General features: G+C 41.0%; 3 protein-coding genes and 1 long non-coding RNA gene across 8 annotated transcripts; 3 read left to right on the plus strand and 1 right to left on the minus strand.

Moving 5' to 3' along the window:
* The first annotated feature begins 7,635 nt into the window (after positions 1-7,635).
* JAZF1 (JAZF zinc finger 1) lies at positions 7,636-292,494 on the plus strand. Of its 3 annotated transcripts, XM_074945736.1 has the most exons (6): positions 7,749-7,860; positions 123,845-123,985; positions 152,520-152,592; positions 247,975-248,171; positions 274,128-274,297; positions 290,020-292,494. In XM_074945736.1, the coding sequence occupies exons 2-6, from the start codon at positions 123,976-123,978 to the stop codon at positions 290,194-290,196; spliced, it is 627 nt and encodes a 208-aa protein (XP_074801837.1). In that variant the 5' UTR covers positions 7,749-7,860; positions 123,845-123,975; the 3' UTR covers positions 290,197-292,494. The 3 variants fall into 3 exon arrangements, with proteins under 3 accessions (XP_074801835.1, XP_074801837.1, XP_074801836.1); XM_074945734.1 differs by lacking the exon at positions 123,845-123,985 and having other exon boundaries at positions 7,636-7,860; positions 290,020-292,493; XM_074945735.1 differs by lacking the exons at positions 7,749-7,860; positions 123,845-123,985 and adding an exon at positions 131,278-131,311.
* Positions 292,495-293,990: 1,496 nt separating this feature from the next.
* On the plus strand, positions 293,991-298,784 carry LOC141983048 (uncharacterized). Its single transcript, XR_012638279.1, has 3 exons — positions 293,991-294,184; positions 295,632-295,757; positions 298,086-298,784. It is a non-coding gene; the product is annotated as an uncharacterized LOC141983048 (long non-coding RNA).
* A 6,551-nt stretch (positions 298,785-305,335) lies between these two features.
* On the minus strand, positions 305,336-400,757 carry TAX1BP1 (Tax1 binding protein 1). Of its 3 annotated transcripts, XM_074945726.1 has the most exons (18): positions 400,631-400,757; positions 397,794-397,977; positions 375,588-375,690; positions 363,893-364,080; positions 362,141-362,299; positions 344,506-344,654; positions 344,290-344,380; positions 342,386-342,571; positions 335,735-335,962; positions 334,286-334,432; positions 332,983-333,076; positions 331,831-331,949; positions 330,701-330,826; positions 330,012-330,083; positions 322,755-322,929; positions 322,192-322,340; positions 307,094-307,179; positions 305,339-306,493 (listed from the first exon to the last, which is right to left on the minus strand). In XM_074945726.1, exons 2-18 carry the CDS (start codon positions 397,968-397,970, stop codon positions 306,292-306,294), a joined length of 2,451 nt encoding a protein of 816 aa, XP_074801827.1. In that variant the 5' UTR covers positions 397,971-397,977; positions 400,631-400,757; the 3' UTR covers positions 305,339-306,291. The 3 variants fall into 3 exon arrangements, with proteins under 3 accessions (XP_074801828.1, XP_074801829.1, XP_074801827.1); XM_074945727.1 differs by lacking the exon at positions 342,386-342,571 and having other exon boundaries at positions 305,336-306,493; XM_074945728.1 differs by lacking the exons at positions 331,831-331,949; positions 332,983-333,076 and having other exon boundaries at positions 305,336-306,493.
* A 19,207-nt stretch (positions 400,758-419,964) lies between these two features.
* Positions 419,965-550,500, plus strand: HIBADH (3-hydroxyisobutyrate dehydrogenase). The gene is made up of 8 exons (XM_074943322.1): positions 419,965-420,125; positions 435,871-436,031; positions 444,840-444,949; positions 453,054-453,175; positions 532,447-532,580; positions 533,179-533,255; positions 542,378-542,534; positions 550,080-550,500. The coding sequence occupies exons 1-8, from the start codon at positions 420,044-420,046 to the stop codon at positions 550,236-550,238; spliced, it is 1,002 nt and encodes a 333-aa protein (XP_074799423.1). The 5' UTR covers positions 419,965-420,043; the 3' UTR covers positions 550,239-550,500.
* Positions 550,501-576,716: the final 26,216 nt, after the last annotated feature.

The following is a 576,716-nucleotide window of genomic DNA, read 5'->3' on the forward strand; positions in this document are numbered from 1 at the left end:
ACCCTCCGGCACCGGAAAAAGTTGAGCCATGAGCCGTGTTAGACCAGGGGTAGTGGAAGAGTCTTGCAGTGGTAATGAAGTCCCATTGTGCTGGTACCAAAACCAGATGGGATGACCTGTTCTTCTTTTTGATTTCAGAAAAGTAAATATAATATCCAAGTTTGATGCCTACCGTATGCCCAGGGTAGATTAGTTCACTCGAAAGGCTGGGAGCTGCCAAGTATATCTGCACTCTAGCCCTCAGGAAGGGGTACCGGCATATTCTCAGAGTCTCAGGAAACGACAGCTTTCGCTACTCCATTTGTTCTGTACCAATTGCGAGCTATGCCATTTTGCCTCCATGGGGCAGCAGCCACTTTCCAATGGCAGATGGATCATGTGCTATAACTACATGGTCAATACGCTGCAGCATAAACAGATGACATTGTGATTTACAGCTGTAAATGGAACAACCACATATGACATGTTACCTCCATCTTACAGACTCTGAGGAGTACAGGATTCACTGTGAACCCAAGTAAGATGGCAAACTGGAAGTTACTTATCTTAGTTATACCATAGGAAGGGGTAAGTTACGACTATGAATTGGCAAACTACAGGCCTTAGCAACTTGGCCCATCCTGACAAAAATAAAACAGGTGTGACACTTTTGGGGGCCTAGTAAGCTGCTATGGGCATTTTGTACCAGACTTTGCCATGACTGCAGCACCCCTCATGGACCTAGTGAAGGACACCAGTCCTAGGAAAATCATTTTGTCTGGAGTCTACGACAGGGCATTTTGGAATCTAAAAGACTCTGTCAGGAACCGCTAAGTTTTCAACCAGATTTTTCCAAAATGTTCACACTACAAACAGATGCCTCCGCTGAAGGACATAGAACAGTCCTTTCCCAGAAGGCTAAGGGAGAGGAACACCCAATTCTCTATATAAGTAGAAAAGTGTTCCCCCAGGAAGAAGCCTATTCAGACACAGAAAAATAACCATTAGCTGTGAAATGGGCTGTGAATGTCTTAAGGTGCTATTTGTTGGCAAACCCATTCTCATTAGTAACTGAACACACACCTCTTCGCTGGTTGAACATCATGAAGGATGCCAACCAAAGAATTTTATGCAGTGGTACCTCTCCTTACAGCCATATAGTTTTCAGGTACTCCACCGAGCTGGGACGGCCCACCAAAATGCTGATTCTCCTCCCCTCTCCCCTCCAACCTCCCCAAAGAAGGAGAGCAGAGGAAACAACCCTGGATCCTATTTTGAAGCGGAGGGTATGTGATGGGGCATAAAAACCCCACACGGGAGAAGAAAGGGTTAAAAAGCAGCTCTGGGCCCAGGTGGCCTCACCCAGCCGCTCCTGTAAAGCCTACACAAGCTGGAGGTGGAGCTTAAATAGGGAAGTAGAGCAGCTCAGAGGCAGGCAGTGGAAGGAAGCAGACCTAAGCTCTTGGGAAGTAGTGCCCCAGGGGCTCTTGCTGCTTGAGGTTTGGAGATATTGACCTGACCAAGCCTGCAAAGGAGTGACTGGTGAAAGAAGCTTTAATTTTGTATTCAGTGCTTTACTTTACGCTGGGGGAACACCGGTAGGCAGTGATCCAGGAAGATTGCTGCATAGCACCCCAAGGGGCAGATCTTAGCTGTCCACCACTGGACCCTGGATGGGCACCCAATGAAGAGGTTGGGCCCCTTAAGAATGGACAATGACAGAAGTCTATACTTTAACAGGGAACTTAGTTGGGGAAGATCCCGAAGGCGTTAAGGGTGCAGACCCAAATATCCCGACCCAAGGGGGAGCCCGGAAGCCCTTGATGACTCCGAAGACTTGCACATTGTTTAACTCTTTATGTCTCCCCTGAGAGGCAGACATGAATGTGTGATCCGGCTGGAGGGCTGAGTTGCAAAAAGGACAGATCCCTACATGCTGGGGCTATACTATAGGTGCCGAGTTTCTAATCTATCGGGGGGTGTTCCCTCTTGGCTCTGCCCAGGCCCCACGCCTACTCCACTCCTTCCCCCAATGCCCCACACCCGCCCTGCTTCTTCCCATCCACGCTCTGCCCCGCCTCTTCCTGCCCAGCTCCACCCCCTCCCCTGAGTGTGCTGCGCCCTCGCTCCTCCCATCTGCCCCCAAGTGCCTCCTGATGCCACGAAACAGCTGTTCTGTGGCAGGCAGTAGGTGCTGAGAGGGAGGGGGAGGCACTGATCAGTGTGGCCTGCCCGAGGGCAGGAGGCACTGGGGGGAGCTGATGGGGGCTGCCGTTGGGTGCTCCACACCCACTGTTTTTTTCCAGTGGGTGCTCCAGCTCCGAAGCACCCACGGAATCAGCACCTACGGGCTATACTGAGAAAGGGGAACGTCTGATAGGAAGAGAACCTGCCACACTCTGGCCTGACCATTAGGAAGCATTGCTTCACAGTAATCAATTGTGTAAAGCATCTTCTCTCTATTCCACCTCTCTGTAAACCATTTGGAACCTCTTTATAGCTAATGGCTATTAGCCAGAATGGACAGGGATGGTGTCCTAACTTCTGTTTGCCAGAAGTTGGGAATGGGCGACAGGGGATGGATCACTTGATGATGACCTGTTCTGTTCATTTCCTCTGGGGCACCTGGCATTGGCCACTGTCTGAAGACAGGATACTGGGCTAGATGGACCTTTGGTCTGACCCAGTATGGCCGTTTTTACATTTTATGTTTATACAAGGACACTATATAAAATTAATTACATTAAGTTTCATTAGTAATTTGTCATTTTCAACACTTTTCTACAAAATGTTTAACTTATTGCAGTCCACTTTTAAGACCAACACTAATGCACAGTGGCACTTGATTATTGTGTGTATTAAGGGTTTGCCTCAGGCCCCGTCAGGATCGGAAGCCCATTGTGCTGGGGGCTGCAAACACATAGGAAGATATAGTACCAGCCCCAAAGAGCTTAAAATCAAGAAACTCAAAGCAACTGGTATAGTCAGTACCTGAATATTACTCTCCAGGACAGGACCAAACTTTGTTGACAACGTGTGACTCAGTACTATCGTGGGAGGGCTGTCAGAGTGTTATTCCAGAAAAAGAATGAGACATATTAGTTGGTGGTGTGAGAGGTTGCACCACTTCTGCATATTCCACCTTTTCTGTGGATAGAGAATGTAAATTCCCTTTCCTGACCCTCCAGAACTCCTCAAAAGTATTAATCACACCTATTTTTTTAAAATAAAGCCCTCATGATGTAAATGATTGAGCTATAACACTCAGTGGGCATAGAAAGTATGGCCACGTATGTCAATCATAAACACAGTCCAAAACAGTAATACAGATAATGTTACCAACAAATAATAAGACATTCTTTTTAAAATCAGAGGACAGTGGAGCGAAAAATTTGGTGGCTTGGGAGGGTGAAAAGTATTTTGTAAGTGTAGAGCCCTAATAAGGGAGGCACTTTTATCTAGTGGTTATAGCAGAAAATAGGTATAGGCAGAGCTGGTTTGTATTTCCAACTCCACATCACTTTCAGGTCTGATTTTTTTTTACATTCGTCCCCCCCAGATTTCAGTGGGAGTTATGAGTCCTTACTACCTTCTGTTTTAGTTTTCCAAGCTGGGAAACGGAGATAGGCAAGTATTATTATCTGTGTAGAATGCTTTGAAAAGCCTGAATGAGAAGTGTAGTAAATTCAAAATATTATTCATAATAAAGATATAGCACTTCAAAATGTGCTGGTGAGTTGGGGAAAATAATTGTATAAGAAGCACCAAGATAGTGCAACCACAGTCTTCCAGACAGTTGGGGGTGGGGAAGAGGGGCATAGATATAGTGTGGGGAAATTGACTCTGAAAGTTCTTTCTACAAGAGCTGTAGCTTGATGCGTTTCTCTTACGTACTAGAAAGAAAAGGAACTGGATGCCAAAACTGGAGAAGCAAAGAAAAAACAAGCTCAGGGACATTCGTGGCAGACAAACATGAACAGGGAAACACAAGGAGTAGTTTTGGCTTATAGGGCCTGATCCTGCACCACTGAAGTCTACGGGAGCAGGCCCTTAGTTAATTTGGGAACAAAAAATGGATTCTCTGAAAAGAAGAGAAGTAGTAAGAAGATGGGTCTGAAAAAGTGTTTACATCATAGGAGTATGTTACTAATCATGGGCCTGACCTGATGAACTGCCTCAACTTGCAGTGAAATCATTAGAAGTTAAGCCTGCTTAACACCTGCTAAATCAGGCCCTAAAATACTAGGGAGGAGTGACTTAGGCTTTGTCTACACTACCCACCTTTTAGCGACACAGTTGTGCCGCTAAAAGGTGCGCAGTGTAGCTGCTGTTTGTCGGCAGGAGAGAGCTCTCCTGCCGACAAAAACTTCCACCCCCAACGAGCGACAGCACCTTTGGCAGCAGGAGTGCTCTTCCGCTGACAATGCACTGTTCACACTGGCACTTTTCATCGGTAAAACTTTTGTCATTCAGGGTGTATGTGTTTTTTTTTAACACCCCTGAATGACAAAAGTTTTGCCGACAAAGTTCCAGTGTAGACAAAGCCTTAGTCAAAGGCATTACCTGGATCATTATCTGTGGGATACTGAGTGGCTCCTAAGAAGTGTGCTCAGCACTTCCTATTCCTGTTGACTTCTGTGGGAATTTAGAAGCATCTACATCTTTATTTTTATTTATTTTTTTTAGTGATAGTAGACTAGTTGTAGAAAGCAGCTATAGGAAAGTGTTGACAGAGTAGGGATATTTACAATTTTTTTTCCACTGTGGGCTTGATCCTGCATCCACTGAACATATGAGACAGCTCTCATTGATTGTAATGATGCAGGATAGCCCCTTATGTAATTCATGCACACAATACTCATTCTACTGAGTATTAGTCTCCTGCTTCTCTGTACAATTTTGTTGTTTATATTACTGTAGCACTCACAATGTGCTAGACACTGTCCATACAAAGATCCAGTCCCCAGCCTGTAAAGGTTAATGTTTAAGGCTGAAAACTGAGCTGTGGGCCCCTGCACCCACACAGAGCTCTACTGATTTTAATAGAGCTCTGCATAGGGCTAGGATCTGCTTCTATAGATCAGAGACCTATGACGAAGAAAAATGCTTAAGGTATTTTTCTCCTGCACCTGTCTGTTGTTCTAAGTCCCAAGCCTACAAAAATTTTCCATGAGTAATCCTATAAAATTTAGTAACAAATTAAGCATCTGCATCAATGTGTGCAGAACTGGGGTCTTAATTAGGATCAGCTGTCTCACAAACTGCCCTTTGGCTTAGCCAATTATTAGTTTCCTTATTTTCTTGTAAGGATCATGGAAGAAGTGGGCCTTGAGGACAGATTTAAAGGAAGAGAGTAGTGACCTGTGACATGAATATGCTTGATCAAACAGATCAAATGATAAGTGTTAGATATCAGGAACCTGTGTATTACTCAAGAAAATTCTAACTTTCATATGGAATGCCTTAGTGTTGAAGTGAAAGCAGGCTTTCCTAAAATCTTTATCTTTGGAAAATAAATTGTGTGTATTTTTTTAATGTACAATTAAGTAAAGTAAATATATACACTAGGAACACTTTTTTTGATAGGAAGTTATGCAACTTGTAGGGAAAATCAGTGTTAATTTATATGAAAATTAGGAAACTGATCTGTGAACAAAGAAGCAGGTTATTTTGACACCAAGAGGTTTTAGGTTCTCAAGTGCACAGGCAGTCAGAGCTGGCTCCAAGATTTCTGCTTGTCTAAGCAAACTGGCATACCCGCCATGCCTGCAGTCACTAACCATTTTGCTGCCTTGAAAGCTTTTTGACTCTTTAGGCAATCACCCCTTCAGCAATGATGGGAGCAGCTAAGGGCAATATAGTTAATCAGAATCTGATTCTGCAGACCCTTATGCACATATTTAACTTTAGGCATAGAGTTAAGCACATGCATAGGTATCTGCATGATTAGGATCTTAAGCCAGTATTTTAATTTTTTTGCAGCACTGGTTTTGCTTGAATTATTAGCATAATATGTGATAAAGCAAAGATGGGATAATTATAAAAAATAACTTTGAAGAAACCACCTGACAGGAAAGCTCTCTCTCTTTTTTTTCCTTTTAATTTTAAATAAAGCTGTCTATGAATTTTAGCCTCAGGAGAACTTCATTCAAATCAATTAATCAGTCAGCCTCTCCAGTGACTAGCTTTCTGGAGACAAAAAAGTCAAAATAGGTTTTGAGAGTGAGTTTTGCATTTTTATATTAATTTCCTTCTTCAGTTCTATCTGTTTTACACCAAGGCACAATCCCGATTTCTTGCTCTCCTACTCAACTCCTATCAACACAAGAGTTCAAAGTGCAAAGATTAGCAGAATCATGTCCCTATGCTGCAAAGATCTATCTTACAGAGACAGAGCCAAATTCTGTGCCAATTAGACCTTCATACTCCAATCCTCTAAACAGTTATGCATGTGCCTAATGTTATTAATTTGAATAGCCTTATTGATTTCAATCGGTTACTTACAGTAGTACAGTCAAGCACCTGTGTCTGTAGGATCAGGGCCTAAAGGCTTGATTCTGCAAGTAGCTGAGAACTCTCAACTCCAATGAGATGGGGTTGAGGGTGCTCTGTACCTTTTAGGTGCTGACATTCAGTAAAGTCAATGGGAATTGTATGAGGTTTAGGTGAATGCACTGCTTAGACCAGTGGCTCTCAACCTTTCCAGACTACTGTACCCCTTTCAGGAGTCTGATTTGTCTTGTGTATCCCCAAGTTTCACCTCACTTAAAAACTACTTGCTTACAAAATCAGACAAAAATACAAAAGTGTCACAACACACTATTACTGAAAAATTGCTTACTTTTTCACTTTTACCATATAATTATAAAATAAATCAATTGGAATATAAATATTGTACTTACATTTCAGTGTTTAGTATATAGAGCACTACAAACAAGTCATTGTATGAAATTTTAGTTTATACTGACTTTGCTAGTGCTTTTTATGTACCCTATTGTAAAACTAGGCAAATATCTAGATGAGTTGATGTACCCCCTGGAAGACCTCTGTGTACCCCTGGTTGAGAACCATTGGTTTATACCACTTGGTGAATTGGAACAGTGGGTCCCCCTCTGTGAACCAGATAATGCTACTGTTAGTAAAAATAAGCAGTCATAGCCTGTTCCACAAGTAGTCCCACTGATTTAAGTGAGGCTAATTATGGTGTAAGATACTAGTTGGAGTCAACTAAGAGTATCGCAAATTGGTTTTATGGGGCAAACAAAAATGAGCTCTTTTTAATTCCCCACCCCCAATGTGTTACTGGAAAAAGTTAAATAAAGTTACAAACAAATGTAACATTTCCCCACTCCAAACTTCACATTGGAAGTCACACCTCTCTGTTGTATAACACAGCCTCTGAGCACTGAAGTATCTATGTGAACTGCTGCTAAGTCTCCCCCTGATAAGGTGATGAGTGTGGCCTGGGTCCCTTGATCCTGCTGCTGCTGCTGGAGGCGGTGGCTGCTGGGGTAGCACAGCTGTTACAGCGCAGCACTGGTCCCTCCTCCCAGCTGCGGCTGCCTCATCTCCCCCCCACCCAGCCCGTCCCTCCCCTCCGCCGCTCCCGACGCTGCTGCTGCTGCCGCCGCGGCCACCTCCTCCTCCCCACCCCCTCTCTCTCTCTCCATCTCTCTGTCCCGTTCCCCCTTTCCCCCGCCTCTCTCCGCCCTGCCGCCGGCGGCCCTGGCAGAGCAGGCACTGCAGGGGGATCTCAATGTAACACCATGACAGGCATCGCCGCCGCCTCCTTCTTCTCCAATACCTGCAGGTTCGGGGGCTGCGGGCTCCACTTCCCAAGCCTGGCTGAGCTCATCGAGCACATTGAGGACAACCACATCGGTGAGTGGCCGGGAGCGGGACCCCCCGCAGCGCTGGGGCGCGGGGTGCATGTGCAAGGGGCGTGGGGCTGCATGCCGGGCACGGGCAGGGCGGGGGGAGAAGGTGCCGGGGTGGCTGCACACTGGGCATGGGCGTGTTCGGGGGGGAGGGGGGAGGCGTGAGGTGCAGGAGGCGGCATGGCAAGGCGTGGGGAGGGGAGGCTGGGGCGGCTGCACACGGGGGCATGGGGCGGGAGGGGACGGGGGGGCCCACGCTGGGCGCCGCTGCAGCGGGGAGTTAGTTTGCCTTGGCAGGAGGCAGTGCGGCGAGCCGGAGGCGGCGCGGGGAGGGGGGAAGAGGAGGACGGGCACGACACGCCGCCTGCTGCTTCCGCCCCGGCTCTGGCTGTCAGCGCTCCGGGGAGGGAGGGAGCGAGCGAGCCGCGGCAGCCATTCCGCTTCCTCCTCCTCCTCCTCGCTGCTGCTGCGTCCTGTCAGCGCTGTTGCTAGGTGTGGTGGGGAGGATCGGGCGCTGCCTGCCCGCTGCAGCCTGGCTGCCCCGAAGGCGCCTCTCCGGGGAGGAAGGGTGTCGGGGAGGCCGCCGGCTGGGTGGGCGTGGAGCAGGGCCCCGCCGGCGGGGGCGGAGGTTAAGCGGCGGCGGCGGCGGCTGAGGCAAGGGCGAGGTCTGCGTGCGGCTGGTGCCGCGCCTGGGGTCAGGAGACGCAGCCGGGGGAAGGAGGAAACCCCTCGGTGCAGCGCGGGGTGGGGATTCCTCGGCGCTCTGCTGCTGCCATTTGCGGGTGAGCCGCGGCCAGGCCTCTGAGCCGGGTCCCGCCGGTGGGGCGTGGGGCTGGGCGCTGCGCCTGTCTGGTCATCACCTGTAGGACAGCTCGCTCCCCCTCCCCCCTCGGGACAGCGTGTTGATCAGACAGGCGCTTTCAACAGGTCCCCTGCCTGGGATGCCACGGTCCCGAGTAATTCTCCGGGAAGATCCGCCCTGCGCTCGCTCCGACGGGAGTGGGGGCAGGGATTATGCCCAGCGCACTGTGCAGCAGGAGGTGGGGTGATGACTCGTCAGTCTGTTGCCTCCGGGAGGGTGCCCCTGGGTTTGTATCCGCACAGCACTTTGCAGTTACGTGCAGGTATGAATGTGTGAGGAATGACCCCGGATTTGCTATGCAAATTCAAAAGTTAACACTATGAAAAAGTTAAAAAAAAAAATCTTTCGGTTAATATGTGAGCCAAAGATAAAACATGAGGCCTATCTTCTGTACATGGAGTTTTCTTAGAATAAACTTTGTTAAAAAAAAAAAAAGTTTAGCAGATCCGCTACATTTTTTTTTAATTGCTGTCTAGAATGTAATACACTTGATGCATCACAAGGGGAAAAAAAAGGTGGGTGGGATTCTATGTTTTATTGGTTTCAGAGTAGCAGCCGTGTTAGTCTGTATTCGCAAAAAGAAAAGGAGTACTTGTGGCCCCTTAGAGACTAACAAATGTATTTGAGCATAAGCTTTCGTGAGCTACAGCTCACTTCATCGGATGCATCCGATGAAGTGAGCTGTAGCTCACGAAAGCTTATGCTCAAATAAATTGGTTAGTCTCTAAGGGGCCACAAGTACTCCTTTTCTTTTTATGTTTTATTGGGCCAACTTCTGTTGGTGAGAAATACAAGCTTTCATGCTTACACAGAACTTGAAAGTTTGTGTCTCTCACCAGCAAAAGTTGGTTGAATAAACGATACTACCTCACCCACCTTGTCTTGCTAATATCTTGGGACTGACACAGCTACAAATTACACTGTGTTATCAGACCTTATTTTTGTTGTCCCATTTAACAGGGGTGTTACAGTGACTTTTAGGCTACCCCTTCTGTGTAACTGCTTTGCTGTGTTTTATTAACAGAATGTAAATTAAGCTGTCAGAAATATAATTTTCTTCAAAGTAGAAACTTGACAGGTTAGTGAATCCTGATTCGTTTTAATCTGAAAGAGGACTAAATTATAAAGAAGGTGTAAATAATTAGATTTGCTATGATTCAGTAAAAAATAAGTAAGTAGCGTGCTACTATACAATGATGAAACACACATGCTGTTCCATTTTATGACTTCTTTAATAAGCAGGCCCAAACATTTGAAAAAAATAATTGAAATTTTGATGAAGTAATAAACTTTAAAATTAGACTTAAAATTGAGTGTCAAATACTGTATTAATACAGTGTTATAGGTGAGATTTACATTGCAAAACAGGAAATTCCAAGGTATGTTTTCCATAACCACACACTTTTACATATATGTGATAAAATCATATACAGCAGCCATTCTCTAACTTTCAGATTTAGCACGCCATATCTCGAACTGAAAAATACATAGTATACTCTTGTTATAATCTTAATCAGTGTTGTTATAATGGATTCTCATTTTGATACTATACTATAAACCAGTGATTCTCAACCTTTCCCCATATCACGAGCCATGTTACAACAGGAAAACGTTTTGGGACTTCTCTCCCAACTAGACATAAATAAAGGGAAGGTGGTCATGACAGTCCATTCCCGTTTGAATCTGTTTGCACTCCCAGGTTGGGAAGTCATACTATAAACGAAGCCACATACCACCTGATTGCGGCCTGTGGACCGTAATTAGAGAATCACTGATACACAGTTGTACAGAATATTTCATATGCATGAGGGGGAAGTTACATTAGGCTGAGTTACCTTAGGAAACTATACACTTAATTTCCTAATATTTGTGCATTTAAAATTAATATTACATTAATATATATATTTGTATGTAATGCTTTTATTTTCTCTAAAAGAAAATTGCAATGGATCAAAGATTAAGTACCCACACATACGTTCATATGAGCATGTGATATGACATTGCTTTGAGTACATTTATTTGAAGGTTCTTCCATATGGGATCACACAGACAAATAACCCAAATGTGTGGAAAACCGCTTATAGTGCTTGTGATTTTCAAACATCTATAACATTTATTCTGTATCAGTTTTATACAAATATGTCAAAAGTTTTTTTTTTTTCCTGATGGAAGCTGGTAGTCACTGCACGGGCTCAGAAGTCTGTCATGCTGAGTTTGGTGCAGATTGGATCTTAAGTGGATTTCCAATTTGATGTTTTAAAAATACGTCCTATTGAAGTTGTCAGTAAAATCAATTGGAAAAATTCTTACCTGGTAAAGAATTCTGAGTTAAATTCAACCTCAGTGTAAGTCACTGCAACTTCATTGAAGCCAGGGATTAGTTTGACTTTGTTATACCCTCAAGATATATGGATGCAACCCCCACTAAAGTCATTGGGAGTTACATGTGTTAAATTGAACACAGGTCACAGTTCTTTCAGACTAAGACCCTAAAAGCTCTTCCACATGAGTAAGACCCCAGTACTCTCATGGAGCAGCTTGAAAAAAATCCTGACAAAACTTCCTGAACTTTCCAAAACTCTGCAATTTTGTCATGAGAAATTTCACCTGAAAGGGAAATTTTTTGAAAGGTTATAAGCATCTGAAAATGGGGGCTTATGAGAATGTCTTCACGATGTGTGTGTTGTGAGCATAATACTATAATATTCTCTGTATATGTCAAAAGCATTCTCAGCACAATCAGGAAGGGATTAATTTTGGACATATAGAGTACATGGTAATATTTCTTTTAAGAATAAATGATGATTTTGAAGACTTCTTTTGTACTTTGTATAAGAATAAATACAATAGGATTAGATTTGATTGTATTATTAATTTTAAAAAATTAAATAAAATGTCCTGGGTAATAGGTATGCAAACAGTTAAGGTTTATTGTTAATTTAGACTTGGTCCTGCAATCTGTTTTGTGTGAATGGATCCTTACAACATGGAATCCCATTGGTCTGCCCATATGAGTCAGATTGGAACACTGGGGTCTTAAACATAATACACAATTCTGGTAGTGTATATTTTCATAGAGTTACAATGAATCTTGTGTAGTAGCAAAATAATTTATTTTAATTTGATCATTTTGCACTGTATGTGGAAGGGGGGAGCTACAAAATGTATTTTAATTCCTCAATACTAGTAAGATCAGTTTTTGCCACCATTATTCATAGAATAAGATACAACTTACTGTGATTAAGGATAGCAAAAACTGGCCTTTATATTTTGGCACCAAAATTCCCTTTTAATATTTATCATTTTCAAGTGCCAGTGGATGACATTTTTGAGAAATTCTGTAGTTGCTTTACTTACTTAGAAATACAAAATTCATGAATGCAAGTGTGACAGAATTTGATGTCTGTCAATAGATTTTTTTTTTTTTTTGGTAAAGCCTTAATGTTAACTTTATGTATTAATTGGTACCTACAGCAAGCAACTGCCATAAAAGATAGATGAAATAACTGGTGCAGATGAGCTGGGAGGATTGCCATCTCTTTCTGTGCTTGGCAGGTAAAGAATAATTAAACTCTTGTTTGGTGCCACAGACCCATCCCAATGCTACAGTCTGGTTTTATGACTGTATAGTGCAGCCTTCTGGGTTGGTTAGACTTACTCAAGAATAATTATCTCAGGCCTATCAAAGGGACCCCATTTGCAGTGGAACCAAATTCTGAAGGAACAACCCCTCCATTCCATAACAGTGTTAACTTATTCTGTCGCCATAACAGATAACCCTCATTCCCATCCTCTGCCTCCACACAAACACACGTACCTACAGTTCCTAGATGAAAATACTCATTAATGTAAAATTCATCAATGATTATTTTCTATGGTAATTATTTTCTAGGATTTTTTTATACCCTTGAGATGACCTGGCTCTACCCAGTCAGCTTTGGCTTCCATGATGTTGTCCAGACTCAGAGCCTCCTTCACCATATGTGTTCGAGGAAGCAGGGATGATGGAAGGTGCGGGGAAGGGAGGGTTGTAGCCTGCTTTGTGGGATCATCTCCCTGCCTCCTGGGGTTTGGCTGCTATGCAGGCAGTCCAGCTCACTAATCCACACATTTGACTTTCCTACTCCCTGGCTAGAAGCTGAACTTCAGCTGTGGCTCCCTGATCCATGGAATGGCACAGAGGGCATGGACTCTAATCCAATTAACTCCAGTTTTGGAGTGTGCAGGGAGTCAAGGGCAGCTACAGGTAGGTCCCAGCAGGGCAGGAAGACTGAAAATAAAATGTTTGGTGCTTGGCTTCAGCAGAATGGCAGATTCCACAGGAGACATGGTCGATACTGTGGTCCTATCCGATTGTATTAGCTTTGTGGAAGGTAGGAATATGTGGTAAGGGAACAGATACAATACTATATACAGTCTTTCATTTTGCAGAGCAGTCCTTAAATTCATTATGATTTTCTGATTCAGATTTAAATTTCATCTTCTGGTTTTCTCACAGTTGCTGAAGCCTACTGCGTAGGTCACATTACTGGCACTCTGTGATTTGATTCTTCATATTCTACTTCTTACTAGCACTTTTCAGTAGTTGAACTCCAGCCAGAAGAGCATGGCACACTAGCTCCCTGAAGGTTTAACAGTGCAAGTATCATGCTCTTTTGGTCTTGGGGTGCTCAAACAGAAATTCAGTTAGAATTCTTACTCATATTATTTATTGCATCAGTTTTCTTACCTTCATGGCTTCCGTTGGCCCGAGTTTACTATTTCTCCAGTGTGCAGATCAGGTTGGTGCTGATATCACACTGTGTGCTAAATTGATTACCTCTGTGGGAGGGTGGTGGGGGAGAGTAGTGAAGAATCAAGGCTGAGTACATTCTTCTCCTTTGTGAGGGTTGTATGATATAGTACTTAACTGAGATTCTGAAGCATCAAAAGGGAATCTTTCAGCCTTTCCTTGTACTAAGGCCACACAAAATAGACAACTTACAGTAACTGAATACAGGTTTCAGAGTAACAGCCGTGTTAGTCTGTATTCGCAAAAAGAAAAGGAGTACTTGTGGCACCTTAGAGACTAACCAATTTATTTGAGCATAAGCTTTCATGACCTACAGCATCCAATGCATCCGATGAAGTGAGCTGTAGCTCATGAAAGCTTATGCTCAAATAAATTGGTTAGTCTCTAAGGTGCCACAAGTACTCCTTTTCTTTCTAGTAACTGAATAATTCAGTATAACTTGCTCTAGAAAATACAACACGGTGTTGCTGCACGTCCTCCTGGTTAGCACCATATTCATATGGTGTCTTTCACTGTCAAGACTTAAAGCTGGAACTTTTTTTTTAATGGAAATTTTTACTCTGTTCCCAAACATTGGGATTGATAATGGAAAAGGGTAAGCTGTCACACTAAGTAGTGGAATTATTAGGAAAAAAAGAAACCCGCAAAAGAGAAATTGAGTGACATAATGAAGGCAGAAAAATTTGGGCACAATATTTTCAAAGTGATAGAGGAAAGCACAAATCAATCTGGATATTCTAATATGTAGCTCACCAAAGGAAAAGAAAGTATGTTAGTTCTGAAGTTCAACTGTGCTAATCATTTTTGTATCCTAATGCCTTCATTAATTTCAAGCCCTAATGAAACATTAAGGCAAAGGGGTCTATAATCAAGGACCAGAAAGCTGAGGTAAAAAAAAGGGGGGGGGGTGTCTGTGAAAAGAGAATTCCCATGACCTGCGTGCATAAAGCTTACTCAAAACTAGGACTTACAATGGTCAACTTGGGCTGTATGCTCACTTTGGTAGTAACAGGTGCTAGAAACAATAAATGTAGAGAAAGAGAAAAACTTAAGATATTGCATGGAAGAAGCTGTGGAGTACTCAGTAAAATGCAGATCTGAAGTGGGGACCACAGTGTATGAAAGAAGCAAGAATCTTTTCTGAGCCCCTGCAGTTTGGCACAAAGGCCACCTACCCTTGCCATTTGCTAATGGCCCCAGCGTGCTTAGATTTCCACAGACACATATATTGGTAATACCTGAATTCTGCTGATAGTACAGTATTGCTGTTCAGAACAGCATTAACTTAATATCAGATATGTGTAATGTAACACTTTTACCCCCCCCCCAGGGTAATGTACAGATTAGCATCTGGTGTTGTCATGACCAGTTTTTCATTTTTGGAGATTCCTCACACTTCTTGTGCATCAGCTGTGTGAAATCATTTTTGTATTGAAAGTTAGTATGGCAGCATCATATGTAGGATGTTTTGTGTAGTGTATAGAAATTAAAAGCAGGTTTTGTAGTTAGTTGCTACTTTTTCTGCCATGTAGCTTGCATGAACATATGGGCCTTTGTGTGCAATAAAACAACAATCAAACATACATACCTGTTATAAAAATATTAATAATTGTAGTTAGTCTCTTGATATAAAAGAACTAGGAAAACAACATCTCATACTTTTAATCGACAAAATAATTCTTAATAATGATGCTGGACAAAGACTAAAGATACATTTGTATTAAGTTTGCACCCTGTCCAGTATTTCCATAGCTGTAATCTTTGTCATTCTTATATCAATAATCAAAATCTTTGCATCTGGTGGTGTGGGAGATACAATTATCTCTAAAGGACCTAATCTTTAGCCTTTGAAGAGTGTGGGGAGGGGAGGCCCAGGCAAAGCTTTGTCTATGTTTTAAATAGTGATACTGACTTGTGATTCTGATCAGCAGGGGTGTAGCTGCTTCTGCAGATTTAGGGGATTTGCTCCTCAATCATAGTTGCTTTGTCAGAAAGTCTTTTGTTATCTAAGAGAGATCTTAAAAGAAAAACAACAATCCAACCTACTGAAAGTTATGTCAAAAGTACTGTCAGTGAATTAGTATGTTTAAAATAAACTAAATCACCTCTTTTCCTCAGCTTGGATGATCGCTCATTAGGTGAAGATTACTCTTTTTTGTTCTGTTACTGGGCATATACCTTATATCATAGTGGCTTATATTTCAGGAGAGCATTAAAAATTGTGTTGTGTTCAGGGTGTTGTGCCCTGAAAATGTATTTTTAAAATCTTATTTACATGCACTCAATAGTCTTAATCATCCAGGCCTACAGAGCCTTTGAAAGTCAATTCTGTGAATGATCGAGTGAAACTCACTGGGATGTAGGCTATCATGTGCTATCTTTCTAGTTTGAAAGAATGAAGCAAAACGAGAGAGTAAGCTCTTTGGGGGCAAGGGAACATCTTTTTAATATGGGTCAAATTTTCAAAAGCACCTATGTGATTTAAAAGTCTAACTCACATTGAAAGTCATTTCTGTGAATGATCGAGTGAAACTCACTGGGATGTAGGCTCCTAAGTCACTTACACTGTTGAAACTTTTACCCTCTGTGTGTGAAGAATGTCTAGCCCAAAGGGGCCCCCATAATGACTGGAGCACCTATCTGCAACTGCAACACAATTAATAAGGAATAGTAAATAGGGCTTATTCTCCTAATGTTTACAGTAGCATAACTCCATATACTTCAGTTGTGTTACTCCTGATTTATGCTGGTCTAACTATAGTCAGTGGACCTATGAATTTTACATTGGTGTGAGAGGAGAACTGGACCCCAAACATTTCTTCTGATTTGGTCAGTAAAATAAGGGAAGGCATATAGGAGGAACAAAGCAGATCCTGATGTTTGTTTTCAGCCTTAATTGCATGGTGCTTGTGATGGTATCTAGAGAATGGGAACATTCTTTATGTAGTGAGGAGGTAATTGTCCCTTATTATTCACTGAATTATCCTTCGGTCACTAAAGTGCTATTGGCTTATGACTGCAGTGACCTTTTTCAAAGTTAATAGACATAGAATGAAACCCCCTTGACATCTGTTTTAACCACCTTGATTTTTTTCCAACATATTGCATATTTATATTGGCAGTGATGAAAGAAGCCAATGGGAAAGACATTTTGATTATATGCAGTTCACAATCCAATAAAAATGGCACAGACAAATCCACTAATATTCATATTTTAGTTAGTTATTGTTTGTTATCAAATACAGATAAAGATATTTACCAGATTTCATTGCATGCTTTCAAGGGTTATTGTTTTAAAAATGCTATCACATCCAAACAAACTATGGCTTTCCAGGTCCACCTCTGATTCCCTTGAGTTTTATGTAGGATTTGACCTTACATTATCGTAAAATATAAATATTGTTACTGTCAGAAATTCATTCTACATCCATTCACGTGGAGGCTAATGGAGCTGTTTTATTTAAAGATGCAATGACATGATTTTTGTTGCTGTAACAAGTGTTCTCATATTGTGGATACCATTGATGGGATTTTTTCATGGCTTAATATTTGATCTATGTGTTTTACAGCAAAAGCAGATGAAAATAAACATTTGTAACATGTCGCAATGTCTGATTTTTTTTTTCTTTCGAGGATTTATGGATTTAAAGCCTGACCAGCCCCTTATAGAGTCAATAGGAATCTTTCAATTGATTCCAGTGGGATTTGGAATAGGCCCCAATTGAGCTAGGAAGGAATACTGTACTACAGTCTCTATTGACTGTTCATCGTTTACATACTGCATCCAAGTAAATCTGGAGGTTAGACAAGGGAATGTTTGATGTCATCTTCAGTTTAACTCAAAGGCTTCATGCCACATTGCACTAGCACAGAACATAGATAGATAATAGATAATCTGAAAAAATTTGCAATAGTGTGTTTCTCTTCCCTGGAAAAAACATAGAAAGGATCATGCCTACTAAACACAGAATGTGAGGATACTGTTAAAGGTAGGCTGTAACTCTTATGACAAATAATATAAAGATGGTCAGGCAGCTGCCCATAAGATTTCTTTTTCATCTTTCACTTCGTCTTTTCTTCATGGAATATAAAAAGAGGATCACCAGTTAAAAACAGTTCTGTTTTCTGAGAGTGAGAAGCTGATATGGATCTGATTGTGAAAGTCTTATCAGAGGTACCTAAGGATGTTATCTTAATCCACCTTTACCTCAACTCTGTAATCAATCTTATTTGTCATCCCTCTATACATGTATACACTAAAAAGCCAAGCAAGTGCTCAGAACCATTTTGTGTTACACTGTAGTGCATTTTTTTTTACAAAACAAATATGTGCATTGGATAGCTACCCACTTTGTTTATTTTACAGCTGTCCTGAAAAGGTTTGTGTTTCCCTGTTAAGATACTCTTGTGAAATATGGTGCTTAGCTTCTACAAACATTAGAATCTTAATTTTTTTTGTTTGGTTTTCTTCGTATGTATTAAAAATATAGTAAATAGATCATATGAGAGAGAAGAATCTGAGTAAGCAGCCTTTATATGAATTCTGCAGTACTTTATTTATTTATTTTTTATTTACTAATAGATCGGATGGAAATAAAGGGTACATCTGGTAAACCAGCCATATAAAATGAATCCTTGATCCTAAAAGGAGGTCTCTGAGCAGTTAAATGATGCATATTAGTTGTTTAGTTTTAATTATTCTATGTACAAAATATGATTATCTTGAATCTTCTGAAAAAGCTTGTTTTCTCAAAAAGCTAAAATTCATTGTACAGTAGAATGGAAAAATAATAGTTCTGATCCTTACACATGGTTTAATTAGTTCTTTGATATTAACTCTTTTAATAGTATGTACTCAGCATTCCCAGAATACCACTATTATCATGGTCCTTTTATTTGCTGCACAATGGAAGTAGAAATCTTGACCTAAGGCCATGCAGATGGTGCCCTAATGCTTGGTAGCTGATCATTCAGAGGCGCGTATACGCACTAAAATGCACCACTATGAGCATATTAATGTGGTGCTTGACTTGAACCAATGTGATTTAGTTTTGATTTTTGATGTAGTATTATATTGTTACCTGGGCTGACCAAAATTTAGAAGTTGATTATGCCTTTTAATATTCTCTCTGTGTCTTGGTATGATATTTGAGGAGGAACTAGAATTGCTGTGTTCCTGAGTAGAGTCTAGAAGGAATGAGAGAGAGAGTGTTCAGAGGCTTACTACAGAGGACTCATCACCTTGTTCTCTGGGCATAGATAGAAACAACATCACTTTCATAATTCAGAAATCAGAAAAAACAACCTTGAAAACAGAGTATTGTACTGCATACATATTTGATATCAGTGTGAGCACCTGAAGATTAACCTTGCTCCATTCTGTGATAGATAATGTACTTGGTGGCACCTGTAAACAAAAGGACTTTGTTTCCTGTGACTGGTAGTTTTATTACAGCCATTTCTTTCTGATATAATCCTTGCCTGGACTGTAGATTTGGATGATGCACCTTACATGAGTCTGCCTTTGAAAGACCATTTAGAAGCTTCACCTGGTGTAGAATTCAGATGTTCACCTAGTTGCTGGTGCTAGCTGCAGAGTGTGTATTACTAAAGGCTGCATTTGCTTTCATATGCGTGTCAAAGTATTGACATTAATCCTTAAAGATCTCTATGTCTTAAGTCTGGACTACTGGAGAAATTGCCTCTCCCACTATATGCTTACATGGAACAGAGGATGATATGGTAGTTATAAAAAACAGTTGTCAAGATCCAGAAGAGTGTGGGAGAAGCAAGATGATCTGGTGGCAAGCTGCTGTGATAAAGCCTGACACTTCTTTCCACTACCAGAAATGGAGGAGGGTAAAAGCAGGTGGAACTGTGGCAGGTGCGACAGAAGGGGCGAGAGAGGGTCTGTAGGATTCTTCTTTCTACTCTCACACCCATGGATATTTATCTGTCCAAAAGCAGGCCCCTGGGTTAGGAAGGTGGAGATAAGAGGCCAGTTGTTCAGTGGGAAAATGCTCCAATAAACTTTTTGCCTTCTACCCACTTTGGAGGGAACAGTTATAGCATGTCAGAAGAGCCTATGACTGCACAGGCTTCCAGGGAGGAGGGTAGATTCTAGGATCTGCACAGCTTCCCTCCAGGAGGAGGGCCTAGGGCTTGAGTCTAGTGTCGTCAAGAAGTTTCCTGCTTCGGGGAGGAGAGTGCATTATGTGGTTTCCTGTGTGTTCCCTTCTCCTTGTGAGCCTTTCCTTGTATCTGCCCACACTAGAGAATGCTGGCATTTCCAGGATCAGTTCAAGCACGTGGAACACTTTTTTGAAACATATGACGTCCATACACAATAGTGCTTCTGACAACGTTAGGACTGCTTCTGACTGTTGCAATTTCCCTAACTAGTTAATTCTGAATTAGTTCAATGCTAAAGTAGGTGGGAAGCATGGGCATTGTAGCTGTATCAGTTAGTCTTAGCGTTTTGTCCACCTTCAGCAACCGCGCTAGACAAGATTGCTCCTTTTTGGGGCAACCATCCAGATAGTCATTTTACCTGTATGTAATACCCTGCCTTCACTTCAGACAACTATAATGTACACCACCTCATCAGCATTCACTTCCGTGAGATTGCTCTGTTCTTGTGCATACTGCTCTCCACTTTTGGATCTGAACATTTGCTTGTCACAGAAAAGCCTCCCCGTTGTTTTGCTGCCAGCTATCTCAAGGTAGACAAGCAGGGCTTTCTTTGCTTTCTGGTCTGAGGCTATGAGTAAAGTCTCCTTTGAACTCCACAGCCTGGACACCTTGTTTCTGGTCAAGGTGTTATCATGTCTGACTGAGTCTGGTGTCTGTCACAGAGCCAGGACAAAACTTAAGTACGTGGAAGTGCAGCTTAATGAGGTATGAGACAATAATTGGATGTCCAGATTGGGAAGGCAGACCTGTCATTTCTATAATGAGTTTGAGCATGTGTTCAGCCCCAAAACATCGATCAAGTCTGAGATTATGGTGTGCAACACTGACACACTTTGTAAAGCGTCCAAGGGGAAGAAGTTGGAGAAGCATAATAAGGATAGGAATAAGTAGTGCACAGCCTTTTGGACCTGCTACTGAAGGCTGCTTTTGTGGTGCAGAGTCAAAGACTTGACAGATCTGGCATGATCTTTCCTAGGATGATTTTATTGTGTATTTGGGCAGGGCACATGGTCTGACAGTTGTGTTAGTACTTCAGAGTGCAGGCTGATGTAAGGGTCAAAGTAGCTACCAGTAATGGTGGAAGTCCATCCCCATCCTCCACGCAGCAAACAACCAGGGTATGGAATTCCACCTGACAGAAGCGTCACTCCTCAGTGAACAGGCCTGGTTCCTCATCCACCACTGTCACTGATGTGGCAAGTGTATCCTTGTCTCCTCCAGGTTATTTCCTGAAGTCGTACCCTCATGGTCATTGTGCATCCATAGAATCTCTTTGTGAGTGCTTAGATACCATTTGTGATGTGTGGCATGCAGAGATCCACACCTTTGCCATCAACTTGGCTTTAGGCTGCTGCCATGTTTCCTTATTGTGTTTGTGGAAGTGAGGGTAGATGTTGAGGAGCCCTTGAGCTCCCTATTTGACAACTGAATGCCATTGTTGCAGGCCACATTTTTGATGCCTGCATGACTGAGAGAATTCTTGCCAGTTCAAAAGCCAAATCTGTTTGTTTCTGTAAGCTGCTTACCAGGCTGGCCCCTGGCGTCTGCTCTTTCATAGACTAGTCTATCCATTGCTGCTTTCTGTATTCCATTTCTTAAGGAGCTGGAATACATGTGTAACATTTTATTTCAGTTCTACAACAATACACACTCCATGTTAACAATAACAATCTAATATCTGTATTTATATTTCCTTGTGAAATCATTAATGGGGGGAAAATAGTTAATGAGCTTGCCTAAGAATAAAGTGTTCCTAAACCAAACTGCTTGTTCATTATTTCTTCTTCTTCCTTTTTTTTTTTTTTTTTTTTAATTCTCTGCTATAATCAATGACACCAGTTTATGTGGTGGACTGACTTGCAAATTTCAGTTTAGAAAGCAAAGTGATTATCTTAATATGAAAAATGTATTTGGAACAGTTAGCTTCTCTGGGGTTTTTGTGGGGGCATTCTTATATCATAATATTGACTAGTTGGATTTTTAATTGATTTTTTGCCTCTAAGTTGACATTACATGATGAATTTGAGCCTTGGATGAATTTTCATACCATTCTGAGTTATAAATCACATGGTTTTTTCTTTTTTTTTTTAAAACACAACTAAATCAGCCATTGCTTTGTCTGAGCTGTGCACATTTTAAACGTTGCATTTAAAAATAGTGAAACAGATATAGTAAAAGTGAGCATTAGCTGATAGATTAATTAATGATCTGCATAAATGCTGGAAGACTCACTAGCTGTATTTTCTCTGTAAATGTGAACCTGCAAGTGCATTATTAAAAATTCCAACTGTTTTAGAAGGAAAACTCCTGATTCTAAGGCATTTCTATTTGCTAGACTCCCAGTGATTCGTGGAAAGTGCTGCTTGCATTGTTAATGGATACTCTTCATCCAACCCAACTCTTTCTCAGGGAGCTGCATGTTACAGCATTGTCTCCTTTCTACACGGAAACACTGGGAGAGGTGGCACTCTGCCCTAGCACAGTGATACTCAGACTGAGGCTCTTTCCCTAGCACAGTGATACTCAGACTGAGGCTCGCGAGCTGCAAATGGCTCTTGAATGGTCTCCTGCAGCTCTTTATGATTTAAATACTGTGTGATTTAATTATTAATCAATCAGGGTACTCTTACTGTTGTTAACCAATTGTAGTGGATAAAATAATAATACTTGGTCAGTCAATTTGCACGCATGGCAGGACTATGTATTATCTAGACCAGGGGTGGGCAAACTTTTTGGCCCGAGTGCCACATTGGCATTGCGAAACTGTGTGGAGGGCCGGGTAGGGAAGGCTGTGCCTCCCCAAACAGCCTGGCCCCTGCCCCCTCCCACTTCTCACCCCCCTCAGAACCTCCAGCCCATCCAACCCCCCCTGCTCCTTGTTGCCTGACTGCCCCCTCCTGGGACCCCACCCCCATCCAACCCCCCCGGCTCCCTGTCCCCTGACTGCTCTGACCCCTATCCACACCCCCGCCCCCAGAAAGGCCCCCGGGACTCCCATGCCTATCCAATCCCTCCCGTCCCCTGACACCCCTCCCCCCCACCCCGAACCTCCGCCCCCATCCAACCTCCCCTGCTCCCTGTCCCTGGACTGCCCAGACACCAACCCCTATCCAACGCCCCCTGTCCCACTGCCCTGACCCCATCTACACCCCCACCCCCTGACAGCCACCCCGGGACTCCCACACCTATCCAACCGCCCCCGCTCCCTGTCCCCTGACTGCCCCCGGTATCCCCTGCCCCTTATCCAACCCCCCCCACTCCCCACCCCCTTACCATGCTGCATCTTGTGTTGCAGTGTAAATATGCTTATGGAAAATAATTCATATGTCTATTTGTGTGTGTGTATTACAAATGTGGGGTGTTTATTAAAATCAGTTAATGTCTCCTTCAGAAGCCTGTATAAATATTAAGGATGGGAAGTGAGAACTGAATGCAGGTGGTAGAAAGGGCCCAGGTTTAATCTGGTGTAACATATTGACACAGATAGGCGGGTTTTTGCTGTACACAGAGACACATACTTGCAGCACTGAAACATTAGGAAGACTGAGTTTAATTGTTTAAAATGGCTCATCTCATCTGTAATTGGCAAAGGATGACTACATAATATACACACATGGGATTAAAACAAAACAATCTTTCTTCCCTTGAGGCATTGTGCTGAGGACTTGTAAAAGCTCATCTTTGTCCCATATCTTTCATTTTGCTATCACCGCCCTTAGGATCCCAACTTCAGTCCCAAAGTTAGAAATCATAGTCCTCCTTCACCTCTAAGAAACTTTTTCCTCCCACCATTTCTTTGTAAATCTGCTTATTACTCCATGGCCACAAACAGGCATAGAACTCAGATCCCCCTTCTCAAAAAGAAAGGCCTTATCTATCACTTGAATGAAAGGAAAATCTCTGTTAGCATTTTATGTCCTATGAGACACAACTGAGCTATTCTGGTACCCTCCAGTAGAGGGCACTGATACACATAGGCATACAGCAGACTGGCAGTCGTCTTTCTCTGTACAAAAAGTAAAAATTCTTTGTGTTCGTGGAGGTGGGGGTTGAAGGGAAGATTTTCTTTAAAACCTTCATTGGCTTCTTATAAATCTCTGAACCCAATTCAAACTTGCCTACCTGTTTTTTGTTTTATTTTTCAAAAATCTCCATAACTCACTCCACCTTATGTCTCTGACCTCAGTACTGTCACCTCCTATGTCTGCTGACTTTGTTCCTACTTTCTGCTCCTCTCTCACCCCCTCTTGTCACTTTCTGGATGGGAGATGACTTGTTCTTCCCTGTCTGACTTGGAGCTCTCTTTGTTTTCCAGTCCCCACATCTCCCACCTGAAACCACTGAGCCACTTTCTCCCATTAATTATGCAATTCCCATTACAATATCCTGATAACTTATTCTGTGCAGTTCCCATTACAATGTCCTTATAATTTACGCTTTTGCTAATGAGACTAGATCCTCTCGTTAGTCCTTCAGTTCTTTACTGTAACTGCAGAAATGAAAAAATATATTTGTTGGGTTTTTTATTTTGCCTGGTCATTATTTCTGAACAGCTGATCATACTTGTGTTGACAGTTTTCACCTGAAGTGAACCCATTGTTGTATGTGTCCCCCTTCCTACAACAGTACAGCAAGCACAGTTAGTGCTGTGGTGCCATCGTCCAGGGAGCAAGGAGACAATACCCTAACTTGTACTGCTCTGCACCCATTCTTTTTCTTCCTCCATCTCTGAAGCATGGAGCCTTGGCCTTAGTTCTGTTTCTGTCTTGCTCCCACTCTTCTTTTCCTTCTAATTCTCACTCTCTTCTTTCCAGGGGAAACAATGAAGCTATGAATGGAGGGGAAGGAAAAAGATGAAGAAATCTAAAGTTGGGAAATCTAAAGCTCTTAGCTGGGGTATTTGACCCTCAGTAGCCAGCAAGAAACCCTCCAAACCCAGTTTGGAAACCCTCTACTTTGGCTTTCCTGGGGTATCTGTGGAGCCCTCTGTGGGCAGCCCAATGTTGCTTCCTGACAGTGGGGTTCAGGTATCCATCCCCTACTCATGGGCATCTGCACTGACTGCCTGATCCCTCCTCTGCACTGTTGGGTCATGGGCCTCGTCTCTCTACGTGTGGGCACCCCGACCCCTATCCAGCCTCCTCTGAAATGACTTGCTGTCCACCTCCTTTAGCTCCCTCTTATTCATGGCCAGTTCAGAGCCTCCATAAAAGCTGTTTTAGCCACTATGCTGCTCAAGCCCTGTTAGTCTCCTTTGCTTCTGGGTCCCCCTCCTCTGCATGCCTCCTCCACTTCAGGCCTCCTTGGTCCTCTTTCCAAATTTCTCTTTGTTTTTCCAGAGTTGGATTAAGAAGGGAGTGATCCAGATGTGGATGTGGTTCCTGTTGAATCCTGAGTCCCCTGTGCAGTCTGCATCTGAGACAGACCCTTCAGTATCTCGCAGTCTGGAAACTCTATTTCTGCACGCCCTAGCTGATCTCTGCCTAAAGAGGCAATGTTCAAAAGCTCTCCTTCCATCATGAGAATCCAGATTGATTACATTCTCTGCTCAGCTGCCCTAGATGTGACAATACAGGAGTGGGAGCAGGAAACCACCAACTTTGCATGTTTATTCCTGCATTTGGAAGACTTTTTTGGGGTGGTGCATGCCAGAAACATGGTCTCTTCCGGTTCTTCTGGAGTATAGTAGACTTAGCATGGTTTAAGTACAACCCTAAAGTCGGCACATTCAGGGTCCATTCCTCTGCCACTTCCAGAGTCCGTGGCTCCACTGAGAGTTGAGATGTTGGTTCCACCACCATCTCCAAAAGCCGTCTTTGTTCCTGGCTGTTCCAGAGATTTGCTGTTTTCACAGTGATCCTATAGGTAGGCTGGATCTCTGATTCTGCAGATCCTAATGATCCTTTCCTGCCAGCCCTCTGGGAGACCGCCTTAACGACTCTTTCCTAGTTGCCATCATCTTTGCTGGGTGGGTTGGCAAAGTGAGCTCCCTAATCATCTTTTCTCTTACTGTCCACAAACAGTTTTTCTTGAGATGCTGTATCTTTGCCTGCCATTGGAATTCATCCCCAAGTTGAACACTGAATTCCATTACAAGACCATTATATTTCCCCACTCTTGATTCTCCCAAGTCAAGAAATCACTCTATTGGATGATAAAGTTGTTTAGAATTACATAGGCAGAACTATGAGAGTCCAGGAAAGCAAAGCAGTTATTTGTCTGGTCAATAAAATATCAGCCACATGTAGAGAAATTAGGCCCATTACCCTACGGTACTCTTGCCAGAATACTCTTGTATGCACATAGATTAAGAACAACCATGTAGACCTTGTTCCACACTGGTAGAGAGCCACTGTCCTAGAGAGCTTTGCACTTTGAACTGTGAGAGATCCATCTCTGAAGTGTACCTGGTTGTTCCTTTACTTTTTCATACAGCACTGTCAGTTGAACTGCTCTGCATCACAAGACTCCTCCTTTGGGCACAGGGTCCTTCAGAGGGCATGGTAAAATAAGCCAGCCCCCTTGGGCATGCTTCCTTCATGGGCTAACCACTTGACTGCTGTAGGATAGGAGAAGAGAGATGTATGATAAGGCAAAATTACTCACCAGTAACTCTGTTTTCTCTTCTCTCATCCTATATCCCACCCTCCTATTTCCTCCCCTCTGATGCTTAATATTTCTTGTTTCCCTACATAGCTCTGCAAGCTTTGTAAGAGGAGGAAAGGCATGATGGCCTGGGGCTTAGGTAGACAACAGTGGGGTGGAAGGGTGTCTTACAATGCTTTTGACTCCTTGTTTCTTGGTAGCTGGTACTATAGTAATAGATGTCTTGACTATTCTGGATGATGTGAAACAGAGTGGCCAGTGAGGAGTTTTCCCTTCCTTTTTTTCTTATTAGAATATTGAATGATAGTTATCTGTTGCTTGCTTTAAAATATTTTTTTCATTATGAGGTAGAAGTTTTTTTAAGTGGCTTTCATGATCATGCTCTGAGGATGAGGGGAAAGCAGTGGACGTGTTATTCCTTGACTTCAGCAAAGCTTTTGATATGGTCTCCCACAGTATTCTTGCCAGCAAGTTAAAGAAGTATGGGCTGGATGAATGGACTATAAGGTGGATAGAAAGCTGGCCAGATCGTCGGGCTCAACAGGTAGTGATCAATGGCTCCATGTCAGTCCTGGGGCCAGTTTTGTTCAATATCTTCATTAATGATCTGGAGGATGGCATGGATTGCACCTTCAGCAAGTTTGCAGATGACACTAAACTGGGAGGAGTGGTAGATATGCTGGAGAGTAGGGATAGTATAGAGAGGGACCTAGACAAATTAGAGGATTGGGCCAAAAGAAATCTGGTGAGGTTCAACAAGGATAAGTGCAGAGTCCTGCACTTAGGACGGAAGAATCCCATGCACGGCTACAGACTAGGGACCGAGTGGCTAGGCAGCAGTTCTGGAGAAAAGGACCTAAGGGTTACAGTGGATGAGAAGCTGGATATGAGACAACAGTGTGCCCTTGTTGCCAAGAAGGCTAACAGCATTTTGGGCTGTATAAGTAGGAGCTTTGCCAGCAGATCGAGGGACGTGATCTTTCCCATCTATTCGGCATTGGTGAGGCCTCATCTGAAGTAGTGTGTCCAGTTTTGGACCCCACACTACAAGAAGGATGTGGAAAAATTGGAAAGAGTCCAGCGGAGGGCAACAAAAATGATTAGGGGGCTGGAGCACGTCACTTATGAGTTGAGGCTGAGGGGACTGGGATTATTTAGTCTGCAGAAGAGAAGAATGAGGGAGGATTTGATAGCTGCTTTCAGTTACCTGAAAGGGGGTTCCAAAGAGGATGGATCTAGACTGTTCTCAGTGGTACCAGATGACAGAACAAGGAGTAATGGTCTCAAGTTGCAGCAGGGAGGTTTAGGTTGCATATTAGGAAAAACTTTTTCACTAGGAGGGTGGTGAAGTACTGGAATGTGTTACCTAGGGAGGTGGTGGAATCTCCTTCCTTAGAAGTTTTTAAGGTCAGGCTTGACAAAGCCCTGGCTGGGATGATTTACTTGGGGATTGGCTCTACTTTGAGCAGGGGGTTGGACTAGATGATCTCCTGAGGTTCCTTCCAACCCTGATATTCTATGATCAAGTGATATGACACAATATGGGTATATGACTTTACTCAGAGGTTGTTTCTACTCACTGAACAATTACAAAAACCAAAATCCTGCCATCCTTAGTTAAATGAAGCTTCTAAAGAAGTAAAGGATGGCAGGATTTGGCCTACGCTGCCACCTGTAATCACAGAATATCGTATAGCATCATAGTGTGCAATAGGATATGTCATCTGTTAAGTATTGATTGATTGGCTCTCCAATTAACTGAGTAATTGATTACTCTGACATCATGTGTCTCAAATAAGCCAGTATGCTTGTTGTGGCCAAGATTTTAAAAAGTGACTAGTGATTTTGGGTGCCTCCATTTTTGGATGTCCAACATGAGACGCTTCAAAGGAATGTGATTTTCAGACCCACTCTCTGAAATTCAGGATCTGATGAAGGCTTTAGCCCACGAAAGCTTATGCTCAAATAAATTTGTTAGTCTCTAAGGTGCCACAAGTACTCCCCGTTCTCTAGGCTCTTTACAGTGACTCACAGTGGGCACCCAAAGTCACTAGTTACTTTTTAAAATCTTGGCCTGTATGTTTGGCCTACACAGAGCTGGCCAATTGTTGTGTATAAAACCTTTATATTGGCAGGAATAACAAACTTGTAGAGTTCTGAGTGTCACTTTTCCAACTTAACCACTTGGGCTAAGATACAATATGTGCAGCAGTTGCTTCATCCTTCTTTCCAAACGTTATTTATGCCAGTAGCTCAGGGGATTGCCCAAAGATGTACACTACATAGAATAGGATTGGAAACACGGTGGACCACCTGCCTCTGCAGGAGGCAAGGCTTGTCTGTGTTCTGTATTAGGTGGTAGTTGAGTGATGTAGTTAGGACAGAGTAGTGTGGCCGCAATTCCCTTTTAGGGTTAGTGTCGTGCAGAGGGTATGTTGCTGCAATATGAAAGGCATCCAATAATGATGAAATGACCACCTTCTCAGAAGGGCCCAAATTATGTAGTCAGTGGCTTAGGGACATATGGATGTTCTGGCAAATATCTTGATTTGAATAGGACAGGGAAAAGTCTACATATGTACACCTGGCATCCCTCCCTCGGTTACATAAATACAGTAATAATGAGAAAGGAAGCCAAGCATTTACCAGGTGTAGTTGAGTGCTAGAGAAACCACAGTGATTGGTGCCATGTAAAAACCTAAATAGTTAGTGTAGTGGCTTGTGGTATCCTTCTGCTGTTTGTTCAGGGCTTGAAATTGAGGACTAGTTGTGGGCACTTCCTGAGAATGGGTAAGTGCCCACATTTCCCTGCCATTGTGCAGGCCTCGAGCGCTGGTGCACCTCAGTCCCGCCTCTTCTCTGCCTGTGGCACATCATCATTTAGTCTCCTGTGGGCTGTAATACCTTTTCATTTTGGTTGTTGGGTTCTGTGTGTGGGTGGTGGTGTTGGCCTGTGATATCAGGAGGTCAGACTAGAAGATCTATTCTAGTGGTCCCTTCTGGCCTTAAACTCTCTGACTGTGTCTTTTCTTCTTTGGGGGCTGACACTGAGAGTCTGTGTGCAGTTGGTTGAAATTATCAATTTTAGTGTTGAGGCAGCAGCTCCAGCAGAAGCACCCTTCTGATGAATTATTTTAACTTTGGATAAATTAATCTTCTTTTGCTGATATGTACTTTATTCCCTTGTTGCTCTGTTAATTTCATTTGACTATATTGAATAGATGGGATAGGTAAAAGCAATAATTCTAGTTTGGTAAACTTTGGTTATATGCGGTGTCTGCTGTAGCTAGCCAATAAACGTCAGCATTCTGGAGTCTCAGATTTGACTTCTGTTCCTTTTCTGTAAATCTCAAGTGTCTAGGAGCAGAACATAAACATGTGGAAAGAGAATGTGTCCATCATAAGGACCAGTGTGAGTGAAATGGCTTTCCAAGCACTTTTTTCCCCTGTTTGGAATAAGACCTAGGAATGTGTTCGTTTCTTATCTTGCTTATCACATGAAGTCCAACTACTCTTGGGGGGGCTGTTAGACCCCCTTGTGGGAGATAATGTCCAACATTAGCATGTTTGGTTTGGCTCTTTTGTGTTTGCAGTTTCCTATTATGCCATTCACACTCCTCAACCCTTATGACCCTTAATACTTGGAATAGCTTTTGTGCACCTGTACTTCAGTCTCTGAAGTGGACTACCTTTTGAACCTGACATTGCCTTCACTTCAGCAGGAATCTGGATGGGAAGATGTAGAATAAAGTAGTAGGATTGTTTTCTTTTAAAGCAAAATCACCCTCTTTTGGGCAGCACCCCCCCTCATTTTGGCATTTTGCACCTAATACAAATGTAGTGTGCAGCTGGTGCAAATATGTATTCCGGGTGGCTGCAGCTGGAGAACCATCATTTCGGTGTTGAAATGAAAACATCACTATTTCTGCCATGGATGGGATGAAAAGATTTAATCCAATATTGTAGGTGGGAGAAGGAAGGAAATAGTTATTAAGTAATTTCTCAGTACAAAGTAAATACTTTAACATTGAAGCAGAAGAATTGTTGGTTTAGCCATGGAATATAGTTAAAATGATGGGTGAGTGTTGATGCTTGGCAATATCTTGCATCAATAGCTGTTACAAGGATTGCTAGCTCAGTTTACCACTGAGGAAGATTATTAAGTGCAGAGAAAGTCAACGAAGTGCAGAAAATCTGCACAGGCCCTTTTGTACCTCGTTGACACTGTGATTCCCCTTTGTGGGAGTGAGAGGACGTGGGCAGAGTGAACACTCTATTCCCTGCATGGGCCAGAGGGGTTTTGTACCCATCTAAAATAGATCTTTATAAACTGGCTGTTGGAGGTCTATTGGTTTGTGTCTTATATGGATCCATTGGCCCCACATTCCCGCACAGGAGTAGAGGGGGACAACCACCATATAGCTGGAACATTGTACATAAAGCTGCTGTGCTGTAGACTCATGGCTGTTCCCTTCCTCTCCCCGCACATGTACTCCAGTTTTTTTTCTTAGTTCCCTGCCCAAAGCCTGGTTTACTTGAGCTTTTTGAGGAGGGACAAGTATGGGCATCAACGTAGACTTTCTCCTATGACACCAAATAAAAGTAAATGCTGCTTAGCAGTAACATTTCACTTCTGGTTTTCTGGTAGTGATCTTTGCAGTAGCATCATTCCTCTTCCCACAGCATTGTCAGTTTTCTTTCTGTACTGTATAAATCTTGCCACTGAGGCTTTGGCAACTGTTTCTGCCCAATTGGGTAGGAAGGAGAACATTTTAAACTGTCAAAATACGTGGGCAGGTGAGGTGAACCATAAATATTTACACCAGCTGCCAAGTGTTTAGCTTCCAAACTTTGTGTTGTGTCTACAAGCTTTAATTTCAGAGCAGTGGCTGCAAGACTGCTTTTGAGACGAAGGATTATTAAGAGCTTAAGGACTTCTTATTTTATTTATTTTTTACATACATATATATCTGCCTGCCTGCTGAGCTTTCTATTTTTGTATATCTTCTTGGTTTTCATGTATGCACCTCTTTCTTTTTTCATTTTCCGTTTAGTCACAGATTTGTCTGGTTAGTGCTGTAAATTCAGCAAATGTTGGTCAGTTTTATATTGTCTTTTTTGAAACTGTCTCTCTCTTATTTTAATATAGTTACCTCTTTTGACCTTAGCAATTAGCTGATACTTAGGGTCCTGCAGGTTGTTTCTGTTAGAAAGAGAAATTGATGGTGGAGTCAAGTATTTCTTTGATGCAATCCTGTGTATTTGTTTTTAAAAGATTGTACATAAAATCCTGTTTCCCTGAACACAGTAGGAGAGACTTACTTTGCTCACAGTTCCAAGCCTCTTTCCATATAGTACTCTACTCAAAATTTCCCTCTCTTAGCTCTTTCACAGGATCCCACAACAAGTGTTCCCTTGGCTGTCAATGGTGCATCCTTGCTGCCTTCTGTGTAACTTCTTTGGTGTTTCTGCTGCTCCTCTCTCCTACATCAAATAGATTTCTCCTCCTCCCCCCCCCCCACGCCTCTGTTTGTTATTAAGAACCCTTGGGAAACTCTTTGGACCTCATGGCCCAGCTGTTGCCCAGACTTGCATATAGTCTAAACCTTTCAGAGTAACAGCCGTGTTAGTCTGTATTCGCAAAAAGAAAAGGAGTACTTGTGGCACCTTAGAGACTAACCAATTTATTTGAGCATAAGCTTTCGTGAGCTACAGCTCACTTCATCGGATGCATAAAGTGGAAAATACAGTGAGGATGTTTTTATACACACAGACCATGGAAAAAAATGCCTTAATGCCCCTACTCTACTTGCGCTATATTGATGACATCTTGTTGTACCAATAAATTAAAAACCAGCAGGATCTTATTAAAGGGAAAAAGGCAAAATACCACATTTATTGTGAATACAGAAAGAATCATAGTAAGCAGTTAGTTACAGCTGTAACATTCCATTCAATCTCATCTTTATTCACTCATTCATTCATACTCACACACACAGGTTCTGCAAGGTTGTTATCATAGTAAGCAGTTAGTTATAGCTATAACATTCCATTCAATCTCATATTTATTCACACATTCACACACACACACACACACACACACAGAGGTTCTGCAAGGTTGTCATCATAGTTACCAGCCTTAGAGTTGCTCATGCCAAGCCACTGGCCAGGTGGCCTGGACATGAGGAGGGAGCAGGGCCTTGTCAGATGCTCATCTGATGCTCCTGGAAGTTGGTTTGCAGAATCAGACCCCAAAGTTCTCACTTTTTAAGAGTCTATTTTTATAGGAATTTCTTCCTATGCCAGTCTATGGGAATTGCTTCATCATGCTGTTGCTGAATCAATCAGCAGATAGCACATTCCTGACGGCTCCAAGAAGTTATCTTGTTCTTTGGTTCTCCCATTCTTGAGGCTGTTGGGTGGATTCCAGTCTGCCCTCCGGGGGTCCTCTGGTTATTTCCACTTGACGCCTTCTTCAGCCGATGGACACTGGATTCTTAGGCTGGCACCTCCCTGATCATTCAGTTGTTATCCACACCAAGCATCCGTCCACATACATCCTCTATCTCTATTTTAATCACAATTGTTAATACAACAAAAGGGCGGGGAGTCTCTGGGTGCTGTTTCTGTTGTTAGAGTATTGCTTTGAGTCTCTGTGAATTGCTTTGAGAACAGATTCTGTCTTAGAATGTACTAACACAATTAGCAGCTTGCAAGTTTCACACATAGAGGGAGAGAAACAGTACCAAAACCCAAGAGACCTCTTAATTAGTAATACCCTGGAATTTAAACTATGGGGAATCAAACTCATTTGTGATTTTAATACAGAACTTCTTTAATATGATCCAACAATCTTCATCATCTGGACCCATGGAAAAGAAGCCCTTGAGGAATTCCACCATGATTTCAACAATTTCCATCCCACCATCAACCTCAGCCTGGACCAGTGCACACAAGAGATCCACTTCCTGGACACTACAGTACTAATAAGCGATGGTCACATAAACACCACCCTATACCGGAAACCTACTGACCACTATTCCTACCTACATGCCTCCAGCTTTCACCCTGACCACACCACACGATCCATTGTCTACAGCCAAGCTCTACGATACAACCGCATTTGCTCCAACCCCTCAGACAGAGACAAACACCTACAAGATCTCTATCAAGCATTCTTACAACTACAATACCCACCTGCTGAAGTGAAGAAACAGACTGACAGAGCCAGAAGATTACCCAGAAGTCACCTACTACTGGACAGGCCTAAAAAGAAAATAACAGAACGCCACTAGCCGTCACCTTCAGCCCCCAACTAAAACCCCTCCAACGCATTATCAGGGATCTACAACCTATCCTGAAGGATGACCCAACACTCTCACAAATCTTGGGACACAGGCCAGTCCTTGCCTACAGACAGCCCCCCAACCTGAAGCAAATACTCACCAGCAACCACATACCACACAACAGAACCACTAACCCAGGAACCTATCCTTGCAACAAAGCCCGTTGCCAACTGTGCCCACATATCTATTCAGGGGACACCATCACAGGGCCTAATCACATCAGCCACACTATCAGAGGCTCGTTCACCTGCACATCTACCAATGTGATATATGCCATCATGTGCCAGCACTACCCCTCTGCCATGTACATTGGTCAAACTGGACAGTTTCTACGTAAAAGAATAAATGGACACAAATCAGATGTCAAGAATTATAACATTCATAAACCCATCGGAGAACACTTCAGTCTCTCTGGTTACGCGATTACAGACATGAAAGTTGTGATATTACAACAGAAAAACTTTCAGAAACAGACTCCAATGAGAGACTGCTAAATTGGATATAATTAACTTAGGCTTGAATAGAGACTGGGAGTGGTTGAGTCATTATAAAAAGTAACCTATTTCCCCTTGTTTATTCCCCCCCCCCCCCACTGTTCCTCAGACGTTCTTGTTAAATCCTGGATTTGTGCTGGAAATGGCCCACCTTGATTGTCATGCACATTGTGAGGAGAGTGATCACTTTAGATGGGCTTTTACCAGCAGGAGAGTGGGGTGGGGGGAGAGAGAACTTTTTGTAGTGATAAACACCCATTTTTTCATGGTCTGTGTGTATAAAAACATCCTCACTATATTTTCCACTTTATGCATCCGATGAAGTGAGCTGTAGCTCACGAAAGCATATGCTCAAATAAATTGGTTAGTCTCTAAGGTGCCATAAGTACTCCTTTTCTTTTAGTCTAAACCTTGGTGATGATTTTTCCCAACTATCACACCCAACAGCTTCAAAGAGGTGCTGCAATTGCCTAACGCCAGGCATAACAATAAACTGTTCTGGTTACAACTCTAGAGCTAATGGTGGTTCTTTATTAGCCTTATTATTCTTATTATTCTGACGAGTGATGAAGTGCTGTGAGATATGTCTGATGCTTTAAAATGATCAAATGTTGGCAAGAATCAGAATCCTGAGGAGGTGACAAGTACAAGAGGGTGCAGAACAATACAGATTTACAGCTCTAGTGTTGTGAAGACTAGCAGACGGTAGTGCATGGTCACTGAAGTTGGAAGGCTTGAAGGTAGTGATGCAGTGGTGGGAGTGACTTGCAACCTGCCTACAGAAGAGGAACAGGAATTCTTCTTGTTGGCCCTTGGCTGAGACTGACTCTGTATTGGAGAACAAAAATATTTGGTTCTCAGATCAGCCGGGCAGAGTGCAGATACACTTTTGGGGAGGGTGATGGGTGGTGGAAGGGAATTCATGTAGAAAATGAAGCAGCAGTGGGGGTGGGATGAGGGACAGTGGTAAAAAGAGGGTTCCTTTCTGCAGTTAACAAAACCTCTATCAGGCAGATTGCTTAATGCAAAGACAGTGATGCACTAATACAGGAAATAGGAGATGATTCAGTTGACGACCTCCATCTAGCTAGTACAGGGGTGGGTAAACTTTTTGGCCCAAGGGCCACATCTGGGTATGGAAATTGTATCATGTCCATGAATGCTGATGAAATTGGGGGTTGGGTTGTGGGAGGGGGTGAGGGCTCTGGCTGGGGGTGTGGGCTCTGGGCTGGGCCAGAAATGGGGAGTTCAGGGTGCGGGAGGGAGCTCCGGGCTGGGCGTGCGAGCTCTGGTGTGGGGCTGGGGATGATGGGTTGGGGGTGCAGGAGGGTGCTCTAGGCTGGGATCGAGGGGTTCATAGGGCGAGAGGGGGATCAGGGCAGGGGGTTGGGGCACGGGAGGGGGCTAGGGGTGCAGGCTTTGGCTGGTGCTTCCCTCAAGCAGCTCCCGGAAGCAGCGGCATGTCCCCCACTCTGGCTCCTACGTGGAGGTATGGCCAGGCTCCTCTGCACGCTGCCTGGTCTGCAGGCGCCACCCTGAAGCTCCCATTGGCTGCAGTTCCTGGCCAATGGGGGTGGCACTTGGGGCGGGGGCAGTGTGCAGAACTCCTTGGCTGCCCCTGTGCGGTGGAGCCGGAGGGGGGACATGCCCCTGCATCCGGGAGCCGTGCGGAGCTGCGGCATGCGTAGAGCGGAGCAAGCCCCTGACCCCGCTTCCCAGCTGGAGCGGGGCAAGCCCTGGACCCCACTCCTTGGTGTGAGCTCGAGGGCCGGATTAAAACATCTGAAGGGCCAGATGTGACCCCTGGGCCATAGTTTGCCCACCCCGAAGCTAGTGGGTGCTGTAGACACAAGCTACATTTTCTGCTTTTAGTTGACAAGTCTTTTTTTTTTTTTCTTTTCTCACGCACGTGCGCACACACACACATACATATTAGCAGAAGAGCGAAGTTGTTTATACAGTATTGGGTTTTTTTACATTCTGTTAATAAACCACAGCTGGCTTTTGTTCTATTTAGTGTGTTTTTAAAGGCTTAATTGCAAATCATACTCTTCTCTAATGGTTAAATATTTTAAAAGGACTGTTACTTTTTAAAGTTCTTTTTTTGCACTCTATCACATCTTCCCCTTGTTTTTTAAAGTAACACCTAAATGTGTTTCCCAGATATTCAAGTGCATGGGGTTTGGGTAGGTGGGCTTTAAAATCATGTTTATCATTTTAATTTAGTAACTCATTAAAATTTGTAGTAAAATGGCCTGTTGTATTTATATACATACGGAGTTGCAAGATATCTGGGAGATTATCTTTCATCTAAATAAAATTTTGGTTTTAAATCGCTAGGTATGTGCTGGAGAGCAGGGAGTCTCCTAAGGAGTATCAATTGCCATGTCCATATTCCCGTTTACCTTTCCTGCATCTTTCATAGAATAGGGGTGAGGTTGTGGGTCATATGGCTTTTTGCAGCTGCTAGGGTAGTTGTCGAGCATACCACTTAAAATAATCACAGGCATAAGAACTTCCGGAGACAGGCTTTTCATGTTTGTTTGCTTGATATCAAAGTAATTAAAGTTGTTTCCTCAAGCCTTCAGTCATTTCTTTTAGAATCCGATTCAAAATATCCACTGAAACCTTCTCGTGAAAGAATTGTGGCAAAATCACAGGCTGTATACGTGTGAACTTACTGTATGTTTCTATAAATCAAAACCATACTTGTGGTCTGGCCTGTGGCCTGCTTGTACCGCTCAACACCGCCATGCGTGCAACTTGTGATAATTTTCTAGTCTCTTTCTCCATGGGGAGCCAGGAACCATGAGTGTCAGTTTCCCCTTGGTCTTCCACCCTGCAGTACAGAGCAATATTCTTAGAGCATCAGGCCATTCGTGAACAGCTCATCATTTTAAATACACTTTTTGTAGTTGTTTGTCTATTCACACCCTCTCCCACCCCCAAGCATTTATCGCTTAAGTTATATTAAACATCCAAAGACTGGAAGAAATGTTTCCCCAGGATTTGTAGGACAGGGTATTGTCATATCTGGGAAGATGCAGTGAGAGATGTTTTAAATGTAATGCAGGTATTTCAAAGCTTGTTAGAGTAATTAACAGGTGTGAACAATTTGTTTCTGTGTTAGCCATGGCTACTGGCATGTGAAGTCTGATCTCCTCCATCATTCTCAGTAATGGTTAGGACCTACCACTACTTGTCTTTTCTTACTTTTTTAGATTCTTTTTTGGATTTGCTTTCACTTTTTGGCCTTTGGTGTTTCCCCTTCCCTCCTGTCTTCTGTTGCTTTCTCCTGTTTCCTTTTCCTTTCTAGTGCCCAGCTTGCTGCTTTTGCTGCATTCCTTACTGCCACATGTGGAAGCAGAGCAGCAAAGTTTAACTGATAAGCCCTGATCTCTAAAATGTGAACAGCGCTTCAGAAACCGTGTTAATTTAACTTTGCCTCCTTGCTAACTCATGCTGTAGGGGAATAAAGGGGAAAAATGCTAATATGTTATGAGTATGTGCTGGCCACTTTGATCGCTAGAGAAAACACAAAGTGGGGGAAAGGGTTAAATCAAATGCTTTACATTAATAAATTAGATGCTGGCAATACATTAACTATATAAGTGTTACAGCTGTTTTACACACAGTTGTGTACTTTAGAACCTGTTCGATGATAAACCAAGGTTTCCATGGGAGGTGTGGGTACTCAGTATCTCTGACCGGTCAGGCTATTGGGTCATCCCCCTCTTTTAGGAAAGAAAAATAAAACGTTTGATTTTAATTTAGATCTGGGGTGGGCAAACTATGGCGCGGGGGCCGCATCCTGCCCTTCAAATGTTTTAATCCAGCCCTCAAGCTCCCACTGGGGAGCAGGGTCCGGGGCTCACCCTGCTCCAGCCGGGTAGCAGGGTCGGGGTCTTGCCCCGCTCTGTATGTGCTGTGGCGCTGCGAGGCTCCCGGAAGCAGCTACGTGTCCCCCCTCCGGCTCCTACACATAGGAGCAGGCAGGGGGCTCCGCATGCTGCCCCTGCCCCAAGTGCCTCCCCCACAGCTCCCATTGGCCTGGAACCGTGGCCAATGGGAGCTGCAGGGGTGGTGCCTGCGGAAGGGACGGCACGCAGAACTGCCTGGCTGACACCCTGCATAAGAGCTGGAGAAGGGACATGCTGCTGCTTCCGGGAGCTGCTTAAGGTAAGCGCTGCCAGGAGCCTGCTCCCCAATCCCCTGCCCCAGCCCTGGTCCCCCTCCTGCCCTCCAAACCCCTTGGTCACAGCCCGGTGCACCCCCAACCCCTCATCCCGAGCCGCACCCCTAGCCAGAGCCCTCACCCCCTGCCACACACCCTGCTTCAGCCCGGAGCCCCCTGCTGCACCCTGAACTCCTCATTTTTCGCCCTACCCCAGAGCCCGAACTCCCAGCTGGAGCCCTTACCCCATCCCGCACCCCAACTCCCAATGTCTTGAGCATTCATGGCCTACCATACAACTTTCATACCCAGATGTGGCCCATACCCAGAAGTTTGCTTGCCCCTGATCTAGATAGACACTAGCAATGTAAGGGCATGGGTTTTAGTATCTCACTAGAATAATTGCATTTAATATTTTAGGGCTTGATCATGCAACCCTTGCTTAGGGGTGAGTAGTTCCATTGACTTTGATGGGACTACTTGTGTTGAGTTAAGGTCTATGTTTTGGGCCAAGGTGTTCGAAGCACCGCACTCTGGAAAATGAGACCCACACACAGCTAAGCAGCGAGTTATTGAGTTTATTGAAGGTTAGTGACACACCCACAACGGGGACTCCAAGAGTTGCTGTCATGGAGGCGGGGAACCCAACACACCAGAGCTTTGCATTGGACAGAGTCCGACGAAGGGGTAAACAGCGAGCCATAATAAGCACTACACAAAAACAGCTCATAAATATATAATTAGGTACCTTTTTTAAAGGGGCTTTTTGCTACCTGGCAAAGGGTCATGCAGGGCAGACAGAACCGGCCTAAAGCTGGTTATAGCTGGTTTTTCATGTTCTACAGTGACCGGGCGGCCTCGAGAAAGCGGAAGTTCCCTAGCTAGGCCATAACAAAGTCTTCCGCAGTCCCTTAGTCTACTCAAGTGAGTTTTGGATCAGACCCCTACAGAGTTGGCTCAGGGGTGAGGGAGTCATTATTAGGTCATGTAATCCACCTCTCCTCCATGTGTGGGCTGATTACTATTCTTGAGTGTTTTACATAGCGTAATTTTGAATGTCTCAGCTGAAGGAACTTCCTTTGGAATGCTATTCTAGACTCTCATTCGCTTTGCTGTTAAATCATTTTTCTTGAATATCTTGCTTAAATTTTGTTTACACAGTTTCATCTCATTATTTCTGCAGTAGTTATTGCTCATTTTACCACTCTAAACAAGTCTACTGTTTCCTCCAGCAAATGTAGATAATTCTCTTTTTAGCAAATTTATATATGCTTAGTTTCCAATAGTAAAACTTCTAATGGTTCAAAAGCCTCCCTGTTATCTCTGCCAATGATTGTAATGGGTATGAACTCATGCCCTGCTGCATGATTGGAACTCATGACCAAGTTGTGAGAATGCAACCAAGTGAGTCTTAGTGTTATTAATATCAACTGTTAAATCACTTGTAAATTGTCTTTCAGCACAGAACTGTCAGACAACTTACCTTGATTGCATTCTAGAAGTAAATCAAATAACCAGCCTTCGTAAATTTGCAAAATGAGAATTTATTACATTCAGTTTAATCAGTTTAGATTAGAGCTGCTGCTTACTGCCTAACGCCTCAACGAAGGTGCATTTGTGTCACGGTGATGTCCCTGAGTCTTACTTCAAACAAGGAATACCCACAAGGCAGTGCCCTATATTTGAGGTGCCCTATATTTGCCTTACTCTGAAGGTTGCAACATTGTGGTATTTTATAGGAGCTACCCCACCACGAGTATCCCCACCATGTTGCTACCAGGCCTTCCAGTCAGATGCAGTTTACAGTCATACCCAGGGCCATTTTGATGGTGTACCACTTTTTATAAACTCTTCTGGCTCTGATTTGACATCATCAGAGTCCATAACTTAACGCTTTGGTGCCCTAGTGTCTTGTTTTAAATATTCATAGTAATTCTAGTAATACAACATAATGGAGATAATTCGTAATAATCTGACAACAACTGAGTTAATGTAAAAGTCAACAAAATAGTGGAAGGAGGGCTCTTTTTGAAGTCTCATGCATTACGTTCTAATATGGGGTTACAATACACAATCAGTTATCTATTTAGCACTGATGTAGCTACCCAAAGCAAATCTTTAGGGTAAATGTTCTGTGCTGGTATTAAAAAAAAAAAAAAATTTGCACCAGTGTTTCAGAGCAGGGCAGGCAACATGCTTACACCAATGCAAAAAACCTCAGGCAGACAAAGCCTAAATCGTCTGCAAACCAAAATGTGTTCAGTTGTGTTTCTGTTTTGAAAAGTCTTTTGTATCAGTGAATTCTCTTCAACATGTTTATTTTGAGTACGTGTTTTGTGCTGAAGGTAAAGTATAGCCATCCAGTTTCCTGTTAGCTGTAGTAACTAACAGTAAATCAGTTTAATGCGATCTTCACTAAAATGCATTGTTTTACAGTATTCACTTATTACAGAATACGGCAACAACAGGAAACGTTTCTACAGTCTGCTCTCTATATATGCTTCCTATTTCTTTCACGTAGAACTAATCTGGTGTATATAACTATATACCTGACATGTTGACGTGTTCCACAGTTTATTCATGGAGTAAAGTGCAAACTTTGGATTGCTGAAATGAGCAAAGCATGTGCAGCTCCTCCTTTCCCTTTCCATCGTCTCTCCTTTCTCCTTTTCTTAAGATTATAACTGCAGCTAACAAAGGCAAGGAAATTTACAAGTTTCTAATGACTCCTTAACTCACCCGATTCTGCCAGGTATTACAACCCCCACAGTGCTATATGTGGCTCCTGCATTCCTTGGGGTCTATGACAGTAGAGTGGTGTGAAATAAAAGTGGATTGTCATTCTTAACTATGTAATTTCTTGCTTTGTTGGCAAATCTAATTCATTTACCCATAACTTTTTATTTTTAACTGTCTTATTTTATAACATTGAATATCAGTCCTAATTTTTTTGTTTTGTTTTTGGCCCTAAGCAGAGCAGGGAATGGGGAGAGGATATGATGGAGGAGGTGACTCTCCATCCAATTTCCATTTCCTTCTGTCTGTAGAAGGTCTGTAATAATGTTGCTGTGTTCATGCAAATGATGTTAATCAGGAGATTTTTCGAATCAGCTTTGTCAACATTCACATTCCATATTAAATTTGCATCTGAAAAGAGCTACTATAATCAACATTTAAGGGATAACATAGTCACATTTACATCTGATTGAGTAGCAATGTTAAGTAATTTTAGCAGAGCAGTTGCTATGAAACCAGTTCGTTTTCCATAATTTGTTTTAAAAATTTGTATCATCTTTCTTCTTATTTAATTTGCAATTCAACTGCCTGTAGTAGAATTCTAACAGTAGAATGTGGCAGGTAAATTATCTCTTTGCCAGATTTATTTGTGTTCTGAATTTTTTGGCCTAATTGTCAATACAGATTTTAAGATGAAGATTTGAAGAAAAAATGTTTGAAAACAATTTATTATTTGAAATTGTATTATCAGTAATGCTGATCCATTGGTCATGGATAGTGAGCTTAAGTTTATTTCTGTGGTGATTTTGGATGCATCTGCTGCTTGACTTTAAAAATCATGGATACTTTTTATGATAAATTATCTTTTTGGCAGCATAATTACACATTTCCTGTCTGGTGACAAATGATTAGAATACTAGTCTCCATTCAGAGAACGTCAGGCAGCTGCTCAAGTATTCAGCTGGATTTTATGTATTGCTGACTTTCCATGGTTTGCATACTCCAACTCCCATTTTTGTGCTTATATAGTGTAATTATTTTGATAATTGCATTATTTCATACAATTAGGAAAAACTAATCATATGTCCAAAAAATGAAATCTTTTGATTTTAAAATATCTTCTGGCAAGGAATTCAGAATTTTAATAGAATTACACAGCTTGGCACTTTACAGTGTTCATCTGGCAAAAATGCTAATTAAAGAGGAGAATAGTTCCTATTCATATCAGTTTCAAAGCATTTCAAGTGCATTATCTGTGTGGTGCATATAAATGTGGTGATGTCCTCAAACTTGTTACACTGTAATTGAAGGAATGTGGATAGAAACATTACAAATAAGAAAGACACTCTCTTCCCTTTGCTATCCTATTGAACCAAATAGAATGGAATTTTGTTTTATATATACTGTCTTTCTCACTACATATTCCCCAAAGCCTTTTACAAAGCAATCAGATACTGGCAGTGCAGTGACTCTGTAGGCAAACATAGCAGCCATTATTCATGCATCAATAGCTCACAAACAGCAGTGGACATTAGAACTTGTATTATCACGGAGAGTATTGGCCAGATTTTCTTTGTTATCCCTTTTAATCTTTTCAAAAAGTAATACAGATGATCTTTTATCTTCCTAGTCAAGTTAAGTTGGGAAATGAACCCTTCTAGTACTGCATTTCAGTACTAAATCTGAGCTAAGGCGTGGTGTGAAATATGAACCTACGGTCTTCTGGCCAGAGTTAAAAGTGCTATTGGCTATATGGCCATAGCCGTATTGACAATAATTATTGTAACTTTTAACTAAACAGTAAATGCATTTCAAATCTGTATTACAGGAAAGTCCTTGGATTCCATATATTTTTATGGTCTTTTTGTGGTATTTGCTGCATTCTTCAGATTCTGTGTGCTGTGTTCTTATTAAAAATAGATAGTATATAGTCTGGTGAGGCATGGCCTAGCATCTCAACTAAGCAGATGTGTTTTTTCCATTAGCTCCCAGCACCTGTTGCTTTTTTTGCTGGATAATATCAGTTAAAATATCTTTTACTCGCTACTCCTTTTTCTTATAAAAATCCCCTGGACAGTGCAGTACAGATGAGAGAGAATGCTATGGCAACTAACTCTAACATGTATACTCCTAATACTCCTGTGTTAGTGTCTTGACCATGCCATCTGCTTTGGGCTAGTGAGAGGCTGCAATATTTAGACTTCCAGAAGAAATTGTTTCAAAGTATTTGGCTCAAGCTCACTGAGGAGCAATGAAGATTAACTGAATAAAGATTAACAACAATGAAGATTAACAACATTTAGTGCAAAACAAAAACACAGGAAATCAGAATGGACAACGTTAGTTAACTGGTTGCAAGAAGTGGAGAAAGAGGAAAGGTATAATAAATATATAATATATATAATAAATATATAATAAATAATATATATAAATATATAATAAATATATTAAAAAAGATATAATAAATAGCAAAACTGTGCTTACTCATAAAATTGAAATGTTCAAGAACAAAAATCATGCTTATGATTTGGGAATCCTGGCATTTCCTAATGAGGGAAGGCCTGGATATCTCTCCTTTCTTGATAACCACCCCCCCCTCCCCCCACCACACACACACAGAGACTGGATATTGAGAAAGACCTGCCTGAAGGAATAAGTAACTGAATTCTATTGTGTAACTCATTAAGACTGTGTCATTACTTAACTAAAAAACACTTTTTTTTTTTTTAAACTCCAACCAGTTATTTTGATGTAAAATCCTAGTGGAGAGAAGGCACTGTAGTTTTTACCTCGGTGTAGCTAGTCAAGGTCAACACTTGGAGTTTACCTCAAGGTAGTTAAAAGAAAAGGAGTACTTGTGGCACCTTAGAGACTAACAAATTTATTTGAGCATAAGCTTTCGTGAGCTACAGCTCACTTCATCGGATCTCCTCACTGTATTTTCCACTTAATGCATCCGATGAAGTGAGCAGTAGCTCACGAAAGCTTATGCTCAAATAAATTTGTTAGTCTGTAAGGTGCCACAAGTACTCCTTTTCTTTTTGCGAATACAGACTAACACGGCTGCTACTCTGAAACCTGTCAAGGTAGTTAGTCAAGGTTAAAAACTACCTGTACCTTGTCTCTACTAGGCTTTTATATAAAGTTAGCTATATCAGTGAAAAAACACACCTCTTCTAGCAGTGAAGTTATAGCTTTAGTCCATGAACAGTATTAATGGCATACATTTCAAATAACGAATGATGAAGGAAAAGAAACTCTGTGTGTTACTTAACACAGAGCCACTATTCACTTCTTAGTCCATGTTTATCAATGTTTACAGTTCTTTTAGGATATTCTAGTGAAATTTCCCCCAAAATAGAACATGAATAATACAACAGTTTGTGGACAGTATGACACCAGAGGCTAGAATATTGACTGACTTTAAGCTTACAACGATTTGAAAATGAGACTTATCAGAAATATTCTCATCATCTTGGACTAGTATTAATTCTCTATTTTTGAGCTTGTTCTCTGGGTCTCCAGATCTGCTCAAGAATCACTGAACAAAACCAGAACTGCCATCCAGGAATCTATACTTTTTTGCTCTTCATCCTCAGCTTGTCTGGGTGCAAAATTGCAACCTCTGTGCGTCACTTTAGGAAGGATTCTTAAGCCTTGTAAAATCTCTTTCCAATTCTAGGTAGCTAAGCTTACATCTGAAAATTAAAAAAATTTTTTTCCTTGTTTGGAAGATAGTTTTCTCTTAATACTCTCATCACTTTGGCTCTTTCTGTCATTATCAGTTATTATTTGCTGTCTGATTTCTTCCACTTTTTCCACAGTGGTCTCTTCTATTAACTGTCCACTAGAATTGGTTCTTTTTCTTGGTCAAATGCCAGAACTTAATCAAAAACCACTAAGTTTTCATCCTCAACTGCAGGGAACCTCAGCACCCCACCTAGTTCTAATCCATCTGAACCCTTCACTGTACTTAATGAATGCTTTTAACCACACATTTTCTAGAAGATTTTTCCCCCCTTTCTTTTCAGCCTTCTTTGCCTCTATCTTTTGTTTCAGCGCATAGAATCTTTCCTTAGCACTCCCATATCTAGCTAATCCGTTACTGTTGTTAAAGTTGTTTCCCAGGCTGACAAAGAGAGTTCCCTGTACATTATCAGTATTAGTGTTCAGAGCCTATTACTGGATTTTCCCTTGTGCTTTTTGTACTGTTTTGTTTTTGCAGGATCTATTGGTGGTACTAAATTTCTTCTCTCTTTTGCACACCCCTTTTCCATGAGAGGCATTAGTGATAAAGGTCTCCTGGCCACAGGAATGCAGGAGGTGGCACTGCTTAAGTTAGCTCTGCTCCCTACTTTTATTTGTAGGTGTTTTTCATGTTGAATGGGGAACAGCACAGCAATCAGTGACCTCCACAGAGATGGGCTAATAACAGGGAGTGCAAACTGGCACTAGAAAATTGACCAATTGTTTCCTACAATATTCAGCAGGAGACTGAGCTTGACAACCTGCTATGTTGACCAAAACTCCAATTAAAAAAAAAAAATAAAAGAGATGAAAAAAACTCAACTAGTAAATCAAGATGCTGTTTTGTTCTTCTAGTTATGAAGGCATCCTTTCAGCTTAAAGGGATTGTCATTGGGAGTATATACCCCATGCTGTCCTGGCAACTAAGGGGTTAATACAGGTGCTGCTGGCCAGTGCTGATTGGCAGCCTCACAGCAGCTGGGGGGATAAAAGAGCTGGGATGCAGAGGGGTGGGCAGCTGCCAGAGGAGTGAGCAGGCTGGAGAAGGGAACTCCTGCCAGCAAGCTGCTGAACAGCCACTTGAGGACAGCACCCTAAGAAGAGGCGACTGGACCAACAGGCTGAAGAGCCTACAGAAACCAGGGGAGATAAAAAGGAGCTCAGGGAATGGCTGGAATTGTCCAGTCCTTGTTCTGCCTGGTTAGGTTAAGAGCCCTGAGCTGGAACCCAGTGGAGTGGGCAGACTGGGTTCTCCTACCAACTCCCTGAGAGCCTTAAGAACAGAGGGTTTATTTTTCAGACTCCTGGGCACCAAGGACTGACTGGCAGCCACTCCAGACTGATTGAACTCAGATGCAGTGCTCTGCCTGACCAGAAGGCGCACCAACTCACAAAATGCACTGATGTCTTATTGAGTCTGCACCTAGACAGATTAAACAATAGCGAACACCACAGGGGCAATTATGTAAATAGCTCCTATCCCTATTCAGTGATTAAGCTACATTGCTGAACACTTCCAACATTGTACCTCAGCATATCTCTTTCCCTCTGCCCTCCCCTCCCCCAAAACAAACAACCAAATTTTTCTAAATTTGCAATTTTTCTGAACTTTATTGGACAGAATGTTTTGCTAATTTATGTTTTGATACAGTGGAATTTCTGATCATCTGCAATAGTTTCTGCTTGCTGTTACTGTGATGAAACAGTTGTGTTGAAGCAAGCCAATATCATTACATAATTTTGGAGCTCTAATTGCTCAAGTTGTGTAAGAATGCATGCATTACATTGAAGAGAATAGAATTTGAACTGATATCCAGCCATGAAAGCTAGTGCAGTAGCTGCATGCAGTTCTGTTATCCTGCTCTGCCAAGATATTTTGGCAGTCCTTGAACAGTACTGATGTTACTGTTGTTTGTTGTCGTCGTGTCTGGAAGCCATAACACCATACATTCAAAAAGAAGAGTCTGATTTCGTTCAGCAGTGTAGAAAAATTGACTTTTTCATGTCAGCCTTGTATGCTAATGAAAATAAAAAAGCTCTATATTATAGTTCTTTATGACTCATTGAAGAAATAAAAGATGAGCTTTTAAAAAGTTCCATTCAAATAGAGAAGTTAATATTTGATTCATTCCATTCAATGAACCCTAAAATGGTGTGGTGGGGGAAAGGTTCAGAGTGTGTGTGTTTTTACAATAATATTCTGTACAAGTACTCTGTACTTACACTTCTATTTTAGGAGCTCTCACAACATGCTGTGAGATTAGGAAATATATATTATATTCATTTTATAGGTGTGTAAACTGAAGCACAGAGAGGTATGGGCAACATTTTGTAACTCCTTCTCATTCCTTGTACACCAAGGGCTCTCAAACCTTATTGCAGCTGTGCAGGTAAGTTGTAGGGGGAGTATTCCCCTTTCTCCCTACCCTGCTGCTCCATTGGGGCCTCCTGGATTGCAGCCCTGAGTATGGAGGGAAAGCAGGGGCTACACACCTGACAAGAACATCAAAAACTAGTGGGATGAAACTATAGATCCTCTCTTCCCACATTCCCCACCCCCTGCCAAAGCACCAGCTATACCTTGAAAAATGGTGGGCAGATGCAAATCGGAGCTCTAAGAGGATTTACAGCTGAGGCTATAGGTCTTACCTGGCATTCCTCCTGGCATGGTGCAACTGCTTTACACCATCTACTCTGGCATGAACCTAAAGGCTCAATCCACCCCTAAATGACAGATCCCTTATTTTTGGAAGTCTTTCAGTGATAATACATCATAAAACCAGATGACTTTAAAGAAATGTTTGCCCTGCTGCAACCCTGGATTTTCCTCTTGTGCATCACATACATCTTGAACTGTGTTGTCTGTGTCGGAGTTAGATTAAATTAAAGTGCATGAAGCAGTAATTTAGTCTTGTTTGTGTTGCCCTGAACACATGGACGATGCCAAACAATTCTTTTTGCAGACAGGATCCTCATCTTGTAGTTGCTCTAGACTTCTGTGCTATGCTATGAAGTCTGCTCTCAGGCCTGTCTTCCACTACATGTAATGTTAGCTCCATAGAATGAACCTGCTACTGCTCTTCCTGCTCTCTACCAGTGTGTTCTGTGTCCCTTACTTATCAGAGGCTTAGACCCACAGTCCTCAATTTAAATATTTATATCTCATGTTTTTCTGCTCTGTTGCAGTATATCACCTTTTTATTCCGATCTGCTTTAATAATAATCTTTGTGGTCTGGCATTAAAGTCTGAGTCTCAGTATTGTTTAAGGGAATAGGAAGTACACTGGCAAGAGGTCCATGGCTTGCTACACCCTGTCTTGGACCAAATAAGCACTTCTAGAGGGAGAGACCAGTAACCATTTTACAGTCCTGTGTCTTCTGAATCATCCATGCTAGTAATGAAAGCTGTAAATAGCTGGGAACTTCAGCTTTTCAATGTATATGACATTTTTTCCCAACTTTTATTTCATTAAAGAACAGATCTTACAAATCATATCATTCTTGTTGTCTTGCCTTTCCATCCCACTCCACCTGTCTTCCCTCCTCCTCTTTAGGGTTAAAGAAGAACAGGATAAGCTTTGTTCCTCCTCACCTAGACAATAATCAGGAGAATTTTTCAAATAGTCTTTGTATAGTGTAATCAGCTATTCCTTCCATTAGTGTATTTAGCTATCCCTTCTATGACTGTTTTATCCAGGTCGGGACTTAGATCGAACCTATATGGTGATGCTGGGCAGTGCGTGCTGTGTTCAGTTAGTCCGGGAACAATAAGAGAACTACAGGGTTTGTCTGTTTGGCAAACAGCCTCATCATCAGAGAATCACCATGATACTCATTACAGCAGAGTCATGTTTCCTCTCTGCTGCAAGGGGCATTAGACCAATATTTAATTGTTGCCCATAATGCTTTGTTTCTCTGATCTTCCTTTATGCTACCATAGTTTATAACATAGAATCATAAAATATTAGGGTTGAAAGAGACCTCAGGAGGTCATCTAGTCCAACCCCCCGCTCAAAGCAGGACCAACACCAACTAAACCATCCCAGCCAGGGCTTTGTCAAGCTGGGCCTTAAAAACCTCTACGGATGGAGAGTCCACCACCTCCCTAGGTAACCCATTCCAGTGCTTCACCACCCTCCTAGTGAAAAAGTTTTTCCTAATATGCAACCTAAACCTCCCTGCTGCAACTTGAGACCATTACTCCTTGTTCTGTCATCTGGTACCACTGAGAACAGTCTAGATCCATCCTCTTTGGAACCCACTTTCAGGTAGTTGAAAGCAGCTATCAAATCCCGCCTCATTCTTCTCTTCTGCAGACTAAATAATTCCAGTCCCTTTAGCCTCTCCTCATAAATCATGTGCTCCAGCTCCCTAATCATTTTTGTTGCCCTCTGCTGGACTCTTTCCAATTTTTCCACATCCTTCTTGCAGTGTGAGGCCCAAAGCTGGACACAATTCTCCAGGTGCACCTTGGGGGAGGAGGGGAAGTGAAAGCATTTCTTATCATTAGATTTTTGATAGATCTATTCTGCTCCCTCCCCCACACATGCCAAATAAACTGGTTTTACAAACTGGGATTGTGTCATTTCTCTATCTCAGTATGTTCATTGTATTTTGGCTTTGTCTGATTTATTACAGTGCATGTTAAAAGTATAAATATTAAAACAGTTTATCACTAAAACAAATGTTATAAAATCAACATCTGGTTTAAATATTTTATGGGTTAAACTTTCATTTTTATTGAATGCCGTTTATTCACTACACTCAGGTTTTATGTCAAAAACTTCCCTTTTCTGTAAACTCTCAGTTCTTTTTCAATCTCCTGTTGAGTGGTATGTCATTTATAATTTTTATTAGAGTATTTTGACTTCTGTCATAGAGTTGGCATGTATTTTTGGAGCTCAGACACTTTTCCACAGCTAGCATATGGAGGTGGTGCCACATTTAATCATGAGATTCAGTTCTGTTGCTGCTTCTTATTCACTACAACTGCAAAGTGATTACAAATAATGTACTTCTCAGCTCTTTGGACACTGGAGGGGAGGTGAGTTAGAAGTCCAGGGCCAGGTGCTGGCAATGAGGAGTGGCTATTATACAATACTTGCAAAAGTGGAAAAAATATTTGAATTGCACTTTAGTTATACTTCCTAATTGGTGATCCTCCATATAGTTTCCACCCAGTATCATTCACTAAACAAATATTGTGAAGTGCTTGGATGCTTAAAAAAGAAAATGTAATTTTACGTAGAAGAATAAAAAAAAAATCTGAAGGGTCTTTCACAATCTACCATAAAAAAAAGGAAATTAACTATTCTTTGACGTTTCATGTATATTACATGTTATGATGACCTATTATACAAGTTCAAATCTAGGGGAAAAAACAAGTATTTCATAAGATATGCAGAAATGACATATCAAAATTGTAACCAAAGAAGTGTAACCCTTAATATAACCTGAGGGCAAACCTCTGTCTTCTGAATTGCTTGGAACAACTGAGATAATAGACTAAAAGAATGTTTTGCCTTGAAGAGTTATTTCTTCCTTTTTTCCAAACCAGATTTAATATTTATGGTGTCTCTGTCCCTAGCAGGCTTAATTGAGTCAATTAAGATTCTAGTTCAGGATTCCTCAGGTGTAGGTTAAAAGTTTTATCTTTTTAATTCATTTCTTTCTTTTACCAGCTGCCCTCTCTTTTCTCCACCTTTCAGTCATATAAGTAGAAACGAATAAGTATTTAGGTGGAATTAGAAAAGCTCTTTCAATGAGGGCTGAAGGATTCAGTGTATGTGTAAGCATCAATAACACAAACTTCATTCTTCCTCCTGCCTTTTCTGGTCTTTACAGTGTTTGTGTGCTTTACATTGTTTTCGAAGGTCTCCAAATTTCTAAGCGGCAAACAACCTTCTTTCTCATCAGGTCCCTATTGAAATGATACCAGGTATATTTGCCTTATTTTGAGATTGAGAAATCTTCTCTAGATTTGTAAGTTCTGTTCCTTACATGCACCAGTGCACATGAGCCAGGTTGGGCAGATAGGTTATTCCCACATTAATGCAGGCCCGCCGACCAGGGAGGCAAAGGGGGCAATTGTCCAGGGGCCCGGGTGATTTAAAAGTGCCTGGGGCCCCCAGCTGGCGGCAACACTGGCAGCGCAGTGGGGCTAAAGCAGGCTTCCTGCCCGCCCTTGATTCGCGCTGCTCCCAGAAGCAGCCGGGACATCACTGCAGCCTCCGGGGAGGGGTTCTCCACATGCTGCCCCCGCCCTGAGCGCCAACTCTGCAGCTCGGGAACTGTGGCCAATGGGAGCTGCAGGGGCAGTGCCTGCGGGCAGCGGCACGTGGAGACCCCCCCCTGGGCCTCCCGCCTAGGAGCCACTGCCAGAGGGGTGTGCCGGTCACTTTTGGGAGCCGTCTGAGGTAAGCGCTGACACCCTCTTGCGCCCCTGCGCCAGCCTAGAGCCTGCACCCCCTCCCTCACCCCAAACCCCCTGCCCCAGCCTGGTAAAAATGAGTGAGAGTGGGGGAGGAAGGGGGTGATGGAGTGAGCAGGGTGCAGCGCCTCAGAGAAGGGGCAGGACAGGGGCATGGTCTCAGGAAAGGGGCAGGGCTGGGCAAGGGACTTTGGGTTTGTGCGATTAGACAGTTGGCAACCCTACCGGGCAGGCGTCTAGAAACTCTGGCCATACCGGAAGAGCACGCCCATTAGCGCAGCTGGCAGCTTGCTGGGCACCAGCAGCGCCACCGGCAGCTCGCTGGGCACTGCCAAAATGTCAGACCGTATCTGCACGTGCGCAGCTTGTGCATGCGTGGGGGCCCATTGACTGTTCTGCCCTGGGGCCCGGAATTGTTGTCGGCAGGTGTGCATTAATACAATATCAGTAGTCTTGTATCAGATTAACTAATATTTTGTAATTCACCTATTTCTTCAGATAGACTTCTGTTTTCTGTTGGTAACTTATCTTTCACTTTTTGCTTCATGTTAGAGCTAATTAAAACATCAGAATACTGCATGTATTGCCTTTCCTTGTGATGATAATACTCACATACTGTTCCAGCCTTTGTCATAGGCTGCAGTAGCATTATGTTCAGGAGTAGAGCTGGCAGATTCAGATTCAGTTACTGTTAGAATTTTTGGTTTGCTGGTTCTGGTCCCGTACATTGTATGGGATGCGGCCAATTAACACCCCCCCCCCATAAGTCTAGGGTAAGAAGTGGTGACTGGTGGTACCAGGAATGTTCTTATCACTGGAGGCGGGGGGGAAACACTTTCTCTGCTCTGAGGTCATACACTTCACTTTAATTGACATACAGAGCAACGTTATTCCTGGTACTGTATTATGCATGTGACTTCATTTTTTTCCAAAACTCAATCTATAAATACGAAAGCATTTCAGGAGATATTAGTGGTGAAACATTTTACACACACTCACAGTCTCTCTCTCTCTCTCTCTCTCAGAATTTATCAAACTTGGAGCAAATGGAGATCAAATGTGGTTTTCTGAGAAATACTTTTAAATACAGGCTTAAAACAGACTAATCTGGGTTCTCTAAAAGCCATTGATGAGATTGCCCAAATATGGTTGGCTACAGGGTAATTTAAAAGAAATACTTGTGGGATTCTGCACCACTATTTCCACCCCAGCTATAATGTCTGAAAAGTAACATGTCTTAACACGCTGTCTGACTTGCTGGATGCATTTCTGCATTCAGTTAAGCCTTTGGGATCTCAGTCAGGGCTGAAAATACGCATTATCCTTTGCAAAGCTATGACTAATGATTTGAATGAGGTTGAGTCCCTCAACTTTGCTTGCAAAAGTAAAATCAGACTGGATGATGCAGAAGATCCTTTGTGAATTCTGCTCTCTTCGGGCAGGTATTTAGTACAGTCTGGCCAAAGGAGTTTTACAAAGGCACTGTAGCTGTGATGTTTGATCAAATGTAGGAGGTATCCCATGCTAAAGGTGGCTTTGTCTGAAAGTGTTAACTTTGTATGAGAATGCTTTGCTTTGATAGCTACATAGTATTATTACTATAATAACTGTCAAAATGAATGAGAAAAGTACATTTGATGATGAATCACCCTTGCTTTTTAATGTATTTGTTTGTTTACTCACCAATTCACATAACTCAACCATTGTCAATGGATTTCCCAGTTAATGGTGCACATACTTGATATTCTAATTTTATGAGGAATGTGGCTGAATAACAATTGTTGTGGGAGCCATAAGTTTAAATTTTCCTAATATTGATACATTTTTACATCAAGGGGCTGCACTCCATGTCGATTTTGAACTTTTTGTTTTTGAAAGGAAAAAAAATTGTGAGGCGGGGGACACATGAAGTGATCACATATGGAAATAAATGCACTAAGTACAGTTCAGATGAGCAGATTTGAGATATATCTGTGCACACGTAGGAGGGTATATGCAGCTCTTCACCTCAAACTATTACCTTCCTATGCATATGAGAACAATTCAGTGTACAGAATTAAGGAGCAAAGTAATATATATTAAAGGAAAATCTCTTGTCAGTAACATGGGACAGACCCAGAACTGTGATGGGAGTTTTTAGTGTGAGTTTATATATTGTTGGGTCTGACAGAGAGTTAACGTTAGTTTGCTGATCATAAGCCAGATTCTGTGGTCCACCATATTCAATTTAAAGTGGCCAGAGAGTTGGTGCTTCATGTTCCAATGAGGTGTAAGAAAAGGAGTATGCAAGCAAGGCTCAGCCATGCTCAATTCTCTGCTGGCTAGGGTTCCTACATCAGTGGGGATAGCTCAGTGGTTTGAGCATTGGCCTGCTAAACCCAGGGTTGTTAGTTCAATCCTTGAGGGGGCCATTTAGGGATCTGGGGCAAAAATTGGGGATTGGTCCTGCTTTGAGCAGGGGGTTGGACTAGATGACCTCCTGAGGTCCCTTCCAACCCTGATATTCTATGATTAAGTTAGTCTTCTCGGTGACTTTCTTCTTCCAGGCATAAATTAAAGCTGCCCATCTTTAACTTATACCAGGGCCAAGTGGCTGAGAACAGGGGAGCTGCAGTCAGCTCCCTGTCCAGCCCTCTTCTTGTGCGCAATGGAGAATCAGACCCTGTCTTTCTTTTCTCTAAAGAGAAATATGAGAGATTCATAGATTATAAGGCCACAAGGGACCATTGTGATCATCTTGTCTGATCTCCTGAATAACACAGGCCATAGGAATTCCTTGAATTAATTCCTGTTTGAACTACAGCCTGTATAAAAACATCCAATCTTGGTTTGAAAATTGCCAGTAGTGGAGAATTCATGACAGTCTTTGGTAAATTGTCCCAATGGTTAACTGACCTCATGGTTAAAAATTAGTGCCTTATTTCCACTCTGAATTTGTCTACCCTAAACTTCAGCCATCGGATTGTGTTATACTTTGTTTGCTAGATTGAAGAGCCCTCTTATCAAATTTCTGTTCCCCTCACAGGTACTATAGACTGATCAAATCATACTTTAACCTTCTCTCTCTGATAAGATAAGCTCCTTGAGTCTAAGGCCTATTTTCCAATCCTTTAATCATTCATGTGGCTCTTCTCTGAATGCTCTCCATTTTAGCAACGTTGTTCTTGAATTGTGAACTCCAGAATTGGACATGGTAATGACCACACTAGTACCATATAGACAGGTAATATGATCTTGCTACTTCTACTCAATATTCTCCTATTTACACACTCAAAGATCATATTAACCCTTTTGGCCACAGTGTTGCACTGGGAGCTCCAGTGTTGCACGGTCCAGCTGATTATCCACCATGACCCTCAAGTCTTTTTCAGGGTCACTGCTTTCTGGGATAGAGTCCCCTATCCTGTAAGCATGGCCTGTATTTTGGTTCCTAGATTTATCGCTTTACATTTGGCTGTATTGAAACTCACACTGTTTGTTTGTACCCAGTTCACTAAGCAATCCAGAGAGTTCTACATCAGTGACTTGTCCTCTTCCAAGGCCATTGATAAAAATATTAAATAGCTTAGGGCCAAGAACTGACTCTGTAGCACCCACTAGAAGCACATGCACTAGATGAGGATTCCCAGTTTTCAATTAATTTTTGAGATCTATCAGTTAGCCAGTTTTTAATCTATTTAATTTGAATCATGTTGATTTCTATTGTTCTAGCTTCTTAATCAAAGTGTCATACAGGACTAGATGCCTTACAGAAATCTAAGTATGCTACATCAATACCTTTATCAACCAATTTATTATCTCATTTTTTAAAAAAGGTAAATTTGACAGGATCTATTTTCCTTAAAACCATATTGATTGGCATTAATTACATTGGATCTTCCTTTAACTCTTTATTTATCAAGTCCTGTATCAGGCTTTTCATTATTTTGCTCTGGAACAATGTCAGGCAGTTGGCCTATAACTACTCAGTCATTCCATTTACCTTCTTAAATAATGACACAATATTAGCTTTCTTCCAGTCCTCTGGAACTTTGCTAGGGTTGCAAGACTTATTGAAAATCAACATTGAGGGTCTAGAGAGCTCCTTGGCCAGCTCTTCTAAAACACTTAGCCCATTAAACTTTACCTTTTGAAAACCTTAGAATTTAGGAATTGGTTATTGAAAATACTCATAAGACGCTGATGTTGCACCTTGACTATATCATCTCTTGTTGGCCCGCCCAATGCACGTAGTGGCCATCAATTGTAAAAGCCCCACATTTAGAGAGGAATTTAACAATGAAAAAAATTTCAGAAGATGGGTAAAATTAACTATTTTGATGGCATCATTACCCATTGAGGCCATTAATGAATTTACTTAGTGAAGTATTTCCACTTTAAAACCAAGGTAAGGATTGGATTGAAAAAGAACTCTTCTTGGAATGAGTTTTCATTGCAATTGCCCTTTTCCTTCCTCTTACTTATCTCCAGGCTTGTTGGTTAGATGAGGAAGTGAGAGAAGTGAGCTTAGTGGGTTTATCACTGACATTCTGAGCCTGGCAATCAACTTGTGTGATCAGTCTACTTCTGCCAATTTGAGACAGCATGGTGTAGTGGATAGAACACAGACGTGGGAGTCAGCAGCTCCCAACTTCTAATCAGACTCCCTCTGTCCTTGGGCAAGTCACTTAATGCATTCATTTCTTTGTCTACAAAATGTGCACAATACTACTTTCCTACCCCATATTGATTGAGAGAGTTAATTAAGTTTGAATTAATAAATGTTTGAAAATAATAAGTGTTATACAATAGGGAACCATCATTATGTTAGCGTTTGAGAAAGCATAATTCCATAATTGTCTTAATTCTAAATGCAGGGATAAAAGGGGTTGGGTGTAGCAAAATCTTACTGTGAATGTGAAAAGTAAGCCAGCTGTGAGGGCATTTTTTGACACTGTGCTGAATAGTACTCTGTAGATGTAGATCCTCAGCAGCAGGTTTAGATGTACTTTAACGATTTGAAAATACTTGGTGATGGCTTATCATTCAGTTACATTAGATTGTTAATTGCAGTCTTCAGTTTATTTCCACTAATAGGCGTCATTAAAAATAACCACAGGATGTGTTGTACCCTGAAAACTTATGAAATCCCTTCACTAGTGCTAATCTTGTACAAATGTCTGTTTAAAATGTCAGCTTCCATTGAATCTCTCATTTTTCATAGTATTGCTAAATTTTGTGCTGGCACCAAGGAAGAAGGGAGTATGAGCTTGGTTTAAAAATCAAAATTTCATGTATTTTGATTCTGAAAATAATTCTGCTTGTAAAGAGCTTGCTGTGCTAAGAACCTTGTTTTTTACCTTCTTAACTGTTGCTTTTGCATATTTGTGGCTACCATTTAAAATTATTTAAATAAATGTATTACTAGTGTACGTTCAATGTTTATATAGAAATCTAACCTGTAAAGGCACAACCACATTGTTGGGTCCCAAAAAATGGTAAGCGAAGGGAATCTAGTCTAACCTTGTTGCATGTGTACTTTGACACTATGTGGGTGAGGTAATATCTTTTATTGGCCTAACCTTTGCTGGTGAGAGAGAGAAGCTTTCGAGCCACACAGAGCTTTTCTTCAGGTGTGGAAAGGTAGTCCAAGCAACACGGCTAAATGCAAGGTGGAACAGATTGTTTAGCATAAGTACTGAGCATATATTCTAAGGGACCATTACTGTACAGTGGACTGTTAACATATCTGTAGTCATAGGAAAAAAGAGGGGTTATTGGGTTATACAGATTTTTCCACTGAGACATTACAGAATTTCCAGTGAGGTTAATAGGAGTTACCCCAGATGCATTAAAGAGTAGACCTCTTTGAGCTTTTAGCCAGATTATCTGCAGCTCCACAGTAGGAAAACATCTTCATTAAATCAGTAGAGGGAGTACTTGATGTAAGTTAACAGCAGGGCTTGTAATTGGGGACATATACGCTGATTTCAGTGCACATCTGTGGTGTGAGGCATCTTCTGACCATCTCTTGTCCATGTAGAGTAGTTGCATCTGACACAATTTTCCACATGGAAACAGAGCAAATTTAATGTTGTTTAGGGAGCCAAGTGCAAGTTGTTGAGTTCAATCTGAGGATGGATTTCAAAAGACTAGATCACATTTGGGACATAAAACCTGACCTTTGCCAAAGTAATGATTCAGTAAGTGGGGTTCAGCCAGATGTAAGTCCAAAACCAGCAGTATAACAATAAGTATACCCATGGTTTTGATTCAAACTCCTAAATAAATGAAGGGGGTTAAAACACATTTACTTCTGCTGTGTTTTGTTGAGGGGGGCATGCTCCTGTATGTGTGTGGAGTTTATTTGATGTGTTTTTTGAGTCTCTCTCCGTAGAAAATGGAATTGTAGTGGAACATTGATGCTTTTATAGTTAATGTGTCAGCACTTCTGTTATGAACCCTGTGTTTGAGGGATTTGAAATTGTCAGAAAAAACTTCCTGTGAGCAGAAACTAAGCTAGACATACTATTTAGCCCAGGAGCAAAAAAACAAATTATGGGTTTGTAAAAAATGTTTGTTTTTAACTAGTTTTCAAAATGTTACAGTTGTAAGTAGAGGAAGTTTGGAAAGGTGATGTTTGGACTAGGAGCTTGGTTAGGTGTAGGCTAGGTTTAGAGATCCAAGCCTGCATAACAGCTAAAATTTGAATTCTCTGGTGACAAAATCGTGTGAGCTGTTCTTGGCAGACTTCAGCTGATCTCTGGAGACTTTTGAACACTTGAATTGTGACACTCTTGCAATTGATATAGTTCTTTAGTGATGTCCACCATTTTGGGCCAAAATCTTGTCCAAGTACGTGATTTTCAGCTGCAACCGGACTGGAAAATAGGCTCCTTTCATTTTTGGACCAAAACAGGTTAGGTATGTTCAGATCCAGGATTTCTAATTCTCCTCCCTGAACTGTGACATGGTTGAATTCAAAATTAGGATTTTGGTCCATCACTGTCTCTAGTTTTCAGCAGAGAATAGTGATGATCATTTGTTTTTACCAGTTTAAAGTGCTGTGCCGTTCTGTTCTGTTAAAATGGCATTGTGGGCCCCCATATTTTCTCCCAGTTATGCCCATAATAAATTTTGCTTAACTTAAAAATGTTTTAAATTAATCTCTAGCCCTATAATTTCTACCTAGGACCTCATATCCAGCTGGGTTCTTTCTGGCCCATGCGCTATTGCCAGCAATGGAAGCATCTGCAGTTGGAAATTACAAGTATTTAAATTGCCTGAGTGATGAAAAAATCCAGCTCACATTCTCCCATAGCTATGTTAGCTCAGTATGAGAGTAAACAGGAATAGAAATGAGTAAAACTTACTTTCATCATGAATTAAGTTTATCTGCAATTTTAAAAAAATGGAACAGATGTGTTGAGTAAGATGATATAATTTTACAGTTTTTATTTTTCTGACCATAACTATGCTTGAAGATGTTTTTCCTCTCCGTTTTTGTTTAATCTGTAAACTATTTTATTTTCTTTTTAAAAAATTGGCAAGAGACTTTTCCAGGAGAAAATGAATTCATTTTGTAATACGCAGATATATTCTTAATGTTTAAAAACCGAGTAAGAGAACTAAAAATGGAATACTGTGCAGTAACATTTCAACAAAGATGTCCTGTAGATTTTTAACATACAGACTTAATAATATCTATCTAGCTGCTGGATTCATGCAATAGATGTTAGGGCATTGTGGGATACCAGGTCAGTGATGCACAAAGTAAGAAGGATTTTTTTATTTAAAATGAAACAGAATTGTAGGTTTGTTTTCTCTGATCCTACAATGTTTACTCTCATTCCGTGCACGTGATGTCAACTTCCTTCTTCAGTGCAGCGGAAAACCCTTAGTGGTAGAGCTTTGCAGTGCAGCTATATAGTTTCCTTGCGTAATTTCTTTAATTAGTGTAGGCCCGAATGATTTTTCTAAGCACTTCATGTCAGCTGAGATTACATTTTGAGGTTAGGGTTCTGAAGCTTGGGGTTCCAGTCAATAAAATTTGGTAGGCTTATGCCATAACCATAAAAGATTGTTACTCAAATCACAGGAGCTGCAAACTGATGTACTTAAAGTTCAGAAATAGAAATTCCTACCTGTTGGCTTTTGATTTCTAGTCACTATCCTGTGTAGGGGGATAGTGTAGAGCTGCTCTGATGCAGGGAGCACTGGGAGAGATTCCTCTGTGTTCCCACCTGTGCATGGGGAATGCATGTAATCACTCCTCTCTGGTCTGTGTGGAATAAAGGCAGAGCTGTAGCCCCATCCTAGCCACCTGTGGTGACTTACTTAATAGTGACCAGCAATTGTGCCCGTCTCCCTGTGATGGGGGGAAGAAAACTTGTTGCATCACTCTATAAAGTGGCCCATGCAAAGGCCTGTTCGGCCTATTGTGTTACAATATATTAAATAACAAATTATTTGGGCATCAGCTTTCATGGGCTAAAACCCACTTCATCAGATGCATGCAGTGGAAAATACAATAGGAAGATATATATATATACACAGAGAACATGAAAAAATGGGTGTTGCCATACCAACTGTAACAAGACCAATTAATTAAGGTGGGCTATTATCAGCAGGAGGAAAAAAAGCCTTTTGTAGTGATAATCGGAATGGCCCATTTCAAACAGTTGACAAGAAGATGTGAGTAACAGTGGGGGGGTGGAGGAAATTAGCATGGGGAAATAGTTTTTACTTTGTGTAATGACCCATCCACTCCCAGTCTTTATTCAAGCCTAATTTAACGGTGTCCAGTTTGCAAATTAATTCCAATTCTGCAGTTTCTTGTTGGAGTCTGTTTTTGAAGTTTTTTTGTTGGAGAATTGAGACTTCTAGGTCTGAAATTGAGGGACCAAAGAGGTTAAAGTGTTCTCTGACTGGTTTTTGAATGTTATAATTCTTGATGTCTGATTTGTGTCCATTTATTCTTTTGCGTAGAGATTGTCCGGTTTGGCCAATGTACATGGCAGAGGGGCATTGTTGGCACATGATGGCATATATCACATTGGTAGATGTGCAGGTGAATGAGCCTCTTATGGTGTGGCTGAATTGATTAGGTCCTATGATGATGTCCCTTGAATAGATATGTGGACAGAGTTGGCAATGGGTTTTGTTACAAGGATAGGTTCCTGGGTTAGTGTTTTTGTTGTGTAGGGTGTGGTTGCTGGTGAGCATTTGCTTCAGGTTGGGGGGCTGTCTGTAAGCGAGAACTGGCCTGTCTCCCAAGGTCTGTGAGAGTGAGGGATCGTCCTTCAGGATAGATTGTAGATCCCTGATGATGCGTTGGAGAGGTTTAAGTTGGGGGCTGAAGGTGATGGCTAGTGGTGTTCTTTTACTTTCTTTGTTGGGCCTGTCCTGGAGTAGGTGACTTCTGCGTATTCATCTGACAGAGGAGGTGCTGTTGTCATCATGAATAGATTGGAATATGAACGAGAGGCTGCTAGGCAGCTCTCTAACACCACATTCTACAGGCCATTACCCTCTAATCCCACTGAGGGTTACCAAAAGAAACTACACCATTTGCTCAAGAAACTCCCTGAAAAAGCACAGGAACAAATCTGCACAGACATACCCCTAGAACCACGACCAGGGGTATTCTATCTGCTACCCAAGATCCATAAACCTGGAAATTCTGGACGCCCCATCATCTCAGGCATTGGCACCCTGACAGCAGGATTGTCTGGCTATGTAGACTCTCTCCTCAGGCCGTACACTACCAGCACCACTAGCTATCTTTGAGACACCACTGACTTTCTGAGGAAACTACAATCCATTGGTGATCTTCCAGAAAACACCATCCTGGCCACTATGGATGTAGAAGCCCTCTACACCAACATTCCACACAAAGATGGACTACAAGCCATCAGGAACAGTATCCCCGATAATATCATGGCAAACCTGGTGGCTGAACTTTGTGACTTTGTCCTCACCCACAGCTGTTTCACATTTGGGGACAATGTATACCTTCAAGTCAGCGGCGCTGCTATGGGTACCCACATGGCCCCTAGTATGCCAACATTTTTATGGCTGACTTAGAACAACGCTTCCTCAGCTCTCGTCCCCTAATGCCCCTACTCTACTTACACTACATTGATGACATCTTCATCATCTGGACTCATGGAAAAGAAGCCCTTGAAGAATTCCACCATGATTTCAACAATTTCCATCCCACCATCAACCTCAGCCTGGACCAGTCCACACAAGAGATCCACTTCCTGGACGCTACAGTGCTAATAAGCGATAGCCACATAAACACCACCCTATACCAGAAACCTACTGACCGCTATACTTACCTACATGTCTCCAGCTTTCATCCAGAACACACCACATGATCCATTGTCTACAGCCAAGCTCTAAGATACAACCACATTTGCTCCAATCCCTCAGACAGAGACAAACACCTACAAGATCTCTATCAAGCGTTCTTCAAACTACAATACCCACCCGCTGAAGTGAAGAAACAGATTGACAGAGCCAGAAGAATACCCAGAAGTCACCTACTCCAGGACAGGCCCAACAAAGAAAGGAACTGTCACACAGCTGTAGGAACTGTCACAGCTGTTCATCAGATCCTTCCTTTTTCTGTGGATCCTGTCCTCAGTGTTCACGCTGGGCCAGATCCATAGTCCACTGGAGTCAAGGAAAAGTCTCTCCATTGATTTGAATGAGCTTTTGATCAGGACCTATAAAACCGCTGCCTCCTGTCAAGCTGCTGTTGGTAGTGACAGTATAATGTTTCTGATCTGTTTATGTCTGAATTAGATAAGAAGATATGATTCTTTGCTCCCAAAAATCTTACTATGTGGAGAGGGTACTGTCAACACATAATAAATGATAATTGTGCTAAGGTTGTATAATAAGTAGAACTGTACTTGTTCATAGAAATGCACTACATTAAAAGTTCTCTTCTCTGGAAAGCAGAAAGTGCAGAAAAGAGAGAGAACTACCGTTCAGCTCCTGCAGAGTATTGTTAGAGCAAAGGATGTTTGTCTGACTGTGTACACGTGCTTATGTGCCACATATTTCATTGTGATTGCTCTGGTGCAAGGTATCTTCTGTCTTTTATGTATGTATGTATGTATATTTTCTTTTCTAGAAAAACAGGTCAGTTGTTTGACACTGATTTAGACATACTTCAATAGATGAATTTTCCTACAGACTTGTAAAAATGATGCATGATAGTTCTTAGTTTAAAAACTTTCCTGCTAGAGAACTAGTAGCCGAAAATAATTTGATACTCAAGAACTATGCCAACTCTCTCCTGATCTCCCATAAGCCAACTCCTACATTGCTATAAGAAGCTTGGATTGTAGAGACTTTGTTTTGCCAAATATGTCTTGAAAATGTCACTTCCAGCATTTCTTATAGAGGCACGTAACTATTTGAAAATCTCTAATTTGTGTGTGTTGGTTTTTTAAAGGAGCTTTTGAGCAATAATGCAAAATTACTAGAATCCTGGTAGTGAGCCTGATCCTTGGTGGTTTAAGTTGGCAAAGCACCATTGGCCATCACTGCACTTCTGAAAATAAAGCCTTAGTTGTCTCAGGTTGAGCACCCAAAATTAGTGGCCACTTGTCAAAATTTGTGCACTAAACACACTGTGACTCATCCTTTTCCTCATTCTGTGAAAAAGGGAGGGTAGTATTACCAACTGGCAAAGGTGTATTGGGGTTTAATTCGGTATTGATTGTAAAGGAGCTTTGATATTCTCCAACAGTAGGAAAAAGAGAAGTCCCAAACTTAATAATGTGTGTTAATTTTTGTACTAAAAGTACTTTTTTTAAAAAAAAAGTTAATGCTGTAATGTTTTCACATTACTGTTATGGAACGTTAATAGTGAGAAGGTGTGTATTTTATTATTGCTGCTATTTTACTTCACATTTGGAAAACAAGCATCACAACACAACCTGCTTTTAGATTAAACTTTCCTAAATTTCTCTGACATTCTATAAGAGTTTTCCAATATTTATAGCTTCTTTGGCGCTGTAGATAGGGGTTAGGATAGAAGGAATTACCTTCTTTGTAACTTCTAAATACTGATCAAAATGTCAGACCTGCTTTTGAACAGGCTGAAATGCAGTGGAGATTAGCCAAAAATGTTATCCATATGTATTTGCTTTATTTGTTTGAGAGAGCTAAGTAGAAAACATTTTAAAAAGAACTACTGTGAAATTAGTATATATTTAGTATACATTTAAAAGGAACGTTGGTTTTAAAAACTTCTCTCAGCAGAAGTGTTTTGGTGCTACCTTATTCTGCATTTCTTCCCTTTTCATTAAGTATGTGTGCAGGATGTGGTGCAGATTGTATTTTAGTTTGTTGGCAATATTTTCTACAACCTGCGTTTACTAGTTAATTTAAATTTGCTATTTCCAATATTGGCATTGGGCAACTTTATGCATTTTGAAGGTTAAAAAATGTGGTATTTCTACATTTAATCACCAGAGGGCAGTACAAGTCAGTATATTGTCTTGGTTTGTCAGGTTACTGGACAGGATTTGTTAAGACATGGTATTATTTAGTAACTCTTCACTTTGCTGTCGCATTGAAAATGGTGTTTGTTGCTGAATTCTCAAAAATAAATAATCCCCTACCAAAACTCCAAAAACACAGACTATGAAACTATTTGGCTTTCACATTTCTGTGCTCCTTACAAATAGGATATATATTTTATTAATAATTTTTATTAAATTTGACTAAGCAGTGTGAAATTTAGTTTTTCTACAAATATACAAAATGTTTCAAAATCAGAAGGGATTGATTTGTGTTCTCAATCAATTTTCTGAATTCTAAATATAATTTGCTATATAATTGATTTTTATTACAAAATGTCTCTGATTTGATAGAATTCTAATTTTGGTGAATTACTCAAGTATAATAAAGATAAATTTGGATATTATATGTCATGATTCACCTGATTAATTGAAAGATAGCTATTTAACATAAATCAATAAATAAATTAGGCTGACAACATCATCAAGAAATTCTGAGAGATACAAACATTATAATTAAGAGCCTGCTCCTGTTGTTGTTAAGTCAATTAACTTGTGGGAGCAAGTTAGTACCCCAGCTTGGTATCCAACAAATTTTGTCAGGACATTTGACTGCTATATGTCAAAATAGTGTATATCTTCTGTGTAGTAATCTATTTGAAACTTAGGCCCCACTTCAGGAAAGCATCCTTCTCATGACAGCAATGAAGCATATGCTTAATATTAAACTTATGTTTAAATTCATGCTTCATTGTCATCCTAATCAGGCCTACAGTCAGCTGAAAAATACACATTAAAGCAGAGAACTACTGAGCTCCTTGCATATGGGTTTGAACAGATTTCAGTAGTATTTTATCTTGCTTGGAACAGTTACTGCTGCAGAATAGAACTTCAGTTTAGTTTGCCATAGGCTTTTTATTTATGTAAACTGGAATTAACACTGACCTGTTGAAATATAAATTGTAGGAGCAAATCTGATGCTGGATTCTAGCAGATCTTCTAATAAACTTGTTTCTTGTCCCCATTCATTTAAAAAAAAAGTTGATTTATGGCCAAATCCTTTTAATCTTGGTCAAAACTCCCAGCAAAGTCTATAGGAAGTTTTGGCTAAGGCCTCTATATTCAGCTTCATTCTGAGGCTCGAAGGGGAGCTAAGAGAGGGAATCAGTCCCCATAGGGAGTGGAAGACCCAGTTTTGCATGTTCATCCCATTGCCCAAGCTTGCAAAAATCTTTCTGAATGTACTCCACATTGTGAAAGCACCAGGCGATTTTGTGAGGTTCAATGTGATGTTGGAGGGGGTGGAATTCTGGATCAGATACACTGCACAGGATGCTCTCCCCAGGGAATAAATAGGTGCAATAACTGTTGTGCCTGAGGGAAACGTGTATATCTCTCAGCATTTAACTGTCCTGTTGCTTTTCCCCTCAGTGGAGCTACCAGAGTAATTATTCTCAGTCTTGTTTCTCTTCCAAGCTCTATTTAATGTGGCCGCACCACTACAAAGAAGCTCCCTTCCATGAAGGAATTAATGCTTCACATAGTATTATGAACTTCTGCAGAGATCTATCCACAGCTCTTATACCTACCAGCAGGGGATGGGGGTTCCCATGGAGGTGTGCTGCTTGGATCTAGAGAGTCACACAAAAGCAACACAGAGGTTCAAGGATCTCTATGGGTTTGGGAATAGAAAGGTGCTGCTGTTTTAGAGGGCCCCATCTTCAATACCTGCCAGACCCCTCCCTACCTCTTATGCCCTCCATTCAACCCACCAGAAGAATAAGGAAAGAACTCTATAGGGGGAGCTACACCGTGTTTCCTAACACCACCACCCTCCCCCCAGGCCCTCCCCCGCAATAGCATCTGAGGTGAAGAGACGGAGAAAGTACATTATGAACTTCAGGATGTGTCCCCTGGTGTAAGTGCTGCACATAAAGTCATGTGTATGCCTGGACAAACACGTGTGTGTGCACACAGAAAAATCAATGTTTTATACTAGTGTAACTCCAAGGAAAATTTGATCCTATGTTTTTATATTGGATGTATCAACATTTTTGGCTCTATTTGGGATGCAGATTTAAAATGTAATTTTATTGTTTAAATTCAGTATAAATAGTGTAAACAAAGAGTCAGCTGGAATCTAGAGGAAAATAATGACCAAAACCATTATTTAATATGCTCAGTATCTTTCTCAGATTAAGCCAAATGAATTTTTGTACTCTGATTAACAAGTGCATAACTTATGCTGGATTTTAGTTTTGTTTTGCCATTTGTATAAAAGCAGAATAAGAACAGTTAAAGACTCAAACTCAAACTTTTCTAAAAGAGTTATAGTACAAGCAATTGCATACTTGTAAATGACTGTGTTCAGCCTTTGTTTATATATTTTCTCAATTTTAAACAGTAATGCTTTTCTGTAAGTCTATATTCTTTAATATTTGCAGTTCTTTTAAGAAATAAATTAGTAAAGGGCAAGAGTATATCTCTTACTGCATTTAAGATACAGTACATGCATTTTTTTGATGTCACATACGTTTTCCCTATTTGTATTAGATACCCAATGAAATACGCTTTTTACAGCATGAATAAAGTCTTTTAAACCACTTTTGTTACTTGATTTTTCACATAGAAGTTCTAAGATTAAGGTGCTGCTGTATTACCAGAGTGAGTGTGTGCGTTTTTCTCTTTTATAATGATTACAGTAACCATTCTCTCACGCTGTGAAACGTGGATACTAGTCTGTGGAACTCAGTCCTCAGATCACAGGTACATGTGGGGAAGGGAAAAAAAAACAAAACAAAAAAACCCTAAAGGGGTTATCAGTAATGGTCAAAACCTGGAACAGCTGAAAACATGGAAACAATTTCCTCCCTAATTTGGGCAGATTGGAATGCACCCCCAAAATCCAAACGGAAATAGTAAAATTTAAAAACTTTTTATTAGTACCCAGCCCAGCTGCACCTGGCTGGCCTAATTGCCTTCAACCTAGTCATTACTCAAAGGCATGAAGTTTAGCCACCAACAGCACTTATTAATGTATAATAGGAATTTACTTGTAAAACAGAATTATTGGAATGGTGTGATATCATAAAGACTGAGGTGCTGACATTTTAGATTTTTATATAGGGATGTTGAGTTATAATTTAGGAGTTGGATATTGTTTGGGTGATTAATCACTGTTCGGGTATAATCTAAATATAGGTCGGATGCAAATAGAATTAATGTTTATAATCTCCTATTGAAGCATGTTCGTGCAAATAAAGTCAGGTTTGGTTTCTAAACAATCTACTTCTCTAGTAGCTTACAAAAAATTGGCAAAACCTAGAAATGCAGAGGCAGCAGATTAATGAAATGTTTCAGTAAGACTGGACTCACTGATTTCTGTAAAGATGTCAAAGCCCAAGACCATAAAAGTGCTTGCAAATTCTCTCCTTAGTATCAATGGTGTGATAAACTGAATACATTAATTTTGTTGGACCTCAAACTTAGAATCTGTCAATATGATTCTGGTGATTAATGGTTACAGACTTTTACCTACCTCATAAATATAATGTGTCTTGATTACAGAGGCACTGTTCGTGCTGCTATAGTTACTTATGTCAGCACTTCCATTATAAACCCCATTTTTTAGTGGTTTATAACTCTGTCATTAAAAATTCACTCTGGGATGAAATTTAGACTGTAGGCTCCCAGACTGGAAGTAAATATTTTTAAATTTGAACATTAAGAGTGCCAAATAATTCAGATTTGCCATTTTTTTTCATCTTTTCTTGCTATTCCTATAACTAAATTATGGCTTTGTTCTTTTTGAAATAAAATGTTGCTACCTCTGAGAGGCCAGCTGCTTTTGTAATATGTATTTTTAAAAACTGCAGTGTCATAAATATTTTATAACTGCTCAATACAACTGTGCAATAACTATTTCAAAATATACTTTCAGTGTAATGCCATGATGTTTTTATCCACAATGTAAGCCCACACTAAACACCAGCTGACAGATAAAGTATAATGGCTCCAGTGGAGTGTGAAGGTCAGAAGAAAGCATTTTAAAATGTATTTTGTTAAATACAGGGATCTGGACTGGATCCTCAACTGGTGTAAATCATCATGGCAAAGTTGACTTCAGTGGAGCTATACTGATTTACTCAAGCCAAAGAACTGGACCCCCAAGAACATTTTGCCACACCCTTTTTTCCTAAATAAAGTGATTTAAACCATTTCTTTAGTGTTAAAAGATTATATAAACATATGAAATCCTAGAAGGCTCTATTAGTTATACTCTGTTGGATAAAGTTCTGTATTAGTTGAAAGCTGCTTGTCCAGCTAAAACTACCTGGATTGTCTGTATCAGACCACTCTGTCTTTATTTCATCTGTTTGCTGCAGTGCCCGCCTCCCCCATGATTATGCAAGACTGTTTACTATTTGTGTCACAGCTTTACTAAATGTTTAAATGTTTATATTTAAGGCATTATGTTTCATAGTATTGGTCCCTTATTGTAATATTACAATAACAATACCATAACAATACAGTACAAAATGGTGCAATAACAGTAATGTCTTTCTAAACAGTAGATGTATTTAGAAAGCAGATAACTTTGGTGGCCCATTATTATGCAATTAGTTAATGTATTATGTTAATCAAGTTTTTACTTAAACATATCAGTTGAGTTTTCTTCACCATTCATGGTGCTAAGATCCTGATTAAATAGGGACCTTTGATTTTTATTAAAGCTGATTGAAATCTGAGAGGAGGGGGATTTTCACTACAATTTATGCAGTTTTAGGCCCATACATAATCAAAACTTTGTAACATTCCAACCAGCTCTGTTTTTATGAAGGGTCAGATTTTGAAAGGGATGTGGGCACCTAAAGATGTACTTAAGCACCTAGTAAGATTATCAAAAGTGCCTAGGCAACTAACTCTCATTTAAAATCAACGAGAGTTAGGCACCTATGCAGTTTTGAAAATCTCACTAGGTTCCTATATTCATCTTTAGGCACCTAAGTGCCTTGAAAACCTGGCCCCAAGTCTTTATGAGCCTCCAGCAGTAGATTAACCTTCTTTTCCCCACCCCTCCACCCCGCCCCAGTCTCATAGCTTCTGATAAGGAAGTCAGAATAATTGTTATTTATCAAGTGCTTGTATTTAAAGGCTTTCCTTTCTAAAATATATTTTATAGTTTAACATTCAAGAGAAAGTCCTTTGATAAAGGGAACATATATTTTTCAGTCATTTTTATTCTTTTAAATAACAGGAGTTAGAAATTGGTATGCAGCATATAAAATAATTTCTGGAGTTTCAGTGCTTTTCAGAATTCTAAAAATTCCCTACCTGAGAATGAGAGGTTTCAAAGTAGCAGCCGTGTTAGTCTGTATCCGCTAAAAGAAGGACTTTGTTTGAGCATAAGCTTTCGTGAGCTACAGTTTCATCTACTCGACGAGGTGAGCTGTAACTCACGAAAGCTTATGCTCAAATAAATTTGTTAGTCTCTAAGGTGCCACAAGTCCTCCTTTTCTACTTGAGAATATCATTTGAAGAACCTTTAATAACTTTATTATTGTTAGTTATTATTTATTTATTTATTCATATTTTATTTTACTATTTGCAGTGTTTCTTGAGGTTTCATGTTGTAAGCATGGAAACCTGAATAACTATTTTAAAAAGCTTGCACTAAAGCAGGGCATCTGGTGCTCACAGTTTACTTGGTTGGGTGGATAGCTTTGAAAGCCTTAATTTAAAAGTCATCTTACAGCCCTCTTTAATTGGCCCCAAAGTCAGTAGTTGAGCATTTGGCCTGATAAGAAGGCTTTTGGCTCTACATGTGCCATAAAATCAGCAAAGAGAGGCATCTGTTTAATGCAACAATGATGCTGGGATTTTTGTTACTGGGGTTTGCTGTAAACAGGATTTACCCCTTAAGGCAGCAGTAACACACCATAAAAAGGCCATTCTTGTACACCACAGCAGCAAAGCTTTAACATTCAGGTTTTCAGATTTTTAATAGGCAGCTGACTGTATTGTTGCATACCAACAACAAGACTTGCATAGGGTGGCTTGTATAAATACTGTACATCTAAGATCAGAATACATCTCCTTCACATTTTATTGCCTCTGGTTTATATAGGCCTGGGAAAGAGCATCCAACAAACTTCAAGTTTCAGCTCTTGTTTCTGGAAGGTTTTTTTAGTTTGGAGACTGTTGGTAGGTGGACTAAAGACACAGCCCAGTTTTTTTATGGCGTTATCCTGACAAACATTGTTTCAAAATTCCCAAACAAAAACTGTTAAAACTGGAGTGTAGGTCGAGTTACATCAGTTACTTCAAAGTAAAAATACCTAAACATTCTGTATAGTTTACATAACAACGAAAAACCAAGCACGAAGAGTGAGGACATTCAGTTGAAATGTAAAAGAAAAACAGACGTCTGAAAGCACAGAAATTCACACCTAAGGTCACCCAAACACCCTTAACTATGCTTCTGTAGAGATGCCAGCCTTTTATTTTCCTTTCTCTGTCGCTTCTCTTCACCCTCTCTCCCCCGACAGTTGTTTTTGGATCCGTTAATTTTTCAAAGGGCTTGAAATTCAGTTTATGGCTATGAAGAGCTTAACTTTGGAAAAGACCCTGTATTTTGACCGTCCTCCCACCTTCCTTTACAATCTTTTTTCTATTCCTTTCCCTCAAGAGATTTCAAAAGTCTGAAGTCTGTGAGTTGTAGGCAGTCTACTTGCACAGATACCAACTATGATCCTTTTCTCGTCGCACTAAACTGTACTTTTTAGTGTAAGTGCTATTATGTCATAATTGAGAATTAGAAGGTTCACATACTTAAGGACATTAGCTGTGTTTAACAATGCTTATCTAATGGAATTTTAATGACAGGTGAGTAAAGATTGTCTTCATTATGCTATATGCTATCCAAATTAGTAAAATAAGTCTTTCTGTGAACTCACTATGGTTGGTAAAGGAAGCTGGAGTCTACATACTTAGCTCTGAATTCCTTGGCTTTCTAATATGATATTCTTGTACATAGTATGTCGTCTTTGGATTTTGGTGTAATTCTGAAATCACTGATATGTACAATCAAACTTAACTGCATTTTCATGCAGATGGTTTTATTTTTATTTTTTGGAATTTCCCTAGATTTAAAAAATCTATAAGAATTACTCAATGACAGGGGTACTAGCAGAGGTTGGGCCATAACTTCCCCATGTTCCATGCTCCCTTCCCCTTGGACTTCTCCTAGCTCATGCTCCCCCATTTGTACTTCCCTGTGAAACCTGTTAGCTACATAGGCAATAACCCCAGGCCTTATGCATTCCTCCTATACTCCATTCCACACTCGTCCACTTCAGATACTCACTGGTGATCCCACTTCTTATCTATTGCATATGCATCTGATGAAGTGGGTTGTAGCCCACGAAAGCTTATGCCCAAATAAATGTGTTGGTCTCTAAGGTGCCACAAGGACTCCTTGTTGTATATGCACTTAGTGATTCAGATGGCCTGGAGAGCTTCTAAATTCTGCAGGCTGCTCCTGGGCCCAGGGCTCCTGTTGCTGTGCAGAGCTGCTAAGCTCTACAGAGCCTGCCCCTGAACTGGGATGGCAGGACAGAAGCCCTGTAGAGTTTGCAGGGGTTCCAGAGTGGCTGGGACCACAAAAGAGCAGTACAGATCCATCCTTGGAATTATATAGCATGTTCTCAGCTGTGCAGCAGTCTTTAGGAAGCCCACGTGCTCTTTCAGAATTTCTAAACTCCATGCCTTCCCCGTTGTCTAGTAGTTCTACCTGTGATGCTTCTAGGATTCATGAGATGAAGAGCCAATGAACCAGGTCTCCATGCTTTCCTGGACCTTCTAAGGTCCACAGGAGGAGTGCTGTGGCGCTGGAATAATCACAAACTCATAATGCCTGCATGTTCCATGTGGCCTTGCTTAGGTCAGCCTTCCTTCAGTCCCCCCTCCCCTTACGGTTAGGGCATGATAGGCAGGATTTACTTAGTTTCCTCCCCTCTTGTTCCTTGTGGATTCCTCCTGCTCCTATTAATGTGAGCATTTCAAAAGCCGCATGATTCTGAGCTCCATGGATCCTGGGAGCGCCTAGCCTTCTCTAGGGTGACTAGACAGCAAATGTGAAAAATTGGGACAGGGGGTGCAGGGTAATAGGATCCTATATAAGAAAAAGACCCCGAAACTGGGACAAGTGGTCACCCTAGCCTTCTCAGTAGTGCAGATCTTTTAAGGTTTATATGCCTGTGTGGGGAAGCTTACAAGAGGAAGTGGCTACCCTGCAGAGTCCCTAAGCTCCATCAGAGTGAGGCCTCTTCTTTGGCAGAGATCAGAGGCTCTGCAAGGCAGGCGCCTTCCTTAGCTGTGGTCTTCAGGAGCAGGTCTTTTGTTCAAGGTTTCAAGACCTAAGGTCTTCAGGAGTAGGTTTCTTGTTCAGTAGAACTTAGAAGCTCTGTAGGGCAGTGGTCTCCTGAAACTAGACTTCTCTTCCCAGATTCTCCATGATCTTCATTTGGCTGGGTTTTTGCAGGCCTCCTAGATGCTATTAAGGTCCCTAACTAGCCACACTATTCCCTCCTGTGGATCTCCTAAGGAAAGAGATACCTGCAGTGGTGGAGAGTAAATCAGTAGGAAGGAAGCCCCATGTCTTCTGTGGCGCGTTGAGCAAGCCCTTGCCCATCAGATGTCACAGCTCAAGCCTCATTCAGGTACACAGGCTGCCCCATCCAGGGTTTGTTCCCTCAAGTGCTCTGTTCCCTCACGTGCTTTGTTCTTCCCTTCTTTGGACGCTTAAACACTGATGCATCCCCAGCTGTGAAGCAAAAGGAAAACTTGTGGTAAATAGTCCCTCATAACGCAGACATGTATTGGAAGTCTGACATAGTGTTGTGGTATGTTGGAGAATCACTCAGACCTGTTACTTCTAGGAGGAAACAGACTGTTCAGAGATCAGATGCCAAAGCATCCCTGGAAGCTTGAAACAGAGTGCTCCAGTTCAGTGTGCTGAGGTAAATCTGGCCTCTCCAAAAGAAACAGAGGCAGGTCTGGCATCTGGACAGAGGACAGGAGTTCCAACTTCAAGCACTAATGCAGCCTCTGCTGCCTGTTATCCCAGTTAACTTCATCTCCCAGAAATGCTCTAATCTGCTTCCTGATCTATGCAGGTGGAGACCTCACATTTCTGATAGGTACGTCTACCCTTACAAGGCCCTGGCTTTCCAAGGCTTTCTGTGTACTTACAAACCCCCAAGGCACCAATGCACCATACCGCTGGATACTTTTTTTTCTTACGTTTTGTTGCCATGGCCCAGTTTTATTGCTGTACCTAGCGACAAAATGGCTTGTCAGAATGACTTCAGTTGACATTTTATTTTAAAATTCTTGGTGATGTTTGGCACACAGTACCAAATATGACACGTAGAAGAGCATATTTAAAACGTTACACAGTGTTGAATTAGGAATTCAGGAATAACATGTCAGCATCAAATGACTTTCCTGAGAATCCTGTGAGGCTCCTGCATTTCTTATGAAAGTGATCAGCGTGCTGATGAGCTTTAAAAGGTGTCTACGGTGCCCCAGTTAACCTCCACACACACCCCATACATAGCAAGGTATGTAAGGCACTTGAACACTGACAAAGTACCATGACAAACTTCCTTAGATTTTGAAGCCTTTCTTTGCAATTGAAAGGACTGGAGACTAATTTGTTAAAAAATTTAAACTACAGGCTCCACAACTAAAGCAATGCCTTTTAAAGCTTGACAGAGCATGACAGACGTATTTGACGTTCTTAATTAATCAGTATATACCTTTCCCATATACATGTTCCCTAAGTCAAATTTAGGCTTTGCTTCTTATGCCCTAGTTCTCACCAAGGCTTTTCAAATAACCTAGGACATGGCATTTCTGAGATAAGGCATGGCAAAAAGAAGTTAAAATCATTTTCAGAGCATGGCTGATACCTCTTTTTTGTCTCAAAATCTACTTGTCTTGATTGTTTGGAATGTGGGCAAAAAAAAACCAATAACATCCATTGCCTGAAAAGTGTACATGAAAAAATTGAAGTGGAAAGATTTGTTTTGATTTGTTTTAGGATTTTAAGGAAAGCTGGAAGCTGTTTTATACCCAAAAGCAATTTCTAACCTTTGCAATAGGAAAGGCACTGTCTCTATTTTAACACACAAACAAAACCTAAACATTAGGGCTAGTTAAATTTTTTTTCAATTTTATTTTTTTTAAACACGGAGGGCACAAATTTGTCACAAAAAAAATCCCATTTTTGACCACATCTACTACACATTTCCCTAAGTCAAAATTTAAGCTTTGATTACATAAGAAAAAAAATCTGTATAAAAATAACTCCCATTGCATTTGGCTATAAATGTTTTCTTTTGAACCGACATAGTTTAATATTTTCAAGGATGCCAGTAGAAGTTGTAGAGGAGATTTATTACTGTGATTGCTTGGACCTCAATTCCCAACAGTTTCCCAAAGAACAGTGTTGTTGATGGTTAAATTAACTTGTTACATTCACCCACTCAAAAGGAAATTAAATGTAGTCTCTCTACTTTTCTTTTTTTACAAACATTCTTCATATTGCCATTGTATCCTGTTTTCTTGTAATTTCAGTAAGTCTCTTAGTTGTTCAGAAACTACAGCTAGCAACATATTGTGTATTTAATAGCCTAATCTAGCCCAACCAAAGATTGGAGTAACTGTATGTTTTTCTCCATAAAAGGAAGAAAGGGGGAGAGTGAATTATTGTTTTGTTGGTAAACCAAGGGATAGAGTTTATTTGGAACATTTCTAGATGGCACCTTTTTAAGCTCTGCTAGACATTGTTCAGTAAATCAAAAGCTCTGTCTGTCATCATTTTCCAAAGATCCTGTCACAGTACTGTGTTGGCACTAAACTAAAAAGCAAACAAATTAAAACTATCTCAAAGGGCATTTGGTATTTCTATCCTACTCTGTGTAATCATGTGCTTTTGCTCTTTGAGTGCAATGTTGGATTTTCTACTGCTATGGTGAAGAGGGGCATGGCAAGGTGTGATCAGAAGGTGGCAGGATTCTTCATGGTCTGCCCTGGGAGAAGGCTGTTCTTCTAGCTACCTTGGTTCTGTACCTAAATTCTGATAAAAGTAATATGCTGGACATTCAAAACTGCAATGATGGGTCCCAGATGGAGAGAGGGTCTCTGTGATTGAGTGGGTTTATCCCATTCTCACTTTTAAATCAGTACTAGAATTCTCAAGTGGACTTGTCAATCAACAGTGGAGGCTGTGGAGCCGCAGTGCAACATGATTTCTGTGGCCTGTGATATTGAAGACAAGGGCTGTCTCATTGTATATGAACTCTCATATCTAGGGCCTGGCAGAGTTAAAATAATCCAACTTGGGGGGTGAAAATGCAATAATCTTTACAAATACCTGTTTTAAGAAAAAATGAATACTTTCATCAAAAAGGGATTTCAAACATTCTAAGATTATACTGCAAGAATTTGTCAATATATTGATTCAGGTACTGTGGACTATAAGCACGTTCCTTGAAATACTAGAAAAAAGCATTGCTGTTCATGGCACCAGCTACTTAACTAGGATAATAATTTACAATGCCAAAAGGCTAGTGTATGTTCTCAGAATTTCCATTTGGCATTATTATACTCTTTTAATAGTACTTTATAGTCCCCAGCCTTACCTCAATTAGCACTACTGACAGATGCTAGTTCAGCATTTTACCTCCAGCTAGCAGGGCTTTCTTTAGAATAAATGTCAGTGATTTTTATGTTACTAATTTCAGGTGATATACCTACATGCAAAATTACAATTTATCTTTCATGTTACTCTTGCAGTGAGAGATGGCAGCAAAAGGAAATACAAGAGAAGGGGCCTTGAAGATTGTTCAGGGTTGGAAGGTTCCTTATGGAACTCTTATTGCTAAGTGGAGGTGTGTTTACTATCCCCCCCCCCCCAAAAAAACCAAACCTCCAAAGCTTCCTATCCTTTTGTCTTTTGAAGGGAGCTCTACATTTCTTTAAATGCTAATAGTGTTACCTCTACATACCAAACATTGCTTGCTAAGTGTGGAGTAACATTAATCTATTTTAATAGTCTGCTAAAATGATTTCTGAAAATCTTGGATATAAATATTGCTAAACTAAAGCATTCCATGTAGGTCAAATCAGGAAACATAATGTTCCTTGCAGCTATTCTGCTAGTGAGCATAGTTTTAAGGACATTTGCAACAAAGGGGAGAGGTAGAAAGCAGAAGGAAAAGATTCTGAGGTGTATGCTGCTGACCAAGCACAGCAGCCGTAAAATAATGATTGATATCAGTAGGCTCCACTCAAAACAAGGCTGCACTGTGGTTTGTTGCATATTACCTATCTGTCTGCTCACTATACAGATTAGCAGGGAGGATCCCACGAGAAAGCAAAGATGCATTTTAAGAAGATAAAAAATTGGGGCATTAAATATTCCATAAGTTATCTGTGCTTCATTTTTACAGTTTCTGTATATTTATCTGCACAGATCACAGATTTGAAGTCCGATCTTGAACAAGTCTCTTTCTACCTCTAGTTGTTTATCTTATAATGCAGTTTCTATCTGCTACTAAATTATACTTTTATGTATTTGACGGGGGAGAAAAGCCACACATATAGAAAAGATAATAGCTTTATACAATGCACAGTGATGCCTGGAATCAGTGTATATCTAAAAGTAAGCTAATCATAGCTAATTATAGACAATAGATGTTGCTTAATTGAATTATTTAAAAGAATAAATTGGTTAGAGCTTTATTTCACATAGGCATAGATATATGTTTAATACAGAACATTTCTGTAAAAGATAAAACCGAAATACTAAAGAAAAATAATAAAATTCTACAAAAAGAATGGGTGGATAATTCTTTTGCTTTTCATCTTTTAGGAATATATATTCAAAATTGCTTCTAAATATCATTATTGTAAAGAGTTAATTGACATTTTCAGTGTAACTGCCTGGTGTTGCAAGTTTCCATGTAGCTTTTTCTTTATTGTTATTCTGTGGTTTTATATCGATAAAACAATAAAATGATTAATAATAACTTTTAGTGCCCTGGCTGGTGTTTCTGCCACCATATTAATACCCATTTACAAGAGGTCTCCTATCAATTTACACTTGTGTTAATGTCTACCTAGGAGCTGTTGAGTTGTAGCTGGGGGAAAAAAAATGTGGCCCTGATTCTGGGATTTGGACAGATTCCTAACCCCACATTGAGCCCCACTGACAATAGCAATGGCTTCCTCCAGCAAAACATGATCGTAACCTAGGGTAAAAACAATACAAGCAAACAACCCTTAACATACATTTTTTTTTAAAAAAAATATACAATATTTATTTACCCAACTCATCATTATGGATATATGAGTTTTAAAATCTTGGCCTGCATGCATTTCGGTCAGGAGTTCAAGTTTGTTTAAGCTAATGCTACATGGGGATTAAAGAAAATAGGTTAAAATAATACGAAAAAGTCTGACATAAGCTGAAAATGCCCCTGTATTTTAGGGTTAAAGCTGAAATGTGCCTCAATTCACTTTTTTAGGTGTGATTTAATGTTACTACCCATTTCAGTAGTCACCTAGCATAGAATCAAATTCAATGCATCATGTGCAGTAAAAGGTCAATATTTCTTTCTTTAAAAATATTCACAGTGGTTTTAAGACATATATGTAAGGATTTTTTTTCTTTTGCCTGCACTGAACTTTTGGCCTGGTCCCCTAGAGTTTGGGTGGTATATGTTTTAAAATTGATATATTAATGTTGAATTTTTATTGTCACAGTTTCTGTTCGTGCTCCTTTCAAACCCTTCATTTGTTTGTTTCTGAACTTTGGATATCTCGTAAAAATGTCACCATTGTGGTTGAACATTAAGCACCTTCCCATTTTGCTCTGGGCCGTTGAAATAAATTTGGACCAGGTGCTCCTCTCATAATAGAATCCCTTGATGTGCTCTGATAGTGAGCTGGAGAGCGGAAGCTGTCAGCCTTCAGCTGGCTCGAAGAATGCAATTAGAGCAGTTTTAATACTGCTAAGGGACCCCCGTTCAATCAAAGCTGTTTGAGTTAAGCCAAGTCTAGAATCCTAAACATGTACTTTTAAGCATATCAGCTTCGTCTTTTTAGCTGGAATGTGGATCTGTCATTCCCACTGTTGGTTTTATACTGGCAAACTCCCCCCATCCCCACCCCGACCCCTGCCCGCCTGCTAAATACTGATTGCACTTTGTCTTTTGACTCTCCTATTATTATAGCATTATTAATATTTATGGTCCAATTTACAGTCAAATTAGGTATTAAAATAAATCTTAAAATTCTAGTGATGGCCACGCCTGGCTTTTAAATGAACCTGCTGTAGGGTAATTCATAAGCAATTCATCACCAGATGCTCAGGCTTTGTACTGTAGAAAGCACAGGGAGCATCCTAGTTAGTCTGACAACTTATTTTGTGAAATCTAACATTATTCTTTGGCTTCTGTAAATTATAGTCTCTCTTTCTGTATGTGAAAAGGATGAAACAGTACTGTGTGAATGATCTTTTTGTTACATTATTTATTAAAACTGGGTAAAAATACAATATGAAGTGTTAAAACGACTAGCTTCTTAAAATGTGCATACACATTTTATAGGCCCCAATCCTGCAAACACATTGAGCATATGCTTAACTAAAAGCACCAAGTTAGGTGCAGTTAAATCAGTGGCACTACTTATGTAAGTAAAGTTATGCACGCTTTAGTGTTTCCAGGACTGGAGCCATGGTTAGAATTTATTTAATTTAGAATACAGTGAAATTGCAGTAAATATCTGGAATTATAATGGGTTATTTATATTAAAATGTTGTTTGAAGGTTTCAGAAATTTGCATGTGATCCATCAATGAGCAAAAGGAAGGATATATAAATATTTTAATAGCAAGGATCATTCACCCTCCTCCCCTTTTTTTAACTAATAATATTTTTAAATTAGGTAATGATTAAAACTCTTTTCTGTTTCTCCCTCCACTTCCTAGCGCGTGGATTGACCTTACTGGAAGTGGTGCTTCTCCATCAGTGACTGTCTTCAGTGGGATACATTTCCTTTTTGTTTTCTTCCTGTTTTTATTTACTTTTACTGTTTGTTTTTTCTCATTATCCCTTGTAATAGCTGTCTCCCTCATTCGCTCCACATTTACCTTCCTACTTTCGTCTTATCCCCATCTGTCATGGTGACAGGGTGAACTGTGCTTTAAACCTCTTGTAGTCCTCCTTGATTGCACCCTTCAGGTGACATGTAAGGCTTCCTTCACCTCCCTCAAGGGTGGAACAGGGCTGTCCAACCACTTCAGGAGTGGATCTCTCGGTGGCAGCTCCTCTGTTTCCCTAACTGTTTGGCACCTGTTAGCCTTTTTCTTTCAGAACCTGGTGACAGCACCTGATTAAAGTGACTCAAAAACAGCTTCTTCAAAACAAAGGTTTATTTATTCACCCAAAGTATATAGCAAGCAGAGAAAAGGACTAAAACAATACATGCTTATACATGTTTCCTTTTATCTAAACATCAGGCCACGTCTACACTGTGGGGACTATAATGGCATGGTGCCATAGCTATGATGGCATAATTTCAGGGGAGATGCAGCTGTAGGGACACCACCTCCCCGAAAGACAGTAGTGTGCTTGATGGAAACATTCTTCCATCAATCTAGATGGGTCTACATCAGGAGTTAGGTTGGCATAGCTATGCCAACCTCATACCCTTGAGCTCCATAGCTATATCAACCTGAGTTTTAGGTGTGGACCAGGCCTAACTCTTTCCTTGCAAGCTTTGGTAAATTCTGCTCAGCGCAGTTACCTCTGTCTCTGGCTGGGAGAGAGAGACAGACTGACAGGCAGACAGTGAGAGAAGGCTGCAGCGATAGAGTCTCCCGCCAGCAGCTGCTGACAACCCGCTCACCCTCCCCCACTTTTCTATGCAGGCATCTTTAATGGGTTAGCATCTCTTTGATCCCAGGCTGGGGCCTGGGAAGAATAAACTTTGCTACCTGGCTAGAGCCAGGCAGGGGGCATTTCCTAATAATAATTCCACCATTGATCCTTTAAAGACCCTTGCTATCTCTCTGAAGGCACCTTATCTCTGTCATTATTTTGTTTCCTGTTTGTTCCCCCCGCCCCCTTTGATTTAACTCTGTGCAGACAAGCAGGCCAATATCAGGCAAACGAAGGCACATAATATTCATAAAAAATAATACAAGTAACTATTTTTACTCCACCTCTTGTTCCTTTGGCCAATTTTCTTTTAGCTCCTATTCCTTTGTGTGTATATAATAAGATCTTCTACACTTTCCACAGTATGCATCCGATGAAGTGAGCTGTAGCTCACGAAAGCTTATGCTCAAATAAATTGGTTAGTCTCTAAGGTGCCACAAGTACTCCTTTTCTTTTTGCAAATACAGACTAACATGGCTGTTACTCTGAAACCTATTCCTTAATACTTTACCTGAAGTGCTTCTGGTTTTAGATATTAGCTGATCTCTAGTGCTAGAGTGTCTGATTTCTTATTGTAGTTGCACAGTAAAATAGGTTTCTTTACTGTACTAATAGCCAGTGCCATTGGCACAGGTTATTTCTAAGGTTTAGATATTTTATGTGGTAGATTTGAAGGCAAAGAACTTGGCCGTGAGAGAAGGCACTGAAACTACTCCAGTCACTCCCCCATTTCTTGCAGAAATTAGTAATTTAAAATATTAAGGCTAGTCATCGATTATGGATAAGACACCAAGAGGTTGATTCTCCACTACCTTGTGTAGTCATTTACACCTGTCCAAAGTGTGTGAGAAGTTGATGTCAAAATCTACTTTATCATAATGGTAGCATTGTACACCTGTTTTCAACTGGTATAAATGACTACATATGGTGCAGGGCAGTGGAGAATCAGTATAATTTGGTGCATTATTTTATTTAGAGCGTAAGCTCTTTGAGACAGGAACTTTCATCCTCTGTGATCTGCATCTGTGGTTGATCTACAAATTGAGGTACATTTTATTAAATATGCTGGAATATCTGCCTACAGGAATACGTAAAATAACAAACTACTTTGCAAATGGGCATGCAACATTCTACCTCTGTCACTCCTGGAGAGTTCACATTGTTACAGGGTAGCTAAGTTGATTACTTTGATTCTATGTCTACATTGCATCTGGAAGGTGTAATTTCTAGCTCGGTTAGATGTACGCATGCTACCTCCGCTTACACTAAAAAGAGCAGTGGGGCCGTGGTGGCATGGGAGAATACTATTGCTACGGTCCTGTCCAAGATCTTAGGTATGCACTAGGGTGGCTAGCCTGAGCTACCACCTGTGCACTACAGCAACACTGCTGTTTTTAAGGTATGTCTTCACTTTGAGCTGGGACTATGATTTCCAGCACGAGGAGACATGCCTGTGCTAGCTGTCATCAAGCTAGCATGCTAAAAATAGAGTTTTAAACAAGGTTCAAGGTTTGGAATACAGAACACCCTGCTTACTGCCATGGGAAACACACCATTAAAAATCTTTTTAACCCCTTAATAAAGATAATGAAAAAATTCAAGCATTTGCAATGTAAAGTATATTAAGTAAGGCTTTCATTTTAAACATGACCGTGTTCCCTTTCCCTGTAGCTGGAGCAAGTTTTTAAAAGGAAATGCCACTTCTCTGACAGTCGCCTAGTTTATATTAAAGGTGGTAATAACTATCCATTTGGGGAAAAGAAAATAAGTTAGTTGAAATGGGCTGGAGTTGTCGCTACTGCTGTTAAAGTTCAGTCCCATTTCCTAGAAGAGAGAAACACAAAAAGAGAAAGAAGAGAACAGCAAAGATGAATATGCAGCTTCTGTCTCCAGTGGTGACTCTCACTTGCAACCTGGAAAAACACAAGGATACCACACTGTCTTATTAGCTTCTCCGAGACCTGGCAAACTTATACCAGCATCAGGATGTTTTGGGCATTGCTTTTTAGCTGCCTTTCTGGTCACAGGCTTACAGCAGTATTGCAAAATATGCAGTTTTGGCCAGCTAAGCTGGATTCTTGTGAAAAAGGAAAGAGATAGGAAAAAGAAGCAATAAGGTAGTGAAGGAAAATGACACATTTTGGGGAGAGTGGAGACAAAGTCTCATGTCCCAGATGGTGTTCAGGATCTAGCTGGAGCTGGTGGAAGTGGTGGTGTCATCTGAGGACTCTGTCCCTGGCCTGGTCTAGTCAAGACATCAATCAGGATCAGGACGATGAAGACCCAGTAATGTTAGGATAGATTGTAGGGTTCCAGGAGATGATGGGGGTGGCAGACATGATGGTGAAATTACTCTTTCTCTCTCTTTTTCTTTTTTTTTCCTTCTCTCCAGTCAGTAGTTTTCTCCCTTCACTTCGCCTCTGCCAATTTTTCCTCTCAAAGTATCTCTTTCTTTTAAGGACCCCAAAAGAAAGTGAGGGTGAAATAGCACATCCCCTCATTATTTTGTCCACCATCAGGCATAATTTCTGACACACCAATTTCTAGCCCCACACTCTTCTGCTTAGCAGACATGATCTTAACAGTCCTTGAATTATATCAGTAAGCCTTTTTGTTTGAACTAATTTACTCCATCTCCCTTTTGTACCTTTTCCCATCAACATTGGTTGTTACAGATTATTGTGACATCTTGTGAATTTTCACTCACTTTTCACAACTGAGATCACAATTAGGGTAAATTTGTGGGTCCAATTATCACAACACCAACACCATCCCCATTTCAAAGTGTAGACATCCCGCTGGCTCCAGTTGAGCTAGCGTGTATATGTCTACCTGAGCTGGGAATTACCCCTCCCAGCTGCAGTGTAGGTGTACCGTGAGGGCACGTACTGCTTTTTTTGAGAGACAGAGAGAACCCATCTTCTGCAAGAAACTGTAATGAAAATATAGACCCATATTCTTGATCACTGTAACATGCACCATGTCTAAAATAAATGAGTAAAAGGAGATGTAAATTGTTCTAGATTTTGTATTTACTGTGAGAAAATATTTACCATAGAACATTCTGTGGGGAGAGAAGAGGTGCATCTATTGTACAGTGCCGTAAAATTGAAGTTTTGGATCCTTGCAATGCAGTTAAGCATCATGCAGTGTGTTGTAGGATTAAATTTTGCACCCAATCTTTTAGGTCTTTCTTGGGTAACACTGCAGTTGAAATTAATAGGCCAGATTTTGATTTCACTCCTAGTTTCTCAGGATCTGGACCCTGCCTGACATGATGCCTAATGAGTGTTTGTGGCAGCTGCAGAATTACAGAGCTATTTGTTGATGCCAGCGCCTTAACCCCAGGCACTATGCCTGGATCTAAACAGTGCCATCAACCTCTCTCTTTTTTAGTATGCATTAAAAGTTTATTACATTTTCCTAAAGCAATTACTTTTTAAAAGCATGGGACTTAAAGAAACTTTTTGTAAGAAAAAAATATTATTTACACAAGTATAAAATTAAAACATGAGCTGAATTCTATAGAAAATAATATTTCGTTATATTTAGTTTCTGTGAAATAGAGACCGAGGATAACTTACTGCATCAGTCTCCCCTCATCCACAACTATAAATGAATGTTAAATATGTAAGGACTATGTTAAATATGTTAATACTATATCCCATCTTTAATTATAATTGTTTATTGATAAATTGAGGTGATTTGGCTGCAAATCAAAAGCAGAGTTTGTCGTGAATTTCTTCATTCTCTTCAGTTACAGATGTGCCCTTGCAAACTGCCTTCTCTTTAAAACTGAATGTATTTTTGTAATCATCTGCAACAACACTTTAATTGGGTACAAGTAGTGTCATTATGGATGAGAGGCCAATTTGTGTAAGTTGACTGTGAGGTGTGGGAGTTTAAACAGGAAAAGAGAGATTGCAAGGAAAATCTTTGGAAGCAACAGAGAAGTAAAAATAACTTTGCATGGTCAAATTACCAGCCCTCCAGAGCACGGAATGAGATAGAGCTGTGTGGTCTTAGGAGGCCTCCACAGTTGCAAAACCCAACAAGATCCTGAGGATATAACTCTTCCTCAGGGAAAGCTGTATAACTGCTACCTGGCTGACAAATCCTAGCATCCTTCTAGGGCAGAGTGTAAGACGCTTTGCTTAGCAGCAGGTAGGATGATGATGGCAGGGGCAGAATGGGATTTCCAATTAGGCACATGGTTAGGGGCGCCTTATCTCTCTAAAACTGTGTGCAACACAAAGGTCAGCTGTAGGCGGCAGGTAGGGGGGCACTGAAGTTGTGCCTAGCGCTGCGTAAGGTGTAAATCTGGCCCTGGGCAGGGGAGGTGTCCTAGTAGGGTAAGGATGAGAAAGTGGAATGCACAGCATGGAGCAAGTGTTTGACTGTCATTAGTCAGGAGACAATGAGCATTGAAGTGAATATTCTTTCCTCCCATATAATTGGGAAAGTTTATGTGGGGCATGCATCCCCACATGAAGTGGATCCTTGTGTCCAACTGTCTGTCTGTCTCTTTCCTTCTCCTTTAGCACTTGATAGGAATAACTACAGCCTAAGCAGGGGGACCTTAATTTATGGAGGACATCTGAGTGAAGTCTTAATTTATGGCTCTGTCCCTTTTTCTGGCAGCAGGCCTGACTATCCACTTGGCTTGTTGAGGAGGCTACTTAAACAGCATTAAGGAACTTTTGTGTAGCTGGACCTAAGCATCTGGCCTGAATAAAGTACTAATACTTGTCTTTCAGCACTAGACCTTGATGTAGAAATTTGGGAGTCTTCTCCTTAATACTGCCATGAGTTGTATTGCTGAAGCCATCTGTCCCAAAACTGGGAACTTTCTTCATCGCTCTTGACATAATAATAATAATTGGCATTGAAAGTTCAGTATTCTGATAACTGTATAAAAACTGGAGGCTATTGAAACACTGGAAATTTTAAATTAAATATTGTAATACATTGCAATCTGTATTTTCCCAGGATTCAATTATTTTACATAGTACTTTTCTTTATCTACAAATATTTGTAGTATCCTCTATCCTTGTATCTCCCAAACTCTGGGACTGCACTGATGTAACTTACAAAGTAAGTGTTGCTTGGGGCAGTTATTGACCCTAATAAGATAGATGTATGCTGGAAAGGGTTAAATTTCATCCAGAAGATACGGCTACAACTACACTGCATACATATCAGGAGGTTTAACATTGCTATTTTGTAGAACAAGGTATAGTGCTGATCCCAGCCTGTCACACAGAGACGGGAACCAGTTGCAGAGGCTGAGAGGGAGAACACAATCAGGGTAGATCACAGCAGTATTGTTAATGAACTTACACTAGAAGTCATTTGTGGTTGTTAGGCTTTAAGATAAATGTTTGTTTAGCTTTCAGAGGGGTAGCCGTGTTAGTCTGTATCAGTAAAAACAATGAGGAGTCCTTGTGGCAGTTTAGAGACTAACAGATTTATTTGGGCACAAGCTGGGAATGGGCCACATCCACCCTAATTGAATTGGCCTAGTTAGCACTGACCCCCTCCCCTTCCATGTGGTTAGGCAACTCCCATCTTTTCATGTGCTGTATATTTATACCTGCTTACTATATTTTCCACTCCATGCATCTGATGACGTGGGTTATATCCCACAAAAGCTGATACCCAAATACATTTGTTAATCTCTAAGGTGTCAGAAGGACTCCTCGTTGTTTATTTAGCTGTTTCAGCCATCATTGAAATATTATATTTGGGGACCAACATGAGATAACCTTCAAATTTCAAGTCCATGGCATTAATTTGCCATTTTGAGACTGCTAAATTATACTCTCAGTGATGACCCACAATCTGCATTAACAGTCCTGTCACTGTATTGAGTAAGCCTGTATATAGGATCCTGTGGCACAGTGTAGCTAACTGGGTTGTATTAGGGATCAGCTTTTACTGGGAAAGTGCCTATTTTTCTATCCCACTTCCTTAAATAATAGTTAACCTGGTTTCAGCCACCTTAGTCTCTGTCTAGTTTTCAGTAGCAAACATAGCTCACAACATAGCACAGCAAAAATGTGGGGAATAATGTAATGAAAGATCAAAAATAAGAAAGCAAGAAACTTATTGTTACAAGAATCTTAAAATGATATAGGTTTAATGGGTGAAATATTGTTTCCATTGAAGTAAAAGGTAAAACTCCCCTGATTTCAGTGTAGCCAGGATTATTATTATTATGGTTTTCTGATATAAGTAGTTAGCAATAATAAAAGTGAGAGGACACAACTTGTATGGGACAGAGGTAAACTAAATTTGAATGGAGACTATAGCAACTTTTACAAGTTATTCTGTCAAAGCTTTTTTTCCTGTAGCAGCTGCTGTCATCTGAGACCCACAGTTCCATGAAAGTAATTGTTTGATCACTTCCCGAAAGTGTGATTTGTACAATAGGAGACTGCACCCACTCTGACCAGTGTTAATCCCAAAAATGAACAGAAAATAAAAAGGGGGAGGAACGGAAGCTAAAAATTGACATTAAAGCCAGCAGCTGCAACTACTGCCAAAAACTGGACAGCAGAATACTAAAACACAAACATTTCACTTGACTTCTTGACTCTCTTTCACATTTACAAGGAGCCAGAGGTGCCCACGATTCTTTGCCGCTCCTTCCAGTCCTAAGCAGAGGTTCGTAGGTCTTGGAGTTCCAGTCCTTTTTGTCTTCAAACTTCTCTTGACAGAGTATTTCCATTGTACCCTCAGTCTTTCATGTTTTTTCTTGCTGTCTTCTTCCTCCCATGTTTTTTTCGCTAGTTGTTCTTCTCTCATTCTTATCACGTATCCAGCCCACCTCAAACATATGCTTTTCACCCTAACACTGAGAATCCCAAGTTAATCTTCCCCTTATTTCTTCCATGCATACTCTGCCTACCCTCTGTTATCCTGCCATTCTCCTCAGTATTTTATTTTCTACCACCTGTATCTGCTTTTCTTCCATCTCCATAAGACCCACTGTTTCTAAACCATAGGCCACATTTTTCTTTTTGCTTAATTGCTGGTCCAACAGTATTTCTGACATCTTTTTCACTGCAGCCCATGCACATCGGGTTCATCTTTTCAGTTCCCAAGATCTCTCTCCAGTGGCACTAAGGGCATGTCTACACTGCTCCACAGTTTGGGTTCTCGGGCTGTGAATAGCAGCAAACATCAAAGTGCGGCACTTTAATTCTTCCGTATGGATGCTGTCAGCATGAACTAAAAGGTTCCTAGTTCATCTTAATAGTAGTTTAGTTTTAGTTTGTGCTTACAGCATCCACATGGGGGAGTTTTAGTGTAGCACTTCAGTGCACATAGCTATTCACACCCCGTAGTCCGAACTGCGGGGTAGTGGAGGAAAGCCCTAAGAATACTTCCCAAGTGCACAAATTCTTTCTTTTGCTTCAGCTTTTCTCTCCTGAAAATCAGTCAACAGCTCTTCTTCTGCCTTCTCTACTCGCATAACTTCAGTTTTCTTTGTGTTTACCTTCAAACCATGGTCTTCAAACAGATGCCCATTCTGGTACCATAGTTACCAATTCCTTTTTGCTGCCGCCCAAAAGGGTCAGCTCATCACAGTGGAATACACATAGGGACCAGCATTTGAAGGTGGAGTATGCATGTGCTCCATGCGCCTGAGAGTAGAGAATTCTAGCAAGTAGCGTCCATTGTCTGTGCCTGCGCCTTTGCTCTCCTCATGCACTATGCAGAGGGTAGGAGGGTCAGTGTGGAACAATGCCTCTCCAGTTCCTTCTTTCTTCCACATGACCTGAGTAGGAATCTCCAGTATCTGGAACTTATGTTCTTTGACGTTTTTCCCTGTTAATATTTCAAAGTTTTTTACATAGTTAGTTTCTATTCTTAGTAGTTAGAATCCTTACCCTGGGGAATCCTCCAGTCCCCTAGAGCAGGACTTAAATTATGCCCAGATCACTGGAGATGCCTCTACTGCCTCTGAAAAACTCATCCGACCACTAAGTGCAGTATCTGCCACTCCTTCCTCAGTTGAACGTGGCAGGCACAAGAACTCTGGCTTTGGAAGCACCTAATGGAATGTGTCATGAGGTCTCAGTCAGATGCACGGCAGTGAGACCCCCACTCCCCTGTACTTTGGGATGAGACATCGAGGAGGTCTGATTCAGTAGTGGGAATGACTAGAGTGAAGGACTCTTTGTCTGGGCCTTCTCATAAGCATAAAAGCAGATCCCCTCCTAGTTCTACTAAGAGATAAGATTCCCCTCCCCAACCCTGTCTAGGTTAGGCAAGTCGTGGTGCCCAGGACACAAGAACTGAAGTCCTCCTAAGGTGTATAGCAATAATGACCTCTCAGTACTGCTTCTCATATCATCGTCAATACCAACTCAGACAAAGCATCAGGAGCTGAAGGACCATGGGTCGCTGGTACCAACGATGATCATGTGGGTGGAGACTCCTTCACCAGTGGAGTACTGTTGTAGCCATATAAGGAACCATCAATTACTGACTCCGGCAGCACCAGTCAAGAAGACGCAACCTCCAAGGCTCCCGTATCCTATGCTACTCCAGGGCTATTTTCATCCTCCTGGACCTGCGATCTCCCTTGTTGTCGGGATCGACTCTCAGTAGGGATATTCTAACACCAGGAAGAAGCACATCTCCCATTCCATCCACTAGCCATGGCTTCCTGGCATAGGTACCAACAGCACTGCCGACTGGAACCAGACCTGACCTTCTCATCATTGGGAGAGTCAGACGTACCAGTGGAACCATCTTTTCCTCTACTGAGAGAGTTCAGCCCAGACATGGGATTGAGAGTCCTCTTGTACCAATCTTGTCTGTCCATGTGAGGACCCCTCTCTTTGGGACCAATGGTACACAATGCCTTGGAGATCACCACAGCCTATTTTGAACCCCTCATACTGTTTTTATTGGGGATCATGGGACCTGTATGCACAGCATCTGTAGTCCATGCAATCTAGTAGGGAATCTTACCATCCCTTCTTGCCAACAGGCCAACAAAAGCCTCATGAACCTATGGAGAAGGAGGTAGATGAACCAGATCCACTGGTACAGACAGGTATTCCATCTTTCTTGCCCGATGAAGTGGTTGCTCTAGTCTTGCCATGTCCTCCAGATGACCACAAACAGTTCCAAGATCTGCTTTGGAGAGTAGCAAAAGAGCTCCAGATCCCCTTAGAGAAAGTCCCTGACTCAAAACACAAGTTTCTAGACATCCTAATGGCCTCTGGGATACAGCAAAATAGCACTGCCCATGAATGAGGGCATACTAGAACTGGCAAGAACGGTACGGCACGGCACATGCCCTCTACCTGTGCCAACCCTAAGAAGGCAGAAAATTGGCATTTTGTCCAGGCTAAGGGAGAGGAGTTTTTGTTCTCCCACCCTGCTGAACTCCCTCATTGTCCTAGCCGCCACTGAAAAGTCCAGATGACAGTACACAAGGGCCATCCCTGTGGAGAAGAAGGCCAAGCATTTAGACCTTATGGGGAGAAAAGTGTTTACTTCCACCAGTCTCCAATTAAGAATTTCCAACTCTCAGGCCTTCTTGGCAAAATTTTATTTTTTAAAATTATTCTAAGTTCCTGGACTTTAAAGACAAGTTACTTCAGGAGGCTAGGGGTCAATTTTAAGTCCTAATCGACAAGGGCAGATCAGTAGCAAGAACCTAGTTAGAGGTTGTGGTAGACTGGATGATACTGCAACTGCTATAGCGATGTGCTGTGAATCCTGGCTACAGTCTTCAGTTTTCCCCAGGGAGAACAACATGCAGGACTTGCCCTTTGAAATCAGTCTTTTCATCCAGAAGACAGGTAAGTCTTTGCATTCACTAAAAGACTCCAGGCCGCCTTCTACTCCCTGGATATATACCCACCAGTCCCAAAGAGGAAGTACCATAAGAAGTCTGTAGCAAAGCGCAGCTGGCCCTCCTGGCTCCTGCCTCCACTAGGCTCAGATAAAGTCACTCAGAGACCCTCGGGTTCAGAAACCACTGGTGCTTTTATTTACAAGTTTATTCTCCCATCACCTCACCATACAGTGTGCATAGCTCTGGGTTCCTTGTGTCTGATCCCAGGAGGGAAGGGCTTCCTCCCTGCCTGCACTCCCTCGCTCTCCTCGGTCCCACACACCCCGGCTTCCTTCTTCCCAGCCTCTTGTATAGCCCTGGGCTAATTGGGCTGGCAGCTGGCTCTCATTCCCCAATTAGGGCAGGTTCTTTTTAGCCAGCTCCACTCTATTCACTTAAATGGGGCTGGCGTGGCAGGGGGCTGATTATGCAGTCTTTCTGCTCAGTACCCCACAGTCTTACAAGCCAAAGTCTTTACCACAGTCCTCCTACCACCAATACTCTTACAAGCCATTCCAAAAATGGTAGACAGTACAGAAACCAAGATAGGCATTCTCAGCCACCTCTACTGCAGCTATGTAGCCTTGCCTCCTGACCAGAAGATACCCTTGATGGGATGCCTGGGAGCTCTGAACCAATGTTGATGCCATCTTCACCCAGTTCCGAGATCCCGTTTGGTAGATACGTAGCACAATTTTCCCACAATTGGAGTGGGGAGGCAATAACAATGGACAAGTGTGTGCTGGATACCATTGGTTCCAGCTATATCATCCGTTTTTTCTTCCCACCCACTCCAAAACTTCCTTTTCCATCCCTCTGCAGAGACCACTCTCACAAGGAGATCCTCCTTCAGGATGTAGAATCCCTCCTCCAACAGGGAACAATAGAGCGGGTACCTCTTCAACATCAAGGAAGAGTTTTACTCCAAATATTCTAGTCCCCAAAAAGACAAGAGAGTGGAGACCCATCCTTGACCTGCGGCAACTCAATGTCGTATGGTTACATGGGCGTTGAAAATGCCATCTCTAGAAAAAGACATGTGGTTCACAGCTCTTGATATGAAAGACATGTACTTTCACAGTGATATTCACCCTTTCCACAGAAGATTTTGTGGTGGATCTTGACCGTTGTCAACACAGGATACTCCTGTTTGGTCTAATATCTGCACTCAGGGTCTTCACAAAAGTGTTTTTCCATAGTAGGAGCATAACTTGGATGGGGGGCAGTTCCATCATCTTCCTGTATCTAGACAACTGGCTTCTTACAGGCAGGACGCATCCAAAAGTCATAGCATTGACCTCATCACTGCTTTGTCTCCTAGATTCCTTGGAAATATCTGTGAACATGGAGAAATCTAGTCCAGCTCTGACCCCGACTATAGATGTCATAGGAGTGACCTTAAACCCTTGCTCTGACTGAGTCTGTCTCCCATCAGGTTGTCTTCGGCTTGGATCGGTCCTTAGGATCAGGTTATGCACAACCTTCAGACATCAATCTGGGTTTGTCTTACTCTCTTGGCTCACATGGCAACATGTACTTAAGTAAGGCCTTTTGCCAGACTGCGTCCGCCACCTAAAAGGTTTGGCTTTGAACAGTGTATATATACTGAGCAAACACAACATGAGCACTGTAGTGACAATCCCCATCCAGATAAAGACCTCTCTAACTTTGGGGAAAGATCCTGCACAAGTGTGCATGGGTGTTCATTTCCTATCCCCATACCTGACAGGACAGTAATCACAGACACCACTTTTTGTTAGGTTGGGGGACTCAGATGGATGGTCACACAGGAAGGGACACAAAATTCCTGAAACTCGGAGCAGTCCAAGAAGCATGTTGTGCATTCTTCCCATTAATCCACTTTCACAATGTCAGACAATGTGACAGCCACATTCTAGAAAATCAAAAAAGGAGGAGCCAGATCAGTTCCCCTTTCGTAGAAGCAGTCAATTTATGGAACTGGTGTATGAAGAACACATCACAATATCCTCAGTGTATCTCCTACGAACCCTTAACTAGCTGACAGACAGCCTCAGCAGACACTTTGCCACCGACCATGAGTGGGAGTTACACAGCTCAGTGGTGAACAACATCTTTGCTCAGTGGGGAACCCTGCCTGCAGCCTGTTTACTTTCAAAACAAGAAGTGCAGCACATGATGATCCAGGGGTGCTCTGGGAAAATTAAAATACCTCACTAAGAGTGTTTCAGGCTTGCCGCATGGGGTAGCTTCTCAGACTCCAAGAAATGACATGGGACGTGGCAACCAGATCAGGCAGAAATGACGGACCAAAGCAAATCAACTGGCCACCAAGGCAGACATTGTGGATTTGATATCTGAGTTTAAGGCCATGAGAAATTATATGACATTCAAGATTCTAGCAGTAAGAAGGAAGTTACTGACTCAGACGATCAAGTCACTGCTGGAAACCGGCCTACGAGCAATAAATGAGGGAAAGAGGCAGATATGCAGAGCCATGTGGTACTGCGGGAACATAAAAAGAGAGAGATGCAGCTTATCTTTAGATGATACAGTAAACAGAGTGCAGGGAAAATATGTTAGAATTTAAGGGGTGCTTCAGTGCTGAAGGAGGAAACCCACTTTCGTATGTAGTTGCACAACTGTTAAATCCGAGTGCTCTGCTGGAAGGGAAAGTGAACAGAATGCATAAGGCACTATTCACTCTGCCTGGTCTTCATTACAGACCCAGAGATTTAATTGTAAAATTTTCATCATTATCAGCAGAAAAAATTAATTATGAAAAAAGCCAGAGAGTATCCAGAGCTTACACTCAAAGGCCACAAGCTGCAGGTCTTTTCCAAGACCCTAGCTATTTGGTTACCATTTATTCAATAATCAAAGTAAGTTTGCCGGCTAAAAAAAAAAGGCACATTTGTCCATTTTTTTTTAACTATTAATTTTTGATAGTTGTGCCTGATCTGGTAAATGAGTAAGTCAATAGTTTCACTCTATTTAATAAAATCCCCAGCAACAACCCTGCTGGTGTAAAGAGGCTCATTCTGTTATATAGAGGTGATGCTGTTTGCTCTCTGTTAGAGAGATTTGATGATTATATTACAGCATAATATTTCTCTAAAACAGAAAAAAAACCTCAATGTTGTAATGAATATTATTTTGTTTCTGATCTTTACATGGCAATGATTTGTCAAGCTGTTAAAACTTCCTAAGTAAATAAAGAGTTATAAAAATGAACAGCTACTTCATTCACTGTGCATCATACAACCTCCACGTATTCTGATTCAGGGAAGCCTCTCTATTCAGGATGACAACTGAGCATGTACTTACATCCCCCTGAATTCAAAAGGGACTTAAGCATGAAAAAATACAATGTGATCAAGTAATTAACAGTATTGTAATGCATACACGAGGGAAGAATTAAAATTGCACAGCCATCCTTAATTTAGTAATTCCTGATATTACTATGTTTCACTGTGCAACCTTACTTTTTTTTTTTTTTAAACTAGCATTTTCTATTAAATTTACCAATTGGGAGTCATTGACAGCAAAGTAGTTTTGTCTTACCCTATTTGTAATCAATGAATTTGGGTGAATAGAACCTTTGTCATAGCTATCCAATATCATCTGTTCTCTGTCTACATAAGAAGCAAGGGATAGGGAGGATCTTGGTTTTGTTTTGTTGGTTTTAAAAACAGAGAGATTATTTTAATCAGATGAAAATTATCCATGAGGTTATGGGACTTTTGTCAGGAAGGAAAGGTCCTGTTGATGGTTATAATTTTTATTTAGATATGGGCATATTGTGTGATCACAGGGGATAGTCTGGGGGCCGGGGTGGGGTTAGGTATTTCACCAATGCCTAACACTTAATGGCGTTTATACAAATATCTGAAGCCACAGTCCTTTTTCATGTACCACTGAAAGTACTGTCCACAAAGTGGTGCTCCGGAAGATTATCTTCACTATCAGTTACTGTTGTCTGATGCCAAAACATCACTTCCAGTGGTACTGCTAGAGTGATGCCATAAATAATGGTACTGTGTTGTTATTTGGACAGGAGGTTGGTGGTGAAGGACATCCATTTTTTGTGGGCACAGTTCTGCAACTGAAAAGAATTGCACCGGAGCTCATTCATGCTTATTCTTGGCAATTTATTGGAGAGTAATTCATTGCAGGTGCAAAGCTTCAGCCACCAACTTGGAGTAAAAATATGGTGCTATTCTCTCCTGTTAACATTCACATAATTGAGACACATGGGAATATGCAGAAAGCACTAGTCACATTTTCCCAAGTAATGGGATTCATAAACAAACATGTCTATGCAGATAAGAGCTTAACAGAAATCTGTTTCTTGGAGGACAGCTTAGTATGTAATTCCATGTTGCATGGATTTATCTCAGTAGCATATAAAATGCTACAAAAATACCTCCTTAGAGGTATATATCATTTGGGATTTAGGATTATAGAATTGGGCAAGGGAGAATGGTTAGGAGTCTTAAAAAAAACCCAGAATATATAGAGAAAAGATTATTTACATGCAGACTTGTGTTGTGTACACAGAGCCTGATTTTCAGGGGTGATGGGTACCTGCAGCTCCTATTAACTTAACGCAGCAGTTGTGGGTGCTCAGCCCTTCTCGGACTTTATTTAATGAAAATATGACCCAACTTGTAAGAACAAGTTTGAAGTGTTGCACACTACTAACTCTCTGGTAGTATTCTGACATGAAATATGGAGTTCAGTACAAACTTTTTGGAATGAAATGCATGGAACAAGAAGCACATTGCTTTAAAAATAATTTTTCATTTAATCCTAAACTCTGTATATAGGCTATTAAAAAGGACCATTGCCAGAAAAGTAAAATCTTAAGTCAAGAGTCACTAGAGAACTTGGGTGAACCTCTCAGGGGAAAAGTTTAATAATGGAACAGATCACAATGCAATGTTTCTTTGCAAAACTCTGACTTCATGGAAAAATGGTCAACTCTCACCTGACTAAACTCTAAGTCAGTGGGCATTATGAAAACTGATTCTTTCATTAACCAAAATATTGAACCACTGTTCATCTCTCCAGCATTTATATACCAAAACCTATTGTTGTAACCATGCTTCTGCTGGTAACTAGAAAAGAATCTTGATATGTGGGAGGGGAAGGACAAGGAGATTGTGGTGTTGCTTGTGGGAATCTATGCATGCCTAGGAAGAAAAGGAAAGGTGTTTTTTTTTTCTTTTTCCAAAATGAGGGAAGAGGGCCTCAAAAGAGTAGAGTGAGACAGAAGAAGGGGCAGAGACAGTGACGACGAGAATTATTGTAATAATTATGCTAATTTTCTGCTAAAGTGAGCAAATAAGATGCATGTTAGTTCTCATGCTTCTTGTCTGATGTACTCAAATCTGTGTAAACATGTAGTATTTTAACAGCTCTTATATATCTTTATAGGTAGGTATGTGTGTATGACATTTTTCCATGATAGAAAAACAAAACAAAATCTCCATCTTCTCTGAGAGGATTACTATAGAAATTCAGTCTTTTTTTGGACTGAAAACTTGCCACTCTTTGCCAGTTCATTGCTTGGGTTGGTGGTAAAGCTAAAGAAAGAGTAGGAACATCAGTATTTTTAATGTTTTCAACCTCGTGCAAATAAAATGTCAAGCTCATCCTTGCTATTACTGATATTTTTCAAGTAGGCATCCCTCACTGAGTACCCTTAACAATGTCTTTGTGTTGTAATCATTCATGTAATGTAATAGCCATAGAAATAAGATACCCATTTGCAAAAAATGAATCAAGGAAAAATTAAATTTAACAAATGCAAGTGCTATTGAAAGCAAGTTCAGCTCTCTCTTAGGAGGTTATCCAGATAACAGTAAATTCTGTCTTTGGCTTCTAACTGAAGAAGATAGTAACCTTTACAGAAATTAGTATTGCTCAAAAAAAAAGCTAAATATTTTAAAAAGTATTTGCATGTCCAAAATTCCAGATGTACTTTCCTTGATTTTTTTTATTTTATTTCATTTCACTTTGGTTTTCCTACTGGCTGGTAAAAGCAGCAGACACTACAATTTTTTCATATATGGCCTTTCAGTTAGACAAAAATACATAGCTAAAATACATAAATATTTGACATTTTTCTTGGCATTATTTGGGGCTAGTTCTACGTTTTTTGATTTTCTGTACTTGGTCTGTCTCTCATCTCCTGCACCAACCAAGTAAAGAGAAAGCTTGTCCTTTTAATGTTTTTTTTTCAATAATAATACATTTCTTCGGCCTGGAGAACAGTTTTTTCTCATCCAGTCAACAGCAAGCCAAAACTTTGCAACATTTGCTTACCTCTTCTGAGTGAGCCTTCCTAAATTACTCCTAAATTATTTTCTCTGTCTTATTAGCTATGATGAATGGACCAGGAGGCTACATCTGATGATACCATTAAAATGATATGAAAAAGAGATGAGAACAATTATAAAGGATGTAATTATAAAGATTATAAAATTATTTGCAAATTGTATCCTGGCTTGTATTTTTATACAGATTTTGAGGTTGGGTTTTTTTTGTGATATTTTAAAATTTAAATTATTTGAGAACTGAGCATCTTGCTTCAGCACATATATAAAACTTTGTTTAGAAATGCTAAATTTGCAAAATTTTGGGTTTGTGCAGTATTTGCATATATGGGAGACGTTCATACAATACCCAAAATACAATACAAAATGAAGTTTAAGAAAAATAGTACTCCTGGTAATTGTTTCTCTGTCACTTGACTAATGTGTATTTACAGCATTATATTTAAGTGAATTTTGAGGTTAAATTACTAGTAGCAGATGTTTGTATAGCACCTGCTCCTGCTGCATTTAAATCAGACTTTCCCTCTGAGTGCCGCCACTGCACCTGGAGCTAGCAAAACACCTCTCCCGTTCTGTAATCTTGGATTTTTCCTGAGAAGACAGTGCCAAATAGTTCAAATTCTTACTTAGTTTAACTTTTGTCTGTCAACTCAGTACAGCAGTGTTTCAGTGCAACAGGCAGGAAAGGAAATTCCCCTTCCTTCCTGCCCTCCTCTGGAGACTCTGAAGATGCAGAGAGACTACGGCCTGTAGCAGTTACTTCCAGGCCGCTGTCATATAGCAATAGACCCTATCTGCCCCTGAACCAGCAGCTGAGTTGCAGAACAGGGGGTCATCACTCCCACATGCATCTTATGAATCAGAGGAGAACTGATTAAACAGGAGTTCCCATTTCCAACCTTAATTGTTAATATATAGCATAAAGCAAAGGCACCATCATAAACTCCGTTTAATTCTCTTATACGGAGTAGCAGTACTAATACCTGGAGAAGGGCAGGTGAGGGGCTCCCTACTGTGATCTCAGCACTATGAACACAGATCACAGTAGTACCTTGTTTATAGAGGGAACATATCTGACATTCCCTCGTACTGGGAGTTTTCCCTCTGCAGTTGTTGTATGCAATTCAAAGCTGAATCTTTCAGTAGATCCCACCTATCATAAAGGCTGTCCTGCTAGAACCCCCCTACTTAATGTTGTGAAGGAGAATTGGGGTTTGAGGTGAGGGATGTGTTCCTTTTATAGTTAGCAAGGTAGTGAAGTGCATGTTATATTTTAGTATTTACCAAATATTGCACTCTGATAGTTGCAATTAATACAGGAACTCCTCACTTAAAGTCGTCCCGGTTAATGTTGTTTCGTCGTTCCGTTGTTACGTTTCTGATCAATCAGAGAACAGGCTCGTTTAAAGTTGTGCAGTGCTCCTCTGTAACGTTGTTTGGCAGTCGCCTACTTTGTTCACTGCTTGCAGAAAGAGCAGCCCGTTGGAGCGAGCTGGTGGGGGCTTGGAACCAGGTAGACTGGCAGCTCCCCGCTCCCCTAAGTTCCTGTGCGGCAGCCGCCCAGCAGGCTACCAATTGCTAGCAGTTCAGCTGTCCCTCCCCTCACTGCCATGTGCTGCTCCTGCCCTCTGCCTTGGAGCTGCTCCCGGGAGCCTCCTGCTTGCTGTGCGGGGGGGAGAAGAGGGGCTAATGTCAGGGTGTTCCTCTCTCCCCTGCTCCTGCACCCTGCTTACCTCATCTCCATAAAGCAGGGAGGGACATGACAGGGCTCAGGACAGAGGGAGCTTGCTGGTAGCAGCTGCTGTCTCAACTTCCTGATCTACTTAAAAAGGCAGTATACTTAGAGTGCGGTCAGAATACTTAAAGGGGCAATGCGCATCTCTCTCTCTCTCCCACACACACGGTGTGTGTGTCTGTCTCTGCCATGCTGTCTCCCCTCCCTCCATTTGTGCTGCCTTGTAGAGTGTGAGGCTACATTAACAACAATGCGTTAAGCCTTGAGGGGTCAGCAAAATGCTAGTTCATCATTTAGCACTAAGGCATTCCCCTGGAAATATCCCACCCTCTGACTCCACCACCTCAACCAAGCTTCACAGTCATCATTGCTGTGTACAGTATTAAATTGTTTAAAACTTATACTGTACATATATATATAATATAGTCTTTTGTCTGGTGAAAAAAAATTTCCCTGGAACCTAACCCCCCCCCATTTATATTAATTCTTATGGGGAAATTGGATTTGCTTAATATTGTTTCACTTAAAGCTGCATTTTTCAGGAACATAACTACAATGTTAAGCGAGAAGTTTGGGCATAGTTTGAAAAAAATCAGGCCTGTCTAGAATGGGGCACATTTATTTTGTATTTTACTTTAAAAACTGATATATGTCAGGTTTAATAGGTTTTCTATTTAAACACCAATTTCCAAAATTTAGTTGATTTCGGATTTCCTTTGACGTTATCAGGAACACAAATCGGTATTGGAAACACTAACGCTTTATAACATTATTTTAGAAAATGATCATGTCACAATTAATACATATTGATGTTTTTCCTAGAATAGTACATTTCTCGGAAACACTTTTGTGTTCTAAAAGTGGTCTTTTCGCACCATCTGCTGCATTATCAAGTTAACTTTTTGAAAGCTTACTTTTAAATAGGTTGTGCCTCCTAATCAAATATCTGTCTGACTTTTTAACAGCATATGTAAAACTCTTAATTTTTTATTAAAAAGATCTCATAACCCTGGTGCTTTGCTTTGTTATGAACTCACTAACAAAAAACACTTTATGAAGATGGTTTACAAGTATAAAATGTTAAATTTCCTTCAGAATTGAACTGAAATTCCCTGTGCATAATTATAATCAACTTCTAGAGGCTAATTTTGCATTACATAATTTAGAGTGGTAATATTTTTAAATTTCAGTAATGATGGTTTCTTTCCTTCCACATAACATTGTATAGGGTGATTTTCAAAGGTATGGATGCCAGATAGGTGCCTACCTCCCACTGAGGTTTTTATCAGAGGTAAGTACCTAACTGCCAATTTTGCCTTGGAAGAACTCCATTACAATAAACATTTTTCTTATTTGTATATTCCCTATGAAAAAGAATGTAAAGTAAAATATAAGGGCAGGAGTGTAATCTGTTTATATTAAACATACTCTATCAGGGGACTTGGTTTCACTAGGTCTCCTCCATCTCTTAGCTATAGTTGAACCTTAATAATTCACATTTTTGCTTGGGAGGTTCACTGCTGACTAGTTTTGCAAATACGCTAATCCCTTTAACCTGCAAACACTTAACTGGGGTTGCTCTCAGTTGCAATAGGAGCAGTATTCAAGGTAGCTTTACGCCACCTTTGCTGGGCCCTCACCTTCCTTCTTGTGTCCTTTTCCGTAAAGAAACAAAGAATCTGTCTCTTAACATGAACTGGTTTTAATTCCTGTTCTAACTGAAGCTTCATTTCCTTGATACTTATTTGCTGAAAAATTTAATGGGGTATGTTTCAGCCACTGTTCAGGCTAACCTCCAATATTTTGTCTCTTATTGTGCTTTGTATTTCCAGATGTTCAGAACTGTGCCTTTCTATAATGCTATACTACTTCTACTGCAGTATTGCCTAAGCCCAAACATTCAAAAATCACAAGATTGGAGTAGAAATAATGAGATTTTTATAAAATACTGGGTGTTATATTTGTCTTCTGGCTTTTGAGAGTACAGTTGCACTCAGGTCATATTTTCAAACTTTAATCTGTAACTGCGAGGGTTAGAAATTTACTCCTCCCCTCCCCCCATGCCTCATGTGAAAGCTGAGATTTTCATATAATATCTAGTCTCGCAGGGATAGGGGCTGTAAACAAAATGCCAAATATCTAGCTAAGATTACCCTCAAACAAAGTTTTTACGATCACTGGAGATGTTAATGAATTACAAGATCTATTTTTTTAACATTTTTGTGTTTATTTGCATACACTTTTAGGAGATTAAATTACATTCTTGTTGATATTACAGCTCTAGGAATCACAGGTTCTCTTGCTAGGTATCAGTCCTGTAAATACATGTGGAGATGTTTCACTTTTCTACGGTGAGTAGTCCCAAGTTAAGTGAATGTATAACTGATGGTATCTAAGAGAATGGAGTAAATTTGGATGCTATCATTATAATAGTTTGATCTTAATGGCCTCTAAGTATTGATGTCAACGAAGAAACTGAAAGCAGAGGATCTAAAACCTTACCTAGAGGTTTATCAGAATTAAGTTAATGTTAATATGATGAAGATTACAGAAAGTTTTTCTTTAGTTGATCTAAAGGCCATAAAATGTTACCATTGTAAATTGTATTTGACAGCTAGCAGTCCTCCAGTGCTGATCTAACTTGTAATATTGAGACTAAATCCCTCATTATATTGATATGGATGACAGATTAGTTTCTAATTAAGGTATTTTCATCTGATATGGTAGAGATATGTTATACTGTTCCCTTGCCCCCTTTTTAATTGTGTAGCACAATAAAGCAAATCATACTTATCAATAGCAGACAAACATTTCTTCATTATTGGTAAGAGAGGAATGACCTACACAGTATAAGAATATAAACCAGGACAAAAGCTTTAAAATAAGTGAATGATTTGAATATAGAGCAACATACCATGGAAATATTGGCAAATTAGCGATTGATGTAAATTACCAAATCCAAGTATGTGCTCCTAATCCATAAACTCTACTGGTGCACTGAACAAGATTAAAAGAGTCTAATAATGAAATTACCTCTTTAGCAGGCTATATATCAGTATTAAATGACCCTCCCCGCTTCCATTTCTCCTGAAGTTAAAATTAAAAAAGGTTTAACATTTTCATTTATGAACAGCTAAATTATGGTGGATTATTGTAAAGGTTTGATTTCAGGCCAAAATTCATTTTTACTTGGTGTCTAGTCTCTAAGAACAAGGGATGTCTGATGGGGTACCTACTATGTCTTGAGTGCCTGCCAAATCTTGTATGTCAGCATTCTCTCTGATCTTTTAATGGGGGTTAAAAGGAGAAAATCAAGGTTTTATTAGAAGTGGAAAGTAGTTTTCAATAGAGATTTAGGTTTTTTTAAGTTATTGTAATGATGGTAGTGCATCAAATACCATTCTATTTTGCAATAGCGTTTTAGACTGATGGGAGTATTGTAGAGAACAGTAAGAGGGAACTCATTTAGGAGAATACTTAGGGATGAAACATTTACAGAAAAACTTTTGAGTGGTAATTCAAGTGTCAGAATAAGCACTAGACATCTTATGATCTTGAGAGCTGTTGTGGTATGTAATGGAAAGTTGCATTTAGGCAACTTTAAAAACAAAAAAACCTCATTGGCTGGTGGGGGGTGTAGTTGTCTGATATATGAGCATGGGATGAACTCACTGACCCTGGCTATGGAATGTGCCACGGAACAGGGAACCAAACTAAAATGCAGATTTCCAGGGCTTTCCCCATTCTTTTCCTTATGGAGGTCTCTGACACAAATTATTAGAGAACGATAACGTTTGTATAGTTATTTGAATCTTCCTATAGTATTTAACAGAAAATTATGACCCTGCTATGGAAGTCTATAGAATGTTTTTAAAATAAAAAACCACAAACTATAAAGTGTGTCATTCTCTGTTAACTTCTATTTCTGTAGAACTGTATTGTTTTCATTCCTGTTAAATTCTATAGACCTTGTCTGTAAGCGTTCATTCAGGGCTGCCTTTCCATTGTACGGTCCCATCTGTCTTACCTCACCCTGCTTCACAACAGCTTTAGGGCTTGTCCACACTACTGCGCGGGGTCGATGTAAGATGCGCAACTTCAGCTATGTGAATAGCGTAGCTGAAGTCGACGTACTTAGATCTACTTACCGTGGTGTCTTCACTGCGGTAAGTCGACAGCTGATGCTCTCCCGTCAACTCTGCTTGCACTCCTCGCTCTGGTGGAGTACCAGGGTCGACGGGAGACCACTAAATCGACCCCCGCTGGATCGATCGCTGCCTGCTGATCCAGAGGGTAGTGTAGACAAGCCCTCAGTTGCAACACTAACCATGCAGGGAGGAAAGAAGGCAGACTACAAGTCTGCAACTCTTCCAAGGTCAGCTATTGAAATGCAATGCGTGGTGCACACTCTCTGACCAAATGGCTTGAATTGCAAGAGATCCCAAGTTGCTTCTCAACATGCTTTTCCTACGGAACAAAAGCCAAACTTTGAAAAAGTTGTGACATGCTCCAATAAGTACAATGGGATTTTATTACACGTACAGTAGTTTATTAATATGAACATAGTGGCTCCCATTATGTCAGAAGAGCTGTTCTACATATGAACTAAGGCCAGTATTTTCAGTCTTAGGTACCTAACTTCAGGTTCCAAAAATCCATATTTAACCACCTAAATATGCCGCTTATGTGCCTAATTTTAGATTCCCAAATTTGACAATTTTGGCATAAATCCACAATTTAAAAGTAGTTAAAATATTTGCTGGGAAAAATTAGCTGTTTTTTTTTTAAGTCAATTATTTGGTTTTATTGCTAGTCTCCTTTTGGATTATTGAATTGCTAATTGTTGAGTTTAAAATATGAAGCTGATTTTGAGATACAGTTGAACATTGAGTTTTTCATCTTTTTATATTAAAAATACTTTATTCTCCCCTGTGGTCCCCAAATGTATTAAAAAAACAATTAAAAACATCATTTGAACAAACCAGGTATGCCAGGTTTCAATTTGGAGCAAATTTTTTCTGGCTGTTTTCTACTGAAAATATAGTAGCTGAAAAATGTAAAAAACTAGCAGAAAAGCTGATACAATCTTAGAAAGGATACTGTCAAGATTTAAACAAAAAACCACCCTATTCACTATTTAAATTAATTATTTGAGAATTTAGATTAAAATCTGTTTAACAAAACTTTTTCTTCCATCACTGGTTTGTTACTATAACATCAGCTATGAATACTGAATCATGTGTCATAGGCTATATAGCTGCTTTCTTTGAGAAGAGTCTTGAAGCATTTGTGTTTGTAAAGTCTAAAGAAAGACTTAGAATTTTATAAAAGGAAATCTATGTGGGGAAAAAGAAGGTCAAATTTTGGGCCTATGAAAAAGGCTACAATTTTGTCACAGAAGTCACGGAATCCGTGACTTCCAAAGACCTCCGTGACTTCCCACCACCGTGAAGGTCCCACCACCTTCCACAGCATCAGGGAGCTATGAGATACCCCCGCCGTCTGAGGCAGCGGGCCCAGCTGCCTGGTCACGCTTCCACCTAGGGCCGGACATGCCATCCACTCCTGGGAGCAGCACGGAGCCTGCCTTAGCTCCACTGCGCTATCGACCAGGAGCCGGCTGAAGTAAGCTCCACACAGCCAGAGCCTGCACCCCAAACTACCCCAGATCGGAACCCCTTCATGCACCCTAACTCCCTGCCCCAGCCCTGAGCCCCTTCCTACACTCCAAACCCCTCATCCCCAGCCCCATCCCGGTATCCGCACCCCTGCCCCAGCCCTGAGCCTGCTCCTGTGCTCCAAACCCCTTGGCCCCAGCCTGGAGCCTCCTCCTGCACCCCAAACCCTCATTCCCAGACCCACCCCAGAGCCTGCACCCCCAGCTGGAGCCTTCACCCCCTCCCATACCCCAGCCCCAGCCTGGAGCCCCCTCCCGCATCCTGAACTCCTCATTTCTGGGCCAACCCCAGAGCCCTCACTCCCTCCTGCACCCCAACCGCCTGCCCCAGCCCAGTGAAAGTGAGTGAGGGTGGGGGAGAGTGAGCGATGGAGGGTCAGGGGCTGGAGTGAGTGGGGGTCAGGGCCTCAGAGAAGGGGTGGGGCAGGGGCAAGGCCGCGGGGCGGGGTGGGGCAAGTGTGTTCGGTTTTGTGCAATTAGAAAGTTGGCAACCCTATAGTAGAGTTAAGTAGTTTACTTAGAATAGCAATGTATGTTTCAGTTGAATAATTTTTTGTTCTTGTGACAATTGGACTGCAGCATATTCTGATTTTTGCAGTCCAGTTTAATATTATTAGAAGCACAGAGAATCAGATTTGCTTATCACTTCTTAATCTGTTATCTCAAATGAGATCACAATTTTATTTCATATTGCATCTGAAAAATTGGCAGTTTATACTGTTGTAATCCAAAGTAATACAATTTATAACTGTCCCTGAGAGCAGAACTGATGCCCTAGTTTTTGCTCATTCTGTATTGAGTTCAGTTTTTTGTGTAGTCTTGTAATTTCTAACTGGTGTTTTGCATATGAAGTATATTTGAGATTTTATATGGTGAAGTTTGTGGCCATATGTATGGTATTGCAAATAAGTCTGAGCCATATTATTTTGAATGGGGAGTTCTGCTTTATACTTTGCATGTGGTACTACCTTTGGTAATGCAGAGACATTGAGAATACATGTTAATGGTCATCAGATATAGTGGATTAATACTAAAGAACAATTCTGATTACTGTCTGTCACAAGTGTGAACTGTTTTTTCCATAAAATAACATGTATAGTCTGATTGTTCTGTCTGCTTTGTCCTGCATTAGGAGCCTGAGCCAAAGCCCAGTAAAGTGAATGGACAAACTTCCACTGAGTTCTGTGGACTTTGAAACAGGCCCTAGGGCAGGGGTGGCCAACCTGTGGCTCCGGAGCCGCATGCGGCTCTTCAGAAATTAATATGCAGCTCCTTGTATAGGCACCGACTCCAGGGCTGGACCTACAGGCGCCAACGTTCCAATGTGCCGGGGATGCTCACTGCTCAATCTCTGGCTGTGCCACAGGTCCTGCCCCCACTCCACCCCTTCCTGCACCCTCCGCTGAGCCTGCAATGCCCTTGCTTCCTCCCCCACCCCCCGAGCCTCCTGCATGCCACAAAACAGCTGATTGAGAGGTGTGGGGAGGGCTGCCGATGGGTGGGAGGTGGGAGCTGATGGGGGCTGCTGACATATTACTGTGGCTCTTTGGCAATGTACCTTGGTAAATTCTGGCTCCTTCTCAGGCTCAGGTTGGCCACCCCTGCCCTAGGGCTTTATGTACCCAGGCCCTGACCCAGCAACCCCACAAAAGTGCTAGTCCCTGATCCTGCAAGTAGAGCTCTACAATGGGACTGGGATCCCACAGGCCCGCAGGACCCGCTGCCATAACAGCGGGAGCGGGTAAAATGTACTTTGTTGTAGGTGGGATTGGGTGGACACAAAAACCAGACTGCGGTAATTTATAGGAAAACACTAAATCTCTCATCAGTTTGCCATAAATAGAGTTTCATCAGTGTAAAGCAAGTTTTTCTTCTTTTATTTAAATAAAGGTTTTAATATTTAAGTGTAAGCAGGGGATAAAAAGAGATTTGATGCCTATTTTAACAAGTGTTCAAGTATTTTTACATGGTTTAAGCAAGATTTGTTTAATTCTCTTTGTGGTAAAAATTGTCTGAATTCCATTTATTTATATATAAAATAAAAAGTTGGCTTTTATTTTTATATATAATTTTTGTGGGCCCTGGGGAAAATCTCTCTCTCTCTTGCAAGTTTTGCAGGATCTAAGATTTTTGCAGATGGGAGTGGGATTAAAATGCAGGAAAGAAAGCAGGAGCAAATGGGAGAGGGTATTGCGTGGTGGAGCGGTTGTGTGGGATTAAAAAAATAGTCCCCCTCAGGGCTCTACCTGCAAGTAGTCCTGTTTGGTCACAAAAGTAACGCCTTAAAGGGCAAACATTCAGAAGGAGCCTTAATTCAAGCACCTAAACTTACATCGTTTTTAATTGTGCCCTTAGATGATTTTGAGCGTAAAATTGTGAACATTAATTTAGAGAACTTTTCATGTAACGTCCGCTATAATCCTATGACTTTATTTTGAAAATAAATTGCCACAAAATCCGTAGCATAAAGCAATGTGAAATACTACTGTTTTTGTCTTTCCTGGGCTCTTTTTTCTTTGAAGAGTTTGGGCGGGAAACAAAAAAATTAAAACAGCAAATTCTTGCTCTCTTTGGCCCCAACCCTGAAAACTGCCCCCGCACCATGGTCACCAACTTTGTAATATTTAAAAACTGGACACTCCAGCAGGAGTGCCGGAACTTCCCCAACCCCACCTCTTCACCCCCCCCAGGCTCCACCCCCCTCCGTTCGCTCCTCTCTCACCTGCCTCCCGTCAGCTGCTGCTCTTTCCCCCCCCTCCCAGCTTGGGAGGGACTCCCCTGCAGAGCTGTGGCTGGGACCTGCAGCCACCCGACGAAGGTAGGAGGCAGCCTCAGCTGAATAGGGGCTGGAGCACATAATGACTCTGTGGCTCCCCGCCCCCACACCTGCAGTAACTGGGCTTAGGTTATCCAATCAATAGATTTGACCGGACACTGTGAGGTCCCCTTTTGGACCAGACACCTGTCCACCCTACGCCGCACCTCTATGCTTCCCACTGCCCCCTCAGCCTTCATGAAGCAGAGTGCAAAGTTAGGGCTGACGAAAGCAAGAATTTGCTGTTTTATGTTTTGTTTCCCACCGAAACTCTTCAAAGAAAAAATAATATAGGAAAGACAAAACCAGCAGGGCCTTAGTTACTATGCCAATTTTCTTCGTGTTTAGCCAGAATTTACATAAGAGAACGTTGTCTTCTGTTCTGTTGTCAATAGAGTGATGTCTCCCGTGGGTGTTAACTTGTTTGGTGGGAGTTACTTAGGTGAATGGACATTGAAACAGAAATGTGTCAGAAACTGCACAGTGTACTTGTGATGTCAACTGAGTTCAACCAACCAAAAAAAGGTGTCAGAGATGTAATGCTGACTGTATGTATCATACGTTTTCCTTGATGCAGTTCCTATAGCACAAAGTTAGGAGGAGGAGACAACACCTAATTTTTAATACGAGCAGTTTACAACCACTCACAGTTAAACCGTTTATAGGATTCTTAGTAACAAAAGGTGGTCTAATTACAGAGAAAGAAAAAACAATATCGTAAGGATATTTACAATGTGTGACCTATTTGAATTATGATCCTGTTAACTATACAGAAATGACAAAAAGCAGAAACATCCCAGTGAATTAAACATTTAGCCTTTCATTAATGAGCTTTAATATAGAAGGTATGCAGAAGGTTAATTTTTTTCCTTTTAACATCAAAAGAAGCATGCACTCTGGGTGAACCTGTAGTTTCTAAGATTCAGTGCACTAGCTCTTGAACAGGAAAAAAATGACAGTATTTTTTCTTAACAACTAGCCCACACCAGTGTGTTTAGTTTCTGACAGTAAATCACATGCCAGTGTTTCTAATGCCTGTCTAAATCAATTGAAGGTGTGATTTCTTCCCCTGTGATTTTTGTTTTACTTCCCTTTTGAATTTGATTTTAATTGTTCTTATTTACAGGCTTTAAATGTTGATGGATCATGTCATTTATAACCCTTCTCATTGCACAGTGACCTTCATAGGGAAATTTCATACAAGCTTTCATTGGGCTTTGGATGTGTTTTTGTTTTTTGCGTGCAAGAGAACTGGCAATAAAAATTAGTATGCAGAAGTACCGATTTCTGAGTAGTGTGATGCAATAAAACAGCTGGTTGCATCGTAGATAAAACATTATTCTGAAATGATTCTGCAAACCTAGACCAAGATAATTCTTCTCAGATAGATTGCTGAAAATGTAGTGTTCTGAATAAATAAAAACCTGTATGCTATACAATTATTAAAACGTTCATGTGATTTCTTCTGGACGAACATAAGTAACTGTTTTTTTTTTACATTAGCCTTACATCTATACAATGTACCAAATCTAAGTATTGTACATCTACCCACTTATTACTATTTTTGTTTTATTACAGTGTTCGGTGATTAATTACTCTGAGTGCTAACAGACTGGAAACAGTAGAGGATACCGTCTCAAATTTATCCTAGACAAGCTGTGGTTTGAGAAACTGCAAAAATTGCTCACTGCTTTTGATAGTTGAATACAGACCTGTGAGGAGGAGCATGCGTTGTCTGCAAAATATCCTATTACGTTGTTAAGAACTGGAGTCACTGCTGAGCTGATTATCCAATGTAAAGCAATGCATAAATCCTGTTCACCAAACGTGTATACCCACATGAGTGAGGCAAGCAGGATTGGGATGTCTGTGTTGCTTTTGTGGAATAGCCTTTTAATTATTTGAGATCATCTAAGACTACTTTGCTGGTTTCACATTTCCCTCCTTCCCCCGCCCCCCTCAAAATATCCTTAAAATCAAACGTATTCTGGTATAATTCCTGAGATGAAAGCCCTGGGGGGGTTTGCCTTCCTCTGCAGCATGGGACATGGGTCACTTCCAGGTTTAAACTAGAATAAATGGTGGATTCTCTGTAACTTGAAGTCTATAAATCATGATTTGAGGACTTCAGTAACTCGGCCCGGGGTAGGGGTGTATTACAGGAGTGGGTGGGCGAGGTTCTGTAGCCTGCAATGTGAAAGAGGTCAGAGTCGACGATGGGGATGGTCCCTTATAGCCTTAAAGTCTATGAGTCTGTTCTTTTTCAGGATTAAGTAACATAGTTTTCACAAAAATTGCACAGTTGTTATTTGCTCCCATATGTGCTGTTGCTTTTTTCCCAATACCCAGCCCTGGGTGCGAGCTGGTACCCTGTCCTTTGCTAAAGGGTAGAGAAGCATGGAAGTTCATCTTGTGTTGCTCTCACCAACTCCGCAGCATGAGCCATGCACCAAAATTAGTGCCTGACTCGTGTTGATTTTTTTCTTGCCCCAAATGACAAATAAGGACAATTGGCATGAAATCCAGACTGAAGCTTTAGGACCCTTGAGGAAGCAATGCAGCTGTGTGTGGCAGGGTAATTTGGTTTCTCTTGCTTAAAGGCTGACAATAACATCTAACATCCTTCCCAGGGAATATGGAGTACCTACTAGCTGCCTGGGTTTAGCAGAAATCTGTCATCATTCTGAATTCAGTATTAGATTCCAAGTGAGAGTTACTCTCTCACACACACACACAGTTTACTGCATTTTTTTTTTTTTTTTTGTCCTGAAAGACCCAGGACTACTGGCTCATTTTAAATATGGCCTATGTACTCTCAAAGGTGGATTTCTTAGCTCAGGTGTAAAGAAAGCAAATTTTGAGCAGCCTGACATGTTTTGGACCCTTTGGACCCTGGTGTAGACATAGGAGCTTGATGTTTACACACCGGTTTCTGTTTGGGAAGGGATTGATCCACAGGTTGGAGGTCAGAAAAGGGGAAAGTCTTTTGGATTCAGCAGAGTTCAGGCTGTTGTAAACAGAAGGCTTTTCGCTCCTAATCTGTATAGTCTTTACTGCTCTCTACTTGGAAGTAGTCTAATCCAATTTACGTTTCCATTTTGGCTAGTTCTTAAAAGGACATTAAGGAATTGTGTCCTTTTTTTCACAGTTGAGTATAAGAAATGTTAGATGGGGTGCAGACTTCACACTTATCTGTTTAGAAGGTATATTGACTGTCTCATGATAAATCAGAAATACTGTCATTCTTATTTCCTGCCCAGTAGTTGCCTATGTTTCTAGGTTTCCAGGAAAACCACTCTGCCAGCAGAAGGAGGCCAGGGTGGAAGGTAGAAGCAGACTCCTCTAGGCAGGATAATTTAGACCAGGGGTTCTCTGTCCATTCTTTATTGGTACAGGCTGCTGTCTGAAGTGTTAAGCAGGATAATATGTGATGGTAGTTAGGAAGAGCACATTTGGAGCGGTATTTGTATGCTCCTTGGTGTTATATAACTCGTTATTTTTAAGGTAATCAATAGCTAGACGTGTAGTAGAGTGTCCACATAGTGCCCTATAGCAGGGGTTCTCAAACTGGGGGTCATGAGGTTATTACATGGGGGGTCGCGAGCTGTCAGCCTCCACCCCAAACCCCGCTTTGCATCCAGCATTTATAATGGTGTTATATGTAAAAAAGTGTTTTTAATTTATAAGGGGGGTCGCACTCAGAGGCTTGCTGTTTGAAAGGGGTCACCAGTACAAAAGTTTGAGAATCACTGCCCTCTAGGTAATGAAGAGTATCCACAGTGCTCTGACAGAAGCACTTTTGTGAAGCAGGGAAATACTGTTACTCCCATTTTTACAGACTGGGAAGTGAGGCACAGATTGACTACAGAGCGGCCCAAGGTCACACAGGAAGTCTGTGAGGGAGAAGGGAATTGAACCTGGTCTCCTAAGTCCCATGCTAGCACCCTAACCGCTGGACAGTCTTTCCTCTTCATTTGAATTGTATTATTGCATTCTCATTCATGCTGACACCTTTATTTAGTATTGCACTGGACAAGGTGTTGACCAAGGCTGCACCATATTATTTACCTAAGGTCATTTTGCAGTTTCACCTCGGCCGAGAGATTTTACTATCTGTACTTGGTCTTTCTTGAGTGTGGAAATAACAAAAGGAAAAGACTTAATTGAGCGATGTGAAAATGGCAGACACACGCTGCCCTAGCAGATTCTCTAGACTAGAAAGTTGCATTTTTCTGGCAATAACAAGAACAGTTTTGTCAGCTTCCAAGGGAACTATTTTCCAGTGGATCATGGAATATATTTAGCAGGCTTATTTAACTAAAAAACTGAGACATAAGCAGAAGGCTAGAGACTCAGTCTATTGGGGAAATGTTGTCTTTGCTAGAAGAAAGACCTGAAGCATCTCTGCTTGACTTCTCTTCCTCGATATCCCCAAGTACAGTTATGCAGCACTATGTGGTATATGGGGTCCTTCCGCTTTTTATGTTCTGTTAAAAAGTTGGAGAACCATAATTTCCTATCTGATAGTTTGTGTTCTCTCAGCCTTCCTTATACCCATTTCAGATCCTACCCAAGTTACTACTTGCTGATTGTTACAATATTCATGAGTTTTTTAAAAAATGTACTAGTAATTGGACAAATTCTGCTCTTTTCGGAGCCAAACCTGTGAAGTACAGAATGGCTGGAATTCTTTTGATATATTAGGAGTTGGGGACACCCAGCGCCTTGCAGGGTTAGGTATTCCTATGGTACACAGCTGACATTAACACCATGGATTTGCATAGCAGTGAGTGAGGGGACCATTTGTCTCAGTACATTTTAGTTCTTGTCAAACAGATTTGGGAGTGATTGCTAGCCAGTAGAGCTTGCTGGAAAAATTCCAACCAAATATTGTTTTGTCAGAATTTGCCAATTTCAGGTAAATCAAAATGTTTAGCAGAGAGGGATCCACTTCGTTAAAGTTCTAGTGGAACCCTGCCTGGTTTCCTGCCAGCTTGCCCGCCTTCTCAGTAACCTGGGCTTCCAAGCTCTGGGGTAGCCAGTGGGCAGAATGCCCCTGGGCCAAGCGCCCAATTGCTTCCAGAGCCCACACCTCCGGGGCCCTATTCCCTTTCACACAGTATTTCAAAACTTCTGTTTTTTATGTCTAATCAGAACTAAACCAAATTTCAAAATATCCTCCGCAAAACGGAATTAACTTTCTCCACCCGACTCTAGCAATAAGCCAAGTGTCCTCGGACAGAAAAATATATAGTCCTTAGAACGCTTATTGTTCTTACTTCCGCCTTTTCATAGGTAGGAAATAGTCACTTGGTAGAGGCAGACTTGAACAGCATAAATTAATGATTAAGAAATTATTCAACATTCTAGGCACGTGCAAGCATAAGCAGCGTTCTCCCACTGACTTTTTCTTCAGAAGCTCCGATATAAAATCACAACAGACTCCTTGGTCTTCCAGATCATTCAAACAAATGGTGGAGCGATGATAAATGAGACCTTATGAAGTTGGGTTGTTCCTGTTCTGAATGAATTCCGCCTCTAGCATCAACCTAAGTGGCATGGGACAGCTTTCTAGTGGACCTTCCTGTAATCTGCCTCCCAATCCCATGAAGCCTTGCCATATTTTCTCATTTAGGACCTTTAACCTTGCCATGGTAAAGCCTTTTACAAAGCATTATATTTTAATACCTATGTGATCTGTAGATGCGTGGTTCTCAAGAATTCAAAATCCACAGAACCACTTTGCTATTGAATGGAGTTTCAGATAGCTCCTAAATAGCAAAGTGTATTAAGAATACCAAAAAAAAAAAGCTAAAATTTTATTAGCTTTTATGTTTTGTATTTATTTAAATGATTTTCTAAATAACCTTTTTATAAATAATAATAGTGCTAGTTAAGGGGACAACATTGTTCGGCGTTAAAGCAGGGGAGGAAGTGTACGCAGACCAAGGTCCTGTCCCCAACCCTGATGCTGACTCATGGGCAAACTTAAGTGCTTTCTGCCTTACTTTCACCAGTTATAAAGTGGGGATGATAATCCCTGTCCCCACCTTTGTAAACTGCTTTGAGTTATCTCAATGCAGTGCACTGTAGAAATTCAAAGCAATATTTATTAACCAAAGTTACCCTGTATTTGCACAACAGTTTTAAAGATGATTTGCAATAATTTTATCTTAAATTGGAATTATGTGCCTTTTTTTTAAAATGGAATATAAGTAAGGTCTATGAGGCTATCAGGTATGGTCCCTGGTTTTTACCTTTGTGGGTTTATGTCAGCGCCAGTACTTTAATTCAGGGGTTGAGTTATTGAATCATTAACAAAGATAATTTCTCCAAAATGTTGATTAGGTATTAGACAGGTACTAGTAGAAACCAAAGTATTTTAAACAGACTGATTCAAATTCCTTCTCTCAGTGGCTCATTTCACTAGTTCATCTGTCACCATAGTCTCCCAGGTTAGACAAGGCCTGAATTTTTAATGTAAAAAGCCAAGGCCCTCCACCCTTCTTCTTTCCCACTACCTGCTTCCTTTATCTATTTAAAAGAGGCTAAAGAGGCCAGAATCCCAATATTTCTCACTTGCAAGTTACTTCTCAAGCTAAAAGCTCAAAGCAGAAAGTTTTTCTCTTGCTTTGCTGCTAGCACAAATATAGATTTAACCCTTCTTTCTGTCTCTCTGTGTGTGTCTGTTTCTCTGTGTGTCTGTTTCAAATTTCTATTTGTTTCTGTGGCAACCATCACATTATCTCTAGGACACCGTGCAATATCTTCCTTTAACCTAAGGCGACAGCTGCATGCAGGGCTATTGAGAATCATACAGAGCTTGATAACCATGTGTTGTGTGTCAGTAGCTTTTGCCCTCCAGTACAGGGAAATCTCAGCCCTGTCAGCAAGAGGCTAAACTACCACAAATAAGCTATTAAAAATAAATATAGCAATTATGTGATTAGCTTTTTCTTCCCTCACTCTTTAGTTACAGGAGATAAACGGGGGGATTGGGGACAGCAGAAAGAATACTACCTATGGTTTAATCAAACAAAAATAATATATGGGACAACTTGTACAGTTCGTAATCTTAATATGACTTGAAGGTTGTATTCTGTTACTGTAAGGGTATAACTGCTGTGGCATGAGACCACATTGTTAAGGAAGGGAAAAAATACCACACTGTATGCTTTCCTAACAATGGGGGCTTTCCTTCATGCTGCAAAAGCATTCCCTGGATTTCAGTCAGACTGCTGCAGATATGCTTAAGGACTATGATTAGGCTGGCAGAGCGATGCATCACCAGTTTCAGGAATTCTAAAATGCTGCGTCTGTTGCGGAACAATAACGTTGCAGTAAATCCCAGAGGCCCTGCTCAGGATCAGTGTAGCATTGTTTCTAGGTGCTGTAGAAACATATGGAAAGAACCTGTCCCTTTTGGAAGAGTTAATAATTTACAAGACTGTGGCACACTAAGGGTAGTGGGAGAGGGATGCCATCAAATATCTACACATATATACAATGTGTGTGGGTGTGTATAAAATATACACACACATTTGTAGTTAAAACAAATTCCAGCTAACCCCATATGTCCCAGTAGAGGTCATTAACTTACTAATTGAGCACTGAGGAGTCAGCAATGGGTTTATGGGTTTAGTTCAGGGAGGATATTGACTGGGTAAGGGGTAGTCTGGAAGAAGGTGGGGAGATGTTTTTGTGAGAGGTTAACAAATAGGTGAATGAGGCTGGCATCTGCAGCTGAGCAGAGAGGGAATGTATTTAAGATATTACTTACAGTGATTTACAATGCTATAAAAAGGTCTACTAGTGCAAAAAGTCCTTGAAAATATTAGCTTTTTTAGAAAAATAATCTGACATTCCTATTCAAAATGGTTTGAAAATGGATTATGGCATCTTTCATTAGGCTTTCAATTTTGGTATGTTTCACTAAGATGGCTGTAAGTTGTGTTTGTGTGGTTTTTTTAAATTACATTTTGCAGTTTGTTCATGCTAATGATCGCTTCCTTTCCTGTGAACTTTCATACAGCTGGTTTGAATAAAATGAGTTCAGCTTTCTTTTAATAGCCTTCCAAAGTATTTAACCACCATTTTTGAGTCTTCTAGACCTGCAGTTCCCTTGCAGTGTCATTAATATGACTGGAGTTGGGACTTAAAGTATTTAGTGCTCTCTAAATTGTTTTAATATGGGCTGACCTCCTTGAGGACTGAAAGAGGGACTTGAATAGCACTGCAAGACTACTAGGGCATGATTCAAAACCCAGTAAAGTCAATGGATAGACTCCCGTTGACTGAAATGGGCTTTAGACCAGGCCCCTAGTGAGGGAAATCATTTTGGCTGACATTTTTGCTGGGTTTATTCCATGGTTTGAGTTATGGAGGGGCACTCAGCTTTGCCTTATGCATCACTGTAGCCAATCAACTATAGGATTAGCCTACATAAAAATCACAGGTAGTGTTGCATCCTAAAATAAATAACGTTATTTCTAGGAATATACATTATAATGATTCCTTTTTATCTAGGTTCTGTAGTCCAACAAATAAATATATTTTCCTTATATTCTACCAGACAATTTATCAGAATAGAATATATTTCAGTTCCAATGTCCTAGTAGCCATAGGGCTTGTCCTCAAGAGGTTACAACCCCATCCCAAAAATATGTGGGGGGAAATTTTAATAGCGCTGGGGAAGTGAATGAACAAATGGATTTGGGGACTGATGGGTAAGGAAGAAGTTATTTTGTGCCATTTCCTTATGAGGCACGAAAAGCAGATATCTAGTTCCATTTTTCTTTCTCTATATTACCTTATGTCTTTTTAATAAGAGTCTACACAGATCCAATTTAGAGTCTCCAGCTCTGATATAGAACAATGTATTTGAAAGAACTGCTAGTAAGGAAGTTGTAACCATTTGTCTGAGAATGTGTGACTTATTTGGAAATGGACCATAATTTTCCTGTGGGGGACTAACTGATCTATTTATGTTAATCACATTCTTTTATCAGAGGAGAAACCATAGTTCCTTTGGATAAGTACTGTGAACCATCATTGTAAGAATGTTTGCTATATGGCTCCTAACTTCATTAAATTCTAAATACCTGGCTTGTAACATGCATTTCCTTATAGTACACACATGACTCCTAGGAATAGCCTCATACAAATAGTGCACTGTATGTACATAGTGTTTTTTTTAAAATGATGTCTGTGGAGTGTTTTCTTTCTGTTGAAAGAAAAAGAGAGAGATGATGCTGGTGAATCTACTGTTAGGGAATATATAGTGTGTGCTTTTGCGCTCATTAGTAGCGTGCCAAAATATCGTATTTAAGGAGCAGAATTTACTCTATCACATATAAAAAAGAAACCTCTTAGTACTTTATTTGCCCTTGATGAGTTGGATTGTAGTGAACTTATTTTTAGTATGAATGTATAATATAATTCTAATAGTTTTAGATTTGCACAGTCTGTAGTCTCATAAATTCTTCAAATGATAGTCCATATACATATTCCATGTTAAGTGAATGTGTGCCCAGTGCACACGCGTCAGAGAATCTTCTAGACCGTGGACCAGTGCATGTGCCCTCCTTCCCTCCTCATGCATTCCATGAGGGTATAAAGGGCATAGCTGCCCCACCACATTCAGCTCCTTCTCCATCTCCTGTGGTACGTGTCTGAACTACTCTTACAAAGAATCAGACCCGCAACTAGTTAGGCAGACTGTCGTTGAATTAGTTAGTTAGGCTTCCATATGCCTTCAGTCCACCATTGCCATTACGGCAAGTCCCCAGGCTTCAGATACTGCCTGTTCTGTGAGGCAGCCATGGCTCTCAACAACGGACACACAAAGTGTCTGTTCTGCGTTGGCGAGGGACATTCCCCAAGCTCTGCGACATTCACAGGTCTATTTCCAAGCAGACCCAGTGTTCAGGAGAGGCATGTCTAAAGGCCATAAGGCCAGTGTCTAACCCTGGACTCTAGGTTTCTGGATGACCAGATGCTACCAAAATCTGTCCTGTGATCTTGAGCTTGTTAGGAAGCAAAGGAACAGGGTGTGGCTGGACAGCTCAGCCCTTTATACCCCTGCAGAACACATGAGGGAGGGCTCACGCTCCGCTCTGCTAGATACTGGTCACTGGGTGCCCGTTCACCTAATGTGGAATATGTATAGGGACTATACATCTTGAAGAACATCAGTTTTTGTATAAGTAATCAATCTCTCTTTTTAATGCACAATAGTTCTGTGTTAAGACTATATGAAAGTTTAACTTTCAGATTAGACCTACGACGTCCACGGGGTTTTAGAACAGCATGTTGTCAAGGTTCCTCCCCCACTCTGAACTCTAGGGTACGGATGTGGGGACCTGCATGAAAACCTCCTAAGCTTACTTTTACCAGCTTAGGTTAAAACTTCCCCAAGGTACAAATTAATTTTATCCTTTGTCCTTGGAATATCCACTGCCACCACCAAACTCTAACTGGGTTTACTGGGAAATGTAGTTTGGACACGTCTTTCCCCCCAAAATCCTCCCAACCCTTGCACCCCACTTCCTGGGAAAGGTTTGGTAAAAATCCTCACCAATTTGCATAGGTGACCACAGACCCAAACCCTTGGATCTGAGAACAATGAAAAAGCATTCAGTTTTCTTACAAGAAGACTTTTAATAGAAATAGAAGTAAAGAAATCGCCTCTGTAAAATCAGGATGGTAGATACCTTACAGGGTAATTAGATTCAAAACACAGAGAATCCCTCTAGGCAAAACCTTAAGTTACAAAAAAGACACACAGACAGAAATAGTCATTCTATTCCACACAGTTCCTTTCTCAGCCATTTAAAGAAATCATAATCTAACTCATACCTAGCTAGATTACTTACTAAAAGTTCTAAGACTCCATTCCTGTTCTATCCCCGGCAAGAGCAGCATAAGACAGACACAGACCCTTTGTTTCTCTCCCTCCTCCCAGCTTTTGAAAGTATCTTGTCTCCTCATTGGTCATTTTGGTCAGGTGCCAGCGAGGTTACCTTTAGCTTCTTAACCCTGTACAGGTGAGAGGATTTTTCCTCTGGCCAGGAGGGATTTTAAAGGGGTTTACCCTTCCCTTTATATTTATGACACATGTGAAATGCCAGGGGAAATGAAATACAAGAAATGCATATTTTAGAAAAAAATTGTTTCACATCTGCCTAGATACAGTGTTAAGTGTACAATGTTGGGCCACATCTGTGTTATCTAATGTCTAAAGTTTCTGATTGTCAGCATTTATTTGCTAAAAACCTTTGGGGGAAAAGGAATGGTACCTTTTTGTCATATTGTTGCATTTCTTGATCAGTACTCCCACCCAACCCTGCCTCCTGGACTGTGGTTAAGAATAGTGGTGAACCATGTGAAGAGCACAAAAAAATCGTCATATATTATTCCTCATTCACTAGAATTTATTTTTTTTGTTCAACAGAAAAAAGTGTCTAGCTCACCTTGTTGCAGAGAGATCTTAAAAATGTGCATTGATGCATCAGCTGTCTTAATGATGGGGTAACCAGACTCTATCAATGGTACCATCAGAAAGTTTGAAGCTAATTTTACCCTCTGTTGGTGGGATATCAAAGCTTACTTCAGAAGTAGGGCAATGTGAAACCCTTTTTACATAATTGGGTTCAGTTCGTTTGGGGTTGCAGCAGTTTCAGATTTGTATGAATAATCATTTTAAAAAAATCCAAGGAAAGTCCGTGAAATTCTCCATCACACTTTCCCTCTGACCAGCACATTTGCCCTTCTCCTAGAAAGCTCAATACCCTTCCTTTACCTGTTGCTGCCATCTTGATGGTGGGGAAGAAGAGCCTGGTAACCTCCGAGCTTTCAGCTCCTTCTTCCTGAAATCCATAGAAGCTTTCAGAGGATCCTGCTGGTTCCCTCATCTGCTGTCTTTAGAGGAGTCTATCAAAGAGGCTTGCTTGCCCACCATTCTTCCTGGCATCTTCAGTTGGGAGGAGGGTTGCTGTGGAGCACGACAGTATAGCTTAATAAAGAAAATGAGCCTGCATTGAAACTACACTTTGCGTCTGTTGCACCCTTTGCGTAAGTAAAAGCAGCGCCTACGTCAGTTGTCTGTGGAGCAGGAAATTGATGACAGGGTGTCGAATGGAAGTGAGGATCAACAGCAGTGTCTTTTCATGGAGACACTAGTCATGAAAGTACTAGAACCCTTAAAAAAAAGAACACATGTAACTCCAGTGACAGCACAGCATAATTACATCCATTCATTCTTGCAGTGTGTATTCCCTAGATTTGTACGTCTTCTTTGCTGAACCATGAATAGAACAGTGCAAACAGGCCCCTTGTGTTACAGCTGCTGTATCACACACAAAATAGTTGTCAGCCATTTTTAACAGCAGCATTTTCATCTGTGCCAAGATTCCAGAGACTGCAATTTTATATTAAGAGCTTCAGGATTGAAGAAGTCAAACACCCAGTAGTTCACTAACATGTGGGGGAGCATGTAGGGTTGTGCTGCAGAGGAAGCAGCAATGTCAGGCTGCAGTGAGCCACCAAAGGCCATTGTTGAGAGACGGTCTCACCCTTTGCAGAATTGTCCCTGATGGAATTTCACTCGTGGGGCCTGGTGGAAGTTCCAAGGTCTGGCAGGATAGGTAGGAGTATTACCAGTGACTGGACAGAGCTTTAGCATTTATTCTCTTTATGCAAAAAACAAGGACTGCGGTATAACCACTTTCTGCTGAGCTTTATTCTAACACACCCATCATTGTGGTACGTCCGAGTACAAACAAATATACAAAAGGAAAGCTTCAGTCTCTAACAGCATATGTTCTCTCCCCTTTCTTATCATGACTGTATGCAGAGTAGAAAATTTTCTTTCTTCATTTTAATGTGACCGCATCTGTCAGATGGAGAGTTCATGAAAGATGTACCTTTGTTGAGACCATTTGGCTTTATTTATCAAATCTACAGGCTAACCCTGTAAATAAATGGGGTCATGTCACTGCCAACAGTATAACTGTGGAGAGGATTTTTGTGCAACAGGGAAGTAATGTCCGCCCATCTTCTCAGGCTAGAAAGCCTATCAGCTAGTGCATCCCTCTCTATGCCAAGGCTGCTCTGACCAGCTCATAAGGGTTACAGATGGACAACCATGATAAAATTAACTTCAATATAAGGGCAATCTCGGTTCTCACCTCTGCCAGCTGTAACGTTGCTGTAAACTATTTCCTAGCCATTACTATGTACTGGACTGCGGTTGCCCAGTGACGATCACAGTGCTGCCCATTGCCTTGTCATTCCTGTTTGCAACAGCTGTCTTTGCGTGCTATACTTTATCAGCCCTAATAATGTGGTTAATGACTAAAGTCCCAGCCTACACTGTAGGGATACTTAGAGTGTCCAAGTTGCCGTGGGAGCCCCTAGAAGGAATTTTGGCTGGGCAGATGGTTTGTCCTTAACTGGGTGCTGTCCTTCTGGAGAGTGCCTGTGCTCTCCAATGAAAATGTGACTGGCAGAGGCACAAGGATTAGCACGACTCCTTGTGTCCTATCTCTCTGCACTTTGCACAGATCCAGCCACAGTCTGTCCTAGACTCTATAATACACAGGATTGTGCACATGCACATGGATATCTTATTGCAGCCTGGTTGGCTGTGTGTTAGGGTCAGTAATGACAGGATGAACTTCATTCATCCTTTCTGGCTGCTTGACTGTGGAAGTGTAACACTTGAATCATTCTGTTAATGCCTGTTGTATTTAGAAAAATAGTTTCCATTCTCTCCCCTGTCTGCTCGTATGTAGCTGCCACAGCCTTCCACATTTCACCTATTCTTTATGCGGGAGATGGCTGCTTCGAGTGCTGAACTCCTGCTGCACACTGCAGTGCTGCCTAACTTCTAGTCATTCCCATTTGTGGCTGAGATTCTCTGTTCGCCTCGGACTGTCCCATCTCTCTGCCATTACCGCTAGGATTATTTCACAGGTGGATAGCATCTCAAATAGAACAAATAGCATTCAAATCCTAACATAAACCAGTTTGCCCATCCCTCACTTTCCCTTCTTCTGTCCGTTTTGCTTTCTCATGGGTTGTGTCTGTCTGTCTAAATTATCTGATCTTAGGGTAGAGAGTGTGGGCCCAATTCTTTAGCTTTTCCTCATGTCAGATAGTCTTACTGAAGCCATGAGACTAGCTCATATGCGGAAAGGCTGTAGAATCAAGCCACTTGTTCTTTCTAAGTGTATGCCAGGTACAAGAGCATATGAAGGACAAAACAAGTCTGTTTTAATGATTGTTTAAATTCCCAGGAACAGCTATGTTCCGTAAACATTCATCCAGTTCCTGGATCTTTATTTTCTGTTTTATTTTGTTTTACATAATATTGAACATCCTGCATCCCCCCTCAAGCTTGGCAGAAAACAGCAATAACAGAAGAAAAACAATATGACAAAGAGACAATTTTCAAAGCAATGTATAGGGATTTAGCTGTGCCATTGTGGTTTATATAAACATGCCATAAAGTGAATTTACATGTTAAATATCCTCACTCTGCTGTGAAAACTTATGGTGGGAAAAGCAAGAAAGTCTGCACAGATACATTTTCTGTAATTCGTTCTGTAGTTCAGAGGTACTGAAGAACACTAAAGTCAGCGTGTGGTAGTAGTTGTATCATATAGATTGCAATCTCCAGAAATCACAGGGATTAAATGATAGAGACTTGACTTCATTTCTGATTTACTTACTTTTCTGAGTTGAATTCATACGCTCAGAATTATGTATGTATTTGTGTGTGATTTATTGTAATGTTTTTAGGTTCTTGTAACCTTGCTTCCTAATCTTCTTCTCTTGAGCTATGTTACTGTACCTTTTGCCCCAGAACAGCATTTGGTCTGGTTTGTTTCTCAGCTTTCATAAAGGCTAGTTGCTTAACTTAACAGAAGAGGTCTATGTCCTGGCAATAGCTGAAAGTTCAAATGTCCTTCCTGCTGGCCCCGTGGTGAAAGTATATCCTCATCTGGCAGGCCAAGCACAAACTTTAACTTTGTTTATGGAGACAGCTTTTTGTTGATCTTTTCATTCAGAGGAAAACTGAAAATGACTTGGCAGCAGCTAGAAGTAGGTGAAAGAAAAGGAAAATGAACTTTGGGGTAGGTAGCAGAAATAAGGCTTTATAAAAAGAAAAGGAGTACTTGTGGCACCTTAGAGACTAACCAGTTTATTTGAGCATAAGCTTTCGTGAGCTACAGCTCACGGATGAAGTGAGCTGTAGCTCACGAAAGCTTATGCTCAAATAAATTGGTTAGTCTCTAAGGTGCCACAAGTACTCCTTTTCTTTTTGCGAATACAGACTAACACGGCTGTTACTCTGAAAGCTTTATAAAGTTTTTACATATTTTTGTAGTATTTGGTAGAGCCCTGAGCCATGCCAATTCCTCAGGGTGCCTGGAGCTCCGTTCTTAGTGAAAATACAGGAGTCACTTTGAATGTACCTTCTCCTGAAACTGGGAGTTAGTTCAGAAACACTTGAAGTGGTAAGGCCGTAAAATATGGGTTTTTCTTAAACATTTTAGTAATTTTAAAAAATGCCATCGCTTGTGCAGTAGATTGGAAAGTTCTTCATAACCTGATCCTACAAGGTCTTGAGCACCACCTGTGAGATGCAGAGCAGCCTCATCATCCACTCACTTTGGTGGGAATTGAGGCATCTAGTCTCTTTGAGGAGGTGGTCAAAACCTTGCAGGATGGGAGTTTTGCTATTGGTTTCAGTGGGATCATGCCCACAGTTTGTAGCTCAGCATTTTTAACATTCTTGAGGTATTTGCAGAATTTTACATTTTATTTGTTCCCATAAAATTTGTGCACAGTTACAATATACAAATAAACACGAAAAATACCAAAAAACCCACCTCTCTTCACTTAATTTGATGAAAAATGGGGATTTTTTTTGCAATTTTTACCCCATTTTTTTCCACCCAGCTCTAGCTGCATGAGACAAGAGGTCTATAGTAATAGAACACTTTGCTATGGAATGGATTCCCATGTCAAGGCCCTGTATAACTTAATTTCCATCTGAATCTCCTTAAATGTCATGGAACTAAAAGGTGTATGGAAAATGTCACTTTCCTATTACATGTTTAATGATACTGCCCATGTTATCACTTCCCTTATATGTTATTTGTTTAGATTGTAAATCCTTTGGGGGTGGGGACCTTGTCTTCATAACTGTCTGTGAAATTTCTAGCAAGAGTTAGCTAGAAGAAAAGAGTGAGGAGCTGGAGATTATGTTGTTGCTGTTGTTGGAGACTGGGGTAGTTGTGTGGTTCATGGTGACAGAGGATAAGAGAGGTGAAAAAGGATTAGAGGGGAAAATGAGATGCTCTGTTTGTAGAGACTAGGACAGAGATTGGGCTGAGAGACCATTGAAGATGACTGGCTGGGCAGTGGGATTGGGAATGAGTTCAGGATTGAGAGGTATGTTTGGGAGTCATGTGCAGTGTCTATAAAAGTCAGCAACGTAAAAGAAAAAACAGAGATCTTGGAGCTTAATAAGCTGTGGTCTATACTACAAATTTATGTCAATATAATGATGTCGCTCAGGGCTATGGAAAACCCACACTCTGAGTGATGTAGTTATACTGACCTAACTCCCAGTATAGACAGCGCTATGTCAATGGGAGGGCTTCTATTGTTGACATAGCTACCGCGTCTCAGGGATGGGGAGCACCTAAGCCAATGGAAGAACCTCTCCCGTCGGCATAGGTAGCATCTTCACTAAGCGCTACGAGTAGTGCATCTGCAGCGCTGTAAGTGTAGACAAGTCCTAAGAATACAGCAGAGAGGAAATGCAGGAGCGAATTATAATGATGTCAAAGACACAGAAAGAAGAATAAGAGCAGAGAAGTATGGCTTAAACTAACTAAAACAAAACTGATAGACCTTAGATTGTTCAGCATTTTGAAAGTTATTATCCATGGAGGTATAAACTGGGAACAAAACTGCAACACAGTGTGGAAGCTTGTCTTGTTAACACAATAGAAACGTCTTCAAAAACAAAAGTGGACCTCATCCAGCAGACCCTTTCCTTCCTCTGCTCCCCCACTCTAAACTCTTTTCTTCAAATTTGTCTTTCATATGCCTCCAAGCCCTCCTTCAGTTCTCCCCAAAGCATTCTTCTCCTTCTCTCACCTCCTCTTCTCCTTTACCTGGCCTACATTTCAAACCTCTTTTTCAGTGACTGTGGTGAGGATGGTTTCCACAGAGTGGAGATAGCAGAAAGTAGGCTGAAAGAGATCAAGGAGCAAATTGAAAGTCTAGTCAGTGGAAGTACACTGTGCTCAAGGATTCTGGCAACTGGCTGTCTGGGTGATAGTTTGAAATGTAGGTGGGATTGATGAAAGCTTTAAAAAAAAAAAAAAAGTACACAAGAGCATGATTGTAGGTAGAGGAAAGGAGCCAGATGACAGAGAGCAGTTAATAAAGATAAAGGAGATGGGGAATTGAGAGAAGGAGGAGCAAATTTTGGAGATGTCTAACTGAGGATAATCAATTTGTCCAACATTTTGAAAGTTAAGTCTATCAAAATTTTTATTTGGCATAGTTCCAGAAATTCTATTTCCATTGAGCATGCCATAGTCCAAGTTTGCAGGGGCTAAACAAGATTTTTCCCTGCAATTGTTCCTCCAGGCTGCTGGAGATTTCTTATGGCTCCAGGCTCTGGAATAGAGAACTGAAAGACTGTCTCTTCTGGGCTCACCGTGCTCCCTGTACTAGCACCCAGTTAGTATTGAGGAGGAAGAGGAAGCTGCCTGACTTGAATGCAAAGAGGTGAGGAGCTGAGAAGGGGTTGGGCAAGCTGCAGGAGGACAGATATAGGCTAGGGGAATTGATAGGAATGTGGAGGACAGGGACCTAAAGGGAGAGTCTGGGGAAGTTCATGCCTGGGAATAAGGGCCGAAAAGAGGGAGGCTGGAGGAACAGAAGCACTCTGTCATAGTCCCTGGAATTGACCTAGGATTTCTGAGTCCCATTATTCCTCTGTTGTCTGGCAAATAACTGTGAAACCCATGTGCCTCATCCTCTTCTATTGACTGGTCCACACAGGGTATAACTAGGGTTGCCAACTTTCTAAACATAGAAAATTGAACACCCTTGCCCCACCCCCTTCCCTGAGACCCCACCCCTGTTCACTTTATTCCACTCCCTCTGTTGCGGGAAGGGTGAGGGCTCCGGCTGGGGGTGCAGGCTCTGGGATGGGGCCAGGGATGAGGGGTTCAGGGTGCAGGCTGCCCTGGAGCTGTGGTGGCGAGAGAAGACTCCCCCACCCCAGCCCTCTCTTGCCGCAGCAGCCTGGGGTTGGGGGAGAGTGCCTCTCCCTGGCCGGGGCAGCTCTGGGGCTGTGGCTGGGGGAGAGACACCTCTCCCCACCTGTGCGGCCCTTGATAGCCTGCTCCGTGGCTGTGCAGCTTAGAGGGAATTTAGGTGCAGGGGGGTGAGTGAGGGATCTGGCTGGGGGTGTGGGCTCTGGGGTGGGGCCAGGGATGAGGAGTTTGGGATGCAGGAGGGGGTTCTGGGCTGGGGCAGGGGGTTGGGGCACAGGGGGGGTGCAGATCCAGGAGGGAGTTTGGGTGCGGGAGGGGACTCAGGGTTGGGGCAGGGGATTGGGGCGCGGGAGGCGGTTTGGGGTGCAGGCTCCAGGCGGATGAGTTGGGGCATGACAGGGGGTATGGGCTCTGGGGGGGAGTTTGGGTGTGGGCTCAGTAGGGTTGCCAACCCTCCAGGATTGGCCTGGAGTTTCCAGGAATTTAATCTTTAATTAAAGATTATGTCATGTGATGAAATCTCCAGGAATATATGCAACCAAAATTCGTAACCCTAGTGCTCAGGGCTGGGGCAGGGGCAGGGGGTTGGAGTGTGGGAGAGGGTGTGGGGTGCAGGCTCTGGGAGGGAGTTTGGGTGCAGGAGGAGGCTGGGGCAGGGGGTTAGAATGAGGGAGGGGGTGCGGGCTCCGGGCGGCACTTACCTCGGACGGCTCCCTGGAAGCAGCAACTTGTCCCTCGGCTCTTAGGCAAAGGGGCCAGCGGGCTCTGCGTGCTGCCTGCACCCACAGGCACCACCCCCGCAGTGCCCATTGGCCATGGTTCCCGGCCAATAGGAGCTGCAGAGCTTGTGCTTGGGGCAGGGGCAGCATGTGGAGCCTCTGTGGCTGCCCCTCCGCCTAGGAGCCTAAGGACACATCGCCGCTTCTGGGGAGCGGCGTGTAGCCAGGTAGGGAGCCTGCCAACCCTGCTCCAACTGGACTTTTAACAACCCAGTCAGCAGTGCTGACTAGAGCCGCCACCCTTTTTGACTGGGTGTTCCGATCGAAAACCAGACACCTGGCAACCCTATGACACCTATTGCTGCTACCAGTTATTATATTAGCTCAAGTGGTAAAGGACTGTGTGGTGGCTCTAAAGGTTGCAGCCTTGCTGATGACCCATGTGTCATAAATATAAAGGGAAGGGTAACCACCTTTCTGTATACAGTGCTAAAAAATCCCTCCTGGCCAGAGGCAAAACCCTTTCACCTGTAAAGGGTTAAGAAACTAAGATAACCTCGCTGGCACCTGACCCAAAATGACCAATGAGGGGACAAGATACTTTCAAATCTGGGAGGGGGGAGAACAAAGGGTTTGTCTGTCTGTGTGATGCTTTTGCTGGGGACAGATCAAGAATCCAGCCTTACAACTCCTGTTAAATTAGTAAGTAATCTAGCTAGAAATGCGTTAGATTTCCTTTTGTTTAATGGCTGGTAAAATAAGCTGTGCTGGATGGAATGTATATTCCTGTTTTTATGTCTTTTTGTAACTTAAGGTTTTGCCTGGAGGGATTCTCTATGTTTTGAATCTGATTACCCTGTAAGGCATTTACCATCCTGATTTTACAGAGGTGATTCTTTTACCTTTTCTTTAATTAAAAATCTTCTTTTAAGAACCTGATTGATTTTTCATTGTTCTTAAGATCCAAGGGTTTGGGTCTGTGTTGACCTGTACAAATTGGTGAGGATTCTTATCAAGCCTTTCCCAGGAAAGGGGGTATAGGGCTTGGGGGGATATTTTGGAGGGAGACGTCTCCAAGTGGGCACTTTCCCTGTTCTTTGTTTAAAACACTTGGTGGTGGCAGCATACGGTTCAAGGACAAGGCAGAGTTTGTACCTTGGGGAAGTTTTTAACCTAAGCTGGTAAGAATAAGCTTAGGGGGTCTTTCATGCAGGTCACCACATCTGTACCCTAGAGTTCAGAGTGGGGAAGGAACCTTGACACCATGTAAGGACACCATGGTACCAAATGATAGAAATTCTACTTTTTTCAGTTTGTTTAAAAATTACATACAGAAAAACTATGGTAAAAGAATACTAAGCTTGCAAAGTCAAGTGTTCACATTTTTCCACAGGATCCCTGCCTCATTCAGTGCAGTAGATGACTTTGCAACATCAGTGTTTTTTTAATATAGTTTTTTATCTGTAATTGTTATTTTTATGATTATGATTACCTGATTTTTCCCCCCTCTGTCTGGTTTAATTTCAACAGTGGCAATTTGGTCTTCTAGAGAGGTCTAACACATGACAACAGAATACTACTAATAATAAATTACCCTGATTTTTAATCACTTTTTTCCATGATTAGTTTGCTGATTTGAATATATATATTTAATTGCATATTGGTAGTGGTTTGAAATAAAACTAACTTGAATAGAGAGTTTTGCCTGATGAAGGACTCCAGGATGATCCTTTGAATTTTTCCCTATGTCCTTTGTCCATCCAATATGAAATGTATAGTTCATTATTATATTCATAGTTTCCCAGGCCAGAAGGGACCATTGTGATCATCTAGTCTGACTTCCTGTATAACACAGGCCATAGAACTTGCCCAAAATAATTTGTAGAGCATTGCTTTTAGAAAAGCATTGTTAAAGTGGTGTTTCAGATTCCAGTATTGTCATCTTATGAATATGTACGGTGCCTGTTTGAGTATATTATTATGGGCTATCCAAAAACGAGAATGTCTTCTTTAACATAAAAGAAAGGACAATATGTGTTAGTCAGTTGAATGTTATATTTATTCCATCATACTGAAAAATACTCAGACTTAGTGATCTCTTCTTATCTCAATGGTCAGTGGATTTCTGTAGCATACCTTATTGCTCATCAAAATTAGAATAGATCCTAAACTTTTTAACAAAAAGCAAAGTGGTTAAAAATGATCAGGAATGCATTTTGCAAAACCAGTTAATTTTAGTACATTTGACATCCTCGTTTTACATTTTAAAGAATCAAAAGAATGATTGTAAGTTGAAAGTATTTTTTTCAGACAGCCAGTGCAAGAATACAGGAACGTTTATAACATACAATGTAAATCTCCCCTTTTCCCCAGTACAAAATACATGAAAACTGAAGCTTGAAAACAATAACACCCATTACTTATGGAGACATATCCATAACAACTACTACTTACCTTCGTGCTTTTTTCTCAGGGATGATGAGCCTATATATACACTGTTTTTTTCTCATCAAGGCACACCATATCTCCTGTGTTTTCATAAAGCACTGTAACTGGATATAGTCCGACAGAAGCTTTCCAAGTCTTCATCTTGGCAACGAATCTGGCTGCAATGTGATTCTAGTTGCATGAAGCAGTTGAAACTGTTTATTTCTCACTGCTGGCATCCATTGATCTGTTTGTATTTCTTCAGTGCCTTCTCTAGGCTTATAAAATTATCTGCAGTGTTTCAGCCAGATTTTGTGCCAGGAGCATGACAGTGTATATAATCCAAGGCCTCCTTTTTGATTTTTTTTATAAATATATTATTTTCTGTCTTTCACACTGGATCCTTCTCTTTTGTTAGCTCAGGGCACCCATGGCTGACTTAGTGTTTGGATATGGTGGTGAATAGCATTCTATAAATACTTGAGAGTCTCTCCTGCAGCCTATTTACAATGTTGCACCTCAAAGTTTGACAGTCTTTACTCTGCTGGCAGTAATGTAGACAAATAGCATTAGCCTTTTTTTCTTTTTCACATTCCACTTGTCTAAGGTAAGATCTTTCTAAGTATTGTTAATCTTAAATTTCTGTTTGTGAGTGCTCAGTTTCACCAGCAGATGTACAGTAGTTCACTGAGTTTGCTTTGGGATTGCTCACATTTCTAATCCAGAGAAGGCATGGACAGATAGACATAGACGTTATCTAATTGCAGTGATACACTGTATGTTGAATCTTAGAGTGTACCTACTCTAAAAGAGCCAAATCCCATCTGACTATATCAAACATTTATTTGTTTGATCTTTATACCCTGTCACATGCTGACTGTCTCTTTAAGGGGAGATGGGTCCAGTCTCACCTGTGACACACTTAGCTCACCTCTCCAGGTGAAGAAAATAAGTAAGGTCATGTTACAGGCAGGTCATGTGGCTAAACTGTGCCTTCTGGGGTGGAGATAACACAGAAGTCTGGGGAGAGCTAAATGGAGAGAAGGGAGATTCCAGGTAGGAAGCCCTGGGAATTGGTGCTCTGTAGAGAACAGATTGAAACTCAAAGGAACCCAGAAGGAAATGAGGTAAGAGACTGTACAGAGCCTGGGAACACCTGAGAGCCAGATTTAGAAGGCAGGCTGAAGAGTGTCAGAAGTTTGAAGAGAAGACAAACCCTCAGGAAGGAGAGGCTGTCCCCAGCACTGGGGCAGGGCAGAGAGTGAGAAGGTGAGACAAAACAGACCCTCAGGAAGGAATGTCTGTTGAGACTGGGGGGCTTGGACTTGGATACTCTGGAAAGGGTGGACTTTGTCTTTTATGACTTGGCCAGAGAGTCAAGTCACTGAAGTAACAAAACCAGGTTGGAAGGTCGGGAGTGAGGCAAAACTGAGGCAGCAGCTGGCTTGAAGCCAGACGTAGGTAGGTGACACTGCTACATACCAAATTCTTTCAATCTACTGCATTAAGATACGGGGTTTAGACAAGATGACCCTTGCAGTCTCTTCTAAACCTATGATTCTAAGATCTCCCACAACTCCACTAGGAGTTCTATGATTGGAACTATGGCAGGATATAAATAGACATCAGACTCTAGCTACTGGGCTTAAAGTCCGTGCTTAGGTAGTCAATTAAAATATGTCTGATATTGGGTCTCTGACGGTCACCAGTACCGGTGCTTCAGAGGAAAGGGTAAGAACCCATTAGTGGATAAATAAGGAATAGTCCGCCCATGGAAAAAGTTTGTAGGAGTAATCTAAAGCAGGGCCAGACATGAAGTGCTTCCTGCAAACAGCCAAACTGATTGCTGCACAATAGCTGCATAAATCTCCTTGGGATTGCAGCTCACTTCCAAATACAAATGCACAACATTTGTTCAAATAGGCTTCTGTCTGCAATAGTGTCTTTTCTCATGGCTGTTTTCTCTACTGGGAGAGTTACTGAACTAGTGGCCTTGTCATTAGAACTTCAGTTCTGCGCTTCACATTTTCCAAGTGAATTCTCACGTTTTGCAAATTGCTGGAAAAAATACTTCCAAAACTTTTGCACTCATTAGAAAACCTGTGGCACACCCAAAAGACAAGGAAAATGTATCTGTAATGCATCCAGGTGGTAGTGGTCATGCTATATCATCTGAGGGGTGGGAGGGGGAAAGACAGCAAAAAGACACCTTCAACTCAAAATGCATTGGTAGAAATGACTGGATTCATGTAATCTCCTTCCGCTATCAGAGCTCACACCCTGAGAGTGGTGGCAGTTCTGTGAATAGGGAAATTCAGGTGGACCACGTAATCACTTCTCCGTAGTATCACAAGGCTGTACAAAACAGATACACAGTGTACATATACACACACAGTAAGAGACAATCAATGCCCTGAAGAACTTAAAAAGTTGAATAGATGAGGCTGGCAAAGGGTGAGAGGATAGAAAGAATTATTCTTCCCACTTAACTGATGGGAACTAAGGCACAGAGAAATTACTCGACCAAAATCACATAGGAAGGCTGTGGCAGAGCTGTAAATTGAACCCAGAGCTCCTAGGCCCAGTCCAGTGTGTTAACTACAAGGACATCCTTCTCCAGACATCTGTACTTTGCTCTTGAAAATTTGACCCAAAATCGCCTTTGGAATCTTTTTTTAATGGATTTATCTGTATTCTTGTAGTTATTTTAAATAGGAATGAGAAAAGGAGTTTGAGTGGATCAGTAACCAAACTCTCTTACCCAGTGTTATGCTGCCAAAGTTTTAGTCTTAGCCAGTGATACTTTGCGATGTTAGCTGGGTTAAAAAAAAAAATACCCAATCAATGTCATCCTCTTCCCACTGCCTTAATGATCCAGTCCTTCTGTCCCACTCCTGGGCCTGAATCTCTTATGAAGCATCTTACAGATACCCCTCTTATTGCTCCCCTATTTGGCAGTTGCTGCTTGCAGGAGCAGTGGTGGCAGGCAGGTTATTCTAGGGCCTCTGGCTATGGGGTGATTGTCCAAGTCGGAAGTGGATCCTTTCTGGTCATGGACTAAGTGGTCAATTCGGGAAAGGAAAGAAACTACAAACTGACTTAAAAACAGAAAACTAAAGCTAAAAATCAAACCAACTGAAATTCCCATTTATAGGACTCAGTGGCCAGATCTGTTAACAAAGAACTCATAGGAGCTTCTTCCAGGTCATCAGTGCTTTCATAACAGGAATGACCAAAATCCATTACCATGTCTGATATCTATTCAAGGGTCTCTATGAAATGAGCTGATAATCTGGCTTTGTTCTAGCTGGACAGTTGTCCAGACTGCAAGTTGAAATCCTTGTTGGTAGTCTCAGTAAAGAGGCCTAGAATTGACTGGACATAGAGAATAAGCTGTTCTCTTTCCAGCAGACATCCGTAGTCCCACCGTGTGGCATTGATGGGAAAGCTTGGAGTGGCACTGCCAGTATTGTTTGTTCTGTGACTAAATCATAAGGCTTCAGATTCTGCACCTGTCAGTCTGGTACATTTCACCAGCATTGAGTTCACTTAAAAGATTTTTTTTTTTTAAATTATGTAATGGAAAAGGAGATACATGTGTACGCAGAAGAAGGTGTGAAGCAAGAGCAATACCCTACTTGGAGTAGTGAGCCCAGTTTCTGCGCTGATGCAGAGGAAAACCTGTGGTAAGTGGTGGTTGAAGATTTTATGATTCAGCCAAATTGTGGGCCTTGATTTTAACTGCCTGGCATTAATGTGTGTTACCCCTACAGAAAAGTACTATTGCATTTTACATTAGCGCTTGGCATCAACAGGTTCCAACTAAAGAGTAATCTTTGGATATGTTTCTTTAAAAAAAATTAACCTATTAAAATAGTTTTACAAATTATTCTGTTTATTCTTCTGGCTTCTGGACTGGGGCTGGCAAAAGAATCTTGGAACTACATGCAGCTTTTACTGTCTCACAGGGCTTCAGAACTTCTTGTTTTCAGTTCATACCCAAACACTCTGCTACTCTCCCACTCAGAAAGTTTCTTTAAGCTGTTCTTATAGGTCTCTCAGTTCACACTGGCCTCATCACAGTTTTTTACCCCATAGAAGATACTCTTCATCATCATATCAAAATTATGAGAAAGTTGAATGACTATAGTGAAAGGCTACAGAGTCACTGTAACACAGAGGTTAGCAGGCATCCGTGTGCTCCCCTCTGCAGATCAGTAACACTCTCTCTTCAGAGCAAGAGGTAATCATACCTGTAGCCTTAGTTTTAGGGAAGAATATAAAAGGAATGAAAACTGTGCTCTGAGGTAGGGAAGGAGTACGTTGCTTCACTTGAGTAGAGGTGCCCAGCGGCATTATGCCTGTAGAGGCAGCCAAAATGCTTAAGGAACAGGATGAACCATGCTCACTGGTGACTTTAATGTCTCATCTCTCCCAAAATTCATATTAGTTTCCTTAAAATAACATGCAAGTTAATCTGTGTGTCAGGACTGTGTGCAAAGAGAGTTCCAAATGAAGCCATTTGGGCATGGTTGCGGTTGAATTGTGCTGAAGTTGATACACAGCTCTCTTGACCCGAGAAAAAATTTCATTTTAAAGGAATGTTGCCAACTTGAATTTTTAAAAATTCATTTAACTTTAAATGTGTTTTGGCAGTGTATTCTTTAAATAGTAGCTTCTGATTTTTCTTTTTTAATTCTTCAGTAAAGCAACAGATTTAGGATTTAGGATTTAAGATTCCAGAAAGATTATTATAAAGAATAGTGACTTTTAAATTATTTTTAAAAATTATATCTAGACTTTATGCTTATAATACAGGACTATACCTCTTTTGATATTGATGATAGTAATGTCCAAATCAATAAATAATACCACTGTCATTAGATAGTATCCTTGGGGTTACAAAAGCCCTTCCTCCCCCCCCCCCCCCAAAAGTATGTTTCTACTTTATAGAATAGCACTATCTATAAAAAAAAAAATACCCTAAATAACAACTTTATTGTCTGAATGAATAAGAGTAACTATTATTCAAGAAGTATTCATAAAATATCTACAATATGTACAGTACTCTGAAGATAGCCTACTCTGTTTTCATAATTGCAAATAATTCTTTGAGTTCTTCAGGGTTCTGATGGTTAGTAACTAAAAGCTGAGGTGAAATAATGGGTAATTTAGTGTTTCTGGATCATCCATAATTAAATTGCTACACACCCTGCAAATACAGTGAATTTAACAGTGTTTCTGAAGTTGATCAGTAGTATTTTTTTTAAAGGTTGTACTGAGCTGGGAATGAAGCTTTGTCTGTCAGAAAGCAGAGATCAAAATTAAACAAGTATAGCCACATGATGCACAAAAGCCTTTCCAATGGGTGTCTCAAAACTCATGGCTTTGTTTACTCCAGAAGAAAACACTGTACTGTGTAAGACCTGTATTTCCTCAGATGTATGATGTAATATCTTTATCTTAATCCTAGTAACATAGGATTTTTTAATCTAATTTCCCACATTCAGATCCAGCTTAATACTATCTTGTTGAGCTGATGCTATGTCTGGATGCATGACATATAGATCCTGTCGAAAAACAAAAGTCTGTAGCCTTTTAAATAGAAGAGAATGCAGCTGTGAAGAACCGTATATTTACACAAAATGTTCTTGTCCTGTCAGTGAAACGGTGGATTTCTGTACTGAGGTTTTACATTCTTTCTGAGAAGTTCTAATACAGTCTTTCTGGAGTCTTTTTACCTGGACAGATTAAGTGACAAAAACCTCAGTGGGATTTGCTCAGTTTGTGTGCCAGTGAAAAATAAACCAAAATGCCTTCGTATGGCTGAGCCATGGATCAAAAAAAAAAAAAAAAGAAAAAAAAAGCCATTTCAGTTAATGGTGTGTCTAATGCAATGTTTATGTACCAAATCGGTAATGCTTTTATGTTTCTTCTAATAAATTATAAAAATTAAATGAATACAGGACTTTCAGCTCACGTGATATTACCTTTGATAATTAAGGAAGCGGATATAATTGGTTTTACAGTGTTTCCGTGGAGAAGTTATCCTTCATATTGGTCTAATTGTATGTATTGGTAGTGATGTGTATTTTACACATTTTATAAATTATACGTGGTTGTAATTTAATTTTGTGTAAATTACAATAAGTATTGACTTGATGAGCTGTTCTGTGTTCCGGTTGTATTTCTGTGAGCAAGGTGATCATTGCCATAATGCATATAATGACTTTATAGCACCATCATTTTATTCTCTCTCCTTGGCATTACACTGAGAAATTCTTTACAGTTTATCCTGAACATAGTATTTAATGGTCGGTCTGGGGGCATTGTGCTCAATGACAGGATTACATATTTCTTCTATAGAGAATATGCTAACCCTCAAAAACCTATATGGTAGCGCTAAAGGACCTTGATGTTAAGTGTAATAGTCTACATATGCTTTAAAACACTTTTGTTGTTGTTAAAAAGCTTATCCCTAAATATTTCTATTTCCAAGTTATCCTTCAAGCCTTTTTAAAAAATAATAAAACTTTAAAAGTTTGGCTTGGTTTAGTTGAGAATGTTTTGGTTTGGCTTTGGTTAGGTTGTTAGGACTAAAGTAAGTGGCAAAATATTGTTAATAGCCTTCTGTACTGAAGGAGTGGCTTGAAAAACAAATACCTAGAGGAAATGTGGGAGTTAAAATATGAAAATTCAAGCAGGTTACAGTACTATTAGGTTCGAACTTAAAATCATAAAAGCATGGAAATTCAGAATTATGTTAGCATTTCATTCTTAGTTCAATACACAACAGAGAAAAGGCTGGCTCTAAATTCAACTGCTGTGTGCATTGCTGAATCCCTATTTAAAATTGGGTATAAAAATCCTTCACAAATTGGGTATAAAAATCCTTCACACCACACATGGAGGCTGGGCTGAGGGCCTCTGAGTGACAATGTCATACAGCCAGTCACTGGCTAAGTTAGCAGTGTATCCCAGGTCTTCTGACTCTGTCCTGTGCTCTGACTGCTGGACCATCCAGAGAAAGCACTCTCATTTAAAAAGGAGAATAATTCAGTTCTTTGTACTTTTGGGTGTTTTCATGTGCTTGTGAGCGTGAAAGTCTAATAGCCTGTCAAATTTCACATGAAAAATGATTTATTTGTCAGTGGCTTTATGGAAGGATAAACCATGTCTATAAGAAACATCTAATTATTTTTTCTTCACTTAGAAAATTGAAAACCTGAGTGAGATGAAATAATGTGTCAAATTTGAACCTCATAGATCCCTGAAAAAGTTGACCTGTCATGGAAATGCTGACACAACTTCTGTTCTGGTAGCCCAGTGTTATTGTTCTAAAAGTCCAAGCATATTTGTTCCTCCCACAATTGTGCTGAAACTAACTTTCTCCCTTTAAGAAGTTCAACAGTTTTTTAAGGCTAGGATTTTCCAAAGAACCTAAGGAAGTTAGGTGCTCACATCTTATTTAATTTTGGAGGGATTTGGACACACAGCTCCTTTGGGCTTCTTTGAAAATTTCAGCCTAAACCATTTTCTTCAAGTAAAATTATAGGATGCTTCTCCCCCTTCTCTCCTCCACCCCCAGGTTTAGAATGTTTTAAGTGTTATAATAAAGCTGACCACAAGGTGTCGGTATGGTATCAGCACTGGCTGAAAGAAAATTCCCAGAATGAACCTGAACCCAGTGACTTTCCTGAGCATAAGGGACTAGTCATTGTCAATGGGGGTTTTTATGTTTATGTTTGATCTTGAGGATCTTCTAAAATAAGATTACAAAACTCCTAGTTAAAACATATGTAAGAGGGACTACTGACAATTTAATCCCCTCCACACATTTAAAGAGCAAATGTGTTTACCTGCATTACCAAAAGCACTTTAGAGTGCCAAAACTGAGCACATTTTAGAAAGCTAATTTAATTTTCATCATTTATGCTATTCTACTTTCTGCATTTTCCTCAGTTGGTGTAGTGAAGTAGGCTAGTCACTTCATTTTTGTTTCTAGTCACTAGCACTGGTTCCTGTGCACTAGGCAAATGGGCATTGCTTGCTGTGCAGTCTGCAGTGGCTATTTTTTAAATCCAAAACAAAAGCTTTCATTTTTTTAAAACTAAATCATTCACAAAAACCTACACATGCAACATTTTGAAGCTCAAATGGCATGCTATTACCTCTCTAAACTTTCAGTAAGGACCTTATTCATAAGCAGTTTTGTTTTTTTTAATTCCTCTTCTAATTAATAACCTTCAGAGGGATTCAGTCAGATCAGTCTAGGTACTGAAGCTTTCAAGAATAGAATTGCAGCCAGGGTATGCTAGACATGACAGATAAGAGTTTGTAACATTTTCCTAATGAGGCCTGAACTCTGCCCTCCCCCCAACTCTTCATGTAGAAACCTTATGCAATTTGATTTTTTTATGATAATTTTGAGTAGATTTAATGCTGATTGACAGCTCTAGAAACCAAAGTTACCTATTCAGAAAGCAACCCGCTGCAGTGCAGGCACAGTGGTAATGAACACTTCTCTTCTCCACTGGTGAGTCTCGTTGCTGATGTGGTGGGATGAGCTTTCAGAGCATAGAACACCATTCAATCCAGGCTTCTCTGCTGAGAATGCAAATTACTGGGTGCCAGTTTTGATCAAGGTCTGGGGTGGACTCTCCCTGTAAACTCCTGTCCACTAGGAGCTGAACTGAGACCACCGAATCATTTTACGTGAGATACCAAAGAGCTTCCAGCTGGTAATGATTTTCAGCTGCCAGTGAGACGAGCTGGACTTGAACTGGTAACCTAAAAGTGAAATGCTCTATTTCCCATTACAAACCCACAGAGAGGGAGGGGGAGAGAGAGAGAGAGAGAGAGTCTACTTTTTCAAGAACCAGTATTGAAAATGCTTAAAATCATTTTTCAGAGACCTGGCTGCCTTTTGTTAAGTGCTCTACAAACACAGAGACAGTTCTTGTCCCTTGATTTCCTTGGAGGTATAACAATTTACACCACTTGAAGTTCTGCTCTATAGCAAAAGTTAGTTGCTGCCCCAATGAACGAATATACAAACTTTTTAACAGGTACTGCAGCATATGTATTTTTTTAATACAGCCTAACTTAAATCAGTTCTTAATTTCTTTGTTTTCTGACAACTAGGGATTTCTGCTAATATGTAACAGTACAGAATAAATAAACCACAAGAGTTTATATTGGCATCTTTTGCTGCTTAAGAAAAATTAAGACTTGGAATTAAGTCACTGGTATTTATTTATTTATTTATTTTATTATAGCAGTAGACTCAGATCTCCGAAGTTAATGGGCAATTGTGATGACAGATTTGGAGTTGTGTTTAGCCTCACGTCTGACACCGTGGTGGTTGTGGTAAAATATGTAGTCGGGCCTAAAAAAGGGTCAGGTCCACTAAAAGATTATTGAAGTACATTCCTCTCTGGCTATGAATGTGAGTAATATGTGTGCAGTGACTGGAAACTTGCATATAGCATGTCTAAGTGACTTTGCTGACCAAACAGGCATTGGCATCCACAGATCCAGCTTGGCTGACACAAAGTTTTTTGTTCCCTACCTTCTCATATTACAATCACCATCTTTCGGGATCGGACTTCTCCAGAGTACATCTCTACAGTTCCTACATTGGCTGGAGGGGTTGGTATGGCGTGATGCAAGGCTCTCCTCCCAGGAGCGTGCTGAGTTCACAGCACTTCTACCCCCTGCTAATGAGAAATCAGGACTAGGAATCCAATCTGAGCTTCCCACAAGACCACGCAGAGCACTTACAGTAGGCTAGCCCCCATGTCAACTTTCGCAAGTCAAGAGTAAAATATGCACTAAGTTTTCTTCCAATGCATTGAAGACTTTTTTTTGTTAGCATAGGTGTTTGTGTACAGTAAATAATTTCTGTCATTAAGCTTTCTGTTTTTGATTCAGGGAAGGATGGAGAGATTTAACATGTGAAATATTAGCTGCCTTTAGCAGTTCATTTTACAGTGCTGCAAGCCAAAATTAGAAGTGGCCTGTTTTCAATGACAGATCAAAATTTAGTGCTATGTTGATAGTCCAAAATGAAGATCTCATGACATTGCAAATGAAATATGTACCACTGAAGTTCAGTTTGTGGTTTAGTTGGCCATGGAGTTGGGATATAATTACGTTATTTTAACTCCCGGAGATCATTAATATTTTGGAATTAAATCCTCAAACATCAGAACTGTCAAGAGGTATATTTTGAACTTTTATTTAAAATTATATTACGTTTTATTTATTCCAGACTTTTGAGACATTATTAAAACTAAGCTAGGACAAGTGTTTGAATAGTTGAGCAATAATAATTAAAAAACGCAAAGCCTATAAATTTTGTATTTTTTTTTTTTAAATAGGAGGACCAACTGTGGTGAAATAATTGCCTGTTTTATAAAAATTGGCAAGGACCTTCGTTTTTTATTTGTATTTTGTTTAAAATGTCCCAGGAATTTCAGTGTTTGTTACAAAAATTTAAAAATATGTGCAAATTGTTGCAAAATCTGGGCAAATATTCAGGTTAATACTGGGGGATGGGAGGATGAAAAAAAGAAGCAAATAGAGAAACGTAAGAGTATTGCAAGTAAAAGCAGTTTATGCCGTGGTGTTTCATGAACGTATGTGACTCACTCTATATGATTTTATAAAAATAAGCTAATGAGTGTGAATATAATGTAACTGGAATTTGCTTCATGCAAAAGGTCTCTTGTAAGGTATCATTGCAAAGCTTATAATCTACTGAGTGTGGTCATCCTATTTGTATAAATGTATCACTCTTGTATCTGAAACTAGAAATATAAAATATAACTCTGAGAGCCTATTGTAATTATGCAAACGGTGGGCCATAAATGGTGGTTTGCAATTTTGATGGCTCCCATTAACCAGGACCATTGTCTGTAGATGGCTCCGTTTCACTTGTAAGTCTTCCTTTATAGGTGTGTGCTGGCAAGTGGTAATGAAGTCTTACAGTGACATGTGATCATGTCACCTGAACGGGAATCCATCTTTAACCTGGTGCTTTCCATTGAGAAGGAGGGGGTGGGAACCCAGAGAGGGACAACGGATTCCTGCTTTATGCAAAATATATATAAGTGGGGGGAACAGAACAAAGGGAGGAGGTCATCAGGAGAAATCCCCTAGCTACCACCTGAGCTGGAACAAGAGCTGTACCAGGGGAAAGGATTGTGCCCAGACTAGGAAGGTGTCCAGTCTGTGAAAGAGATGTTTCAATAAGTTTCTAAGGGTGAGATTTTATCTGTATTCAGTTTTATTATTGTACTAGACTTAGACTTGCGTGTTTTATTTTATTTTGCTTGGTAATTCACTTTGTTCTGTCTGTTATTACTTGGAACCACTTAAATCCTACTTACTGTATTTAATAAAATCACTTTTTACTTATTAATTAACCCAGAGTATGTATTAATACCTGGGCGGGGGGGAGGGGCAAACAGCTGTGCATATCTCTCTGTCAGTGTTATAGAGGGCGAACAATTTATGAGTTTACCCTATATAAGTTTTATACAGGGTAAAACAGATTTATTTAGGGTTTGGACCCACTGGGAGTTGGCATCTGAGTGTCAAGGATAGGAACCCTTCCTAAGTTGCTTTCACTTAAGCTTGCAGTTTGGGGCACGTGGTTCAGACCTTGGGTCTGTGTTGGAGCAGACTGGCTTGTCTGGCTCAGCAAGAAAGGGTGCTGGAGTCCTAAGCTGGCAGGGAAAGCAGGGGCAGAAGTAGTCTTGGCACATCAGGTGGCAGCTGCCAGGGGGTTTCTGTGATCCAGCCTGTCACACTGTACATTAACAGAACATACACATGCATCACACACGTGCATATGTGATGTATCTTCCATTATGTTGGCTTACCTTAACAGTCTCACATATACACTTAAACTAATTTATTATTAACATAAACACTAATGTAATGTATTGCATTTGTTTAACAAAATTGGTATTTTCATGTACTTGAGTGATCCAAAATTCAGGTGAAAAATCAGTAAAAATCGAATAAAAGCTTTTATAAAACCTGGAAAACTTTTGGTAAAAATTGTTAAAAACCAGAAATGAAGGGCTTTAAAAATTGTTTATCCTAGATTGAGAGTCCTGATACTCATTTTAATAACAATAGTTTGACTTATTCTGTGCTCTGCACTCTTTTATGCTTGATTTGAACAACTAAGAAAAACACAAATGATACGTGGCAAGAAATTTGTAAATCAAGGATAGAGATGGTCAAAGTTATATGAAAACCATTTTTGGCCCCTGTTTTCGCTCTGGCTCTGCTTGGGTAGACCCCCATTGAATTATGTGGGGTTCTGCAAGGGTGCAGGGGTCTACCCACACAAATTCGTTGGCAGGACTGGGCTTTGTTTGGGCAGGGCCAACTGTCCAGTGGTAGCAGAGCAGCCTGCCAAAAAGACCAGTGCCCAAAACTGACGCTTTGTGTCTGTAAGTTGGAAAGATACTTGGGCAGGGATCTCAAACTCAAATGACCACGAGGGCCACATGAGGTATAGTACATTGGCCTGAGGGCCGCACCACTGACCAACCCCCCCCCCCACCACTGCCCTGGCCCTGCCCCCACTCCACCCCTTTTGTGAGGCCCCACCCCTGCCCCACCTATTCCCACCCCTTCCCTGCCCTCATTCCAATCCCTTCCCTGTTTTCTTTGCTTATCTTTTGGGAAGGTAATGAGAGTAACTCTCCTTTATTTTTATTTTTTTAAAATACTTCTCAGTGACATCCTGTAAGGATAAAATTTCTTGGGGTTAAGTTAATATGTGAAGTTTGGTGATTTTAATAAAAGTAGTTTCCTGCCATACCTATACAAGAATACAGTTGTGGAGTTTGATGCGAGTCCCCAATATAATCTGATATTTAGATGATCGCTCATTAGATTTAAACCTTTTGAACTCTATATAACTGAATAGGTTTAACCTGTATTTGGCTTTTTTTTTTTTTTTTAATAAAGTCCCAGCAGTTTCATTTTTCTCTTCTTCTGTAAGGACCTTTCCAACACTCTGCAGGTCTCTTGTCTGTTGACTTGATTAATGAATATTTTACCCACTCATAGTAACCATTAATTATTGCCTTGTGATACAGTAATAATTATTGGTTTCAAATAAAAACTAATTAACATAAGTGGAAAATCATCATAGCATATGAAGTGCGCTTGCAGCTAGCTACATCTAAAAGATCATGAGCCATCAGTATGTGACATATGTATATTTGCAGCTAGTTACCAACAATTACCTTTTATTTGTGTGTAAAGTAGTAAGTATCCACCTTGCAGTATCCTATTATAATAATCTCAGACATGAGATGGTGGGAATATTACTAGGGAGTTGTAGTCATAACATATAGTCTTATCTTAACGAATCACAATCACCCCCTGCTATTTTATTAAAGCTTATTTTCCTATGTATTTTACTTATCATAGTTTTTTTTTCTTTCTATAAATGAGAGGTGACTCAAGCCCAATGAGTGTAAACTGGTGCAAATCAAGAGTAGTAAAGTGGAGTTATTGTACACCTGTGTAGAACCAATGTCCACTATATATAAAGTTTGTGGACCTTATTAGACATAGGGATTTTCTTCATGATTTGTGTTCTTTTCCATTTATCTAAGGTGTATGTGCATGCATGTAATTTGTGTATGTATTTATACAGAAAAGTGTATGTGTGTGTATTTATATATATACGCACTTGCATACATATCACCTTTCACCATTGTATCTAGATGCTAAGATCTAATAAAAAGAGGGGTGGACTAACCCAAATTAAAGTGACCAACTGCTATTAAATTCTGATAACTCAAATCCTACTATTCAAATTTCTTGCAAATATAGAAACAAATCAGTAACATGATTCCCTGTCCATTAACTCATGGTTAATGACTGTCACATACGGAAAGGGATCTGGGGGGTCACAGTGGACCAACAGCTAAATATGAGTCAACAGTGTAACGCTGTTGCAAAAAAAGCGAACATCATTCTGGGATGTATTAGCAGTAGTGTTGTAAGCAAGACATGAGAAGTAATTCTTCCACTCTACTCCGCTCTGATTAGGCCTCAGCTGGAGTATTGTGTCCAGTTCTGGGCACCACATTTCAGGAAGAATGTGGACAAATTGGAGAAAGTCCTGAGAAGAGCAACAAAAATTATTAAAGGTCTAGAAAACATGACCTATGAGGGAAGATTGAAAAAATTGGGTTTGTTTAGTCTGGAAAAGAGAAGACTGAGAGGGGACATGCTAGCAGTTTTCGGTATGTAAAAGGTTGCTCCAAGGAGGAGGAAGAAAAATTGTTTTTTCTTAACCTCTGAGGATAGGACAAGAAGCAATGGGCTTAAATTGCAGCAAAGGAGGTTTAGGTTGGACATTAGGAAAAAATTCCTAATTGTCAGGGTTAAGCACTGGAATAAATTTGCCTAGGGAGGTTGTGGAATCTCCATCATTGGAGATTTAAGAGCAGGTTAGACAAATACCTGGCAGGGATGGTCTAGATCAGGGATTGGCAACCTTTAGCATGTGACCCATCAGGAAAATCCGCTGGCAGGCCGGGATGGTTTGTTTACCTGCAGCATCCGCAGGTTCGGCCGATCACAGCTCCCACTGACCGCGGTTCGCTGTTCCAAGCCAATGGGGGCTGCGGGAAGCGGCACGGACTGAGGGATATGCTGACTGCTGCTTCCCGCAGCCCCCATTGGCCTGGAACGGTGAACTGCAGCCAATGGGAGCTGCCATCAGCCAAACCTGCAGACGCTGCAGGTAAACACACCGTCCCGGCCCACCAGCAGATTTCCCTGATGGCCACGTGCCAAAGGTTGCCGATCCCTGGTCTAAATAACTAGTCCTGCCACGAGTGCAGGGGACTGGACTAGATGACCTCTCAAAGTCCCTTCCAGTTCTATGATTCTGTGGTTATCCAAGCATATTTGTTACAGCCTAAGTGCAAATAATGACATTCTACTGTACTTCAAGATATGAATTAACCCCCAAAGGTTTTTGTGTTATGGGAGGGAAAGTCCTTTTAATTTGTAAATAGGAAATAAAGAACTCTTTTCATGGCAGCAGAACCCACAGTTATAGGACCAGAAAATGACAGGAGAGTGCATTTTTAAAGCAAACAAATTAAGATGTGACTGAGCTGATAAATGTTTGGGTTGAATCCCACTGTCTTGCCCTTGTTTGTATGTAGTGTTCTTCATATATAATAGACAGTGCTGGAAAGTTATGCACACTCTCATTTTTCACTTTAATTGCCTGTTTGAAGATAATATGACAGCTCCAAAGGTTACTTTTAGTTACATTGTTCATTCCCAAGGAGCAGTATGACCAATTATTAGCTTGCAATAATTAAGCTAAAAGCATGATCTTGAAAGATTTAAAATGACCATAAAATCCATAATTTTACCTGATGATTTTTTTTCATAGTATGTCCAAGTGTTGTCAGCACTTTAGAATCACTGCGATGTTTCCAATGTCTGATTTTACTATGTATTTTCACAAATAAATCAAATAGATATTAACTGATAAAAGATTCCGTTTTGTTTTATTTCTTTTATTCTGTTTTTATGTACAAAAATCAGAAAATGCCAAGTGAGCTGGTCAGTTCTGTTGCTGAGCCACCAGTAAGCATGGAACCATTAATAAGGATTTTGTATTATATTAGCATCTAGAGTAGGGGTGGCCAACCCGTGGCTCTGGAGCCACATGCGGCTCTTCAGAAGTTAATATGTGGCTCCTTGTACAGGCACCAACTCCAGAGCTGGAGCTACAGGCGCCAACTTTCCAATGTGATGGGGTTGCTCACTGCTCAGCCCCTGGCTCTGCCATAGACCTTGCCCCACTCCACTCCTTCCCACCCCTCCCCTGAGCCTGCCGTGCTCTTGCTTCTCCCCCTCCCAGAGCCTCCTGCAAGCCATGAAACAGTTGATCGGGAGGTATGGGGAGGGCTGCCAATGGGTGGGAGGCACGGGGGGTGGGGAGCTGATGGGGGGCTGGTGACATATTACTGTGGCTCTTTGGCAATGTACACTGGTAAATTCTGGCTCCTTCTCAGGCTCAGGTTGGCCATCCCTGATCTAGAGGCTTCAGTCAGAGCTCTATTGTGCTGGGGTCTGCAGAAACATAGTAAGAACATGTCTGAACGGGGACACTCTAGTAAGTTAAGATGAATTAACTGAAGCTCTGAAGGTAACATAGATTTAGTTAAAGGCTTAAGCACATTAAACCCCTACCTCGATGTTTTCATTCAAAAGTAAAGTGGCCTCGGTTTGAGATTGTGGGCTGGTCTACACTTAAAATGTAGGGGCACCGAAAAATCCGCATCCCTGCCCACTGTAGCTATGCCGATTTAACCCCTAGTGTAGGTGCAGTTAGGTCTTCAGAAGCTACCATCTCTTGGAGAGGTGGTGTTCCTATAGCAACAGAAAAAACACTTCTGTTGCTGAAGGCTGTTTCTACGCTATGGAGTTACGCTGGCATAGCTACAGTTCCCATACTGAAGATATGGGTTAAGCTGAAGCCAACTAAAGCCACTTATTTCAAAATGAGAGCGTCCGTATGGGAGCTAAATGGGCTTTAACTAATATATTTTAACTTCACACATTTAGTTAATTCATCTTATATTTCCATGTAGAGAGGCCTTAGCCAGTCCCTGCCGAAGAGCTTACAGTGGAAATAAAAAAAGACAGGCAAAGGGAGGGAGACTGTATTGTTCATTAATTATGCTGTTGATATAAGAATGGATCAAGGTTTGCCTCTACTTATGTTCACTGAATTGACATATACCTTTGCAGCATCCATCAAAAAATGATATATTTTTCTATGACACAACAAGAAAGGGTTCTTGTTTCTCAGATGATGTCACTGTATAAAAAATGTTGACTTTTATTTTGAGCTAAAAATATATATATATTTTTGGCATACATTAGTTGAAGTAAGCTAGTGTTTAGGGAAGCGTAGCTATAATTAATGAGCGGAGCTGATTTATATCAGCCAGTTTTTAAGGTGAAGTGAAATACCAAGTTAAATACAACACAGACACTCGAAGCTGATGCTGGATAGTGTGTAGGTGGTAATATGTGCATGAATGTTCTTCAAATGAAGTTAATGGGGAATTTGGAGACCTTTGAGAACCTATAATAGTATGTTGTGCATTGGTTTTGATTTTATGTTAAGGAGTTGATTTTCATAAGTCCCTAAGTGACCTAGGAGCACAGGTCCCACTGAAAGTCAATGTTCCCGTTATTTAGGTATTTTTGAAAATATCACCCAGGATTTTTATTTTTTTTAAATATTTGGGGAAATGTCCACATTCTCTACGATTTATTAGAAACAGAGAAATAGTTATTCTAAAAATCCTGAAAATATTTTGTGATTCTGTTGTTGTGAATTTAGTGCTCATGTATGGGATGGAATGATTGGCTCTGGAGATAAGACTCAGCTTTAAAACTTAATATTAGGAGCCAAAATTAGTGGCCTGATTTTTTTTTTTTCAGAGACACGCAGTAGATGCAACTCCACTGAAGTCCATAAGAGTTACAGATGATATGCACCTTTGAAAATTGGGCAACTTACTTTGCATCTGAATATGGATTTATGTGCCACACTACAGGCACCCAACTTTCATGATCTTTGCTTAAAGTCCTCTGCTAATGCAAAACTGGTGCAATATAGGCCCTGGCAGTGCAAGCTTTCTCACCACTGGTCTGACAGCACACTCACCCCTGCTCTGGAAAGACTACCTCTACGAAGTGAAAGAATAGTTCAGTCTTCACCCCATTCAGCCATTGGTCTTTCTTCTGAGACTATCGCAAATAGTACTAGTAATAGTTTTGTAATAAGGACACCTGATCACCAGGAACTGGATTAAGACTATCAACTCATTTTAAAGGCCTCTTAAAAAGTTTTCAGGTATCAACCTAGGCTGGATTTGAACCTGGGATCTAGAGGTGAAAGACTGGCTCAGTGGATTGCTATTATTCAGTTCGCTGCCAACAATTGTGCCTGATTCTTTACTGTTGTGTTTAGAAAGGAATGCAAAGTGGGTGTAAAATGCCACCGTTGTAATTTAGGTAGTGTTTTTCACCCCTCTTACATCAGTGTCAATAACTACATAAGGTAAAAAAGACTGTGGAGAATAAAGCCCGTTGTCACTGTGGCTTATTTTTTTAGATTTTTTTAATAAGCTTTATTAAATTTTCTTATAAAAACCATCTGATCTTTATCGAGTGTATACCTGATTTAAGCATAGTAAATTGACATAAAATTAGTAACTATAATAGTGTGTGTTTTATGCTAAAATGTTTGTGTGAAAAAAAGGTTATAATTGGCATTAGTGAAAATTATATTTAGTCAGTGTGGCAGGGTGAGCTTTTGGGTTTTCGTTTGTTTCACTTATTGAAACAAAGTTGCTTCCTGAGTTTTAAAAGAAGACTGTAGAGTGTGTTTGTGTGCAAGATGTTAAGAGTTGGAAGGATGTTACATTCTAACATCAGAACTTGGTGCTGCAGTCAGTGATTCATTTTTGATAACATGCTCCACTGAAAAAGGTTGGCTTCCTACAACAGCCAAATAAAGATGGTGGAGTATTGGTATTTATAGTTTTGGAAGACCAGATTAGTTAAGTGCTAACACTTCTTGTCTCCTTGCCAGTTTAAAACATGCCATATTGGCATGAAAAATGTAAGTGTTTACATCCTATTATTTACCGAAGTTGATCATATCATGACTGTTTTAGTCAATGTTCAAGTTTTAACAGTGGCATAACCAAACAAAGCAGAGTAGCATCTGGGTAGCTGTATGTTTTGTTTTATTTTAATTAGCGTTATGTTCTATCTCTTATAGCAAAGCTGTGTACAGGCAGAGTAACAATGCAATATGAAGGGAAGGGAAGAAGTTCCCTTGTTAGAACGCTTCATTAGAAAACCTAGTACTGTAGGGGGGATGTGTGTGAGAGAGAACTGTAGGGTAAAGAGCTGTGCTACAAAAACTGCTTATTGCTGCTCTCCAGATGCTATAAAATGTATTCAGTGTTGCATATTGCATTGCGTGAGAGAGAAGAAATAATGAAGGTGGCTTGTATATTTTGCAGTTGGGAAGTGAAGCTTTGTTCTACTGGATCTAAAGAGCTTCACTATATAATTAAGTAAAGCAGTAAAATAGTGAGTCATTAGTACCACACTAATAACTCACGAAGCAAGTGGTTAAAGTGATAACTTGTGCAGGACCAACAACCAATCAATTCCTGCAGCTTTTTGTGTCCACTGATTTGTGAATGCTTGCAGTGAGATATATTGAAGATTCACCATCTGCAAATACATTTAACTCTATAGGTGTCCCATCGAAAACTGTTTAGGCAACTTTGTACTAAGATTACTAGCCTACAAGTACTTAAGGAAACATTGGCTGAGCATTTTTATATATTTATTTTGTAAGAGACTTATATTTCTTCTTGAGATACCCAGATCTGTTTTATCATTTGAGTGCATGTAATATTTTCCTTGTCACACCACCAGTACAACCTATACAGTGTCGCAAACACAGATATCGGAACTATTAATTTAACTTTGGGCAATATATATGTTGGTTATTCAAATGGATGATATTTAGAAAACAATGTGAAATGTCTGTGTGAATGCCTTTGGGAAGAGAGAGGGAAAGAGAGCAGGGGACTTGGAGTCAGGGTTTATGGCTTTGGTGTCAGGCACTGCCACTAACTTGCTCTTTAATCTTGAGTAAGACAATTAATCTCTTTGTACTTCAGTTTACCCAACAGTAAAATGGGTATAATAATTCACAGCTGATGTAGGTAAAAAATAGTTTTAACTAATAATTACTAATAAATAATAGCATACATTCATTATATACCCCAAAGTCACTAGTGCCATCCAGAAAAATAAAATAGACACTACCTGTAGTTAAAGCAGGGCACAATAAGAAAGAGCACACTAAAAGGTCATAGGGAATAGGAGAAGTAACTACAAGGGTTAGTGGAGTAAAAATTCATGGGATACCTTAGGTTTGTCATGTGCAAATGTTGATTTGTGTTTATACACATCTATATAATGTTTTTTTTATTTTATCTCATTCAATAACTGCATTGACAATTTTAGGGGGGAATGAGAAATTGGTGGGATGGAAGTAGGAGCAGAGAAAGGGAGATAAAGAAATGAAAATGAGATGTGTGAAGGGAGCAAGCATGAGGGGAAGGGATGTTGAGGGGAAAGGGTACTGGCATGGCCATGGAGATGAGGAAATAGCTAATAGGGTTCAAGACTATGGGCTTGTCTTCACTACCAGGGTAAGTCCACCTAAGTTATGCTACTCCAGCTACATGAATAATGTAGCTGGAGTTGATGTAGCTTAGGTCGACTTACCCCCGTGTCTTCAGGCATGAGGCCCCCCATACACACACCCTGCAGGGCCCCAGAATAGCTAGGGATGGCTCTGGGGGCGGGGTATGTTTTTTCTCAGGTCAGGGACCTGGTGAGGTAGATAAGGAGGTTAGGTCAAGATGTTGCACTTAGTGGATATCAAGTGTGGCAGGTATCCTTTGTGGCTACTTGTTACAGAGGGATACAGTTCCCTGATAAACAGGAGTTGGAAGTGGATTTAGGGGAGGCATCCCCTAAGGAAGCTGGAAGAAGGGAGTTGGGGTTCCTCCCTTCCTGTTTTCCCATCCCTCTGAACTTACATACAAGGGGAGAATGGTGGGGTCTCAGCAATGGGCTGGCTGTCATAGGCTCCAACTTTCCCCTGGGTGCTCAACCCCCCCCCCCCACATCCAGCCCCACTCCACCCCTTCCATGATGCCCCACCCCTGTCCTGCCTCTTCCCACCCCTGCCCCTCCCCCATTACAACCCCTTCCCCAAAGTCCCCATCCTAACTCCGCCCCCTCCCTGCCACTATTCCAACTCCTTCCCCGAGTGCACCACGTTCCCGCTCCTCCCCCTCCCTCCCAGAGCATACTAATGCCGCCAAACAGCTGTTTAGCGGCAGCCGGGCGGGAAATGCTGGGAGGTAGGTGGAGGAGCGGGGATGCAGCACGCTCAGGGGAGGAAAAGGAGGAGGAGGGGTGGGGGGTGAGGGGAGCTTGGCTGCCAGTGGGTGCAGAGAACCCACTAATTTTTCCCCGTGGGTGCTCCAGCCCCAGAGCACCCATGGAGTCAGTGCCTATGCTGGCTGTGCCCAGGTTGGGAAAGGAGAGGGCGGATGGCAGCCCTCACCCAAATAAATGGAAGCAATTAAGAAAAAAATTATGACCTGCACCATATGATTTATTGCCGAGTATTCCCCAAATATGTTAAGTGAATAAAGTTGCAGTTTAATTAAACTACTCCCATTGTGTCTTGTCTTGTCTTCCTGTGTGGCTGGAACAAAAGCAGGAGTAGTGAGAGAATAGTTAGTTGTAGTCTTGCAGAATCAAGTATGTGAAGTTGGAATGAAAGCTGTTCGGAGGAGTGAAACCGAGAAGAAATTATCCAAAAGGTCAGAAGACAGCAGCAACTGCTTCTGTTGGTCCCACAGCTTCACCCTCCTATGCAGGTTTCAGAGTAACAGCCGTGTTAGTCTGTATTTGCAAAAAGAAAAGGAGTACTTGTGGCCCCTTAGAGACTAACCAATTTATTTGAGCATAAGCTTTCGTGAGCTACAGCTCACTTCATCGGATGCATACTGCGGAAAGTACAGAAGACGTTTTTATACACACAAACCATGGAAAAAATGGGTGATTATCACTACAAAAGGTTTTCTCTCCCCCCACCCCACTCTCCTGCTGGTAATAGCTTATGTAAAGTGATCACTCTCCTTACAATGTGTATGATAATCAAGGTGGGCCATTTCCAGCACAAATCCAGGTTTTCTCCCCCCCAACTCCCCCCCCCCCCCGAAAAAACCACTCTCCTGTTGGTAATAGCTTATCTAAAGCGATCACTCTCCTTACAATGTGTATGATGATCAAGGTGGGCCATTTCCAGCACAAATCCAGGGTTTAACAAGAACGTCTGAGGAAGGGGTGGGGGGTAGGAAAAAACAAGGGGAAATAGGTGAGCTTTAAAGCTCCACCCCAAAAGCCAATGAAAAATTGTGCTTTGAGAGTCTGATAAGAGGTGCTAAGTGCAAGTAAGTTACATTATTATAGGGAAAAATAAATATTTAGAAAAGCAAATGTGGTTTTCATTAGTCTAGTGGAAAACATTTTTGGAACTTTAAATTTGAAAGTGAATTTCAGCTTGAGCATATGTACTACCCTTTTATGTTTTCTTTCTGCATACATTCAAGGTCTCAAGCTTTAGAAGTGCAAATGCAAAAGCAGTTTTTAAAGTAATTACAAATTGCACAATATATATTTGCTTTTTTGGTGAGTTATGTATGTCATCCAACCAGAGAACAGAAGGAATACCTCATGACTTGTATAGCTGTCCAACACCGCACTCTGTGTGAAGTGTAATTACCAAATGATTAGCAAACCAAAAATCCTTCACTGAAGACATTTTGTAATCAGTTTGAATACTAGAACATGAGACCTTTGCTACCTGTTCCTGGACAATTTGTGAATATGATCTCTGTGTAGCTCGAAAGCTTGTCTGTTTCACTACCAGAAGTTGGTCCAGTAGAAGATGCTACAAACAGTGATCTGAGGATTCAGTTTTGATCTGTCCTGCACGCAGATGCTAGGTAAACAGTTTCCCACACTCTGTTCTGACATATCAAGATGAACGTCATGTGGTCTTCCTTATCTTCCGTCAGTGCTAGGGGGAGCTGCTCCCATAAAGCAAATAGGTGGTGGACACTCCACTATAAAGTTTTTCCCTTAGCCCCTCTCCCACGTATACATGTGACTCAAACCAGCCCCAAAGTTGCCTCATTCAGACACAGAAACTGTTCATTGTTGATGAAGGTTAATCCAAGTTAAGAACTGGATTAGGGAAGCTTCAGTCATTTAGCCACAGATGCCTAAACTTGGGTTGAAGCAGTTTTAGGATGACCCCAATGGGGGATAATGCTCTGCAGACATTCTGCATGAAGGCAGTCCCATGGTAGACCTTGAACCACAAAGATGTAAATCTAACAGAGTTCATCATGACGCAGATTGCGTGCTTGGCTTGCTAAATGAATGGAGGTCTCACAGTAATGCAAAGGAACATAAAAGAGATCTTTTTGTGTTTGAGCCTGCCATTCCTGGTTGAGTGGAGCATAAAGATAACATATAAGATAACTGATTTGTCACTATCTTCAGTTAGAGCAGTCCAGCGCACTGTGTGTTGGTGATTGCTATAATCTCTGTAGTCTGCAACTGCTTTTCAGACATAAGAAAAGGTCTGTTTCCTGTTAAAAGTAATTGGCTATGGGTTGTTGATCTGCTTGACACTATGTATGTATATGTGACTGTTCTCTGAACCTGCTCAATCAAATATGTTGTCATTGTAAGTTTCCATCTATGTATGGGCGTGTTGGTGAAGTATGTTGTCAAACATAGAGTCTGAGTTGTCATGGAACAAATCTGGGGGGCCGAGGGAAGTCTTTTTGAATTATTCTTAAGCTTTATGGCATCCCAGGAGTGACTGCACTCATTAAACAAAATGTTAATTGACTAGAACTGAGGGCTGAATAATCTTGTACTCCTCAGTCAAGAACTGCTATTCCTTTTGATGGAAGTTTTACCTGTGTAGGGCTAAAGAGCTGGGGCCTAAGATTATTACTGGAATGTTTTTAAATAGAATACAGATGCTGCTGACTAGCTCAAAAGCACATGTGACAATATTAGGGAAATGAACTTTTGAAAAATAACATGGCTTAAAGTTGTGTGGAGAAAATAGGTTCAGTCTAGAATATTGCATAAGTGTGTTGATAATATTCTTTGCAGTGAGAAATGAAAGATGGATACCAGCAGTACTATAGAGAGCTATTTAGTAAAATGGTCTGCATTCTTCATAGTTAGGAAACATAAGTTGCCCATAGAATTGCTGTTAAAGACATGCACGCAGTTTGTGATAACAACTGCATGGTCATGTTCATCTGCATGATACACATTTTGTTTTGTTTTTAATTTCTCAAGGGGCTGTATTGGAACATGAGGCCATGCTGCATTTTTAAAATCAAGATTATCCTTTTTTTTTTTAGTAACTACTTTTTTGTTTTTAAAAAATGTGTATGTTCTTTCTTCTTCATTTCAGCAACATGGACTAAGACTGCTTCTTTGCTTAGATAACAGCAAAGTTGAATTGAACAAGACTAGTGCATAAAACCAGGTACAGTTCATTCTTGAACTGTAAAGTCAGTGTTAGTGGGAATTGACGAATGCTTGCTTCTGTGCTTCCGAAGGGCAATCTTCTGCTGGGCATATATTTTTGCTACATGTGTACTTTCATGTGCATTTCTGATTGAAAGAGTTAGGGTAGGAGAAGAAGCAGAATTTGTGTGTGCTGAGGTAAATAGATGATGAACCTCAACAGATAGCTGTTTGTGAAAACTGGTCCTTTTGTAAAGTGTCACAATTTGTTGATCAACTTTAGAAATGTCTTAAAAGAAATCTTTAATTTTTTACTCTATTTCGTTTTTAACAGTGTAAACCTTGGAAACGATGCCAACATGGTTGCTGTAAGCAATGAAAACTAATATTTATGAGAGGGATTATGAAGTTTGTATGACAGATGGAAATTCTATCACTGTTGATGTTTGGAATTCCCTTGAAAAGTAATGCAATATCTTGTTGTTTATGAATGAATGACCAAATGATTGTGCTGTACTGAGCTTATTCTAAGAAGGGGTTTAGCGACTTTACATTTTTCTTCTTCAGATATGTTGCTTATAGACTCCTATATTTCAGTACAAATATTGCAAATTCATACTTGTATTTTTATTACAGATACAGACCCACGTGTGTTAGAGAAACAAGAACTACAACAGCCAACATATGTTGCTCTAAGTTACATTAACAGGTAAGCATTTTTTTCAGTTGTAAATATGACCCCCTGTGGTTTGCCCTGACTCTCAGCAATATATGTGCATACTATATATTCCCGAACAGTGCACATACTACACACTTCTTACTTTATTTAAAATTTTATACTGCATGTTTGAGAACGTCTGAAAATATTTACATAATTTACTGGATATCTGATCATCTTGATAGCCTGGGCTGAGAATTAAACCTTTTTATGTTAAGACCTGTATTGTACAAAACAAGTGTTTTAAAATATTCTGTGTTAAAATATCTATAACAGAATATATTTGGTTTAATCAAAATGACTAGTTGGAGATGGTTGCAAACTGGTATGCTTTTTTAAAAAAAATCTATAATGTCACTTCATTTGCAGTTGGCAAGAGAAGCCTGTTTAAAGCTAGCATGTATTTGGCATGTTGGCTAGCATAGGTCTTTGTAAAGACACACCATTTCTATGAGAAAATGTCGCGAATATGTAGAAACTAAAAGCGGTGGAGGGAAAAAGGTCCTACCAATTAAGGGACTAATACTGCAGTCTGAGCCAGACATGCAAACTGCTGAGCCCATAAGGAGCCTTATTGACTTCAGAAATTTTCTGTTCAGGGGTCAGGGACTGCCTGCATGTGTATAATCAGGGCCGACATGAATACATGTCTGGACGTTATCAGTTTTTATAATTCCAGGACTGAAGTCTAATTTATATGGATGAATTATTAAACAATTCTCTGTGAGGTGTTGTTATTTAGGAGTATGTCTACACTGCTGTAATTCCCAGTTAGAATAGACACATATGCGCTAGCTCTGCTCCAGCTAGTGCACTAAAAATAGCAGTGTGGCTGTGGTGGCATGGGCAGTGGCTTGGGCTAGCCGCCCACGAATGTATCTAGGATCTTTGACAGGGTTGTACTCAAGTATTTTGTATTCCATTCCCGTTTCTCCCACTGATTTGTGTCTAGACCGTATGCAAATCATTAAATCATGGTACTCTCTCTGACTTGATTTTCCCATCAATAAAATGGATATGTTGTAATAGTTCCTAATTCACAAAGGTGTTGTGAGATCTACTTAAAAGAATTGAAAGCACTTTGATGTTCTCAAACAGAAGATACTACACCTCTACCCCGATATAATGCGACCCGATATAACACGAATGCGGATATAACACGGTAAAGCAGCACTCTGGGGGGCGGGGCTGCGCGCTCCGGCAGATCAGTGTGTCTGGCTCCGACACGCTGCTCTGAGCGGCATGTTAAGGGTGCCGGGGCATGGCCAAGGGGTTGGATAAGGGGCAGAGGGTCTCAGGCGGAGGGAGTGGGTCAGGGGACAGGGAGCAGGGGGGTTGGATGGTTTGGAGGTTCTAGGGGTGGGGCGGTCAGGGGATGGGAAATGGGGCGTTGGGTAGGGTGTGGGAGTCCCGGGGGCCTGTCAGAAGGTAGGGGTGTGGATAGGGGTTGGGGCAGGCAGGGGACAGGGAGCAGTGGGGTTGGGTAGGGGGTGGGTCCCGGGGGTGATTAGGGACAGGGGATTCTCTGGAGCAGGTGGTCAGGGGACAAGGAGCAGGGGGGCTTAGATAGGGGGTGAGGTCTTGGGAGGGATGGTTAGGGGCAGGCAGTCTCTGGAGGGGGTAATCAGGGGACAAGGAGCGGGGGGGGGTTGGATGGATCGGGGGTTCTGAGGGGTCAGTCAGGGGGCGGGAAGTGACTATTAATAACGGAAATGTTTGAGGCCAAAGCAAGTTCGATATAATGCAGTTTCACCTATAACGCGATAAGATTTTTTGGCCCCCGAGGACCACTTTATATCGGGGTAGAGGTGTTTGTATAACGTGCAAAGTTTTGTTGTGGTTTACTATTAGTTTGTGCTTGCTCTACAGTCTCTTTTTAGGAGACAGTATGTGGGGAAAGCCTGAAATGAGACACTTTATTTTCATTCTCTTTAAAAGGCTCCAGGCTTTTTAATCATGTGATCATCATTCATTTCATTTTGTCAGTAATTTGGAATTATTAAAAATAAATATTTTGCAAGATGCTGGGCATTGGGGTATGGATTTACTTTTGTAATCTTGTTGCCTCCTGGAAAGAGTCACTCACTAAAGTGCACTTGTGACATTTCAAAGCAGTAAAGGGAGCTTCCTGGCTAAAACTCTATTTAGTGCTTTGAAAATTTACCTTAACCAGTGTCTCTTTCTTTTTAAAGTCTGGCCTGAGTCACCAGGTGTATTTAATTTAAGACCTGAACTTGCTGAGAAGTTAAACAACTTTTTAAAAATTATTTATCTAGCTAATAAAGCTCTTGCTTTTAAATTGTTGAATGAGAGCGCAGTTGTGATCCTCAGTATGTGCTAGTGCAGGAGAGTTAGGTGGCTAGTTGTATCTCACATCACAGCCTCATCTCACCTCCCTCTCTTCGCCCTATTCAGGTGGACATGGCATGAGTGGGGAGCAGATGGAGCCTTGACTTTCTCTCCCCCTCCTTGATGTGCCAGACAGCTCAGCTGAGCCAGAGCAGAGGCAAGTAGCCTGTGCAAGGCAGAGGACTGGTGCACATTACTTCTCCCCTGAGAGAAGGATGAACCAGGAACCATATTGTGAGAGAGAGATGTGGTCTGCTCTTGAGGCAGTACAACTAAGCAATGCCCCTTATTTAGGGATTTTACTAAAGCTACCATTTAGTCCTAACTAAACATACATGAAGTATCACACACAACATGGCATCATTCTTCATTTAAAACAGGTTTCCCCGTTTTGGGTAAATCAGCATGCTGCTGTTTTGGGGATGTTTGGGTTTCTTTTATAGAAAATTCAGTGGGTTTTGGGATGTTTTTTCTTTTCCACTCACTTGGGAGATATGTATTTGAGACATGTACTATATGGGATTATACATATTGTGACAGGGTCGGGCCAGATGGCTACAGGAAAGTGATAGAAGGCAGATATGTTAGCCCCAGGTTAAGTCGGTCCCTTTTCCCTGGGTAAGGTAACACGGAAGGTTCCAAAACAATCAGGAACTTTCTGGAAACAATTAAGCCAGGCTGATTAGAACACCTCCAGCCCATCAAGAAGCTGCTAGAATCAATTAAGGCAGGCTAATCAGGGCACCTGGGTTTAAAAAGGAGCTCACTTCAGTTTGTGGTGCGCGTGTGAGGAGCTGAAAGTGAGAACGCGTACTGTTGGAGGACTGAGGATAAAGAAGGTGTTGGGAGGAGGCCATGGGGAAGTAGCCCAGGGAGTTGTAGCTGTCGTGCAGCTGTTCCAGGAGGCACTCTAGACAGCTGCAGTCCACAGGGCCCTAGGCTGGAACCTGGAGTAGAGGGCGGGCCCGGGTTCCCCTGAAACCTCCCAACTCCTGGTCAGACACAGGAGGAGTTGACCTGGACTGTGCGTTCATGAAAACGGCCAAACTGAGGGCTGCCGTGAATGTCTGAGGCGAGCAAATCCGCCAGTAAGCACAAGACCCACCAAGGTAGAGCAGGGACTTTGTCACATTATCAATAGGTAGGATGCCAGTTTCTATCTCCATCTATGATCTGTGGAGGCTGAGATATGAATCTGAGTCTGTCACTGCTCTCAACCTCATAAGCCTGGGCAGACTGAACCTAGGTCTTAGTGAAAAGTACTGACAATAGGCTGCAATACCAACCCACTGAGTTTAAACTTGCCTAAGGTATACGTGAAATAAATGTGTTGGTCCCATCTTAGCTTTTGTTGATGGATTCTCCCCCCCCACCCCCCCAACACACACACACACACCTAAAATCCACCATACAACTTGGGATAGTTTCTGCTCCAGAGGAGGGATGACAGTGAAATAATGGGGGAAGTACATGAAAGTAAGCACTGGAGTGCATTTTAGTGAGTGACTATTTTACCTGACAAAAGAAGATACATATGGTTAATAATTGCTGGCATTGGCATGATTTCCTCTATGACAAAAAAACCGAGGAGTACTTGTGGCACTTTAGAGACTAACAAATTTATTTGGGCATAAGCTTTTGTGGGCTAAAATCCATTTCATCGGGTTTAGCCCACGAAAGCTTATGCCCAAATAAATTTGTTAGTCTCTAAGGTGGCACAAATATTCCTCGTTCTTTTTGCTGATACAGACTAACACGGCTACCACTCTGAAATCTACAACAAAAATTACTGTTCTTCCTGGAGAAAGTATCACTCTTTAAAGAAGATTTAAAGGGATGCCACTAAGTTCAAAAATGTTTATCTGATATATTTTTGTGTACTATTAACGTAAAGTTAGAGAGCATATTTTTATTCCCCCATCCCGCAGTGTGTTTGTTTTTGTACATAAGTCTTTGGGTGAGAGGCATTTAAAAATTAAGAAAAAGTTACTGTAAAATCACAGAAATTGCCAATGGTATTTTCAGGATCATGTCTAATATTGGAAACTACTTTAAACTCTAATTTTCTAAATGGATTGTCTCCCTTTTAAATTGTGTGATTGAAGCTGTTTAGTTAGTGGTTATGTTGCCCAAATGTTTCACTTGCAACATAATTTTGTAGAACAAACATTAATTGCTTCAGTAATTAACTTTCGCACATATAAACCTTATTTGATTTTTCATTTCAAGCCAACCTGCTGTCATTTAATTTTTTTGATTTTTTTTTTTAAGCAATGGTTTCATTGAACCACCTGCTCAATGCAGCTCAAGGGAACAGCTGTACCCATACACTAAAAAGACATGCATTCTATTTCCCATCTACGTATGCCAGAGCTGGGTTCTAATTTGTTATTTGAGGCTATGAACTCAGATTTTGTAGCCTATTACATGTCATAAGCATGTTGCATACTGTTCCATATCAAACACCAGGTACTCAATATACTTTTTTTTTTTTTTTTGAAACCGTGCTTTTATGGTTGCAAAGTAGAACAGAACTTAGATTAGTTCCTACCATGAGCTCCAGACCTTAAAACAATCTTCCTCTGCAGGTTTGGATGCTCAGTGTGTTCTGTGTGGGCCATGCATTCTCATGGAGCTGGAGAAAGTAAGAATTCTTAATGCTGTGAGATTGCCAAAATTGTATTATAAAATCAGTACATTTTGAGTGCATGCCGGCAAGAAGAAAGGATGATGAGAAGTCATTCATGTGCAGGCTACATTGTCTGCTGATAGGTCACATTATGTGATGAGCAACACAAATATAACCACAGCCTACATTTGGGATATTTGTATGATGTCTTGCGTGGGTGCTGTAATAACATTAAAATGGCAGCAGAAGTGGAGCGTGGAGGAAAGGGGTTACTAAAACGTGTTTCTTTTATGTTAGATCACTCTTCCCCCTCCTCCTCCATCTCCAATCCCTAAAATTATTTTTTCCGGAGTATAGGTGGTAGAATGTTGTATGATCCTGTAAAGCTGTCCTGCAGTGGCTCAAGAGCAGAAGTACCAAACTATTTACAGGGTTAGAGCCGGAATTCACTTGCATGACTCATTTTCATGGGAGGAGGGGAAGGGGAAAGAGCAATTAATTTGTTCCTCAATAATTTGTTTGGTGTTGATGGGTCTTCCCTGTTGTGCATGAGATAATAGCTTCTGTTGGAGACCAGCATTCCACACTAGGTAATGTCTCTCTCCTGTCTGGTGAGATACAGAGGCTTACAATACAAATGCTCAAATATTATCTTAGGATACAGGTATTGTAAGTGATACTAATGCATGCAGCAACTTACAAATATGCCATAAACTCTAAACACATTCTTATAATTGTAATATCCATTTTAACAATGCTAACACACAGGTGAGCCAGACTGGTTCCAGCTATGTATGTGGCAGTTGAGGCATGGGGACCTTGGCATGAGCTGGCACTTGGTCTGCCAGCATCACAGCTCCCTTAAATTCTAATGCACCTTCCAAATTATGGTCATCTCAGTCATTGAGGCTCAGGCCTCATCTCTGCAGGAGATCTGCTGCAATTACAGCTGTCAGCCACGTATGTACTAGTGCACAAGAGTAGACTAGCTAAACTACTTCTGTTTGCACTGGTGCAGTTTTCCTTTGCTTGAAACCAGGATTGGCTTCTCCAGTGCAAATCTCAGTTTGCAGAGGTTTACACTGTCTAGAGGTTTGCACCAGTAATTGACTGAAATCGCAGCAAATTCCTAGTATAAACGAGGCTTAAGTGAATGTCCTTCTTTACATAATCCACCAATATTGATGATTGCTTCCTGATTGCATTGCCCTTTACTCTCAGAAGTTAAGATAGGAGTTAATAAGCTATAGTACTCCCAGAGCTGATGCACTTCATCTGCATCCATTCCATAATAACAGAGATAGCAGATTGCAAGGTAGACAGAAATGTGTATCTGTAATTCTGGTGCCATCCAGAAAGAGACTTCAGTGCAATAATCCTTCGGGGTAGTTTTTCAGAATGCTGAGCTGCAACATCTGCTACTCCATAGAGATCTTTCTTTTGTGCACGTTAACAAGAGGGGCTCAAGGCACCTATTTGTCTTATTTCATTTAGATGTGAAGATCAGTGGCAGTAATCTACATGATTTGTCACTTTTCTCTTGTGCGCTGCATCTTGGAGTTAATTAACATGGTTATGAATCTTGCTCAGTCTATTATTTGAACATTCTCACCTACATGATACTCATTTATGTTTCTGAGACTGTTGGCCTGGGACTTGAGTAGAGACAGTTCTTAACTCTGTCATATTATAGTACCGCATAATGTACTGTGCTTGAAGAACACTATCAAGGTTTTTAGGCCTAACATATTACCTATTTTTCTAATGGGAAAGATCCTTCAGTGCCCGTTTATGCCAAGAAAGATGTTTGATATCAGGCACTACTGAGTACAAATTGTTGACCCAAAAACCAAAATCCTGTGTCTCAAGTTCAAATCCATCTTTTCAAATCCACTTTATTTTTAAATTATCATTACTGATCATTATAAAAAGGCAATCACTAGGGAAATATTTTCATTGTTCTAAGAAGTAATATTAATAATTGTGTGGGTATTTTTAAAAAAATGAACAGTTGATGCCAAGACCTAATTATAAAGGAATATTTCCCCTACTGAAATGTATACAATAAGTAGGAGGCTAGAAGTTTACTAAAGGCTTGAAAATAGATCAGAAATACATGCCACAATGACTGATGTTTTATAAGTGACCACTCAGAAATAGATAAATAGATAAACTTATTGGCTATAAACTGTTAATATATCTTAATAAATGAAATATGATTTTCTCTTTTCCTACATAATTTATTAGTCATAGCTATTAAAAACAGGATAGATTAATCTGTTGTAAAAAAGAAGAGTGAAAACTGACTTTAAGACTGCATTCAAGAACTATATCCAAAATAATGCCTATAAAACTGCAAGGTGAAAAAAATTAAGATTAATTTTATAATACACTGATTTTTGTAACACAGAAATACTGTAAGAATGTTTTAATTCTTGTGTGTAAACATTTTTTAAAATAGTCTAAACTATTTTAATTGTTTGTCTAATATGGTCCAAAGATACAGTCTACTGCTGAGAAAACAGAATTTGCAGCGTCTTTGGCACTGACTTATACACTCTTTTTTCTCAGCAGCAGGCTGCATCTTTGGACCATATTAGACACAGACATTAAAACAATATATTGAAGATATATTAGCCACTGCTGCACACTCTAGTATGTTTTTGCTTTCTCTGTATGTCTCCTGTTCATATTATGTCCTTTTATTACCTTTCATATATGTTCACTGTTTTGCCTCTAAAATAGATTGGCCACAGCTCAAGATAAGGTCAGCAAATATTCAAGGCATATATATCAGACCCCAATGAAGGATGCAAGCTACAATGTCATCTGTTACCTCAGGCTGCTAGCAGATTCACAAATACATTTGATACATTTGAGGATCAGCCTGCGCTATGTTAGTTCCTTGACTATTGTGGCAAGGTTAAAGACTTTGCATACCATATTTTGTTGGTCTGCTGTATCAGGACGCCTTGTTTTCTGTAGGGAAATAGTCTTTTTATGGTGCTCATAAATTATTCATAAATTAGGCCTCTGTTCAGCAACGGGTGCTGTACCATCTCAATATAATTAAAATAGCTTGTCTCATTGATATAAATGCATTTTCATAACAAAAACAGTTATTTCTAATGTTGAAAAATAACATTACAGTGATAAGTGTCCCGAAGAGGAGGAGGAGGAGTGGCGGTGGTGGTGGTGGTGGTGGTGATGATGATGATGTGTGAAATATATTTATCTCAAGTCATAGGTTTCCTTTCAAAGCTTGGAGGGCCGGGGAGAGAAATCCAGTGTTATGGAATCAATTATATAGAATTCTTTCAATCTTTTAAACTTCTGAACAGTCGAATCCTTTCTCCCCTTCCTGCCAGCAGGTTAATTTCGTAACCCTGATAGATTGTCATTCTGCTAAAAGAAAAGGAGTACTTGTGGCACCTTAGAGACTAACCAATTTATTTGAGCATAAGCTTTCGTGAGCTACAGCTCACTTCATCGGATGCATACTGTGGAAAGTGTAGAAGATCTTTTTATACACACAAAGCATGAAAAAATGGGTGTTTACCACTACAAACGGTTTTCTCTCCCCCCACCCCACTCTCCTGCTGGTAATAGGTTATCTAAAGTGATCACTCTCCTTACAATGTGTATGATAATCAAGGTGGGCCATTTCCAGCACAAATCCAGGGTTTAACAAGAACCTCTGGGGGGGGGGGTAGGAAAAAACAAGGGGAAATAGGTTACCTTGCATAATGACTTAGCCACTCCCAGTCTCTATTCAAGCCTAAGTTAATTGTATCCAATTTGCAAATGAATTCCAATTCAACAGTCTCTCGCTGGAGTCTGGTTTTGAAGTTTTTTTGTTGTAATATCGCAACTTTCATGTCTGTAATCGCGTGACCAGAGAGATTGAAGTGTTCTCTGACTGGTTTATGAATGTTATAATTCTTGACATCTGATTTGTGTCCATTTATTCTTTTACATAGAGACTGTCCAGTTTGACCAATGTACATGGCAGAGGGGCATTGCTGGCACATGATGGCATATATCACATTGGTGGATGTGCAGGTGAACGAGCCTCTGATAGTGTGGCTGATGTTATTAGGCCCTGTGATGGTGTCCCCTGAAAAGATATGTGGGTACAGTTGGCAACGGGCTTTGTTGCAAGGATAGGTTCCTGCGTTAGTGGTTCTGTTGTGTGGTATGTGGTTGCTGGTGAGTATTTGCTTCAGGTTGGGGGGCTGTCTGTAGGCAAGGACTGGCCTGTGTCCCAAGATTTGTGAGAGTGTTGGGTCATCCTTCAGGATAGGTTGTAGATCCTTAATAATGCGTTGGAGGGGTTTTAGTTGGGGGCTGAAGGTGACGGCTAGTGGCGTTCTGTTATTTTCTTTGTTGGGCCTGTCCTGTAGTAGGTGACTTCTGGGAACTCTTCTGGCTCTATCAATCTGTTTCTTCACTTCCGCAGGTGGGTATTGTAGTTGTAAGAATGCTTGATAGAGATCTTGTAGGTGTTTGTCTCTGTCTGAGGGGTTGGAGCAAATGCGGTTGTATCGCAGAGCTTGGCTGTAGACAATGGATCGTGTGGTGTGGTCAGGGTGAAAGCTGGAGGCATGTAGGTAGGAATTGTCAGTAGGTTTCCGGTATAGGGTGGTGTTTATGCGACCATTGCTTATTAGCATTGTAGTGTCCAGGAAGTAGATCTCTTGTGTGGACTGGACCAGGCTGAGGCTGATGGTGGGATGGAAATTGTTGAAATCATGGTGGAATTCTTCAAGGGCTTCTTTTCCATGGGTCCAGATGATGAAGATGTCATCAATATAGCGCAAGTAGAGTAGGGGCGTTAGGGGACGAGAGCTGAGGAAGTGTTGTTCTAAGTCAGCCATAAAAATGTTGGCATACTGTGGGGCCATGTGGGTATCCATAGCAGTGCCGCTGATTTGAAGGTATACATTGTCCCCAAATGTAAAATAGTTATGGGTAAGGACAAAGTCACAAAGTTCAGCCACCAGGTTAGCCGTGAAATTATCGGGGATAGCGTTCTTGACGGCTTGTAGTCCATCTTTGTGTGGAATGTTGGTGTAGAAGGCTTCTACATCCATAGTGGCCAGGATGGTGTTATCAGGAAGATCACCGATGGATTGTAGTTTCCTCAGGAAGTCAGTGGTGTCTCGAAGGTAGCTGGGAGTGCTGGTAGCGTAGGGCCTGAGGATGGAGTCTACATAGCCAGACAATCCTGCTGTCAGGGTGCCAATGCCTGAGATGATGGGGCGCCCAGGATTTCCAGGTTTATGGATCTTGGGTAGTAGATAGAATATCCCAGGTCGGGGTTCCAGGGGTGTGTCTGTGCAGGAGAGTGGGGTGGGGGGAGAGAAAACCTTTTGTAGTGGTAAACACTCATTTTTTCATGCTTTGTATGTATAAAAAGATCTATACTTTCCACAGTATGCATCCGATGAAGTGAGCTGTAGCTCACGAAAGCTTATGCTCAAATAAATTGGTTAGTACTTGGTGCCACAAGTACTCCTTTTCTTTTTGTGAATACAGACTAACACGGCTGTTACTCTGAAACCTGTCATTCTGCTGAATCATAGGCAAAAAGAAAGAGAGAATACACGTCATTGTAATCTGTTTATTTTGTTTCCCTCTCTCTCTAAAACCGTACTTGGGTTTTTCCAGGTCTTGGTTCAAAAATGACTTTTCACAAGTTGTGAAAATAACATCTGCTAAGGGCTAGATCTTGAAGTCATTATTTAGTTTTCATTCAGTTTTTACTTGGTCCGTATTCAGGCAAAGGTTTGCCTAAAAGGCGAAGCAAAAGCTGAGTGAAGATCTCAGAATTTGACTAAAGATGTGGTATATAGTAAAGTGCATGAATTTTTGCAGTAGTACTTCTTTTGTTCAGCAGTTCCCAAGATCAAAAAGCAACTGCCAGTCTTGTTTCTCCTGAAAATTGATAATGTAGCAATAACCCTTTTTTTTAAAAAAAAAGAAAAGGGGGTAAATTTATCTGATTTTACACGTTATTAGGAGATTAGATATTTTAATAGGTTTCTTTTTATTCAAATGAAAATTGAAAGTATTGGCCTTTCTTGCATGGTATATAGATATTGCTGAAATAAAAGTTATGTTTATACTTATAAGCAGCAAAGAGCCCTGTGGCACCTTATAGACTAACAGACGTATTGGAGCATAAGCTTTCGTGGGTGAATACCCACTTTGTCGGATGCATGTAGTGGAAATTTCCAGCGGCAGGTATAAATATGCAAGCAAGAATCAGGCTAGGGATAACGAGGTTAGTTCAATCAGGGCGGATGAGGCCCTCTTCTAGCAGTTGCTAGATCTAGCAGATCCAGACTAACACGGCTATCCTTCTGATGTTTATACTTGACATTTGTGATTTGTGATTGTGTTGATACTTGACATTTGTGTTTAACATTTTGAAATAGAATTCTAAATCAAATGCAGCCTGGCACTGAATATTGGTTATATCAAACTTAAATACAGGCTCCTGTGTTAAGAGTGATGTCTGTTGTTTCCATTCCTATAGCATTAGTTCATGCAGTTTGGATTGACATCTGACTAGCACTGATTATTTACATCCTTTAATATTTAAAGGCCAGATTAGGGCCTTTTGAAAGTTGCACTAAGACAAATATTGTACCTTGTTTTTCCCCTTCCAAAAAACATTTTCCTTATTGGTCCTTTTTGGTCATTCTTGGCAATAAAACCGAGAGTTGAACGTGTATAGTGTCTGAACAATCTATTTACCCCTAGAAATGATCTCTCCATGTAAGCAATGGGGCACGTAAGTAATGAGGAAGTTTACAATGCCACTTTGCATGATGAATCAGCAGTTGTTCTGTTTGGATGAATAAAGGGCTTCAGCATCCAGGTTGGTCACTCCAATACCTTTCGCCAACAGTATTCATGTAACTTTTTTTTTTTAATAAACAATGAATATTGAAATAAAAGGACATTGCTGTGAAGGCCCATGTTTTGCAAAAATGATATAGAAGCACTTTACTAATAGTTTCTTGGTCAAGGCACTGGACTGGGACTCATAAGATCTAGGTTCATTTCCTGGTCCTACCTATATAGTATAGTGTGATCTTTGGCAATAGCTGGGTACATTGAAAACAATGGAAAGACTCCTGGTGACTTCAGTGGATGCTGGATCGGGCCCATCATTTCTCTGGGCGTCAGTTCCTTATCTCTCAAATGGGGATAATAATACTTCCTTATTTCATAGGTGAATTGTGAGGATTAACTTATTAATGTTTGAGCTGCTTGGCTACTGTGATGATAAGGGCTGTATAAATAGTTGGAGAGATTGTCAAAACAAAATGTAAGTTGGGTTTTAAACATCCATTCCTTTGCATGAGGCACCGTAATTCAATGGAATCAAAAAATTTTTTCCTAAAGAGCATAAATGATGACACTAGCACAAAATCACTCTCCACTGGACACCTATTATCAATCTGAAGCTGATCGATTACAGACTTCGTAGTACCCTTTGGGTTTTTATATGTAAAAAACTATGGGTTGCTCTTGTTTTGGTGCCTCAAAATGTGGAGTAATCCTTAGCTAACTTCATGCCATTGCTTCTATCAGTAAGAAGATATTGCTGAGATTTTAATCTTTATTGTTCCATGTACGTTGAGGAAATGAAGCAAGGAACAAAGTTAGAATTCAAATAGAGTTCCTGGTACAGTACTTGGAAAATCATGATAAAATTCTCTCTTTATCGTTGAGGCTGGTGTGGCCAGATTCATCCCCTGAGGTAATCGGGGGAACAAGTCAATAGAAATACCTTGTTTTCATCCAGGACTGAATCTGACTGAGAATTAATAAGGTTAAAAATTGAGGATGGACTATTCAAATGTAAATCTTCTCAGATTCAACCAGACTTCTACCTGAAATCTGTATCTTTGTTGGCACGTCCGTATTTGGCCCAGGGTCCCTGAAACTTATTGACACTTCAGAGAGCCAGAATAGATGGTCAAACATTTCTTCTCGTGTCTTAATCCTGTCCTGTTTCTGAGCCCTGAATGAAGAAGATCGATGAAATATACTTTGAAGATACAACTACTGATGTATTTGAGCTTTTACCAGCCATGCTACAAATGAATTCTTATAAAAACTGATTCAACCTGAAACTTTGCTTATCAATTATAAATTTGACTTTTAATAAGAAAAAGCAAAATTACCTTTCTTTTATGTGCCATGTTTTAAAGTTCATTTAAAAAATCTTTTCCCTGCCTACTTGCCTCAAAATAATGCACTTCCTCTTAATAATGCTGGTGCCCTGCTTCATAAGAGAGAAAATTGGTGGAAGAGATTTTTCTCTTCCTGAATCCTGTTCAAGTCCTGAATTTGTCCATGAGAATATCTCTACAGAAGAATCTGATGCTTTTTTGAGTTGCTGTCCCATTTGTTCAGGTTTTTAAAATGTTTGATACTTTATAGTGGTTACTACTGCAGCTCTCCTGCCTATTTCTTAAATAAAACTTTCCCTTCTGTAACATAATACTGTCTTATTTGTATTAAATACCATGCCTCTGTAAAAGTATGATCATTCTCTCAGAACATTACTCTCACTTGCACTGGAGGGGAAGGTGCATGCAGATGCTTCCAGTAGCTGCTGGATTGAATATTTGTGACAGAATACAGAAACAGATGGATCAAAGTAACATGTCACTTGACAGATAATATTTTTCTGTCTCATCTTATTTTTATGTTTGTGGTGACTAAGTCGATCATGTGTTTTTATTCATGTAGTCATATCTTTACACTCTGCCATCTGACTTGTTCTGGAGATGGAACAAGACAAACTTCAGATGGTAATTTAAACAAGATGTGCCGAATGAATTTTATTTAGCGCAAGGGGAATGCCTTTGGGTTTGGAAAGATTTATGCAGTTGGCTTTGTTTTTCTCTCTCTCGTTCTCGCTCTGTCTTTATCCGTCTTTAAACTAAACAAAATATAAAATGCCCAAGATTTATAAAATGCATGGCTCTTTTATGTCAGAAATGAAGATTAAAAAAGGATAAATCAGCACTTTAAGGAAAATCTCCAGCATTATTCTCAAATAAAAAAAAATTAGGATGACTTAAGATGCAAAGTGAATTCTAGAATGTATTTTTGAAGACTATGAGAGAAAGTTGACTAGCTTTCCCCATGTGGTGTTCAAGCAGATAGAAAGTGAGAAGGCAAAAATAATCCACATCTCTCATTCATTCTCAGACTTCTCAAAATTACATTTAAGGTCTTGAATGAAAGATGTTTAACCATGCTAGAATTACCTACAAGGAGCATATGTATGTGGTTTAGTTAGCACATATTTAGGTCATAAAAATAAATAGGTTCAAGACTCTCTTTCGGTAATACTTGAATTTATCAGTATTTTCATTTTGCCTTCATTCGAGGATGGAAGATCCTATGCTTAAGGCATTAGATTGGGACTTGGGAGATCTACTGTCAATTCGTATCTCTTCCACAGACTTCATATGTAATCTTGGGTATGTCACTTAATCTCTGTTCCTTAGAAATGGAGATATTTCCTTTCTCTTATCCATTGTCTGTTTTACATGTTTAGGCTCTGATCCTAAAGACAATACATATGTGCTTAAATTTGAGCATATGAGTGGTGTTACTGACTTCAAAGGGATGATGCATCTGCTTAATGTTAATTAAGTGTGTACGTATTTTCATCATCAGGGTGTTAGATTTTAAGCTATGTGGGGCAAGGACTGTCTCTGACAGCATCTGGACTCTTGATTGGGTTCTAGGCATACTGTAATATACCTATATAATGACCTTTTATTATGTAGCATGTTCATGAAGTTATTTAAAGAAATCATGAAGGAGCATCACCTGTTCCAAATTGCCTGCAGAAATCAGAATTTGTTAGAGAGACCGGAGAGAAGATTTATACAGTGGTTTGATTTCAAAAGGAAAAGTAATATACATTTTTATATTTGTATTATGTAGTACATTAAAGTGCTGAAAAGAAAAAGCTGCAGCCATTTCTGCCTCCTGTTTCATCCACTGAAATAACTACAGCGCATGGTTAGTCACTTCTCATGCTGATAATTTTTTTTAATTGGTTACAGACATCATGGAAAATTCCAAACTATAAAGATAATTTTCTGGGAAAGTTCCTTCTTCTTTTTTTTTTTTTAAAGATCATCTTGACCATCTTAGCTGAATTTTAATGACTTTGAGATTTGTGAGTTTACCATCTCTGGAATCTTGAGGCAATCCAGGTCAACCACATGTAATATTCATTGACTGTGGCCTGATTTTTTGCTTAGTAATCCAAAGTATACTTATATAAAGAGATAAGCACTGTTTTTGCATAGAACTATCTCAGTATATTTTGTTGAAATAAAAAGAGATAATAAAATAATTTCTTCTTACACTGAACTGATGCTTACTATTTTAGCAGGGCTTATCTCTACAGACACGTGTAGGATCAGTCCACAGCAGGGACCAAAGATGAGTCTTTCTTGGGGTATAGAGGCATTCTCAGTCAAAAATGCTTGTTGTTTTTAATGCAATTTGTTCCCCATTTATATTTTTTTAATTATAGCATTAGATACAAAAGCCACAGCAAGAAGGAAGTTCCTGATGGTTTTCTGTTAATGTACTTTGCCATTTGTGTACTTAATTAAAAATCTAGCAAACCGTACAGTTCTTGAGTTTGGTCTCTGTGTCTGTGAACATTTTCATAGATTCATAGATATTAAGGTCAGAAGAGACCATTATGATCATCTAATCTGACCTGCACAATGCAGGCCACAGAATCTCACCCACCCACTCCTGCGATAAATCTCTCACCTATGTCTGAGCTGTTGAAGTCCTCAAACCATGATTCGAGGACTTCAAGGAACAGAGAATCCTCCAGCAAGTGATCCGTGCCCCATACTACAGAGGAAGGCGAAAAACCTCCAGGGCCTCTTCCAATCTGCCCTGGAGGAAAATTCCTTCCTGACTCCAAATATGGTGATTAGCTGAACCCTGAGCATATGGGCAGGAGTCACCAGCCAGATACCTAGGAAAAAATTCTCTGTAGTAACTCAGATCCCACCCCATCTAACATCCCATCACAGGCCATTGGGCCTATTTACTATGAATAGTTATATTTTCTTGTTCTTTACTTCATTTAGAAAGCTACTTTGGTAAAGATCTCTTCTTTTCACATTTGCACATGGTGACAACTCTCAGTAAAGGTTCTAGGGGAAAATTGGGCATGCAGAAAAAATATATTTCTCTATATTCTCACCCTCAAAAAACAAAGAAAAGACCCTGGTAGTGAATGTTCTTTAGACTGATGATAAAGCACAGAGAAAGATATTTTGATCTATTACGATGCTATACATTGTGGGCCAGATCACTATCCCGCTCTGCTCCCTATACACTGCTCACCAGCAACCACATACCACACAACAAAAACACTAACCCAGGAACCTATCCTTGCAACAAAGCCCATTGCCAACTCTGCCCACATATTTATTTAAGGGGACACCATCATAGGACCTAATCACATCAGCCACACTATCAGAGGCTCGTTCACCTGCATATCTACCAATGTGATATATGCCATCATGTGCCAGCAATACCCCTCTGCCATGTACATTTGCTAGACCGGTCAGTATCTATGTAAAAGAATAAATGGACACAAATCAGACGTCAAGAATTATAACATTCAAAAACCAGTCCCTGGTCACTCGATTACAGACCTAAAAGTCACAATACTACAACAAAAAACCTTCAAACATAGACTCCAACAAGAAACTGCTGAATTGGAATTAATTTGCAAACTAGACACCATTAAATTAGGCTTGAATAAAGCCTGGGAGTGGATGGGTCATTACACAAAGTAAAACTATTTCCCCATGCTTATATTTCCCCCTACTGTTACTCACACCTTCTTGTCAACTGTTTGAAATGGGCCATCCTGATTATCACTACAAAAGGGTTTTTTTTCCTCCTGCTAATAGCTCACCTTAACTGATCACTCTCGTTATAGTGGGTATGGCAACACCCATTTTTTCATGTTGTGTGTGTGTGTGTGTCTTCCTACTGCACCCGATGAAGTGGGTTTTAGCCCACGAAAGCTTATGCTCAAATAAATTTGTTAGTCTCTAAGGTGCCACAAGTACTCGTCGTTCTTTTTGCTGACACAGACTAACACGGCTACTCTGAAACTGCTCAAGTAGTCCTTTGGGGACTGTAACTAGATGAAACAGCTTAGATCAGTTCCTAACTATCTCTAACCTACCTCGTGGCCTGTGCTGGGGTGGAACCTGACAATCAATAAGGGAGCCATAATGGGCTTTTTTGATAGCCCACACTGTCTGTAGTATTGAGCAGATGTAGCCTGCAACATAGATTCTCTACTATATGTAGAAGTAATTAAGCAAAAGGGGGTATGTTAATTTCAGCTCTGTTCTAAAACCTGTAGAGATGTGTGGGGAATCAGGGTTTGATCATTTTTTGTTTTGCTTTATTAAATTTAGCAATGTGAGAAAAGAAAGTATCTAAACTCCTTAGAGGCTTTTACAAACAATAGAAAGCCAAAACCAACCAATCAAAAGTAGTTCAGTATAATTCCCATTTTTCTTACACAAAGAACCATCAAATATTTTCAGTCTAGATTATTTATTTTACATTTATAAAATAAGAAATAGAACAAATGTAAAATTACCATGAGAGAAAGAGAGAGAGCACGGTGTGAGTCTGTCATTGTAAGATTCTCTATTTTGTGTTGAATCCCAGAGTAGACTCCCCACAGCAGACAAATAGAGACTCTTCCCATTTAAGGGTCAGTGGACAGAAAATAGTATATATTTGTATTATAGTAGCACCTACAGGCCCTAACTGAGACAGTCCCCTTTGTGCTATGCAGTGTGCAAACACAAGCTAAGAGACAGCTCCCACCCCTGAATAATCTAAATAGGCAAGACAGTCAAAAGGTGGGAGAGGAAACAGAAGCATAAAGAGATGTTCTTCGAGTACTGGTCCCTATGTGTATTCTACACATGGGTAAACACACACGCCCTGCGCCTGAGACTTCAACATTTTGCAAGTAGTGTCCATTGGTCTGGCTGTGTGCCCTGGGTCTCGTGCTCAGGACTGTGACACGGGCTCTGGGCAAGAACTGCTGACTCAGCCCTCTGTCATGCCAGCTCCCATTAAGGGAAGTAAATTGGAGCTGGCTATCCAAAACATGCGCCTAATTGGGGAATGGGAGACAGCTGCCTGCCCAGTTAGCCTGGGGCTATATAAAAGGCAGGGAGGAAGGAAGCCAGGAAAAAGAAAGGGAGCGAGGGAGCGGAAGCAGAGTGATAGCTCTTCCTTCCTGGGTGCAGACACTACAACCCAAGCTGTGTATGGTGAAAAGGTGCTGGGAGCACAACCTGTAAATAAATGGCACCAGTGGTTACTGAACCCCAGGGTCTTGGAGTGACTTTGTCAGCACAGCAGGGGCAGGAGTCAAGAGGGCAGGAACAAGCTCTTCAAGGAAGAAGGTTTTCAGGGCAGGAACAAGCTCTTATTCTGTGTTCTGTGTAGCACCTAATACAGTGGGTCTCAATCCATTTCTACATGTTACTGTAATACAAATAATATATTTTAACTATTTTTGTATGTCTTCTAGTTTGTACACATTTTAAAAAATCATGGCATCTGAATTTTATATATCTGGACAAAAACATTACAGATTTTGCCTTTCATCTCTCCCTCAATTTCTTTTTGAGAAATGTGTGTTTAAGCTTCACCTACTGTGGTTTTTGGCCAGTCTTTGTCATCAACAAACTGCTGAGTTTCAAACCTCTGCCCATTAGGAGGAGAACCTGAAATTCTATAATGAAGGGAAATTTTCATAATCTTAAAGTTGTTGTTTAAAACTTTTTTTCCCCACTACTAAGATCAAGTGACTTTATGAATTAACTCTATTAGACAGCAAATCTGTATCTTCGATACACCAGAACAAATTAGGCTTTAACAAATAATAAAGTAACTGAATAGTTAGAAGAATGGCTGTCTGTCTGCTGAGTCCATTTTCAGAGCCATTATAAATGACGTGCCCAAACAAAGTACTGCTGAAATGAAGTAAAAACCCAGGATGCTAAAAGTTCTAGTAGTTCTGTAACTGCTTTCCACACCTCGTTATTCCCCAGTAAATATATTACAATATGAATGTCCTGACTTGACTGCATGAGTATAATAATTTGTTGGAGGGGTGTGCGAATATACCAAGAGCTACTATTTTCACATTCTGATCTCTGTGTGCATGCATGTGTGTGTTTGCACATGCATTTTGTGCAAGGCTGAAAGTTCAGTTTTCTTCCCAGTGCTCAGTTCACTGTACAAAGGACCCAAGGAACTTTGTGGCTCTCCTTGTTGTCTTTATGGAAATCACATGATGATTCATAAATAATGGTGACTAGAATAAAAAATAGGTAAGGCTTTCATTTGTGGTGGGTACTGTACCACATTCTATATGTTAGAAATTCATAGAATATCAGGGTTGGAAGGGACCTCAGGAGGTCATCTAGTCCAACCTGCTGCTCAAAGCAGGACCAATCCCCAATTTTTGCCCCATATCCCTAAATGGCCCCCTCAAGGATTGAACTCGCAACCCTGGGTTTAGCAGGCCAAAGCTCAAACCACTGAGCTATCCGTCCTCCTCACCCCCCAATTCATGAGTCATGCCTAGTGATTAGAGAACAAGTATGGGAATCAAGCGTTTTAGTTCGGTTTTCATGCTGTGCCAGTGTCTGTGTGTCTGTATTTGTGGAAATTGCTTACTGTCTTTGCCTGAATGTTCCATTTTGAAAAGTAGCTATAATAACTTGACGGGGTGCTGTGGGTCCTACTTATTGATTGGGAAGTTCTTTGAGATAATCTGCAAAAGACACTCATTTTAAATGTGTTTATTTTCAGGTATTGCAGGCACAGATTAGAGGTCCCATAATATCATAAAAAAGAAGGACATCACTTTTCAGAAACAGAAAAGCAAAGAATTTTTCTGGAGACTATTATCCCTCTTTCTGACGAATTCAGGACTGGAATAGCAGAGGAGTGGCATGTTAGAGAGGAAATGCATTGGCAAAACTGAAGTGGGAAACTTGTACAAAGCAGCATTTAAATATTAAGGGCCAGATTTTCAAATGTATTTATGTATAATTACTCTTACACTAGAAGTAAAATTGTATATGTTACCATGGGTGCATGTGCACGATTGTACATTCCTGACCTTGAAAGTCTGGCCCTAAGTATATAACTGTCATTCAGTGTTTTATGTACATTTGTTTTATTTATGTTGTAGTTCTGTATTCGTTCTCATTAATGCTTTTTCTTGGGTCCCAAAGTTAGATTCCAGTGGTCTGAAAGAGTTAAACAAATGGCATAGTTAACTGAGTGACAATTCCTTGCAATAGCTTTATTCAAGTAGGTTTCACTATAGTACAATTCACAAGGCTGACTTAACACTTTGCACCCTGGCTTCCATGCTAGCAATTTATTTGAAGGCACTAGGTCTCTTTATCTAATTTCCCAGGAATTGAGACAGTGTCTTCCTCAGACACATCTTTCCAAAAGTGACAGATAAAAGTACAGGTAGAGACAGTTATGAGCCTGTGGTTGGAAAGGCTCCCTGTACTTCCACCTGGATAGGACTTTATAGTCAATTGATAGCCCACCATTGTGCAGCACCACCACCTATTTGGAAACTCAAGGGTTTAAGATAACATGTCCTCCAATTTGAAAGATGCTGCTTGGTTTTCAACTCTTCTTTGCTTTCCTTCTTTTTACAGTGTTTTTCTGGTCTTTTCTGATGTTTCTGTTGGTGTCCTAATCTATATTCCTAATGGAATTACTATATTGGATCAGAACCCTGGCCTGTCTCTCTCTAACTGTGGGCAGGACCAGATGTTCTGGTGAAGGTGCAAGAAATGCTGCAATAGATAGTTTTGGAAGAACCTGCCTATAGGTAAAGTTTTTTCCTACGCTTTATCAGTTAGGGGTTGGTTTTATGCCAAGTAGCATGAGGGTTTATAATACTACCAAAACTCTTAAGGTTGTAGATTTCTATTTTTAATCATTGCTTTTGTAGCTCCTTGATGTTCTTGTTAGCCGTGTAAATATCCAGTCCATGTTGGAATCCTCCTCTGTTCTTGCCTTAAACAATACCTTGTAGCAGTGAGGTCCACTGCTGCTGTACTCTGTAAAGTATTTTCAACACACACTAATTAACAGGAGGAGTCCAATCTTAATTATCTGCATCTGCTCCCTGTGTGACATACAATAATTATTTTAAAAGATCTACATTTTTTATCTGTGACCTCCTATCCCAGTCACTCTTATTTCAGTTACTTACAGTGGCCATTGCTAAAAGGTCAATATTTATCAACAGTTTAAACAGGGTCCTTGGGGCCATACTGTTTGAGAGGGGTTGCTGGGAAGCTTCAATCCTACATAGGTGATTGATTGATTGATTGTCAGGGCTGATGTTGGCTTTATTAGCCACTAGCCTTGCCTGTAACAGCATGATTTGAATATTTACATTACTGCACCACTGAAAGGATGCTCTTAATGGAGCCTTTGGGACACATGGTAAACATCTACTAACCAATAGGAGATTATTATCCTCTAGCTATGTTCAGTTCCTAGAGATAAATTGTTCTCAAAATGCCATGAATTTGGATTGAACTGCTTATAGCAACCTTTGCAGTAGAAGAAAAACTGGAAATGTTATGATTTTAGATAGAGGAGTGAATATTCTTTTGGTGAAGGATATTCTAACTTACCTCATATCACATGCTAAGAATATTGTCTTTATGCTCTTGCAGGGGAGATTTTAAAGGCATGAAGGGAACTCCCTTTCACTTTCAGTGGGAGTTGTGCGGCTGACTGCTCTTAGGTTTTATGGCTACATTACCAGGCCTGCTTTAGTTCTGCAGTTTTATATAATTAATTGTACACTTGTAATAAGGTGGGAAGCCAGAGAAAATACAAAATTTTGAACACTGAAGCTGAGTTATGCATCCATATTATATTGTGTTCATATAATACCTTGTTTTCCTTGTCACGGGTTTTATGAATGTTTATTTTAACACACTGGAATTTTCAAAGCATATGTCCACACAACAATTGGGAAGTGTCTGTCTCCACTGGGAATTACATGTGTGTGCTAGCTCTGCTTGAATTAGCACCTAGAAACACCAATGTGGCCGCACCAGCGCAGGCAGCAGGTCGGGCTGACCTCCTCGGTAAGTACCCCGGGGGTCAGGCAGGACTGTACTCGGGTGGTTAGTCCTAGTTGCTGCCCACACTGCAATGGCCACGTTGCTATTTTTAGGCACTAGCTTGAGCAGTGCTGTGGTGTTATATCTACCCATACTGGGAATTATACCTCCCGGCTGCTGTGTAGAAACATATCCTCAGTGTTGCGTGCAGTGTTACCTTACTGATTACCAATAAGGTAAACTAGAGCTGTGCAGCTAAAGACCTATGCATCTAATTGAAAGTTTGCACCATAGTTTTAAGAGTCCATAAAATGTTGTTGTGATTTCCTCCCTGAATGCAGTAGTTTCATTTTGTCTGTCTGGTTTGGCTGAAACGTTTTAGTTGAATTTTCCAGCAGTTAAACTTAGAATCACAATAGATAGCAGCAGGAGCTTCCTAAAAGTGGGGGGACCCACCGGCACCCAAACCATGGCCCACCCTTGCGCTGCCCCTTTCCCCAAAACCCCTTCCCTTGAGGCCCCGCTCCTTTGTTGCCTCTTCCTCCCCACCAAGACGCTGCCTCCCGCTCACTCCTCTCAGCCCCTCCCCCTGTCGCTCTCCCTTATGGCCTGTAAAAAGTGATATGGCCATGGCCCACCCATTCTGGTGCCCCTGACCAGCAGTACTGAAAACAAAACTTCTGTGTCAATTCATCCCGCTGCAATAAATAATGAATGATTTTTCTGTAGACTTAAGAGGCTGATCAGCAAATATTCAAGTAAAAAGAAAGATGCCTATTGACTTCAGTGGGAGTTGGATCAGGTTTAAAAGCCTGTAAATCTGCAGGTCTCTAGTGATGGTGTCTGAATGACTTTCCTTAGCAAATTATTCCATTGTCTATTTAACATGAAAAAGTTTCCTAATTTCTAACTCAATTTCTCCCCCTTCTGAGCCCCTTCAGGTGATTGCTTCTTGTTAATACTGCAGCTAAATCATCTCAAAATTGACATCTCTGCTGCAGAGAATTATTCCAGCCAAGTCATTACCTATATATTTTGATCTCCAGTAATAAATAAGGCAAGTTGAGTGAATTCCTGGCCCTATTAAAATTGATGACAAAACTCCCATTGACTTCTCCAGAGCCAGAATTTCACCCAATGAGCTTTATTCACAAACTTAGTCCTTCATCTGGAAAGTACTCATGCATGAGTTATCCACGTACCTAAATGTCTGCAGGATTGGACCATATCCAACTAGGTGGTGATTGCCACAAATTGAATGGTCCTGTCTGAGGGCTTAATTTTGAACTCTCCACAGTATAAATCAAGAATAACTCCAGTGAACTTAATGGTTTTACTGGTGTGTAAGTGATACTAGAATCAGGCCTTTGGCCTCTCTGGTGACTGTCATGATTGCGATGTGGTGCTTTTTAAAAAAAGATATTGTGCAAGGATCAAACAATTTTAATTAATCCCAAAGCTGAATTTAGTAAGTATTTGTATTTCCAATTTCAAATTGTAATGTTTAATAGACGTTTATAGAAGTAGACTGACAATCTGTGAGCAAACAAAACTAATCAAACCACCGTCTTACGGAACATTGGCACAACCCCAGGAAATGTTTTCTCAAAAAGGGGTGGTTTTAGCATGATTGGAAAGACTTCCGGGAGATGTGGCCAGTAGTACAAGCTTAACAATATTAAATGAAAAGCTATACATTAATTTTTTTGTAAAAAACAGCCATGTAAATGGAATGCATTTTGGTATTGTTTTCATATGAACTGGGAAGCGTGTTCATTACTTTCTCATAACTTATTTCCCTGCAGTTATTTCATTGATCTGGCGAATATGCATGTTTAATATGCAAGTGGATAATGTGTTTCTTAAATAAAAATACTGTTTGACTTTGCCAGGCTTGAGGTATTTACAGGCTAGCTGACTTATTCTACAGCTCAGATGTCAATTAAAAGAATGTGTTTTCCTGCTTGCTATGCTGAAATGGTCTATAATCACTTACACAAATTAAGATTAATAGCTTCTGTGCTTTGCTATTTTAACATCAAAAGGTTTATTGTCCACAGTTCTTGAAAAGTCTTTCTCAGATAAAAATTATAGACCATAATAATCTCCCAGTCTGCAGTATTTTTGCTTTTTAAAAGGAATGTGGTTTCTCTGCTGTTTGGTCCAATGTATGTTCTCTTTAGAAACTGGCTAATTTTTGCTGGCATACAAACTTGGTTTGAGAGGTCATTGTAATCAGCAGGGCTGGGGACAGAATTCAGAAGAGAGTTATTTGTAGTGTGCTGGGACACTTTCATAGTGAAACCTGAAACTGGGTGAAACAAACGTGAAACTTGGAGCAGGTTCATGAAATGTTTGCTGAGGTTTGCAAGCCTGGGCTGAATTTCAGGCAGAACTGTGTTGACTGATTGGGGAGAAAACCATGAGAAATTTAGTGGTTTTCATATGGCTTCGTCTTCACATAATGCAAAAATTGTGATTTTAGCAGAGTTCCAAGTTTGTTCAAACTAAAGTGAAACTGAAGTAGTTTGAGTACATGTAAACTGATACGAACGATGTGAGGTGTGGTAGGGAGTTTGATCCGAACTGTAGGCAAAAAGAGGAGGATGAATAATAGTTTCCTTTCTCCCAGTAGAACAGAGAGGGAAGCACTGGCATAGACAGAAGCTCCTATCATATTGGGGGTGAGGAATTGAGACATTCTGTCTCATCCATTAGTGGGCGGGGGCTATGAAAGGTTGGGAATTGGTGGGAAGATGGGCTCTCCTTTCCAGATACAGAGGAAAGAGAGGCCCATTAGTGTAAGAAGAGAAAAGGAAAGCTCCCTGTCAGATCCAAGTTGGGTGTCTCACAGCTATAGGAAGAGGGTGAGCAAGATGAAGTTGAGGGAGTTGTTCTTTTCAGTTGTTGAGAGGTGTAAGTGCAGAAGGATGTGGGGTATGGGGGAATTAGCGTGAGGGGAACTCTCCCTTTCAGCATGTAAAGGTGAAAGGGGTGAAGAAGGAAAAAGCCCTCTTGGGGTGAAACTCCCCCTAGCAGCTGAGTTATGGATGCCTGAAATTCATTCACAAAGAAAGAACAGTGCAAAAGAGGTGACCCGTAAGCAAGGGCCAGGACCAGTACTTCAGGGGTAGTTGGGGTCCAGGATCCCTTCCCAGCAGCTGGAGTGGGAAGGCACTGGACTTCTCATGAAGGCGCTGTTTCTGGATCTTGGTGTGTGGGAACTGATGAAAGCCTCCTTTTTTGTATTGGCCTCTAGCTAGTAGATTTAGTCCTGGTTGTTAGGTGTCTGGTAAAAACTTCAGTTCCTTATTATAACTGATGCTGGGACTCAGAAAATATATTTGCTGATGTCTCTGATGTCCTTTGTGAGGCCCTTTAAACGATAGTCACTTGTTCTTAGGAAGTGTAATGCATTTTATATTTTAATACACTTTTATTTAAAAACAATCCATTTATTTGCATCACAACTGTCACATATACAATTATACGTATCTGTGGTGTAGTGACTGGACCTAGGAATGATTTTGCAATTGTATCACTGCCAACCTCCAATAGCTGCTTTTCTGTCACCAAAGGCCAAATCACTTGATTATTATTTGAAACTGCTAAAATATGTAATAGTACTCAAAAAAAGTTTGACAAAAATGAATTTTCCATAATAAATAATACACTTTTTTCAGGTCATATTGTGTAACAAAAACATATACCACTGCAGGGTGGGCAGCCTAGTCTCCTTTGTACACAAGTAGAGCTACCATTAGCACTAATGGGAATTATGGACACATCAGTGGAAGACTAGAGTGCCTAGTCTAATGCAAGAATCAATCAATAGGCAATGTATTAAACATTTTCTGTAACCCATGTCAGTTTGAGACCATAATTAAAGTTCTCTCAAGAATTGTTTATCATCCAGATGGACCAAGTAATGTTTCAAATCCTGCAAATAATGTTTCTTGGCATCTGTATTTACAAAAGATGGTGTGTGTCACAGATAACTTCAAGTCTGTTTAGCCAAGGGATTGTGTATCCTGAGGCAACCATGGGAAACAATAGTGTTTAAAAGCAGGAATGTTAGCAATCTTGCACCATTGGCCTCCAGTGTAGTCTATATCGTGATTTCACTTGTGACCAAGAGATGGTGCTGACTTTCAACAGCTGGTTCACAATAGATGCACCAGAAATATGACTCCAGTAATGAGTGATGGACACTGAAGCCTTGAATCAACATAACATTGACACTTACTCTTGGGGATCAAGGCTCCAAGCTGTGAACATAAAAGGGGCCAATTGAGAGAGTTTTGACAAATGAATTGCTGTTCCTAGAAAGTATACCAAGCAGAATTTTTATGATCAGGTCAGTGAAATGGCTCTGGGGAAACTGTACATAGGAGAAGAACAAAACCAGATGTTCTGTGAGGAACAAACCCACCATGATGGCTCCGATCTACAAACACTAGCGGCTATTAACCTTGTTGTAGTTCTAACAACCTAGTCTTTTTCTTTCCTAAAATACTATTTTTTTAAAGTTGTAAGTAAAGGGTGATGTTGCAAATGATCAATTAAACTGTGTTTTGGAATGCAAGTCGGAAATAAGCAAATGCAAGTGAGAGACATGGATGGCATCCTAGATGAATTGTTATGCCTCCATGGAATGGTTGAACTGAATTTTTAAAAAATGGTATGTAACTTAATTTTTCAACTGCATTTTCTTTATTAGTATTAAAATGGTAGTTTGTTTATCTGTAGTATTTGTTATGATGGCAGCAGTTATAATGTATTCACCATATACTTTTATTTTAATTTTCTAGACACTCGCCCTTCCTAGGGGCTTTTATTTTGTTTTGTTTACTGTCCAAACTGGCCATTTACCTGGCTTAATGGAGATACACCCAGGGGACACTTTGCCAGGGTGGTTGCTGAGCTGAGCCGATTGCCATCCTACCTCTCCTGGCCTGGTTATGAGATTTGGTCCAGCTTCGGTCCAGCTTCTTATACTGCTGGTTATCAGCTCCAGTGTCTCAGAGCCCGTCATCACAGTCGGGGCTGGCAGAGGTGACTACTTAGCTGTGTGATTAGGTGGTGTCTGGTAGGTAAAGGAAGGTGATGGAGAGTGATGTAGTCTCTGGCGGGTGAAGGGATTAGGGCCCTCTTTGAGAGAGAGAAGGGAGTGGAAGGAGACAGGAGCAGGAGCTGAAGGCAGTGTGTAGAGGAGAAGAAAGACAAGTTCATTCACCCCACTCATGCATTAGGATTTTGAGGCTGAGAATAGTCAGTCTTAGGGCTCTGCTGGTTAAAATTATAGATGAAGAGAGATGGTTTGTAACTGTAGCACTCTTTCTGTTGTGCAGTTCAGTTGCTGCAATGAGAAATGCAATGAAATGCCTGTTAACTTACCTGACAATGACAAAGAAAATAACAATTATTTTCATTGTTAAAAGAAAACAATAATTTAGGCACAAACCCTTCAGTATAGATGAAGAGAATTATTGATGATGATGTTTTCTTACAAGAGTGTCAAAGGGGATGGTGTCAAGTGTTCAAGATAAGGAAATGCTACAGTTGGTAATATAAAATTATGTTAAGGATTTCTGTTTTAGTTCATACCAGTTTTTCCATCTTTCCTTAACCAGCACAGCTTACAACTTGTACCAGATTAATTGCTGAATTACTTCTCTGTATTGTTTTATTATTGGGAGGCAGGATGGCTCAGTTGCTAGAGTGCTAGACTGAGAGTCAGGATACCTGACTTCTGTCCCCAGCTCTTCCACTAACCTGCTTTGTGATTTTGGGTGAGTCGCTTCCTTGTTTTTTCCCTCCGTTTCCTCATCTGTTAATTGGGGATAGTAATACGTAATAAGGGCTTTGAAATGGATGGATGAAAAATGCTATATAACAGCTAAGGATTATTACTGTTGTCAACTGTGTATCAATAGTTAGTAATACATTTATTAGCTGCAGTCACAAGAATTCTAAACTGGTCTCAGCATCTTTAATATCTCCAAATAGGGACATGTCTGTAACATCCTAATATAGGAATTTGCGGGATATATCCTGGAATATCGCTTGCATAATTTTTTTTTATATGCCAAAAGCCTTTCAATTTGGGACAGTCTCAGATGATTTTCTCCCCTTCCCCCAGCATTTTTTTCTGTGAATTTTATTTTATAGACCAAACAAGATGGGAAACCTGGGGTGGATTAAATCCAAACCTTCCCCAAAACGTGAACAAAGGCTTTGTTCTGGTTTAAAATATATTGGCTAACCTTTTCCCCTTTAACTTTTCATTTTCATACATATCTAGATAGTTCTTTGTGATGTGGCCTGGACTAGAAGCAAAAATACCTGCTTCTGAAGTTTCTTGCTTCCTGTCCGGAAACTAGGTACAGTACAGTACTGGCAACTTTATAAGAGAGCTTGTTCCCAGGAGACTTCTAGCCATTTTTTGCAAATTCAGCAGTTTCCAATAATTTGGATACAGTTAAATCACCAAATTTCTAGGTGTATTTTTCACCAGAAGCAAACTTTCATGCTGTTTGAGGTTCACCCATCTCTGCTTAAAAATTTACTTTGTGATTAAAAACACGGCAGTGTGAATAGAATTGATTGTACTTGGTATTTATGTAATAAAGAATGTGGATTTGTTGGCTCCCTAAACTTGCCATTTGTCAGAAAATAGGCAGTTATGAATTCCAACATATGGTATGCATAAAATATTATAAAATTAGGCTATATAAACTTCAGAAAATATATTCTAAATAAATATCAGAATTAGTTTGTGGTCTTTTGAAGTTTTTCATGTAATATGTGTTATATTTAATAAAAAGCCCACACCTCAAAATATTTGTTGTCCAGGCTTGATATTTAGCTATAGTTTCTGTGGAATTAGTGGGTTTGAAATCTCTTTGGCTGAGAATATTTCAGTCCAGATGTCCACAGCATTATATAATTGCCTTTTGATATGTGACTTGCCAGCTAGGAAAACTTTGGTTTGGGTGAAATTTGCATAGCCATCAGATATTTGTTACATGCTTGGAGAGGGGGAAGGGTGAATGAGTTCTGGATTATACTAATACTTTGCTAATGCCCCATGCTACTGCCAAAGTAGCAACAAAGAGGAGCTATGCTTTTTCATTTGTTCTACGCAGTTAAATTGTGAGCCTGTGCATTATAAAGATTAGATTCCTTTTTCAGTGGTGTCTTTTATACTGAAGAAACTGGCAGAACTTTAATCTCAAAATTATTCCACCTTTTTAAAATCTCTGCGCTTTTTGTTGAATAAAATAGTTGAGATATATATAAAAATAGAGAGAGAGCTCCATATAATAAATACCTGTGTCAAGCATTTCTAGGCCTCAGAATAATGAACACACTAAAATATTTTTCAGAGTAGCAGCCGTGTTAGTCTGTATTCACAAAAAGAAAAGGAGTACTTGTGGCACCTTAGAGACTAACCAATTTATTTAAGCATAAGCTTTCGTGAGCTACAGCTCACTTCATCGGATGCATTCAGTGAAAAATACAGTGAGGAGATTTATATACACACAGAACATGAAAAAATGGGTGTTAATCATGTACACTGTAAGGAGAGTGATCACTTAAGATGAGCTATTACCAGCAGGAGAGTGGGGGGGGGCAGGGAAGAAAACCTTTTGTAGTGATAATCAAGGTGGGCCATTTCCAGCAGTTAACAAGAACGTCTGAGGAACAGTGAGGGGCGGGGGGAATAAACGAGGGGAAATAGTTTTACTATGTGTAATGACTCAACCACTCCCAGTCTCTATTCAAGCCTAAATTAATTGTATCCAATTTGCAAATTAATTCCAATTCAACAATCTCTCATTGGAGTCTGTTTTTGAAGTCTTTTTGTTGAAGAATAGCCACTTCTAGGTCAGAAATCGAGTGACCAGAGAGATTGAAGTGTTCTCCAACTGGTTTATGAATGTTATAATTCTTGACATCTGATTTGTGTCCATTTATTCTTTTACATAGAGACTGTCCAGTTTGACCAATGTACATGGCAGAGGGGCATTGCTGGTACATGATGGCATATATCACATTGGTAGATGTGCAGGTGAACGAGCCTCTGATATTGTGGCTGATGTGATTAGGCCCTGTGGTGGTGTCCCCTGAATAGATATGTGGACACAGTTGGCAATGGGCTTTGTTGCAAGGATAGGTTCCTGGATTAGTGGTTCTGTTGTGTGGCGTGTGGTTGCTGGTGAGTATTTGCTTCAGATTGGGGGGCTGTCTGTCGGCAAGGACTGGCCTGTCTCCCAAGATTTGTGAGAGCGATGGGTCGTCCTTCAGGATAGGTTGTAGATCCTTGATGATGCGTTGGAGAGGTTTTAGTTGGGGGCTGAAGGTGATGGCTAGTGGCGTTCTGTTATTTTCTTTGTTGGGCCTGTCCTGTAGTAGGTGACTTCTGGGTACTCTTCTGGCTCTGTCAATCTGTTTCTTCACTTCAGCAGGTGGGTAGGGGACTACACTTCTTTACATTTACCTGTTTTTGCTACACCATTTTAAAAGACTAGATATTAATCGATCCTAAAACAGTGGCATATCCCTTCTTGTAGATGTCTCAATAATAGCAATTATTAATAATGTGTCTGTATTTTCATTTTAAGCCATTTCTTTTCCCCATGTCATTTATTATTTTGATGTAAAAATTCATTCCTAGCTGAAACTTGGCATAAAAGTCCTGAATTCCTTGCTTTACCAGATGTAAAAATAAAAAAATCAGCATTTTTAAAGAGTCCAATAAAGAATAATTAGATTTCTGTGTTGTTTCAATGCATTTTTTGTACCTTGTAAATTCCAAAATGGCTTGATTTAAAAAATTAAATTAATTTAAAACTCCCACCCCAAGTACTATAAAAACATTTTGGGCTACATCCGAAAAAGTGCTAAGCACCCCACAACTCCTACAGGCTTTCAAAGAAGAACTGAGCACCTTTATAGGATGGCCTTGAGAGATGGCAGTCTTACACACGGGAGAACCTTGATCACCCATCCATTTCACTGCAAAGGTGTTGATGGATTTGGTCTCAAGCTGTGGAGAGAGCTAATCACACCTCTCTTGAAACACTTTCGGGGAGCTAATTCACTGAGGGGCTTTTCCAGATCAGTAGCTGCACTGAATTAAACTGTGTTCCCCTCCTTTCCTGGGAGTGAATAACACACCATAGCACTGTATGATTAGTTTCAGTACAAGTCAGTGGGAGTTTTTCCTGCAGAATAAAGACTGCATTACGTGAGTTATGGAAGACAACCTATTCTAGGACAGGTGAATGAGAGCTGGGCAGTCCTCCTTATGGATTATCTTGAAGAAAGCCGAAGGGAAAACTCAGTGCATTGACACTGAGGCCTCATCTACATTAGCATTTTTCAGGAAATCTGTGGCTATACATGTAGTAAGTGTAAATAAAGAACCAAGATGTTTTGTTTTGTTTTGTTTTATCTCTGAGCCATCTAAACCTGCTCTGTACAGAGATAAGGAACATGGGGGTTAAAATTCCTGTGCACAGAAATGTTCCCCCTGTTGCTAACACCAACAGAACTGATTTGGTGGTTGTGCAATGGTGGGAGATTTTTCCAAAAATGCTAGATTAGACATGGTCTTGGTGTGAAAGCCTTAGCTGACCCAAATACAGATTTTCTTTCAGAGGAGATTGATGTAAAATCAGAGCAGTTTAAACCACCAATTTAAATCAGCAAGCCATAAAACGTGATTTAGGTTAATTAAAATAATCTTTTGCATTTGTACTTTAGCTATTTTCCTATGGAAAAGTTGTTTGTTTTGAGTGATGGTCTCTATGTATATTCCACTGTGGGCGCTCAGGAGCTCCCTGTGCCTGAGACCAGAAGATTTTTGCTAGCAGTGTCCATTGGTCTGCACTTGCATCCTTCTCCTCCTTATACTCTGAACCAAGGGCATAAGGGGCGGTGCAGACCGACGTCCTCTCCAGTGTCTTTCTGCTGCTCATGGTCTGAAATGGAAACCTTCAGTGAACACAGCGTTTGCTAACTTCTTAAATATTTTACCAGTAAATAGTCTTTTTGGCTACGTTTTAGACAGTGTTCTATAGTTTCTTAGTATTTAACTGGTTGGAATAAGTTCAGGGCTTGCTCCCTTCCCACCCCGGTATCGGGTGGTTAGTATGCCCAAGATTTTGGGATTCAAAAATTGTCTCCTGTCCCAGGGCATAGCTGGTCAGTGACAACTGCCTAAAGTGTCTCTACTGCCTCAGGGAAACGTATGTCCCGTAGAAGTGCAGCATTTGCTGATCTTTCCCAGCAGAACTCACCAAGCCCAAAGCTTCAAAGATTTGTCATGAATCGTATGGTGAGGCCCCAGTCTGACCTGAGCTGGGCAGAGCCCCTGTGCAACAGGCAGAGGTAACAAAAAGCACTCATCCAATTCCAAGGCCAATAGGAGTAGAACTAAAGAGTCCTCTGTGCAGGGATATCAGTAAGGTAGAAAACACACTAAGAGATGAAGGAAATCCTCCTCCAGGTCCACTTCCAAGAAGGGGGCTCTTCCCTGACATCATCAAAATCAGGTGAGAATCTGTGCCTCAGTATGGGAGGCACAGGAGTTCACAGAGGGCATGGTACCGATCTCCTGGTTCCAAAGAACAAGAATGTCCTGAGACCAGCACTGTTCACAGGAGCAGGAATGTCTACAGTCATCCTTCAACCACTCCATCTCCACCCATCCTGGAGACTGTTTTCTGAAAGTATGGTCAGAACCTTCCCTTTTGTGATCAGTCATGAGACCTCAGTCCAGTCCCCTCAGCATTAACAAAGTGTCTATTCAGACTCTTGGCTTCATGCTCTTTGACCAACTGTATATGAAGGTTGCCTTTCTGGAAACCATCATCTTAGCTAGAAGAGTGGATGAGCTGGGGACCCTTATGACGGATCCATCGAACGTGATCTTGTATAAGGATACAGTTACTTTAAGACTTCACACTAAATTTACTCCCAAGCTAATCTCAGATTTCTATCTGAATCAAACTTTTTACTTACCTATCTGCTTCCCAAAACTTCACATCACTAGTTGAGGACAGGAGATTTCATTCTCTGCATGTCTCTTGGGCTTTGGCATTCTACCTACAAAGAATAAAATATTTTAAGAAATTGCCTAGACACTATATCCTTTGGGGAATGGATGAGAGGGGAAAGAAATCTCTTCCTAAAGATTTTCAAAATGGATTTCAGGCTATGTTAAGAGTTAATAGACACCTCCCCCATAAAGCATGAGAGCCCACTTGAGTAGGGCCAAGGCCTCTTTGGTAGCCTCACTTTGTGATGTTTCTCTCATTGAAATCTGTAAGGCAGCAACATAGGGCTCTGTCCATACTTTCATGAGACATTATGCCCCGGTGCAACCTTCTGCAGCTGATGCATCTTTCGGTACAGCAGTTCTCCAGTCAATGGTACCACAAAGGTCCTCACACCCTCCTCCTCACTTAATGCTGCTTGTCAGTCACCCACAATGGAATATGCATTGGGACCATCTCGCGAAGAAGAAAGAGAAGTTACTTACTCTGTACAGTAACTAGAGTTCTTCAAAATGTGTGGTCTCGATCTGCATTCCACTACCCACCCTCTTTTCCGTCTGCTTTCGATCTTTTTGCACATCATTTGTGGTAGAGAAGGAACTGGAGAGGCAGTCGGTCTGCACTGCCCCTTATGCCTGTGGTTTGGAGTGGAAGGAGGGGAAAGGTGCGAATGTGAACCAACAAACACTGCTAGCAAAACTCTTCCAGTCTCAGGCTCATGGAGCTCATGCATACCCACAGTTGGGAGTACAGACCCATCTCAAAGAACTCCACTTACTGTATGAGGAAAGTAACTTCTTTCTCATTAGTTGGTAACCATAAAAACATGTTGATTTGCAAGTAAATATAGACTTTACACTACATTTAATGCTGCTTTTTTTCCTAACCAGATGGATACACTATATTTATACACCGTTATTTAGGTAATTATATAGCTTAATTTACAGTTATCCAGATTAATAATTTTTACATTTATTATGTTAGAAAGTGGTGAATATTGTATTTCTTATTTATTAGATTTAGTTTTTTACTTGTGATTATTTTGTGTCAAGTTCTAAACTAAAAATGCGCAGAAATAGCATTTTAAATTGTATTAAATAAAACTATTGTGAAAGACATGCATACACAAGGAAAAAAGTTTATCAAAATGTTACTCAAAACATATTTTGTATTTAAAATAAGTTTATTAACCACTGGAAGAATATGTAATTAGTGAATTGAACTGATGCTTTCTGGTCATTATGATCTCACCCTCACACCTAGGTTTTATTTATAGACCTGAAAAGGAAAACAAGCTTTCCTGCTTTTTCAACTCCATATTGGTTTCTTAACTTTTTGAATGAACTAGTCATTGAACTGAACTAGCTGAATAAACTGAAATGAAGAAAATATTCATTCTGCACCTGCAGAGAAGGCTACTGCTGTCAAAAGCTGGTCCCAGGTACTGTCAGTGACTTCCACCAGTTAAGTGGTTTGCCTTTCTTTAAAAATTGGCAACAAATGTACAGCTTTTTCTTTCCTTTCCTTTCTTTTCTTTTCTTTTAAATTATTTTACAGATTATGATAAATTTAGGCCTTAACATAGCTTGTCAGTTTCAAACTTAATTTTAAATAGATTTCCTTTAAAAAAACAACAACAACAACCTGTATTTAATTTAAATAATAAAAAACAGATTTTTTTTTTTAAAAACATTGATTTTTATCCACCCTGTTTTCTCTCAAATGAAGTGCATTGCTTCCAGCTGAGAAGATCAGGACAAATGACTGAGATGATGAACAGACCAGGCTCTGACCACATTGACTGACCACTATTTCTTGCCAGCATTTAAATTTGGAACATTTTGGCTTTGTTCCAAAATTGGGTCCGTTTTAATTCTTTTGAATTATTGTAAGGTGCCTTGATACTTGTAAAAAAAAAACAGAGAGCTCTCAGTTGCACTTGCTAGTATACAGCCCTACATTCGGGGTCAGTACTGAGCTGCATCACTTAAAAGGCATCGCCTCCCAGAGCACCCCTGTATGCAAAGTCCTCTGGTGCTGGAGCCCATTGCTGCACACTATTATAGGATGCAAAATACTGCCCCTTGTATGCTGGTTCCACTTTGTGAACCAATGTGGAGGGAAACACAGGGCCACTGAGCATAGGCTATGCACACACAATCATGCCAGTAACTTCATTGGAAGCAGAGTTAGACCGACACTGAGCACTTTTTGAAAGTTCTGCCTAAATATGTAAATATTAATGAACAGAAATAGGTGTTTAAAATATGTTACAGAGAAGAAAGAGAACTTTGCAAAGCCATGCCTCATGAAAATGACAAAAGAACAGGCATGTTATGTAACTTGAAACTCAGGAATCTTTCCCATTTCTGTCTCTGGTGGTTAGAATTTTTCACTCTTGCTATATTACAAGCCCATAGGGACTTTTAAAACTACTTATACAGACTTTACTGTTTTGGATATACAAGAGTTAGTTGCATTAAGTTGTAGTTTGGGGGGAAAAAGAAACAATTTTATAGCATTTTTAAAATAACTGTTTATTAAAGGATAGTGTAAAAGATCACAGTTTCTGTATTTTTACTGTTTAGCTTTGAAAAGATAATAAAGTTACCATGCAGGAAGTGTAGCACATGGACACATTTGTTACCAGCCTAATATAACTTTAAATACTCTGAAAAATACCGTGTATTAGAATGAATGAAAATGTCACATAATTAAACAGCAAAGGAAAAACAGGGAAAATATTGTACTGTAATGTATGGCAAGATAACATCAAAAAAATCTAAAATATACTTAAATTCTATAAGGGTCTAATTTATTTCTTTAGTGAAATAATATTTTTATAATGCCTTCTAAGGATCTCAAAACACTTTATAAATGTATAATGAAGAATTCTCTTGTGAGGTAGGGCAAGTAGTACTGTAGTATCCCTACATTACATGTAGGAAAATGGAGGCACATGGTAGTTAAATTACTTGCCCAAAGTTAGAGGAAGTCTTTAGTAGTTCTTCTAACTCCTAGGGTTGTCCTTTAGCCACAAGTCTATGCTTAGGTCAAGATACTCAGAAATGGAAGCCTAAAGTTAAAGTCCTACGTTCATATTTAAGCACCTGAATAAATGGCCTAAAGTTCAAAAGTGTTTATCACCCTGTATTTCTCACTGGCTCTAGTAGCACCTTTGCAGCGGGTGGTAGGGGCATGTCTACATTATGCGCTGGATCGATGGGCAGAGATCAATCAGCGGGGATCGATTTATCTCATCTAATCTGGATGCGATAAATCAACCACCGAGCGTAGGCGGAGTCAACAGGGGAGTGTCAGCCACCGACTTACCACAGTGAAGACACCATGGTAAGTAGATCTAAGTACATCGACTTCACCTACATTATTCACGTAGCTGAAGTTGCGTAACTTAGATCGATTCCCCTCCCCCTTCTTCCCCCTCCTCCCCCCCCATGTAGACCAGGCCTAGGTGCTGTAATGCCAGTTGATTATGCCTGGTATCTGTCACAACAACTTTCTCTCCACCCTGCTGCTTGGGACCATCATCCTCTCTTGAAGGGTCATGGGACACCTCTAAGGATGTACCCATTCATGGATTGCCCCCATCCCTCCTAAGTGGGCAATGGGAGGTGCTGGGTGTCCCCATGTCTCTGTTTCACCTAACTCTTCTTACTCTCCTTAACTCTACTTCCTGAGGACCAGTGGGAGTTAGCTCTCTTTTCTGCCCACTCACAAGTTCCAGTACCAGAGGGCCTCACAATTGAGCAGCCACTGTTTTCCTCAGTGTGTCCTTTAGGTCTCAGTGCCTCCCCTACTTCCTTCCCATTACTGTCATGATTCCTTGAACACGGTGGAGTCCACTTCATGGGAGGAGATGCTGAGGTCTTGCAATCCCTCATTTCCACCTCTCCTTACTCCAAATCAACAGGGGATAGGCCATCCTTATTTACCATCCCAGAGCCCTCATGAGCTCTGAGGAAGAGGCTGAATGCCTGGGAAGGATGCGCTCCCCTGAGGCAAGACAAAACCAGGTTATTTTTTTACAGTTTTGAGAAATTTAGGCACGGCTTCTACAAGGAAGTCAAAGTTCTGGATGTGACCCAAGGAGACTCCACCAATCAACCCCCAGGAAAAGGTTGTTCAAGTCTTAGAAGAAACCCTCACTCCATCTGCTTTCCATTTTACAAGGAAAACCATTAAACTATATGGGAGCCTTGCAAGAAACCTGGTGATTACTTTGCCCTCTCCAAGACAATATCATGCTTTTATCAGCTATGCAAGCTCTGCTTTGAGACCTGGGGATCTCTGCACATAGAAGCAAGTTACGTCTATGATTACAAAAAAAAAAATTGGCTTATCCTGTGAAGTAGCAATTTTTCTCAGATGCTCTCTGTGGCAGAAAATTGGGCCCGTTTTGTGGAAGGGAGAGACACTGGTCACCAAGATTATCTCTGCTGATTCTGCCATGGTCTTCTCTAGAAAGACAAAATCCCAGCAGAACTTTGTGAAAAGCTTCTTGATGAAGCCATGGATCAGGATCTGCAAGGTGGTGGTGATGGAGCTTGAAGAAAGGACTTCCCTGTTAGAAGCCCAAAAAACCATCATCCTTTCTCTTTCCCCAAAGAAGACGGCTCTGATCCCAATAAGCCTCTTTACAAGTCCCATTAGTCATAGTTCCAAAGATCCTATTGAATGAAGTCTTCATAAAACAGAAAGTGATCCAGTGGAGCAAGAGGAAATGAAGATGTGGACCAGGATTTCACATATTGTGTTATAAAATACAATGTTAAATTTACTTAAAATGTAGGTGATAAGTGGTAGTATCAATTCTCTTCATCCAAAGTGCTCCCCTCTCTTCATCCAGACCCTTATAGTCTCTATTTCATTAACAATAAAGATCATTCATTTTCTGTGATGGGGTGAATAAACTCCATTCAGCCACTAAGGGAGTAAGGGACAGAGTAGCTACTCCCCCAGCTGCAGCCAGCTGGTTGACGAACAACACTTGGGATATGAGGTTGTCCTGCAAAACGAAGGCTGTCAGAGAAGCTGACAGCTCCATCACCACAGACTGGCAGAAAGTCATCCAAGAAACACACTCCAAAGCCCCTGAGGACTGGGCTGAGATTGCTGGAGGGGGTGAAGGCCTTTAGTCTGTACCCTTTGTCCTATACTCTATGAGCTAGCCCAGAACTGGATTCCCTAGATCCTGCTACCAGGAGATGTGTGATATAGGCATAGGAGGACAGCTGACGTAAACTAGAAGTCTAGGAAAGCAAGGTCTTAAGGGCCAGTGTATTTCCAAGGGACGTGAGGCCAGGCACAAGGGGACTGAAACCCCATATCTTTATAATATTTCTAGCTTGTGATGGGGCCTCTGCCCCTCACTGGCCGATAAGGGGTTAATAGAACCCTAGGGAGGTTGCGCAGGAGGCAGCCAATTAGAGAGAGGCAGCGTGGAGCAGCCAGTCGGGGCCAGGGTGGCCTGTATAAGAAGGGCTGGGGAGCAGAGCAGCTTCAGTCACTCCCTGGAGCTTGAGGAGGGGGGAGGACTGGCTGCCTTGCAGGCTGAAGGCAGCAAGTATAACATCGACAGACCCCGGTCGTTGGCAGGTGGGATTGAACCTGGGACCTCTGGAGCTTAGTGCATGAGCCTCTACCGCATGAGCTAAAAGCCAACTGGACCTGTTAGCTAAGGCTGTTGAGCAGACTCATTAATCTTTTTTTCTCTCTCTCTAAGTGGTCTCAGTACCACCAGATGGGACAAAACACCACACCCAGGAGGTGTGTGGGTTACATACTTCTCCTAGCTGAGGAACCGCATCCCGAGCTTCAGAGACTTCCCAGTTGATATCCCGGATGAGCCCTCACTTGTAAAGCCGACGGACCCCGGCGGGCGGGATCGAACCGGGGACCTCTGGAGCTAAGTGCATTAGCCTCTACCGCATGAGCTAAAAGCCAATGTTAGTGGAGGGGAGCAAGTAGGCCTAAGTCAGGTTGTGGTTTAGTGGACTAAGCATTAGGTTTGAAACAGCACAGGTTCAGCCTTCTAAGGCAGAGACCCTGTGTGCTGTACTGGAGGCAGGGTTGCCAATTTTGGTTGGAGATATTCCTGGAGGTTTCATCACATGAAGTCTTTAATTGAAATTTAATCTTTAATTCCTGGAGACTCCAGGACAGTCCTGTCGGGTTGGCAACCCTAGTGGAGGCATGGACAAACTGGAGAGCCTTGAGGAATGGTCTATATAAATACTAAAATTTCTGTAGCAGTTTTTGAGGAAAAAAAAAGGGTTATCCCACTGTCTTTAGTCAAACTTTGCCTTATCCCTCACCCATTGTAAACTGCACTGTGTGCCAAATTGCTGCTAACCTGCCCTCCACAGGGGCTGCACTCAGTGATGCTTTCTGTATAGAGTTTGTGAAATAGTTTGGAAGCTTTTGAGGTGAGTAGTGCTGTAGAAATTTAAAATATTATTTTGTTATAGTAGATGTAGTCTACACAGTTGTCCAACAGAAGCAATTGAGTCAAAAAGTCAAAACAGGAATTATTAATAATTCAGTATATTGAATGTTTCTGAATCATGTTAGACAACTGTTCTGTTCATGTCTCTTTTATATTGTGATTATGAATTCAGCAGGGAGAAAGAGCATTACAAAGATAAAGACAAACTGTGAAATTATCAAGGGTTTTCAGTACCCTAATTCACTTGGGTACATCAGGATATTTCACTCTCAAAAGAATTCAGACATACCGCAAATAATAATTTGTAACTGTTCCAAAGTCTTGAACATCCGCAGTTAGCTATGGTAATTAGTCTGTGTGACAGTGCATTGAATCATTTCCCATGTAAATAATAATCAAGATGCCCCAAGTCACATCTCCAGGTTTCGGCCCACATACCAAATCACATGCTTTGGTTCACATGCTTCAGTTTGATTATCTGGCAGGCTTCCCTGATGGAATTTTCCCTATTAAATCTTTGAAAGAATGAAATGCTTTATGGTTTCACATTAAAATTACCAGAACTTTTGCTGAGCTCACTTGAAAGATAAATGGATAATTAACCACACACACACACAGACACACACACAAAAGACAAATTTTGATTGTATTTGGTGTTAGACAAATACAGAAAACCTCATGAACCTTTATAGTAGTGAATGTGGCATTTGTTTATAGTGGATAATTTGACTGACATTGGGTAATCTTTTACTTTCATTTACCCTGGCGTAAATCCCATTGACTTAATTGAAATCAGTGCAATTCAGTTATTATAACTGGACTTACTCGTATGATGGGGAGAGAAAAATCTGCTCTTCTCTACTTAGCTTAATAGGCAGTAGGTTTAAAACCAACAAAAGGAAGCACTTCTTCACACAACGCCCAGTTCACCCGTGAAACTCATTGCCTGGGGATGTTATGAAGGCCAAAAGTGTAACTGGGTTCAAAAAAGAATTAGATAAGTTCATGGAGGATAGGTCCATCAATGGCCATTAGCCAGAATGATGTGTTCTGGATGTCCCTAAGCCTCCAAACGCCAGAAGCTAGGATTGGACAATAGGGGATGGATCATTCAGTAATTGCCCTGTTCTCTTCATTTCTTCTGGAGCATCTGGCACTGGCTACTGTTAGAAGACAGAATACTGGGCTAGATGGACCATGGGTCTGACCCAGTATGGCCATTCTTATATTCTTAACTCCTCTTTGTCTTGCCTAGCTATTGCAGATCAATGTGTTCTGTTATAAAGCAGGCATGTGCTACAACAGGGCTGGCCAACCTGAGCCTGAGGAGGAGCCAGAATTTACTAATGTACAGTGTCAAAGAGCCACAGTAATACGTCAGCAGCCCCCCATGAGCTTCCCCCCAGCTCCCAGTGCCCCACCGGCAGCCCTGCCAATCAGTATCTTCCCGCACCTCCCGATCAGCTGTTTCGTGGCATTCAGGAGGATCAGAGGAGGAGTGGGAGGAGCGAAGGCATAGCAGGCTCAGGGGAGGGGGCAGAAAGGGGTGGAGTGGGGGCAGGCCTGTGGCAGAGCCAGGGGTTGAACGGTGAGCACCCCCCGGCACATTGGAAAATTGGCGCCTGGAGGTCCCGCCCCGCAGCCAGTGTCTGTACAAGGAAACAAATATTAACTTCTGAAGAGCCGCATGTGGCTCCAGAGCCACAGGTTGGCCACCCCTGTGCTATAATATCTAGATTCAATCAGCTAAATAAAGCACAGCATGTCATTCTGAACTTCAAAATCCCCTCCCTTTATTGGTTTGTCAAAAACTTAATGTTACTTAAACATTGATTTTTTTTTTTGTATGCTGAGTCTCTTAAAATGGTAATGGAGATGAAGATGTTATTTTTGCTTTTAATATATCCTTTTTGTTATTACCAGAGCTGTGTGGGTAACAAAATTCTATTTTCATGAACATTTACAGTTATTGTCATTTCACATTGGTTCGTTTCAAACATCTTCAGGAATATTTTTCAATTCACCCCACCCCAAAATGTTTAGTGAAAACATTTGTTGAAAATGTTATCAAAATGTGTATTGAAATTTTTTAGTGAAAACCCAATTGTCAGTGAATGAAAAATTTGTATAATAACCCTGCTGATAATGATTTACAATACATAATGTTCTCAATATACAGAAATTAAAAATAAAATAAAATAAATGACACTTTGTGAAAAATGAAAATCTTTGAATCCCTACAACTCTGCAAACTACAATGAATGGTTATAGTAAGAGTAAGCTCTGATTTAAGGAATAAAAACTACAACCTGATTCAGAATAGTTGGACAGGGATAGCTCAGAGGTTTCAGCATTGGCCTGCTAAACCCTGGGTTGTGAGTTCAATCCTTGAGGGGGCCATTTAGGGATCTGGGGCAAAAATTAGGGATTGGTCCGGCTTTGAATAGAGGGTTGGACTAGATGACCTCCTGAGGTCCCTTCCAACCCTGATGTTATATGACAGTAGAACATACTTTTGATGGTGCAACTACAGTTAACTAGACCAAATTTGAATCCAGAGTAATTGCATTGTTCATAATTGGATTCATGTAGATGTAACTGAGGACTGAATCTAATCTATTGTCTCAAGTCTCTTAAGTATCAGAGTAGTATCTTTAGGGTCAGAAGTCTTTTTGAAGTCTGGGAGTTTAGCCTCTAACTTCAGTGTGACCGTGAAAGGTGCTTGGTTCTAATCATTTTAGTATTCTGTTGTAATTAACTTTAGAGCAGTAGTGTTCTCTAACTGGTTAACATTTGTGGCTTAAATATTTTTGAGATGTGTATGTAAAAAGTTAAGGAGACAAAAAAGTGACAATAGAACACCCAAACAACTATATTAGCTATCTGTTCAGCTTCAAAGAGCAAACTGAGAAATCCTGTTTTTTCTGGAGAAAGCAAAATGATGGGAACCTCCTAGCTCCTATTCAACTGCAGATTTTTTTAAAAAATGAGATGGATATGCTTGCTTACATCTAAAACTAGAGGAAGGGGGATAATAGTTCAACAAAGGAGACAATTAGAATCAAAGAACAGCTAGGAACATTTGCTTTATACAGAAAGAATTAATACTCATAAAGGATGATAATTAAAGGGTAAGTGCAGCTTGAAGAAGATTAGGCCCTGTAGAATTTATGAAACATTTGATTTCAATATTTGCAGTGCTAATTTGACGTACTCTTGGCACAAAGATCAGGTCATTACACTGAGCTCATTTATGAAAGGAGAAATAATACAATGCTGAAATGTCTGCTCTTGAGATTTTGTTGAGTCTGAAATTATTTCATTTCCTTTATAGCTGGGCTTACAGCCTCCCCAGCTCATTGCACAGCACCAGCACATTTGAACCAAATATTCTTTTCTGCTAAGGGACCATTTTACAGGATATATTATTGGAAGTATGCTATGCACCTCCGTATTCAGTAGAACCTCAGAGTTACGGACACCTCGGGACTGGAGGTTGTCCGTAACTCTGAATAAAACGCAGTTTGGGCTCCAGATCCAGCAGCTGACGCTTCAGGCCAGTCTTCAGCAGCGGCTGAGCTCCCTACTCAGCACCAGCATGAGTTTGCAAGCTTGTGTGTGTGTGTGTGTGTGAGTCAGTGCGTTCCCCTCCCGGCTGGGAAAGTGGGAGTAAAAACAGTGCGTTCCCTTCATGGGGGGAGAGGGGGATAGAAAGCGGCGCAGACCCCAGCGCTGCTCCTGCTCTGCTGGGTCTGGCTGCCTTGGGCTGGCAGCCCCAGTGTCTTGCTGCATGTGGCTGGGGTGGGTACGGGGACAGGCACCCCAGCTGTGCCTTCCTTTAAGATGCAATACAGGCACAGTACCGTACAGAACTTGCTTTCAAAAAAACATATTTATTTTTGGATCGGTTACTTCCGGTTTCACATGGTGTCCGGTTGACCGATCAGTCCGTAACTCTGGTGTTCGTATCTTTGAGATTCTACCGTAGACCTTTGAATTTGTTCCATCTTCTTGATTTATAAATTGACTCAGTCTTCAGTTGCTTTTTTCAAGCGTGGCAAGATGGAATTGTTTCCCAACATTTGGAATCATTTAGCTAAGCAAGTCAATTAAAAAGTCGTGCATATACTATATAAAACGGATCTGTACTGTCCTTGTGTTCCATTGGGGTATTGATTGAGTTTGCAGTCCACTCTGGTCTTTGGTTGTATACTGTATGGCTGCAGTGTTGTGAGAATAAACATAATGTTAAAAAGAAATAATGAGCAGGACAGGGAGCACAGGAGAATCAATTCTTGCTTTAGTTAGGGCTGTTGTGTGGACAGTGACATCAAGTTACTCCTTAGTAGCAGGAATAAGGCCAAAGAGGGGAGTATGTTGCTGTATGCTATATGCCTCATTTGCATGCCTGTCTCAGTCACACCGATTCTGTACCCATGTCTACCTCTCCTTTACCCAGTGCCCTTAAGAGTAAGGGATCAGGTGCACAAGGGACTGAGACTTCCATTTAGTGTGGATGACTGTGCCTTTTGCCTGGTGGACTTCCTAGCCTGCCTGAAAGCTTTTTCAGTAATAAATAAATTTTTAAAAGTTCATGATGAAGAATGTGATCAAGCTCTCTCGATCATTCACTGTGTAGTCACTCTGAAACATGCATCATCTTTCACTTTCTTCAGGAAGCTTCTGAATCCTGTGTATTTCTATCTACAAAATAGCAATAGCACAGGCAGAAGTACTGGAGGATTCTCCACACCACTCTGACAAGGCATCTTGACCATAATGAAGAGTCTCAGTGAGTGAGACTAGTTCCTTCTCCCTGCACTCATTCTCACTAGCATCCTTTTTGTCAGCCTCAGCAGGTCATGGAGGGCAAATGACACACTCATCTTTGGAAGGTTATTAAGGTTTAGTCTTTAGTGGGGTGATGATAGGAAGTTTGTGCTGCTGCAGTCCAGATTGCTTTTGTTATCTGGAGAAACTAGAGAACTTCAGTCTCCAGGACTGTCCAGCTGCCACTTCTCACAAATTTTAAAAAATGAATTAATTAAGTCTTTGAAGCAAATACTCGGCTTTGTTGCTTCCCTGTTGCAGCTAACTACAAAATATAACCAAAAATCATTCCAAAACGAAAGACAGAGGACAGAAATTTGCCTCCTGCAGGCCAGGCGTATGCTGATGTCCAATCCTGATATGAAGCAAACAGCTAACCCGCACAGTTGGGATGACCTGTAGGTCCATTAGCATAGGCTGTCAATAAAGTTCATTGCAATTAAGTGTGTTGTGTTGATCTCCCACTGACAGGAGCTGTAGTATGTAATTGTGCAATGGTGGGAGTTTTGCTGTGGCTAGCTTTATCATTTTGTCAGTTCACTAATAAAAGGTTGCAACAGGTACAGAGAATCTCATATTTACATATGGCAGCTAAGAAAGCATTATGGGAAGGCTGCCTCAAAGACAGGCTAGTGTGTTGTTGCAGTTGACACCCATGCTGTGATTCCATAATTGACAAGAAATGCTGTTATTAAGCTGGTCTGCTGAGATAATTAGCATTCTGGGTTGCATTTTTAATCAGACTTGAGTCAGATAATTTATCATAGCAGTAGCAAGCTGTCAGGGTCATACAATAAATACTCATTAAGGATGAATAAAGATTAAGTGCAGTCTGAAAGAAAATTAGGCCAAGTAGTTCTTATGAAACATTTCACTTCAATATTTACCATACTAATTTGGTATAATATTGGCAAAAAGATCAGCTCCCTACATTGAGCTCATTTATGAAAGAGGAGATAATGCTGTGCTGAAATGTTTGTGCTTTGTATGTGTAAATCTGAAATTGTATTCCTAATTTGCCAAAAATATTAATTTTGAAACACTGATTTAGCATGACTGTTCCAGCAGCATCTGTGTCACCACCATAATAAGTTGACACTTTGAAGAGAAAAATGTTCCATCTTCAAGGCAGACCTAATTTGTTAGCATTAGTAAGATACTGCACTTTAAATTTAATGTAACTCTCTTGTCTTTGATTGGTTCATACATGGGCAGTTTATGGCATTTTCAGTTAATTAAAAACACCCGCTATTAAAATAGGCAACATTTTTAAATTAAAAAAAAAGACATTTACAGGCCACTGCCAGTCAATAATCAGGACATTTATGTACTTGCCTATAATTTATAGATATAAAATCAAATGAGGACACTTGTGTTTTTGAATATAGTACATTTTGTTGACCAAACCAGTTTAAAGGTCGAGTACAAAATCCACAGTAAATGTGCAGTTTGCTTAACTGCCTGATGTTAGTGGAAAATTAATTTCAAGAGCTGCTGAAATATGATACAAAATAACCAATATTTAGTACTACAGAACAAAAAGAGTGAAAGAAAGGTTTAAAGAAATAATCATCATTTTTATTTACTACTGTAAGTATTTCACAGCATATTGAGGTTAAATTCTAAGGGGAAATAAGTGGTTCATTATTATCACAATGTTCATATTTCAGTACTACATATTTCATCCAAAAAATCATGACATTGGCTTAAAAGTCATGAGATTTTTTTTTTTAAAGTTGTGTTATTTTTATGTGGTTTGTGGTTTTTGAACATATAGGGTGTACTCAGGTCATATTTTCAAGCTCTAATCTTCAACTCTGAGGGCTAGAAAATTACCTGTTTTATTTTCTTTTTAAATTAAAGCTGAGGTTCTCATGAAAGCACGTAACTCCAGGCACTGGGGCTTTAAAGAGAAGCCCAAAGAAACTCTTGATAAAATTGCAAGAGTTGGTACCACTGATACTTAATATTAAAATGTTATTGAATCTTAAGGACTGATTTTTATTAAATAACTGCAGTGAGCATAACATACTTTGGAACTGCATAATTTAGTTACAAAATATAAATAACTAATTTTGATTGTTTTAACTTGTTTTACGTGAAAAATCAACTTTGATATAGATGTTCTTTTAAAAAAATATATGAATGTATTTAGCTGTGCAATTAGAGCTAATCTCAGCAAACAGAGAGAAAGGGACATTATTAAAAAAGATATTGGTTCCTAGCCATTTTGACAGAAATTTTTGCCAATGAGTTATTTGAAATGTTATAGGAAATGTTTAGATGTACACCAAAAAAGTAATTAATTTATTTACTGAAAAGACTTGAACAAATACTTTTTATATAAAAAAAATATTTTAAAGCTAATTCTTGTCTTTCAGCAGGTACTGAAATATTACTTCTATATTATAATTATTATTTTCACACTAAGAGTACAGAAAGCTGAATCTTTGATCAGTTGTATGTTTAAAAGTACTTTAGTATTGTGAATATGAGTGCAAAGAACATGTCTTTGAAATTAATTTAGAATAACGTTATGTGACACACTGTTTGGGTTTGCCTGAAACATTCAGGTGTTGATCCTGATGGGAAAGGGTTAAGTGGGTTTTGCTGGCTGACGAAGCATGTGGCTCATTACCCTCACCTGACTATCAGAGAACACAGAGACAGAAGACCTCTTCAGATACAGAATCTAATGAATAGGCTTAGCACTTTTAAGGTAGGAACCCTTGGAGCTGAATTTTTTTTACCTTATTGAGCTAAATTTTGTTACCTTATTGTTAGTTTGTGTTAATATCAAACCTCAGCAAGGCATGAACTTAGATTCTACAGAATGGGTGAGCTTTGTTTGCAAGCAGATTGGGAACAGCACCTGTTCAGAGGGTATTATTTAGGAATTTGGTTTCAGACGTTTCGATTATATTTCAGTGACAACAGTGTGGCTGCAGTTGGGCCTGGAATAAAATAGAAGGGAGAGAACATGCCATCCCCAGGGAGCTCAGCAGATATGAGCCTCCACAGAACCATCAGATTGTTTTGTCTCTCCTGAATAGATGTATCTGTGGAGCAAGGATGAGAAGGATGGCAAATAGAGACAGGATGCAGCAGGCTGGCTGGGGCACCCAGGCAGTGGAGGGGAGGAAAAAGACGGGTTATCATTATTTAAACAGACAAAAAAGTGAGTGTATAAACTCTTTGGGGCAGGAGTTATTTCATATTACATGTGTGAACTGGGCTGATACCCTCATTATTTTTATTAATATTATATGTGATTTGGTTTCCCTGTTCAATTTTGTGTTCCTGCCTGTTTGATTGCAAAGGGTTAAATCAGACCAGAGCTGGGAGTTGGCCTAGGCAGGAAAAGAAAGAAGGACTAAGATAAGACAGCCTCAGGTACATACCTTCCAAACAGCTGAAGCCTGGTCTTTGTAGCTAAAAAGAGGCGTACTTTTTGCGTGCGGTAACTTTCGCACATGAGCTATCCCAAGGTAAAAGCACAGTGAAGACCAGGAACTTTAGTTTTACCACTAGGCAGACAGCCCTTGTGGTAAAACTAACATGCCTAGTCTTCACTGTGGTTTTTACCTTGGGATGGCTCATGTGCATTGGTTATCCTGAGATAAATAATGCACCTCTTTTAGCCATAAAGACAAGGCCTAAGAGAACAATGGGCTCTTACTGGGATATGCGACTTCCAGGGGCTAGCAAAATTAACAGGACTTGTTTTGCCAAGGCTTAAACTCTAAAGATCAAAATACCCCAATCATTAAAGGTGCCCCTGGCAGAAAGGGAGCAGGGAAATGATCAGCATTCCAAGAGTTTGACATACAATGAGGTCTTGTCTACACTGGCAGTGGCATGAAGGGTACAGGCACTACATGAGAAGCGACACACAACAGGGAAAGCTGCCTGCATCCACAGTGTGGTCTGTAGCAATGAAAGGCTCTGGAAGGGGCTGCCACCAGAGCTTTCCCCACTACCTCTCCCCATCACAACCTTTGCCACTGCCAGAGTCTTTCCCTGCAATGATGATAAGCTCTAGTAGTGGGGAAGCAGGACACTGCTACTAAAAATAGCCATGTAGACAGGAGAGGCACTGCTTGAGCTAACAGGCTGGGTAAGATCCATGCAGTTAAGCCTTTTCTCTTTTTTTGGTGTAATTTTTAACCCATGTCTCTGAATGCTGTATTCCTATTGTTTGAGAAGGCTGTATAGTCCCTATATATTAACCAGAAGTTACAGCTCCCAGAGAGAAGTAAACAGCAAGGTCCAAATTCCAGCTGGACTGGCTGAATTAGTCATGGTTGATGCCCAGAGGGCTGTAACTCAGGTCTGGGTTTAAGAGCGGGCAAATTGTGGATTCCATCCTGGGAGAGAGAAAGGCCCAAGGCTAGGGTTGTCAACCTTCTAATTGGACAAAACCGAACACCCCGCCCCTGTCCCCCCGCTCGCTCCATCCCCCCTACCTCCATTGCTGGCTCTCCCCCACCCTCACTCACTTCACCAGGCTGGGAAGGGGGGGTGAGGGCTTCAACTGGAGGTGCCGGCTCTGGGATGGGGCTGAGGATGAGGGTTTTGGGGTGCAGGAGAGGGTTCCAGGCTGGGGCAGGGGTATGGGTTCTGGGATGGGGGTGCAGGCTCTGAGTGGGGCCAGAAATGAGGGGTTCAGGGTGCGGGAGAGGGCTCTGGGCTGTGGCAGGGGGTTGGGCTGTGGGGGGGCCCCCTCCAGCTGGGGGGGGTTCGGGGGGGGGGCTTTTCGACGAGCCTGACCCCTATGGGAGTGCACTTAGTGAGACTGAAGAGGGACAGTGATGGTAATGGTGACAATGTGATCATAAAGTGCCAAATGCTCGATTTCAGCGGTTATCAAACTGTGGGTTGCGATCCCGTTTTAAAAGGGTTGCCAGGGCTGGTGTTAGACTTGCTGGGGCCTGGGGCTGAAGCCAAAGCTGAGCCCCACCACCTGGGGCTGAAGCCCGATGGCTTCAGCCCTGGATGGTGGGGCTCAGGCTTTTCCCGTCCACCCACCCACGCAAGGAGATGGGACTTGGGCTTTCCCCCCCATCTGGGACGGAGACGGCTTGGGCAGGCTCAGGCTTCAGTCCCTCCCTCCTGGGATTGTGTAGTAATTTTTGTTGTCAGAAGGGGGTTGCCATGCAATGAAGTTTGAGAACCCCTGCTCTAGTTATATACATGATAATATTCTCACAGGAAGATGAGATAGATATATGTAGTATAGTGGTAATGTAGACAAATGTGTAAGTAATTACTCTCAATGTATAGCTTGTTTTCTGAGTTAGAGCTATTTTGGCAACATGAGTTTTCATAGCTGGCAAGTTGCGTGATAAAAATAACCTCTCCAATGGTGTGTTTGAAGGCAGTGTCCTTTTGTTCACTATGATTTATTTAAAATGCGGGTTTCACACTAGAACACCATTAAAATCTTTCTTAATAATATCGATGTATATTGCTGTCTTCAGGGGGTTTTTTAACGCAATGTTCCATTGCATTTTTGCTAATTAAATATATGTGTGTAGACAAATGTTGCTTCTCTCAGCCCATCTTCCGCAGTGAAATCACACTGACAAATTTATGACATCAGTCAATCTGATGCCACAACATATTATGTCCATGTAAAACAGGCGTAAATATCCGAGCATAAAGGAAAATATCTTAAGCATGTTTAATTTTTGTTATGCATATACATAAAGTGTAGTGAGTAGGGATGAACTTAAGCACATTGTCACAAGGTCCACTCACTTCTAGTGGTGCCTCCTCCTGGTTGCTCTGGGGACGAGCTCTTTCCAGGGGCCACACTTTTCTCTGGTGGCCTCTTAATCTGCCCCTCTCGCTCCAGGACCTGCAGCTTCCACTTCATGACTTGGCCCTCTGGCCAGGTCACTGTGGTCTTCCCCTTCTGAAGTATCAAAATTTTCCAAGGCAGACTGTCCCAGGCAGTCTGCTTTCTGCTGTTTGATTTGCATCACTTCCAGTGCCTGGTAAGGGATCCCAGGGCTGCCCTATGCTAGGGGTTTCAGCTCAGGCGCCCCTTTACCAGCAGCCAAGGTCTGCCTTATCCCATGCCTTGCTGTTGTTCCTCTGAACCTTTCCTACCTCTCTGGCTCTCCCCCTTTTCTGGGTTTGCCAGCCCAAACTCCCTCCTCCGAGGGAGTAACTATAGACTACTTGCCCCTAGTCCAGTGGTTCTCAACCTGTTTATCATTGTGGGCCGCAGGTTGAGAACCACAGCGCCCCCATCTACCCCTGTGTCCAGAGCCCCCCCGCCCAGAGACCTCTCCATGGAGCGGGGCCAAGAGCGGAGGCGCGGGGCCAGGCAGCCAGGACCAGATAATTTTTAGCACACAGCTGGGCCCTGGGTTGGGAACTATTGCTCTAGCCCCAAACACACCTTCCTACTTGCAGGGAGTGACTGCAGACTGTTTTCCCTGCAGCCCCCTTGCTACTCTCAGTTCCTTGACTTTCTACAGGCCCCTCCTGTTCCTGCCCAGCTGAGCCTCATTTCATCAATCCATGCTCCTTGGCTCCTCCTCCAGGTGCAACTTGGGGGAGTTAATTGGCTTACCTACCAGCTTACCCCCTTCAAGTCTTGTGTGTGGTGGACACCCTTTGACACACATGCTTAAATGTTTGCCTGAACTGAAGCCAAAAAAGCTAAATGCCTGACTAACCTACAGCGTAGTGAATAACTTAAATATGAGGGTATCAGGCATGTCAGTGATTTCAAATATCTGAGCTCAATGATAGCTGAAAGTGATATGAAAATATATTTTGGGGGATAAAAACATGGAAATATATGATGAACATGAATATTTGAAAATGTAGAGGTATAGGGTAAAATTTCCAAAAGCACCTAAGTCCTATTTTGAGAAGTGAATTAGGCACCTGAGAGCCTAATTTTCATTGAAAGTCAGTGGAACTTGCATTGCTAAGTGCCTAGGTCGCTTTTGAAAATGGAACTTGGGTTCCAGCACCACTTAGGAGCTTTAGAAATTTTTACCCACTGTCACTCGACTAGCCATTTTGCTCTGTCCCTGTGAATCATAGTTAATCAGAAAAGACTTGGAAAAGCATTTTAAGTTTTTACCACCACTTGTTATTGAATTGTCTTGGCCGTAAAGTAAAGTGAAAAAACAGAAATGTACATATGCACATCAGGTGAGAAATCCATGTCCTTTGATTTATACAGTATTATTCATAAGAGTTGTGTCCATTAGTTTGAATAAATATCCACTAGACTTTGGTTAGCCAACACAAAAACCATGAAAAATGTTGATTTAAAAATACTGTACTATAGTTTGATATAATATCAATTAAAACTATAAAAATATGAATATGGGACCTCTGACGCCATTGGATCACTTTCTGCAGTGTTTACAATTGACCTTAGGTGGTGCTGTTGCATTTTCTCTCTTTTTCTGCTACTGCCTTTAGAGCTTCTGTCACTTTTATTCTGCTTTGCTTTTCAAGACCATAGTTGGAAACTAAGAATAATTGACTATATCAAAATCTGTAAGGACTACCCAGCTGGAAAACTAAAATGTAACAGCTTCTACATGGATTTGTATGATATTCCATTTCCTAATTTGAAATGCTTTAGAACCTTATAAACTCCAAGTAATACTGCACTGTGTTTACTGCATAAGGAATGTCTTGTTCTAAGTGTTTTATTGTGTCTGTTGGTGTATGTATTTGTCTGTAAAAATAAACTAAAGACACAAGATGGGGAGTAAAAACCCCTAAGAAATTAAGATCTGCTTCTGGGCTTGAGGATGTTAGTTCACTACTCTTTCAACTTTCATAAGGCTAATTAAAATGAAAGTGGCTGAATTTTAGAAAAACAAATGCATAACTCACACTGACAACTTGCAGAGTGCCTCCTGTGTTAAAGAGCCTGTGCACAACTTTAACATCCAGTTTCCTGTCCTTATCTTCTCTGTGCCAACTCACAGTGTGGGACATGAGGAAACAGAATATAGTTTGCTTTTTCTCTCCATACAACTTAAAAAAATTCCCATGAAGTTTTTTTCCACTATAACTGCCTACCCGTTATGTTCTGCAATCTGCCAAGCTTGCCAAGGCTCAGCAGGTAGCCAATATGGTATGCATGTCTGTGTGTGAAAGCTCCCCTGATGTAGACAAGATGTTGGTTGTAAAATGAAGCCAACGTCATGTCCACAAGTGTGCAAGAAAATATTCTCAGTCTCGACAGCCAAAGAAGTATGCTGGTCAGACATGAGTTTATCGGCTGAATATACTGACTGTAATAATTCCAAGAATAAAACTTTTAATCCAGAGAACATATTATGATTACAATACCCACAGTGCTTTCAAAATAGCAAGTTGTTGTCTTAACAAGTATGTCTGGTTTTAATTAATTTGGGGGCTTCTTGGTTTGATTTTTCCTGCCCTCTATATTTATAATGCTTCTGTTGGCATTTATAGATTTAATTCTTCTATTAGCATCTATTTTTAACCTGTACAGCATGAAATACTAATAGTATGGAAGTAAACCTCAAATTTATAGGCTGATCCTGTATTAGCCCCTGTGTGCGGCAGAAATGGGAGCGCAGGGGCATCACACCACACAACAATTGTGAGAAGAGAATCTATAGGTTCAGACTTCTCAGCCTGCATTTAGCTGAAAGTTGCACATGACATGAACACTCTTGCACATTTTTGCACCTCTGTTCTACAAGTTTGTAAAGGGGCACATGATTGAGAGAAGAGGGAGTTGTGGCAGAAAATTGTAGTATCTAGAAGTTGTCCTTCTTACATTTGTTCCCCAGCCCCACACTCTAGCATGCAGCTGCTATTTGAGACAAAATCAATATTGGAGTAACAGAAGAGATGCCAGTCCATGGTATATACCTCCCTTCTCAGGATGCCTGATCCTATCAGCATGACAAGTGCACACAACAAAATTAATTGGCTTTGGTCAGGAGAAAGAATACTGAGCAGCTGAGAGAGAAAGTATTGAAAATGTTGTGATTTCCAGTCCATAGAAGTTCAAGTTAGAATTGAGTAAAACTTGGTGGTTTAAGTTTGAGAAGTATGAACTTTTTTATAGTTTAATTTTACATGTTGAGTTTTAGTTCGTTTCCGATGTGAACAAACCAAAAGCTCAGTGTGAAAACCCACTGAAACCGCCAAGTTTTTGTCTCATTTTAGACTGAATCTATGTGAAATGGTCAAGTTTTGCTTGGTTTTCACTTAAAACCATGTCAGTCCAGGTTCATGTAAAATTCAACATTGGTTCAAGAACAAATGGGCATAGGGTTGCCAGGCGTCCAGTTTTCGACTAGAAAGCCCAGTCGAAAGGGAACCCTGGTGGCTCTGGTCCGCTAAAAGTCTGGTGGACGGCGCAGTGGGGCTAAGGCAGGCTCCCTGCCTGCCATGGATCCTCACAGCTCCCAGAAGCGTCCGGCGTGTCTGGCTTCTAGGTGTAGGGGCGGCCACGAGGCCTCTGTGCGCTGCCCTCGTTCAGAGTACTGGCTCCGGAGCTCCCTTTGGCTGGGAACCATGGCCAATGAGAGCTGCAGGGGCGGCACTTGCAGGTATGGGCAGCGCACGGAGCCTCTTGGCTGCCCGTGAGCCTAGGAGCCAGAGGGACATCCCAGACTCTTCCGGGAGCCACCTGAGGTTCGCATCGCCTGGAGCTCCTGCACTCAACCGCTTGCCCCAGGTCAGAACACCCTCCTGCACCCCAAACCCCTGCCCCAGCCCTGAGCCCCCTTCCATACTCCAAACAGCTCAGCTTCAGCCTGGAGCACCCTCTTGCACCCAAACTCTCTACCAGAGCCCACACTCCCTCCCGCACTCCGAACCCCTCAGCCTCAGCCCAAAGCTGCCTTACTGCAGCTCAAAACCCTCATCCCCGGCCCCACCCCAGAGCCTGCACCCCCAGCCTAGAGCCCATACCCCCTGCCACACCCCAACCCCCTGCCCCACCCTGCACCCCAAACCAGGTGACTTTTGTATATTTGTAGTTCAGATAGTTACCCAGACCTGCAAACCGTTTGAGCTTCAGCCATTATTAATCACAAGAGGACACTCTTAGGCTGAAAACTAGAATAATCACTTGACCAGTGGTTCCCGTACTTGTTCTGCTGCTTGTGCAGGGAAAGCCCCTGGCGGGTCAGCCCGGTTTGTTTACCTGCCGCGTCTGCAGGTTCGGCTGATCGCGGCTCCCACTGGCCACGGTTGGCTGCTCCAGGCCAATGGGAGCTGCTGGAAGCGGCGCGGGCCGAGGGACGTACTGGCCGCCGCTTCCAGCAGCTCCCATTGGCCTGGAGCAGCGAACCGCAGCCACTGGGAGTCACGATCGGCTGAACCTGCGGACGCGGCAGGTAAACAAACCGGCTCGGCCCGCCAGGGGCCTTCCCTGCACAAGCGGCAGAACAAGTTTGGGAACTGCTGCACTAGACGAATGTGAAATTTAGTAGAAATCTGATTTTTGAAGCACTTTCATGCGTCAAAATAAAGTCGGCCTGGTTAGCCCATGTCTGACTAAAACCTCAGTTTTTCTGTGTGTCTTTCCATCATCCATGTTATGAATTCTCCATTTTATTTTCTTAGGGAATGTGAAACACCATGCTGTTAATTTTGTAACTGATTATAACAGTCACTATGGACCCAATCCTGCTTCAGCTGATTTCAGTGGGAACAGGGTCAGTCTCTCAGGCCTGGTCTCCATGCAGTTTTTGTACCAATTTAACTGTTTTGGCTAGGGATATGATTTTTTTAAATCAAAATAGTTAAATTGGTACAGACCCTAGTGTGGATTCAGTTGTACTAGTTATAGTAAATTAAGAGAAATAAGCTACACTGGTATAAGCACAAAAACCAAAACAATCTCTCAGGCCTTCCTAAGGAAGAAAAAAGGGCACAAGTCCTTTTTCAGTCTTTTCCCCTTTGTGGGTTGTCATTCAAACTAAAATAAGAGGAATTTGGGTGTTTTTGTTGTTTGTTTAAACAGTTACTTTGCTTGAACAGTAGTTGTATACAGTATTTCGATTTGGGAATTATTTCACACACTGAGTATTTCACACTATGCATTATCCCCAGGGTAATGTTTCACAAAGTCAGTATTTTTTTTATAATAGACTGTATGTGGTGTAATTTTACTGTTATACTATATTTAAAAATTTGCTGACAAAAATCTTAAGTTTCTGAAAAGATCTGCAGTATAGGCCACAACATCCTAAGATCAGGATGCCTGTATTTCTTTCTTCACATCTAAACTGCAGAAGCAGCCAGGTATTCGGATCCTATAGTTCTGTGGGTATTAAGAAAAAAGTGATCTGAAATTAGGTTTATATCATAACTTACCTTTTTGTGCCTGTGCCACATCTTCAAGCCTCCAATGTCACATTTGTTAAAAGACAGACTTATTATTTTCTATGGTGTGGTCATGAGGACTTCAATAGCTCAGACATAGGTGAGAGGTTTTTTGCAGGAGTGGGTGGGTGAGATTCTGTGGCCTGCGTTGTGCAGGAGGTCGGATTAGATGATCATAATGGTCCCTTCTGACCTTAGTATCTATTAATCCTGATTTTGCATGATGCTGAACACCCTTCATTCTCTTTTGACATCAGTGGAAACTGGGAATGTTTAGCATTTCACAAAATAAAGGTTTAAAAGACATGCTTGATTTTTACCAGGAAAAATACCTACTGCATATTCTTATATTTATTTGCACATATCAAGTAAATGCTTGTGCAAATTTAGGATTTGTGAGTGCATTTGCCTTGCATATGCACACATATTTTGCAGATACAATGCAGGCCCAAAGCTTAAAAATATGATCCTCATGCTTTATATTGTACCTGTTAAATGCACAAACATCTTGTTCTAACTAAAATACTATTAACTCTCACGTAGTGGTTTTTATCCAGAGATCTCCAAGGCTCGTTTTTTATATATATACTGGAATTTCATGGACTATACATTTTGCTTCAAAAACAGATTCAACAAATGTTTTAAAAACAAAATTTTGCCACCACCTTCTAAAAAGAAGACAAACTGAAATGGTGAAGTTCAAAAAACAACTGTGTAGATATTTTTGAATATATTTCTTAGTTCATGTAATTCGATGTAGTTTACACATGTACAGCAGACAGTTGATTACCAACATTCAATGCTAATGAGGTAAAGATGTATTTTCTTTCTTTTGAGAGCTTTTCCGGGGTGGTGTGTCACTGTATATGTGTGTACTGAGTACACAAGGTAAATGAACCATGTTCACACAGTTTATGTGGTCTTTGGATATGGCAGTGAAAGGGTGAACTATTTTTAGATGTTTTTGTCAATGCAAATGCTTCAATATATATGCAGGTTGGCTTGCTAGTACTCTGAGTCTGCAACTCCCATTGCGTGCAACTCCCATTCTCATGCTGGAAAGGACTTTTTCATTTTTCTTCATAAATGTCAATTTTGAGTCTATTACAGGTGAACATGGCTAATAATTTATGTGTTACACTGACAGACTACAAATAATAATGTCTCTTGGAAGAACAAGTCGGAAAACCATCCAGGATATTAATTACAATTGTCAAGCAATGACTGGTCATAAGTTTAATATCAAAGACCAAACAGTTCTTAAAAAAGCATCTCAAAACATGTTAATAAATTTGACCTTCAAATCACAGTGCATATTAAAGTGGAATATTTTAGATCTTTGACTTTAAACATATCATTAAAATAACTTAATCTGTAAGAAAAATCCATATACATTTTATTTTAAGAAACTGATTTTTGTTATCCTGTCATTGCAGGAATTTATATACATAAATCTCAGTAATAATCTAGTTATAATTAATATTTTTACAGTGCCCAAAATTGTCCAAGGTGCTAAAACAGGACAAATAAAAAGAGACAGACTGCAGGATGAAATCCTGGCCCCATTGAAGTCAATAGGAGTTTTGCTTTTGGTTTCAGTGGAACCAAGATTTCACTCAAGATTTTCTAAGTGACTAGTGATTTGGGGTGTTTGAAATTTTGGGTGTCCTACTCTAGAATCCTTTAAAGAAGGCTCATTTTCAGAGGGTGGATGTTTAACGTTGTCTGAAAATTTAGTACTATTTAGCTGTTAAGTTGGACGCCCAAAATGACTAGTCACTTTTGAAAGTCAGTGGGACTCTCCAGTGCATTAAGTTGATAAGGTGCCCAAGTCCCAACCTTGTATCAGAACTCTGAATTAGTGCAAACACTTCAGCAGATCCTGGTAGAGGATTTGAGCCTACATTTCCCTTTGATGTAATGAGGAAGTAACAAATAATAAGGGTGATAGGGGTGAGAAAGGATGAATTACATTAGTAAAATTATGAAGTGCGGGCTTTTGTTATGTGTGTATCTTGATGATGGATTCTTTGTAATAGTTTTTTTCACATGATTTTATTTTGATGGTTAACACATTTCCTGTAGACAAGATAACTAAACTTGTTGGAGGAATGGATCACAACTGTTGATTTTTATAGATTATTGGGGTAGCTCTTTTGACAATGTAACCCTTTGTAAACTGGCTACTTTGCCAAAAAAAAAGTCAGGACGTTCGGGACAGGGAATAGGTATCTGCAAATATTTGGAGGGAATCTGCACCAAAGTGAGATAGTTGGAGAACTTTGAGGAGGGGTTCTGGAAGGGAAGGCCTTCAGTGTGGAATGAGCGTGGGAATCAGCAACTGGTAAAGAGACCATACAGCCTAGTTTCACCAAGGGAGTCCTAATTTTTTACATCCATGTCCTGAGAACTGTCCAGAACATTTGAAATATCCTGTTTTTTTCATTTAATTGGTGAAAGAATTTGGGTTGTGAGGGTTTTATATATATATATATATATATATATTAAACTACAAAATGCTAATGGAAAACACAGTGTTATACCCTTATTTTGTACATATTCATTTAACTCTCATCAAGCTGCAAACCCTCATCAAGCTGTGTTTCATGCCAGTCATTGTTCAAGGCCAAAGTTGGTCATGACTCATCAGATGATAACATGGCAATATGAATCTAAGTCGATTATCCAGTCGAGTCAATGCACGAAAGCCTATGCTCTGCCCTTTGAAGGTTGAGGGGGCAGATTTAAGAGGAGGGATGTGAACCTACCGGTCCCTTTGATCTTTCCTTGTCTTTCCTTTCAGTATTGCCTGTCCAAAAATTTCAAAAATCATTGGTCAATATCCCAAAATACATGAGATTGGCCAAAAAATTATAAGATTTTTTTTAAAAGAAGACTAAATAATGTATTTTTGATTTATCTTCTGATTTTTGAGATCCCCTTTTTTGCATTGCCAAGCTATGTGCAACAATTAGTGTTGTCAACTCTTGCAAATTTAGCAACAATTAACTTTTTTGCCTTTGCTGTAGGAGCTCTCTCTAGAGGACCCAACCAAGACTCATGCCCTATTGTGCCCGGCACTGTACAAACACTTAGGAAGAGACAGTCCCTGCGATGAAGACCTCACAATTTACTGCAAACCACAGCAGTAAGTTTGTGATGTGGGAACTGGAAATAGGAGTCTCCAAACTCAACTCATATAAGGCCACCAACATCCGGTATATGGGATCAACTTTTAATCCCTGTGGAGGTGGGCTGGATTCAAACTTGTAACCCACAGGTGAAATGTTCTGTAGCTCATTGGTGATGCCTTGAAGCATTCAATTAATTCTCCATCAACTGCAATGTTGTACCTTTGAGAGCGAAGTTTGCTTCCTGGAAATTAAAGCTTATTAAATCAAGCTCTGACCTTTTTGGAGCTTACAAAGATAGAGTCTTCCACTTTTTGGACACACAGGCAGAATTTCTTACAGAATGCTCTAAATCTCAGACATACTACAATAAAGTTCTCCACTCTGTTCTTAAAGTGACAGCTCTCATTACACAAAATACAAAGACTAAAAATACAATACAAAAAATATTAATACAACATCCAAATTCATTTCTAAATACAATTTCTTGAAATAGTAAGTGATTCCAACAATTACAATTATTCTAGGGTCCTTAAACTAATTGTTATACAAATTTTTCACCTCCATGTGGGTCACAGAATCATAGAATATCAGGGTTGGAAGGGACCTCAGGAGGTCATCTAGTCCAACCCCCTGCTCAAAGCAGGACCGATCCCCGACTAAATCATCCCAGCCAGGGCTTTGTCAAGCCTGACCTTAAAAACTTCTAGAGAGGGAGATTCCACCACCTCCCTTAGGTAATGCATTCCAGTGTTTCACCACCCTCCTAGTGAAAAAGTTTTTCCTAATATCCAACCTAAATCTCCCCCACTGCAACTGGAGACCATTACTCCTTGTTCTGTCATCTGCTACACTGAGAACAGTCTAGAGCCATCCTCTTTGGAACCCCCTTTCAGGTAGTTGAAAGCAGCTATCAAATCCCCCCTCATTCTTCTCTTCTGAAGACTAAACAATCCCAGTTCCCTCAGCCTCTCCTCATAAGTCATGTGTTCCAGTCCCCTAATCATTTTTGTTGCCCTCCACTGGACTCTTTCCAATTTTTCCACATCCTTCTTGTAGTGTGGGGCCCAAAACTGGACACAGTACTCCAGATGAGGCCTCACCAATGTCGAATAGAGGGGAATGATCACGTCCCTCGATCTGCTGGCAATGCCCCTACTTATACATCCCAAAAGGCCATTGGCCTTCTTGGCAACAAGGGCACACTGTTGACTCATATCCAACTTCTCGTCCACTGTAACCCCCAGGTCCTTTTCTGCAGAACTGCTGCCGAGCGATTCGGTCCCTAGTCTGTAGCGGTGCATTGGATTCTTCCGTCCTAAGTGCAGGACTCTGCACTTGTCCTTGTTGAACCTCATCAGATTTCTTTTGGCCCAATCCTCCAATTTGTCTAGGTCCCTCTGTATCCTATCCCTACCCTCCAGCGTATCTACCACTCCTCCCAGTTTAGTGTCATCTGCAAACTTGCTGAGGGTGCAATCCACACCATCCTCCAGATCATTTATGAAGATATTGAACAAAACCGGCCCCAGGACCGACCCTTGGGGCACTCCACTTGATACCGGCTACCAACTAGACATGGAGCCATTGATCACTACCCATTGAGCCCGACAATCTAGCCAGCTTTCTATCCACCTTATAGTCCATTCATCCAGCCCATACTTCTTTAACTTGCTGGCAAGAATACTGTGGGAGACCGTGTCAAAAGCTTTGCTAAAGTCAAGGAACAACACATCCACTGCTTTCCCTTCATCCACAGAGCCAGTTATCTCGTCATAGAAGGCAATTATATTAGTCAGGCATGACTTGCCCTTGGTTAATCCATGCTGACTGTTCCTGATCACTTTCCTCTCCTCTAAGTGCTTCAGAATTGATTCCTTGAGGACCTGCTCCATGATTTTTCCGGGGACTGAGGTGAGGCTGACTGGCCTGTAGTTCCCAGGATCCTCCTCCTTCCCTTTTTTAAAGATGGGCACTACATTAGCCTTTTTCCAGTCATCTGGGACCTCCCCCGATCGCCATGAGTTTTCAAAGATAATGGCCAATGGCTCTGCAATCACATCTGCCAACTCCTTTAGCACTCTCGGATGCAACGCATCAGGCCCCATGGACTTGTGCTCATCCAGCTTTTCTAAATAGTGCCGAACCACTTCTTTCTCCACAGAGGGCTGGTCACCTCCTCCCCATGCTGTGCTGCCCAGTGCAGTAGTCTGGGAGCTGACCTTGTTCATGAAGACAGAGGCAAAAAAAGCATTGAGTACATTAGCTTTTTCCACATCCTCTGTCACGAGGTTGCCTCCCTCATTCAGTAAGGGGCCCACACTTTCCTTGACTTTCTTCTTGTTGCTAATATACCTGAAGAAACCCTTCTTGTTACTCTTAACATCTCTTGCTAGCTGCAACTCCAGTTGTAATTTGGCCTTCCTGATTTCACTCCTGCATGCCCGAGCAATATTTTTATACTCATCCCTGGTCATTTGTCCAATCTTTCACTTCTTGTAAGCTTCTTTTTTGTATTTAAGAGCAGCAAGAATTTCACTGTTAAGCCAAGCTGGTCGCCTGCCATATTTACTATTCTTTCTACACATCGGGATGGTTTGTCCCTGTAACCTCAATAAGGATTCTTTAAAATACAGCCAGGGTCATCCTTCAGAACCATAGCACAGATCTCTTCAACTTCAGACAATACACACTTTGTCTTTGGGTTACACAATTATCTGTGAGGCAGCAATCAGATGTTGGACTTCAAGATCCCTGCTTTTTGGTCATGACTCAGGGTGATGTGTGTGGTCTGGTTATAGACAGCATAGCCAAAGTCCCGGTTTGGGTCATCTAAAGGGATTGAACCTGGGCTCTCTGCATGTTAAAAACATTAGTCTCTATACTTTAGCTAAGAAGCAAGTCTGTTAGATTGGAGGCATTAGCAGTATCATAAATCTTTGTGTGTTCTAGCCATTTGAGGGCTACAAGAGCTGCACTGTTAGCATGGGTTACACAAGCACATAATTTGGCACATCCCTTCTAAAAAGCAGTCTGGCTAAATGGATGAGATTTTGTCAGATTAGGTTATTTTAGAGATCTGAGTTCTGTTTCTAGCTTTGCCTGAGGTGGCCTCATCAAACTTTCAGTGATCTTATCTACAAATGATAGTTATCAATATGGAGTCTTGGTTTAAAAATATAGATTCTGAAGGGCATAGAAGCATTAACTACAATTAGTGGAAGAGTTGGGACTAGAACTTTATGGTTTTTCTCTGTTCCCCCGCCCCCCCGCACAAAGTCAGTAACTTTTCACAAGTGGTTCTGAAGCCAGGGATAATGTGTTGTTAGCAAGAGCTGGCAGTACTGCAGTTTATTGTCTCCAGAACCATGATTAGGAGGGACAGAGGGCTACAGGGAGAATAGGCAGAGCCCAGCCTTTCTTTGATCCCCTCAAGGGTGAGCTATTCTGACCCACACGGAGCATAGCAAAGAAAGGAGTCAGAATGCGGAGCGCGTATGTTTCTCTGATCATGCGTAAGGGTGCTTTCACCTTTTGTAGGAATGGTTTGTGAACATAAAAAAACCTGTTTCAGTTTTTGCCTTTGAAAATATGATCACTTAAGCAATTGGGGGAGAACTGGCATGCTTTTGGATGGATGTGGGGACAGCTGGGGTATTTTGGGCCCGGGAGGGACTGAAAAAAAAGTTACAGTTTAGTTCCAGAGGCAATTTATGGAGGATGAAAATACTCAAGTTCTAAAGATTTAAAGGCAGAGCTAGAATTGTACTTATTTGTTTGCTTTACAAAAATATGTTGTTGGTTGGGTTCTTTTAGGTTGTAAATAGCGAAGGGGTTGTCAGATGTGAAACTCTCTATTTGAGAGCCAAATGAAACTCTCTCTCTCTCTCTCTGTTGGATTAAGCCAAAAGTTACTGAGGGCAACCTTTTTAGAATCCGATTTTATTTCTCATTAGAGTGTAACTCTCAGAGAATTGCCAGCAATAATTTTTGAGTTGGTTTAATAAAAGGCATCTCCTACAACTTGTTGAGTCTAATAAAATTAATTAACATGTCATGATTCAAGGTTTCTATAAGTTAAGAAAAATACAACTAAATCTAAATAAAATATTATTAATTGCGTTTATTTTTATACAAGGCTTAAGCCACATTAGCAATTATATTTTTCCCTTTATTGTTCAACAATTTAAAATGTACCAGAAAATACTGGCAGAAGATTGTTGCCTAAGTGAAAACAGCTAGACTGAAACTGATAAACAACATGAAGAAAAGTTGATTAACTGTTAAAAGTAATCCCAGCAACTTTAAGGATAGAAGTTAAATGACTTTTGTCAGACTCTGTTATGACCTTCCAATATATGTATAAATGTTTAAAAAGCACAAATAAACTGTTAGAATAACTTGAAGAATTATAAGTTGAATCCACAAAAGCCAGGGAATTTCTTGTCACAGCTTTTCACTTGAGGTCCTACCCTGTACCCATTGATTGGAAGTTGGGTGGTGTAAGTTTTTTGCCAAAGACTTCAGAGGGAGCAGGCTTAGATCTCTTGCTCTCCCATGACAAGGAAGGTTCTGAGAATATGGGCTTCAGCCTGAGCCTGAACACCTTTTGCCCTACAGTCAGAGCTCTGTGAGCCTAAGTCAGCTGATCCAGGCCAGCTGCGGCCATGCCGCAGGTCTTTTATCAAAGAGTAGACATAAGTGACACTTCTGTTGGTACTTATTGTAGTAGATGCAACTGAGTTTAAAGGGCATGCTACACTAGACCTTGGTTAGTGCAAACCATTTAATTTAGTCTGCCTTTCCCTCTGCTACAGTGAATCCATGGCAATCCACTATAAGATCATCAGCTCCACTAAGTTGGAGATAAATCAAGTGATTACAATACAGTGCTAGGATAGATAGATTAGGAGGCGGTCGGACACTGCAATAAATATTTCTTTAAATAGAATTGAGACTTACTGATGAAAGTGAAGAGAAGGAAGCTTGAAAACTTCCCTGGAATCACTTTTAACTTCTAGCCATTTTTATTAGTACAATTCCAAATTGTTATTCTTTCTCCAGCATCCTGCACTACTATATGTGAGAAAATGTGTGTGGAGGAAAATTCGTCATTAGAAGAAGTCTTCAGGAAATGACAAGGGTTACCACTTTACTTGGTAAATTGTTTTAATGACAAATTTTCCTCCACACAAATTTTCCTTCCTTTTCATTAAAAAATTCCATCTTATTCCCAATTAGAATGTTTGTAACTTCCAGCTGTTGAATGTTGTTGTACCTTTGTCTGCTAGATTAAAGAGATCTATGTAGCTATTTACTGTCTGTGATTAAGTGTCATCTTAACTTTATCTTCAATAAGCTAAATAGGTTGGGCTCTTAAGTCTCTCACTGTACAGTGTGTTTTCCAAACTTTTCTCCGTTGCTTTGCACTGTGGTATTCATGTGCTGTGGAGAAAACTTTTTTCTTCTTTTAATGGGGAAAAGTTATTAGAATTATTTTCCAATTTCTAATTTGCTGTTGTAGCAAAAAAGTCTACTGCTGCATCACTTCTGGAAAAGAAAATGGGTAGAACATTTAAATATGGTTTAGCACCAAATGTTGGCATGGAGACAACATTCCTAATAATAAACTAATTAATAAGGATGATACTTAGCTCTTATGTAGATATTTTTTCATTTTTGGAGTCTTTATAAATTAATTATATCCATTAATTTATTATTCTAGTGACTCGGAGTCTTTCTTTTCTCATCTTTTTTTAATTTTAATAGATTTTTAATGTGATTATGACCATATTGTTTTTCATAGTCTGATGTCACAGTTGATTTAACTGCTAGCTGCGTTTCTTCCATTAGCTATTGTCTGCTCATCATTGCCAATAGTTACACTGTTTAGTCTCCCCTCCTCCACTACTACATCAGTTTTGCTGTTCCTGCAGGGTTGGTTTTCAATTTTATGCATTTTTGTGTTCATGTTGTTGCCACTAAATCATGTCACTGTGGTGTTAATTTCCACTGCTGTACTGAAAATATGAAAATTTTATTTTACTCTTAATCCTCATCACCTGTCCTCTCCCCAGGTTTTGAATATGGTGATCAGTGTGGATTGTTTGAATTACACTGTGGCCCATAAGGATTGAGCTACAGTACCTAAGGGAGGGTGGGAGAACTGGAGGGTAAGGGAGCAATTTTAAATGTTGGCAGGACTGTAACCCCTTAAACTGTGCCATCTCTTATTCAGCTCCTATGTTGCAGGCAATCTGATATACTGATGTGTGCGGGGCAATAAAATGCTTCATACAGTCTTACAGTAGAAGACTAACTGAAGGTAGAGCTGTATTCCAATAGGAGAGCCTGATTTTAATCCTTGGATGAATATACAAGTTTACAGAGGAGAAACCAGCTAACATTTGAGTTGGACAATTTCTTACTTATCTTGATGACTAAGGATTGTTCATACGAAGTCAATTGTCAGGAATAGGGATGTCAATTTTTTTTATACTAAGTTTTTCACTGAAATACAGTAGTTGAACTTTAACCAAGTATCCTTTTGTGTCAACCTAGGATTATTATATGTGGTACGCCCTTGGATCCTACCCTTGACTTACCTAGCACTTTTTTTTATTTCACCATTTGTCACCCAAGGGTGTCGTTTGTTGTCTCAAATTGCTGCTGACAAGAATGTTAACAACTATGGTATCAAGTCCTTTTATGGTATCACTCCCATTTTGTTCTACTTGCCCTGGCTTAGAGCCAAATCCTGGGTTGACCCTAATGTTTTACTGCTTGTGTGCATAACTCTCAGGACCCTAGTTATAGTTTAGTCTGATCTAAAGGGGTGCTGATCAACTCATGCAAATGGTCTCAATTTCCTCTGACTTCAGTGGGAATTGAGGGGAGATAGCACCTCACAGGAGCTGTCAGCACCTTCCAGGATCAGGCTTTGTTGTTGCTGGAAGTAGATCACGAGGCTGGGAGGTTTACTGGTTAATGAGCAAAGATTTAAACTCTACATTTATTGGAGGATTCTCTTTTCTGATTGTAAATGTATTTAAATCCGTGTCCTCAGTAATGGTGGGGTTGGGAAGAATGATCACTTTCGATAGAAAATCTCCATTTCTTGGCTCTTTGCTATTTACTTTATGAATGTAAAATGCTTTGCAGTGGCTTGGCATAAAAATAGCACATCTATTTAACTGATACTTGGTTTAATTTTAACAACATGTTGGGCCACTGGGTAAACACTACTGTAGTTTGGAGGGGTATGTGGGGTGTTACATCTACACCTTATAGACTCCGTCTGAAAATCTCTTATACATTATCAGTGCAAAGCCAAGGGTATGATGGTTTGGCAATAAAGCATACTGAGAGTAGAAACATTCACTAAATCTGGTGGATTATGATGGATTTTTAGAGCTTTCAGAGATGGCAGAAAGACCTGCTCCTAGATTTTTTTTCTTTCTTTTAAAGCTTCATACAATGTGAATGTTTCTTTAAACAAGAAAAACAGACACTCCCAATATAGTATTTCAATGTTCGCAGCTCTTTATTATTATTGTGTTGTAATAGATATGAGTTATTGTGGTGGTAGAGCAGTGTTTTAAATATCATCATCAATTATATATGACCCTTCACTTACAAATTACACGGGAGAGTACTAAAAAGGCAATTATTAAATTCTTTCTTTTGTAGAAAGGGGTAGATGGCAAGAGTAAGCCTTTTTAAGAAACCTGGAAAACCTTAAAACCTTCTTAAACAAATGTTGTAGGAAAGGAGAGCTCATATATAGTTTCATGGAGTTTTGCATGTATAATAAAGAGGCAGCAGCTTCTCTGTAGTTCAGGTAACAACCAGCTTCCATGGAGGGAGGGAAACACCATATTGTGGAAAATTGGTTTGGCCTAAAAATTGACATTTTCACTGAGGGCAAAGGAGAATGTTTCTGCATAGTGTGAAGAAAAGTTATCAAATAGTTTTTGAATTTACAGATTTAAAAAAATATATGATTTTGAAATTGTCACTTTTGTCTTAATATTTCATTGTCCCCCTGAAGGATGGCTTGGAGGTAGCCCTTCATGTTTTCCATATAGCCATGTCGCTTAGAAAACTTGTGCATTGGTTAAATTTGTATAAAATTGGATTTTAATTACAGAAAATGATTAAACATTTTTGTTGTGGATAGACTTAGGCCCAGTCTTGCCTGCATGGAAGTTTTTTGCCATTGACTATGTAGGAGGAGAGTCTGTGTATAAGTAACTGGCAAATACTGGTTGCATCTTAAAAAGGATGTTGTGGAAAACATAGCTAAGAGGTCTTCCTTGAGTTCATATAGTAGAAACCATAGCTTTGAAGCTGAAGGACCAACGACTCAGTCTCAGCTCTACTGGGATGTGGTTTTGGGTTTTTTTATTATGGAGAGATGGTAGACTAGCTAAGACTGCAGCCACAATCCTGTTTTAAGGCTGATTTGATCCCCCTTATGATTCTAGTCCTACCTACAGTAGATAAATTTCTTCTGATGTAGATACATGGATGCAAACCCTCAGTGTTGGTGCACTGCACTGATGTAAGCTTTCATTAAGCATGGCTTTTACTAAGAGCTTGTCTACATTTGAACTGTGCAGCGGAAGCCCCTCAGTGAAACACTACATACACTGACAGGAAGGGTTCTCCTGGTGGTGTAGGTAATCCACTTCCCCAAGAGGAGATAGCTAATTCAATGGAAGAATTCTCCTGTTGACCTAGTGCTACACTGAGGCTTACATGTGTTTAACTAAGCTGCTCAGCTGCAAGGATTTTTCATGCCCCTGAGCGACGTAGTTAGGCCAACTTAATTTTCTAGTATAGACCTAAGTGTGACTTTCTAAAGTAAGAAAAAATCCTTGTTCTTTTGGATTTTGAGGATGAAGTCTCATTGACATAGGGTGACCAGGTGTCCGGTTTTCGACTGGAACACCCGATCGAAAAGGGCACCTGGCGGCTCCGGTCAGCACCCCAAGCACCGGCTCTGCACTCCCATTGGCCGCACTCCCATTGGTTCCCGGCCAATGGGAGTTGGGGGGCGCGGTGCCTGCAGGTGAGAGTGGTGTGTGGAGCCTCCTGGCACCCCCACCTATGACCCGCACCTGCTGGCTGCTTCCAAGATGCGCGCAACACCTGCCTTAGCCCCCCACGCTGAGCCGCTGACCGGGAGCTGCCTGAGGTAAGCCCAACCCCGAGCCCCAAACCCCTGCCCCAGCCCTGAGATCTCCTCAAACCCGGAGCACCCTCCTGCACCCCAAATCCCTTATCCCTGGCCCCAACCCAGAGCCCTCACACCCCCCTGCACCCCAACTCCCTACCCCAGCCCAGATCTCCCTCCCACACCCTGAACCCCTCATCCCTGGCTCCATCCCAGAGCTCTCACCTCCTCCTGCACCCAACCCCCTGCTTCAACCTGCAGCCCCCTCCCACACTCCAAATCCTTACGCCCCACCCACCAGCCTGGAGCCCCCTCCTGTACCCCAAACCCCACATTCCCAGACCACAGAGCCCGCACCTCCAGCCGGAGCCCTCACCCCCTCCCACACCCCAACTTCCTGTCCCAGCCTGGAGCCCCCTCCTGCACCCTGAACCCCTCATTTCTGGCCCCACCCTGGAGCCCTCACCCCCACTTCGAGCTCACCCCAATCTTCTGCCCCAGTCCCATGAGGGAGAGTGAGCCACCGAGGGAGGGGGAATGTAGTGAGTGTGGGGCAGGGCCTTGGGGAAGGGGCAGGGCTAGGGTGTTCTGTTTTGTATGACTAGAGAGTTAGCAACCCTACAATGAATGCTAAAACATTTTTGTAAAATTTTGATTAAATTGAGTAAGCACATTTTGAGATTGAAAGGAGTTTTTTGTTGTTTTTTTTTTTAATGGCTCCTTAATGAACGTTTTACAAAGTGTCTAATGTTTCTTTATATCTTTCAATCTGCCCAATGAAAGCGCATTACACTAAAAAATTTGAAAGCTAGTTAGATGTTGGCACTGGCTCATACAATGGGTGTTTTCAATGGTAGTAATTAGTAAAATGTTTAAGAAACTGCAATTATTTGAAAACTTGACATGATTTTTAAAACAAACAAATGAACAAACAAATATGAGTCTCACAATATTTGGGGTGCTTTTTTCCCCTAAGGCTCCTGCTCCAGACATATGTTACATGAGAATCTCAGCTTTCTATTTAAAATAAAAACGTTTTTCTTGCCCGCATGGTTGCAGAGAAAAGCTTGAAAATGTGAATCCTAAAGGCTCAAAACCAGAAGACAAATAAAAAGAAAACAAATTTTATTATTTTAAATCTCATGATTACCAAGTGTTGGTAATACTGAGAGAAGAAGGGGGAAAAAACACAGAAATTATATTGTCAGCCTCTTAACTGTCCAGGGCTATTTTACTTTGCCAAAATGAAAGGAGATTTCTCCTCCTGCCTTCCTACTTCGCCTAAGGGGAATATGCACTGGGCAAGTTTTTAGATGGGATGACTGAGGAATACATTTGCTACAGATTACATGTGAAGCTTTTGGCAGAACTGGGAACAGAATCGTGGTTTCCAAGGTTGTAGGCCTGTGTCTTTTACACTAGAGCACATTACCTCATACAAGCTTAAATCTTAGTATTTGGTTAGGACAATTGTAAGATGTGGATAATAACTGTTTACAAAATGACAGATGACAAAGTACTAGGTTAAATGCAAAGCATTATTATTAGCCTCATTTTTCAGTTAGGCAAGCTAAAGCACCAGGAGTTTTGGGGTATTCACTGGAAGGTACTGTAGTATTGGAGATTGGGCACTGACTAAAGAATCAAGCTACTTAAAGTCTGTCTTGGGGCGGACACAGAATTTTCTATGTCTTTTAGAACTTATGCCAACATTTAGAGTGAAGGCAAGCATTGTTGTTCATACATGCTAACTTATTTCAGTATTGCCAAAATCCAGCATTCAAAAATCATGCATCAGGCTTTTAAAAAATCATAAGAGTTTTTTAAAAAATAAGTTTTTGAGTTTCTTTTTATTTACTTTCTAGATTTTGAACCTTTAGGATACACTCGGGGCATATTTTCAAGCTTTCTCAGCAACTACAATGGCTAGAGATTCTTTTAATAAAGGAAAGCCGCAATTCTCACAAAATACCCTGCCTCCAGGGGCCGAGGCTTTAAGAAAAGTACCTAATATTGCAACACTCATGATAAAATGCCAAGAGTTGAAAATGCTGTTCTACAGATACTGAATATATGTCTCGTGTCTGGTGTACCTTGTAAAAAGGAGATTCTTCAGGAGCCATATTTAGTTTGGCCTATACTTCTCTAATTTCATAATTTAGTGACTTTAGTAGCCATTAACATTTTAAAAACAATGTTTTATTTGCTATGTGAATGAGAAATTAAATATGTAAAAATAAATCTGAGAAATTCCAAAGATGAAAAATTTGATTCAATAAAAATAGTTAAGGTCGCTAAACTACGACAAAGTAGTAATTTATCACTAAGGACAAAAATCTTAAAAACTACCCACATAAAAACAAGGAAAGATGATTTACATTTTAAATGGCTTAGAGGGGCAGTAGTAATGTGGAGATTGGGCATGTCAGAAAGGAGGATGTTGCAGTTGTTAATATGAGAAATAAGGACTTAGGTAGGAAGGGGAGAGGGGTTTTTTTTGTTTGTGTGTTTGCTTGTTTGATTGGATACAAAGAAAAGATCAGATCTTAAAAGTGTTGTGGAATAAAAAGCAACAAGATTTGGACCAAGAGTGGATGTGTGAGGTGATAGGAGGAGACATAGGTGACCCCCAAGTTAAGAGTCTGGGCAAGAGAGGTGATGCTGGCTTTGTTGACAGTGACAGAGAATGGAGTGTATGGAGATGGTGCTGATAGAAAAATAAGGAATTCAGTTTTGGCTAAATTGTCAGCTAGCCATTCAGGAGGAGCTACTGGAGAAATGGAGTTCGAATGCCTGGAGTCACAGAACATGTGGTGAAAGAGATTTGTAAGTTATCACTGAGGATATAGAAGAAACTACGTGAGTGGCTGAGATCGCTGGAAGAGAGTTTGTAGAGAAAGAGGAGAGGCCGAGGATAGAGCCCTATGATACTTCAGAGGAAGAGTGATCGGAGATATTAGGTGGACCCATCAAAGGAGACCCCAAAGAGGAGCCGGAGGGAAAAAGTACACTGATATTTTTCTTGTCTTGATTTTCAGTAAGAATAGCACTGATTCTGTGCTGTCAAAATCTGTGGAAAGGTCAAGAATGGAGATAGAGTATAGGCCTTGATACTGAAATAAAGATATAAACAATGCATGAAAACATACCCCAGCAACCCATTGGTAACAGTTCAGGTTGTTGTGTTGTGATTAAATCTACATTGCTTTATATGTGATAAGAATGTGCTTATTGTACAGGCTGAGCAAGATTTATGATGTCCTTAGCTATTAATTTCCTTATTTCTTAAGTGCTTGGGTTTCCAAAATGATGTGGTAGGTAAGTACCTTATCAATTATTATCGCAACTGTTTTTTTTAATTAAAGTTTTTGGATTTAGAATCATTTAGGAAAAAATAAGTCTGAGCAGTTACATCAGAGAATCAGGAGTCAAGAGATTTGGGTTGTGTTCTCCAGTTCTTCCACTGACTCGTCATGTGACATTTATAAAGTTATGTAGGGCCAAATTATCTCATGTGTCTCCTCATTTTTCAGTGCCCAACTGAAGAGCGCTTACAATCTGATTTTTCTGGTCTCATTGGCAGATCCCATTGACTTCCATTGGAGTAGTGGATGGTCAGCTCCTCTGAAAAATCAGGGCCTAGATGTCTGTAACTGGGCAGCCAGAATTAGAGGACTCTTTTGAAAACATGGCCTTTTTTTCTATTTAAAGGTTCCCATTGCTGTAGTATCTGGATGCAGTATATTACAGGGTTTAGAGTGAGGCATAAAAAAACCAGTTCCAAAGACTAGGGAGCTAGTTTTCCCCAGCTCTCTTCTCTTTGCTGTAAAATGGTTCATATTATTCTTGTGAGCTTCAACCTGTCTTATATGAAAAATCTTTCCAGTTGTCACTAAGATGGCTTTTAACAATACCAGAATCCTTGGCATTCTGGTCTAGGTCTTGCTGAAACAGAGGTTCATCTTGGTGAGAGCTATGGTGCTGGTAATGACCTGTAGAGGTCTCTGTTATACCATATTTTACATGGTAAAATAAAGTAGGTGGCGGAAGGGGGAAGGGAATTCACGAATAATGCTTCCAACCGTCTGCTCTTAGTCTGGTAAACAGACTAGGAATTGTGGGCAAAGTCCTTTTCCTCAGGCTTTGCACCAAGCATGAGATCAGATGACTCAGTCCGGACTCATTATTTTAATAGCCTACAGCTAGTTCACATAGCAGCAGGAGTCCACAAAAAAGGCATTTAATTGTTGAAACTCAAACTGGTACATTGTAACTGCAGATTATAGTATGCAGATTTAAGTAATTCAAGTAATTTATAAAGCTTTTGCACAAGCAAACAGAAAGTTAAAATAGTGATATTGTAATAAAAAGTAAATAAAAATACTTCTATACATTAAGACCCAATTACAGAGCATGATTTCATTTAACAAACTTAAAACAGGCAGGTGATATTTGCCAACATTACTACAGCTGTGTTTTACATTAGGAAATTAACTAAAATAGTCATTTATACTTTTTTCCACTTACAAGTATTAGACCTTTCTCTATTACACCATATATTTTCCTTTCAATCATTATGTGTTACGGTATATTTGTAATCTGATTTAGCAGGCTCCATCTTACTTTGTTTTTTTCTTACCTAATGAAAAACTTGCTTTGTGCAATAATGCTAGTGAAGCAGATCAAACAGTGCTGAAGGAACTTCCTGCTGTCTGCCTGAGAGGCAGTGCATTCTTACTTATTCAGATGTCAGTCTTTTCCTCATCATCATAGCAGGGTTTCACTTTGTTTTGCCAGATCAGTCTATTACTGTATTCCAGTGATTCCGGAGGAAGGAGGGTGCCTGGGAGGAAATTGGGTGGGTGGGTGTGTGTAATGTGCCCTCAGACTTAGTTTTATATATCCTAGCTGAATGATGCTTCCCAAGAGATATATTGGGCATTTATTTTTGTCTAAACTACTAATATAATTATTGGATAATAAACTTTTAACTGTATTAATCATTTCTTCCTTGAAAGGAACTTTGAATAGTGCAAAAGGTACATCCTTAAAATACTATTTAATTACAGAGGTGTGATCTCTCTATTTTTTCCTCTGTAAAATACAATAGTTGAAAAAAAGGAAACATATAATAGGTAATTCCAGTCAAGTATTTAACCTCTTTTTTCCCTCTCCTTACTCCCTTCACTTCTCCCTACACCCTGAATTTGCCTGGTTTGTACTGGAATTGTATCACATCAGCCATTGTACTGACGTGACTGATCACTGAAGACTTTCTTGCACTAGAATCCCATAGATTTTGGAGATTGATTGATTGATTCCAGTGAGGCGGGGGTATTAGAGAGTGGCTGCTGTCCGAACAAGCAAATCACTTTGTCTGAAAACTAGAGTTATTAAGACTGGACATTTCATATTGCTAAATGTTAAGGTTGCTGCAACTTTTACATTCCTCTAAATTCAGATGTATAAAACAGTTTTCAAAAATGTATTTCCATCTTAACCTTGATATATAAACTCTTAGCTTGAGAGACCATCTTTTGAACAGAATATTATTAATATTGAGGTAAATAGCAGGGATTTTTAAATAGAGAGGAGCAAAAATTCTTTGAATAAATTTCAGGGGTGTTTTGTCAGACAATCTTTTTTAAAAGAATACATTTTAAAAATCAAATTTTCAATGCACTTTGCATGGCACTGGTGTTTCTTTGTGTTTTAAAAAAATCAAGTCCTTAAAATATTTGACAGTGCATGTACTACAGCTGTTTTTTTTCACTTTTGTTTAATTCTGGATCATTTACTGTATGCACTAATACCTGTAGAGTTCCATGTGGTGAACTGGCACAATACTTGGCAATCTGATGAAGCACTGATCAAAAGTCTACTGATGAACGTGGCTGTACCACAGGGCTGCCATAGTGGATCGTATCAAAGATTTGCTCATTTATGCCTCTGCACTGCAGAGTGATATTACACATCCTCTGAAACCATTAATCAATGCTTTGTATCAATGACTTTGTTTAATTCCTTGCCCGGTGGACCTGCTGAGGTGTGTCGAGACAAGGAATTTTCAAAACAACTCCTTATGAATTAGCACACAAATACCTTGACCCAAACTGAAAATTCCAGTAACATTTCACCTTATTGCTCCCCACTTCTTCATTACCATCAAAAGAAAAAAAATAGATCTTTGAAGCATCAATTAATTCAAATCAAGTCCAGCAATTAAAGTGGGTATCACACATGCGTGGGTGTGTTTATACGTAGGACCCTACAAAAATAGTAAAGTTGAAAAAAAATATAATTGCCAGAACGAGCACTTTGAAAAAGAAAGAGGGTGAAATCTTCAAGAAAAAAAAATGTAGTAGTTTTAGAATTAAGCAAATTTAGAGCCAGACCTCTTAGACCTTCAGCAAATGGGTCTTTTGGGATAAAATTCACCCCTCTGCAGAGAGTCAAAACAAGGCCCAGGCACCACTTCCGTCCTACTTAACTATTTTTGAGGGATCAAGTGAGATTGAAGTCATGCGTAGATCTTATTCTTGTTCTTTGTACATGGATGAATGTCATCCTGCGAGAACAGGTTGATGATTTGTACAAATAACCATTCTGAATTATGATTTAGTAAAGGTGAGGTCCGGGATGTTCATATGGGAGACAGTATCACTTTCAAGTATACATTGACCTTTTAGTTTATTTCACCATCATGAGTTTTAATACATAGCTGGGGGTATCACCTAAAGCACAGCATAGCCCAAACACTAAATAAACTGACAAACTCTTTAAAATGAATAGCTGATTTATTAACCAAAATTTAATGTTAATGTTAAAATATTACTGCCCTTTTATGTGAGCTGATCTTCATTATTCATTCGTTATTTCTGCAGTAAAATAAATGATTTTTATGTGTGTGAAGTGAATTATAAAAAATATTGGTGTGACTCAGATGCTTTAAACTTAAACTAATATTTCACATGCAAAACCTTTTAAACTTTTTATGCCATATAATAATGCAATATTATTGTGTAATAACAAGGATGTGAAATGAAATATAAATGTCCATTAAAGTTATGTCCTATGATTAATTAAGCAATAACCCACGAAGTATCTGTTGTTAGCAGCGGGCAATATTAGTTAATGGCCCAAAGCAAAGGCTGCTGAATGCCCTACCATGCCAGTTGCTAACTGCAGGGAGGATGAATTCTGAGATGATGATTGCAATATTAAGCAGGTATTCGGTGGCTTATTACAGCAGTTTTAGTGCAGCATTTTGAAAAATTAGTTTTGTTCTGGAAAAGTCTGTAACTGTTTCGCAGCAACCAGAATATAGGTCATTCCCTTTTTGCTTTATAATTTATGCAACAAACCATACAAAATTGGTTGTTGCAAGTAATTAATTGCTAGCTTGATTATTAACTGCTAAAGGAGAAGCAGCAGGTAGTTCGTGCTTTAATAGGATTTGCTTTAAGGGGATTATCTCAGCTCTGCAAACTCTTTTCAATAGTTTGTAATTCAAATTGTTGAATATAATGACAAATATCTTCTTATTAATGGAGTCTACTTGTTTGAACTGTACATAATACTAGTTACTGTTTCAGTCATATTGCCAATGTATAAATTCTTTAAGAAGGGCCCAGATTGACCCCTCTGCTTATGCACACATGGCTGTCCGACCCTTTATCACCTCAAGAGTGGATTATTGTGGTGCCATCTGCATAAGGGCTACACTTTATCCTGAAATTGCAGCGAAGACGGAATGAGGCATCCCACTTTGCTTATTAAATAGTGTTTCATGTAGAAAACACGTTACATCTGTGTTCTGTGATCTGTGTTGCTTACCAGATTATTTCTGGGTGAAATTTATAGTGTTGGTTTTAATCCTAAAAGGCCTATGCGGTTTAGATTCAGGTTACCTTAGTGACTGCCTCTCTTCTTATGGGATACTGAGGCAGTCTCAGTCATCAGAGATGCTTAAGAGAGCAGGCTTCTGGTTTAAAAAGGTGACTGGTGGTGGCTTTTCTTAATGAGGAGTATTAGCTTTGGAAATTGCACTCCACTTATAGAAGAACTGCTATCAATAAATGGTGCCCAGTAGTTGGCTACAAATGGATGTTTCATCTTTGGAAGAGGGTGGTGGTGATAGCTTATTTCAGTGGAAGGATGAGAGGGAATACAGAATAAAATAATAAAAAATAAATAATAAAAGTTGCATAATAAAAAGTTGCATGAAACCCATGAGGCATTTCTTTGTCTTCACCCACTAAAAGCAGTTGTTGAACTACTATCTACCATTCCACTGGCATGAGGTCCCCACCTGAAAATAGATACTCTAAGCACTAGCTCCTGTTTAGAAGTTTGTAACCCCCACCCACATTCTCAGAACAGAAAGTTGTTATTTTTTGTTTGGTTAGAAATGACACATACTCTTGTAATGATTTTGGAAATATTATTTTAAGCCATTTTATGAGCTCTAATTCTCTTTATTTTAAATGATGATATTTCACTACTCTAGGCCGTTTTAATTGTTACGAAAATGCTCCTGAATAGGACTCATTAAGATTTTTCCATTTATATTTATGTTTTTCATCTGCGCTAAATACTTGCATGCCTTTAAAAATTCACTTACAGTAAACCTGGGTTTTGTTTTTGCTACATGGACTACACAAATCAATGAAATAAAATACTGAGTGGTTTAAAAATCTAAAAATGACAGAGTCAGGAAGATATTACACTTTTTTAAAAGGGCAGTTAAATCTAAATAATTATGGATAAGAAGTTTTGAATAACAATAAAAGATAATTTTATCTTGTTCACCAAAGAAGAATGTAAATAAGTGAAATATTTTCAGTATAAAACAACAAATAGGAGAAAAAAAGTCATCATAAATTAGAAACATTAAATGGAGAAAATGATAAGGCAGAGAAGGGATTATATTCAGTATGTGTGAGATATATAAACCCAAATATGTCTTTATGCACATTGAATTTTTGGCTTGTAATTGAACAATTATGAATCTCTCAGTAATATTGAAGAAGAAATTTTATTGAGTAAATTTCATGTTTACCTGTTATAATTAATCTTCCAATCCATGACTTTACTTTTGTATTCACACTTTCCCTTTGAGAACCAGGAGCAGAGACATACTTTGTAATTAGGTGTGGCAGAATTTGATGTTTGTTTTGTTATGATTTTGACAGATAATATTGATGTTTATTTTTAAGCCTTTTTTCCCCTATTTTTATTTATTTTTAATTTTAACGGTTGCTGGTAATTATGTGGGGGAGTCAGACAATAATTATTTAATGACCATAGACATTGAGATTCAAAAAGCTAAAGCTTTGTAACCATTAAAATACAAATTGTCAGCATCACACGTCAAAATATACAAAGTAAATATCCTTCGATCAAACTCTGAGTGTTCAAGCAGAATTTCTTTTCTTTGCTTTTCTGTAAATTTGTAATTAATAGAAGTATTGTTTATTGATTTGTGTGTGTATGGCGAAATCAACATTTCTGCCAGTTACTGATAGAAAAATCTAATCCTTCCAAGCCTATTTGCAATGCATGGAATCATGGTAAGGAGACAGTCACGCACATCCCATGTTTTTTGATGCTGGGGCTTGCATTGACCAGCAGTGCTCTAAGGGAAAGATCCCCCCTAATGTATGTATTTTTAAATAAGCATGTTAAAATATTATACATTCAATGGCCATAGGTGTGAATATTTTAATATGTAAATGTCCAACTAGACATACCTGCAGTTATTAGAATGACTGGGCATTTAGATATATACAGGTGCATGAATTTGAATGTTATTTGCACCTGAGGTTATTTTACTTGATAGTTTTTCATTCAGTTTAAGTAACTGCAGGTGTGTATGTTTGGACTGGCACATTCATATGAATCCACTTTCGTTTATTTAAATATGCAGCCATACCAAACCTCTGTATTAATTTCCTGTTTGGAAGTTGGAAGAAGGTTGTATGTAAACACTTACTTTGTGGTCATTCTGCTGTGTGTTGTGGGATTGCCCGAAGACTAAAACTATCTGCAGCAAACTCACTGAACCTTATTCATGCTGAATCCATTTCCCAGGACTCCAGTACTGTGCCCTTTGACCTCAGTGAGAGTGAGACTGGCTGCTGTGTTCAAGACTATCCTTTGCATGGTTCAGAGTTAGTGATCGAATATGAGGCTATTTTTCACATACATGCCTATAACTTTCTAAAGCGACAGTACTTATTTGTAGGGTTGCCAACTTTCTGATTCCAGAAAACCAAACACCCTTGCCCTGCCCTCTGATCTGCCCATAGGCCCCACCTCCCATTCCATCCCCCTTCCCTCCCCCTCCCTCCATCTTTTGCTCTCCCCCACCCTCGCTCACTTTCTCATTTTCACTGGGCTGGGATGGGGGTTGGGGTGCAGGAGGGGTTGAGGGCTCTGGCCGGGGGTGCAGGCTCTGGGGTGGGCTGGGGATGAGGGGTTCGGAGTGTGGCAAGGGGCTCTGGGCTGGGGTTGGGGGGCGGGAGTGGGTGAGGGCTCCAGCTAGGGATGCAAGCTATGGGGTGGAGCTAGGAATGAGGGGTTTGGGGTGCAGGAGGATGCTCCAGGATGGGGCCGAGGGGTTCAGAGAGTGGGAGGGGGCTCAGGGCTGGGGCAAGGATTGGGGCGCGGGGGGGGGTTCAGGGGGTTCAGGCTCCAGGCAGCGCTTACCTCAGACGGCTCCTGGAAGCAGCGGCATGTCCCCCCTCCAGCTCCTAGGTGGTGGCACTGCCAGGCAGCTCCGCACATTGCCCCATCCGCAGGCACCTCCCTGCCATGGCAGGTGGGGAGTTTGCCTTTGCCCCGCTGCACCGTTGACCGGACTTTTAACAGCCTGGTCAGTGGTGCTGACTGGAGCCGCCAGGGTCCCTTTTCAACTGGGTGTTCCAGTCAAAACCAGATGCTTGGCAACCCTACTTATTTGTGCACCCCAAGTAAGTGCTGATATGTCCATTTGAAATGCACATTGTCAAAATAGTGGATATGCAGCACTCCATATGGTCTAGATTAGTCTAGGCTTTATTTGATTCCATTATAATCACTGATCAAAAAGGATGAATAATAAAATCATAGAATCATAGACTTTAAGGTCAGAAGGGACCATTATGATCATCTAGTGTGACCTCCTGCGCAACGCAGGCCACAGAATCCCACCCACCCATTTCTGTAACAAACTCCTAACCTATGTCTGAGCTGTTGAAGTCCTCAAATCGTGGTTTAAAGACTTCAAGGTGCAGAGAATCCTCCAGCAAGCGACCGGTGCCACATGCTGCAGAGGAAGGTGAAAAACCCCCAGGGCCTCTGCCAATCTGCCCTGGAGGAAAATTCCTTCCCGACCCCAAATATGGTGATCAGCTAAACCCTGAGCATGTGGGCAAGACTCACCAGCCAGACACCCAGGAAAGAATTCTCTGTAGTAACTCAGATCCCACCCCATCTAACATTATTTACCGCTAATAATCAAAGATCAATTCATTGCCAAAATTAGACTATCGCATCATACCATCCCTTCCATAACTTATCAAGCTTAGTCATGAAGTCAGATATGTCTTTTGCCCCCACTGTTCCCCTTGGAAGGCTGTTCCAGAACTTCACTCCTCTGATGGTTAGAAACCTTCATCTAATTTCAAGTCTAAACTTCCGGATGGCCAGTTTATATCCATTTGTTCTTGTGTCCACATTGGTACTGAGCTTAAATAACTCCTTTCCCTCCCTCCTTATTCCTCTAATATATGTATAGAAAGCAATCATATCTCTCCTCAGCCTTCTTTTGGTTAGGCTATACAAGCCAAGCTCTTTGAGTCTCCTTTCATAAGACAGGTTTTCCATTCCTCGGATCATCCTAGTAGCCCTTCTCTGTACCTGTTCCAGTTTGAATTCATCCTTCTTAAACATGGGAGACCAGAATGCCACACAATATTCCAGATGAGGTCTCACCAGTGCCTTGTATAATGGTACTAACACCTCCTTATCTCTACTGGAAGTACCTCACCTGATGCATCCCAAGACCGCATTAGCTTTTTTCACGGCCATATCAGATTGGTGGCTCATAGTCATCCTGTGGTCAACCAGTCCTCCAAGGTCTTTCTCCTCCTCTGTTCCACCCACCTAAAAATGTTGCTGTAAAGACTCCTTCAAGAAGTTCTATAGGTAAAACCTTTATCAGGTGGTAGTCTTTTATTTAATGACATCTTTAAATCAACAAAAGTAAGGTTGATCTTGCTGCTCTTTCTTTAATCCTCATTGATTTGTCACTATTACAAATGCAACCAAATATTCATTATTTAGAATGTAGATGATGATTTCAGTAAATCAATCTGAGTATGGTTAAACAATGAAACTCCTTTATATGGACCGGTTTCAGATTGATTTGTCACCTTTAGCCTATCATCCATAAAGCTCCTATGGTATGACTTCCATGCATGTACTACTCTGGGTGTATCCAAATAGATTTTTTATATATATATATATATATATATATAGCAAAGAAAAACAGTACTTTTTAAATAACTTTGTATTGAAAATATCCACTTTCATATTATGCAACAAAAATGCAGAATGTTTCAAACACTATAGAAGCATTGACCCCAGCAGGGATAGCAATTCTCCCTACCCCTAATTTCAGGATTAAGAAAGTTCATATATGTAATGTGCAAAGAATGTTATTAACAAACAAAAGTACAGTATGCATTTTTCATTTATTCTCAGGCTCTGATAAAAGTGAATATAGGAAATTCACGGTTATGCTAATGCAAAATGAAAGTCTTATTGTTGTCTTAATACTGCATTTGTAACATATCTCTTTGTAAGCAAACCACTTCTATAGTGAATTAACAAAAAAGACTCCTAATAGCTGCCATTATATTCTGATTGATTTCCAAAAAAACCACAGTATTTTAGTATTTTGAAATTGCATCCCTTCCTGATTTAGAGGAAAATAAAGTTGTGTCTAAGGTTTTGTGAAAAGTTTGCATAGAATCACAAACCCATCCAAAATAAGTTCCATTATTTTCTCACAGAGGATACCTAGGTTCATCCATAGGTTTTTAACTGTTAGACTATCAGTGTGAGTCTTGCATGCAGTGTGGCTGCAAAATTGAGTCTTGGTGGTTTTTTGATGTAGTGAGAGAGTAAAGCCTAAATAGAGAATATTTGTGGAATGTGGTCTGGATTTGGGAATGCACATTTCTCTCTCACTCATGCAGAATTTGCATGAGTAGGATATATATGAATGCCATGTAAATATCCCATAGCTAAATGGTGTGTGAGATGCCAAATAAAACCCTTGTGGTTAGGGACACAAGTGTCTAAATCTGGGCATGGTTTCACAACTGCTGTGTTTTGGATTTACTATGTTTCATTAGAATTTTAATGAAAACCTGTAAAAATGGTTCAAAGCTTTTGTGAAGGAAGTACAGGCTTTTACAAAGGTGCAAAATCACCCACACTCTACAAATGATAATCATGAGAGGGCTAGAAGATAGCCAAGAGTTTGATGAGTTAATGGTCAATGACAGGAAACTTCAAATTCAGTGTTAGTTGCTGATATTTCTTTTTCCCCACACAGTACAAAGTACAGTGTTTTATGTTAAAGCTTTACTAAGCAAATTGTTTTTGCATTAGTCTAATTTTTCTGTTTATTTAAAAAAGGCTTTTAGCGTTCCCAGAGCACAAGAAAGTGCACTACTTAGTTCCCACAGATTATATTTATTCAGATTTCTGATTAACCCAAGAGTTCTTCAATTTAAAGATTGATTTAGTCACTGCTGAAAAGAGGAAAAACAAACGATGGTGTTTTATAGCAGATTTGTGTACGTTTCTGACTGCATATTATTACCTTTAGGTCAGGGTGGCCAGACTTATTTGATGGGTGGTCCACACAGTAACTGCAAATGGAAGTCACCCATTAATTCTCATGCCATTTCCCATACTTATCAGAGCATAGTACTAAGTATGTCAGCTTTGCCCTCACTCTTTTGTCCATCTTTGTCTAAGGTTTATTTGCCATGACAGCAGCAAGAGAAAACAGAAGTGGGTATCGTAAAAGTTGGCTTTCATACTGGCACATGTCATCACTTTAGAAGAGTTGTGTTCTAATGGGACAAAATTATAGGGTTTGGAGTACCATGCAGGACCTGTCACATCATTTTAAAACAGTAAGAAAGCTTCAGTCTTAGGCTGGTGAGGGCAGTCTAGGTTTATTACCTAAGTCATTATTTAGCCTTATGAACCCTCCTTCACTGCTTCATTGTAGGGTCTCACGAACTCCTTCTGTTCTCTGTGGTCAGATTTAGAGTGAATTTTGTGCTACCACATTCTTCCCTTGTTGTTCATTTGATGTAGTTTGTCAGTGATCCGTAGCGGAGATGCAGGACAATAAGATATTAGTCAGTGTCAGAGATGTCAGATGACTGCAGGGATGCTGGAACTAGGGGTGCTAAGAGTACGGCTTGAAGTGGTTTCCATCCTATACAGGGTTTACAGTTTTGGTCAGTGGCTTTCAGAAACCGCACTATAAAAATTGTTCCAATGCCACTGGATGATTATGGTGTTGTTCAAGGCCAGCTGTGCATTAAACTCTGCAACTGGATAGCATTCTCTGCTAAGTTGGTCTGGAAGCACACTGGATCCTTGAGTCTCTGGGGCGTACCAGTACAGTCAGTCTACCTCTAAGACTGAGGAGTAAAAAAGCCTGACTGACTTGTAGCAGGAGGTGATAGATGGACTAGGGTAGTTGTGAGATTACAGTGTCTCCTACATCTATGCCAGAGAGTAGATTTAGAGCATGAAAGAGGGAGAATGCTTGCCGTATATGGCTACAACAAGATGGTTGTCATAGACTTTTTGCCCTTTTACATAGGAGGGTCTGTGGATGTGGAGACACATATACCCCAAGCTGGACTGGCCTCTCATGTTACAAAATGAACTGAAGTGAGCAAAGATGGAGAACTAGGAAGAAGTGCAGAGCCATATCCGATATGTAGGTCTTGGTGTCTCAAAGTCTGGATCTGCTGTTACTGAACCCGGACTTCCATTACTGACAGGACTGGCTATGTCTAGAAGATTTATCCTCTGGGACAATCATATTTAGGTTATCTAAAAGAGTTAATATGAGTTGCCTGTCTAGTCTGTACCCACAGAACACAAATGGCTAATAATAGAGACACAAATGCTGAGAGAGAGAGGCTGGATGACATTATATACAGCATCTCAAATAAACTAGTCCCAAAGTCTAAAGAGGGTGGGGTTGGCTACCAGGTACTACCTCTCCACTTCTTTGGAACTCCGTTTTTATAACCATCTTAACAGGGCTCTGGCTATGTATAATCATTCAGCTCCAGAGCACGTTTAGCTCTCTAAAGAGCTACCTCTAGGGAGAGTGTTATGTAGGTGTAACATCACAGTGTGAGTCACCCTGGGGCATGAAATTGGAGTAGGAGCTGGTAAGTCACAGCTTGTTTAGGTAACTTGGAGTTTTATCCCTCTTTACTATCAGTGGTTCTTGATTTTTAATTTTTTAATAGCTTAAAACTTTGTAAGAGAATGCGATTAAGGGAGATTTTTATTTTTAATTTAAACACAACTCTGGATCACATTTTTGTGCCACTTTATAAGCAGCTGGTGGCAACACCTGCTATGCTGTTGTGTTATAGGTGCAGCTGGAAGTGCAGCCTGTTATTAAGGTTGCCTGACACTTTCATTGTAAGACCCTGTTTTCAGTTGCTTATAACTTTTCCAAACTTCAACCACTAGGGCTGAAATTTTCCATGCTGTGTCTGCCTCAGGCTAAATTTCTTGGGAAGGTTTCAGTAAAAATAGTTCATCTGTTTGCAAGAATGAGATTAGGGCAAAATCCATTGTTTTAACCATATTAAAAAAATTCTTACAACCATTTGGTTCAGCTCTGGTTCATGCTTTGGAGCAGGGACTTGAAATTTGGCAGGCAGTCCCCTTTGTGTCAGCAATTTCTCTTTTGCTGTTCCTATACCAAAAATCCACACAAATTTGACCAAGTTATAAGCATTTGATAAATCTCAATTTGCACATGCTCAGTAGAGACATGTTAGAGTTTGCCAGTTTAATTCTCCACTGAGCATGCTGCAGCCGAGAGCTGCAGGGCTAAGTAGACTTTTTCTGCTGTTGCTGCTCATGGGCACTCTGGTACTGGGCAGAGGAACTGAGAGCAGGGAGACTATCTCTTCTGTGCTGTCGATGCTCCTGCCGGTGTCCAGACAGCATGGAGGAGGAAGCCACCTTACTCACATGCAGAAGGGAAGAGCCAAAATGAGGGTGGTGGAGGGACTAGACTGGGACAAGAAGTCTAAGGTTGGAAAAGGGGGACTGAGACATGGAGCGAGGAGGAGGGCAGGGCAGACTGGGACAAGAAGTCTGGGGAGAGACACTGAATGGGAGTAGAGAACAAGCAGATGGGACTGAGATCAAAGGAGATCCGGGGTGGGGGACTAGGAGTGGGGAAACAGATGGGGAGAAGAGTGGGACTCAGATGGGGAGGCCATTTGTAGGACTACCTGGAAAAGGAGATCAGAACTGGGATTAGGAGCCTGAGTGGTGGAGGTTGGGACTGGCTAGGTGAAGAGACTGGGACTGGCATGAGAAACTGATCTCGGGCTGAGAGAGACTGGGATGAGTAGCCAGGTTGGGAATCAGACAAGACAGGAAAAGGGCAGAGCGGTCAGTCTTGGCGTGGGGAACAGGGGTAAAAGGATCTGTCACCACCAGAGCACACTCCATAATCTGGAATGGAACCTAAAATTCCTGATTCTCACTGTTCCTCTGTTGTCAACAAATATCGGTGAAACCCACTGGCAAAACTTGTCTCATAGTGCTGGTCCACAGGGCCAGCCTACTATTGCTCTCAGTTCCTCTGTTAGTTCAAGTGGCAGAGATCTGTGTAGTGGATCTAAAGGTTCTAACCTGGTATATTCCATGCGATTAGGGTCCCATGTAAAATTCACGACCGTGTAAATGGCGAAGTATTGCATTTCTCGGAGTTTGCATGGAATGAATTTTACAAATAACCTCAGTCAGTTTCAAGGACAGAATGAATTTTACAAGTAATGTTAGTCAAAATTGACTAAGGGTCTGTCTGCACTATGAAATTAGGTCAGTTTTATAGAAGTCGATTTTTAGAAATCGATTTTATACAGTTGATTGTGTATATCCCCACTAAGCGCATTAAGTCGGCGGAGTGTGTCCTCAATACCATGGCTAGCATTGACTTATGGAGCGGTGCACTGTTGGTAGCTATCTGCTGCCCATTGGAATTCTGGGTTAAGCTCCCCATGCCTGATGGGGCAAAAACATCGTCGAGGGTGGTTTTGGGTACATGTTGTCAGTCGCCCCTCCCTCTGTGAAAGCAACGCAATCATTTCACGCCTGTTTTTCTGGGTTACCCATGCAGACGCCATACCATGGCAAGCATGGAGCCTGCTCAGCTCACTGCTGCTGTTGTTAGCATTGTAAACACCTCACGCATTATCCTGGCGTATGTGCAGAACCAGGCTAAGAGATGCCAGCACGAGGAAGATTGTGATGAGGACATGGACACAGACATTCCTGAAAGCATGGGCTGTGGCATTTGGGACATCATGATGGCAGTGGGGCTGGTTGATATAGTGGAATGCTGGTTCTGGGCCCGGCAAACAAGCACAGAGTGGTGGGGCTGCATAGTGTTGCAGATATGGGATGATTCATAGTGGCTGCGATACTTTCACATGCATAAGGCCACTTTCCGTGAACTTTGTGAGTTGCTTTCCCCCACCCTGAAGCGCAGGAATACCAAGATGAGAGCAGCCCTGACAGTTGAGAAGTGAGTGGTGATAGCCCTGTGGAAGCTTGCAACGACCGACCGCTGCCGGTCAGTCGGCAATCAGTTTGGAGTGGGCAAGTCTACTGTGGGGACTGCTGTGATCCAAGTAGCCAATGCAATCACTGACATTGTGCTATCAAGGGTAGTGACTCTGGGAAATGTGCAGGTCATACTGGATGGTTTTGCTGCAATGAGGCTCCCTAACTGTGGTGGGGCGATAGGCGGAACATATATCCCTATCTTGGCACCAGACCACCTTGCCAACCAGTACGTAAACCGCAAGGGGTACTTCTCAATGGTGCTGCAAGTACTGGTGGTTCACAAGGGACATTTCACTGACATCAACGTGGGATGACTGGGAAAGGTGCATGACGCTCCCATCTTTAGGAACTCCGGGCTGTTCGAGCAGTTGCAAGAAGGGACTTATTTTCCAGACCAGAAAATTACCGTTGGGGATGTTGAAATGCCAATAGTTATCCTTGGGGACCCAGCCCACCCCTTGCTCCCATGGCTCATGAAGCCGTACACAGGCAGCCTGGACAGTATTCAGGAGCAGTTTAACTATAGGCTGAGCAAGTACAGAATGGTGGTAGAATGTGCCTTTGGATGTTTAAAAGTTCACTGGCGCTGTTTGCTGACTAGGTTAGACCTCAGTGCAACCAACATTCCCATTGTTATTGCTGCTTGCTGTGTGCTCCATAATATCTGTGAGAGTAAGGGGTAGATGTTTCTGGCAGGATGGGAGGTTGAGGCAAATTGCCTGACGGCCAATTTTGAGCAGCCAGACACCAGGGCGATTAGAAGAGCACAGCTATGCGCGCTGTGCATCAGAGAGGCTTTGAAAACCAGTTTCATGACTGGCCAGGGTATGGTGTGACATCTGTGTGTGTTTCTCCTTGCTGAAAACCCACGCCCTTTGTTGATTTTAATTCCCTGTAAGCCAACTACCCTCCCCACTTCGATCACAGCTGGCAAAGGAAATAAAGTAACTATTGTTTTGAAACCATGCATTGTTTATTTATTAATTAAAAACAATAGTGAGATAACTGACAAGGTAGCCCGGGTGGGGTGAGGTGCAGGAGGAGGGAAGGACAAGGCCCCATTGCTTATTGTAGCCACAGTACAAATCAAAACTGTTTGAATGACAACCTTCTGTTGCTTGGGCCATCCTCTGGAGTGGAGGGGCTGGATGCCCGGAGCCTCCGTCACCGTGTTCTTGGGTGTCTGGGTGAGGAGGATATGGAACTTGGGGAGGAGGGCTGGCAGTTATACAATGGATGCAGTGGGGGTCTGTGCTCTTGTTGGCTTTCCTGCAGCTCCAACAGACGCTTCATCATATCCGTTTGCTCCCGCATTAGCCTCAGCATCGCCTCATGCCTCTGCTCTTCACACTCACTTAATGCTTTCCTGGCCTCTGCCACTGAATGCATCCACACATTAAGCTGTGCCCTATCAATGCGAGAGGACTGCATGAGCTCGGAGAACATGTCGTCACGAGTGCGTTTTTTTCGCCTTCTAATCTGCGATAACCTCAGGGATGGAGATGATAGGGGGAGCAAAGAAATATTTGCACCTGGGGGGAGATAAAAAGAGAGAGTAAAATTTAAGATGATACATTTCTGAGAACAAAAGGGAGACTCTTTCACAGTGAATCAAGCAATTCACAGCAGTCAGCTCATGTGCTTTAGGTACAAGGTCGAATTTTGCCTTTTATATTGAGCACCTGCTGGTATGGTGACACATCACAAACAGCTGGGCAACAGAATTCGTTTTCCAGGCAGCCATGGTAAGCCTTTTGGTACACAGGGTTGGCTTCTTACACCTTCATAACATGTGGGAATGGTTTCAAACTGCAGCACCATCCTTTCCCATAGCAAGCAATGCCAGTTGGGTTTCACATTTAAAAGGACGGGCTGCGGTTTTCGGATGGATGTGCAGCACACACCTCCCCCCACCGCATGGTTATTCTCTGGGATGATCCTTTCACCCCTCCCCCCACCGCGTGGCTATTCTCCGGGATGATCCCTTTTAGCCAAGCACAAACAACCCAGCATGAATGGGGTCCTTTTACTCTTCCCTTACAAAAATTCCCCTATTTCAACCAGGTGACCATGAATGATATCGCTCTCCTGAGGCTAACACAGAAAGATAAAGACTGAATGTTGCGAGAATGCAACCAAAACCCAGGACCATTTGCTGCCATGCTTTGTGCTGCAATGATTCCAGACTACTTGCTACTGGCTTGGTGTGGTAAAGTGTCCTATCATGGAGGACGAAATAAGGCAGCCCTCCCCAGAAACCTTCTGCAAAGGCTTTCAGAGTACCTCCAGGACAGCTTCATGGAGATGTCCCTGGAGGATTCCTGCTCCATCCCCAGACACGTTAACAGATTTTTCCAGTAGTTGTACTGGCCGCGAATGCATCCCAATTCTTCAGGGCAAATGAAACATTAAACACTATTGCTTTTAAATCCTGTACTGTAGTTACAAATGTGCACTCACCAGAGCTGCCTTCTCTGGCTTCAGGGTCAGGGATCCCGCCTTGGGAGGGTATTGGGTCCAGGGTGATGAAAAGTTCCTGGCTGTCTGGGAGAATGGATTCACTGCTTGCCTGCTGCGCATTCCCCTCCTCTTCCTCATCCACAAAATCCCTCCTCCCTGTTGCGTCAGACTCCCCCCTTGCAGGTGTCCACGGACAGTGGTAGAGTAGTGGTAGGGTCCCCCCCTAGAATGCCATGCAGCTGATCATAGAAGCGGCATGTATGGGGCTCCGACCCGGAGTGACCTTTTGCCTCCTTTGTCTTTTGGCAGGCTTGCCTGAGCTCCTTGGCTTTCATGCGGCACTGCTGTGTGTCCCTGTTGTAGTTTCTGTCCACCATACCCTGTGCAATTTTGGCATATTATATATAGCATTTCTTCTTTTTGATCAAAGTTCGGCCTGCACAGATTCTTCTCCCCATACAGCAATCAGATCCAATGTCTCCCTTTTGGTCCATGCTGGAGCTCGTTTGCAATTCTGGGGGGACTGCATGGTCACCTGTGCTGCTGAGCTCGCCATGCTGACCAAACAGGAAATGAAATTCAAAATTTCCTGGGGCTTTTCCTGTGTACCTGGCTAGTGCATTGGCGTTCAAAGTGATGTCCAGAGCAGTAACACTGGAGCACTGTGGGATAGCTCCCGGAGGCCAATACCATCGAATTGCATCTGCACTACCCCAAATTCGACCCAGCAAGGTAGATTTTAGCGCTACTCCCCTCCCTGTGGAGGAGTACAGAAGTCGATTTTAAGAGCCCTTTAGGTCGATGGAACGGGGTTGATTGTGTAGACGCATTCATTTTAAAATCGACCTAACGTGGCTAAATTCCACCTAACCCCGTAGTGTAGACCAGGGCTAAGGTTATTTGTAAAATTCACTCCGTCCTTGAAACTGACTAGCTAATGTAATGTTTTGTATTGAAGACTTTGTTGTAATCATTTTCCTTTTTAAAGGAAAATATTTAAAAGATTCGCAAAAAGAAAAGGAGTACTTGTGGCACCTTAGAGACTAACCAATTTATTTGAGCATAAGCTTTCGTGAACTACAGCTCACTTCATCGCATGCATACTCACAGTGTATATTGCTTAGCATGTTTGTAAATCTGGTTGGGCACCCAGAAAATAAGGAACAATAAGTGGCCACCTGTGAAAATTTTTACTTAAGTGATTAGCCCAACATGACATAGGGACTTTGGCCAAAACAGGGGCAGAATCCAGTTCTCCAGGGTGTCAATGAACACCCATAACCATAAGACTATCTTTTCTCTTCCTGCCTCATTCATTATACACCTTCCAATTTATGTAAGCAATGAGATAGGGATCCTCCAAACAAGAGCCTCATTCAGTATTCAACCCTGATTCATTCCCAGAGAACCATTCTTACTGTCTGAACTGAATGAGGCAGGGGTCCTGGGGGGAAAAGTAGTACGAGATCATGTAATTAAAGATACAAGAGCATTGGCCTGCTAAACCCAGGGTTGTGAGTTCAATCCTTGAGGGGGCCATTTGGGATCTGGGCAAAAATTGGGGATTGGTCCTGCTTTGAGCAGGGGGTTGGACTAGATGACCTCCTGAGGTCCCTTCCAACCCTGGTATTCTATGATTCTATAAATAAGGCTTTGGTTGTTAATTCCATTCTAAACCCTAATTTTTAATAATCTTGTTGCATATTTTAAAGAATGCTGTAATAACTCATCACAATTATAACATTTGGAATCCAGTACCACAGTTCAAATAAAATATCAAAGAAAGGACTAATCTGTTACAACAAATGAAAAGTTTTCTATTGAAAAACATTACCATTTCCATTAAATATTGAAATACAATGTTATGATAAAGTATTATGTGTTTTATTATACCAAGGAAATAAAGGATTTCAAATTTAAGGCTGTTATTCTAGACTGACTTTGTCCTTAGTTTACCCCAATGTTTCATGGTATGAACAATACATAATCTTTCAGAATCTGCAACACCTTGGCATAATAAGAGTGAGTAATGGGACAACTCCAGCCAGAAGTTTCAGCGTTAACTTTCATTTTCCATGTTTTTATGGAGTTAAACCAGACTGGTTATCTTTAACATTATTTTAACATTGTTGTTTTTGGCTGAGTTTATTATATTGTCATGTTCATACTGCTGCACTGAACATATCATACATTAGGTTATAATCCAAGCTTTTCAAGGATTTATAGTGTTGCTATAAAATTTGCTCAAGGAATAAAGCTTTTAACCCAAGAGCAAATACTCTAATATATTTTACTACAAATTCTAAATGTAAGTGAATTGGACACTTCCTAGTTAGAGAAAAGCAAATGTGTATGTTCATTTTATTAAGATCCTTTAAACCTATATTTTCCTTTACTAAAATTCAGATTTTTATTTGTGTGCTGTCAATATATGAACCTTTGGGGAAAGAGGTTAGGGGATGGGGGAAAGAAGAGGGAAGGGTGAAAAATAAAAAACCCAAAAAACAACATCTTAAACTGTTACCACAGATATCCAATTTTTAAATGTTAACATTGTAAAAGCTCCATACCACTGCTTGACATGATACATTGTTTCTGTTCCGGAGGTGGATAAGCTGTCATGTCAACATTTATTAATGTCTTCATACTACAAATTGACATTAGGTATCATGGGAAAACTCCACTTATTAATGTCTCCATACTATGGATAGACAGGATACATCTTTATGACTCTAAAGGTACTTACAATTTCATGCCACAGTGTTTGAGGATGTGTCAAAATACACGAGCCTTTCAGAAAGAGAGCTGGGGTGGTTTTTTTTGTTTGTTTTTTTTTTTTGGGGGGGGGGGGGGGGTCCGCAGAGCCAAGTTGAAGTCTTCTATACTTGGCTCTGGTTAGTAAACGTTTATCTTTTCTCCTCTTTCCCTCTACCTCCAAAATGCCGGCTTGAGCTATAGCAGCCATGAGCTATAGCAGCTTCAAACTGTCTTCCAGCAGCCTTTGCACAGTTTCAGCTGAAGCAGCCTGTAAGCTGCAAACTGCTACAACCGTTAGAATTCCCCAAAGCATTAAAGAATATGAAGTTCATGTTCATATAAAATGTGTGTTGGAGGAATAGGGAAGGAACGAGACAAGTCTTATGGCACTGTACTGCAAATGCCATCACATGCACTGCTTACTACCATGGGAGGTCCAAGCCAATGGCTAATGATAGTAATCACTATTCCTGTTTGTGTTTGCAGAATTGGGCCCTTTGCATGTATCCCTATTTTTTCTGCAGTATCCTGTGCCATTGTGCTGTCATGTAATTTGTTTCTTAATACATTCATATTTATAAAGTGCTTTGAGATTTTGTATTGTATTCAAACTCTCATTCATCTATAAAGAGAACAATTGACAGGAGTTAGTTATGAATAAGAGTTATGTCAGTTCACATACTCAGAATTGATACACACTCAGGCCTGACATAGTCCTGTTTAACTGGTCCAAAAAGAGAAGCATGCATATTTTAAGGTGGATACATAGCCAAAGTTATGAGTATTTCAATCCAGGAGACAATATGTACTTATTGTTCGTTTGTCTCTTGCAGTGGAGCATCCAGAAAGCAAGATAAGATGGGCAGATAATTGACCGTCATAATTGCTTTATCTCTGAACTTGATGAGTTCTGAAATAGCTTTCTGCCACCGTATTCTTGAGTCTCCCTCACTCTTGTTGTTGTAGGCTGATGAAAAGAGTATGACTTTTGAAAGAAAGCCCATTTTACTTGTAGTTAGTCCAATAAAAGAGAGTGCCAATAACTTCTTGTCATTTCCCTGACCCCAATCCCTCCCTGGAGTTTGAAATGTGTTTTTCTAGGTGATAAAGACAGTTCTAATGCAAGCACAACACAAAACTGCCTTGTACCATATTACTAGTATTTATTATTTGAGCTCTCTCTGATGGTATCTCTGCTGTTCAAGGCACAAATAAACACAGTCCCTGCCCTAAGGAACTTAAAATCTAAAACCAGTACATCTTATAATACGGCTAAAACCTGGTTTCACTCCTTCAAAACTATGATAAAGCCAAAGTACCAGCTGCTAAGCCATCTTGGGTGGTATTATACTCCCATTTTTTAAAATAAATTTATAGCATATTATATTGTAATGCAATGCTTCTAAAAGTATGGAGTGCATCCCCGAGAAGACAGTATGTACAAGGGGATGCACAGACTTTTCAGTCCACACTGCAGTAGTTATACTGACGTAACTCTCCACGTGGACTCATAGATTCCTAGAGTTTAAGGCCAGAGGGGAACAGCAGATCATCTAATCTGACCGCCTGTATATTACAAGTCCTTAAATATCATCCAGTTAGCCCTAAGTGGAGCCTAATAACTTGTGTTTGACTATTATCTCACTTCCAGAGTGAATTAATTAAAAAAAAAAAAGAGAGAGAGCATCCACATGGAAGGTTACACCAGTAAAAAACAAAACAAAACACTGCAATATAAATTCATACCTTTCGTTATGCTGGTGTAACTTCCTGATAACTTCTTGTGTAGACAAGCCTTAAGCTGTGCAGGCCTTTAATAGCACACAGCAGGGATGACACAGGGTATTGTGATTGGTTTTATTTTCTAGAAGTGGGATTCAGCTTTCAAGAGCTGGGAAAAGCCTATTTAAGAAATTGCAGTTTTAACAGTATAAATACACTGCATTACATAAGTGCCATTGAATAAATGTATACCCATGAACATTTCAAGTTTGAAAGCAGAAATTTAAACACACTATAATTATAATCCTGCTTTGTTTGAAGTTCCCCTTCTAAACTTTTACTTTAAAACAAAATTTTGCTCCATTCTTTTCCCCCTCAAATTGCTTTCTCTTCTGATCTTCGGACACAGTTAAGAAAATATCCTCTGCAATGCAGTGCCTTTAGTCTGAGTACGAAAACCCTGGATATGCATGCAATTTTAAAGGATACATAATCAGCTGTGACAAATACTAATGTAATTATTGTGAGATTAAAATGACCCAATTCCCTTGATTTGAGTGCATTAAACTCTGTAAGGTTTTCTTCCATGTCAGATGTGATCATCTCCATTTTTAGATCATTTTCATCAGCCTTCATGCCCATGTTCCATGTTATCATCTTTACTGAAAACTGAGGCAAAATATTTATTTGGTTTTGGGGCCACACCTAGATTATGTAATGTGGATGGGAAGGAGATTAAAGACACAGGACCAACATTATCCATCCTTATTGTCTTTTTATTTATATAACTAAGAAAACCTCTTATTTATTGTAACTTCCTTGGCAAGAGCTGATTCAGCTTGCCTTTTAGCAATTCTCACTTTATTCCTACATTTTCTAACCTCCAAGATGTACTTTTCTTGCTGATCAATCCCTTTTTCCATTCCCTCTAGGCGCTCTGTTTACTCCTAATAATCTTTTTGAAGTAGTTTATTCATCCAGCTGGGTCTGGACCCTTTCCCTACAAGTTTTCTTCCCCTGGCTTGGGATGTAACTGTCAGACAGCTTTTGTATAGTTGATTTAAAGAAATTCCAAACCTCCTCCACGTTTAAGTCCTTGAGGTGTTCAATCCTGTTGACGCCTTTAACTAATTCCCTTAATTTCCTAAAGTCTGCCCTTTTGAAATCAAATAGCCCAGTTGACAACCCAGTTTTGATTATTCTTCCATTTCATTTAAACTGAATCAATTTGTGATTATTTAAGCCAAGATTATTTCCTACAACCAGCTCTTCTATGATGTCCTCACTGCTTACCAAAATCAAGTCTAAATTACATCTCCTTTTGTGGGTTCAGTGTTGATTTGATGAAGAAAACGGTCATCTATCCCATCCAAGAATAACTGGGCACTGCCAGTATGGTCGCATTTATTCTCCAGTCTATATTCAGGAAGTTAGTCTTCCATTATGACATAATATCCGATATAGTATTTATCTCTCTAATAATTTTAAAGAGATCTCTATCCATATCTGAGTCTGACCCTGGGATTCAATTCCTAAACCTAACAAAACCTCTTTTATAATCCTTTCCCAAAATGATTTTGACTCTTTCTGTTTTGTCCATTCTGTCACATTTATTTCTTTACAGCTTACCGCCTCATTAATGTATAATGCTACCCCACCACCTTTACCTTTATTCCTATCTCTTCTAAACAGCATACACCCTTTAGTACTGGGTATGCCAGTCATGAGTGCTTCTCCACCATGTTTCTGTAATATAATATCCAGTCTGACCTCCTGTGCCAGTAGTTCCAGTTCCCGTATTTTTTATTGCCTAGACTCCTTGCATTCGTGTACACGCATTTCAGTTGTTTCCCTTGGACCTAAACCCAGTTTTGCAACCACATTAGGTATAGCCCTTTCACTAAGTGTAACAGCTGCCTGATTATTACTCTAATCAATATTTGTACTTTATGTCACTGTGCTGTCTATACTTTTATCTTCTGGGGTTACATTATCTTTACCATATCTTCATTTAGCAGATTTTCCCCCTCCTGTGTATTAAAGCCAAGCATGGGGATCTCATGAGTCTCTCCCAACTTTTTCCCCTCACCAACTAGTTTAAAGACCAACTTATCAATGATCAACATGCCAAAGCCATTTCACACCTATAGTGTCTGTCTACTTTGCAGTGGAATACATCTCTCATATCTGAGTTTGAAACGCCATTACTAAGGGCTAATTTACTGTTTCAAAATTGTAATTTTTGTCTCATCTTTGTTGGTTTTGTTCTAGATTTATGACTGATGCAGCTCGCCGTGAGCAGGAATCCTTGAAGAAAAAGATTCAGCCTAAACTCTCTTTGACTTTGTCAAGCTCAGTGTCCCGTGGGAATGTATCTACTCCACCCCGCCACAGCAGTGGAAGCCTTACTCCTCCAGTCACGCCCCCAATCACTCCCTCCTCCTCATTTCGTAGTAGTACACCAACAGGTAAGGAGCTACAGCTTCACTTAGTCCTTTGCCTTTGCTGAGAGAGAGTCGCAATAGACTGTAGATGTATCCATTGCTGCAGTATTACCAACTCCCAATCAGAAGTCAGGCACACAAAAATCATGAGATGGGCTTAAAAATTGTGAGTCTTAAAAACAAAATAAAACCACACACACACACAGCTTTTGGGTTCTTTTTATTTGCCTCCTGTTTCTGAACTTTGGGAGTGTGCTTTGGTCACATGTTCAAGCTTTCTTGTCCGCAAGTACGAAGGCTAGCTTTTTTTTTTTTTTTTTTTTTTAAGGAAGCTGAGATTCTCATATATGCAAAGGAAGTGTGCTTTATGGAAAACACCAAATGTGGTGAGACTCATGATACAACTGCAAGTGCTGGCAAACCATGTAGGACTTAAAAAGAAAAAAGAAAAGGAGTACTTGTGGCACCTTAGAGACTAACCAGTTTATTTGAGCATGAGCTTTCGTGAGCTACAGCTCACTTCATCGGATGCATAGCATATCGTGGAAACTGCAGAACTTGACTTGACTCTTGAGATCTAAAAGAAAGTGTAGTGTAATTTCATCTGTTGACTGTATTCATAAAGTGAACCTAATTCACGCAAGGTTATGCCAGCTTCTTCCAGAGTAACATAGAGCCCCTTGTGGCAGAAAGCCCTTGCAGAAGGGGATGTGGCAACATAAAGCACTTGCAATCCCCATCCAACCGCAGGGCTTGCAGCTAACCAGCAGAGCCTCTGAATGTGGACAGTCCTAACTGGAGAACAAACAGAATACTTAAAGATGGGCTTTATGGGATTATGTGGGCTAGTTCATAAGGGAGAATCAAACTGGAGGTCAAATCCAAGATGCCACTGCTAAGAAGGAGCAGAGTGACTGCTTGAGTCTAGGATTATACCCCAGTATGAAATATTTGTTCTGGATGGTTGAGGCATACAACTCAAAACTGACTATTGAGTACAGTCAATCTTACCTGCCTATGTTGATACTTTATTTATAATGCACCCATCACCAAGGTATCTGGATGCTAACAAAATAAAAAGCAAAACTACGTTTTTGGGACACTTCCCCACTTCTGTCTCTTTATAGTACTAGGGGTTGTGTGGAGTTTTGTTTTTTAATTTGGGTAAAATGTATCCTGAGATATGTGCATCCAGTGGGTCACAGATGCAAGGATTTCTTGCATCTGGAGCAGTAAGTCTGTCCCACTTACTTTTGAACTTGGAGGGAATAAAATTAAGCAGTAAAACAAAGAAAAAAAAACAAGCATGATACTGGAGATGAATTTTCTTATAGATTTTTCTGCCTCCTTTTTGCTGAGCTTCACTTCAAAAGCAAAACCCAAATAGCCATCCCAGCAATAAAATTCATTGTAGTGAATTCTTTCCAGTGCCAATTTTATTCTGCATTGATTTAAAGTTATAAACGGCTAGACATACTTGGGCAGATCCTCACCATCAACGAGACTGGGGCTAGACTGATTTACACCAGCTAGGAATCTGGCCCACTGTTTCTGGATATGCTTCAGAATAAGTGTACTTCAGTATCTTATTCTGTGCACCTTGCCCTACAGTCTGAATATAGGAAGATATAATGGAAACTGTTGGAATCTGTCACCAACAGTGTAACAGAAAAGGAATATATTTTATCCCATTTTACAAAGTATAGACCCAACACAGTCATTTTACTGAAAAAACATCATGAACACCCTCAGCTTGATATATTGCTATGTAATGTGTTTTCCATAAGTTATTTAATGTTTTGGTATTAATGATTACGTGGAAAAATGTGCATGACCTCTATGTCTGGAGAGCTGTGAAATGAATGGACTAGTAAATGTCCCCATATATGCAAAATATAACATGTACAGTGTAGCTAAAATGTTCTTTGTTACATGAGAATATTCACATTTCAGAACGGAGTTTATTAATAATTATTTTGTAAATAATGTTTGGAAGAAATTGAATCATTTTCTTTGCTGCAGAGGTTGAGGAATCATTCTGACCTACTGCTTTTTTTTAGTGGTCCCCACTGAAAAGACGAAGTTATGATGTAGTCAGGATGTGTAATTTTGTGTGTCTGTCAAGAACACTGGTTAGCTATCTGCTGTTTCAACCATATTCCATAATATGTTAAAAATTAATAAGGAAGCTGGTTTCTGTCTACCAAAGTACTTTGCTGTTTTGATTGTATATATTTTTCAAACATTTAGATTATTTAGAATGTTGTTTTACCTGTATTAGAAGGATCAGCTTGTTTCGGCTAACCAGCTTGGTTTCTGGGAGTCCTGTTTGCCGGGTTATAAATAATACCAGGTTCCACATTCTGAATTTTCTGTTCCAAGTTCCACATTCAGACAACATTCCAAGGTCAGAATTTGTAATAGCTTAGTAGCAAAATTCATATATAAAACAGATATTCTTTCTTAAAGAATTTGACATTCTTAACTCTCAACTAAGTTACATTTCAGCAGCCTCCCCTCAGAATTTCCAGTACTATCATCTTTCAAACTTTTCTGGACCTGAAATAATTCTTTGAGATGTTTCGATTGCTATGAAACTATTGCTCTAAGCCACAGGTTTTTGTTATAAAATTAAATATATTTTGGGGGAACTGGGGAAAATGCAAATGCAGCCCAACCTAAAAGTTACTCAGGAGAGAGAGTTAATGCCAGTCTTCAGGGAGGTTCAGTGGCCTCCTCCTGCTTCCTTCTGGATTAGGGAGATAATGGATGGCTGCTGATCCAATCTTCTCCCTTCAGTGTGCCTCCCTTTACCTCCATTTTCAGGGTCTTCTGACTGGGCAAGGAACCCACTAGGCCTTGCTCCTCCACTGGGGAGGGCAGCAGGAAGGAAAGAGTTCATTTTCCTACTGCAGCCAGCTCTGCAGGAAGACATAGCCAAGCAGAACCCATAATGCCTAGAAGGCAACCTACCCGTGTTCCTTAGCAATTATGTTGTAGTGACCATTGCAAGTGTAATCTTTGATGCTTCCGTAGCTCCATTGCTATTGCTTAAGGTGTGGGTTTTAACATCCCATAGCATCACTGTGTAGCAGATTTGGGGAGAAATGAAGAACAATTTCCATTATTTATTGATTTAGATTTACAGAACAACCCGGTGCCCACGATGCACTTCGGGGCCCTCATATAATGTAACCTTTACAGTAAATACCTTAATACAAATGTGTTCCAGCAGCAAAAATAACATAACTAAAACCCTTTCTGCTTCACACACAAAAATGTAATTCCTCTTACTCATAACCTGCCCAGATGTGTGGAACTGAACATGAGTGTTGCAGCATGCCCAGTAGATTAAGTAATCTGGGGTCTGGCAGACTGTGGTGGGTAGCAAAGTCCAGGATCAAAGACCCACTCACATAGATATCCATCTTTAACGCAAGCTGTTAATATTTTTGTATAGTTTTTGATATATGTCTGTGTTGGTGAAGGATGAAGTTTCCACCCTTAATTTCTTTGCCTTCGGGTTAAATCAGATCATTGATGTCCCTTTGAAAATTATAGTAAGGCTTCATAATAATCTTTTTCAAATTTTCAGTGATAGTAATATACTGATAACTCATTTTTAAAATGAAAGAACGTGGTCCCCCCTCTCACCCCTTTTTTAAAAAAAAAAATAGAAATGAAAGAACGTGGTCCCCCCTCTCACCCCTTTTTTAAAAAAAAAATAGCAAAAATAGTTAATTTCTTCTATGGAAAATAAGTCTCAGGAGTTCTTCTATGGAAAATAAGTCTCAGGAATTATTTGTTATTGTTGTTGGTTTTTTTTTTTAAATAAAATAAAGCTACTTTGGGATTGTAGGGATGCCAAAAAACTATCTGAAGCCACTGCCTTTTATGTATTGGGTGGTTTGTTTGTGTGTTTGTTTTTGTCACCCTCTCCTCCTAAAGATTTCCACAATGAATTTAAAAGAAATTATTCCAGGCCTTAGCCTGGAATAATAAATTTCAACCTGGAGTGAATTTTTGACCTAGTTATAAAACCTGAAGCGGGGTTTAAGGTTACCAACTGGCTTTTAAATGGCTCAGGTTGTTGTTTGCAGTGTTGTTTTAGCTGTGTTGGTCCCAAGATATTAGAGAGATAAGATGGGGGAGGTAATATCTTTTATTGGACCAATTTATATTGGTTAAAGAGACAAGCTTTCGAGCCCTGAAGACGAACGCTGTGTAGCTTGCAAACTTGTCTCTTTCACCAATACTGCTTGGTCCAATAAAAGATATTATCTCACGCAACATCTCTCTCTAAATGACTCACTTGTAATTCTCTTTTTATTTTTTTAGTTTGCGGGTTGGGGGGGTAGGGAGGGAAGGTCAGGAATGTTTGAAATATTTGAAAAATTTGAAAAATGAGCATTTCACTCAACTTCCTATGCAAAACTGGCTCTGGTTTCTTTTCGCATTTTTAATGTGTAATCCATTAAAATTAAAACAATTTTATAATTTTAAGAGGTTTCTAATCATACTCGCTGCCTGATACAGTTCGGCAGCTGATGGTCCTGCTGGGGTAGCCAGCTCTGGCATTGCACTCTGACAGCAAGCATTGGTGATCTGTCTGGCACACCAACAGGTATTGGTCAGTCTCTCTACTTGCAAGGGAGATGTGAGGGTCAAGTTTAAATGGGTGGCTCACGCTGATCCTATATCAAAGACTGTATCTTATTTGGACCCACAGCTAGCTAACTGGTGCATTATTGGGCTATCTGCTGGCTTATTCAGTGAGTTAAAAAGCAAATTTTGGGTTGTCAAATTTGCAACTTCGTTTTTTATTTTTAGATTTCTATGTATACTCACAAACAAATAATCCATACAATCCAAAATTTTGTGGTGTGTGCAGTACTTAATACGGAGTACTAAATATACCTGAATACATATACATGTCAAGTATGCCTATATTCAACTGTTGTAATTATTTTATGGTAGATTAGGCCTCAAAGAAGTTAAACACATTTTAAAATCGTTACAAAAATGTAAAATAAGTGGATACTCTAATTAGTGATAATATAAGCAGTTTACCATGTCATACGTCCATTTAATAGTTAATATAAACAGGAGAAAAATTACACCATGGATTTTTCTTTAAGATTTTAGGAATCCAAGATCTAGGCAGTGGGTAATATGATATGATAATATGCCAAATATGCCAAAGATTTTTGCAATAGCAATATTTTAAGAATAAAAAAGCTGCAGTTGAGGTTTTCAAAGTACTGCTTTAAAATTCTCAACCTATGTATATGCTTTGATATAGAAATCATTGCACATTTCTTAGATACCCAAAAGATACAAAGAGTCCTTGGTTCTTTATTTGAAACTACGGTATGAGAGCTAACTTAAGCAATATAAAACAGCTGCAACAGGTTTCCCCCTCTCCCTCTACCCTCCCCCCTCCCAAAACCCTTTCCAGACAGCACAGTCTCGGGATACCATTTGAAAAATGATTTAGTAGCTCTAGTAGCAAATTAAAGCATCTGGGCACTTCAGTGATATAGAAAGCATATTTTTCAGGTTGAAACCAAGACGGCTTTGTTGCATTTTCAGGAATCTGAAAGCTGCAGAATTTCAGGTAATGCAGAGCAGCAAATTGTGCAGCAATTTTTCCTAAATAAATCTCTCACCGATGATGGGCCATAATTTACACAGTATCTAATCTTTTGATTTAATACCATGTGCAACACAAAAAAAGTGAAGCTCATCTATCAGTTAATGAAAAACACATTCATGGCTAGGGGGAAGATCCTCAGCTGGTGTAAGAGTTCTACTGAAGTCAAAAGTACTTCTGATACCCAATGGTAATTGCATGCTTAATGTAGTCTGATGGTTTAACTAGCTCTTTTCAAGTTCAAGAGAAATAGCATACCCACTGTTCAGAATTAATTCTAATAGTCTTGACATTCTTTTTTATACAGCCAAATTTGCCCCAGTGCTTGAAATGCAATCACAGGCAAAACCTTGACTCTGAAAAGTTACACCTTCCTTTTTGGGTCAGCAGGTGTTCCTGCTACAGCCCAAATAATTTAGAGCCCCATTGTCCCCTACGTGGAATAACCCACAAAAGGGAAAGGAAACTCCATGTGTTTCAACTTCTGGAGTTTCCTACTCCTTCCTTGGAAGAAGGCACTGACCGTAGAGACACATGGACAGCCCTTGCCTCTGCTCCTTCTGCTGGTCCATGAAGAGTCTAGCTTCTGCAGATTCTTTGCTCCTGCATGCATAGCTGCTGTCTGGTCTCTCCCAGGGGTATTCCACAGTATAGGGTGAAGTAGTACATGCTCATACAGCAACAGGCTGTATCAATTTGCACCTGTATGGTTGGTGAAAGAATCCTGAGGAACCCAAACTGCTCCGTTAATCTCCCATACTTCTGATACTGCTCTTAAAAAAAGAATACAAAATGTTAAACAAAAGCCAGTGCTCAGCTTGTTGCTAATACCAGTCAACACACACAACAGGAATTTTCCTTTGGAAACAGGCGCTAAAAAAAAAGTCACACAAATACTGGAGACAGCAAGTGTTATGTACTCAATTAAGGCAGTTTAGATTCTAATGGCATTTTATTTAGTTGTTTTGTAAGTATTTTTTTAAAGTACATGGTCTCTTTTTAAAAAAATGTAAAGCTCTTTCATCTTCATAGGTATTTTAATGTATTTTCCATATGTTATACTTTTAACAATGAAGTAATCATATAGCACAGCCAACTGTTAGGCTGAATACCATAACAGCATATTAGAAAGAATTTAGCTAAAAATGAGAATGACTTGAATAAGCTGTGTGTGTGTAAGGCAGATGGTAGAAGTGTAAAATTATGATGAGGTTCTTTTAAGACAAATTGAGGATTCAGTGAAGGAGGAATAAGAGCTCAGAGATCTTTTGATGGGTACACTGTTTTGATATAACTAGTTAACCAGGAATTCAGCCTACTGTATCTCAGCTATCAGGCATCTCTACAGTACAGTTCTTTCTAACACCAGGCTAGGTCATTGTATTGGATTAGTGCTGAATCAGAGGAATGACTGTCAGCTATTGAATACCCTGAAGTAGGCCCATGAAGTCATCTGCTTAAAGTTAAACATGTGCTTATGTGCGCCACTGAGTCAGTGCCTTGCAGGATCAAGCCTCAATAGCCTTAATGGGTAAGTCTGCACTGCAGCTGGGAGTGAGCCTCCCAGCTCTGGTAGGCAGACTCATGCTACCCGGGTTGAGCTAACATGCTAAAAAGAGCAGTGTGGATGTTGTGGCTCGGCCAGCAGCCCACTCAACCCCCTGGTAGCTAACCCACGTCTCCGCTGGAAGCACAACTTCCACCCTGCTCTTATTAGTGCACTAGCTCAAGCCCCGCTAGTGTGAGTCTGTCTACCTGGGCTGCAAAGCTTGCTGCCAGCTGCAGTGTAAACAAATCCAGTATGCCCAGAAGCCGAACTTCAGCTACTTGTTTTTAAAAACATCTTCACCTGTATGAATTTATTAGGTGTGTTGTTTAGGTATAATTAATTATAATACCTTATGTTAAATTTGTAGATGTTCTCCTGCAGGATAATTTGTAAAAGTAATGAAAACGTATTAATATGAGACCTAACTTCAGAGCTCTGCTATTAAATCTTTGCTGAGAAGTAGGCAGAGAATGCCACATTTTTTGTATATGAACTATGGGGTGTGCAGACTAACGGTGTGAATTAACAAAGTTCGAGTGTAATTTGAAAAACATATTTTTAAACGTCCAAGGAATCATCTCATTAGTCTTTCAGACTGACAGAATCTCTAACTTCCCTAATTGCCTATTGAGAGCACATTAACCCAGCTGCAAAACCTATAATGTGTGACACAATTTTTGTGAAAACTAGATGTAGACTCGCCCATGTATAAATAGCACAGTGGTGTGTTAGTTCACAATATAAAGAGAAAAAATCCTGTTTTCCAGTATTGTCTGCACTTGTTTCACACCTAAGGCTCCTGGTTATTTGCATTAGATGTTTAATGTATAGGAAATAAGAATATAAAGATCTGGAATGAAATCCTGGCCCCAATGAAGTCAGTGCCAAAACTCCCATTGACTTCAGTGGGGACAGGATTTCACCTTCTGCCATGTGGATGACAGTAGAGAACTTGGCCTACTGCTATTGAAGCTAAAGGGGCTCCATGAGGGTGCAGATCCAAATGTGGGCTTGGAGCCTAGATTAGTACCATGTATTAATTATTAATATTGTATATAGTTCCTATGGCTTACTAATAGTAATAATTATTAGTACCATGTATTAATTATTAATACTGTGTATAGTTCCTACGCCTTTGCACAGCACCTAGCACTCTGAGGCCAGCTATGATACAGTCAGTGCTTCTAAGCATTTGCGTTGCTAGCATGTGAACATTCAGATGTCTTAAATGCCAGGAGCATTTGTGTTTAATTGTGCAGTGCATCTTCTGGGAACAAAACCAAAGAAAACACTCCCATTACATCGCCAAAACGAAACAAAACCCTTACACTGTGAGATCTGCAGAGTAAGGACTGTCTCGTACTATAGGTATGTATATCCCCGTAATCATGGTTGAGGCCTCTAAGCCTCTGCTGTAGTATAAGTAAAATCTAATAATAATATTAGACTCAGAAACTAGAGTGTTAGAAAATGTCTATAAAGCCCTGCAGGAATGTTCCTCTTATTGCGATTTCAAAGAGCAGTAGATCAAAACATACTCTAGAACCCGCAGGGCATGGTAGCAGGGTCCACTCAACCCAATAGGGATGCTGCAGATTTACACCCCTGCTTGCTGAATACTAACTCTCTGTTTAGATAAGTCCTTAGTCTACTACTCCTACCTTTGCACAGAAAGCTGGTTCAGCCATTTCTAGGACTTGGGCCAGATTGCATCAAAGCAGCTGCATTCCGTTCTCATCCTGTATACCAAGAGAAATGAGGTTTTTCAGACACTTCACTGTTGATGGAAGTGTCTTCTATGGTTTCTACCTCCTTGACCTATTCCTGAAATTGTGCTAAACCAGATGGTGATCAGTAAATATGCCACCCACCCAACTCAATGGGGGCAGTGGTGATGGGGGACAGTCCCAGCAGTGAGGGAGGGACATAGTTGCTGAGGGCACCCATTGGCCTATCGGAGATAGGGGTGCTGATTGGTCCACATCCCCCAGCTCCAGGATTTATTCTAGAGCACAGGCCATGTGGAGCCTCTTTCGGCTCTGTTTCACAAGCTACAGGGTTACTCACTATTCTAGCAGCAGCAGTTCTCAGGATGCAGAGGAGGACAAGTAAGGATTCTGGGGCCCCTCTCCTTGGGGCGAAGGGTCTGTCCCACCACGGGTCTCTGCCCTGCCGTGGGGGTCACATGCCTGCCCCCCCCAGCATGGGGGCTCTGCCCACTATTGGAGCAGGAGCTCCCTTAGGGAGGGATTCCATGCTGGACCTCCCCTCACCCTCCTTGCTCGAGAGGAGCAGGGCGCATGGGGATGCTGATGGGGCCACCGGGTCTTGAGGCTTGCCGCTTAAAATCTGTTCATGTGTCTGTCCTCATTTTGTCATTGTATGCAAATCAGTTACAACTCTCCAGCATGCTTGTGCCCCTCGGAGCAGCACTGCTGAATACCTCCATGTTGTTGGGGTTGAACATTACTATACTGGATGTGCTAAGAGCAGTATCAGTATTTCTTGCAGGATCATAGAGGAAATCATCTAGCAACAGGGTGGAGAAAAGGCTTTGCTTAAGAAATGGCAACAAGCCCAATATGTGGAAAGGATTTTTCTGTTAACCATGTGTTCTCCTTTTCTTCAACAAGCAGGAGAGTACCTTGATTTTGTTCCTTAATGCCAATCAGGTCCCTTCATTGAAACACAGTAAATGGCCATTGAGGATTCCTGCAGCCTATATGGTGCACAGCCTATATGGGAGACAGAAATAGATCCTGTATGAGGATTTGCAGCGAGCAAAAGGCCAGACTCTCTTTTGTATGAGTTTTCAAACAGTTCTGTAACTTTTGGGTGTGAAGTCAGAAGGGTTGGGATATTTTTGGTCTTCTCTGCTTCACCCTTTCTCCTAGACAGGTCAGCCAGAGTCCCTGACTTTCAGGGTGCATGCGTTCTTCTTCGATTAGGTTAAAATTGTGTCTTTTTATTATTTAAGAAATACATTGGCTGTAGTTTAGTTTTGTAAAAACTAAAGTTTTAGTTGATCTGTCCATTCCCTTGCTCCTCTTCTAGGCTTCTCCTCTGTAATTCTGCCACCTTGTCCCCTACACAATGACCTATGTTCCGGCTGAGCTATCCAGTCAATCTCAGATTCTGGCTCCTTGCTGCATACTCATTTCCTCCTCCTACCCAACTGCTTCTCAGCTCAAGCCAGTTTCTGAGCACCCCACTCTCCAGGCTGTGCTCAGGCTTGTTAGGAGAGTATGATCTCTTGATGATCTGTCCTGCAGAATGACAACTTTGCAGAAGTGGTGGGAATCTGAGGGCATCTCTGATCTGAACCATCTTCTTATCAGAAACCCTAAAATCACCAGGTTGCTGGCCATCCTAGGGATGGTCCAAACTCTGAGTTGGATATTTTGGGAAGAGCTGCTGAAGACAGCAATTTGTCCTTCTTTTCCACACCTCTATCAAGATGTTATATCTCAGGATTGGGTTCATTCAGCAGCATTATAGTTGTCCCAAAAGCTTGTAGTGTCCCGTATTCTCTGACAATACAGCTGAAGTGCTTGAAGTTGGAAGAGAGTGTTCCCCACTTACTCCGTGAGAGGACTCCTATTGATACCATTTGTATGAAAGTGGATGCTCCCCTCTGTAGTTTTTGAAATCTCATCAATGGATCTTACTGTTTTACTCTGTGTTGGGTTCACAGGTACATAGTCAGTCCCAGTGCATTGGCCTGCCTCTCAGACTCTCCACACATGTTCCCCAGTCACTCAGGCCACCATTCAACAAAGTGTTCAAGGATTTGACTAACTTAAAACACATGACAATGGGACTACTGACCTGCTTAAACTTAGGCACATTATTGAATGGGCGCTTGTGAAATAGACTGAAAACCAAACAGAATTATAGGACATTTATAAATGTGTGTGTAGGAAAGGAAGGATTCCATGAGAGAGAGAGAGGCAGGATGGGTGAAGAGGGAAAATTCAGTGAGGGGGAAAATGTACTGGTAATTATTTTGTCATAATCTTTTTCTTCACATCCTTCTTCTGTTTTTTGTTTTTCCCTTTTCTCATCCTTGCTTTTCTATGCTCATATTTGTATATAAACCCTAATTCTCTTAAATTTCTAATCTCCTCTTTAAATGGCTGACAGAATTGTGGGTGGAGCCTGACTATATATATATATACACCTCTGGTGAATCAGTCTCTTGGTTTCCTGCTTCCTGGTAGATGGACTCTGTACCTGCTGTATGGAATCCTATATTGTAGGAGGGGGAAATGAGGAAGCACTACCCCAAACAATTATCAGTATGTCATTTCCTTGTTCTTATCTGTTCCACCTCAGGGTGGCTTTATATTAGTCGCATTTTATTTCCTGTTGTTGTATTTCTCTTTGCTCACCGTATCCTTGCTTTGGTACAGAAGCGAAACCCACCAGTGGTGACAAAGTTGCCAGCCTACGGGGCTTTCCAACAACTGTCTTTCCCAAAGTCAAACTGTTTCAGTAGCTAGTACCATTTGCATGGTAATTAAGTATATGGAGTTTGCACAGGAACCATACAAGGAGTAATTTCATCAGAGTTACCCTCTTCTTTAGACCATAGAAGCTCATAAAGTCATCACTAGTTGTGATTTTCAAGCTACAAACAGAAATAGAAATATTGCCTGTCGTCTAATTTAAAACACCTTTCATGTTACAGACCTACCTATATGGGCCACTGTATAAACCCCTCCTTATGCAATCTAATGTATATTTTCCATGGTCTCTGAATCGTGTGTATGTGTGGCTTCCTTTTTTTAAAGCTTTCTGCCTTTTATTCATTAGTTGGATGGGTAATGTCTCTAATTTTTGTTCCATTTTAATCATATTCTTTAATTAGTACTTGGGGTATTGTTTAAGTTAGATGTAGATTATAAGAATTTTGGCAATATCTTAATACACATATCAATGCAAGAGTTGATCTGTACGTTTTGTTTTTTTAAGTTATTCTAAAGCAGACTGCAGTGTTCTAGCCTGACAGTACGTCATTACAGGATCAAAGAAAGAAGGTTTAAATCAAGTAAAAGCAAAGGGTGTGTGTGTCTTGATACTGGATAGAACACCAGGGAACCCACTAAAATAGTGACATGCTTAGTGCATGTTTGTGAAAGTTCATGTAGCAAGAAACATTTCTTCAAATACATAAAATGTCAGTTTGTAGCAAAAGGCAGGAAAAACCTGATGGGGAGGGTATTCTAATGTAGGAATGGTTTGACAATCAGAAAAGAAACTATAATGCGATGTTTACATCCTGAGCCATTAGTGTTCATTGGTTATATGAGTTCTCTTGATGAGACTAAAAAGAGCCACAGTCCAGTTGATGGGAAGGATTCTCCTTTTATTTCAATACTTAGCTACTGCAATGATGATCACATTAAAGATTCCTAAAATGATTGGTTAGTGATTGAAGTGATTAGTGAATCTCAAAAAGCTGGTAAACTCAATTAAGCACCCAGGACTTAAAATGCTTAACCGAATCATATCCACACTTCTGACGTGCACAAAGTTTGGATTGGATTTATATATTTCTTAGAGACCTGAACCAAATCAGAGACCCACTGAATAATGAGTTGCATGCCACATAATAAAAATCAGTCTTAATCCCCAAAGAGCTTAGTATTTAAGGTCCCCTGATATGGAAAAGCAGCCCTATTCAGATCAGCACTTAAGCACGCTGAAGACAGTAAGACTTAAGCACCATCTTTAAGTGTTTTCCTGAAGCAGAACTGATATCGACAAAGGGTAGGCGAAAAGAAATATTATTATCCCTATTTTACAGATGGCAACCTGAAGCACAGAGACACTGAGACCTTGTCTTCACTAGGAAAAAAGGTGTGTTCTTGACGTGGTGATCACTAACTTGTGGTAATCAACATGAAGAAAAGTCCTAGTGAAGACAAGGCAGTTCGTAGTTTTAACAGGAATCAGCAGGTCCAGGTAGCCCCTCCATGGTTTATATCCTGACCTGCTGACTGGTGTTAACACAAACTGCCTTGTCTTCACTAGGATTTTTCCTCATGTTGGTTACCATGTGGTTAACTAACATGAGTGAAACACATACCTTTTTCCTAATGAAGAAAAGGTCCAAGCGACGTACCCACAGTCACACAAGCTCTCTCTCAAGAGATTTATGGCATTTCCTGGGTATAACAGGAGAGAAAGCACCACAAGAAAAATCTCTCAGCATTTTTGTTTCTGGTGCTAGAGGGAAAAAGGAGGTGAGGAAAAATGCAAAATAACTTATAACTCAAACCCAGCTTTATTTCCAAGATGGGGTGAATGGTTGTCTGTTCCGGCTTACCCAGACCCCACACTTTGGTGTTTCTGCACACCTTGAATGATAATATGTTACCTTCAACTAATCTCCTGTGGAAGTACTGCTGTCAGTGCAGGTTTCTTGATGGTATCAGTATAAGCATTTTTAAATATAAAAAATATAATTTATTTGAAAAAACTCACTAATCTTTTTTTAAATCTTATTCTAGCATAGACCCAACAAAGCAAAGAAATGTAGATCTATTCTCATAATCACACCATAGGATTAAGTTAAAACCTTAACATTATGTTGAAAGTTTGTTGGCACATATGAGCCTCCTGATTAGCAAAAGCAAGGATGATAAAAGCATTGAACCTGACTCATTAATCAGTAGATAGATTAGCAAAAATAATTGGTACGAAGTAGTTTGGTTGAAGAAAAATGACCTTCCAGATTATCCTGAGGAGTTTATTAAAACTGGAAAGGGGGGCAGATTCTTTAAAAGCAAACAAGGGGTCATGTAAAGTACGTTTTGCACCAAGGTCTTGAAAAATCCAGGAGTACTCACACCAAGAAATTAGGCAGTGTTTCTACCACCACTCTCCCTCAGGTTTTCTGCTGTGCACATGCTTTAAATTCTATTGGAGGCTACAGAGGACATCTGCCAGCGTGAAGTTGCTGAATCAGTTTACTCTTGGGCCACGCTGGCTATGTCCCCTTCCCAGCTGGGCTGTGCACTAGCTCCTTCCCCAGTGGACTTTCTGCCACTGAGCCTTTAGGATTAAAACCAGTTTAATCCTGACCCTGAAAGTTTGAGGCCCCAATTTTAAGCATGTAGAACGGCTAACATGCTCAAAGTTATTCACATACTTAAATTCTTTGCTGGATTGGGGCCTAACTGAGCTAGAAGACTTTATGCAGCGTGGTAGGTATTATTTAGATCCCTTAATAATGCAACGCACATAGCAGTTGGTATAGGTAAATACTGTTCACTGTGCATTAGAAGTTTTATTTTATAGCCTGTACTGTAAGTGGCTAAATGGCTTTTCTACAGCTGTAAAGCCTGTTTAACCTGATGCTATAAAACATGTCTTGAATGTATTTTCATAGCTTCATAAACTGTAGTTCATTTAGGTAGGTACTTTTTATTGTAATTCTTTATCTTAAACGTGAATCTGTCTCCTGATATTGTTCCTTTAAAAAAAAATAAAAAAAAAAACCTGCCTCTTTGTTATGTGCATCAGGAGAGTCCTTACATACAGTAATGGTGCCCTGAAATTGTGTTTTTAACAAAAGAATGCAGGCCCAACAAGCAGAGTTCTGAAACAGCATTAATTATAAATTTTCTTCATTGTGGTTGTTTGAATGTGGGGCTGGAACAGATGTTCGCTTTTTTTCCTCCGCTCCTATTTTTAATTCTTTCTTGAGCGTTCTGAGAAATATCTTTAAACATTTGCCAGAGTTCAATTAACATCCCGTGACTGAGGGTGGAAAAAGCCTACTTTGTTTTTTTCTCGGCCACATACCTGCTCTTGCTGTACATGAAAAAGAAAGGGTTCAAGCTGGCACGGGTTTTATGACTGCAGGATAAGCTTTTAGTGGGAGGGGTCTGTTCAGTTTTATTTATTTATTTACTTTGTATATTCATTATTTTAAAAATTGCACTGTAAAGCATTGCAGTTTAATTAACAGAAAGACACTGCTCCTTTTGAAGGGGCAGTGGCAAGTGCTTAATACAGTCCCTTTTTTTTGTTTACATGAAGTTGTAGAAATCCTGTTTTAAGAATATGTTTAAAGCAGAGATCGTGTTACGCAGTTTATCATGTTTTTCCTGTACTGTGTATAAACAGAAGGTTGTACATTATTGAAAGGCCTTTTTTGTGGAAAACAGGATTGGAAAAAAAAAGTTTATATAAGAATGCAAAGTAACTTCCCGAGACTATTGGCGCAGGGTGACCATAAAACCTCAACAGCACATTGTGAAGTAACATTATATCAATTTGCTTTAGCACCTCTACAACATTTGACTGCATTTTCAGAACACGAGTCATGCTCTACAAAACACATGCCATGGTATCAGTTGACTGTTTTTTTCCAGAATCAGTTCTTTACGTGCATGTTTTTGTGATTAGTTGCTATTTTACAATTAGTTGCAACTGAGGAGAGATTGCCTATTTAACAATATATTGTGTACACACCTCGGATTCAGTAATAACAAAAAATACTAGCTGTAACACAATTGGAATTTCTCTTGTCTGTATAGCTATGCACGTTTGTACTTGAATATAATTTCTGGATTTGTATTCTGTGCATCTGAGTTTTAAACTAGATTGTTTAGGTTTATTAATAAGGTTTTTGCAATTGGGATGTAACTATTCTGGTGGTGATGCCCAAGATGGGATAAAATCCAGATCTCTTCTGTATCGATATTGGCCCTGCAGAGCTATAAAAGGTATAAAAAATATATATTTTTAACTATTGTCACACAAGTAAGCTGATATGACTTAGTCATGAGCCGATCTAATGTGTAAAAAGGTCTAATTTTTACAGTCATTTATCTGACGCTAACTGCATTTCAAATTTTAAAAATATGTATTATGTTCCATTTTTACAGTTGCCGTCTTTTCTTTGTTGTAAACATCGCCGCCATGTCTCAAAGATTTTAAGATGAGTCTATTTGTAGATTTGCTTAGTTAGTAAATGCCCTGTGCCCAACAATGATATAGTCAGCCCCATGTTAGGACTAGACACAAGGCCCCGATCCAGCAATACCCTTAAGCATATATTTAACTTTAATATGGACTGGGGCTTTGTGTAGTAATATGTAACTTAGGTGGGCTGATCTCATGCTTAGGCACTTTGCTGGTTCATGGCATAAGTTACTAACGTAACAGGTACCTTGAGGTGTATAAATAATACTTGAAGTAGATAAGTAGAAAAGAATGAGCCCCACACACACACTGCTGACCATGGCCCTGCAGTGTTGATGCAGCATCTCAGGTGCTATTCTTCAAAGTAGGTATAAACTGGTGTCCCTTCTCCCAGCCCTATGGCTATCCAGGTGAAAGTCAGAGACCCCTTAACATCCTTCAGAAAAGGGAAGGGCATTCAATGTGTCCTTGCCAATAAAAGCAACAATGTCCTTGACCGAATGGCCCAAGTGATTACTCAGTTAAAAATAGCTGTGAAGTTTGCCATTAGAATCACTTCATCTAACTTATTTTTTTCAAGTGCTTTTAAATGCCGGGACTATGAAAAATGATATTAAAAAAATACACATTCTGTGTGTTTGAGTCCCTGTATCTATGGTTACATAAGCTGTGTTTTAAAAACACTCTCAATATGCATTCACTGGCGAGGCCTTGAATTCAGGGAGAGCCAGCTGAAGGATAAAAGCATTAAGTAGTTCATTAGATAGTTCTGTATAAGGAGAGGAGAGAAAGAAAAGATAGTTTCCCCCTGACAAACTTTTCAGGCCAAATCCTACTCTGGCCAGTGCTGCAAGGGAAAGCAGGATGCTGCCAGCCAAGTCCACTACTACAAGGTTTCTGTTGTACTCCTGACTTCAGAATATGCATTAGTAGGCTAGGGGATGGAGCCAGCAGACCACGCAACAATTAAGACAGGCTGCTCAGAGGGCTGGTATTAGGATCCAGAGCATCTCCTCTAGCTCAGTGATTTAAATCCAGATCCAAGTCAGTAATTAATAATTGTAAGTTGTTGCCATTTTGACAGCTGTTTGGTGACCTACATATAATGATCTGATTGCCTCAACCCTGGTACCAGCAGACAGGTGCCCATCTGACAAACAACAAGAGTACCTGACAAAGCAGTCTCAGCAGAGATGCCAAGGATTCAGTGGACATGAAGAATAAACTAATACCCTCAATCGCACCTTTCAGGGGATTGGATATGTCTACATGAGCACTGTGTAATGTGTAATTTCCAGCTTGGATAGACATAATAGAAACAGAAGTGTAGCCACCTGTGGGAGGGGCTAGATTTGCACTAAGATTTCAGATGTGATTGTACAGAGGGTGGCTAAGCCATCCCATTGCTTGTGCCGCGTGGCTACACTTCTATTTTTAGTGCACTAGCTCAATCAAGGCTAGCACAGTTATGTCTACCAAAGCTGGACATTTAAGCTCCAGCTCCAGTGTTGGCTCACCCTGCGACACATTTATGGCAAAGCAAGAGAATACTTGCCCTGCATGTGCTGTGTCTGTTCTCTGGAGAAAAGCGTCAGTCTTCACAGATATCAGTCTAATACCTCAGATGCGTATTTAATCCACACCCAAAAATCCCACCCGAACTCTAAAGGAGATGGGAAAAAAGTGTGTGTGTGAGAGAGAGAGAGAGCGCACTTGCCAGTGTTCTGTGAAACAATTCTATGTTGGTGGTGGTGGTGATGGTGGTTTTTTTGTGGAGGAGGCGGGGGCGGGGAGTTGAGGGATTTTTCCCCCCCAGGTACATAGTGTGCCTACAGCATGTCACTAGGGTCACACAGAGGAAAAATATTTAAAACAGACAAAAACACATTTAAATTGGCAGTCACCAGTACTGAAAAATACACACACACACCCTAGCCCCCATTCCAGTACACAGCTCTCTCAACCCAGGAGGAAACCCAGAGTCTAAAATTCACCCTTGGTGCAGAGGGCCAGCGGATGGCCCTCTCACTACACAGCTGAAAATGCAGCTCCACTCTGAAAATATGACTTTTTTTTTTAAAGGCATCTTCTCAGTTAACGCTATTGCTCCCTTTGTCAGATCAGTGTAATCGCTGCTGACCTCCGTGACTACAATAAGATTACAAGGCCTTTTCTCCTGTTATCACTGCAGGAGCCAAAAGGAAATCTGCTGCCATCTGTTCTACCTGCTGACAAATGTAGGATGAAAGGAGCATATTGCTCTGGCATCCCAATTGTTGCGCTGGTTATCCACAGAATATCCGTCAGATTTAAAGTCGCGGGCCCTTTTTTTGGGTCCAGTTGAGCTCTGCTCAGTCAGGACCTGAAGGAGTTGGTGGGGGCAAAGGCATCTTAAAGCCATGTGAATGCGCTCCCAATCCCGGGGGCAGTTGCGGGGGCTGAGTCACAATAAGGATTGCCAGAGTACAAGGCACTCTAGTCACATCCTTCTCCTGCTCTGGTATATCTCTCATACTGGGATGTGCCAAGAAGGGGTGAGGCAGAGCTGGCTTAGCCAGCTCTCCGCTACCAGAGGCTTGCACAGCAGCTAGGACCCTGGTATTGGGAGCGTATTTCACCCCCCAGTGGCCCTAGCACTGATTTCCTATGCTAAGTGCAGGTGAAATGTATTTCACTGTGAATGACTTCTTAGGCATTTCAGTGGTGTGTGTGGAGAGAGAGAGATTTCAACAAATCAATGAATGTATTAGCATTAGATCCAAATTCACAGCATACTAAAAATAGTTCACGGGCTTTTATTACGAGGAAGCTGTCACAGTATGTAGGAAAACAGGTTTCTTAAAATAAGAAGTACTCTCATAAAACTTTTTTTTATGAAACACAAACTGCAAGTCCCACACAGGACAAAGTGTGAAACTGAGGTTTTATGGGAGAACATTGGAACTTGCATGAACTTTCAGTGACACTAAAAGCGTTATGCCCAACCGCAGTAAGATAGTTACTCTTAAACTACATTGTTATATACTGTGTACAGAGACAACAGTTATATATTTGGAGGGGAGGGGAGCGGAGGGGAAGTACAACATTAATACTCTTGATTATACTGTAGAAATGAATTGTTTCTTATAATGATTATTCCAGCCTTTTTGTGTTTGTAGTTCATTTTTCTTGGCACAATACTGAAGTCTTTAGTTATGAATGAATGGGAGGCCAAACTGTACTACCTGGACAATCACAAATGATGTGCACCAGCTGGAAACTTCCTACTTAGGATATCTATGCTGCAATTAAAGGCATTACTGAAGATTAGCTTTAATCTAACTAGCCTGGCTAAACATAGCAGTGAAGATGCAGCAGCATGGGTTTCAGGCTGTACAAGTCTGTGCAAGGACCCTGAATAGATACTCCCATTGCTAGCCTGCACTGAAGTCCACACCAACACATCTTCACTGCTATTGTGTGTGTGTGTGTGTGTGAGAGAGAGAGAGAGAGTTAGCTAGATTAAAGCTAATGTAGGTATGCCTACCCAAGCTGCAATCACACTTTCAGTTGCAGTGTAGACATGCTGTTTTACTCAAACAGTTGAGAAAAAGAAATAATAAATCTCACACATGGAGGGGCAAGTTTTGGTCTAAGTTACAGCCGTGTAAATACACAGTAAATTCCACAAAAGTAAATTGTTTTTTCCAGATTTACAGCAGTGCATCTGAGAAACTGGCCTGCAATATTGACTCCATGATGTTTTAGTCCCTGTGACGTGATCAAAATCTCCCTCCTAAGCAATGCAAGTTATGGATTCAATTGATTGGAAAAAGGAGAAATGGTAGACTTTTCATAAAGAAGTCAGACAGTGGCTTGGGGCCCAGTCCTGCTTCCACTGAAGTTAATAGCAACACGCCTGTTGACCTTAACACCAGCAGAATCAGGACCTTATGGTGTTCTGCCCCTTTTTAGCATGCTGCAAAGACATTTTAGGTTTTAGCACACAGGCAATAATCATAGATCTTCTCTTCTCACATATGTGTTTTATTTCAACAAATCAAAATATTTAGGGTACAGGCTGTTTTTAACTTTCTTTTTTTTTTTTTTTAATTGTAAATGCCAAAAATGAAGTAATTTGTCAGCATATTTCACAGTATTTTGTGACCCAGTATAATTTTTTTCCTTCCTAGTAACTGGCATTTTAATGTCAGTTTGAGCTTTCCCAGGGCATAAAGTGTCTTTTATGATTGGTTTCAATGAAAGGGGGACTTGTGTTGTCAATGAAAAATGGCTTGGTGAGTGGATCGCATGTATCATATGGCATGATGAGGATGGTTTGTCTAGCTTAAATTCATTCATACTCCTGGTTGGGACAAGACAATCTGGGGCCCTAAACACAGCATAGCATGAGGCCTTCATGCTACCTTCCCTCCACTGTGATCCCACCCTCTGCCTGGAGTGGGACAGGGGTTTCCTCAGAGAGGCAGTGGCATGGAGCCATTTTCTTACCCCCAGAGAGTCACAGCATAGCAGAGAGAGTTCAGTAGAAGGAATAACTAGTTTAAAATAAACCAAAAAGTTCTATTCTATTACTAAAAGAAAAGGAGGACTTGTGGCACCTTAGAGACGGATGTATCCGATGAAGCGAGCTGTAGCTCACGAAAGCTTATGCTCAAATAAATTTGTTAGTCTCTAAGGTGCCACAAGTCCTCTTCTTTTTGCGGATTCAGATTAACACGGCTGCTACTCTGAAACCTATTCTATTACTGGCTCACTTATTGTGGGGAGCATGGAGGAGGTTAATCTATGGAGAGATCTGAATGAAGAGAGGGGAAGTGGCTTTGTGGGCCAGAATTGTGAAAGCATTGCATGCAAAAGTTGAGGCATAAGAGAGGGCATGGAGCCAGCTGGAGGAGGAACAGATGAATAGGACTTTAAATATTACCAATGGTTATGGTGTTATGGGTGGGTCCAGGAGAGAGGGAAACAATCATAAACAAGGTTGGAGATGTAGGATAAGGTGGAGCTACCTAGGGTCTTGAAACTGATAGCCAGGGGATTAAAGCAGTGAAAAGCAGGGAGCCAGTGGAGGAGTTCAGAGAAGAGAATGGTATGTTAGTGTGACAGGCAAGGAAGATAAATTGCTTGCTAGTTACATAACTAGCTTTAAGTTTCAATAATATTATTGTCTTTTTGTATAACACCTTGTTCAAACGATGTACTTGTCTGTCAACATTTCCCCTCCCTCCTCCAAGTATTTAGGGCACCTAATTTTGGGAAATGCACACATGTTTTTTTCTATCTAGATTTTTGAAGTCTATTCCTAATATTTTGGTTTGGGGTGCTGATTTCTGGAATGAGTGATCAGCCTTCCCATCTAAGCAGTAGGAGAAATGGTACGCCCACTAACACGTGTGTTCCACTAACAATTTTGCTAGAGCCCTTTTAAGGGCAGCATGTCCTAATGGAACATTCAGTTTTCTGTGTGCAAGGCAACATTCTAGCCCAGAAGGGCTAACTAAGTCTCTGAGCCCTTTTATATGTCTGAATCAGACAAGTGTAACAACCTGTGGTCTGACTGAGGGCAAATATTTATGTGCTGATTCTCCCCACCCACCCCCCATTATATATGTATATATTATTGTAAAATACCAGCAGAGATCAAAATCTATATCCCGATCAAAGTACACTGTTGTGTACATCCCCTTCAGCCCACTGCTGGATGCTGCCAAACTGCCCAAAGGATCAAGCAGGAGCCATTGGATCAAATTGTATTTGGTGCACCTGAGGCGGTAATGGAGTGCAATGGAATCCTGGCCGGCGTGGGAAAGACTGCACAAAGCTGGGATTCTTAAGACGCAAACTGCTTCATCTAAGGCCTGTTTATTGTGGCAAGGCCAACCTATATGTTTAAAAAACCCTGATTCATTTTCACACAATTGGCAAAGCTGACAAGGCACCGCTTGGGCTGCTGCTCTTAGGTGCTGACAAGTGAGGAAATTAAATTCAGAGGGGGGAACGGTTAAAATACTGGCTACATGGATGTTATTTTTCTAAGGCAACTGAAACAACATTAATTATTTAAAGGATACATTTTTATTGCTAGAAATATTTTCATACATTTCATTTAGACCAGAATCTGCTTAAATAGATTGTTTTTAATGAATAATTCCATTCCATAGGATTAGCATCACAATGAACCCTGAGGCTCCAACTCAGAGTAAAATAATAGTTCGGTAAAATATTTCATATGGATCGCAACACACTTGAATTATTATATTTACCTGCCAGTTCATATGTGGAATAGTACTTCTAACTTTCAAACTCCCTAGAGTTAAGACTTGGTTTAAAACAGAATTTCCTTCTTTAACGGGTACCAGTCTAGTGGATGGGGAGAACCAGTAAACATGATATATCTTGACTTTAGTATGGCCTTTGGTACAGTCCTACATAACATCCTCACAAGGAAATTGGGGAACTAGATGAAATTACTGTAAGCTGGGTGCACAACTAGTTGAAGAACCATTCTCGGGGTGGTTATAAATGGTTCACTGTCGGACTGGGAGGACATGTCAAGTGGGGTCCAGCAGTGTCTGTCCTGTGGCTGGTACTATTCAATATATGCATTAACAACTGGGATGATGGAATAAAGAAAACACTTGTAAAATTTGAGATGACGCTAACCTGGGAGGGGCTGTAAGCTCTTTGGAGGACAGAATTAGAATTCAAAATGACTTGATAAATTGGAGAATTGGTCTGAGATCAGTAAGATGAGATTCAGTAAAGAAGAAATGCAGAGTACTGCACGTAGGAAGGAAAAAATCAAATGAATAGGTACAAAATGGGGAATAACTGGGCTAGGCAGTGGTGCTGAAGAAAAGGATCTGGGGATTATAGTGGATCACAAATTGAATACGAGCCAACAATTTGATGCTGTTGCAAAAAAGGCATGTCCCATTCTGGGATGTATTAAGAGGGCTATCGTATGTAAGACCTGGGAGGTAATTGTTCCACTCTACTTAGCACTGGATTATTGTGTTCCGTTTTAGCCTTGTTTGTGGCAAGGGAGATTTAAGTTGGTATTAAGAAAAACTTCCAACTGTAAGGATAGTTAAGTACTGGCACAGGTTACCCAGGGAGGTTGTGGAATCCCCTTCCCTGGAGGTTTTTAAAACCAGGATAGACAAACAGTTGTCAAGGATGGTCTGGGTATACTTACTCCTGCCTCAGTGTGGGGGAATGGACTAGGTGACCTCGAAGTCCGTACTTGCCCTACATTTCTGTGATTTCTATGGGAGGTGGGAGACCTGTTTTCAAATCTCTGCTCTGCCTGATTTCGAGAGGGGACTTGAACCCAGGTCTCAGGCAGGTGCTCCAATCACTGGGTTATTGGCTGTAGTGGGGAAGAGGCATCTCTCGGTTTGTTTGTGAGAAAGGGCTGACTTGAGTTAGGTGCCTCACTCCTGGAGAGGGCTCTCAGCTACGACTCTTGGCGGAGGGAGACACCTCCCTGTGGCCCATCAGTCTGGCACCTAAGGCCCAGATCAGTGGGATTAGGTGCCTAAGTACCTTTAAGGAGCTGGTCTCTACACCCCGCCCTTCCCTTTCCTTTGTATTTCACTGCTGGTTGGCTTAGAGGGCTCCTCGCTCAGCTTGCTCGGTCCTGAGAATTCCTTTCTTAGGCACCTCACTCTCCCAATTTAATATATGAGGAGCCTGGGTGCCTAATTCAGGGCTGTGAATTCCACTAGTAGCAGGCACCTAGGAACTGGGAGTTGCAGTGCCAGAGGTGAATCTAGCCCGGGGTACCTTCCACATAGAATCAACAGCAATAGTGATATTCCAAGTGGACTTCAGGGAGTCTCTAGAACTTTTTCCTTTTGGGGTTTGAAGCTCTGTTTACAGTAGATTTTTTCTTTTTCCCCCTTAAGATTTTATTCATTTACTTTGATTGAGGAAGTTGGCAGGAGTTTAGTGGTTGAAGGGGTGTCGGTGTCAAAGAGTTCTTACATATTGTATAATCCTAAAAGCACATACATTTACGTATTTTAGGTTTATCTGATACATTTGTTTGAAAAACCAAGATGAGCTAAAAAGCTTGAAAGGAGTATCTTGAGGAATTTTTTCCATCAAGATGTAATCAAAGGCAGGAAATCATAGAAGTGGTTTTGCTAAATATTTGTATTAGTTAATTAAACTATAAGAACCCTTAACTTCATTTTAGGTTATCTGTTCCTATGGTTCAAAAATATTTTAAGAGGTCAATAATGCTCACTTCGACTTTCAATCAATCTGTGTGGGATAAATCTCAGTCAATAAGGGTGAGTTTTCTGGATGTTATGCACAGCATGGGGAGGGTGTCTGTCTGTCTGTCTGTCTGTCTCTCTCTCTCTCATATAGTGTGTGTGTGTGTGTGTGTGTGTGTATGCGCTAATAGTGGGAAACAACAATCCATCTCCCCTCATCTACACAGTAAGAGTGAAAACCATAGGGGAAAAAAGTAGTACAGCCTGACATATGTGACCTAATGTAAAATATCCGATTATTCCTCCACATCATAAGTACTTTACAGCTACCAGCTGACATACATATTTACTCATGAGTAAAGAGTAACTGATTATGAGAGGGCCGGGAAAGTGAGAGATAATTTAATAGAATACAGGGCATATTTAATTTCATATGTAATAAAAAGTGAAGACTCCGTTACATGCTGAAATGTGGGTTTTCTTTGTGAAGTTTATTTCCTTGCAGCTTCTTGAGAATCGGATTGATCCGGAGTCCATCTGCATTGTTGCCACAGAATAAAAAGCTGCTTACAGACACGTATGCAAAGTGCATAATGAGGGAAGCAACTCAAACAGTTGTGTAAAACTCATAAGGCTCAGTCTGGAACTGCTGAAATGATTCCAACAGTTGGAGCTAAATCATCCTCTCTTGCCAGGGCAGGGACAAAAGCACGAGCAAAGGGGAGTTGCCATTTCCCACAGCACCTCGTGCAAGCTACACACTCCCTACAAGACTCTCCAGAAAAAGTTCCCTCCTCCTCTCTCTCTCTGGATATATTTGCTGCTTTTATCAGCTGGGACTCTCCTTTTTTTATTGTACTTATCATTATTGTTGAAATTCTGCCTTTCCACTTTCCCTTGTTTTGCATTTAACTACTTCTTCAGACTTTTTTATTGAGTTATTACAATTAAAAAAAATTAAAAACCTCAGTACCAGGTGCTCAAATGACTGCTGTAGCATATCTGGAACAGAATGTGGTCAAGGCAGCCATTTATCCCTAAACCTGAGGGAATGAATTTCACAACTATAATTGCTACACTATAATTCTTATTAATGTTGTGCTATAATTCCATTTAATTCCAAAGGGCTAGTAAATGCATTAGGACTTGTCAACGTATTATTTTACACTGTTTATGATCTGTCAAATTATGCTCTTCAGTATTGTATCGTGTAAAGGAAAAGCCCTAAAAAAAAAAAAAACAGCTTTAGGTTAGAGAAAATTATCTATATTTTCTAGGTGGGGTTTGTAACAGAGAGGGGCTCTTTTATTAGAAAAGTAGTGAAATTGAGTTCGTAATCAATCCCTGTTGAACCTTTAATGCCACTGTGGTTGATTGTTTATGAAAATATATTAATATCAGCTATCTTATAGCTACTTAAGAAAGGTACTGTGGCTATTTTTATGAAGTAGTAGCTATAGCCAGGACATTTTATGTGATTAAAAGTACCTGTCTTCCTGCATTGTAAATAAGAAGGGTGTAGGTAAGTTATAAGGGACTGGGGATAATGAAATAAAAATGAATTGTGTTGCAATGATTTCACTTTATTCTTGTGAAATACTCTGGTTTCTTAGGTAGCGAATATGATGAGGAAGAAGTAGACTATGAAGAATCAGACAGTGACGAGTCCTGGACCACAGAAAGCGCCATCAGCTCGGAAGCTATCCTCAGTTCAATGTGTATGAATGGAGGGGATGAGAAGCCTTTTGCCTGTCCTGTTCCTGGATGTAAAAAAAGATATAAGGTGAGTTATAGCAGAGACTTGGTTTATTTCTGTTTCATTGCAGTAGGGGAGAGAGTCTGTGAAAGCAGGTCACATCTTTCTGTTTTATTAGACCTTTCGCTTTTATTTTTACGAGACTTCAACAGATTCTCATATAGCTGCACAGTGTTCTTTTCGGACTGATTTTCCTCTCAAACATTTTCAAGTCATATACAGCATATATTGCATCTGTATCTACTGATCAAGAGAGATTGTTAAAAGGAATGATTAAAGCAACTGGGTCACACATTATAATTAGCAAGCCTTATTCCAAGAAATTATCTCCTGAAATGGGACGATGATGCCAACATTCATCTGTTACATGGAATCACGCACATGACATATAGAACTTGTCCATACCAACGCTGGAATGGGTCCTCGTTATATAATATATATAGATTTTGTGCTATCCTGTACTGAAAGTATGCCAGTGATACCTCTGCTAATACAGATGATGTGCAAAAAGTACCATTTAATTTTAAAAAGCCAAAGGCCACCTCAGGGAATACTGAGCAGTAACCTCATAGAAAACGTTTGAAAACATTTGTATAGGGTAAATTCTGACCCTGATCCTGAAAACGGATCTGTATGAGCAGAATTTTGTACTGGTGCAGAATCCCTCTGACTTCTCATGGGCATGACAATCTGTATGGATTTGATTGCAGGATGAGGGGCTTCTGTTTGAATACCATATATTCTGGGAAAACTTGTCTTTCTTTTTTTGTTCATTTGTTTTATCGTATGAGGGACCTTTGCATAAAAGTCTGTTAACAAGCTTCTACTTATGTTCTCCTTGCGACATCACCATTGTCTAGCATGTATATCTCTCTGATATTACAGGCAAAGCAATATTATTTCACATGACTTAGAGCAGGAGCAAATGGATTCTTACAGAACAGATTCATTTATTATGCAAAGATCCCTAAGCAACAAAAATGTGGGAATGTGTGGCTGGATTCTCTCTCTATATTAAATGTTTTTCAAAGTTCTCCATGAAGCATTAGAGAATGTTTTAAAATCCAGCAGGCTCAAAGGACCCCAACCTACAGTGTATACACCAGCAAAACTGTCACCGACGATAAGGCTTTTTTAACAACTGCATAGTAAAGTCCTAAAATGGAATACAAAACTGAAAAATGAAAGCGAGAAATGCAGGAAGACTAGTAACATTTGAAGGTATATAAATCCTGACAATAGCAAATACAAAGTGCAGTACTTGAAAATGTGTGCCTTTCATTGATTCTGCAGCTATTCTGAATCACTTCCAGCCCCTTTAACTCAGTAATGCTTGTCACAAAATGTATGTACATATACGTGGAGATCAGTCACAAGTGGAAATACTGTGCAAAAGAGTGTGTACACTTTCTATAGCAATGTGTTAGTCCTGTATGTGGAGATTAGTTTGAATTGTGAATTACATAATAATTGTTCTACTCTTCAGGAAAATCTCAGCATAACCTCTTGGGATGGTTGGGGGGGAAGATATTTTGGGGATATTTGGAAGTGTCAATGAGCAGATGTGGTCACATTATGCAAGATTATCACATTTTCTTTATGGCAGAAGGTGTGTAAAGGGAAGGGTGTAGAATAAAAGGTAAATGCTTAGCTCAGGAAGCAAGCAAGCCATGGCAATTGTTAGGAGTTACTTTCCCAAGAGGGCATCTGTGCATTGCAGAAAACATTTATTTAGTGGAAAAAGCTAGAAGGAGAACCCTGTAATTTGCTATATCCTGTCTGTTCTCTGTTTGACTGCCAGCTCCTCTGTCTTTTTACTGCCAAATAAGCAAGCTGTTCCTGCCTGCTTCTGCTATCTCGCTGCCTTCATCTCAAATGCATAAGGACTGTCTACAGGATGTCTTATGCACCATTAATGGTAGAACAGTCAGACAGGGAACAAATTAATGACCCATAGAGAGACTGACAAACCGAGAAAGCAGCAAATAAAAAGTACCATAGTTTTGGGAAAATACTTATCCCTGTTAATTCCAGATAGGTAAGGACATTTCCTTTAGCTCTCTCACTTCCAGTTAGTTGCTTCTGTTTCCTCATTTCTCCTCTTTGTATAATTTATTTTCTGTGTTTTATCTTTGTTTCCTCTTCCCTTTGTTTTGTGTCAACTGTAGGTCATGTTTCCTCTTGATCTTCCCTCTGTTTAACCCCCACTCAGAAGAAATATTTGATGAGTTTAGGTAGGAGTCCTGATATCAAAGAATCATGCACTGGAACTTCCTGCTGGGTGCTGGGTAATAACACTGATGGCTGTAAAACAGGACCATGGCTATAAACAGGAATATTGATGCACACATACAGTAATTATCAGATCCACCTGACATCTGAAAAGGTCTAAGTTACTTTTGGGTGGGGGAGGGGAGACAAATGAACACAGCTCCCTTTTGTCCAGCATTTAGATGATGTGTTTTTATAGGATGATGATGATTTATTATTATTTGTATTGTGAGAGTGCCTGGAGGCCCCAGTCAGGGTCAGGGCTCCATTCTGCCTGGCATGGTACAACAGTAAAAGACTGGTTCTGCACCAAAGAGTAATTAAGGTAATTAAGCAGTGTAATTAAGACAGGATTCAGCAATGAGCGTAAAAATATTCTGACGGAATGGGGGAGGTAGGATGATGGAAACTGTAATAAGAATATGTTTTTACATGGGCCAGATAAATATCAAAAGTCCCTATTGGCCATCTGCTTAGCTGTTATCTGGTGACAGTTTCCCATAGGCATCACAGTAGAAGTGAGTCATAAACATTTAATTGCTGTTTTTCAGTCTTATTTTTTTTTAAAGATATCAAATTGTCTACCAATAAATAACAATAATATTGTTACTCTAGCCTCTATTTACTATAATCTGCCTTAGATTTTTCTTCTATTACAATGGTCAAATTTTTCTAAAATATGACTCTAAGCTTCCTTAAAGGTTCCAAGTCTATATTTGGAGGGATTTTCAAAAGCACCTAAGTAACTCATTAGTGAGAGGTAGGTGAGATAATATCTTTTATTGGAGAAAATTCTGTTGGTAAAAGAGAGAAATGTTTGAGTAGCTCATTGACTTCTAGATGCTCTAGAGCATTCCTATGTAATTGTATTTATGTATTATTTATATTATACATATTTTAAACTTTTAATTTGATCTTTATCAATGGTCTAAGTGGGTTCTCTTGAATCAAAGATATGTGTGATATGTTTGAGCTTTGTTTCTCCAAAGCTAAACAGCTAAACATTAGACTCCTAAATCCACATTTAGGTGTATATTGAAGACAGCGGGATTTGTGTTTCTAAAGCACTTCTGAAAATCCCACCCTTGTGGAGCCAAAGAATGGATTTAAGAGCATAACATTAAACTCTTACTTTGATAATGTTGGCCAATATCAATAATGTGTTGTCTAGCAAAGCTGTGGACAAGAAAATCTGAAACATATCTGAAGTATCTTTAATGCCAAGGAACCTATTTAGACAACTGCTAAAGATCAAATTAAAAGTTTCAAATATATGTAATAGAAATAATACATGAATACATTTTATATATCTATCTATGTATAGATAGATATATATATAAAATCATGTATTGTATACAAAATACATTATATATACATTATATATATTATTTTTATATCTGTGTATAGAGTATCTATCACACATTCTCTAGTCTATGGTAAACACACCGTAAAAATAGGAGAGTATTTTAAGTGCCCACAAAACTTACAGATAAGGTTGTTCAAGTACATTTCCTATCAACACAGTCACTAAAAATCCAGGAAGTCAGCAGTTAGGGCATCATATGCATCCAGACCAAACTCAATTCACGTATCTCACCATTCCAATATTACAGCTGATACACTCAGAATTCTCATTAACACAACAAATTCCCTTTCACTTCCAACATCTAGCTACCCACAATGCACACAACCAGTTCCTCTGCACAAGGCACAGTTCAACTCCAAGCTCATAGCTTTTCATGTACAAATAACACGTTATTGAGTTTGTCCAGTGTTCATATGTTTAGAGAGAGTATATCATCCCAGAAAGGGAACTGGATGTAGAGTTTACAGATCTGTGAATGCATCTGCTTTACTGTGATGGCTGAATGGAAAGTTCGGGAGTTGAGGTTGGTCTAAATGTGAAAATTGCCTTAACTGATGATTTCTAAGGTTTTTAGTGACTGTATTGCTAGGAAATGCACTTGAGCAACTTCAGCTACATTTTTTTAAGGCAGCAGTTACCTGGTTTTTTAGAATGTGTAGAAGTTCAGGGTATGATTGGGCAGAGGCATGGGGAAGCAGCGGGCAGCCAAGATCAGTAGGCGAGAGAATATGTAGTGATGGCTATAAGCATGGGGAAAACAAGACTTGCAGGGACTGCCGGTTGTGAATGGGGGCTTGGAAAGACTGGGGGCAGCAGTGGCTGGTGGGCTGTGTGAGGTATTGAGTGGAGATGGTGTAGTGTGCAGCACAAGTTTGCAGATAGGGATATAGTTAGAGGGTTGTTGGGTAGGGGGAAACTGGAGAACATCAAATGTTCGCAGTCAAGAGTGCAGGGGAGGCTGTGGTAGCAGGAGAGGGGAGGATATCGGCTGTGTTGAATGAGTGGCATTGGAGTTCACAGAGACAGCACAGGGTTGGGGAACTGAGAGCCTGTGGAGAGGTGGGGTTAGCAGGGAGTTTTGGGCAGGACAGACCACTCCATAATAGGCAGGATGTCTCTTATGCTGGCAGGATCTGTAATTAATTTGTTTCAGATCTTTCCCAGCTAAGAAATCCTTCCCCTGAGTGGGCAGAGTTTCTCTGTGCTTCACCCACTGGGCTTTCCCTGCTCATGTTGTGGAGATCCCCCTATTGCAAAGAAACCCATCTCTCTAAGGAGCATTATTTCCTTGGGCCTTGCCTGTAAAAGGGGATGGGAAGGGCTCAGTGAGCCTGATGGGCCTGGGCTCCCTGAGGCTGGGAAGCCCAGTGGTCTTTCTCTTGAAAATGCTGGCAACAGCCCAAATGGATTGGAAGGGATGGTGACCCCCTTCCACCATCCTCAAAGAATGCAAAGATACCAGCCTCCCCAGAAGAGGATGGGGGAATGGCTGATGGGCCTCTTCTCTCCTTCCCCCGTCCCCCTCCCTAAAGCCTCCTAAGGGTGAGCCTTGGGGGAGCCAAGACAGAGACATAAGTGGGAGTTGATGTAAGGGCAAAGGGGCATGAGAGACGCTGGGCAGGTGTGAGACAATAAGCAGTGAGTGGGGTAAGGGGTGGCATGAAGAAGGAACAAGTCCGGTGCAGTAGATGGAAGAGTGAGAGGAGGAAGCAGGCCTGTGGCTCATGGAGTTTGTGAGAGGAAGTGAGCTGGAGTGGATGAGGATTATGCAACAGAAGCAAGCTGAGTACCTGGGAGAAAGAGCCTTGTCCACAAGACAGTTTTCTTGCCCTCCTCCACTAAAGATGGCACCTAAAAGCAGCTACGTTTGTCTGGTCAGGAGCAAGCACCTCGTGCATTAATAACCTCATTGTGTGTAAGGTAAACACCACAGACTGTGCAAAAATTAAAGTGAGTGTCCAAGCACTAAACAGAATAAAAGGAAACCCCAAAACAGCTACATTAATGTCCCTGTCTCATGTCCTTGGACATTTGTACTATTCCTGTATATGATCCCAAACTTTAATGCTTTAGCTAGTGGTGGCATCCTAGGACATACGGTCCTACCAGACCAAAGACACTGTAGCCACACAAACCCACCAATACCATTACTAGAACTATTTGGTATCTCCTTGTGTTCTGGTCCTAGTTTCATTGTTCTTTCGTCTAGTTTCATTTCATAGTCTTTCTATGCTGCAGCCTTCTTCCTCAACCGTGTGAGTGTGTCTCATCATTAATCTAAGAATCTAGAGCAATAAAAGTGACAGGTTAAATTTGTTGAGGTATAGAGAACAACACTGCCAGACCCAAGACACACAACAAGGTGTTTACATTAAACCAGTGGAAAAACTTAGGAAGAGTTGACGTGAAGTTCCAACAAGAGTTTTCTTTCAGTGCTTTTATGGAGATGTAGATCAAATTTCATGTTGCGTTGGTTTCTCATAGCCTGAACATTTTGCTATTTTTCAAACCCTTCTCTAACCCAATTCATCTTAAAACACAAGCCAAGATGGAATTTCCTAGCACTTTCTGCCTGGAAAAAGGCTGTACTGTCTTTTTCATCCATCGAGGTGTGTGCCTGTGATTTCTGCACATGAGGTGTTCCAGAATAACCCATTAAAGAATCCAATAACAAAGTTTCAAGTAAACCCAAAGTGAAACTTTTGCCATAAATGATCATGTTATTGCCATGCAAACTGAGGGTATTTATGTTCTGTAGCTTTTATTGCACAGATGCCACCATTAACTGTTCATTTTTACTTCTAGTATAATTTTCAAATGACTATCTCTTGATTTGAAGTTATAAAAAAAGGGAAAACTTCTTGCACATTATTCTGGGCAGACTTTTCTAAAGTTTCTGAGGATAAACTTAGGTTGTGTTGGGTCATTCCTCCTTACCCCCTCCCCCTATCTCCCTCCCCCCACACACTTTGAGCACTGTAGCTGAAGATTAGCATTTCAGCCCCGAGACTTTGTTTTAAAGCTCCATCACATTTTCAAGCACAAATAGTTCATAGGCTTCATTTTATACTGAGTTGGAGACAGTTGCTTTCACAAAACAAAAAAAATACTGAAGAGGCACAGTTCTGTGTGAAATGGATCAGGAGAAACTTTCCATGTAGCGTAAGGTGAGATGGGGCATTGTAACGCAGTCTCCTCTACAGCCCACTTACCTTTTTTTTTTTTTTTTTTTTTTTTTTTGCGCCTTAATGCAGGCTCCACTGATCATTGATTCTCTAGTAAATGTTGAAAGTTTTGTAATATTTCTACTGATATGAATTGCTTGAAATTGTGTCAGGGAAGATCAGCACAGGATTGGGGACAAAGATTTGTCACTCAGGAACATAGACTACAACATATCCCAGTCCAGAATAGATACATCATTGATTGTTTGGAATCAGACTTTAGAAGGACACGTGCTGAAGGAGGTATTACCTTACCTGCATTTCCTGGTTTTCTGAGGGTTTTTTTTTTTTTTTTTTATTTCCTTCTTCAGAGGTTTCAGTTTTTGGCTACCAACATTCATGTTCTGTAAGAGTACAAAGGAACCATAACTCTTTAGTGAATTGTCCAGGGGCAGCTGCAGTGTGAAGGTCATAATCAGAGGGTTTGATTTTCTGAACTTCCACGCAGCATGAGCTCTGCGTAGGCATAGTTCAGATCCCCATCTTAACAAAACCCTTTTTGTCCCTTATAACTATTAGAAGGCAGTGTTCAGCATAGTAAAAATTCCTGAATCTAAGCCTGGCTGACTATGCCCTTACGTTCCGGGTAGTAATTAGTGCATATTACTATAGAGTTCTCAACCTCTTAGTCTAGTAAACATAGTAAGTGGAGCCAATCAAACCTACAAGCTTCAGAAAGGAGTTGAGTTCCAGGGCTGCGGCCTTGTCATAGTAATTGCTCTTTGAATGTCCATAAACCTTTCCTCTGGAAGAACAAGAAAAACACCGTCCACTGGACAGTTCACAGCTGCTATAATGAAAGTCAATCTCAGACTCTCCTAGTTTATCCAAAGGCCCAAACCCTTGAAGAGGAAGCAGATAATATATTTGGGGCTTGTCTACGTGGCTCAGTAAAGTACATTAGAGGAGTGTGATTTATAGAGTGCTCTGACTGCCCCATGAAGACTCTGCGGGTGTAATGTAAAAGGCACCTACTTCTACATTAACACGAACTAGCTATCTTTCAGTTCGTGGCAGCAGGGTCCACATGGGGCATTTAGTGCACTCTACAAGTCACACACTTCTAATGAACTTTCCTATGCCGTGTAAACAAGCCTTGAAGGAAAGAGTACGCCTCAGTGAGATGAGTCCTTAACTAGTCATCCAACCCACTGAAGGCAGAAATATAAAATGTCACAGCTTAGATCAGTGCTTCACAAACTTGTTCTGCTGCTTGTGCAGGGAAAGCCCCTGGCGGGCCGGGCTGGTTTGTTTACCTGCCGCGTCCGCAGGTTCGGCCAATCGCAGCTCCCAGTGGCCACGGTTGGCTGCTCCAGGCCAATGGGAGCTGCTGGAAATGGCGGCCAGTATGTCCCTCGGCCCGCGCCGCTTCCAGCAGCTCCCATTGGCCTGGAGCAGCCAACCGGGGCCACTGGGAGCGGCGATTGGCCGAACCTGCGGACGCGGCAGGTAAACAAACCGGCCTGGCCCGCCAGGGGCTTTCCCTGCACAAGCGGCGGAACAAGTTTGGGAACCACTGGCTTAGATAGACCACCACGGCTGGTCTCAGAATCTGCAAGAAGAATGTAAGATGTTACCACATAACGAAAGCAACAGAGGCTTTCAACCAGTCTTAGTACAAGGCTCTTCAGCTGCCAGCTTCTTGATCCTGCAAGTGAAACTAAAAGATACTTAAGGAGGATTTTCTCAGGCAAAGTTGACATCATCTTCCCTTAAAGGCAAACTATGCAGGAACTGTGATGGTAGAAATTCTAAACATAGTAGTTTTTCTCTAAGACAGCTAGAGAACTGTGGTTTCAGTGGTAAATATCCTCAAACATGGTTATTTATTTTCAAGTGTGTTTGGGGGATATAGAAATGGGTAGGTTTGTGAAATCATGTGAAAGTCCAACCTAAAGGTGACTGTTTCCTGTGTACTTAATTCTCTAGGTACTATACATGTAAGGCAGTGGTTCTGTTTACAGTTGTGGGCGGCATATGCAGCTTTCCGAATCCACACACACACACACACACCCCTCTGTATGGTCCTGAGAACATCACATGGGCTGCAGTTGTGCGGATTGGGCCATGGGTTGAGAACCACTGATGTAAGGCTATCAAGATTTGTGGCTGCCTCATGAAAAAAATTAATAATCTTAAATAGGGCAAATGGTGATAGCTGCTTTGATCACTTTGAAGGAGTGTAGCTGAATACTACTGTGCTTGCTCTTTGTATCTCTGCTCTTTTTTGCTTGAATACGTTCCTTAAAACTTGTCTATAGATAGGTAGAGCATGGATGGCTAGTGCAACGTAGACTTACCCCCAGCTCATTGCGCGCTAACTGTCCATCTGGAACCTACTGCCACACACTAAAAGTTTCCCTGTGTTTTGACCCACCCTGCTTTGAAATGGGAGATGAAAGTGCACCACAGAATTTTTCATGCGTGGCAGCAGGGCCCACACAGACAGGTGGTAGGCTACAAGCTAGCATGAGGTAGATTTGCACCACAGCTTGCCATGAACTGTTGGTTAGACAAATGCTAAGTTAACTTCCTGGTGTTTTTCCAATAGCTTTGAATGAACCACTGGAAAATCCCTGTTCAAAGTGTCAGGAAGTAAAGAACATCTATTTTCCTTCTAATGAGGGTCCCTATACGTATTCCAAACGCACGTGCGCCATGCGCTGGAAGTTTTCAGAAGCAGTCTGTTGACCTGTATGCATGTTGTATGTTGCCTCGTGCTCCAGGCAATGTTGTAAGAGGCCATGTGGGGCGACACTTCCCCAGTTCCCTCATAGCACTGTGTGGTTGGAGTCAGAATCTTCTCTTCCACGTGCTCGTACTCTCTACGAGAATGACTGTCCATTGTATTTAGTTAGCTAGTTTGTTTTTTCTTCTTAGTTGTGTACATAGACTATAGTTAGTGTAGTTACTTGCCCCGCTCGGGGGCCACCCCGACTTTGTCAGGGGACTATGCCCTGCATTCTAGTATTTAAGAACTGTGCCTCATTCCCTCAATTCTTTCTCCATGAGAGATGAGTGCTGCCGTTGCTTATACTACCTACGAGAAGCGCATCTTGCCGCACATTGCGACATCTGTAAGTCCTTTTCCCTGCAGACTCATGAGCACTTTTCCCCCTAAGCTGTGCGCATGTGCACGCACACACAGATCCTGAACCCCGCGCACACAAAAATTTGCACAGAAGCACAATTTGCACAGAAGAATTTTTTTGCACACACAGCCTTTCAAAAATTTGCACAGAAGAAATTTTTTGTGCACATGGCCTGTCAAAAATTAGAGGGAACATTGTCCATGAGGCTCATCTCCTGCGACTCAGGAAGTTCCTCATGGAGGAAGCTCTCCAGCCTCTTGTGGAGGCCGATCCTCGACTGGCAGAACCAGCGGTGCACTGGTGGTGAGCATCGTACCTACCCCCCCCCCGCCCAGATCCAACAGCACACGACAAGGACAAGTAGGAGAGTTGCAAGTGCTCTCATGCCCATCGCAGCAAGTCCCCATTACCAATTGTGCCAGGTCGGGCGAGCTGTTGTGTATGGACTGCTCCTGCCACCTCCTAAGCTTCCCCATGCACTAGCCATACCACAAGACAGCCCTCCATGCTGTGCATCTCCATCGCAACATGAGTCCCCATGCTCTGCACCACATACACACCCTTGCTTCAGCAGTCAGCGGGACATGCCATGGACACCCAGATGAGCCGAACACTTGCTCCCCACGGTGCACTTTGACCTGCCATATCCCCCTCTTGCCGCTGCTTTCGGCTTCGCAGCCCCCCACACCAACAGATGCACTGCTCTTCCTGGGCTGGAGACCACACGCCATGATTGCAGGACCGCCTTCATTGACAGCTGCCACCATCCGAGATCTCTTTGGACGCCAAAGGCTTTTCAGCGAAGGAATCATCATTCTCCCCAGTCCCCAGGCATAGCTTGGACTCCTGGGCATGGCCATCACACCAGGCAGGGTATGCTCCAACCCCGCTGCATTGGTATGTGTACTCTTGGGGCCTGCAGTATCCCCAGGACTAGACCCCATGGGCTCACTGGCCAACATGGGATGCTTACCACCACCCATATTAGTCTTCTCATGCCTTGTACCCTTCCATCTGGGCCCCTTCACCAGAACCGTCCAGCTCGGACCTGGAGACAGAGACCACAAGGGAGCCAGTCCCGACAACAGCCTCCTGTCTGGACGAAGCACTGATTCCCCTGATCCTCTCGCCTCCTGATCAGGGCCGGCTCTAGGCACCAGCTAAGCAAGCTGGTGCCTGGGGCGGTGCTGCTGAAGGGGCGGCACTCCTGCCGTTCTTGGGGCAGCGCTCCAACAGCAGCCCCGGCAGCAATTCGGCGGCGACTCTTCTGGTTTGGGTCTTGCCAGCGGCGGCAGCTCCCTCTGATCTTCCTGTTCTCTCGGTGGCGGCATTTTTTGTTTTGCTGCTTGGGGCGGCAAAAAACATAGAGCCAGCCCTGCTCCTGATGACCACCACTAATACCAGGAGCTGCTGCAGAGGATGACACTGAATTTGGGCATCCCATTGGAAGAAGTCCAGGACCAACAGCATCAGCTCCTAGACATCCTCCAGCCTAGGGGGCCGTCCTGCATTGCATTTCCCATAAACAAAGCCATCCTTCAAACTGCACGGGCGGTCTGGCACACACCAGTGTCCTGCGCCCCCACAGCCATCCAAAGGGGCTGATTTTCTTCCCCTGACTCCTCCCCATTTCGCTGGTGGTACACACAGCAGTGGAACAGGCTAGGCAGCACTCACACACCTCCACTCCTCCAGATAGGGCGGCAAAGCACCTAGAGCTCCTAGGATGCATGGTTTACTCCTCTGCAGCCCTGCAATTCTGCATATCAAACTACCAGGCTCTGCTAGCAAACTATGATTTTAAAACTATGCCAAGCTAGTAGAGTTCTTGGAGCATCTCCTGCAGGACAAGCAACAGCGTTTCCAAGCCCTGGTGGAGGAAGGTCACTTGACAGCCAAGGTTAGCCTCCAAGCAGTGATGGATGTGGCAGACGCATCCTCCCGCTCTCTGGCCACAGGCATAGTCATGCAAAAGGAGGCCTGACTGCAGTTCTCCAGCTTCCCGAGGGAGATCCAGGCCACCATCTAGTACCTCACCTTTGACAAGGACAAGTTGTTCTCGGCAAAGACAGATGAGTCCCTACACTCCTTGGAGTCAAAAATGACTCGCATCTTCAGGAATTTACAGAAGCAACAGAAGTCACCCTTCTGACCATGCCCCTATGCACCGTACCAGCCCATGTACACCCTGTATCAGGACCCCACCCAACAGCACCCCAGATCACAGCATCCACAACCGTCAGCCTCTGTCACCTACTCTGCCGTACCATGACATCAATCAAAGGCCCAGTTTTGGCAAGCCCCCATCATCACTGTCTCCAGCCCCCCTTACTGCTTTTGGGGCCCATCTTGCCCTATTTGCTCACCACTGGGGCAAGATCACCACAGATCATTAGTATTGGAGATGGTGAGACATGGCTATTCTATCGAGTTCCTTACCTTCCCTCTTCTCCCCCCCCCCCCCCGCCCCCTGGAAGTCTCTCTCATCGCAACCTCATGCACTGTGAGGCAGATACTCTCCTAATGAAAGGTGGAATTGAACCCATGCCTTCCTTCCTTCATCGGTAAGGGTTTCTACTCCCTGTATTTTTCTCATCCCAAAGAAGGGAGGAGGTCTCCATCCTGTCCTCGATCTCTGCTTTCTTAACAACTTCATCAGAAAGCCCATGTTCCATATAATGACGCTCACATCCATCATCACCTCCTTTCCCCAGGGGGTATGGTTTGCAGCCCTTGACATGAAGGACACGTGCTTCCATATCGATATCCATCCAGTCCACCACAAGGTCCTTTGCTTCCGTGTGGGTGACAAGCACTACCACTTCAGAGTTCTCCCCTTTGGTATTGCCATGGCTCCATGAGTCTTCACAGCGATGGTCACAGCCCAACTACAATGCCTGGGGTATTCTGTGTGTGTTTCCTTACTTGGACAACTGGCTCTTGGTGGCAACAACCCTCACCAAAACGACATCACCCATCCTCACCTCTCTAGATGTCTGTGTCAATGAGAAGTCCATGCTGTTCCGGACACAGACAATCCATTTAATCAGGGTACGCTTGGATTCAGTGACAGCTTGAGCCTTCCCCCTGGTGGACCATTTTGCCACCCTGACAGCCCATGTAATGATCATACCTCACACACCACAGTGCGCCGCTCTCTCTGCCACCTCAGCCACACGGCCTGAACCCATGTGATGCCACATACCTACATTCACTGTTTACAACTCTGGCCCCCTTCAGTCTGCAGGCCCCACATCAACCATCTGGACACTGTCCCACAGCCAGTCTGCACTTCTCTCACCTGGTGGACCGATGCTGCAAGGCACCCCATTCACCACCTCTGGGCCCATGACCACCCTTACCACAGATGCCTCCCTGGCTGGTTGGGGAGTCCACCTTGATGGCTGTGCCGCACAAGGGGCTTGAACTCATTGCGAGGCACACATGCACATCAATATCCTTGAGCTGCAGGCAGTCCGCTTAACCTGACACACATTCCTGCCTCTTATCCACAGCCAACACATTCAGATCCTCTCTGACAGCACCACCACAGGGGCATACATAAACAGACAGGGAGGCACCAGATCCTGGTCACTTTGCATGGAAGCCATCCGCCTCCTGAACTGGTGTCTCCACCACCTCATAACACTTCACTTGGCATTACGTCCCGGGGGTGCAGAACTCCCAGGCAGACATGCTCAACCAGACCTGATACCTCATCATGAGTGGAAGCTCCGCACCCGCACTCTGCTCCAACTGCCATGCTTGGGGCACCCCGCACTAGGACCTTTTTACCACTGTGCCAGAAGCAGAGATTCCCCAGAGTCATGCTCTTCGCATTCCATAGCAAGATGGTCTTCACTACGCCTTCTTCCCCCATCCCCCAATTCTGCACAAGATCTGCTGTGACTGGGCCGCAGTCCTCCTGGTAGCCTCATTCTGGCTCCAGTAGTTCTGGTTTCCAGTTCCGGTTACTCAGACTCTCCTCCTGCCCCCAATCTGTCTCCCCGATCTGCCGGACTGCCTCACCCAGGACCTGGGCAGAGTCCATCATCCCAGCCAAGACCCGCTTCGAATGATGGCCTGGTTTTTGAATGGGGATCGCACGTAGACAATGCCTGCTCCCCCCATACTTATGCACAGCATATGAGCTTCCACTCTAGTGTGCTACACAGCAAAATGGAAGCGTTTCACCTCCTGGGCACACCACCATTTCCCTCAAGTACATCTCGCTCCCGTTGGTGGATGGCCACTTGGTGTTTACTTACCGTACCACCATCCAATTTCTGAAAGAGCCGACAACCAGCTTTCCCCTGGTTCTGAAACTTGCCCCTCCTTGGACCTTTACTCTTGTGCTCTCTGCCCTCATCAGACCTCCCTTTGAGTCCCTGGTCACATGCTCTCTCACGCTTATCCATGAAGGTCTTCTTCCTTGTAGCCATCACCTCCACTCGGTGGGTCAGCAAACTGGTGGCCATGATGGCTGACACTCCTCCTCCCCCTCCCCCCCAATATACGTGTTCCATAAGGACATGGTCTCGTTAAGTCTTCACCGTAAGTTTCTCTCAAAAGTGGTCTCAGAGTTCTACCTCAACCAATCCATCCATCTCTTGGACTTACACCCTAAATCGCATGCCCCTCCCACAGACAAGACCGTGCACTCCTTGGGTGTCTGCTGCGCATTCACATTCTACCTAGACAGGGCCCACACCTCTCCATGTCTTTTCATTGCCACTACGGAGAGGTCTAGGGGCCAAGCCCCCTCCTCATAGTGCATATCCAAGTAGATCTCTACTTGCATCATGGAGTCCAATACCACATGCACAGTCCAATGCCACACCAACTGGCAGAATTACAGCCCACTCCACAAGGGCCCAAGCTACCACCTCCAGCTTCCTGGCAGATGTCCCATGGTACGACATCTGCCAAGTGGCGACCTGGCACTCTGTACACACCTTCACCACCCACTACAGCAGTGGTTCTCAAACTTTTGTACTGGTGACCCCTTTCATACAACACACCTCTGAGTGCAACCTCCTTTATAAATTAAAAACACTTCTTTATATTTACCACTATTATAAATGCTGGAGGCGAAGTGGGGTTTGGGGATGGAAGCTGACAGCTTGTGACCCCCCCACAGAATAATCTTGCAAGCCTCCAAGGGGTCATGACCCCCAGTTTGAGAACCCCTCCACTATGGCATTGACAAAGGGGCAGCCAAAGACGTGACCGTGGACCATGCCATCCTGCCAATGGCTATACCTCCCAGAGCTGTGGACAGACAGCCCAATTCAGCAGTAAGAGGATGACTAAGGCCTGTTATAACCTTGCCTGGAGTACGGGGCAACATATGACATGCGTGCAGGTCAGTGGACACGGCCACTGAAAACTTCCAGTGCATGGCATGCATGTGCACTCATGTTTGGAATACAGATAGGGACCACACATCCCAAAGAACCTCCGATTACAGGTAAGTAACCTCCTCTTTCTAGCACATATTAATTTTAAAAAGGTTAACCATTTAGTGATAGGTTACTAAGGTAAGTTTGACCCATTAAAATTGTATGCCCTAGTTTGCAGACTATGCCTTCTTAGGGCCCGAGCTCTTAGTCATGTCTTGAATGCATTAGAAGGGAGGGCGTATTTGTACTGTAGCCAACACCTAGAGACAGTTACTAATAATTATGCAATTTTGTCACAACAAGGTTAATAGTCAATTTCGGTTTTTATATCAGGAAGCCAAGCCATTATGTTAGCCCATGTATGACAACCAATATTTCACTCTTTCACCCACAGAATGTGAACGGTATAAAGTACCATGCCAAGAATGGCCACAGAACACAGATCCGTGTACGCAAACCATTCAAATGTCGTTGTGGAAAGAGTTACAAGACAGCTCAGGGCTTGCGGCACCACACAATCAATTTCCATCCCCCAGTGTCTGCTGAGATTATCAGGAAGATGCAGCAATAACATGCTGGTCACAAATGTGCCAAGAAATCCTCACCAGCAGTTGCTGATTTTGAAAACAGCCACCTTTTTCAGGGGAAGCATTCAGCAACCCTTTAAAAAAATGAAATGCATGCTTTAAATTTTTCTGTAATTTTGGAATGATGTATCTTTGTAGAGTTAATGATTTTGTACATTTGCACTTGTAATCATCATACCCATTTTCATTACTTTGATATAAGGTGCTAAAAAAGCTTAGAACACTTTCAGAACACTTTCCCCAAATCAAAACTTAGGGGGTGTTGCATATTTAGTTGTACTGCAGTGTTAATTAGGGGCGTGGAGAGGAAAGCTTGGCACTGACATCGTTTCAAGATTGTAATGTGGTTGAAGATTTTCAACACATCCGTTCATGTGTGTGTAAAACCAAAACAATACCACCATTGTCAAACTGGTTAACATGCCTTACATAATGGAGTTATCGATGGTGTAGCAAGTCTTTAGGTATTGGAAATATAAATAAGAAAGAATGTTTAACATAATATGCTAAAAATATTTTCATACTTAAATAACATACATAAAAAGGTGTGCTTGCTGTATTTTATATTATCTTGCAAATTCTTTTTTCCCTTTTGAAATGCTGAAAATCTTGCCATTTGAACTAGTAAACAATCACCTTTAGTGTTAGGATTATTACTTTGTTTTTATACAAGATGATGTATTAAGTTCATGCCCATCAAACTTTTGAGGACCAAGATCCCAGGCCAACTAAATATTTTCTCCTGAAATCTACTGTTAGAAAGACACTTCGAAATACTTAAGTGCAAATTTGTGTGTGAGAGAGAAACAATTCTATCTTCATCTCAGATGAAGTTTTAAAGCACTTTGTAGTTCTCTGTTGCCAACAGATTTAATGTTTTATGCGTTGCCAATTCTTGCAACTACAGTACTAACTTATGCCTGTGGTTGCAAATAAAAATTAAAAATTCTAAGCTTCGTTTAAGGAGGGATGTTATTTGTGTTACAGAAATTTCTAGTGACCCTCCTTCACGTTCATTATATTTTGAAATTTTCTTTGTATATTTTTTGCCTCTTATTGTAGATCACTCCATTCCAGTTGGAAATGTCTGTTTAGCTTTACAAATCACTTTGCTGAAATATGACATGAGCCTTACTGAAGATGAAGTGCTTCTTGCAGCCAGTGTCAAAGATTGACTTGAAACAAGAGCCATTGTAAAATGACTTGTCTGGACCATACCTGAACATATATTGCTTACAATACCATAATGCCTTGAGCATTCTTCTCTCACAAGTGCTATTCTTTGAAGCTTAGATTAAAAAAACCTATAAAAATTCAGACCTATTTCCCATGAAAACAAATTAAGCGTTTTGAAATGTAGTAAGTAACTTTCCTCTCTTCCTGTATTTTGCATGAAAGTTCAGACAAATGGGAAACAGACCTCTCCGTTTTTCTAAAACATTAAAAATGAACTTTGAAAGGATGACAATTTTCTGTTAACCAGCTACTGAATCCTCATAATGAGGTTTTAAAGAAGCATTTGCAAAACCCCCATTTAAACAAATCATTGCCTCAAATCCTGAAGAGGAGATAGTGTTGTCCGTTCAGTTTAAATGATCCAGACATGAGAATCAACTTGTTGGTGTATTAAAGATCTCATTTGGCTACTTTCTACCTTCTGAACTGTTTTGGCAGCAGATCAGGACAGCAAGTATCATTTGGCTCTGCTCTAGTGCAAGAAACTATAGGCTGGTTAAGTTAGTTTAACAGCTAAACAGTCATAAAAAGTCATTGCATGTAAATTCCTTTCAACTATGAAAATGAAATTCCAGTTTCTATTTACCTATTCATTGTGACAGTATTATTAAACAGGTAAAGATGGGACTATTTTGTTATACTGTGTATAGTGAATGTATTGTACTGTGTCTGTGAAAAGTGTGCTTTAAATTATATTTTCATATGTTTTGTTGGGGACAAAGTACATTAAGTTTGAAAGTGACAGAGGTTTGTTTTAGAACTGAAGGCAACTTAATGAATCGAAATTCCTGTCAAGAAAGCTGCTTATAAATGTAAATCAAATCACATTTAAAATAAACTGCCTCTGACCCAAAACAAATATGAATGCTTCATTATTACTTCATTATCTTTGAGTGATCAGTTTGATATGCAGACTGATAGTATTTTTATCCATTATTCATTTCCTTTTTTGGCAGTTTCTCAGTGTAATAATTAAAACCAAATGCACCAGAACATTCGGGCAACCTGTTTAGTTGTCAAATTCTGTGGAATGCTACAAACTATCCTTAATAAAAGCTAAATCAAGATTTTCAAGATGTGCCAGTTTTTAGTTGTAGCCAACAGCTTTCTTCCTGTTGTTTCCCCACACAAAACACTCTCTTCAACATTTTTAAAGAAAAAGTGAATTCTTCTGTGGCTGTTCAATAATGACATCTTTATTCAGAGATTCAAGACTGGCCAGGTAAAGTGTGCATATTCATATCCCCTGTTGGTGCAAAGCAGCCCAGCTTAGGTGGTCTTTGGGGACGGAGGCATGATTTTGAGATCAATGGATAATTGTCTGAGGATTTGAAAGGTTAAATAGGAACATGCTGTGGCTGTTTCATCCTGTCTGTGGCCCTGTTTCAGATTGTTCCTTAGGGGACATTTGTGTGAAGAAGGAACTAAGGAACAAGCTGAAGCAGAGATAGAGGAGGGTGCGTAGTGGAGCACCCATAAGGGGGACACATCTCAAAAAACTGCAGTTACTGCACAGCGCAAATAAGTTCCTCTTCTTCTTTGAGCAGCATCCGTATGGGTGCTCCACTCCAGGCGACTTCCACTTAGTAGCCCTAGATAGAGTAGGGAGCTTTGGAATAGAGTCCAGAACTGAAGATAATACTGCAGAACCAAGTGCCACATCAGATCTGACAGCAACGATCAGGGTGTAATGTTTTGAAAACGTACATAATGAAGCCCATAAAAGGTCCTACATATTTCAAATATTGGTACATTCTTCAGTAATGCTGTAGATGTTGCCTGTGATCTGGGTGAATGTGCTATCACCTGTTGGTGGGTGGAGATGATCACCTGCAGTATTGTAACAAGTGATAATACATGGCTATTGAGCAGAGGTTGAAGACCCCGTGGATCTATCTGCAAAAGAAATGAAGAGCCTAGGCGATTTCCTAAATTCCTTGGTCCTAGTTAAATAGAAGACCAATGCCCTTCTTACATCCAAGGTATGTAAACAGGATTCCTATGGAGAAAACTCTAGCTTCGGGAAAAAAACTGGTAGATGAATGGAGTGATTAAGGTAGAACTCTGATAGAACCATAGGTAAGAGTTTTGGGTGTGGATGTAAAGAGACCTTGTCCTTAAAGAACATCATAAAGGAGGAATCTGCCATTAAGGCTCCAATCTCCCCAACCCTATGGATCGATGTGATGGTTACTAAAAGGGCCATCTTCATAGATAAATGCAACAAAGAACAGGCTGCCATTGGTTCAGAGGTCTCATAAGGTAACTGAGTACCAGTTTGAGGTCCTGGGTCAAGATAGGATTTCTAATCTATGAGTAGAAATGCCCTGAACCCTTAATAAACATGGACGACACCAGATGAGCAAATATAGAGAATACTACTGGAGGATGAAAGGCTGATTTGTGGCCAAATGGACCTTAATGGTACTGATAACCCCACTTTCTTTAGCTCCAACAGATAATCCAGGATGACTGAAAGGATGGCATCAACGACAATACCAATGGAAGAATCTTTCATTTCTGCAAGTAAGTAGTGCTGGTTGATCTTTCTACTATTCAGTAACACCTGTTGTACTTCTGTAGAGCAGGAAGATTCTAAACCAATGAACCATTGAGGAGCCATGTTCTGAGGCAGAGAACCGCTAGGCTGGGATGAAGCACATGACCCGCATTTTCTGACAAGAAATGATGAGTGTTCGGGAACTTGAACAACAGTTGAACACCCAGGTGAAGCAGGTAAGGGTATCAGTCTTGTCTCAGCCAGGTCAGCACTACACGAATAACTCTAGCTCTATCCTGTCTTGTTCATCACTCTTAGTATCAGCGATGTTGATGGAAACACATAGAACAGATCCTTCTTCCAAAATAGAAGAAAGACATCTCCCAAGGAATGGTGACCCAGAAAAGAGGACACTTCCTGTTCTTAGGGGTGACTAAGAGATCCACCTCTGGCAGTCCTCATTTTAGGAATATGCTACGGATAGGGCCCTTCGAATTTGGTTTTTATTTTAATTTTTCCCAGGAATTTATCCATTTATTTTGGAGGACTGAAGGATGGGGGTAAAATATTCAGTAGATTAATGTTTTGATTAATGGAATTCAATGTGGTTTGCTGCAGAACTAAAAAACAATGCCACCTCTGAGTTTAAGAAAACAATATATCTCTAATTCCCAAATAAAACTTGTCATTTGAATAAACAATTTATTGTTGTAGCCTATAAATAATTGGGCCACACCATTTTCTGCACATACACTCAACTTCATCCTTTTCTCCTGTTTTTGTATACTTGGGTATCTAACTCCCATTTGTAATCCTGTGAAAAGTATCTGCTGAGGATATTGGCTGTGGTGTTCTGAATAGCTAGGAAGTAGAGTGCTTAAATCTGGATCTGATGAGCTATGCACAAGTTCGTATTTTCATGGCTTCAGCACACACAAAGGGGATCTTATGCCTCCCTGCTTAATACAGAACAGACAAAATAAGTCTTCCAGCATGACCCTTAGGAAAGATAGAAAATGAAAGCAAGTGTTCCTGACACACCAGAGCCCCAATGGATTGATGTTAGGCTGACCAGATAGCAAGTGTGAAAAATTAGGACAGGGAGTGGGGGGTAATAGGAGCCTATATAAGAAAAAGCCCCAAATATCGGGACTGTCCCTATAAAATCGGGACATCTGGTCATCCTAATTGATGTGGAAATAGTGCATGTGGACAATTCAGGAAATCTGAGTTGTGAGGGTATTGAGATGGGCTCGCCACCTCAACTGTGATGCATCTGTTGTTAAAGTCACTGAATGGGCTGGGTGACAGAAAGGAACACCTGTACAGACATGGAGTTGATTCTTCCACCATCTAAGGAGTTCCTCATTTGTAGACTCACCATCACCTGTCTGTCCAAAGTGTGTCTGACTGGAGAATAGGTCATTCTGAGCCAACCCTTGAAGCAGTGGAGACATGGCCTTGTGGATTTGGGCACAAAGATGCAAGCTGCCATGTTTCCCATGAGCTGAAGACCATTCCTTATTGTGGTTTGAGGTCTCCCCTGAATTGCCCATACCAGACTCAGTAAGGTTACAAATCGATCTAAGGGAGGGTAGGCTCAGGCTCTCAATGAGTGCAAATATGCTCCTGTAAACTGTATCTTCTATTCAGGGGTTAATGCAGACTTTTATTTACATTCAGTTGCAGATCCAACTCCTGGAACAGACCAAGGACCATCTGGGTGGAAGATAGCACTGTTTTGTAGGAATGGCCCTTGAGTAGCCAGTTGTTGAGATATGGGAAGACTAGGATTGCTTCTAGTTGGAGGTAAAAAGCCAGGACTCTTGAGAACATCCTTGGGACCACGAAAAGGCTGAAGGGTAGCACTCCGTATTGGAAATGATCCTGCCCTATAGCGAAGCATAGCTATTTCCTGTGTGATGGGTATATTGTTATACGGAATTATGCATCTTGCCGACTGAAAACTAAACCACCTCCTCTAGAAAAGGAATTATAGCTGCCAGAGCCACCTTCCTGAAACTTTTGAGACTTTACAAACTTGTTTAGAAGCCTTAGATCTAAGATCAGTCCCCTCCCTGTGTCCTTCTTTGGCACAAGGAAATACTTTTAGTAAAATCCCTTGCCCTTGTGAGGAGAAAAACCTGCTCTATTGCTCCTAATCAAAGAAGAGAGTTCACTTCTTGTCTCAATAAAAGCTTGTAAGAGAGGCCCTGAAGAGGGACAGGGAGAGGAGGTGGAAGGGAGGGAGTGATGTAAAATGGATGGTATAGCCTGATGTTATGACCCACTTGTCTGTAGTGATCCACCTCCAAGCATGTTGGAAATAGGCATGGCAGTCTCCAAAGGAGGAGGTGGGCTAATGGGCACAGCGATAAATCCAAAGGTTTGAGTGATCTGAACCCTCGAGCAACCCATCAAATCTGTTGCTTCAAAGATGGTTAGGTAATCATGCAGGCCTCTGAAATTTTGTCTTTTTCTAAGGGATCGGTAGAACTATGGAACCCAGAAAACTGAGCAGGACATGAGCTCTGGGCACTCTGTGACCTACTAAACCTTTTGCTACTTGTAGGTGTATATATGCCAAGGGATCATAAAGTAGCTCTGGAATCATTTAGCATGTGCAAGGATTCAACCATGGTCTCTGAGGACAGTTTACAACTGTCAAAAGCTAGGTCCTCCATAGTGTTCTTCTATGCTTCTTTTAGCATTCTGTGAGATGGAGCCGTGATATCTGTGGTGGCGGTTATGCACAGGGCATGTCCCTGACAGCAGTGTCCATAACATCTAAGGATGCTTCAAGAGCAGTTCTGGCCACCAATTGGCCAGATGGCGTGAGATTGTGGGCTAGAATTGCTCTGTGTGTTCATGTGGGAGATGTTCAATAAAAGCCATGAATCTGTTATTTATAAACTTTTATATTTGGCCATGATCGCCTGATAATTTGTGATCTGAATTGCAGGGTTGCTCACAAATAGGCCTTTTACCTTTTCTGATCTTTGTCATGGGGGTGGACTTAGAGAAGTGCTATCCTACCCCCCTCATTTACCACATCTACCATCAGGGAGTTAGGTGGAGTGTGGGAGAACAAAAAGTAAGGGGATCATAATACTTATCTGCCCATTTACATGTGAGCAGACTAGTTGCAGGTGTCTGCCACACCATCTTAGCTGGATCTAGGAGTGTCCCATTGATGGGTAACACCACCCTGGAGGTTGTTGCCGACTGCAAGACATACACCAGTTTGTGCTGTGAATCCTTGTCAAAAAGAATTAAGACTATCAGGGTATGTCTACACTACGGAATAAGGTCGAATTTATAGAAGTCGGTTTTTTAGAAATCTGTTTTATATATTCGAGTGTGTGTGTCCCCACAGAAGTGCATTAAGTGCATTAACTCAGCAGAGTGCTTCCACAGTACCGAGGCTAGAGTCGACTTCCAGAGCGTTGCACTGTGGGTAGCTATCCCACAGTTCCCGCAGTCTCCGCTGCCCATTGGAATTCTGGGTTGAGATCCCAATGCCTGATGGGGCTGAAACATTGTTGTGGGTGGTTCTGGGTACATATCGTCAGTCCCCCCTTCCCTCCCTCCGTGAAAGCAAGGGCAGACAATCGTTTTGCGCCTTTTTTCCTGAGTTACCTGTGCGGACGCCATACCACCGCAAGCATGGAGCCCGCTCAGGTAACCGTCACCGTATGTCTCCTGGGTGCTGGCAGACGCGGCACGGCATTGCTACACAGTAGCAGCAACCCATTGCCTTGTGGCAGCAGACGGTACAATACGACTGGTAGCCGTCCTCGTCATGTCCGAGGTACTCCTGGTCGCCTGTGTGAGGTCGATCAGGAGCGCCTGGGCAGACATGGGCGCAGGGACTAAATTTTTAGTGACTTGACCAGGTCATTCTCTTAAGTCCGGCAGTCAGTCCTATTGAACCGTCTTATGGTGAGCAGGCAGGCAATATGGATTGCTAGCAGTCCTATTGCACCGTCTTCTGCCGAGCAGCCATGAGATGTGGATGGCATGCAGTCCTCCTGCACCGTCTGCTGCCAGCCAAAGATGTAAAAGATAGATGGAGTGGATCAAAACAAGAAATAGACCAGATTTGTTTTGTACTCATTTGCCTTCTCCCCTGTCTAGGGGACTCATTCCTCTAGGTCACACTGCAGTCACTCACAGAGAAGGCGCAGCGAGGTAGATCTAGCCATGTATCCATCAGAGGCCAGGCTAACCTCCTTGTTCCAATAAGAACAATAACTTAGGTGCACCATTTCTTATTGGAACCCTCCGTGAAGTCCTGCCTGAACTACTCCTTGATGTAAAGCCACCCCCTTTGTGGATTTTAGCCCCCTGAAGCCAACCCTGTAAGCCGTGTCGTCAGTCGCCCCTCCCTCCGTCAGAGCAACGGCAGACAATCATTCCGCGCCTTTTTTCTGTGCGGACGCCATACCAAGGCAAGCATGGAGTCCGCTCAGCTCACTTTGGCAATTAGGAGCACATTAAACACCACACGCATTATCCAGCAGTATATGCAGCACCAGAACCTGGCAAAGCGCTACCGGGCGAGGAGGCGACGTCAGTACGGTCACGTGAGCGATCAGGACATGGACACAGATTTCTCTGAAAGCATGGGCCCTGCCAATGCATGCATCATGGTGCTAATGGGGCAGGTTCATGCTGTGGAACGCCGATTCTGGGCTCGGGAAACAAGTACAGACTGGTGGGACCGCATAGTGTTGCAGGTCTGGGACGATTCCCAGTGGCTGCGAAACTTTCGCATGCGTAAGGGCACTTTCATGGAACTTTGTGACTTGCTTTCCCCTGCCCTGAAGCGCATGAATACCAAGATGAGAGCAGCCCTCACAGTTGAGAAACGAGTGGCGATAGCCCTGTGGAAGCTTGCAACGCCAGACAGCTACCGGTCAGTTGGGAATCAATTTGGAGTGGGCAAATCTACTGTGGGGGCTGCTGTGATGCAAGTAGCCCACGCAATCAAAGATCTGCTGATATCAAGGGTAGTGACCCTGAGAAATGTGCAGGTCATAGTGGATGGCTTTGCTGCAATGGGATTCCCTAACTGTGGTGGGGCCATAGACGGAACCCATATCCCTATCTTGGCACCGGAGCACCAAGCCGGCGAGTACATAAACCGCAAGGGGTACTTTTCAATAGTGCTGCAAGCTCTGGTGGATCACAAGGGACGTTTCACCAACATCAACGTGGGATGGCCGGGAAAGGTACATGACGCTCGCATCTTCAGGAACTCTGGTCTGTTTCAAAAGCTTCAAGAAGGGACTTTATTCCCAGACCAGAAAATAACTGTTGGTGATGTTGAAATGCCTATATGTATCCTTGGGGACCCAGCCTACCCCTTAATGCCATGGCTCATGAAGCTGTACACAGGCAGCCTGGACAGCAGTCAGGAGCTGTTCAACTACAGGCTGAGCAAGTGCAGAATGGTGGTAGAATGTGCATTTGGAGGTTTAAAGGCGCGCTGGCGCAGTTTACTGACTCGCTTAGACCTCAGCGAAACCAATATTGCCACTGTTATTACTGCTTGCTGTGTGCTCCACAATATCTGTGAGAGTAAGGGGGAGACGTTTATGGCGGGGTGGGAGGTTGAGGCAAATCGCCTGGCTGCTGGTTACGCGCAGCCAGACACCAGGGCGGTTAGAAGAGCACAGGAGGGCGCGGTACGCATCAGAGAGGCTTTGAAAACCAGTTTCATGACTGGCCAGGCTACGGTGTGAAAGTTCTGTTTGTTTCTCCTTGATGAAACCCCCCGCCCCTTGGTTCACTCTACTTCCTGTTAGGATATAGATATTCAGGCCTGTCTGTAAAGGCCTGTACTTTAAGAATTTAGGGGTATTCTTATCACTTGGCTAGTTCTAGAAGTATAAAAGAAAGAATCAAAATCACTGTCTGCTGGTGTAAGGGCCTTCTCTTACTGTGACAGTCTGAGGCCCTGTGCTTAGGCTAAGGCCTTTGGCTAAGCAGCAGAGGCAGCCATAAGCTAGGAAGCGAACGGTCACATCCTCACATTCCAAACTAGTCACATTGAAATAAGGTGCTATTGGGCTGTTAGGAATACAATCCTGTCCTGATAATGCCTATCACCTCCAGAGAAAGGGAAGTGCCTAGAAAATGTAAAAGGAAACAGCATCCTGTCTGGCAAGAACTCACTTATCAATACTGGGATGTGAAATCCTCACTTCTGTATTGTTTTGTCATTATAGTTCCCACTTTGCTATTGTTTGTCTGTATAATCTCTGTCTGGTTCTGTGATTGTTCCTGTCTGCTGTATAATTAATTTTGCTGGGTGTAAACTAATTAAGGTGGTGGGATATAATTGGTTACATAATCATGTTACAATATGTTAGGATTGGTTAGTTAAATTTCAGGAAAATGATTGGTTAAGGTATAGCTAAGCAGAACTGAAGTTTTACTATATAATCTGTAGTCAATGAGGAAGTGAGTGGGCCTGGGTGGGTGTGTGTGAGGGAGAGATGGGAACAGGGTATGGGGGTGGAGAAATTGGAACCATGTTTTGCTAAAGGGGGAAATGGGAACAGGGAATGAGGGTAAGGAAATTGGAACCATGTTTTGCTAAAGGGGGAAATGGGAATGGGAGTAAGGAAACTGGAATCCTGTTTGGCTAAAGGGAGAAATGGGAACAGGGACACAGGTGTAAGGCTCTGTGGTGTCAGAGCTGGGAAGGAGGATACTAAGGAAGGAAACTGGAATCATGCTTGCTGGAAGTTCACCCCAATAAACATCGAATTGTTTGCACCTTTGGACTTCGGGTATTGTTGCTCTCTGTTCATGCGAGAAGAACCAGGGAAGTAAGTGGGTGAAGGAATAAGCCCCCTAACACTTCCCTGTAAGCTAACCTCCCTTCGTTCACCACTTGCAGAGGCAATAAAGTCATTGTTGCTTCACATTCATGCATTCTTTATTCATTCATCACACAAATAGGGGGATGACTACCAAGGTAGCCCAGGAGGGAAGGAAAATGCCACACAGCACTTTAAAAGTTTAGAACTTTAAAATTTATTGAATGACAGCCTTCTTTTTTCTGGGCAATCCTCTGTGGTGGACTGGCTGGTTGGCCGGAGGCCCCCCCCCCCACCGCGTTCTTGGGCGTCTGGGTGTGGAGGCTATGGAACTTGGGGAGGAGGGCGGTTGGTTACACAGGGGCTGTAGTGGCAGTCTGTGCTCCAGCTGCCTTTGCTGCAGCTCAACCATACACTGGAGCATACTGGTTTGGTCCTCCAGCAGCCTCAGCATTGAATCCTGCCTCCTCTCATCACGCTGCCGCCACATTCGAGCTTCAGCCCGCCACTTACTCTCTTCAGCCCGCCACCTCTCCTCCTGGTCATTTTGTGCTTTCCTGCAGTCTGACATTATTTGCCTCCCCGCATTCGTCTGTGCTCTGTCAGTGTGGGAGGACAGCATGAGCTCGGAGAACATTTCATCTCGAGTGTGTTTTTTTTTCTTTCTAATCTTCACTAGCCTCTGGGAAGGAGAAGATCCTGTGATCATTGAAACACATGCAGCTGGTGGAGAAAAAAAAAAGGGACAGCGGTATTTAAAAAGACACATTTTATAAAACACGGGCTACACTCTTTCAGGGTAAACCTTGCTGTTAACATTATATACATAGCACATGTGCTTTCGTTACAAGGTCGCATTTTGCCTCCCCCCACCGCGTGGCTACCCCCTCAACCCTTCCCCCTCCCTGTGGCTAACAGCGGGGAACATTTCTGTTCAGCCGCAGGCAAACAGCCCAGCAGGAATGGGCTCCTCTGAAGAAAAGCACCCTATTTCAACCAGGTGACCATGGATTATATCTCACTCTCCTGAGGATAACACAGAGAGATAAAGAACAGATGTTGCTTGAACGCCAGCAAACATACACTGCAATGCTTTGTTGTACAATGATTCCCGAGTACGTGTTACTGGCCTGGAGTGGTAAAGTGTCCTACCATGAAGGACGCAATAAGTCTGCCCTCCCCAGAAACCTTTTGCAAAGGCTTTGGGAGTATATCCAGGAGAGCCGCGAATGCCAGGGCAAAGTAATCCTTTCACATGCTTGCTTTTAAACCATGTATAGTATTTTAAAAGGTACACTCACCGGAGGTCCCTTCTCCGCCTGCTGGGTCCAGGAGGCAGCCTTGGGTGGGTTCAGGGGGTACTGGCTCCAGGTCCAGGGTGAGAAACAGTTCCTGGCTGTCGGGAAAACCGGTTTCTCCACTTGCTTGCTGTGAGCTATCTTCTTCGTCCCCAAAACCTGCTTCCGTATTGCCTCCATCTCCATTGAAGGAGTCAAACAACACGGCTGGGGTAGTGGTGGCTGAACCCCCTAAAATGGCATGCAGCTCATCATAGAAGCGGCATGTTTGGGGCTCTGACCCGGAGCAGCCGTTCGCCTCTCTGGTTTTCTGGTAGGCTTGCCTCAGCTCCTTCAGTTTCACGCGGCACTGCTTCGGGTCCCTGTTATGGCCTCTGTCCTTCATGCCCTGGGAGATTTTGACAAAGGTTTTGGCATTTCGAAAACTGGAACGGAGTTCTGATAGCACGGATTCCTCTCCCCATACAGCGATCAGATCCCGTACCTCCCGTTCGGTCCATGCTGGAGCTCTTTTGTGATTCTGAGACTCCATCATGGTCACCTCTGCTGATGAGCTCTGCATGGTCACCTGCAGCTTGCCACGCTGGCCAAACAGGAAATGAGATTCAAAAGTTCGCGGTTCTTTTCCTGTCTACCTGGCCAGTGCATCTGAGTTGAGAGTGCTGTCCAGAGCGGTCAAAATGGAGCACTCTGGGATAGCTCCCGGAGGCCAATACCGTCGAATTGTGTCCACAGTACCCCAAATTCGACCCGGCAAGGCCGATTTAAGCGCTAATCCACTTGTCAGGGGTGGAGTAAGGAAATCGATTTTAAGAGCCCTTTAAGTCGAAATAAAGGGCTTCATCGTGTGGACGGGTGCAGGTTTACATCGATTTAATGCTGCTAAATTCGACCTAAAGTCCTAGTGTAGACCAGGGCTCAGTTATCTTCTTTATGAGGTCTTGAAATCACCAGCAACTATGCCCCCACCACCATCCATGGCTGATGACCACCTCATCTGGAGAGGAGTATGAAATAGATGTTTGAGGGGTGGTCTCCTTGTTCCTGAAATATCTCCTTCTAGGGTGGGGTGAGGTAGGGGCAGAGAGGGCTGTACAACTCTGTCTCCTTATCAGATGGTCCCAGTCTGACCTTTGGGCGGGGGGAGGAGGGGGCGCGCATATACCAAAGTGGGGGTAGCATGCAAAGTTTGTTCAATCACCCTTGATAATGAACCCAATCTTCCCTAGGACTTTCAGATAATGTGTTCCTAAAGGGAGATGCTGAAGAACCCTGTATAGAAATAGAAACAGAGGAGACCAACTGGAAGTCTCCTTCATCTCATCCAAAGGAGGATCACCTGCAGAAAACAGTGGAGAGTTCTGTGGTACCAGAGTACAGTAGGCTGGAGATCAGGGTCTCAGTATCAAGAGACACTCAGTACCCAGGAGGAAAGGGAACTCCGGTTCGTATGTTATCAAGAAGTCCTTAAGTGTATCTGAACTCTTATGATACCAAATAGGGGATTGGTACTGACATGGTAGCAGAGACCACGGTTGCTGAAGCTGATGGTAGGCATACTGAAGTAGATCCCAATGGCATCTGGTGCTGTTCTTTGCTCAATGCTGAGGGTGCCGCATGCATGGGTACTTGCCGATGGCTGGCCTGAATGCATAGGTACCAACAGCTGGGCTAAACTTAACTGTGCCAGTCCCAAGTGTCTGTTTGCCCTCCTTGCCAGTAGAAGGTGCTGAGGCCTTATTGGAGCTGTCCCTCTCCTTCATGCTGACTTTATGGCCCCATGGTTACTAGAAAAGGAATCCTTTGACTCAGTCTTACTGAGGCTGTAATCTCACCAGTGACCTGGACTTCTTTGGAGCTGGCTCCTTAAGGTGAGAATTCACACTCCTCTTTTTGGAAGCCTTCCTTGAAGCCTCTAAAGTCTTCCCTTTCTTAGGGGAAGCCAATACTGAAGTAGAAGGGGTAGGTATCTCTCTGGTGCCAGATGCACTGGGAGGAGGGGCATTGTCTCCTGACCTGACTCAGAACGCTCCTTTGGGCCAACTTCGATCATTAGCAGTCTGAGTTTAATCTCCCTGTTTTTCCTTGCACAGGACATGAGGGCCAGGAATAAGTTGCATTTCTGGGAGACATGGGCCTCCCCCAAGCAACAGACACTTTGAGGGGCCACTGCTCACAGGTATAGTCTCTCAGCAGGAGAGGAAATGTTTGAAACCTGGTGAGCCAGGCATGCCCTGCCAAGAAAAAAAAATGTCTCCCCAAGGGGAAAGAGGAGTAACTCTTATCTAACTAGAAGTATGCTAACAACTAACTATAAAAACAATCTTAACCACTATAGAAATATTAGAAAAGCCAAAACACACTCAAGGTGGACACACTAGGGCTCCATCTCAGGCCGAGGCAGTTGAGAAGAAACTGAGAACTGTTCATCCTTACACTCTTATATTGCATCGGTATCTGGCATGAGGAGGCATTGGGTGCATGCACAGGCCAAACAGACACTTCTAATTGAAAATCTCCTATCAAGAGCTGAAGAGGCGCATGTGCACCTGAAGCACATCATCCCTTGGGATACTACTCAGAGAAAACACCTTAATTTTGGCAAGACAAAGTTCTACCAGTCCTGAATCTGCTTCAAGACAAACTTGGGTTCTGAGGTTGTTTTCAGACTCTGATAGCCCACACAGCCATAACAAGACTTGCTGTGCCTTTACTAATAACTTTATCTTTAAAATGTGTTCTGTTTATATATATTTTATATACTAGTAAATAAGAGTCACATTAAGTAGTGTAACAAAATACTGAGCACTGATTTTAGTACAAATTTTCTAAGAAGCCTCGACAGTACTAGTTTTCCTCAATTCTAATTTCCTCAACAGAATTACAAGACTTAAAAGAAAACATGGAGAACTGACGATGTAGTGGCTGCATACTCAGATGTAATTTGTCCATGACCACCAGCTTTAGTTGGGAAAATCCAATCTCTTATTAAACACTGGCCATATAAATGAAAAAGGGAACTACTGACAACACAATTGTTCAGGTCTTCTCTTCTGGAAAAAGCAGCAAATAAGCATTCATGAGAGTAAGTTATCTCTTACTCCAGCTAAGCAACACTTTTTAAAAAGTAAATTACATAATTTACTTCTTTAATTGGTTAAAGAAAGGGGGGGAGGGAGAGAACACCACAGACTCCATGAACAATTTTGTCTTTAATGCAACAAGACTACTGTACAACAGGTGAAAAGCAAATTATTTTATCCAAAGGAACAAATTACTTTCTTGGTTTATATAGTACATATTTTAAAGTAATTCTTTAAATATAAAATGTTTTTAGATATACATACGGATAGTTACATATTGGAAAGAATGTGCAAAATTAAGAGGTCAAAGATTTTAAAAACCCTAGTCCAAAAAGAACACAACTCACTATTTGATTCAGTATGAAAACATATTTTCTACTAAATGCAACTGAATGGTAGTGATTTTTAAACAATTATTTTTTAAGCATAACAGTTCCTTTCAATTCATAAAAATATTTCCTTAAAGCATAAATGTACTTTATTTAAAGTTATCCTCTAAGACAAACATTTTATAAGTAAAAGTAAAGTATTTGCCATAAATTAATTTTTTGTTGCAAGCATGTAGTCTCTCAATACATGCAACTACATTACATTTCTGAAGTAGATTAGAAAACTATATTTTCATAGGATAAGTTATGTAATGTTCTGAATCAACATTTATCCAAAGAAATACTTCACAAGATTACTATGAGAAACATCCTTTTATTACACACTAAGTTTTCATATTTAATCATGCTCCAATTATCATGGTCAAGAGAAACCTCCGGTCATTCTGTATAACTGAACAGCACCAAGAAATTGGACTTTGTTTCTGAGGCCAATCACGTTCAAGTTCTCCCTGTGTCCTTACCGTTTTTACTAAACAGGGGAAAAACACAGACACATATACAAGGTGGGTTTTTTTCTTATAGAATATTAGATTAAGAGAGGCTAACCTGACAAATGCTGACAGGCCAAAGATTTACCTTAACTCCAATTACACTGTAGAGTATTGTATACTGAAAGTAGCATTTAGATATCTGCATTAAGTTATATGAAAGCTGCATTCTCTTTTCTATAGGTAGACTGCCTGTTGGAGATGTTTTATAAGCTTGACTGCAAAAAAACCCAAACAAAAATTACTTATACTTATCTAGTCAAAATTTAAAACACTCTGATCAAAGTGTGTCTGCACATGCTTTTCAAAGCCTTGCTGATCATAGTCAGGAGGGAACTGCTCACTGCACATGGGGCACACCTTCCAGTGACTTTCGACATGTTCTTCAAACTTGCTCTGGTCATAGTTAGGCGGAAACATCACTTCACAAAGGGGACACTTCTTGTGCACATCAAAACTTGGGAGAAAGAAAAAAGAAAATGAAACACTGACACAATGTATCATTGAGTAAAGCTGAGAAATAAAGGTCTGATCCTGTTGTCGCTGAAGTTAATGGGAGTTTTGCTACTGATTTAAATGGGAGCTGGTTTAGCCCTCTAAGTATCCAAGTAACTGTTTTAATTAGAACAGACATTAGCTGAAATGTTCAATACAGTTAAAATAGTTTTATATCAAAATTCCAAAATAACATGGCATCAAAAAGGTTACATAATTCCAGCTACTACTGAATGCAAAATCTACTGAATGTCTTAATGGCCAAGCAGGTTCTTAGGAAACCATTCTCTCTGCTCATAAATGCTTACTCTGCTCTTAGCAAACATAACACTTTATAAAAGTTCTTAACTTAGGCTCACAATTAGGTCGGCAAGAACAAAAATGTTCATTCATGAGCCAAAACTATCATCATGTTTGTGAAATGAGGCATAATGCCAACAGTCCTCCAAATTGCACATCTAAGAGTAAATTCCCTGGTAACAATGAACACTACTCGGAAGTTCTGAACAGTAACATTTTTTCTTTGAGTTGATGACCGTCCTGAAAGATATGACAAATTTACCTGGAGTCAAAACAAAAACCTGTTCCACGCTCATGTAAGAGAAGACTTGGAGGATCAGGAGCAGAAGGTACAGTCTCATCATCATCCTATGAAAAAATGTGCAGGGTTATTAAAAATATCTGCAAGAAAACGTGTTCTCTCCAACATCTTTAGAGAAAACTTGGGGACTAGATTTTCATCTTTTACTTTGGACCTCCTGAAACACTATTTTTACTGAAACATATAAAAACCAAGAAACTTGTTAATGAATATTAAAAGCTAAACAAACTGCCTTTTGATGATACACTATAAATCTGTGCCAGTCACACTAGAACACTTCTACTAATACATTTATTAAGGAAATACATTGGTCACCTGACTCCAAATGCCTGGGACCATATCAGAACAAAAATCCTACGTTAAACCAAAGGCAGGGCACCAGACTACAAGGCGCAATAACATTTTATGAAGGACTAAAATTCAGAAATAAAATTCTAGATAATAGGATGTCAAGTTAGACTCTTAATCTGTCAATCTGAATTTCAGTGGGGAAAAAAAAAACCCATCCATTTAGATTCACATTCTTGCTTCCCAACAGTCCGTTCTGAGTGATCTGTATATGCTCCTATTGCCAGCCAAGCATGTCACACATTTCACACTGCAGTCAGGCACATCAGCTAAATTGCCCTGTTTGGCTGCTTCCTCTCATCAGCTGTCAGTGGTGTCCTCATTTCATGAACACGAACAGCACATAAACAGCTGCAGCAGGCACTGATGGGGATCACTATGCTGATAGACAATCAGGTTTGCCTCAGAGCTTCTATTAAGAGTTAGCCCCAATCAGGTCTGCCACTGGAGAATACACCCAAAAAATCTGTCTGTGATGTGAAACTCAAACTGAATAAGCTGCAGGATAACCTATCCCGGTACTGCAATTTAGTTCTGACAGTTTCTTTCTGACAGGTGAAGAAACTAGGGAAGTGCTGTGTTTTGTTTTTTAATCAATCATAATGTCACAAATTTAGGATTTGCTTCCACCACTGCTCTTGTATAACACAGGTGAAGGAAACAAGATACAAAGAAAAACCTTAAGGGAGAAGAAAAGAAAAATTAGAGTTGTGCATGTTTTTGAAACTGTATGAAGAACAAGCCTACTACTAATAAACTTGTCTTCTGAATATCCTCTCAGTTCCATTCTGCAAATGGATACAGAAACCAAGAAGCTTTTCTAAGTAAATTCTGCTTATTTATAAAAGCCTCAGCAAAACCTGTAAAACATTCTGGAATCCAATCTCCTAGATCATTTTTCTCCTAGTACTCAACACAAGCATGAAGTGTGAACAAAGACACTAGGAGCCTGATTTTCAAAAATTCATGTACAAAAGCTGTGTGCAATTGCATGTCTACTTTGCACAGACAACTCATACCTACATTCAAATTGCACTGAGTTCTTTATTCTTATTTTTTTAATTACTACGCAGTGTTCTCAAGAAAAGTTAATGGAAATTAGACAGATTTGGAGATTCCTTCAATAGTTTTCTCCTCCTCGCTCTCTGAACAGCTGCTTAATTTCAACCATTTAACATTTTCATTAAGCAGCTAGTGGGGCTTACTGCAGCAGATGCTAGAGACAGACATGTTTTCCTATATAACATTCTTGCCTAGCACCTGCAGCAGAGGGGCATATGGATTGTAAAAGCACTATTTGTTCCTTTTGTCACCAATGAACAGAGTTTAATTATTAATAGAGAAAAACTACTGGTTAATATCTAAAAAGTGTTTCAACATTACATAGTAAAAGGTTGTTACTGCTGAAAAAAAAACACAGGGTATGTCTTCACTACCCGCCGGATCAGCGGGCAGCAATCGATCCAGTGGGGATCGATTTATAGCGTCTAGTCTAGACCAGACATGATAAATCAACCCCCGAGCGCTCTCCCGTCAACTCCTGTACTCCAGCACCGTGAGAGGCACAGGCAGAGTCGATGAGGGAATGGCAGCAGTCGACTCACCACGGTGAAGACACCACAGTAAGTCGATCTAAGTACATCGACTTCAACTACGTTATTCACATAGCTGAAGTTGCGTAACTTAGATCTATTTCCCCCCACCCCAGTGTAGACCAGAGCACAGACACACACACAGACACAAACAAACGTGAGGAAATCATGTTCTGAGCAAATCAGAACTGTTCCACATTACAGTTTAAATATTTACCATGAGAAAATAAAAACAATTTCTCTACACATGCATATTTATACTGCAAATACATAACTAGTTTAATTTAAATCCCTTAAAACTGACTTCCTTTATAATCCTTTCATTTTTATAGCTAGAAGGCCATTTCTTGGACACTTGGCATTATTTCACTGGCTCTGTTAAAGTATTCTAGATAGTGAAGCAGATGGCACTTCCCCCTAGCAATAGGGCTCTTCAATAGAGCTGGTCAAAAAAATTTTTTTCCAACAGTTTTCCATCAGTAAATGCAGTTTCGACAAAACTGAAGTTTTTCGCCAAAATATATACATTGACAAAACTTTGGTATTTTTTAAAATTGGAAAATAACATTTTGAAAAATGTCAAAATACCCCCTTTTGGAATTAAAGGCTTTGATTGTTGGTTTCAAAATGACTTCGTTTTCAAATTCACTTTACATACGCATGTGCGCGCGCACACTAAATAAAGAAATAAATAAATAAAAGGCTGAAAGCAAACAAAATGTTTCAAGTGACTCAAAACAGTTTGTTTTCAGAATTTAATTTTGTGAAAAATTCTAAATTTTTGCTATTTATCCTGATTTGGAATTAAATGTTTTTCAAAATATCGAATTTTTTCACAGGACAGAAAATCTGTTTTGTGATCAGTTCTGCTCCTGTACTCCCTCTCTTCCATGCTTACATATATTCTTTATTTAGTGCAGAGCACCAAACCAGAAAACATGCTCAGAAGCTATGAATCATAATCACACTGTTAATCTATTTGACTTCTTAGGGTCAGCAATCAGGATTTACCAGTAATAAATATTAATTCAAAATGTCCTTAGCAGAGAGTACTAAAGATGGAGTTAATTACTACCAGCTGTATGTTAACAATTATAGATGAGAAGAGACCCCCCACCTTCATCATTCCAGTTACACAAATTATAGTTAATGCTATCTACTTTAGAAAGGTTTCAGAGTAGCAGCCGTGTTAGTCTGTATTCGCAAAAAGAACAGGAGTACTTGTGGCACCTTAGAGACTAACAAATTTATTTGAGCATAAGCTTTCGTGAGCTACATGCAGCCGATGAAGTGAGCTGTAGCTCACGAAAGCTTATGCGCAAATAAATTGGTTAGTCTCTAAGGTGCCACAAGTACTCCTTTTCTTTTTACTTTAGAAAGAGCACTTGTGCAGTCCTGAAAGGAATCGTTAATGTGCTTACTATTAAAGCATAACTGTCTGTAAAGAAACATTAGATAATTACTGAGAGGATTTATTATTACACACAAAGCTTGGTGTATCATAAATTCTACTATGGTTTTTTAATATCACAAAAGAAAAACCAATTATACTTGTAAATATATTTCCAGTAAACATTAAAATATATAAAATATACATACTGAATATGTATGCTCTGCACCATGTATTAATTACTCGTAAAGCTAGCCAATGCCTCCTGTTCAATTGTGGAAGCTGTATCAGTGAACAGTGGATTGTGCCTTAGGTTCAGCTTCACTGCATGTGCATTTCTGCCCTATTAACACATCCCACAGAAAACTAGATTTTATCAGAATTAAATTATAATCTTTATATTGAGGGTTCACCTGGTTTAAAGAATTCCTTGAACACATCAACATTTACTCTCCACAGTATATAAAATTTTGCCATGAGAGATGCTTCAGCATTTGTTTTACATTTCTCTATCTAGTAATTATGAATTTTGCTCTTGAGTTCTCAACCTTATAGGTCATTGATCATTACTCAAGTTAACAGTTCTCTATATTTTCTTGTGCTGTTTATTTTTGCTGTCTGTATTAATAATTAGGGCTGTCGATTAATCACAATGTTAAACAGAATACCAACTGAAATTTATTAAATATTTTGGATGTTTTTCTACATTTTCAAATATATTGATTTATATTACAACACAGAATACCAAGTGTACAGTGCTCACTTTAAATTATTTTTTATTAAAAATATTTGCACTGTAAAAATGATAAATGAAAAGAAACTGTATGCTATGTAACAACATTAAGGCACTCAATAAAAGCTGGCATGCTTGACAGTCCGTCTCAGGCTGAAGGCAACTGTGAAGGATCTGAGGGCAATTCACCCGCACAGCCCTATATATCCTCAGTGTGTAGGGTGCACGTATGGGCTGAATGATCACTGCTAACAAATCTCCAATTAAAGGCGCTGGGGCACATGCGCATGTGAAGCGGAGCACCCAAAGGGATACCACCTGAAGAAGAATTAAGATTCTCTATTTGAGGATTTTACCTCATACGCTGAGGCCATTTCCACAATCATTTTCATTTCAAAATACTACAGAATCAAATTGTCCTGAATGTTGACCTGTAGAGAATCAACTATTAACCAAGACATACTAAAAAGAAGATGAACATGTTCTCTAGTATTATCTTCTTTCTTGGAGTAATTTGGAACAATGGAAAAATGTAACAAGTGTCCCATCTAATCTAATATCCTGATCCCAATAACTGCCTAAATCAGGCGTAGGCCAAAAGCCCATAATGCACCTGATTGAACTGTGGAATACACACAGGAATGGAAAGTTCACAATAATTTAGTTCCCAATTTCTCCCAGCCAATGTAATTGAAGATGCCTCTTTTAGCCATATAAATTATAATAATTTATACTGAGTTGTAAGGCATGCATAGCACTTTACAATTGGTCACTATCCCATGGATAAACAATTCTTGCCCTAAGGCATTCAGAGACTAAAAGCACAAATGAGTGGAATACAGTTCAATTTACAATACAGAAAGTGTCAGATAGTAATCACTGGAGGACATACCCTCACTGTCACTGGAATGTACATGCCACCCTTTTTAAAAAAAAATTTAATGAACTATTTATCCCCCACATAACTTGTCACAAGTTCCACTGTGCACAAACTATTTCTTTAATTTGTTTTACATGTTCTTTTATGTGCATTGTCCTTTTTTTATTATTACTGTGGAAGATGATACAAGTAAATGAGTGGGTTTGTGGGTTTTGTATGACCTGCTAAGGAGTAGGTGGGAATGAGGAAAGCTAAATCCAAAAGGTCAAAAAAAGTATGAGTCACTCCCATAGTCCAAAACAGGATTGGGGCCTCATTGTGTTTGCACACACTCATAAAGGCCTGGTGGTCCCAGAGAGCTTTACAGATCGTTAACGTGACAGTAAATTAAACAATACTGATCCTGTGCTGACTGCTGAGGGGGGTCACATCTATTCACCCTTACAATTGGTGACTATACTAGTCATTTGTGCTTTGCACAAAAGGACTGAAATAAATGTGTGTGTTTTCCCTCAGCCCCTCCTACCCTCAGCAGATGTCCTGCCTCACTCTGTGCAGTCAAGTCTGCATCTTTGTGATCAGCCAGTCTGGGCTCCAAGGCAGCTCTTCCTCATCAGTGGCTAAACAGAGCTTCTCCTTGCAGATCCCTGATCTGGGGAAGTGGCAGCAAAGAGAAGATTGGCAGGTAGAGGAGGGTATTTTGACTAGTTGAGGTGGAAAGGCCGTTTTGGACACATTCCAGAAAAAAGTCCTGACAATTTCTGGTGGCCACAAATTCTCACCTTGCTACCCACATACCTACTGTGACTAACAACATTCTTCAGGAAGTTACTCTGAGCACACTGCAAGCTGGGATCAGTTCTACATTTCCTAAATAAGAATAACCAACTATATCATTAATAAAAATCTCTTGTATCTTGCACTCTTCTTATATCTACATGCCTCTAGGAATAATTTCCTCTCTCAGGATGTCTAACAATTATATTCTTATAAATTTGTTAGTATCTAAGGTGCCACAAGTACTCCTGCTCTTTTTGTGGACACAGACTAACAGGGCTGCTACTCTGAAACCTGTAATTATATTCTTGTCACTCTTACTTAGTAACTTAGCACCAACTGTCGGTCCTAGAACAATTTGTTATAAAGGTCTACATCAAGAGCAGACTCTCTTGTATGTGCCAGACTAAGATGTGCCAAGACAACATCATTTGATATCAACCAACAGTTTCTCTGAAATTGGTCCTGATGTGCTGTTCAACCTAATCTACACATGAATTAACAAAACTATGTTTTGTAGGAGTTAAGGTTGAAGCAGGACATGTTCCATTCACCCAAAACCTTAAAAGAATGGAAATAAGAAATTAAGGGGAAACGCTCCGCATTTATTTCCACTCCCATATTGCCTACAATGCTTTTGATAACACACTTCAACACTTCATAAAGCTCTCTCCTTCCGTCTCCAGCAGATACCAAAAAGCCAAGTATATCCCATCTTCATGAAACTTGCACTTAAAGTGCAGAACCTTAACAGTGGCCTCATATGCTTTTATATCAATTATACTAACAGATCAGCACATCTGACTGTCATATATTCCATGTATTTGAAAGGTTATTCCATTGTAACATTGCAGAGGTCACTGCTTAAGTTTTGTGGTAGACTGAAAGACAGATGGAACTGCTAGTCCCTCTGTAGACCAGCCATTGGTGGAAAACTTGTCATACACTTTTTCCCACTCTTAGTGAGTTGCAACTATTTACTACTTAACACTAGAACATCTGTAATAAGGAATCCTCGATTCTATCCCTGGTTTTGGGGGAGAAGTGTGATTTATGATGGTTAGAGCTAGGACATTCCAAACTTGTCTAGTGACTCTGAAAGGCAGCGTGATGCTGTGAATAAAACTGGAGTTACAGGCCAGCAATGACGTTGCCTAAGCTCTCTGCTAATTTATTCGAAAATGGAAATGGGGGCAAGTGTTAACAGCCCTCCCCTGACAGTCTTCTAGATTAGGGTTCATGGACTTAGCCTATCCTAAGAGTAGAGAATTGTACGGGAATTTCAACTGAAATTAGAAGAGGTAAGATTTTAACTCCTGGTTTCCTCTTCCCTGCTCAGGGAATTTCCTCTAGGCTAGAGGGATATTTGAGAAGGAGGGAGGAGGTTGTTTCTCTGTCCTTCCCTCCCTGGGAGTGAGTGACGGCATTTGTACCACCTGCTGAATTTGTCATCAAATTCAAAGGGTTTGCCTTGGTGCAAATATTCTCCATTATGGCAAAAATACTGTAAAATGCTCTATAGCCAAACACCACCTATGCATACCTGATATTCTAGGAATCTGCACAAGAGGAGCAATGATGTGGACAAATGACAGGTCCCAGAGTGCTTTAGATTACTTGCAAAAAGTCTCTCTCCCCCCTCCCCCAAAAAAGAGAAAATCTAGTACAAAAAATGTCTAAAGGGTTGATTTCTGAACTCTTACTTCTCTGTATCAATTCATTTTTCATTAAACCACCATGAAAATTCAAAGCTCAAATATTTTATGTTTTCCATCACAATAAGATTTTTATAAAATAAAAGTTTAAAGCTCTTGGTAAACTGAACTCTAAAACATACGATTAACTATGGTGTCTGCACGAGAATAAGATGAAATTATCCATTACTATTACCCAAAAGGAATTACTGCTTCTCTGATCTCTCCAACATTTTAAAGATGACAAAGTTAGAGAGCAGTAGTGCACCCAAAATATTGTATTTGTATTCCTATGATATGGGCTTACATGCAGATTCTACCTCAAGATCTTCTCTACCAGAAAAATATAATTTCTGACAGGTTCTAGAGTGGTGGATGAAGTGAGTTTTAGCCCACGAAAGCTTATGCCCAAATAAATTTGTTAGTCTCTAAGGTGCCACAAGTACTCCTCGTTTCTATAATTTCTGGAAGTGTCTATGGAATATTTTGTGTAGTACTACTATGCCACCTAATCAAGATAATGTTTCTTTCATATATATTTTATACCCAGGAATTACAGTATCCTATTGGCTATTAAAATACCACGTTTCAGAAATATCTGTTTGTGCAGAGGTTATGCATTTTACACGTAACAAAGCTAGACATTGTAAATACCAAATTTTCCTGAAAGGCTTCTTTCATTAGTATTTTTAGATTGTATTCCTAACAAAGCAACAACCATTGTTTTACTTGTCCTTTTACCAACATTCTTATTTCAAAGTATTCTCCATCGGAGAGGCTTACCCACTTGCTAGAAAGTGAACTAGAGAGCTTAGTCAGACCTAGTCTCTATCAAGGATTCACACAAATTAGGGAAGGAAAGGACCTATTAGAACATCTAGTCCATATGTATACCAATGCAGGATCATTCCCTAACATGCATTTTAAGACTAGAGTCATTGTCTGTTTTCTTGTCTCCATCAGCCTCTTGGAGGATACAATATCCAGTTCAAACTGCCCCACCTGGACCAAGAAGAAACAGAAAATGAAACAACGCTGACATCTGACGAGTTAGGAAATGTCAGAAAAAAGTGCCCTGTGGTATCTTAATTCACCTCCTTATGCAGTGGTTCTCAAACTTTTGTACTGGTGACCCCTTTCACTGAGCAAGCCTCTGAGTGCAACCCCTACCTTATAAATTAAGAACACTTTTTTATATATTTAACACCATTATAAATGCTGGAGGCAAAGCGGGGTTTGGGGTGGAGGCTGACAGCTCACGACCCCCCATGTAATAACCTCATGACCCCCTGACAGGTCCCAACCCCCAGTTTGAGAACCCTTGCCCTTGTGCCTATCTATTATGATATGATCTTTAGTTACATGATCTCACATTTTTTCCACAAGGCTCCTGCCTCATTCAGTGGACAGGATGGATGGTGCTCACTTAGCAGCTATTAAATATTTTGTTTATCCTCATTGTTCAGTGTGTGGCCTCATGACTTTGCTGCATATTATTCAAAAGCCACTCATGGGCGTTTCTATGGCACTCTTCACTATAGCATTCAAGTGCTTCACAAACATTTTATTTATCTTCAGAACACCCCTCTGAAGTGAAAGGGCGTAATTCCCATTTTACAGAGGGGAACTGAGGGACAGAGAGATTTGGGTCAAAAGTTTCCTCTAATTTTGGGTGCCCAATTTGATACATCTACTCTGAAAAATCAGATCTTAATTCAGCATTATATAGGATTTTATAAATACATTCAAAGCAGAGCTCCATTGACTTCAGTTGCAGCTGTGAGCACTCAGCAGCTCTGCAAACCATGGTATCAAGCTGGACACCCAGAAAATGAAAAACAATTAGTAATCAACCACCTGTGTAAAGTTTGGTTTAAGTAGCTACCACCACACAGGAATTCAGGGGGGAGGGAAAAAGATAGTCAGTTGCTTTGACTGCCTATGCAACTTCTTCTATAAGTCTCTAACTCAGACCTTAACTTTGCCCCTAAGTCAAAAAATCTCAAATCAACCTTGACCATGAATGTTTTCCCACCCATTCTTGGCTACTAGATAAAAGTAGACTTGAACACTGTCAGAATGAGCACTCTTATCATTTACTATCAGGACTACTATAATTTCCTCAAGCTCTTTACTTTGTTTCTCAAGATAAGTAGTTCTGGGGTGAGACTGGGGAGGCTATAATGTGGTGGTCAGACTACTCTTTCAATCAAAGCAGTAAGACAACCATCTTCTACCACATTTACAGGCTGAAATTCAAACACTGTCCTGCTGGTTTTCAAACCAGTTTGTTGGCTTGCACCATCCTGTTTCCTAGATATCAAAGCCATTTAGTTTCATACAAGCACACACAACTCAGGTACTGTCTTCTCCCCCCGCCACTATTTACAGTTGGAAAAAAGCAGGGGTGCTGGATCCAGGACACAGGCTGGAAGGTCACCCTTGAGCACACCCTCAAAAATTCCTGCTTATTACCCAGTTGATTGCAGGTAGAGCTCGAATGAGCTGAGGGGGCCAGCTGATGGTCTGCCAGTGCTTATAGCCCTTGCCCTTCTTTTGAAAGGGCTCTGATTGAGGTTGGGTCCTGAACCTGCAGGACTGTTGCAGCTTAAACTGCTTCCTCTCAAGCCCCGGAGTGTAAAGGCCCAGAGAGCACAAGGTAGTCCTAGAGTCTTTTAGGCCATGTAATTTACTGTCTGTCTGTTCCAAGAACAGTCCCAGGCCATGGAATGGGAAGTCCTGGATGGACTGCTGAACCTCCACTGACAGGCCCGACTGCAACCAGGATGCATGCCTTATAGAAATAGCTGAAACCATGCTCTGAGATGCAGAAACTGCTGCATCCGAGACTGCTTGGAGCGCAGCCCTGGCCGCAGCCCTGCCCTCATCGAGGACAGCAGAGAATTCCTTCCTGGACTCCTCTAACAGTGAGTCCATGAACTTAGCCATGGACTGACAAATACTAAAATCATAGCAGCCAAGCAAGGCCTGATGGTTGGGCACTCTCAGCTGGAGGCCAGACGTAGAATAAGTTTTTCTACCAAAGAGATCGAGCCTTGTTGCCACCTTATTCTTAGCCATTGATCCCGGTTGGACCTGTCTATTGTACTCACTGGCTGCCGACACAACCAGTGAGCATGGGGCAGGATGGGTATAAAGATAACCCTTACCGGTGACATAATCCTTTCTTTCCACTCACTTGGAGATGTGGGGCAGGGAGAAGAGTATCTGCCAGAGGGCCTTGATTAGTTTCACCACTCCCTCGTGTACTAGCAATGCCAAACTGGAGGGGGGCTGCTGTACTTAATACATTGAACAGGGAGTCTGAGGGCTCTGCCACCTCCTCGGCTTCCAGCCCCAGTTTGATGCCACCCTCTTTGAAAGCTCTTGGTGGGCCCTGGCATCATCCTGGGGGACCGCGTGAGAAGGCCCCGCTATCGCCTCATCTGGCAGAGATGAAGAGGAGGCAGGTACAGGTGGGTCTGCCCACTCCACCGTTTCTGCCAAAGGAGCCTCGGCTGAGGCTGGCTGTCCCTGGAGAGCTTACTCTGACTCCGCGTCCAAGTCAGGTGGCGGGAAGGAGACAGCCGCCGACTGCCTTTTGGCTGCCCCTTAGACTGACTGATGCCCCTGCAACGGTTGGGGTTCCATAGTTGCCAGGGGGCCAGCCACTGGTCCTGGGGCCAGGCGGCCATTGGTGGCCCAGAGGGGAAAGCCAATGTCCCCTGTGGGTGACCATGGCTTGCAGACAGGTCTTCCTCGTCGGACTCTATATACACTTCCTCCTCACTGTCAGAGCCCAAGGAGGGAGATGCTTGCCTGGGGGACCAGAACAGTACCGAGGCCACCTGTCTACCCAATTACTGTTGGCTCTCTCTGTGGACCTCCATTGGGGACCTGCACCGGGACAATGGCTCTCAATGCTGTGACTCCGGTGACCGGCAGCATTCGGTAGATCAGCGACAATACCCCGGCAATCAGCGTCTTACACTTTGCCACTCCGTAGACCAGGACCAGGAGTGAGAGGATCGACATCTCTGAGACCGTGGACATGCTCGCAGTGATCATTACTGGTGATCCGGAGACCGGTGATGGGACTCCAGTGACTGGTGTCTCGACCCACTGGAGCAGTGCCGAGCACTGAGACTCTGAAGACTGGTGACGTGCCTCTGCAGATCTGCACCAGACCACCAGCAACTGACACTGGGACCCTGAGGAACGCTACCTAGAGTCCAGGGACCGACACCGGAAACTCTAGCAAGTAAGCTGATCCGCATCCAGGGGCTGGTGGTGCTGTTCAGGCAAGTGCTGGCGGGGTGCCCCCTGCGACGGTGAGTGGTGCCGCACTGATGGAGACCACTGGAAGGGTACCAGGGCACCTCACTGGCTGGCATGAACGGCACCACTAGGTGCCGAGTGCCTCTGCCGCTTCCCAGGGTGGCGAGCAGGTCTGGAAGTGGGCTCAACAGCTCAATGGGAGCTGGAGCCTGGCCACCGTCTGGAGGGGCAGAGCCACCCCACATGGGTCTTTGCTCTCCTCCAGCTCTCTCCCTCCCTTTACGGATGTATGAGAACATCCTCTCCTGGCCCTTCTTTGCTTTTTTAGCTAGTACTGGGGATAGGGATCAGCACCGGTCAGCAGTTGGTGCCAGCAGCGTGCTCCACACTGAGGCCACGGTACTTGAAGCAGAGTCCAATCTTGTCGGCTCTGAGGCCGGTGTGAGGGCAGACTTCATAAGGAGCGCTCGAAGACGAATGTCCCACTCCTTTTTGATCTGCAGCCTGAAGCTCTTGCAAATACAACACTTGTCACTCATGTGGGTTTCCCTAAACACTTCAGGCAGCTTCTATGGAGATCACTGACTGGCATATATTTTTTGCAGCTGTCAAAAGGCTTGAAGCCTGGGGACCAGGGCATGCCCCATCTCTAGGCTAAGTCCAGGACTAACTAACTAATTCTAACTTTACACTAAGGGAGCTATTTACAGTACAACTTTAACAACCATATACAACGAATTCGCTACTAGGCACAGTTGAGATGGGAAAGCTTGCCGAGGCAAGGAGACATTCCAGTACCATCACTGGCAATAAGAAGGAACTGAGGGATGGGGGAGCTGGTGGTGCCCCTTATACCAGTGCATATGCACGCCACTCGGGAGGGCGCCAGAGCTGGTCCCCTACGGATACACTGAGGGAAAATCTTCTGGCACTGGTGCATGTGTCGAGCACATGCACCTACAATGGAATGGATATGAGCAGCACATCTCAAAGAACAACCGTTATGAAAAATAACAGTCTTTTCTCACTATTTGAAAACAAACTGATGCAAAACTCTTTCCAGGGAGATTCAGTGATCAACTAAAAAGAGAAAAGGAGGGTTTTAAGTGAGATTTAAAGATATGAAATGACTCATGATTTCCACGAGATGTGGTAGCACTGGTGCATGTGTCGAGCACACACACCTACAATGTAACCTATAATAGAATGGACGTGAGCAAGCACTGAAAGAAGAATTTTGACTTATTCACATATATCCCCTCTCTCTCTTATTTGGAAACTAATTATGTTTTACCATTCTCAGACTATTTTCATTTGACAGCCAGAAAATAGGAAGAAAATCAATTCTTACGGTGTATTAAAATATAAATTGCGATTTGATGTGAGAAAAGTATCATCTTCTTGACACATTTACCTGAAGTTGTTTCCTATTTGAGCATATTAGGTTCCTTCCATCTCATTACGAAACCTAAGCTGTGTCAGCAAATGAGCACAAGACTCTAGCACTGTTTCTCTGGGGTTTGCGAAAGGGCAAAACACATAGATCAGGAAGAACACTCTGCTAATTAAACTGCAGCAGATGACTCAAGAAGAGAAGGGCTTGTCATAAGCAATGTCTATGCCAAGAATGATCAGATTAAATATGCAAAATGTGAAGAAAAGGTGGGCAACAGTACAAAGCTGATATTCTAGACCTTAAATAGGCTGCAATAGTTCTGACAGTTTCCCTAATTATTCACAATAATGGACACAGGGTTCAAAAGGCAGGAGGAAGAAATACATTTTTCTCCATTATAGGTGCTGAGCACCAAGGCTAAAATCATGCCTGTCTGTACACTGATCAGTTTCTGCAAAGGTTAATAGCAATTAAATGTGGCAAACTAGACTAAATGAGAAACAGGTCATGATACCACCGTACTTGCAAAGAGCACAATACTTTGTAGAAAAGTATTTCTGAAATATTTCTTAAAGTAGCAAGAGCATCTAGAAACTGAAACACAGTAAAAACAACTGTTCAAATTAAAGCATACATATAGTTTTAATATATAGTTTAGGTATAGTTTTCTTCATAAACCAGTTCACTAAACGCCATTTTTTCTTTTTTATACAAGAGTATCTGAGCTAACCAAATAAAACAAAAAAATAAAAGATTCCTAACATTCCTTAAAAGATATGTTTGATCCTAGAAACTCCTTAATGCCAACAGGTAAAGCATTCACTTTTCTGTAACAGCAGCTCCTGACAGGCCTGACAAACTCACTAGATCCAACACATTGCTTTCGTAGTATTTATCCAACGAGGGTCAAGTGAGGTATCTAATAAAAGTTTGTGTCATACTGAGTCTCATGACTGTTGAGAGATGGATGGATGAATATTTAAAAGGTTGTGTATGTACTGAAAAGCCTTCCTGCTGCGGGCCAGAGCGGGCTCTGTACACCTACTGCCCAGCAGGTAACTGCAGTTGCAGGCAAGGAAGGGACAGAACTCAGAGTGGGGCTCAGCAGGGGAGCTAGGTGCTGGTGCCTTTCCCAGGCACATCCCCCTCAGCTATGCTCAGCCCGACTCCCACCCTGACAAAAACCGGTGGCAGGGGGGAGGTGATTCCGTCCCCCTCCCCCACATCGCTTCTACAGAGAAAGCGTCACACGATGAAGCCCTGGAAAGTATATTAGCAAACAATACCATTTTTACTTTACCCTGGTTTTAGATGACAGACAGGAGTCTCTGCCACTTCAAACTTTTAGCAGTTATAAAAGGCCAAAATGGAAATTGTTTCACCGTTTAATATTTTCCATTCTGTTTAAATGTTTATTTTTGTTCTGTATCTCTTGCAAATCTATCTTCATAAATTTACACCTTGCATTGAACTATATGCTAAACATTTAATTCAGAAACACGGGTAACACAATCCTTCAGCTTTTGTTTTGTCTTCAGTTTCAATTAAGTTTTCACATACTGGTGAGAGAATTAAAAACATATGTGTTCTACAAGAAAGGCTGTGTATGTAACGTTAAGGAACAGGAATATGGTTATATACTAAAATAGCAATATGACTTGAAATAAGTTCGCTTTAATATTTAAAAAGAAAAAAGTTATCAGAGGCTATGACTCCAAAACCAAAATAAACTGGTATTAGAATTCAAGAGAGAGTTCTATGATTTGAATTTTCATCAATTTGTGTGCAAATTTTTCACCTTAAATAGCGCTCAGATATTTTTCAATAAAATTTCAGTTCCAAATTTAAAGACTGCTTAAGCGTATCAGAATTTAAAAATTTTTAAATGCTCACTATACCCAAGCAATTGTTAACTCCTGGATGCTGATTAATAAATGAAGGAAAAAAATAAGAACAAGTAACCTAACTTACATTGCTATCCTCAGGGTCTTCCAGACCATCAGGTCGACTAAGGTTGCGAGCAGGCTGACTGCAGACCACATTGTCTTCCAGTTCCCAAGAGGAAGTCCTTACAGGCAGCCTTTGGAGCTCCTCAGGATAAAAAGCACCATCTGCTCCATCTGAAATAAAAATCAGAAGAACAGGCCTCTTATTTATTGCATAAAAAGTTCTGTTCAATACAGTTAGTACACTTTTTGTTATAACAAAATAATAATTAAATCGAAACTTCAAATGTTTTCAGTTTAGATTTCGTACAACTAGGGAGTTCTCAACCAAAGCCCAAAATCTGGTAAACAGAATGCACAACTAGAACAAACTTTGGTGTGAGTACACCATGGTTCTTGGGTCCTCTTGAAAGTTTCCCTTTTAGTGACGAGAGTAGACAGACTTATTAATTAATCCAGCCGTTTCTGACAAACATATTATATGCGAGGATATCAACAGTCCAGTCCTGCCTCTACATAAATAAAATGGCACCTTTATTTTTAAATTGAGAGACAAAAGAAAGCTGAGGAAAATAAAACTTTCCAAACCTCTTGTTTCCTGGATTGCATAAGGGTTTCCATACTGTAGCACTGGTAGTCTATTTGGCACTGAAGGAACCAGCCCACTCTCCCCTGAGTATGGACTAAGAAAATGTAAATCCTGCTGAGAAATCTGTCCCTTAGTTATCCTTGCAGCTTGATTTTCTGGACTCCTGCCAAGTTCCTAATTAACAAAAAGTTTAAAAATGTAATTAACAAATGAAGTCAAATTATCAAATGTTTTAAATTCTGATTAAATAAATAGTTTAATTAAAAGCTTCAATTTTTAAAAAAAATTCTAATTTTTATGTGCCAATTTTCAGATCCACCTTTCATGACTTGACTGAGTTGACTTTTTTGTTACATTATTAAATTTATTGATAACTTTATTAGAAATTTTATTTTGAAATTCTATCAATAGGTGCAAACTCAATAAAAAAGCCAAATCACCAATATTGTTCATACAAATATCTACTTTTGCAAAGCAAATAAAAAAATCAGTTACAAAACACGTAGAGGCTCTGCTACTTCCACCTGATCTCTCCTTACAACTGAGATGATGTGCATATTGTGAACAATTCACAAATAAAATTCCTGTTTTATCTCAAAAACACTATACTTAAGGAACACACCGATTATGCAGAAATCAGGTATAGGCTTGATGGCAATACTCTATGCATCTATCAAAAGAGAAATATTTTTAAAAACTTACTAGATATACTGGGATGGATCATCTAATGGTATACATTGGGGTAGCTCTGTTGACTTAAACGGAGCTATCCCAATTTATACCAGCAGAGGTTCTGGCCCACTGGATTAAAGTTTCTTGCTTTCAGTAAGAGAATAATTTTAAGATGGATGGGCCTTTATTCCACTCATTTCAAGCTAGAGAGAAGAAACAAAACAATGTAACTGGAGAAAAAGTAGGAAGCTGTCCTAACTTTTTCTGTCCTACAATTTGTAGGCTGTTTGTTTACAAACCCCAAGGAGCAAACAAAAGAAGTTCAAAGTGCAGTGTCTACTTTCTAAAAGTCTGAGACACTTTCTGAAAGTGGAAATGTCCCATATGCTTATAGTTTTTTTCTACAATATGGAAACATTTTTGCTAAAAACATGATGGCATTTAATACTTTAATTCCAGCATCACCTAAGATTAAAATAGAATGTACATCAAAGTGCTTGTAAAAGGTGCTATAAAATAGTCTTAGCTATAAGCTGGACTGCTAGGGTAGAGACTGATTAAAAATCAAAGACTATATAAGTATGTAAATAAAACAGAAACTAAGTAATTTTATAGGTTTGAAGAGACTACAAATGAACATTTTTAGCATGCTATGTTTAGTGACATTTATAAACAAACACTGATAATGGAGTATAAATTGAAAAGCTGTTTACTGTACTATGTGTAACCTTTTAAATCATGGTTTCAGTCTAGCAGAGCACTTTGATTCTTCCTTGGAATTGTTCTAGCAAATTTATAGATATTTACATTACAAGCTTTTATAAGCTTCATACAATATTTTTACAGTTGCACTCCTCCTTATGTGTGTTGTTTAAAATGATTCCCTCCAGCTAAAAAATGATTCCCTCCAGATAAATAGTCGTATCAAAATCCTGACTTTTACTTAGCTTTTCTATGAATTAGAGATATATGGTACAGACCTATTTTTAAAAAAAAAAACAACCTTCCATGTATTTGGCTATTCCTTTGTATGAAAAACAGTATCAACAGCATTTTTGGGTTGCTTTTGAAAAAAAAATAAGTTAAATATTCTCATTTTCCAACTAGTTTACTCTATAGTGAAATTATTTGAAGTCACTGTTTATGAAATAAAACAGCTGTGCTGAATGCCTCTCATGTACATCCTCTCTTCCATCTTGGTTCATTCATATAACATGGAATGAATGTAGTTATATATTTTTAACAAACATTACTCTCCCCATTAGCAATGCCTTGCAAAAATTATCATACTGTGATTAAGATGTATTGGGAAGTAGGATAAGACGACCTATGAATAATCGCCCTGCAAAACACGGAATATACTTTCAGCATTAGAACATCATCTTTAATATTTCAGCATGGATTTCTTTAATTTTAATCATACAGACACTGAATTTGATTAGAGAGCCAGCTTTTTAAAGTGTCAGTTCATTTTCAAACACTTATTTAAAAATCTGGAATGGCATCAGAAGGTATACAAATGTCCTTTTAGATAAACTACAACTCTGAAGAGATCATTATCAAAGTCACACTGTAACATCTGTCAATCTGTTCTCTTAGTGGCTGCTTGTGGGAATAATCAACAATGGTAGTGAATGCGTGTGTCTGGTTATAACAAACAATCCTTATGAAACAGTGGAAATAATAAAATTATATATGAATATGCACTGTTCTTCTTAGATGTCATATTAGAATTTGACACACCCACTTATCCCAATTTCTAAGGAAAAAAGAAAGAATTCTGTTATAACTATATGGATGACAGTTAATGCTAAACAAACAACAGGTATATAAAAAGATTCTGCCTTACAAATTTCACTAGATTAAATGCAGCATATGATTAAATGTTCCAGAATTCTATTACAGCACAAAACACTTATTTCTAAACATAGTATTTCCGAATATTAAGTCAGATGTTTTGATGTTTCACTATTTTTTGGTTTGGTTTGGTTTGGGGTTCTTATTTTTTGATAAATATGGAAGTTATTTATAGAAATCTCACCATTAAATTATTTATTATTTAAAAATCAGTTAATTCATTTTTACTGCATTTTAAAATTTACCTTTACATGTTTTATGAGTGTTCTTCTTTATATACTGTTCCCCACTGTACTCTAAAACAAATTAACCAAGACTGGCTAGAGTAGTCAGGAGACAGTTAAACTAATAACAAAAAGGGAGACGGTAAAAAGAGGGAAGATATGCACTCTCAGCACAAAACTGAGATGTTGAGAACAAAACCAAGAAATCAAAGGATAAGCAGAGAAGAAATTACTGAATTGCCTATACACCAATACTAGGAACCTGAGTAACAAACAAGAGGAACTGGAAATGTTCGTTTATTAACATACATTTTATCTAGTTGCTATTACTGAAACCTAGTGGGATGATTCACATGATGGAACGTTAAATAGATAATAACCATTGATTTTAGGAAGGATCAAGTGGGCAAAAGGGGAGAGGGAGTAGTACTCTATGTCAAGAGGCACTACCTGTTTCCAAGTCATTGATAACCAGGAATAAAATTATCTTACATGCTTATGGCTCAATGTCCTAACAGTTAAAGCACAAGACGGGGTAGAAATTGGTGTCTGCTACAGACCACCAAATGATAATAGGGAACAGGCTGACCACCTCTTTATGCATCTATGTATAAGGAAAAAAAAACTGTGGTCATGGGAGACTTCAATTTGAGTGACATATGCTGGAGGTATCATGCTGCCAGTAATAAAAAAATCTGGAATTTCTAAACATTATAGATGACAGTTTCCTAACTCAAAAAAAGAGTTGCAGCCAACACAGTGAATTCTTTATTAGACTTTGTCCTAACAAATAAAGAGGAACTGACCACAGAACTAAAAATTAGGGCTATCAAATGATTAAAAAAAATTAATTGCGATTAATCACAAGATTAAAAAATGGTTGTGATTAATCGCAGTTTTAATCACACTGTTAACCAATAATAAAATAAATACCAATTATTTTGGATGTTTTTACATTTTCAAATATATTGATTTCAATTACAACACAGAATACAAAGTGCAGAGTGCTCACTTTATATTATTTTTTATGACAAATATTTGCATTGTAAAAAAGATAAATAGTATTTTTCAATTCACCTCAGGAAAATATACAAATGTGCAACTTACAAATGTAGAATTTTTTTTAATTTTTTTTAAAAAAACATAACTGCACTCAAAAATAAAACAACGTAAGACTTTAGCGTAGTGCCCGTCAGAGTAATCTGCTGGTGGGCCGCGAGACAGTTTGTTTATATTGACTGTCTGCAGGCACAGCCGCCCACAGCTCCCAGTGGCCACGGTTCACCATTCCTGGCCAATGGGAGCTGTGGGAAGCGGCGTGGGCTGCAGGGACGTGCTGGCCGCTGCTTGCCACAGCTCACGTTGGCCAGGAACAGTGAACCGCGGGTGGCCATGGCAATGTAAACAAACTGTTTCATGGCCTGCCAGCCCACACGCTGCCCACCATTGCTTCAGAGCCTACAAGTCCACTCAGTCCCACTCCTTGTTCAGCCAATCACTACATTTACGGGAGATAATGCTGCCCACTTCTTATTTACAGACTACTGGACAGGGTCACGATCGATTAGTTCAGGTGCAAGGAGGGCAGACTGCTAGAGTCACCCGGGCGGGGGCAGGGGGAAGAGGGGTGTTCCGGTGGTGATGGCTCCAAAGCACCCTTTCCGTGCTTCACGTCCTCATGGCTGCTGGCAATTGCTCTTTCCCCTCCCCCTCATGTAAAACAAATAAACAGATTAACCCTGAGGGAGTAGGCACGAGACTGGCTCCGAGGAGTCAGGAGACATTTCAGCAATGTGCACCTCTGGTCTGGATAATACAGAGTCTCTTGTCCCCGGCTGCCTCCTGCTTGCTACCGCAGCAGGTGCCTGCCTCTCTCCCTACCTGGCGGCCAAGTCCCATCTCCAGAGGTGTGCAATTAACACTTGTTTAAAAAAAAAAAAAAAAGCGTTCATTTGTTTTGCGCTAAACACATGTCATTAATTGACAGCCCTACTAAAAACTAATGGTAGCTTAGGTACAAGTCATCATGACTTGATCACATTTATAATTTGAAAACAGAATAAATTCCACACTAGTGTATATACTTGGTGCTTTAATAGGGCCAATTTCACCAAGTTAAAAACAACTGTTAGCTAAAAACGACAGCTTGGAAGAAGAATTCAATCAGAAAAATCTGAATAATAATTGGGAGTCGTTTAAGAACACCTTACTACATCCCCAAAAAGCTACAATCCCATAACTGAGGAAGAACACTGTGCTCCTGAAATAAACCCAATCTGGTGTAGAGAGGAAGTGAAGGCAGCTATTAAAAAAAGAGAGAGAGAGCGAGAGCGAGCGCAAGCGCAAATGAAAGAAAGGGGAAGCTGATAGTAATGAATACAAATCAGAAGGAATTGTAGAAAACTGATTAAGGGAAGCAAAGGGACACAAGGAGAAATCTATGGCCAGAAGAATTAAGGACAATAGGGAGTTTTTAACATTGTAAAGAACAAAAAGAATTCTGACACTAGTGTTGGCCCACTAGTAGATAGAAACAGTAGAATTATCAGTAATAATGCAGAAAAGGCAAAAAAAAAGTTCAATAAAAATTTCTGTTCAGTATATGGGGAGAAAATAGATGATATAGTCTCATCACATTGTGATGACACTTTTTCATTCCACTAGTATTTCTAGAAGATGTTAGACAGATGCTACTAGAGTCACACATTTTTTAAATCAGCAAGTCCAGATAGCTTGCATCCAAGAGTTTGGAAAGAGCTGGCTGAGGAACTCGCTGGAGCATTAATGTTAATTTTCATCAAGTCTTGGAACACTGAGAAGGTTCCAGAAGTTTGGAAGAAAGCATGTTGTGCCAAACAGGATGACTTGGGTAATTATAGGCCTATCAGCCTACTATCCATCCCAGGCAAGATAACAAAGCAGCTGATCTGGGACTCAGTTAATAAAGAATTAAAAGAGGGTAATGTAATTAATGCAAATCAACATGGGTTTATGGAAAATACATCTTGTCAAACTAACTTGATATCTTTTTTTGATGAGATGACAAGTGTGGTCGATACAGGTGATGGTGTAGATGCAGCACACTTTTGTAAGGCATTTCACTTGGCAATGCACAACATTTTGACTAAAAAACTAGAATATAAAATTAACATGGCACTAAATGCATTAAAAACTGGCTACGGGTATGTCTTCACTACCTGCCGGATTGGCGGGTAGTGATTGATCCATCGGGGATTGATTTATCGCGTCTCTTCTAGACGTGATAAATTCTCTTCTAGACGTGATAAATCGATCCCCGAATCGACGCCTGTACTCCACCTCAGCAGGAGTAAGCAGAGTCGACGGGGGAGCCACCGTGGTCGACTCGCCGCCATGAGGACAGCCAGGTAAGTCGAACTAAGATACTTCGACTAAGATACTTCGAACCCCCCCACCCCAAGTATAGCCCAGGCCTAAGTGATAGATCTCAAAATGTAACTGTAAACAGGCAATCAAGTCTGTTTCCAGAGGGAAGCCGCAGGAATCAGTTCTTGGCCCTATGCTAGTCAACATTTTGAAAACAAAACTCATTACTGATAAAGTTTGCAGATGACACAAAAATTAGGGAAGTGGTAAATAATGAAGAGGACAGGTGACTCATTCAGAGCAATCTGGATCACCCGGTAAACTGGATGCAAGCAAACGTGTTTTAGTAAAGCTAAATATACACATCTAAGAACAAAATAATGTAGGCCATACTTCAGAATTGGGGACTCTATCCTCAGAAGCAGTGGTTCTAAAAGATTTAGGGGTTGTGGCGGATAATCAGCTGAATGTGAGCTCCCAATAGGACACTGAGGCCAGAAGGGCTAATGCAATCCTGGCATGCATAACCAGAGGAATCTGGAGTAAAACTAGAGAGGTTATTTTACCTCTATATTTGGCACTGGTACAACCACTGGTGGAACACTATGTCCAGTTCTGATGCCCACAATTCAAGGATTGTTGATAAACTGGAGAGGGTTTAGAGAAGAGCCTTGAGAATGATAAAAGGATTGAAAAAACTGCCTTACAGAAAGAGATTCAAGCAGCTTAATCTACTTAGTTTAACCAAGAGAAGATTATGAGGTGACTTGATTCCAGTCTCTAATTATCTAGATGGGGAAAAAATATTTAACAGTGGTCTCTGCAATCTAGTGGAGAAAGGTATAACATGATCCAAAGGCTGGAAGTTGAAGTTAGACAAATTCAGACTGGAAATAAGGGAAATTTTTTTTTTTACAGTGATGGTGATTAAACATTGAAATAATTTTCCAAAGGTCATGATTGATACTTCACCACTGACATTTTTTAAATCAAGACTGAATTTTTTTTCTAAAAGATATGCTCTAGGAATTATTTTAGGGAAATTCAATGGTTTGTGATATTACAAGGTCAGACTAGAGGATCAGAATGGTCCCTTCTGACCTTGAAATCCATGAAGTACCAGAGCCCTCTAAACATAACATCTAATGGTTACAGTACCTTCTCACTGGTGAAGACCTCCAAATGTGATATCAGTTCTTTTATTGCTCTCTCCTTTTCTGCCAGCTGAACCTACATGAAAAGAAGTTTGCTTCACTTAGATTACAGAATGTATAACATTTCCCCATGTATTATGCTGTAAACACACAACACTCAGCAATTTAAAATCACATTTCTGTCTGAAAATATTTTACCTACTATAACTTTACAATTGAATGAAGTTAGCAAAAAATATTGCTCTATTTTCTTCGGTTTGTTTACTGTGTGCATTTTTCAGCACTGTGTGTTTATTCGATGTCATTTAGCTTGGTAACAGCGGGACATTAGGAGGACTCTTCTTCAAACACATGGCTAGGGAACAATGGGAAAGGGCAGAAGTGATGATGAGGATAGTGGTAAGGGATACATCTCTCCCAGGGAGGAGATTAGCAATGGGAGGTAAATATTGATCCTGATGAAGCCTGCCAACAGATTTGCATTTGCATGGATGAGGGGCCAACTACTTTGATGGTGTTGTTCTCAGGTCTGCCCATACTCCTACTCAAAAATCCCACATGAACATCAGTAGGTGGGATTAAAAAAAACAACTTATTTTTTTCTCGAAAAGAATTCTTATTAAATTTGGGTGTGATTCCACAACGCTCTACTTTGTGCCTCTTCCTATTCAACGTGTAGCCAGTAAAACTTACTTTATACTGGTCCTCCATTGCTGCTAGCTGGAGTTTTGCACTCTCACTGATTTTCACTTGTTCTTTCCATTTCAGCTCCAATTTGGCCAATTCATCAGCATAAACACTGCATTTCATCTTCTCTTCCTAAAGCAGCATAACAGAAGTCATGATGAATCACTTAACATTTTACAAATCTAAGGAATTTATTTTTTTTTTTTTATTATCTGACCACGCAACACTCAGTGCTTCCCAGAAATTAGATAACTGCCAGGTGGCTTTCCCTGTGGATTGATTTCAGGCCCCTATTTAAGTGGTAAGGCTTTGAAGAGGACAAGGGTACTGGGGACTATAGCAATGAGGTCCAATATACTTTTCCTCCTTGAGCCTTCAACAAGCTGCTATTCTTCTCTCCTCTTATCTGTTCTATCTTTTCTGTATACACACAGTTTTACTCCTGTTCTTCAAAACATGCTGCCACTCTGTAAGATGTCTCACATCCACGTCAATAAAAAACCCATTCCAGCAAGCTTTGCAAACACCCAGAGCACTTTTCATCCAGAAGGCCAAAGGCAAAGGTTTCCTTTAAAGCATCCCATGTAACTCAAATGACCAACACAAGTTATGATGAACCAACACAAATGCGACCACCCTGCCCCCCCGCCACAGGAAGTAATGAATGCAAATGCCTTGCACATGTTACACCACGGTAAACAAACATATTAGCATAATATTTTTGTGAAAACAAGAAATATAGGGTGGTAAGCTTAATGGAAACAAGTGAATGCACTTTATTTAAATAGTTGCCGCCGAAGAAGATCTCTTTGCAGATATTTCCATTCCACCATTTCAGGTTGTTCTCACCCCAATATTTGCTTTATAAATTACTGACATTCCACTTCCACCCAAAAATAGCAGACAATCAAACATGCAACAAAGAATACCATAGCACCAAAACAATAAGGTCCTAAAATTCTACTGTAAAGTTACCTTCTTATGATAAAGTTTCTATTATGATCACATCTGTGCTATATGAATGACTATTAAGGGAACAAACAGCTTGGGAGCGGAGAAGAGTATTTCAACGTTTTTTGAGATTTATTCCCTGTAGCTACTTTCTGTTCAACTATCTGAAGCAGCCCTTTACTTACTGATAACATTTGCTTGCATTTCTTATACTTCTCTGTTTTCTCAGCAATTTCTTTCTTCATTTCACATGCTTGCTCCTTTAACACAAACTCTGAAACTACATCAGGTGAAATGGGGCTAGCTGCAAATATTGAAAAAAAAAATGAATATTTGTTCTTTGTTTTTTAAATAAACACAGGGCAACAGGAATGAGTGAAGGGTGGACAACAGTTCAAATCTTGCCAATGTCACACACGAATATGTATCTTGGAAGCAACGGGGATATGACCCAATCTCTGCTGGCCTCAGGCATATTAAGATGAGGGCAGCTGTATCAGGCTCTTGTCAATGAGGCCCTCAACTGGGCAAAGTTTGGATACCCATGCTGAACAGAAAATATTCCACAGCACATAAAAAGTGTTTGGAGAGTTGAACATCCCTTTCAGAAATTAAACCATTTATAAACTTCATTCTCAGAGCACAATATTATTGGTACATATATTTTACCCTTCTGAAAAAATGCTTAATATTCTAAATGTCACAAAGTTGCAACTCTTTACTTTCTCTCCAGTATGTATTATGACATATTACATGTTCCTTTTTTTATGCTTAGAAGGCTAGATTTGTGGGAAGCTTGATAGTCCATGAAAATTACAACCTAGTCAAGCGTTTTCTAGCAAACCATTAATGTCTATAAATTATTAGGATACATATTTGTCCTTTTCTGCAGATAACTGAACACTTTACCAGCACTGATTTTGCAATAAAATATATTAAACTGTAACTGTGCCATGGCTGAAGAGACGTTATGTTACTGTACACGTTTTGAGATTTCTTTTTAATGAAATTCTGTTTATTAGCTAAACAAAAATAAACAACCATGCTGTATATCTTAATAATTGCTCTTGATTAAACACCAAGTCAGGGCTCAATCCTGCCAACACTTACATATGTAAATTTCACTCATGTGAGCAGAACCAATGAGAATACTTATGGGTGCAAGTATTTGCAGGAGCAGGCTCTCAAACTCTTCTCATCTGTTTCCATTGGGTTATCCAAACACCAAGAGCTAGCTGTTCATATATAAAAGTACTTTTATAGATTACTTCACAAATAAATATTCTATTTGAGGCCAACAAATAGAAACCATTAAAAAAAGTTTACGTTGTTGATACCTGGAGATATGGTCAACTTTTTATCTGTAACGACTGCAGTAGCTGTCTCAATGTTTGAGGCATCTGTCACTTTCTGTTGGTTCCCTGCAGTTTTCTTATGAAAAAAAATTGTTGGTACTTTATTCAAAGAAAACATCAAGAATTACCGTGAACTGCTGAGAACACAGATATGTTATAAATTTAACTTAGTTCACTACTTTTTGAAGAAGTGGATAACTGTACACCATCCACCGCTTTTGTTTAAACTTTAAAGAAAAACACAAAAGCAAACTAATATATTTCTCTGACTTCACATCTTCTACTGGAAATGGACTCAAAGTTGCTGGTGTCAATGTGAGACAAGAATCAAATACACACACTTTATACTATCTCCACTGCATCTTTGCCACCGACCCTGAAATATGATCAGTTTATTGCTTTTATAATGCCATATTTTATAATAATTTTCTTGCAAAAACAGTAATTATAAAAGTTATTTTACAAAATAGATTATGGATATCTCCACAGAGTATCTGCTAAACTTTAAAAATTTAAATTTAATATTCCAATTTAAACTGGAATCTATGTTATGAATTGGGACGAATACAGATTAATAAAAGACAGATCTTGGATACTATAGTTCCTTTTTTTTTTTTTTTTAAGCTAACATTTGAGCTGGAAGTCAGATGTCAGATATACACACCATACACACAACACACCACAACCCAAGACACAGGCAGGGGACCAAGAGACATTATGGGTTGATAACTCATTCCCTATTGACCTTCAGGATGATACAGAAAATAGCAGATATGAATCAGGTAGCTTCTGCAATATTGATAGATCGATATAGATAAAATAATCAACCAAGCACGCACATAAAAGAGGTGAAGATGCACATTTCTGTTGCTGCATGAAAAGCCTTTACCCATCTCTGTACACAGTCGTTCTCCCTTCCTCTCTGCAGGGGAGATGAGTGAAGGAATGAAAATGCAGTGCCACCGTTTCCTCTCTTTCACAGTTGCTAGAGAAGATGCCTCAGCAAAAGAATACTATGCCTTGAAGATAACCCAGTTTATAACATCACACAAACTCAATAAGCTTTCTACATATACCAAACACTCAGATACTATGTTTGGTTTTGACAGCGGATATCCAACGTCATAGATATAAGTTGGCTCTACTACAGAAAGTATTATATTAATTGATCGCTCCTCACACAATGTTTTGATTCTCATTTAAATGTATTGTTCTTTGCTCCAACAAATTTTAAACAAACGCTGAAAAGTCACGAAGAGCAAACAGATTCTCCAATGCTACTTACTGTCTGGTCTACAAGTTTATTCACTTGTTTTTGGAGCTTTTGGCAATCCTTGAACTTTTCTCGATAATGGTCAGCAGCCATCTGCAGACGAAGCTTCAGATCCTCAACCTCTCTGCGCAGTTCCTGCTCTACTGTGTTCGAAATTTCCTTTTAAAAACAAAAAAACAAAAAAAATCAGAAAATATATTCTCTTTTGTTCAAATCAATACTATAGAACCGTTTTCAAACCGTGGTAATGAAGAGAAAGATTTGATTTTTTGGGGAGAGATGGGGGATAATTATTTTTCTTGGTTGCAAGAACACAGGTCCTACGAGAGCCACTTTGAGCAGAAAGTGGTGATGGAGTGAGAGGGCATTCATCTCTGGGTCTGTGAGATGATCTGCATCCACCACAACATGAGTTTGAGCATTCTAGGGACTATTCTAATTTATGGCAACCGACTATGGTTCTGAAGGAACGAAGAATTGGCAGAGCACAACTCTGTTCCACCTGCCCCCTGTCAGTGGGAGAAGCGGAGTGGAGATATATAATTGTTGCAGGAACCAAATAATTCCGCTTTAGCCAGTGGGGTAATTCTCACCTGTTCAGATTTGGCTCCTTTCTGCAGCCTGAATGGTTTAATGGACCAGAGATAATCTGGCCAATTTTTCTGAGAATCCTTTTCAAAGATACGTTGTAAAGTAATAAATACCTTTTCAACTCTACCTTCATAATAAAGAACGTTGGGATATTTGAAAGTGAAAGAATAAGGTAAGTTGCTTTTGCTACATTTTGGAAGCCTAGATGCACATTCCATGAATTTTCAGGCTGGCACACCATTTTAATAGTCCTATCTGTAATAGCCACAAGCCAACTGAAGTCAATGCAAGTCTTTCCATTTGACTTCAACGGGCTTTGGATTAAACCACCTCTAATGGATAATATACCCATTCATGATGGTTTTAAATATATTAATGTATTACTACTTATTAAAAAAGTTTAGCAAAGAATCCACTTTGATCCACAAATTCTGAATCGTTTGAGAAAAGGATGTAGTTTTCTTCTAATGAGGAGAGAAAATTTAGCAAGAGAAGAATCCCATCCAGTAGTTCTTATCGCATTTGCACTGATTTTAGAACAACCTGACCCACAGACATTCAGAAGAGTTAAAAAGAGACAATTTAAAATAATCCAGATATATTGCTGTATTAGTCTGTAAGCATGTCTGAAAAAATATTTTAAATATTCCCATAAAAACTACTAAAGAATGTTCTTTCTAACCAGCCCATCTAGTCAATTTACATGCTTTAAATTACAAGTAATATCATCAATGGTGAGATAGAGGTTTTATTAATTATCCAGAAACAAGTTTTGTTTTCACGATTTTATCAAAACTGAAAACTACTGTAACTAAACAAGCTCACATCATCAGATTTTGCGATCATGAACAAAAAAAAGTAACATTTTACCTGTTCATTTCTCACAAGAGTAACTTTTTTAAGCTCAGCTACAGCATCAGCAAGCTGCTTCTTCAACTTCTCATTTTCCAATCGAGCATCATGAAGATCTGCCATTGTCTTATCTCGCACATTTACTGCATCACTCAGCTCTTTTGACATTAAGACAGCTTCCTGCTTGCTAGCTTGAATATGATCTTCAGCTTTCCGAAGTTGTTCCTTTAAAATACCTGCATCCTCCTGAAAGAAAAAAAAAAACAAACAAACTTGATGTTTGAATATAGTGCTTTCCATTGGCATGGTTATGGTTATGAGATCTGAACATTTCAAATAAAAAGCAAAATTCCCTGGCTCTAGCAAAGACATTATGAAGTATAATAAGTAAAAGACAGTTACTTTTCCGTAACTGGTGTTCTTCGAGATGTGTTGCTCATGTCCATTCCATATTAGGTGTGTGCACTCGCCACATGTACCGGTGCTGGAAGTTTTTCCCTCAGCAGTATCCGCAGAGGACTGGCTCTGGCGCCCACATGGTGCGGTATCAGGGCCACTGGCTCCCCCACCCTCAGTTCCTTTTCGTGGGAAACGCAGAGTAGTGGAGAAGGAGGGCGGGTTGTGGAATGGTCATGAGCAACATGTCTCAAAGAACACCAGTTATGGAAAAGGTAACTGTCTTTTCTTCTTCGAGTGCTTGCTCATGTCCATTCCATATTAGGTGACTCCAAAGCAGTACCAACGGAGGTGGGCAGGAGTTCATGGACATGTCGATTGCAACACAACTCTGCCGAACCCAGCGTCGTCCATGGCTTGCCGAGTAATGGCATAATGAGTCGTGAACATGTGGACAGAGGACTATGTTGCGGCTCTAAGATGTCCAGGATAGGGATGTGCGCCAAGAAGGCGGCTGAAGACACCTGAGCTCTAGTCAAGTGGGGTCTGACAATTGGCGGCGACGGAACCTCCGCTAGTTTGTAACAGGTATTTATACATGAGGTAATCCAATTCGAAATCCTCTGCATGGACACCAGAAGGCCCTTCATCCTATCGACTGTAGCGATGAGGAGAGGAGTTGATTTACAGAAAGGCTTGGTACGTTTTAAGTAAAACCTTTGGACATCCAGCGCGTGAAGATGCCTCTCTTCACTGGTCTTGTGCGATTTGGGACAGAATATGGGGAGGAAGATGTCCCGGTTCATACGGAAGGTGGATACTACCCTTGGCAGGAAGGCCGAATGGAGCCGCAGCTGAACCTTGTCTTTGTAGAAGACCGTGTATGGCGGTTCTGAGGTCAAGGCTTTAGTTTCGGAGACCCGTCTTGCTGACGTCACCGCCACCAGGAATGCGACCTGTGGGAAAGAGAGCAGGAACCAAGTGGCTCAAAGGGTAGGCCAGTGAGCCTAGAGAGGACCAAATTAAGATCCCACTGCAGGACAGGAGCCCATACCTGCAGGAAAAAACCCCTCGAGTCCTCTGAAGAATCTGACGTCATGTCATAGGAGAACACAGCCTGTCCTTAGATCGGCAGGTAAAAAGCGGAGATGGCCACGAGATGCCCTCTAATGGAAGAATGTGCCATAGTCCAGGACAGCCTGTATGGAAGAATGCAAGGGAGAGATGCCATGTTCAGACGACCCCAGTGGGAAAACCTTGCCCACTTGGCCAGGTAAGTCAGTCTAGTTGAGGGCTTTCTGCTCCTCAGGAGGACCTGTTGAACCTCTTCTGAACAGGTCTGCTCCTCTGGGTTCAGCCACGCAGCATCCACACCGAGACCTGGAGGGAAAAGAGGGTGGGGTGTAAGAGCCGCAGGTCCGGTCGGTTGGGCAGGGGCCAGGGAGGGGCTGCTGTCAGGTTCATGAGCGTGCCAAACCAGGGCTGGCGAGGCCACACCAGGGCGATCATAACAACCTACGCCTTGTCTCTCTTGATCTTTGCCAGGACCCTGCTGACAAGTGGAATCGGAGGGAACGCGTACATCAGGCTCCCTGACCATGACAGGAGGAAGGCATCAGAGAGGGAGCCTTGCTCAGACCTTGCTGAGAACAAAACTGGTGGCACTTCCTGTTCTGTCTGGTAGTGAGCAGGTTCACTTGGGGAGTTTCCCACCTTTGGAAGATCATGCAGGCTACCTCTGGATAGAGCGACCACTCATGGTGAGAGGAGAAGTCCCTACTGAGCTGGTCCCCCAGCGTATTCTTGAAGCCGGAAAGATGATGTAGCCCATTGGATTATTTTGCTAGTCACTATATCCTACTAATCCAGCCAGCCATATCAAATAATAGGTTTCTCTTTCTGAATTAATCCATTTCATTCTTATATTTTATCAGTATTAATTCCTTTGAATTTAGGATGTGTTCAGGTATGTGTTTCCTAATAATAAGTTTTGCTGAAATGCAAGAAGCCTACCGGCCTGTAAGATCTGCTATATAGCAAAAAGTATAATCAGTTAAGAATACGTCAGCATAAAAGCTGGTAACCTTTGGCACAGATAAGAATGGTCCCTGAGCTTTGGGGAACCAAAGGGAGGAACTATCCACATCACTGAACAGGTTTATCTGGCATCTACAACCGGTTGGTAACTGCAGGGTACACCATAACTTGGAGGTCACCAAGAGAACCTAGGTTGGCAGTTTTGGAGCAAGATAATCCTTTATACAGAAAGTAAGTAAGTGTCATAATCCACTAACCTATAGGAGAAGGGTAGCCATAAATTTCTTAGGGTATGGAAATAAGATTTGGGTATAGTAGGTTGGACCTGAATTACATAGTGTCAGGATCCTATAAAATACCTTGTAAGAAAGAGAGTCAGGAGGCTCTTCTAGCTCCTGAAGCTTTTCTTTGAGTGCTTTTTCCAGTAGCTCTCTTTTTCCTTTGTTCTCCTATATTCTATAGACTATCTTCTATCATGCTCTCAGCTCAGCTTGTGCAGTATAGTATAACTACTCAACATTCCTAACTCTTGGGGAAGCCAGCACCATCGTGTTATCGGACATGCCAGGAATGAGGCTGGTCCTTCAACTCCTATTACTGGGTCCTCAAGGAAGGGTGTGAGTATGTTAGGTTAAGGTACTTGTAATATAAATGTTACCACCAGGAGTTTTGGAATTCTTTTACTGTTTTGCAGTTATAAGTTTCATAGCATTTATTATTCTTTTGTTAATCTCAATAAAGCTTTTAACAATTTGGTCTTGCCAAGCACGTGTTCTTGCCAAAGAGTCCTCTCCCGATATAGAACTCTGAGTTCTCGAACCCTGTAGTCTGAATTAGATAAGAACCTATAAATCTTCTGGTCGGAAGCGATCAGTGGCGAGCCATAACTAACCCACCCATCAAATTCAGGTCTACAATGACAAGCTTCCAGGTGGATTTGTGGCTGATGCAAAACTCCCATAGATGGTGCCTCTTGACAGAGAGCCAACAAGTGCGTTCTCCCTTGCCTGTTGATACAGAATCTTGAGGCTGTGTTGTCTGTCAGGACTCACACCACCTTGACCAACAGGTGGGGCAGGAACACTCCACATGCCAGCCAGACTGCTCTGAACTCTGAGGTTTATGTGTAACTTTGTCTCCTCCAGGGACCAAATCCCCTGTGTCTGGAGGTGCGCACCCCAGTCATGGTCCAAAGCGTCCGACACCAACTCAATGGAGTGGGGGGGGGGGGGGGTTATCGAACGGAACCCATTCCAGGACTGTCCTGCAGTCGGTCCACCATCGCAGCAAGGTCAGTATCACCTGGGGAATGGTAACTATCTTTTCCAGGGGACTGGGAATAGACCATCAACAGCCACTGTTGCAGGGGCCGCATCCAGAGCCTGGTATAGTGGACAACGTACGTGCATGCTGCAGTGTGACCCAGCAGGCAGACCCTGGTTGTAGTCAGAGGGAATGCGGAGACTTCCACGATGAGGTTCATCAATATGTGGAACCTTTCCAGCAGCAGGACCACTCTGGCGCAAGTCAAGTCGAGGACCACTCCAATGAACTCTATCCTCTGCACCGGCACTAACCATATACAACTATATTACAGGTTTTCAAAGTTCACAAGAACAGAGAACGAAACAATGCTACCCGAAGCAGCAGATGTTCCAGCACCATCACTGGCAGCAAGGAGGAACTGAGGGTGGGGGGAGCTGGCGGTGCCCCTTATACCGCGCCATATGGGCACCACTGCCAGTCCCCTACGGCTACTGCTAAGGCAAAAACTTCCGGCACCGCTGCATGTGGCGAGTACACACATCTAATATGGAATCAACATGAGCAAGCACTCGAAGAACTGACTTGTACACGCTCCTATTTTTTCCCTTATTTTATTCACTCAAAATTGTGTACAACCATTTCTCATTAAAATGAGTTTAAAAGTATACTATATATGAACAATCTTTGTTTCAAAATAAAAGTGTCAATAAATAATATTTTTACTTATTACTTTGCACACTACCTTTTTATTGCATTTCAAGCTTACATTTTAAACACAATTAACACAACTTTAAAAACGTATTTTGTACTCTATTAACATTATAACAGTTCTGATAAGCAGAAACAGCTATCTACAGTTTCACAAACAGAATTCACTTGTATGGTAGAGGAGACTTTACATAAAAAGCACTGGGTGACATCCTCTCTCTTGCTCAGGCTCTGTACACCATGAAAAGGCTGGGAGTGGTGAAGAGGTGCCCTAAAAGCCCCATATCTGGCCAAGGGAGGATTCCTTTGGTGCAGGCAGTGGGAAAGATAAAGCTGTAAAGCTATCTTCCAAGGACCTGCTTCACAAGCTCTGGCATAGGAGGCGTGGACTATAGGAACTATATACAATATATAGGGACTACAGCAGGACAGAGACAGAGTCACAGCATTGAAAAAGATTCCAGGCAGCATTGCATATCACAGGGCAGCTCCAGAAGGTTGATGTAATTTAAACAAGCACATGCCCTTTGGCTATATTCTGGGCTGCACCCAATGTGTTTCATTATTTCAGATACTTGAATTTAGCCATAATTCCATTCACCAAAGGCTGGTAGCCTAATATTCTCAAGTTAATTTTTTTTTCCCCAAAAGGACTAAGTGACATTGAAAGTAACAGATTAGTTTGAATACTAAATACAATTCAAGGAAATGTATAAAAAACACCCAACTTAAAAATATTTCAGTGGTAAATGTTTAGTTGCTGAAAAGAGTACCACTGAGTAGACTCCTGAGGTGTGGGAGGGAAGTGAGGGATGCTTGGGAAGATGTCAAGAGGCACTGTTGAAGACAATTTGGGCCCACTTCAAAATGGCTACCATTACACAATGTTGGCCATCTGAAGTATCCAAAACCGGATTTTTTTAAAATAAAAGCAGGAATGGAATCTTACAAAGACAATTCCATTTTTGTAAATCATATACCTAGTTTGAATATGTGCTTTTCATTCATATACTAGTAAACAGGGTATAATTCCATCATTACAGAATAAACTAGTGTCCAAAAGCCACAACAAAGATTGGGGCTTCATTGTACTAGATATTCTACAACCACACAATCACTGCTTATTTACCCCTTTGGTACTAGGTCATATTAATCAGTTACAACTCTGCAAATCTGTGGGATTTAGTAACGCATAATAAAGAAATGGCAGGGACTCCTCAAGAAATGGCAGTAAGTGCTCAGCAAGATTAACAAATGAAATATAGATACTGTTTTATCCACTCCTGGAACAAACACTTTGTTTTTTAAAACACAGTAGTTGTTTTATCAATATATTCAGCAGCAAAACCATAAAGCAGTCAAAAGAAGGAAATGAGAAATACCGTATCTAGTCTAAACTGCAGACAACATGCTCTCCTCTTTTGCTATTTCCCTTGTCAACAGCACTACTTTCACACTTCCATTTCCCATTTCCAATGAATACCATCCCCACAATCCTTGTTACTAGATTGCAAGTTTCTTGATCTTGATGACTCCTTCAAAGAGAAGACTAACAAGACCAGTTGATTTGACTTCCTTGTCATACACCACCCTAAATCCTCTCTATTTTGGTTCCTAACTTTTCCACATTGCTCTCAAGGTTAATCCTTCCTCAGAAAATCTTGGAACCAATTCTCTGCTCTCATACTCCTTGAGCTTTTTGCTGATCTTGTCCTCTTGTTTAATATCTTGTCCTCCCTTGGTTTTCATGTTACTATTAAATCTTGTCAGTGCATTATATGAATTGTTCCTTCAACATCTCTTTGGTGGATCCTCTTCCTCTCCCTCCGCACAACTCCATAAAGTGAAGTCCTAACAGGGCTATGAATTTGGCTCCCTTCTCTTCTGGTATTTTTATCTACTGACATGACAACTACCATCTCTGTTCAGACAACTAACAAATTAACTCTCCATGCCTGTGTCCCTCCATCTCTCTCTTCATTTTAGTCTGACTCAGATATCTCCCTCCCCAGATATTTTTCCCATCAACTCAAACTTAGCATGGCTAAAACTGAACTCATTTTGTTCCTAAACCCTCTCCCACGTTCTCATGTCTCTTTCTTTATTGAAAACTCCACTATCCTCGCTGACATTCAGGTATACATCCTGGAGGTGACCTTCAACTCCTCCCGCACCTTTGCAAAACACACAACTTTTAATTTAAAGTGATTTCCACTTCTGAAATGTATTTCAAATTGGGCCCGTTATACGAGTACCGCTTACCTTGTTTGAGGAAGAAAGCAAGAAAGCTCTCTTCAGATTTTCTTTTTCAGCTATACAAAGCTGTAACTTGCCAATCTCCTCTTTGTAATGGGATATCATATTTTCTTTGTTTGCATCCAAATTCTTTAATGTATGGACCTCTTTTACTAGCTTGGTGTTTTCTATTTCTGTATTCTTCAAGTGTATCTGTAATGATGCTCAAAAGTGTCAAACTCATCTTTTCCAATTAAATCACAGGAATCAGTCACATTCTAAAGACTATTGTATATCACAGATCAAAGAATAACTTCTTACCTGTTCGTTTAAATGTTTTCTAAGTCCTCCTGTATCAGGCTTGACTATCAGTTTCCGGCAGACAGAGATACTAATCACTTGATAATGTCACTATCCTTATATTAGAAGCTTTCTGATTGCTACTTTCCAGCTGTACCATCCAACACCAGCTTTACTATACTACTAGAAAACACAGCCTTGATCTAAGAATAGAGCAAGCATAACAATTCTGAAAACTCTAACACAGTGGCTCTCAACCTTTCCAGACTACTGTACCCCTCTCAGGAACCTGTAGCCCTTGCACCTCACTTAAAAACTACTTGCTCACAAAATCAGACTTAGGAATACACAAGTGTCACAGCACACTATGACTGAAAAATTGCTTACTTTCTTATTTCTACCATATAATTATAAAATAAATCAACTAGAATACAAATATTGTACTTACTTTTCAGTGTATAATATATAAAGCCATATAAACAAGTCATTGTCTGTATGAAATGTTAGTTTGTACTGACTTTTGCAATAGGCTACATAAAAAGCACTAGCAAACTAGGCAAATATCTAAATGAGTTGACGTATCCCCTGGAAGACCTCTGAGTACCCCCAGGGGTACGTATACCCCTGGTTGAGAACCACTGGACTAACACTTTCCTCACCAGGATGGGATGTCTAGACAGGTATAAAATGATTTGGGGGAAATTACTCTTCTAACAACATCCTCTTATACCAGTCTAGACAAATGGGACTGCAACAACAGTGCCCAGTACCAGAGACAATAAGTGGGACTATCTGGAAAGAGCAGTCAGTTACAACCAAGTAATATTTGAAGATGCCACCATACTAATATGTAATGTCTAGTTAATAAATGTTACAAATCCCAAGCATGTGCCCAATGCAGGTCTAGAAGTCTCCCATTTGCTCTGTCCACTCACAAGGAGAACATTGTGGTTATGGAACGTGCCTTGATGTTTACAGGAGAGTTAGGGACTAAGCTTTTCCAGTATTGTCTCTAATACAAAGAGCTGCTCCTTGGATGCAGACATGCTTTCAGGCACACCCTGATTTTTTTGTTTTAAAAGCTATCTAGACAACCTAAAGATGTTAATGTTCTAACATCTCATCCAGACAACTGCTTCTAAGAGAAGACAAAGAATGATAGCCTTAAGTAAGCCCTAGTACAAGCTAGTAGAGACATTTCTGAAGTACCACTGATTCCTGTATCTACCTTCTCAAATCCATTTGTCTGAGATAGTACAATAGATTGATATAAAAAGAAATACACATTCATTGTAACCAGGATGGCTCCAGCAGCTCACTTTGACTCATTAGAAGGGTTTGGAATTTAGCATTGAAGTCTTGTCTACAACAGAAAGGGTTTACAAGTATAGCTACACTGGCTAAACCACCTAGTGGAGATGCAGTTTGTACTAGCAAAAGAGTTCAATCATTGGGTCTCCATTGATACAGTATGCCTCTAGAGACCCTTCCACATCTTGTGCCAAATTCTGATGTTTTTCCCATCCATTTTTATCTAAGAGTATTCAGTTTATCACATCTCTCTCTAAAATGACATTAGTCTTACTCTAAGTCATCTAGCTTAAGGACATGCAGCTAGAAAGAATAGTTACCTTGTAAAGTTCCTTCTCATCCTTTTCAGTCTTTAACTGACATTCAAGTTGTTCTTTCTCAAAGACGACCTTCTTCAATTTGTCTTTCAGACTAGGGAATGGATTGATTGATATTAATGTAGTAATTCATTCAAATATTACGTTTCTTCTCAATTTATATGAGTGCATAAACAAACACTAAAATAAAACAAGTCTGGCAAATAGATGGCCAAATACCTGTCTAACTCAGTTTCTTTTGCAATAGCTTTCTGAGTAACAGTCATGATATCTTCTTCAAGTTGGAGAACTTTCGAAGTAGTCTCATCGTACCTTTTCTTTAGTTCTTCATTTTCAATTTTAAGAGTTTCTGATGCTTGAAGATTACCCTTTTAAAATATATATACATAGATAGATATAATTTATAAGGAATACATTTAGAAACTCATTTTCAAATAGTTTAGAGCAGAGGTGGGCAAACTATGGCCCGCGGGCCGGGACCCTCCTGCCCAGCCCCTGAGCTCTTGGCCCTGGAGGCGAGCCCCGACCCCTCCCCTGCTGTTCCCCCTCCCTCACAGCCTCAGCTCACTGCGCTGCTGGTGCAATGCTCTGGGCGGCGGGGCTGCGAGTTCTTGCAGGGCAGTGCAGCTGCAGAGCCGCAGCCTGCCCCGGTGCTCTGTGCTGCGCGGTGGCATGGCTTGCTCCAGCCGGGCAGCACAGTGAGCTGTGCTGTCTGGTGCTCTGGGTGGCATGGCTGTAGCGCCGCCAGCCACCAGTGCTCCAGGCAGCACGGTAAGGGGGCAGGGAGCAAGGGGGTTGGATAGAGGGCAGGGGAGTTCGGGGTGGTGGTCAGGGGGTGGGGTGTGGATAGGAGTCAGGGTGGTCAGAGGGTGGGGAATGGGGGGTTGAATGGGGGCAGTGGTCCGGGGAGGGGGTGGAGGGGCAGGCAGTCAGGAATGAGAGGAAGGGGTTGGATGGGGCAGCGGGGAGGGGGGCAGTCAGGGGTGGAAGTTCCGGGGGTGGTCAGGGAGAAGGGGTGGTTGGATGGGGGCGGGGGCCGGGCCACACCTGGCTCTTTGGGGAGGCACAGCCTCCCCTAACCAGCCCTCCATACAATTTTGGAAACCCAATGTGGCCCTCGGGCCAAAAGTTTGCCCACTCCTGGTTTAGAGGGCCAATTTCTATACTTTAAAAAGTTGACTCTGCGCTAAACATCTTCCTTATTACATTCATTAATGCATTTTTAAAATATAATTTTCCACTTTAAAACAAAAAACACGCTGTATTTATTATAAATTCTGAACTAACTCAATTGTGCATACATACAACCTATTTTCATACTGTAGCACACTTGTTCAACTAAGGAAATGTGGGATGTAAATCAATTGTTTTTTGGTCATGTTACATCTTTCCAGCTCTTGGTATTTTAAAAAAATCAATACTTATGACTCTAAAATGGGAACATACTTGCAAAAAGAAAATTCAGTTTTAAAGATTTAATACAAATTGGGGTCTTGAGGATAATACAGGTCATCATATAAGTGTGACTAATCAACTCACCAGAAGGGAGAGAAATTGTATCAGGTGCTCTAACTGAATATACTTTTAACTACAACTTTTAACAAGATGAAACAGAAGGGACTTAAAGACTTAATACCACACTGTAGAAGAAACTGTACTAACACAGAGATGGGCTGCATGGCCCCAAAAGGTCTTTTCCAGTTCTAATTTCTTAGGTCTCTAATGTTGTATCTGTTCATATAACAGTATATATTTATAAGCATGTTGCCAACTACATACAGAAAATAGGTGTATTTACTTAACACCTATATATAAATCCACACAAGGGATTAAGGATTAAGCAGAGATCGAAAAGGGAAAAAACAAACAAACAAACTAAAGCCCCGCACAGATACAAAAATGTGTATCCGCATCCAATCCGCAAAAATTGTCTGTGGATATCCGCAGATTTGCAGGGCTGTACTTACCATGGCCGGGCTGAGGCTCCAAGCCCCGCCCCGCAACAGAGCCCAGTTGCAGAAAGCCCTGCTGGCAGCTGTGGGGAGCTCACGTGGAGTTGCAGACCCTCCGACATCCTCAGCCAGGCAGGGACACAGCAGGAGACTGCTCTCAGGCGCCCTCCCCGCCCCCCCCAAACACACACACACACACACACACACACTGCGGGCAGAGCCACAGCGGCATGGAGGGTGACCTGTGGAGCTGCCTTGGCCCCCGGCCCAGGGCAGGTGGAGGGTTCGCCGTGGCTCCCCACAGCGGCCTGCACAGCTCTTACCGTCGCTGGGTTGTGACTCCAAGCCCCACTGCCACCCATCCCAGCCGGAGCCAGGTTGGGGAGAGCCACGCTGGCAGTTGTGGGAAGCCTGGGTCCCTCCACCTGCCCTGGGCAGGACCTGGGGGGCAGGGACACAGGCCAGGGGCTGCTTGTCCCCACTCCCCCGCCCAGGGCAGGTAGAGGAACCCAGGCTCCCCACAGCTGCCAGCATGGCTCTCCCCGACCCAGCTCCGGCAGAGGGGCTCGGAGCCACAGCCTGGCCACTGTGTTCTTTATTACTGGTAATGACTGTAAAGAGGTAGATTCTAGCTGGCAATGCTGTTTATGATGCCTATGGCTAAAGAGAATCCAGCTCATTCTCCCATAACTATCAGTTGTAAAATGTTATCAGTAGTAAAACTATGTTTTTGTCAGTCAAGCAAGCAGATACAACTTTGGAATACATCTAAAATAATTCCTTATCATACTTAAAACATACTTTAAAAATACATTTGTACCTGCAGATCCAAAAAACCCAGGGTTTATCATAAAAACTAAAACATAACCTCACTTGTATCAGCCACTACAATTATTATTTCAATTTCTAAGAAAATACAGAAGTGAGAAACAAGTGAATACATCTAAATTAACTATGAAGGCAATGTACATTTGCTTTCAACAAAACCTTATAACGCTTATATTGTGCATAAATCTCAGATACTTAAAAAACAGATTTAAGGCTTAATCCTGCAAACACTCATGTGAAGTAACACTGTTCACATAATTAGCTCCACTAGCTTCAATGGGATTACTCAAATGTGTAATGTTTGCAGGAAGGAGTCTATGGACACTACAAAAATGTACAAACAAAAAAGCTCCATACTGATTTTGTAGCACATATTATAGTTTACTTTGGGACACATGAGTTCTGTCATTTCACAGAAAACTGCCATTTGCTCATGGCTATTCTCATAAATACATAATTTTAAATAAAATGCAAGAACTTCATTTATCTGTACGACTTAAGAATATCTGCAAATTAGGCCTTCCACCAAATTAGATGGACAATTTGTCTAAATTAATCAGTTTAAAAAATAAGTAAGGCAAGATCAATTAAAACATTTACAGGTAGTCAAACAGTTTTCTCCTCATAAGAACAGTGACAGCACCTAAAGGAGAAATTCCTGGTGCCAAAACAAGTAACTCTGGGGGTTATTTGTTAAATTAAAAAAAAAAAGGTTTTAAAAATTAATTTTAAACAAACAAGATTTCCACCCACAAAAGGTTCAAATGTTAAAAATGTGCATGTTATCAAAAATCATATAGTTTGGGTAAAAAAATGGCACAGAAAATATTTTAAAAATGCTCAGTTTTTGTACTTTACACAGATCCCACTTTACTTGTGGGATCTAATCTGGGCACTTGCAATGCAGACTGAACACACTACATTAGTAACAAGGTGCTCCCTGTCATTTTCTAACCATAGGAGCACTTCTAGTAAACCAGGTAGGGAAGCCAACTCAAATGAATATTTGATATTTGAATACGACTTTTAAATGAACAACATTATCATGCAGATAATTGCTGTAGAACCTGGATTTATGCTGAAACGCGTTAGAGGAATAAATCAGATTAATATAAAAATGTTTTCAAACAGCAAAATAAATTTAAGACCTGCTGAAAGAACAAATTTATTAAATCAATAAATCTGCCCGTGTTCCAGTTTATACCAGTGTTATATATACTGAAATGTTTTCCAAAAGTTTACAGGATCAAAGAAAAAGCAGGTTAAAAGAACAGATTTACTGTACAAAGTTATACATTTAGAAAGCTACTGTACGAGTTGTCACCACTGCAACGTTAGAACATTGTTCACTAGTCCTATCTGGCCACCAGAGGGAGACAAATAACTGCTTAAGATTCAGAACTGCAGTATCTTTGCTGTGTACAGTCAACTCAAAATTACAAAATCTCTGTTTATGAAACTTTTAGTGGTGGCACAAACTGTCAAAAGGGGAATTCAAATTAAGGTTGACACTTTAACTACAACATGGTCCTTGTGCCCAGGCAGGGCAATATTATGTCTAAGAATATCATGCAACCAGATGTAATGGGATAGAGCTTAGCACAACAAAATGGAAAGTTAAATTACGAAAGTTAATGACAGAAAGGCAGATATAATATACCAATAAATACCCCAGGCCAAAATGACACATGATCTTATCAAAGGAACTGAAGATCTCATACATGGTTACCAGAAGGGCTATCAGGGTTCTTTAGAGCACTGAGGCTTTTCTACCAGTTTCTTTCTGGTATGATTAAGAATGGTTTGTTTGCACAGCTTTGGAACAGGAACATTCTAGGATTTATGCCCATCCAACTACCAAGCTGTGAGATGAAGAGCATCCAGGGTGGGATGCCTGACCCTGCCATTCTCTTGGGTCAAGAGACCCAGAAGGTCTGAATGCTGATAGGTGAACAGAATGACCTGTGTAGTAGACTTGGAAACCAGAAATATCTGGGCCATTTGGGGAAGATGAGGATGACCTGTGCCCTATCTAGTAAAATCTTCCTCAGAAACCAAGACAGCAGCGGAATGGGAAGGAAGGCATAGCTCAAGTGATCTATCCACTGCACTAGCAGTGTGTCACCTAGGTCATTAAGCTCCCCAGAGCAGTACAATAGCAGAGCATCAGTCCTTGAGATCTCCTGGACCAGTGCATATTGCACTTCCTGTTTGCCTGGGAGGCAAACTGGCTGCAATGGAGGTTCTCCATGAAGTGAAGATGCCGTTTACCATTGAATCATGAAACTCCCTATCAGATTGGTGGTGAAATGCCTGCTGAGACTGTCCAGCATTGAATTCTGGACGCCCAGGAGAGACACTGCCGATAGGATGATGTGATTCCGGATACACCATTTCCATAAGTTGACTGCCTCTATACACAGGGAGGATGGATCTCACCCATCCCTGCTTATTTATACAGAATACTGTTATGCTATCCGACAGTATCAGAACTTGCGGAGATTGTATGAGTGGTAGGAATGCTTTGCAAGGATCTCTACTGCTCTCAGGTCCAGATTCAGGTGCATTCTGGTTTTCTGAAGCATAAGGCAAGTGTAACACCAACTTGTTGTGAGTAGGGGATAGAAAGGAAACACCAAACAACTCACGTCCAGGGTCCATCTACCATGTCACCTCATGGTGTTCATGCTGACTTGCTCAGTGCATATACCGTTTGGTGGCACGCTTCTAGACAACGGAGGCGGGGTCTGGTGAAAGGTGTCACATAAGAACATGACACCATATGCCCCAAGAGAGTGAGGCACATCTGAACTGATGTTCTAGGGATCTGTGTAACTAGGTCTATCAGAGCACCCATGGTGCAAAGATCTTTCCTGGGGATGGGAGTTGGTCTTTGCCCTGATCAAATCCAAGGTCACTCCGAAAATTTTACGGTCCGCATCAGGCAGGGATTTCCCTACACCCTGCTGAACTCTTCAGTCACCACCACCCCTCACCACTCCAGGGTCAAATCAAACAAGATGAAGAACATACCAAGATCCAAGAATATACCAACATGTCATCTGAAGAGTCAAGTGGTGTATCAACATCCGAACAGCCCAAAGCACAAATACAGCTACCTACTGAAGAAACAGCGTCTCCACAACCTAAATTCAGTTCCAGATGTTTGTCGGCTAAACTTTTCCCATTTATTGAAGTTACAAAAGAAGACTACTGGTGTACTCTTGCAAATAACCTTACAAAAGAGGAAAGCTTCGTACTGCTATAATTGGTAAATCTGGAGGAGCTTGATTTGCCAGACCAATCAGCAACACCAATGCTGACAAACTCTATGAAAAGGCTACAAAACACCAAGCCTCTGGACTGCATCAACATTCAGAAAGCCTTATAAACCAGGCACTGTCAAAGCCAGTTTTAGAAGTACTTAATGAGGCTTTAAGAATGCTGAAGACTCAACACAGTTTATTTAAGCAAGAGATACCACACACTACAAGCTGGAGGCCAATGTTAAGTGCACTGTCATTTGTTAACTTGAAGTCGGATACTGGCTCTGAACAAGACCGGCAAATGCTCACTATATTTCTGCAAGAAACTCAATTCACTGGTTAGAATCAAGCGGTGCAACAGTGAAAGACTCAGCAGTCGAAAAATTGAAGAACTCTCTCATCACCTTAAAAAATTTGTATACACGGCTGATGAATGCACCCATGCAAACGGGCAACAAGTCATTGCATACATTATCTTGATGTCAGTGGTAGGCCAGTAATGCATTTCTATATGTTCAGGTTATAAAAGGCACATCGGCTGCATCTGTGACAATCCACATCTTAGAAGAGTTAAATGCTTGTAAACTGGACACCGAACAGATGGTTGCGTGTGCATTTGATGGAGCTGCAAACTTCTCTGGAAGACATGGTGGAGTACAAGCTTTGTTCTGAGAAAAGTGTAACCCTAACCTTTTCTATACACACTGCAGAGGCCATCTTATCTTCAGTACCCAAAAAGATAATGGAGCAAATAATTAAGGAATCAATTTGCAAACAACTAGAAGGTGATAAGTAACCGTCAGAATGGATTTGTCAAGAACATAGCGTGTCAAAACAATCTAATAGAATTCTTTGACAGGGTAACAAGCCTCATGGATGGGGGGAAGCAGTGGATGTGGGATATCTTGACTTTAGTAAGGCTTTTGATATTGTCTCACATGAGCTTTTCATAAACAAACCAGAGAAATATAACCTAGATGGAACTACTATATGGTGGGTGCATACCAGGTTAGGAGACCATTCCCAGAGGTTAGTTATCAGTGGTTCACAGTCAAGCTGGAAGGGCGTATCAAGTGGGGTCTCGCAAGGATTGGTTCTGGGTCCAGTTCAGTTCAATATCTTCACCAGCGATTTAGATAATGGCACAGAGTACACTTATAAAGTTTGCAGATGATACCAAGCTGGGAGGGGTTACAAGTACTTTGGAGGATAGGATTAAAATTCAAAATGATCTGGACAAACTGGAGAAACAGTCTCAAGTAAACAGGATAAAATTCAATAAGGACAAATGCAAAGTACTCCATGTAGGAAGGACCAGTCAGTTGCACACATACAAAATGGGAAATGACTGCCTAGGAAAGAGTACTGCGGAAAGGGCTCTGGGGGCAATAGGGGAGCACAAGCTAAATATGAGTCAACAGTGTAACACTCACAAAAAGAAAAGAAAAGGGGGAGGGCGGGGGGAAGAAATATTCTGGGATGTATTAGGAGGAGTGTTGTAAGCAAGACATGAGAAGTAATTCTTCTTCTCTACTTTGGGCTGATATGGCCTCAACTGGAGTACTGTGTCCAGTTCTGAGCTGCACATTTCAGGAAAGATGTGAACAAATTGGAGAAAGTCCAGAGGAGAGCAACAACAATTATTAAAAGTATAGAAAACTTGACCTATGAGGAAAGATTGAAAGAACTGGGTTCGTTTAGTCTGGAGAAGACTGAGAGAGGACCTGATAACAGTTTTCAAGTACATAAAAGGTTGTTACAGGGAGGAAGGAGAAAAGCTGTTCTCATTAACCTCTGACAATAAGACAAGAAGCAACGGGCTTAAATTGCAGCAAGGGAGGTTTAGGACGGAAATTAGGAAAAATGTCCTAATTATCAGGATAGTTAAGCACTGGAATAAATTGCCTAAAGAGGTTGTAGAATCTCCATCATTGGAGGTTTTTAAGAGCAGGTTAGACAACCACCTCTCAGGGATAGTCTAGATCGGGGTGGGCAAACTACGGCCCAGGGGCCACATCCGGCCCCTCAGACATTTTAATCTGGCCTTTGAGCTCCTGCCAGGGAGTGGGGTCCGGGGCTTGCCCCTTTCCGCATGTGCTGTGGCTCCCGGAAGCAGCAGCATGTCCCCCTTCCAGCTCCTACAGGTAGGCGTACCCAGGGGGCTCCGTATGCTACCCCTGCCCCAAGCACCAGTTCTGCAGCTCCCATTGGCCAGGAACTTCAGCCAATGGGAGCTGCAGGGGCGGCACCTGCGGACAGGGCAGCGCGCAGAGCCACCTGGCCTCACCTACGCATAGGAGCCGGAGAGGAGATATGCCGCTGCTTCCAGGAGTTGCTTGAGGTATGTGCCATGCAGAGCCTGCACCCCTGACCACCTCCTGTGCCTCAACCCCCGCCCTGATTCCCCTCCTGCCCTCTGAGCCCCTCAGTCCCAGCCCAGAGCACCCTCCTGCACCCCCAACCCCTCATCTCCAGCCCCACCCCAGAGCCCACATCCCCAACTGGAGCCCTTCCCGCACCCCAACCCTCTTCCCCAGTCTGGACCCCCCCCCCCACACCCTGAACTCATTTCTGCCCACACCCCAACCCCCAATTTTGTGACCTTTCATGGCCCTCCATGCAATTTCCATACCCAGATGTGGCCCTCGGGCCAAAACGTTTGCCCACCCCGGTCTAGATAATACTTAGTCCTGCCATGAGTGCGGGGACTAGAAGACATCTCATGCTCCCTGCCAGTCCTACAATTCTATGATCTACTCAATTAGTACTATTACAAGCTGCAGAATCTTCAAAAAACGTTTTAAACGCCATAACTTTAATGTTGAAAAAAAAAAAAAGAAGTATAATGAAGACAACAGTCCAAAAAGACTGAACGTCTTAGAAAAAACAGAAGATGCTCTGGAGCTGAAGTTCAAATTAGTCCATCCTGGGAAAAGCCCGCTGGCTTTCTCATGAGCGATCCTTGGCTATTGTCTTAAAATTACTACAACCGTCATTACTGGCTTTGGAAAAGATCCACCCCTTCTTGTAGTGAGGCTGGTGGACTACTTTTGCTACTACATTCAAAGACAACAATCACCATTCTCTCTCTTGTAAATCTACTGTTGAAACCACTTGGACCATTAAACAATGCCATCCAGGCATTTGCTACAACAGTAGCAGATCTTTGTCCAGCAACAGAAGCCATACATGGATCAATCAGCGAGAAAGAGAGAGAGAGAGATCCATTAAAAAAGTACTGGAAGAAACTAAGACTTCAGTCCAGAAGCTGACTAATGAAGGCACTTATATTGAATCTGTAAGTGCAAGGTGACTTGTAAGAGCACTGGTGATAGAAGGGCTTTGGTTTATAGGGCTGTTTATAGCATTCTCTCTTTGAGGCTGGTGTATACATACCTAGAAGCCCTTTCAATAAGTGTGAAGACTGGTCTGTCTTCTCATTGAAAAGATAAGCCTAAAGGACAAGTCCTTAATGGTATTTTGGACCTTCCTGGAAAACCCTGAAGAGTACAGCCATGATTCCCGTTGCTTTAATATGGCAGTTATCATGGATCTTGATGCCGTATCGGCCTCATCATGCGCACCTTGTAATGAGGTTCTGGCCCCTAGTTTGCACTTGTCAATAAGGGCTTGAAATTGAGCCCTGTCCTCCTAAGGAAACAACGTCCAAGAACTTAGATTAATTCAGGAAATTATATTTGGCGAGAAGGGCCTGACAGCTGGAGATTCTAAATTGAAGGGCAGTAGATGTAAACACCTTTTTCCTCATAAAGTCTAAATGCCTAGCATCCTTACCTGCAGGGTATTCTTTGGATAATGTCGCCTGGATCTTTTCGTAGCCATCTGGACCACCAAGGAGTTCGGGACAGGTTGGGTGAACAAACACTTCGCTCCCTTAGCCAGGACGAAGTACTGCTTTGCCACCCTCTTCAGGGCAGGGGCACAGGTAAGTGGTGTGTGCCATATAGCCCTTTCCAGTTACAGTATGGCACCATTTACCAGGAGTGAAACCCAACTATCCTGTAGGCTGTGGGACAGCCAGGAGCTTATGTTGAGACCTGGACCTCCTCTAAGGAAATCTGAAGCTATTCCATCACTCTCCATAACAGCTCTTGAAATTGTTTATGGATTATCTGGGGGAGATGGTGAGGCTGGATCAAGTGCCACATCAGCTGATGTGGACAACCCCCCCCCCCCCCTTGGTACTGGCAGATCCTGCTTGTCCTCCTCCTCCTCCATGGGCTCAGGGGAAGGTCTTCCACTGGAGGAGGAGGAGGATCCCCTACTGGATCACACAGATTCCAGGTTCTATGCGCAAGGGTCATGCATGCCCCAAGGTCAAGCTGAGGCTTCAGAAGTAGACTGTGGTGGTCCCCAAGATACTAGGTAAAACTGGTCCTGAGAAGGAGGTTCCTATTTGCGTGGCTCAGACTGGTTCCGAGAGACTCTCAAACCCATCTTGGTTGATCTCTCTAGGTGGTGGCGAAGCTGGTTCCATCAGTACATTCATCAGACAATGAAAAGGTTGGAACCAGCTCCACTGGTGGTGCCTTCTGTCCCATGAAGGGAAACCACAGCTAGTGGATGGAACAGGAGACAGACCTTGTATCTCCTCGGTCCCGACAACAAGGGAGATTGTGAGTCCAGGAGGATGAAGATCTCCTGCAGAGTGATACAAGTCACCAGCCCTTTGAGAGGTTGTATTATGTCACTTCGTACTGTCAGAACAGAAGTAGACATGGTTACTTACAGGGCCACGACAGTACCATTGATGAAGGAGTCTCTAACCAGATGGCAATGGCAGTTCCTGATCCTTCAGGTCCCAGTGTTTCATTTTAGTTGGTATTATAGTCAGTGCTGAAGTTTATGCTGAGGCTGGTAGTTAATAAGCCTTGCCCCATGCAGATTCTGATCATGCCCATGATTCGTAGGGGTGCTTAAGTCTTTGTGGTTTGGGTCTGAAGGCTCACCTGGAGGAAGGTTCTGAAGGCTCACCGGGAAGGATCTCTCCTCTTAGAAGATCTAGGAAGAGATCTGCTTTTATGTTTGTGAGAGTGCTCCTCACTCTCCTGAGGGTGCCCAGATAAAGGATCTTTCCCTCTGTTCCCTTCCACTCTGGAGTCAGACACAGTAGTAGAAAGAGGCGTGCTCCCTGATAACTGTGGCTGATGTACAGAGGGTCTCCCTGGGGCCTCATTGTGCACTCCATAAGGTGCTTTTGAAGCTGGAGTTCATGTGCCTGCTGCATTTGGCTGAGAAAAGAGGAGTAGACACTGCACTTATTGGAGTTATGAGCTTTTCCGAGGAAGTAGAGGCAGCACTGGTGGTTGTCACTGATCACAAAGGAGCAGTGACAGGAGACGCTGTTTCTGAATCCCGTATCTTCGGCATAATCTAAGTCCTGAGCCCAGGAGAGTTCCCCCGGGTGGGGAGTCTCGAACTAATTGGGGAACTAACAAACAAAAACTAAGAAGACTATATAACTTTGAATATTTACAGGAAGAAGAGAAAGGATAAGCTCTGGACACTGGAGGATTTCAACTCAGGCCATACAGCATTAAGAAGAAACTGGAAAAGTGGTTGGTCCACACCATCCCTTATACTGTTGGGGTGGAACACAAGGCACACAGACTCTGACCAACAGACACCGCTTGCAAGAATTCTCCAGTCTCGGGTGCATGGAGCACATGCATACCACATCATAGGGACCAGCACTCAAAGAAGAAATATCAATGATCACTCAATTCAATTTTCAAAGTTAAAATACTAATAAATCAATAAAATTCGTATTCATCTGGGTATATTCTCCAGTTATGCAAGCAACTGTAGTTCAGATAGGTGTTCAAGTATTACTGTTAAATGTTCTATAGAAATAAATAGACTAAGCTCATAGGTGCAGGAAGGGGCCATCTTTTTGTCCTGTATTTGTACAACACTTAGCACAATGAGATACTGGTCCACGATTGGGGGGTCCTAAGCACTACTGCAGTACAAATAATAATAAATCAAATGATAGTTTCTAGCACACATTAACAGAAGCATATACATCAGTGAGCATATAAAAACAAAACACATACGCACACTGACAGTCTATACTATTATGTTCACCACTTTTACAAGACTATGATAAATTTTGTACAAAGTATGCCTTGTGAGGTATCATTTGAAACATGATCTGCTGAACATTAGTGTCCTAGTACAATGCGTGCATCAAGACTGTATGTGAAATTATATGATTCTACTCAAGGCTGTCAAATGATTAAAAAAAAATCACAATTAATCATGAAAGTAAAAAAAAATTATTGCAATTAATCGCAGTTTTAATTGTGCTGTTAATAATAGAATACCATTTATTTAAATATTTTTGGTGTTTTTCTACATTTTCAAATACATTGCTTTCAGTTGCAACACAAAGTGGACAGTGCTCACTTTATATTATTATTTTTGATTATCTTTTTTACAGTGCAAATATTTGTAATAAAAAGAAATAGTATTTTTCAATTTACCTCATACAAGTACTGCAGTGTAATCTCTTTACCGTGAAAGAGAAACTTACAAATGTAGAATTTTTTTTTTAAACTTAGCTGTACTCAAAAATAAAACAATGTAAAACTTTAGAGCCTACAATTCCACTCAGTCCTACTTCTTGTTCAGCCAACAGTTAAGACAGACAAGTCTGTTTACATTTACAGGAGATAATTCTGCCCACTTCTTATTTACAATGTCACCTGAAAGTGAGAACAGGCATTTGCATGGCACCATTTTAGCTGGTGTTACAAAGTATTTACATGCCAGATAGGCTACACATTTGTATGCCCCTTCATGCTTTGACCACCATTCCAGAGGACATATTTGAAAATGTAGAAAAATATCCAAAAATATTTATAAGAATTTTAAATTGGTATTCTATTATTGTTTAACAGTGTGATTAAAACTGCGATTAATCGCAATTAATTTTTTTAATTGAGTTAGTTTTGAGTTAATTGCTTGCATTAAATGCGATTAATAGACCGTCCTAATTGTACTAAAAAGAAAAGGAGTACTTGTGGCACCTTAGAGACTAACCAATTTATTTGAGCATGAGCTTTTGTGAGCTACAGCTCACTTCATCGGATGCATACTGTGGAAACTGCAGAAGACATATACACAGAGACCATGAAACAATACCTCCTCCCACCCCACTCTCCTGCTGGTAATAGCTTATCTAAAGTGATCATCAAGTTGGGCCATTTCCAGCACAAATCCAGGTTCTCTCACCCTCCGCCCCCCCCCACACAAACTCACTCTCCTGCTGGTAATAGCCCATCCAAAGTGACCAGAGTGAGTTTGTGGGGGGGGGGGGGGGGGCGCGGAGGGTGAGAAAACCTGGATTTGTGCTGGAAATGGCCCAACTTGATGATCACTTTAGATAAGCTATTACCAGCAGGAGAGTGGGGTGGGAGAAGGTATTGTTTCATGGTCTCTGTGTATATAATGTCTTCTGCAGTTTCCACAGTATGCATCCGATGAAATGAGCTGTAGCTCACGAAAGCTCATGCTCAAATAAATTGGTTAGTCTCTAAGGTGCCACAAGTACTCCTTTTCTTTTTGCGAATACAGACTAACACGGCTGTTACTCTGAAACCTAATTGTACTAGGAATCTTTGCTGTAAAAATGCTACTAGTTTAAGAAAAGCAGGTCCAAAGCAGTTCTTCAAAGACACACGTGCATCTCAGCCAGGTGTTGAAGAGCTATCACCTGCTTAAGCCGCCACTCTCCAGCAACGGGAGGGTGTAAACAAAACAGTTACATTTCATCACATGGAAGGTTCAAACCTCATGTCCACAACAAACTGTGTGTCACCATGACTCAGCAAGGATGTTTCCAGCACTAAAAACTGAATTATCAAGAGGGAGGAAAACACTTGACTTCATTCCTCCTCATGACATCAATGAATACCTGAAGGACACAAAACTAAGGGGGAGAGGTGCCAGTCTGAAAGGAGACTCAGCCTGTGAAATTTACTGCAGCGTATGGTGAGGAAAACCTTTGCTTTGAATTCTGTTAGTTTGTTAAGGTAGCCATTAGCTTGCATCTTATCTTTTATAACCAATCCTGACTTTTATGCATCATTACTTGTAATCACTTAAAATCTATCTATCTATCTATCTTTCTGTAGTTAATGCACTTATCTTATTGTTTTATATTAACCAGTGTGTTTGGATTAAAGTATGTGGGAAACTCCATTTGGGATAACAAGGTTGGTGCAGATCATTTTCCTTTGATGAAATGACGGACTTCCTGTGAGCTTGCATTATTCAGTAGTGTGCTGGGCAGTAAAAGACGCATACTTCATGGGAAAGTCTGGGACTGGAGAGCTTGCTGGTGTTGCTCTGCTGTTTAATTCATGAGTGGCTAGCTAGTAGCAGTCAATATTGTGCAACTGGGAGTGATTTTACATGTTAGAGGCTGTGTGAGAGCAGGCCAGGAGTGGATGTTCTGACTGTGAAAAGTATAAGAGGCTCCCAAGGCTGGAGAATTCAGGGGACACAGCTGTTTGACAGTCCAGACTGTACCCTAAGGCATGTCTCACACTCACATAAAAATATCTATTCTTGGATGTATGGAATACCCATTTTTCAAAACACAATATATAGACTCAAGTGCAAAAGAGCATCTGAAATGAGTCAAAATACTATTTGTGTCCTTCTAGCTAAAAGTAGCTGAATGGAATTAAAAAAAAAAATTAACCCCATCAGAGAATGTGTGTGCCAAGTTTCAACTTGAATTAAGTTTAAACCATAAAATTATAAGCCTCTGCTGAACAATATTTATAACAGAAACCTCACATCCCATCCTCCCTCCATTAAGTGTTGGTTACCCCACAGAGATTACAACGATCATTATTACATGGGCTGTATTTGTTCTAATTTTTGATATTTTACTTAATAAAATATGTCTTAAAGGTGTATCAGGAGGTATAATTTTTTAAAAGCACAGCTTCACTTTTAGCTTTTAAATATTTTTTCTTCTGTATCTGAACAGAATTTCAAAATACAAAGTATTATGGAAAAAATTAAAGAAATAAGAACCCCTTTAAATCACTAACTCTTCTAAAGCCTTTCTGTATGTGACAAGTGACCTCTGAAAACATTAACCTGTAAATTATTTCTTTAGCCTTTCTACTTAAGGGTGAAATAATAATGAATACAATGTGCAGATGAACAGCATCATGTATTATACAGTTGTAATACTGTTATATTATTCAGCATTTAAGATGTCAAAATTGTCCTATTTGGTTTTATAAAAGCCCAGTTAATGGATTGCTTAGGTTCTTGCCTTACTCAAAAATTATCAAATCATGCAAAACTGCTAGTTTAAACTGATCTAATTGTAAATCACAGAGAAAATAAAAGCCAGTTACTGCAATTTAACTGAATACTGTACAATTGTTTCCGAGGAATCTTTAAACCAATTCTTTAAGTTGTTATGTAGCGTTTCTATTAAAAGGTAAATCATATATTCCACTTGTAAGTCACCGAATTTTAGAGTTGGGTAGATGATGTTTAGAAAACAAAGCACCTTTGGGTTTGAAAATGCTGGGTGAAAGGCAGCATGCAAGGCGTTAAGCTCTCTTACAAGAAACAATGAATTCATTTTGCCTAATTTCAAACCTGAGTTAACATCCTGAGTTCAGAAATGTGATTTGAACTCTAATGATATTGGGTTTCTATTCTGCTTAGATAAGACTGTAAAGTAGACTGAGGTAGTAATGGGGTGAAATATGGAGAATGGAACAAAAGAGTACTAACAGAAGGGAAACAAGATTGGAGTGGTGGAGAGAATAGAAGTAGGAACAAAACTCAGAAAAGAAAGCTTCTATAGTACTGCTTTTTGACACTTAACTGTGTCAGCTTCACTTTGGGAAAAGGGAGTTTAATCTCTTTCTCTAATACTTAGCATAGGCTTCTCTTTCGTTGGGGAAAAAACCTCTCTAAATTGAATCTCCATCCAAAAATAGACAGACACACACACACATATATATATATATATAAATTGGGGAACTGTTGGGAAAATCAGGAGAATTCCCATAGGAAATGTTGCCATTTACTTCAATAGGGTCAAGATTTCATCCATAGTGTCATACAAATAAGAAATTTTCTGCTCTCACACTGCCAGGCAAGCACGATGGAACAAAATGTTAGAGCAGTCTCACCCTAAGCTCGAGCACTGGTCTGTACACACTTCTATACTGTTTAACCTATCCACTCTGGCCAGCTAAAGCATTCTAGAGCCCCATTAGACAAGTGGCTTTTATTTGTTGTTAGGCTACTGTAGGTGGGACTTTACAATACTAGCTCAACTGCAGACTTACTTCACACACAGGTGTTAGACACATATTTATAGTGTCTATCATTTATAGTGCCCAAACATACATGATAGTTCAGGTGTGCCCCAGCTCTCAAACTTCTGAAGATTAGCATAATGTGGCTCGGAGGGTCAGTAAGTTTGGCCGCCCCTGTCATAGACAGATATCTATTACACATGTGGTCTCATCCACTAAGGCCTGATCCTTATAATTAGTCCCACTGCTTACATCTGTAAGTGGTTGGACCATGGGGCTTTATTTTGTAATTACCCTTTCCCTTGTCCTCATCCATTTCCCAAAAAGCTACCTTCTAGGCACCTACAGATTTTTCTCTTAATATTTATTACATTCTTTTATTAAAGACTGAAGTAAGATTTACTGGCCAGTAATAGCCAGATTGCTGCTTCTTCCATGACTTAAAATTGATACTAGAACTTCTTCATCCTGCAATACTAGCACCTGTCCATTTCACCATGACTCTTCAAAAGTAAATTACAAAAGTTTCGTTAAGGTATTCAGCAGAATCTCTTCAGATTCCTGGCTATATCATTCAGAACTGTTGATCTGTACATACAGACATTTTATAAGTATTCTATTAACTCCTTTTTATCCACAGCTATATTATACAGGCTTCATTACTTCAAAGTTGTCCATGCCATCACCTCATGTCTGTCCCCCAACTTTATTTCCTTCTTAAAATAGTTTTTTTTTAAAAAAAGCATTATATTTTAATAATTGATTAGGAATCTATAAATACTCTGCCTAGAGTAATTTGTTTCCTCCCTGGTATACATTGAGAAGTGATTCTTATTCCTAATTAGAACCATTAGTTCTTTCTGGTTTTTGCTACTCTTATTTCCCCTGCAAACCTTACCTGACACTGTAAATTCATTTTTAGATTTCTCAGCTTTTGCCATTTCTAATGCCAGTACTTTTTTTACCCTCAGATCTTTGAAACATCCTTCAGAGAAGCGAACCCAATTAGTTTTCATTCCCCATCAGTACGCTTTGTCAGTGGAACTGCTAGCTAAAACTTAAGTTCCTTAATTCCCTAGAATTTGCTTTTTTGAAATTTAGTACCCTTTTAATGCTGTGTTCTATGAGCCCATTGCTTGGAATGAATTTGAAAACGCTTCCTCTATTTTAAAGTAACACAAGCAAACTGAACTACCTCAACTATTTTTCCTACTATGAACTCTACAATTAAATGCCAAACATCTTGTAACAGTTGTCATCGATTATTTCATCAAGCCTGGTACCAAAATCCTGAAGTATTTTAACCATTTTACAACACAAAAAGAATAGTGATAGAAGGGTAATAGAAACTGACCTAATTTAGTGTAAACATCTATTTGCTGAGGGTTTTTTTGATAGCTGGTTTCCATCCAGTTTAGTTAGTTCTTGAAAAAGGTGGATTACACATGTTATGCAGTCAGCTTTAATCAGTTATATAACTAACCTTTTGCTCTGTTTGGAGTTGATCACATCTCTGCTTTTCATGGTTAAGTTCTTCTTCAAGTCTTTCAAGTTGATCTCTAAGTTGTACAGTTTCTTTTTCCAGAGCAGTAGCTACCTTTAACAGCTCCTCTTTTTCTCTCATTGTTTTTTCAATTTTAAACTAGAAAACAGAATAAATATTCTTTTCAGGTGATTTTCCCCCAACAGGACTCCCCCTCCCATCAAACCATTAGAAACTAATGTGTGTTACTTTCCATCACATCAGTCAAGCACTAGACTAGTCAGTGCTTCTCAAGCTATTTGATGTGGGGGACCGGCAAATTTTTTTTTCCAAATGTGCGCACAAACCGGCAGCCAATGGCTCATGGACCGGCACCAGTCCGCGGACGACCACTTTGAGTAGCACTGGACTAAATGACAACCAGCAAAAGCTAAAAAGTATGCACCCCCTGGCTACATCAGCTTAACATGCTCTCTCTCTTCCCTAGTTTGTGAAATTTCAGAAACTGATTAGTACTAGACAACCAAATTTTGTTGTGGGCTTTACTTATGCTCACGTTTCTGTGAATTTTCCTCACCCTTCAATGAAGTATTATTGTTGCTCCACCAGTGTTAGCAACAGTGGAAGAGCTATGCAAGACCTAGAACAGTGTTTTTAGCATGCTACCATCTAAACCTGCCGTGAGAAGTTGTCTACATGTGGTACAGCAATGCTGGGTCGAACTTCACAAAATCCTGAATGCAGACATAGCCAAAATGAAGGAAAGACAAATGAAGCATATAACAGAATTACAGACAGGAATTCAAGTGGGAATTTCTTTTTCTGTGATTCTGGCGACATGGAATGCAGACTGATCTGAATAGCCATTCTTCACCAGACAGCAAAAAAGACAGGGAAGGTAAGCTACCCCAGCTAGATACCCTGCGTTGTGTAAAGTCCCTTTTATCCCCAGTACTTGAAATCCCCAAACCAACTAGCACAGATGACTAACAATAATCTAGATAGGGGTACAAACACGACATCTGAAGGCAAGTTAGAAACATCAATCAAATCTGAAGCATGGGGAGAAGATGTAGAGTGATTTTGCCAATTAGTTCAAACAATTTCAACAAAGAAATTGCCTTTTTCTGTTATGAAATAGAGACCACAAATAAAATGTGGGATTGTCACTGGGCACATCTTTGTAGCATTTGTGATACCATCACTAAATGGATGCAATTGTGTGAGGCAGAAGATAACAGATCATTGCTTGGAGAAAATAAAAGATTTTTGACTTGCTAGGCATCTGGGTACTATGCAGCTTGATTTTCAGGGCTCTGCACAAATTTTTCTTTTTCTGCTTTAGGGCTCTTTCAGAGGGAACACAGATTTAAAAAAAAAAAAAAAAAAAACCCACAGGAATGCCTTGGATTATTTATGCAGTTGAAAGACAAGGAAGTGAAGCATAAAATGACACCTATAAATATAGCTACTTAACTTTTTATGCTATGCTCACTGCCATGCTGAGCACTTAAGTTTAAAACTTGAATTCATGTATTTTACAAGTATCTTCTGCAACAAGATCCGCATTCACGTTTTAGGCATCAAAAACCTTTGGAATCTGCTTAGCTTTATATTTTTATTATTTTTATTTTTTTATTTATTTTTAATGTTTATTTTTAAAGTTAATTCACCAAGTCCTACAGATAAAACCAGAAATAAATATATACAAATAAGAATATGGATAACGTTTCTGAGTTTGTTGAATCAAACCTCAAGAAGTCCAGCTTTTGTGGTCACCACCAACATATCAGAATTTCCTTCATCCTCCATTGTCAGCAATTCCTCAACAGGAGAAGAGGTTCGAAACTGAAAAGGGGTACTTGCTCCACGGATCTCACCCTTATGGGTTACATAACAGAACTGGTAAAATTCTCCATCATCATTTGGTAGATAGTATCCTAAAGAAAGAAAAATTAACATTTAAAACAGAACATTTGACATGGCAACAAACTGATCATAAGAACTGCTACACACAGTACAACATATAGGAATCATAATTGTGGTTTAACTTAAGCAATAAAGCAAAACTAAGTGTGAATTATGGTATAATTCAATGTCTAAAAACTACATTAATGCAGAGTTAAGTTTTCTTGGTCGTATGTCATCCTCCTGAAGACCACTGAATTGGGCAAAACAAACATCTGAAAACTAGGAAATGCACAGTTAAGATTGCCCATGCAACCTTATCTCGGCCTCTTTCAGCAATATACCCCATTAACGCATGTACCTTTAAGCTGCCAATTCCACAATTGCTGAAATGTATAATCTCTTCACCTTCCTTTACAGCTCATTCACTCTCAACCACAGGATTCCATCTAACACTATTACAGGACAAAAGGGGGTGAGGGGGAAGAGAAGGGGAAAAGGTTGCCCATGCCACCTTCCCTTCTGGTCCCCTGGAGCTGGCAGTAGCCAGTGGGAATTATCTGCATATATTCCAGGTGCAGTCAGTGTTTTAGGTGTACCTACACGAAATGGTGGTGGCAGTAGTTGGGCCTGCTTGGTAAATGTGTGTTTGTGATGTGAGGTTATGTGCGAGGTATTTTGAAGTATTTGACTGAGTTATGACTAGAATATGAGAAAATTTATGTTTTGCACCCTCTCATCTGTGTGAGCAAAGAAAAGAGCTGCATGTGTATCTTCAGGATCCAGTAGGCAACACTGCAATGCATAATTGTGTAGGTTGTAGCAGGGCATAGGGTTTTTATTACAAAGAATATTGTCAAAAAATGAAGTGGAATATGAGAGAATTCTAATGGTTTAATGATGGTTAAGTGAACATGTAGGTTGAGATGGTGTCCTGTGAGTAAATGTAAGGGAGCTGTAAAAAGCAGTGAAGAGGTTCTTAAATTGTACACATGAGGTATTGATTCTGAGGAGTTAGCTAAGTGTGCAAGTATAAACCAGGATCTGGAACCCCCCAAATTGTAGTGTGCCAAGGGCAAGTGTGACTTTGTGCTGCTATACGCTGCATTGAGGGATTGCTTGAAGAGCGTGAAGGGATGTGGGCAACCTTTCCTTCCAGTCCTTTAATAGCGTTACATGGAATCCTGTGGGTGAGAGTGAATGGGTCATAAAAGGAGGTGACGATCTTATACATTTCAGCATCTGTGGCAGAGTAAATGTATGTCTGTATTAACAGTGTGTATTGGGGTATTGCTGAAAGAAGATTGAGTTATGGTTGTATGAGCAACCCTAAATGTGCATTTACTGGTTTTCAGGCATTTGAGTTTTCGCATCTCAGTAGCCTGCAAGGGGACAACATACCACCAAGCAACCTTAACTCTGCATTAACATAGGTTTTTGCCAGTATTTTCCCCTCAAAGACTCTTTGGGGTACAGGGAGGTTAGGGTAGACTTGCAAAGCTGAAGGGTCCAGGGTATTGGGGTGTGCTAGAAGAGCTGGGGGTGCACTGGGCTGAGCAGTGCTGAGTGCAGGGGGTTGGGGTGCACTGACAGAACTGAGAGGTGCCATAACTCCCTCAACTGAGCCCCCAGCCTCTCTCGCTTCCCCTACCATTCATCACCATTTACCCCTTCTCCTCACTGCTACTGCAAACTCCTCTCCTCTACCCCCTAAATACCTCTCCCCAGAAGCTACCTCCCAGGAAGCATTCAAATGTTTATTCCCTCACCTCACTGCTAAGAAAACTTCTGCCCATGAGTCACAAACTGTAGCAACTCCCAGCCACTCACTCCAAAACTCCTTGTGTCTTAGATGGGAGCTTGTGATTAACTTTATCCTTAGTTATGTTAACTGAAGGGTAAATTCACAGCCCATGAGTCTCAAGGTGGTCTCAGAGTAACAGCCGTGTTAGTCTGTATTCGCAAAAAGAAAAGGAGTACTTGTGGCATCTTAGAGACTAAACAATTTATTTGAGCATAAGCTTTCGTGAGCTACAGCTCACTTCATTGGATGCATCGGATTATCTAAAGTGATCACTCTCCTTACAATGTGTATGATAATCAAGGTGGGCCATTTCCAGCACAAATCCAGGGTTTAACAAGAACGTCGGGGGGCGGGGGGGGGAACAAGGGGAAATAGGTTACCTTGACTTAGCCACTCCCAGTCTCTATTCAAGCCTAAGTTAACAGTATCCAATTTGCAAATGAATTCCAATTCAACAGTCTCTCGCTGGAGTCTCCGACACTTCAATCTCTCTGGTCACGCGATTACAGACATGAAAGTTGCAATATTACAACAGAAAAACTTCAAAACCAGACTCCAGCGAGAGACTGTTGAATTGGAATTCATTTGCAATTTGGATACTATTAACTTAGGCTTGAATACGGCTGTTACTCTGAAACCTGTCACTTTAGATAAGCTATTACCAACAGGAGAGTGGGTTGGGGGGGTGGGGGGGGGACCTGGATTTGTGCTGGAAATGGCCCAACTTGATTATCATACACATTGTAAGGAGAGTGATCAGTTTAGATAAGCTATTACCAGCAGGAGAGTGGGGTGGGGGGAGAGAAAACCTTTTGTAGTGGTAAACACCCTTTTTTCATGGTTTGTGTGTATAAAAAGATCTTCTGTACTTTCCACAGTATGCATCCAATGAAGTGAGCTGTAGCTCACGAAAGCTTACGCTCAAATAAATTGGTTAGTCTCTAAGGTGCCACAGGTACTCCTTTTCTTTTCAAGGTGGTCTGTGATTGATCCACTCATTAGTATCTCTCTGTTTAACAATACATGGCAGCAGAAGGAAGCCAGTGGGGAAGGTGGGATTGAAACTCAGGAACCCTCAGTCTAATGACCACAAATTTGGATTACTAAGGCTACCCCGTGCCCCTGAGGCACACCAAACCTCAAAAGCAATCCAATTAACCATTCCCATTTTAGAGCACTTACAAGAGTCAAGCTCTAAAGTATATAAAATGGCGAGAATAGAAACCCACTAGTCACTTTTCTCTATTGGCACATGCACAGTGCAAAAAAATGTATATCTTAAATATTGTTCTCAATTTGGGCCCCCAGTGCCATGCACTACCTTGCTTAAAATTTGACAAATTGAGACTATTTTGACCGGCAGCACCTCAGTAGTCTGATCTCTCGTGGGGGGAAGGAGAGAAGAGAGGAGGAGGAACCCACCTAGAAACTGAAATTTAAATTTTAAATTCCATATATGTCCATTATATATAGACCTTTCCCAATGCGAAGCAAGTAAAGGCAACACAAGGAAAATACCTTATTATAAAAAATATTATTTTTACAGAGATGAGAAATACTGCTGATTGAGAGCTGGCTTAAACAAAACTCCATCAATGAGGGATATCACAACTAACACTTCCTTCTTAAAATGCAAAGGTAACCAAAGACTAGAAATTTAGATCCAAGTTTCTGTGAAGTCTCAATTTTTGACGGCCACATGTGATCAATACATGCAACATTGAAGACTGTCAAGACAGAATGAAACCGTATAATGTGATGTTTATACTTTACCACAGAACTGCAAATATTAAACTACTTTAACAAGCCAATTTCTGCAGCTGCCCCAAAACTGCACTACTTTTCTTGTTATTAAATTTTGTAACAATATTATAAAATATATTTATATTATAGAAGGGCTGATAGGAGTTCTGATCAGGGCTAAGGCCTATCTGCTAGGCACTGAACACACATATTAGTAGACATGGCCTCTGTCGCAAAGAGTTTATAACTTAAGAAGTCAATCAACATGCAAAGGGTGAGGGAGAGAGAGACAATCACACAGATTTTACTTTAAATCTGTCTAAAGACACATATTCAGGTTTAAGTGCCTTGGTCATTTAGTGATACACTGAAGGCAATGTAGGACAAAAGAAGTCTGCAACTTTACCATATTCAAGTCTTTGTCTTTAAAGTGTTTTATGATATATTCACTATTGATTTTTGCTATTTTTAAGGACAAAGGACAAGGACTGCTCCTGCTTGAATGAATATAACTAGGAGCTGCCAAAAGACTTGGATCAGGGACTTAAAAGATTTAACTTTATTCAAAGCCTAAAGGCATCATCATTTGATACTGAAGAATCAAATGAACAGATTTGTCTGGACTTTCCAAGAGAGTTAATACTCTCTCCTTTGTAAATAACCTGTAATAATGTTCATAGTTCACTTCAGAAGAATTCTGTTTTGATTACTTCAATGTAATCATTTGTTTCATACTTCTTCCTACAACTTGAAGCATCTTCAGTTAGGTAAATCCATATCCTGGAGCTTGGCAAAAAATAATCACTCATTTGCAGACCTGATCAGGAGCTTTTGCATTTACTAGTTAAAACAAGCAGCCACCATCTAGTGAATTCAACACTGAAGACCGAAACAGTAAGACAGGGTATCCAGTTTTATACAGAATCCCATTACCAGATGGCCTGCCCGGCTTCCAAAAACTTCTAGAATCTAGGAAACCAAGCTACCTACAACACTGTACATAACACATTCCTCTCTTCAGTATCCAGTGATGCCACATACTATTCATGCTCCTCAATGTCTCAACCCATTCTCCTGCTTAACAGGCATAAAAATAACCTTGAAGCGCTCACCACTTCCCTTTTAACTCTCCTATATACTTGGTTTTCATTCACCAATTAAATCAGAGCCCAGCATTTCTAGAAGCAAGACGTTATACAACGTAACTACTTCTGAATGACAGGTGCACAGAACAGCTCCTAGCATGACGACGGGAATGAAGATCCTCTCTTATGAGAAAAGGAGTACGTGCGGCACCATAGAAACTAACAGTTGCCACAAACAAAAGGTGCCACAAGTACTCCTGTTCTTTTTGCGGATACAGACTAACATGGCTGCTACTCTGAAACCTCTCTTATGAGAGGAGAGCTTGGCTTGTTTAGCCTAGCAAAATGAAAACTGAAAGGGGATTTCATTTTTCTCTATAAATCATGAGAGGCATAAATAGTTCTCCCCCCTCTCTGTTGTTTAAGCTAAAGGACAATGCTGGCACAAAAACAAATGAATATAAACTGGCCTTGAATAAGACTACGGTTTTGTCACGGAGGTCGCAGAATCCATGACTTCCAAAGACCTCCATGACTTCAGCCCTGGCAGCTGGGAGCTGCAGGGTCCTGCTGCCTCCCAAAGCGACAGAGAGCTGTGAGGTACCCCCGCCACCTGAGGTAGCAGGCCCCCAAGCTCTCAGCCACCATGGGCAGCAGGGGCACCCCGCAGCTCCCCAGGCGCCACCACGGGGCAGGGGGACTCTGGCAGCTCCCCAGCCACTGCAGAAGGTCAGGGGGACCCCGGCACTCCCTGCTGCTGCCGCGGGGACCCCTGCAGCCCCTGGCCTGCCACAGGAGGCCTCAGAGCTCCCAGCCACCCACAGCTGCCCAGTCCCTTCCTATTTTATCATGGATATTTTTAGTAGAAGTCTGGGACAGGTCACAGGCTTCCATGAATTCTTCTTTATTGCCCGTGACCTGTCTGTCCTGACCTAAAATATCCATGACAAAAATCTTAGCCTTAGCCATGAATAAATTCAGGCTGGAAACTAGAAGAAGGTTTCTAACTATCAGAGGAGTGAGATTCTGGAACAGTCTCCCAATAGGAGTTGTCAGGACAAACAACTTAATTAACAAATTTATGAGTGGGACTGAATGAAAGGGTTGCCTGTGGTGATGGGGACAGGACTTGGTAGCCTTAGGGACAACAGGTCCTTTGTAGTTTGTGTCTTATGTTCCTAAAATCTCATGCTTCAAGTCACCTGCTGATCTCACAATACTCACTAATCATTAGAGCCCCGCGCGGATACAAAATTTGGATCCGTATCCATCCACAATCCACAAAAATGGTTGACGGATATCAGCATCTGCAGATATAAAGTGAATAGCCGCAGATTTGAAGGGCTCTTACTAATCCTGTTCTTTTAAGCTGTGCGCACACATGGTTATACAGTAACGTGGTATCTACTGCACATCTCATATGGCTGGCACCTAGGCCCTCATCCTGTCAGAACCCATGAAAACTCCTCTCGGCACCAGGCACTGTTCACAAGCCTTGAGCCAGCAGGGAGGAGCGGTAAGGAGTGGGGTGCAGGAGTCGGGGTTCTGGAGGGAGTGCAGTCAGCACCCAGTTCCCGCTCTGCCTGCCAGAGCTCATAGCAGCTTCTCTTGGTACTGCAGAAATCCTCAAGCCAGGAGGGATGGGGGAGGCAGAGCTCAGGGGCACCATTTACGTAGGGTGGAGGGGCAGGAAGGCTGTTCATGGTCCAGTCCTGGGGCACATGGATCTGGCTGCAGAGAGGCTGGCCCCTGCTGCTGACAGCAGTATCTAAGGGCTGGTGGTATTGAAATGAGCCCCCAGCAACACGGCTCTGCAGCGCAGCGGGAGGGATGGGGAGCTGTGCTGCCATCGCTGCTGGGGCAGTGGTGCTCCGGGTTTTGATGTTAACTCCCTGCCTTGGATCCCAGGGGAAGGAGAGGAGTACAGCTGGCTGTGGGGCAGAGAGAGGAAGATCCTAAAATCTCTCCCCCATAAGAAAGCCCTTGAGCCAGCATGGAGGAGTAAGGAACAGAATGGGGAGGAGCTGGGGCTTCTGGGAGGAAATAGCAGGGGAGCTCCCGGAAGGAAAGCTCGAGGCTCCTACCTTCCTGGGTTTATAACTTTGGATGGTTTTCAACTCTAAAAGTCTTGAAAGTTAATAGGTACTCAAACCACTGATATGTATGCTTGTATATCCAATATGTATATGTATTACTGAAATGTCACTTTACCCTTTTCAATGCAATACAATAGAACGCTTTTTTGAAAAAAGAACAAAGGATAAAATTGTAGCGCTCAGTGGACTTTGTAGCCCACCCAGAACAAAGAAAATTTAGAGGGACCATTTCTCACTAACAATGTTTTTCTTTTTTACATAAATAATTCTGAGATTTGCTGTGACTGAAGGAATATCACCTTACTATCAAATGCAGAAGAGTCCTATGCTTTGGGACCTGGTCTATGCTGGGTACATTATTCCAAATTTCTAAATAGTTTTAAAACTAATTCAGTGACCCAATGTTAAAATCAGTTGGAGCTGCAGTAAAAATGGTTCTGGCCACCAGGGCATACACTGTGACCCCAGCACGTTTTAAAACTGGTTGACCCAAACCAGTTTTAAAACCAGTTAGAATATTTTGGAAAATTTCCCCAGCATTGACCAGGCATTGGAGAGAACAGAATCTCAACAGTGCAGTTCTTCCAAAACACCTAATTGCTAAATCTAAAATATCCTAAAGCATGCTGCACAAGATTCTTTCCCATCCAATAATCTTGGCTAATTAAACTCCTATAAATTTTAATGAGCTCAGATTTAAAATATTTTCCAATATGCAACTGGGAAATAGCTTGAATGCTAGAGAGGTTAAAATCTGGCAGGCTTTATAAGAATGATGGACTTTGAACAAGGGAATATAGCAGATTAAATTTTATTTGAAAAATTTCACTGCTCATCAGGGGATTGGATCACACTATGGACTGGTAATGGATATGGATCCTTTTACTTTTAAGTCACTGGCAGTTTGAATCTACCCAACTCCACAGTCATTTCCATCCAATGGCTGTTTGGGACTCTGTAAAAGCAATTGGTGATCACTATTTAGTTCCTAGTTGACAGGCTTTCACTTTAGAAAAATCTACCCTGGCAACTGGGTAAAATATTAGAACAAAATGACAACTGTTCAATAGACAAGGTGGGTGAGGTAATATCTTTATTGGACCAAGTTCTTTTGGTGAGAGAGACAAGCTTTCGAGCTTACACAGAGCTCTTCTTCAGGACCTGAATCTTGTCTCTCTCACCAACAGAAGTTGGTCATATAAAAGATATTACCTCACCCACCATGACTCTATAATATCCTGGGACCAACATGGCTACAACTCTGCATACGATTTTTTGACAGACTGAAATGGACTTTGGACCAAAAACTCTTGTCTCGCCATTAAATGTGACCACTTCAGGACAATACTGGCAAATTTGTTTAGGGGAAAAGAGGGAGCCCATGCTGTACCCATTTACAGCTACATTGGAGTGCAGATCAATCACTTTTAAGAATGAAAAAAAATGAATAGCCATATGAAGGATTCTGGTCACAGATCATCAACCATCAGTATTGGGTACTGAACATTACATTACTGCCCTGTTTGTAGGAAGCAATACACAGCTGACTGAAGTTGACTGTGGCTAAAAAGGAGTGCTGTAAAGATGACTACATTACATTAAATCAAGAGACTGCTAGTTCCAATTAGTGCAGCTGCCATTTCAGGTTAGTGAAAAGAAAGCTCTTTCCTTCAAAGTTGGAAATTGGGGGTTGTTTTTTTTTTAAACAGTAAAAATAAAAGTGGTGATTTCACAATTACATAGTTTCTACAGACTGCAGTCCTCAGTTAAGAATTATAAAAGTATATAAAACAGATGTGCACAGATTAAAACAGCAGCAAAGAGAACCAAGACCCAGTTCCTCAAAGATATTTAGGCTCCTAACATCCATTGATTTCAGTGGAAATTAGGAATCTAAATACCTTTGAGGATCTGAACCTAACTGCCTTTCAATAACTTATTAGCCCAATTTGTGTGTACATTCTTTAACAAGTTGAAAAAAAAACAGATATATTGTTATTCATTCTGTTCTTACAATATCAACAACCTTTTAGAATGGTATGTGGTATCTTGTAATCTTTATCACCATGCAGGGCACAAAGTAATAGGTCATGCCACATTGCCACTCCACCACTTCCAGCTGTGCTGCACCAGTCTTGTGTGTTCTGCTATTAGTTTAGAGAACACAATTTGACCACCAGCACATCAAGCAGTGCAACATGACTGGGAAAACAGGCCTCAGAACAATGAGTGAGGAGGCCACAAATAAGACGACAAAAAAACCCCTGAATTTACACTACTAAGAACTCCTAAAAAATCATGGAAGGTGGATTTTTTGGGAATTTTCTAAAGAAAATGACGGTTTACATTTTGATACCAAAATGGAGTTTTTACCATTCTCTTCCTTTCATTTCTGTTCCTCTAAACCTCACAGAAAACAAACCCTATGACCACATATAACAAGTCTACATGAGTATGTAAACAAATTTAAAATCTAAAAAATATTTATTTCAGAACTTTCACTGATGTAAAGAGATGCCAAAACTCAAAGGTATTTCAAAATATTCTAAACAAGATTCTTCAAAACTTCAAGAGAGCTATGTTTCTCCAACCATTTAAAATTACCTCTTGGTAATATAACATAGATTAAAAATACTAAATTACAATAGATATCATGGAACTAACAAGCTAACTAATCAACCAAAGCCAGTCAAAAACCTTGTTTTCTGTTGCATTCCTCTATCTGTATTTTGTCTACATGAAAGTTCTTTGGGGCAGAGATCTGTCTTGCTATATGTCCAAGGGTTTTAGCATGCTTTTGGGTGACTGATAACTCAAAGAATAAAAATCTAATAATTCAGCCTCAGAAACAAGACGTCAGTAGCTCTAGAATGTGATGTATTTTTCCTTAAGCACTCCACATTATCTCAGATTTTAAAAACAAAAACTTCCCAACTGTTTGGACTATTTGCAGAACCTTCAGTTTAGGGATTAGACATAAATGCTGCTAGTAGTCGGTGGTAGACAAAAAAAACCCAAACCCACAACACCACACCACACCCCACAAAGCTAGCGATATGCAAATGCAAGTAACTAGATCCTCAGCTACCAGTCAAATCCTCTAAAAGTGGATGCAACTTTGGTTGTGACTCTCAGAACCTGTCTAAATCCTGAACTGTTTTTTAGTGGCTTGAGATAGAGGGCATGGGACTATAAAGCATCCACACACAAGTACTCAAACTTAAGCTGAATGGAGATACTTTTCACCATATAAACAAGCTAAATCAGAAGTTGCCCAAGAGCGTCTCTAAAAGGGAGCAATCTGAGATTGGATACATTTATGGTACTGTGAGAATCCTTCATGGAAGAGTCACTGTCATTTCCCTTCAGATCAGATACACCTAGTGCATGGGCAGGTTACATAAATTATCCTGAATTTTCTGCTGGAAAAGTAAAAACCTAAGTTGTATTCCTACTCCTGAAATCAATCCACACAGCTCATATGATGTTTTGCCATCTCTCCAGCTCCAAGAATCTTCTCCAAATCCTTGAAGGATAAACATTAACACTTCACTCTATACACTGAAGTCACACAGTTGATGACAACACACCACCACTCTGTAAGCCATTTTTCTATGTAGTGGTACATTATTCAACAGTTGGTCTTGTAGTTAGAACCATACATAATATTTGCCTCCAAAGCAGCTTTCAGCAACACCGGATGACTCAAACTGTCATTCTTATATTATTGTTCAAAATCTTAATTCTATACTTAACTCAAAAGCACACAGATGTAACCACCCCTACTTCAAGCAGTAATCACATACCCATCTCTTCCCCATCTCCGAGTGCTCTATATTTCTGTTCACTGATGCCTGATGAATCTTAGATGCTAAAGAGGGAAGAGTGCATCTTCTCTCACAACTAGAGAATAAAATATTCTGACAATGTTTTACTACCCAAATTCATTTTTCACAAAGTGAGAGAGATTGAGGAATACGAACATTCAATTTTAGAAACCAAAGGCAACACAGGCAATATTTCAAAGGTAACATGGGCATTTTGAAACATTTCTTCAAGATAAAGATAGCATACAAAAATGTATGTGATAAAAAGACTGGTAGGAAAGTTACATTTGAGGGAACCTGGAATAGGACAGAAAATCTTAAATGAAAGAAAAAAACTGAAAATTTGGAAAGAAGAATTTCATTTCCATCGCTCTATTGTGTCTTAACCTGAACATCACTCTCAATTTAACGAGGGGCTTCAAAATCAGAGCAACTTTTCAAAAGAATGTCTGTAAGTGAGGCAGAGTGGTCTCCCACGGACCCAGCGAAGGGTGAGGGAGGACCACCAACCTGTTACGATGTTTAACGGTATTAAAAAACCCAAATGATTGAACAAGTCATTTTCTGTATTCTTTTTTCTCTTTATTGAAAAAAAAGTGTTGGACTACACCTTCCAGGCAACATGGTTCTCCCGTGATCGGTCATTTACCAACAGTCTGTTGCTATGTAACAATATGTGAAATCACAAATTCACCATTATAATTTCCCTGAAGCTTGAAGTATAGAAAGACTCTCTCTCAAACGTCTCATAAAAATTAGTAAAATGTGAGAACAACATGTGAAAAAGAATGAGACATGGAATATTCCATTCTTAAGTCCAAGTTCTCTCTGTTAAACTTGGAGACACTATACACCCTCAGCACATTTAACAATTCAATAAATGCACAGTTAAATTAATTTAACTGCTGTTTTTAAACAGCAAAAATTAGCAATATAATATCAAATCCATAAAGATGCTGATTTACCAAGTATGTACTTGCTCACCTTGAAAAGACAGCACACAGTTAACAGTTGATCCTTCCTCATAATTTTCTGGCATAGGTGACCACAGAAATGTATAATAGTCTCGAGCAGTACTCCAACCAACCTAAAAGAAAACAACCAAAAGAGAAAAACCTAAGTAGAGTAATATGTTACACACAGTTAAGATAGCATGGTCTGATCTTTACAACACACTGTAACCCGCATACTTGAGTTTCGCCATACAGAAAAAAGATTGACTAATGATTACAAATTAGGAATATTTAACAAGTATGTCAATTTTAGTATGGATTTTATTTAGCTGTTACCTAATGCAATAAAATAGTTTTATATCATAAATTAAACACCAGACAGTTTTTACTACACATTAAATTGCAATTTGATAGAGACATCAGTAAATACAAAAATAAAGAGACATTTTAACTACTTAGATAAGGAGACAACCTATGCCAATATTGACTACATCTTTATCACAATGCAAGAAGAAATAAGCTTTTGGAGGGTTAGGAGTGCTATCTCCTTCACTGAAAAAGCAGGAACAGATTGGGATACAAGATTGATGCAGTCCCAAAACAATGGATTTCAAATCCTTTGCCAATCACTGCAAAGTCACAGGTGCTGACTTTAAGACTAACGCTGTACTGGAACATTGACTCTTCATTAGGTGCATTCCAATTACATGAAAAACAACTGGGCTGAAAGTCTGGCCCACTGATTTCAATATTATCCCTAATTTTACACCTGTATGTTAGGCAGTTTAATATCTCATCTGCCCTCTACTAGGAGGGATCCCGTAACAAGCCCTTGCAGAAAGAAAAGATCTATTGGATCAATTTGATCCTTTCTCTAACTAGGATGATTTAATGATTTTCACTTATTTCCTATTGGTTTGTATCATGTGGGATACTGTTTTTCTTTACAGAAGTTCTCTAGTGATTAAAAGAGGATTTAAGTATGATTTCCTGAACTAGAGTTACATGGATCTGAAATACAGGAATTCTGTTTTGTGGGAAGAAAATCCCCTAATTATCAAAGCAATGGGCACAAATTAATAGCATAACGAAAAATAGGAAAAAAAAAATCAGATTGTACAGAGTTTTCTTGTGATATGATATTAAACAAGTCTTATTACCTAGCCAAAACCCTGGTGAAATGGGCCTTACTAGTGAATATGAGTGGCCACCTCTCCTTTCATAGCCTCTCCAATACAAGTTTTCACCATTTTTGAAAAGCAAGAAGGCAGCCCTTCAGAAAGAAAAAAGTGGAGTAAACAAGTGAACTTAAGCATTCAAGATTTCTATGTAAAGTTTATGCCAAATCTTCCTTTATGACTAGAGTCAAAATAATCTCAATTTGTAAAGGAGAACCAGTTTTAAATTATGCCAGCTCCTTTTTATGGAAAATGAGAATAGCTACAGGATTTTAAAGTAATACAAACCTAAGCCCTTCAGCTAACAAGAGAACTAAAAATGACAGTAAGCAAGACATTTCTGGACAGATTATTCCATAGTTATCCACTAGAGGGTATTTTTTACTCTCTGCTAAAGCATCTTGTACTATCCCCCGCTAGAGACAGAATACCAAACTAGGCTGATCTACTATAGCAGTTCCTGTGTTCACTCCAACACTAGGAGGAGGAGGAACTATGAAGAAATGCTCTTAAGCGTACAATCCTTCTGGCAGAAGTTATAGTGATTAGCAAGCAACTTTGATAAAACAGATCTTTGATAGTTCAGCAACAAATTGGAAAAATTCTCAACCACCAAAATGGAACCAACTAACTCTTGATCCTAATCTTAGCTAAAAGAAAAAGGCTTCCATGACATCTCCAAACTGGTACCTTACAAAGGTATGTTTGAAATATACTGCCCTGGGGAAAATACTCTAAGTAACATCACTATAAAATGCTTTTGGAATAAATCAAACATGAAATTTCCAATAACTTTGCACAGACATGATATTTTTACATTATTCTGTGAGAATCAATAATAACTAAGTATTGACCATTTTGCTTTTGTGGGTTTTCAAACCAATTCTTCTTGAAGTTCTGGGAACAGACTCTTGAGAACCTCACAATTCACTTGTAGGAAAAGCTAATACATTTCATTGTATCCTCCTCTGCCAGAAGTTTTCACGTATATTTCTTCAAAACAGTTAAGTCTCATTTAGATGCTTAGTCTTTCAGGCTTTGAGTCAAAGCTTTTGTTTTTGAAATTTGAATTAAATTTCAGGGAGAAATGGTGATTCCAAACATGTGCTATACTTATTTTTTGATTTCTTCAAATACACACTGAAGAAAACCTACTACGCAACCAAGCATTACCTACTGGAAGTATTCTTTACAGTTCTGTATTAAAATACAGACCAAGGACAAAATTACTAAAGGTGAAGTGTCCCCAAATTTTACTGTGATTTTAAAATTTAGAAGATACATTTTATGAACACACACTGTTCAGTTTCCCTAACTAACCTATTCTGCAGAAGCTACTTTTCACTCACATATACAGAATATTACATTAAATAACTAGTTGCCCTTCCACAAGCAGATACTAAATGAAGGCCTTCGCTTTTGAAGACCGACTGGAGGGTTTTTTTAAATCTTGGTCTTTTAACTGGAGAAAAATGTCAACTTTGAAATTCAGAAACTGATTCCTCAGTAAGCAGTCATGATCATTTCAGTTTCATAGGAAATGAAGCAATTTCTAATTTTTCCTAACATTTCCAACTCTAAAACAAATGCTGGAAAGAACTGAAGTAAACTTCCTCACTGTGCTCTAGGTCATTTTATAGAAGTCGTTTTGAATCTCTCTCAACACTTTAAATGGCAATTCTTGCTGGTTATTAGCATATAGCATCCTGCAAAAAGGCAAAAATCAGCATAATTTTTTAAGAGGAATGAATGGGGAGAATAACGGAAGAAGGGTAGAGAGTCTCCTAGTATTTTCCTATCTTGAAATCTTAACTATTTTCTGAATATGAAAGCATCCTTTTCCTATTCAATTGGCATAGATTTATATAGAAGTATAATAGCCCATTCTGAAACTTTGTTCTGAATTAGTGTTTTTACATATTTAATTTTTATTGATCAGGATTAAATAACTGATATTCAATAGAAGGCAGGATTAATGGCAATTTAGATACAAACAAAACAACAGCCAAGTTCAGTATAGGCAAATTAATCCTCCTGGCCTATTTCTGAACAGGTAATTCAGGGAAGGAAATATAAATCACTATTTAAAACTCAGTAAGACTTTTTTATACATCTCAGTAAAGGTGAAGTTCACATAACTCGTACTATTACCTAATTTACATTAGATTAACTCCAGCTTGTTGTGGGGTATACAGGATCCTGCCATGGGCCAGATTCTGATGTCTCTAAGTAGGAAACAATTCTATTAACAACAGTGGGAGTTTTCAGAGTGGGATGGCAGGATCGGACCCCGAATTCTCAAAAGTAATACTACAAATAGAAGAGCAAGTCAAGGAGATAAAATATTTGCTTACTAGATACCGTAAGTAATGTTCGTCTGATTAAAAGACTTTTGGTAACTTATTTTATCATTTTCACAAGATCCTTTTTAAGATCTGGCTTGGAGGTTCACAGTGCATTTTATAACCACAAAATACTCTTACCATGATAATCTTCTCTATGGCAACAGATTATACTGTCACAGACATGGGGATTATAAAAATCACACTGTACCCCAGCAGTGACCTGGATATGATCTCTTCACAATGACATTTGAATCATCTCTGAAGGAAGGCCAACAGCCTTCTGAAAATAAAGAGCTAAAATGGGAAAGATAAATTTGAGGAGAATAGTTTTAGATAAACTGTCATCTAAAACCAATTGCAAATGCAACAGAGGAAATTATCACTGAGGAAGAGAAGACATATCCCCATGTTTCCCTGAGAATATTTATTAACAAGCCCACTGTAGGTTTAAGGCTCTTAGGGTCCCCTAAAATTGCAACTCTGGAAGCGAAGTGGACTGGAGCTCCTTTATTTCTCATCACTCACGGTGGTGGGGCAGCAATACTGTGCCTCATTGTATGTGTGTGGGGGGGGGGGGAGGAGAGATGGGACGGGGACACGACCAGAGAAGCTACTCTATTTATTTGTCTACTGGTCAGTTCACCTGGAATTACCCTCATTGTGGTTCATGTAGCCCAGCGGTTCTCAAACTATGGGTCAGGACCACAAAGAGGGTCACAATCCCATTTTAATGGGGTCGTCAGGACTGGCATTGGACTTGCTGGGGCCTGGGGCCGAAACCCAGGGCCAACAGCTTCAGCCCTGGGTGACGGGACTCAGGTTACAGGCCCCCCACTGGGGCCGAAGCCCTTAGGCTCAGGCTTCAGCCCCCTTCCCCAGCCCGGGGCGGTGGGGCTCGGGCAGGCTCAGGCTTCAGCCCCCCCCCCCCCGCTGCTGGGGTCATGAAGTAATTTTTGTCGTCAGAAGGTCACGGTGCAATGAAATTTGAGAACTCTTGAGTAGTCAATTCTCCTCGCTGGTGTATAGGTGGGCGGGAGGGAGCAGTCCAAATCACAAATGGGAACCGATCTGTGATGAGGAGTTTATCTGAAGCCTGGTGAAACATACTTTTCAATGGGCAGGGAAGGAGGTTCTATTTGAGACAGAGGACTTGCAAGTCATTTAAAAAAAAAAAAAAAAAAACAAACAGCCACAAGAAGCTAGCTGACTCTGCCTAAGATTCACAGGTACCTATTGTTAACCAACAAAGGTAGCACATGTTTGGGTTCATTTGTATTAGTATTAATCTAGATTACGTGGGTGTAAGGTTGAGGGAGCCTGTTAAACACTCCGAGTTATTTATTCCATATCCTTCGTTATTTTACATTGACACTTCCTGTGGTAAATCCAGAATCCCAAAACAGAGGTCACAGTACACAGACAGATTAAAACGTAACGAGGAGCCTGATGATCCGAAAAGCCAAAATATGTCTGATTTGTCAATCAGAACATTCAAAACCACTTTTAGTTCAATTACAAATAAAGGGGTAAAAAAAATAAACCCAGGCTCTGTCTTCGTGGCAAACTTCTCCTCACACACAGTACAAATAAGGCTGGGGGATGGAATTCTGCAGGTATGGGATAGAAGCTACTATATGCCCCACCCTGGCAGTCTGCAAAGCAAAAGCATTCTGCAGGTAATACTGCACAGCGCCTGGCTCCCTACTCCATATATGGGGGGAAAATGGTGGACTGTGAAACTACTTAGTAACAGTGTCCAGAGGGCCCCAATCCCAAATCTGAAAGATGTTTTTAAGACTGCCAAGGCAAGTTTGGTTTGTGTATCTCAACCATAACAGCTGACATGACTAACAGTGGGCAGAGTGATAAACCAGTCTCCATTCATTGCATTAGTGTGTGTTGTAGTGTTATCCAGGCAACACAAAATCCTGAAGTCACGGCTTTAAAGGGAAGTAACAGATTCAAATATTTTGTTCTATAGTTACACCTTAATTATTTCTCTCAACTGACTTTTTTCCACTCTATCCATGACAAATCATATTTAGAAACAATTCTTCAACTACATCACACAGTCTATTTTTCCCTCATTGTTATAGAAAAATAATTGACTGATTATTAAGATGTGATCCTACGAACACTTACACAAATTCTTGACATTTGTGAAGTCAAAGGCAGGATTAACCAGTTTTCATTTGAGTATTGTTTAAAAAATGAGCGAATATGAAACAAGACCAAGATAGAATTTTTAAAACAATGCTTTTCAAAGTTTGACATAAGCAGTAAATGGCCCTTTCAGCATTTTGACATGTAATATAAAAGATTACCCTAAAAAAAAGATTACTATTAAATTCAGACCACCACCTTTGGACTTTTATTTTTAAAGCAGTAACACACGAAACAGAGCCAATAAGACCATAAATGTAGCTCTTGTGTGAGAGCTGAACTGGAACTCAAATTAGTAAAAGTACAACATATATAGATATCACTTCTTCCTCTGAGACCAATATACAATAGGTCCCCAGTTCCAATTAACAAAAGAAATGCAAACAAACAAAAAACAAACAGCAATTCCTTATAATTATTTTTTCTCCTTATTCACTTGGATGGAAAACAAACAAAAAACAAAACAAACACACTTTCACAATTAATGGGTTAATCCTTAAACTTTTCAGACACCAGTAGTCCCAATTATCAGAGGGTAGCTGTGTTAGTCTGTATCCACAAAAACAACAATAAATCCAGTGGCACCTTAAAGGCTAATAGATTTATTAGGGCATGTCTCCTTCAGACAGAGACAGACACCTACAAGATCTTCATCAAGCAGTCTTAAAACTACAATACCCACCTGGGGAAGCGAGGAAACAGACTGACAGAGTGAGACGGGTACCCAGAAGTCACCCGCTACAGGACAGGCCCAACAAGGAAAACAACAGAACACCACTGGCCATCACGTACAGTCCCCAGCTAAAACCTCTCCATCACATCATCAATGATCTACAACCTATCCTGGAAAATGATCCCTCACTCTCACAGATCTTGGGAGGCAGGCCAGTCCTCGCTTACAGACAGCCCCCCAACCTGAAGCAAATACTCACCAGCAACTACACACCACACCACAGAAACACTAACCCAGGAACCCATCCCTGTAACAAACCCCGTTGCCTACTCTGTCCCCATATCTACTCTAGCGACACCATCAGAGGACCCAATCACATCAGCCACACCATCAGGGGCTCATTCACCTGCACATCTACTAATGTGATATATGCCATCATGTGCCAGCAATGCCCCTCTGCCATGTACATTGGCCAAACCGGACAGTCTCTACGTAAAACAACAAATGGACACAAATCAGACATCAGGAATGGTAACATACAAAAGCCAGTAGGAGATATGGTCGTGAAAAAAAGCTAATGCGGTATTGGGATGCATCAGGAGAGGTATTTCCAGCAGGGATAAGGAGGTTTTAGTACCGTTATACAAGGCACTGGTGAGACCTCACCTGGAATACTGTGTGCAGTTCTGGTCTCCCATATTTAAGAAGAATGAATTCAAACTGGAACAGGTACACAGAAGGGCTACTAGGATGATCCGAGGAATGGAAAACTTGTCTTATGAAAGGAGACACAAGGAGCTTGGCTTGTTTAGCCTAACTAAAAGAAGGATGAGGGGAGATATGATTGCTCTCTATAAATATATCAGAGGGATAAATACCGGAGAGGGAGAGGAATTATTTAAGCTCAGTACCAATGTGGACACAGGAACAAATGGATATAAACTTGTCACTGGGAAGTTTAGACTTGAAATTAGACAAAGGTTTCTAACCATCAGAGGAGTGAAGTTTTGGAATAGCCTTCCAAGGGAAGCAGTGGGGGCAAAAGATCTATCTGGCTTTAAGATTAAACTCGATAAGTTTATGGAGGAGATGGTATGATGGGATAACATGATTTTGGTAATTAATTGATCTTTAAATATTCATGATAAATAGGCCCAATGGCCTGTGATGGGATGTTAGATGGGGTGGGATCTGAGTTACTACAGCAAATTCTTTCCTAGGAATCTGGCTGGTGAATCTTGCCCATATGCTCAGGGTTTAGCTGATCGCCATATTTGGGGTCGGGAAGGAATTTTCCTCCAGAGTAGATTGGAAGAGGTCCTGGAGGTTTTCCGCCTTCCTCTGTAGCATAGGTCACGGGTCACTTGCTGGAGGATTCTCTGCTCCTTGAAGTCTTTAAACCACGATTTGAAGACTTCAAATAGCTCAGACATAGGTGAGAGGTTTTTCTCAGGAGTGGTTGGGTGAGATTCTGTGGTCTGCGTTGTGCAGGAGGCTGGACTAGATGATCATAACGGTCCCTTCTGACCTTAGTATCTATGAATCTATAAACACTTCAATCTCCCTGGACATTCAATAACCGATTTAAAAGTAGCCATACTTCAACAAAAAAAATTTAAAAACAGACTTCAAAGAGAAATTGCAGATTTTTTTGCAAATTAATTTGCAAACTTAACACCATTAATTTGGGCTTGAATAGAGACTGGGAGGGTTGGCTCACTACAAAAGCAATTTTCCCTCTCTTTGTATTGACACCTCCTCCTCAATTATTGGGAGTGGACCACATCCACCCTGACTGAATTGGCCTCATCAACAATGGTTCTCCACTTGTAAGGTAACTCCCTTCTCTTCATGTGCCAGTATATTTATGCCTGTATCTGTAATTTTCACTCCATGCCTCTGAAGAAGTGGGTTTTTTCCCACGAAAGCTCATGCCCCAATAAATCTGTTAGTCTTTAAAGGGCCACTGGACTCCTCATTGTTTCAGTAGTCCCAACGACATCAAAGCTCAGATCTATACCATTTAGTGTCCTCTGTTCTCAAAAGTAGCTTTTGTAATGGAAAGAAAGTGATGTGCTATTCTTTTTCTCAGAAGTTAGAGCTTACTGAGACACTGTAATTTCCCCACAGTAAGGATACAACTAGCTTTCCTTTATAAACCCAACTGATTAACTTCAAAATTTACCATCCACCATTTACACCTAGAATCACTAGCTCTCACTGGAGCCAAAAGATTCAAAAACTATAGAGATAGAAGATTCTGATTCATTTTGTGAGAGATGTTCCTCCCTCTCCCCCACCCCCAAAACATTTTTTTTTCCAAATAGTGAAATATTTCACTTTGAAAAAAATTAGTAATAACTCAGGAAATCCTTGGAGTTGCCTGATATCCTTTCATATTCCACTTTAAAGAAAAAGAAAAACAACTTCAAAAAAAAATTATCTAGTTGAAGAGACTATTTCAGGTGGATCAGTTAATTTTTTGTCAAAATTGTCAGGAGCATGGGAGAGTCAAAATCCATCCTTTGCTAACATAATACAAAATTTATTTGGCATGATTAAGGCTACAAGTTTGTCTCAGATTTCATGATTTTTTGTGACCTTCACAATGTCAGCCCTAGGCAGCAGGGCTAGGGCAGTCAGTTCAGAAACACAGAATTCCTTTTGATAAAGTCACTGCTTTTGTCATGACAATGCTGCATGTTTGAACAAAACCTGGGAATGAAGCCTCAAAGCGTTTTTTCTGAATGCAGTGCACATAACATTCACTGCACATCATCTCAACTTAGTGGGCGATACTGGAGAAAAACATTTGGAAAAGTAAATGAACTTGTTATTTCTGTAAAACGTGCATTCACTGCCTGCCCTGCCCGCAAAGCATGGTTCAATCAATCATTACAGGAAAAAGGGAAAGTGCCTGCAATTCCCTTTCCCCAGTAATCACATGGTGTAACAGCTGATTTGTAGCTGTCCGTTTTCATACCAGGCAGCTGCAGGATTATGTGGAGTTTTTTTGAGAAGTGGAAGCGAAGCTGTAGTTCATCTGTTGAAGATGTGGTCACTTTAACAAAATCAACAGAAATAAAAGCAGATATATTGCAGCAATTCAAGTATTTCCACCAAGGATAATGGCAACTCTCACTGCTTATGAGAGATCAGAATGCATAAGGTGGCAAATGATTTGACAGATCTTGCCAGTTGGGAAAAGTCCTTCAATGGCACAACTGACAACCTGTTAGCTAAGAAAACCCTTTGCAAAAACAGTGTTAAAACTGAAGCCTATATGACTGGTTCTTAATAGTTTTGTCAACCCGTTGTGTTGTGTTTTTTTTAAAACCCTGCCAACTGTTTGATCCCAATCAGGCCAAACTTCTTGACCTTGCATCACTAAATATATTTGAGTCTATTCCCTTGTTTGAAGGGAAATGTTTTTTTACCTACAGCAGTGCAGTTTCTGAAATGAAGTACTCTGACATTGTGGCACTTCAAAAGATCACTTTCCAAGTAATAGCTCTAAGGTGTTTATCATTGCCAGTTAACAGCGCAGACTGCAAGAGATCATTTTAGTCTTACAAAGATATCTTGTGAGATGATAGATGCTCAAAGATGACAACCTGGCAATATACAGCATGCTGTTTCAGAATCATGGAAAGCTCTGTTAGTAAATGACCATTTTACATTCTAACAGTTAATCATGTCAGTAGTCAAAATTATATAAGGTTTGATACCAATTCAAAAGCTCCTGTACTGATGTAGTGAAAAGTGCATTACTGTATGCACATTTCCATGATTTCATTGTTTATTGCCACGTCCTGTCCATGACTTAATAAAAATACCAGAGACAAATTCTTAGCCTTAGTCATGATCCAGTATGGACATAACAGCCACATCTAACTATGAAAAGATTACAAGGTATACAAGTTTCAGAGTAGCAGCTATGTTAGTCTGTATCCCCAAAAAGAAAAAGGAGTACTTGGGCACCTTAGAGACTAACCAATTTATTTGAGCATAAGCTTTCGTGAGCTACACAGCTCACTTCATCTGATGCATTCAGTGGAAAATACAGTGGGGACATTTATATACACAGAAAACATGAAACAATGGGTGTTACCATACACACTGTAAGGAGAGTGATCAGGTAAGGTGAGCTATTACCAGCAGAAGAGCAAAGGGAGAAGAGGAACCTTCTGTAGTGATAATCAAGGTGGGCCATTTCCAGCAGTTGATAAGAACGTCTGAGGAACAGTAGCGGGGGGGGGGGGGGGAATAAACATGGGAAATAGTTTTACTTTGTGTAATGACCCACCCACTCCCAGTCTTTATTCAAGCTTAAGTTAATTGTATCCAATTTGCAAATTAATTCCAATTCAACAGTCTCTCCTTGGAGTCTGTTTTTGAAGTTTTTTTGTTGAAGAATTGCCACTTTTAGGTCGGTAATCGAGTGACCAAAGAGACTGTAGTGTTCTCCGACTGGTTTTTGAATGTTATAATTCTTGACGTCTGATTTGTGTCCATTTATTCTTTTACGTAGAGACTGTCCAGTTTGGCCAATGTACATGGCAGAGGGGCATTGCCCCCCAACCTGAAGCAAATACTCACCAGCAACCACACAACAGAACCACTAACCCAGGAACCTTGCAACAAAGCCCGTTGCCAACTGTGTCCACATATATATTCAGGGGACACAATCATAGGCCTAATCACATCAGCCACACTATCAGAAGCTTGTTCACCTGCACATCTACCAATGTGATATATGCTATCATGTGCCAGCAATGCCCCTCTGCCATGTACACTGGCCAAACTGGACAGTCTCTATGTAAAAGAATAAATGGACAAAAATCAGATGTCCAAATCTCCCCCACCCCCCGCTCTCCTGCTGGTAATAGCTCACCTTACCTGATCACTCTCATTACAGTGTGTATGGTAACACCCATTGTTTCATGTTCTCTGTATATATAAAATCTCCCCACTGTATTTTCCACTGCATGCATCCTATGAAGTGAGCTGTAGCTCACAAAAGCTTATGCTCAAATAAATTTGTTAGTCTCCAAGGTGCCACAACTACTCCTTTTCTTATTATATCTTGGTTTTTTGTTTCTAGGGGTAGTGCACATACATCGGTGCACATAAAATTTACTCCACACTTGAATGGAAAAAATTAGAGGGAACATTGTTCCCCACCCTTTTAGGTATAAGCCAAAATAAAGGTACAAGCTTATGGCTAAAAAGCTGGTAGATGTGCATCAGCTGCAAACAAACATCATGATAAACCAGAAAGACAAACTTGATACATCAGTTGAGTTGTATAATAATAATCAGTTTAAAACACAAGTATGAAAAAGTAGCTGCCCCCCAAAAATAGTACATTAAGTCCCTTTTTTGAAAGAGGAAATTTCTATTAATTTTCACAGATATATGCGAAGTAGCATAATTATTTGTATTTTCCTTCCATATGGTCAGTGATTGGCCATATTTACTATTCCATTCTTCTCTTATCAAATGTAACTTTAAGAAAACTAATACTGTATATCGATATGACAAAGAAAAAAAAAAAACTGTGTGCCATTCAACTCAAGGACACTATTAGGTAAGTCCAGATGTCCTTAGTCATTTCCATGTTAAAGGGTATTACATTAGCCATTTTCTCTACCCAAAAAAAAAAAATTCAGATCCTGCAGCAGAAGAGTCTGAAGCCATTTCCTCCTCTGTCCCTGGTGTATGCAATCCCTTTCATCCTCTTCTTTGTCCAAGGCTGGCTCAGGCTACCAAACCAGATGTTTCTTCAGAGGAGGTGCAAGTGGAAAGAAACAGCATCAGTTTAGCTGAGACAGTACAGTGCTTCTCTAGTGGGATAAGGTACTTTCCCCCTCATTTTTAAAACTGGGAGATTTTGCCAACTACCTGTGACGGGGCAAGGCCAGATGGCTATAGAAAAGTAGTGGGAGATAGATATATTAGCTCCAGGCTAAACAAATCCCTGGTACGAAGATAAGTGAAGTGGAAGCTGCTCCAGGTCAATTAAGACACCTGGGGCCAATTAAGAACTTTCCAGAAGGCAGGGAGAAGGCTAGGTTGATTGGGACACCTGAAGCCAATCAGGGGCTGGCTGAAACTAGTTAAAAGCCTCCCAGTTAGTCAGATGGGTGTGCATGTCAGGAGCTGTGGGAGGAAGTTGTGCTGTTGGAGAGGCTGAGTAGTACACACCATATTAGGCACAAAGGAGGAGGCCTTGAGGTAAGGGTGATGTGGAGCTTGAGGAAGTGAGGGCTGCTGTGGGGGAAGTAGCCCAGGGAATTGTACATGTCATGTCTCTAAAAGGTCAGCTACCATAGCTGATACTATTGGGGTCCCTGGGTTGGAGCCCGGAGTAGAGGGTGGGCCTGGGCTCCCCCCACCCCACCTTCGCCCCCTGATTAATCACTGAGACTGGGAGACAGAGACTGTGCAAGGAAGGATAACTTCTCCTCACCTCCCTCGCTGGCTTATGATGAAAATGGCTCAGTAGACTGTGACCCTTGTCTCTAGAGAGAGAAGGGTTACGTGCAGGGTCACAGTGAGCCTCTGAGGCTAGAGAAATCCACCAGGAAATGCGGGACCCACGGAGCAAGGACAGAGCTTTGTCACATACCCCATTACATTCCCCTCATGATGGGCCTCGAAGTCATGACCCCAAGGCTGAGAATCCATGGTTCAGTCTATACCTAGGTGATGCAGCAACATGAAAGTCAATATTCATCATGCTATTCAAGTAATCAAAATGTTGCTCAGATACTAGGATTTGACCTATAGATGGCATGCAGTCAAGGTTGGTATGAAGTCCTCAAAGTCTGAGACAAGAGCTGAAGCCGGGAAACAAAGGATGGTCACCCACGAAGGCCTTTATTTGCACTTCAAGAGGCCAAACCTCTTCGTATAGTGACACACAATCATCACATCACTGTTCTTATCATTCTGAAGCTTTGGTGTGGGCCTCTTCACTCAAACCTGGAAAAGCCAGCAAAATATTTTAAGAACATTGTTGTTCCACTGTACAGATATTAGGCTTGTACCTGATTCAAAGGCTTCTGCAAACCTTTAATATTCAATCTTGCCTTATTTTCAGTTTACTCCTTGGGGAATTCTGTGTCACTGCATGTGTGCAGAATTCATGTCCCCCACAGATTTCTTTCCTTCCCTGCAAAAAAGTTACTTCCGACGAGAAAGCAAAGGGAAGGTGCAAGAGCGGTCATTCACCCCTCTGCAGCAACACAGGCAGGTTGGCTTGGCCACCCAAAGCAGCCAGTAGAGATGTAAATCACCATCGGGGGCCAGCAGACATGCATGAAGGAGAGAAACACACACTGTCTGTCTCACTCACTATTGCGGCAAGCTCGGCGTGAAGGGGCAGGGCTTTGGGATGTTTCTGAGGAAGCAGGCGTGGGGCAGGCTCTGTCCCCTCAGTCAGGGCAGAATATAGCACCCTGCCTGCTTAGTGAATTGTTCCTGTTGTCTTTGTGAATTCCCTCAGGAGTATAAAACAGGTGTAAGTTTTAAAGCTCCTTTACATTGCTAGAGTGGTGTAGGCTGTAGGGGGACAGTATGGCCTTACAAATACTTATGGTGTTTTAGTGATTAGAACTGGTCTGAATTTTTGGACTGAAAAAATTTCCTATAAAATGTGCTCCATGAACTGTTTGCTACTGACCCTTCTGGAGATGGTCAGTAGCCAATACAAAATATTGAGTTTGATTCCCCAACCCTCACTTGCTCTTCAGTTGCCTACTACGTAACACTGAGCATATGCTGCAAATATTTTTTGACTAATAACTAGAAATAAAGGGTCAAACCTAGTTACACTATTATTAGGCAAAGGGATTTTGGGATTTCCTCCAATGCTCCCCACTCACATTCTCCATCCATAGTATTGTAGTTTAAATAAGTTACCGAACTAATTTAAACCAGAGTGATTATATTGCATTATTTTGACAAAATATGCAGAATTTTAATATACTGTGCGCAGAATTCCCCCAGGAGTACCAGCTGTCTAACTTCACTGTGTTTCTGCATATTTGATCAGAGAGAACTAATGTGAATATTTGATCCTGGCAATGTCAATCCTGCAGAAATATTTCAAGGCATCTCTGCAGCAACATATGGATGTAGATTCCACAAATCATTCATCTGAGACCCTGGCAGTTTCCAAGTTCATTTTGGAGCGGGAGCCACAGCAGGAGAGTAGTTGTTCACTCTGACTTGCTGCATAGGGGTAGGAGGAGTGAACAGTGAAAATCTAGGATATCCCAAAAAGTGTACGAGAGGCTGGAATCTAAAAGGTAAATATATCTCTTTCTGAAATATGGAGAAATGATTGAAATTCTCATGAGGTCTGAAAAAAGACTCCGAAGATATATGTATAGTAATCCAATGAGAGGTTGCTGGCAAGAGTTTCTATACGGAAATACATTTAAAGACTAGCAATAATTATTGCTAATAAGTAAGACTCTGTGTTTGTCACAGATGCCATGATCTTAGTGGCTTGGGCAGCCCCAGGGCCACGCACCCCGGCTACTGGTGGGGCAGTCAGGGGCGGACGGGTTCAGGGCTGGGGTGCAGAGCGGTGCTTAACTGAGATGGCAATGGTAACTCCTCTCCCTCAGTTGCTAGCCAATGGGAGCTGCAGAGTCACTATTTTCCAGGAGCCAGGTAGGGAGCCTTCCCCAGCCCCACCAACCCTCCACTTCCTAGCACCTGCAGTGCCCCCCGGGCTGCCCTCCTGAGCCTTCCCCCCCAAAGGCTTAGTCACAGGTATTTTTAGTAAAAGTCATGGACAGGTCACGGGCCGTGAATTTTTGTTTACTGTGTGTGACCTGTCCATGACTTACTAAAAATACCAGTGACTAAAACGTAACCTTATTAGTAAGTTACTCTGTATATACACAAAAAGTGTTTCCCTTCTATTATAATATGTAGGTGGTTCAACCCCCTTTTTAAAAAAAAAAAAGTCCACAGCATTTTATGCTAGACACATGAATAAATTTGCTTTTTAAGATTCCCCTACCTTTGTCTCTATATATAATTAAGTAACTAATTTATAAAAGAAAAGCAACAAGGAAGAAGGGAAGGATGGCCCATTGGTTAGGACACTAACCTAGGACTTAGGAAACCTTGGTTCAATTCCCTGTTCCTCTGGGCAAGGTGCTTAGGGTCTCTGTAGCTCAGTTTCCTATTTGTAAAATGGGAATAAAAACACTGCCCTATCACACAGAGGTGTTGTGAAGATAAATTAAAAATTGTGAGATGCTCAGATATGATGCTAGAGGAAAGTTAGGTATTTAAGACAACCTAATGTGATCACCTTCTAAATACACCACTAGGACATAATGGAGAAATCAGAGGCAACACTTGTGTGTGCGCACTGAAAAACAAAATTGTTATTTGGTAGAAGTACATATCATAAACATAAAACAAACCACTGAATACTCCTGTTAGAGTCTGAGTCTTCAGAAGCTGTGAGACGTAACAAATGATCTAGTGTCAAATTCCCTCTGAAGCATTAAGTTACAGATAAAACCATGTATTGCATTGAAACTAATGCCAATTTAAGTTTTGACCTTTTCAGCACTAACACCCAAGGTGAGTGTGTCTGCCCTGGATAAATTCAAAGGCTTACCAGGGCTTGTAATTCAATTTTCTCTTTCTGCTTTATGCTTAAAACTCAGACCAGGCATCAATACATAAACAGAAAAATAAATTTACCTTTCTTCTAAATGGCAAAAAGCCAGACAGAAAGAAAATATCACTATTAAAGAACAGCCTAGAAGAACATGTAACAACCTGTCCAAAAAAAGTTATGAGTCTGAATTCAGAAGGCAAGGTAATTCATTTAAAGAAACATGAATAAGTTAATTAGGACACCAGTTCCCCAACTGATCTATTAACCACTGGTGGCTCACAAAGCACCTCCTGGTGATTAACAGAACTGATGGGTAACATGGTGCTGGCCCTTCCTCTTTTTCCATCTACTTCAAATGTCCTTGCCAGAATGCCTGTAAAAGCAGCTGACAATGAGGCCAGTCTAGCTGCCTCCCTTTCAGGCCACTGCTCCATAACATAAGGAAACAGAAGCCAGGCACCATCAGCAGCCCTTTTGTGAAAAAGGAATACCTAGAGAAAGAGGGGAACAAGCAGCATGCACAAAAGAGGAACAGAACAGAATGGGTGTGATAACAAAAAGAGAAAACAATGATTAATTTCAAAAAGACAATACATTTGTTCCATTAAGGACAGTTAAAAATACATTTAGTCCTTTCCTAAAATTACTTATTCACGTAAGCAATTGCTGTAGTTGCTACAACAATGTCCTGCAACTCTAAACGCAAGGAAAGATAACACACTTAAGTTGTGGTTCTCTCCATGAGGATGTTTGAGAACCCAGGCTGGGAGCTTGAGAAAACAAATGCCTTATATAACGCAGAAAAATGGGGAAACTGACTGTTTGTGAAAGGGATCAGTTTAAAACTGCATTTAAGGATAGAATTCTAAAAGGGACAAAAGAATAGGGACAAGTACTAAAATGAAGGCCATACACCTTAAAGGAATTAGGGCAAATTTCATTACACTGAGCAAATTTTATATACATGACCAGAGGCAGCAAAGGACAAAAGAGATGGGGGGGGGATGGTTTTACAAAGGGAGTTAATACATTTAGATGGAAAAAAATATAGCAAGATACCACAACTCCTCAGTATGTGGAAACAAACGTAAGCTTTGTCTACACTTAAAATGAACACTGACCCAGCTACGTCACTCAGGGATGTGAAACATTCATACCCCCGAGCACTGTAGTTAAACTGACCTAATCCATGGTGCAGGCAGGGCTACTGCTGCTCAGGGAGCTGGATCGATATTGGAAGCGTCTACACGACAGCAGCATAGCTACAGTTGTGCCACTGACTCCCATAGTGAACACAGCCCTTAAATCTTAGTCAGGTCCCTCATCCATCACTGTAACTTCCTATGTTGAACTAAATGAAAATTCCACTAGACCTCTTGACTTGACAGTTTTTAATACAGACACACAACTATCACTGGTGCAACAGCAATAACTTCCCATGAGACTCAAAGATGGCATTCATTTAACCTTTGAACAGTTTTGGCCTTTAAGCAAATTCATTCTCCTCCACAAAAAGCCAAGGTCTTCCCAACCCTCTACATTCACGGCCAATAAACTGACACTTTGAGGTCACTGACAGAAGTCTGATTCTCATTAGTTACAATATCAAGACCACTACACAGGACTTTAATCATTCTTGTTATTTAGTGAGTTCAGAATCCCTTGAAGACTATTTCACTAGGCATGCATCGTATCTTCACACTATTACTCACCTTTCTAAATATCATAATAAATAATAATCAAGTGTGATTCATCAGCTTTCCCAACAACCCCAAGGTATAATCAATCTCTAACAGTTGTTTATATTCTTTGTCCCCAGTACAGAGTCTGATCTTGTATCAATAATGGTTGTTTCAGCAAGAAGACAGTTTCTCGATGAGACTTTTTCATTTTACTGCAAAGAATGTTTAAAAGAGAGAAAAACAAACCAATGTTATAGGGTTAGATTTGGATTTTTTCTTCTTTTAAACAGGGACACTAGAATGTATGCTAATTGCCTCCCTGATTTTTAATCAAATGTATAACATCAGTTTTTAAAGTTTAAATTCTAACTACTTCAAAAGAATGACGGGACTATATGTGGATCACCTTGCCTCTTCCCAGTTTATCTAAAAAATTAGGCCAACTCCAAAATTTAAAGATTTTCTTTAAATTCAAAGTTTCTGACAGTAATAGTATATACCCATAATCGATTACAACCTCAAAAATGTCCCCTAACTTATGACAATGAACTCAGTTTAAAAGTTAATTTATAAAACAAAATGAAACTCTGTTATACAAATAGTTACTGACTGTTATTGCAAACTTAGTAAAACATTTTAATCCCATTATCCTCTTCACTAAAACATTCCTTTGAAATTCCAGTGGAATGCTTGCACCTCCATTCTTCAAATGGATGTGCACTTTACTTCACATACCAGGTTTATTCAGTTGCACTCAACTAACTGAAATCGTACTTGGATTCCCTCCTGCCCCCAAACTTTGCAGATTTACAAAATGTATGCTTTAGAAAAATCTCTCCTTTATAAAACCATGTACTCCTCCTGCATAATTCTTGTACCAATTTCATTTCAATGATGCAAACAGTGGATTGTACAATGTCCACAGATACAGTAGAGGTGTAAGCAAGTCACAGTACCTATCTATGGAAAAACTCATTTGTTGGTCTTAAAAAAAAAAATAGTATTGCCTTTTGACAATCTGAAGACTAGATGTCAAGTTACTTGGTAGAGCACTTAAACCTAACATTTGACAGTATCAATACAGCTAAGAGACAAAACTCTCTAGTGTAGGCAAACCCTAAGACATACAGCAAGGATGCAACGCAGGCAAGGGAGATGCAATATAAATTCTGTCAACAGTAATGGAAAATTGAGGGAGAAACATCCAGTTATCTTAGAGACAAGAGGAACACTCCAGGGAAGCTCAGCGAATCATTATAATGAAACCGGCTCCAAATGCTGAGCTCCATAATTCCTTCCACTGCTGTCTTACCTGGCTTTGATCTACAGAGAATAGGAAGGAAACAATGAGCCTACATTCTCCAACATCCTTTCTCTGTCAGCAATTAGTGAGGTGCACACAAAGTTTTTCCATGATAACATTACTCTAAAAGTTAACACATTAACAAGAGACTTAATTTTAGCTACATATAAAAAATAGAAAATATTTGATAAATAGAAGTCGATAAAGTCATAAGAAAAAAAGTACAACTTTTAAAAAATATTTTTTTGTAATAGTGCTACCCATGGTTGTTTTCCTGTATTCTGTATTACACAAACTACATTAAAAAATTAATTGCAAAATCAAGCACTCAAAAGTTGCAAACGCCAGAATTAAAGATGGTCTCTGCAAGTTTAATTTGGCCCCCTTGTGGGTATACTTTATCATACAGTCTAATTACATGATCACATGCTATTTTTTCCCCCTAAGATCACTGCCTGATTAAGTGTACAGAATGGACATGGCTCTGGGGATGAGTCAGGATTGCATAGCGGAAAAAAAAACTAAACACACTATTATCCGTAGGATTCCCGCCTCATTTGTTGCAGAAGTTAGAAAGGCATATGAGGCAGGGGACTGAGGAAGAGAAAGGACTGTTTTGTAGTTAAGGTAACTGAATGCTGCTTGGGAAAACTGGATTCTATCCCTGCCTCTGGCACAGAATTCCTATATGATCCTAGGCAAGTCACATAAACCAAACTTTTCAGAGATGGTACTAATTATGCGTTCCTCATTTTCTGGGTGTCTGACTTGAGACCCAGGAATCTGATTTGCAGAAGTGCTGGGCACTTGCATCTACAACCCAAGTCAATGGGAAGATAAACAGTGCTACATAATGCTAAATATGCTAAAAAATGTCTCAAACTGGGCACTAAGAATTAGTGAATACTTTTGAACTTAACCACTCTGTGCCTCACCTGCTCATATGTACAATGGGGATCAGACCGCCTCTCATTTCACAGGGGTGTTATGAAGATTAGGTTTGTGAACAGGGCTTGGCAATGGGTGGGTGGGAACAGTAGTATGATGGCCCTCCCAAAAGTCTAATTGCTGTGTAAATAAAGTGAAATGGGAGAGGATGGGCCCCCAGCCAACATGATGTACCAGAACCCCAAATTTCTCTCAGTAGGCCTGTTTGTGAAGCAGATACTACGATGCGTGCCACAGAAAAGCACACGAATTAGTTAATAATCCTGCCTTCAGAGCAGAATTTGAATAGTGTATAATAAATAAAGCAAGTGGCCAAAGTTGAACAGTTTTTCTCATTAAGTGAGCACCATCCACTCTGCACACTGACTGAGGCAGGGCTCTTGTGGAAAATATAGTATGTGATCATGTAATGGAAGACTCTTATAATGCATTCGCACAAAGGGACTGAATTAAGGTTGCACAGGTAACTTCTCATGCTTCTCCTTGCAATTTTACCAATGTCCTTTTGACGCATGTTGTGTTTGTGTCACTTTACAATTTTTTTTAAGCAGAAAAAAATAAAAATAATTCCACCATTTGGCATCATACTGAAAAATTAAAAAACAGAAATTGCATCATGTGGCATGATATTGACATCCACATGAGACATCAGGACTGGAACCTTTAGAGCCACTACACAGACTCTGCCACCTGGACTAGCAGAGTAATGGATAGCAATTGTGGGTTTTAATCCTCTATTTGGGCCAGCATTTGAGAGGGATGAGACACTTTTCCCATGCATTTCATAAATATCTGTTGATAGGAAAGAAATAGGAAGACAAGAATTTTGGGTTCCATTCCAGGCTTTGGAGGGGAGCATTCTCCAGTGGACACACAGTTCTGCCATTTCCCCCAAGACTGACACGTTCTCCTGTGTCCTCTCCTGTGTCCAACTTGTCACTGTTCCAGTCCTGTCTCTTCCCCACCTCTTGGTCCTTTTCTCAGACTTCTCATCCAGTCCTTCTCTATGGACTCCCCGAGTCCCAGTCTTCCCCACACTGCTCCAATCCCACTCCCCTTGCCCTGTCTCCCTCCGTTCCCCTGGCTCCATGTCTATACTTAACCAGTCCTAGTTCCTCCCTCTTGACTCTTCATTCAATCTCTCCCTTCAAATACTCCCCGTGCACATGTTCCTCATCCCCAGTCTGTGTCTCCCTCCCCAGGTTCTTCATCCAATCTTAGTGCCCCACCTCCAGGTTCCCTGTCCCAGTCTCTTTGCCCAGCCAGTCCCCATTCTACTGCCACACCAAAGCTCCTTGAAAACTGTGTCTCTCCACCTCCCAAGAAGTTCCCTGTCCCACACTCCTCATCAAGTTTCAGGCTCTCCCCATGAGACTCCCACTCCTAATTTCCTTGCCCAGCCAGTGTCAGTCTCCCCATCATCCCAACTCCCACTCTGTTTTCCTCCCCTTCATCTTTGATTCCTTCCACCACCATTCTATTCAAATAGCTTCTTACTACATGCTGCCTTGGTAACATCAAGGAGGACACAGAGCACAGGGGAGACAGTCCTTGCTCTTAGTTCCCTGACCAGCCCAAGGAAACCTAAAGTTACACTAGGAAAGTCCTGCTCAGTCCCCTGCAGGCCTATGCAGGAGCTTGCTCAGTGTGGACAGAATCTTCCAGTAAATGAGCTACGAAGCTCTAGCAAGCCTCTACTGAGCATGTGCAAACTGATTTTTTTTTTCAAATGATTATAAATTGGCCAAATTTGGGCAAATTTTCACAGTGACTGCAAAAGGCACATCCTTGAAACAGAGACTACACCCCTTCCAAATTTCATGTTCTTTGCTCCAGAACATGGGAGCACTAGAGTTTCTCAAAGAAAAGGTTGCCAGAATTTAACATAGGAAGACATTTTTCTCGCTACCCCTGTTCTCAGAAACAGCCAAACTGTTTTGGCTGAAGTTCACTTGAAGCTTACTTTTTGGGAAGACATCGAGCATAGAAAATTCCATCCCAAACAGTTATAGTTTGGCAAAGTTACAAGATCATGTTTCAGTTGCTTATCATAGAAAGCATTGTTACCTTCATAATAGATGGTGATACCAGCTCACTTAGAATACCTGCATTTCAATGAGCATATTTGAAAACCAAGAGAAGACACTAATTTACATGCACGTGTCAAGATCTAACATCACCAAGATTTATCCACTTAAACAAATATCAAAGAGATTTTATCATTTATTTTTTGAATGAGTAATTTAGAATGCAATGGATATTCAGTTACTGAAAGTACAAACGCGCTTACCTTGAAAATACCAACCCAATCCTTTTGGTGTGGTTGGATATACTGGGTCAGAGTGTAATGACATTCAAGATGTACATTAGGAAGGTAACTTTTTGCCACATTTTGAAAGATCACATGTGCAAAGTTGGAAGTCTGCAGAGCATTACTTGAAGATGGAGTTTCTTGAAAGGATGACATGACTGATCTGTAACAATATTAGAATTCTTATTACTTCAGAAAAGTTATACTAGAGGAATAGTCTAAGACATCATAAATGAGTTTAGTTCTCTTGAAAGATGCCACAATGTGAGCCCTACAAAATAAATTTCTCTATTCACAGAAGATATACTCCATAATGAACAGCTACAGCACAAGGTTTCACAAAATACTCTTCCTTGTCTAGACTACTTCTAAGGATGAAGGGTAGTTTGCCTTGCATGTCCAAAGACAATAAGAAGATGGAGCACTGTGCCTAGTGCTCCAGGTGGGTAACTCTGAATCCAGAGACAAGGAGGGCTATGACTTACAACCAATATTTTTAATGATGCTGGTTGCCTTGGTAAAGAGCACTGTAGGCTTGCAGACTTCCATAATTTCCCCTCCCAGCTGCTGCTCTTCTTCTTCTGGAGGGGGAGGTTACTAAGCCTGGTGCCCCAACTAGTATGGCAAGCAAACAGGAAGGTCCAGTCCCCAGTTGCTGTAACTGAAACAGTAGTTTGTTTGCTTTTTTAAAACACAAGTACTAGTTTCATTCTAAGACATTAAACTGTTTATTAAGAGGCTATCCTATTGATTTCAGTGGCACTATTCATGGTAGTAAACTTAAGCACATGCACAAGTGTTAGCAAGATTGAAGCTTTATAAATCTATAGGGAGAGGAGGAAGAATATTTGAATGTTGCAATTTATCTTGCTCCATTTTGCAGTTGCTGTTATTAAAAATTATAGTAATTACAACAACTGAGTACAAGCCTTGATTCAGGTGACAACAAGTGAATCATGAGTAAAACACATTGTTTCAGGAACTACACACCCAATACCCATTGGAAATATTTCCATAGAGGGCTGACCATAAAGCAGTTTCAAATACTATGGGCAACTAGAATGAACTGATATTGCTCAATCAAATCCAGTAAGGGTTAAACAAGGATTTCTAGCCCTAAACTCAAATAAGTATCTTTAGCCTATTACCATCTGATTTAGTACAATACATGAACCATGCACTAAAAGCAAGGGCATATTGTTTCAGTAGATTAGACTTTAAATAAGGATCAACACAGTTTTGCACTTTCACTAAACACAACAAAATGGTAAAAAAAGATTTTGAATTAGTGATTCTCCATGATTGCAAAGTATAGGTGAAAAACTAAACTTCAATTTACACAAAATAAATTAAAAAAGGAAATTAAATGTAAAGGAAGACACTAACATAGCTTTGGAGAGACAAGTAACAAGAAGATAACATGGCTGAAATATACCAGGGTAATAGCATCCACTGGGGTTAAGGGTCTGCCTACCCAACTCTAACATGGTACAGCTTTATTCCTTGTGTGTACTTGTTTCATTATCTCCTCTCACTCTCCCCTCCCCCCAGAATAGCAAGGAGTGATATTTAAGAGACTCCCCTCACATTTGATCCAAAATATAGGTTCTATAAAATCTAACTTTTGCAAACCCAACAGTACAGTTTCCACAATTGTCTTTAAGTCTAATTAAAATATTTGTTTTTGGCAGCCCCACTGGTGCTTGAAACCAAATAATCACAGCAGGAATTGCAGGAAAATGGATATTTTTAATGCTCATTGTCCAAGATGTGAAGTGCAAAAGAGTAACCAAAACAAAAGGAGTGACAAACAAATTGTACTTCTAAAATTCTTTCACTACTAAAAAAAAAAATCCCAATGTCTCTTTAGTAATGCAAACACAAAGATATTCGTTTCTGCAGACAGCCACGCCATCTGGCATGACCAACAACTGTGCTGAAATCTTTTGCATTTTTCAAAACAGGCTCGGCTAGTCATTTACAAATCTGCATTTCTGTAGGTCAGCAGAGTGTGTCTAGGATTATTACTTATTGGCAGGAAAATCTCTCCGAACTGTGGATGCAGCAGAAACCTATTTAGAGACTTACAAGGATGACCCCAGAGATGTTGGGAAGCAGCTAGGGCCGTTTGTTTACCCAGCTCACAGCCAGCTGACTTGGCTGCCAGGAGAAGCATTTACACTTCGGGGCTGCCCAACAACAAGGAGTCCGGTGGCACCTTAAAGACTAATAGATTTATTTGAGCATAAGCTTTCCTGGGTAAAAACCCCACTTCTTCAGATGCTAAAACAGTGCGTCCCGCACCATACCGTCGGTTAACGTCAGGACCAGCTCCTCAGAAAACCAGGACCAGCTCCTCCCCCTCCCACTGCAGCCGGGCCCTAAGCAGTTCCGGTGCCAGTCGGTCAGCGCCTGATAGCCCTCCCCGCTTCCTCAACAGCAGCCGGGGTGAGGGGCGACTGACCCCGGACAGGTCACCTTTCCCCAACACCCCTCTGGGGCTCGCCATGGATCCCCCCGCCCCGCACACGCAGGTCCGGCCACGCCCCGCCGCATACACACAGAGGTGCGGCCCCCCCCGGCGACACAAAGCGGCAGCACCACCACCCCTCCCCCCCGGTTTGACCAGTGCCGGGCGGTTGGGCCGACAGAGGCCTCGAGAGCGAGGGAGCCGGCTGCGGCCGGCAACCGGGCGGAGTGAAAGGAGGCTACGAGACTGAACACGCAGCGCCCCGCTCCCCGCCGGGCCCAGAGTCACGGGCCACGAGCGCTCTGCCGCCCCGCCCGGACACGGACAGGCCGAGGAAGGCCTTTACCTGGGACGACCACAGAGGACGCTGGGGACATCAACACGACACAGCGGCCACCGTCAGCAGATCAGCACTTCGCCGTCGCGGCCCGCGGCCCCGCCCCTGAAACGTCAGTTCCGGTCCCGTGCCGTAGCTGCTGGATGAGAGGGGCATGGGCGGGGCTGGCTCTGAGAAAGCTGTACCCCTCCCGCAACTCGGCCTGGGGTGGTCTCCTAGCAACCCCCGCCCAGCAACCGCCTCCTGCAGTCCGGGAGTTATTAGTCCCAGGGACCCTCCCCAGCACACAGCCGTGAGGGGTTAGCCCTAGAGCCCGACGCCTGGAGCTGGCCCCATCGCGCTCGCTTCTCTCCTCTCAACACACACTGGCTCTGGGGATCGTGCCCTATTGCACTCGCTCTCTTTCCCGCCCCCCGGACTAACCCTGGGGGCCCTGTCCCATAGCACTTCCTGCCCCCCCCACACACACTCTGTGATCCTGGGGAGCCAGCCCCGTAGCACTCGCTCCCCCAACACTGTCACTGACCCTGAGGAGCTGGCCTCACAGCACTCCCCACCTCACACTCTTGCACTGACCCTGCGGAGCCAGACCCATAACACCACTGACCCCTAATCACTCACACTCTAACCCTTCCCCACCTCATGCACTTGCCTCACACACATACACCAATCCTACTGAGCTGGCTCCAAAGCAGTCCCCTAGGGTGACCAGACAGCAAGTGTGAAAAATCAGGATGGGGGTGGGGGGGTAATAGGAGCCTATATAAGAAAAAATCCAAAAATCAGGACCGTCCTTATAAAATCAGGACATCTGGTCACCCTACTCTCCCAACACATACTACAGGAAGCCACCCCTATAGCTCACTCCCCTACCTCCAGATACACACTTTGGGGAGCAAGTGTGAGGGGCAGCTCCAGTGCTCACATTCCCAAATATACATCACAAGCACAGCCTTTACCCGCATAAAACACATCTGCCCAATCACTCAAACTTACCTTTTACACACATCATTCCACCTTTCCCCCACCTAAATATTTACCCCTAAATCTGCACTATGTGCTCCTACACTTGCCCTGATGTACACACTCCCCTGCCCTGTGTGCACCCCCTAATTCACTAACATGAACCCATTACTCAGCTGAACATCCTCTATTTCCAAATCTATCAAAGGATTAGATAATAACAGGCATGACACACTAGTTTCAGTTCTCAGATGGTATAAATTGTCAATCTCCATTAAAGTCAATGGCTATACCAACTGAAGATCTAGTCCAATGATCCACTCAATCCTGCCTAGGGTGACCAGCTGTCCCATTTTTATAGGGACAGTCCCGTTTTTTGGGACTTTTTCTTATATAGGCACCTATTACCCCCACCCCCATCCCTTTTTTTCCACTGAATGCATCTGAAGAAGTGAGCTGTAACTCACGAAAGCTTATGCTCAAATAAATTCGTTAGTCTCTAAGGTGCCACAAGTACTCCTTTTCTTTTTGCGAATACAGACTAACACGGCTGCTACTCTGAAACCTTTACCCTGAATGTACTCTTGTATTCTCTCCCTGTGATAGTTATTGTGAAGGAAGTATATGACAGAGGCATGAAATCATACTAGTCCTTGAGGAACCAGATTTACCTTTTTGGTAAGGTTATAACTCCTTGATGATTAGCTCTGACAGAAACATAGCTACAGTTGATTATATTAATTTATATTTCAAGCGATAAAGCAATTCACTGTACTCTTGTGCAACAAATTACAAAAAGAACTTTTGTGTTTTATTTCTACTACAATTTAATATTTAAATGACTGATTTTTATATTTCGTTATAGCATGGGATATACAGTAAGTTTTTCAAAAACAGTAAGTGTGTACATTTTACTTTCAGATCAGTTCACAAGGCAAAGGAAGAGAGCATGCAATAATCTTTCTCATGTAAGCACAAGTGAATTTGTTAGAGTGCAGAATGAAGCTAGCTTGTATGTTAAGCAGAAAGCCAATAAATATTTGTAAAGAAATGGGGAGAGCTATTTTTGCTTTACCTTTATCATCCATTTCTTCCCCCACACTGCTCTCTGGAATGTGAGATGTAGCAGCTTCTAGTTATAAGCCACTTTCACTGGGGTTTTTTGTGATCTGAAGTTACTATATATACCCAGGGTGGGCAAACTTTTTGGCGCAAGGGCCACATCTGGGTATGGGAATTGCATGGAGAGCCATGAAAGCTCACAAAATTGGGGGTTGGGTGAGGGCTCTGGGGTGGGGCCAGAAATTAGTTCAAGGTGTGGGAGGAGGATTGGGGTTCAAGGAGGGCTCCAGCTGGGGATGTGGGCTCTGGGGTGGGGCTAGGGATGAGGGGTTGGGGAGGCAGGAGGGTGCTCTGGGCTGGGACCGAGGGGCTCGGAAGGAAGGAAGGGGATCAGGGCTAGGGCAGAGGGTTGGGGCACAGGAGGGGGCCAGAGGTGCAGGCTCTGGGTGGCTCTTACCTCAAGCAACTCCCGAAAGCAGCAGCATGTCTCTCCTCTGGCTCCCATGCAGCAGTGTGGCCAGGCAGTTCTGTGCGCTGCTCCGTCCGCAGGTGCCGCCCCTGCAGCTCCCATTGGCTGCGGTTCCTGGCAATGGGAGCTGCAGAACTGGCACTTGGGGAAAGGGCAGCATACAGAGCCCCCGGCTACCCCTACCTGTAGGAGCTGGAAGGGGGACATGCCACTGCTTCTGGGAGTCATGTGGAGCCACAGCACATGCGGAGAGCTCAAGGGCTGGATTAAAATATCTGAAGGGCCAGATGTGGCCCCCGGGCCATAGTTTGCCCACCCCTGATATATACTGATCTGAAGTAATACAGTTAGGGCCCTACCAAATTCACAGCTGTGAAAAACGTGTCATGGACCTTGAAATCTGTATAGTATAGGTTAAAAGTCTGTTGTGTACTTTTAACCTATACTATGCAGATTTCACTGCGGAGAGTAGCATTTCTCCAACTCAGGGATCCAACCCAAAAGGGAGTCGCAGGAGGGTGGGGTCGCAAGGTCATTGTAGAGTATTGTCACCCTTACCTTTGCACTGCCTTCAGAGCTGAGTAGCCAGACAGTAGTGGCTGATGATGAGGGCCCAGCTCTGAAGGCAGCAGCGCAGTAGTAAGGGTGGCAATACCAAACTATGCCATCCTTACTTCTACATTGCTGCTGGTGGTGGCGCTGCCTTCAGAGCTGAGTTCCCATCCAGCAGCCACTGCTCTCCAAGCTCTGAAGGCAGTGCCACCGCCATCAGCAGAGCACAAATAAGAGTGGCAATAACGCAACCCCCCTATAATAACTTTGCAACTACCCCCACAACCCGCTTTTGGGTCAGGACTCCTACAGTTACAACACCATGAAATTTCAGATTTAAATATCTGGAATCATGAAATGTACTATTTTTAAAATCCTATGGCCATGAAATTGACCAAAATGAACTGCGAATTTGGTAGGTCCTTAAATATAGTGTAAGCTGTACAGTCAGCACTGGGGAGTTGATGAAAATAATCAATTTTGCTTTCATTTTGCATCCTTGTACCCATACTACTGGTTTTTGGGACTGTAATGGGTAATGCTAAATCATGACTAAGGCTATGATTTAGTCACGGGTATTTTTAGTAAAAGTCATGGACAGGTCATGTGCAATAAACAAAAATTCACAGACTTTGACCTGTCCATTTACTAAAAATATCTGTGATTAAATCCTGGGGGGGGGGTTGGGGAGGCCGCTGCGGGAAGGTACAGGAGACCACTGCTGGGGGCATCAGGGGTGCTGCTGGAGAGGCATGGGCCACTGCTGTGGGGGGCACCTGCGAACCGCAGCTGCTTTTGCCATCCAGGGACCACTGTCTGGGGCCGTGGTCCACGGCTTCTCCAGCCAGCCGGAGACCGCTGCCCAGGGCTGCGGACCGCGGCTGCAGTGGCCAGCCAGCTGGGGACTGCTGCCCAGGGCTGTGGACCACGGCTGCTCCGACCACCCCAGGACTGCTGCCATGGGCCGCCGGAACAGCTCGTGGTGTGACTGTCACCATGGCAGCTCCAGCAGCTGCTGGTGTAGTTGTCCCAGGGGCCATCTGAGCAGCTGGCCCGAGAGCCAGCTGCTTGGGCAGCCCTGGGGTCAGCCAGACTGGCCCCTGCAAAAGTCACCGAAGTCACAGAAAGTCCCAGAATCCTGAACACAGGAATCAAACAACAGGAGGCAGCTTTTTGGCCACTTCCACACACAGGCATCAACTTTTGTTGGCGCTGGTGGGTGCTCGTGCCCCTCCCCACTCCAGCCCTGGCCTGACTCCGCCCCCTCCCTGCCCCTATTGGATCCCTCCCCAAATCCCCGCCCTGGCCCCAACTCTTCCCCAAGCGCGCTTCATTCCCCCTACACCCCCCTCCCTCCCAGGTTTGCCGTGCGAAACAGCTGTTTCACAGCTCAAGCGCTGGGAGGGAGGGGGAAGAAGCAGGACGCTTCGGCCCGCTCAGGGGAGGAGGCAGAGCGGAGGAGGAGGTGAGCTGGAGCAGGGTGGGGAGCTGCCGGTGGGTGCTCCGCACCCACCAATTTTTCCCCGTGGGTGCTCCAGCTCCGGAGCACCCATGGAGTTGGTGCCTGTGTTTCAATGCCTCTTTCCAGCTAGCACTCTGCCCAAAAAGATCTCTGTCCAATTTTTTCAGTGCCAAATTAGCATTGCTTTACTTACTTACTTTCTGCCTGTCTCTGGCTGCTCTGGGTATTTCTGCTCCCAGACAACATGCACACTTCAAGCAATACCCAGAGAAATCCCTCTGCCCCCATAGCTCAGTTCCTGACTGGCCTTGCATGTGGCCTATGTTTTGCGTGGGAATCCTATCATTTCAGATATCTTACTTCAAAAGGAGTTTAACTGCTTACATTTATCCTGAATGAAGGGTGACTGTCATGGTCAGCAGCTTCAAGGAGATTTCACTCAATCTCCATCTTAAAAGTACTAAACAAGAAAAGACCTATTGCTATGCAACATCTTTATGGACAGATGATAAGGAGAAAGTAAAAGGACTAAAGAAAAAAAGATTTTATTTAAATTTATTCTAAGTAACAGCAGATGTAATAAGTGGGGGCAGAGATAGTCCTTAAATGACAATTTTTGGATCTCTTAATTTTGGATCTGGTGCTTAAATATTATAGATGTGGGCACATTAGAAATGTCTAAAATAGTAAGCCAACTTTCTCTTTGTCAAGAAAAATTGACTTGTCAGTATATTCTTCCTGAAGCTGACCACAAAGTGGGTAGAATCCTTTTGTTACTTGTGTGGATACTAGAATGTGAAAAGACAAATAGGAATAAATATATATTGATGTGACTCACGTAGACTCTCTGTCACTCATTCATTTTACCTCCTATTCATCTCTGTGCCTTATTTAACAAGCGCAGAAATAGTCACGGAGGAAAATTTAAGAGTTAAGAGAACACTAGGTTGCCAAGTCAGAATTTTATCAGAGATTCAGATAAAAATTGTTGCATTAAGACCAGAGAATAAGATGCAAAGGGATATCAAGGGACCAAAAAGATACCAAAGACAAGTGAGTTTACAAAAATGTATATAACATAGAAATACTTCAACAGAGTGCCAATCCCCATTTGTAAAAATTGAAAGGGTGTATTTTGGATTTGATTATGATTAAATGAAGAATGTTTAATGATCTCAGAGCAACATCAGGTGTGATCATGTTCTTGTAGCATCCAAGTAATATTTCATGCCATTCAGCCTTCACAGGGAGATAACTGATTTTAATTTTTAGTTTCATTTCCTAAATCAAATAATATTTTTCATCTTTAAAGTTCTGTACAAATAATCAATTATTTCTCATAAATGCCTGTGAGAGAAGTAAATATAATCCCTAATCTAGAGTTGGATATCTGAAGCACAGAAGTTAGACATTTTTTCAGACTTGATTGATTTAAGCACCTAACTTAATCACCCAGGTTTGGGTACTGAATGTATACAGTGTATAGAAATGGGAGGAAACCACCATTTATTGTGTTTGAATTAAGAATTGTGCTGAGTAGTATAGTGCAATTTAGCAAGATACAAATGGGCATGAATCCAAATCTTGGATCTGAACTCAGATTTTGACAGTATTTGAAATCCAGAACAGAATCTAAAGATCAAAATTCAATGCAATATCCCTATGCTTCTTAATCATAATGAGCACTTATACAGAGCATTTAACATAGGCCTTCTTGGCCCAGAGTGGGGTAGGTGAAGAATAGAGAATTTAAGTGACTGCTCAAAGGTTACAGAGCAAGTTTGTGGCAGATTGTGAGTTCTTGGTAAAGGGACTCTTCTGTGTGTGGATATCACTTACTATTCCCAAAAACACAGAGAGCTTCTGATGAAAAATATGAGTATGCTCTCACTCAGTATCATTAGAAAATATAAAAACATTCTTTGCAGGATATATTTTAATGAGAAATTATTTAAATAAATACTTCTGTGGTCATTTAATGAGCAAATCAATATGGGGAGTTGACACAGCAAAAAACAAAAAAACAAACAAACAAAAAAACCCCACCACAGCAGTGACACTCAAAGCGCTTATGAGGCTTGCATTGCAGGGCTAAAAATAGCAGTGTATGGGTTTGAGATCAGACTGGAACCAGGCTCTGAGACCCTCCCCCATCACCAGGTTTCACAGCCCTGGCACCAGCCTGAGCCCAAACATCTACACTGCTATTTTTAGACCTACAGCACAAGCCCTGAAATCCTGAGTAAGCTGATACAGGCCATCCGTGAGTATTTTGCTTCAGTATAGACATACCCATGGAGACCAATTCACCTAGGATCCTTCTTTTCAGTGCACTAGTTCAGAATCATGCCTGGCGTTCATGGGCCTAATAAATAGCAGCCCCAAGATTGCTCCAGGCTACTGTCTTCATGGCATATCAGTGCACTGCTGTCATTTCTTACTTCTGCATTGGTTCAAATACAAATATCTCCACTTCTAAGAATAGGTCCTCCAGCAGACAAAGTAAAGATGGTAAAATTTGGAAATCTTTGAGGATAATGCAGTACTTATCAGTAATATGAACTTTCCAAAAAGGGTAACTCTTAAAAAAATATTTCTGATGAGGACACCCTAATGTCTGGCAGGATTAAAACCACTCATTGGTTCAGACATCTTTGCAGGGCATCTTTTCCCAACAATATGAAGATACTGCTGCAGTAACAACACTACTAATGGAAACAAAAGGAAGGGATTCATCTTCCTACTAATAGCTTATTTAAAAAAAAAGAGCTCCTTTAATAATTCAATGCCTGGAAATTAGAGATGGAGCCCAAACAAAACAGTAACCTTGGGTAAATCTGAATCTGGATTCAGGTCCAGATCCAAAAGTCTTGTTTGATCCCTGTCGCTGAATGAACCAAAACGGTGGGAAGCTTCGATCTAGATCAGAACTTTTCCATTCAGGCTCCTCTCTGCTTTATACACATTGAAAACAAACTATATTCTTCTAATTATTGGTACCCAACAAAGGGAACTGTATATTGTGGTTGAATAGTATAAGGGCATGATTTAGTGCTACTGATGAAGTTTGGCATTGATTTGTGTAGGTTCCAATGATTCCACTTAGTTGTAATCCTACCCACACTGCAACCCCCGTAAAAAGCCTGGGGCTGCTATGAAATGTAAAAGATATATATCAATCACTAAAGCAGGAACTCTTTCTAGTTATGTTGTAAAGTATACCTTCTAATTAACTCCTGTATCTAAGATCATTTTACAGAAAATTAATAGTTACATTATTGTGAATCAGTCACATAGTTACAAATAATGTTCTTATGTTGCTGACAATGTTTCATTTCTGAACATTAAACAAAGTCTAACTAAAGTGCTTACAGACTTCACCTTCAAAAAAGATTGGGAGGCACCCCTTTGGAACATATTAGAAATCATATATTGCTAACATTCCTTATTAAGGAGAAGGTTTCGGTATGTGTACTTTGGATTTCTTTTCCAGCACTTAATTGGAATTGATGAAGAAAAGCTATTCAAAAGCTGCCAGGATTTTTAAATCTGTATGAGTGAGATTGATGAAATTTGTGACTTTTCCCATAAGGGTATAGGTGAGAGCAGACATGTTAATTTTGTGTGTGTGTGCGTGCATGTGTGTATGAGAAAGAAAGAGAGAGCTTACTCCTAAGGTGTGAGACTTGGCAGCTTTGCACTGTACAATGGGCATAAGAAACCACATTTCTGTAAATGACCACATTTGAATTGCTGTTATTTCACAGTTGGATTACTGTATTGTTAAAGTGAAAAGGAATGTTTTTAATAAATCCAAATAATGAAGTAAATGCTAGCACACACTGAGTCTTTGCTCTCTGGGGTATAATTAATATATGTGCACTGGAGACCCAGGTCTGGGGGATTGTTTAATTTCTTATTTATGGTGTTTTCTACTTTTAGCACACCTCCTACTGGCATACAGAGAACTGCATGTAAATGACCATTTGCTATTTAAATTTTAACAAATATAAAACAAGTATTTGTACTGTATACTTTATATGGTGTGGTAGATTTACTGCTTTCACCAGCCTTGTGTCTTCCTGTATTCTATCTGAAAGTAATAAGAAGCTACACTCCCAAAAGGCCAATCTTTTATATTCAGATACAGAGAAATCACATGTGGCATATCATATATTGTAAATTACAATAGTGAATGCTAAAACAAACCAAAAGCCCAAGAGCTTTGGAAGGGATATAAACTCTTATGGATCAGGGCATAATGCCCAACCCCTAACTCAGTGGTTTTCAACATGTGGTCCATGGAACCCTGGGGGTCCGCATCCGATGAAGTGAGCTGTAGCTCACGAAAGCTCATGCTCAAATAAACTGGTTAGTCTCTAAGGTGCCACAAGTACTCCTTTTCTTTTTTCTTTTTACGAATACAGACTAACACGGCTGTTACTCTGAAACCTGTCATTATGCAAGGCACTGCATTTAGCCGCATGGAGTGGAAATCTATCAACTGCATGAAAAAACTTGTACAGATACAGACAGACATCATCTTCCTTTCCAAATGCAAACAGATGGACATCGTACCAAAAGGACTGAAGGTAAAAAATCCATTACAATCTACATACCACACAGACTATGCTGACAGCTTGTGCCACACGCTCTCAAAGAAACTGCGGAATCACCTGATCAATAGATAAGCTGTTACGAGCAGGACAGTGGGGTGGGAGGAAGTTTTGTTTCATGGTCTCTGTGTGTATATAATGTCTTCTGCAGTTTCCACAATATGCTATGCATCCGATGAAGTGAGCTGTAGCTCACGAAAGCTCATGCTCAAATAAACTGGTTAGTCTCTAAGGTGCCACAAGTACTCCTTTTCTTTTTTCTTTTTACTATGTCTAAGGAGGCCATGAAAGGTTGTTGTTACCCTCAGGATCTGCACTGCCACTCAAATTTTTTTAGGTGTCCACAAATGAAAAAAGGTTGAAAACCACTGCCCTAAACTGATGAAGATTAGGAAGAAACTTTCCCTGTGGAAATACCTAGTCCACACTGAATGCTCCTAGTACTGCAGTATTTTGCTACTTATATGTGTTTTTGACCATCCTACAACACCCAGTGTGTAACTTAAATCACCATTTAGATCACCATTCCACTTGGCTCATAATATTATTAAGTAGCATGAAATATATTCAGTGATGATATGAAAGCTTATTTCTGATAAGGCTTATGGAGAACAGCCAAACAAGTATGATCTCCTGACCTCAAAGTGTTTGTTTATTGGGAATTCTTTAAATTCTCTAAATTTAATCTATTCCAATTCTCTAAATTTAATATATTTTGGACAAGGCTGGAATTCTCTAGATTTGTTACATCTCTGTAGGCTGTAATACACACAATATTGTCACTCTCTTTTATCTGATAAAATGATAATACAATTGTATTACACCACTGATAATGAGAAATTTATGATAATTTTTAAAAGTAGTAAACCAATGATATTTTATGTGCGTTGAGGATGATGCAGTTTTGGTGCAAAAAAATCCCCAATATAAAAGTATACATATTTCAAACCAAGTGGTCTTCTCATTTGTGAATCAAGGCTTCAGTTAGTGTACATTTAGTTAGTTTCCAATTTGACAGGACGTATTGTTATGCCTTTTTGTAGACAAAGACAAAAGTGAAGACTGAGGCATTGCCAAATCTATGTATTAAATCCCTTTTGTATATCCAAGTGGGAGCAGTTTGGGCTTTGATCAGAGTGGTAGGAGGTTAACAGTTCTGGAATGATATATACTGTATTATTTATAAAATTATAAATATGTTTTATATTAATACATATTTTCATGAGCAGTGAAGATTATCCGATCCTTTTTTGGCCCATGTAAATTTGAGATCAGCTTTTCTGCGTTGCTTTTTTTTGTAACGCCTTTTTTTTGTATCTCAGTATCTCATTGTTTTTGTATCTCAGTATCTCATAATCAACAGATGTGCATTGTGTGGTCTTTGTTTATTGCCGTTCTCATAGACTTTAAGGCCAGAAGGGATCATCATGATCATCTAGCCTGACCTCCTGCACATTGCAGGCCACAGAACCTCGTCACATTCTGACATAAATCAGTACATTTTGGTATGTAACGTGTTGCATACCTTAATGATGAAAATAAAATGGTTGAAAACTTCAAACACTTATCATTACTTCTGTATACATGCCAACATTTTTCTCTTTTTTTGTTTTCATCTTTAGCTGCTTTCCCAGGAACCCCTCCCTTCACACAAAACAAAATTACCCTCTACGTTAGATTCCCAAGTGATGTACAATAGAGCTGGACTGTGGGCCTTACTCTTCTGTACCTTTGTTAGTGTACAGAATAGCATCTGAAAATGAGCAGGGTAAAGAGTCTGATCCAAAATCCATTGAAGTCAGTTGAAATATTCTTCAATTCCAACACAAAAGTGGACAAAAACCTGAAATTTCATAGGCTGCAGTACACACAACTTCCCATATTGTGATGTCTTGCAAATTCTGGTAGTGGAGTAGCTCTGCTGCGAGTAGCCCAGCTATTCTCACGAGGAGAACCCCAGAATTGGAGTGACTGAAGTTTTTCACAGCCAGCACTCCGGCACCATCGCCTTTACATGTCTCCCTTGGAAAAGTCTGGGATTGGAGTTCTTTCTTCCTCCAAAGATTTCTATTTTATTGGGTATCTTTACTACTCTGTATGTTTTTCTCTTTTTAAAGTGGGATTTTCAAAGGAACCTAAGGGAGTTAGGTGACCAAATCTCATTTGATGCTTAGCCCCTTTTGACTCTTTTGAAAATTCCATCCATAGTTCAAGGTTATGAGCTTTAATGTAATTACTCTCAGAAAAGAAGAAAACTAACACTTGGCTTTGCTGAACTCAATGTAAACACAGATGACATATACTATGCAGTCTGGCATGTCCTCAGATGTCCAACTAGACAGCAACAGAATTGTATATAACAGAAAAAATATCTAACAAAATAGGACTAGGGTAAACATTAATGCAAAACACTTTATAAATGCAACATTGACATTGAGATTTTAATCTTTTAACTGTTGGGAATTTCAGAAGTAGGGTTCCCACAAAAGCTTTAATTTTGCTTCCTTGTATGTATGCATTACATACAGGAGTGTTGTTAACTACTTGATTACACACCACTGAGCAATGTGTCACACAACTAAGCAAAAAATATATCAACGCAAATGAGCTGCACTTTTTGTAGAATACCAGGTGCAAAAATACATCAATTTATACTATTATTTATGTCTTATTTGAAAAATATGCACATTGTGGAAAACTAAAAGAATCCCAAACTCTGAAATTCCTGAATTTTACAGTATAATATTTATAGAAACTGCTTTGCATTGATAAAGTGTCTTTCATTCGGGATCTCAAAATACTTTACAAACATTAAGGTATGTCTACTGTGCAGCTAGGAGTGCTAAAAATAGCCATGTAGTCTGCGGCAGCATGGGCAGTAACTCAGGCTAGTCGCCCAAGTACAAACCCATTTGGCCCCCTGGGTGCAGACTTGGGCAGCTAGCTTAAGCTGCCACATATGCTACTTCCAGACTACACTGCTATTTTTAGTATGCCAGCTTGAGTAGAGCTAGGGTATGTCTGTCATTTCTGAAGGTTTTCAAAAGGAGGCTGGATAGCGATCTGTCTTCGATGTTTAGACCCAATAAATCCTGCATCTTGGCAGGGGGTTAGACTATATGACCCTTGCGGTCCCTTCTAATCCTATGGTTCTATGATTCATGCTGGATGCACACTCCCAGCTGCAGTGTAGACATAATCATGTAAGGAAACTATACAAGTTAGGTAAGTAAACAGAGGAAGTGAGAGGTTAAGTGTTAGAGCGAGGAATAGAATTCAGTAGTCCTGGCTACCAGTTCTCTTCTAACTAAAACCTCAAGTTTACTGCTGCATCCATTACAGTTTGCTATCACCAAATTGTTAATGTTGAATTTAAATATTCTATAGCTAGGACCTCATTTTTCACAAGTGCTGAGCACCTACAATGTCAGCTAAATTCAATGGAAGCTATGCGTACTCAGCCCCCCTGAAAATAAAACCCTAGGTATCAAAAAATTAATCACCCCCAACTAGTGGAAACTTCTGAAAAATCTGCCCAATTCTGACTAAATGAGTAGCCCAAGTCACTGAAGATATATCTACACAGCAGCTGGGAGCATGCTTCCCAGTGTGGGTAGACAGATACACACTGGCTCTGCTCAGGCTAGTGTGCTAAGAATAGTAGTATGGCCACAGTGGCACGGTGGTGGCTTGGGCTAGCCACCTGAGTACATACCCTGGGGGCTGGGCAGGTTTGTACTTGCATGGCTAACCCCAAGCCACTGCCCATGCCGCCCTGGCCACACTGCTATTTTTAGTATGCTAGCTTGAGCAGAGCTAGCATGTATCTACCCTCGTTGTAGACATACTCTTTGTGAGTCAGTGTCAGGGTCAGGAATTGTACGGAGGTTGTGTTAGCTTAATTTAACATATATTCATCCCCATTTACTATAAGATGGTTTACTGTTAAGAAACAAATAATTCCTTAGATCGATGTCAATGTAAATTGATGAGTACATAATATGAATGAATCAGTTGCCTGTTATTTGTCAACAAGAAATCCTAAAATGTGTAGCAACATACCAATGTCTAAAGCAGACTTGGCTTATCACATATTCAAGTGCAGATTCTTTGAACAGATTTGACAGTCTATTCTTATTTAGCAACAAATAAGTAGCCTTTGTTATGATTATGAGAACTCCTGTAATGCTCATGGAACAGTCATTTGTCTAATATTCTAAATGCTGCTGCCTTATCATACTGACAAAAAATAAATGGTACCTCCTTGTGAGCTTCATGGTTTCTAGTCTGAAGTGTCCCTGAAATCTAGTGATCATAGGGACACTTACAACCATCACTAAAATCCATGAAAAATACTATTTTAACACAAGACAGAGTATGAATTTTTCATATATTAAATCAAAAGCCCTTGATGGATCTCATGTTTTAGTGTCTGTGGTACCATATGCTCTCAGGTGATGTGTCAAAAGGCACATGGAAGATCTTCACATAGTAACGTGATAAAAATCAATTTCAATCATTAAAAGACACGGATCTCATAGTATTGAAGGTCACTAAGCATTAGCAAGGATGCATGAATATTATTAAATTATAGATCAATGGAAGAGTTTTTGATGAATTATAAACTGTGAGATTGTAGCATGATCATTGTTTAACAATATCAGACCTCAGTGACTGATCTGTAACAGTATTTCATTCTCATTTATTATGGTTTATGATATATGCTAAATATTTAAATTGTATATGGGAAACAAACATAAAAAAATAGACCTTTTTGGAGTTCTATTTTAGGTTCCACTATATTAGAATAGCTGGATTGTGGATGATAGCATGAAAAAAAAAACTTGCCAGACAACAAAGCAAGATATTTTGGGCTCAGTTCACCTCCAACTGAAGCCAATGCCGGGGAATGGAGAGTGTCCTTCCATGGACTTCAATGGTGGGGGAAGGTTGGAGTAAGACCTTACAACCACGCTCTGACAATTTCTACTGAGGGTTTTTAGACTGGGAAGCTGAACTGAAGTGGATAAGCAGAGTCTCTCCATGCAATTCTGCTAGAGCAGAGAAAATGTGGGCAGAATGTCTTGGAAAGATCCAGGAAGAATATGCTTGCCCTTATTAGTTTGTTTCAGAAAAGAGCAGCATTTACTCCCCACCAGCATCTGCTGCCACACACCAGTATATATTAAGAGTGGGCACAATCCTGACTGTATCCCCAACCCTAGTGATTGCTAGCTAGCTCAGTGATCACTAATGGCAGCATTTTGCCTGCTTTCTGAGCAGATGGGGAATGGATGCGGGGCAGTGAAGACGTTGTTGCACTGTCTTCTGTACCTAATGCACCACTCAGGATTAGCCAGAATTTATCCATTCGTGTTTTACAAAGACAGATGGTATAATAATTAATTATTCACTGGTTATAGTGAGGCAGTGTGATTTACTGAATAGGACACTGGAATGATAGTCAGGAGTCCTGTGTTCTCTTCCCTCTGCCATTGACCTGCTGAGTGTCCTTGGGAAACTCACTACACTTCTCAGTAGCTCAGTTTTACCATCTGTAAAATAGATGTAATGTTGCTTATCCTCCTTTGTTAAAGTAGGTTGAGCTATACTGATGAAAAGTGCTGTATAAGAGCTATGTATTTATATGTTACTATTCAGATTCTTGCTGCATAATACAAAATTAACATCTCAGTTAAACTAAGGTGACAAATATTTTAGCAAATTTTGTTGAAGAAAACAGTAGCTTCATGCCACATTCAGTCAGGTACTTTGAGCTCCCTCTTCACACCTAAATCATAAGGCTATTATTATTGCCTTGAAGATACAATACACCATTGACAGAACAGAACCTTTAAAGCCAATTAAATGTTGGCAATCTTCCTACTACTGGCAAAGTCACACTTGTTAACAGTTCCCCTTTGTGATGCATTTGAAGCATAATCACTGATTTCTGGAAAATGTATTCAGCACTTACAGATATTTTGAAATCTCTATTGAATTTCTTTTTATAGGCACTCAAGATTTTACTGTAATATTTTTTTAAGTATCCAAGTAGTTCTATTTGATGCACCCAGAAAGTGTATGCACCCAGATATTTAACATGTGGAAGACAAAATGTTACAATATGTAGAAATATGCTATACAAATAATAAATATTTCCATTATACATTTACACTTTAATTGTTGAACAATTTCAAAAATCATCATATACAGATCTCTTTATGAAATGCTATCTTATTAGTTGTGACTTTGAAGATATTGCTGCTATGTTGAATAAATGAGAACATACTTGTCCCAGAGTCTAATACAAGTGAAAGCTTTCATAGCTATTTACTTCAAACAAAATCATTTTGGAGTCTAACAAAGCTTTTTTTCTGCATTTTGTGTGGAAAGAATGTGATTAGCTTGGCAAAGAAATGAGAAACATATAAAAATAAATTAACTAGGAAAGCTTAGTTTATATTAAGATAAACGGTACTAAAAGTGAAATTATATATTTTTCAACAAAATGAGCTAACTTTATTATAAACTGCTAAAAGTTCAAACATCACTAGAGGGTATTTTGGGTGTGGGGGGGAAGCCTCTTAATTTACCTACTTATTTTTTTCATTTTTATGTCCATAGTGTAGTTGTCCTGCAATTGCTAGTTTCCTTCTCAAACTGGCTATTCCAGAATTCCTGGACTGGTGACCTATGGTCAGAGTGGGAAAAGGGACTCTAATTCATCTAATCTAGTCTAAAGTATTTCTAACGTGTCTATCTCTGTAATATATTCTCTACAAAAGCTATGTAAGAGGTGCATTAAGATTAGTAAATGCAGTACCCAAAACCCGTGAAATCCCAAGCTTTGAGTTGCACATGAGCACAGGTAACCTTAACTGTGCCCTCTTGTAAGCATGCATTAACTCTCTTATTCACTGCAGCATTACACCTTGAGTAGTCATCTACACCTATGCAGTTACACTAATGATGAGTTTGGCACTGAGTGTACAGATTGTATAATGTATAATGAATGAGTCAGGGAGCCAGAGCCACATTCAATGTACAGGCTGGGCAGTATGCAGTAAGAGAGCAGTCCAGTCACTGAACAAGGAGGATACAATTCACAAATAACAGCGCAATTACCTCTTTCATTTTGCACTGTTCAGCCTTCACAGTGAAAGAGGAAAAGGCTCTTTCAGACAAAATAGCTGGACCTGATCTTCTGTGGCTTTGCAGGGGTGTAAAATCCTAGCAAGTCAGAATGGCTCCAGATCTTCTGGGTCCTAGTCTATTGCTTTAGCCACAGTGTCATGTTTTCTCTTCCTGCAGCCGTCTGCCTCATATACTACACAGAAATTCCATCATGTGCAACTATTTGCTAGGCAGTTCAACTGTGTGTCTCACTACTCTGTGTAGAGATGAATGTGTAAAAGTCCTCTTGTTGTAAACACAGTACAGCCAAGCATGTGGATTTGGCATAATGTCTGTGAGGAAATATGGGTAAGTGAGTAAAAGTTAGTTCTGCTATACAAAAGGTGTGGGTTCTGTTCCTAGTTAGTACTCTGTAAAAGTGAATGAATGATACTTCATAATGCCTAAGTCAATGGGTATTTTCATGTGGCTATGTAAGTGTAATCCAATGGTTCAATATGTATTATGTCATCCTCTGTAGTGGCTAGTTTCTATATTAGGCTACTACTGTTACCAAGTAAAGGAATTACTCCTTCAGTTCAAGTTGTAGACATCTGTGCTGTGGTATGGGAGGTCCTGAATTCATATTCTGCAAGCATTTACCTATCCCCACCACATTGCCTTTTAGATTTGGAAGAGAACTGTCACTGAAGCTCTTTCAGTAGTTGCCATAAGGAGTCTGCATGCTATCTAGCGATATTCCCAGCACTGCAGCATTCCAGTCTGTAGTTCCAAATAGGAGGTCTAATTCATATTCATATCTCTTGTGTTAGACCTTCTTTTGGCATTATGCACTAGATTTCAGCAAAGGGAATCCAGAATGATAAATTTAATGTGTTCCTATCCTTGTATGTGAAAAAGGTATGAGAAGACTTTTGCAACTTTGAAAATAGCTCAGTTTTTAGGGTCCCTCCTCCAGGGAACCCCTTGTCCAAATTATGTAAAGTTTTCTCTACAAACTCTACTCCAGCTATTGACCTGACTTACCAATTTTCAAACTGATCTTTTTAAATTTTATTTTGTTGTAGATTTTAGGAAAGATGCAAAATTTGGCTTTAAGTGAAATGTAGCTTCAGTCTTAACTACCTTTCTAGTTATGTAAATTAATCCTTGTACTGAAAAAGGTGATTCCTAGACTATTGTTATTTTAGTAATTCTTAACTTTTAATATCGTATGTAGGTGATATGAAAATTTTGCCTAATTTAGTATGTTAATCTGACAATGCTGCTACTTGAATTAAAATGTGATGTAATCCAAAACCTGCATTCTGGTTGATTTTGCCATGTGATGTATGAAGTACTTTATTTATTGTGTTGTAATATGATCTACCCACTTGACTTCTTACTGTATGATGAACAGTAAGAAAAGCAGAATCTAGTTTATAATATGGGTGGAGGCGAGAGTCCTCCCTTTGAGATTATTATATTGGCATGCTAAGAATTTAAGTCTTAACAAGAACAGTTAGCCTATCAGTTTATTAAGGCTTTAACTTGATTTCCAAATTACTTCTAGTTCCTACACTGTGTAATGTGACCGATGAAGTGGGCTTCTTTGATTTCTACATGGAATCAATGTAGGAATAGATTTCGGATCAGCTGTTTTATACAGTTCATTAGTGGATCTACTAATTCTGCCATATGCTGGATTTCTACTCAATTCATTACATTTTAAACAGTATTATCTACATTGACTATGACAAGTAGAAAATTACACCTCTCCATGCCCATATGTGGAACACAAGATGAACCAAAATTGAAACTCACATTTCACCGGCCTAGATGCACCTTTGACTTCTCTCTATTCTTTCTGAGTACACTCCTCTCAGGTTTTAGCCCTCATCCCTTTACCTGCCCTGGGATGGAATCCCATGAGTCTCCCACTCTTAGACCCAGTCCCTGGGCAATAGTACCCTGTGTACCAATTGAGATTCCTCAGCAGGCCTGACTAGGTTTGGCAACATGAAACTCTTCTCTTCACGCGCTGTGACCAGTTGTGAATACCGCAACAACAATTTTTTCAAAACAAAATATTTTTTAATCTCAACAGTAAGAACAAAATATAACAGGAAAAAAGGGACTATTTACCTGCACATGGGCAGGATCAGATCTTATATTAATTACAGTTCTATATTACATTACAGTTCTGCATTATATATTATGACAATAGAAATGACCCCACCACCTAAATGGAAAAAATACAATGTGTGTTATGGAATATGTAAGATTTTATGTCCAAGAATATTTGAAAAAGTAATTGATGTATGTATAAAAATGCTAGCAGGCTGGTGAACTCTAGGGCTACAGTAGGATGGCATTTTGAGAAGCAGAATAAAATTTCAGACGTTTATTATAGACACCAAGAAGATTCTATTGATTGGTTGCGGAGGAAATATACAAGCTAAAAGCTGTCACAGCAAGGGAGAGGCAGGCAGAGCCAGAGAAAGGAAACCGGAGTGTGTAACCCTAAAGCTCTGTGAACGTTAAGTCCAAGAAGGATATGGCACTAGTGCGTGTAGTGAAATATATACCGTTTGCGTGGCAGCTGCACAGAGTTGAGGCTACCTGAATAAAGTGGCGACTAGCTGGCTAACCACCCGCTCGAGCGAGGCGGCCGCTCTGCTTGCCCCCTCTCTAGTTAAAAGCCATAAGTGCAGAAGGTAGAGCAGGGAAGCAGAAGCTGGCGGGGATGCCGGGGTGGGAAGATGCCTTATGGGAATAGGAGGGGATATATTAAGGGTAAGTGAAGGCGGCACAGAGGGAGCAGCCTGCAGGAGGTGGGTGGAGGAATCCACGCCTTGTCCCCTGGTGCTACTCCCGCAGCAATTGCCCACGAGCGGGCGCCGCCCAGCAGAACAGCCCAACCCTTCTCCTTCGGTTTCAGAGCGGCGAGGGGAGGCAGGCGGCTCCGCTGTCTATCATGGGGCTGGAGGCGAACGCGGCAGGTCACCGCAGGAGGATGTCCCCTCTCATTGGTGTGCGGCTGCCACGGCCAAGCGGTGGTTGGCTACCCTGGCTGTCACTCGTCTCCTCTCTCTCCTCCCCGTTCACGGTCACAGGCAGAGAGGGGAGGCGGGAGTGGTGTTTAACTGGAGGTCACGCAGAGTGGAGCTGGGGGAAGCGGTATGGCCGCAGTTTTGATGCTCAGAGGCTCTGCCAGGCTGTTATACAAGCACAGGAAGGTGCACGCTGCCAGCATTGCAATGGGTAAGGAGCCGCCTCTCCCTCTTTGCCTTGGGTTTTTTGGTGACATTTTAGCAGCGCGAGCTGGGGTTGCAAACTGTTGCCTAGTTGTGTTAAAAGGCCAGGCCTCCTTGTTGAACCAGGCAGAGAAAAGCTTCTGCTGCTGCTGCTGCTTCCTACCCCCCTAGCTAAATTGCCATGTGAGTCACTCCAGTGACAGCGTCGCTCCAGAACTTCTTATCACGTGAAAACAGTGGAGGTGGGGTGGGTGGTAATTGCTGGCACACAAGAGCTGCACTCCGGATTTGAGTGTGCTTGAAGGACTCCCCACTCCTGACAAGCTTCTAATTCCTTAGGTGAAACATGCATTGGGTTTTGAAACCCCTGATAAATGTGCCTCATAGCATGAGAGGATTATCACTTGTGTTTTGCACCTTTTACAAGTATTGTGCACTCTATTAAAGCCAGCCAGGTTGTAAAATTATATGAGGCTCATATCAATACTTACTTAATCTTATGAGTCGCTTAGTATAATAAATATTTTAACATGTTTATTTAAAATAGCATACATAGAGTTTAAAACAGCCCACAGAAGTTTATGTGACGCTCGTGACTTAAAAAGCATGTACCTGTAATCTGTACTCATACTTTGCTTTTCTTATAATAATGATTATATTTCATTATTTTTGAGCCAAAGCTGAATTCAGCAGCACTTTTTTTTATATTCAAGACCCTGGTAGTGCATACATTTGCTTCACTTTACACACACAGGTAGTCCAGTTGAATGCAAAGTTAAGCAAGTGTATATGCAGGATTAGGGCCCAAGTTATAACCTTTTTTTTGTCTTCTATCTTTCCTTTTAAAGGGACACTGGTGATTTAAAGATCATACTTTTGTTTGAAATTGTTCTACCTACTGTTGCTACAAGTAACACCTAAGATTACTATAAGTGAAATAAATTGTAGAATCTTTTTCTACAGTCTTTTTAATATGTTTATTTTGTGCATTTGACAGCACTTCATTTATAGTCAATTTTACTGTTTCCCTTGTGTAGCTCAGTCAGTTTCCCCTGTGTTTATTGGGGGTCTCTCACATAGTAACTGAAGAGAAATGTATGTGTATATTTTTTAAAAAGGGGGAATGTGACTTTAAAACCACAAAATTTGACAGGGGATTCAGCAAAGGGTGCACCTGAAACTACTCTATTATTTTAAAAGTGATTTTTTTAAAGCTTCTAGTGCCTTTTGTTTTCATTGATCTGACAAAATTATAAATGTCTGACTCTTAATTTTATTTTAAAATGAACTTTTAGTGGCATTGTTTTACTTTAATATCTCTCCCACTAACACAATCCATTAAAGCTTTTCACAGTTCTGAGTCTGACTTTTTAAAAAGTTTTTAGTTGTTCAGGTGGAATACGGAATAATGGATACACTTGGTCATATGTTAGTGAAGTTAAATGAAATACACAAATGGTACGGAGAATAGGTCTATTGGGTGTCTTTTGTCACAATATTATCAATAGTAATTGTCACTATGTTTCATACGTGCTGTCTATACTATTCATAAAGACGTTTCTGTAAAAGCTTTGAAGTAGCATTATGATTTTGTTCACTGGCTTAAACATGACAGCTTGAATGTTGTCATCACATGCAAGAGAGAGGAGATTCAGAATGCAGTTCTCCTGAAGTACCACAAAGTAACTTTAGTTATTTCTTTGAAATATATAATCTTTGAGGGGGAGGGGAGAGAATAAACCATTACTTCAGGTTTTAAGTTTGGCAAATATATATGCTTTATTTTTGCATAGAGACCTGAGAGAGCAATGACTGCAGTCTGAGATGAAATTCTCGCTTTATTGAAGTCAATGGCAAAACTTCCACTGATTTAACTGGAGCCAGGATTTTACTCTAAGGGCATGTCTACACTGCAATGTAAGCTCAGGGTTAGTGGGATTTGAGTCAGCTGGCCTATGTTAGGGAACCCTGAGCTTGAATGTGGTCCCCTCATCTCAAAAAAGATATACTGGCATTAGAAAAGCTTTAGAGAAAGGCAACTAAAATGATTAGGGGTTTGGAATGGGTCCCATATGAGGAGAGATTAAAGAGGCTTGGACTTTTCAGCTTGGAAAAGAGGAGACTAAAGGGGGATATGATAGAGGTATATAAAATCATGAGTGGTGTGGAGAAAGTGAATAAGGAAAAGTTATTTACTTGTTCCCATAATATAAGAACTAGGGGCCACCAAATGAAATTAATGGGCAGCAGGCTTAAAACAAATAAGAGGAAGTTCTTCTTCACACAGCGCACAGTCAACCTGTGGAACTCCTTGCCTGAGGAGGTTGTAAAGGCTAGAACTATAACAGGGTTTAAAAGAGAACTGGATAAATTCATGGAGGTTAAGTCCATTAATTGCTATTAGCCAGGATGGGTAAGGAATGGTGTCCCTACCCTCTGTTTGTCAGAGGGTGGAGATGGATGGCAGGAGGGAGATCATTAGATCATTACCTGTTAGGTTCACTCCCTCTGGGGCACCTGGCATTAGCCACTGTCAGTAGACAGGATACTCGTCTGGATGGATCTTTGGTCTGACCCAGTATGGCCGTTCTTATGTTCACTGTTTTTTAACCCTGTATTAAGACTTTTCTAACCCGTGTTGAACCTGGGGTCTGGCGTCCACACTGCAGCACGCAGATCTAAATCAAACCAACCATATCCCAGAGTCTGAGCACCCTCCTGAAATGTGGCTACTCTACACTATCGCTGTGATGCACTGTGGGGAAAACTTTACTGACCGCCTTGCATGTAACAGGAAGTTTGAACAGTCTGCCAACGCAGCCTGCTGTGCAGTCATTTTGGTCTGTGTGCTCCCAGCTACTGGAGCCAGCAGCATGGAGGATGCACCTTTTTGAAGAACTTCTCTTCCTTGTGCTTTCACTCCTGTGTCAGGAAACTGGCATAGCATCTGTGAGGCACTGGTGGACGTTTCGGTGATGTTTTCTGCTCCACCAAAAGTACCTGTTAGATTTCCTGATGGAGGAGGAGATGGAGGCAGAAGAGAAGGAAGAATACCTTGGCATGGCATGGTAGACTTACACTGACAGATGCTGCTCAGTACAACTGGCATAGTCACTGATGCTCTCTACACAGACCAGTGCTTCTGGCGCAGGGCCACAATCACAGACTGGTGGGAACACATCATCATGCAGCTCTAGGATGACCAGCAGTGGGTCCAGAACTTTCGCATGAAGAAAGCTACATTTCTGGAGCTTTGGAGCGGCTTGCTCCTGCCGTTCAATATTAAGAGAGACAACTGAGGTCAGCTTTGCCAGTCCAGAAGTGGGTTGCTATAACTGTCTGGAAGCTGGCTGCCCTGGACTGCTACAGGTTCATTGACAAACAGTAAGCTGTGGATAAAATGGTGGCAGAGGTATCTGAGGTGACGGGCATTAAAGATATTCCGGAGGAACTGCTGGCTTTAAGAGAATGGGGTTTCCTACTGTGCCGGGACCATTGATAGGACTTGTGCCAACAGTTTGTCCTCCTCAAGGAATACATGAACTGTAAAGGGTATTAGTACATTGTTATGCAGGTCCTCTTGGACCACAGAGGCTTAGGAATATCAACGTGGGCTGTACTGGAAAAGTTCATAATGCCAGTTTTTTGCTGCTTAGGAGTCTACATTCATGGACAGACTGTGACACTATTGTCACCAAATGATATTGACATAAACAGAGTTCCTGTCCCCATCGTTATTCTGGAGAACCCTGCATACCCACTTTTGCCTTGGCTTATGAAAGCATACCCTGATTTGTTTAATAGAATATCAGGGTTGGAAGGGACCTCAGGAGATCATCTAGTCCAACCCCCTTCTCAAAGCAGGACCAATCCCCAATTTTTGCCCCAGATCCCTAAATGGCCCCCTCAAGGATTGAACTCACAACCCTGGGTTTAGCAGGCCAATGCTCAAACGACTACCCTGGTAAAAGATGGGTTTAATTACACTCTCAGCACATGTAGAATAGCTGTTGAATGTGCTTTTGGCAAATTTAAAATCACGCTGGAGATGTCTACAGACCCATTTGGATACCAGTGTCATCAATTGTCTCTGCATTACAGTAGTTTGCTGTGCTCCTCACAACCTTTGTGAAGCTAGAGGTGAGCCATTTCCCCCTGAATGGACCTATGACAGTAAGGGGCTGCTGGATCGGTACCCTCAGCCAGCAAGTGCAGTTACCAGTGTGGGAGCTGGTTGTACCCAGGCAGCAGAAGTCAGGGATACGTTGTGTTCTCATATTATGGACTTACATGGCCCAATGGACGAAAGGGAATAGTACCTGTATGAATGCGCTTTTGGGGGCGGAAAGTGGCTAATTAAATGTTGGGGCAGGGTGTCTAGTGCTTTGGAAGGTGTACGGGTTGATTGCCATCCAATGCAATTATGAATGACATGATTAATGAATTGGGGGCAGCATGGGTTTATGTATAGAATTTATTGAAATGTGAATTGCTGTACCTTGGTAAATAGACAACTGCTGTATGCTTCCTGGCCCTGCATTCTTTTCCCCCCTTCTTTTCCTGTTTTCTGCTCGCTTGGCACTGGGACAGGGAGTTGCAGGTATCCACAGAAGAGGGGTTGAAGAAGGAAAGCTGCATAGCCAGCTGCTCATGAGGCCTGAATGCTTGGGCCACCCTGACATAGAGTTATCCAAGCTACTGCATGCCTGAGGTACAATGCAGGGGAATCAGGCCATCGTGTAGGGAGGCAGCAGGAGCCAGTGCTCTTGCAGCCATGATGAACATAAGTTGATGAAACAGTTCTCTCTGTTGAGCTTGGTCCTCCCCCTTAGCCGCTGGTCCTGTCACAGGAACTGCTTTGCAAGCGTCTGCTCAATCTCTGAAACCTTGTCCTTCACTCGGATTGCAAGTCTCAGCCTCTCCGCCTGCTTGTCACCGGGTATGTTGGGCCAGGATTGAGTTCCCGATGAACAGCAGGCAATAGAGGTTGAGAGGCCCTGAAATAGGACAAGAAGTAGAGGGTTATTGTCTAAAATAGGTCAGTGGAGGAGCACAGAATTAATTTTCGTGGAATCTCATGGACATAAAATGTTACATTTCTTAACTGAACCATCATATATTGTGAAGGAATGCTTTAGTCCATGTACTTTCTCTGGACACAGCCTTGTTAACTTTAGAGACAATAGTAAAGTTAAAATTACAACCTTTTTTCTGTGGGGGGTGCAGATAGTGCCCTTGCTGCAAAAGGCTTTCTCTATCATTTCAGGCCTTTCACATTTTGGAGGACATAACAGTTCTTGTGGGGCAAAGGGAGATGTTATTCCAAACTGCTGGTGAGAAACCTGCAGTGTATTCAAACGTATAGTGATCAAACAGCACATCTGTGAGTAGTGTGGGCTTAAAGGAGGACCTGTCAGATACACCCTTCCCTCTATTTGACTGTATGGAGTTCCTGCTTAAGGAAACGTTTGCAGCTCTGAGCAACCAGGACTGGGTCAGAGTTTCTGAGGGAATTAACAGGATGCTATATTAGCTCACACATGGTTTACCCTGTTGTTGCTGCATGCAAACACGCAGAACTCTACAGCGTTCCTCCTCTCTGCACTTAGTACAAGTTCTGGGTAAAAATGGACACCTCACTCGGACTTGGGAGAAATGATTTTGGGACCTGAAAACATCATGGAATATCTCTAACTGAAATGGACTAGATTTGGAAATAGAAGACTGTTTCCCAAACACACACACACTGAGTGCACTGTTTCCAGGTGGGGCTCCATAGACAGAGGAGAAATGATTACAGAGTGGCAAATTTCAAGCCCTTACTGTTGAAAGGAGAACATGAATGACCATGGCAAGCACTGGTTACTTTACAATGAAAATGCCCTTTATGCCTCTTTATAAATGTTTGAAATTCCCAGTCACCATTTTGAATTCCATATGGTAGGATGGCAGGGAAGGGGAAATGCCAAGATGCTGTGATACAATCTGCCAGTAGTGAACACGCTGGTAGCTGGGGCTTATTGTAATTTTTGCATTGCTTCTTAGAGCAGAAATCCCTCTTATTATTGTAATTAACTGTAAATTGAAGTCCTACACTTACTGGCATCTGGGGTGGCTTCTGTCTCTACCAGGTTTGCCGCAGGCTCAGCAGCGGTCTGTTCCTCGGAGGTGGGGGAATCAAATGGCTCTTCCTAATAGGGACCTAGAATTTGCCGTTGATCCTGCTCCACAGTCTGCTCGGGACTGATTTCGTAAATAGTCACTTCATGCACCTCATTCAGAGCCTGCTTCTGGCTCCCATCAGTCCCCATGCTAGATTCAGGGGCCAGCTGGGCATCATCCCAGTCATCATGAAGCACAGTTGGTTCGGTGCCCAGGACCCAGGCACTCCGTGTCCAGCACCGAGTGAAACTCCTCATCAAATGGGCATGTTGTTGGAGAGTTGCCAAAGGTGTGGTTCTTGTCCCTGGTCTTCCAGTACTTGCTCTTCAGCGTCTTAATACACTCCCTAAAGTGGTCACCTATCCTGAAAATCTGCAAAGCTGCCAGCTTTTTAACTATCTGCTGGTATGCCTGGTCATTCCTGGTGCCTGTGCTGACCAGTTTCTCTGGCCTTGCACCAGAGATTCACCAAAATTTGGCTGTGCTCCCATAACCATAAAGCAGCATGCTTTGCAAAAGACTTGCTCTGCTCAGCCTCCATTGCCAGGAGGCTTGCCAATCAGCTTGCAGCTCGGAGATCAGAAGAGAATGGGTTAATGCTGATGGGAGCAACTGCCATACTCCAAGGAGTGGGGGTGGCTTCCATTTTCAACAGAGTCCATTACAGATTGTTGGGATAGAGAGGACTAAGGAAGTTGGCCCATGAAACTGTGGAATACATCTCGCAGACTCTCAGGACATGAGTCAAGTGGGGCTGCGCCTACGCTGCAAAGCAGTAGGGCTTGGACCCTGGGTCTGAGCCCTGGGTTGGTGCAATAGCAGTGTGGATACAAGGAGGGTTAGCCTTGAACCCAAGCTTAAGCACAGTCTTATAGCGCAGTGTAGACATATCCTAGGTGCTTAAGTTGATTCTGCTGCGAACACTTATATGTGATTATCATAAAGTCCCATTGACTGTGAGAAGTGTTTGCAGGATTGGGTGCCTTAAATGGAATTTACAGTTGCCTATTAAAGGCAGTGCCAGTCATTTGTATGTTCTCTTCTCTTCTTCCCTGTCTTTCTACGCACACATTAGTTTTGTCATCCTCCCTTGTTAATTCTGATTAGTCTAAGGGTTTGCCTGGTTTTAGAGAGAGCAGTTGATTGTAATGTCCATAGTGTCATGACTGGTTCAGTCAGCTGTGACAGTTCTCAGATCTGTCAGCTGCCTCACCCAGTGAAGCTCCTTAGCACACTTGCTGTGAGTTCCCTAGTGGCTTGTTTGAACTGCTGCTTGCAGCTGGCAAACAGCTGGATTGCTGACTTTGTACATTTGTACTGGAGGCATAAATTTAGCTAAGAGAGAAACATGGAGGGAGAGTATTTTGGTTGTGGACATGTCTGTATGAGGGTATCAGATGGCCAAGATGTGTAGTTTCATCTGGTAATTTCCAGCTGGATGAATGGATGGCGGGCGGGGGGAGAGAGATTGAGATTAAAATATGTGGGGTCATGATGGGGGAAACCCTTTCTGGGAGGCACTTCTCGGGTGGGACTGCTGGTTGCTGAAGCAGGTATAGTGGGATAGTGGAGAGGCTTTGCTAGCAAACTAAGAAGTTTTGCCAACTGAGGGAGTGCTGTTCTTTTTATCAAAGATAACAGCCCTCTCCCCATCCCCACTGAATCTGTGTTAGGCAGCCCTGTTGTGGACACAAACAAACCGTATATCAATTCAGGGTTGGTAACGTGGACCTACTCAATTCGGTGGTGCTTCTGTTGATGCCGTACAGTTGACTGAAGCACCACTAACTTTTAGTGTTCTACTGCAGATTAGCTCTGTTAGCCTAATGATAAGTGGGATGAAAAGAGAACAAACCCAATATAGTACTTTAATCACAGGGTCAAATGTGAATTGTAACATTACATGCATGTTTGGAAAAAAATATTTAGTAGTTACATTTTTATCTTTAACGTACAAACATTGTTTATGAATCCTCACAACAGCCCAGTGTCTGTAAAATAATACTTACCTCATGAGGAAATTAAGGCAAGGGGGCATCTACACTGGAAGTATCTTACCCATTGATTGCCTGTTAATGTTAATCAAGAAACAGGCATTCAGAGATTCACTCAGTTTTATGGAATTCTTCAACAAAATTGTGAAATCAGAGAGTATTTTAGTAGTAGTAAACTCATTTTAAAAGAGAAACTTTTAAATTTATAAAAAGAAAAGGAGTACTAGTGGCACCTTAGAGACTAACCAATTTATTTGAGCATAAGCTTTTGTGAGCTGCAGCTCAATAGTCTTGAAATCCTTCCATTCTAAGGCCGTGATCCTGCAACTGGATCAGTACAGGTAGGTCCTCCAAGTAAATAGGAGAAAGGGTCTGCCTGCACAGATTTGATTGCAGGATCAGAGTTCTTGTTTTTGAGTAAAATGAAGGGAAGGCCTAGCCAAGAGTTTCTTCATGACAACAGAGCAATTGCAAGTATTTCAGCTATTGAGCCTGAAGACATTGTAACCAAGCCAAGTTAACTTCTGCTGTATGTATGCACAATTCCACCAGAATTAAGAGTTGTACCTATGCTTATGCCAGCAGTGAATTTCAGACCCATATGCTTAACCAACGTTTGTGGTTCTGTTCCTGATAAGTGAAGGGTAATTTAACTTGGTTAGGAGCTGGGTAAAAAATTTGTACAAATGTGCAGTTCGATCAACTCAAAATTATTCACAAACTTGTCAAATAGTTTATGGCCAAACTTTTTTTATTGAGGACTTGGAGGAGGAGGAAGTGGCCTCCCTTAAAACCTTAGCTCAGTGATTAGAGCACTCGTCTGGGCTGTGGGAGGCCTTTCAGTTCCTCCCTTTGCCTGATGTAGAGAAGGGATTTGAACTTGAGTTTCCTACATTACAGGAGAGTGCCCTAGCCACTAAGCTATGGGATATTCTGGGGACAGGTCTTCCTCAATTTCTCCTATTGAAGCTGTTCCATTTTCTATGACTATCTGGTCATTAGAGCAGGAACTTGAATCTCCCATGTACTAGGTGAGTATCCTAACAACCAGGGTATAGATCCTTTCTCTCTCTGTCTAGCTCAGGGCAGATCTACACTACCGCTTATGTCAATATAACGTACGTTGCTCTGGAGTGAAAAAGCCACCACCCTGAGCCACACAAATTACAGCGACCGAAGCACTGTCCACACCAGAGCTATGTCGGCGGGAGATGTTCTCTTGACAACATAGCTTCCGCCTCTCACAGAGGTGTAGTAGTTATGGTGACGGGAGAGCTCTCTTACATCAGCTTGGAGGGTCTTCACCAGATGCACTACAGTGGCATAGCTGCACCGATGTAGCACTTCTAGTGCAGACTATTTCTCAATAACTATTAATTGTCATATATATAGTAATAGGGACAAAGAGAGAGTGTGTGGTTCTATAGCATGGTTGTCATGGCACTCACCAAGTTCAAGTCCCTGCTCGCTATTTATTTATTAAAAACTAGAACAGTTTTTAACAGGGAAGGTTGAGAGAGATCTGCTCCAGAATATCCCAGAGCTCAGTGGTTAGGTCTCTCTTCTCCAATATGGTGGACCCAAGTTCAGATCCTGGCTCTACACCGAGCAGAGGGAGGAAATGAACCTGGACCTTTCAAGTGAGTGCTCTAACCCCTGGGATGATGGTTATAAGAAGTCTGCTGCCACCAGCCAAAAAATTCAGAAGGATTCATTTGACCTGAAATTGATTGAAAAACATTTTGCTGAAATTTTTCAGTTTTTTTTGGCTTCAGTTCAACTCAAACCAAATTTTTTTCCCCAGTTTTTCAGAACTGCCAGGGAACAGAAAAATCAATTATCAGCCTATCTCTAAAGTTGGATGATTTGAATATTTTAAATATGTCAGATTTATTGTGCCTCTTCTGTCTAGGATATGGATATGGGAAGTGGATCTTGCTACAATGATGCTTCCCTCCAAACCACTTCCAATCAGCAATCCTCTGTGTCTCAAGAGACCACTTTTAAAGTAAATCAAAGTTTTAAATACCTTTAGTTGAAAACAGCCTCTACTAAGCAACTTTGGCAGTTTATTTTAATAGGTTTTCCTGGATTGAAATACAGGGGAAATTGGATATTTTCAAAGTTGTAAGTGAAGTTGTATTATTCTTAATGTGGCTAATTCAATATTGGTTTAACTACTGGTATAGTAACCCAAAATTATATAAGACATAAAAACTATGATGTAACTTACCTTATAACTTTGAAAATACCCAGTTTTCCATGCATTAAAATGTGTTCCAATTAGTATAATCAGACTGTCTGTTTTTGTTTGGTTTTTTTTATTTATATCACCATAGAACCTAGAAGCCCTAGTCAGGAACCAGGACCCCATTGTGCTAGGGGCTGTACAGACACAGAACAAAAATGGTCCCTGCCCCTAAGAGCCTACAATCTAAATATAGGACAAGAGACAATAAATGGATGTAGACAAATAGTAGAGTATTAGTAAATTAATGAGACCGTATCAGTCAATATGATAGGCAGAGATCTCAGCACACCAGCAGATTAACCATTGTCAAGTTTTAGGTTGGTTTTTTTTCTTGGGGATTTTTTTTTTTTTAGGCATCACAGCAAAGGAGAGTTTTAATGAGGTTTTTGAAGGAAAATAATGAAGTAATTTTACAAATGTTTATGAAGAGCTCCTCCCTAGTGCATGGAGCAGCATAGGAGAAAGCACTCAAAGGTGGTTGTTTGAAAATTTAGCAAATGGGCGATGGAGGCAGAAGTAGACTTCTCGATAGTGAATGAGATGGTAGCTATAGTGGGGATGGGTTGTGAAGGGCCTTGAAAGTGAAGATAAATACCTTAATGTTTGATGCAATGGAGAAAGGGGTGCCAGTGGAAGGATGCAAAGAGAGGAGTAACATGTTCAAAATGATGGGCTAGGAAAATGATCTTTGCAGCAGCATTCTGAATGGATATGAGTGGGGCAAGACTGCATTTGTCAAGGCCAGAGAGAAGGGTGCTGTTGTAACTGAGATGATGCCTGGATGAGAGCACTAGCTGTGTGGATTGATGGGATAGGCCATATCTTAGATCTGTTATGCAGAAAGAATCAGCAAGGTTTAGATAAAGCCTGGATAAAGGACCCAGAAAGATGTCAGAGTCAAAGATAACTTCCAGGTTACAGGCCTGAGTGACAGGCAGGTTGGTGTTGCCTTCAGTGATTGAGAAATAATCTAGTGGGTGCAGGAGGACAAGGTTTGTTTTAGCTGTATTGAGCTTGAGCTGATGGCAAGACATCCATGAGGAGATGTCAGGCTGAGATTGTAGTTTGGAGAGAAGGAGGCAGTTCTGGAGGAGAGAGGTAGATCTGTGAGTAATCAGTAAGGCTACAATTTAGTCACGGAGGTCATAGAAATCATGGAATCCGTGACTTCCAGCGACCTCCATGCATTCAGCCTGTGGTGGTTGGGCAGTGGGCAGGGAGCTGTGGGGTACCCCCACTGCCTCTGGCGGCCCCTGCAGCTCCTGGCTGCTGTGGGTGGTGGGGTACCTCACAGCCCCCAGCTGCTGCAAACAGAAGCGGAACCCCCGAGCTCCCAGATGCCATGGGCAGTGGGGAAACCCCCGAGCTCCTGGCCTCTGCAAGCAGTAGGAAACCCCCTGCAGCTCCTGGCTGTGGCTGGGAGAACCCCCAAGCTCCTGGCCGCTGTGGGCCCCCAGAGCTGCTGGCGGCAGGGGTACTGCACAGTCCCCAGCTGCTGAAGGCAGCTCCTAGCCCCTGTGCACTGCCCTGCTTCAGGTCTGTGTGGGGACCCACAGATCTCCACTTTGTCATGGATATTTTTAATAAAAGTCACGGACAGATCACAGCTTCTGTGAATTTTCTTTTTTGCCTGTGACCTGTCTGTGTCTTTTACTAAAAACATCCATGACAAAATCTTAGCCTTAGTCATCAGCATAGAGACTGTACTTGAATTCGTGTTTGTGGATGAGATTACCCAGAGATAACATATAGAGGGAAAAGAGATGGTGACTAAGGATAGAGCCCTGTGAAATCCCCACAGAAAGTTGCGGGAGGGGGTGTATGAGAGGAGCAATTAGAAAGACAGGAGGAGAACCAGGAGAGGTCAGAATCACAGAAGCCAAGAGAGGACTAGATTTCAAGAAGAGTATGGTCAGGGGTGTATGTTGCCTCTTTGTTCAGTTGTTTGTTATGTTTGGCATGTTTTATAGTGATTTGCTCTTTGCATACTTGGACATATAGATATTAGAACATGTTTATAAATTACAGTGTAGTCTTTTTAAAAAACAAAAACAAAAACTGGCAATATTTATCCAGCCAGATCATTGTTGTTGGCATTTGTGGAAACCAGGGCTTAACAGGAGCCCTCTTGATACACCTGACTTATTAAATATGACACTAACAAAATAGTGGTGTAAATGAGAGCCTGACTGTTGTTCGCTAAGAAGGCACTTTAAAGTCAGAAAAAACCTTTAAAATAATGAAGTGTTTTCTGAACTAAGAAAGATTCTGCTTTAAGCAATGTGACATCTGAAAGGCTAAGCATAGGATATGCAACTTTTCTTTTGAATTTGGATAGTTTAATTTATTTTCCTCATAGTCTGTTTGGTCTTCACTTGTTTTAATGTTTAATCTGAATGTGATTTTCTCTTCCTTTCAAGGAAAAATTGTCTTTTTTGTAACTGGCAGTAAGACCTAAAAACTGGCATCTGCCCTAGCATTGAGCTAGGATTATTTTAGTTTAGAATGATTAGAAAGGAATTATTATACATTGGTATTTATGGGAATTATGCACTGCCTGACATTATATACTCATACACAGGAGCTTGTGCTAAAAATGGCTGAAAACTACATTATTTTCCATAAAAAGAAAAGGAGTACTTGTGGCACCTTAGAGACTAACCAATTTATTTGAGCATGAGCTTTCGTGAGCTACAGCTCACTTCATCGGATGCATACTGTGGAATATGCATCCGATGAAGTGAGCTGTAGCTCACGAAAGCTCATGCTCAAATAAATTGGTTAGTCTCTAAGGTGCCACAAGTACTCCTTTTATTTTTGCGAATACAGACTAACACGGCTGTTACTTTGAAACCTGTCATTATTTTCCATGTATCCATAAACTGCCATAGCACACTGTATTAGTACGTTGTACATCATGTTATATTTTTGTCTTATTTTTTTGTACTTCTTTGAAAGTTGCTCCTGCAGTGAAGACTGTAGCATTTTATAAATAATCTTTATGCCATTGTTCAAGGGACTGACAATGTGTCATGGAGACTTTCTCTTTCAGTGGTTTACATTTGGCCACAGACGGTCGTGACCAGTCACCATCTGATAGTGGTTTGGCAACCTATGTGAAATGAATTGGTTGTTTTCACAGAGTCAGGTCTATGCCCTAGCCCATAACCAGTCTCATGGGCGTGACCTCTTTAGTGTGCCGAGCCCTAGTGGTTCACACAGTTCTGAAGGGGCAGGCCCGTGGCCTCCAAGACTGGACCTTCCTGCTGTGAATTCAGCCAAGCTACACACCTGCAGGAGGCTTGTACTGTACCCCTTCACGGCGCAATGCTCTCAGTGAGTATTTGCAGCTACAGTAGGTAGGCTTTTCAAAACAAGGTAATATATTAGTCACCTGGCCTACAGAATCTGAAAGTCCTTAGGTTAGCAAAGAGAGGCAAAGGTTATATAGTCCATCCTGGCCAAGCCAGTGCAGTCAGCCAGCCAAGCTGGAATCCATTTCTGGCTCCAGCTCTCCCCCTTTGTCCTTAGTCCCTCTGTGAGAGCCCTCTGTGTTTCCGAGAAGCAGCCTTTATTTCATTCACCTGACACCTTTCCCCTTTGTTGTATGCAGTGGTGTTGTAGCCATGTTGGACCCGGGATATTAGAAAGACAAGGTGGGTGAGGCAATATCTTTTATTGGACCAACTTCTATTGGTGAGAGAGACAAGCTTTTAAGCTACACAGAGCTCTTCCTCAGGCCTGGGACAGGTACTCCACGAAATAAATCTTTCCTTAACCTTCTTCTGGTCTTCAAACAACCCCCCAACCTCTCCAACCTAATCATCAGAAGCAAGCTCCCCACAGACCAGGACATGCCAACTCTGAGTAGCACCAGGCCCTGCCGCAATAACAGTTGCAAAACCGGCAGACATGTCCACACTGCTGCCATGATCAACACCCCCAACAAAACACCTTTCAAAATCCATGGGTCTTGCATATTACTATCACGACGTGTGGTGTACCTCATCGAGGGCACTAAATGCCCCAATAACAACTATGTGGGAGAAACCAGACAATCAATATGCTCGTAAATGAATTAACACAGGAAAATGACAAAAGACAAAATGCCACATCACCTGTGGGTGAACACTTTTCAAAAAGTAATCACCCTTTATCTGATCTATCAGTCCTCATCTTCAAAGGAAATCTGCACAACGCTTTCAAAAGACAAGCCTGGAAGTTTAAAATCATAACTTTGCTAGATGCTATGTACCATTGTCTTATAAAGACATTGGATTTATGATTTATTACAGCAATCTGTAATCCACTAACTCCCCATTTTTTTCCATGACTACAGGGGTGTTAACAGGCCATGTCACCTTGAACAGTTCCTTAGCTTGAGTAGTTAGCATACATTCTATGACCTTATACGCCTCTACCCCAATATAACGCGGTCCTCAGAAGCCAAAAAATCTTACCGTGTTATAGGTGAGACCGCGTAATATCGGGGTAGGGAGAGGAACTGCTCCCTGCCCCAGCTCCCCTCCGCTCTCCCTCCGCCTTCTCCCCTGATTGCGCCGCCTCTGCTCTGCTTCTCTCTCTCTCCCTCCCTCACAGTCTTGCTGCGCCAATCAGCTGTTTGGCGTGGGAAGCCTGGGAGGGAAGGAGAAGCAGAGTGGTGGCGGCGCGCTCAGGGGAGGAGGCGGAGCAGAGGTGAGCTGGGGTGTGGGGGGGCAGGCACAGAGGTACTACTTGTGGTAACGCAAATTTGGATATAACGAGGTAAAGCACTCCCCCTTCCCGGCACGCTGCTTTACCACGTTATATCCGAATTCGCGTTCTATCGGACCGCATTATATCAGGGTAGAGGTGTATTTAGCTGTGACACTCAGTACCTTTCCCAGACCTGAGGAACAGATCTGTGTAGCATGAAAGCTTGTCTCACTCACCAACAGAAGTTCATCCAGTAAAAGATATTACCTCACCCACCTTATCTGTTCTGTGGCTAAATGGGATTTCTGTCTTCAGGGTTATTGGTTAGGTATCATTCATTAATATTCAATTTAAAAAATCCAGTATTTAAGATGGAGAAATGTTTTTAAAATTAAATGTAAAATTGCTTTGTCTCGGACTGAGATTATATTGGTAAAAAGTAATGGGACACTGTTTACATTTTATATGAATAGGATATAAATCTGTCCACTTGAAACTTAAATATAACTGGGTTTGAAGTTACTTCCCTGCCCCCCCCCCCCCCCGGACCCCCCATGTTTCAAAGAAGCCAATTAAATTGCTCACTAGATTTTATTCTTATGTTTTAAGGTGTATTTCTCCAAAATATTCATTTATTGTATTGAAATCAGTGTGTTCTAGGGCAATGGCCTCCAAAACCCCAGTTGGATTCATTGGGCTGGGTAACATGGGAAATCCAATGGCAAAAAACCTGGTAAAACACGGATATCCTGTTGTTGCATATGATGTATTCCCAGAAGCTGGCAAAGAATTTCAAGACTCGGGAGCCCAGGTATAGTAACCCACTTTCTTTATTTTAATGTTAACTGTGCATTTGTTAAAATAACTTTCCTTCTTAGACATTCTGACTCTGGTACACATCACTAAGCATAATTTAAAACAACAAATTACTGATGTGATTATTTATTTTGATGGGAGGGTTGTAGTGGGAGAAAAAGAAAAAGGAGGGAAGGAAAGTAAATGATGGATATGTGTTGCTAATTATAAAGCTAGTTAGCTGTTCTTCCCCCTCTCCCCACCTCACACGTGTGCATCTTGTGATAGCTTGACCCTGTTGCAGTCAATGGCAACGCTCTCATTGCTTTTTAATGGGCCCTGGATCCTAGCCACTATCTTGTATGATTGTATGGTCCACGCTTCAGCGCAAGAGTCCGTGATATTTTTTTTTTTTTTTTTTTTTTTTTTAAGTTTAGATGCTACAGGGCTCTTGGCACTTGCCCATTATTTGTAGGAGGACTAATGAGCACAAAAGAGCTAAAGACAAAAAATGTTGCTAGGGTAAGTGGAAACCAGAACAAAAATAACATTGTGGCTACTCAGCATGTGATATGATGAACAGTGGGGGGGGGAAAAATATTCAGCAGTTGTAAGGGAAGTGTGAGTAGGTGCAAGGAATACCGTTCTAACTAAGATCTTTAATTGTTAGAGCTGATTGTATTCTTAAATAGTGAAAATGTTACTGTTACAATCAAGGTGTTCTGCAGGGCAGAAAACCACTAGTAATTGGACATCTAATTCCATCTGGTTTTGAATAATGATTTGAAACTGTAAGTGGATCAGTAACCTTTACAGCCTGTTTCTTGGCTTTTATTATTTTGTTTTGTGTTAGCACATAGTGCCCTATTCCATGAATGGGGCTCCTATCGTGCTAGGCACTATACAAACACACAACCAAAAAAAAGACTGAAAAGTTGATTGAAAAAAGGATATCAGAAATACAAAGGGACTTGTCAAGGCTCACCATTCATACAGTTCATTGTTGCCTTAGTAATAGAATCCTTGGCATCAGCTGCAAGACTTAACATGAGATATTAAGTGACTTTAAAGGTGAGTGTTAGGATATAGATATTCAGGCCTGTCTGCAAAAGCCTGTACTTTAAGAATTTAGGGGTATTCTTATCACTTGGCTAGTTCTAGAGGTATAAAAGAATCAAAATCACTGTCTGCTGGTGTAAGGGCCCTCTCTTACTGTGACTGTTTGAGGCCCTGTTCTTAGGCTAAGGCCTTTGGCTAAGCAGCAGAGGCAGCCATAAGCCAGGAAGCGAACGGTCACATCCTCACATTCCAAACTAGTCACATTGAAATAAGGTGCTATTGGGCTGTTAGGAATACAATCCTGTCCTGATAATTCCTATCACCTCCAGAGAAAGGGAAGTGCCTAGAAAATGTAAAAGGAAACTTAGTTTGATAGCATCCTGTCTGGCAAGAACTCGCTTATCAATAGCTGGGATGTGAAATCCTCACTTCTGTATTGTTTTGTCATTAGAGTTCCAACTTTGCTATTGTTTGTCTGTATAATCTCTGTCTGGTTCTGTGATTGTTTCTGTCTGCTGTATAATTAATTTTGCTAAGTGTAATCTAATTAAGGTGGTAAAATATAATTAGTTAGCTAATCATGTTACAATATGTTAAAATTAGTTAGTTAAATTTCAGTAGAATAATTAGTTAAGGTATAGCTAAGAATATTACTATATAAATTAGGGGCAAACAAAAAGTAAGTTGAAATTCAAAAATAAAGAAAAAAAAACTTGTATTTAAGCTTGCTGGAAGTTCACCCCAATAAACATCGAATTGTTTGCACCTTCGGACTTCGGGTATTGTTGCTCTCTGTTCATGCGAGAAGGACCAGGGAAGTGGGAGAGTGAAGGAATAAGCTCTCTAACAGTGAGCAGAAATACTTTTAAAAGTAAAAAGAAAAAAGAAAAGGAGTACTTGTGGCACCTTAGAGACTAACCAGTTTATTTGAGCATGAGCTTTCGTGAGCTACAGCTCACTTCATCGGATGCATAGCATATTGTGGAAACTGCAGAAGACATTATATACACACAGAGACCATGAAACAAAACTTCCTCCCACCCCACTGTCCTGCTCGTAACAGCTGTAGCTCACGAAAGCTCATGCTCAAATCAACTGGTTAGTCTCTAAGGTGCCACAAGTACTCCTTTTCTTTTTTCTTTTTACGAATACAGACTAACACGGCTGTTACTCTGAAACCTTTTAAAAGTAAGTAAAGCCAAAAGCCTGTTTATGCTCCTGAACACAATATTTAGTTTTGAATACAAATAACACACTTAAAAAACCCCTTGAAAATAATTTCCTGTCCACTGCTTCGTTCCCCAATTAACACAATAGTCTCAGAAGCAGTCAACTGGGGAAGCAACATATGTCAGAAATAGGGTGGCCAATTATGCATCCCCAAAATACTGGACGTTCCGGTGCTTCCAGGAACGTCACACTACCAGGGTACATGTGAGGTCATGCTGGTGGGGGGCAGACCAACACTCTCTTCAAAATGGTGTCCCTGGCTGTCAAAGCCACATCCGGTTTTGTCTCCGTGCCAGACGTGGGACGTGCATTACAAAAGCAGGACTGTATGGTTTAAAACTGGATGAATGGCCTAGCAGGAAGATGGCCATCTACCTGCCTGTGATGAATAGCAGGTAGTAATAGCCTCTCTTGCTAAACCCAGGCACCTGTAGTAGAGGGTGAAAGGCAGAGAGAAGTAAGGAAAAGGGAAGAGGCATCTGAGTGTAGGGGAGGAGCTACAAGAGACTTAGGAAAAGTGCTCTGAGGCGGTATGGCTTAGGATGGGCTTCTATGTGGAGTGGCAGAAGGAGTAATCACAGGAAAAGGGATCCTTCAAAATGATTTAGAGGTGACCCAATTGTGGGAATTTGGAAGTCTCTCCAATTATGACTCCATTTACATACCTTTTAGGACCTGCGTTTGTAGGGGGTGTTAACTAAAATAGTTGAAGATGCTAGAGGCTCATCAAAAAGCCTAAAAAACTGAATTTTCTGTACTACTTTGGGTGTGTATAGCCTTGCAGGAGAAACACAGAACTGTGAATTGAGTTGTTATAGTAAATATTTTTTTTTAATTATTAAACAAGAACTTTAGAAGGGATGCAAACCTCCATGCTTCTGGGCATCAACCAACTTACAATGATTGGGTGTTAGAAGGAAACTTTTCGGGGGTTTGGTTCTCATATAACTACCTACTGCTGCAGAGTTTTTTCTTCTGAAACATCTGGCACTGGCCCCTGTTGGAAGCAAGATCTAAACTAGGTGGGCCACTATTCTGCTCCAGTATGGCAATTCCTGTGTTGGCAATTTTTTTTTTTAATTAACTCTTACAGTATTGTACTTTTTAAAGTAATGCAAGTACTCCCAATTACTTACAATTTTAAACATTTTTATTTCTTTCAAAGTATTTTAGTTAACTTCTGACAGTGCAAATAGTAAATGAGATGTATACTGCCAATAGAAGTGGTTTCCTCTAGAAATATTAAGCAGATTTATTTCAGTGACTGAGAGACAAGTGTGAGGGCTTCTCCTTTTTAAAAACAGCAAAAAAGCTTTCAGATTTGTGAAGAGACTGTCCACTCTTCATGATTTTGCATAATTTTCCTCTTCTCATTCTCTTCTGGATTTAAAGGAATGTTTGTTTTGCAGAGCTCTGAATCAGAACATGAAGAGTAATCGAATAGCTGTTTCACATATATACTATAAACACAGTCAGCAGACTTCCAGCTTTTCTGAGGCCTGGTACAGTTTCTCCTGTCACATCATATGCATTTTAGAGCTTTCTCCCTCAGAGGTATTTAATGCACTCTTGGGGCAGGGACCATCTTTGTGTTCTGTATTTGTATAGCAACTAACACAGTGGGGTCGTGGTCCATGAGTATGGCTCTTAGGCGCTACGATAAATAACAATAGATTGGCGGAACTTGTTTCCCACTATTTTTGAAAAAAGGAGGCTTTTCCATGGACAGAATGAATAAACATTTATAGAAAGAAATATTGTTCAATGTCTTCTATACATCTATCTATCCTGATAGAGGCTCTGTCTGCACAGGAAATATATATTACTGGACCAGTTCTGAAACTTATTCAGGTTTTTCTGGGTGGTGTGAATGGGGCAAAGGTTTTAGTTCGGGATTTTTGTGTGTTCTTTTTAATGTATAAGACTATCTTAACGCAGCTTTGCCCTGCAACCATAACATACAGGCAAACTATTAAATTGAAGTGATTTTAATTTATGTACCCAGTACAGTGTAGATAGTGTGACTTTATAATGTCCGTAAAAGGACGGAAACAGGCTGCTGAATCTTCAGCTGTACTATCAGTATAAATAACTGACATTTCCACCCCTATCAGTAGGGTTCCAACCCTCCCACTTTCTCCAGGACTCTCCTGGAATCAGGCCCTATCTCTTTGAGGATACTGAAGCCAAACCAGGAGATTTTAGGCCACTAAAAGTCCAGCAACGCAGCGGGGCTAAGGCAGGTTCCCTGTCTGCCCTGGTACTTGGCTCTCCCTGTGGCTGTTGGGGGGCAGGTAGGGGGTCTTCATGCGCTGCTCCCACCTCCAGCCCTGACTCTGCAGCGCCCATTGGCCAGGATGTGCTGCCAATGGGAGCCACGGGGGCAGCTCCTGCGGGTGCGGGTAGCGTGCCGAGCCCCCGGCCCCTCCAGGGGCCACAGGGACATGCTGGCCGCTTCTGGAAGTGGCACATGAAGCCCCCTAGCCCCACTTACCTTGGGCGGCTCCCGGTGGGTGGTACAGTGGGCTCCGGCCAATGGGAGCTATGGAGTCGGTGCTCAGGGCGGGGACAGTGCATGGAGCCCCCTGTCCCCTCTAGGGGCTGTAGAGACTTGCCGGCCTCTTCTGGGAGTGACGTGGAGCCAGGGCAGGCAGGGAACCTTCCTTAGCCCTGCTGCACAGCCACCTGGTAGCCGCCTGAAGTAAGTGCCTCCCGAACGGAGCCCTCACCCCTCCTGCACCCCAGCCCTGAGTCCCCTCTAGCACTCAAACTCCCTCCAAGGGCTTGTGCCCTGCACCCCCTCCTGCACCCCAACCTGGTGAAGGTGGGGGAGAGCAAGCGATGGAAGGAGGGGGGATGGGTCCCTGGGAAGGGGTGGAGCAAGGGGCAGGGCAAGGGTGTTTGGGTTTGTGTGATTAAACAGTTGGCAACCCTACCTGTCAGAAAGCTGGAAATAGTTATTTCAAATAAGAAGCTGCATGCAAGTCCAGATTAAAATTCTGGTTTAGCCCCCGCTTATGTGATGGCTGTCCCATCTTGACCAGCACTGGAGATTGAATTGGAGTCCCCCAGAACTAAAAGCATGAGTTTCTACAGCTTGAACTAAAGAAGGACAGACTCCCATCATCTGTGGATTGGGCACGGAGGGAACACATCATACATACTAACCAGCAGTAAGCCCTTCTGCTGATATTGCTTCATTCATTCTACCTAGCGTCAATTTTGTGTTTTGGAATCTGTCTGCCTCCTTTCACTGTGTGCAACTGTGTCTTACCGCTCAGCAGATACTATATTGTGTATTTAAAACAAAAAGGAAAAAAAAGTTAATCATTCTTTTGGATAAACCCAGCTACCCAAACTGTCCCATTTTTCCTTTTTCAACTTCTCTCTCATGGTCACTGTTTAAAAGTAAGGAAAAAGCCAACCATCCTAAATAAGAGGTAATGGGCCCTATTGACGTTTAGAGTTTCATAAATACATTGTGTATATGAGAGATTAATATTTATGTCCTTTTATGTGTTTACTTATTGTTTAAACTCATAGATATCCATTTGAGTAGGGATGGTTGGACCGGTTTAGGGTCAAATAAACAGATTCATATTTCATTTTTAACCAAACTATTTTTCCCCCTAACATTAACAGTGCCTTGTTATGCGGAAAGCCTTAATTAAATCTTTTTTTAAAAAAGATGTAAAAAGCAGAATCTTTTATTTATGCTTTGTGATTCAGAGTTTATTCAGAAGTAGACAATCATACTATCAAGGATATTCTTTAGCATGAATATGTGATATTTAGGCTCTTGAATAGATGAAAAAATTATAAAAGATCTCCCTTCACCTTCTTCCTGCAAGTGATCCTACTACGATCAAAAGAACTACCTATGTGAGTAAGGTAAGCAGGATTGGAACCCTAATGGTCTCAGACTGGCTAATAGATTAAAAATTGCATTTTACAATCTTTATGTTAATACATTCACTAACTCAAAAACGAAGATGATTGGATGTGAAGGAAAAGAGACAAAGTATTTTATCTTTACCGTTGTATCTCTTTCAAAATAACAACTTCAGTTTTTAAAGAAGTTTGAAGGCACACAGAAATATTATTGGAAAGTGTGGAAAAACGTTATGGATGAAATTCTACCCCCCACTGAAATCAATGGGAGTTCTGCCATTGACTTCAATGGGGCCAGGATTTCACCCGCAGTGTGTGTGTGATTTGTCTCCTGAAGATGCCGTGTCTCAGAATATTTTTTGTAACAGCTCGATAATTAGCAGGATGGACATGTTGAAACCTGTATGGAAGTTTCTGGTGAGGGACATTTGAGCTGTTAACTTTTTACTTAAAAACAAAAACAGTTGTCAGAAACACTTCGGTTTGATTGATTTTTTGAAGATGGGGCTCAGAGAAGGAATGAATACCTTTTTTTCTTTTCAACAACTCTTTTCTGTTCATTGTTGCTGTAACTTTGTCAAGTAATGCGAGATTGTTGTGGTCAGCAAATAAACTATTGCACTGGGACACCAAAACTTATTCATTTTTAGGTTTGGTGGCTTTGGCTGATTTTAATTTTGCAACGCTTCTCCAAAGATGAATTTCCATCCAGTCTTTCTTTGTGATGTAAGAAGCCTCCTCCTATGAAAAAGGGAGTTAATGTATTGAAAATAAGCACAAGTCTCTTAGGACTTATTTTAAAATGTCTTTTCTCTATATATATTTAAAATTTTATTAGCAGTTGTCATTTTGAATTCAATATTGAATTGTGATTTTTTTTTATCCATTTTCTGCAATGTTTCAAATACAATCACTCAAATTGTAGCAATGAAGTTTGTCTTTTTCTTCATCTTTTATGTGGTTTTGTCTTTTATTGTTGTCTGGACTTGTGTTTTTAAGTGTGATATGTCAGATATTTTTCTCATGTTGCTTTTGTTAAAACCCAACTCTTAAGTTCCATCAGTAAAACTTTTTTTTTTTATGTAACAAATTGTATTTTGAGGTTAGACTATATGAATGCAGCTCTACTTGTGTTAACTTATTTTGCATTGTAATTGGTCATAACAATAATATCAATCAGGCATATCAGTGCCGTAAAATTGATTTTAATGATAAAACTTATTCTTGCACTCTAATTTTTCTATAAAGTAAAAATTTGTTTTCCTAATCTCGCATCTGGTCAAGTTATTTTACTTTGCTTGCTGTCCTTAATAGGCAGAAGATATTTAGTGTGTTGCTTGTCCTTGGGGAAATTTTTACTTTTCTCTGCAGCATGGGTTATGGTTCGCTTAGTCATCTCAGCATATCTCACCAGTCAATTCCCTGTCATTTCAGGGGTCTATCCTCTGCCTCTGGCACACATCTTGTGGCTAGTTTACACTTAAAATGCTGCAGAAGCACTGCTGTAGCGCTTCCGTGAAAACACTGCATGTGCCAGTGAGGGGGGTTCTTCTGTTGGTGTAGGTAATCCACCTCCCCAAGAGGGAGTAGCTCGGTTGACACCATGGGTTAGGTCTCAGTGGCATAGTTGTATGACCTAATTTCCTAATATAGACCAGGCCTTCATCTCTTGAGGACTAAAGTCACTGGGGTCAATATAGAACTATTGGGGTGAAATTTAGTGGCCTGTGATATAGAGGAGGTCAGACTACATGATCTGATGGTCCTTTCTGGCCTTAAATTCTGTGGCACTTCAGGAATTATATTGCCTGCGACAGTCTTGCCCTGGCAGGTCTAGTCATTCTAATAGGTCTCTGTTACTAATATATATTGTTGTTGGCTATGTTTTTAGGGTTGGCTGCATTTACCTGTTCATAAACTGACTTCATTTGTAGGCGACAGTATGATTATGGCAAGGTGGAAACAAAAAGTCTGAAGATTTCACTCTTTTTTCACTTTGTGTATCAGTTTTGCTATTGCAGTAATTTAAGATTGGCTGGGATGGCTTTGCTGTCAAAACTTTTCCAGGACTAACTGCTCTTTTTGCAGAAGGCCTTGGCCTTTGGAAGCCTCCCTGGCAGTCGGCCAGAACACATATGATGCTGCCAATATCTTCCTGCTGGCAGCGTTGGTAGCTTTAGTTAAAGCTAACCAGAGTGTGTTGCTCTAAAATTAAATACATCTGTGGAAGGGGGGTCTTTTCCTGTCCCTCCCAGTATCTATAGAAGGGAAGTAGGGGCAGTCATCCATGTGGGACTAATTCTCTAGTATTATGGGACTACCCCAGAGACAGCGTGTGGAGGTGCATTTTGCATAGATGGCCTTGTGCTTGCAGTAGATCGTTAGTTAGCCCTCAATCTTGGAGGATCCATGGATAGCATTATAATCACACCCCTGGATGGAGAATTTGGAGGAATCTCTGACAGGATCCTCATCAAAATTTTTTCTCTCTCTATCACTAGAGCTTGTCGAATGGTGTGGTCTGTTTCCTGTGTTTTCATTTTTGTCTAGCTGTTAAGTGTGGTGCTTTAAAAGTCGTTAAAGAAGATATATTTTCTTTCTGTCTTTCAACAGCAGTTACATTATTTTTATTATTTTTTTTAAGGTAATGGATTCCCCAGCAGAAGTAGCAGAAAAAGCAGACAGGATTATTACTATGCTACCCTCCAGCCTCAATGCCGTAGAAGTTTACACAGGAGCAAATGGAATTCTAAAGTAAGAATTTGCTCTGTGCTAGTTAATTTCCATTTATGATCAAGGCAATATTGCTTTTATCAGGTGATTTTTCTATTGTTTTAACTAAATGCTGTGCCTGAAGTGCATTTAACTGATTGTTTTTATCTGCTTGGTGGTGGTTGTTGATTGATTTGCTAACTGTAGGATTCTTTCAATAGTAAATATTAGTTAAATGTCATTGGCTAAAATAACTTTATCTTTTATTAGCACAAGATTTATCTGTGAAGTTTAAAGGAGGGACACAATTTAAACGTCATGTGTTTTTCTGGAAATAAGTGCATATTCCTATGAATATGATACATAAATGTTTTATAGTTCTGCTCCAGTGTTTCCATATCCATTGGCTATGAATCACTTGCTCAAGCATATCTTTTTTTTTTTTTTTTTTTTAAATCCTTTGGAGTCCATAAATCCCATGTCTGGGTTAGATCTGAGATGATGCCATGTTGGCTCATAGTAGTGCAGAACATTACCATAGAATATCTGGACAGACTTTATTAATTGATTTAATTTTATTTTAAATTTTTAACAAGTTTACAAATCCTTGCAATTGACTCTTATTTGAAAGACTAATTGATAAAGGAACTCTAGGACTTGTGAGTGGAAAAAGAATGGCTAGATTATTGAAAAGTGAGAATCATTGACCTGTCTAATATTAATCTTTTCTAACTCAAGACTGAATTCTGCTTTTGGATATACTGAAGGGCTTTTATAAAATCACCTTTTATTCACATTTTAGAATGTCCATTAACATGACAAATGATACCTCATGGTTTTAATAAGTACACGAGGCACAGTGTAAAAGGATTTAGTCTGCTCCTCTTCTTGGGTGTTTGGGGAATTCCTTTGAAAATATGCATATCATTTAAACTGTGCCTTGAAGATGTTAAGATTTGGAGCCAGATTCTCAGCTGTTGTAAATCAGCACAGCTCCATCTGTCCTTCTGGCTCACCTAAACTCCAGTTCATAACAAGATGGCACTCCATTAGGAAAACTCTACCTCTAATTCATGTGTGGACAAATCAGGGGTTCACCATTCAGGTACGCTCAATAGGGATGCTCCAACATGTTGGTACACAAAGCTCTAGCCAGTCACTGAGATGTTGCTTCCTAATCCATTTAGGCCTTTAAAGAGATGGATCAGGGCCTTGAAATGAATCAGACGTAGTTATAGCTGGTAGGGGTCAGAGCACTGGTATGATCTGTTTTAATCAGGAGTTTGGCTGCTACATGCTTAACCCTCTGAAGTTATTGGGTGGTCTTCAGTTAATTTTACCTGGGGAAGACCCTAAAGTGTCTCATTTGGTAGTGGTTTGCTTATAGGTGACCATAGTTAGCTCTACGTCTGGTAGGAAGATCCAGAGTCTCTTGACTAGCCAAAGGCACTTCTGGCCATTGCTGCAATGAAAACATCAAGGATTAGCATCAACCCTAGCAGGATTCCAAGGTTCTGCATCATCATCATGATTGGTGGGGGAAACCCTTGGTGTGTGAGGGCGGGAAGGGAAAGTAGTGAGTTTTAGCCAGCTCCTGGAGGTTCTTCCTTTTTCTGATCAGTACCTCAGTCTTGTTTTTTGTTTTTGAGCTTGAACCCGCTATTTTTCACCCAGGCCCTCAGTTTTATCAGGCGTTCTAACTTGAATGGAAAATCTTTGCTCTACACATGTTGAACGAAGAGTGCTTGTCTAATATTGATATTAGAGTCCATAGGATATCTGTGCTACATCTACCCTTGCAACTGTACATGTGCATTGTTGTGCCATAACCCCTTCCCCATTGTCTACATTTGAAGTGCTGAAGCAGGTTCCTGAAGGAGAGCGCACAGCAAGAAAGCTAGCATGCATGAGGGATGTGGGTATGTACATGCCTCTGCTGTGGCATGGCCCATACATGTTCTACAGTGCAGTATGGACAGGAGCAAGGGGCATATTACCAGGTCACGAGTCTCAATAGTCCTCCAGGGCCATTCCCTTTCCTGCCAGACCCTTATCCCCCATTGCCACCATTAGTAGCATCCTGCGCTGAGCACTTCAGGACAGTTTTCTGCTGAACTGCTCTGTTAATCAGCACAGGCCATTATGGATCATGTTCCAAGAGCTGCCACCTGGTCTCTGGAGCATACCAGTGTGCTCATCAAGGTGTGGTCAGAGTACACTGTCCTCCTCAACTTCAGCTGAAGTGGCAGGAATATACACCTCTACTGGAAGATTTCACAGAGGCTGGAGGAGTCGGGCATTCAACAAACTCCGTCCCAGTGCTGGGATTTCTGGAAGCGCTTGAGGCTCCTGTACCCAGAGGGTGATGGACTGAAACAATCATTCCAGGAGGGGACCTAGCATGTGCCTATGCTACGATGAGCTGAACTGGGTGCTCCCCAGGGATTCAAGTACAGACCCTGAAGTGATTCATGACTACCTTCTCAAACTCGCTGGCCTCTTCATATGATGGGACTGAGGGGCAGAGCAAGAAGACAGCAGGGACTGCCAAGGAAGCCCTGGGTGACCTGGAGGATGAGGAGCGTGTGATTCTGTACCTCTGCCCAGCAGACCTGAGTGAGGAAGCCTTCCCCTGAAGAGCCTGAGGAGGACTGAGACCCGCTGCAGGAACCAGAACCCGAAGCTGGTAAGTTACAATCTATCCCCTCTTGCTCTGGTGATACATGCCTGAAGCTGCCCCACCTCCCTGCTCTACCTCAACATGGTCCCCAAGCAGGACATAGCTGTAAATCAATGATTTCAGTGAAATCCCATGAACCACTGTAATGCACTTAGCAGAAGCCATAACAAAAGAATATTAAAGAGCAGTCCCTATGTCTCTTCATTTCACTGTCAACACTGTGAACAGTGATAGTCCCTGGGCTGTGTGAACTGGGGGGGAAATGAGTGTGTGTGGGGGTGGGGGGGAGGAAGAACAGTTGTATGACACGGCTGATCAAAAACCCCAAATCACCCCTCTGCCCCACTCCCCACTCCCCCCTCCCCTCTTTTCCTTTTTCCTTTCCAAATGGGAGCCTGCAGAAGGGAAATGGGAGTAGTTGGTGACTTGGTGCAGGCCTTGTCAGATTTGGAAACAGAAAGGGAAGGAACACTTTGGTTGTCCGAGGAGTATCAGAACGGTCTATTCTCCTTATGACCATTTCAGCTGTTTATGACCATTCCCAGTCCCTGGTATCTGACCTCTCCTGTGCTAAATCACTCGGCAGGAGCCAGGTGAAGCAGAAGTGGATGTAGGATCCTCTTGGGCAGTTGCACAAACACAATGATGTGTCCTTTAGCAGTGGAGAGGTGACAGGCTTGCAATGTTAATCAGAAAGTTCAGGGAAGAAAATACACTTGCAGTGTGACGCTCTGCCCCTTTCAGTGCTGTTCGCTGGACACGGGCTGGACTTTCTAGTGCTTCAGGGTTGGCTAGGGGGTGGATGAACGTTCTTAGTGATTCTCGTTTCCTCTTGTGCCTGGGAACTGTCTACTAGCTTGGAATACGGTCAATTGCCTCTCAGATCACCTCCCAGTCCTATAAGCATAATTCAACAAATTTTTCATGCGGTTGAAATTCAGACTGGTTCTTCAGGTTTAAGGACAGTGCAAATGTTTGGTCCACCTTTATAGCTCACCAAACCCCTCCACTCAGCAATACATAGATAGGTGGTCATTAGTAAAAACATCTGTCTGACATAGGTGGCTAGAGCCCCTCCACAGCACTGGAAGTACACCTTTTTTTTTTTATTTTGGTAGCTTGAAAAGTTCTATGTTCTCCAAATGGTGTCCAGCCTTTAAAGAACAAATAGATGAGTGGTGAAGTACCCCTGGAAAGGAACTAAACCCCATCTCAACCAGCCCCTCCATGCACTGTAAACATTACAGCATTTTAATAATAGCACTGGAGGTATTCCCATTATTACCCTCGGCGCCTTCCTCATGGGCTGCAAAAGCAGTCTGAGAAGGAAGGAGACTAACAGTTGCATTCCCTGAGATGCTAAAAAGTATCAATATTGTGACCTTTGGCAGCACAGTTATATTATGGGGGACGGGGGGCTTCTTAGGTTCCTTCAAAGAAGAAATAAAATATAATGCAACCCACTCCACTGAGTTAGGGCAGGAGCAGTGTCCCAGAGATAGCGGATGAAGAAGGGCCATGGAGGACCTGCTCATTGGCATTGAAAGAAGGAGCAGGAGCTGTTTGAGCTCTTGAGAGTGAGGGAGAATTGGGCCTTTAGGCAGGATGAGGCACTGATGAACCGGTTCCTGGATCTGGAGTCACACCACAGTGAACAGGAGTATGCCCAGAGAGAACGGGATTGTGAACTCACGCAGCTGCTAGAACAACTGGTGGCAGAACACTTTCAGGGCCTGCCTGCCTCTGTGGCCACTGCTTCTCCCCAGAACAGACACCGCCGCCTCCGCCCACTCCTCCTCCAGCTGCCAAGCAGGCTGCTGCTGATGTGGTGGATCCACCCCACTGTCCTCTCCTGGTGGTGGGGAAGAGCATGCTGGACACCTGTCACAACATCCTCCACTGGCACCTGAAACCCCTTGCAAGGGGAATCCCCCAGAGCATGCAGGAGTGGAACGATCCAATGACTGGATCCCAGCCGACGTTCAGTCCCCAAACTCCACCTAGGAGTCATCGTTGTTTGCCCCCTTGCACAATATTCTGCATCTGTTTTCCCCCTCTTTCTGAGGGTGAGGGGAAGCGGAAGGACAAGGAGATGGGGCCACAGACAGTAATGTTTGGGAATTTGATCTTTTTGTTGTTGTTCATTTGTAGTGCCTGTTAATGTTGTAGTTCTGTGTTCCATGTATCTCTTTAAATAAAAGTTTCCGTTCACTTCACTTGTGTGTTCACCTTGCTTTCCGAGTATGGTCAATGGGATATTTCACACACGTTTGGGATGGGTCAGTGGGACTCACAGGACGTGACTGAGAGTTCTGTAACTCTGGTGCCACAGAAATGCAATTCATTCTCCATCTCTTGCCCCTAGCCATTTATTTTATTTTTTTTTAAGAAAAGCAGGGTTCATGACTGTGAACTAAGCTGTGAAATAACTGTTGCTGTCCAAAGCACCAGAATGGAAAATAGAAGAGAAGTTAACTGAAATGTGTTTACGCTTTTGTTAATAACTTGGGCAACAATACAGACAGAAGAAACCAAACTAAATTAACATTGAAGATATCTGACACTGAGCTGTGCTTTTATGACTCATCCTGCCTCACCCCCAAACAATCACCACTTGCAACCAGGGGTGTACTCATTCGTAACAGTGAAGTACTGTGAGCTCCGGTTTCAGAAAACGTTGTGAAGAAGGAATGTGTGAAGCCCTCCACCCAAAACCTTACATAACTGGTTTTCAGTTATTTTAAGAATGATTAAGTGCTCTCCATAAAGCAGTTTCTTGGTCAGCCATCTTTGGTGTTTCAAATAGTTTTGGACCCATTCCATCCAATAACTGGTAGTGCACTGCACAAACATTTGTCCTGCCAGCAGGCGCAGAACCGCATTGTCATATACTTGCTCCATGCCTTCCATGCAGTTTGGCAGAGGTGGGAGGGAGCTGCCATTGCCAAAAGTGTGAAGGTGCCATACAGTACCAGCAACACGCAGCAAGGCGGTTCCCAGAATGTCTCCTGTGATGTACAAGACTCTGGGATACAGATCCTGAATTGGAAGCACTAACATCGTTTACCAAAAGGGATGTCTGGATGTGGGTATATACCCATCACAGCATATACCCTGGCCAAGCACAGCATGTGTGGACACTCAGTGCGGGTACAGGGTACATGTGACAGCAGTACATGGACAAGTACCTGGGGACAAGTGGAAGTGCAGACATAGTCTTAGAGTCTCTTAATAGATATTGATCAGGTGTGTGGTTAGGGCAGATTGGACAGAAATCTTACTACACCAGGCAAGGAGGAGGAGAAACTGTGGGGGAGCACCCCTTATCCAAACCAGAGAGAGGAGGGGGAGCTCCCCTCTGTGTTCAGCAGAGGAGTGGGACACTTTCCTCCCTGCATTCCCTTGCCTTAATCCCTGGCAAAATGGAAGGACAGAATTTGGCCCTGAAGGAATCTGTAGATTAGTACCTATGGAGAAGAGCAGTTGCCCCCCGTGCTTTGGGACCTGTTCAGGTGAAACCTGATGAGTTTCCAGCATGGCGCTCTCCACAGTGATAGTCTTCCGTGAGTGGATCAGTAGCACTTAATCATGTGTCAAAGGCAGCCAGTAGGTCTGTACTCTGACGGTGAGTTCAAGCTGTAGGGAGCCTAGAATCCTGAAAGCAGTTAAATGCTGCTGGAATTTCCCTCCTGCTGCCTTCTCAATTCCCTTACTGAATAAAGGAAAGCTAGAGACTAGCAGTAAGTGCCAGATTGTGTGCTGAGTGGTTATTTTTTGATGATAGGTTGGACTTTGACCATTTTTAAGGATTCTTCACTCTTGCCAAGAAAGCATTGATCCCAAGAGCTTAAGAATGATCCTAGTCATACTCCAGAAGTTTCCATTTGCCAGAAGAGGTGTGGGTCTACATCAGTGGTTTTCAAACTTTGTGAGCTGAGCCCTCCCCTTTGAGTTACAATTTTTAGTTGTGTTCCCTCCGGGGGCTGCTGGCCAGGGCTCCTGTTGTCAGCTGGGGGTGGAGGGCGTACCAGTGTCCCACAGTTTGAAAATCTCTGGTATATATTCTGTGTGGTTGCACAGACTTCCATCAGTTCCCCGTTTGAGGGCTTGTTCTGAACCTGGAGGAAGGTAACCCAATGGTATCTTCAGAATTGGCTTTTGTTAGGCTGTATCCGAAGTAATCTCTCCAGTCTGTTTCTTCTGTTAAATAGGACAAGAACTTCATATGTTGGGTAATGTTTGAGTCTGGAGCTGTAGTATGGGCTAGAAGTCAAAAATGTTTGTATCTGTATATCCAAGAGCAAAATTTAACCATTTATGTTAAACAGCAAGATGTGTTTGTGTACTTGCAACAATGTAAACACAGTGATACATTGAATTTTATTTCTGTATTTGCACTGTACTCTAACTAGAAATTGGATACAACATATGATCATAGAATGGGTTTTTATTGCCTAATATGTAGCTTTAAATTATTACCTTTTTTTAATTGGAAATATGTGCTGTGTGAACTGAGTGTTATGGGCTCTTTTGAGCAAGAATTGCAGGTGGGGTCAGGAGGAAGAAGGCAAAGAAGCAGTCTGAATTTGATTTTTGACCCAAATATGGACAGCTGCCATTTAAAGACATATTTTGTGTGTGATATCTGCATTTTACTTTGTACATTTCAAAGGTGCAATATGAAAAGTGAACTTTTCCATGCTACATACATTTACCAGCCCCCAGTAGGGGGGGGAAAAAAACCAACCCCCACAACTTTTTTCCATGTTGCTTCACATTCCTCTTACCCATTTCAATCTGCTGGATTTACAATTTGTAATTATAGCTTTTATTTAGAGCAAGTTCTGGTGGTAAATACAAGGAGCTTGCTGCATTGAAAGGAATAGGTAATTCTTTCCATAAGCAATTTCTTTCATATAAAAGTATCTGACCAGAAAGATCCATTGTGTATGTAACTTTAAAAGTTTGAAGGGTGTTACATCTATACGGTACTCTACCATTCATTGCATAAACATATTTTAAGTCTGCCACATATAGAACTATATATATAATCTTGTTTGATAGAATTTGTACCTAAACAATGCAAGTCGTTTTGATCCTTTGTGTTATAGTAGGGTTTAGGCAGAACATCCCTTTTTTTGTTCATTCTCATAAGGGTTTTATGTATCTGTTAGTCCATTTTAAGTGACTGGTTTTGGATTATCAAAACCAACCAAACAAAAAATAACCAAAACAAACCCACAATCCCGTATAATGAAGTTCAAGAGGAACAGGTATATATGTTGGTACCTTAGCAGGTCTCACTCACACTAGGATTTTAAGACTGTGATCTGAAAAGGATCCATGGCCACTTTCTTGCATCGAGTGCATTGGCTTTACTAGCCAGTGACAGCAGTCAGAGATGTGGTCATGTGCAGTTTCGACTTAGCTACAAATATTTTATTTATTGATATTGTTTTTTTTTAGGAAAGTGAAGAAAGGTTCATTGTTAATAGACTCCAGTACTATTGACCCTGCCGTTTCAAAAGAACTAGCTAAAGCAGTTGAAAAAATGGGAGCTGTTTTCATGGATGCCCCTGTTTCTGGTGGTAAGTCTCTTTGCTAAATATATAATCCTGTATGTTGTAGAAGACATTTCTTTATGGGTGCATCCTACCCCCTCCCTTGCCTTCCCCCCCCCCCCGCCCCACCCTTTCTTGTTATTGCTATGAGCAACTCTTTGTCCTATATCCTGGCACAGTTGCTACCCCTTTTTGTTAATGTTTTCTTTCCCCCTCCTATCCTTTATTTGTCCACTTGTATAGATATATTTTTCTTGGTTTTGTTAATTATTTTTAATGCTCTTGGGCTGCCTGCCTCCCTCAACACATGCATTGGCACACACAGTTGCTTCAGGGTGTGGTGTTTGGCCCTCTCTAAAGGCTGGGTGGGGCATGTTACTTGTTGTGCTCTCTTGGCTGAAAGGAGTGCTGCAGCAACAGAGAAAGGTAGCTTGGGCTTGTAGGCTTCTGCCTGATCTTGCAGCCTGGTATGTTTCCGGTGTTTCCACAGCCAGCTACATTAGAGTCTCCTGCAAGAGTAGAGAGGGAAGGCTGATGGCCTTCAAGAAGCTGCCTGTGACTTTATCAAGCCTTAGCTGCACACTTTGATGCAGTGGTTGTAGGCTGGATCTGAACTCACGGAGCCTTCTCTCAGCACTATGGTCGTTTCTTTTGTCCCAAGTTTCCTAGGACAGCACTACTAGTAAGCAAACTATTTGCACACACCCCTCCTAAAAAAAAAACCCCAACAACCACCAACTTCCTGTTTGGGAAAAGTTAGCTTAAAGTTTAGGGCATCAGTCAAATGATTTAAAAATAAAAAGGCAGGACAGTTTTTAAAAATGATTTTTCAAATGTTTATGTAGAACATACTAAATGTATCCCATAATGGCTAACAGTGGAAATGTAGCAAACTTTCTCTTGTCTCTGGTTTGAAAATGATTTGGAATGTGTGTATGTAATATTTGTATACTCTTGAAGTTGGAGACTGATACCCTAGACATTAGTATTGCCTGTGTCAGGAGATACTTTTTAAAAATATGCATGTCTTTCCCCTTTTTCTTGGGTAAAATTAGATGTTAAAAAAAAAAAATCACACTAACGTATCATTATTAAAGCCTAATTCTTGTCTACATTTTTTGCAACCTGCAAAGGCAGTCTTGAAATTTAAAACAAAAAATACCAGACAGTTTTATTGAACTATTTGGGACAATTATTCTTGGCCATCCAGAGTTTAATTGCAGTTCTACTCTAAAAATAACTGTGTAAATGGCATTGTGTGGTTTCATATTTATTATCTTTTACTGACTTCAGATAAAACTTTCTCAGTTTACAAGTAAAAAGATGTTCCTTCTCCCCTTTCCTCCCCCTCACCTCTCCAAGCTGGCAGTCTTGCAAACTGGCCCTTGGAGCTGAAGTTCAAACTGGCTTCTTCTAGTTTGTGTATAATCACAATGATAAAGAGTCTGCAAGGCCAAATTCTGCTTCTACTCTGTACAGCTTCATTCCCTTCAAGATCTGAGGCTGAATTTGGCCATGCAATTGGAATTTGGGGGCCAACATTTTTCTCTGTTTCTATGAACAGAGGGTAGAAAAACTCAGAAGATATCGGCTGACAGGATGTGGAAGGAAGGGTTCTTACTCCACAGCCAAAATATATTTCTGATTTGTAAAATTAGATAAATTGTTAGCCTGGGAATAGATATCCCCCCCCATCACATTTTTTTTTTCTGTTTTTTGCATAATCTTTTTCTAAACATAGCAGTGGTTCTCAACCTATTTACCATTGTGGGCCGTATATGCAGTTCTCTGTGTTATGTGGGCCATATCCACGCAATATATATACTACCTGTCTGGCCCTGAGGATGTCACATGGGCCATAGCTGTGTGCTGATTGGGCTGCAAGCAGATTGAGAACCACTGAAACATAGTCTGTCATATTTATCTGTCTGGCAGCATTGAGACCTTTTATGTGGTTCCCTTTGTTACACCACTCCAAATATAATTTCACAAATTGTTTGGCTGCTGGGATTGGTTATCTTCTGAAAGTGTTCCCTGTTCTCTTTCTACCCAGAACTCACTGAGGTCATTTATTTTAAAACATTCCATTCAAACTATTGTATTGGCTGCTTTTTGTTGCTTGGGACTATAAAATGGAGATCTGGTTAAAGCAATAACAGATAAAGTTTTATCTGAATAAAAATTCTTTCACTTAGTTTGTAATGCCAATAAAATACAAAATATCATGAGCAACTTAGCATTTTTTGGGGAAGGGAAATCAATATTTAGCTTTCTAGTAGATAAAGATAACATTAACTGTACAAGATATAACTTGGAACTAAACCAAATGAAAATGGACAATTGCAGGGTATGTTCTATGTTAAGTGCCGCATTAGAAGAATTAAAAAGATAAAGAATTCAGTAATAAAACATAACATTAAGCAGTAAGTCATAAAAGGATCTTTTGGAGGAATTACTGTATATCTTGATTACATTATTTAATATTGGTCTAATGACCAGCAGAAGTACAGTACTTCCTCGAGAATCTACAGGCCTTGTGTTGTTTTGAAATGCAGTGATGTGGGGGTTGGGGATGGCAGGCAAGGGACAAGAACAATCATCCTTGTACCTGTATATTTACAGTGCGTTATTGACAGATGGTTCCACTTGTGCCCAGGGTTATGCTGTTTCCTAATGGAAGTTAATATTTGTCTGTTTGTGAAAGCATATGTTTACGTTCCGAATAATCTTTTGGAAATCATTTGGGCTGTAGAGCTCATGGAGAAAATGCTGGCCTTGAGTATATGAAGTTGGTGGTTCCAAATGAAATGAATACATATGACCTCCAGTTTGCAACATTAATTTGACAGTTTATTTGCATTTTGTACTCTCTCTTATAAGGCTTATTTCAGGACAGACCTAGAATTCCATGGAGTAGTGACACACTTTCTTGGCTGGTGAGAAACTGGCATGTTGTACCCCAGTAATACGCAGACCTCAGTGGTTCAGGAGCCACATTAGCGATCAACATTACCCAAAAGAGCCCCAGTAGTGTGAATTCATTGTTTCATTTACTATAGTACTGTATATTGTAGTTGATAAAATAATAATTGGGCAGTCAGTGAGAATGGTGCGTGTGTGTGTGTTTGTTTGTATATATATTTCGAGAGAGAGAGAGAGAGAGAGAATATGAATTTATATGTACTATTCTCACAGCAAAATGAATGACCAAATATTTTATCAACTACAAGTGCTTAATGACCTAGTAAAAGCATCCTTGCTGGTTAATAACGTAGACTGGTTTAATGATTAAACCACACAGTGTGTTAATATCATGTGCTGCAAAGAGCCGCAGGGACACATTAAAGAGCAAATTGCAGTTTGCGAGCCTCAGTCTGAGTATCCCTGTTATACACACTTGTAGCCTAGATTCAGGAGTTTCTAACTGGAAATTAATACACAAACCCGTTACAGTGTTGTATGTATTAATTTTGGAAAATACTTCTCATCCCCACTGTTGCCTGCAGATTTAATTATTAATACTGTCTGGAGATGGCAATCGCTTTACATTGGGGATTAGGATCATTGGCAGGTCTATGTGAGAAAGTTTGTATCATCCTTGCCAGCACTGTATTGATGTGAATAAAAACAGGAGATGCGTTCTGTTGCTTGCTCTTCATGAATATAAGTATTCCATGCCTAATGAGGATGCGATGAAAACCAATAAATGTCTATTACAATTAGACTAATAATAAATTGATCCTTTTTTTCGGTTGGGCAATTTTGGTTTGGCAACTTTACAACAGCCTCCTATAAATACAAATTATCATACAAAGAAGAAATCGGTGGCGCTTTGTGCAGGGTAGGATATTTCATCATGAGTCGGGGTGTCAAAATCTAGTCCTTAACAACATGATGACTTCATTGACTTCAATGGAGGCAAGATACAGCCTTGAGGTGTAATACTGATTTAACTCTAAGTGGATATTGTACCACATGAAGGCCTGTTCTACACTACAGAATTAGGTCGAATTTAGCCACGTTAGGTCAATTTTAAAACGAATGCGTCTACACAACCAACCCCATTCTGTCGATCGAAAGGGCTCTTAAAATCTACTTCTGTACTCCTCCCCAGGGAGGGGAGTAGCGCTAAAATTGACCTTGCTGGGTCGAATTTGGGATAGTGCAGATGCAATTCAATGGTATTGGCCTCCAGGAGGTATCCCACAGTGCTCCAATGTGAACTCCGGTGCACTAGCCAGGTACACAGGAAAAGCCCCGGGAAATTTTGAATTTCATTTCCTGTTTGGTCAGCATGGCAAGCTCAGCAGCACAGGTGACCACGGAGTCCCCCTAGAATCGCAAACAAGCTCCAGCATGGACCAAAAGGGAGACACTGGATCTGATTGCTGTATGGGGAGAAGAATCTGTGCAGGCCAAACTCCGATCAAAAAGAAGAAATGCTATATATAATATGCCAAAATTGCGCAGGGCATGGTGGAGAGAGGCTACAACAGGGACACACAGCAGTGCTGCGTGAAAGTTAAGGAGCTCAGGCAAGCCTACCAAAAGACAAAGGAGGCAAAAGGTCACTCTGGGTCAGAGTCCCATACATGCTGCTGCTGTGATCAGCTGCATGGCATTCTAGGGGGGGACCCTACCACTACTCCACCACTGTCCATGGACACCTGCAAGGGGGGAGTCTCACGCAACAGGGAGGAGGATTTTGTGGATGAGGAAGAGGCGGGGAATGCGCAGCAGGCAAGCGGTGAATCTGTTCTCCCCGGCAGCCAGGACCTTTTCATCACCCTGGAGCCAATACCCTCCCAAGGTGGGATCCCGGACCCCAGAGTAGGAGAAGGCAGCTCTGGTAAGTGCACATTTGTTACTACAGTACAGGGTTTAAAAGCAATAGTGTTTAATGTTTGATTTTCCCTGAAGACTTGGGATGCATTCACGGCCAGTACAGCTACTGGAAAAGTCTGTTAATGTGTCTGGGGATGGAGTGGGAATCCTCCAGGGATATCTCCATGAAGCTGTCCTGGAGGTACTCTGAAAGTCTTTGCAGAAGGTTTCTGGGGAGGCCTGCCTTATTTCATCCTCCACCATAGGACACTTTACCACGCCAAGCCAGTAGCAAGTAGTCTGGAATCATTGCAGCACAAAGCATGTCAGCGAATGGTCCTGGGTTTTGGTCACATTCAAGCAACATTCGGTCTTTATCTTTCTGTGTTAGCCTCAGGAGAGTGATATCATTCATGGTCCCCTGGTTGAAATAGGAGAATTTTTGTAAGGGGACAGTAAAAGAACTCTGTTCATGCTGGGTTGTTTGTGCTTAGCTAAAAAGGATAATCCCAGAGAATAGCCACGCTGTGGGGTGAGGGGGAGGTGTGTGCTGCACATCCACCTGAAAACCACAGCCCGTCCTTTTAAATGTGAAACCGAACTGGCATTGCTTGCTATGGGAAAGGATGGCGCTGCAGTTTGAAACCATTCCCACGTTATGAAGACGTAAGAAGTCAGCCCCGCATACCATGGCTGCCTGGAAACCGAATTCTGTTGCCCATCCGTTTGTGATGTGTCACCGTACCAGCAGGTGCGCAATATAAAGGGCAAAATGCAACCTTGTATGTAAAGCACAAGTGCTGTCTGCTGTGAATTGCTTGATTCACTGTGAAAGAATCTCTCACATTTCTGAAAACAAAAAGGATCATAAATTTTACTCTCCCTTTTTATCCCCCCCCCCCCCCGCCAGGTGCAAATGTTTCTATGCTCCCCCTATCATCTCTGACCCTGAGGTTATTGCAGATTAGAAGGTGAAAAAAACCACACACAAAAAACGCATTCACGATGACATGTTTTCCGAGCTCTGCAGTCCTCCCTCATTGATAGGGCACAGCTTAATGCATGGAGGCATTTAGTGGCAGAGGCCAGGAAAGCATTAAGTGAGCGCAAAGAGCAGAGGCAGGAGGTGATGCTGAGGCTAATGGGGGAGCAAACTGACATGATGAAGCGTCTGTTGGAGCTGCAGGAAAGCCAACAAGAGCACAGACCCCTGCTGCATCCATTATATAAGCGCCTGCCCTCATCCCCAAGTTCCATATCCTCCTCACCCAGACGCCCAGGAACATGGGGGGAGTCTCTGGGCACGCAGCCACTCCACTCCAGAGGATGGCCCAAGCAACAGAAGGCTGTCATTCAAACAGTTTTTTGATTTTTAATGTGGCTACAATAAGCAATGTGGCCTTGTCTTTCCCTCCCCCTGTATCCCACCCCACCCCACCCAGGCTACTTTGTCAGTTATCTCACTTTCTTTATTCATTTAAAAAAAATGCATGGTTTCAAAACAATAGTTACTTTATTTCCTTTGCCAGCTGTGATGGAAGGTGGGGAGGATGGTTGGCTTACAGGGAATTAAAATCCACAAAGGGGGTGGGTTTGCAGCAAGGAGAAACACACACAGATGTCACACCATACCTTGGTCCGTCATGAAACTGGTTTTCAAAGCCTCTCTGATGCGCAGCGCGCCTCGCTGTGCTCTTCTAATCCCCCTGCTATCTGGCTGCTCAAAATCTGCTGCCAGGCTATTTGCCTCTACCTCCCACCCTGCCATAAACATCTTCCCCCTTACTCTCACAGATATTATGGAACACACAGCAAGCAGCAATAACAATGGGAATGTTGGTTGCGCTGAGGTCTAACCTAGTCAGCAGACCGTGCCAGCGAGCTTTTAAACGTCCAACGGCACATTCTACCACCATTCTGCACTTGCTGAGCCCATAGTTGAAATGCTCCTTACTACTGTCCAGGCTGCCTGTATATGGCTTCATGAGCCATAGAAGCAAGGGGTAGGCTGGGTCCCCAAGGATAACAATTGGCATTTCAACATCCCCAATGGTAATTTTCTGGTCTGGAAAGTAAGTCCCTTCTTGCAACTGCTCAAACGGCCTGGAGTTCCTAAAGATGCGAATGTCATGCACTTTTCTGGGCCATCCCACGTTGATGTCGGTGAAACGTCCCTTGTGATTCAGCAGTGCTTGCAGCACCATTGAGAAGTATCCCTTGCGATTTTGGTTGGCAAGATGGTCTGGTGCCAAGATAAGGATGCATTCCATCTATCGCCCCTCCACAGTTAAGGAACCCCATTGCAGCAAAGCCATCCAGTATGACCTGCACATTTCCCAGAGTCACTACCCTTGATAGCACAATGTCAGTGATTGCATTGGCTACTTGGATCACAGCAGTCCCCACAGTAGACTTGTCCACTCCAAATTGATTCCTGACTGACTGGTAGCAGTCAGGCGTTGCAAGCTTCCACAGGGCTATCACCACTCGCTTCTCAACTGTCAGGGCTGCTCTCATCTTGGTATTCCTGAGCTTCAGGGTAGGGGAAAGCAACTCGCAGAGTGGCATGGAAGTGGCCTTATGCATGTGAAAGTTTTGCAGTCATAGTGTTGTGGGTATGAGATGATTCAAAATGTGGTCCCACCACTCTGTGCTTGTTTGCCGGGCCCAGAATTGGTGTTCCACTGTATCAACCAGCCCCGCTGCCACCATGATGTCCCAATTGCCACAGCCCATACTTTCAGGAACATCTGTGTCCATGTCCTCATCACAATCGTCCTCGTGCTGGTGTCTCTGAGCCTGGTTCTGCACATACTCCAGGATAATACGCGAGGTGTTTTACAATGCTTACAACAGCAGCGGTGAGCTGAGCAGGCTCCATGCTTGCCGTGGTATGGCGTCTGCATGGGTAACCCAGGAAAAAAGGCATGAAACGATTGTCTGCCGTTGCTTTCACGGAGGGAGGGAGGGAGGGAGGAGCGAGTGATGACATGTAACCAAAACCATCCTTGACAGTGTTTTTACCCCATCAGGCATTGGGAGCTTAACCCAGAATTCCAATGGGCAGCAGAGACTGCAGGAATTGTGGGATAGCTGCCCACCAGTGCACTGCTCCGTACATTGATGCTAGCTACGGTATTGAAGACACTCTGCCGACTTAATGCGCTTAGTGTGGACATACACAATTGACTGTATAAAATCAGTTTCTAAAAATCAACAACACCACTAACTTCCTGAGGAAACTACAATCCATTGGTGATCTTCCTGAAAACACCATCCTAGGCACTATGGATGTAGAAGCCCTCTACACCAACATTCCACACAAAGATGGACTACAAGCCATCAGGAACAGTATCCCCGATAATGTCACGGCAAACCAGGTGGCTGAACTTTGACTTTGTCCTCACCCATAACTATTTCACATTTGGGGACAATGTATCCCTTCAAATCAGCAGCACTGCTATGGGTACCTGCATGGCCCCACAGTATGCCAACATCTTTATGGCTGACTTAGAACAACGCTTCCTCAGCTCTCGTCCCCTAATGCTCCTATTCTACTTGCGCTACATTGATGACCTCTTCATCATCTGGACCCATGGAAAAGAAGCCCTTGAGGAATTCCACCATGATTTCAACAATTTCCATCCCACCATCAGCCTCAGCCTGGACCAGTCCACACAAGAGATCCACTTCCTGGACACTACGGTGCTAATAAGCAATGGTCACAAAACACCACCCTATACCGGAAACCTTCTGACTGCTATTCCTATTTACATGCCTCCAGCTTTCACCCAGACCACACCACACAATCCATTGTCTACAGCCAAGCTCTACGATACAACCGCATTTGCTCCAACCCCTCAGACAGAGACAAACACATACAAGATCTCTATCAAGCATTCTTACAACTACATTACCCACCTGCTCAAGTGAAGAAACAGATTGACAGAGCCAGAAGAGTACCCAGAAGTTACCTATTACAGGACAGGCCCAACAAAGAAAATAACAGAACGCCACTAGCCATCACCTTCAGCCCCCCAACCAAAACCTCTCCAACGCACCATCAAGGATCTACAACCTATCCTGAAGGACGACCCATCACTCTCACAAATCTTGGGAGACAGGCCAGTCCTTGCCTACAGACAGCCCCCCAACCTGAAGCAAATACTCACCAGCAACCACATACCACACAACAGAACCACTAACCCAGGAACCTATCTTTGCAACAAAGCCCGTTGCCAACTGTGTCCACATAACTATTCAGAAGACACCATCATAGGGCCTAATCACATCAGCCACACTATCAGAGGCTCGTTCACCTGCACATCTACCAATGTGATATATGCCATCATGTGCCAGCAATGCCCCTCTGCCATGTACATTGGCCAAACTGGACAGTCTCTACGTAAAAGAATAAATGGACACAAATTAGATGTCAAGAATTATAACATTCATAAACCAGTTGGAGAACACTTCAATCTCTCTGGTCACTCGATTTCAGACCTAAAGGTCGCAATATTAGAACAAAAAGACTTCAAAAACAGACTCCAACGAAAGACTGCTGAATTGGAATTAATTTGCAAACTGGATACAATTAACTTAGGCTTGAATAAAGACTGGGCGTGGATGTGTCATTACACAAAGTAAAACTATTTCCCCACGTTTCTTTCCCGCACCCCCCACTGCTCCTCGGATGTTCCTGTTAACTGCTGGAAATGGCCCACCTTGATTATCACTACAAAAGGTTTTCTTCCCCCAGCTCTCCTGCTGGTAATAGTTCATCTTAAGTGATCACTCTCCTTACAGTGTGTATGATAACACCCATTTTTTCATGTTCTGTGTGTGTGTATATATATCTCCTCACTGTATTTTCCACTGAATGCATCCGATGAAGTGAGCTGTAGCTCATGAAAGCTTATGCTCAAATAAATTTGGTTAGTCTCTAAGGTGCCACTAGTACTCCTTTTCTTCTCCCATTGCGTCGTATATAAAGGAAAGTATTTGATGTATATCAGAAACAGAACAAAACCAAAATAGTTTTTTTTATGAAGTTACAGGATTCTGATTTTACTGTTCATAGAACATTTAGGCTTGCAGCTCACAGTAATACTTTAATATATTGCATTTAGTATGTTTGCATATTATATATTGTGGCAGAGCTCCGACCTTGTCCCCATGGGTCCCGTGCTTCCAGGTAGTTTATGCTAGCTTCAGAGGCTCACTGCAACCCTCCACGTAGCCCTTCTCTCTCTAGGGCCAGGGTTACAGTCTCTATGAGCCCTTTTCGTCATAAGCCAGCAATGGAGGTTGGTGAGAGAACTCCCACAGTCTCTGTTGCTCCTACGCCCTTATGCCAAAATAGTTTATCCTCCTGACAGGGGCCGGTTTTCCCCTCCCAGGAGGTGTTTCTGTAGTGGTGGTTTGGGGGGAACCCAGGCTCACCCTATACTCTGGGTTCCGGCCCAGGGACCCTAATGGTAGCAGCTGTTGGTAGCCAACCTTTCACTGCCAGAGTTGCTACATTTCCCTGGGCCACTTTCCCACAGCTCTCCTGCTTCTCCCTTCTTCACCCTTACCTTAGGGCTCCCTTACCAATGACTGGAGGGTGTCTTCATTAACCAGCCCTTCAGCCAGACTTCCGCTCAGTGGTCCCTCTCTGCCTGATTGGAGTGAGCCCTTTTATATTATCAGAGGGGCCTTAATTAGAGTCAGGTGGTCACATTAGCTTAATGGCCTCACCTGACTCTTTACAGGTTAATTGGAGTCAGGTGTTCTCATTAGCCTGAAGCAGCCCCTGCTCTGGTCAGTCAGGGAACAGAAAACTGTTAATCCAGTGGCCAGTATATCTGCCTTCTGCTACCCTGCTGTACCCAGCTGGTCTGGGTCTATCACAATATTTTGTGCCGTGTTTAAAACTACAGTTGATTAGAGTCATGTAAAATAATACTTTATAATTTCAAAAGCAATTTATGTTTCATTATCAATGTTGTGAACCTTTATGTTTAACTTTCGACATACAAGAATATAATTATTTTAAAGACTAGTGGAAAAAATCCAGGAGAAGATATCCATCCGCTCCTCTACTCAAAATACTTGGTGTTGCAGTCTCTTAAAGGTGGTATATAAAAACAAAATCCATGAGCTTGTTTGGTTTTTAACTTCGTAGAGTTGTAGGCAAGACTGTCTCCAGGAATGTCTGAAGTATTGTCAGCCTGACTGACTGGGTTTTCCTTCACCACATACTGCAGCCTTGACACTTCTACGTCTCTTGTGAGAATCCATGGAAAATGGTGGTCTGATGCTGATTAAAAAGGGCTGTGAAAGATAGAGCAGTTCTCATGCTAACTTGGTGATTAAGGAGGGGGCAAACCACCAGTATACTGGAACAGCTCATTGTGCATCTCCAGGCTGAAAATGGTCACACAAGGGTAGAGTTCCTTTTTCCACAACCATCTCAAAATGGATGTAGTGGATTTCCCTTTTCTTTGCCTTCCACCAGCTTCTACTAACCATTAAACAATTTAAGGTGCTCTTACTGCAGCACCTGAAATCTGAACTTTTTGACTTCATAATGCTTTTTCCAAATAGAAGAAGTTAATATTTATAGTGGATCATAGCATCCAAGGCAGCAAATTGGCATGGTCAAATCCTATATCAGGTGATGGAAATTACTACAGCTGACTTTATGGCTAGTATAAGATCCAGTGTGTATTTTTCCCAAGTGAAGCAAAGCTGACTGCACCATTGCAGTAACTGCTAAAAATTATGTGCTGTATCAGTGGATGCCAGAGCAAATAAGTTAGCATTACCCTAAGCAGCTATGTCTCAGTATTTTGATATGACCAGTTCAGTAGTTGTTGTGCAAGCTGATGCCTTCATAGGGACATGCTTAATACAAGCAAACAGGTCAGTAGAGTATACCTTAGGAGGACTCAAAGCAGAACAGAATTATGCACAAGTTAAAAGAGAGCTGCGTTCATGCAATATGAAAGTTTCAGCAATATGTTTTTGACAAAACAGTCCTGGTTCAATTTTTTGTTTCATTAGACAAACTTCCAAAGATGTGAGGATTTTTGTTTTCTAAAAACTAATTATTTTTTGAGTGCCTGCGCCCTATTTCTGATGCCACTGTCTACATGTGGTCCTTTAAACTCCATAATTTTTGGATTTGTCATCTCTGCTGTGAGAGAGACAGTACTCTTTGTTCTAGCATATGGAGAGGGAAGGCACTTCAGTTGCCTCTTCAGAGGGGGTGTGTGTGTGTGTGTGTGTGTGTGTGTGTCTGTTTGGAGTAGAAACTAATTATTAGGATCTTTGGAACAATACCCAGAAGAAGGAACATCTTCAAAACTATTTTATTTGTTTTCGGTCATGACATCTAACCCTTTTTCTCATTGGCAAGCCTATCATAAGTGGAAGAAGACTCTCCTATGCCCACTTCCACTTCTTGCACTACTGATATTTCTGGATTTATGCCTTGTTTTATAACTCTCATGGACATGCTCCAGCCCACTTCACAAACCTTGCCCCCTATACAGCTGGCAACAGTAAAACCTGTACTGCTCCTGACATCGGGAAGAGCTTTCCCATCTCTCTGTCTCCTTCCTCTGCTTGCCCCTTTCCATTTCATGTCTTGTCCATTGTTTACTTCCTTGACTGTACTGCTTGTTTTTCTCTCTCCCTATTTGTGTTATAGTGGAATTCTTTAATTGCTGCTTTTTGTGATTCAGACTACAGTATTAATCATTTTATGTGACTGTTTATATTAAAGATGGTATGCAAAATGTTGTGATATTATTCTGAAAGCCAAATGAGCTGTTGATAATCATAGCGGTAGCTGGTAATATAAAGGCGATTTACAGGTGAATTGGGAATGGAGCAGGCAGGCGTGAAGGAGGAAGAAATATTAGAATGAAAGTTGGGCCACTAAAATTGAGTGTTACAAATTATTTTAAAAGTTTCTGAAATACTGACTACTGTATTTATTTCTAAAGTCTTTAACAAGAAGTAGGAAGAAAGGAGGTGCAATCTGGACAACTAGAAAGTATTGAAAATCTTGGAAATCTAGCTATTTATAAAATGCAAGTTATTGAACACATGAAATATATAAACTTTCAGTATAAATATCAACAGGCTTGGACAATATGCTGCAAAAGAATTTGGATAATAAATTTACTCGACTTTTGTTTTCTGTTTTTACATATTATGGAGAACTGGAGAGGTATTAGACTGAGACTGAGTAAACAAAGTTTGTATCAATATGTTAAAAAAAAGTGGGGTGGGGAGAGAAATGGGGATGAAGGGATTGATTTAGTCAAGTTTAACATATAGTGTGGCTATAATAGCAAGGTGTAAATATTAAAGAGAGAAGGGAATTATTTAGGTGGTCCACGGGGATAGAACTAGCAATAATTTTTTTTAAAGGAAAAATGTAGGCTGAATACACCAGGAAAAACTTCTTAATAATGTTCTTAATAGATTATGGAATGCTTTTCCAAGGAGGGATGGGAGGTAGAAGCCAATCCTCTTGATATGCTTAAAAATAGACTGGGCAAAGCACTATAAAGTATTCTGTAGGGAAAAATATTTAATGGGCAAGAGGATGGGTTACATAATCTAATAGGTCTTTTCCTATTTTCAACAATTCTATTGTGTTTTCACACATGGTGTTTAAAAACAGTTAAAGGAAAACTGTCCAGATGGAAGTTAAAGATCCCCATGGCACTCTTTGAAAAGAATAGGTATAACCCTGGAATTATGCCCAACATTCATTTCTTTTCTCAATAAAACTGGTTCTAATATGTGAGCTGTTACTGAATTTCTAATGGCTGCTCTATTTACCTACAGTCGCTTCAATGCCAGTGTCTAACTCACCACTAAGTGAGGTGCTTTGGGATACACAAAGTGAGAAAGAGGCTACAGAAATTCAAACTCTAGTCTGTCATAATCCCAACGGAAAACCTTGTTTCTTTTTAATTTATTTTGGTGATTGGCCTTTTATAAGTGCTTTGACTTTTAAGGGGATGCAGGTGGTGTAGGCTGGTGCCTCTGGAATGCAAAGGCTGCTGTGAAGCTATATACAACTGTTCATTCTTTTTTATTTTTAAATGTTATGGGGAATTTTTTTAATGAAGCCTCTAGTTTAAAGAAAAGTGTATACTGGATTTTTCTGTTTCATCTAGCATACAAAAATAATGTAGTCAGAATCTTTTTCTCAACTAAAAGCAATTGCTGTAACTGACTGAGAACACCCATTAGATGTTTTCAAAGATGCCTCAAAACAGACTTTAAATTCACAGGTGCATTTTCATATGTATAACCACTTGTTCAACAAGACAATCTGCATTAACATCTTAAATTGCATTTGCAGACTTTGACCCTGATTCATCAAGGTACTTAAGCACATGTCTGATTTTAGGTACGCGAGTAGTCTCATTGACATCCATGAGACTACTGTACCTCAGTGCCTTGCTTCCTAAGTACTCCAGTCCTGTAAGCTGCTCTGCAGTGGGGTGGACTCCTGTGCCTGTGTGTAGCCCCACTGAATTCTTATGCTATTTAAAAAAATAAATAAAATTGATAGATCTTTGAAGGTGCAGGGGTCCACCAACACAGAACATCTTGCAGAGTAGGGCCTTTGAAGCTCACTTCTGAAAATGTCACTTTTATTGATCTTTTAAATGGATTTCCTTAAGATCAATAGATCTGAAACTGAACCTACTGTTGAGTCCCATCTGAATTATGTTCACATTAGGATTCTTTCCATTTTTTTTCTTAAAACTATGAAGCTGATTGGGCAAGGAAGGGGACTTATTTATGTATTTGAAAACACATCTGATTCCAAGCGACTGTACAAGAAGCCAATTTGTTTGAGACTACTAGCCCCACAATGGAGGGCACCTCTCTGTTTTTACTTTTCTCTTTTTAAACTGGGCTGATAAAAAGGGGAAATGTTCTAACAGAAGCAATCGCTCTTTATTTTAAAAAAAAGAAGAAAAGTAAATTGTGAAAGTAGTACAGTTTGTAGAGGTATCTACATTAATCATGTCAGTGTTTCATTGATTCAGCATTTTGGGTCATACTCTTTGAAAGGACTGATCTTTGATTACCTGAAACTGTGTGGAAACTCTGGATTAACTTGATTAAATTTGTTCCTCTTCCGATCAGATAGAAGTACCACTACTTCGCATTAAACGAAAATGCATAACCAAATGAAACTGCATAGCCCTGTACTGCTCATGAGATTTGAATATAAGATGCATGCCAAGGTTTGCACAGAAAAGTAATATTTGGTCTGGTGGAGAGGAAACATAGAGTCCACTGTAACGCAGAGAATAAGGAAGATTCATGTAACTCCATTCCTGGGTTAAAAAAGGATTATTGTGGTAACTAAGATTCCTCTATGCCAAGTATAACGTAAAACTGAAATGAAACCAAAATGGTTTGCTGCGTTAGAAGTTTGACCTGAGATCTTAACTCTTAAAATTGGGGAGGAAAAAAAAATTTGCATGCTTTACATTGCTTCGTTAATCCTTGTAGTTCATTTAGCTTGGACGCTGAGTGTGGGATTTTATAAAGCACACCCAGCATTGGCTTAACTCTGCTCCTAAGAAGAATAAAAGGGAATCTTACTATTGGCTTACATGGAGCAAAGTTAGGCCAACATTGAGTGCTTTTGAAAACCGTCCCCTAAAACTAGTTTGTTCAGGTTCCTGGTTCTGGTTCTCAGCACAGTGCAGTTGTTTGGCTTTTCAGTACTCCAGGGGAATGTTAAAATAAAAATATCTCCACTGAAATGAAAAAAAAAAAGTGTGAAAACATTGTATAAAATTTTATTAAACCCTTTAGGTGTTTAAAAAATACTGACCTAAATTATTTGATGGTGGCTCTTTAAGTTGAGTAGAATGTCGGCAAACTTTTCTTTCTTTTTCTGTTAATGTTTATCTGCAATATTCTTGCCAGTGAGATATCTGATGTTTAGTTTTAAACTTTGGTTTAAAAGATATGGCTTGCTGGATTCAGTACTTTGTTGTAACACCCTGGTTATTGGGTAACCCACACAGTATGATGATTTGTGTGTTGTCAAAGATAACATGCATTCTTGCTGTCATGTTGTTTTCAGTTTCTGTATACTTCCTCCGCTTTATGAAAAGCCAGAGTTGTTGGGTATGTCTGGTCACAACCACTAGTATATTTGCAAACCCACAGATATTGAAGAAGCCTTCTTTTGACTTTATCTTGTTCTGGCAATATTTTTGGATTGTGAGTATACATGACATGTAAATGGTTGGCAAGGTTGCACCTATGACCTATTTTTATTTAAAAAAATTAATTACATATCAGAAAGGACTGGACATGTAATTTAAAGCTTGGATTAATCTGAATGCCTGAAGGGTTAACTGTGTTAATTCATAAGCTTTACTGGTTTCTGAAGACTTGTGGTGAATAACTCAATGATTGCTTACTATTACTAAAATTCCCAACAGTCAAAAACCCAAGCAATGATTTTGGAGACAACTGAGTGAAATATATTTGGAGTTTCTAAACAAGGCATTCGAGGTGGAATATGCTGGGAAAAAAATGTATCCTTTTCCAAAAGGAGGGAAAAAGTATTATTTTTCTTACTTGCAACCGGAAAACCTTGTCAGATTAATATTTCAGATATTTCACAACAAACAAAACAAAACAGAACAAAAGAACCACCATCACCATAAAACCTTCATCTGGCTAGACAACATGCATAAGAAATTTTGAGTAGAAACTAACTTTTTTTCGTGGAATTTAGATGGAGGTGTGGGGGGCAGGAATTCAGAATCAAGCTAGTAATGGTTAAGCTATTTACAACCTTAAATGTGTCATGCTCCCTAATAAAGGCATTTCTTGGCAGATATGGTCACTTTTGTGATGACACACTACTTATTATGTTTTTTCCAAAAGATATATACGCACACCTCAAGTTAAGCAGAGTTCTGGCTACTGGAGGGAACCAAATTTTAGTAAAAATTTCTGAATCTCTAAGGAATGAGGCATTCAAGAAAAAACAATTATCACAGTAGACTCTTGCTAACTTGCACTGGGAACTGGGAGACTTACTGCTGGTAAATTAACGCACAACAAAATAAAGGCTGAGGATTTTGTATCATAAAATGTACACTGTTTGTTTAGGATCAGATTGAGTTTGAACTCTGCCTCAAATATGGGATGGTGTGTTGCTTCCAGACCCCGGGAAAAAAATTGTGACTCAGTGAAAACTTCCTCTTCCCAGAAACAAGAGGACAGCTTGGGTGGAGTAATTTGTGTCACTGCCTCTTTTCAGAGTGCAGCTTCTCCTGCCCCTCTCGTACTTCCCATGTGGCTGGCATGTAGAGAAGCAGTGGCATGGCTCCACCTTCTCCCTGTCGTCTTGCCTGAGTGGGTATTGGGTGTGCAGTTCCTGCCACTCCATCACCCCAGCTGCATTTTTGGGTATGTTCACACTGCAGCTGGGAAAGTGCTTCCCATAGAATCATATCAGGGTTGGAAGGGACCTCAGGAGGTCATCTAGTCCAACTCCCTGCTCAAAGCAGGACCAATCCCCAACTCAATCATCCCAGCCAGGGCTTTGTCAAGCCTGACCTTAAAAACTTCCAAGGAAGGAGATTCCACCACCTCCCTAGGTAACGCATTCCAGTGTTTCACCACCGTCTTAGTGAAAAAGTTTTTCCTAATATCCAACCTAAACCTCCTCCACTGCAACTTGAGACCATTACTCCTCGTTCTGTCATCTGCTACCACTGAGAACAGTCTAGAGCCATCCTCTTTGGAACCCCCTTTCAGGTAGTTGAAAGCAGCTATCAAATCCCCCCTTATTCTTCTCTTCCGCAGACTAAACAATCCCAGTTTCTTCAGCCTCTCCTCATAAGTCATGTGTTCCAGTCCCCTAATCATTTTTGTTGCCTCCACGGGACGTTTTCCAATTTTTCCACATCCTTCTTGTAGTGTGGGGCCCAAAACTGGACACAGTACTCCAGATGAGGTGTCACCAATGTCGAATAGAGGGGAACGATCACCTCTCTCGATCTGCTGGCAATGCTCCTACTTATACATCCCAAACTGCCATTGGCCTTCTTGGCAACAAGGGCACACTGTTGACTCATATCCAGCTTCTTGTCCACTGTAACCCCTAGGTCCTTTTCTGCAGAACTGCTGCCTAGCCATTCGGTCCCTAGTCTGTAGCGGTGCATGGGATTCTTCCATCCTAAGTGCAGGACTCTTCACTTGTCCTTGTTGAACCTCATCAGATTTCTTTTGGCCCAATCCTCCAATTTGTCTGGGTCCCTCTGTATCCTATCCCTACCCTCCAGCATATCTACCTCTCCTCCCAGTTTAGTGTCATCTGCAAACTTGCTGAAGGTGCAATCCACACCACCCTCCAGATCATTTATGAAGATATTGAACAAAACTGGCCCGAGGACCGACCCTTGGGGCACTCCACTTGATACCGGCTACCAACTAGACATGGAGCCATTGATCACTACCTGTTGAGCCCGACAATCTAGCCAGCTTTCTGTCCACCTTTTAATCCATTCATCTAGCCCACACTTCTTTAACTTGCTGGCAAGAATACTGTGGGAGACCGTGTCAAAAGCTTTGCTAAAGTCAAGGAACAGCTTGAGAAGACAGTCATGCGGTAGCTCTGCTGGAGCGAGCACTCTAGAAATAGCAGTATAGCTGGGTGTAGCCATTTCAGTACACACCCAGGGGTCTGGGAGGGTTTATACTCGGGCAACTAGCCTGAGCTTCTGCTCCTCTGCTGATTTTAGCATGTTAGCTAGAGCAGAGCTAGTGCATGTCTGTTCACTGGAGCCGGGCAGCACGCCCCCATAGTCTTTGAGTAAGCCCTGTGTGGACAGTGTGGGAGGGGTTTTATTCAGTGTAGCTGCATTGTACTGGGGCATAGTCTTGTCTTTAGTTTAAATGTAATTCAGTGTTTATTTTGTAATACTTTTGGGTAGAGTAGTAAATCTTAGTATATTTTGTAAAACTGTTGAACTCACTCTTAAGGGTCTGCACTCTTAAGGGTCTGCTGAGAGAGTGTGTGAATATTACCAGCTTGGTGGAATAATGAGTTAGTAAGGCTCTGGTTAATAGTGCATACATCTGATTGATTGATTGATTGATTTTCTTTGGGATACGTTCAGCCCAGGATACACCTCAGCAGAGGGTTCTGAGGGTGATCTGGTGGCAGAGTAAATCTGCTGTAACCATGGGCCAACTAAGAACGTTCAGGGCATCCTCTTGGGTAGCCTCTGCTTGAATCCCGGCTGTAGCTTAGAGCTCCTACTCACTCCCAGGTGGAAACTTAAATGGGGTGTGCTGGTGGTACCACTGGTTACCTCTCCCACCCATCTTGCCAAGGGCATGGGAGACCAGGCTACCTTAGAGAGAGAATTCTTACTTCCCGTTGCCAGTATGAGTATATCTGGTCCTCTAAGTGCATCACTCTTCCATTGAGACAAACTAGGATATACCAACCCATTTATTAATAATGTAACAAGCACCAGTGTAAACTGAGATACCTAGTAATGAAGCAAGTGACTCTAATGTGGCATTGTGTAGCCATCACATGCTCCTTTTTTGCAGAATGTGGTCACTTATGTATTGTATTCAGCCATTGCTTGTGTCCAGTATGAGTAATTGTGCTTTATACTGTGCGTGCACACACTAAATTTTCTAAAGAGACAATTATAAAAAGGTTGAATGGAGCATTTTTTGGTAACTTGCTTAAAGGATTCCTAGAAGATTGAAAGAGTAGGCAGCAGAGCTTGTTAAGGAGCTGTTACTTTACAGGCTCTCAAGAATTCAGAACATGGCTTGCTTACTAATTTTTTTTTTTATCCTGCAGCCCCTTATAGACTTCATTTCAGAGCCAATGTCAAATCTATGCTATGCTTGTCTTAAAATACAAACATGCACTCTTGGTCTTTACTGTTTACTGAATCAGAACCCTACTGTTTCTACTAGCACTGTATCTAATTTATGGTGAGGTGACCACAAAAACTAAAATTATTTATATGTTGGCACCTAACAGCACCACTATAGTTAAAGGTCTGTTGGCATTTCCATTATAAACTTTCTCTTTGAAAGGTTTATAACTTGGTGGTTTTAGTTTGCTTTGGGCTCAAACATGCCATTTCTTTCCAAGCACAAATTCTTTTACAGATTTCATTTAAATCAGTTTGGCCACTGTTTATTAGAGAAAGGGAGAGGGAGTGTGAGTATTTGGAGTGGAAGGGAATACAGGGTTTAATTTGGGTTTCAGAAGCTTTTTGGTCAACCTACATAGTGAAAGAAAAATGGTGTTTTTATTTTATTTTGTAGTCATTTAACCCTTCCTTGGTTACATCAAATTACCTAAAACCACTTTTTAAAGTTGCTCCTAACACTTTCTCTTCTGCCCCTAACCAAAGGCACAGTTTGCTTTAACTAGCAGAAGAACCAGACTGGACCCCAGTAGTAAAAGTCCGTCTGGAGGCATAAATTGCCAAGCTCCACTTGGAGGCCTGAAGCTGGCCATTGCAGTCCACAAAATGGGTGGAGCTCCCCAGGAAGGAGATGGGGCTAGGAGATCTGTCAGAGTTATTGAGTGATCACAACCCTTGTGCTGGGTAAAGCTGCATTCCCCAACCATCCAACCACTCCTGTGCCCCAGCCCTGAGTCCCCTCCAACACCAAAACTCCCTCGTGGAGCCTGCACCCCAATGCCCTGCCCTCCGAACCCCTTGGTCCCAGCCCATAGCCCCCTCCTGCAGCCCAAACCCCTCATCCCTGACCCCACCCCAGAGCCTGCACTCCAACCCCTTTCCCCAGCCTGGAGCCCCCTCCTGGACCCTGAACCCCTCATTTCTGGCCCCACCCTAGAGCCCGCACCCACAGCTGGAGCCCTTACTCTCTCCTGCACCCCAACCCTTTCCCCCAGCCCGGTGAAAATAAGCGAGAGTAAGCGACAGAGGGAGGGGGGATGGAGTGAGGGGAGCGGGGCCTCGGAAGAGGGGCGGGGCCTTGGAGAAAGGGCAGGGGCAGGGCAAGGGTGTTTGGTTTTGTGTGATTGGAAAGTTGGGAACCCTAGTTGTATTTTGAGACTGTATTTGTCTATCTTCAACATCTTCTTGTGCCTTTGTCTGATAGATTGAAGAGCCCATTATCCAATTTTTATTCCTCATGTAGGTATTTAATCAAGTCACCCTAAACTTTTTCTTCGTTAAACTAAATAGATTGAGCTCCTTACGTTTTTCACTAAAAGGCCCGATTATTCTCATGGCTCTTCTCTGAACCCTCTCCAATTTATTCACGCTAACAAACAATTCAAGAAGAGTGATGCTCCATGAGGGCCTAGGGGTCCACCTACACTGAACAGTTTGCAGAATGGGTGCTCACGTGCTTGGTTATTTAGCTATAGTGTTGTGTTAAACACTAAGGCCTTCATCTTGCCTCACAGAATATCTCACAGGACCAGCCTCACTGGGTATTTCAAAGCCGTGCAGGTGTTAATGGAAGATGTTTAGCTGAATCTCTTGCATTGCTTTGAAAAATCTCATCCTTTTTATGTTTAGATGAAATTGTGTTTGAAGTTTGAGTTAAGCCTAAAGGAATTGGTGTTGGCATCAATTAAATCTTAGTAGCAAAGTGAGGTGTTACTTTCAATTTAATATCAAAAACCTCATTGAAATATAACTTGGACACACAAATTCAGACCGCTTGTTTGCCATTCTTGGAAAGGTAGTAATAGATTTCACTTACTTATGTAACTGACTTCTGCAAATATGATCGTGAACCCATGTATGTATTTAGACTTCATAAACTGTAGTCCTTATTATCATTCGTATTGATGATTTTTCCAGTACAACTTTGGCTGACTCCTTTAAATACTGCCCCTTACTTTTCAGTTCACTGACTGAAGCAGAAATACTGTCCATTTTTTTTCCTCATTCAAGCTAGAGCTCAGACTACTGTTTCCAGTGAAATCTCAGCTGGGAAAGAGCTGCATTCTTGAATCCTTATCAGTGGATTCTTTAACAACTTGAATGTCTTCCACACAAGTTAATGGGATAAAAGATAATGTGACCTAAATTCCCATTATCGTCTGGATGTCTCATGACAAATCAAAAAGTATAGGATTCTTTGGGAGTTGGGGATGGGGGGGAGAAAATTGGTTTATTAGCTGCTGTACAGTTGTCTGTAAGTACTTGACTTAGACTTCAATAGCAAGAGAAACTACCAAGTGTTTTTATAGCCATATGTTTTTAGTCTAAAATTCTAACTTCCAAATGCTTAGGTACATTACCAGTAAAGGGGGTTTGTCTTTAATACCATTTGGTAAAACAGTTATGTGGCTATTCTTGCATTTGTGTATCCACCTAATGTTTCTCCACCTTCCTTTCCAACATATGCATTCCTCTGCATGACACATTTCCCTGAAATGCTGGAAGTGAAGTTTAATGTAATTCAGTCACTTTGCAGTCTTGGAGTGAGATTATGCAACACTTACTCAGGTGGATGTACACTTAGCAATTCCCATTGAAGCCAATGGAGCTAACCACATGAATAAGTGCTCACCAGAGTGGGTAAGGCTCCATAATCTCTCCCATTATAATTATGTCTTCCTTTTTAAGTCTTTTTGGGGCTGCCAAGCCACCTGGACATTTTGCAGGAGAAAGGAAAACTACCCTGGGAGTGGGGAATTGAACTAAGGAATTAGGTTCATTTAGCAGTGCTGCTGGTGTTTGGTCATAAATAACTCACTGGTGTCCGTATATACATTTTGTAGGCAAAGATAAAATGCTAAATTAGGATGAAATAGTCCGGACAAAGCATTTTAATCATTAGATTTTTAGGTTCTAATCTTGCGTTTGGATCCCTATGGAGGTGGGGGGGGGGAACCCCTGAGCCTATACAGAATTTGGTTGATAACAGTGGGGCTCTATACAGATGTAATGATCTTGGTATTGCAAGTCTTGTGATAGTAGGTGGGATATTTGTTTGTTTGAAGCATCTGCTGCTGGAATCAAGAGAGAACATGAAAATACCAGCATCTGTTAAAATTCTCCTAGCCTTCATGGTTGGAGAAAAGACTGAAAACATGAAGGGGATATATCTTAGAGACTCAAAAACTAGAAAACAAATCCCCCTCTTCCCCAATTTGGGGCTCTGTTCACACACATTTTGAGTGCAGTGTCTGGGTCTTAGTGGATGTACATCCTGTGTATGCACACACAATAGTGCACAAAACATATTCTCTAGTAGAAATTTTGTGTGCACAATCAGAGGCTTCATTTTGAATGCTTGATCTGTAAGGCGAAAGTGGAAAAGACAGGAGTGACATTTAAAATAAAAAGAATTTATTTAATTGGTGTAAGTTCATTTCTAAAAACAGTGACATTTTTGTTCCACATATAGAGGTAGCTGAATGTCACCTTTAAAGTATTTATCTTATATCTAATTAATACTATGTCATCTGTTAGCAGTAGTCATATCACTTTCAACATATGACTTACTGGTAATATGCTTTGTGATCAGTACTGTGCCATCCAATGATTACTTACCACCACCTTTCTGAATGCTTTTGACAAAATAAACAAATTATTTTAATAAATTGACATATTGCAAAATGAGAATGTATGTGAAGCTTTACGTGACTTCTATGGAAAACAACAGAAGTCTAATTTATTTTGGGCTTCCCTTTTCTTTTGGAAATGTAAATGAGAATTTAATTGCAGTCCATTCATTGTTAAACCAGATACTTGGCAGACAAGTGCAGCATGGGCTTCTTTTTCTGCCTTGCAATGACCTTAACCTGACCTGAAATGACTCACTTCTGTAAGGGTTGCATTTTCTCAGGCTTTCTGCTGATGGTCTTAGATTGGTAACTGCTTGAACTATGTGTTATTTCTTTAATTATCTGGATTATTGTCCTGTTTGGTAAGAACAGAGATGGAAAAAACTCTTAAAATCAGTTTGTTTTAAATTATTTTCACAAATGTATACAGCAACACTAATAATTGTTTCCTATATCTTTTTAAAGTATATAATTTCAAATATAGGAGGCCAATTATTTTTAGCACATACTGGAAGTATAATAGTTTTAAGACACCTGTCCACATAATGAAAATCCTTTTTTTAAATGTTGATCATAGTTAATTTTCCTCTCATTCTTTCCATGTTTAGGGTGTTACCTGTTTTTAGAAACGCTGTCCTCATTTTAAAGGAATAAGAGAGTCTTGGCAGAAACTGGAGCAATTAATTGCCTTTTTCAGCCAAGTCAGGTTAGGAAAGAATTTTTTGGGGGGTGAGGTGATGGGGAAACCGAACCTCCTGGTTTAAAGTGTGAGCTATATTAAGTCTTAAGGGATGAAAGTCAGTGTGTTCCCTTTGCTAAGCATAACTGTATTGATCTGTAGTACTTGTAAAATTTCTAGTAGCAAGGCATTAAATCAAATTATGCAAGATAAAACTAATAGGTCTTGTTAGGAGGAGGGGGACCAAAATGACCATTGCTGAATCACAATAATGGTTTATATAACTTCATCCAAACAATAAGCATTTGGATGAACAAGCATACATCTACTTAAATTTCTTTTAGTGTGCAGGAGATGAGGGCATAGAATGATTCCCTCTTCTGATTTCTCCATGATAAAAGTATTTTATCTTGGAATGTCTCCTGCATTCATCACCCTAGTTTAAGCCTCTCGGAGCATTTTACCAAAAATGCTTAATTGATATTTACACTTAAATTTGACAATTTTTGCTTTACTTTGCTTAAAAGCTACAACTCGTACTGAACTGAGAATTTTAATTTTTTGTATCTCTGTGTTAATATTGGGATTATACTTCTGAAATGTGCCTGAAGTAGTTGTGTTTAAAATTTTACCTTTCACAGCTCTGCAGAGTTTTCAAAATTGAAAAACTCATCCATAGCAAAGAATTCCCAGAGTTGTTGCATGTAGCATTGTGGTGTTCTTGTGCAGAGAGAGAGGTTTTTTTTGTTTCAGTTGTCCTTACGGATGTATGCTACTTGTAGTTTGGACTGGAAACTGTAAAGTTAAACTTTTTGGACTTGTTACTGCTCCAAGTGGGAATATAAACCATACTGAACAAAATTTATTTAGCCTATTAAAAAGTCAACCTAAAACTACAGTTAATTAGTTTACACTATTACATCACTTCTAGTGGAGACTAAAACTTATGCAGAGTAAAAGGAGCTGTATCAGGTGAGCTGACTGTTGCCCATATGGGGCTTTCAGATAATGATGAGTTTAAATTTCCTCTTAGACCTAAGTGAGAATAAAACTGGAGGCAATAAATACTCTTGGCCAAAGCCATTAAATGAAAAAGCTGGGAATTCTCCAGCTCTTGACTTAAATTGTTTGTTTATCAGCTGGCGCCTAGTCTGGAGTCAAGAGCTGGAGATTTCTATCTGTGACAGAACTTTGAAACTTTTGCAGGACACTTTCATTTTAACTTAAGGTAACTTGAGTTTATAGCTTTGGCTTTAAAGATTACTAATGATTTACTCATTTCCTTACCATTTAACCAGAGTGGACTTTTTCCCAGGAAGGGATCTGTGTTTATTTAGGGCTTTTGTCTGCGGAGGGATTAAAAGGCAGCCCACCAGCATTGTGAACTTGATGGTAATAAAAGGTCACCAAAACACACCATAAAAACGTTCTTACTATGGAATTAATTATACAGTGTAATTTTACAAAGCAGTTCAGTAACCCTTCTTTAAGACTTCTGCAGCATTTCATTTTTTCTCAGATGGAAAAAAATTCAACTTTTTGGGGGCTAATTCTAAGAAGCCTGAAGTGTGTGTACATTCTGATCCAGGAGTTCAATTTACAGGACTCAAAACAATTGCAAAATTCCAGTTTAGTTTGTACTGTATGTATGAATTTTAAAAATTCCCCTAGAATGCAGAACACTGACAAATCAATATGAAAGAAATTGTATACTAATAAATGCAAAAGATTAATTTAAACAATTTTTGTAAGGTTTAGTATTTTATAGAATATTGCATTTATTCGCCAAACCATTATTCAAACAGAATCTGTTAGTTTTCTAAGCCACCAGGTGGCATTGCAACCAAACTTGCTTAGAATAGTCAATAAGTGGAATTGGAAATTTGGACAGAAGTGTGTTTTTTCTTTATTATTTTCTGTAACTTTTTTAAAATCCTGTTTTAAAAACCTTTCTGGTAGTGGTAACTAAAGATAACAGATGGCTTTTTAGCATCTCTAGGAAACAGTAAGGGATTTTACTCAGTTTTATTAGGAGGGCAAGATAAAACCCATGTTAAAATTGCCACGTCAAAGCTTGGTGAGGTGGTGTGGTATTTGCTGTGATGCACTGATGATACAGTTGAATGTACAAGTTGAACTTAATGAGTCAACTTGGATTCATTCATTCATGTAATTATTTTCTTAAAGTGTGTGTGTGTGTGTGTGTGTGTTCGTGTTCATTCTGGAGACGTGGGAGAGGGTGGTGGTGGTGGGTGGTTGTATGGAAGGGAATTATGCATTTTCCTTTTACCAAGTGTAAGGATTCTGTCCAAATCGTCAACATTCTCTTCAACTCTAAATTTGCAAGAAAATGATCATTGGAAAACTTCTCTTTCCCCTTTTTTATTTGAGAATTTTTTTTATTGACACCTTAATGATTCACGTGAAATTATTCTGTAACTTAATTAGTTTTAGGTTTTTTTTTCCCCTCAACTAGACAAAGAAGGCTTCTGCCCATTAAGTGTGACTGTAAAACTTTCACCATTTAACAAAATAAAATAGCTAATAACATGTGTCATCTGGTCTGACCAGTTTAATTTCATTTGATATAATACAATCAGAAAACCATAGAATAAAGAAGGCAATTTTTTTCATACTGTACTTTAGGTTTCTTTGAGTCTACCCATTGTTTTTATGCTTTTACTATATAGGGAGTACTTTAATGCACTACTCTGGTAATTTATCTACAATTTTATGAAGTGTCACTCATTTTGTACCATTGCCCCTTCTCTTACTTAGACTATTTAATGTGCGTAACCTGTTTTAAGAAATCTATATGTTTTCAAAGTAAGTGTCTGTGACCTCCCACCTTGTTGAAGTCCAAGTGTGTATGTTGCCCTAGTCTTATAGAGTATCTGCAATACAACGTAACCAAAAATCTAAAAGCTCAAGTGTTGGGAGGATAAAGAGGAAATATTATAATTTAGATAGTGTTTTACTATTTGTTTAAAACTGACCTTGATTTCACTTGAAAATAGTGGTAGTATATGGTAATTGTGACTTTTGACCCTGGATATTACACTTTTAAACTTGATACAACAGTCTGCCTCTAAGCTTTGTTGTATGCTGATATTGCTACTTAACATCAAAAAGCTGTGGTAGTTTGCCTTTATAGATTGCGCCTGTGTTCTGGAATTGCCTCCTGCTGTCCTTGAACTGTTTCTTGGTTTAACGTGTTAGATTTTCTCATCAAAGCTTTTAAGCAAGGCATTTATTTAACACTTGTTTTATCAAATCTGATACAGTAGACTGGTTTAGAATAACTGTTCTTTTCATTAACAAATGCAGTAGTTTGATGGGCCTCTCTTCTAGCACATCGTGATTTTGTGACATAATGATATGCACATGCAGATTTTACATTGCATGTAATCTTTATATTTGCTCATTTTGCAACCATTGCTCTAGGACTGGAGTAAATGACTGTTTGTTGCCAAGATTCCAAAAGTAAACTAGCCTCATTAAAAATAATGGTTGCTGGGGCCGGGGGAGGGAGAAATCTCTACACGTTAAACTGTTCACTTATAGAACAATTTAATCATATCACAGTTTTGATTCTGGCTCTACTGATTTCAGCTAGGAATGGCACCAGTACTAGTGGAATTAGCTGTGGGAACCTTGTATGGGGTGAAAAACAAGAAGGAATGAATGAAAGGAAACAAATGGAATAATTGTTACCAGCCTAAAAAGTTAGGCACTGATTTGTGGGGAAATGGGAAGAAAGAAACAACTTACTAAAATATTACTTGTTGTTTTTTCACTGAGTTGCAGATTCCTCTTTAATTCTTCATTTACATTAGTAATGTCTATATTTTGTCACACCCATATCAAAGTTGTATACCACTTTGCTAATTTTAAAAGTACTTGGATAAATAAATTTCTTTGTTAAACACCGATTTTGGTGTATGTTGAAATTGTTTAATTACTAAAATCTGTTCAGTAAGCTAAAATTTAGAATAAAATATCTGTAGAAAATATGTACCCTTCAGCCTTGCTGTAAACTTTACAGGATTATGATTTATTTCCTACTTGGACAGTTTTTGACTTAACATTTTCTTTCCTTTGTTGTCCTCGGTCAGTGAAAATGGGAAAAGAATTATACAGCATATGGTGTTAGCTAAAAACTTTTTAAAACTTCCTACTTTACATAATAGGATTTAAAAGATGCATCTTTAAGAATGAAAAAGTGTAGCTGCGTATACAGTAGGGGGTATACATGTATGCGTGAGTGTTTGTGCATGTTTGCTTCTTAATATTCTGCACTGGCCAAACATTAAGGTGGTGATTAAAAATATAGCCTGTTAGGAAAGACAGACATAAAAAAAGGATTTATTTTAAAAAACCCAAGCTAACTATATATATTTCAAACTCAGATATTTATTTATTTTTTAAAATAACAAAAAATTATATTTTTATCAAACACAAGTCAGTACAGCAAAATAAAGACAAGACACTACACTGACAATGATTAACATTATTTTCTGTAATAGTTACAAATAGTGTATAACAAAGTCTAGAAGAGCAGCATTTCAAGATCAATTTATACTTACCTTAGTAGTAAATATTAGAGGAAAAATTAACACTGCCTCTGTGGAAAACACCTCAAAGCTTCTAAATTACAAACTCTGTAGCATTAGTTCCACCACTTCCAGGAATGCTGAAATTTGAAATGAACAAAATGAGTAGTGGAATTATACACTATTTTAACTCTTCTTGCAAACACAGCTGTCTTTTAGGATCATCAGTCTGTAAGCTGTATATTTACTTTATATACTCTCTCCCCATTCTTTTTAAAGTGTTAAAAGCCCCAAAGTAGTATTTAGAAATGAAATCTGCAGAAATTCAAGTGGTCTGCTGTAGAATCTGAGTTCACAGCTGGAGTGCATTGGACAATAGAGCATAAGTGAGAACAGTTAAGAACAATCATGTTGAATGGAGGTCATTCTAACTGAAATAGAGCAATTTTTAAGGGTGCAGACATCTCTTCTATAGCTGTAATGTATTTCAAAAGACTTGTTCAAGTAAATGCATTTCCTTGTATTTTATTTGTTCTGCACTATACTTCATTGCAGTGTAAACTGTGGTGTCCTCCTGTGTTCCAAGGAAAATGAATAACAGTTGCAAGGTTGTGGTTCACAGGAATGTATTGTTCCTCCTTGATTCTGACAAATGTTAAATCAGTACTATCACAAAATACTGAGTTGCGGGGAAAGAAGAATTAAGCAGTGAAAGAAGGGTGTTTGTGTTTGTAACTGGGAAATCAGAAGAATATTTATTCCTTTGGAGAAATAATAAGTGGAAGAAAAAAAACCATTGAAATAGCATGGGGTAGCATGGAGAGTATGTGAAATGAATAAAGGGAGTGTGCATGTTGAAAAGTGAGATGAAGCATACATAGTTATTAGGTTAAGGGATTTAAGTTCCTTACTACATTATTTAGTATCCTGTAGCTCTGTATGCTTGATAAAAAGGGGAGGGGTAGACATGGCAGACAATGGTTGCTCTAGGGGTTAGTCATATAGCTGGTTATTATTGGGCATGTAACTCAGTTAATGGATTAAAATTGTTTGCTAGAGCAATAGAGACCTTTTCCCTCTGTTTCCCTGAATCTCAAGTCATTTTTCTGCCATGGCTTTTACTGTTTCATAATCAATGAGGCTAATGAAGACGGTTTTTTATTTTTGTTCCCTTTTAAGAATGAAATCTTAATACATCAACTAATAAACTACATCACTGAATCAATGTGATCCTACATTTTATTTTAAACATAAAATAAATCTGGGACCGTGTACCATTGGATTGAGGAGGATGAGGAGTGACAGAAACGCAGAGGGCCCTGCAAGTATTTAGAACTCTCCACCGCTTAGTTTAAAGCCTGCGGTATTAGGGTGACAGTGGAGGGGACAGATGTTAAATCAAGTATTTATTTTTATTTTTTTTAAACCTCTTCTCCCTCATCTCTTATCCTATAGTGACCTGCTTCTCATATCAGAAGTTCAATAAAATGAAAAACAAAAACCTTTTAAAACTTGCTTACAACAAAAAAAAATGCCCATTTTATAATGCCAATGTGTCACTTCAGGGTGTGCATTATTGGGTAATAATGCATTATCTGATATGTTTATTGCACTCGACCTTCAGCCTCATGTCTAACAATGTATCGCAGCCATAAAAGTGGCAGTAAAATCCAGTAACACACCTCTTATTGCTTAATTATTTCAGTTATATTAATGATTGTCCTAATTTTGTGGGCAATGCTGCTGTCTTTGTGTGTGTGTGTGTGTGTATGTGCGCTATAGTCAGCATTAATTCTTCTACTGTAAGAATTAAGTAGCTTTTCAACTTGCCTGAAATGATTAAACTTTGTCATGCCTTCACAATCTATGTCAACCTGAAGCCCTTCAGAGACTATAAGTGCTGTGAACCACTATAGTGCAATGGCTGTGAGAGAGGGCTTTAAACTTTGTTTGAATGAAATGATTTTTTAATAATTTTTAGAAAAAAAGTTATTTCACAAGAAACTTTTTCACAGGAATTTAACTACATTAATTAATAGGGCTGTCAATTGCAGTTAACTCATGCGATTAACTCAAAAAATTAATCACCGTTAAAAAATTAATCATGATTTAATCGCACTTATAACAATAGAATACCAATTGAAATTTATTAAATATTTGTGGCTGTTTTTCTACATTTTCAATATTGATTTCAATTATAACACAGAATACAAAGTGCACAGTGCTCACTTTCTATTATTTTTTATTACAAATATCTGCACTGCAAAAATGATAAATAAAAAATAGTATTTTTCAATTCACCTCATACAAGTACTGAAGTACAATCTCTTTATCATGAAAGTGTAACTTGCAAATTCAGATTTTTTTTTTTTGGTTACATAAGTGCACTCAAAACCAAAACAGTGTAAAACTTTAGAGCCTACAAGTCCACTCAGTCCTACTTCTTATTCTGCCAATCGCAAAGACAAACAAGTTTGTTTACATTGACAGGAGATACTGCTGCCTGCTTCTTATTTACAATGTCACCTGAAAGTGAGAACAGGCATTCACATGGCACTTTTGTAGCTGGCATTGCAAAGTATTCACATGCCAGATATGCTAAACATTCATATGCCCCTTCCATGCTGTGGCCACCATTCCAGAGGACATGCTTCCATGCTGATGATGCTTGTTTAAAAAAATAATGCGTCAATTAAATTTGTGACTGTACTCCTTAAGGGGAAGAATTGTATGTCTCCTGCTCTGTTTTACCCGCATTCTGCATATATTTCATGTTATAGCAGTCTCAGATGATGACCCAGCACATGTTCATTTTAAGAACACTTTCACAGCAGATTTGACAAAATGCAAAGAAGGTACCAATGTGAGATTTCTAAAAATAGCTACAGCACTCGACCCAAGGTTTAATAATCTGAAGTACTGTCCACAATCTGAGAGGGACTAGGAGTGGAGCATGCTTTTAGAAATCTTAAAAGAGCAACACTCTGATGCGGAAACTACAGAACCCAAACCACCAAAAAAGAAAATCAACCTTCTGCTGGTGGCATCTGACTCAGATGATGAAAATGAACATGCATCGGTCCGCACTGCTTTGGATTGTTGTTAAGCAGAACCCATCATCCATATGGAAGCATGTCCTCTGGAATTGTGGTTGAAGCATGAAGGGACATATGAATCTTTAGCACATCTGGTACGTAAATATCTTACAACGCCAGCTACAACAGTGCCATGAGAACGCCTGTTCTCGCTTTCAAGTGACGTTGTAAACAAGAAGCAGGCAGCATTATCTCCTGTAAATTGTAACCAACCTTGTTTGTCTGAGTGATTGGCTGACCAAGAAGTAGGACTGAGTGGACTTGCAGGCGCTAAAATTTTACATTGTTTTGTTTTTGAATGCAGTTTTTTTTACAGAATTCTACATTTGTAAGTTCAACTTTCATGATAAAGAGCTTGCACTACAGTACTTGTATGAGATGAATTGAAAAATACAAATTTTTTTTTTACAGTGCAAATATTTGTAATAAAAAATAGTGAGCACTGTACACTTTATATTCTGTTGTAATTGAAATTAATATACTTGAAAATGTAGTAAACATCCAAAAATATTTAAAATAAAGGGTATTCTGTTTAACAGAGCGATTAATTGCATGATTAATTTTTGTTAATTGCTTGATAGCCCTAATTAATAATATAGACTGCTTGCTTGCTACCTGGATTTACTTTCTCTAGTGGTACTGGAGAACCTTTTCAAATTAGAAGAAAATATACTTATGTCTACTATATTGCTAGTCCACAGACATTTTATTAATACAACTGTTTGCCTGCTAACTTCTCTCAATTAAGAACAGAACATAAGAGCATACTGGAGCATACTAATAGCCATTGGTGCGCCAATACTCCATTAACTTATCTAATTCTTTTTTGAACCCAGTTATACTTTGGCCTTCACAACATCCCCTGTCAACAAGTTCCATAGTTGACTCTTGTGTGAAGAAATACATTCTTTTGTTTGTTTTAAATCTGCTGCCTATTATAAATTTTGTCAGGTGACCCCTGGTTCTTGTGTTTATCTGAAGGGATAAATAACACTACCTTATTCACTTTCTCCACACCATCCATGATTGTATAGATCTCTATCGTATCCCCCCTTAGTTGCATCTTTTCTAAGCTGAACAGTTCCAGTTTTTCAAATTTCTCCTCCTATGGAAGTTGTTCCATACCCCTAATCATTTTGGTTGCCCTTTTCTGTCATTTTTCCAATTCTAGTAAATCTTTTTTGAGATGAGGCTACTAGAAGTGCACTCAGGCCCTCACCTTGAATACTATCATGGATTTATATAGTGGCATTATGATATTTTCAGTTTTATTATCTATCCCTGCCCTAATGGTTCCTAACATTCTGTTAGCTTTTTTGACTGCCCCTGCACATTGAGCAGATGTTTTCAGAGAACTATGCACGATGACTGCAAGATCTTTCTTGAGTGGTAATGGCTAATTTAGACCCCATCATTTTGTATGTATAGGTGGGATTACGTTATCCAATGTGCATTAGTTTGCATTTATCAATATTGAATTTCATCTGCTGTTTTGTTGCCCAGTCACCCAGTTTTGTGAGATCTCTTTGCAACTCTTAGCAGTCAGTTTTGGACTTAACTATCGTGAGTAATTTAGTATTCTCTGCAAACTTTGCCACCTCACTGTTTCCACCCCTCTTCCAAATCATTAATGAATATGTTGAACACTACTGGTCCGAATACAGATCCTTGGGGGACCTCATTACTTACTTACTTTTCATTGTGAAAACTGATCATTTATTCCTATTTGTTTCCTATCTTTTAACTAGTTACTTATCCATGAGAGGACCTTCCCTCTTATCCCACGAGTACTTACTTTACTTAAGAGCCTTTGGTGAGGGACCTTGTCAAAGGCTTTCTGAAAATCTAAGTACACTATATTAACTGGATCACCCTCGACAACATGCTTATTTACGCCCTCACTAAAGTACATCATATCCTTCTTTCATCATATGTAACCAAGGCTTTATAGAATTCACATCTTGCTATACAACTATACTTCATTACTGAATCAGAAAAGTCGGGCTAGAAGGGACCTTCAGAAGTCAAGTCTAGCCCCCTGGATGCAGCAGGACCCAGTAAACCTAGACCATCCCTGAAAGGTGTTTGTCCAACCTGTTCTTGAAAACCTCCAGTGATGGGGATTCCATAACCTCTCTTGGAAGCCTATTCCAGAGCTTAACTACCCTTATAGTTAGAAAGTTTTTCCTCATATTGAACCTAAATCTCCCTTGCTGCAGATTAAGACTATTATTTCTTGTCCTACTTTAAAGATATGTCTACATTGCAATGTAAGCCCACGGTCTGTGGGACTTGAGCTCACAGGTTTGATGTTTGTAAGCCTGGGTTTGAGGGTCCACGCTGAATACTGACCCTAGGTTTAGGATTTCTGGACCTGGGTCTCACACCTGTCCTCAGGTGTCTATATTATATAATGTAGACCTGAGTCAAACTGGTCTGTCCCAGGCTTCCTAGCACCCTCTTCAGCAGTAGCCACTGTAGCCATTTATTCATGGTGCACTGTGGGAAACCTTGACTATCCATCACACAGCACTTTAGAGGAAGTTGTTGTTTTCCACCATGACATCCTGCCAAGCCATATTTTGCATGCTTCTGGCAACAAGGAGGAGGCATTATTTCAGGAACTTGTCCTGCTTGGCCTCTGACTCCTGTTTCAGGAAATGGGCAGAGCATCCATGAGATGCTGGTGGACCTTTTGGTGGCATTTTTGAGCTACTGAAGGCTACCTGTCGGAGGACGTACAGACATGGCAGACGCAAATTGGCTGATGCTGTTCTTGACTCTCAGTATAGTCACTGATTGCCCCCTACATTGACAGGTGTTTCAAGAGTGGGGCCACGAGCACAGACTGGTGGGATCACATTGTCATACAGACCTGGAATACTCAGCGGTGCTTCAAGAACTTGCACATGAAGAAAGCTACATTTTTGGAGCTTTGTGAGCAGGTTCCATGACCCTCTAGTGTCACGACATGTACGTGAGGGTGGCCATACTGGTCCAGAAGTGGGTTGCTTTAACCATCTGGAAGCTGGCTACCTCAGACTGCTACAGGTCCATTGATAACTAGTTTGGTGTTGGAAAGTCACCATGAGTGGTGGCAGAGGTTTCTGAGGCAATCAGGTGTGTGGTGTACCCAAAGGTGGTGGGCATAAAAAATATCCCAGAAGTAATTGCTGGTTTTGAGAGAATGGGGTTTCCAAACTGTGCCAAAGCCATTTATGGGACTCCTGTTCCCATAATTTGCCCTCCTGAAGGATCACTTGAGTACATAAACCACAAAGGGTACTACTCCATTGTTATGCAGGCCCTTGTGGACCACAAAGGCTGACGCCAACATGGGAAAGTTGATGATGCCAGGGTTTTCTGCTCGTCAAGAGTCTACCTTCATGGGCAGGCCGGGACACTATTCCCACCAAAAGACATTGCCATAAATGGAGTAACTATCCCCACTGTTACTCTAGGGGTACCCCATATCCCCTTTTGCCTTGGTTTATGAAAACGTACCCTGATCTAAGAGGCCTTGGCAAAAAAAGGTTGTAGAATGGTAGTTGAATGTGTGTTTGGCAGATTGAAATCCTGCTGACGCTGTTCACAAAACTGTTTGGATTCCAGTGTCATCAGTGCTGTCCATGTTGTTATAGCTTGCTGGGCTCTCACAATCTTCATGAATCCAAAGGTGATCCATTTACCCATGAATAGACCTAAAACAGTAATAGATCGCTGAACACTCAGCCAGAAAGTGTCCCACTCATAACTGGAGCAAGATGCACAAGGGCAACAGAAATCATGCTTTGTGCACCCACATTATGGAATTGCATGGACCAATGGAAGAGGGAGAATAGTATATTTATGGATGTACAGTAGAACCTCAGCGTTATGAACACCAGAGTTACGAACTGACCAGTCAACCACACACCTAATTTGGAACCGGGATTACACAATCAGGCAGCAGCAGAGACCAAAAAAACATAGTGCTGTACTGTGTTTGCTTTAAGTTTAAAATACCAACAACAACAAAAAAAAGGGAAAGCAGCATTTTTCTTCTGCATAGTAAAGTTTCAAGGCTGTATTAAGTCAATGTTCAGTTGGAAACTTTTGAAAGAACAACCATAATGTTTTGTTTAGAGTTATGAACATTTCAGGGTTACGAACAACTTTCATTTCCAAAGTGTTCCTAACTCTGAGGTTCTACTGTATTTGTACAGCACTTTTTACAGTAAACAAAGTACTCTTGCTATATGCTATGAATGGGGTGTGTGAATAATTGTCATGAATTGTTAATTGTGGATGAGATGACTACTTATACAAGGGAGAGGACGGTAGTTTGTGCGACATGAATTGTGTACTTTCATTATGGATTGATCTAAATAGATGTATTGAGAAATTGTGTTGGGATATAACTTCCCAGTTCTGCCTCTATCTTTATTCTTCAAAATACACATTATATTATGTTATACAGGATGGTAATCAACTTTTTAATAAGTTAAAAGCCTTTATCTGTGAGCCTGATTGTATTTAAATCCCTCCCCTCAAAAAAAAAAAAAAAAAAAAAAAAAAAAAATTAAAGCCTTGACAGGCAGGCCAGCTGCCATTACAACACCAAAACACCAGTAATAAACCAATATCAAAACCATTAATAAAACAGAGTGCATAACAGAAACACTGAACAGTGCAAAACAGTGAAACCAGTGCAAACAAATTCTACACTTTTACATGTCCCCTAGACCCCCATTCTCCTTTCCCTTTCTAGCGCATTTAGCATGTACTTGGCACCACTGCAGGGGGGAATGGAGGACGGCTGAGGATAAATTTGCCCCCTCCAACTGGTGTTCAGTTCTGGTTGCATGGGCCACCCAACCTGTTATTGTCCAATGCACTCCTGGTCTGCAGGACATGGTACTGTGGAGGGGATGCAGGACATGGTGCAGGTGGAGCAGAAGCCTAAAGTCTTGGGCCATTCGTGCAAATAGCCTCTCAAACAGGTCTTTCTGCTGCGCTCTATCTTTGTCCCTTGAGCAATGTTCCAGAAACAGTATGGCAAGTCTGTCCTCATGGTCACTAATTCTCTGCTCACTCTCTGCTGCCTGACTGTGCCTTTCCACTTGCTGTCAATCCTTTTCCCTTTGGTATTCTACCTGTTTGTTGGGCATGTCTGGGATGTCCACCACAAATTCATCAGGGAAACACTTCCTCTTTGACTGGTCCTTGACAGTTCAAAACGCCAGGCTCCAGCTGGAGCGTAGCTAGGCTGCTGAGGTGGAAAAGCATGAAAGCAGACAACAAACAATGAACAAAATAATCCAAAGCACAGAACTTGTGGTGATGGGGAACTTCAAGTACCCAGACATCTGTTGGGAAAATAACACAGCAGGGCACAGATTATCCAACAAGTTCTTGGAATGCATTGGAGACAATTTTTTTTTATTTCAGATGGCGATGAAAGCAACTATAGGAGAGAGAGGCTGTTGTATATTTGATTTTGACAAATAGGGAGGAATTGGTTGAGAATTTGAAAGTGAAAGGCAGCTTGGGTGAAAGAGATCATGAAATGATATAGTTCATGATTCTAAGGAATGGTAGGAGGGAAAAGAGCCCAGTAAAGATTTCAAGAAGGGAGATGTTAGCAAACTCCGGGAGTTGGTAGGTAATATCTAAGGGGAAAAACAGTTTGAGAGAGTTGGCAATTTTTCAAAGAGACATCATTAAGGGCACAACAGCAAACTATTCCTCTCTCTAGGAAGATAGGAAATATGGCAAGAGACCATCCTGGCTTAACCAGGAGATGTTCAGTGATCTGAAACTCAAAAAAGAGCCTTATAAAAAATGGAAATTATGTCAAATTACAAAGGATGAATATAAACAAACACCACAAACATGTAGGGACAAAATTAGAAAGGCCAATACACAAAACGAGATTAACTAGCTAGAGACATAAAAGATAACAAGAAAATGTTCCACAAATCTAGTGGAAGAAAGAGGATGACCAAGGATAGGGTAGGCTAAGACAGAGTGCTAAGAAAGAAAGGCTGAGTAGCACTCTGTTCACAGCAACTCCAATCAAACAAGGCACAATGGAGCTGACTAAGCAGAGCTGTGCCTAATTTGTGGGTGGGGCAGGGCAAAAAGGCTAATTAAGCCATTAGCCAGAGCCCACAAATAGGCACAGGAAGGAAGTGGAAAGGGAGAAGCAGGCAGCAAGGGGAGAGAAAGGTTGCTCTCCCTTGCTTGTTACAGGAACTTCATATGTTATGAAGGTGGTGGGAATTCGATAGCTTTCTTTGGCAGGGTAACAAGCCTTATGGATGGGGAGGAAGCGGTAGATGTGATGTATCTTGACTTTAGTAAGGCTTTTGATACTGCATGACCTTCTGATAAACAGGGAAATACAACCTAGCTGGAGCTACATAAGGTGGGTGCATAAGTGGTTGGGAGACCATTCCCAGAGAGTAATTCAGTGGTTCAGTCAACCTGGAAGGGGATATCAAGTGGGGTCCCACAGGGATCAGTTCTGGGTCTGATTCTGTTCAATATCTTCATCAGTGATTTTAGATAATGGCATAAAGGGTACATTTCTAAAGTTTGTGGATGATACCAAGCAGGGAGGGGTTGCAAGTGCTTTGGGGGATAGGATAAAAATTCAAAATGATATGGACAAAATGGAGAAATGGTCTGAAGTAAATAAGATGACATTCTATAAAGACACATACAAAGTACTCCATTTAGCAAAGAAGAATCGGTTGCACCATACAAAATGGGAAATGACTGCCTAGGAAGGAGTACTTACAAAAGGGATCGGGGGGTCATAGTGGATCACAGGCTAAATATAAGTCAACAGCGTAACGCTGTTGGGGGGGAAAAAAGATAGAGAGAAAATAATTCTGGGATGTATTAACAGGTGTGTTATAAACAGGACACAAGAAACAATTTTTCTATTCTTCTCCATGCTGATAAGAGTATCAGCATGGAGTATTGTGTCCAGTTCTGGGCGCCACATTTCAGGAAAGATGTGAACAAATTGGAGAAAGTCCAGAGGAGAGCAACAAAAAACGATGAAAGGATTAGAAAACTTGACTTATAAATAAAGATGTAAAAATTGGGTTTGTTTAGTCTGAAGAAGAGAAGACTGAGGAGGGACATAATAACAGCTTTCAAATACATAAAAGGTTATTACAAGGAGGAGGGTGAAAAATTGTTCTCATTAACCTCTGAGGGTAGGACAAGAAGCAATGGGCTTAAATTACGGGCTTAAATTACAGGCTTAAAAGGGAGGTTTAGGTTGGACATTAGGAAAAACTTCCTACTGTCAGGGTAGTTGAGCACTGGAACAAATTGCCTAGGGATGTTGTGGAATCTCTGTTATTGGAGGTTTTTAAGAACAAGTTAGACAAACACCTATCAAGATTGGTCTAGTTATTAAGTAGTCCTGCCTGCAGGGGACTGGACTAGATGACTTTTTGAGGTCCCCTCCAGTCCTACACTTATGATTCTCTATCCAAAAAGCTAGCTGTGTATTTGGCTGTCATATGGAAACCACATAAGATCAAACTGTACAGTGATGCTTTCCACCCAATTATATGTTGAAAAGCCATGGGTTTGCTACCAGTATAAAGTGCAAACTCCCATATAAGATCTCTGTGGTCACTCTCAGTTGTAAAATGGCAAGATAAAATAACCAACACTATTCTGGAGTGAGCTAGTCTCACTTGAATGCAGGAAAGCTGCTGAAATGCATCTTTGATGAAGTAATTGTATTCTCTGAATAGATGGGAAGTATACACCAAAGCAACGACTCTGTCATGAGCTAGTTGGTGGAAAATATTGTCCAAGAGTGCTTAATCTGTGTAATAACGGCCATGGCCCAGAGCATTAAAATGTATAGTTGCTGACTGACTGAACTAGTGACTAATGATAAAATGGAGCTTTCTGAAAATAGGCTGGCATAACAAAGAAAACAAAGAGCCAGTATTTACAGCAGTCATGGTATCAGCCTTATCTGCCAGAGCAACATATTTTGCCTCAGGTAGGACATGTAAGTCCTGTTCTGGCTGTGAACAAACGCATAAGCCATACATTTCTTACTCGTGAATTATAGAGGGATGACCATCATTATGTGTATGCTCATGTTCTCTTTCCTCTCTCCATCATCTTAATATTTGAACACCTCCCAAGTATTTAATAATAGAAATTGCAACTGTCTCCTTTCTTACCTATAGGAGAAATAGCTTGATTCGTTTATAGGGTTTTGTGTTTGCATTAGGGTGTGTGTGAGATATATATTGTAATATAGTAAACATATTTGAGTTTGAGTTTGTGGTCATTCTTATCTCCATATGGGATTGAATTCCATAATTTAGGACTAGCTCCTGTGGAACTTCCGTTTCACATCTTTGTGCACCTGCTCACACATTTGTGCACCTATTGTCAGTGGTTTTGATATTTCAGTGAAGCATATTATTTGAAGACCACAGGCATGGAGGGTGAACCAGTCTCTTGAGTAGATAGGGCTCTAACTCTATCAGGACAGTGGATTCTGTTCAATGGGGGAACTAGTGCAACTAGCAGAGCATTGGGATGGTGTGCTCACAGTGACCTGTGTTGGTACATAGGTAGGCTGCTATAGTTTTAGTACCACCTAGAGCTTTTTTTCAGAAGGGTGTGACTTCAAACCTGGATATGAGTTGTAATAAAGAAACCTGAAATTCATAGAAACATGGATCACTGTCCAGCTTTGAGCCCAACAAGCCAGCTGTGGCTTGGAAGGGAGTATATTTTGCCACTGTAGATATATGGGCATGTAATACCATGGAAGAGTCCAGAGGATCCCCATGTCTGTAGACTGACAACAATCTGAGGGCAGATATCTCTTCTATAACATGCCCCATTGTAGAGGGTGGGTTCTTCAAATCACTTCCCTCTTCCTACCAGCATCCTCCATCTTTATCTTTAGCCAGCTGCTCTTCATTTAAGTACTGACTAGCTTTTTTTTTTTAAGCTTTGAGAAAGAGAGGTTGCTTTTTATGCTTGACATGAAGCAGTTTTAACTGAGTGACATCCATGTACTTCTGGCACTTCAGCCCATGTTGTTTCATCAGCTATCCCATTAGCGTCACAGACGTTGAATAACATGTGGTAGACGACTGTGGCTTTGATATTAGTGTCCCTACAGCCCTTAGTGTCCCTTAACTAGTGGCTAATGCCTCATTAACCATTTAAGAGGCCAAAGAATAAAAGAATTAGATTTTTCTGTAAATTAATTTTGGACTTTAACAGGACTCAGGAATTTCTGAGGTACCATGGTGATGGGCTTTTTCTTGCCTTATGATGAGAAGTGGGTTGTTGATTTATTTTTGTTTTTTGTGTTTTATTGTTGGTAATTTATTTCTAACAAGAAGGGGAAGTGATCTGGCCAGGTTTTGGGGTAAGAGGGAGCAGTTCTTAAATTTATGTCCATGCCCTGCCCGAGATTCAGTCCAGAGTATGGCCAGCTGTATGTATGAATTATGTGAGAAACTCAGAGTGTAGAGTTTGGACTGGTGGTTTTGGGCCATTGTTTGTATAACTGTTGAAGCTTCCCAAGGTGAGTAATCTTATGTATTTCATTGACATGTAAAAAAAATCTCTGTTGTTGAGGCTTTGGTGTCTGAGTGTTTATAAATAAGCAGGATTCTCAAGCTGGACATCGTACCAATAACACTATCATCCATGAAATTAATAAAAAATTTATTGGGATGGCTATGAATCATTCTGGTTTCCCCCCCCACTTTCCGAGGTGCAGCTTTTGCCAGTGTGGCTCATTTCATTACCCAGGTCATCTCCATAGGTAAATAGGTTTCTTTAGTAATTCTCCTGCCTGTCAAATCTTTTGGACAACGATTCCACCTTACCATCAAGACCAGAACTTTCAAGTTTCAACCACAGGCTTAAGGAAAGATTTGCTTGGTGCTAGAGGGAGATTTGAATTTTTGTCTTTAATTTACATTTCCATCCCTTCCTGTCTGTCTTCTGACTCATTCTTTGACCTGGGCACCAATGTCCCAGGGAGAACTGCTTACATTGTTGATACTTTGCACCTGCACCTGCTGCAGTAATCAGAGCACCCTACCTGGCCATGGGGAGCTGAGCAGAGGAGCAATTTATTTTTAAACAGACCACTTAGCTGATATAGCAAGAGTAGGTACTCAACAAACAACCTGCTTAGCTGGGCAGAGAGCTAATGATCAGAGTAATAGGATGGGAGAGCTTGGCTATCATGGCGACGGGTGTGGTGTATGAGTTTTTAGGGCTATCTGAGTGGAACTTTGGAGAAGGTGGCAGAAACTGTCATGTGGTTTGTGGCACCTTCTGCTTTTTCCCTTAGTTGCTTCCCTGCCGCACTGCTCCACGACCCATTGTCCTATTCACAGAATGGGAATTTTAAAAGAGTCTGACTGAATGGCAGTGCATTTAATACTATGTGGATGGCTTTGAAGCAAAGATGAACTTGTCAACACTTAGTTTCACTTGGAATCTTACTATCCAGTGAGCTGTGCACAAGCAGAGGAGGAAGAAGCTGGGGTAGGCAGAGGAACGGGTAACCTCTGATACAGAAAGTTTTAGAGTAACCATAGAGGGGATCAGGAGGATGCTGTTGTACCTGGGATGATTGAGAGCTATGGCTAAAACCTTTCCTCAATGACATCCCGCAAGGTTAAATTCTCCAATCCTCAGCTCTTTTGTTCTCCACTTACCTTCTCCCTCTTGGTTATCTTATCTTATCTGTTACCACTTCTACCCTGATGGTTAATTGTATGTGTCTTTTGACCTTTGTAATGATGGCGCCCCCCCCCCCCATTTCCTCCATCCACCCATTCTTGCTTTCCTTGACCAAGAAAACATGTGGCTTCATCTCAGTTTCCTTCAGCTAAGTGTTTCAAATAAAAGTGCTTTTCTTAGGTAAGAAAAACATCCTCAAATATAAATCTCTCTCCTTGCTCTCCTCAGGCCTCAAATATAAATCTCTCTCCTTGCTCTCCTCAGGCCTTTTATCTGCCTCCTCTGACATGCTCCTTGACTTTGGACTCTCCTCCTCAAACTCCCATGTTTGTAAATCTGCCTATCACCACCTATCACCACCTCCACAGCTTGTCTTCTTTTGCCCTTGATATTGCAAATCCCTTCTTTATAGTCCCCACTCCAAAGCCCAGGTGTCCAGGTTCCAGCATGTGCAATATTCTACTGCCCATCTCTTTGCCCATCCAAAGAAACATAACTGCTCCACCACAGTTTAGCAGTTCTCCAAGCAGATTTAAACTTGTGGGTCCAGTGCTAGATGCTGCAAGTGAAGGAGGAGTGGAAAAATTAATTAAGACTAAACAATGTCATTAATACAAGATGACTTGTCAGAAATCAGAAGTGAACCAATAGTGCCTACAAGTGTTTCTCCTTAATGCTATTGATTCTACAACTGAACAGAAAATTCCAGAATATTATGTCTGAGTTGCTGAAGATGCCATCCAAGAATGCAGAGAAAAACATGACCAGGATGTCTTTGCCGTTTGCTCAGAAAACAAAAATAGAATTAAAGATAAGAGAACTTCCCAGGTTCAGTCATCCTAAGCTTCTTTCATATGCATGTTCAGAACAATATTAGTTAATTATTCATTATAAGTTAATTATTAATTAATAATGCTAACTCAGTCCTAAAAGCATATTGTGAAAGGTCAACCATATTTCTACAATTACCATCAGACCTTGTGACTGACTGTCCAGAAAACTATGTGCCAATGTCACAGTGACACTCAGTGGAACTCAGAAATATTGTCGCAGTATCTCCATCCACGTACCCTAAATATGGGTACTTTGATCAAAATATAGCATGCATTTTATGCAAGGAGGCCCTAATTTACCAAAGCAACTGAAGGAGATTTCAGAGGGATTTGACAGACTGGGGACATTACTGTCATAGTCTAAATGGAAATCTGGTTTGATCTGCTTAACTTTTTAAAACTGAAAATCACAGAAGATTTAAAAGTTTAAAAGATGTGCACTCCTGTCCAGCCAGCTCAGCATCAATAGAGAATGGTTATGGCACTTCTGGATTGGTTTGACTGAAACACTGTAGTAAAAAGTAGCTGAACCAAAACAATTTTGGAGACGTGTGTATATTGTGTGTGTGTGTGTGTGTGTGTGTGTGTGTGTGTGTATATAACATATATAGAAGCAAAGTACTTTAATCATTTTTATAATTGTTCATTTCGTGCTATGTTGAAGGAGATGTTATTAAGCAAAGAGGGTTGCCACTTTCTTAACAAGTTCAAGACTTTGTCTTTCAGTTGGTTTTTGACATAATCACCAGTTTCTCCTTACCCTTTATTTTGGGGAGTCAGGGGTTTGCTCATGACATTGTTTTCATTTGCACATGTTTTAGAGGTATATATTGTAAGCTGTAGTGTTTTTCTTTAATGGTTGTTTGGAATTTTTACACTATTCAAGTGTATGTTGCAAACATGGGTCCTTTTTAGGAGGTGGCAGTGGTGCAGGGGTCCTGTTGAAACATGTCTTGCCTAGTTCTGCAAAGTACAGGTTCTGTTTTTTTTTTTTTTTTTTTTTTCCAAAGGTGCTAGGTTTACAGTTGGTTTTTTGGAGAGGTCTATTAAGTATCCTTCTGGTTGGAGCAGATGTGGTAGTATATAATAAATTAGCTATGTTTGTGTTTTAGTATGTGCTGGACAGAAGCTCTCTATTGGAAATAACCGTTCCCATCTGTTGTTTTCTTTTAGAATAATTACTCTCCATAGTTTTGTTACAAACACTTGTCATAGACACCGTTCTGTTTCTGACCTGACCGTTTCAGTTTTCAAATAATCTGAAAATCACCCAGTAATGATGACCTTTTGGGACTCTTGTATTAATCTATTGTGCATACTCCTAAAAGAAAGGATTTCAAAGAAGGCATTGGCTTTCTTGAACTGTATCAATAATTTTACACAATTATCTTTCTTTTAAACTGAAAGGGATGGACATGTAGATTTTACACTCCCCCCCACCCCCGTTTTTTTATCATCTTCCTTTTGTTATCATTCTGATTTGGAATAAAATGGGCAAGATCACCTGTAAGCAGCTCTGTTGAAGTAGGGATATTGCCATTTTTTGGACCCATACAACTCTGTCATTTCAAATGCCCTAAAGATTTAGGTCCCATTCTGTGTGGATTTTTCCCCTCCCATTTTTATTTTGTCTGTCTTAATATGGAGTTTGGGTTTAAACGATTTCTACTCTAACTTCACAAGGTCTGGGAGGCAGTGACTACCTAGAATGCAGGAGAGGAACAGCAGTTACACAGAGATCACTTCCTGACAAGATCCCAACTGCTATTCAGGGAGCATGCTTTAGTGAAAAGGAGCCCTCATTTCCAGTATTTCAACAACGGGAAGGGAGAAACCCTGAATCCCAGCAGTGAATGGCTGGAATAGTGGTAGGGAGGGCAGCCAGAGTAAATTCTTGATAAAGGGAGAGGATGAAGCACCTGCTGAAAGGCTGCCAGTAAGAAGATACCCCAGGGCTCCCACAAGAAAAAGAACTTGGTGCTGAGGTCCGCAATCCCACCAGCTGAGGGCGGGAAGAAGAGACAGGCCTGATGGTGCATGCAAGAATCAGTGTAAGGTGGGAAAAGAGAGAGACATAACAGTGCTAGGTAGTTAAGCAACATGATGTCAGATGCAGTGTAGTGTTGATAAATACTAAGTAATATATATTGGAAAGAATTATTTGAATGATTCCTATATATTGCTGGGTTCCAAGTAAGTGGGGGGTTTGCCCCTGTGCATCATTGTATACAATTCAATTAAAACACCTATTCAAAGTGCAGCAGCATTCAAACAAACAGTATTAGATTGCATGAGGAATGGGATAGAAAATACTATTACTACTAGTAATAATTACCGCTATGCAAATCAAGGAGGTGTCCTCACATGTAATACTATGTTTAATTCTGGTCACACTACCTCTAAATTTCTATAGCTGAAATGGAGAAGATACAGAGATAGGTAAGCAAAATTATTTAGAGGCATGAAAGACTTCAGAGAAAGAGAGGCTGAAAATGTGGGGTCTTTAAAGAGGAGGTGACTAAAAGGTAACATGACTGAAGCATACAAAATAATGGTGTAGAGGAGGTGATAGTGCACTCCTTGGTTTGCCTTGTCTCATGGTATGAGAACAAAGGGATGCTCAATGAAACTGAAAGGCAACAAATTTAAAACTCATACTACACTTTTTTTTTTAAATGCAATGCATGATTAGCCCATGGAACTCAATCCCAAAAGTTGTTTTGGAGCCAAGAGTTTAGCAGAGTTTAAGGATTAAATGTGTGTATGGCTAATAAGAACGTCCACAGGTACATTAAATATTACATAAGATATTAGATTTTTTAAAAACAAATTAGAGGGATATAAACTTTCATGCAACTTTGGGATTTTTGGATGTATGTGGACGATAGTGAGCATCTGAGTCCATTTTAATTAGAACATTAAGAACTATCAACTTTAAAACCTAGGCTTCTTGTGTGGCTTCAGAGCAGAAACGTGCATAATTAGTGACTTGTCATGAGTATTCCATGCATTGAGTCCATGATTTCTCTGAGATATTCTCTGAGAACTGGGATATAGCTTTTAAACTGTTTTAAACGGTTACTTAAGTGATTTAGAACCTTGCAGTATTGGCAATTCAAAGACTTGTGTGACCTTAACTTTTTTGAAATGCGTTTACTCTACATTTGTGACTTTTATCTATTTTTCACACCAACAAGAGCTCTTTTTTCCCTTTACCCCATTACAGACTACCAGCTGTAACTCATGCCCAAACAACATGTAGTGATGCAGCCTCCTGAAATGTGCTAGAGCATAGCCCAGTATACTCTTCAAACTTCTGGTGCTATTAATAAGCCAGATGTGTCTCCCTTACTACAAGGACGTGCAAGGGAAAGGGTGCAAGAAGCCTTCCCTCTCCCTCATTCCTCCCACATGTCCCTGTCCAGCAGACATGTGCAGCTCAGTCCCTGGACTATCAGAAGTGCAATCACTTGTGATTTCTCCCTCTTGGTGTCCGAGGGCTGGACAGGAAGGGATTGGGTCCTGTTTTATTTAAAGCACCAGCGAGAAGAACTGGATAGATGCACTCGAGCTGGCTCCCTGCTCCCTAGAGGTATGCTCCACCAGCTACCAAGCAGCTATGGGATTTATTTTGCCTCCCTGAGTCAAAATTCTTCTGGTAACTAAGGCCGTGCAGTTTGGCTGTGCTCTGCCACTAACTTGGGGTACTGGTTATGAGGTGTAACGGAACCTATCCTATTGTGACTAAGGAGTGTAGAAAGTCAAATGAGCAGAATCAATATTGGGCTGTATAAAAACAGATGTATTAATATCCCCTTTCAAATACTTTCCAGTTAATCAGACTAGTTCAGTTAGCGTATGTTTCAATAAAATTTGATCAAATCTCTTTTCAGACTCATGATCTTGTATGTGTGCCAAGGAGATGTGGGTAGTACTGGTTTAGTAGCGTCCATTTATTTGGACAGCTATTGATTTGGCAAAAATACTATTGCCACATAATTGTGAAATAGAATGCAACATTGCAGAGGTTCAGTCTAATAACAATATGAACTTATAGGACAGTAACTTTTTTTGTTTAATGGTAAAGCTCACCTTGTGGTATTAACCATAAATGATTTCTGGGCAATGTTTGATGCTTATTGACAAGATCATCTTTGCTCTTATGTTGTTTTGTTTGAAAAGTATCATTCAGCATAACTTGTAAAATGGAATTTCACTAGTATTACAACTTTACTGTTGCTTAATTGCATTTTTGGTGAGTAGAAACTTTGTGCGTGTTTGCAGTATAAACATTATTATATTTAGAGCCTTTTTATTATTTAGACTGTCCCAATCTTTCCTAGAAGTTGAAATATGACAGATAAACTTAAATGCATTTATTAAAACGAGAGTATGAAGGGGAAAGGTAATTCCCCACACATCCTACTCCCATTTGAAGCCAATAGCAAAACTCCAAACATCAGTGGGAGCAAGGTTTCTAATATTTCTTCAACAGCAGTGTTGCTACATCAAAAACAGATGTTGTTGTAGTGATGTACATTTCCATTCCTCCCCATCCTACAAACCCTTTCTTGCATTGTCTTCGTTAACTAAGCCCTGATTCAGTAAAGTACTTAAGCATATGCTTATGTCCCACTGGCTTTTAGAGAGCTCTTGTAGACTCAGAAAGTCATTAGTTCTCTCACTTTCATGAATTCTTACACAAACAGTGCTTTTTCTGGTACACCTGTGAAAAGAAGGGCTTTAATTTTTAAAGATTTTTCCTTATTTTACAATTATATGCTCCTTGATTCTATGAGCGAATGGAATTCTCCTTTTTTGATCTCTCTAATACTTTCTCCTTTCAGCCAACCTTCCAACTCACCTTATATTTAAAAAGTTAGACAGATGCTAATAAGATAGACCAGTGTTCACATATGGAAAGGCAGTTTCAGTGCTATGAAAGTGGAGAAAACTCATCTAACAAGGTTTGTTGTCCTTTGTTACGTTATCTGAGTTAGATTGTAAGATATTTATCTTTCTTATTCTGTAAAACACCATGCACGCCCATATGTAAACTAACTGTATTGTAAGTTACTTGATATTATTTACTTTGCATTTTTGAATCCAGGCAAAGATCTACCAACAGCTGAAGTGTGATCTCTATTCTGGCTTTTAGGCTACAAACATCAGATATACTTTAAATTTAGCATATATACACTAGACACAGACAGTTACAGTAACTTGTTCTAACTACTAAAATTCTCTTAGTTTTCTGTGCCCATCACAAATTATTTTTCAAAATATAAATAAATGCACTTTAAAAATGACTTTGTATGCAGGAAATTGTATTGATATGCTGGGGGAGTCACCTTAAAAGGCTTATCATTTAACTCTTAGTTTCTAAATCTTGGCCAGATAGCTTTTATATAATTATCATTGTATTTGCACGATGACATCCCTGAGTAAACCTTTTTGTATATCTTCTCACCAGGCAAACATGGACAGCTAAAAGATTGTTGGTAACTTGGATCCAATGTTTTAATGTGTTAGGAAAATGTAAGCTACTGATAACAGTCTCATTAAATAAACAAATCTAAACATCATTGTGGTGTAGAATGTCTGACTAAAAGATCTTGCTTGCTTTACAGAGATCACTTTAGATGAAGTGAGTATGCAAAATACAGTTCACGAACATCCAGACTATTTTGTTTCATGCTTTTAAAATGGATGTCAGACTAGCCAGACTTCTGTTCAGAGTTTTAAAATTCACATTTTTTGTAGTGAAATTATGTCTGAAATTCTGTAGATACTGTGGCTTTAACAAGATCATGTTTGATTAGAAGGGGTTTTTTAAAATTACTTTCTCTCCAAGCTCTTTGCAAGGAGCAGTAGCCCGCTGCAGGGAGGTTACAGTACTGTGGACTTTGGCTCTTCTGCTTTAATGATACAAGGGAATAGCTGAGCAAGAATAAATGAGGTACTTTTAGTGAGTAAAACTGTGAATGGACTGTCAGTATGAGATTGGTTCTAGGAGCAGTTAGCCAGCAGTAATAGGGCACACTTGAGTAATTGAATTTGCATAACAAGGCTTGCTGAAGAGATCTGACAGGCGTAGAGATTTGTCTGGCTGGAGATCTCCAGATGGACGTGACCACACAGCAGCTGGGTGGCACGCTGCTCAGCATGGTCAGCAACACCCAGACTGTCAGCTGGCCCGTGCAATTGCAAAGCCCTGGCAGGCCAGCTGGTGGCTTCTGACAGCCAATGGCCCAGTTAGAAAATCTTTTCATACTGCCTGTCAGGGTACTGGACCTGCAGGGACGAGTGGTACGATGTAACAAGTCACCAGTAGAAGCTTGAGAAATCTGCTTCTGTTTAAGTAGCTGCTGCTTCACTACTGAGACCAAACCTTCCAAAAGCCTTTCTGTTCTTGAACAAGGACGAGACAAATGTATTTTTATGCAGTTTGTTAGAAATATATCAATCTGAGATAGTCTCCGCATGTTTAGTTCCAATACTAGTGGGAGGATTTGTGTGCCTCTAACCAAGCATGCAGATTCTAAGGGAATTTTTCATGCCTTTTGTTACCTTTTCAATTAAACACCACAGCTTGTTTCCTTTATCCCTCTCATTGGGATTGTACTGTTACCTTTTAGACTCACCAGGTTCAGCTATAATGAGAGGTTCATAGAAATATGCTGCAAAAGGAAAAAATAACACAAGCAGTAACCTAAATGGTAGTCCATGTGCTTAAGCAACAACCATTTTAGTTACACACACATTCCACATAGGTGAAAGATTAATATACATTTTTTTAAATTATATCTTGGGTATCATTTAATAATGAAAACTTAACTCCAACAATAACCAATTTTTATTTGTATTTGAGAATGCTTTTGAGTGTTTTTTTTTAAAGGAATTAATTGAATTTGGCATTTTATTATTCTAAGTCACTTAGCTATAACATCTGATACTTTTAGAGAAAATTTCTCCCAAAATCTTAACTGGAGTTAAAAAAAAAAAAAAAAAAAAAAAAAAAAAATCAAGCATTTAATTAAATACATTTTAAGTAAGTTAATTGTGCAACAGCGAAGTAAGGTGTGCAAGTAAGACAGGCATGGTTTAAGTAGTATTTAAGGACTGCATGGCACTTGCGGACATAAGAAAAGGTGCCTGCTTCAAAGAGTTTACAGCCAAGGGCCCTGAAATCACACGGGGATGTGTTAGCTGGGCTTGTGTTGTGGCTCATTGAAGTTGAGGACAATGGGTCCAGCCCTGTTGGGGTCTTGTTGGAGGTGTCATGTCGCTGAACAGTTTATACAGGAGACCTTTCGCCTCAGGGTTGGCTTCCCTTAAGGCTCGTTCAGACCACTCTGTTCCCAAAAGTTTCCAGGGCTTGGTTCAGCTGTCACTCCTTTTGGGGCTTCCTCCATGGACAGAGCATGAGACCCACCTAGCCCATGTCTCTTCTAGACTGAGCAACAGGCCCTGCCTTTGTTTTCTGCTTTGTTCACGTGATTGGTCATATGACCTGGAACTTCATTCTCTTGACCTTAAAGGGCTCAGGACCTGTAACAGCTGTGCTGGGCCAAGCCTACCCTTACAGCAACAGAGCCATGTTACCAGGCCCAGATTAAGCCAATCTGGGGCTGTAGGTGCACACCTCCTGGGAAGGCTCCCATAGCCCCACTCCGGAACCATGGCTCCACTTCTGGGTTTGTCAGTAGCAGGGGCCACCCACATAAGAGCTGTCTACTGGTTTAGTGAGGGAGCTACACTTCCGCTCTCCCTGGTCAGGCTGGCCTCCGTCTCTGGACCACCACACCCTGTCTTCAGGCAGGCTGGGGTCTCCCTCCAAAAAGCAGGACTCGGCACCCATCTGAGCAGAGGTGCCTATGTTTAGGGTTGCCTTCCTGACAGTACCACAGAGTTATGAGGGGATGGCAGCAGCAAGGCCACCTGAAACACAGTCCTTAGCTGGGTAATGATGTCAGGGGGGCTCCCAGAACAGCACATTTCAGAATTAAGATGAATGAGATGTTTCATGAAGCTGTTGTTTCAGGATCTCTATGCATTTAGGCAGTCATTGATTGCACTTGGGTCACATTTTTAAGCTTTTCTTTGTGACCGAGAGAGCATTAGTGTTTTTTAAGAAATGAAAGGTGGATTCTGTTCTCATCATGTGACATAGAAACTGCCAGCCAAGGCATGGACCTATGGTACCTATGCCTTAATCTGACTCTGTGTGTGTACCATTTTGTCGTAAAAGACATGTAGAGCTATAACAGTAAGATCTTCAATATAAAATAACTCCTTTTTTCAACAAGGATATTTGATACTATTGGAGAAACTGTCGGAGAGGGATTTTCCCCTTTAAAAGATTCTCTACAAATAGAGAATTAATAAGAGAAATTGTAAAATTGAAGACTGACTTGATTTTTTAGAGTTTTAAGTGTTGTATTTTTGGTGACAATATTTAGAAATATGTGTGACACTCTGTACCTCGGGAGAACACCCTGCACCCCCATGTTCATCCTTATAATATGATTGTGTGGTATCCAGTGCAAAGTTTATCATGTCGGGTGTCTTTGGAAGGCTCGTGATGCACTGAGCATTGTTGTTATAGTAACGTTATAGACTGTAATTTCATGTGTATAGTTATGAGGCTGAAAATGTGTCCTCATGGCTTAAAACAAATCCAGGCAAAACTCTCTGGGAGCAGAGGGGCAGTTCACACCTCATCAGGGCGTGTATGGGACAAACCCAGCCCAGCCTCACAGGCACAAAGGACACTGGCCTAGTCAGCAACAAAGGATCTGTTGGACTCTCGAGTGAGTCACCCCGCTTCCCTTGGTCAGTTTGGGACTATGATGAGGTAATGCTCACCTCACTCTGAAGGGGGGGGTGAGCCAAGAGGGAAGAAGGAACATGATAAAAGGGAGAGATGTTTGCCATGCTCTCTCTCTCCCACCTCCATCTACAGACACCACCAATTGAAGTGATGATCAAAGGGGAAAGCCTGGCTGAAGGGCAACCAGCCAGCCTCCGGTGAGAAGCATCTAAGTTTGTAAGGGCACTGAAAGTGTTAAGATCAGCTTAAAATGCGTTTTTGCTTTTATTTCCTTTGAACAAATCTGACTTGTACTTTGACTTATAATCACTTAAAATCTATCTTTTGTAGTTAATAAATTTGTTTGTTCTACTTGAAGCAGTGCTTTTGGTTTGAAGAGTGTCAGAGACTCCCCTTGGGATAACAAGCCTGGAACATATCAATTTCTTTGTCAAATTGATGAACTCATACAAGCTTGCAGCATCCAGCGGGCATGACGGGACACTGCAAGATGGAGGTTCCTAGGGTTGTGTCTAGGACCGGAGATATTGGCTAGTGTCATTAGGTTGCACAATCCAAGCAGCAGCTGACCAAAAGTGCTCACTCACATAGCTGGGAGCAGCTTACATGCTAGAGGCTGTGTGGGTTCTCGCAGCAGAGCAGGGTAAGGCTGGCTCCCAGAGTCAAGGATTGGAGTGACCTAGCAGATGACCAGTCCAAATAACACCAGGGGAACGTCACAATATGTCAGTGGCTTTTTAAATTTTGAAAATCTGTTCACAGAACAGGCTCAAGTAATAAATTATAAACCTTTGAGTTTATATTGCTGACCTCAGCAATCTTTCATTTTATATTAAAATTTCTTTTTGCATGCATTTACATAGAATATTACTGGAACTACATCTAGAAATGTGGAAGTTTTTGATATAATTGTTCAACAGTTCCTTTGGTCTACTCTGGTACAGTGTAAATGTTGGGTAGTTAACTGAACAAGATAGCTGACAACTTTTTTTGGATGGGTACCTAATTTAGAAACAACTATTACCTTGCTATTTGATTTATTAAGTACACTTCTTCTTAAGCAGTACAGTAGAGTTGGAGGGAGTAGGAAAATGACCTTTCAGATAAGGGGTTGCTGAGTTTTCTTCTCACTTTGACACCTCTGATCCATTGTTGCTCCTCTGTCTGTTTGTGATAATACAGAGTGCTCTTGCTCTTGAGATGGGTATATAAGGTAACCAGTGACAAGTAATATAATTTGCAAAGCTGTTCTCTACCACAGGAAAGAAGCCATTGCTGAAATGATCTGACCCATGTGAAAATAAGGCTTAAATGTCTAACGATACATGGTTAAGGAACTTTGCTATTGCTTATGTTGTAGCAGGTATAATGATAAAAGTATAATGTTTGGCTGTGTTTCGAAAATCTGGTTAAATGATGGATGTATGCAGTTTGACAGTTTCAGTAATTCCTGACATGGATACTTGGCTTGTGTGCCACTTGCTTGGTGGCTGGTACAGACATTTAGTATTTGATGGATGAGCGTTCATGTCGCATTCCCCATCAGTATCCAGCCCAAGACACGGAAGGTAATGTTCCAACCAGCGGACCAAATTTGGTGTTGAATCCTGGTCATGTGCCACCTGAGGCACACTGCGCAGACTCTGACATCAGGCTGCTTCAGAAATTGAACATACAGATTAAAAAAAAAATCTGAGGAACTAAACTACCTTTAATGTACATGCTTCTCTAAAATGCCTTTTTTCCTTTACAGTTACAGTTATGGAATTCTTTCTGGTCTTAAGGAGGGCTAGTAGTTAATAGTAACTGTGCCCTCTGTGATATGTGTCTGGTGGGGTCCTCTGCAAGCAGCTCTCCTTTCCTCCACAGAAAAAGGGAGGTGCAGGTGCATCCTTTCTTTGACCTTTTAGGGAGCCCAAAGTCTGGGGCGGGGCATGGAGAGAAGGGGTTTAGTTGGGATGGGCCTGAGGAGCAGTGGCCAGACCGGAGGCAGGGCCATGAACGGATGCACATCAGTCTCCTTTTGGCCCTGGAGAATTTAGCTGGAATTTAGTCCTAGGCAGCACTATCTTCTCTTGATACCTTCTGGAGTCTCCACTGAAGCTGTCTATAATGAAGGATGGGAGCATAGGAGGTGCAGCTGGGGCCAGAGCCATATTAAGGGTACAATAACTCTGCATGAACCCCCCCTAGTCTTGTATGGTGAGGAGTTCTCTCACCACTGGAATGCATCCTTGGGGCCAGGCGTGGTGTAGTGGCTCTCTTTCCATCTTGCACTCCGCTGCCAATGGTAGCTTCTGTCGTCTCTCTTCCTGTGATTTCAGCCCTTTATCCAGCTCACAATTTCATCCACCCCTTTTGGAGTAAGAGGAAGTCTAACATAAAACAGATGAATATCCTGATGAGGGTCTGCGTCTCCAACTCTGGACCCCATGGTCCTCACACTCTTGCCTCAGGGCTTTCCAAGGGCTTACCCCCTTATATAAGTGGGGGCTTCATGCCATCTCCTTCAGAGGCTGGTGGGGAACCCAGGTCCTCCCGCTACCCTGGGTTCCAGCCCTATAACCAGCAGGCAAGGTCTACTCAGCCCCACTTCTGGCCGATGTTTCCCTGGGCTTCTTCCAACTCAGCCTTCCTCAGGCCTTCTCCCTACATCTTCTCTCAGTTCCCTCTTCTTTCAGGGACCTCCCCTGGAGGAAACCTCTTAACAAACCCAAACCAAAAGTATGAACTCAAAACAATTTCCACCCTCACTTAGGCTGGGCCTTTCATGCTTTTCTGCTACTCTTTCCCCCCTGCTTTGTTCCTTAACTGAACCCCTCCTGGGCGTTTCTACATTACTGGAAGTCTAGAACCTGCCCTTCTATCAGGGTTTACCACTGGAGTTTGTTTCACTCTCAGTCGCTGCTTTGTTTCTCCAGGCTGCTTGCCAGCCTTCTGTAGGCAGGCTAGGATCCCAGCTGGGCTTTCTCCTGACACTCCCCCTTTCCCTAGCTTCCACACCCAAGCTCCAGCCCAAGTCACAATTTCAAAACTCTGTCTATACAGACATTTATGGAGCACCTGCTAGCCCACGTTTGCTGGGCTAGGCTGAGAGGCTCGCTCCTGCTTGCTCCAAAATGCTGTGTAGACATACCCTCAGGCACACATTAACCCATTCAAGGCCTGTGTGGGTTATACACCACATCACTTATAGACACCCCTGGATTCACCAACTTTGGAGGCAGGTTTTTCCATGGGGGGCTGGGAGGAGGAGGTAAATTCTGCCCTCTCTTTCTCTGTGTCAAAGCCTGTTGGAATTTTCACAGGGAAATTCTCAAAAAAAAGTCTTCACCTACAACTTGGAATGCAAGAGGTGACAATCCGGGTCACAGTAAGTTAATGCAAGTTTCTTTCACTTTGAAAAAAGGATAGTTCTCCAGAACAAATTTTGAAAAAAGATCTGGTTTTTTTTTTTTTTTGAGCTGATTGTTAAGTCCATCCGTCTGTTTCTACTACATTCCATACACTGTTTAACTTATCTGCCTAACAAGTTATAGATGCTAACTTTCATAACAGTATGTTTCCCTACCAGGAATGACAGTTTTATAAGATTTTTTTGTTCACATTTGCTATTTCAGTATTACCCATGCCTAAGATTATTTCCTTCAGGGAGAGTTCAGTACTTCTCATTCCAATAATATTTTTGGTTTTCAGTTATTATTTTCTGCCAATCTGTCTATACTTTGGGGCAGAACCAAATTAGACATACCAAATTCATTTCTGTTGCAGTTTGTCCCAAACTGCTTGTGAGACATATTTAACATGGAAGGGGTATAATATAATCTACCTAATATATGCATTTATACTGAGTTTCCATCAATAGCAGTGCTTCTTGTGTATATTATTCTCCATTCATTCATCCTCTTCCTTATGGAAGTTAAGTGCTTTTTCCTCCATTTATCTTTGATTTACTTTTTTTAATTTTGTTCAAACTGCGTAAAATTGTATAAATTCTACTGGTAATTCATTTCCACTGAGAATCCTTGAATAAAAATTTTGTGCAAATCAATTGTCTTTAGGTTTTGATATTTTTCTGTGATTAAATTACCCAGAGGGAGTATAGGTACAGTAGGAAGGAAAGCTATGGAGAACCCTAATTTTACTGATAATGCTCAGGGAATGAATTTTCATTCTGAAACAAATTGCTATAATAGGGTGGACTGTTGTCTGCTAGACCATAATTATTGGGTAACTGGTGGTGTTATCTTGTGTATCACTCCTAGTTTTTCTTTTTTTAATACATTTTATTGAAGCCCACATTTCAGAGTTGCGATAGCAAGAGGATGCTGCTTAAGAATAGACTCCTTCTCTTCAGACCATGGTAAGCCTGAGAGAGATTGAACCAATGCAATTACTTTTTAACTTTCATTCCAGGCTGCTGCTGTTCTTAAATTTGCTGCTCAATAACATTTAAAGTTTTGATGCCCAATGCCTCCCTGTGCTGAAGGCAGTGGTTTTTAAAGGCCCATAAAAATCTAGCTGCAGTTCTTTTCTAACTTTTCAAAGAAGATCTTAGGTATTTGTATAGGGAGCATATAAAACAAGTAGAAAACATTCAGAAGTCAGTTCATACATGTGGCCCATGGTCTCTCTAGACACATTACAAAAGTTTTATTTCAGGTTCTTGCTTCCTCCTGAAATTTTTGTGAGGAGGAGAAAAATTAGCCTAATGAGTGAGTCTACTGAACCACTTACATATATGTCTAAATACTTTTATTTTTGTAGACTCTTAAAAACAGACAGGCAATAATTCTGTCTTTGAATACCCACTTTATAGCACAATATTTGTCTAATACAATCATCATCTTTTTTTCCCCATATCTCATTATCTGGGGTTGGATTATTCTGCAAGTATCTGCCATCTTCATCTGTTTGAGGAAGCACTAAGGTCCACCTGCTTACCATCTTCATTGATGCAATCCATCCATTTCTTCCTCAGTTTTCCTCTGGGTCTCTTTCTTACCACCCTCTCCTGCCATGCTATCTACCCCATGCTATCTTCATTGATCCTCTGTATGTGTCCAAACCAGTGAAGTTGTGTTTCCTGGGTTTTGTCAGCCACATTACAGACTTTGACCTCCATCCTAATGCTTTCATTTTGAAATCTGTCTCTTCGGGTAACTCTTTTTAATGCTTGACGACATCGCAGCTTGAACACTGGTAGCTGTTGAACTGTCTCTTTACCAGCCATGCTTCTGCACCATACAGCGTTGCAGTGCACACCATAGTTCTATACATTTGGGCTTTCAGGCTCAGTGGCATATGCTTGTCATACACAACTCTTGACATGTTATTCCACACTCTTCCAGCACTCCCCAGTCGGGACTGTATCTCACTTTTAAGCTCTCCATCTTCCATAACCCAGCCACCTAGGCACTAGAACTGGTCTGTCTGGCTTAATTGTACTCCATTAATCTCTGTATCCAGTTTTCCTGTGGCACCTCTACTAACCCACATGATCTCACTCTTAGTCATATTCATTTGCATTCCATACCTGCTTAGTTGGTCATACCACTGATTTAGTGTTTCCCCTATATCTTCTTCTGAGGATGCCCTTATTGCTACATCATCTGCATACATAAGCTTCTCATCTTTTCCCACTGGAGTCTTCCTGCTGACATAGTCCATCAGTATGATAAACCACAGCGGACTGAGGGCCAACTTTTACGTCAAAGGAGCTTGTTGTTCTACAGGTCTACAGTTTTAGGTGATCTACATAGTGTATTCACCATATGACGCATGAACACCTCAATGCCAACTGGCAAAGAGGTTACAAGAATATCTTGACCTTGGTTTGTACTTTCTCTTTCACCAAAGAATATCATGTGACATCTTAAAGGAAGTCAGGGTCACACTGGTCATTAATATGGTTGTGAAATGAATGTACAGATACTAGATAAGGTCTGCATTGTCCACAAACCTCTTCTATCATGGCAATCCATGTTCTTTTGAGGTAGTGCCACTCCTCTTCAGCTGATGCCAAATCTGTTTCTGGGTAGTTATCCTATACTGCTTGCACAAACTTCCCCTTAACTTCCCATACTTGAATCTCAGTTCCCTCCTTGTCCAACGCTGTACCATAGTCTTTGCCACAAGAGGCTTGTGCTGCACCGTTACCATAACTCAACTCCACTGAGATTTCCTCAACAATATCATATCAGTCTAACCAATACAATCTAATTCCTGTCAAACTGTAGGTATTGAGGATAGAGGTTGTGCAATATGAAGATAAAGTAATCTCATCTTTTTAAGAGCCTATTTTATGTTTTGTGGTTTCAGTTACAAGTCCTGTAATATTTTCATTGCTTCTCATTTGTCTCCGTTGCCAAAATAAATTTTTGTGATGCTACTGCTGATATCCTTCAGTTCTGATCTAACTCAGGAACCAGTAACACTCTGCTTTCTCCCCCTCCCCCGCCCCCCGCTGCCTTGATTGCTCTGAGCTTTACTTAGTGCTCCCTATTTGACACTGCATACCAGGGACTGATTATTTACAGATTGATTCCTCCTGCAGTTGGTTTTTTGTTTAATTTATCTGATCCATAAGCGATTCACTGTACTTTAATTCATTGCTTAACATATTCAAGTTTTGGTTCCTCAGTTAACTGCTTCTTGTCTATAACTAAATAATATGACTGTATGGTACTCCCTTCTTCCCTTCAGTGCATTACCTTTGTCCTCCTCCTCCCTGCTACCTCCTCAGCATCTCACACCGGCTATGCTACCTCCTTCAAGGTTGCCACCTAGATGTTTTTTGCCAGGTGCTACAAAATATCGTACTTTTTTTTTTTAATGGCACCAGTGTTCCCTCTGTAAACTGCAGTGCGCAAACACAGTAGTGCCTGTGCAGCACGTAACTTCCGGCATGCACATGTCACATAACTGGGAGGGGAGCACAGCCACCGCAGCACCTGGATCCCTCTCTGCGTCCCAAGCACTCCGTCTTCCAAAGATGCAGTGGCTTCTCTCAGCACCAGGGACCTAGAAGTGGGATGGACCCGAAGCTCGCCAGCAAGGAGGGATAAAGAGCGGGGACCAGGGTGAGGGAGGCTGGGGCTCCTGGAAGGGGATAGTAGGGGCTCTCCCTCAACAGTTGAGTCTTCTGGGAAGGAGTGGTTAGGGACTCATGGAGAGGTAAGAGGCAAACAGTCCTTGAACTGGTACCCCCCCATTTGTACCACCACCTGCAGGAGGGTGGGGGAAGGGGGTCAGTCTGCTGATGAGGGGATGCCTGAGAGGGGAAGAGGGGGCATCAGGCTGGTGGGGGGCGCTGAGGTAGGCAGGGGGCAGTGGCCAGTTTTTCTGCATCTTTGAGGTGGCAACTTTACCCCCTCTCTCTTCTTCCTTACTCAGTACCCTCGCCTCTAATTGTACCAACTCAACCTTGGTCATCCCGCCATCCCCACCTTCTTCTCCTCTTATGCCTTTCCCCATCATCCATTCTGGTTTAATGGTTTTTCCCTTTTAGATCTCATATCCCTCTCTCTAAGCTTCCTCTTGAATATCTGCAAATGGTTGTGGCAAAGTTATCAGGTTCCTCCTCTTCTTCCTCCCTCTCCTGGCACATTCAGTTCCTCCCTCTTCCCACTTCCATGGAACAGCATTCAATCAGTCTCCTCTCTCCCCTCCCCTTCAAGCTGTTGTCATCTATTGCCTTGCAGTTCCCTCTCATCCATCTTCATCTCTGATCTTGACTCTTGCCTCTCTATCTTCCTCTCATACCTCAGGGCCCTTACTCCACCCTCATTTTCCTTGACCTATCAGCTGGTTTTGCCACAGTTGATCATACTCCTCTTGAAATCCTGTCAGCTCTTGACTTTTATAACTTCATTCCCATCTGGTTCTCCTCTCCTCTCTTTGAATGTCCCTTTGGTGTCTCATTTGGTAGTAGTCTTCTTCCTCTCTCCCCCTGTTGGTGGGGGTTCCTCAGGGATCCTTCCTTGGCACCCTCCTCTTCTCCCTTTATGCCATATCTCTGGGTGATCATATATGCAAACATAGAATTGACTTCCATTTTATGATGACTCATCTATACTCCAGACCAGTCTTCCTGCATCCAACTAAAATCTCAGCCTGTTTTGCTGACATCTCTCTTTTTAGAGCACCCATCAACAAAAAATTAATGTAGCCAAGACTGAGCACCGGATCTGTTCCTTGAGGCTCTCACCACTCTCCTTTCTCTGTCACGGTCCACAGCATCACCATCCTCCAATTTATCTAGTATAGGATCACCTCAAGCCTATAATCTCTCTTTATCTTTGACTCTGACACCTTTTTCACTCACTCATCTCGGCAGTGTCTAAATCTTGATGCATTTTTCTGTACAACTTGTCCAAGATCTGATCTTGCCTGTCTGCCTACCCTAATGAAACTTTTGTCCAAGCCCTAATTATCCCCCTCCTTGATCATTCAGTCTGATCTTCTCTGGCCTGAATCCTTGCCCCTTCTCCCCAAAGTCTCACCATGCTGCTGTTAAGATCGGCTTCCTGGCTTGTTGTCCTCCCTTCTTTAAGTCCATAGGTGCTAGAACTAGGGGTACTGCAGCACCCTCTGCCTTGAAGTGGTTTCCATCATATACAGGGCTTACAGTTTGGTTCAGTGGCTCTCAGAACCCCCACTATATAAACTGTTCCAGCACCCCTGTTTAAGTTCCTGTTTTGATGCAGTGGAAGGGGGTAAGCCAAACATAAACTTGTTCTAACCTTCAGAGCCCGCCACTGGTGGGATGAGGCCAAACTATCTGTCCAATTATTTTATTGTGAGATCATCTTCGGTCTCCACTCTGCCAAGGATACCAGCCTCAATGGGCCACTTCTTCAATTCTCCTGCAAACATCTTGATGCTTTGTCCCATGCTGCCCCTATTGCAACGGAAAGGCTCCAGACAAAATCCATAAAGCCATCACCATTTCCTTCTTTAAGTCCCTCCTCACCTCTGCTGTAATGCATACAGAAAACAACCATCTGATTAAAAGCTAGGTAAGTGTTGGATAATGATTTATTTCTACCAGTTGACTAAAATTGTGGAAACAGCCTGTGCTAAAATATCCTATTATTTTTGTTTACTGTCGTCTTCCTCTCCCATTCCAGCCTGGCCTACTTGTTTGTCTTTATTTTATAATTGTGAACATTTTGGGATGGGGACCATCACTAGTAATATGTTTGTACAGTGCCTAACACAATGAGGCCCTCTTGCAATGTTTGATAAAACAGGAATGTGAGAGTGGGCATCGTTCGTCTGGATTTAGTTTTCAGGAGTATTTCTATAGTAAGATGTTAGCTTCTGATGTTAACTGTAATGTATATATTTTCTAAATTTCAATCCATATCATTCAAGGCAGCGCACTAGGAAAGTCAGTCAACCCACTCAAAAACCTTCTATATGTCAAGAGGTGGCAAGGCAAATTCTTGTCTCTTCATATGGGCCAAATGGTTACAGATCAATGTGTGTCATAGATTGTTTGATGATCTTCAGAAATAAAACTGGACTGTTTGGTATTGATCTGTTTAAGTGGTCTTATTCCCTGTATTTTGGCATAAATTCTGATGCCTATATGGAGAAGTGAAATTGGCTTATAGCACAAAGAGAGAGTGTAGATCCTATCAGTATACTAATACATACTGCATAGGTTTCAGAGTAGCAGCCGTGTTAATCTGTATTCGCAAAAAGAAAAAAGAAAAGGAGTACTTTTGGCACCTTAGAGACTAACAAATTTATTTGAGCATAAGCTTTCGTGAGCTACAACTCACTTCATCGGATGCATACTGCATAGTTTCCTGGAGCCTACCATTCTTTTTTATTTCTGTAGAGAATGTACTCAATTAAAAGGATTAATTTCTGCCAGAAAGATTTTAAAAACATAGCAGTGGAGCCATCTTGCCCAGTTTTAGGTTGTTTATATTATAGTCCTTTCAGCTTTAGCCTGGGATATTGGTTTCTGATATGATGGCTAGTTTTGTTTTCTCTAAGTAATGTTATATCTGTTATGAGGAATTTACATATTGTGATATATAGAAATACTGAAAGGAGACTTAACAGTTCTAGGTCATACCCCTGTTTGCTTTAATTTGAAAGAGATCTTGGACGGAGAGTTTATAAGAAGGATTAGCCAAATTATTATCAGCTTTATTGCAGTTTGTGGTCTTAAAAAAAACCAAAACTTTTATCAGGGAGTGAAGTGATCCATAAAAATCTGCTGACCCGCTGACTAGGGCTGTTAATATGGTGTTGCAGAATTGCGTGAGCAAAATTGACCATTGTGAAGTAGATGTGGGAGAAGAATGTTTCTGTTAAACTCAATTCATATGGAGCTTTAGAGATTTCTAATCTACACCCAGTAAACTTTCTAAGCACTGCTAGGCTGAAATTAGCTTTTTTCTATGAGCCATGCAGTTTCACTTAAATAACTGCTCCTTAAATACAGATATATAGATAGATATAGATACTCTATCTTTTTTAGGTAATAATTTCTCTTTGCAAAACAAAAAGTATGGATTTCAAGATGGACCATTTAAACTCTGCTTTATTTTTGGTAGAAGATATGGAGCATATTCCTATCTTGTTTATGCAGCCCCTAAATTAAAGGAAATAGAAGTAGAAAATTCTAATACACAGGCCAGATTCTGCACTGACTTGAATGTCATGCAACCTCATTGATTTCAGAGGAAAAATGAACAATTTCTGATTATTATTTCATAGTATTAATTGAGAGAAACGACTCTTAAACTAAACTCATAACCTAATTTGATGACATACAAAAGGTCAGACTTTTTGAACTCACCTTTCAAATGTTACTTTAATGTACACTAGAGAGCTTCTGTTGGTGAGAGAGACAAGTTTTTTCAAGCTTACATAGAACTGTTCTTCAGGTCAGTGTAAGCTCTGTGTAAACTCAAAAGCTTGTCTCTCTCGCTAACAGAAATTGGTCCAATAAAAGATATTACCTCACCCACCTTGTTTCTCTAATATCCTGGGACCAACAGGCCTACAACAACACTGTGTATTTTAATGTATAGTGAGGCATATCATCTGAAGGGTTGCGTTCTAGTCTAGCAAATGAAATGCATTTTATTAAAAACATTATTTTGTGGCTTTGCATATTTTAAGGCATACAGCAGAGCAAAAGCAAATAGATTTTATTTTAAAGATTTTGCTTAATCAGATGTTTATATTCTCTGTGTATTTTTAATATATAAAATATTCTGACAATAAGGTGGTTTACCTTTTTTGAGGTCAGCAGCATTTAAATTAATCAGGCTGACATTTCGTGCTGGTGGGTCATGAACTGTTGATAATAGCATTAAATGGTGATTCGTTTGCTGTGGGAAGCCCAACTCATTGTCTAGCCACTATATTAAATCATAGTCACAAACAACTGGTCTACAGAAATGGTGAATCAAGGAAAGTGGGTGTTCATCCCTACCCTCCATCCTTTCCACTCCCTATGCATGCAAAAATTATTCAAGCTGACTGCAGTATATGAGGTCAAGAGAAGTATCCCCTGTTTGGGAAGCTGGAACGGTCCTGGGTGAAAAATCTCTGTTTTGTATGAAACAGGGACCTGAACACTTTTGCATTTTCTGCTCTTCCTAATTAAGGGATATTATTTTCATAGTCAGTCTGTGTGAAAGGCTTCACAAACAATCAAAACAAAGATATATTTTCTTTTAACTCTGGAAAATGCAACTTGATGTGAAACTAAAAACAAATTTTAAAAAGCTGTTTTTCCTATATATTGTAGAACATAAGTTCTCATTAAAAAATAAATTTTGTTGCAAGCTTCTAAATTATTCTCTTACTTGCCATTCACTGTTGAAATAGATGGCAAAATATGTTTTTATCTTAACTCCGTCATTGTTCTAGAAACGAGAGAAAGTAACATATCATAATGGATAATTTAAAAAGAGGTTTTATAATGGCTTAACACTGAATTATTAATTAAGGTGGCTGAAGCAAATTCCATTCCTGAAGGCTTAGAGGATTTTGCACCTAAAAGCAAATTTTACTTTTTTTTTTTTTTTTTTTTTTTTTTAAGATGTGTTCTTTTGGAGTATAGGTCAAATGAGTATTGCAGATTTACAGCTAAATGGATGTCTTGCACCAAATAACCCATGGTTATTCTACTCGGAACAGATCTAGGAGGCTTTTTTTTATGAGTCAATCTTCTGGTGCTTAGCAGCACTATACTCCTGATATCAAGGATTACTTAAAAAATGAGCTAGTCTAATTTCTACATTCAGCACTAGATAACTGATGATTCTAATACTGTTAAAAGACATGCTGTCCATATGTTAATTGGTATATAAATATTCATTACTGTGAAAACCATGTTAATCTCAGCGCTGAATTCTTTCAGACTGAGTTCAACATTTCCTGTTCTTTCAGCTAGAATATACATCTGTATATTTTATGAATGACCACAGTAAGGTAAACATTTTTCTAGAACTATACTTTGTACCGTGCATGTACTTTAGGGGTATAGGAAGAGGAAAATCTGACTAGAATGTGCAAGAAAAACATATTTTAACTCCTCAAATTAATTGCTTTTTAGGTTAAATACCAGCTGAAAGCTGTCTCTTTAAGAGAACAAGAGAGCATGAGAAAATCCTGGACCACTAGAGGTCACTGTTTAGTAATCAACTTCTAATGAACCAGAACTGTCAGGAAGGCCAATAAATTACGCTGTGGATTTTTCTAATTATGAATTCCTATTTAATCATTCAATGACAAGTTAACTGTGGCAGTGGTTCTATGTACTTTGCATACACAGTTATGCTAATGTACTATTATATTTCTTGGGATGCAAGTCCTCCATCATTAGAACAGTTCATTACCAAAGACTCTCTTATCTAATCATAATTACTGATTATGAGAAATAATTAACTTTGTTACCCTCTTAATTCTGTTCATGGGCAAAAGGCAATTTTCCTTTTTTTTCCCTTTTTAAGTGGAAGAACTTGGCATTTTATTTAATACTGTTGCAAACATTTACCTTTAAAGAAAAGTAGTTTGCAGTATTTTTTTTTCCGCAAGTGTGTTAATGTAATGATGTCGAGGAAGTATATTTATTTTTAAAAGTTGACAAGTATGGGGTGCACAAGCACAATTTATTTTGTTGTGTGGCTTTTTTGAACTTTGATTCATTGTACTAAACACATTGAAAACATTCTCATTTCCATGGAAATTAAGCCTATGGAGCGTATAAAGATTTGTAAAGCTACAGTGTATTTAAGTAGAAAGGTGAGATCTAATGATATATTTATGCTTTCTGCTATGAGATATTTCAGTCTACTTTTTATGTTTCCAATTTAAACTTTGTATTAAGAAGTACTTAAAGAGTTCAGTGTGATTTTAATTATACCCTAGCTGCTCAAAATTAATGTGTAAATTACATCAAGTAATTTTTCAGGGCATTGATCAATGCATTAAAGTTTACACTGAAGTGCAGTATCATGAGATAGGATTCTCTGAAATAAGAAAACCTAACTAGCCACAGCTCCCTTATTACTCCTCTTGCAGAATAGAGGATCCACGTAGGATATTTTTTGTAAGAGAGAATTTTATAATCACAGTCACGTAATTCATCAAATGTAAGTTCTGTAATGTTTCTCTTTAGGTTGATTTCATAGCATTTGTTCGTAGTGTTGTATTGCTACGTCTCTTGGCTCTTCCACGGCTGGATAAAAGTTTCTGTAATTTCCTCTTTGTTTGGTTAAACTGAAATTATTTGAGGAAAATATTTCATTGCATTATGGATACAAAATTAAGTGAAAACACACCTTGCAAGTAAATTTGTAGTTAGGAGGAGAAGTTGAAAGAAAGAAATAAAATAGAATGTGGATTGTTTACTATACCATGTAAAGCTCAAACGCTAAGATGGGTGGGGGTAAGGATAGCAGCGTCTAAAACCCACATTTTTATGGTTTCAGAGTAACAGCCGTGTTAGTCTGTATTCGCAAAAAGAAAAGGAGTACTTGTGGCACCTTAGACACTAACCAATTTATTAAGCTCATGCTCAAATAAATTGGTTAGTCTCTAAGGTGCCACAAGTACTCCTTTTCTTTTTCCACATTTTTATGGTGTCTCAGATTATCCAGAAAGTTCTAAACCTTAGCCCCCCCATCCCATTTAGTTTAGTACAACATAGTGGTTCACAAGCTTACAATGTAACCTGCAGTTCTATATTTTTAAAGGCTTTTCCCTTTTGATCCAATAAAATTCTATTAGATGTCAAGTCCTAGACTACTCTATAGTTAAAATTCAAACTTTTCTGCTGGGCAAGCCTCCAACAGAAAACGCCAGCACTGGATTTCTTTTGAAGCATATTATGTATCACTTTTCAGGTTTTATATAGATCTAATATATATAAAATGTGTTATATTGTTTGAGAATTTAATTATTGCTACTGTTGAATACTCTTATTTTACAAAAAGCATAATTATGTACATATGCATGTCACACTTTCTTCTCTTCCACATTTTTTTGCTCCTTGAAGTTGAAACTATAAGTCTGGGAGCAGGGAGTCTCCCTTCCATCCCCTTCTTCTCTAAGTTGTTCAGTGTTTTTAAAAAAACATTTATTTGTCATTTTCTGTTTGAATGATTTCCTTATTCCCTCCACACAATTAGACGCGGCTACAGATACCTGGGCAGAAATACCAACAAAATTTTACCTAAATGACTGCAGGATTATGCAGCTGTTGTCTTTTTAAGTGAGTCCCTGATTAAACAAAATACTTAAGTATATCCTTAAATCTGTCTCTGTTGAGGGACTTAAGCACATGCTTAGGACCTTTCGTATTCAACTGCATGTAGTTAAGTGTTTTGGTGAACGGGGGCCTATTTGGGGATGCCTTGGGAGAGAAGGGGAAGGACAAAGGCACCATTTCTGAAGCATAGGGAATAGTTTTGTTCTCCTATTTTGTATTAGACAAATTATTTTGCTGTGTCTTTTTGATATTGGTTACTCCTGTCATGCTATTACTGGAAAATATTTTAAAGTTAATAAAAATTCTAAATCCTTTTTTCCTTGAAAGAGAAAAATCACTCATTTCCCTGTTGTAAAATTGAGGTTTAAACTCTTGAGTGGACACCTGTATTCTATATGGTATTAATGTGTTTAAGACTCATAGAATCAGATAAAACAAAGTACAGTCCAGTCTCAAAACATGGCCATTTGTGACTGTCGCCAATTGTTCCTTGTAAATGCAGAGAGGGATAAGTCTGTCCAACTGCAAGTGTGTGTTGATGAACTTACAATTTATATTCATCAGTCAAGATAATTGAAAGTAAAAATTGTGATGTCCATGTGGACTCTTGGTTCTGTCATTTTGCTTTTGATACCAGTAACCATGAGATTTTGACTTGTCTGCACACCCTGGCTAGCTCTTCCTTCTGTGTTTCCATTGTTTCATTTCTCAGAGAACTGAAGTGGGGCTTTATAACTATTCATCTGTCATTAGAGATCTTTCTCACAGGGTACAACAAGGTTCTGTTCTATCACCACTCAAGTTCACTGTGTTATGGTCTCTGAGATCTGTGGTGCAATGCTATCAGTATATGGATGATATACATTTCTGTCTCTTATTTAGACCTAGACAATGAAATCTCTTCGCTTTTGCAGCACATGACTAAGATTGGGATTTAGATGTGTGTAGGGTGACCAGATGTCCCGATTTTATAGGGACAGTCCTGATATTTGGGGCTTTTTCTTATATAGGCTCCTATTACCCCCCACCCCGTGTCCCGACTTTTCACACTTGCTGTCTGGTCACCCTAGATGTGTGGAACATGAAACTTAATCCAGAAAAGATTGAGATGATGCTAGTAGGTTGGTGGAAGGATTTTGAATATATAGCAGGGATGGCTACTGCCCCTTTAATTGAGTTTGTCTACCATTTGTTCACAGGATTCACAGTTCAATGATATTTTCATATTCCTATGTACCGTACAACCTCAGAGTTACAAACACCAGAGTTACGAACTGACCAGTCAACCACACACCTCATTTGGAACCAAAAGTATGCAACTAGTCTGTAGAGACCCAAAAAAAAAAAGGCAAATACTGTATTGCAGTGGTTCTTAAACTTTTTTTTTGCAGATCGCTTGAAAATTGCTGAGGGTCTCGGCGGACCACTTAATGATCTTTCCAAATGTTGTTTGTACCGTTAGCTAACTAATGTAAAGCGCTTTGGATAAAAGCACTATATTAAAAAAAAAAAAAAAAAAAAAAAAAACCTTAATAATAATAATAATTTTTTTTTGTTTTACAAATAGAAGCACACAACTCATATTTTAATACCAATAGTCTTACCTTTCTAATGTGATGGATGTGTCCTCTCTCCCCACACCGCAGCAGCCCCCAAGCTGGGGCTGGGAAGGAGGGAGGGTCTCTCCCTCTCTCCCCCACTGTGGCAGCCACAGAGCTGGGGCTGGGAAGGAGGGCCATCTCTCCCAGGCAGCCACAGCCCTGGAGCTGGGGAAAGTCGCCTCTTTCTCTGGCCCCTGCAGCCCTGCATGTCCCACATTCACCCCACCCCCTCTTCTCTCCCCATTCCCCCCTCCCACCTATCCCCATTCCCCTCAAGGCCACCACCTCACCTTACATGTGCATCTTCTCCAGGGTCCAGGCACCTAATTAGTGAAGCCACCCTACGCAGCTCCACTAATTAGGTGGGTGGCCCTTCATTGTCTTGTGTGTGGCCGCCCAGGCACGCACCTTAGAGGAAACGATCCGTGGACGACCTGAAGAGCTTGTGGACCACTGGTGGTCCATGGACCACAGTTTGAGAACCTCTGCTGTATAGTACACAGTACTGTGTTAAATGTAACTACTAAAAAAATAGAGGGAAAGTTTTTAAAAAAGATTTGACAAGGTAAGGAAACTGTTTCTGTGATTTGCTTCATTTAAATTAAGATGGTTAAAAGCAGCATTTTTTCATCTGCATAGTAAAGTTTCAAAGTTGTATTAAGTCAGTGTTCAGTTGTAAACTTTTGAAAGAACAACCATAATGTTTTGTTCCAAGTTATGAACATTTTAGAGTTAGAAACAACTTCCCTTCCTGAGGTGTTCGTAACTCTGAGGTTCTACTGTACTACTGGAACCTGTGGTGGTGGTGGTGATGGTATTGGCCAAGAGAGCCACTTTATCCGCTTTTGGTAATGTGTTAGCTATCTTTTTCTCAATAAGGACCTAGCTGTGGGTATGCAAACATCTTTCCTTTAGGTTGGTATAAGCGAGTCAGTCTGATAGCCAGTTGGCCGAGTGGTCAGGCAGTGGCTCTACAGTTTTTTCTGGTCTGGTCATTCTGGCAGGGTGGTGTATACGGTGTGTCTCCTGAGTGTCACTTCCACTCCCCTTAGGGTTCTGTTACAGCAGAGGGGTGGAGGAGCAAGGTAAGAGGACCTACATCCCAGGGTCATAGAGGGGCATTACAGTGTTTGTATCTCTCATTGGTCCACCCCAAATTGTACTCCCTCTTAGGTTGGTTCCGATCAGGCCATAGCTCCTCCATGTGTGGGGTGGTCACAGATTTAGGAGTATCCTTTTAGTCTGACAGTGGGATGCTGTCCTGTTGTTCTCAGGCTCTAGTGAGTTTCCAACTCCCAAAGTTGGGGGGATCTGAATCACTGCTTTCACAGTAGCCTTAACAATACTATAGCCATGCCCCTCACAGTTCCAGTCATCACCCTCACTTCCTGTAGCTCCTTCCCCTGGGCTACCAGTGCCCTTTTAGACTATCCCTCCACCTGAAGCTTTCCCTTTAGCTGCTATGGGGTGGGACCTCCCTAAGCCAGTACTGCTCCGTGTCTTGCCCTGATTTAGTGTGGGGTCCATAAACCCATAACAACTGCCCTAGTGCAGTATGACCTGTACTGGACCGTCCTTGAAGATGGCTCTGAATCTTGGCATAACTGATGCCAGGAACATATTGCAGCAGTTCTTTGCCAGTTGTACCATGTTCCTATTCCCTGCTGGGTAAAATTCAAGGTGTTGCCTTTGATTTGTAAAGACCTAAGACTTGGGCTCTGACTCTCTGAGAGACTGCCTTTCTTTCCACATACTGCCAACGCAATTGTCATTTTAATATTTTGGAATATAGCACTGTGGATGTGCATGAGGATTTGGGCATTTGAGCTAAATGTCAGGCATTGGTGGTAAGGCAATAAATTCCAGAATTCAAATATGAACACTAATATTTTTTGTTAGGATTTGTATTTGACCAGGGGGCTGGGGAGAACACTAGCATTACCTACTGATTTTAAATGATTCTGTACAGGTTTTAGATATATTATTTTAGGCATTACAAATGTAAAGGTAAAATAATTTTTTTATACTTTGTCATCATAATTTATTTCCTTTAGGAGTAGTAGCCTTTTTACCCTATTTGGCAGCTTTTCAAGTGCTGTAATCTTTCTCTCTGACATTACAGTGACCAGAACTGAACACAGTACTTTATAAATTGCAGCATACAGAACAACCTCATCATAACTTTCTTTGGGTTGTATTTTGTCGCAGAAGCTACAGTAACTTCTACATATATTTACCTTTTTGTGACCTATTTTCTTTGGCTAATAATTTCTGAGGTGTCAATGACTTCTTGAAAGCTTCTTGTAAATTTGTCATGACCCATTCCTTTCATATTAAACTTCCTTGACTACAGCTTCTGCTCTGTCGTTTGTGCTGTAATTAATAAGAATGCATATTGTTTTCTGGGTTTCGGCATCTCGATATAACTTATCTAAATTAGTTGGAGGTTTTATTACTTTTTTGGTGTCCCTGACTAAGTTCAAGTACTGATCCCTACGTAATTTCACTCAACACTTCTTTCAAAGCATAAATCTTCTCATTAACTATTCTGATTTTGGTTTAACCACTTCCTTATCCTTCCATATGCACCACCTTGGATCCCTGGTGGTGTTTAACTTAATTAAATCTGTGCCCTACAGGCACACACTGTATCACGGCAACATCCATATGGATCTATGGCTTATATCCATATATCCTTGTGATGCATGCACACATGTGAAAGGCAATGCATTAGAGTCCCTCTCTCTATTGAAGTCAGTGGGGCTCTTAGCAGGCACAGCAGTTATGCACTGATTACAGTGCAGGATTAGTGCTTTAGACAGTATACATTATTTAGGATAGGGACTGCTATTATATTTTGTATTTTGTACAGCACCTAGCGTAGTTGGGCCCAATCCCGATTGGGATATAAGTATTAAGAGATGCAACATTCACTTCTGCATGCTTGTATCTTTTTTTTTAACATGCTTCTAGAAAACAAAGTCAGATATTTTAGTACTCCATCTCATGCTGGCCCACCCAGAATGAAGATGCTAACAAACTGAGCACCTCATCCACACACGTTCTCCTTTTCAATCTGCTCTACTGTCATTGGAGTATCTGGTTTCTGGGTGCCCTGTTGGTAATGCACACTGTCCAATCCAGTCTTCCTTTTCAGACTTGTCCATACTTGGAAGGAGGAGGTGGAGAGATTATTATTCTACTGCTGACACAGGAAGAATGAGAGCGGCTTGATGCAAAGGAAAATTACGTTCCCTGAGGATAACAAACAGAAGGAGATAAATTAGGAGAGAGGATAATCCAGTATATATGTACATTCCTTAATTTTTGGTTCAATTTTACAAAATATGCAAAACTGGGCATTTAGAAGTATAATTAAACCATTCTAAATAAGGAGAAAATTAAACATTAAGATGTTTACTTTTTTTAGACTTTAGAGTAATGCTTCATGAGTTGAGAATTCAGAAGCACAAATTTTGTCATAAACAGGAATTATGGGCCATTGTGGGGAGATTGTGAAAAGAACCGCTTGCATCCCCTTTTCAGTTTTTTTAAAAAATACACCTATATACTTACTTTAGTTCTTTAGATTTCAGCACAGTCTGATGGTTCTGAAGTCAGAGCAGCTCACCTCTTACAGCGTTCTGTTGCTCCTTTCAGCAGAAGCTGGGCCATTGTGATATTTATCTGAATTCAAACAAGGCTAATTAAAAGAGCTGCTGACAGTTGTTGTGATTTGACATTGACTGGAGCTTGATGGTCATTATGGGTAAATAATGAACCAGGTCTGCAAATGTAGCAGCTGCCAACTTGGGATAGAAGAGCAGCTATTGCTTCCAATTTAGGGATCTATCGACCGCTTCCCTTCTCCCTGCAGATCTTCTGCACAAAATGAATGTTTTCTGCTGCTGTGTTTTGTGGTTTCAGCTATTTCAGATGTAGCCTGTAATTTCCTTCTTAAATATTTAACTTAGCCCATTATTAGCTTTCAAAGTTAACAACTTTTCTGAATTTTTTTTAGTGAAGATTTTTGTGCACAATATAAGTAGATAAACAATTGTCAGTATGTAGTTAGTTGACATGTTATCCAAGAATCTGCTAGTTAGTCTTGTCTTTGTGTAGACGTATTTCAATAAATCGTATAACTAGATTATTCTGTAAAAAGAAAAAGATATATATATATAGATTACTGAGGCTTCCTTAACAAACTTTTTTTTTGTTAGAAATCAGAATACTGAGCACTAAGACGTACTTCTTCAAAGCACTGACCTAAACCTCAGTTTTCATTTTTGTTCAAACATCAATAGCTTATGAAATATTTTGATGCAGAGTTCTATTTATCAATACAGAGAAACTGCAGTGACTTTCATTAAGGTGCACTTGTGAATACATTGTCACTTCATCATGAGCTTTGTCTTGTCCCATTAGCAAGCAGGAACAGGTGCATTAAAGGGAGAAAAAGGCAAATTGTAATTATATAAAAATAGCACAGAAATTTAAAAATCATATTCTAGAATTTTATACACACCAGCACTTACTACATCTATCCAGCATTTGTTCAGCTGCCATTAAAAAGGCTATGTGCATTATGTAAAATGTAAGAACATTCTTGTGCGTAGTGCATAATGCAGCAAAACTAGAGATCTTGCTGGGAGGAAATGATCCCAAACGTGCCCCTAAAAGACAAGTCTTGCTTTGAGAAATAATGATGAAAAATTGTCCATTTGTGTGTCCGTGTTTCAGCAGAAACTAAACTCTGTATTGTCTGTAGAACCACCTCGATAGTTATTTGTGGGTATATTTTTGTGCGTGCGTGTGCGTGCGCACGCACACATGTGCATGTTGTTTCCATCCTGGTTAAGGCCAATAATACGGTAACAAGGGGTTATGTTATGCTGGTTTATGTTAAACCAGATCACACCCTAACATGTGCAGAGCCATTCATCTGTGTCACCAAAACCCAAGAGAACATCTGACATGGACTCTGAAACAGAAACAGTGATCACTTACAAATCAAACATGGCACGCTCTAAACCGATTGTGCACGGCAATCTTTTCTAGAAAGGACAACTAATTGAACATGATAAAGTGTAAAGTTAATTAACACCCTTAAATTTGTTGATTACTTTCACGGGATTATATTGTTCGTTGAGTAGCAGCTTTCTGTCCCAGCTGTCGCCTTTTTAGCGCATGTCGCTGGTAAACAATAGAGACACCATAACAAGTCGTAAATGGTCCCTGTGACAGCAGCCCCTTGTGAGGCTGCATCTGTAGAAAATGATTAGAACAATTGCATTTTAAAGACGGCTCACATTGCAGCCCAGGTCCCATCGGCCCTCTTCTTTATCTCTTTTGATGGCACACTGGTTAAAACCTTTAAGTTCTTTTGAGTAAATTAAGTGATTTACTGTGTTTAGTTATATAGCCATAAAATAGCTTTATATGGCTGCCTTAGCTTTATATGGCTGCCTGATTTTATAATATTAAGAAATATACTTACTTTTTGTTGGAATTTCTGGGAGTATTGCCCTTATTTCCCAAGTCTGAGACATCGTAAGTCTATTTTTAGCAAACTAGTGGAAGAAAATGGTTCCCTGTTTGTCTTTGTATGATTACATGACATTAATCTACTATTGTACATATCAGAATTTAAATAATTTGCTTTTAATTTTGATTGAGGTTTATAACTGGTGTTTCCTCTAAGTGCTTTTTGTTTGTTTTGGTTTTACATATAACAAAACAATGGTAACCTTCACAGAATTTTGGTGTGAAGGTTCTTCCTGTATCTTGGTGCTTAGTGTGTAACTTGTGCACTGCTTAAGACAAAGTTTTTCATGTGAGCTGGCAAGAATTTTAATACGAATCACATAACCCTTAAAAGAAAACAAACACATGCAGCTCTCAAATTAAGCCTATGTGAAAGGCAGCAAAGAGATGACAAGAAGCTACTTGTTTTAGGGGATTATAGTCCTTTAAATTGTATTTTTGCAAAAATACTGGAATAAGGAGCTAGTATTCTCTTGCATTTTCCAAAGCATAACAGTCAAAGCTTAAACTCTCACACTAGAAGGTACAACATTGTAAAACAGGAGAGCATTAAAACTCTAACCCTGTTTTCTTTTTTGTTTTTAAATCTGTTTCAGATCATAAATTAGTTTTAAATACAACATTGTTCAATCCACTGTATACATAATAGAACAAAGAGGAAAGAGATATTTATGCCTAAACCTCTCACGGTTCCAAAAGGCAGGGTGAAGGTTGGAGCTGCAGTCTCCAGTACAGTCACAGGATCATACAGTTTTCATAATCAATGGATAAGCTAAATTTAGTTTTTCTTTCTAACTTGTCAACAATAAAATCATTTACAAAGTGTGTGTGTGTACACAGCACACAGCAAGACTCTGATTATCTTGGTATATGCACACACTTAGGTGCAATGGGAAGCTTTTTGTTTTCAACAATGTAACTGGACAATGCACACCTTAAAATGTTGGTCTATTATTTTTTTTAATGTACTATATTTTGTTTGGGGAGAAGGTAAATGGTGCTCTAAAATAAGAGCAAATCATTTACATGTAAATGCAATTGGTTATTTTCTTTCAGTGATTTTCAGTTCACATTCCTAAATAATAAACAAGCTGGGTATTATCAAATTGCTCTTACCATTGCAAACATTTGGAGTGTGGTTGTAAAAAGCCTAGCTCTTAGAGCTGGAAATACCGCCATACCAGCAGGTCTTATGCACACCTCAGGATTTTCAAGGTATAAGATGCTGTGAGGTTTAAATAAATGTGGCTAAATTAATTAGGAGAAATAGGTGTTCGGGGGATTACTGATTAGGTACAGAGCTTTTCACTTGTAGGTCACTTAGCACAAACCTGTCCCAGGTCAGTAGTGAGCAGTTACCATTACCATCTGAAGGCTCTTGGGCCTCAAGGAAATGAGCTCGTGTTCTCCATCCTGAAGGGGGATTCCAAAAAGGATGGAGCTAGGCTGTTCTCAGTGGTGGCAGATGACAGGACAAGGAGTAATGGTCTCAAGTTGCAGTGGAGGAGGTCTGGGTTGAATATTAGGAAAAACTATTTCACTAGGAGGGTGGCGAAGCACTGGAATGGGTTACCTAGGGAGGTAGTGGAATCTTCATCCTTACAGGTTTTTAAGGCCTGCTTTGACAATGCTCTGGCTGGGAAGATTTAGTTGGGGTTGGTCCTGCTTTGAGCAGGGGGTTGAACTAGATGACCTCCTGAGGTCTCTTCCAACCCTAATCTTCTGTGATTCTATGATCCAGGTTTTAGTGGACAAGTGTCCACATCACCACTTTTGACACTAATTGACTACACCTCTGGCAGCCTGAATAGGGAATCGTGGAAACTGAACTAATTCTCACCCCATAGGTGGCCCTTCTAGATATGACTGAGGTAGGTTGCATAACAGTGTTGTTGCTTCTACCTAATATTGTACCCTTTCAGTGTATAAATAGAGGACTTCAGACTCCAAGGCTGTCAGTCTCACATCTTACAGGCAACTAGAGAGAGAGACATACCTACCTCCATTATGCCAGGTTGCACTCCTCTTATGGCTCCTGTAGAACATCTTGCTGTGGTTCTGACTGCAACATTTCTTCACTTCTACTCCCTCTATGCAGACCCCATCTATGACTCTATGCGAGACATCCCCTTCAACTGGCAGTGGCCAAGATAGCCATCTACCAATCCAGGAGGTGGAAGCTTGATGGGGAGGCTCTCTGAGAATGTGTGTCTTATTTTCATTCCCTGGTCAATTCTCTTCTCTGTGCAGAGTTTCTTTGGGTGACCTCTGCTCACTCCTTGGATTCCTTCAGGGAGCAGTGAGTGCTGTCTTGGGGTCTCTATGCAGTGTCCCTGTACAGCTCCTTCATTTTAAACCTTTGACCTCCACCTCCATTGCTGTTTTTTCATTTTGTTGTTCCCAGCATTTAGTTGATTCCTAGATCTGTGGTCCCTCCCACGTTTAAGGAAGTAGGTCTTTTGTTCTAGAGGGCTCCACCTTCAGGATTTCAAAGATTGGCCCATACCTTCCAGCAGCAATAAATCATCTTAGATTTTAAAATTTAATTTATTAATATTTTTGTTGTAGGAAAAATGTTTGCCCTTCTCTCTCTCTCTGTTCTGTACTGTTATAGTCATATGACTATATGGTAAGAAAAGTAGAATATGGGGCAGTGTGCTATTTGGTTCCCGATCCTGCTTTGCATTCTTCCATCAGGACTTCCGTAAGACTTCAGAGACACAACAGAGGCAACTCTAGAGAAACCCAGTGCAGTATTGGGGCCTTGTGAGTCCAATGACATTGGCTTGCTGGAGGGGAGAATCTTACAAGTGAAATTCTGTGCTGATCACAAATGTTATTTCTTATCCGCCATTCTCTAAGGATGAGAAGGGGAAGGGACATAAGGATCTTGAGGGTCTGCAAAAGAGTTGATTAATTGGTGTGTGAGACATAAAATACAGGAACAAAAGTGGTGACCAGTGCTCCTCCTTTAAATTCAAGCCACTGTACCTCCTTCGTGCTCTCGCCTCAAGTAGTGTTAAGAACTATAGTGCTGATATTTTATTATACTCCAAAATCATGAAATGAAATTAGTGGTGTGCATGTCCTTATGCCCTTTTGCTTCCATTTGGAGCTGAAGTGATGACATCTTGAGGCTGAATTGACCTACAAATTACCAATACTGTGTGTTTGCTGGATTGCTTGTTTGTTTCTGATCAGTTGGCTGACAGTTGGTGAGGAATCTTGATGGAAAAACCCATCATGATATGAATGATTTTTTGTTTTTAGAAGTACAAATGTCCACGGCTTCCTCATTATAAAACAAATTCTTTTTCTTTCTTTTGCTTAACTAATTTAATTTTTTGTACTTAAAATGTAAGCATCTGTACGAGTGAGAGAGTGCAGCTGTCAAAAGATTAACCAGCTGAAAACTATTGTCAGCATTAATTTTGCTCTAATAAATGACTCTCTGAAGCTATTTAGCAGCCTGTAATCTAGATACAAGGCTATTGACCTATGATGGATAGCGCTGGATTTTGTTTGTAAGCTTTGACTTAAATTGTCCACTTAATTTGCTGCAGGTCAGATCACAGGATTAGTAAGAAAAGGTCATTATGTGGTTTGCATAAAAATAGCTAGGGGAACAGCATGAAAATTGTGTAGTGATCTTTGCAGACACATTTTGCATGGTAAATTAGTAGCCAACAATATGGCAATCATCTGTTCACTTAGGCCCCAAATCCAGGCTCCTGTCTCTGTCCCAGATTTCTGGGAGTGGGCATTGGAAGTTACATGAAGAGAGAAGGTGAGAGGAAATCCTCCATCCAATGGCTGAGGAGTGGTGGCTGCAATGCTGAAACTTTGGAGTTTATAGTGTTGGGAAGAGCTTTACAGTGGTGGATACTCTGGCAGTGCCACACTGTTAAAAAACCTATGGTGGTCTACATACAAATGCAGTCCAATCCCCTACTCAAATCCTGACCCCTTCATTGTGTAGCAGTACAGCACTGGTTCCATTGCCTTGGGGCCTTTTGTACCTGCTGCGGTAGGGGCAGGACTTGCCAGGAGAGTGGATCAACTGCTACAGACCAATTCATCAAAACCTCTGCATTGTAACTGGGTTTCCAGTTATTGTGGTGATTTTGCCATGGATTTAATTGAGATTGGGGTCCAATCATACTTTTATAAAAGTGACCTTTTTAAAAAAAGTCAAATGCTTCCGTGTACTAGGAAAAACTAAATGGAGCAAGTGTCTCATTGAATGTCATTTTAAAAGAGGGAGTTTTGCTCTGATGGCTTTTTCAGGTTAGTTTTTACAAAGGTAATTCTGATTTGCCTTCAACTGTAAGCACTTTGGGATTGTAAATTCATATGTTACAACGTCTAGCACAATGAGGCCCAATGCCAATTAGATCTCTACTACTACTGCAATTAAAACATTTAATAATAGTTGTTATCGTAACTAATTGGTTAAAAGCAGTATGGACCCTAACGGAAAGACAGTTTGATTTTTTGTGGAAACAAAATAGTTAAATGTGGAAGAAAAATGAATTCCCTCACTTGGATTTTTTTATTTGTAAAAACACTGGAACTGCTTGAATATATTAAATTCAGAAGTAGGCCATTACTTGCAGCAGTCTGTTCTAATAGGTCAAGGTTCGATGCATAGCGTAGACAATTTATGGTGTCTAGGTTCCTAGCTGTATTGCAAAATGAACTGTAAAGCTAAGTTGCTAATCACTTTTCCAAGTAGTCTCCTTGGGCCAAATTCACCGGGCAGTTACATCCATTAAAATCAGTTTTGTCTGGGAGACAGGGTTGAAGAGGATGCAATTCACATCAGAATTGTTTATTTTCCCCTAGAACAAAAGATATCATAAGCTAAAACTTGATGTATTACCATTTGGAAATTCTGTAGCCAATGAATTATCGTCTTTGTTTCCTGACCCTTGATAAAGGTGGGACAGATTTATAGGAATGAAGTTGTAAATATTGTGTATGTTTAATCATTTTTTAAAACTTTTTTACATTGTTATGCAATACATTTTCCCCTTATAAATTATATGTGGGACATTGGTCTCAAATTCCCTTAATTCAGAGAAATAGATCTTCTGTTTCTGATTAGAAGTATGCAAAATATTTGTAACAAAATGTTAATATATTTTGAAAAAAATCAGATGTTGAGCCTTTTTTGTCTCTGTTTTTTGGATTTTTAAAAGGTTGGTATTGAATCTAATGTTTTCCTCTCAATTCAGGTGTTGGAGCTGCTCGAGCTGGGAACCTTACATTCATGGTTGGTGGAGTGGAACAAGAGTTTGATGCTGCCAAAGAACTGTTGACATGCATGGGTTCCAATGTGATCTACTGTGGAGAGGTTGGAACTGGACAGGTAATGCTTGCGGAATGTTTGGTATTCAATCAGCCTGGCCTTTCCCTTTTTGTTACCATACTTGTCTTCCATTTTAACCCAATTCCCTTTAATCTACCCCAAGTAAATTATCTAGAATCCACAATGAAATCTGGTACAAGATGTTGGTATCAGCAAAAAGGTGCAAATTCTTCTATAAAATATCTCATGGTACCATTACCTAGCATCTTGACTTGGTAACCAATAATACACATCTGAACTAGCATTTTCGCAGTTTGCCTTGTTAAGATTGTACTTTTCAGTGGTCACAATCTTTTTAAAAAACTGTGAAATAGATTTATGGTATAGTCTGAAAGAGCAAGTAGCCCGCACACTCAAATCAAAGCAAGCGGAGTTATTGTGCTAGCAAAACAAATATACTTCACACTATCTGAAGTATCCATAGGTCAACCTTCATTGACCTGATGCTATAGTACGTTGGTACTTACAGGTGTTACATTTAGGGAGTGGCTGTTTAACCATATTCAGTCAAAATCCGGTTGGAGCTGGGTGAAAAAAATTCCTATGTGATATCTACATGGAAACAGAGAATCTTACTTAGCATTTAATTTATTTTCAGGCTGCGAAGATCTGCAACAACATGCTCTTAGCTATCAGTATGATTGGAACTGCTGAGGCTATGAATCTTGGAATCAGGTTTGTTGGATTTTATGTGTTTTTATATTAGGAGATTTTATGAGCTGTGCTGGTTGACTTTTTTGTGGCTAGAGAATGATGATCAGAAGGAAGAGATGAGATTCTGCCAGGAAAAAAAGGTAGAAGTGTTTCATTATTAGAATGCAATAAGGCTTGTTTATTTGACGAAGAGTAGGACCCTTGAGAACAGGAATGTTCTTTGCAGTGGCCATAAAATATTACAAATATCTAAAGTTACATTATATTTTTTCTATGATGTCTCAGTTTCTTCTGTTTTGATGATACATGCACTATAAAATGTAAATGTACTCAGATAACATGGAGGTATATTTGTTTGACGCATAGGCTAATGTACCGGGTATCACAAGTGTTCTGCTCCCACATGGCTCCATTTGGCTTTATTTGCCTACATTAAATATTGCCCCAAAATGTGTTAAAAAGAAACCTCTAGCATTTGTGCATATCTCAAAAGAAACTAGGATGCAGTCATAAAATGTCAATTTACCCTCCTGTCAAACTTAACTACTGTTGTTTCGCATGCTAGTCATAACAGATACTTCCTGGTGAAAAATCCAAAATATGTTCCATTACTTTGCTTAAACTGTTTCCTGTTTTAAGAACAACATTTTTCTGTAACAAGTGATGTATCTAACTTGTAGGTAGCAACATTTTGAAATATTTTAATTTCTAAAACCAATTTTTTTAAATTTTAAAGTATTCGTTTTGTTAGAAATTTTTACGTTTCCAGTCCTGCGTGAGCCTCTACATGTAACAAGCCATTTAATTAAACTTTGCAATATTTTTACCTTTGATTCCCTTGCCCAAGCGTACATCACTATAAATACCATTTGTAGGGTTATAAATAAGAAATGTCTGTGCTTCTGAAAAGATTATCCTGTAAATGCATAGCTTCTTAAGGTTTTCATGAATTATTCATCTCTTTAGCTACACCTTTACAACCGCCCACTAGAAACTACAGATACTGCAGATATTTGTCAATTCACTATTGCATGTCCTACTATGGTTTTTGATTTAAATGACAGAAACTGCAAGAGGGCTTCAGAATTTAAATAAATAAAAAAGGGCATATGCACACACATGCGTGCACACGCACACTCACACAAAAGGCAGGGTAATGGATTCGCATTTCCTCTTAATTACCATATCAAGATGCAGTTGTTTTATTGAATTGCCCTTGTCTCAGATGTTAGACTATCTTGACCTATTAAGTTGTCATGTTGTAATTGAGATAAAAGAGGAATTTGCTTTGCATCAGTGCTAATTGGTTTATCAATATCCTGTACCATTTACATTTTAAAATTGAGTGTCTGTACGATAGATGGTGAAGCATATCTGTACCAAGCCATAATAAAATTGGTAGGATTGTATACAACTATTGTAATTCAGGATGGTAAAGCTGTATCATGGTCAGTTTTAAGTCTTGGTTCACTTAATGAAAAAACAATTCCATATGACTTTGTTATATTTTTGTCCACATTTCTAGGGATTATTTTACTTACTACTTTGTTGTTGTTTGTGTGTGTATGTATGTGTGTATGTATGTATTTTAAGAGGCCTTGAACACACATTCTTGGTATCAAATCCCATGTGAAACTAATAGGTGTTTTCAGCCTGCAAGTGTCTGGATTGTCTCATTACAGGTTAATTTTTTCTCTCAAGAGTGTTGAGTGAATTTGGGTTGTATGAAAGTAGCATTCTGCTAGTGCATGCTAATGCCAGATTTTAGTGAAGGCAGGCACTGTGCAAGCTTCCCCACCTCACAGCAATGGTAATGCAGCTCAGCTTGACCTGCTGTTCCTATACTGGGCATTGCTTAAATACAGACTTGTCATCATGCAAAGTAACATTAGGGTTTGTTGTATAGGCCCTAATGAAAGCCCATTGAAGTAAATGGTAGTCTTTCCATGGGCATTAAAGGGCTTTGGATCAAGCTCATGGAGGCACCTTTTCCACTTTTAACAAAAGTAGAGTTTTTCCATAGGTGAAATTCTTGTGTTTATAAACCCAGTGTGTGACCTAGTCTCAGTATTCCAAGTCATGGAGGTGGTGTCCTTCTTCAAAACACCTTGCCTGACTGGGTTTAATCACAGTTAATTGACATGATGCTGAGCACAATTTGTTGCAGTCTATACTGGCCACTAGGTTGTGGACATCATCATCATAGCATCTAACTGGATTATTCCCAACAGTGTTCAAACGGGATGAAGTTGTTTATTGTAGATAAGCCCAAAGGACAGTAGTGGCTGGGGTTAGAGAAGTGAAAATCTGAGCATAACTAAGTTGACGTGTCTGGCATTGAAACTCCATCTTCTGGCAATGGAGAAAGCTTATTGGTAGCTTTACTAACTTGAAACTGCTAGGGGTTTTTTGTGCGCGTTGGGTAGGGAAGGTTGGCTATTGAGCAGAGGTGCGAAGGAACAAGGAAATGTCCAGCAGAAAAAGAGAAATTGAATACGCAAATGAAAACATCCTGCAACCAAACAAAGTAACTTCCCTGGGTTTCTCTTTCCTACAAGAAAGATACTTCATTAACACAAGCCCTCATATTTGGGTTTGTGTTAATGAACTTCTACTCCACTACGGCATTTGCCAGCAGTGCTGCATCTCTTTCATTTTCTTACAGGCAGAGGGTCTCTTTATATTAGTGTAGAATCACTAAAACAAGTACTTCTCTTATTTTCTGAGAGATTTACATATGTATTTTTGAAATGACAGATTTGTTCCATAATATAGTATACTGGATGCTGGAACCATTTGTAGAGTGGGGATGCTGAGAGTCATTGAACCAAACTGTAAACCCTGTATATAATGGAATCCACTTGAAGCCAGCACCTGTAGTTCAAGCATCTATGAAATTGGTATCAGTGAGCATAAATTTCCCAGTAGTAAACTCCCACAAAAAGCAGTATCTCGAGCACTACAGGACTGCTATATTTGTGTTCAATTTGCTCCTCTGGGTTTTCTTTTTTTTTTTTTAATAGGGTGGGAACCATATTTCTTCTTGTATGGAAACTTCTTTTACAAATGAAGATGGCTGTTTTTATTAAAAGTGTTTACTTATTAGTTAGTTTCAGATTTATAATTTGGATTTTTAAGTGGCTTAAGAAAGATGTATGGCAAAAATACTGGAAAGTAACGTACATTTTGATTTAGAGCTTTTCTTTTCCCAGATTGGTGCTGCAGTCTGATAGTGAAAGTCTCTAGTCATGAGAGAGGTTTAGCACATGGGTGTGGATGTGCACAGGCATGTGCACGTATGTATGTACATATGAGTGTGTATGTATATTGCTAAAAGCTATAATATATTAGTGACAAAGTAATAGACAGAATGCACCTAAATTTCATTAATGAGAAATTAAAATATATATTGATACCATCAGCAACCTCAGATTACTTTTTTTCTTCTTCTTTCTAGTTGGGTTGCTGACCATCTCAGTTTCTAGTGGCTTCCTTTTATTGGTCTTTGGGTTCTCAGGTGGTAAAATGAAGTATTAGCAAGATAAAGCTTGAAAATTTAAATAAATTATTGTGGATATTTGACTTACAACAAGGTCATGTGGAGATTGCTGCTGCCTGCAATGTAGCTGGGAGTCCTTTCTGTGACTGCCTGCGCAGTCTCAGGGTATGTTGCACTGCAGTTAGGTACTCATGGCTGGCCTGTGCCAGCTGGCTTCAGCTCGGGCTAAGGGGCTGTTTAATTACAGTATAGATGTATGACTCTGTGACCCTCCCACCTCATAAGTCCTAGAGCCTGGGCTCCAGTCCGAACCCAAATGTCTACACTGCAGTTAAAGAGCCCCATAGTCCAAGCCCCTTGAGCTCGAGTCAGCTGGCACAGGCCAGCCATGGGTTTTTAATTGCAGTGTAGACATACCTTTAAGGAGAGCCTGTGTGGTGGTGACAATAGGTAGCACAAGATTTTATAATTAGTTTGGGAGCTAGAGAGCCACAAAAGAGCTACAAGGTTTGTCTGTACCAGAAGTCTTCTTCATAAAGAATTCCCTTTATATTTATTACAACCAAGTCCAGTCTCCTGTCTACCACGAGAGAGACTACAGTGGCCACCACAAGTGTAGCAAAAGATTCTTTTTTCTCCTATACAGTTTTATTATGCGCCAGGTTGTGCCTGGTTGCTTTGTGGGTGTGCAGGTGGGTCTGAGGACACAAGAATTTCCTCCTCCTTTTATGCCACTGTTTAGCAGCCAAGCACAGTTGTAATCCTTGCACTCCAGTCTCTGGATTGCTGTCTCCCTGTGCATCTGTGGGGCACGAGAAACCACAAGGTGGAGTTGAGGGCAGGGCCGGCTCTACAGTTTTTGCCGCCCCAAGCGGTGAAAAAAACTGCCGCCGTGGCCAGCAAAAGAGAGAAGCTGCTGCCGAATTGCCACCGCGGCGAAAAAACTGCCACCGCTTTCCAACTGCCGCTCCAATCACCTGCTTGGAACGCTGGTGCCTGGAGCTGTCCCTGGTTGAGGGGGTGGGAAGGACAATCACAGAAGAGCTGGGCAGGCATACAGGAAAGAAACATGCTATGCCCCCCTGTGGGGATGTAGCACTGGGTGAGCACTGGGAAATTTTGGAAGGAATGGCTGGAGACAGCTAGATCGCCTTCTGGGGCAGTGTGACTGTGCTGCCCTCGATGTAGGTCTGTACCTAAATGGCATGATCGAGCCCTGTGCGATTATTAATATTCCACTCAGGGTACTTGGATGATAAAAACCATGCTGGGGTACACATTTCTACTAGTGATGGGCGAGTCTCAAAAGCTTCTGTCTGAATAATTATCTGAAAGATCAGATGCTGCTTGCCCAAAGCACCTCAGGCTGGAAATTTCTCAAGAGTTTAGCTACTTCCTAGTCTCATTCAGGGAATCCCAGAACTGCCTTCCTTGTGGGGTCTCACTGCTGATTTGTTACTGCTACAGACTGAAACAGGGGAGAAGTTTGTGAAAATTTTAAACAAGTTGGTAAAGTCTTTTTTCAAACTTCAATGAATGTGGTTGGGTTTTTAACAGTGCTTAGAATTGTTCTTATTTTTATCCAGATCTGTGTGTCCATCTTTAGTTTCTACTTCCCTAGTAGCTCATTAGTATTTCTGTTGAAGATGCATTGATTTGACACAGCAATTGTTTTTGCGTTACATTATAAATAATATTTGGGATATTGGCTGCTTTCTCTGTGTCTGGAAGAACATTTTGGCAATTGTAAATGCACATGCGCGTGCACATACTCTTGCCACATCCAGTGGCAAGTTATTATGGGGACTGACAGACTGTCATCATTTTGATAGCTTGAGCAGTATATCTCTGGAACAGCAATGGAGCTCTTATGCAGAAAGTATCATATGTTCCTAGCCAATTTACAGGGAAACAGCAATAACATTTTATCATGGTTGAGAGCCCAGTAGCTGCTTCCTATTAAACTTGCCCTTTCAGATACCTGTCTTGGATTAATTTGTTGATTTCAAATGGAAACTCAGTCTTCTCCACTGAAGCATGACTTTCTAGGATAGACTCTCACTGAATGACAATTACTGTATATTCTAGCTGGTTTCAGACATTACAAGCTTTGAGCGCAGTGGAAGACAGAGGACTTCTTCAGTAACGGATTTTAATACATGTCTAATTTTAACTGTCAGTTATATATGCACCAGTAGACGAATTCTCAGAAAGATGAAATGCAAAACACTTCTAACTTGCTCTTTTTAATGATACACTTGCTGCCAACCAAAAAAAAAAAAAAAAAAGCATCGCAGGTCTTCTGAATTGAATCTGCATAGTGCATACGAGCATCAGCGTTTAAAAAACAGAGATTCAAACTGACACAAAAATCTTTCCCCCCACCACAAGCGAAAACATTTGTACATTGCCTTTTCCCATCTAGTGCTGAAAATTCATTCGGTGTACATTTACAGTATTTGTATTTTTAAAATATATTTTGTTCAAGGAACTGACTGGAATGCTACCAGGACAATACTCATTTTGAGGGGGAGAGATTATATGTATTTTAAAATTTCGCCCCTTCCTCCCCACCCCAATCTTGCAGTGTAAACTCTACTGGAAGCTGTAGTTAACATCCAGTGGAGGTGCTGTAACAACAGAACAAACAAACAATTCAGTGTGCTGTGTGGATGAGAGATCAGGAGTCCTACACGTTCTTAATAGTCTTTTTAGTCAATGTTCCAATCTACAGCTTATTTGGATGACAACACTTTCAATAATATTTGTATTCATAAAGTACTCCTTGCTGAGGCCTTTGATGCACTATAAAAGATAATACATGATTAAAATGCAATCAAAACATAATGGTGGGGGGAAAACACTTTCAATTTAAAAATCAAATCAAATGAAATAAAAATTGAAAGCTCAATTCAAAAAGGAGGGAGAGAGGGGATAATAAGGCCCTGATCCAATTGAAGTCAGTGGGAACCTGTCCACTGACTTCCATGGGCTGTTGCATCAGGCCCTAAATATGGGACTAACAGTGGTAATTCTAAAAAGCACCTTTGTAATATTGGGTGTTTTTAAAAGGAGGAGGAAACAGCTGAGACATATTTCCAAGGGAGCAGGATCCACACCTTAGTACCCACCATATAAAGTGTCATTTTATATTTTAAACTTAAATACATAAATGTTACATTTTAAATTTGTATTTTTACAAAATCCACTAATAAATGACCCTTAATCTCCCATAAATTAAATATTACATGCTACAAACAGAGATTCCTATGATTAGTTTGGATACCTTGCTGATCTGTTGTTGCCACAATTAAAGAATTGGTGCAAAGAGGAGGAACCTTCTCTTTGTGAGAAGGTAAAACCAGTGCAGGATTAAAGCATAAACTAACTAAGTTACAGTTTAGGGCCTCACAATATGAGGGGACTCTAAAAAAGAAAAAACTGACTTCATGTCAAATTTGATCAAAATTGGTTGATAAGTAAAGGAAATATGGGGAAAAGAATGTTCTCTCTAAATATAGACATTTTTGTTCAAATATGACAAAAATATACACACCTGGCTACACAAATACCCTTACCCTTCAATGATTGTTCATTATTGATAGGCGGGAGACTAGGGCTGAGAAAAAACTGATAATTGCACTTGTAAAATTAGTATTTTTACAAGTAAGTCTGCTATCAGTCTCCTAAGGCAGCGTTTTGTTGGCCAGCTGCTACTGGTAAAATTCTGACCCGCCTTCATAATTTATTTCAATAAATAAACTCACTGCGGGGAAAATGTGAGGTTGAAGACGGCAGTGTCATGAAGCAATCCTGCCAAGCTCATACTCCTATGGGACTCGTTCTAGGAGAGATGTCATATATAGCATCCCCCTTGGCTGGTAATAGCTGGAAGGCCACCATCTTTTGTTTACGGTCCAGCACGCTCAGTCGTGTAGCGCCTTCGGTCCTGTTTTTCTTCGTTTTCTTAAGTGTTCGTTCTTCTTTTGATCTGTAGATATGTACAATTGTGTATTTTAGTGTGCATGCTGCTTGAAACGCTTTCCATTTTTCACATGATTGAGTTTGCAGGTGATCATCCTATGGACTTCGGTCGAGTGGATCTTGAGGAGGATAAATTTGTGTTGGCTTCCCTCCGTCAGTTTCGGGAACTGTCGCTACATTTTTATAGTATGGCAAAGAAAAATCCCAACAATTCATTTTTTTTTGTAGCGAAAATTAAATCGGAATAAACATTTGTAAAAATATTTTATATATAGTCTGGATAAACTTTGTATTTCCCTAACAAAATTAATCAAATGATTTTTTCATTTATTCATATGAAAAGAAGGATACTTTTCCTTATTTATGGCTTTTAAAAAAATTATATATCCTCTCTTGTTTTTCTGTGAGAACTTTTGTGTTTATATATTCAATGTCCTTTCTGTGAAAATAATAAATTCATTTTTTTTTTTATGGAGCTGCTTACACTTGACAGAGCTTAGGGCCTCAGAATGTCATAATCCGGCCCTGGGTAAAACTGACTTGGAATTGTGGTACAAAACATATTTTATGTTTAGTCTTGTCAGTTTTCCTGCAGGAAGTATATGGCTATAGTAGGTTGTGAAGTCTCTTTCAAAAATTCTTGTTCTGCTTTGCATTAGGAGATATAGGAGATAATTGTGTCTGATCTCTTTTTTTCATGGAGAGTGCAACGAATATAAATAGAACCTTTAAAAAATATTGCTACCAATTATTGATATAAATGCAATTGGTGTAAAATTACATTTGCAACTTGATATTCAGCAAAAACGCAAAATAATAACAGGGTTAAAAACTCAGAGTGTTAAAGTAATATCTTGACTACATTTCTTTTAAAGTCCACAATGAACAGCAGTTTATGCCATCAGCTCAGTGCTAGAACAAATGATGTTTCTGCTCGGACAAGCTTTGTTTTATCAGGATCAGTAACCTTATCAGCAGTTGACCCAGAACTATAATGCATGTCTGTGAATAGATAGAGAGCATATGTCACAGTTTCATGCAGACTTGCTTCCTAAGCAAGAGTGTATAATGAAGATTTAATAATAATAAAAACTAGTTTGCAAATGTGAACAACAGTAAATGTTTTTAATAGGGATAACATCTTTCAGTCTCCTTATTGTTAATATTACATTGCTTTCATTAAAAAGTAAATATACACCCATAAATTCACCAACACATATTTCCATAATGCACCTTTTATTTGCCAATACTTAGTTTTGCAATCTTTCATCCAGTTTCTAAGATTATCATTTGGCTGTAAAGGTATGAAGCACAGGTATGTAGTAGTATGTGGAAGAACTGAAAACTTCTTTTGGTAATAGGCATGCAAGAGAACTGCTATTCTCAGAAGGCCTTTATTTCGCTTGCATTTTCAAAATTGTTAGGGGAAAGGTCTTTTCATAGAGCAGAAGGCAGAAGCTTTGAAAACGTATTGCTTAAATGATAGATTGATACCCTTTAATTTAGGATAGGGATCCCCTCCCCCCATATCAATACTCTGTCATTTTTCTTGACTTACAATAAAGGGAGAGAAATGATAGTGTGGTCCTAGCATATAAAACAAGTCACCCATATCTTGTGCATTTTGACATTAACACTTCTCTTCCTTGACCTTTGACAGGTTTGGGCTTGACCCGAAACTGCTGGCTAAAATCCTAAATATGAGTTCGGGCCGTTGTTGGTCAAGCGACACTTACAACCCTGTTCCAGGAGTAATGGAAGGAGTACCCTCTGCTAATAATTACCAAGGTGGCTTTGGAACAACGCTCATGGCTAAGGTATATAAATATAAATCATAAGTATGGAAAGAACTGTTTTATTGTTCTTGATTGTCAGAATACATGAGAAATGTTTCTATGTTGTGGGTGTGGTCTCCCTGAATATCATCGATCGCTTATACCGGACTTCTAACAGTGTACCACAATTCCAGCAGCCACTGGATGGAATGTGATGTTCTTCCCTCAGTTAAAATTGTTAATGGTGTTTGGAATTATGTGCACTCCTGGAGAGGACCACAAGTTATTGTAGCTCTGAATTATCGGCTGAGTCCTTGATAGGTGTGGTTGTAGATTTATAAGGGGGTTTCTCTTAGTGCTGGATCAGTGAAGGTTAGTGTTATGACTCTATGTTCCAAAGACCGTCAACAAAGCCATATCCTCCTTCTTCGAAGTTGGACTTCTTCCAGCAGCACATGCTCCTGGTCAACTAGTGACCATATAGAATAATTTCTAGCACTTGTGTAGTATTAGATCCTCAGATGATATAAATCAGTGTATTTCTATTGACTTCAGTAGAATTATCTGATTTACAATATCCTAAGATTTGGACCACAGTGTCTTCCAATTGACAATCTCAAAGGGCTTCACAAACATTGATTGACTTAACCCTCCCAACACCCCTTTGGGGTAGGTGTAAGTATTATACCTATTGATGTGGACATGGAGACAATAAGATTTAAAATTGTGACCTCTGCATTTAATTAAGAACCCTTAACCAATGAGGAACCCTAACTACTCAGCTGGGCTGTTCCAGGGTGGATTTCAGCTGTGTACTTATGTCCTGAAGGTGGGTATGAAGTACCCCTCTATGCTCTAAGGCCTGCACAGGGATCCAGGCTGGAAGCCAGAGTCTCCATGCAGGAAGTAGGAGAGATGAGATGAGGGGAGCCATATGCTGCATGAGACATGCAGTGTCATGCTCTGGGCCCATGACCAGGCAGCCCATTGCGTTACAGGGTCCTTACATCAGACATTTTAAATCCAGCAACTGCACTGGAACCCGCCAAAGGTGTGAGTGTAATTTAAACTTTTAAACACTCCTCCCCGAAACCAGACCTCTGAGATGCTGGGTGGCAGGTGAGAAAACCCACACGGCAATTTGCCATTTTTGCCACATGGGAAAATTCCCATCCAGTTGGCAACTGGCCTAGCCCCTAGCATCGTAAAAGATCCAGCTCACTAGGTAAGGGTGAGCAAGATGGTGATGGAATAGCTGCAAGAGCAAAGCGGGCCCAAAATGGCCACCCGCCAGCAACAAGGGTAAGCAGATGCTGTCTCCTTCCCTTGGCAGGCAAGAGCCATCAGCTGGCCCCTTATGACAGTCTCGATTACCTGGATACCCCCTGTGCCCTGCCGCCCAAGGAAAGGGGAGGGAACGGGAGAGAAGCAGTACTATCCCCCTCCCCAATAAATATATTCTACAGGGAGGGGGAGTCTCAGGGAACAAATGTAGCACTGCCCCAGCCAGATAGATAGTCATCCATCCATCCATCCAACAGGTCAAATACAGATACAAAGAGGCCATATTTCCTTGCCTTCTCTCTATTGGAGGTGGAGAAGTGACGCTTTCATGGCGCATAGAGAGACAGTAATCATCTCTCTCTTGTAATATATTTGATGAAAGAGGTGGGAGAATGAAACTTTCAGTATCTTCCTTATTATTGCAACTTTCTCCTCTTCGGTCTCTCTTGAGGTCCCATATTGCTTCTTTCCAGTACATCCACAATGCAGCAGCTAAATAATTTCCTCACTTGATCGACATCCCATCCTGTCATTGTCTTCTCACATCTGTTATCCTGGCTCTTAAAGTCTTTGCACAATGCTGCTCCCTTCTCCTCCTTTGTTCTTTTCTCTTATTATTTTTCAACTTTCTCTCTTCCATCCCCTCTTGTTCCCTTCTCCCTCCTTCCTGTTTGTGCCTACCCTTTAGGCCTGAAGCTACTTTCCCATCAGTGCTCCAGGCTCCATGCCTCCTTTCATTCTATCATCTTCCAAAACCCCACGTGCTCCCTGGGATCTTTATCTGTCTTTATAAAATAAGCTCCCCAGGGCGCAGGAGTTTACTCTGTGTGCCGTGCTGCTGCTGCACAGAACACTTTGGCTTGGAGCTTAATTTTCTTCTTTTTTTTTTTTAAATAAATATTTGGAGCTTGCATGCCACAGGCCTGTTCACAGCATCTTCACTTTCAAGCGGAGTAAAAGCTGCAGAAAGGAAGTTTCGTGTGGGTTCTTCCTAGTTTCCGAGCCTTTTCTTTCATTGACTCTAATACTTCAGAGTTTAAACCAAAAGCTGCAAAAACAAACCATCAACCCAAAACCCTACCCTGGCGCACATGTGTGTATGTGACATAGACACGCACATTCTCCCTCTTTCATACTTAGGCTGCAAACTGATTCGTGTGGGCCAGCCCTGCTGCCTGCATGAAACCTCTGCAGGGTGGGAAGCCTTCCAGGTCGGTTTGCGGGATTGGGGCCTGTCTAGGAGTATATGTGGGATTTGCAGTGTGCAGAAGGAAGTTGGATTTTTTCTGGTCTCTCTGGTTTTAACCACCTCAAAATATTTCGTAGTATATTAGCCTGTTAGTATTTTTCACTTGTCTCCCCATCACAAGATTGTTTTCAGGGGGGCTCTGGACAGATGCAGGAGTAGCTTGCAGGATTAGGGCAGTTTATATGTTGAAGTGAGTACCCACTTGTCTGAGAGCCTGAAAGTGAGTGGATACAGAAGAAACAAAACTCCTGCCTCCCTTCTCTCGTCCTTTATTTGTGCCACCCCCACCCCCAATATCCCACACGGTCAGGTGAATGAAGAGACCCAGGAGCAGAACTAGAAAGTGAAACTGATGGGGCTAGGGTTACTATCTTTCAGGTTCCCCAAAAGAGGATGCAGGGGAGGAGCTGAAGGGGGGTACAGTTGAGGGGGGGTGCTGGAAGGGTGTGTGTGTACGTACGTACGTACTGGGAGGGGGAATTTGGGGGGTGATGGAGGAGTGTGTGTACTGAGAGAGGGTATTTGGGGGGTGCTGGAAGGGATATTTGGGGGTGCTGGAGGGGTGTGTGTACTGGAAGAAGATATTTGGAGGGTGCTGGAGAAGGTATTTGGGGATATGGGAAGGGTGTGTGTGTACTGGGAGTGGTATTTGGGGGTACTGGAGGGGTGTGTACTGGAAGGGGTTATTTTCAGGTCCTGGAGGGGTCTGTGTGTATTGGGAGGGGGTATTTTAGGGGTGCTAGAGGTGTGTATGTACTAGGAGGGGATATTTTAGGGGTGCTAAGGTGTGTATGTACTAGGAGGGGGGTATTTGGTGGGGTGCTGGAGGGGTTTGTATACTAAGAGTGGTATTTGAGAAGGTATTTGGGGTTATGGGAAGGGTGTGTGTGTGTACTGGAAGGGGGCACCTGGGGCCTCACTCTCAAGGCAGGGGTCAGTGTTGTTCCCTGTCATGGTGGCAGGGGCCTGGAAGGAGCGCCAGCCGTCCATCAGCCACCTCAGTTTTACTTTGTTGATCTTCTTGCACATATAGTGAAAAACAGTAGAAGAAAAATATAAAGGACACCAGGACAGTGAGTGGAAAGGTGAGTCCTATATGGACAATTTCCATGCCACCCATAACTTTTTGGGTCTGGTGCCCTGGTACTATGATAGGCATTTTTCTAATGTGAATAAAATAGAGCATATTGGTGGAGCAGTAGCAGATTGGGGAGGGGTGTAAGGAAAGTTACTAGCGAACAGGAAGGAGTAGAAAGATAGAAAGCAGTCGATAGAAGAGAAAAAAAAAGGTAGAAGAAAAGGGTACAGGAAAAAAGGAGACACCAGTGCAAAGGTGTGTGAGCTGTCATTAAAATTGATGTGAGCTAACTAATTTAGCACTTCATTCTTCAAAATCAGGATTTAATTTCTATCACTGATAAGGCTGCCAACCTCTGGCCTATCCAAGTGTCAGGGATAGCTAAGGTTTCCTAAAGCACAAGAGTGTTCATAATGTAAATCATAGTCAGATTGCTAGCTGCCCTCAGCTGAGTCTCCTCCTCTCCCCCAAAGAGCAAAGCTGAAGTATCGGACTGTCTTCATCTAATCTTGAATCTGCAACACAGGAGGGACGGAGAGGCGGCAGATTTTTCTAGCACTTCTTGAACAATCCTCAGGGGACACATTGTTCCCTCTGCATCGAAGAATTACTTGAGTAAGCATTTAGCTAAAGCACTAGAGCTATCTGTTACTGAACATCCCAAAAGGTGAAAATTGGTGGTGTGGTGACCTCTTCCAGGTACTAAACAGTCCAGTCCCTAGTGTATTTAAAGAGATTTGTTAGATGAGAATTTATCCTTTTGTTTGTTCCACCCACTCATGCCATTATTCAAATTAGATTGTAAATTCTTCAGGCCAGGGACCTGCTCTTTTATTTTTCCTGTGAACTGCACAGCACATAAAACAATAATGAATAATAAGAGTTTGTAGAGAAAGGGAGGAAGAGCATCTCTTGAAGTGGAGAAGATGACTGTCTACATAGAAAAATTATCTAAAGAGTCAAATGACCACAAGATAGCTGTTGTCCTAAGATGGTCATAAAACTTCATCTTCTGAGATGTCAAACGTGGTGATAGTTGAAAGATTTATTAAAGTATTCCACCACTGATGGATCCTACAGACAAAGTTATAGGCTCCAAGTGTTTTTGGCAGCAAATTTTCTATAAGACACCTCTCTGGAAATCACCTCTCTTCTGTCTCGAAGTCTGGAGTGTAACCTAGTGTCTAGACAAGCTCTCTAATATGAGCCGTGGTCTGGAGATTTCACTTCAAAGATCAGATTTATTGCTTTTCCTTTTAAGGGTCAGAGGGTTATACAGAGAAGACATTACAGATCAGAAGTCCTCTCCTCCCATTAACATTAAAGGTGTTGATAACAGCCTTCCTTTTAGGATTCCTGGAGGAGCTAGATTTAGATCGTATTAATCTTGACCCTTGTCAGGGTGATTCATCCAGACGGAGTAGGGGCAGAAGTAGGGCTTTCCATTTTTTTTTTTTTTACTAAAGAGTTTCTGATACTAGGTCAGGACAGTCTTTGGGTTTTCCTTTGAATGGCAGAATCAGATTCAGGTGAGACTAGAAAATAACTAAAAATAGATGAAGTATTTCCTTAATAACAACAAACATTCTTTTAAAAATGTTGGCCACTGCTTCCCCATAAAAGACGGATATTTCTCCAAGTCCAGCAAAAATTGCTTTAGTCTCTGATAGTGAGACATCTGGAAGCCATTGTGTCAGTTCCCAAGAGGGGGAGAGGGGCCGGAAAGTATATTCTGATTCTGCCTTTCCCAAAAGGTCAGGAAGAGCCGGATCCCAGTCAGAACAACTTTGTCATCTGAAGAAATTCAGAATATAACTGCTGAAGACAAGTGACTGCGCCCCAAGATTATATGTTTTTGATAAAGTTGCAGGATGCCTGTTGGCACACGGTTTCCAGGATTGGGTTGTTTTAGGTAAATATAGCTCCTTTCCTTAGGTCTTCATCCCCTTTACAAAAGTGCAAGTATTGCTAGCAGTTGCTTTAAGAGGATATAAAGTACATCTTATTGAATGTTGATTAGTCAAAGTTGTCTTGTTCAAGGAGCTTCAAGCAGCTACAGAAAAGATGCTGGAAATGTCACAATCTGAAGTTTATGATCATGCTTAGCAGTATATTGTTATGTAACAGCATCGATGCTACTTCAGAGATCAGCCTGACATAGAACATGAGGGAATCACATCCATCATGGGAGAGAAGAGCAAAATTGTTTCTCTTATTTCTTACACTGGAGTCAGAGAAGTCCTTGTCCATTTAGGGGTCATGTGCTTATGATGTCAAGCAAAAGGTCAGGTACACCCCCAAAAACTAGCAGCTCTGTGTTTCAGCAGTCTTGGAGTAGGGACTCATTATCCATGTTGAATGGTCATACCAAGATCTATGGAAATTCTGCCTATGCTAGTGAATGGTCCCTCCGAATTTAGAGTGTACCACTGGAAAATCGTGATCATAAACACATTCTCAAGAGTTGGGGAGCCCATTTATATTTCGTGTCCATTCATAGAAAAAGGTATCTCTACAAGAAAGCAGCATACTGGTTTTCAGGGGCTAGGGCGGTGGTCTGCTCGCTACCAGCCAATGATGTCAACAGTGTGTTGACCAGACAGCACAGTAACCGCTTTTCTGGAGTCCTGTGAGGGTGGAGGGTACAAGGTCGAGGGCTCCAGCCTGAGCCCATGTATCTACACAGCAATTTTTAGCCCCGTAGCCCAAGCCCGATGAGCCCAAGTCAGCTCACCACTGCAGTCACGGCTCTTGCCACACAGGGCTTTTATCCCCAAGTAGATGTAGCCTATGGGTATGATCTACACTGAAGCTAAGAGAGAGAGACTACCAGCTTGAGCAGACAAACTCACGAGCCCCAGCCTGAGCCACAACATCCAAACTGCTATTTTTAGTATGCTAGTGTGAGCCCTGCTAGCGTGAGTCTGTCTGCTCACTCCCCGCTGCAGCTTACACATACCTTTAGGCTAATATGCCGAGGAAAGTGGAGCAATACTAGCTGAGAAATGGGCATGGTCAGGACAGCCGAGGAACCTACTCTGTCAGAACCCTACTACGGTCTCCATGGACAGGGCTTTCCCAGCTGACAAGGCAAATCTTAAGTGGTCCCTTATGATGAAAGAGCTATGATGGAAACAGAATGTGCCTTTCTCCTGGTATAAACTCCTCATGCAGCTCAAGAGACCAGGCTAGCCTAGGAGGGTTTGAGGAGAGTAAATACTATTATGCCCACTTGAAGATGGTTAACCTGAGGCTCTGAGAAGCTGGTTTTATGCAAGTGTCACATGGTCAGTGGCAGTGTCAATTACAGAGCTCAGGAATCCTGACAGAGTCCTCTGCTCCTGCCACTCAGCACGCTGCCTCTTTACTTCTAAAACAGTGATTGAGAGAGAAAGCTGAGCTCCAACGTGGTGCCAAAAACTGATGGGTCTATTTGGTTCTTCAGCATAAATTCACCGGAAAATGCACTTTCTGCAGTGCTCAAACTATCCACTGAATTTGTGTCAAATTTAGCTAATAGTTTCAGCCAGAAAAACAATGGGAAAATGTCAAAATGTTTTGACGTTTTTCTCTAAATGGTATTTCATTTAGAAATTTAACAATATATTTTTAAAGGTGAACGAGACCCCCAAAAATGAAGAAGGTTGTTTTGGGTTGTTGGTTTTTCCCCCCCATTTCAGGTGCTTCAAATGGATTTTTTTTTCCTGAATTCATTTCATTTGAGGAAAAACTGGAAAAAAAAATCAGTTTTTGTTTGAAATTAATCAAAGGCTGTTTTGGACTTTCTGGTGCAGCTCCCGTAGCAATACAAAAAAAATGAAGGCAATACCTGCCTTCTTCCAGGGCTGGAATTTTAAGGCTGCAGTATTTCGTTTGTTGGCAGTGGCTTCTCTTTACAAGGAAGCCAAATAGCTGGTAATACTCATATGGCTACTTAATTCCTTGTTGTTTCTCCCAATGTTTTTTCTGCTTTCAGGATCTTGGCTTGGCACAGATTACTGCTACCAACACGAAAACACCTGTTCCTCTGGGATCTCTAGCACATCAGATATACAGGATCATGTGTGCAAAGGGCTATGCCCTGAAAGACTTCTCAGCTGTGTTCCAGTTTTTACGTGAGGAGGAGAACTTGTGAGCTGTTGTTTTGGCAATGGACACTACTAGAAACCAAACAATTTTTTGGAACCTCCTTATAGCTCATTTGAGAAGTATATGGGTTTAATCAAAGGTCACAAGTCATGAACCCACACTGACCTTTCTGCCTTTGGTTGTCTAGGTCTCAGCAAACTCTAGGATTGTGCATCAATTCTTAAAAAAAAACAGGCCGGGAGAACGGTTCTTTATTTGGTCAAATAAAAAAAAAATACACCAACTGTTTAAGAACCATAATAGCATATTCACAAAATCCAGTTAAGTATTTTTTTTTAAACTACGTACCCAATGATTTGCATATAAAACAACTGACATTATGGCTCTAAATTGTGCAAACTAAGTTGAATCTTCAATAGTAATAACATAGGGTGACAAACCAGCTTTCATTAACTTTTAATAAAGATAAAGCCTTCATGGAAAAAGGGAAGGTCCTTACAATGAAGAAACAGAACTTTTTTTTCATTTTCTTGCTATTTATTTTTAACTATTAGCTTGGGCCTGATAATCAGTGATGGATTTCTCTTGGGATTAGTGTTACAGATTTATGTTTATGGGGGTGTGTAAATCAGTGGAAAGCTGTTACAGCATGTTTAACTGGTAGACTTAGTTAAAATAACATAGTATATATGTCTCTCTTATAAAGCTCCAGTACTATATTTGGCTAACCCAATTTTATATTTCCTTCTTGCACCCTGTCATATATTTTCAAAAGTCAAAAATGGCACCTACTAAAAATTCTGACAAATGTACATTTGCTTTAGATAATTACTGGATTATTATAAATATAAATAAAATTAATCCCATTATTTTGAAATCAAATAAAAATCTATGTTGGTAAATGCCTGCTATGGAGTTGTTTGTTTTTTTTAAATGTAAGTTTGCAAAAATACAAATAGCTGCAAAGTTGTGCTAGGTCATTCACTTTTTGCTCTTCTACAGTCAGTCTTTCATAAGCACTGTGTAGTTTTTATTGTAAAATGTGTAAGGTGGCATATTTGCATATTAATTTCCCTAGCCATTCACCTACCCCTGATCTAGCATTCTGAAGATGAGTATTCCTGTTTACTTCAGTGAGACAACTCACGCGTAAAGTTATCTGCAGGATTGGGGTCTTAATGGTCTCTATGCATCCTACATTTTCAGAATTTTGCATGTACAGTGATGCATTTAATAGGTGCATGCAGGTAACACAGTTGTGTGCACAACGTAGGCACCAGTTGTGCATGGAAAACTCAGAAAATGTGGGCATAGATGTTTATAAATTAGCAACAACATATACAAAATTCATTAAATATTACCGTTCTGTTTATTCCTTTCCAAGCTTGTTTTGATATCTAAATAAAGCTCTAGGTTATTCTAGGACTTTTATTACAACTGTGTATGGGCACTATACTATTAAAAACAAGCATATGTTTCCAAATTATCCATCTGCCTATCACTAATTAGATAAAAATTAGCAGTTCATCTGCTCAATTGCAGTGGTTCTGAATCTACCTAATATTTCACACAAAACAAACTTCATTAAAAGATGATTATTAAGGTTGCAAAGCCAAGTACTCAAAAGTTAGGAAATGCCAGAATTAAGATGGTTTGTGCAACCTTAATTATTTTCGTCCTGTGCATATGCACTGTCACACAGTCTTTAATTACATGATCACATAATATTTTTCCACAAAACTCCTGCCTCATTCAGTGAATAGGAGGACCTGCTCTGGGGATGAAGCGGGGCTGGGTAGTGAAGGAGGCTGTTGTCTTTAAGCAGGGCCGGCCTTAGGGGTGGGCCATCTGGGCAACTACCCAGGGGCGCCATGGTCAAGTGGAGCGCCGTGCAGCAGCACAGAGGTGTTTGCTGCCAGTGTAGAGTCAGAAGTGGCTCCCAGCTGGCAGGAGAGTGCGGGGGGGTGGGGGGGGGGAGGAGGTTGCCCATATTTCTCCTGGCTTCATCTGGAGCAGGAACATGGAAGGAGGAGGCAAGTGCAGATGCACAGATACTGCTCTCCAACATTCCTCTGCACCCCCTTAGGGGACTGTGAACAGGGGAGTGAGGAGTAATACCAAGCGCTCCATGCATTGAGGTCAATTTTCCTATGTGGGTGCAGGTGGAGGATACAGGGGTTAGGGTTTGGGGCCCACACGGCCAGGTGAAATGCTGGGGGCCTCCCATGGGGGCCAGAGGCGCCAGAATACAAGTTCATCCAGGGTGCCATTTTCCCTAAGGCTGGCCCTGTCTATAGGCCCCGTCCCTCATCTGTTGCACAGTTGGAAGGTGTGCAGTGACTGAGGCAGGGAACTGCAGGAAGAACCTGGTCCCTCTGCATTTGAATCATAGGACTTCCTCCTCCTTGTTGCCTGCATACCAGTAGGGGTGTCACTGTCAGACATTCCTTGCTCTTCATTCTAGTGCGTGGCCACACGCTGGCCTGGAGCAGCCATGACAGGGGTAGCCAGGCATTGCCTCTGTAGCCCCGGTCTGGAGGGAGCATGCTCAGTTGCTCTGTGGGGCTTGCTAAATGTGTAGTTTGGTCACAGTAGGAGCTGAGGGGTTGGAGCATGTGTCGTCTGTTCAGCAGTAAGATCTGAGAGGCTCAAGCATGCTCAGTGAGGACTGACTCTTCAGAGATTTTAGTTGATAAAATTGAAGAAGTCTCTACTGAGCATATGTGAGCTGCAGTTTTTCAAAGGCTTATAACTTAGGCAAATGTGGGAAGATTTTCATGGCAACAGAGAGTGATTCCTGACACAATAGCCACCCACTTGTTAAATTTCAAGTTCCTGCTCCAAAGCATGGGGCTTGAAAAACTGTTCAGAGAAAAGGTTGCCATAATTTAACAAGCACAAAACTGTGTTTTCTCCTATCCTCATTTTTGTATAGGGCTGAATTGTTTTGGCTGGGGAAACCTGGAAAGTTTCAGCCCAGACAATTAAATCTGGCAAAGTTATAAGCAACTGGAAAGAGGGTCTTATAATGGGAAGTGTCTGGCAACCGTAATCAGCCCTGCCAATAATAAAATTTATATTAGAATTTATATTTTCCTATTCTATAGAGGGAAAATTAGATATCATATTGGTATTCATATTAGAACGGTATGTACAGTATATAAAATTGTAATTTCCCCTCTGCATGGGGTTTACTACTCTATACAAGTTAGCCAAGTAATAAGGCTGTTGTCACTGCCAGCAACAGATGTTGAAAATGATAACTTGTTGAGCAGAACAGAAAGCATGTTAAACTCTTAAATTTCTACACTAATGACCCAACAGTATATACACCCAAATTAGATGCAACAAGTTAACTGCATACTATGTAAATGTTCCAAAGGGAAATTTTAGGTAACATTTTTAAATTACTTTGAATATTAAACTGGCCCTTCCATCATGCTTGAGGAGAAACTGCCTATATCTAATGAATTCTGCCAAACATGAAACCACTGTTAACCACTAAAGTTGGGGGCAGGGGGGTGGAGTAAAAGTATATCTAAGCAGTCTTATTCATATTCACTCTGCCTTTGTTTACACACACACCCCTACCTTTCACTGGGCATCAAAAATCCAGCTCACTCTTCCCCCATATCGGGCCCATCATTAGAGTTAGTGCCTCGCCCCATACACAGCCTGCCCCAATCACTCCTCTTCCTGCCCATGACAGGCATTTGTAGCCCTGCCCTCTTTAAGTGGTTCAGTTGGGCCCACTTGCTCTGACAGAGGGGAGCGGGGCCCAGTCTGCTGACAGGGACCAACTACCCTGTGACAGGCAACAATCATTGTTTGGGATACTCAGCAACTGTAGTTGATATTCCTTATATTTTGCCATCTTCAAAATATGGAGATATAAAAGATATGCAATAGACCTCAATATTTTCTGATGGTTCCTAAAAAGGGAAGGCCTGGTTAGCACTAAAAGGGGGTGGATTTATCTCAGTATGCAAGGTCTCTTCCTATCCCCCAAAAAACACTTTGTTACAAACCAGTTAAGGTTGCTTAAGGGTTTTTGTGAGGGGGTGTTCCCTTTAAAAGTAAAGGAATGTCCTCTTAAAATACCCTTCTTTAATGCTCATTATCCTCCACTCCTTGCTTTCCACTGACAAAAAGAAAAGGAGTACTTGTGGCACCTTAGAGACTAACAAATTTATTTGAGCATAAGCTTTCGTCAGCTACAGCTCACTTCATCGGTTGCATCCATGAAGTGAGCTGTAGCTCACGAAAGCTTATGCTCAAATAAATTTGTTAGTCTCTAAGGTGCCACAAGTACTCCTTTTCTTTTTGCGAATACAGACAAACACGGCTGCTCCTCTGAAACCTTTCCACTGACAGTTTCTCTCCGTTTATAGGGAATTCCCATACACCTCCAATGTATACAGCAATTCAGTACACACATCACATTCCTCATGATCACACTGTAGCATAAGGCTGTAACTCTGACTGCGTATGTAACCACAAGAATACAACACATCATGCAATTCAATGTACGTGTTAGACTTCAACATGCTGGATATAACACGTCTGTATGTGGTGTTTTCCTATGGGGAAGAGTGAGGTAGGAGTTAAGGTTTTCCACTATAGCATGGTTGTCAGGCATATGATGTGTATTGTCACTGTATGTGCTGGAGGTGTGTGGCAATTTATTAAAGAGTGGAAGAGTATTATGGATTTAGGCACTGATTATACACCCTAACATTGACTATACAACCTTAAAGTCAGTGGCAGTCTTTTCATTGACTTCAGTGACAGATGGATATGTTTGTTAATGGAAACCATACAATATTGGGCTGAATTTAGTTCAGTGTCCACAAATTACCAGAAATGCTCTCAATCTGACAGGCTCATACCTGCAACAGTTGAGACTCTCTTTTCTGTGGAATGCAACAGCCTAACAGATGTGTAACCGATCTTTTAAACTCTGGTATTTTCAGATTTGGAAAGACTTGTCACTTTCACCGGTTTTATTTGGCAAAGCCTGACAAGTCTCTAGTATGGCTAGTAAAAGTTGTGTAAATAAGGAAAAACTGTAAATTTTACTGTTGTTGTCAGGATGATAAAGAGAATGAATGAATGAATTATTTCATGTAGTAGAACTGGAGTAGATTCAATATATTGAAAAGTATTTTTAAACCTTGATCAAGGTGTACATGTCAGTTGTGCATTATTCATGCATTCAGTGAAATATTTGCGGTGTATTAAAACCTATAAATTCTAAAAAGTAATAGATTTCTAAATATAGTTTCTATGTAGTTAAAAGCAGTTTGAATATTCTGTCTCTTCCCCTTCCCCCCCCTTTCCCTACTGATCTTAACCCTGACTTGGTGTCTTCATTCTCATTAGGGGTCAGAGGTAATTTATTCTCTCTGCTAGTTAACTGAGCCCAGAAAGCAGGATGGCTTTTTGTGGTGGTGTTGGTATAATAGTAGCCATTAATCACCAGGCATTACCTTGATTTTGGAAATAGTAATACACTGTCCTGCAGTTTATACAAAACACAGATTTCAAAAGATCCCAAAGCACTTTACAAGTGTAATTAGTACATGACTGATACCTCTATCACTTAATTGACAATTGAAATGCAACCACCCTGCGAAATTCAGAAACTGTTACAGTGCATAGCATCATTGCACAATAGTTTAGAGAAACAACTTAATCATACTATAGCCAACTGTAATTGCAGCGTGGAATCTGGGTGAGCAGAATAGAGTTGAAATTTAGCCAGGACAAGCTTTTTTCTCTCAAAGGTGAACTTGTGCTCTCTACTCAAACGACACTTTGCATTGGTCTTACACATGGTCTGATTTCTGAAAAAAGTATTTATACATTGGATACCTGACAGCTGGTGGAGGTAGGCACAGACCACTTACGTATGGCTCCAACATTCAGAGGGAAAGAGAAAAGAAGGCAACTAAACTAAGAAGGTAATCTGACCCAGGTAGTAGTACTAAAAATTCTCTTCAGGTTGGGTACCTAATTAGTGCTTCCTCTTAGGTCTCTCTCTCTTTCCAAGAGACTTGCTTTCTCCATGACTGTCTAGTTTGCAAACACATTGTACAGTATGGCATGATAGGCTATCCTGTTGTCCTAGGTGTTTTACAAATACAGAATAAAAGACAACTCCTTCCCCTGAAGAGCTTACAGTTTAATAGAAGACAGCTAAGCTTGTGTACACACACTTATTGTAGGATTCATAAAGGTTTATGCGCTTGGCAACATTCAGGGCACACCCGGAGTGTTGTGTAGGAGCAGTGCACACACTGCTCCATCCAAGGGCATCAACCTTGGAATCTCGCCAAGATGACATGAACCGTGGGAAGCCTCTCAGGACTGGGCTCAAGGCCCGAGAGCAAGGAATGCGGTAGATAGAAATTGGTAAATAAGAATGTTAAACAAAGCCAGTGTATTCCTTTTATCTGTTGGAGAATGTAATGCGCGGGGGGAGAGAGAGAATAAAGGGGAAGGTGGAAAGCTGACAGGGAGAAGCCCGTTAGCAGAGACCAGCCTGCTTGCTTGCTAAAAGCTGTGTTCTGTCTTGTCATTGAACCGCCACAACTGGCGCCCAAACGTGGGGCCCTCAGCACTCACCTCGCCCGGCAAGGGTTTCAGACGCGTCACTCATCCGCTTCGCGGATCCCGGTGAGTATTTTTCATTGTGGTAAGTATGGGAAGCTCCCTCTCTGCTTTGCAAGTGCAACACCGCAATGAGCTACAGTATTTGCTGCGTAAGGCTCAGCATGACTGCCCCACTCGAGAACTCACTCTCCTACTACAGGAGGTGAGTGCCCAATGCCCGTGGTACCCTGAAGCCAGAACCCTTAAGCTAGCGGACTGGGAGCGGTTGGGTCAGACATTGCACAAAGAGCCTCGGGCGTCCGTGCAGGCTTTACATGCCTGGCACCTCTGCTGCGACGCGATACAGCGTGTCGCCTCGGACAGGCCCTCCCTCGCGGGGCTGGTGCTCTCACCACTCCCGTCCACTCCTGCAGCCATCCCCCTTCCTAGCGATGCGACACAGTGTGTCGCCTCGGAAAGACCCTCTCCCGTGCCAACAGAGGGGCTGCCAATCCTGCCACCCCCGTCCGCTCCTGCAACCATCCCTCCCCCTGCTTCGCCCCCAGTGCCTCTATTACCACCGCCTCCCTGGCCTTCCCCACCGGAGCCGGTGTGTGATGTGGGGCCCCATGCTCCGGGGCCCCCACGGGGGTCCTCCGCGTTTCCTCAAGGGCTTTCGCTGGTGCAACAAATGGTTCACGCAGCGAGGACTCGCTCAGATATTACAGCAGAGGAGCTGGCTGATCTGGTCTCAGTTTGTCCGGTGACCTGGCAGGATGATGGCCAGGGCAACCAGGTTGCAAACTGGGTCAGTTTGCCTTACTCGGTGATCAGAGAGGTAAAGAAAATGATTCGCGAGTTCGGCCTCACTAGCACGTATGTGCGTGGTCTCATTGAAGGGCTAGGTACTGGGTACACCCTGGTCCCTGAAGACTGGAAGGCGCTGTTGCACATGATGCTGACGCCCAGTCAGTATGTTATTTGGCTTAGTGAATATCGGCAGATGGCGGAACGCCAAGCCCAGGTATATAGAGAGCAAGGTATCATTTATGAGCACTTGGCAGGGGAGGGCCAGTTTGCTACTGTTCAGCTGCAGTCTCAACTCCCTCAGGCCGTCTTCCCCATTATTTCCACCTGCGCCCAGCATGCTTTCCGGAAGGTCCCGGATTCAGGCAAGCCTACCAAAAGCTTTGCCAGTATCCGTCAGGGTGCATCAGAGTCCTTTATGGATTTTACCGACAGATTGCAGGAGGCTATCCTCCGACAGGTGGATAACCCTGCGGCAGCTCAGGAGATCCTGTTAAAAATGGCGGTTGAAAATGCGAACGAGGATTACTGCCATGCTCTCCAGGCTGCACAAGCCTCTGGAATTCTAGAGCTGTTGGACATGCTGCGGGCGTGCCAAAACATCGGAACCCAAGCACATAAAGCTGGAGTTCTGGCCGCCGCCCTGCGGAAAAGCAGGAAGGAGGGGAAGCGTTGTTACCGCTGTGGTAAGGAGGGTCACTTTCAGTGGGAGTGTCGCTCATCGACGGCGCCTGCCCGCCCCTCAAAGAAGTGCCCCAAGTGTCGGAAGGGCTATCACTGGGCTAATCAGTGTTGTAGCGGGTCAGGAAACCACACGACGGGTCCCCCCCTGAACCAAGGGCCAAACGGGGGTGTTTCCCACTCAGACAACTGTTCCTCTGCCTTACAATCCATAGACTCCATGAGGGCGGCAACTGCCGGAAGTGCAGGGCTTGATTTGATTATGCAGGAGGACGCTGATTTTCAGTTGCTGGGGGAGGTCTGCGCCATACCTACACAGGTGACGGGACCTCTCCCTGACGGCTTTGTGGGTCTCGTTCTCCCTCGCTCACACGCTGGGAAACAGGGTTTTTTGGTCATCCCAGGAGTCATTGACGCCGATTACACCGGTGTTATTAAGGTTCAGGTATGGACCCATCTTCCGCAGTCGCTCCCGCGTGGACGGTCAATTGCACAATTGATTTTAGTCCCCTATCAGGTGCCAGCCGCAGAGGATCGAACCCGGGGCGGAGGCGGCTTTGGATCGACGCTGGCTCAGTCGCCGTCTCACAACACGTCCTCTCCACTTGTTGCTCTGACAATGTCGGTCCGCCCCTCAAAACCTCAGTTGACACTTCTCTTAAATAATGTTCCTTTTACAGGGTTGGTGGACACTGGAGCTGACGTTACGGTGATTCGTGATCCAGAGTGGCCACTCGGTTGGCCAACAGTTCCTTCTAAAGAGTTGTGGGGGATCGGGGGTAGCAAACCCGGGCGCCAAAGTTTGTCTTGGGTCACGGTCTCTAAACCAGGAGGCTGTGCCCTTGCTACGATCCGCCCTTTTGTACTCCCCGTCCACCTCAATATTTGGGGCCGTGATTTACTTACAAAGCTGGACACCACCCTCGATATTAATATATAATGGCCCAAAATCCTCCCTCACCCACCTTGCCATCCGCATTACCATTGGTATGGCAATCCTTAGAGCCTGTATGGATTGACCAGTGGCCCCTCCCTCTAGAAAAGCTGAAAGCGCTTCATTCACTTGTACAACAATATTTGCATGCACAGCGCTTGGAGAGCTTCACTAGTCCTTGGAACTAGCTGCTGTTATTTTGGCCTTTCAATTTTTTGCTGATTGTCCCTTTAATTTGATTGTGGACATGCATTATGTTTATCAGGTAATTGATCATTTACCCCTTGCCCTCATTACCCCTCAGGTCGATGCGGACCTCCTTCGCCTGTTTTTGTCCTTACAGTATCTCCTCACCACTCATAATTTCCCTTATTTTGTTGCTCATATTCGCAGTCATACCCCCTCTGCCTGGGCTACTCATTGAAGGCAATGCACGCGCCAATTGCGTGTTACGTGGTCAGGTAAATTCCCTTTTTTCTGACCCCATTGAAAGCCATTCCTTTTTTCATCAGTCTGCCTCTGTTTTGGCCCGACAGTTTCACATTCCTGCTGATCATGCATGTTCTATTGTTTGTTCCTGCCCCCACCGTGCTGCTGCTGCCCCTACCTTTTCTTATGTCGTTAACCCCAGAGGTACCGCAGCGAATCAGCTGTGGCAAATGGATGTCACTCACGTGCCACAATTCTGCCCCTATTCGTTTTTACATGTTTTCATTGATACCTATTTGGGATTCCTTTGGGCGACCCCACAGCGTGGGGAAGCCACTCTCAAAGTTATTCACCATTTGCTAGCCTGTTTTGCTGTTATGGGTCGCCCGAGCCAGATAAAAACGGATAATGCCCCAGCCTATTGCTCCACAGGCCTCTCCACCTTTTGTGCCCAATGGGACGTCCGTCTCAAACACGGGATCCCTTATAATTCCACAGGCCAAGCTATTGTTGAACGTGCAAATCGCACGCTAAAAACCTTGCTTGACAAACAATTAAAACAAGGGCAGCTGCGTCTCCGAATCTTAGGAGACATTCAGCAACAACTGCATATCCTTTTGTTTACTTTAAATAATTTAATGCTGAACGCAGATCAGCAGACCCCCGCGGATCGGCATTTTCACAAGTCCGAGGTACTGGAAAGACCGCGTGTCTATTACCGTCAGCTGCCCGATCCGCAATGGTTGGGCCCAGTGCCTTTAATCACTTGGGGTCGGGGATATGCTGCTGTGTTTCTCCCTGCAGGACCGTTGTGGGTTCCAGCCCGGTGTGTGCGACCGGCACTGAAACAGCAAGGCGTGGCACCAGGGGCTGTCGAACCCCATACCGGAGTTTCAGCTGACCTTGGAGGAGAACGCGGTGCCTCCCAGGTCGACAACGGCGGGACGAAGACAGAGGAGACGTAGCATCCCAAGCCAGCCCGTGACATGGGGAGCAGTAAAAGCATTGGTCGCCGCGGCTCAACGAAGACTGGCAGCAAACCAACAGCCAGAGACTCTTGAGACTTTGTTTGTGGCAATTCTCGCCCAAATTACTGCTAATTCTGTACTGATTGTATGCCTTTTGTGCCTGCTATTTCCTGGAGGGGTTGATTCGGGAGCGCTTCCTCCGTTACGGGCCCGAATGACATATAACCTATGGGAAAGATTGGCTTCAATAGCAAATGTTACCCACTTTTGTTTATTTGATTTTGTAGCAGCTGAAGAATTGTTAGGTACGTGCCTTATTCCAGTATGTCATCACCCTGAGGAAATTGGGAATGAGATGATGCTCGCCGCTTACTCGAACCTCTCTTCCCGGTACTCTAGCATGGCTAATTGGGGCCCGGCCTATCACACTTTACCTTCTTAAGCTTATTTTTTGCTGTTGTTGTGTGCAATGTATTTCCTTTTTGTTAAGGCTTTGTCGAGAACCGCCCTGGCAGGCTCCACGAGTTATGACCTTGTCTGTCCGGGAGTTAATTGGCTTGCAAATGCAAATTGATGGCTACCATGAGATGGCCAAGCACAAATAAACAAAAAAGGAGGGGATGTAGGATTCATAAAGGTTTATGCGCTTGGCAACATTCAGGGCACACCCGGAGCGTTGTGTAGGAGCAGTGCACACACTGCTCCATCCAAGGGCATCAACCTTGGAATCTCGCCAAGATGACATGAACCGTGGGAAGCCTCTCAGGACTGGGCTCAAGGCCCGAGAGCAAAGAATGCGGTAGATAGAAATTGGTAAATAAGAATGTTAAACAAAGCCAGTGTATTCCTTTTATCTGTTGGAGAATGTAATGCGCGGGGGGAGAGAGAGAATAAAGGGGAAGGTGGAAAGCTGACAGGGAGAAGCCTGTTAGCAGAGACCAGCCTGCTTGCTTGCTAAAAGCTGTGTTCTGTCTTGTCATTGAACCGCCACAACTTATAAATTCCACACCACCTTGCCCTCTTTAGATCTCCTATCTCCATGTCATGCTGCTTTATTCCTAAGACTCTCAGTACTGTTGTATAGTTGGCTCTCTTTTCCTTTTGTGTAGTAAATGTCACCTTGCTTGGAAGTGATATTTCATTGTCTTGGGGGCCATGCATAACTAAATTTTGCAGATTTAGGACAGTAGTACATTTTCTTAACTGTAATTTAAAAACTCTTATGCTGTCATTGTATGATGGTGGTTGGGAGGCCAGCTTAAAGGTCCACAACCTACCACACAATATAACCAAAGAATATGTCAATGTCAGCATAACCAACCGACTGTTCCTGAAGATTGACACAGTCGTCAGTGTCATTCACAGTGCTCATCAGGGCTGGCACTGATAATAGTATCAGCAAGTGTGTAAGGGTTCTTGGGTGCCAAATAAGACCTTAGAGCCAAAATGTGCACTGACTACAACTGCCAGGTGTTATTCCTCCAGGAGACACCCGGGGGAATTAACAACAACTGTCCCCGGATAGGACCATACAATCAATATGGCAGCACCATTTTTGTCAATCCTGATCTTATTAGCACAGCATCTATGACTAATAATAATGACATTGAAGTCCTGACTGTGGACATTGGTGGCATTTCCATCACGTCTGTCTACAAACCACTATGCAAACAATTCAAGTTCACTACCCCACATAGTGTTTTGTCATGTTCCAGGTTAACAGTTACAGCATCAAATGGGGCTACATCATAACTGTTGAAAATGGTGAACTAGTTGAATCATGGGCAGATGCATACTCCTTTAGCTAGTTCATGACCCCAGTTCCTTCAACAGCAGCCAGTGGAAACAGGACTACAACCCTGATCTAGCATTTGTCAGTAACAACATAGCTGGTTTGTGTAACAAACTTAGTTTGGGTCTGATTCCACATTCACAGCACTCGCCCACCAGATCTGGAAAGGTATATCACCGAATTCAGTACCATTCCAGCACCACTTTAATTTTATGAAGGTGGAATGGAAAGCTCCACCAACAACCTCAATGACATTGTAAGAAAGAGCGAATCAATACCAGAAAAGTATGACCAGTTTGTCAATGCAGTACACACTGCCACAAAGCAGCATATTCCACGAGTCTGCAGAACAAATTATGTACCAGGACTAGCAGCCGAGTTACTAGATTGGTATGCAAAATACATGCAGAAGTTTGAAGCAGCCCCGTTTGCTGAGGATACTATTGCAGATGGTGAAGAACTGGTCTCTGCACTAAAGAGGAAAAACAGAAGTTGTGGTAGAATCTCACTGAACACGTGGATGTGACCCACAGCACCAAGACAATATGGATAACCATCCGGATGCTTAACAATGACCCAAGGAAGGCAAAGCAACACTACAACATTACTGCAGACCAGGGTGCACACCAACTTGTAGAAAATGGCAGGGCACTGAACAAACACCCCTAGACATGGCTTAAGAGGCAAGAAGACTAGGAGACTTATAATTTTAGGGCACAGTACATAATGACCTAATTAAACCTCTGGAATGAACACCCTCAAGAATGGCAAAGCCGCCAGTCTAGATGACATTCATACCAAACAAACACCTCAGACCAGCCACAAAGAATTAAGTTGTTTTTAAGCGGCTGGCTGAGCATGTGTTAAAGTACCCAAGATCTGGCAATGAGCACGTATTGCAGCATTCCTGAAGCTGGGGAAGAAGGCAACAGAGCTTAAGATCTTCAGGCTTACGTCACTACAATGTCACCTCTACAAACTGTATAGGTGTCTCATTTTAAACTACCTATCAGCACTTGTTGAAAAGTACCTAATCCCAAAGCAAGCTCGATTCTGCCCAGGCAAATCATGCATCAGTCAAGTGCTGAACATCATTTAATACATTGAAGATGGCTTCAAAAAGGGTATGGTAACAGGCTCAGTGTTTGTCAGCATATTAGCAGCATATGACACATTGAATCACTGAAGGCCCTTCACTAAAATACAACATGATTAAAGAACCATCTCGTACAACTGATACCATCTCTATTAGAGAACTGAATTTTTTTACATCAAACTATGCAGGGAAGCAGCGTCAGTGTGGAAACAGAAAAACTGCCTACCACAAGGGAGTGTACTCTCATCAATACTCTTCGACGTGTACCCGAATGACCAACCAATCCATCTTGGCACAAAAAGTTTTATATAAGCCAATGATTTACACGTTGCTGCCCTGTCTATTATACCAAGAACCAACTGCGCACCAACCTAGCCAAAATGCAAGTGAGTCTTTTCCATTTTCGGAATCATGAAGCCAGTAGACAACTCAACATCATCTGGAATGGGGTATCACTTTCCCACCACTGGAATCTTGTCTACCTTGGAGTGACACTAGTCAGCACTCTCTCCTTCAAAGTGCACGTGGAGAAGACAAATGGCAATGTTAGCACCCAGAACAACATACTCAGGAAGCTTGCTAATTCAAAATGGGGAACCAACCCAGCAACACTAAGATCCACCATACTTGTACTTTGCCATTCAACAGCTGAATACACATGTCCAGTGTGGGAAAGATGCAAGAAGACGGACCCTGTACTGAATGACAAAGAAGCATGCAAAGAAGATGGACCCTGTACTGAATGACAGCTGCCGCTTCACCACAGGATGTCTAAAGCCAACAAATGTGAACAGACTGTCTGCTTGCCAGAATGACTCCACTGGATATTAGGAGAGTGGTCACAAGCAAAATGGAACAATATGACAGGTTGAAAGCACCAGCCATCTGCTATATGGTCACATTGCAGCAGTTAGCCACCTGAAAACATGAAAAAGCTTTTTAGCTGCAGCAGGGCCACTTAAAAAAGTCACCCATGGCTTTATGACTGGAAATGTAGTGCACGCGGCTCAAAATATTTGAGAAGGACATCAACATGCACTTTGATGTCGCTGAAGCCTTCCCCCAAGGGTGCAGAAGGATTGGTTGAGCTGGAGATGTTTAAATTGCCACTGACGGAGAACTGGCAGGTAAAAAGCCAATACGCAGAAGTAGGGCCAGGCACATGTGACTGTGGTAAAACACATGGAATGCCTATTAGTCTGCCAACTCGTGGAGAAACCATGCACCGTGGAAGCTCTCACCAGGGCTACAGACCTGGCTGCATCATGTTCCTAACACTGGAAAAACCTCTGATTGTGGTAGAAGGATATTTCAAGTCAAAGCAACGAAAAGGGTAATTTTGCTTGCCCAATTCTAGTCAAGAAATGTGTTCCAGACATGTGGACTTGAGACATGCCAGGATATCCATGTAGTCCTGGCCCTTACACAATATCTGACTCAACTTTGATTGAGCCTATATTGCAGAAAGCAGGGCTCTTTTTGAAAAAAATTTTTTTAAACCTTTCGACCAAGACTCTTGCACTGCTGTGAACTTCTGCTTCTAATGCGCTATGTTTCTCAACTAGGTTATATCATATATTAAACATATATATATGTAATTACATCATATAATGTTTATACAGTGCTACACGCTCTGTGAGTGCTCAGTGATAACTACTTTGCCCTGCCAGAATTAAAAACCTGTTAAAGGAAACTAGAGCAACAGCTCTTCAACTCCCCCAAGAGTTAACACACACAAATAAGCCCCACTGAAAAGCCATTCAGTTGTATCTCCCAACCTCAATTGTGGGACCCAGCTTCCTGCACCAACCTTCAACTTCTTATACCAGTCTAGGTCACATGAGGGGTGGGGAACGGTTCATTCCGTCAAGGGTAGGCAGTGAGGAGTAGCAACTGTCTAGCACTGGTGTGTCTTATTTGTGGAGGAATTTTGGGGAATAGTGGATGGGAGGTTTCCTGTTACAGGAGAATAGGGGAACCCATAATTTGCCCCAGCCACTAATTTGCCCCACTATCCCCACTTCACCTCAGTCTTGGCTACTGCCAGTCCTCACTTACACTGCAGTCTGCCCAGGGAGCAGGGGTATCAGCTACTCATCATAAGCAAAGGGGTTTGGACCTGCTGCCTCTGCCTACCCGTGGCTGCCCCTGCAACCCCTGTACCTAATAGCCCTTCCTAGGTCTGGAGCTTTCCTAGGCCAGAGCTCCTTGGCTCCCTTGGCCTTTCCCCCAATGCTGCTCCAAACTGGGTCCTCTATTCAGGTCTCTGCAGCCAGGTCCCTCCCTGTCAGAGCTAGAGAGAGAGTTTACTCCTGGCTCCCTACCCACTTATAAGGGCCAGCTGAGCCCTAAATGGGGCATGGCCCCAGCTGTTCCCACTCAGCCTGGGCTGTTCTTCCAGCCCTCCAGCCCTCTCAGGGCTGGAGCGGGTAACTACCCTGCTACACCCACCCAGCACTAAAATTGGAGTAGTAAATATCACACCAGCATTTCCAACCACTCCCTGGGGCCCTCTGTGTAAGTTTTGCAGGTCTGTCTTGGCCTGGCTGCCTAGAGCCTATTTATGGACTTTGTCTTGAACAGCCAGCTTTTGTTTCTGTAGCTGGTCTCGGTGTTTATCTCCAGTTTGTGTGGAAATAAGATGTTAGCTCTTTCTTGTTTTCCATGTGCTCACAATAGTGCTGGCAAGTGCACAAAGTGTCACTCAATCTGGAAGAAATGAGGACTAGTAGGTAAATACGGTTACAAACTGTGAGCCAAAGTGATAGGGATGTGGAAAATTGCTCATACACTGGCTACATAAACAAAATTGCAACGTCATTTTGAAATGGGTTTTCTCATTGTAACTTTTACATTTACAGAGAAAATGAGAAACAGCCTTTTCCATATGTAGCTACACCAAACTACATGCTATCTTTTAAAAATTCACAATAAACTCTTGAGCTTATACTCCCAATTTCTTCTGCCCTTTATCCAGTTATACAGAAATGTGTGTTTTGATTTCTTTATTAATGTAGGTCTTTATTATCCATCTCTCTGATGGACTACATGTTGTTGGCTCCTTTTTTTTTTTTTTGGTAAAACCTACCTAGTGATCTATTAAGGAACCGTTGCATTTTGATAAACTAGTAAGTCTCAAGGCAAACTTGCGATGGTGCTGTTAACACATTACAAACAAGAAAGTAGTAAGTGGAAATAATGCACTCATTTAGAAGTAATAAAGCTTTTGATCTTTCTTTGAAGAAAGGATATATGCTTAAACTACCTATTCAGGGACAACCAGATGCCCATAAAGAAGGGTAGTTTGCTTTGATAGAAAATCACTGAGGCCTGCCAGAAGCTCTGGTTTGGAAACAGATTAGTTAAGTGCTCATCAGCGCTGATTTGCATAGGAAAAACTTTGTGCACTAGCCCTATTTCAAACATTCATGAGCTATGAAGCCTCTACTTTCAGGAAAGCTACCACGTTCCTGTTAGCTAGAAATCTCAGTAGAAAATTAGTTTGTGGGAAGGAGAACAGTAATTATTTAGAAATGAGGGCCCTCGCATGGCTCAGTAGTTAATAGGGATTTGGTGGAGGACAGCTTGCCTTGTTTGCCTGAAATCTTTAATATAAGATAAATGGGGGTTGGGCAAAATGGGTCATAGATAGACAATCTGGAAAGAAGGTGTATCCTTTTGCTCATTGTTGCATTGGTCATCAGTTTAACATAGAATGTACAATGTTGCTTCCCTGACCGATAAATGTTGAAGTGTTGTGAAATGGACCTATGTTTGGACTGTGCGGTAGGATCCATGATCTAAAAAGTTCATGGATGGGGTATTTTAGGCTGTAAAATAGCTGTCACTTTAAAATAAGAATAAGTGAGATGTGTGTGCTTGGAGTTCTGTGTGTGGAAGTGCCATCCTGAAAACTAGGCAGTTACACTTTCTCTAGTTAAATATCATTTGATACAAGCAATTACTTTTGTTTAATATGAAGACAGAGGCTCAGTCTGTCTTTGCAACAAATGCAACAGATGGTGAGGTTCACCGTTTCACAGAAAGTATAAAAGAGCTACAATACTTCAGTGCGTTCTGCATTGTTAAGGATACTCACCTCTCATTTGATTTCTGACTAACCAGTGATTTGCTATTCCTCTCGATAACAAAGCTACAGAGCAGCAAGTCATTCCCAAAAGAGAGAAAAAACTCTAGAGAAAACATGACAAGTGTCACTTGAACCATTCAGAAAATTTCAGAGCAAACTTCTTGTATCTAGAAACAATATTATAATGACTCTAAACACAATTGGCTGAGTTCTTCCCTAAATATCCACTAACACAGTGCTTCTGAGCCAGGGGTACACAGAGGTCTTCCAGGGGTACCTCAACTCATCTAGATACAGTATTTGCCTAGTTTTACAACAGGCTACATAAAAATCACTAGTGAAGTCAGTACAAACTAAAAATTCATACAATGTCTTGTTTATACTGCTCTATATATTATTCACTGAAATGTAAGTACAATATTTATATTCCAATTGATTTATTTTATAATTATATGGTAAAAATGAGAAAGTGAGCAATTTTTCAGCAATGCTGTACTGTGACACGTTTGTATTTTTATGTTGGATTTTGTAAGCAAGTAGTTTTTAAGTGAGGTGAAACTTGGGGTTACGCAAAACAAATCAGATTCCTGCAAGGGGTACAGTAGTCTGGAAAGGTTGAGAGCCACGGCATTAACATATTGATTTCAGAGGTGGTGTGAGAAAATGAGAATAGGGATTCAGAGTGTGTGTTAACAGAGAGTCTATATGTTAGACACAGTTGGGTTAATCGTACCGCTTAAAATATACCCCGACCTGTGTTACTAACTTGACCTTGCTTTGTTTCTCAGGCTCACATCCTGTGTCTGACATCTGGCTACAACCAGATTTCCATGAAGCCTTCTCATTGCTCCATGTATAATACCAACAAAATCCATCATTTTCCTCTATTTCTGCTAATAAAGATCTTGTTCACACCTTGGTCATCTATAACTTCGCTGTCTCTAACCTTTCTTATCCCTCTTCCCTACACTCCAGTGCTATCCAGTTTTTTGCTGCTAAAGTTACCTTCTTCTCCCACAATCATGCCAACTACAGTGCCTCACATGATTTTGCTGGCTTTCTTTTATCACATCTGATTTAAACTCATTTTCCCCTTCCAAGACCCTATTTAACCTCACCCCTGTCTAGGTTTCTCTTCTGTTTTCTTACTTCTGCCTCACCTCCTTACTTCCCTATGCTCTTCTGTCTTCTTACTGCTCCCTTTGAACCCAATCTTCTCCATTGCCGTGCATCTTATGTAGTCATTTACTCCCATGTTAATGCTGCCAATGAGAATGGAAGCGTTTTACTCTCACTTGGCACTCGGTTTATAACTATGCAAGGCTCAAGGCAGTGGAGAATCAGGATCTTTGTCTTCAACACTCTTAATTTGCAGCTTCCATCATACCATCTGCTATTGAAACAGTTTCCCCATTAACCAGCCAATAAATACCCTCTCCCTCTTTCATCAAGCCTATTTTCTCACATTTCCTATGTGGGCCACTTCAACAATAGTCTCTTTCTATACCCTTCCTTACTTGAGCTGTTTTATCTGACACGTGATTTTCTATAGTGCCTAATACCTAAGCACTGCCTGCATCTTGCCATGTTGATGTTAGATTGTAAGCTCTTCAGGACTGAGACTGGGGGCCTGATTCACTTCTCTTTTATGTTTACACCTATGCAACTCTGTTGACTTCCACAGGGGGTTCTCCTGATTCATACCAATGTAAGCGAGAGCAGAATTGAGACCCAAATTAGATCTCATTCTATATTTTGTAACATACTATGTATATTTAATTTACTGCCCTACGAAAATGCTGATTAGTAATATTTCCCTCTGAAAAATATAGGAATATTGGATCAAGGATAAATGTCAGTCTTAACTTTTTGAATTTCTATCTTCATGTTGGGTGTAAGCAAGACTTTTAACACTGGTTTAGTTTTGTATTCTTTATGAAGATGATCAGTATCGTATTCTGGAAACCACGTAAATAAACTTGAGGCAACAAGTTGAAATCTATTTTCTATTTGATATTGCTTTTACAATCCTGGGTTTAAACAGATTTCAAAATTATTTACCTTTATTACTGGGAAATTTAGTTTTTAACAATGTAATAATGACTAATGTTGCTGTATCAATGACCTAGCTAGTTACAAAGAATACCTTTTGGTGTTAGTTCTAAAAGGAGTCTTTAGCAGATGTTTCAGGCATATAAGGGTTTCAGGAAAAAAAAAAACCTTACTTTTTTATCTGAAACTGAAAGCATCACCTCCAAAAACACTAAGGTGAAATAAAAACTGCTAATCAATGTTGAGGTGATTTTTCTACTTCTTTCTCTCCCATGTAGCTGTTAACAGTAATTTACAGTTACTCTATTACATTTAGAAAGCTGTGATCTTCCTACCTGAAGTAATAAATATCAGGATGGGTGTGAGTAGCCTTTATTGCATGCAATAAATTAACATATTGTACTGTATTAAAAGACCATTACCAAAGTGTTTACCAAAAAACATATAATATTGAAGAAAGATCCATTTTCCTTGTACTTCCTCATGTATACAGAGAAAATTATGATAAAACTAAGCATATTTGTTAGTTTAATTATGCCATTTTCTTTATAGCTAGAACTTAAGTATTGTACTTTTATGGCTAGAAACATAATAGAAAATCCTGTTCTGATTTTATGTACATATCTTCATCTCTTTTCTGTAGATCTTTACCTGGCTTGATCTATGTTACTCTGAACCTGTTTCTTCTTGCAATTATATCAGTGTAGCTCAAGAGTGACTGTGTTAAAGTCAGTGAGTGAAATCCTGGCTCTGTTGGTTGCTCTGGGAGGTTTGCCATTGACTTCTGTTGGGCCAGGATTTCACCCAATGTAGGGTGAAGGGTTCCCCTGTAAACAAAACCAGAATCAGGCTCTTAGTGTTTTAATGAACAACAAGGGTTTATAAAGAACCATTTTTTCCCCAGGAATCTAGATTATGTGGGTACAAGTAAAAAATTAGTGCATGAAAAGAATGCAGTAGATTTCTGGATTTTATTAAAGTGTCATAGTGTGTCTTAAAAATCTTATGCTCAATATTAATTCAAATTGACTTAACAGAAGTCATGTGGCTGGATAATTGGCTAATGGACCAAAAAAATGTAATGATAAATGGCAATGTTCTGTGTGGTAGGAAGTTTTGTGGTGGAGTGTTGCAGTTAAATCTAGTCCTGATGTTTTCATTAATGACGTGAAAGAGGGGACTAACAACACATTATTGAAATTTGCAGATGACACCACATTGGATGCATCACCTCATGTATACAGAAGATATCTCTTTGACAATCCACAGGTGACCACCTTTGAGGAAGAAAAACAGCAGCCTGCTACCTCTCTGTGTCCTTTTGAACAGGATTGATTGGAGTGCTGCACCATCTCTTCCAACTGTGTTATGTAAGTGGGTCAACAGCACCTTGGTCAACTGTCTCAAAAGTTGCTGATAGGTTGAGTAGTCTGAATATTGAGATGTGGCCAACATCCATTACCATTTTGAGGTCATCTGTTAGTGCCACTAAGGTTGTTTCCACGTCATGCTCCCATCTGAACCTGATTGCAAAGCATCCAGAATGTTGGCATATGGCACACGTTATTTAAGCTAGGTTGTCACTTCTTGCTTAAAGTTTTTGCCTAGAAATGAGAGGTTGGAGATGGGGCAGTAGTTAGAAAGGTTATCTGAACCTAATGTCATTTTTTAGACCTCAAAATATAAACAAGTTCAGTTCTCTGAAGGAGATGTTTATGGTTTCTATAAAAGGTATTCTTTGCTGGTTTTCACCATTATAAATAGGAGAGAACTTTGGATTCCTAACAGAAAGTGGCTGGCAACCTACCACTCTAACAGCTATTCCATCCTGAACGAAGGCATATATCAAAACATCTCCTGAGGGTCAGGACTCCTACAGAGTATATCAAAACAAAGGAGGGCACTGGCTCTGTGTTTCTTGAAGACATCTGCCATGTCAGTGCTCACGGTGGTAACAGAAGTAATGCATGTCCACCCAGCCACTGACCATGAAAAACACCAGTGTAATCAGAGATGCGGCAAGCAGGCAGAGTTCTAGAAAAGAAGTCTTTTATTAAGCATGCTGAATGGCTAATGTTACATGCTGAGGTTCTCAAGTTAGAATGCAGCAGCCTGTGTCCCAGCTTGCATTCCTGAGCCCCCTGGTGCCACACCAAACTTTATTCCTCCTTAATCCTGACCCTCTTTCTTCAGTTCCACTCATCATACTACATATTTACTATTTTATCAACAAACACTTAAGTAACTTCTAATCCCACAGAACACCATAGTTTACTATCGCGTAGCCTAGTCAGAGTTCTGCCTTTGCCAGGAACTCAGGTAGGCACTTAATTCCTGATATAATATGATTTCCTCAGTGGGTGACTGTACTGCATTACTCCTGCTTTTATTATCCATTTCTAAATTTATTAACCTGTCTCTCTCTAGAGTCTCTTCCAAGACTGCAGGGCTAGCATCAGGATTATTCTCAGTTTCTATGCTCTCTGGCACACTTGGCATCTCAACAGACTCCCAATGGATGATTTCCCATTCTTCCCCACTGTGTCTGTTGGCATATAGAAGCCTACAACTTCATCATAGCTAGGGCCCTACCAAATTCACGGTCCCTTTTGGTCAATTTCACAGTTGTAGGATTTTAAAAATCGTAAATTTCATGATTTCAGCTATTTAAATTTGAAACTTCACAGTGTTGTAATTATAGGGGTCCTGACCCAAAGAGGAGTTGTGGGGGTGTCACAAGGTTTTTGTAGGGGGGGCGGGTTGCGGTACTGCTACCCTTACTTCTGTACGGCTGCAGGCAGCGGCTCTGCCCTCAGCACTGGGCAGCTGGAGAGTGGCAGCTGCTGGCTGGGACCCCAGCTCTGAAGGCAGAGCCACCGCCAGCAGCAGCGCAGAAGTAAGCATGGCATGGTACGATATTGCCACCCTTACTTCTGCGCTGCTGCCTGCAGAGCTGGGCCCTCCGTCAGCAGCTGCCACTCTCTGGTCACCCAGCTCTGAAGGCGGCAACACAGAAGTAAGGGTGGCATGGTATGGTATTGTCGCACTTACTTCTGCGCTGCTGCTGCTGGGGCACTGCCTTCAGCACTGGGCACCTGGCCAACAGCTGCTGCTCTCTGGCTGCCCAGATTTGAAAGCAGCACAGAAGTGAGGGTGGCAATACTATGACTCCCCCTAAAATAAGCTTGTGACCACTCCCCTGCAACTCTCTTTTGGATCAGGATCCCCAATTTGAGAAATGCTTGTTTCCCCCGTGAAATCTGTATAGTATAGGGTAAAAACACACAAAAGACCAGATTTCACGGTCAGTGATGTGTTTTTCATGACTGTGAATTTGGTAGGGCCAGAGTCATAGCACTTGTCCTGAGAGCCACTGCTTTATTCTTGAGTCCTTGGTGTCTGACCAAACTCTGTTCATTCAGAAACCAACCTCTTGTTCTTCAGTTCCAATCATCATACTACAACCTAGAGCAACAAAACGAGGTTCCAGGTGGAAGATCCATGCCAGCAGCCAAATAGGGCACTGTAAAAGGAACCATTTGAAGAACAAAAAGTGGTTATGTCATCTGAAACTATTGCAGTTCAGAGATGGTAACTGAGAGATTTTGAGTAAGAGGCAGAAAAATCCTCTTGTCTGTCAGGAGGTTCAGCTTGTCTAGCCAGGTCTTTATCATAGACCTCTTCATTTGTGTGTTTGCCTGTATTTATTTGTGGTGATTATTTGTATTTAGTAGTGTTTTATTTGCATTTCATTTTCAAATAATGATGAAGTTGTAAAAGCCATTGGTGCCAGTAATGCCGACCCTTGTCATGTGATGGGATGTACACTTTGGTAACCCTGATCTGTGTCAGGCGAGTAGGACAAGAAAATAAAGTTCATCCTCGTACCAGCACTCCTGTGTGTTGCACATTTATTACAGTTAAAGTGAGGTTTAGTTTTCTGCCTCAGCAAATTCCTTGGTGAATGCATTTGATCTTTTCTGTGAAGTAGGATGAGACCTCTTTGCACTGGTGGGTGCTTATGTCTGATGCTTGTATTGTGCAGTGTGGATGAGACTGTTCACTCTGGGGTAGCTCTGTTGGATGTGATTTTTGTGGCTGTCAAGGCAAAGGAGCTTTGCATTATCTCCTTAACTGCAGTATCATAATCCTTCATAAAATCTTTGTGTTGTTGGCAGTTGAATTCAGAATACATTTTACACTAGTGGACTTCTATTCTTCTGCCAATTAATTTCCTGTGATGTAATTCATCCATTAACCAGGGTGGTTTTGTGGGCAGTAGCCAAAAACCTTCCATTGATATGGGATAGCCTACATGAGTTAATAGTTCTTTACCTGTTTTTAACACAAGCCTCTGTTCCGGAATAGCTGTCACAATGCAGAATTTGGCTTAGTTCAGTCTTCATAGCGGGACTGCGGGGCAGCAACACAGATGCTCAGACATGTGGTGGAGCAGGAGTTCATAATTAGAAGATTATAGTGTGGACTGCAATGCCTTGCTACCCTCAGTGATGCAGCAGTTAGGTGGCTGAACAATCTAGATAGACTTTAATTTCAAATTTGAGAAAATCATAAACAAATAGTAAACAGAAAGGGTCAAAATTCACTTTCTGTGTTGCAACCTTTAGTGGTCTCTTTAATTCTTTCAACTCTATGAACAACATTTGGATTCTATTAAACTATTCAGATAAGGAACAATCCTCCTAAATTATTTGCTTCACCAAATAAGTAAATAAATAAGTAAAATAGAATAACGACAAAACCCTAATGCACTGACTCAAATGAGAAACTGAAAACGGTGATAGATGTGACCTTTGGAGAAACAGTCTATTTTGTTTGTCATTTTTGAAAATAATACAATGTACCTAACAGTTGGTGAGACACACACAGCAGAAATGTCAACGTTTTCTGCCATATAGCCTATGTGCTGCTCTAAAGCAATTGAAAAGGGCCAATACAATTTAACAAATTCCCTGTTTTCCTTATGCATTCATAGAGGTCTAGTATGTGGACTCATGAAGGGTTTCTGTGTCTTTTTTTTTTAATTGTTAGGTAGTATTATGCCAGACTTTGATATTGCTCTAACGTGTGTTTCATTGTTGTGAGTTTATCCCTGTTGCCAGCCTTAGGCAACTTTTCAACAGCTTGTTTTCTGAATGACTTTACACTTCACTCTAATCAAATCTGCCTCACAATAATTTCCACAGTTAGGTGTTCTTCTGTGGTGCTGTGAATTTATACCATAAGCTTTAAAGTGGAATACTTCAGCCTTTAATGTGTTGATTAGCTGGCCTTTCACCTTGTTATGTCTGATCTAGATCAAAAGGGTAACTGCACCTTGGCATACCCCATTTAAAATACACTCATAAAATCATAAAAGGTGCCATGCAAATTAATTTGATATTATTTGGATAAAGGTGTGAAGGTTAAAAGTGGGGGAAACTTTGTACAATTTTTGCTCACAAATTGCATGGAAAAAAACCTCAGATCACACTAAAACATACAAAAATCCTATCCTTTTTCAGATATCAGCATTGCTGCAACATCACTGTAAACTGGGGTAGCATGCTGTGTATTGACATGCAAAACCAAGCCAATAAATGTCCTACTGTGCTTCAGAAGTCCTATACCCAGTATCTTTTCAACTAGTGTAGGGTTTAACCAAGATTTGGTTATGCCTGCTTATTTGCATGTCAATACCCAGAGCTCTCTTCCAGCTCTTTCATATCAGTGCTAGTGTCTGAATTTTGCTAGTAGACTACTGTGTCTCGTTTTAGTGTCCACACTTCAAAAAAAATGTCGGAAAACTGGAAACGGTTCAAAAAAGAGCTACAAAATTATATTATGTCTGGAAAAATATACCTTGCAGTGAGAGTCTTAGGGAGATCGATCTATTTAGTTTATCAAAAAGAAGGTTAAGAAGTGACTTGATTATTGTCTAGGACACCTACAAGGGGAGAATATATCTGACAGTGGTGCCTTTAATAAAGTAGACAAAGGCATAGGAACAGCTAATGGCTGGAAACTGATGTTTGAAAAATTCAAATAGAATGAAAAATGCAAATTCTGAACAGTGAAGGTAACTAATCATTGAAACAGTCTACCAAGAGAAGTGGTAAATTCATCTACCTTTTAAGTCTTTAAATCAAGATTGGATAGCTTTCCAAGAAATATGCTTTAGTTCAACCACATGTTATTGGGCTTGATAGTAGAGAGCTCTAAAGGAATTACTGTGGCCTATGTTATGCAGGATGTCAGATGATCATAGTTCCATTTTGGTCTTGAAATCTATGAAAAACTGAAAGATTTGGGTGTGCCTGTGATTCAGTTCTTTTCTATATAGTTCTTCGATTGTAACATTAAACTGAAATCCTACCCTAATAAACGTTAAAGACCCCGTGATTCCAGTGACAAATATATTTTTCAGATCCTTATTGTACCACCGCTTTAGATGACACTGAGGCCAAAGGATAGGTGTATTTGAGATAAAGGTGCATTCCTTTGTAAAGGTGCATTCCTTTGATGCTTTTTGGCATCAGATATGAAGGACTATATCTAGCAGTGAAACAGGGCTTGATTTTTTGTGCCAAGAGAGTCCAAAACTCTAATTGACTTCCGTTGTATCTGCGGGTGCTCAGTCTTCTTCAAAATCCAGCTTTTGATTGTTTTACTGTACGTTATAAAAATGGGGGGGAAAACCGCCTCAGAATGATGTGGTGGTGTTGTTGTTGTTATTATTTATTAATATTTGTGCTCCTGTAATTTAAAATAGCTTTCTTTTCAAATTAATTTATAGGCACTTCTTGTTTGAAGACGAAATGTAAAACTATCGAGTTCCATATAAATAAATGCTGTAATTTATTCCATAGCAGAGTGATCATGCCTGTAGTAACGTTGCAAGAGTTGACATGTACTCATGTACCATAGTAATCTTTTAAGGAAGCATGGTCACCTATAGTAATAAGTATGTATGACCTGAAAGAAGTCAAGTTAACTTCCTGGTGCCCCAGTCATTGGACCTGAAAATTGGATAAAATGCTGGCCCTTACTAGCAACCATATGTTGTAACTCAGATGAGCTT

This window comes from Natator depressus, chromosome 2 (genome assembly GCF_965152275.1).
Source record: "Natator depressus isolate rNatDep1 chromosome 2, rNatDep2.hap1, whole genome shotgun sequence".
NCBI classification, from domain to species: domain Eukaryota; kingdom Metazoa; phylum Chordata; order Testudines; family Cheloniidae; genus Natator; species Natator depressus.

What these genes read in the sequence shown, in the direction of transcription:
- TAX1BP1 (XM_074945726.1), bottom strand. Translation starts at nt 397,970, where the DNA reads ATGTCATCCTTTCAAGAAACTCCATCTTCAAGTAATGCTCTGCAGACT. An exon ending in CAAAAGCTGGACTTCTTGAG is followed by an intron (nt 362,300 to 363,892) that starts GTTTGATTCAAC and finishes TCTGTTTTCTAG; the next exon opens with TTTAAAATTGAAAAAACAAT. An exon ending in AAAGAAACTGAGTTAGACAG is followed by an intron (nt 344,381 to 344,505) that starts GTATTTGGCCAT and finishes TCCATTCCCTAG; the next exon opens with TCTGAAAGACAAATTGAAGA.
- JAZF1 (XM_074945734.1), top strand. Translation starts at nt 7,746, where the DNA reads ATGACAGGCATCGCCGCCGCCTCCTTCTTCTCCAATACCTGCAGGTTC. An exon ending in CATTGAGGACAACCACATCG is followed by an intron (nt 7,861 to 152,519) that starts GTGAGTGGCCGG and finishes TTTTTATTACAG; the next exon opens with ATACAGACCCACGTGTGTTA. An exon ending in TCGTAGTAGTACACCAACAG is followed by an intron (nt 248,172 to 274,127) that starts GTAAGGAGCTAC and finishes CTGGTTTCTTAG; the next exon opens with GTAGCGAATATGATGAGGAA.
- HIBADH (XM_074943322.1), top strand. Translation starts at nt 420,044, where the DNA reads ATGGCCGCAGTTTTGATGCTCAGAGGCTCTGCCAGGCTGTTATACAAG. An exon ending in TTCAAGACTCGGGAGCCCAG is followed by an intron (nt 436,032 to 444,839) that starts GTATAGTAACCC and finishes ATTTTTTTTAAG; the next exon opens with GTAATGGATTCCCCAGCAGA. An exon ending in GAACAACGCTCATGGCTAAG is followed by an intron (nt 542,535 to 550,079) that starts GTATATAAATAT and finishes TTCTGCTTTCAG; the next exon opens with GATCTTGGCTTGGCACAGAT.